Below are 465,642 nucleotides of genomic sequence, written 5' to 3'. Positions count from 1 at the left end.
TTTTTTTTCTGTATTCATGACACTGCTGTTCTTTGGTACAAAAATATTTTAGCAGTTGTATTCTTGTAAATTTTACAAAACGTCGTTATAAGTAGATTTCTTTGTCTTGTCTAATACATTTTGCTCTGAATTCCACTCTGCCAGTTAAAATCATAAACCCTGCTTTCTTTTTATTTGCTTTTGCTTGTTAAAACACTTTCTCTTTATTTTCACTTTCTTAATAACGTTCACTTTTCCGTTTTATAGAATTAGGTTTTGACTTGTGATTCAGTTTTCGTCTTTCAATTAGTGTAGGCCATTTAGATTTATTGATATGGCCCATATATTTGGTCTGGATTCTATCATATTAGTTTATGCTATATTTTCTACTTTGAAGAAACTTTTACTTTGTGGTCTGTTTTCATTCGATTTGCCTCTGTGTAGTTTTTCTGGTAGTAAGAAGTTTGCATTTTTGTTTTGTTATCTTTTAATTATACTTTTATGTAGTATCATTAGTTCCTTCATGTTTTTAGATTGTACTTGTTAGTTTCCTACTATATGCAGTACTGAAATTCACATGTTCCCTCTTCCTTCCCCTTCTTTTCTTTTACTTTATTAACTTATTTCAATCAATACTACCAGCTTTTTAAGTGTTTCCCTTTGAACAGCTAAGTATGTTTAAATTTATATTATCTGACTCTGTTACCTTTGACATCCTTTGATTTCCGTGTATTAAAGATGAAGAAAGCAGAAAACTTACCACCTTCTTTCACAATCCTCTCATAATTTTAGTTAGTTGTATCATGTTAAAATATTCTTTCTTTTATTTATAGTGAAATACACTCAGTGTTCATCATCCATCTCTTGCTTCCTTTCCCCAGCTATATTTTGGTTGGATGAAACTTGTCATCCGGTAGTTTTCTTAAGGAAGAATCATGGCAATATTCTCTGAATTTTTACATATTTTAAGGGATTTGACTGAACATTTTATAAAACTTGAAGGATAGCTTGACTGGTCATAAATTCCACAGCTCACAATTCTTTCTTTGATAATCTTACAGGTATTGATTCTCTGAGTTTTGGCATTGGACTCTATGGAGAAAGCTAGATCAGCTTTATTTTTTTTCTCTCTTTTCCTATCTATTGCTTGATATTTTTGCCTGGCTGTTCCAACATTTTGGGCTTATTTTTGAAATTCAAGAACTTTTCTAGTCTATGTCTCAATTTTGATCATTATGGATTAATTATTCCTGAGTCATTTCCTCTAAAGGAAAAACTCACAAGATTAAACATGATGTATTTGTTATAAAACATCATTTAAAATATAAATAGCGGGAGGCCTGGGTGGCTCAGCGGTTGAGCATCTGCCTTCTGCTGGGAGCATGATCCTGGAGTTCCAGGATCAAGTCCCACTTTGGGCTCCCTCTAAGGAGTCTGCTTCTCCCTCTGCCTATGTCTCTGCCTTCTCTCTTTGTCTCTCATGAATAAGTAAGTAAAATCTTTTTTAAAAAATGTAAGTAGCCCTCTACCAATGCATAAAAGAGCTTACATTTCCATTAGCACTAAAATACTCATTCAAATCTATTTTGTACTTATTAATGTCACTATGAATGATGGATATTTATAGGTCTAGTCTATCCAACAAAAGTTTGATGGCCACCTATGGTAATGGAAGTTGATGAAAATCATTCTAGGTCTTTCTGTACTTTATTTTGCTTCATCAAGACAATCCTATGTGTAAATTTTATTATTATCCCTATTTTATAGATCAGAGACTGAGGCTTACAAGAAACATGTAGCTTGCCCATGTCAGTAAAAAGTAGAACCAGGATGTAAACCTAAACCAATTGACTCATAATCACTAGATCACCCAATTGTCTAGCTATTTAGATACCTTTCTTGATTCAATCTATCATTGCACCCTTCTTATGAAAACCATGTCCTTAAAGGTTTTTGAGCTTTAAGTCCAATTAGTTCTCAACTAGAGGTGATTTTGTTTTCAGAGGACATTTGTCTGAATGTCCTGAATGTCTGAAACATTTTTGGTTGTTATAACTCAAGCAAGAGGTGGTGCCACAGGCTGAGTAGAGGCCAGGGATGCCATTAAACATTCCACAATGTACAGGATAGCCTTTGCACAAATAATTATCTAGTCCAAAGTGTCCATAAAGCTGCTGTTGAGAGATTCTGACTTAGATACTGATTTTCTTGAAAGAAAAGTCCTTTTTCATACTTGTATAGCTCTGTAACTTAACATAGTGTTATGACAGAGAAGATGCATAGAAATGTGACAATTATTTTTAACAAAAATAATATTTAGATATATTTTTTAAAGTTCCAATACTCTTTAGAATTTCATTCCTTCAGTGCAAAAAAGGACAAGTAACCAGCTATACCTTATTCAAGATTTGACCTGGTTTTTAAAAAATTGCTTCTTCTTTCTTTCCTTGATACAGTTTTAAACCAATAAATATTTCAGGAATATTTGTCTCATTGAGTTAAAGGGAGGCTGTTCATTAAAGAACTTCATCACCATTACTGATGAAGAGCTCCAAATTAATTATTTCCTGATTGTATAGTACAGTATTTATGAAAATTAGTAAGAGTGGTTCATTTTTCTTTGAGGGTAGAGAAAGAGGTTGTTAGTATAATGAAATTGGACAGAATTGTCAGAGTTTCTATTTAAAATATCATTTTATTAATTAGTCTTTCTTTCCTTTCAGGGAATGAGATCAACACTGATTGAGATTTGCTCAAGATCACTTTCCTTACGTGAAGCTTACCTTTCAATTTCACACCACACTTCAGAACAAATAAGAACACTTGTACACTATAGTTATAATAAAGTCTGGCCACTCCAAAGACAAGGTCCGTTGCCAAAATGATTATTTAAGAATCTCTCTCTCTCTCTCTCTCTCTCTCTCCTTCTCTTATACCCTACCCACCCCCCATAAGCCACATGTATCCAAAGCCAGAACTTGTATTTATTGCCTCTGGATAGGAATGTGAAGGAGGGGCACAGTATTCTAAGTAAAGTATCTTTAAAAAGTAATAGTGATATGTCCAACAGGGAAGTTCCTAAAATGTGGCTTCAGTATTCAAAGCTATATGTTTGCAATTCCTCAATAGTATAATACCGGAAGCTACCAGTCAAATACTTGGGAAGTTTTAAAAACATTTCAGGAAAATGATTTTTACTGTAGGCTTCCATGAGCTCACAAAAAATTTTTTTTCTTTTAAACTGGTGATAAATCTTTTTTATCTTAATGAGCTCTCTTAGTAATTGAAGGAAACTGATTTAGGAAGGATGAATTGTGCATTTTAGAACAAAAATAAGAAGCATAACTAAGGTGTTTATCAGTATGAATTCCTCTGAGAGATGGTAAGTGCTCTTCCTAACAAGTTTTCCAGCTAAAGGTTCCCATTAGCAGCTGTTCGGTCGTTAATTGTCTTTCTTCAACAAGTAGTCACGGAAAGGTTTCATGGCACCAGAGTTCTTTCTGTGTGTCTCCTCCATCCAAATTCAAAAGCATCGTTAGAAACATCTGGAGGACAGTATGACAGATAGCACAATCCTTCTGGTACTTGTACTTCCATGTGTCTCTCGATGTCTTCTTAATTAGGATGCAAAGTAAAAGTGACAGAGCTGTTGCTGGTGAACAGGCAGCAGCTGGCACCTCCATGAGAGGGGGCAGATTTAGCAATCGGGGGTGTAGCATAATAATTCATATGCCCTGACAGACAGGAACACTTTTAAAAAGGGATGTTGCAAGGTTCTTTGCTAGTCTGCTGTTATTTCCTTGCTACATTTTGCAGCTCTGTGTGATGAGAATAAATGGGGCTACTCCAGTTCTACTAGATCTCTCACTTCTGAAGCATGCAGAACTGAGTTCAGGGGAGTTGAGTTTCCTTAGGAGATAGTGGGAAGAATTGAGATATTTCTTTAGGAAGGATAACCTGCATGTAGTCGAATAAAAATGTCCCAAGTCCTTCTAGAATCTCTTGGTGAGGGAGTTGATTGCATGCATTAAGTAATCAGCATTGTTAACGTGTGGAGGGTAGGAAAGTAAACCTTTGAGATAGGGTGCCAGAGTACTGTTTGTAAATTTTAGAATAAAATCACACATGTCTGTAAATTGGAAACTGTTATCTCTCTTCTTTTTTGTGAGATGGCTGTAATGGACAAAGAAAAGGTGATTTTTGTGCTATATTCATGGAATTCTCATATTCAGACTGAAATGGGAAAAATCAGTTTTGTCAGCTGGTGAAAATTCATCAAATTGTTTACTTTTCAGTATATATAAGGTTAATAAAACCTTAGAAAAAGTCACTTACCTGTTGCACCCTCGCAAAACCAACTGACCACAATAACTTTGCTCCCTTGCAATTGACCAAATTTAAAAATTTGCTTATTTACAATTGAAATGGGTTGTTTTCATACTGGATAGAACATGGTGTTGGTGTCCCACTACTTTGCCACTGGTGAGCTATATGTGAGTTCCAGGAAAGAGCTGCAATTCCTCTGAAGTTGACTTTCTCCATCTGTAAAGTGTAGCTAATTGTATCTGCCTTGTAGAAGTGTTATGAGGATTAGTGATCCCCAGCATCCAGCATTGCATCTGGCACATGGTAAACCCACCATAATTGGAAGCTAGTAACATGATTATGATGATGATTGATGACGATGATAATGTAGCTTGTAGTCCTGCAGGAAATGGAGGCAAAACAAGTTTAATGTAGCATAAAAACATATTCAGGTAGTTGTTCAGAAAATATATATTGAATACTTACTTGCTGTAAATCACTGTAGTAGTAATTTGGGGAAATAGTAAAAAGAATTGTAACTAGCTCATGCTGGCTGGGTAGGGTCTCAGATTGATCTTCTTATCCTAGATCTAATATGTGATGTTTCTGGATTGAAGTCTAGGCATTGGCAGTCTGCTTATCAAGGGAATGGCCAGGACCATTCTCTATGGTGCTCAACTTCTTTACATCCTCAAACACTAAGAGAGACAGTACTCTCTGTCAAGCCCAAGGCTAAGCCTTTGCCAAAGTCTCTCTGAGGCTTGAGTTCGCAGGGCCAGTAAGAGAGACCTGAAGCCACGGTTCTGCTGATCCTCAGACTTCCTGTGCTCCCTGCTGTCTGGGCTCCTGCTGCTGATCCCCCAGTTGATGGGACTGTGTTCAGTATCAGGCCTGAGAGAGGGTATATATCTTTTAGGCTCCTTTATACATTGTCCATTAGGCCATGGGCTATTTCTCTTTGGGGCCAGTTGTAGTCTGGTCAAGTACTGCAGCCTCCATTTCTGCCCCAATTAAAATACTCCATTTTTCTTATTCGTCTTTGAACCCCTCAGAAAAATTTTATTCACCTTTGAAGGCCCAGAATAAACATTAGCTCCTGACAAGATTCCACCCGGTCTTTCTAGGTATAATGTAAATCCTTATTATTCTCATTCTTTTTTTTTTTTTTTTTTTTTGCACTGAATCCCCATTTCCTAGTTCTCTTACAGCCTTCATCACATATCCTGATTTATGGTTGCCCATGTAAAGATGGTGCATTTCTGGAAGGCAGGAAATGTCTAACACATTCTGGTGTCTACTGAGATTAGAACACATTAACTAAGTGCTTGTTAAATGGCATTGATTTTAGAATCTTATCATTTGACCTCAAAACATATATAATTATCATAATAAATCCTAAGAAAATAGAATAAAAGTTGCTTACATTCACTTTTGGAATGTTTGGGGCCAAAGAGAGGAGACAAGGAGGCGAGGGGCTTATAAGTGAATGTGGATATGTATAATGTTCTGGGAATTTATTAATGAAGCTGTAAAGCATCTCAGTTCTCTTTGCTCAACTCCCTACTGGAACTTCTGCTCTATTTGAAAGCTGTTGTCTGGATCTCATCTTTCCCTTTACATTAGTGGGGGAGGTAATTAAGTGTTCCAAAACCAAATTATGTTTCAAAGTTCTATCTTTGTGTTGTGTCAGGTTTAGGACAAGGGGTAATGCTTTCTTTACTGATTTTTTTTTTAAATCATTGTAGGAGGATATTACAAATTTCTTGGCTTCTTTCTTTACCAGACTTGTGCCTCTCTTGGGCCCAACCTATGTTAATACTCTGATTTCCCTTCCTCTCTTCCATTAAAGTTACTCCAATAGGATATCCATATTTTCATAATGCCACCTCCAGTGCTTTGTGACAAGAAGAATGACCCACTACACATATGAAAGGAATTCCTGGTGGAAAGAGGCTGAATTGGGAGTCAACAGACTGGAAATCTAGTCCTGGTCCTTAAGTGGGTCGCCTTAGGCAAGTCCCTTAACCTCAAGGAGCATCAATCTCCGATCTGTAAGAGGAGCAATCAAATCTATTTCATGGTGTCTAGAGGCGAAACAGGTGACTGTTGGTAATGTGGCTAGAATACAGTAGCCATTCAATAACTCACAGAAATTGTAATTACTCTTGTTGCTATTATTATTATAGTACCCTTGGATCTTTTCTCTACCATTGTGCACATAGCTTCAACCTGGGTCTTTTCTTTCCTAAATTTTTTTTACCTCACAGTCTCTCTCCATTACCTTATCTCTAGTTGCCCACAATAATGGGTGTTCTGCTTATCCTAAAATCTCACATGGACAGGATTCATGATCTGCACCCTCAGTTACTTCAGCATTCTTCCCTCATTGCCATCAAGAGCCCCCACATTCTTCTAACCCCCTCTGCGGAAGATGTAGTGGCATCTCTCCTTCATTGTTCTCCCTACTTGCAGCTCTGAACAATTCTTTCTCAGATTTGTCCCTTTCTACTATTACCCTTAAGTCCTAGCAAATGTTATTTTAGATTTTAAATCATTTCAATAGTATGCAATACTAGGCTTTCTGTCTTCAGTCTTCTACTGTCTTCAGTCTTCTTCTCCTACTTCTACTAGGCTACTGCTCAGATCTTTGTCCTTGAAGACTGATTTCATCATATCACTGGGTAACTCAAGAATCTTTAAAAACTCTCTGCTCTATAATGCAAAGATTTTCACTTTTTGGCCTTGCTTTTATTTTCAAATAATGACAAAAATCATTTACTCCCAATTGATCAAAGACAAGTTAGTATTTTCATAGGAAATGAGTACTTAACTCTAAAAGAGAAACAAAACATATATATAATATTAAAAAACTGTTTATATATAGAGAGAAATTTTAGGACAATCATTATATAACCTATTAACACATCTTGCAAAATCTGAGCCTTGAATTTCTTTCCTTCACTTCAGCCCTGAAGTTGGCATGGCCTCAAGTTGGTAGAATTCTCTCTCAGAACTTGCTTTTTTGGGGGCATCCAGGTGGCTTAGTGGTTGAGCAACTGCCTTCGGCTCAGGGCATGATCCTGGGGTCCTGGGATCGAGTCTCACATCGAGCTCCCTGTGGGGACCCTGCTTCTCCCTCTGCCTGTGTCTCTGCCTCTCTCCCTGTGTCTCTCATGAATAAATAAATAAAATCCAAAAGCAAAAACAAAAAAGAACAAAGGGTCTTGCCTTTTTTTTTCCTCCCTGGGTAGAGTCCTAGGGTTGACATCTCCTTAGATCCAGAGCTGAGCTTCCAGAGCTGAGCTTCATCTCAGCTCTGGCCAGTGGCTTCTCCTAGACCAAGTCAGCCAGTGTTGACCACTTATATGAAGAATATTCTGACCAGGACAGCCCAGAGCTCCCTAGCCTGAGGTGGAGTGGGCCAGTGAGTACCAGGTTGCAAGAACAAGTCCATGGCACTTTCCTATTCCACAAAGTCTGTGCTTTGTAGGGCCTCCTCATTCTTTCCTACTTCTGATCTGGGTGATGGCTCTAGTTTGATAACTTGCTAAACAGAAGTGATAGGCCCTGATCCTGGTAGACATCATGACCTTATAGGTTCTGTTCAGATGCCTAATGGCTGTCCCTGAAAAAGGGATCTTACATAATTCTAGTTCTCACAGACTCTGCCCATAACCCTGAGAAGCTCCTTTCATTCTCTGTTCCAAAATGCAATGACAGTGCTGTTCCACTCCTACTTGACCCTACTGTCTGCTGGCAATTTCCTTCTTAGCAACAGGTTAAGGGTGAGCTTTACGTAGCCCAGTCTGTTTCCTCTGTATCTGCTTTCTCAGCTTGAACTGGAGCTTTTATTTCTGTAACCTGCTGAGCTTGTCCTGTTCTGGCTCCTGCAGCTGCTGCTGGGTCTCAGCTGTAGATCTTCAGCAACAATTACTGAGAAAGACAAATACCTTTCTCCAAAAAGAAAACAGTTTGCAAAGTCCAGCCCTGCCCAAATCACTGGGGTGTTAGGTTCTCACAGTGGTGCTGCGTGTCTCCATTCAGAATGACTAAGGGGCCCAGAAACTGCTCAGTGCTCCCAATCTGAGCATTCTTCTTTATAAAAAAAGTTTTTGCTGTGGAAGTCCCCCAATCATCACTTCAGTTGACGTGTTTGAATTGCACTGAAGTCTTTCACAGGTTGAAATTTGAAATTTTTTATATGACCACTTAATTCTGTTTTAATGTCCTTTGCTCCTTTTTTAAAAAAAATTCTTTTTATTGGAGTTCAATTTGCCAACATATAGCATAACACCCAGTGCTCATCCCATAAAGTGCCCCCCTCAGTGCCCATCACCCAGCCACCCCATCCCCCCGCCCACCTCCCTTTCCACTGCCCCTTGTTCATTTCCCAGAGTTAGGGGTCTCTCATGTTCTGTCTCCCTCTCTGATATTTCCCACTTATTTTCTCTCCTTTCCCCTTTATTCCCTTTCACTATTTTTTATATTCCCCAAATGAATGAGACCATATAATGTTTGTCCTTCTCCGATTGACTTATTTCACTCAGCATAATACCCTCCAGTTCCATCCACATCGAAGCAAATGGTGGGTATTTGTCATTTCTAATGGCTGAGTAATATTCCATTGTATACATAAACCACATCTTCTTTATCCTTTCATCTTTCGATGGACACCGAGGCTCCTTCCACAGTTTGGCTATCGTGGCCATTGCTGCTATAAACATCGGGGTGCAGGTGTCCTGACGTTTCCCTGCATCTGTATCTTTGGGGTAAATCCCCAGCAGTGCAATTGCTGGGTCATAGGGCAGATCTATTTTTAAGTCTTTGAGGAACCTCCAGACAGTTTTCCAGAGTGGCTGCACCAGTTCACATTCCCACCAACAGTAAAAGAGGGTTCCCCTTTCTCCACATCCTCTCCAACATTTGTTGTTTCCTGTCTTGTTAATTTTCCTCATTCTCACTGGTGTGAGGTGGTATCTCATTGTGGTTTTGATTTGTATTTCCCTGATGGCCAGTGATGCAAAGCATTTTCTCATGTGCGTTTTGGCCATGTCTATGTCTTCCTCTGTGAGATTTCTGTTCATGTCTTTTGCCCATTTCATGATTGGATTGTTTGTTTCTTTGCTGTTGAGTTTAATAAGTTCTTTATAGATCTTGGATACTAGCCCTTATCTGATAGGTCATTTGCAAATATCTTCTCCCATTCTGTAGGTTGTCTTTGAGTTTTGTGGTCTGTTTCTTTTGCTGTGCAGAAGCTTCTTATCTTGATGAAATCCCAATAATTCATTTTTGCTTTTGTTTCTCTTGCCTTCATGAATGTCCATGCTCATGGATTGGAAGAATTAATATTGTGAAAATGTCAATGTTACTCAGGGCAATTTACACATTTAATGCAATCCCTATCAAAATACCATGGACTTTCTTAGAGAGTTGGAACAATCATCTTAAGACCTGTGTGGAATCAGAAAAGACTCCGAATAGCCAGGGGAGTATTAAAAAAGAAAACCATAGCTGGGGGCATCACAATGCCAGATTTCAGGTTGTACTACAAAGCTGTGGTCATCAAGACAGTGTGGTACTGGCACAAAAACAGACACATAGCTCAATGGAACAGAATAGAGAATCCCAGAAGTGGACCCTCAACTTTATGGTCAACTAATATTCAACAAAGCAGGAAAGACTATCCACTGGAAAAAAGACAGTCTCTTCAATAAATTGTCCTGGGAAAATTGGACAGTCATGTGCAGAAGAATGAAACTAGACCATTCTCTTGCACCATACAAAAAGATAAACTCAAAATGGATGAAAGACCTAAATGTGAGACAAGAATCCATCAGAATCCTAGAGGAGAACACAGGCAACACCCTTTATGAACTTGGCCACAGCAACTTCTTCCTTTGCTCCTTTTTAGTTGTTTGTCATTTCTAACTCGATTCAGGACCTCCCGTTTCTTAGCTTCCAGAATCCGGGGAAAGCTGTGGCTAAGTAATACTCTTAATCACAAGCTGTAGCTCCCTCCTCCTCACTCTTTCTCCCACTCTGCCCTTTCCCTCTGACATCTCCTGTACCTCTTTCCTTGGTTTTCCTTATTTCTAGAGGAGCTAAGCAAACCTGTGCTGCATTTCCCACACTCCCCAGTTTTTCCGTTTCTTCTTCAGGCTTACAGCAGATTTTGCTTCTTCTCTCATCCCCTCTGCCAACTCTGCAGACCTTCCAAACTTGGCTCCAAGTGGCTGTCTCCCTGGAGGATCACTGTAACACAGCCACTGTTCCTGTAGCCATGTGGAGTCCCCAGAGCGTTTTCATCAAGTTACCAAGTAAGCCTCATGTAGCTCAGTTCTCTTGTCCTGGGTGATTCGTCAGAATTTAAACCCTTAGCACTATTGTAACTTGCATGTGGAGATGTTATTTGGTGGGTTCTCTGCTATTTCTGTGTGTAAACTCAGTCTTCCCACAAAAATGCTAAGTCTCGAGAACAGTAATTCTTTGATTTCTCTTAGAAATGCTCAGTTTCAAAAAAAAAAAAAAAAAGAAATGCTCAGTTTCCAATTAGTACCACTGTTTAATGGGGGCAGTGCCTGAAGGAGGATGATGTGACACAGGGCAAGTACTTCACTCAGGAGAAAGGGAAGGCTGGCCTCAGTGATCCCAGCCCCCAGGCCCCCACAAATGCCCCCCCCCATGCTGAAGCAATGCCTTGTGATCAGTGGGCAGCCTGAGGCTAAAGGGAAAATCAGTCACACTGATCCTGTCTGTATTGAAAATTTTATTATTTTGTTCATCATGGATATTTTTTGTATTCGTTTGATTTTGAAAGCATTGCATCGAAGTAGGATCTATCTTGATTTCTCCATGTTGTGGCACCCCACTTACCTCACCCTAGCGCCTATCCACTGGGGCTCTGTCATCAAACATGGGAAACTTTTGCTTGTAATTTATGTGTCTGCTGAAAAATGGGAAGAAGAGGGGCACCTGAGTGGCTCAGTTGGTAGAGCATTTGACTCTTAATCTTGGGTTTGTGAGTTCAAGCCCCATATTGGGTATGGAGATTACTTAAAAATAAAATCTTTTAGAAGAATTTTAAAAAATAATAAAAAGAAGGAAAGTAGAGATCCACTGACTTTGAGCAGTAGCTATGGAACTTCGGCAAGCATCTGACTCACGTGGAGGACTGGTCAAAACACAGATTGCTGGGCTCCACCCCTGACTCAGCCCAATCCGGGTAGACCAAGAATCTTTCTAGCAAGTTGCCTATGAAGCTGATGTTGCTACAGGGACACTGCTTTAGAAATCACTGACTTGGGAATTCCTCTGTGTCTGAAATTATTCAGCATAGATGAGGTGGGCACTCAAGGTGGGTTCTCTTTACTTAGTCTCTGAACACTTTTCTCCTTCCTTTTTTTTTTACTTAAGTAAGACCATTCTCAGCTTTTAGTTTTTTACAATGACTTTTCAGGGAAAAAATATATATTTTTTGTGGGCAGGGGAAAATGTCTTTATTAATTAAGCCTCAGAAAGAACTCTATAATATATTCTTTAAGTGTACAACCTGGTATGTTTTTACAGATTAGCAGACTTTATTTTTTTAGAGCAATTTGAGGCTTAAAGAAAAATTGAGCAGACAATATTCCCTACCTGCAACCACATAATTTCTCCTATTAACATCTTTCATTAGTGTGGTACATTTTTCACAATTAATGATTCAGTCTTAATATTGATATATTATTGTTAACTCCAGAAATTTAATTAGGGTCACTCTTTGTATATTCTATGTATATTTGACAAATATATAATAATGTGTCTCTACCATTACAGTATCATATAGACCAGTTTCACTGCCTTAAAAATCCCTTGTGCCTCCGCTATTCCTCCTTCCCTCCCACCTCCTGAACGTTTGGCAACCACTGATCTTTTTCACTGTCCCCATAGTTTTTCATTTTCCAGAACGTCTTATAGTTGGAATCATACAGTATGTTGTCTTTCAGATTGGTTTCATTCGCTTAGCAACATGCATTTCTGGTTCCTTGATCTGTTTGTGGCTCTATCGTTCATTTCTTTTATTAATGAAAAATATGCATTGTATGGATGGACCACAGTTTATCCACTCGGCTATTGAACATCTTGGTTGCTTGTAAGTTTTGGCAATCATGAACAAAGCTGCTATAACCTTTGTGTGCAGGTTTTTGTGTCAACCTAAGTTTTCAACTCATTTGGGTACACTGAGGAACTACAGTGAGTTTTAAAACCTGCCAGCACTGTAATTCCAGTGGAGAAATATTGGCATGGGCATACAGTCCTCGAACTGAGCACTGCTAGTACAGCAACTACTGCTTGCTACTTTTATTTTTTTTTAAGATTTTGTCTATTTATTTGGCAGAGAGAATGCACAAGCAGAGGGAGTGGCAGTGGGAGAAGGAGAAGCAGTCTCCTTGCTGAGCAGAGAGCCTGATGTGGGGGCTCCATCCCAGGACCCTGAGATCATGATCTGGGATCATGACCTGAGCTGAAGGCAGACACTTAATCAACTGAGCCCCCAGGCGTCCTTGCTTGCTACTTTTTATGGAGTCAATGAGTTTATTCATATAAGACACCCAGAAAAGTGCCTGGCAAATAGTAAGCACTCAATAAAGATTGCTGTCATCATCATCATCATCATTATCACAGTTACTATGCTTCAAACCCTGTACTTGGAGCTTCATGTACTTCATCTCTTCTCAAAGAACTTGGCAAGTTAGGATTCCTTTTTCTTGCTTTTGTATGGCTATCTGAAGCTTAGGGAGATTAAGTATCATGTCCAATGTCACAAAACTAGAGAGTGGTAGACAAAGACATAAACTGAGGCTTTTTTGATGCCAAGGCTTTAAAAACACTTCCATGGCAAGGCAAGAGCAGTTTATTTAAAAAGGTTAGAAAAAAATAATACTAATAATTAAACATTGGTATTTTTTAAAAGTCATTCTGAAAAAAAAAACAGGATTAATTTTATCAATGCTTGTGAAAAAATGCAAAACCATTGTGCTTTAATTACATGCCGTAATCATGAGTCTAACAATTGTAAATGGTTCATTGTGCATATTTGTACAAATTACAAAATGTGTTATAATTATTCCTACATTGTAAATAAATGGCAAGTGACTACATGCATGAAAAACATAATGAAATTACTTGTCAAGTACATTATTCTTATTAATGCAAAGGAATTCCATGTCACTGGAATTAACTTCTACCCAACCCCAAGATCAGCATTCCAGTCATAGCCATGCCTTTCTAAACTCCCCTGCTTGTCTCTGCCACTTCCTGAGATTAATACATTTCTTTACCATTTTCTCCCAAAGTCTTGGGAATGCCACCTTTAGTATAATGCAGTGGTTAAATGCTTAGACTCAAAAGACAGACGGGTGTAGGTTCAAATCCTATGTCTACCCTTTATGAACTGTGTCTTGATGTGGGGAACATTTCCTGCTAGGCCTTGATTCTTCATGCGTGCAGTGGCGATAAAATGGATCCTAAGGGATTGTTGTAAAGATAAAAAAAAAACCCACTATGTGTAAATAAATGCACACTTAGCACATGGTCTGGAGCATAAAAAGGAATCCATACATGTTGCTGCTGTGATTAGGGCCGAGTTCTCATAAATGCTCTTTAAATGGTAAGTCAGAGATTCTGCACCTTGGCGAGATGGGGATGAACGTGTGGAAACAAGAGGGTATTACTTAGTGGTAAGTAATATTTTAAAAGATTCATTAAACACAAATCAAAATTTTATTTCTAGACATTTTACACAGAACCGAGGAGACACTTAACAATGAGACAGGTCTCTTGTATCACAAAACTCATGTGCCAGAGGGGGAAGATAGGTATGTGAGAGTATAAAGTAACGAACAATAAAGTGTCATAAAAAGGTACAAACACTGGGGCTCTGGATAGTTTTGGTTTCTGGCAATAGTAAACCACGAGAAAGAGCACTTAACTGCTTACCGTCACCTGATAGAGACCTGCAGCTAAATTCAAATCCATGCAAAATGAAGCCTTCTGGAGGTAGAGCCACACAGAGCTGGTGCATCTGCAAATCCAGCTGGAAATGCGACTGCTAAAGCTTTAACATTGGTACACACAAGTGGGGTTACATTCAAGTTCTGGGCATAGCATAACTCTAATTTTGGTTGTTGATATCACATACAAGAAAAGAGCGCAGTATCAAATATTGAAGCTATATTTAATGCCTCAGTGTCACATTTCTAACCAATAGCTATTAACCAAAAAAGCCACGATTGACTCCTGGCCACTTCAGAAAATAACCTAATAACTTGATACAGAAATGAGAAGCTGAGAACCACAGGCTAGCTGTGAAAGATTTCTATGGCTCTCAAGGGGTGATGAAATCCTTCTATGGACACTGAGACTCCCTTGTAAACTTCCTGTGAGCTGCTTTTCTGACTTACTCATCTTTGTGTCCCTCAGGTCCTAGCAAAGGTCCTGTCACTCAGACTCTTGTCAAAAAGTTTATTGTATGTAAGTGGATTGCATTATTAGATTTTAAAGACTTGCAAAACTACTGAGCTGTTCCATAAAAAGAATGAACTTAATTAAAGCATACGAGGCCTATGATACATAAGTAAGAATTAATGCTTGGGGAATTCAATTTTTTTAAAGGACTATAAATTAACACTCTAGAAAGTATCTTTAGCTAAGTGCTTGTTATTATATTTATTAATAAATATAATTAATTATAATAAATAATGGCATTCTTCCTTTTTGTAGGAAAATAATGCTAACAACTACCCGTGGGGAAAATGTTTTAAATTGTTTCTTCCAGAAATGAAGAATAGCATTTTGTTCAGTTGTCCATTTTCTTGACTAGTTTTCATTAGTTTTACTACAAATTTGTTATTTTTAATTTTTAAATTATAAAATTCCAAACTTAACACTTGTCTGAAACAAATTTAGGAATTAAAAATGGAAATCATTCATTTCCTCCACCTTCTGTTCCTGATTCTGACTTTTTGGTGTATCCTCTTTCTAACATATGCATCAACCTATGTCCTTCTCATTTTAAGCTAGTCTTTTATATAAATTCAAATTTTATCTAGGCATATATCAGGATGCTATAACCAAATACCATAGACTGGGTAGCACACAAACAATAGGAAGTTATTTCTCACAGTTCTGGAGGCTGGAAGTCTGAGGACAAGATGCCAATATGATCAAGTGAGACCGCTCTTCAGGTTGTAGCTTCTTGCTGTGAACTCCTGTGATGGGTGGGCTTTGGGAGCCCTGTGGGAACTCATCTAAAAGGCTCCTTTTGGAGTAAGGATTTAAACATGAATTTTGGAGCACACAAATAGACCATAGTAGCATACATAGTAAAAGTACTCAAACAAAAAGGAGAAAAATATAAAAATATAAAAATATAATATAAATAATAATAATAATAATTGTCATCTCTCCCTACACCTAATTTCCATTTCTCAAAATGAGTACTAGTATTTTCAATTGCTTTTATTTTTTATCTTCTGGAGCTTTCCTTTATAAGTTAAATAAAATATTTATGGTTCATAATTCACAATTTATATGTTATGTTTTAATTCTAAATAGTGAAAGATGAGGAACTTTGTACACATAGTTTCTTAACCACAATCCTTCCAATTTCTTGCTTTTTAAAAAAGGATTTATTCTTATTTTTCAAGGCCAGAATCTATATTTACAAAATGATCTTTAACTATGATTCAGCATTCTCCGATTTATCTGTAGATTGTTTCTAAAAACTTAAACCAAATAAAAATCACATAGTTATTAAATATTCTTCATTGCCAAGTCAGGTTTTCTTTTTGCTCTAAAAAAATAAAGAACTAAAATACTGTGTATCTGAACACTACTACTGAGAAAAAATATATCCTACATGCCAAAGAACATGGATTTGCATCTTTAGTTTTTCTATCTTCTTTTAGGTTAATGCTTGGTTGCTATGGTTCCTTGTATCTCATTTTGTAGTCTTTCTTGCATTCTTTTTCTGTTTTGCTTTTTTCTAGAGAAATCATTTTCCCACGAGATGGATGAATGTAAACTTTCCAAATCCATACAAAGCTGAAAATATTTTATTCTTATATTTGATAATTTATATAGGTATAAAATTTCAGCTTGAAAATTATTTTTCCTTGGGCCTTTGAAGGTGGGCAATTTGGTATTCTAGAATTCAGTGTTATTGATGAGAAGCCTGGTGCCAGTTGTGTTTTCATTTCTTTGTAGGTAGGTGGGAGTCCTGTTCTAGCAAAATACTTCATGATTCTAACTTGTAGCTATTTGCTGATTGAATCAAATAGCTCTTAAAAACTTATTAAATAACATTTTTCTGTCACTTTTTTAAAAAAGCTTTGGGAATTACCTATTGATCTTCTATATTATAAATTGAAGATTTATCATTCAGTTCCCCAAGTAGTCTTCCATTCCACCTATCTTTCAATGAACTGATAATTTTGATTAGATCAGTATTAATATTTTTATGATTATGACCATGCAAACTTTATTCAAAGCTACTTGTATATCTTTTTGCTCTCCCTAGAGTAATTCACTTCTTTTTTATGTTCATTTTTTTTTACATAACCTCAAGATTTTATTGTCTTCATGATATAACAAAATATGAAGCTTAGAACTGGATTGCTTGGTCCTTTCTCTTCTTATCTCCTCCCAGTTCAAAATGCTTATATGTCTTAATAGCCAGCATTCTCTTAGATCTGCAATTGGGCTCAGTGCATTCAAGCCTTGGTGCAATCTTTGTAGTTTTCCTCTGGAAAATTGTCTTTGACTGCCCATGATAGCCACCCTGCTTCCTGTCCTAACATCACTCTCTGGGCAGAAAGAGAATCTTTGTTTTTCTTGTATTGTCACTTTGTGGGGTTGATGCTTGACACACTTCTTGCAGGAAGTCTGGTGGGTTTTAGGAACATTGACCATGTTTGTGAGAATGCTATTGGCCTGGAAAGGTTTTTTTACGATAGTTTTAAAAATCTATTTATCATTGATTTATACCCACACTTTCTGCTAATTCTTAAGTATTCTTTTGATAAATATTTGAGCACATGTGGTATGTCATCAATTTTTTTTTTCTTTTTGGAGAATCTCTCTGGAGATTTCTAAACTTCTCTAATTTGGACCTGTTTCTTTCCAGGCTTGTTGCATAGCTATCATCCTGGGCCTCCTTGCCCCATCATTTTGGGAATTTCCTTACTACATGTGAGTTGAATGCCTTGTTCCAGAATCTCACATTTTATTTCTTATTTGACTTATTTGACAGTTTGGAAGAATGCCTCTTCCTGCAGATTTCTGAGAAACAGTGCATGGGATATAAGCTTTGACATCTTAGATTTCTGAAAACATCTTTATTCTACCCTCATATTTGACTGATGATTAACTGGATTTAAAATAAATTCTGTGTTGGATTCCATTTCCCTTGGAATTTTTGAAGACGTTCCATTTTCTTCAAGTTTCCAGTTTTGACATTGAAAAGTCTAATACAATTTTGATTCTTTTTTTTAGGTGTGCACACCACCTATTTTTAGCCTCTGAAAGTTTTTAGGACTTTTTCTTTGTTCCCAGTATTCTAATATTTATCCATCATATATCTAATTTTGAGAGATGGTTTTGCTCTGAATGCTTCTTATTAAAAGCATCCTAATTTTATTTTATGACTATAATATTTTCTTTTATTTCTCTGAGAATATTAAAGATAGTATTTTTCAAAGTTTTCTGTAAAACAACTGTTTCCTTCAACTTTCTTTACTCTGAATATAGCTTTGGTCTTTTCTATTAGCTTTCGATATCTGAAGATATCGATATATATCGATATATATATATCGATCCTTGGTTCTATGTTTATTTAAGAATAGGGCACTAAAAAGCTGATGGGAAGCTTTGTGAACATAGTTTGAGCTATTGACCATTGGTTTTCCAACAGGGATATTGACCAGGCAGTTTAATTGGAGAATTCCTGATGTCAGTGTCCTTTGGTCTGTTCTTTTGGGTTGTCTTATTTCTCAGAGAAGAATCTTCTGGTGTTCTGTCTGAAGGGAAAATGCATCACTAAAAACATTTTGGGATCCAGGTGGGAATAGGGCACTCAAGATTCTGTGTATACTTACCTAGACTTTGACTTACTTCTCTGTTTTTTTTTTTGTATGATAACTGTTCCCTCAGCTATATCTCATTTCCCCTAGTCAAGAGATTCTGTTTAGTTCAAGTACTCTAAGTCAATAACCATTTATCTTTCTGTTTCCAGCTCCCTATTGTTATAATCTTTCTTCATGTTCTTTTTATCCTCATTAATATTTTTTATTTTAAAGATTTTTAAAGTCCTTCATATTTATTGTGATAAGTGATATGCTTGGATTTATGCTGCATGCTATCCTTTTTGTTTTCTAGTTTCCATTCAAGAACTTTTTCCCCCTGTTTGTTCTTTCTTGGATAGATCATTTTCTGTTCCATTTCTACCTCCATCCTGAGGTTTGGAAATCCTACAATCTTTGCATTATGTTTCTCATTTTTGGTGGTTGGTCTTAAAAATTTAATAGCAGTGAAGATTTTTCTAGCAATATTTTTAAGTCAATATCTATATGATTTCTCCAAAAACGGTAAGAACCTTAGAATCCTTATATTTCCTACTTCACTTCCCCCAGTTATTTACCATGTTGAGATTATCTGAGATTTTAGTTCCAGATTGTCAGAAATGTTTATGTACTTGTTATATTATTTTATTTATACCATTATGTTTTATATATTATATAGTATAGTATATACATGGTATATAATGGATGTATTTATATCTTATAATTATATATACTATGATACAAATGACACAGTATATATATTATAGTATTATTCATATTATTATTTTTGCTTATCATTGCTTTTTTGGATCAAACTCTTAGATTCATTTTTTTGTTTGCCTTTTTGTCTTTTTTTTTCTGAATTAAAACTGAATCATTCATTGAGAGAGAGTTTATTGGTTCAAAAAAATTCCGATTCCTTTTATGTTCAAAGATGTATTTATTTTGATTCACTCTTGAATGATAATTTTCTGGACCTAGAATCCTAGGTTAGTTTTCTCACATGATTTTTTTTTTTTTTTTGAGAAAGTGAGTGGGAGTGGTGAGAGAGGGGCAGAGAGAGAGAGAATCTCAAGCAGGCTCCATGATCAGTGTGAAGCCTGACTTGGGGCTTGATCTCATGATCTTGAGATCATGAACTGAGCCAAAATCAAGGGTAGGATGGAATGCTTAACCAACCGAGTCACTCAGGCACACTCCCCATATGAATTTGTAAGAGATTACCCCAAGAAGACATTTTTGCATGTACTGTGGATGATGAGAAGGCCTATGTCAATCTGACACTTGCTTCTTTATTTAGAATTAGAATATTTTCCCTTTGTGAAGCAATTGAGATTTTTGTCTCTCTCTTTGGAGTTCTGGGTATACACTATAATGTGTCTTTTTTTATTCATCCTGTTTGGCACTTAGTGGGTCCTCCCATCTTGGAGGTACTGTCTTCAGTTGTTGAAAATTGTCTTCCATTATTGTCTTGAATATTTACTACCTTCAATACTATATAATCTCCTTTCTGGGATATTTAGATAAATATTAGAACATCTGGGTCTAACCTTTTAACTTTTTTTTGTTGTACATTCAATGTCTTGAGTTGCTTTGTGGAAGAATTCCTCATTCTGATCATCTAGCTCATTAACTTACCTTTTTAAAAAAAAAACAGTTTTATTTATTTATTCATGAGAGACAGAGAGACAGAGAGAGAGAGACATAGGCAGAGGGAGAAGCAGGCTCCCTGTGGGGAGTCTAATGTAGGACTTGGTCCCAGGACCCTGAGATCATGATCTGAGCTGAAGGGCAGACACTGAACCACTGAGCCACCCAGGCAACTCTATTTTTTTTTTTTATATATATAAATGATCAAATTTCTAGTTGTCAAGACTTATACTTGATTTACTTTATAGATGTCATATTCACTGTTATGATTTTGTGGACATTATTTTTTCCTAACCCAAAGGTTTATTCTGTTTGCTCTGTTTCCTCAGGGTGTGAACATTTCCGCTTGTTATGTTTGGTGATGTTCTACATCAAATACTGGTGCCTCATGGTTTTGCATTATTCTACAGATTGGAGCCTCCCTGTTAGCTTGTCCACAAAGCCTGCCTTTGAAAGAGGGTCAGTGACTGGAAGAGAGCTTATATCCAGAGGACAATGAATACCAGTTTCTCCTCCTTTTAGCCAGGGCTTAGTTCTGCATCCAAGGCCTAAGTGCTGCAGTCATAATTTTTACAAGGCCAGCATTTCTGTTGCTCAACAGCACAGCCTGTGGGCAGGGTGGGGCACTTGTCTTCTTAGCTGCCTCAAGGCCTACTTCTCCCTCCAGTAACTGTCAAGTCTGAGCTTCAAACACATAGGTCTCCTTCTTCTTTTCTCTTTAGTCCTTTTTTGCAAGTGTTTTGGTTTGTGGTTTCTTCCTTTGATCCCTTTTGACTTCTGCCTTTTATGAGTCCTCAAAGTTTCTGGTTCTATAAAGGTGTTCCTTGCTTTTCATTGTAGAAATGAATACTAAAAATTTTTTGTTGCTATTATTTCTGAGGATGGTCTGAGAAGGTAAGGCTATAGCTGGTGCTTAGTCTGCCATTCTGAATTTGAAGCTCCTCAATTTCATAAAGGAGCAGTTTTCAACTGGCCTTCTATGGCAGTAATACAGATGGCTAATAGAAACATCTTTTCTGCAGCTAAACTGTTCCTGGGTTTGGATTCTATCACTTACTAGCCAAGTGACTGTAAGTAAGTTGCTTAATTTCTCTGTGCCTCAGTTTCTTTATTTAGCAAATAAGGATGATAATAATAATAATACCTGCTTCAGAGAGTTGTTATAAAGATTGAATGTGTACCTGGCTTTTGTAAGGCCTCAACAAATGTCAGTCCTTTTAACTCCAGAAATTGGAAGGGGCTATTTGGCTCAACTGGCATTTAGCTCTTTGTGAATTATCTTGATGAGTGCCCCAGGTTCCATTTCTGTTTTTTGTATTAGTTGACCTAAATCTTGAAGTTTCATTGAACACTATAGTTTTAAAGTACTGTTTCCCTATCCTGTGTCTTTTGTTCGTTTGATCATGTTTGCTTTGTCTTTTCCTGGTTCCTTTGGACTTTCTGTTCTTCTGTGATAGAGGTTTATTAAAAAAGCCAATCACTTTTCTACCATTTCAATAGGACACAAGATGAGGAAAGATTCATGATGCATATGCCCAGTTTTCCATCTTGAATCTGTGTCCTGGCTTAGGGAAAGCTAAACTTCCCAGCTAGAATTGGCATGTAACCTGTGGCCATTGGCAATGGCACAGCATTTTATCCCTGAATACTGCACTGAATTACAGTTTTTTTTTCTCCTGGGTTTTTGTTTATTTGTTTGTTTTAATTTGCTTGCATTTCAATGACTCACAGTTTCTTCTTTCTGTGGCTAATCACACAACAGCATGGATATTTATGAAACTCAGCCACCCGTTCAGACTAGAACATTGGCACTTTTATATCTTCAGCCATAAGGCTGAGCAGCAGGTTCTGTTTCCAAGCTAGCCTCCTCAGTGTCTCACAGCCCCACATGTTCTGTTTCTTTATGGTTCACAACTAGGAAAACATGATTCTTTCAGGAAATTTTTCTTACATTGCTCCAAGAGCAAGCACAAGGTCTGGGACTAAGTAAACCTCTTTAAATTTTAAGATGGAAAAGGGCAAAAAAAGAGCAGAGTGTAATAAATTCAGATTGATTTGAATTTACTAGATTAGAAGCCACTCACTGGTTTAAAAACAACCATCTCCTAAGAGATTGAAGCAAGCTGTATTAATGGATACCACTCTCTGTAGGAAATAGTGTAGCTTGTGTACTATTAACACTTATCTTTTATAAACTGGGTCTGCATGAAAATGAATTTATGAGTGATAATAGTAATAGGTATTATTTAAGAGAAGAGTTTAACTTGCAAGGTGCTATATAATCACTTACATTCAATAGTTAAAATGGTTTAACTGTTAAGTGTGGTGCTGGGGAAAATATTTGGGGCTGCAGAGAATTAACACAGATACCCTTCTGTCTGTTTCCAACCAAATAAAGAGAGTCTTTCTCTTTTCTGAAATATAATAATCTTAGATTTAGCTGTGTGGGACACATTTCTCTAAGTAAAGATACCACTGATAGTCAATCTGGAGAGAAATACAAATAGCTACTGGAAAGCTATTATCCAGATCCTTAAAACTATGGTTTTAGCCAGAACTTTCTTACAAAGACATTGCTTTCACGTCTGTAATTACTAAAGTGTATAAATAGCCCCCAAATTAAAGCACAGTACTTTCTTTATTCCCTCTGCTCTGGAGATTAAAGTACACTTGACACCAGGGCAAGGCCTTGTGTATAATACTCTCATATCACTATGCCTACTTTGCTCAATTTAGACCCAAATGGATTGTATGTATTTTTTGGAGGATTTTTTTGGAGGATGCCTGCAACTAGGTGCTAAGTATTAGATGATTTTAAACCTGCAGAATGCCGAACCTTGCAGTTTTGTTCTCTTATACCCAAATCAGAAATACTCAGTGTGACTTCCATTTATTTCACTCACTACCAAACTAATACTAAGGATGGGTTAATAAGTTGGGTTAAAATGAGTGTTTATTAATTAACCAGCCCAAGATAGTTTTTTTTTCTTAAAGATTTTATTTATTCATGAGACACACACACACACACACACACACACACACACACACACACACAGAGGCAGAGACACAGGCAGAGGGAGAAGCAGGCTCTAGGCAGGGAGCCTGACATGGGACTCGATCTTTGGTCTCTAGGATCACACCCTGGGCTGAAGGCAGCACTAAACTGCTGAGCCACCCAGGCTGCCCAGTCCAAGATAATTTTAAAGTTCACAAGAATTTGAAATAAAATATGGGGGTAGATTTCTGTTTAACTGTGACTCCTCCATAGAGGTGGCCCTACTGGTATTTAAAAATTGGGGTTGTGACATAATATTTCTAGCAGCTTTCTTACCTCAGAGTGGGAAGGCTTATTTGTCCCTGAAGAACAGAAATTTTCAAACTGTCCCAGGGATATCTGAGAGTTACCTGGAGGCTCTTGGGGTCTGTAGAAGAGGTTGGTTGTTGGAGAGAAGACAGCTGACTCAAGGCCAGATGCTACCCTGTTCCAAACTCATACCTTCACCAGCATAAACTCACAGGTTCTACTGATTTTATACAGATTGTGCTTCAACATAAAATTTCAGTTAATAAAGATTGTTCTCCTCAAAATAAACAAATAAAACTCCCTCATGTTTGGAAACTGGCGCTTTCAAAGAACATGTGTGATTCTTTCTGAGAGTAAAGTGATGTGTACGAATTTTGAGATTTTTCTGAAGGAAATACCAGTCAGAAGGATTGAAAACTCACTGTTCTCTGAATTCTTCTCCAGGAATTGGAGGTGGGTTGGGGCAGCAAGAGAATTAGAAGCCATGTATATTTGCCTTCAGGGACTGGATATGTCTAGCTTCAGGCTCAATTTGTATTTAGACTCAACCAACATTTGCAGAACTCTTGTATGTCTAGCCCCACGCTAGGAGTTTTTATGTATGTTACCTGGCCCATTTCCCAAAGCATATTTGAGGTATATATTATTATCCCTATATTATAATTTGAGGAAACAAATACTCATGGAGGCTAAATGTTTTGTGCAAAAGCACATGAATCCATAAGTGGTAGAGCCAAGATTTAAACCTAACTCCTCAGAGAGCTTTCTTCTATAACATGATTTGGGTCTTAGACCCTAAAACTCTGAGGGTTTATGTATTATATCCTACTTCCATATTATTAGTACTGTTTGTGATTTAAAGTATATTGTTAATGTTCAGTAAGTAAGTGAATAAATTGTGGTCTATCTAGACAATGGAATATTATTTGGCACTAAAAAGAAATGGACTAGCAATTCATGAAAATACATGGAGGAATCTTAAATGCATACTACTGAGTAGGAAAAAAAATCTGAAGAGTCTACATACTGTTATAATTCCAACTATATGACATTCTGGAAAAGGCTAGGTTATGAAGACCATAAAACCATCAGTGGTTGCCCAGGGGTTGGGGAGAGGGAAGCATCAATAGGCAGAGCACAGAGAATCATTATACATTTGTCCCAACACATAGAATGTACAACACCCAGAGGGAGCTGTAATGTAAACTGTGGACTTTAGGTGATAATGATGTGTCATTGTAGGTTCATTGGTTGTGACATATGTACCACTCTGGGATGGGGCAAGTTGATAATGGGGGAGGCCATGCATGCATGAGATTAGAGGGTATATGGGAAAATCTCTATACCTTCCCTTTAATTTTGCTGGGAACCTAAAGGAATATAAAGCCTTACTTTAAAAAAAAAGAAGTATATTTAATACTAAAAACTGAAAGTATATTTATTATAGGTAATAAAATTCTACTGTGGGTGAAATGACTCACTTTTACAATGATTGCACAAGGATGCCTTTGCATTTCCTGGGGTTTCCTACCCTTACAATAATAAGCCAGGGCAACTTGGGGAAGTCAGAGTATAAGGACAGCCAGGTTCAAGAACTCCTGTAGCTATTTCAGAGGATCAAGGTAATTACTTACAACCCACCCCACAACATTCTCCATTTTGAGGGTTTTCCAGTGGTTTCCCAGTATTAATAAAATACATTTTAAAGTGCTACTGATTTTAACCTGAAAGAAATTTCCCATATAGTTTGGAAGCAGGTTGTAATAAAAAGTAGATTTCATTTACGAGTGTTTATTTAGGGTCTAGTGAAGTTTTCTGACTTCTTGATGTGATTATATTTGATAACCTTTTAGTATTTGGTATGTATTTTCTCGAGTTCTAAGATAATAACTATCCAAACTGTACCCAGAGAAGTTCTTTTCTTATTGTACCAAATTATGATGCTTTCTCAGCATTACTCAGTATTATTGTGTTCTTGCTTTTTTAAAAAAATTGTATTCTTATTTTGTATTTATAAAACACTAAGCACAAGGTGGCTTGTTAAATATAAGAGCTACTGCAAATATTTCTTTGAAGAAATGAAAACACTGAATCAGCATTGCTGCAACAAAGTTGGAAGCTGAATGTGTTTTCTCCTCTCGTGTCATTGGATGGCCTCTGCTTTGTTCTTGAATGTTCCCTGAAAGTCACTGCAGATTTCTCATACCAACTTATCTATAATATTTTTGGATAAAAGAACATTTATAGTTTACTACACATATATACACAAATATTTATGTATATATGCATATACATACTGATGTGTGCAAGGTGTGTAAAACTATTGATTGTCCAAGTCAGACCATAATTTCCTGGCCACTGTAGGATGGTGGGAATCATATCATATCAGCTCTTGGCTTCCAGAGCCAGAAAATAAAGGAAATCTTATGGAATCATTCTGCATGTTGCTAAGAAATACATTTCTTGGGATAATGAAAATTGTCCAGGGAGTCGAATGCCCTGGATTCAAAGTCTAGTTCTGTTTCCTATTAACTGGATGGCCTTGGCAATGTCATCTTACCTCTATGTCTTAGTTTTCTCTTAAGTAGAATGGTGCCATTAGTCTCTAAGTCAGAAGGGCCTGCTATGAATAGTTGCTACTTAACAAGTACTTTCTCCGTGCTGGTTGTGGTGGAAAATGCTCTAATACATTAGATCATTTTATGTTCCCAACAGTTCTTTGAAGTTAGATATTCTTAGCTGACCCTTCTTAAAGAAGTTAGCCTGCTTGCCCAAGGGCACGTAGTCAGTGAGTGCCTGAGATGGATTCAAACACAGACTCATTTCTCTGGACTCACAAGCCCATGTATTAGGGGGAACTGTAAAATTACCTGGTAAATTGGAAGGTCTTGTAGGTAAGGCATTTCCTTTGGGGAAAGGGAGAAAGAGAGTGAAGAAAGTGGAAGGGAGTAGAGAGGACAAGAGATGAGAGGGGAGAGATCTAGAAGCTGCAGGACTAGCACAGGGGCTGTTGTCTCTGTGTTCATGCCCCCCTCACCCCCAACTGAGGGAGGACGAGGAGATAGAGTGTCTGTGGACTGTGTAATGTTCACCTATCAAGTCCTCATAGTCAGTTGCACACACACATCTGCATTATGTTAGGACAATTTCTTCCAGCATATTCTAGGCACCTTGGTATAGGCAATTAGCCTTTTTGGGAAGGATACTGAACTCCTCCAGGTAAACACCCTGATGGATCCCAAAGCCAGACTGAAGCTAAGAGTTTCACCTTCTTCATCTGAGAGTCCAGATGAATAAACAAGACCTGTGGAAAAGGAAACATTCACAAAGCTTCTGCTTGCATAGGAAACCTGTTCATCAGAAGCCGATGTAGAAGCAGCCAGGACTCCCTAGCTGCATCTAGGAGCTCAATGGATTATTTTCCAGTCCTCTAGTTTCTTGATGCTATTTGAAATTCCAGTGTATGGTCAGTTAGCTAAGAATTGACTGCTCAAACTAAAAAATGCTAAAGATCCTTGCAGATTGCTATATTAAAACTTTATCTGCTTAAATGTTCTTTACTTTCTTATACTTTATTGATTGCAAGCCCCCCCACCCCCACCCAAAGTGCTTTCTTTACTTCACTTCTTATGCCAAAGGGAAGTGGCCTCTTGAAAAGTAATTTCCATTTATAGAGGGGGAAACAGAAGGATTTTTGTTCTTTTCCATTGCAGGTCAGGGCCACATGAGTAATGAAGCCTTAACAAGCAGAGTAATCAATCTTTAACAATCGAGTATTTCTGTGGACACAGAGGACTTAACGGCAGCATTTTACAAAGACTAGGTAGTGTCTCATAATAACAACAACAGTGAAGAATCGACATTTATATAGTATTATTGAGTTTATAAAGCATTTTCACAAGTCTCATGTAACGTTACCTCCAGCATTTAATATGATTTTAAAAAGTAATAGCTAACATTCCCTGAGTCTTATTAAGTGTCAGGCAGTTATATGAAACCCGTTCACTGCATTCTTTCATCAGTCCCCAAGACAACGTTATGTTTCCTCCACTGCCTAGATAAGGAAACTGAGGCTCAAAGGAGTTAATGACTCACTCAAGCAATCATCACTACATTGCACTTTCTATTTCTTCACACCCACACTGCCTGCAGAAGGCTCTGTTTGAATCATTACCTACAAGGTTAATCCACATCTCAATATTGGGATTGCCTTGGAGGAGATGAAGGCTGGGGGAGAGAGGTCCTTAGCCTCTGTCACTATGTGTTTTCTGAACTGTCGATCTACAAGGTGCTAGGTGCTGTATAGATAAAAGACTCTGTGATCAAGTTAGTTTTTGAACTATTGAGTTATACAAAACTAAACAAGTTTTTTCCTTAAAACTTTTTTTCCTTTGGGGGAAGCTGACCTAGGTTATTCCCTCAAAACAAGAGGCAGAGCTAGAAGGTGAGCCACTTCAGTCTCTCAGGGTCTGTGACCCATTCCTCTTTCTATCCTAAAAAATAGTTGGAAAAATACTGAAATGAAAGTGGCTTCACTTAGAAAAAGTGTATTAAACAAATATTGCTGCCCAGAGCCATACCCTGCATCTGATGTCTTTCCTACTTCCAACACCAGCTTCTGTGTTCCAGTTCAGAGCCCCTCTCAGCGCTTGCCCACCCTCCCCAGGGCAGCTCAGGGCAACATGTAGGACTTGGGAGGTGAAGGGCTTTGAGACCCAATCCCATCTCTGTCACCCTCCAGCACAATTGCTTTAGGTAAGTGTCCCCCGCTCTGTGTTTCCATTTCAATATCTGCTTTTGCAGATAGGAACAAAAATATCTACCTCATCTAGTGTTTGTGTGGATTCCAAAAGGGGTTTGGTAAATATTGGCTTTGCTGGCTCCTTCTTGAGTAACATCAGCAATATTTTATATTAGCCACAAATCTCCATGTTATCCCTTAGCCAAAAAAATTGAAGATATAATGTATTTCTCCTACACAGCAGTAGGATCAAAGTGGACAGTGCTTTGGGAATCTTTTGTCCTTAGCATAATATAAGATTCTAAATGGACTTAAGAGGAACATGAAATAGAACACCCAACTCTTCCAATTCTATAGCATGGCACCATTTGTAAGCACTTTCCATGCTCAGTGTCAAACCTTACCTGTCCCTTCTGTTGAGGTAAAATCTCACTCTTACATGAAGAATCATCTTACCCTCAGGGACTTTGGAAAATTGCACTGAGCCCTCTCCCTCAGGATGTGCCTTCCAATATCTGTTATCTGCTGTCATGTTCCCTCACAGTCTCCTCCCCATCGCTAATAAGGAGAATAAGGGACAGGAATCTGAATTGTTAGAATGATCCCCCAACTAACCATTCCATCTCCAGTACTCATGTCTTTTATACTTTTTCCACACTGGAGAGATTTTTCTAAAACAAAGAGAAAACTTCTAGCTCTTCTGGAAACCTGTGGCCCCTGAATGAAACCAGAGTCCTTGGCAAGGTTTTCCCAATTTAGTCACAACCTCTCTTTCAAGTTACTCTCTCTGGCCCTCTCCCCTTCGCCTTGGCCTTAGTTACCATAGTAGACACACCCTCTTGACTCTGAATATGGCATATATTTTTATATATTAGTGTCTTGTTCAAGGTACTTTCTTTGACAAGAACATTCTATTCCTTCTTTCTTCCAGGCATACTTCTATTCGTTCTTAAGACTCAGGCTAAATTTTGCATCTTCCAACTTCCCCAGGTACTTATTTGCTTTCTTCTCCAGGCACCATAGCATATAAACATCACAACAGATAGAGGACTTATAACCCTCTAAATCAGTGATTTGGTTTATAATTGTCTATCCCACTAGACTATGAGCTCCTAGAAGGTATGGGCAGTGACTTGATAATCTTTGTGCACCCAAGCACTTAATGCAGTATTTGGGGCAACTTGGAAGATGCTTGATAAGTGTTAGTTGAATAAGTGAATAAAGAGTAGAGGAGTGAAAGCATCCTTCTACCTCATGAATGGACAAACAGCCAGGGGCTGCTTGGAGTCAGGAGAGGCTGGTGGTTTGAGACTTGCATGTTCTGAGTAGAGTCATTAAAGTTTGGATAATTGTATCTCAGACTTAGCAATACCAGGAGAATATGTGGCTAAAAGTATGAAATGAAGGGGGGTGACTGTGTCTTATGCTTTTATCCTTGCTGGCTGGGATGAGGAGAGGGGCTTAGGTGTGGCCCTGAGGGTCTGTGCAAGAATGTTCATTTTTTTTGTAGCCAGAGTTGCCTTATTTTTACTTCTTTATTGAGTTATAATTGTCATATAATATTATGTTAATTTCATCTATATAATATATTTATCCAATATTTTTATATATCATGAAATTATCACCTTGATAAGTCTAGTTACCATATGTCACTATACAAAATTATTACAATATTATTGACTATATTTCTTATGCTATACATCACATCCCTGTGACTTATTTATTTTATGACTGGAATTTTATACCTCTTAATCTCCTTCATCCTTTCATAACCACCAGCTTTTTGTCTGTTTTTTTTTTTTTTTTATCTATGAGTCTATTTCTGTTTTGTTTGCTCATTTGTTTTATTTTTTAAACAGCACATATAAAGGAAATCATATAGCATTTGTCTTTTTTGTCGTATTTCACTTAGCATACTAGGTCTATCCATGTTGTTGCAAATGGCAAGATTTCTTTCTTTTTTAATGGCTGAATAATATTCTGCTGTTTATGTATACCACTTCTTCTTTACCCATTCATCTATCCATGGTCACTTGAGTTGCTTCCATATGTTGTCTATTATAGATAATCTGAAATAAATATAGGGATGCATATATCTTTTTGAATTCGTGTTTTCATTTTCTTTGGATCAATAATCAAAGTGGAATTACTGGATCATATGGTAGCTCTATTTGTAATTTTTTGAGAAACCTCCATATTGATTTCCATCCTGACTTCACAACTTTACTTTCCCACCAATAGTGCATGAAGGTTTCCTTTTCTCCACATCATCACCATCATTTGTTATATCTTATTGTATTTTGATAATAGTCATTTGTACAGGTATAAGGTGATATTTCATTGTGGTTTTGATTTGCAACTCCCTGACTGGTGATAATGATCATCTCCTCATGTGTCTGTTGGCCATCTCTATGTTCTTTTTAAAAAAAATATCTATTCAGTTTCTCTGTTCATTTTTAATTGAGTGTTTTTGATGTTGTTATTGAGTTATATGAATTCTTTGTATGTTTTGGATATCAGTCCCATATCAGATATATCATCTGCAAATATCTTCTCTCAGTTAGTAGATTGCCTTTTCATTTTGTTAATGCTTTCTTTTGTTAGGCAAAAGTTTTTTAGTTTTACATAGTACCATTTGTTAATTTTTGCTTTTGTTGTCCTTGCCTGACAAGACCTACCCCAAAAAATATTGCTAAGACTGTGGTAAAAGGGCTTATGCCTGTTTTTTTCTAAGATATTTATGGTTTCAGGTCTTTAATCCATTTTGAGTTTAATTTTGTGTATGGTGTAAGAAAGTGGTCCAGTTTCCTTCTCTTGCATGTTGCTGTCTGGTTTTTTTCCAGCAGCATTTGTTGAAGAGGCTGTCTTTCCTGTTGCATATTCTTGCCTCCATTGCCATAGATTAATTGACAATATAAGTAAGTTTATTTCGGGGCTCTCTATTCTGTTCTATTCATCTATGTGTGTGTTTTTGTGCCAGTACTATACTGTTTTGGTTGCTATAGCTTTTTGGTATAGTTTGAAATTAGGGATTGTGTTACCTCTAACTTTGTTCTTTGTCAATATTACTTTGGCTATTCAGGGCTCTTTTGTGGTTCCATGAGTTTGGGAGATATTTATTCCAGGTCTGTGAAAAATGCCATTGGTATTTGGGTAGGGATTGCATTGAATCTATAGTTTGCTTTGGTTAGTTTGGACATTTTAACAGTAATTAGTTCTTCCAATCCATGAGCACTGAATGTCTTTTCATTTATTTGTATTGTCATCAATTTCTCTCATCAATGTCATAGTTTTCAGAGTATATATCTTTCACTTCATTGGTTAAATTTATTCCTAGTTATTATAGAATTTTGAAGCTTCTTGAAAAAATTGTAGACTTTGGGACTCTCCTACCCAATGTAGCCTAGCCCTGAAAGTCTCTGAAGACTTGAAAAGTAAGTGATCCCCCCCAAAAGATGAGTCAGACTATCAGAGCAGAAAGCTCAGCTGACATGGAGAAGAAGGTGTAGGATTAACTGAGAGAGGGCAAGCCTCCCTGCGTTGGTGCATATGGACCTACATACGTGCCCAGCTCTGTGGTCAAGATAAGAAAATCTCCCTTTAGAGGTCTAGATTTCCCTTAAGTCACCTCCGCTTAGTCTGCTAACTTCAGCAAGTTTCCTTGGTGGCAGAGGAGTCAGGACTAGAAAACAAGTCATGACCCAATTAAGTGATCCTAGAATCTGAAACAGTGCCAGCTGCCACAGAACAAAGCAAGTTTTCAGGGACCAAAGGGCCCCTGAGGAAATCAAGAGAAAGCAGTTTCACTGGAAGTATGTAAATAAACTTTCTCATTTGATGAATAGGCATGGCTCCAAGTGATCAGCCAAGGGGATTTGTTACCTTGGGGGTGGCTGTGGAATTTTCTTTCCTGGGGATTAAACAGCAGGTTACATTTCTATCTGTCAGAGTTGTTTAGCAGCGAACCGTCCTGGAAGTGGGGAGGGAGTGGCAGCTTGAGGAGATTAGCCTACCCTTAATTATGGAATATGCTTTAGAGGAGGTATGAGGGGAACCGTGTATGATCTGTAGATGTATTTTTATCACAGGCAAGTTCCCTTCAGTTAGCCATGGAGAAATGGCTTGTTTCCTATGATGATTCAGAATTCATGGGATTCAGCAGGCTAACTGTGTCCCTTAATCAGTATCCAGAATAGTATAAGAATTCTGGAAGCTGAACAGATAGATATAAACTGAAAAGTTGCTGTAGCTCATCCTAAAGACTAAAATAGCCTTTAAAAACTTGAATTAGTAAGATTATAAGCAGGTTGTTAGAATAAATAACCACATACTTAATGTGAGAGGTAGCATAGTGTAACAAATTAGCCCTCAGCCAGACTTTAGGTTCAAATCTTTACTCTTCCCACTCACTAGCTGTGTGATCTTGGACAAGTTTCTTAACCTCTCTATGACTCAGTTTCTTCTTATAGAGAAGGAGAAAATAATAGTTCCTGCTTCAAACAGGCATTCTACATGTCTGATGAGTTCATTTGTGTAAAGCATTTAGTGTATAGTGCCTGGCATATGAATAGCACAACATAAAGTACAATATGGTAGCTGTTATTGAGTTTGCAAAATATGTATATATAATATATCTCTGTTTTTTCCAGTTTTATTGAGATATAATCAACACGTATCATTGTCTAAGTTTAAGGTATATAGCAAAATGGTTTGAGTTCTAGAAATTGTAAAGTGATTACTGCAGTAGATTAGTTACTATCCATTCTCTCATACAGATACAATAAAAAGAAAAGGGAAAAAAGGAAAAATTTCTCCTGTGATGAGAACACTTAGAATTTACTCTCTTAACAATCTCCCTGTGTATTCTACAGCAGTGTTAGCGGGAGTCACCAAATTTATCTTATCACTGGAAGTTTATACCTCCTAACCACCATCTTCCAATTCCCCTTCCCTTCAGCATTCTGTCTCAGATAACCAGAAATCTGATCTCTTTTCTTATAAGTTTGATTGTTTTAAAGACAGTATAATGCCCTCAAGTTTCATTCCAGTTGTTGTAAATGGCAAGATTTCCCTTTTTTTTTTTTAAGATTTTATTTACTTATTTATGAGAGACACAGAGATACAGAGAGGCCGAGATACAGGCAGAGGGAGAAGCAGGCTCCATGCAGGGAGCCTGATGTGGGATTTGATCCCGGAACTCCAGGATCATGCCCTGGGCCGAAGGCAGGCGCTAAACTGCTGAGCCACCCAGGGATCCCTCAGGATGTCCTTTTTTAATGGCTAAATAATATTCAGTGTGTGTGTGTGTGTGTGTGTGTGTGTGTGTGTATCGCAACTTCTTTGTCTGTTCATCCACTGATGGGTCCATGGATTGTCCCTATATCTTGGCTGTTGTAAATAATGCTCTATGAACATGGGGGTGCAGACACGTTTTTGAATTAGTGTTTTCGTTTCCTTTGGGTATATTCCCAGAATGGAATTGCTGGATCATGTGGTAGATCTATTTTTAATATTTTGAGGAACCTCCATACTGTTTTCCATAGTATCTGTACTAATTAACATTCCCACCAACAGTGCCCCAGAGTTCCCTTTTCTCCACATCTTCATCAGCATTTGTTATTGCCTGTCTTTTTAATGATGGCCATTTAAATAGGCATGCACCTCTAGTTTTTGTGTGGCCAAATTCCACTTGAATATAATAAGAGTATAGAAATGAATATCTTAGGGATTCTTACACTGAGTAGAAATGTCATCAGCCATGATCCTGGAGTCCTGGGATCCAGTCCTGCATCAAGCTCCCCGTGAGGAGCCTACTTCTTCCTCTGCCTATGCCTTTGCCTCTCTCTCTGTGTCTCTCATGAATAAATATCTAATATCTTTTAAAAAATCTCACTCATCCTTCAAGACCCTTCAACTCTTGTCTCTTCCTACGCTCTCCATGAAGCCTTCCCAGACTTCTCCAAGGAAATGATTTCCCCTTTCTCCATATCTAATAATATTTTTTATATTTTTTAGGATTTTATATCTTATATGTCCTCTATATAAAACCTTCTTAAAAAAAAAAAACCTTCTTTGTTGTGAGTGCTTGAAACCATTTTTTGAACTGAAGTCAATTTTGTAATGTTTTCTAGGAAAGACTTCTATTTTGGAGATGTCAGGGTTGAGTATTACCACCTATGTTTCTGGTAATAGGCTTTACTAGAGAGAGTGATTGAACAAAACTTTTATTCTTATGTAAGAAAATGTGTGTTCCTAGAAAAGGGCAGAAGTCTTTGCACCCAGGCCCAAATGTGTTACTGTATCATATTCTGATCTGTATCTTTTAACATGGACATTGGTCAAGTAAGATTTAGTTTCAAGTATAGCATCTGGGGGGGATGAAGGGTCTATCTCTAAATGAGGAAGTGTGAAAATTGGGAATGTATAGCCTGGTGAAGAAAGCTCTCATCGCCCTCAAATATTTGAAGAGTTGTCATGGTGATGATAAGGGTTTAGACCCTGAAATGCTTCAGAGGATAAAACTAGGACCAGTGGATGGAAATTACCAGGAGGCAGATTTCAGCCCAATATTAGCACAGTCTAATAACTTCTGCTCTTCCTCAGTGGAAGAGGCTGCCTTAAACAGCAATAAGCTCCCCAAATGGAGGTTTTTGAACACGGCTGGACAATCTTCTGGCTGTGAGAGTAACTCGGTAGGAGATTGGGCTTCATGACCTCCAAAGCCCCTTCTACCCTGAGATTAATTGATTTTATGGAAATCTGTATTTGTGCAAAGGGTGGTGGGATAAATATCCTGTATTGTACTGCATTTTGGATGCTGGCTAAGTTAGAGATTTTTTTAAAAAGTCAATGGCTTATTTTGTTGTCTTTCCCAAAGAAAAGTACATAGGGTTTCACTTAGGGATTAAAAAAAATCTATTTAGTTTGAATTTTTTGTCTCATAGCTTAAGGGCAAGGGGGTACTGGCCAGGTTTTCTATATGGTGCCAGGCTAAACTTGTTCCTTTGAATCCTATTTTGAGTCCATATTTATAGGCTGCACTTGATACTAGAACTGTATTTCTGTGCCTTGATAATTAGTGCAAAGATGCTCATGCTCTGCATATATGGAGGCGAAAGAGCTATTTGTAATCTTGTACTAACCTGAATTTCCTGAGTGACTTGAGCAGTTTTCACACACTTTCTACACTCCTGTGGATAATGACATTGCTAGCTTACTCTCATGCTGTTAATGTATTCATGTGTATTCTGTTTAGGACAAAAAAAATGTGCAGTGTTGGTGAAGTGGTCCCTTCATTTCCTCCTCCTCTGATCTCTCCTAAACAGAACCAAGTCTTTCCTTCCATTGATAAAGACCATGTTTGCATTTTCAAAGTAATTAGCCATGACTTCTTTTGCATTTTTTCTATGTTGTTTGTAGCTTATAGTCATATCATTAGATGCAGAACTTGCATTATACCTACTATTGACTAAATAATTTGTATCAAAGACTCACGTGTTCCTGCTATAATCTTACTGTGAGACAGTCTGAGCCAGACATTTTCTCATTCACTCAGTTATTGGAAAAGCAAGAAACTTTGCCTAATTCTTATTTAAAAGAAAACAATGTCTCAACTCTACCCCAATCCTGTACTATCTCTTGAGTTTGGCACAAAATAGTAAGGTTATTCTGGAAATTCTAGGTGTCTCAGGGCAGTTGGAGAAATGAATTGGCTTTAATTAAATTCAAACATAAATAGTCTTTCGGTTGAGGGGCGTTCCTCCTTGATTTTCACCTGCAACACTTACAGTAGAACAGAGTAATTGCCCTCACTATACTTATTTTGGGAAAAGCTTTGTTGCGGGCAGCTCTGATTTAATTAAATGGAATGACCTAAAATGGAATTCAGTTAATTCAGTTAATTTGAGTGACAATGGAGAATGTTATATATGTTAATAATGTTTGCATTAATTTATATTAGCTTTAGAAACTATTCTCCTTAAAATAATTATTGAACTTTATAAAAAGACCTTCTGAACAAACAAAAATGCCCCTGTCTCTAACCTAGAAGAGGAGGCAAAGAGAAGAAAAGTGCCTTTGGTAATCATTCACCTCATCACTGTTCTCTGTTATTGGGAGTATTTGTCTTTTTCTCAAATTCATGAACAATAGAAATAAGGAAGGAGTACCCTCTCCCCATATTCTACTTAAATCATTGGGCAAAAGTTTTGGCTAAAAACAGGCTCAATTATCTAGTTTTTCCTTAAGATCAAGAGGTAGCCTTCTAACACATTTCTTTTCTCCATGCTTACATTTTGTGCTGTTCTCAGTGTTTTATTTTGGACGTGATTGGTTTCACATACCACCAGATAGAGCAAAGAGAGAAATAATTTCCCCAGGAGGTCTCCAAGCTATTAGGATATTACTATAGAAACAGTCTGCCAGCACTGACATTCTCACACATCAAAATTTGTTTATATAGAAAATGAGGTATATAAACCATCCTGATTGCACTTGTCCCTTTCCTCAACCAACTGAGCCATGGTCTGGGTTTGGATTTTGATGTCATTCTCACAATTATTTATTCCACTAAATTAAAATCAGTAGGTTTCTCTTTGGTTATACATTACATCTGCAGCATGTTCTAAGGCAATCTGCATACAGAGTACCTTGAGCATCTTGCTCAGTCACAGAAATGTGATCAGAAATGCCATCTTATTTTATCATGTTGGATTTTGTTACCCAAACTATATTTAGATTTTTAGGAGCAAAGTTGGAAGCTCATCATCACCAACTTTAATCCTCAGAGGTCAGGCTCTCATCTACATGGTGGCAGAGAGCTGTTTGGAAGGACATGCTGTCATCTTTGGTGTAAAACCCGTAAGTCTTTAGAAACTCTTGGTTTAGATATTAAGCTCAGATTTATGTGCTTACTAAATCACCATAGCTTTCCAAGTGTCAAGTTGGTTGTAACACCTTGAACTAAGAGAAAAATTCAGAATGAAACTTTAAAATAAAGGATAGAGCAGAAAGGGCTAGAGGAATTAATATTTCTGCAATCTGCTTTATAAAATCAAAGATGCTTTTTAGTTTAAAAGGGTAATGGCATTATTTCCTGCTTGCTGAAATGTTTTTTGTTTTTTTTTCTGGAGGAGGGGGGGTTCTTTTTTTTTTTTTTTTTTTACCCAGCAACTTCTCTTGGCCTTTTTAGCATCACACTACATTTTTGACCATGAAGTAGTCTGCCTTATGAAAGCCAGGCTGTTGGGAGGCTGTACAATGAACAGAGAGAAGAAATCTCAGGGAGAGAATGCTTCCTTCTGGAGTTGCTGGTGTACTTGAACCTTCATAATGTCACCACTGTCTGATATTAACCTAACAGCACAAACAGCGAAGTATGTTACATACAATATTTAGGCTTCAATTATTCCACTTATTGTGTACTTAAAATCAGCTCAACATACATGAAAGGGAGTTTTTCTACCCCCATTTTTAAAACCACATCATCTGCTAGGAAATTGACACAATCCAAGTCTCTTTTATTCTTTATTTGATGGTTGTTTGCCACGAGAAACTGTCACCAGTTGCTGAGTGTCACTTCTGCAGTCAAAGTCTGAATTACTTATCGCTTGGGGTGAGATGGAGGGTTTTGAGGGAACAATAAGGATGTCAGGGTTAAGGCTTTTCATTCTTTGTGGAGTGTGAACACCATGGGCCCTGTAGGTGCAAGTAGTGATACTAGATACATTCATGCAGCACGGCTCAGAGAGTGTCGGGAAAATATATGAGATTAAGAAGGAAAACCCAAGGGATAATGCAGAAGGAGATACAAAAATGCTATAGTGAGGACAAGCAAAGGCAGGTAGGGGACAATCCAAAGACAGAGCTGCAGAAGTTTAATTAGCTAGAGAACTGAGCCCTTATTTGTTCTCTGAGTAAGAACCAGGTTGTAAATGGTGATGTCTGTGGCATTTGTCTCCAGTGTCCCTATCTGCCATTTCTATGCCCTTTCCCTTCTGTTGCCAGCCTCTGAGCTCTTTCAGCTCTGTTTTCATATTCTTCTGTGTTCTAGATATACCATTTGTGAGTGCTATGCTGTTCTTTCATAGCTTCTCTGGTCTTTAAAATTTATCATGTCTCATTTTGAAATGCTAGATGATAGTCATCACTTCCTTTGTGACCAGATATTGTTTTTTTTCTGGCATGACGTAATTATCCCAGTATAGTTGACCCTTGAACAACATGGGTTTGAATGGCGTGGGTCCACTTACATGTGGATTTTTTTTCAGTACAGTACTGTAAATGTATTTTCCTTATGATTTTCTTAATCTTTTCTCTAGCTTACTTTATTGTAAGAATATAGCATATAAGACTTATACAAGATATGTGTTAATCAACTCTTTCTGTTATTGATAAGGCTTTCAGTCAATGAAAAACTTAGTAAAATTGGTTGGGGGACAAAAGCTATAGAGGGATTTTCGAATGTGTGAGTGGTTGGTGCCCATAACCTCTGTGTTGTTCAAGGGTCAGTTGCATGCAACTTGGGCTGTTTCCCCTTTGTTCTTTTATTTGCATGGGGCTCCATCACAGTCCTTTTCAGTGACTCATGGCAAATGTCATGACTTTTCCTGTGCTTTTAGGAGTTCTTTGTAGGAGGTGGAGTATACAGGATAGCTTTCCTGGACTCATGGTTGTTGCCAGACATTTAAAAACATGGCCTTTTCCTGGAGCCACCTCTGATTCCCTCCTAGTTGTCTGTTTGCCTCCATCTCTAGCGTGCTTGTTCTGCTCTTGGATTATATCCTCATGGGTTTATCTCAGGGTGCAGCTTTGTTCATTTGAAAGCGGTTTGTTTGAGGACTCTGAGAGCCTTGATTGTGATTGCTTAGATCATTCCTTTCCTGCTCCATCTTCTGTCATCGTCTGACCCCTCTGGGTCTCTGGAGGCTTTCTGCACATACTCCTGGTGAGAGCTTTCAGAGCTCCCGCACGTTTGTGTGGTGTTCAAGGATCCTCCCTGTGGGTGTGATCCCTTGGTGGGCTGCTTCTTGTTTCCCAGCTCAGTAATGTCAGATGCCCTCTGCTGTTTTCCTGACACTGGGAAACACCGGAAGCTGGAGAGATGAGGACAGAGACCTGCCCCTCAGCCTCACTCATTTTTTGAGGATTCCTTTTCATAGAGGTTCTCTCTCTCTTCCTCTCTTTTTTCTCTCTCTGCCTCTCCCCACTTTTTTTCTTTTATATTACACTGTTTTGTGAAAGGATTTGAAGAGATTCACAAACTTCTCCAGCAAGCTCCCATTATGTTCCTTTCAGAAGGTCCCCTGTACTAGTCAGGATTCTGCCGAGAAACAAAACCAGTAAGGTGTATATATATATATATATATATATATATATATATATATATATATACAAGAGGAGACTTACTACAGGAATTGGCTCATGCATTATAGAGGTGATGATGTTCCATGATTTGCTTGACTGTAAGCTAGAAGACTAGGAAATTCCATGGTGTAATTCAGCCTAAGTCAGAGGCCTGAAAACCAAGACCTCCCATGTGTGATTGTGGAGGAGATGGATGTCCCAGCTCAAGCAAAGAGAGCAAATTCCTCTTGCCTCCTCTTTTTTGCTCTATTCAGACTTCAGTGGTTTGCTGATGCACACTGGAGTTGGAGATCTCAGTCTTCTTCACTCAGTCTACCAATTCAAATGCTAATCTCTTCCAGAAACATCCTCACAGACACATCCAGAAATAATGTTTTATCTATTATCTGGGCATCCCTTAGCCCATTCAAATTGTCATATAAAACTAACCATCACACCATTCTTCCCCTTTTCGTTTAAATTGTTCCTTCTTTGGGTTCCAGGGTTTCAAATCACTGTCTTTGGACCTCCTACTTCTTGATGACTCCAATCCATTTTTATAGTTCCTTCGTCTAATTGCTCCTCTGTATGTCATCATCAAGGGCTGTATCTTTAGCCTTTTCTCCATACTTTTTCTAAGCAATTTTTACTGCACCCACTATATTAAAATCTTTTTCTGTCTGGTGAAGATGTCTTTGATACGTATCCCATTCTCTGTTAAACTTCAGACCCATGTTTCAGGTTGCTAATCAGATGCACAACAGGTGAATTAAATTTGGAAGATTCCAAAACTAAACACTTCAGCTTCCCACCAGAAACTATTTTACCTTAATTCAGTGGCCAGAATTAGTTTCTCAGGAACTAAGTAGTCATTCTGAATTCTTCCCTGGAATCCTCTATTCTGGAAATCTCTAACTTCTGTCAATTCTAGTACTGCTATAGACTGAATGTTAGTGTCATATTTTAACATTTCATATGTTGAAATCCAAACTCCTGATGTGATGGCATTAGGAGGCAGGGCTTTGGGGAATTGATCAGATCATGAGTGTGAATTCTTCATGAATGGGATTGGTAGCCATAGAAAAGATACCCTAGAGGAGATAATGTATGGCATGGTGAGCATAGCTAACAATACTGTTATATATTTGAAAGTTGCTAAGAGAGAAAATCTTAAAAGTTCCCATCACAAGAAAAAAACTTATAACTATGAGGTGACTGATGTTAACTTATTGTGATCATTTCACAACATATACGTATATCAAAACATGTTGTGAACTACTATAATTATATGTGAATTATATCAGTAGAACTGATAAAATATTTTAAAAATTAAAAGATTGAAATAGAAAAAATTTCTACCATTTGAGTTAACATTACATAGGTTGATATTGCCTTAACACCATTAAGATAAATTAAGCCTTTGTGTATTTTTTTAAAGATTTTATTTATTTATTAATGGGAGACACAGAGAGAGCAAGAGAGGCAGAGACCCAGGCAGAGGGAGAAGCAGGCTCCACGGAGGGAACCCAACATGGGACTCAATCCTAGGTCTCCAGGATCAGGCCCTGGGCTGAAGGCAGCGCTAAACCGCTGAACCATTTGGGCTGCCCATCCTTTGTGTATTTTGAATAAATGTACTGCTAAGAAATGTTTAGTAAGCTATTACATTTTCATAAAAAGGGATCTTATCTCGGTGTATATCAACATAGTTTTATAAATATCACTAATTTTTCACATTAATCATTGTTTTTAAAACTTAATGTAATTGAGCAATGCTTCAATAGCATTGAAACAGCTCGAGGCAAAGGAATTTAGCAAATAAAGTAGTAGATTTATTAGTATGAGATAAATTCTTGTCTCCAAACACCTATTTGCTATCAATGGGATCAGTCTATTCTAGAATATGGCTGGGAAATTTTTGTCACTTTGAAATGCTCTTTCCTTTGCTTTCAAATTTTCTGGCAAACAAAACACTGTTCAGAAACTCACTATCATAAAAGGAAAAATAGATTTCTGATCTTTTTCTTCCCTCAGTCAAGAGCAGCTTATATGTTCTTCTTTGACATTCTCTTCTTTTGATACTTTATTTGTAGACCCAACTTCTCACACCCGAATCTTTTTTCTAAGGCATACATTTTTTCATTTTTACACACATATAATCCCTTTTTGATATATGAAGAGCTTCTTTCATTTCATTAATATGTTAGTACATATAAGCAAACTTTTATCAATAGCATTGATACTTTGTTTACTTTCTCTTCCAGATTCTCCCATTAAGTTAGAAACCCAGGTGGTTGGGGACGCCTGGGTGGCTCAGTCTGTTGAGTGGCTGACTCTTGATTTTGGCTCAGGTCATTATGTCAGGGTCGTGGGACCCAGCTAGGCCTCAGGCTCTGTGCTCAGTGTGCAATCTGGAATTCTCTCTCCCTCTTCCTCTCCCTCTGCCCCTCCTGCTCATGCTCTCTCTTTCTCTAAAATAAATAAAATACACCTTTAAAAACAACCAACCAAACAAAAGCAACCTGGGTGTCTGGTCTCTATCATTATTCTGAAATAATTTAGTCTAATACATTGGTTGTGATATCTTTATTTTTTGTTTAACTAAGAAGGCTTTGTTGGTACCATCTTTAGAACATAAAAACTGATATTTACAGCTACCTGTTCTATCATTATGTGCCTACAAAATTATTTTAATATTCATTTAGTTTTCATATTTTATTATTTTAAAGATGTCTTTTGAGGTCTTCACTTTACAGCTTTAAATTATTTTGTTTTGATAAAGAAAATTTGATAAAGATATAAAATATTTTCTCTTAATTTGAGTAGTATAATTCTTCTTCCTTTTTTTTTTTTTTTTTTTTTTTTTTTACAGAAATAAGTATTGCTAAAGCAATTGTAATCCAGTGCCATCTTGGAGTTAAAAAAGGAAAACTATTCTAACATGTTTTTCAGAAAGAAGATTATTTTCAAATAGGCCAGACCAATTCCAGAATAGGAATCAGCCAGTAGAAAAATTTAAACACTCAATACTCCTTTTTAGAAATCTGATCAAACCTCATGTTAAAATTGAGAAGAGGGATCAGAAGTTCAATGGTTCTCTAAAAATATGTGGATGTTAAAAAAAATTTAATGAGCCTTGCTTATAATATGTAAATAAAGAAATGCATCTGATTTTTGCAAAATCTAAGTCATGCAATCATTTTATATGAAGAATGCTAATGGAGGAGATTGGATACTTCTTGAAATTTAGTTGATCTGACTCTTAAAAGCTTTAGGGCATACTGCTGCCCAGGAGTTTGGCTAAACTAAATTTTAACTCCCAGTTTGCACACAGGAGTACATTGATGAGAGCTAAAACTTTCCTTGTGGAAATATGCTTTTAATGTCTTTTCTGGGAGTTGTCGGTATAGCCAGGTGTGTCTTTCCTCAGATCTTTAGAATATCTGTACAGGCACATTACTTTATAGTGATATAATATTACTGTAGGGAAATGTTTTGAGCTTTGGATTCACAAGGGAGATGAGATTCAGTTTGTGGTTTTGACAGGGTGAGAGCCAGGCTATGGCCAAACCAAATGAAAGTTAAATAAAAAAAGGAAGAAGGTAGAAAAGTGTTAATCACACTCTTTTTATGTCAACTCCTGATTTCTCCCCCCTAAATTATTCTTCTGTTCCCATTCCCTTACCAAAGGACCCCTGTCTCATTCACACCATTAATTTGGTTCCTTAGGCCCCAAACTTTTTTGTCATCATTGAATATTTCTTTCACATCCCACATCCAGTCTACCAGCAAATCCTGTTGGCATTGCATCCATAATATATCACAAATTTGGTCATTTTTTACCACTTGTGCCTCTACCATTCTAGTCACCATTCTAGTCACTGTTTTTCACCAGGAATATTGCAATGGCCTCCTAATTGTATTCCCTATTTCTGTTCTTGCCCCTTTACTGGCTTTCTTGGGATCCTAATGTGATGCTTTAAAAATGTAAATCCAATCATTTCACTCCCCTGCTCAAATTTACCACCCCTTCCCATCACATTTGGTGCAAGCCTCATATCAGTGGTTCTCAAACATATATCTCTGCACATTAGAATCTCCTGGGGAATTTTGCTATTTACCTTTCTTTGGGTACCATCCCAAAACAGCTGGAGTCAGTTTTCTGGGATTAGGAACTGTGAATTTTAAAAGCTCTTCAGGAGGCACCTGGTGGCTCAGTCAGTTAAGCATCTGACAGGTTCAGGTCATGATCTCAGGGTCCTAGGACTGAGCCCCACATCAGCCTCCCTGCTCAGAGGGCAATCAGCTTGTCCCTCTCCCTCTGCCCCTCACCTTCTCGCCCCACTCATGCTCTCTCTGTTTCTCTCTCAAATAAATAAATACAATCTTTAATAAAAAAAAATAATAAAAGCTGCCCTGATGTTTCAAAGGCATACTGACGGTTGAGAGTCTTTCTGGCTACCTCTCTGACCCATTGCCCATCTTTCTTCTCTTTGCTCTCTCTGATCTACTATGTTGACTTCCTTGTTGATCCTCAAGCTTGCCAGGGATATTCATGACTCAAGGCTTCTTCACTCATTGCTCTTCATTTCAGCTAGCCACATGGCTCATTCCCTCACTACATTTAGATCTCTGCTCAAATGTCACCTTCTCTAAGAGGCCTTTCCTGGCCATCTGATCTAAAATAAGTTATCAGTCCTCATCTTGTTCTATGCCATTGCCCTCTTTAGTTTTCTTGAAATAAGTGTTAATATTATGGTACAGCTGCTTGTTTGTGGGATTTTCCTCCCCTTGTGTCTCACCACTAAAAATCTAAAATTGAAAAGGCCCAAGAATTTGTCTGATTTGTCTATATTTCAAGTTTGTAGAACAGTTCCTAGCACATAGATATTGTATAATCTTAATTCGTATTTATTAGCATTTAAAATTTATTTTTAAACTTTTTTTTTTTTTTTTTTTAGTTTGGGCAGTAGTAGAAAGGATACCACTGCCTGACATCTGTGTCTTAAAAGTTTAGCTTTGCCTCTTACTGGCTTTTTTGGTTGCTTGTTTTGTTTGAACCTTTTTGGAATTTCCCCACAGTCCGTTTTCTGTGAAGCCTGGCCTGGGCACTTGCCTGCAGTGCACTCTGGGGCTTGCCAAGGCCCTGTGGTCCCTAATGAATCTCAAGGCCAAGGGGATGGGCGGAATTCCAGCTCCACGTGAAGTAAGTGCAGCTGGGAAGGCTGCAGAGTGAGCCCAGGAAACTGCAGTCGCCACTGTTTCCCCCAGACCACACGAGGGTCACAGGGGGGAAAACTAGACTGCAGGAAGGACCCAGCGGAAAAACACCTGGAGTTTTAAATCCAATTATTGCCCAATTATTTCAAGCTTCTGTTAAAGATGCAGGGGAGGTAAAATGGAAATTAGTTGTGTTTATTTACACAGTGATATAATTGACATGTTATATTCATTTCAGGTATACAATGATTTGAAATATGTAGTATTTGCAAAAGATGATCGCAATAGGTCTAGTTAACCTCCATCAGCACATTGTTAGTTTTTTTTCTTGTGTTGAAAGTTTTTAAGATTTAACTTAGCAACTTTTTAATATATAATATTGTTAACTATACTCACCATACTATTCATTCCATCTCCAGGACTTACTTATTTTATAACTAGAAATTTGTACCTATAGGTCACCTTCACCCATTTTTTACCCCCCTTCTCTGTATCTGTGAGTTCCATATTTTGTTTTGTATTTGGATTCCACACATAAGATCATAGAGCATTGTCCAACTTCTCTCATGTAGCGTATTGCCCTCAAAGTCCATCCATATTTTTGCAAATAGCAGGATTTCCTTCCTTTTTATGGCTGAGTAATAATCCGTTACACATATTTTCCACAACTTCTTTATTTTTTTATATGTAGATGGACACAGGTAGTTTCCACATCTTGGTTTTTGTAAATAAGATGGTAGCAAACATAGGCGTGCATATATCTTTTTGAGTTAGTGGGTTTTTTTCCTTTGGATAAATACCCAGAAGTAGAATTGCTAGATCATACGGTAATTCTATATTTAATTTTTTGAGGAACCTCCTTATTGTTTCCCATAGTGGCAGTACCAATTTATATTTCCCACCAACAGTGCACAAAGTATTCCCTATTCTCCACATCCTTGCCAACACTTGTTGCTCATTGTTTTTTTGAGAATAACCCTTCTAATAGGTGTGAGACAGATTTATCTTTCTTAGCACTCTATGGGCCTCCTAGATTTGGATGTCTGTTTTCTTCCTCAGGTTAGGGGAGTTTTGGGCCATTATTTCTTTCAAGGAGTGCCTGGGTGGCTCAGCTGGTTAAGCATCTGACTCTTGATTTTGGCTCAGGTCATTATCTCAGAGTTGTGAGATTGAGCCCTGCATTGGGCTCCATGCTGAGCATGAAACCTGCTTGAGATTCTCTTTCTCCCTCTGCCTCTTCCCACCCTACTTCTAAAAAGTCTGCCCTTTAGACTATAGCTATGAAGGTAAGCTAATAGGCTTTTTCACGGAAACATAGGGACTTTAATCTACTGTCTCTCTACTCTGCCCTGGGGTGGGACCTAGTAAAAATTCTTTCTCTGTTTGTTATAGTCCTGTGGGACCCACATACGTAAACCCCATTGGCCACCAGATCCAGGCAATCAAATTATGTCTTCTGGGCAGTAGCCACAAAAACCAGAGCTCCAGACATAGGCATGATGGCTTTCCTGGAGATACTGTTGAGCTGGAATGAGACAGAGGAAGAGCACAAAGATAGTATTTGCCAGCCTCTGTAGTCTTTGCAGAGTATTTCACTAGGCCCCTAGATGTGTGTTAAATTAGATGCCTGCCCCTTAGGCTGATGCTTTAAGATAAGCAAATAGATCTTTTTCCCAGAGCAACTGGGCATTTTAGTCCACTGCCTTTGTGCTAGGCTCCATGAGTGCTCACAAATCCTTAAGAACAGTGTCTCAGTACAGTAAAGCCTTGTGGGTCTTATGGATGCAAATCCTACTGACTTTCAAAACTAGATGTTTTAGGGTCTCGTCTCTTATGTACACTTAAAATTGGATTACCAGATGCAGGGTTCAAATCCTCTGTTCCTTAGAGAGAGACTTGGGTTGTGGCCATCCTCCTGATTGTGGGTTGCCATTCAGGTGGTGTGGCTTATGGCAAAATTGTCTCAACCTCTCCTATTCATTTCAATGTGTGTTTTTTTTTCTCATCTGCTTGATGTGTGGGAGTCATTCATCTAGTTTTTGGATTTCTTTCAGAGCAAATTATTCTGTGTATAGCTATAGATTAGGCATATCTGTGGGAAGAGGTGAATTTAGAGTCCTCCTGAGTTGCTGTCTTGAACCAGAACTCAATAAATATATATTTAATGAATGAGTTAATTAACAAAAGTAGTTTAATTCAATGAAATATATATATATAGGCTGCCTATTATGTCATAATCATTGTAGGAGGTTCTTCAAGCTATGAAAAGAATAAGATATGGTTTTCTTTCTAGGCAGGGGAGGCTCCCATGCCAATGGATAAAAATAGAATCCATACTCCTGCATGTGCTATAAATATGTGCTAGTGGCAACATAGGGATATTCACACTGGTGTATTTTAAGGAAGTTTCTAATATATACTTTTATTAACATGGAACATACAGTAGATGGGTTTTTCAACATCTCTTTGCAACTTCTTTGTACCTTTCTTGGCAACAAAAGCTGGAAGGCTAATAGTATTTTCTAAACTCTTGCAGTTAAGCTTCTGTATGCAATTTAAATTTGTCAATCAGATGCTTATATAGGACACCATAACTCAGAACTGATTTAAGGGGGAAAAGAATCACTGGTACATGACCTGTTCACACTGCTGGCATGGACTGAGCAGATACTATAAGACTCTGAAGTCAGCAGTTCCTACAGCCACTTTTCAATCCTAATATCACTGTGCTTACTGTAATCTGTACCCTAAACTTCTTTATTACTTCATTTGGGTGCCGTTGCCATAGTTTTTGAAGTAATTTTTGTTGGGTATACCATTCTAGATTGACTATACATCACTCTCCACCTATTTTTAAAGATGTTGCTATACGTATTTTCACTTGCATAATTTCTAATGAGAATTTTGCTCTTTTTTTATCTTTGTAAATAACATGTATTTTTTTCCTCTGCCTGCTTTTAAGATTTTCTCTTTATCACTGGTTGTGAGCAATTTGATTATGATGTGCCTTAGTGTAGTTTCTTCAGACTTCTTGTGCTTGGGATTCATTGATCTTTTTGCCACTGTGGATTCATTAATTTTGGAAAATTTTGAACAATTATTCCTTTAAATATTTTCCACCTCCTTTGAAGTTGTCCCCAGAGCCTACTGATGCTTCATTTTGTTTTCTATTATTCTATTTTTTTTCTCTGTTTCATTTTGGATATTTCCTATTACTGTGTTCAAGTTCACTAATCTTTTCTCGTTTAATATTCCTTAAGTCTTAGTGTATTTTTTTTATCTCACCTGTGATAGGCAGAATTCTAAAATGGCCCCCCGAGAGTTTTTGCCTAATCTCCAGAACTGTGAATATGAAGAGATATCAGGTTCCCAATTATGTAATGCTACATAACAAAAGGAATTTTTCAGATGTAGTCAAAGTTACTAGTCAATTGACTCTGGGTTAGTCAAAAGGGAGACTACCTGGGTGGGTCTATGTAATTATAGAAGTCTTTAAAATAAGTGAATTCTTCAGGATTGTTATCAGATGAAACCAGAGATATATGAAGCACATGAAGGATTGAGGGTACTGTTGCTGGCTTGACGATAGAGGGATTCATATAAAAAAGATCTAAAAGTAGCCTCAAGGCTCCCAGTAGCCTCTGGTTCATGGCAAGCAAATGGAGACCTCAGCCTTATACCCACAAGAAACTTGATTTTGCAAACTACCTGAGTGATCTTGAAATTGAGTTCTTCCTCAGAGCCTCAAGATAAGAGTCTAGACCAGCCAGTAGCATAATATCAGCTATCTGAGACACTAATCATCTACCCTAACCAGTCCCTCCTGGACTTCTGACCCATAAAACTATGTACTAATAAGTAGGTGTTGTTTTAAGCTAGTAAAATGGAAGCAATGGAAGACCAGTATATCATACTTTATAATTTTTATCTCTAGAAGTTTATTTGGTGTCTTCTTTTATATCTTCCTGTCTCTACTTAAAATTTTAAGCATAAGGAATGTTATTACAAAATTGTTTTAAGGTTCTTTTTTATTATAAAAATTGTTTAATGTTCTGCTAGTTCTAATATCTTTGTTAGTTCTGTGTCAGTTTCATTTGTTTGATTTATCTATTATTCATTGTGAATTAATATTTTTTTTTTGTTTTTCATGCCTCATAATTTTTGATTAGATGCCATACATGATAGATACTTTGTTGGGTGCTAGACATTTTTCTTTTCCATAGCTCTTCTGAGTTTTGTTCTGGGGATACAGTTAGTTTACTTAGTAACAGTTGGATTATTTCAGGTCTTGCCTTTAATATTTGTAAGGCAGCACCAGAGTTGTATTTAGTTTAGTACTATTATTATTTTTTTCACTCAGAGGCAAAACCTTCTAAGTACTCTACCGGTTCCTTGTGAGTTATAAGGTTTTCCAATTTAACTGGTGAGAATACATGCTATTCCTGGTTCTCCGTAAGTACTAAGATACTATCTCTTATTCTTTCAAGTGGCTCTTTTTCTGGTAATTTTCACAAATGCATGAGCTGATCTATGCTCAGGTTTTGAGAATTTAGACTTCTCTGTGAAGCTTGTTCCTCTCTGGTATTCTTATTCTGCAAACTCTAGCCTCCTTTGTCTGCTTGGATTCCCATCTCTGTTTCTTAAATTCAAACATTCTACTAGGCTCCACCCAGGCTCCTTTTCCCTGTGCCATAGCATGGAAGTTCTCTAACTGGGCAATTATAGTGATTACCTCATTTGTTTCTTATCTTTCAGGAATTATTGGGGCCTTCATTGCCTAATGTCTACTTTCTTGAAAACTGTCGTTTCATTTGTTTTCTGCAGCTTGTGTGTGTGTGTTGTTTCAGGTTCAGTCATAAATCTGTTTACTCCATCTTAGCCAGAAGTCTTTCATTGATCTTTTGACATTTGGTGGTTTGTTGCAATACACTGCTCAAATCTAGAAAACATTTCTTGTTAATAAGTATATATTGTAAGGCATAAGTCAATGAATGGCATGTATGGTGTACCACATTTATTTACACATTTAGTTCCATGTTGTTTTGATATACAATTAGAATTAGACTACTATTCAAACCAGATTAAAGTTGCCATTAGAGCATAGTGGAGACGGAGATCCCTGGGTGGCTCAGTGTTTTAGCACCTGCCTTCAGTCCAGGGTATGATCCTGGAGTCCCCTGATCAAGTCCCCTGATCAGTGCCACATCGGGCTCCCTGCATGGAGCCTGCATTCTCCCTCTGCCTGTGTCTCTGCCTTTCTCTCTGTGTCTCTCATGAATAAATAAATGAAATCCTTAAAAAAAAAAGTGGAGAAAAAGGCAAGTTGTGAGAATGATCAGGAATTGGCAGGAAAAGATATGGCAAAAATAAAATGATGAGAAAGGAGGAGGACATATTGTAAAAATCAATGTGGTAGTAGTGTAAGAGGAGGAATTCATTATGTAATGAATATGTGTTTTCATGTGCATGGGGTAAGGCTATTCTCTTTTTTCTATGTCTCTGTACTACTCACTTCTATACATGCATCTTTCCTACCTGCATTTATAGGCATATAGCTCTAAATAGAGGATATGATAAATGAGGATGGTTGTTCATTCCTTTAATAAGTAATTTTTATTTGTTATCTATTCTAATTGAGGCTATGATAAAAGATGCAAGTCTTAATAAGGTAGATACAGTTCTTCATCCAAAGGATGGTAGAGTCTAGCAAGGGGGACAGATAATAGACTGTAACAACAGACTTTGTTGCTAAGCTAAGTGCAAACAGGGCACTAATGGAGCCATAGAATGCCACCTATTCCAGAGCTGGGTTGGAGGTGCTCAAGGAAAGCATCTCTGAGGCGAGATTTGAAAGATGAAGAATTGGGTAAATAAAGGGGGAGAGGGAGGAAGGGAAGGGTGTTCCAGGCAGAGGCAACAAGGCTAGTGTCAACAGAGAATGGTTTTGCAGAATGGCAAAGCTCAATATGGGTGAAGCAAGCACTGTAGGAGGTAAGGGAATTTATTGGAAAATTTGAGAAATTTGGGGGTAGTTTTGGCACTTTCCAGGTGTTAATGTGAATGGTGGCTAGAGTCTAACAAGCATCCACCCTAAGGATTCCTAGTCATGTTTCCTGGATATAAACCTGTCTGCAGAAGAGACACTGAGTGGGAAATGAGATCTTTTTCTTATATTGGTTTTCCTGGGTAAATCCCTCTCTCATCATTTTATAGCTAGGAGCATACCGACTACATGATAAAATGGGGGATTCTTATAGACTTTATGTATGTATTCTGACAGATTGTAGAAACTCAAGACAGTGTTTTTATCTATTTCAAATAGTTGGACATGTTGCTTGTGACTTTTGCAAATGAAGAAATATTTTGTGATTTATTTTGCAAATAAAGCCTGGGCAATATGAAGCAATGGATAGGTGACTATGTCTTGAAAAGTTTTGTTTTTCAGAAGAATATTTGGTTTTCTTTTGAGCTTTGGGTGGGGCATTTGTGTGTCTTAAGCATCTGTTTCTTGGTCTGCAGGAATAAAGGAGTGAGGATGTAATAGCAGTCAAGGTATAACAAGTGAGGATGTATCACAGTGACTCATATTTTGGCATTTTAGAACATAAGCCAAGCAATTTTTTAATTGTCCAAATGTGTAGAGTGCTAGGAACAGGGTAAATTACCTTCTTCGATCACTCAAGCAGTTATAAATCATTGATTAAATATTTAAAGTTCTTTCTGTTATTTAGAGAAGGCCGATAACTTTAAATTTGCATAATATCTCATAATAGTTTATTAAAAAATGATGCACAATGTGGAAAGCAATATATCATTTAAATTACTTATGAAGTAAAAGGATTCACCTTCCCCTGCCTTGTGGTTTATTGGAATAATTTTGATTGTAAAATAGTATTTTCTTTAAGAGAATTTGTACATATTTTTGTATTAGTTTTCCAGATATAAAATGAGGAAAGGAAAGAATAATTGTAAATTCTCTATCCACTGGTGACCAGTCATTCCAGACAACAGAGGTAATATTAGCGTGATTGTCTTGAGCATCTGTCTGGGCTCAAATTGGAGCTCTGCAATTCCAGCTGTAGACTTGAGCTTGTTATCTAAACTTTCTAAGCATCTGACCATCAGTTTGCCCACCTGTGGCACAGGCATTTCAATAACACTTTTATTGTAAGATTGCATTGAGAATTAAATTAGTTTTTTCATGCTAGTACTAGGCATATATTAGAGGCTCAATACATGTTGACTATTATTATTCTTATTAGCTTATAGTGTGGTTAAATGTTTTGGCTCCCTCTGAGATCTTTATGAAAACTATGGATGGTTCTTCAGAAAAAAATACTTGTGCTCTGGACATTTTACATGTATTTTCAAGAGTCTCACCAACCCCTTGAGGCTTTTTCATAATTAAGAGCTGATAAGAGGGGGTTACATCCAGTATACATGGGGAGAAATTAGATGGATAAGAACAAGAATGTTTATATATAAGAAAAATTGGTAAATTTGATAATGGGAAGATATGGGGTTCCCTTCTGTTGGTATCTATTTTCTCATTGAAATAAGAAATGAGAGCTGTTGGTTGAGAATAGGTAAAGTAGGGAGTGTTGGAGCCCTAAGGAGAGAAAAATGAAAAATCGGGAGAATGAGAAAATGAATTGCATAGGGGAAATAGAGCAGGATTGCCAGGCAGTGCTGGGGCCCACTGGAGATTTTTTTTTAAGATTTTATTTATTTATTCATAGAGATGCAGAGAGAGAGAGAGAGAGAGAGAGAGGCAGGCAGAGACACAGGCAGAGGGAGAAGCAGGCTCCATGCAGAGAGCCTGACATGGGACTCGATCCAGGGTCTCCAGGATCACGCCCTGGGCTGCAGGGGGCGCTAAACCGCTGCGCCACCGGGGCTGCTCCCACTGAAGATTTGTGACCACAAATTCAAAAAGAGACCAGACAACTGTTTAAGTACAAATGCAGAATAGAAAGATGATTGAGGGTAATCAGGCTTAGGTATTTCCAGATGAGTATCATGGAAAGAGAGGCAAGGGAATTGTGATATAATATTTCTCAGGTGACTTCACCTATCCCTTGTTACAGGCTTTGGAGAATCATGAGCCATGGGGTGACATGCAGACCCTCTGTTACTGGGAAGTGGTAGGATATCCATCGTGGCAGAAGGGCAGGAGTAACCTCCCTTCCTCCTACTTCTCCATTCCTCTCTTCCTTATTAGGAGCCAGAGGGCTCAGAATCTTCATCTGCTGGGCCTTGTAGGGAGGAAATGCCTTTCTGAGATGGGGCAGGGAGGGAATCTGTACTCTAGAATAGATATTTGTGCCTTTTTCTAACTATTACTATCTTAAGTAACTATATTATACCTAATTCCATCTTAGGGAACTACATTTCTGACAAGAGAGTGTTCTGTTGTATTTTCAAAGCATTCTTTGATAATCTAAGTATTTATGCCTTTAATAAAACATTTTACAAGAAGCACTTTGTCTATAGAAATGCAGCATGAGCTGCATTTCTGTTGACTTAAAGGGGGAAAATATATGCCTTATTTCACTTGCCTTAAAGCCTAGGAAAATAAAAATAAATGAAGATAAGGGGTATAACTTTCCTTGCTCTTTTTAGAAAAGTGTTCTAAATTTCTCTATGTATTTGACTCCACTGGTAGCATTTTATTTTCTCCATCAACTTATTTCTGCTAAACCCTTGAGAACAGGAGTTGCTAGCAGTTTCTTTCAGATCACTGCCAGAACTTGCACTATAATAGAACATAACCTAGGGAAGCCACAGGACCGAAGGAAAGCCAACAGTTTCTGCCCCTATCACCTCCAAAGGATCTGGGTTTCTCCTTTCAAGACTGAGTTCTAGGAGTACTCTTTCACTTCCTCTTATGTAGAGACCTTTGTTTCTCAAGCAAAAACTATTTTACCAGCTGGTGTGGAAATCCAGTGCATATCCTACTCAGGCAGGAAATTGAGAGTGTGCTCTTTTCTGCTATCCACTGTAGAGAAGCAACATGAGATGATAGTGGGAAAAGGTAGGCTTTCAAAGTCAGCCAGACATGTGCTAGAATATTGATTTCTTGCAATTTGTAGTAATTTTTCTGAGTTTGACCTGTAATTGAGGATTTTATTTTCTCCTCCTCATCATCTTTGTTGTCATCTTCCTTCTCCTCCTCTAGCTCCTACTTCCTTTCCAGGGTATTCTAGCTACAGACGACAAAAGCATTGGTGTCATAGTAGTTTCAACCATAATAAGGATTTAGTGGCTTGTGAAAGTGGAAGTCGCAGGTAGGACAGCTTTCAAATAACTTAATCTTATGGCCCCTACTTCCAGTTTTTATATTTTTTAGCCCTTCTCTCTTTTGTATACTGAATTCATTCCCAGGTTGGCAGCAGTTCAGGGCTTTGCATCACAAAGAACAATTTTTGAGGAATGTCCAGAATGTCTTCCAGAAGGTGAGGAAGAACTTTTGCAGAAGCCCCAGGAAGCCTCTCCCTGGTATCAGTGGGTCACATGACAATTTACTAACCTCTGGAAAAGAGGATGAGATTTCTTTTATTTTTGTTTTCTTTTTTACTTAAATTAGCCAACATATAGTGTATCATAAGTTTCACATGTAGAATTCAACAATTCTTCAGTTGCATATAACATCCTGTGATCCTCACATCACCTGCCCTCCTTAATGCCCATCACTCAGTTACCCCATCCCCCACCCCCCCTCCTCTCTAGCAACCCTCAGTTTATTTCCTATAGTTTAGAGTCTTTCATGGTTTTTCTCCCTCTCTGATGACTTCCCATTTAATTTCCCTCCCTTCTCCTATGATCCTCTGCTCTATTTGCTATAGTTTACATATGAGTGAAACCATATGATAATTGTCTTTCTCTGATTGACTTATTTTGCTCAGCATAATAACCCCCAGTTCCATCCATGTCAGTGTAAATGGTAAGTATTCTTTCTGATGGCTGAATAATATTCCATTTTATATATATACCACATTTTCTTTATCCATTCATTTGTTGATGGACATCTCAGCTCTTTCCACAGTTTGGCTATTGTGGACATCACGTCTATAAACATTGGGGTGCAGATGCCCCTTCGGATTAAAACATTTGTATCTTTGTGGTAATATGGAGTACTACAATTGCTGGATCATAGAGTAGATCTATTTATAGCTTCTTGAGGAACCTCCATACTGTTTTCCAGAGTGGCTGTACCAGCTTGAATTCCCACCAAAAGTGTAAGAGGGTTTCCCTTTCTCTGCATCCTTGCCAACATTTATTATTTCCTGACTTATAAATTTTAGCCCTTCTGACTGATGTGAAGTGGTATCTCACTGTGATTTTGAGGTGTATTTCCCTGATGCCAAGTGAAGTGAAGCATTTTTCTGTGTCTGTTGGCTATTTTTATGTCTTCTTTGGAGAAATGTCCATTTATGTCTTCTGCCCATTTCTTGACTGGATTATTTGTTTTTTTAGGGTGTTGAGTTTGATAAATTCTTTATAGATCTTGGATACTACCCACTTATCTAATATGTCATTTGCAAATATCTTCTTCCATTCTGTAGGTTGCCTTTTAGTTTTATTGACTGTTTCCTTTGCTGCGCAGAAGCTTTTTATCTTGATGAAGTCCCAATCATGCATTTTTGCTTTTATTTCCCTTGTCTTTGGACATGTGCCTAGCAAGAAGTTGCTGTGGCTGAGGTCAAAGAGGTTACTGCCTGTGTTCTTCTCTAGAATTTTGATGGGTTCCTGTCTCATCGGTCTTTCATCCATTTTGAGTTTACCTTTGTGTATAAGAAAATGGTCCAGTTGCATTCTTCTATGTGTGGCTGTCCAGTTTTCCCAGCACCATTTGTTGAAGAGACTGTCTTTTTTCCATTGGATATTCTTACCTGTTTGAAGATTAGTTGACCACAGAGTTGAGAGTACATTTCTGTGTTCTCTGTTCCATTGATCTATGTGTCTGTTTTGTGCCAGTACCATAGTGTCTTAATGATTACAACTTTGTAATACAGCTTAAAGTCTGAAATTGTGATGCCACCAGCTTTAGTTTTCTCTTTCAACATTCCTCTGGCTATTTGGGGTCTTTTCTGGTTCCATACAAATTTTAGGATTATTTGTTCCAACTCTGTGAAAACTGTTGATGGTATTTTGATAGGGATTGCACAAAAATGTGTAGATTGCTCTGGGTAGCACAGACATTTTCACAATATTTATTCTTTCAACCCATGAGCATGGAATATTTTCCCATCTCTTTGTGTCTTCCTCATTTCTCTCATAAGTGTTGTGTAGTTTTTAGAATACAGATCTTGTACCTCTTTGGTTAGATTTATTCTTAGGTGTCTTATGGTTTTAGATGCAATTATAAATGGGATTGATCCCTTAATTTCTTTTACTTCTATCTCATTGTTAGGGTATAGAAATGCAACTGATTTTTGTGTGATTGAATTTATATCCTGCCACATTGCTGAAATCATATATGAATTGGAGTGGAGTCTTTTAGGTCCTTCCTCTCTTTCTTTTCTTTTCTTTTCTTTTCTTTTCTTTTCTTTTCTTTTCTTTTCTTTTCTTTTCTTTCTTTTCTTTTCTTTTCTTTCTTTCTTTCTTTCTTTCTTTCTTTCTTTCTTTCTTTCTTTTCTTTCTTTCTTTCTTTCTTTCTTTCTTTCTTTCTTTCTTTCTTTCTTCTTTCTTCTTAATATTTTATTTATTCATGAGAGACACAGAGAGAGAGGCAGAGAGATAGACAGAGGGAGAAGCAGGCTCTCTCAGAGGGAGCCTGATGTGGGACTTGATCCCAGGATCCTGGGATTTTGTCCTGAGTAGAAGGCAGATGCTCAACCACTGAACCACCCAGGTGTCCTACTTTTGGGTTTTTCACATACAGTATCATGTCATCTGCGAAGAGTGAGAATTTGGCTCCTTCTTTGCCAATTTCAATGTCTTTTAATTCTTTTTATTGTCTGATTTCTGAGGCTAGGACTTCTAGTACTATACTGAACAAAAGTGGTGAGACTGGGCATAACTGTCATGTTCCTAACCTTAGGCAAAAAGCTCTATTTTTCCCCATTGAGAACGATATTCGTTGTGGGCTCTTCATAGTTGGGTTTTTTGATATTGAGGTATTTTCCCTACATTCCTACACTGTACAGAGTTTTAATCAAGAAAGGATCCTATATTTTGTCAAATACTTTTTCTGCATCAATTGAGAGGATCATATGGTTGTCCTTTCTCTTATTAATGTGATGTATCATGTTAATTGATTTGCAAATTTTGAACCAACCTTGCAGTCCAGGAATAAATCCCACTTGGTTGTGGTGAATAATCCTTTTAATGTGCTGTTGGAGCCTATTGGGTAGTATTTTGGTGAGAATTTTTGCATCCATGTTCATCAGGGATATTGGCCTGTAATTCTCCTTTTTGTTGGGGTCTTTGTCTTGTTTGGGATCAAGGTAATGCTGGCCTCATAGAATGAGTTTGGAAATTTTCCTTCTATTTCTATGTTTTGAAACAGATTCAGAAGAATAAATATTAGTTCTTCTTTAAATGTTTGGTAGAATTCCTCTGGGAAGCCATCTGGCCCTGGACTCTTTTTTTTTGGGAGATTTTTTTATTACGGCTTCAATTTTCTTGCTGGTTATGGGTCTGCTCAGGTTTCCTGTTTCTTCCTGTTTCAATTTTGATAGTTTATATATGTTTCCAGGAATGTATCCATTTCTTCCAGATTGCCTAATTTGTTGGCATATAGTTGCTTATAATATTTTCTTATAATTGTTTGTAGTTTCCTGGTGTTGATTGTGTTCTCTCCTCTTTCATTCATGATTTTATTAATTTGAGTACTTTCTCTTTTCTTTTTAATAAGTCAGGCTAGGGGTTTATCAATCTTATTAATTCTTTAAAAAAAAACAGCTTCTAGTCTCATTGATTTGTTCTACTGTTCTTTTGGTTTCTATTTCACTGATTTCTGCTCTAATCTTTATTAGTTCTCTTCTGCTGGATTTAGGCTTTATTTGCTCTTCTTTTTCCAGCTTCCTTAGATGTAAGGTTAGATTGTGTATTTGAGACTTTTCTTATTTCTTGAAAAAGGCTTGTATTCTTTTTTTTAAAAAAGATTTTATTTATTTATTCATGAAAGACAGAGAGAGAGAGAGAGAGAGAGAGAAAGAGAGGCAGAGACATAGGCAGAGGAAGAAGCAGATTCCCTACAAGGAGCCCAGTGCAGGATTTGATCCCAGATCCCAGGATCACACCCTGAGCCAAAAGCAGATGCTCACACTGCTGAGCCACCTAGGCATCCCAAAGGCTTGTATTCTTATATACGTCCCTTTTTGGACAGGCTTCACTGCATTCCAAAGGTTTTGAAGAGTTGTGTTTTCATTTTCATTTACTTCCATGAATTTTTAAAAAATTCTTCTTTAATTTCTTGATTGACCCACTCATTCTTTAGTAGGATGTTCTTTAACCTCCATGTAATTGTGTTTCTCCCAAATTTTCTCTTGTGATTGAGTTCTAGTTTCAAAGCATTGTGTTCTGAAAATATACAGGGAATGATCTCAATCTTAGTACCAGTTGAGACCTGATTTGTGAACCAGTATGTGATATATTTGGAGAATGTTTAATGTGCCCTTGAGAAAAATGTGTATTCTTTTGCCTAGGATGGAATGCTCTGTATATATCTGTGAAGTCCATGTGGTCCAGTGTGTCATTCAAAGCCCTTGTTTCTTTGTTGATCTCTGCTGAGTTAATCTGTCTATTGTTGCTAGTGGGGTGTTAAAGTCCCCTACTATTATTGTATTATTATCAGTTGTTTCTTTAATTTTGTTATTAATTGGTTTATATAATTGGCTGTTTTCAAGTTAGCATAAATATTTATAATAGATCTTCTTGTTGGATAAACCCTTTAAATATGATATAGTGTCTCTCTTCATCTCTTACTACAATCTTTGGTTTAAAATCTAATTTGATGTGAGGATTGCTATCCCAGCTTTCTTTTGATGTTTGCTAGCATGACAAATGATCTCCATCCACTCACTTTCAATCTGGAGGTATCTTGAGTTCCTCTGGGACCCCAACAATTGTAATATTGTTTCACTTTATGGTATCACTGATTTCTTGAAGCCTCCTCTCTCATGGCCCATTAGTTGTTTTTCTCTTTTACTCAGCTTCCTTCCTTTCCATCCTTTTGTCTTCTATGTCATTGACTCCTTTTTCTGCTTTATTTACCTTTTAGAGCATCCATTTTAGATTGTATCTCAATTAAAGCATTTTTAATTTTGGCCTGATTATATTTTATTTCTGCACTAAGAGATTATCTGATGTCTTTTATGCTTTTTTCAAGTCTAGCTAGTAACTTTATAATCATTATCTTGAATTCCAGCTCTGATATTTTACTTATATCCATATCAATTAGATCTGTGGCAGAGAGTATTGCCTCTGTTCTTTCTTTTGTTGTGAATTCCTTCTTCTAGTCATTTTGCCCAGAAAAGAATGGATGCACGAGAAAACAAAATAAAAAATATCAACTATGACCCAAGTGAAATACATACTAGACAAATCCAAAGAGGTCAGAAACCAAAAAAGAAAAGAAAAAGAAAGAAAAAAGGGGAAAAGGAGAGAATATAATCTCCCAGGTGGATGAAACAGAGTGATCCACTTGGTCCTAGGTGTATTTTGGTCTGTTAGAGGACACTACATCTCAAAATTGTAGAAAGTCAAACACACACACACACACACACACACACACACACACACACAAGTTGAGTACAGCAAAAGAATATATGTATAAAATGTAAGTATAAAAATGAAAGTTAAAAAAGACTTAAAAACAAAAAATTGATAAGAAACTAATTGAAAAGGAAAAAAAGAAAAAAGAAAAGGAAAATTTTAAATTGAAAGATAAAAGAATCATAAGAAAAAACTCTCATATTCTATATACTATTTCCCTTAGTGTTGGAGTTTTGCAGTTCTGTGTAATCCATAAACTTGGTATTCACCTCATGTTCTAGCTGGTCTTCTGGGAGAGGGGCCTGCTGTTCTGATTATCAGGGGTCTCTGCCCGAACGGAGTTGCACCACCCCTTGCTGGGAGTCTGGGCTCAGTGTAAGCTGCTTTGGGTTGCTCTATGAGGCTATTGTTCCCTGAAGTCTTTCCATGCTGCTTTAGAGGATAAAAATAAAAATAACCGTCACCCAATCTCCAGCCTTGGAGCTGAAAGATTGTGGCCCCCCTCTCTTCAGCAAACCCTCAGGGAAAAGTAGTCTTTAGTTTTGTGTGGACCAAACTCTACAGACTCACTCGATGTGCACTTGTGCCGCTCCTCCTGGGGGAGAGAGGAGGGTTGCCTCAGGCCTGCCACTTGCACGGCCCCCACTTGGAGATGGGTTGCCCAATCCTGCAGTTTGACAAACCAAACTGACAGCCTATTCCTGGACTCCCTGACCATAGCTGGTTTCCCTGCTCCAATGCTTGGGAACTCTGCTGGCTCAAGTACCCTCGTTCTTTCTGTGACCCCAAGTGTCCTGAGACCACGCTGTCCCACTTTGGATTGTGCCCCACTTCACCACATGAGCAGCTTTTAGGCAGGGATGTCTCTCACTGGAGCAGACTTCTAAAAGTTCCAATTTTGCCCTCCACTGCTATATCACTTTGTAGTAGCTGGCTTATGGAGGCTCCCCTTATCCCCACCATTTATCTTCCAATACATCCCCTCAGATTCACTTCTCTACACCTCCTACTTTTCAAAAAGTGGTTGCTTTTCTATTTGTAGAATTACAGCAATTCTTTTCTTACATCTCAGATTGAATTCATGGGTGTTCAGAATGATTTGACAGATATCTAGCTAAATTGAAGGGACCAGATGAAGAAGTCCTTTACTCTTCCACCATCTTGCCTCCCTCTGATGAGATTTCTTTTAGACAGCTAAGACTCATCCTAAGAACTGGAGGTGGGGTTAACTTTCTCTGAGGCTGTATAGAGGAAGAGAAAATCTATGGAAAGAAATAGAGACTTTGAAAAAAAAAAAAAAAGAAATAGAGACTTTGCTAGGAAGGAATAAGGTGGGAATGGATGACAGGTAGGTAAGAAATATCCAGTCTACCCAGAGCTCAGGCACTACTCTCTCTTAGCTCTTCTGCTTATAACAAGTAGGATCCTTCTCTATTTGGTTCCTGGTTAAGATTGCTCAGGCACCTGGTCCCAGAGGTTGCTTACATCTACCAATATCATTTTCCTGAAGTAGACTTTCTGGGCACACAGCCTATACTAGAGTCTTAGAGACTCTGCCCTCTTCCTTTGTCACTCATTCTTTCTTTGTGCTTTTGGTGGACTGGCTTTTCTGACAGGGTTTTGTACTTTCTTTCATGAATTAATTTTCTCCTTCACATTCTCACCATCTGAGGCTTCCAGGTCTCATTTGAGATTCATGTGCTCCACTCAGTGAGAACTACTTTTCCTAGGAGCTCATCATCTGGTCTTTTCTTGTTACAGACTTCAGCATCAACTTTGAAATATCTAAAATCCAACTATGTTTGATTAATCTCCACCCATTATACCAGATTATTTTCAATATCAAATTATCCTCATTGTCATCATCCAGGGACATGGACTGGGTAGAGGAGAAAATACATGGACTGCTACTGGAGTAGCATGGAAGATTCACAGCTATAATTCCATTATTGTGACAAGAATGACTTCCCAGCTTGTGGAGTGGAGGATGAGGCTCCATCTTCAACATGAAGAATTAGTCTGCTTTCTCTGTTTTGAGGAGTTGCTGCCACTGAGGAAAGGGAAAGCATTGTGTTCTTGTAATCATATACTTACCTGTGACTAATTTCAAGGAATTTTAAAGCATAGTCCCAATTTTTCAAAAACACATATTAAAAACTTATTTACTACAAGGTTGTTTTTCACTCCTGACAGCAACTATATGTCATAATCTGTCAAACTCCCTCCAGGGAGGAATATGTGTTACTGTGAATGAAGGGGCTGACACAGGCCCCTTTCTTATGTTCTCTTCCAGAGACAGTACTTTGTTTTTTTGGAAAGAATAGTGGCACTAACTTGGCACTTATAGATGCACATGTTAAGACCTTTTACATATATTTAAGACACTTATAAAAGGGTCAAGGATTCAAGGGATATTATTTTCATGTTATTATGTAGTATTAGTCAACTTTAACTGAGTGTAAGCTATGTGTGCTAAGTATTTAGGTGTATTGATTTGTTTAGTCTCCACAAACTGCTATGAGGGTAAGTGGTATTATTATTCATCTGTTTTAGTTAGGACCCAGAGAGATAAAGTAATTTGTCCAAATTAACCCAGTTGGTAAACAGAGCTGAATTAAAACTAGCACTCTGTCTCCAAAGTGTTTATTTTCACCACGTGCACCTCTTGGAAGTCTGCACTGCACCCTTTTACCACACATCCCTTGCATGGTTATATGTTGTGTTACTTCTCTTATTTTTAGGACTAGTCCTCTGTTGTCTTTCTTTCTTGGCTCCTATTCTCTCATTCCTTTTCATGATTTCAGTGTCTTTTCCATGTGGAGACAGGTTCATGCCAGCAAGGAGTGGCCTAATGGGGCCTGAGGGAAGAACCACGTAGAGTTGAGAGAGGGGTATTGAACTGGATGAAATCAGTGAATAACAATTAATTCCAGGAAATCAAAAAGATTCCAAAGGTCTAGAAAAGGGGGACCCAGAATCTTAGCAGATAGAAAGTTATATACAGTGGCCTTAGTAGGCAGTCAGACAGTTGAGTAGGGGGCCATAGACCTGTTTCTCACTTGGGCCTGTCCATCACTTGATCCACCCTATTTCTAGTTTTATTTGTGGTGACCAAAACTTTTATGTGCCCTTCCCAGCATTGTTTCTGTGACACATCTTTATTTTGCCTCCTGGTCCCACATAAAGATCCCTGCATGGGGCCTGCTTCTCCCTCTGCCTGTGTCTCTGCCTCTCTCTCTCTCTGTCTCTGTCTCTGTCTCTCTCTCTCTGTCTCTATGAATAAATAAATAAAATCTTTTTAAAAAATTAAAAAATAAAAATAGGCAATGGACCTGAATAGATGTTTTCCCAAAGAATACATACAAACAACTAACAGGTATATGGATAATCAGGGAATTGCAAATCAAACCTATAATGAGATATCACCTTATAGCTTTTAGAATATCTATTCTCAGAGGACAAGAGATTCTTTATATGAGTGAAATCGTATGGTATTTGTTTTTCTCTGACTGATTTATTTCACTCACATGTGGAATTTAAGAAACAAAACAAAGATATAAAACATACTCTTAAATACAGAGAACAAACTGATGGTTGTCAGAGGGGAGGTGGGTGGGAGGGATGGGTGAAATAGATGAAGGAGTTTAAGAGTACACCTATCTTGATGAGCACTGAGAAATGGATAGAATTTTAAAATCACATTGTACACCTGAAACTAATGTAGCACTGTTAATTATACCTGAATAAATAAAAGATGTAAAATCAGGAAAAACAAAATATTGGATGAAAAAAAAAGATAGTTAAGTGCTGGCAGGGATGAGGAGGAAAGAGAACTCTTGTACAATGTTGGTGGAATATTTTTTCCACATGGAAAACAGTATTTCTCCATGAAATTAAAAACAGATCTACCATATGATTCAGCAATCCCTTTTCTGAGTATATCCAAAGGAAACACAATTATTATCTTGAAGTGACATCTGTACTCCCATGTTTATTGTAGCATCATTCACAACAGCCAAGATGTAGGAACGACTTAATTTTCCATCAGTGGATGAATAGATCTCTCTCTCTCTTTCACATGCACATATACACACAAAGGAATATTATTCAACCTTTAAAAAGATGAAAAGGCTGTAGTTTATGAAACTATGGATGAAACTGGAGCACATTATGCTAAGTGAAATAAGCCAGAGAAAGACAAATACTGCATGCAATCACTTATATGTGAAATTTTTTTAAAAAAGGTGAAGCTCATGGAAACATAGAATTGAAAAGTGGTGGCCATGGGCTGGGGATGGGTGAAACAGGGAGAGGTTGGTTAAAGGGTGCAAACTTTGAGGTATAAGATGAATGAGGTCTGAGGTTCTAATGTATAACATGGTGACTATAATTGATAACACTGTATTGAATAATTGAAATTTTCTAAGAGGGTAATAGTTAAATATACTCACACACAAAGAAGAGGGTGAATACATGAGGTGATGGATGTGTTAATTAACTGGATGGAAGGAATCTTTTCACAGTGTGTATGTATATCAAATCATCACTTTGTATACTTTTAATACAATTTATACACAGTTGTATTTCTCAATTATACCTCAATAAAGCTGGAAAAAAGCCCAACAAACATTTTCTGGAGCCTTTTCCTGTGATGGTGACAGTGAGAGAGAGAACATGGGAGCACATTCTGTGTGAAGTTTTTTCATAGGGGTCCCTGGAATTAAAACAGAAGTAAACTTTCATCACTACATGGGATGGGATGTTATGTTTGTCTAATGAGCCCTTATATTTTCTCTCACTTTTCCATTGTCTTCAGCTGTAGGATATCTGAAGCAGGAGTATGTGTGAGAACAGAAATTTTTCTCAGAGACCAAAGGTACATGGCCTAAATGAATCATGACAAAACGCTGCCTGGTGTCTTCCCAGGTGTCACATATATGTGAGAAAAGGGACAAAGAAGAGGTAAGTATTGGGTAAGGACTATGGGAGGTTTAGTGATTTGCTGTTGCATGTTTTTATACTCTGTTGAAAATGTACAATTACATGGCATGCTGATTTAAATTCATTTTAACACCAGATATAAAATTCTCAGAAGAAAGATTACCAACTTGCCTATTTATTAAAAATCAAGCAAGCTGTGGCTGAAAATGTTTAATGAAAATAGACTCTTTGGGGGAAACCATGCTGAACTATCGTTGCTTAAGGGACTGTGTGCAGATTCCTATTATTGGCAAGGTACTCACTCCATCAGCGTGAGTGACATCCTTCTCTCCTCTGGCCTTCCGCTCCACTGGCTCGTGGCTATTACCATTCTCAAGGTTAAGCTATGAACAAGAGTGTTGTTAGTTGGAAGCCTGAGAATGTGAGAATTTCTCCCTTTTGGTCCTAATTCTGAATAATGTTCACTAGCAATTCAAGCCTTTTTTTTCCACCCATAAAACCAATGTGATTCTCATACTTCATTCTTTTTACTTACTGAGCCTCAGTTTCCTTGTTCTATTAAGTAAAGAACATAGATTTCAGAGTTTCTTTCTAGCTCTGATCTCCTGTGGTGTCTGTGACCTGACAACCTTGAGAAAAGGACAAAAGTAGTTCATCAGTGAGGAACCTCATTTTAAGTATCGGGAGTTTCTGGAAAAAAAAAATGTGTCGAAAATTGAATTTTAAACATGCCCAAAAAATGGTTTCTGAGGGAAATTTTTAGTGACCTGCTTTGGAAAGTTCTTTTCTCCAACTTTATCTAATTTGATGTGTTTTGATAGCTTGACTTAAAATAACCACTTGTCTGTTGTTTTCTGCCTATAAAATACAAACTTGTTTTGCCAGATACTTGTTAAATGGTAAAAGCATCAATAAACTCCTCAATCTCCATGGTGCTGTGTGGAAATCATCTGAAGAGAGTTGAATATATAATACTTGCCTCTGGGAGAGTGTCTGATATAGCAATTGTGTATATAATGAAGGACAAAAAAAACAAAAGAAGAAGTTATGATATTTTAATTGAGTACAAGGAATAGCAAATATCTCAAGTGATATACTGAGTAAGTTTTTATTTAGTGGAAGGGAGAAGACATCATCTCCTGTAGTAAATTAAGAGCACAGGTTGAGAGACATCAGAATTTATGAACCCACAAAGCGAAAGAGAGATGCCCTCATCGATTTGGGGAGAAGTCTTGAGCATTTGATGACATCTGGAATACTTGAAAATGTGAGCTTAACTCATCCTGAGGAAGATCCAATTTTTTTTACTATAGTAGGTGGTATAGTGTCCTCCCAAAGATGTCTATACCTATTCCCTAGAACCTGTCCCTGTGTTACCCTGAATGGGGTGAAAGGGACTTTTGCAACTGTGATTAAGGTCGGGGAAATAAAACTGCTCTAATTTTATCAGTCCTTTAAGCCAGAGAACCTTTCCTAGAGATGTGATCAATTAAAAAGGATCAGGGAGATGGGGTGTCACTGACTTTGAAAATGGAGGAAGAGGCTATGAGCTAAAGAATTCTGGTAGTCTCTAGAGCTAACAAAAACAGATTCTTCTTGAGAACTTCCAGAAAGGAATGCAGCCCTGCCAATACCTTGATTTCAGTTGACGAGATGTCTATGAGACTTCTGACCTACAGAACTGTAAGATAATTAATTTATGTTGTTTTAGGCAATTGAATTTGAAGTAATTTGTTACAGCAGCAATAGAAAAACAATATACTTACTCAAATTCATACCCACGTAAATAAAAACTCTGATGTTTGAATGTTAAATGACTTTACAAAAAAAATAAAGATTTCATCCTCAAAATCTCTTATATTATGCTCTGACATGGAAGTGTTTATGTCTTGCAATACTGAAACCAGATCAAAATAAAAATGGGGTGCTTCTTTAATTTTTCTGACCACCTGTGGTCTTTCTTTGGCTTATGCAGGCTGATCTTTTTTTGGTGTATACTGGGCTTTCTTTTGGGGATGATGGCTCTTTGCCTTTCATCACTAACTTGGCTTAAAAGCCTTTCAATTTGTACTTTGTCATTTGAATTATTTTTGTTGAGTGTTTTAAGGTTTTTATGGAGACTACAATATTCTAATCTTTTTCTTGAGATTTCTTGCTTTAACTTATGCTTGTTGTTATTTGTATGTATTTTGAATGAACTTGGTTTGCTTGGTCTTTGTTCTTTCTCCTAATGTTCAGATGCTCTTGGCCTTGAATATTGAGACAAGATCTACCCATTCACTTGAACACATTTTGTATAATTTAATATGCAAATAACTCATTATAGGGATTCCTAAGTATAGAAGCCTCCAGGCAAATATTTTCTATAGATTTCTTCTGGGTCTCCCACTTCAAGGAGACTTGATGACATATATCTAAAGACTTGCCCTTTAGTCTCTTTCATCCAAAGGATGAAAGTCTGTATCTGGAAGAGGACCTTCACACAATCATATCACCCCCCCAATCTGGGATTTCTAGTGTCCAGAACTGTGAGAAGTAAATTTCTGTTTTGTAAGCCATCCACCCTGTGGCATTTTGCTATAGCAGCCTCAAGGGATTAAGACATCCCTCTCAAATTGACTCACTTAAAAATTGTGATTATTAGGCTACAGAGAAGTCTCGTAGAAGTCCTAAAAATGCTGAACAACTAGTACGTAGGAAACGCAGGCACTAGGGTAGCATGGAATTGCTCAGCAATCAGCTCATGGACTTTCTAATACTTTATCACTTGGAAGCTTTTCTTTCTCTTTGTCTTGCAACAGTCTGAGGTTCTCAACATCTCAATACAAACTTCTAGAAGAAGAATATGATTATCTTCTACCCTCTCCCACCGTGATGGCTCCTGGGACAACCATCTTGCTTGGGACAAGAACATGGATTAAGTATGGCCATTCAGAACTGGCCCTTATTGGGGCAAAGACTGGAAATGACTCCTAGAGAAAGTGCTTTGGTGGAGCGGGACATGTCTGGTCCCCCAATTCACATGTCCCACTCCTACTGCTCCTCTTTATATCCTCTACATTTTAGGTTTTTGCCCCTCAATTGGTATAACATTTTTTTGGTATTGTTTTCCTGCTTTTACTTTAATACTCTTTTTAGAATACAACTTTGGGTTTTCTCTTTAGCAATTTCTTATTACAATTAAGACACATTCTGGCCAATATTTTATCTTGGAGGCTATTATCAGCAGACTGAGTTCATTTCTTATCTTGTCCTTACTGCCATCAGGAGCTATAAGAAGCAGGAGACATTTGATTCCATCATTTCTTGTAGCAACAGCTCCTCTGGGCTATATGACCCAGAGATTATGACCCTATTTTGAATTTTAAAATGATCATTCTGGCTGCTGTGTGATGAATATAAGTCATAACAACACACGAGACAAAGTAGCATAACCAACCTAGATGCTATTACAGTGGTCCAGGGAGGAGACAGGTGTGGCTTGGACTAGGATGGCAGAAGTGGAAGCTATGTAAAGTGATCAAATTTGGCATTTATTGTGAAATTAAAGTCAATAGTACTTGCTGTGGTTGGATGTGGAGATTGAAAGAAAGGGAGAAGTCAAGAGTAACTCCAAGTGTTTTGTGGTATTTTCAGTAAATGTGGATGTTCATTTACTTAGCCAATGAATACTTGAGAAGAAACAAGTTTAGGGAGAATGGGAAAGAATCATATCAGTTGAGCTCTTGACTTACATAATTATGCTTTGTTTGAAACATTGTCTTCATTTAACTTTGGAAAACATCTCTTGGCTTTTTTCCTGCATGCCTACCACTCATTCTGTTTCTTTTTAAAATCCTCTTTCTCTTCCCAATTCACAAAGATTATAATAATGTAAAGCTACTTCTTATTTTTTTTCTGCCTAGGTGATTCTTCATCCAATCATGTAAATACTATCTACATGTGATTTTTAAATTTATGTCTCCAGGCCAAACATCTCTAACCGCAGGATCATATATAAATAACTTCCTCACCAAGTCAACTGGTCTAATGGACATCTCAGACTCTTGACTTTACCTTTTGGGCAAAGATTGATATTTCTCAGAACTTCACATATTCTATAGCGGGCCTTTTTGATTTTTCAAACTATATCCTTAGGTTATAGACTTTTAATGTAATAAACTCACTGGCTAGGGCTTTTTCCTGGCCATTATATTCCAGATTTGTTTCATCCAAGAAATGCTATTGGAGAGCTTTTTTAGGGGTTTCTTATCCAAAGTTATCCTATAACTAGACTTCTGAAAGTGTACTCAGGCAGAAGTAAAATGTTTTATGACATGGCATAGTAATACCTTCATTATGCTCATTCTGTTGGTGAAATTTAAATCTCTTCATTGTTGCTAAATAATGGGGTTGTTAAAAGGTATTTGATAATTTCAAATATTGAGGTTTGGATCCCTGCTGGATTTTTTCTCATTTATTTATTTAATATTGAATGAAATATTTTCAACATATGGATCTCAGGAAGCAGGATGACTGATGAGAAGTATTTGTTTAATAATTTGATATTTAGTCTTCATTTTAGATAGATCATATTGAATTTTATAAGGTGTAAAGTTCAAAATAGATTTCAAAATATGATTCTTAGTAGGCACTCTGTTTGCCAATGTGGTGAGGGGGAAGGGCATAGACTTTGGGAGTCAGATATTTCTCAATTCAAACTCCAGCTTTACCACTTTCTAGTTGTGTGAACTTGGGTGAGTGTTTCAATTCTGTAAGTATCCTTTCTAAAGGAGGATATTTTTGCAATGAGGATTAAGTCAGGTTGTGTTTGTTAACAAGCTCGCACGCTGTCTGGCACTGAGTTATATCTCTTTCTTTATTACCTCCTTTGTTTGCTGAGTAAGTCCTCTTACAATGAGTTCGTTCAAATTTCAGTGTAGAGTTACTGAGATACTTGAAATTAGATTTCTACTGCCTGCTGTTCAGTGCTTTTCCTTTTAAATAGTATGCCAATCTTGTTGCCAAATGATAATTAATATATTCTTTTAATATCTAAAGTAGCAGGGGTCCCAGATTAAATCTAAATTATTTCCTCCCTAGGGTTCTAGGGGTATTTGATGGATCTTTGCTTTATCAAACCAAAGAACCTCATAGGCAAGAATTCAATCTATGAGAGGGAGAAATGGGGGTAAAATTCTGGTTTCAGGGCAATGGGCTATAGGGCTCAAAGGGGCCAACAGTAAGCTGAGTGTGGACCTTTGAGCCCAGAGCTAGACTTTAATCTAACCAGGCTCTTTGTGTTTCCTTGGAAGGCTTTTTAAAAATTTAATTTTAATTTTATCAGAGAGGAGTCTTATGCCTTAGAAAAATTTGAATACTTTGGCATGTATTGTATATAATGTTGGGACTTGGAGAAAATTTAACTCAGAAGTCAAAATGAACATTATTCATGCTAATGTTATGCTACTACTTTCTTCATATGCCTATAATATTTTCCAGGACTTAAGTTTTTTTCATCTAACATTTGGCAGGATTCTTATTTCTATTTAAGTTTGTAGGTCATGACTAATGTTCATCAATCAATTAATGTGCACAGGACATCAAAGTCAGCTGAGTTTATAGCCACTTATTTATGAACTTGTTTTATTATTAATGATTTCTTAATTTTTATTAGACACAGTTGTATCAAAATCACTTTCTTGAGTTTGCAACAATTTGTGTTTATCTCCATTTTACAATATGACTATTTAGAAAATATTCTTTTGATATAATGTCTATTTCTCTTGGGTGTGAAAAATAGATGTTTTAACCAAGGCAATTGGTTTAGATCTCTATTAGAAATATAGACATTTTTTTGTCACAACAAAGCATTGGATACATAAACTGATAGGCTAAATTAGGTTGTACAACTCATAAGAAACAGAGGAGGAACAGTACCCATCAATAGTAATTTAACAAATTGCTATTGTAACAAAGTAACAAAGTGATTTAAACTTATCAAATGTATTCCTGAAGTATGATCAAGCAATGAGTTTTCATCATCAAGCTCTTTTTTGAGAAGCAGTTGTTTTCAGTCCTTATAGTCATGTGGGGAGCTTCTAAGAAATGCTGATGCTCATGCTCCTGGACAAATCAGAATTTGCCTATATAATTCTAATATGCTGCTTAGGTGAGGGCCTGCCACTTAAGAGTTGAATTTAGCATTCATTAATTTCTGAGGAGAGCAGGTGAATATGACTTTCAAGGCAGCCTGAGGAGAGCAGGTGAATATGACTTTCAGGGCAGCCTGAGGAGAGCAGGTGAATATGACTTTCAGGGCAGCCTTGTGGGGTTTTTTTATATCTAGCCTGGTTGCTTGTCTGAGGAATTTAAAATTTTATGCCTGAGATGGTTCTAAACATTTATTATGGGATCTCTTGAAGTATTCATTTTCACCCTCCCTAAGGAGGGTTGCTACTAGTAACAGAAATAGAGTTCATAAGTGTTTGTTTGTTTCCCATCCCATTCACTTGTTGGGGAATTCAGATTCACACCTTTGATCATTTGCCTATACAATAGAAAACAACTGGCTAAAGAAAACTCAAGCTATGTATTCAGTTAACAGCTAATCTGCATTCGGGCAGTTACTTCAAGCTGCTCTGGAGGTTGCTATCATCTGTCATGGGAGGTATCCAGACAAAGGTATTAATTAAAACTCATTAGGATAGTCAAAATGGATTGTCTATTTTGCTTCCATCTTCATTCTCTTGCATCTCCATTAGTTTTACAGTCATAGCCTTGGCTGTGACTCTAAGTTTTGTTTACTTACCCTCTACATAGATCTGCCAATTTCACACCTGCATAAGTTTGCCATGCCTTCTCGGCATGCTCGCCTGGTGTCCTCACTCCTTGGTCCTCCCACTCATCCTACATGCTTGCTTCCCAAGCCTGCATCCCTATGCTGCCATTCTTGCTCCTGTTGTTCACTTGCCAACATCTTCTTTATCTGTCTTGACACTCATCTATTCTGATGCTCTCTTCTCTTGAGCCTGAGCTCTGTATCTATTCTCTCTTTTGACCTCTACCCATTTCTGCTAGCCTCCATCCACCCAGGAGACTTAACCATGAATTTCTACCAGATTATGTAAAAAAGGGGGTAGTTTTCCTTTCCTAAAAGAGATTTTAACCAAGCTTTGTTTTTATTCTATTACTATGAAGGCCTTTAATATCGGTGCTTGCCTGCATTTTGGTAAAATAACCCATTGTAAGATAAATGGAAAATTCTCTACAATGTATAATTAGAGTATATTATAAAATTGCATATACTCATAGAATATTGGGACAACAGGGAGCAATTAGCATGCAAAATACAACCTGCAATTATAATTAATAATAATTACATATAAGAGTATATAATTTTTATGTCTTATAAAATATAGCAAGGAAAATAAATCTGAAGCTGAAGTCTTATGTCTAGAAGAAGTTATGTCAACTTAAATAAGCATCAGTCTTTGGTGAGTGAGAGTAATAAAAAGGCCGGATCAATGGACACTTCTGCAGACAAATGATATTTCTACCCTTATGAGCATAATTTCTGTCCACTGTAGGACTACATCAAAATCAAGTTTGTGGGTAATTTGAGGATCTGTGTAGTTCAGACTATGTCCAACATTTTATTGGGAATTTCATGTGCATTCTGGCTGTGGGAAAAAAAAAGGCATGTTTTTTTAGCTCAAATACTGTTTTTTGATATATACTCCATAGTATATATCCAATTAGGTTTCATTGGAATTAATGATTCTCATGGAGCTTGCTGAAACAAGGATATTTGACCATTTAAATTTCTGAGCATGGGAGTCTACATAGTACACAGAATATGCACCATTATAAAATAAATCCTTTTTATTTACAGTGATCCAGCAAAATCTGAGTGTCTTTGTATATAGATAACTAACAGAATTGGAAAATCAGGTGAGGAAAGTTCAAGAATAATATTTCCAAAGAAAGCTGTGGCCCAATGTGAATATTAAACATTAATGTTTAAAAGTAAAAAAATAAAAATAAAAAAAATAAAAGTAAAAAAAAAAGTCAAATTTTTGCAGAAGATTCTCTTGATGAAGCAATTCTGGAATTTTTATACTGTCTGGAAGACAAGGCAAAGATCTAGCTTTTTATGAGTGCTTGACATAATGTGAAAAGTGTTATTTTGTTTTCCCTTAGGGGTAAAAGGATAATAGGACAGTCCTAGATTCTCAAGATGGATTCTTATCTAGATAAGGTAAAGAGGAGTGTTCCTCTTTATGCAATTCTCAGTCACTTCAGATGGGAAGGTCTGATTTTTGCTTTGTTGTGATATTAAAGGGGGGCAGTTTAGGGTAAAATATTAGAAGTTATGGCTTTTTTCTTTTAAGTCTTATTGCATCATTAAAATGTCAATCCTTGAATGGAAAATGATAATTCACATTTTATTCAGAAGTTTCTGATTCCTAGAATTCTTAATAAAAATTCCATAGTTCCCAGAAACAAGTTTCAATGTCTATAATTTATGCTATTGAGTTGCTCTTATAACTTATGTAAGTAAACATAGGGAAGCATCTTTTTCTAAAAGCTTCCCGGAAAATGACAGGCAAAACATTCAAAGATAGCAATCAGTTTTGTGTCATGATTGAAGTACTGGGGGGATTTCCATATTGATCTAGACCAGTAGTTGTCAGAGTACCCTTCTCCCCCAACAACAATATTGGTATCACCAAAAGGGTGAGGGCAGGGCAGGGTAAGTGTCCTTAGGAATGCAAATTCTCTACCCCTACCCCAGATCTACTGAAACAGAAATTCTTCAGTTTTCTCTTCAGGAATCCAACAATCTGTATTTTAACAAGCCCTTCTGGTGATTCCACTGCATGCTAAAGTCTGAAAAATAGATCAGTGTGTCTATCCAACCATTCATTCATTCAAAATAGCTATTGCCACCAAATATGTACCATATACTATTCTACATTGCTATGAAGGAATTGGAGGCAAGGAAAGTGATAGCAAAAAAGGGAGGTAAAAATTGCATATCCGGATCACCTTTGGAGATTTGTCTAATTAAAATTCCTAGATTTCGCCTAATACCCCAGTGAACCACCACCTTTCCTTGTATTAGTCATGCCTTCATCCAAGGAATAGGGAGGGCAGAATGGTGAAAGCTTTCCTAACCTCTGTTGAAAGGACAAAATATTGACGGAGGATCCCTTCTCTGTAGGCAAAGGCTGCGCACAGAGGAGAGTATTTCCACACTAGAGGCATCATTTGGTGGCAAGTCTGTTTACTACATTTGCAGGAAGGAATAGGAAACATACAGAGATAATAGAACTTCTAAGGAATGGGTGTTTCCAGGCATCACTCAGCTCAGAATATATTTTTTACAGTAGATATTTATAACACTCTTCCTGTCGCTGAGGTACAAAGCACAGGACTCTGGCAGAGCATGTATGGAATTTTAAAAGAGGAACTTAGGTTCCAGCCAAATTGGACGATCACTTTTTCCTGAACAGTTCCCACCTCCTCCCATTTCCTAGGCTTTGATCAACCTCTTTCTGCCATCTGGAATGCCTCCACCTCATTTCTACTTCTCAAAATCCCATAAATTTACTAAGGCACAGTTAAAAAATCCTGTTAAAAATACTGGCCTGATATCCCTCTGCCCCTCAATGTAATACAATGTCTCCTTCCTTCAGTTTCCTCATAGCACTTGGTGTGTACTTTTGTGTTATGGGCCCTATGTTCACACTGTCATATGTAGAAATATGTGTGGTTTCTAAAAATGAATCTAACTTATCATCCACCCCCATCAGCTGTAGAGAAGACTTGATTTTAGCACTTCAAGTTTACTCATTCTCTAGACAAGTCAGGATTTAAATTCGGTCAACTTAGGTTCATGCCTTCTACCAGGGTTGGTGGTCCCTTATAAGTATCACTCTTCTCCTTTCAGCCTCTGGAAGGGAAGCTCAGGGGCCTCATGACATAGGGGAAGCAGGTGTGTATAACTGGTCTTCTGTGACATCTCACTGTGTCTGTTCAGGAGGTATCTCTGGCTGTGTTGCTCATCTGTGCTCTTGGTATGATCAGTCTCTTCCTACTATCTTCTCTTTCAACTCCCACTGGTGTGGCTGTCCCCAGAGTCCCCTGGCCTTGCAGCCTCTGCTAGGGGTCCTCTATCTCCCTGATGCATCATTCTCAAGTAGGCTTAAGGACTCTTCTTCACACACTGAGGTTCTTCATTTTTCAGATATCTTCCATGCTTTCTGAAAGGACTCCAGAGATTTTTCTGGGTTATTTTCTAGAGTAGAGGGTGGGGTTTATCTTAGACTCTCTCAGCCTAAACACAACTTGCTACTAATTCTACTCTGTGGGCCACCCTGAGGAGTGAGGAGTGAACTGGGTCACTCTCCTCCAAAAGTCCCTGTAGGAAGTGATGCTTAGGGATCCTGCATCCTGAGATAATGGGACCAAGACAGAAGCATATCAACTCTCTGGCTCTTTCCTCAGTTTCCTCTTCCAGCCTCAGGATGGGCTTTCCTCAAATCCCTCTTCTTTTCCCTACTGTCTCCCCATTCTATGTTTACAGTTAAAACTCTACAATTCAGTCTTCTGTGCTTGGCAGTTGGTATTTCAAAGCACATCTTTGAGTTTCTGAGAAAATGCTTGCCTTTCATGAACCTAGCTCTTGTATTTGAAAGCTAGGGGTTTTCATGTCTATTGTGAACCCTCTAAATTAAGAAAGTCATAGTGTGGCTGTGACTTCTTTATTCTAGGCAGAGTCACTCTCTCCTTGAAAATGGTGAGCATTTCATCTTTGGTGCATGGGGAGCCCCAGGGTGGAACATTTGATTCGGAGTGACAAATAAAGATATTGAAAAACAAATGAAAAATGTGACTTTTTCTGCTATGCCTCTTTTGGTTTATCACATACTATCTTTTATCATATTACGTATCTTCTTGTTTTCACATACCTCTTCTACTTCTCTACTAACTCTCACTCAGACTTAACTTGACATAAGGGTGGAGCCAAAGGCCTGTTCATCTCTAGATGCTTCTCAGTGCCTAATGTGATACTATCTTCAGAAATGTTCCTTGCATAGTATTAATTCTCAATATTTTATTAAGATTTTCTCCTATAAAATGGCTGTATGTTCATTACTGAAAAATATTTCCCTTGCCTGTGCCATCTTTTTGAGTTGCTTATTTAAATCTGAGTAGAAAGTAAAATTATCTCAGGAATTTGCCTGTGATTCCCTGAACTTACACTGCCTTTATTTATAGTGATGATACTAAAAACCACCACCTGATATTGATTTTTTTAAAAGGCACCAGTACTCATTAGCTTTGCCTAATTAAAGGAGTGCTCAGATAGATTCTTATAGCTGTTAACCACCTCTGTGAGTTCCCTACTCTTCCTCTCCTTCCCTCTTCCACCCTTCTTTCCCTTTTCTTCTTCCCTCCTCTCCCCCTTCCTCCCTCCCCTAGCTCACCTGAACATGCATTTTGAAAGCAGATGTATAGAATCCAAAGGAAGTACTTAAGCACACTAGCGCCTGAAGAATGGATCTAGGCAGTTATGATGGGCTAGTTGGCTTGCTCATTTTAGTTCTCCTATGTCCCAGCTTGGAACCAACAAGAACCTTGAGTCTGGTCCCTGAAATCTGCAAGATTAGAAGGATATTAGCAGGGTGGTTTTTTTTTGTTTTTGTTTTTGTTTTTGGTTTAGGACTCTAAAAACAGACTTATTATTCAAAATAATAAAAATTTGCAGGCACAAAAGGAATATCTATCTACCCATAGTGTTAATATAGATAATAGATAATACTTACTTGTTTACAGATTTGTTATTTCATAGATCAAGATTTGCATCTTTAATTCTCAGTTATTTCAATAATAAAAATATGAAACCTGCATATATGAATCAGAGTCCTAGAACTGACTTGAGCAGGAAGGGAATTTATTAAAGGAATAGCATGGATAGAATTGCCAAGAGTCTGGAGCACCTAGCTCAGACTCCATGTCCATAAGTCCCTGTCATCATAGCTGCAGTGTTAGGTGCTTCACTTAGGTTGGCAACCTGGACCCTGCTGGCACAGAGCTCTGATACTGCTGCTACCAGGGAACCTGATATTGCTGCCGCAGCTACCAGAACATAAGGGAGCTTCCCCTTCCTCTCATGATGCTTGCTTCTTTACGTTGCTAGCTGGAGCAGGTGTGTCTGACTTGGTCAGGTGCTGGCACCCTAGTTGCAAGGTTGGCTTTGGAAAGTGAGAATCTGACAGGCTTAACTTAGGTAATGGAAGAGAGCTCTGCCTCCCAACAGGACTGCAAGGAGAAAACATTTTCAAATGAAGAGTGGAAGGAGGTTCAGATGAATGGCAGCCAAATAAGGAGAGATGTGGACTTGATTGGAGGTAGAAGAATTGTGGGGGAAGGGCAGCATGGGTGGAGGGCCATTTGCAACAATTGGGCTCTTCCTTACCTAGGGAAAGATCTCTACGCTTTTGTTTTTGGAATACAGCAACAAAAATATTGGGAAAGAATAAACTGCTGGGCAAAGTTTGGTATCTATCTAACTAAATACTAAGTATTTTTATGTCCTCATCATTTTCCTTTTTCTTTTCTTCAGTGTTCTAAATAGAAAACTTTGGAAAAGAATAAAACTTTAAGTTAAAAGCCTCCAGTTTTATATGTAAATAATAGCTTAGCATAATCTCCCTTAACATTTTGGCTTTATATGCTCTCTCAGTGTCCCTCTCTCTCTCTCTTACGTAATGGGCATAATATATAAAGCCCAAACCATTAAAGGAACTGCCAGAGAGCAAAAGAACTGTTTCTTTTTGATTTCTTGCCATAGCTTTTCTGACTTTGTATGTCTTAGGCATCTAACAAATGAAATAAATAAATCATTTAGGTGAGAGCTCATGTTAAGAAACATAAGAAATATAATAAATATGACAGGCTTTTTCTAATTGGAAGAGAATAACTTTCTACCCTAACGAGAATCTTCTTATACTAAGGCTACTGATGCACTCTCAGAGGATGGGATGTAAAAGTTTATGGTGTCTCTGACCATTTCTCCTCTCAGAAGTCAAAATAAGAATGGTAACAGCAGCAAAATTACAGGTGTTCAATTTTATCTTTGATCCAGCCAGGAAATATCTGAAATTCCAAATTATAGTATATGAAGATGGAAAGTGGATGTGCAGGTGTTCAACCATTTAGCAGATCAAAAGTAGGTTGAATCTAAAGGGATGTATGTGGCATTGGGGGAGGTTATGAGTGAGAAGCTGGCTGATTTTTGAAAAAAAAAAAAAAACACCTATAAATTGACTCTAATATCTTTAATGACATAAAATAAAAATGCAAAGCTATAAAACAAATATAGTCAGAGCAAAGAGCACTGGAAAATTCAAAATGATACTTGAAATTAAAAATGCTCATCATGATTTGGAAGATAAAATCAAGGAAAACTCCTAGCAAGAAAAAGCAATAAAGAAATGAACAGTAAGGGAGAAAAACTAAGACAATTAGACGTTTAATCTAAGCGGTCCAGTATACTAACAAATAGCAGTTTCATAAATAAAAAACAGATACAGTGATGAAGAGGACATTTTCAAAGTAATAATAAAAGAAAATTTCCAAAAAATAAAAAAAATAAATAAATAAAAGAAAATTTCCTTGGATATGGGTCTCCAGATTAAAAGGGTCCACAATGTAGCAAGCACAATGAATGAAAAATATACTCCTATTGAACACGTCATTGTGAAATTTCGGAACTTCACAATGGATAGAGAGATAATTCTAAAAGCTTCCAGAGAGAAAAAAACAGACATATACAAAGGATTATGAATTAGAGTAGTATCAGCTCTCTCAACAACACTGAAAACTAGAAGAAAATCTTCAAAATTCTAGGGGAAAATTATTCCCTCCTTACTTGCAGATTCACATATATATTTGTTTCAGTTTTGCTAATTCTTGACCCAGTTAAATTGTCATTCAAGTATGGGAATAGAATAAGGTTATTTCAAATATACAAAGTCACATGCAAAAATTCACTATCCAGGGGCACCTGGGTGGCTCAGTTTGTTAAGCATCCAACTCTTGATTTCAGCTCAGATCAAGATCTCAGGGTCATGAGATCGGCCTATGTGGGGTTCCATGCTCAGTGCAGTCTGCTGGAGTTTCTTTCCCTCTCTCCCTCTCCTAGTACTTCCCCCACTCCTCTGCTCATGCATATGTATGCTCTCTCTCTCTCTCAAAAAGTTTACTATCCGTGCAACATTTCCCCCACCAACTCCTAAAGGGTATGACCCACTAAATGAGAGAGTAAAAGAGAATTTTATGAGATATGATCTAGGAGAGAAGCAAAGGACTCAGGACTCAAGCTATGCATCCAGCCTGGAAAACAAGCCCATTAGATTGAAGTGGGAGGATGAGGTGCTCCAGCAGGGTGCTTTCTGGATCATTTATCTGTTTGACCATTTAGAAAATTTTAGGAGAAGCATTTACAGAGTTGTTAGAGGGTTTATGAAAATTTAGCTTAGTTTCAAATAAAAGCAAGCAAAGGAAGAAGAAGAGACAGCAATTAACTCCAGGGCAAAACACAAAGCAAAAGAGAAGAAATGTAATCATAGTACATGTCATGGCTGAGCAGTGAATGATGTTTATATATGTATATGTTATAAACGAGAACATTAAATAGGGATCTAACTAAAAAATGTCATATAACCTTTAGGAACTGGGCATTATAAAAGAGCTAGAAACCCTACAATCATAATATGAAGTCAATACGTGTGTATAATTTTTAATTAGGAGATAATAGATAAATTGTTACTTAGAAATAAGGAGGTAAATGACAGAGAAAACTGCTAGCTAGAGATGAAAGTGGTTGCCTGGGAATGGAGATTAGAAGGATAATTGAGTGTAGGACATTTTCACTTTAGCTCTGTTTGACTTTTTATACCATGGGCATGCCTTGGTTATAGATATATATATATATATATATATATATATATATATATATATATATATATTTTATGATAGTCACACAGCGAGAGAGAGAGGCAGAGACACAGGCAGAGGGAGAAGCAGGCTCCATGCACCGGGAGCCCGACGTGGGATTGGATCCCGGGTCTCCAGGATCGCGCCCTGGGCCAAAGGCAGGCGCCAAACCGCTGTACCACCCAGGGATCCCGCCTTGGTTATAGATTGATTTGACAAGATAGTTTTTGAGTACCTACTAGATGGAAATAAGTTCTGGTTGCTCTGAAGAAGTTAAAAATGACAAACAGATTTGACCATGAAGGAGCTTCCAAAAGGGAAAAAACATATTTGAAAACTATAAATCTATATTTATCAATTATAACCTATATTACAATCTTTATATATGAAGCCCATGAATAAATGACCACAGATATGAGATGTCTAATAAAATAGCCACTAGCCACATGTGAATATTTAAAATTTAAATTGATTAGTTTAAAATTTAATTTTAATTTAATTTTTTAAAAAAATTTATTTATTTATTCATGATAGACAGAGAGAGAGAGAGAGGGAGAGAGAGAGAGAGAGGCAGAGACACAGGAGGAAGAAGCAGGCTCCATGCCGGGAGCCTGACATGGGACTTGATCCCGGGGCCTCCAGGATCACGCCCTGGGCCAAAGGCAGGTGCTGAACCGCTGAGCCACCCAGGGATCCCTAAATTGATTAGTTTTAAATAAAATTTAAAAATTCAATTTCATTTACACTAGCCACATTTCAAGAGCTCAGTAGCTACATATGGCTATTGGCTACCATATTGGATAATACAATAAAGAGCATCATCATCGAAAATTCCATTGGACAGTGCTGCCTTAGACCATCCATATTTGCCCATGGGTCCTGAGTAATGAAAGGGCAAGGTTCTAGCTATATACCTATTTGTCCATTTGTTTGGGGACTCAACAGAGTAGGGATTGGTGTAGATACATTCCATCAGATTGAAAGCAAGCTGAAAAGCTATTTCTTTACATTTATAAGAAAAGTCTGCTGAGTTCTCACATCAAGTATTCTGGAAAACTGGCAGAAGGATAATCATTCTCCAGCACTTCTGCTTGAATGGCTAGACTGCTATTCCTAATTATACAGCTGCCAGTGAGAGCTGAAGCTTGTCCATAGAAAAGGAGATGCTTTTAGGATGAACTCATCCTTCTCTTGTGCAGGAAGGGTGGAGGCATAGAGTGAGGTGGACACAGGTGAGATTAAAGAGGAAATCCCTTTATATCAATGTTTCTGAAAGACTGGTCCTCTTCTATCTGTGTCAGAATCTTCTAGTGTGTGTAGGTGTACATGGTATATGTGTGTTTGTGTGCTTTGAGGGATAGGAAGCCAAAGCTGTTAAAAAAAGCTTTTTACTGGATCCCACTCTGAACCTAACGAAGTAGAATCTCAAGACAAGAAATCTGTATTTTTTTAAATTTATTTTTTCAATATAAATTCTATGTGGTTAACATACAGGGCAATATTGGCTTCTGAAGTAGAATTCAGCAAATTACAACTTATACACAACATCCAAAGTTCATCATAACAAGTGCCCTCCTTAATATCCATCACCTGTCTAGCCCATCCTCCATTTATCTCCCTCCATCAACACTTGATTTGTTCCCTGTCATGAAGAGTCTCTTATGGCTTGTTTCCCTTTCCTTTTTTTTCTTTCCCCCTTTCCCATATGTTCATCTATTTTCTTTCTGAGATTCTACATACAAGTGAAATCATACGTATCTGTCTTTCTCTGACTGACTTATTTCACTTAGCAGAATACACTCTAGCTCCATCCATGTCATTGCAAATAAAGATTTCATTCTTTTAAATGGCTGAGTAATATTCCAGTGTGTGTGTGTGTGTTTGTGTGTGTGTGTGTACACGTCTTTATCCATTCATCATTTGATGGACGTTTGGGATCTCCTCATAGTTTGGCTATTGTTAATGCTGCTATAAACTTCAGAGGGCATGTATCCCTTGAAATTTGTATTTTTGTGTCCTTTGGATAAATACCTAGTCATGCAATTGCTGGATCCTAGGGTAGTTCTATTACACTTTGAAGAATCTCCATACTGTTTTCCAGAGTGATTGCACCAGTTTGCATTCCCACCAACAGTGTAGGAGGGTTCCCCTTTTCCTGCATCCTTACCAACACCTGTTGTTTCTTGTGTTGTTAAGTTTAGCCATCCTGACAGGTATGAGATGGTATCTCATCATGGTTTTGAAGAAATTTGTATTTTTAAACAAATTCCTTAGGCAAATATTTATATGTTGAAGTTTGAGAACCTTACGTAGTTAAGGTCTATGCTACATTCTTACTGAGAAGAAACTGAAAGTCGCCATCTGATTCAATTGAATTGGATTCATAGCAAATACTTAGGCATTTATGTGCGTAAGATGTATCTTATGAGTTTTCTTGTATGTCTGATGCGTCTTCTATTAGAAACTCTATTAAAGGGATCCCTGGGTGGCACAGCGGTTTAGCGCCTGCCTTTGGCCCAGGGTGCGATCCTGGAGACTTGGGATCGAATCCCACGTCGGGCTCCCGGTGCATGGAGCCTGCTTCTCCCTCTGCCTGTGTCTCTGCCTCTCTCTCTCTGTGTGTGACTATCATAAATAAATAAAAATCTAAAAAAAAAGAAACTCTATTAAAGCAGTGTTCTAATTATTAACTACATGTTAAATCTCAATGGAAACTTAACTATAAGGTATGACATCCAGGGAGAATAGACTTTAAACTCTTTTAAATATAAAAATCTGCCCAACTTTTAGAGACTGTAAAAAGCTTTGTCTTTAAAATAAAAATTACCATAGAACTTTGGGGCATGTTGTCCTTTTATTCTGTTCCTTGAATAAGACATCTTAGTTGGGCAAGGCCCTACCTGTTCTTGGGAAGGTGTGGTGAGGAGTGTTGTGGCATGAAAAGTGCCTAAAGATTTACATTCTGTTGAAGGGTCAGAGTATCTCAAAATTATCTCTAAATTTACACAAAATGAAGCAAATCTCTTGCCTCTGAGATTTAAAGTTATTCATACATATCAGGTGAACTGAGGAAAGGGTTCAATGAAGTCAGATTATGGGAAAGGACAATAAAGCTCCACAGAAAAAGCTTGCCATTAGAGAAAAGATAATCTGGACTGCTTAATCCTGGAAATGCATTTGACCCAATCATTACTGTCTTGCACAAGTCTTTAAGGAAACAGATTGTAACAGAAGGACTTTAACACTAAAAACTATGGTGTTAGAGCCTAGGCAGTTTTAATTTGGGTAGTCTGAATTGAGTATAACAAGAAAAAAGGAGCATTAAAATTTTTTAATTTAAGTATAGTTGACGTACAATGTCATATTAGTTTCAGGTGTACAACAGTGATTCCACATCTCTGTACATTATGCTCACTGCAAATGTAGCTGCCATCTGTCACCATGCAATACTATTATAATATCATTAACTATATTCCCTATGCTATGCCTTTTATCCCTGTGGCTTATTCATTCCATAACTGAAGGCCTGTATTTTTTACTCCCCTTTACCCATTTTGCTTCTCCCCTACCCCCTTCTTTCTGGCTACCATCAGTTCTCTGTATTTATAGGTCTGATTCTGCTTTTTGTTTATCTATTTTTAAAATTTTTTTAGATTCCACGTATGAGTGAACTCATATGGTATTTGTCTTCCTTAGTCTGACTTATTTCACCCAGCATAATACCCTCTAGGTCATCCATGTCATTAAAAATGACAAGATCTCATTCTTTTTTTTATGGCTGCATAATATTTCTGTGTGTGTATGTATATGTGTGTGTGTGTGTGTACATGCCACATCTTTATCCATTCATCTATCAATTGAAACTCAGTTTGCTTTCATACCTTGACTATTGTAAATAATGCTTCAATAAACATAAGGGTACATATATCTTTTCAAATTAGCATTTTCATTTTCCTTGGGTATATACACAATAATGGAATTATTGGATTTCTGTTTTTAATTTTTTGAGGAAACTTCATATTGTCTCCCATAGTGGCTGTATCCATTTATACTCCAGCAACTAGTGTGCAAGGATTCCTTTTTCTTCACATCCTCACCAACACTTGTTATTTTTTATCTTTTTGATACTAGCCATTCTGACAACTATAAGGTGATATCTCATTGTGATTTTACTTTGAGTTTCCCTGATGATTACTGATGTTGAACACCTTTTCATGTGTCTGTTGGCCATCTGTATATCTTCTTTGGAAAAACATCTTTTCAGTCTTCATTTTTAATTGGATTTAACTATCATCCATGAAAGTTACAAACATGTACAATGGGCAGTGTAGCTGTGAGTAGTTCAATCAGGCCCTATCTATTTGGAAAAGCAGCAGGAAGGAGCCAATTCTAAAGTTATGATCTCCTGATAGGTGGTAGCAAGAGAGTTTGAGAAAGATGGATGATGTAGTAATGGGTAAAAATCTGGGATATGGCCATTAGAAAACTTACTTGAACTGAATAAAGCTTTTGAAACTATCACTCTGGGTTCTACAAAAATTTGGTAATCTAGATTCCTTATAAAGAAGTTGATATCTAGAAGAGCTTGATCCTGGGAGTGAATTGGCAAAAAGAATTGATTGTGTATAGATTATAAAGTAAAAGAAGGAACAGGAAAAAAGAATCCTGTAAAGAAGGGGTTGGCAAAGTATTTGTAAATATTTTAGGTTTTTCAGGCCTTATGGCCTTTGTCCCTTTGTTGCAACTACTCAATTCTGCTGTTATAGGGCAGAAGAGTCATAGACAATATATAAATGAATGAGCATGGCTGTGTTCCATCAAATACTTTTAGTTTTACATATAAGAATCATTCATAGTTCACAGGCAGCACAAAAACAGGTGCTATAAGCATAGGTGTTTACCAATCTATGCATTAAACTAGAAAAGACGAAGAGACTATATTTTCTAGCAGTATAAAACCAATGACAATGTTTTAATATTTGCCTAATCTCTTCCACAGGGGCTACCAAGTAATCCAAAATGAAAATGCATATTATTCCCCAGGCTCAGAGTGACTAGGGTATTAGGTGGAAAGTAGTAGGGCTCAGTAGGGAAAATCATGATAGTCAATAATTTTTATCAAAAAAAGCAGAAGAAGAAAAAAAAAAGCAGAAGAAAGGGTGCAGGGGCTTTCCTGTTACAGCTGCTAAGCATAAAGCATTTGGTGGTCATATTTTTGAAAGCTGCTGGTGACTGTAAGAAAATAATAGAGTGAATTGGTCCTGTCATATTTATTAAAGGGATAGAATTTGAATCAAACCAAATATAAACCAAGGGAATAAAAATGAATCATCTGGTTGTATCTTGGTGTTCATGTTTCTTTAAATTTTGCTTCAAATCATTTATTAATTTATGGTGAAATCACTATGATTGTCTATAAATGTTGATTGTGTATAAAGAACACAAGATGGAAGAAATGTGAATTTGAGTCCCAGCTCTAGCAATTAGCTGTACGTGTTTGGAAAGTTAACCTTTCCAAATCTCTGTCCTGTTTTTTCTTTTTTAGGATTAAGTATTTGACTATCTTAATCTGCAAAGTGACTTCCTGATCTAAAATTCTATGTCTGAATGTATTTAAAATGTTCAACCTAGGGGCACCTGGGTGGCTCAGTGGTTGAGTGCCTGCCTTTGGCTCAGATGGTGATCTCAGAGTCCTGGGATGGAGTGCTGCATTGGGCTTCCCATGGGGAGCCTGCTTCTTCCTCTGCCTATGTCTTCTCCTTCTCTCTGTGTCTCTCATGAATAAATAAATAAAATCTTAAAAAAAATGTTCAACCTGAAGTGTGTACAAAACAATATGCTCTCTTTTATTTCAGAATGTTTTGGGAAATGAATATATTATATTAAAAATGGGAAGACAAAAAGTGAAAAAACAAAGGGAGCAAGGAAGGAAGAAACAGAATAGAGCTAATGGAGAGAGAGACTAGACTTCTCTGATTAAAGTTCAGTTTGTAGATTTGGATTTGGAACCATGCAAATATTTCACATAATTCTAAAATAAAATAGTAGAAGAGCATTCTCATAATGGAAAGGAAATGAACCTGTTTATAGAGTTGGTGGCAAAATAGGAACTAATTCAAGTAACTGTAACAACTCAGTAATTTGATCATGCATCCTAATAGAACGTATCATCTTAAGGACAAAAAGAACTTAAAAACTTTGTAACTATTTTCAGTAAGCACATTATTGGGGTTACTTTTTTCCCTCATTCTGATATAGTATGGTGTTATGGAGATATGAGATTTTTGGTATAGGAGAAAAGAGCTAAAATTATCAGACTTATGAGATTAAGCACAAATATATAGATCAGAATTGAATTGGAGAGAATAGTATAAAATCATAATATATTCTATTTTGAAGAAAATATGTTTTCCCTATCTCTATTTCTGACCCAGTAGCATACTAAATACATTAAAGCACACCTTACTGTCCCAGCAGAACGAGACATTAGTATTTAGGTTTATTAAGTCTCCTAGTTCCCTGGTATATGGACTGGTTCTCAAAGTGGCCGAGAGCCTGGCTGAAGAGTCATCCAGATGGAGCTTCCATACCAGGGTGAAGTGAATCATTAATGGCAGTGGAATGATCCTTAGAGAGGACTAATGGAAATCATGACCAAACTTAGAGGTGACATACTAGTGATAGCCAACGTGGGGTTGATCAGCATGGGAAAATCATAAAGCTTTGGCTTAGCTGAAAGCAAACAGACCACGAGTGTGCTAGTCCCTGATATTAGCCACAGAAAATGGAATGCCAGGGGAAGCTAGACAAGGCCAAACTCACCTTAGCAGCCTCTATACCCACCTCATAGGTGAGTATTCAGGCAGGGGGCCAGGTCTCTCTTCCTGACTAAGGCCACGAAGTTATCTGAGCCACACTCCTTTCCCCACATACCCAGACATTATTTTGGAGCAGAAGAGGAAAGAGCTCTGAAATGTTCTTCATTTTCCTGATTTATATATGCCAAGTCTGAGTTCTGTATGGACACATTTTAAATTGTTGGGTTGAGATTATTAAGTGGGACCAAACAATTTGTTCCTTGTCTGCAACTCAGTGAATGGTGCTGATGAACAAGACCAGATCAATTACAGATAAAATAATAGGGCTATTTTTTTTTACAGATCTGAATTGTAAGGTAATTTCCATCTCACCAGTTTATTAAGACAGTCATTAATAATTTTCCTCTTTTTAAGAAAACAATCATTTACCAGTTGACTATTGTTTCCTTAAATAAAACAGTATTTACCTTACCAGCTAAATGAAAAAGGTGCTCTCTCACGCACATACATAGACACACACATACACACACACCTTAAGTGTATAGTTTCTCAGAGTATATATAGAAATATGCCACACTAGGAAGGGACCAGGGACCTCTTCTCAAGGAGTTGCAAAGTTAAATACTCACAAGCACCCAGATAGAATGGGTGAGAATGGAAATGATGAAATCCCACTGGGTGGGACTGGAGCACCCTGGGGAGCCCATACTCTGCCAATGGGGAGGAGGCCAATGTTCTGTTCTGGGGTTAACAGATGTTATAAGACAATTGGAAGTCTAACCTTGTAACTGAAATCTGTTTTTTGATATTGGCACCTAGACAAAACAAAAAGAAAAAAATCCTACTATGAGAGCCAAACATACCAAATCTGCAGATTGGATTTAACTCAAGGACATCTGGTTTACAACCTCAAATCTAGTCCAATCATAGGTGCTTAACACATTAAGAAACTGAGCTCAGAGAGCCTATGACTTGCCCAATTGTTCAGTAATATTTTAACTGCCTTAAAGGTTGTATTATTTCTGAAAAAAAAATTTTAGTTATTTGCAACAGGGGATATGTAAAATGGCTCAAAATACAATAGGGACATGATATATAAAAGATTATTATTTTTTAAAGATTTTATTTATTTGAGAGAGAGAGTGTGTGTGCGCAAGAGCACAAGCACAGGGAGCGGCAGAGGGAGAAGCAGACTCCCCACTGAGCAGGAAGCCCAACACTGGGTTCTAATCGCAGGATCCCAGGATCATGACCTGAGCTGAATGCAGATTCTTAACTGACTGAGCTGCCCCGGTGCTCCTATGAAAGATTATTTAAGGCCCTAGGTTAGCAATCAATGTTAACAATTGCTTGTATACTTTTCTAGAGATCTTCTATGCAACTCACCTATGCTACTGTATTTTTGTAAACAATAAAAATATCTTTATTAGCAGATGATATGATCCTTTTTTGTAGAAAATTTAAAAAATCTATAGGTAATTTATTACAAATAATAGAATTGAACATGGTGGATGGATATAAGGTTTTGTTTTTAACAAAAGTCAACTCCATTTTTTTACACCAGCAACAAATACTTAGAAAATACCTGGAGAGTATCAGAAAATATCAAATAAGTACTCAGGATTAAATCTCAAAAAATATATGCAAAATCTCTATGGAAGACTATAAAATGATATATATATTTAATATACAAAATAAACTATGAAGGATACTGTACCTGAGTGTATCCTTTATAGTTTGTATAACTATATATATCCTTTATACAAACTATAAATGAATGAGTGAAGGGAGAAACTGTGGGAAAGAAGTATTTGTAGAGATATCAGTTCTCCTCCAGTGGATCTAAAGATTCAAAACACCTCCAATCAAAATCTGAATAGGTTCTTTTCATGGATCATGGTAAGCTAATTGTCTCACACATTTTCGGGCAAATTCATCAGAATTTTTGGTGATTTTGGTGAAGTATTCTTGATGAGCAAAACTAACCTCTGCTTCTTTTTCTTCTTTACATATTTCTGATATGTATGTCTATAATGTGTGTTCATCTCATATCTAGATTTGAGCATCTGGTTAAATAATAAACAAAAGGCTCTGGAACCCTTATATTTGGACAAAGGGTCCTTTAATTCTAAAGATTTGCTTATTTTGAAAGAGAGAGTGTGTGTGAGTGGGGGGAGGAGCAGAGGGAGCAAATCTCAAACAGACTTTCTACTGAGAGCCAAGCCCATTGCTTGATCCCATGACCTGAGATCATAACCTGAGCCAAAATCAAGGATCTGACACTCAACTGACTGAACCATATAGGTGCCCCAAGGATCCTTCAATTCGATACCATTTTGTCTATCCACAAATTACCAACTCAGGACAATGCAAATTAAAATGTGGGCAGCTGTATTGCCTTCCATGCTTCTTGAAAATCCTCTTCGTCTGTGTGTGGAATCATCAATCTCCACATGTCAACAGCATTTTGGGTAGGGTCCATCCTGCTTCTGTGGGGTGGATACGACAATGAATTATGGAATACATTTGTTGCTGCTGTTTTTTTATTTTCTTTATATTCTGTATACAAATGTGAGTAAAATTGTGGTCAGCATATTCAGAGGCATGCAAACGTCAGGTAAGTTTTTCTGTCTACCTTGGGCTGGAGTGATGACTCTAGAAAATGGCCTCAAGTGTAACAGTGGCAATACTGCCACCGCAGAATAGGACCTATGAGTGAGTGGACTCAGGACCAGCAGGAAGAAGTGAGAATAAAACCCTAGCTAGGTGACAGGACCCTCAGGCACCTAGTTACATTGTATTTTCATATAAAAATAAAGAATTTCGGGAACCCTGGGTGGCGCAGCGGTTTAGCACCTGCCTTTGGCCCAGGGCGCGATCCTGGAGACCCAAGATCGAATCCCACGTCGGGCTCCCGGTGCATGGAGCCTGCTTCTCCCTCTGCCTATGTCTCTGCCTCTCTCTCTCTCTCTCTGTGACTATCATAAATAAATAAAAATTTAAAAAATTATAAAAAAATAAAGAATTTCAAAAAGCAAAGTATATTTTAAAAAGAAAAATTTTAAAGATTTTATTTATTTATTCAGAGAGACAGGAGAGAGGCAGAGACACAGGCAGAGGGAAAAGCAGGCTCCCAGGAGGGAGCCTGATGTGAGACTCGATCCCAGGACCCTGGGATCACTACCTGAGCCAAAGACAGATGCTCCACCACTGAACCACCCAGGCATCCCAAGAAAGTTTTATATTTGAGTATGTTTGACACACAATACTACATTAGTCTCAGATGTACAACATTAGTGATTCAACTTTTCTGTACATTATGCTGTGCTCACCATAAGTGTAGCTACCATCTGTCACCATAAAGCTATTACAATATTATTAACTATATGATATGGATTATATAGTCATGCCTTTTATTCTTATGTTGTGCCTGTGTGTTTATTCCTGTGATTTATTCATCCCATGACTGAAAGCTTGTATCTCCCATTCTCCTTCATGCATTTTGCCCATCCTCCTCTCCTCTGCCATCTGGAACCATCGGTTGTCTGTATTTGCATGTCTGTTTCTGCTTTTTGTTTGTATGTTCATTTGAAAAACCAAAGTACCTTGTTTCTTACTATGAAGTCTTCTAAAAATTTAAGTAATAATAAAAATCAATATGTGAAGAAGCTACGCCTTCACTGCTATCTTATCTATAAAGAAAATTAATTTGTACTTACAGATTCATTAGTAAGAAGTGGATCTCATTTTTTTTAAATAAAAGCTACTTTCTAAGTGTAAGAAATACTGGTTGCCAAGTATTGTGTACACTATGATCTTGTAAAAAAAACTTCCTTTACATTTATGAGCATAACAATGTAGAAGGATACAAAAAAAAATACCTTTTGAGGACAGTGAAATTGATGAAGACTGTTAGGAAGACTATTTTTTCTTTAAATATATCTTTATTATATGCTGTGTTAAAATGAGTATGCTTTACTTATATAAAGAAAAAGGTAATTTTAAATGAAATAACCATTTCTCAACATTTCACTATAAATATTTTCAAACATATATCAAGGCTGAAAAAATTTTATAATAAACATTTGTATACCTATCATCCATCCATCTTATTTTTTAAAGATTTTTAAAATTTATTTATATATTTATTTATTCATGAAAGACACAGAAAGAGGCAGAGACACAGGCAGAGGGAGAAGCAGGCTCCTAGCAAGGAGCCCAATGTGGGACTCGATCCCAGAACCCCAGGATCACGCCCTGAGCCAAAGGCAAATGTTCAACCACTGAGCCACCCAGGCGTCCCAATCCATCTTATTTTTTGATACACTTCAGAATAATTCTGGATATGAGTTTACTGCCCTCTTAAGTACTTAAGCATCTATATCATTAGTTGGAATTCTGTAGTTGCTTATAGTTTTTTGGAATGACTTTAATTATAAAAGTAATACATATCCATTGTAGAAAGTTGGAAATTGCAGATAAAAAATTTATAATTTTTTCAATTAGTATTTATTTGTATCAGGTATTGTGCTATATACTTTACTAGCATCATTGTATTTAATCCTTTCCCAAACCCTAAGAAGGAGCATTATCCCCATTTTATAGATAAGGAATCTAAAGCAAGTTACCACAGTTTCTTTTTTTTTTTTTTTTTTTAAATTTATTTATGATAGGCACACAGTGAGAGAGAGAGAGGCAGAGACACAGGCAGAGGGAGAAGCAGGCTCCATGCACCGGGAGCCCGATGTGGGATTCGATCCCGGGTCTCCAGGATCACGCCCTGGGCCAAAGGCAGGCGCCAAACCGCTGCGCCACCCAGGGATCCCAAGTTACCACAGTTTCTACAGTGGCAGAGTTAGAATATGGACCAAGTATATCTCATACTCTCACCCTTAACTACATGCCACTCTGCTAGTCTTGACTCCATCGCACTGTACTTCAAGATAACCACTATTGACTCCTCTCTAGACCCTTTCCTAAGTGTTTGTGTTTCTACAACTGTATTTTCCCACAAAAATAGTATTGTGTTTTATGTGTTGTTTTATAATTCTCTTTTTTCCATGTTTGCAAACCTTTTCCTACTTTTTCCACGTTTGCAAACCTTTTCCAACAGCTTCTTATTCATGGCTGCAGAGCATTCTGCTGAGTAACTAAGCCATATATTTTTACTACTTTATTGTTGAATATTTTTCCAGTTATTATCAAATGTGAAAATATAAATCTTTATAAATATTACTAGTTACATCCTTTGGGTCCCAAGTAGAATTGGTGGGTCAGAGATTTTGTGGGTTTTTGCTCTCAATACAAATTTCCAAATTGTATTTGGGAAATTGTTTTTATCAATCTTCTCCCACCAGTAGTGGGAGATATGACTAGCAGGTTTTTCCACATGCCAGCCAACACTGACACTGCATATATAATTAAAAAAATCCTTTTTAGTTAGATAAGCAAAAACATCTATGCTTTGTTTGGCATACCTTGGATTATTAATGAACTTGAACCTATTTTTTCCCATATTTATTCATCATTTAGATTTTTCCTTTCAGGTACTGAATGCTTGCTTGTTCATGTTCACCCAGTTCATTGTTAAGTTACTCTTTTGAAGGATTTCCACCCATTTCATGTTAAAGCCCATATTATGACTGAAATTTTGTTTTGGATGCAGAGCCTCGTTTTTGAGAAGTGCAGTAAAGGCAGTCACACTTGGAGTACCTCAGTGACAGCAGAAAGGTTTGCATTTTCTTCTTTTTGACAAGATAAATCTCTGTGAGATTGCTGTGAAGCAAGGAAGGATTTTAGAATTCACTTGTACAGAGTAATCCTAGAGCTTCCCATTGACACAGTGGCCTTGGGAGACATGCCTGGGCAAACCATAAGGACAGAGGGTTAGCCAATTTAGTAGCTGGCTTTGAAGCCCTGTGAGGCCTCCGGGAGTGCCCTCCAGGGGAGCTGAGGAGTGCTCAACTGAGAAGGTAGACCACCCTAGTGAGGAAAGGGGGACTGTCTCTGAGCAAAGAATGGGGGAGAGTGGGTAATGCTGGAGAAGCAGAGGATAGAGAGTGGGCTGATGGTTTAGCTTCACTTTTCTCTGATTAATAATCCTCACTCCCTCTGTCTGCCTTGCTTCACTATGAGGAAAATCAGAAAGTGTGCAGCCCTTGAGCCCTGAGTCCTATTTCCTCATTAGTGGGGTGACATGGTGGCTGTCATTCGAGTTAGCTCTCAGAGGATGGCTGAGAGATTGTCTTCAGCCTGGCATAGTTAGTAAATATATTTGGTCAAAATTCACTTATAGTTTCACCTGTGTTCCTTCTCCATGGGAGCATGATAATAAAATGCACGTCATAGGAGAAGAAAGATCAAAAGAAATTACTTGGAATAATATCAGTATTACTTGAAAATGTTAATACTGGTATATTACATATGATGATACTTTTACCTCTATTTTTCTTTATATTCCATAATGGTACATTTATATGTATAATGGAAATAATAATAAATTTACAGTTCTCCACCTGGGTGAGAATCTGCCCTAGCAACTAAGTTAGGTTCAAGAAATAGGAAATCTTGTTGTTTGTAAACATCCCTTCCAGCAAGTTAGAGCTTATGAGTATGGGTTCTTTTGTATTAGTATGTTGGTAATTTAAACTTTAATAGAAGAGGTAGCAGTTCAGTAGCAACAGTAATTTAAATCCAGAACCCATCGTTCCAGATCCCCCAAATCCTTGTGTGGACAATGTGGCCGGCAGTGTGTGCTCCTCTTGGGGACTGGAGTGCCAAAGGAGTCCATGCTGAGATCTGTTACATTTGCTCTGATCCAATGCGGTGCTTTTGCTTAGAGACTTAAATTTAATCTCATTCAGTATGGATTTATATTTTTCTGCTAATTCCACACAAAGGCTCTAGAAGGAGAGGTTACCAAAGGAAACTTGCATAATGTGATGTCATTATTTCCCCTCATCACGGGTCCTGGGAGGGATGGCACTCAAGGTGAAATTTAAAGCCAGTCCTTCCAGTGAGTGGGATGGTATCCAAGCAGAGAGAGCCAAAGTGTAAAAGGTGCTTAAAGTGGGCATGAAAAAGTTCTTGAAAACTGGAAAAGGGTACCATTGTATCTTTTGTTGGCTTGAAATTCTTGGCATGTTAATTAGTCTATAAAAAGGTCCTTGCCAATGTCATAAGGCAAGTTCTAAAAGCCTCAGGCTTTTAAACTTGAAGTAGTACAGTGAAGGACGGACCTCACACAGAATGTTCATAATGTATTGCAAAAACTGACAAAAATTGATTAATTACTTATATTAAAACTAATTTGCAGTGATGGCATTAACATTCCGAAGCCAGCTATTTCTTTCAGTGTGCGTCTTGTAGCTGGGAACCTATCTTCGTTCTTTGTTCATTTCTTAAAGCAACCATCTTTCATTTACCCTCTTTTTTGGAACCATTTCTTCCTAGGACTACAAATATCTGAGGTTCACTTATCTAATCAAGATTTCCTTCTCGATAGAGGTTCTTAGAGAATTCAGTGGCAAAAAAATGGGTTGTATGTTTGAAGCCTGAAATTACTATGAAAAGAAAGATAAAAATTGATGATAGAAAGTTCTTTTTCTGGATAGGATGTTTGCAAAAATTCTATTAAGCAGAACCTGTTAAGGACATTGCCTCATATCAGTCACTGACTGCCTCCCTGAAAATTTTATTTTATTTTTTTTTAAGATTTTTTTTTATCCACTCATGAAAGACACACACACACACAGAGGCAGAGACATAGGCAGAGGGAGAAGCAGACTCCATGCAGGGAGTCTGACATAGAACTTGATCTCGGGACTCCAGGATCATGCCCTGGGCCAAAGGCAGATGCTAAACCACTGAGCCACCCAGGGATCCCTGAAAATTTTAATTAACGAATTCTACTTAAGAAACATCTTTTTGGAGCTACATTGATTACCGGCAAGTAATCTATTTCCAAAAGTTATCCTTTGTACATTTATAAATGATACAGATGTTCAAACTTAAAAATTTTAAGTATGTGAAGTGCTTTTCATAGTGTCTTATCTGTAATAAATGCTCAATTAAAAGCAGCAAGTACTTTTCTATCTTGATGGAGGCATTTCTGTTCTGCCCCTGGTGGGAGTAATGAAGAGTGAGGAACTGCCTTCTCCCGTGTGCTCCAGCTGTCTGGGGCTGCAGGGCCCTCTGGATGGATAGTATGAGAAGTTGAGGACTCTTTATTGCATTCGTTTCTTTTTTGTGGTCTTTGCTGTATTCTATTGAGCAGAATTTTCCAAATGTGTTCTGTCCCAATGTCTCAATTGGGACAATGGTCTCAAAAGAGGCTCAATGAAAACAAATGATTATGTGTTCAAATGAGTTTGGGAAGCGCTAGAGAAAGAATGTCAAGTAAGTTTAGTATGTTCTACTTCAGCTTGAGAACTAATGATTACGCATGTCTAACTGGTGTGGATAAGTCATAATGGTAATTCTGTTGTATCATCAGCTTTTAAATGGTCGTAATGCAGTGAATCCTTCCGTATAAGGTATTTGCCTCCTGGTTCCAATCAGACTCCTTCCTACTGGGGCAATCGTTCTCTCCCCAATGACCATTGAAACCTACAGAGACTCCAAGGTTAACAAAGCCAACTGGAAAACCAGACACTGTTGTAACTCTGGTATGCCTCTGCTGGCATGGTAAAACACTCTGCATTTTAAGTTTAATCCATGGCACAGCATTAGTGATGAGATTTTATTTTCTTTCCCAAGAAGCTTTTCAAGTACAGATTTCTCAATGAGAACAGCCTGGTGAGGAGGGAGGCAGTTTTTCTGGAGGAAGGCCACTCCAGACTGTGGAGCCTAACCAGCTATATTTGCTGGTAGACTTGCCATACATAATACATTTGATCTTGGGCAATTACTTAAGCTTTCTGTGATTTAGTTTCTTCATCTATAAAATGGGAATAATAGTGGGACTTACTTCATGGCGTTGTGGAGGTTAAATGAGATAGTACTTCTAGAAGAATAGTTGATATTCTTCTAGAAGTACTATGATTGATAACAAGTAGCAGTTACCATCATCCTTATTACTTTCTTGGAAGTACATGATGAATCATGTACTAGAAGTACATGATTGATAACAAGTAGCAGTTACCATCATCCTTATTACTTTCTTAGAAGTTAGAGTTAGCATTCAACCGGAAACTTCTTTTGAGTGTGTGTCTACAATTGGATTTCCTAGTCTCTTTTAGAGGGCATGTTACATTCAATAGCCATATGAGGCTTAGTCTACACTTAAGCAACTGAGTCCTGAGGAATTGATGTTAAAATGATAGCTTGCTAGAGCTGGGGAGGACTACAAATGTGACCAAATCCTGCTCTCATTTCACAGGTGAAGGTGCTCAGGTCCAGACAGGCGAGAGACTTTTCTAAACTCCACATTTTGCTCCAGGTGAAGTTGACAAGAGAACTTAGCCTCCTGATCCCAGGGCTCCTGCTCTTCTTTCTTCATACTACCTTGGTACTGGAGACCTCCGCATGTGGATAGTGACATTAGTTATTTTGTTTTCTGTTTGAATTTGTGGATTGTTTCATAGTGGAGGTTGACATTCCTGGAACATAAAGAAGCAATGTGAAAGCAGAGGAAGGGAAACATGTTGGAAAAGACATGAATTTAAAGCCAGAGAGTTCTGTGTTTCAGTCCTGATATGTGGCTGTGTAACTTTTGAAGGGAATTAGTGTGGCCTTCTGTAACTTTTACTTCCTTCATTTGTTTGGGAATAATGATAGTTGCTTTTCAGAATTCTTTAGAGGATTAAATGAGAAAATGTATAAAATTACTTGGAATGTAGTAGTTACTAAATAGATGGCAGTTATCATTCAAAATGCTAATGAGAGCTTTAATAGATGATGTCATTGCCAGAAGCAGCTTCCTGAGAATAATAGAGTTGAAAACAATGTGATTTTGTTTGAAAAAACTTGAGGAAATTTTACGTGGCTAGTAATTGAAAACATTTAAAAATTACATAGATATTCTATGGAATAAAATTTGAAGTTAATAAACATTTTTTAATTTTTCTTTTTATTTAAGTTACATTTACCAACATATAGTATAGCACCCAGTACTCATCTCACATTAAGTTAATCAACATTTTTAAGAAAAAGCACAAGACTTCAAATACATTTTAGTTGTGCAGCAGACTGCTCCAAAATATGCAGCTAGCCTCCTATTCCACCACCCATCCCAAATTCCAGAGTTCCCACTTTCTATGGCTGTTGGGGATATTTTGATGGGAAAGTTTGAGAAGCATTGATTTAACCTGTCCTCTTACTTACTCCTAGGTTGTAAATCTAATCACAGAGGGAAAGTTAGACTAAGATGAACTGCCAATTTCCCTTACCAAGTGGTATGGTGGTGATGCTTGGAGGGTGGTGACAGTCAAATCATGTTGGCTTTCAGAGATTGTTTGGTCCCACCCATCTTTGCTAACCTCTCATTCTCACTTCTGAGAATGCTCAGTCCTTATTTTTGGGTTCCATTATTTTTGCCTGCTGATCATCTGTCCTTCCTTCTGCTGGTAATAGCTCCTGATTTTCTTTATCCTCCCCTGACTCAGCCCATCAGTAATGGATGGGACTGCTGGGCCAGGGTGGCCATACAATGCTAGCCTGACCATGGACTCACTCCTTTCTTTTCTGGCTTCTGTGGTGCTTTACCCCCTTGAACTTGAAGCTGTGAAGTTGTAAGCCTGGAGCTGTCTAATGCTCTGTCAATGAGGAAAGCTACACAGAGACACACAAGTCCTTTATTTTGTCTTTGCCTAAAAGTGTAGGAGTTGAGTTTTCTATTACTGGTATCATTCTGCATTGGTAGGTACCCTTGGCTTGTTCACTCTAATCAATTGTCAGAATTATCTTTATAAAGCCTATCTTTATCTTGAAAGTTAATCATTTATTCTTTCACACATTTATTTATTCTCTCATTTATACTTATAACAATCATAGAATATCTACTTTGGCAGATACTGACAGTGTTATGTTCAATATCCATTCCTTTCTCTTCTTTATTAACAGAATTATAATTTTATTCAGACCAATGATGTACCTACCATCTGAGGCCATGGGTCATGATTGGTTATATATTAATTAAACTAATTCTTTTTCACACCAATCCTATGTGCTTTCTCAGCCTCCTTTGTAGCTAGTGGTGGTCGTGTGACCCAGTTCTAGCAAATGAGGCGTCGCTGGAAGTTAGCTGAGGAATTCCTGGAAAATGTTGCTTTCTTGATTAAAGAATACATAGACAACTGGCACAGTCCTCTTCTCCTTCCTATGGCTGTGATGTGTTGAGCTTCAATCATCACCTTGCAACTATGAGGTTCCAAGTATGAGGGAAAGTCTTGGAGAATCACAGAGAAGACAAGCTTTAAGTTGTTGAGCTGATGTATCCTCACCAATCATCATTTCCTTCAAGATTTATTATATAAGAATTACAAATCTCTGCCATCTTTCTGTTACTTGAAGTGGAAAGTGTTCCTACCAGATATATCTGGGTATGAAAGAACTGGGTAATGGGCTGAATGCTGGAGATACATAGATGTAAAAAGACATGTCCTACTTTAAGAAGCTTGTCACAGAACTAATCATTCACTGCAGTGTGTGTTATAATTGCTACAGTGGAAGTATACAGAAGGGGTGGTGCCTAAAACACCTGAGCTTTGAGTTAACTCTTAAACAGAAATAAGATTTTCCAAGTGGACCCAGGCATGGAGTTGGGAGACTAGAACAATTCATGGGAGTTGGGACACAATGGACAAAGATAGATAGCTAATTCAGGAGGTATGAGCAGTTATAAGTTGTAAAATGCGGGGAAAAAATTAGTAGCCAGAGATGAGTCTATAGAAGTAAGCTTCAGATTTTAAGGGCCCTTATTTTCCATGCAAAGAAACTTAATCTAACATGTAGGTTGGTGGATTAGCACCTAGGTGAATCACCAATGGCTTTAAGAGTACAGTTTCCCAGTGCCTAGCGTAGATCTGCATTGCAATCTCTCTCTATATATATTACGGTCTGGGAATCTGTGTTTTTGAAAACTTTCACAGATGATACTGGTTAAGAATTACTGACATAGGTGATAAAGAGATAGTGAAAAATTGGATCAGAGTCATTACAAGATCATATCTGCCTTTAAGAAAGATCCAATTGTGTACCTAGCATATTTGAACAGAGTGCATCATTTTTAAACTCATTCCTTTCTGTATGACAAAGCTGTTTTCAGTAATAATAATGTGAATATATTTTGTTCCTTTGTTTTTTAAAACTTAAGTATCTACAAAGAATAAATTCCATTTTGAAGATTCAAATTTATTAAAATATTTTGAGTATGAACTAAAATTTACATATACTAAACAACTTCTGTTTTTTGCACTCATTTCATTGTTTGAAATGTTAAACACAAATCAAAACATCAATTGGTTACAAAATGATAAAACTGAAGTAACACAAGTCCTGTTTATTCATCTTTATAATCACTGTACTATCATTGTGAATCTACCAAGTCATTGCTTTGCATGGTTCTGATGGACAGGAATTTTAGTTACCACAACTTAGATAAATAACACCAATCCCTCAACATCAAGGTTCCAATTTCAGTTACTACTTTAGTTTATTAACTGTGAATAATTGCATGAAGCACAAACTTCCACTGGTAGATGTTCAGCCTACAAGACACTATGTAGATAACAAATGTGCATTATGGTCAGTGACCGCCTAGACATTTTTTAAAAAGTCTTTGGTGATTGGTCACTGTGTATATGTTGGTCATTTTATGCACAGACACTAAAGTGTATAGTTGTGTTATATCCTTGTTGCCCAATGATAATCCACATGACATATTACAAAAATGGATAAAAAAGAGGAAATTGACCATCAAAGATGAAAGTGCAACAAAGAAACAAAAGCAATAATAACAAAAGTGAAACTCAAATCTAAGTTAAACAGAGTTATGGGAGAAGTAGCCTGACCATGTGAATGTTGACACTGTCTCATTTGAGACTCCAGATATGTAGCTGGAGAATCTCCGTGAAGGTGAATTTACTGACATTAATGAGACAAGTGGCTGTAATGAAAAACATAAAGATGTCCCTGAGGAAGTGATACCAGCAAAAACTTACATTAAAGGAACTCTTGGAGATATTTCATGACAAGCAAAGGATAGAGTATTGGAAGCTTATCCAAACTTAGAAAGGAATATGACAATTTGTCAAGGCATAGAACAAATACTCCTTCCATATGAAAAAGTTCTAGAACAAGAAGAAGGCAAGCACCAAACTACTCTTTTTTTTTTTTTTAAAGATCTTATTTATTTATTCATGAGAGACACAGAGAGAGGGAGAGGCAGAGACATAGTCAGAGGGAGAAGCAGGCTCCATGCAGGGAGCCCGAAACGGGACTTGATTCCGGGACTCCAGGATCATGCCCTGGGCCGAAGGCAGGCGCTAAACCGCTGAGCCACCCAGGGATCCTCCCAAACTACACTTGATAGGTTTTTTAATTTTTTCAAAAAGGGAGAAAACACCTTTAATTCATAATATTTCTAATGTTTTAAATTATAGTATACTAAATAAACTTTACTACTTTCTCATTTCCCTATTCATTTATAATAATGAGTTTTTTTTAATGTTTCAACCAAAAAATTTAAAAGTCACAAAGGAATCCTACATTTTCCATCAATTATGAAGATTGTTTTACAGTGATCATGAAGATTTCTGCATGTGTAGTTATTTTTACTCCCACAATGCCTTGCAAAGACTGCCTGTATTTGAGAATGTGTAGTAGCATAGGGATTGGAGATATAAACTGCTCCTGAAGTGAGCTTGAACAGTAATGAATCATGACAGACTTACTCATTGGATAAACACAGGGTGCTAACTGTGTAATTGGGAGTTCTCTGAATTGATTTCCATCTAATAGATGTTTTATCAAAGGATATGCAACCAAAAATGTGGTAATTTTAAGCTCATGTATATAATATTTAAAAATAGTAATCACAACAATTGTTTAGAACTTAGAGTGAGAAAATATTTTTTTTTGGTGGGAGGAATGGTTTGTCACTGACTCATATTTGAAAACAAGTTTTTGTCAGTTTTAGTATTGTTTTAAACTCTCTTGGAGCACCTGGGTAGCTCAGTTGGTTAAGCATCTGCTTTGGGCTCAGGTCATGATCTCAGGGTCCTGGGATCGGGCACCATGTCGGGTTCCCTGCTCGGTAGAGAGCCTTCTTCCTCTCCCTCTGCTCCTCCCCACCACTCATACACTCATACTCTCTCTAAATAAATACATAAATTAATAAAAAAATCTTTAAACAAAACAAAACTCTCAATAGACTTGTCCACATATTTGCCTGCACTTAGGCAACCACCCTGCCATTGATTTGGCACTGGAAGCAGTGTGGGGGGAGAGTAGAAAGCAGAGAGATAGAGCTGAAAGGCATTTTGCAGAGGAACTGATGGAGAGGACTTGAGCTAGAATAGTCACATTGGAAATTATGTCAGACTATTGGTTTGTGTAATGATAATCAAGTTTAATTCCTGCCTGAGATGGCAGTGGCCATCTCAAAGTTGCTGCCACATCTCAAAGTTGCTACCACATCTCTATCAGACCCTCCCTCCGTAGTTGGTATTGCTGATTACTTTGGGGCTTTCATTGAACTTACCTGTGAACTTGCTAATTGCCCTTCAACTTGTCTCTAGGTTTCCGGCACTCTGTATCTAGGTATCTACATCTTACCTTCAGTGTGACTTAGCCATGCCCCCAGTTGAGCTTGATGGTCCAAACAATCTAGCCTATCATTAGAATTGTTAAGTGAAATAAAATTTTTAGTGAAACAGATTCTAGAATTTTTCTTTTTTAAAAAAATTATATTTATTCATGAGAGACACACAGAGAGAGGCAGAGACTTAGGCAGAGGGAGAAGCAGACTCCCTGCAGGGAGCCTGATGGGAGACTCAATCCCAGGACCCTGGGATCATGACCTGAGCCCAAGGCAGATGCTCAAGCACTCAGACACCCAGGTGCCCCTAGATCCTAGAATTTCTTTATAACACATTTTAGGATTTACTAACTTTAAAAGTAAGAACTTTGCCCGCACCCCTGCCCTGTTTTCCTGAAATGACTATGCCTATTTCCCTTCTACATCATTATCCTATAACACCCTTTTATAAGTTTGTTTCTTTCATTAGGCTGGAGACATATGTATTTATTTTAACATATATATTTATTTTTCCAATGTCTTGGAAAAAGTTCAATAACGACAAAACCTGGACTTATAATAATGTAGTTGCTAGAAATGACAAATTGATAGCCTGCAGGCCAAGTCCATACTTTAGCTGCATTTAATTTGGCTCATTTAAATCTTTTTAATTGGTTACTAGTATTTAAAAATTGAGATCCTCTGAACAAAAACATGGCTTTTCTGCTTTGTTTTCAGGGCACCTAGGTGGCTCAGTTGATTAAGCATCTGTCTTTGGCTCAGGTCATGATCCTGGGGTCCTGGGATAGAGCCCCACATTGGGCTCCCTGCTCATTGGGGAGTCTGCTTCCCCTCTCCCACTGCCCCTTTCCCCACTCATGCTCTCTCTCTGAAATAAATAAATAAAAATCATAAAAAAAGTTTTCATTATCACTGGGTCTATATTTCTAGGTAGTAGTCAATTGGTGCTAAATAGTGGCTACCACTTTTTGACAGGGTCTCTCTAAGCTTGATTTCTGCTTTTATGAGACCTACTTGAACCTAGTAGACATTTAAATTTGTAACTCATGATTTAGAATTTAGAGTCTACAATATTATCAAAGGTCACATTAGTCAAACTGTTTCCTTCAGAATATATAATCAGACTGTTGACTGTCTATTCCCCAAAAGGCTACCCAATAAATTTAGGTTTGATCAACATGGGTTTTTTTTTTTTTTTTCAGCTTTCAACACCCATGCACAAAGATAGGGACAATTTTGCTTGGCTTTGGAAAAGAATTTGAATGAAAATGCAGGAGAGATATTTCTTCCCAATTATGCAGATAGGAATAAATTAAGTATTGTAAAAGTATGTGCAGATTTCCTAAACAGTGACACCCAGCACTTCATTCTATCATGCCATAATATCTGGCAGGGGAATCTGTGAATACTTGCTTGCATGTCCATCCCAAGGTCTTTTCCAGTTCAAATTTTTCATCACCACTCTAGAACACCTAATAATTTAAGTCACTCGGGTGTGTTTTTTCTAAAGTGGAAAATAAAGTCCACATAGTCATAAATCTGCCAAACTTACTGCACAGCCAGTTTACCTAACCAAACAGACTGCTCGGTTTTTCCCTCTAACTAACATACCTGCTATTTTGGTAAGTTCACTGTGGATAGGTCTTCTTTAAGAACGAAAGATGTACACTTGCTTTATGTTTTCATGATTAGAAGGTCTGTTGTATTGATTGTCCTAGAACAAAATGGCTTTCAGTCAGAGCTCCTTATTTTAGGAGACCAATAGAAAGTTGGTTTCACATTTTTAAAAATTTAAATAAGGGACACCTGGATGGTTCAGTGGTTGAGCAGCTGCCTTCAGCTCAGGGTATGGTCCCAGAGTCCTGGGATCAAGTCCCATATCAGGTTCCCCCCAGGGAGCCTGCTTCTCCCTCTGCCTGTGTCTCTGCCTCTCTCCCTGTGTTTCTCATGAATAAATAAGGAAAATCTTTAAAAAATAACAAAATAAAAATTAAAAAAATTTAAGTAAGCTTTTCTTTTAGAATAGGTTTTGATTTATAGGAAATTTACAAAGTTAGTATGAGAATACTCCTCACCAAGTTTCTACTGTTATTAACATTTTACATTACTGTGGAAAATTTGTCATAACTAAGGAACCAACATTGGTGCATTATAATGAACCGAAGTCCACACTTTATTTGACTTTAACTGGTTTTTCTTTAATGTCTTTTCTTTCTATTCCAGGATCCCATTACCACAAAAAACATGTTATATTTAGATATCATGTCCTTTAGGCTGTTCTTGATTGACAGTTTCTCAGATTTTCTTTCTTTTTCATGACTTTAACAATTTTGAGGAGTATTGGTTGGATATTTTATAGAAGTCCCTCAATTTAGGGTTTTCTTATGTTTTCTCCTGATCAGCCTGGGGTTATGAGATTTTGAAATAATAGCACAGAGGTCAAGTGCACCTCTTATTACCTTGCATCATATCATGCATTACTCTCTCTTTTTTTTTTCATTTCAAGGGCGTGCTTTATTTTTTTCTTTCTTTTTTTTAAATAATAAATTTATTTTTTATTGGTGTTCAATTTGCCAACATACAGAATAACACCCAGTGCTCATCCCTTCAAGTGCCCCCGTCAGTGACCGTCACCCATTCACCCCCACCCCTGGCCCTCCTCCCCTTCAACTACCCCTAGTTCATTCCCCAGAGTTAGGAGTCTTTATGTTCTGTCTCCCTTTCTGATATTTCCAACACATTTCTTCTCCCTTCCCTTATATTCCCTTTCACTATTATTTATATTCCCTACATGAATGAGAACATATAATGTTTATCCTTCTCCGATTGACTTATTTCACTCAGCATAATACCCTCCAGTTCCATCCACATCGAAGCAAATGGTGGGTATTTGTCGTTTCTGATGGCTGAGTAATATTCCATTGTATACATAGACCACATCTTCTTTATCCACTCATCTTTCAATGGACACCGAGGCTCCTTCCACAGTTTGGCTATTGTGGACATTGCTGCTATAAACATCGGGGTGCAGGTGTCCCGGCGTTTCATTGCATCTGAATCTTTGGGGTAAATCCCCAGCAGTGCAATTGCTGGCTCATAGGGCAGGTCTATTTTTAACTCTTTGAGGAACCCTCAGACAGTTTTCCAGAGTGGCTGCACCAGTTCACATTCCCACCAACAGTGTAAGAGGGTTCCCCTTTCTCCGCATCCTCTCCAACATTTGTGGTTTCCTGCCTTGTTAATTTTCCCCATTCCCATTGGTGTGAGGTGGTATCTCATTGTGGTTTTGATTTGTATTTCCCTGATGGCAAGTGATGCGGAGCATTTTCTCATGTGCATGTTGGCCATGTCTATGTCTTCCTCTGTGAGATTTCTGTTCATGTCTTTTGCCCATTTCATGATTGGATTGTTTGTTTCTTTGCTGTTGAGTTTAATACGTTCTTTATAGATCTTGGAAACTAGCCCTTTATCTGATACGTCATTTGCAAATATCGTCTCCCATTCTGTAGGTTGTCTTTGAGTTTTGTCGACTGTATCCTTTGCTGTGCAAAAGCTTCTTATCTCGATGAAGTCCCAATAGTTCATTTTTGCTTTTGTTTCTTTTGCCTTCGTGGATGTATCTTGCAAGAAGTTACTGTGGCCGAGTTCAAAAAGGGTGTTGCCTGTGTTCTCCTCTAGGATTCTGATGGAATCTTGTCTCACATTTAGATCTTTCATCCATTTTGAGTTTATCTTTGTGTATGGTGAAAGAGAGTGGTCTAGTTTCATTTTTCTGTCATGCATTACTATCGTGATTACTTGTCCATGATGATGTTAATCTTAATCATCTGATTTATCTAGTGTTTACCAGCTTTCTGTACTGTAAATTTACTGCATTCCCCCCACTCTACTTCCTTAGTTGAAAGCAGTCAGTAAGTAAAGTCCATACCCAAGGTGTGAGGAGTTAAAGCTTTATTTCCTTGAGGGGGTAGTATCTACATAAATTATTTGGAATTCTTCTGCATTGAAGTTTCATCACTCCTCTCTATTTATTTGTTCAGTAATTTATTTGTATAAGTAGAGGCTCACAAATATGAACTTTATATTATGGGTTATAATTCACTACTATCTTATTTATTTTGTTGCTTAAATTATTTCAACTTTGGCCTTTGAGAACACTTTCAGTCTGGTCATGTGTTCCTTTGATGTGCCCCCATCATTTTGTTTATTGAGCACTTCCTTACTTTATGGCATTGCAAGATTCTCTAGGCTCATCTTTTATATTCCCTGCCTAAGTCCTAGAATCAGTCAGTTCTCCAAGGAGGTCTGGTTTCTTTTATTAGAGAATGGTAATAGAAACCAAGATTTGGGCATTGGATGTGCTCATTGCTCCTGGGATGTCATCATTTCTAGGCCCTCTCAGTGGACAGTGCTAGGACTTGTAAAATCATTTCTCTACCTATCTGTATCATTTTAAGCCAAATACATGTTCGTACTGATGTTTCTGGCTCTACTCCAGAACCACATGGCTCATTCTGCTTCTACCTTGTTTATTTATAATGTCTCAGTAGTGAGAAACCTAGATCCTACCACCCATCATCCATTTACTCATTTATGTGATCCCAGTATAAGATTTTCTTATCTCCATAGTCTCTACATATAATGGGTTCATGAGAGATCTTGGGGCCCAAACTCAGGTAGAAAAACCCTGTTATTTTTAGTTCTTTCTAAATAAAGATATAGGCATTTGTAAAGCACATTTGGCCACACTGCAAAATAAATATCCATTGAAATAGATAAGTATACATTAGCAGATAACATATCTGTGCATATGAGTATACTATTAGTATAATTGCTAATTAGGGGTATCAGCTCTAGAGGATTTATGAAGGCAAGTGATTGAACAGGTGAATATAGTCATTCAACATATCAGAGGTAGAAACTTTTTGTTTTTTGTATATAACAGAAACCCCTTGGGAAGCTTTAGCTATACTCATTATTTGGTTGCAAAAAAAGATTTCTTATAAAAGGATATTTTGTAAAGTTGTACAAATGAAACTTTATCCTTCGGGAGTAACAAAAACCAAGGTGAGTGATATTTAGGGAATTAAATTATAAAATGAGATAACATAAGTTTGGGGTATACTGAACTATTGCATTAGGAGTTATTTGAATGCAGAAACAGCTTAATGTATTTCTAGAGTAAAATAAATTTCTAGTTTTCTTGAAAAAATGCTAATGCAAACATATTATAAAAATTTCCCTTATCATTAGATGGAGGCAAGTAGAATAATGACTGTACTTCTGGGAAGGCCTGCAGTGCTTTTGGAAGAATTGATCATGTTCTCCAGTGAGAGCCTTGTTCTGGGTGCTGTAATTGTGCCAGAGATGGAATGTGAAACTACTTTTATTGCAGAGACATGGAGGACTAATACTAACAAGCACAAGGAAACCATTGAGAAAGACCAAAGATCCCCTCAGAAGTTCACAATCAATATAAAGTTTTGATACAACATGGAGTATGAGGTGAATCTATCACAGTAGGAGATAATTCCACAAAACTTCATTAAAAATGTGGCTCCTGGCCTATTACTGTAATTAGTGAACATTTGATCCTATCCACCAGCTATTCCTAGCTTAGTGATTTGTGTTGAAGAATTTAAGTGGCAATGTTAACTTTCAAGAGGGGTCTTATAGGTATCTCTAGTTCTCTCTGTGTCTGCATCCCCTAACTTAGGTCAAACAACACTCATTTCTACTGGGGACACATCTAGTTCTTGTAACCTCATGCTATTTAAGGTAGGAGGGGTACTTAGAAACCCTAACATTACTGCAGAGAGGAAGGAAACTCCGCCTGGGCTTATTAAATAAATAAATGAGTGTATGAAGTGGATTAAAGGGAGAAGCTAGGGGATCAAGTAGGGAAATATAGAAAGGTTTTGTTTATGGTATATTCTTGAAACATTTGATACATTATTCAAATCTATTCCCTTTCTTAATATGGAGGATTTAATGGACTAAATGGCATTCATTGGTTACTTTAGTGTGGATAACCAAGAACTGACTGACCAGAAGCATCTGGTGCAATTGCTTAAATTAGTGCAACTCTCACAATGAATGATTGTGTCTCTTACTGATAGTACACTCATCACCTTGGGAAACACAAAAATATTACAAAAATAAAAATACTGACATGACCTTTCCAGATATTAAAAACTAAATCTTTTACAAGGTATGGTTCATTTTTGTTAACAAAAAAGGTTATAAAATATTCCTTATTGATGTGCCATGAATCTGTCAAATTGGGTAAGTACAGAAATAGATTTGACCTCTTTATCCTCAGTAGTGAAATCTGTTTTATGATTCCAAGTCAAGAAAATTATGTTCTATGTTATATCCATATTAAATGCTTTGAAAATATGATGTTTGTGTAATAATTTACCTTTTATAAAATATTTGCACAACCATTATTTCAACTGGAGTTACCAAATAGGACAAATGTTAGATTTAAAAAATATTTTCTTAGAAATTCTGAAAGATAATGATTCTTTTAAATTATTTTATTTAAAAATTAAAATATTTTATCTATTCAGATATCACAGTTCCAAATCCATTGTATGTTATACTATTATCGTTTCAGCTTTAAGATAAAGTTTTAATTACATAGAAACTTATGAACAATGCAAAGAATCCTCATCATAGGAAATATTTTTTAATATTTTATTTATTTATTTGACAGAGTGAAAGCAAGAGAGCACAAGGAAGGAGAGCAACAGAGGGAGAAGCAGGCTCCCTGCTCAGTGGGGCTTGAGCCTAGAACCCAGGGATCAAGATCTGAACCAAAGGCAGATGCTTAACGCATTGAGCTACCCAGGCACTCCAGAAAAATGTTTTCATTAAAGAAAAGTCTTTCATTTTAATTTCATCCAGTTTGATTTGACCATTTCTAAACATGTATTCACTATGTGGAGAGTGCTATGCTAATGGGTTGTAAGACATGTATGTAAAATCACTTCTGTTCCCAAGAACTAATAATGACATATAAAGTCTAAGGAGTTCATGAGGATCTCAGCTATCTGCTATGGGCAGTGTGGGAGAGCGAAGACAAGGACAAAAGAAACTATGATGCTAAGCAGGACATGATGCCAGATATATAAAAGCAATGATGTGATGAGCACTAGGTGTCCAATAATTCATCAGTTGTAACATATATTGGATTAGGATCTAGTCATATGACCTTATTTGACCATAATTACTTCATTTTTAATTTTTTTAGTTTTTTTTTTAGAGAGGGAGAGAGAGAGACAGTGAGAGAAAGGGGGCAGGGAGGGGCAGAAAGGGAGGGAGAGAATCTTAAGCAAGCTTCATGCCCAGCACAGAGGCTGAGATGGGACTTGATCTCACAACTCTGAGATCACAACCTGAGCTGAAATCAAGAGTTGAATCCTTAACCAACTGAGTCACCCAAGCACCCCCATAATTACTTCTTTAAAGGCCCTATCTCCAAAAATAGTTACATTCTGAAGTGGTATTGGGGGTTGGAAGTTCAACATATGAATTTGGAGAGACACAATTCAGTGCCTAACGCTATGTCACAGTCTGGGCTAAATGGAAGGAAATATAGATGCCATTTCTACAATGCACCCACTAAGCATATGTTATTTCATTTAATCCTCATAAACAGGCCCAATTACCATGATCATCTTTATGATGAGGAAAACAATTCTAAGAGAGGTTAAATAATATGGCTAGCACCACATATTTAGAAAATGATGGAATCAAGACTTAAACATTATGTGTTGAGCTGTGGATCTCCACTGCCACTTTGGAACAGAGGAATATCAGCCTCTGGTTGGGGATGAGGATATGAGATCCCTCTGATCCCTTTAAAACTACTTTTCCCTTTTCTTGAAGGTAAAGCTTTTGGGACTCACATTTAGGATATATTTCCTCTGATATTTGGTCCATAGGCTTTTTTCAAAAGAACAGGATGAGTATATTCTTTCCTTAGAAAAAGATGAAACACTGAAACTAATACTACACTGTATGTTAACTAATCAGAATTTAAATAAAAGCTTTTAAAAAAAAGAAAGATGAAACACCAAGTACATGCTTATTAATATACGGGGAAGTGTTATGTTAGTTACTCCTATTAATTTATTATTCTGGAAAGGTCATTCATAGGCTGTCACCTGCAATGTTGCTCACAGCTGTCTGAAGGGTTCCAAGGCCTAGGACCATTGCCTTTCTCCACCAACAATGGCTGTCAGGCAAGTTGCTCTCTTTTAGCTGACCCCCATTATGGCTCCTTTATTAATGACACTTGGGGTCATTGCTCCTGTAAAGAGGTAGGTAGAAACTATCTTCTTCTTTTTTTTAACTTTATTTATTTATTCATGAAAGACACAGAGAGAGGCAGAGACAAAGACAGAGGGAGAAGCAGGCTCCTCGCAGGGAGCCTAATGTGAGGGACTCAATCCCTGGACCAGGATCACTCCCTGAGCCGAAAACAAATGCTCAACTCCTGAGCCACCCAGGCGTCCCTGCCTTCTGGTCTTTTAAGAGATAAGTTTTCCTGAAGGCTGAATATAAAAAGGTTTTTGCCAAAGTAATTCTGTGGAAAATGAAATTTTCATTTGCACACAAAAATGGAGAAAAGCAAAATGGAGACTTCCAGAATAAGGTTTCAAATGTACAGACAGGTGTCCTGATAAAGACAGGCAATTCTCTCAGCACAATGCTCTTGTTTTATTTTTAATTATAGTGAGTTAGAAGGTTAGTCCTGCTCTTTGGTTGCACTTTAATTATTTTCCCAATGTTGTCTTTCTGTGTTATGATCTCTTTAAGAGGCAGGAGGAAATAGACATTTAATTAACCAGATGTCACTCAATAAATCTTAAGTGTTATTCTCTGTATCAGACAACCAAATGTAAAGCACTAAAAAAAGGCCTGATTTTTAAATATGAATTTGGCATAATTTAAGTTTTTAGTGATAATGATACTCTTAAAAGTAAAATTAAGAAAGTCTTTTAAAATGTTGGGCAGAAAAGGGTTTCTTACATGAGCAGTACCATTAATGACTGACCATGTTCTCTATCCTTCTATATGTTTGTCTATTGATTTATTCTGTAGTTTGTTTCTGAAGTGCCCTTTTCTTCACATAAAGGAGGCTGATTCCAGAGGAAGAGTCGACAGGCAAAAAGTTGAAGGTAGCTGGCACTTTAGATTTCATCAATAGCCATTCCCCTTCGAAAACAGAATTCTGATTTTTGCTCACCCTCCTTCTAGGTATACCTCCTTTAAGGATGGCAGGCTCTTCTGCAACCAAGGAAATAACTTATTATTTATCTAAGCCAATTGTACTGGTCTCATTCACTTTTAGAAGTAATTAGGTTTAAGTATATGCATGCAACAAAGCCCTGCCAGTGAGACATGAGGGGAAATCTACTGAGCACTACTGAGAAGATCTTTTTCCCCTTACTGTTAGAAAGAGACAAAAGACAAGGTAGGTGTATTTAACACCTCACAGAAATCTTGAAACTGAGCCAGCCATCTTGAGCTGAGAAGGGGTGGAGGTCAGCCTAAGAAAACAATCAATATGCTGGAGATATGTGGATGGCATAGCAGACAATAGAAGGAAACTACTTATAATTTTTTTTTGCTATTTAATTATTTTTTAAAGAGATTTTATTTTTTCAGAGCAGCTTTGAGTTCACAGCAAAATTGACCCAAAGTACAGTGATTTCCCATATCCCCAGGTCCCCACACGTGCATAACCTTCCCCATTATCAACATATCCCCCACCAGAGTGGTACATTTGTTGCAACTGATGAACCTGCACTGATGTCATTATCACCCAAAGCCCAGAGTTTACATTAGGGTAGACTCTTAGTGTTGTACATTCAATGGATTTGGAAAAATGTATAATGACATGTATCCACAACCAGTATAGTCCCATGCAAAGTAGTTTCACTGCCCTAAAGATTCTTTTTGCTCTGTCTATTCAGTCCTTTCTCCCCACTAACCTCTTGCAACCCCTGATATTTTCACTGTCTCCATAGTTTTGCCTTTCCCAGAATGTCATATAGTTGGAATTATGCAGTATGTAGCCTTTTCAGATTGACTTCTTTAATTTACTAATATGCATTTAAGGTTCCTCTGTGTCTTTTCATGGCTTGAAATCTCATTTCTTTTTAGTGCTGAATAATATTCCATTGTCTAGATGTACCACAGTTTATCCATTCACATACTGAAGGACATCTTGGTCATTCAGAGTTTGGCAATTATAAATAAAACTGCTATAAACATCTGTGAGCAGGGCTTTAGATGGACTTAAGTTTTCACTTCCTTTGGATAAATACTAAGTAGCACAGTTGCTGTATTGTATAGTAAGAGCGTGTTTGGTTTTGTAAGAAACTGTGTTCCAAAGTGATGATACCATTTTGCATTCCCACCAGCAATGAGAGAAGTTTCTGTTGCTCTGTATCCCCATTAGCATGTGGTATTATCAGTGTTTTGGATTTTGGGCAGTCTGACAGGTATGTAGCTCTTGTTTTTAAGAAACATACACTGAAATATTTGCAGGCAGAGAGGCATTGCAGTATAATCTTACATAGCTCAGAAAAACTGAACACATTCTAAACACTACAAAGTAGTATTTATTAGAAGGGATCCCTCTTTTTCCTAGCTTCCCCTCCCCCTCCCCCTCTTCTTTCTAGTCTTCAACTTTTCTGTTTTATATGTAAAACAGCAAGAAGAGTTTTTTAAATTTTTTAAATTATTTTTTATGGCCAGGGTTGATGGGAGGAAGTGGAAGAAACACATTTTAATTTCTTCTAACTCTGACCATAAATTCTGGAGCATCAGTTTTCATACTTGGCTACAACTTGGAATCATTCGAAGAGTTTAAATAAATACTGAACTGATGCCTGGGTCCATTCCTAGAGATTGTGATTTAATTGGATTGAGGTCTTGTCAGGATTTTTAAAAGCTCTCTAGGTTATTCCTAATTGCAGTAAAATGTGAAAGCCACTACCCTAGAGTGATCTTATTTTTTAAAAATATTTTATTTAAATTCAATTTGCCAACAGATAGTATAACACCCAGTGCTCATTCCATCAAGCGCCTTCTTCACTGCCTGTCGCTCCTTTACACCATCCCCCATTCTCCTCCCCTTCTGCAACCCTTTGTTTCCCAGAGTTAGGAAGTCTCTCATGGTTTGTCTTCCTAATTTTTCCCCACCCAGTTTCACTCATTTCCCTATAGTCTCTTTCACTATTTCTTATATTCCACATATGAGTGAAACCATATGATGATTGTCCTTTGACTTATTTCACTCAGCATGATACCCTCCAGTTCCATCCACATTGAAACAAATGGTTTACCATGCTTTCTGATGGCTGAGTAATATTCCATTATATATACATAATGGAATATTCATTCCATTATATATATGTATATATGTACATATATATGTATATACCATGGAATATACATTCCACTATATATATATATATGTATATACATACATATATATATGTATATACCACATCTGCACATCTGCTTTATCCATTCATCTGTCAAAGGACATTGTGACTCCTTCTAGAGTTTAGCTGTTTTTTTTTTTTTTTTTTTTTTTTTTTTTTTTTTTTTTTTAGAGTTTAGCTGTTATGGACATCGCTGCTATGAACACTGCAGGGTGCAGGTGTCATGTCATTTCACTACATCGTATCTTTGGGGTAAATACCCAATAGTGCAATTGCTGGGTCATAGGGTAGCTCTATTTTTAAATTCTTGAGGAACCCCCACATTGTTTTCCAGAATAGCTGCACCAGCTTCATTCCCACCAATGGTGCCAGAGGGTTCTCCCCTTTCTCCACATCCTTGCCAACATTAATTGTTTGCTGTCTTGTTAATTTTAGTCATTCTCACTGGTGTAAAGTGGTATCTCATTGTGGTTTTGATTTGTATTTCCCTGATGGCAAGTAATGTGGAGCATTTTTTCAGAGCTTATTGGCCGTATCTAGGTCTTCTTTAGAGAAATGTCTGTTCATGTCTTCTGTCCATTTCATGACTGGATTGTTTGTTTCTTGAGTGTTGTGTTTGATAAGTTCTTTTTAGATCCTGGATACTGATCTATATCTGATATGTCATTTGCAAATATCTTCTCCCATTCTGTAGATTATCTTTTAGTTTTGTTGACTGTTTCCTTTGCTGTGCAGAAGCTTTTTACCTAGAGCGATCTTATGATTTACAAATGCAAAGAAAACAATTTGACAAGGAAAAAAGTTTGACGAAAATAAATCTGTATTAAACATCTAAATCCAGGATCAAATAAACCTGTAGAGACAGGTATATTTCTTGTGTGTGTGTGTGTGTGTGTGTGTGTGTGTGTTTTAGCAAAGCAAACTTTGTGCCGAGGAGCACAAAGTGATTCTTAAGGCCTCATGATCATAATCACTAGAAGAAACCCCTAAACTTTTAATTATTCAGATTCCACTCCATGCCTTCCTAATCATAACTTCTAGAGTAGGTTGTTTGAGTAAATGTTTGCTTTAAAATAAAACAAAACAAACAAAAATACAACCCTCAAGTAATTGTGCTGATTAGTGAGGGTTTGGAAAATATGAGGATTGTGTACAGTCTTCTAAACTTCAGTGATCCTCTGCCATTTCATTGACTTCAAAAGTATGTGTCTCTTCACATTAATGTATATTGAGTATCAGCCATATAGCAGCTTCTATGAGGTAGGATTTCTTAATCAGGCTCATGAATTCCCTTGGAGATCCAACTTGAAAGGGTATAGAAAACACCTGGAGAATTTTAAAGTGAAGTTCTTGGCTTGATGACTAGCAATCCAGATTTTGTAGTTCTGTGAGAGGCCCAGGAATCATTATTTTATTTTCTTACAATTATTTTTTAAATATTTATTTACAAGAGAGAGAAAATGCATGTGCACACATGTGAGTAGGGGGAGGGCCAGAAAGAGAGTCTTCAAGCAGACTCCTTGCTGAGTGGAGTGCCCAATCCCACAACCCTTGAGATCATGACCTGAACTGAAACCAAGAGTTGGATGCCCAACTGACTGAGCCAGTCAGGCACTCTAGGAATCATTATTGTAATGTTTAGGTTGATTTCGAAGCAGATGTTTCAAGGATCAACCTTTAAAAAATTCTTCCTTGGAAGAATCATAGATCCACCTCAAGGGCTCTTTCAGTTTGCAGTTTTATGCAAAATTGTGTGTGCATGTGTGTGTGCGTGCACATTTTTCTGAGGTGGAAGGCCTTACTGGTACACCAGATTCTCAAAGGGAGCAATGACTCTCTACCTAGGATAGAAGAGTAAGGTCCAGAAATTTGAGTAAGGTCAGAAAGGAGTTATTATCTAATAGGGAAATAAAACCAAAGATAGCATTTTTATAAGTCATGTTCTAAATGTAGTTATAGATATAAAGTAAGTACAGAGGGGCTGACAAGAGAATAAGATTAGTTCAGTACTGAATATGTGATAGGTAGCATATGGTGCTTTACATATCATTCTCACAATAACCAATATGCCAGTATTTATTATCTCTATTTTATAGACATGGTTAAGTAATTGGTTCAAGGTCAACACTGAAGTCTGTTCTACTGCATCACAGTGGTTCTCAAAGTGTGGCCACAGGAAATCCCAAAGATCTTTTCAGGCAGTCTGTGTGGTTAAAACTATTTCAAAATAATCCTTAAATGGTATTGCTTCTTTCACTGTATCATTTGTAATGATGGAACAAAAGCAATGGTGGGTAAAAATGCTGGTGCAGAAATCAAGACAGTGGCTCCCAATTGTGCTTGAAGTCATTGTATTCCTTAATTGCTACACACTCACAATAAAACAAAACACTAACATAAGAATGTCCTTGGTTAACAGTCAAAATTATTTATTTTATGAAATCTTGATCCCAGCATACATGTGTTTTTGATATCCTATATGATCAAATGGGAGTTTCTATGGAATCTTGAAATACAATGGTCATCTTAGGAAAAACATTTGCACAGTTGTTTTGTTGCTAGCTGAGTTAGTAGGGTTTTTTCTTTTATTGTTGTTGTTTTAGTGGCATTATGATTTTATACTAGTATGATTTTATACATTATGATTTTATACCAAAAGGAATGGTTGACAAACTTTTTTCAGATGTGAATATTTTGTAGACATTTTCTCAAAATGAATTAAGTGAGCTTATTACCTCAAAGAAAACAATTTGACAGTATTTGTTGCCAATGATAATACTCAAACTTTCAAGTGAAAATTGGAATTTTGGAAAATTTTTCATGAGTTTGACAGCTTCTCGATAGTTGAAGGCTTTTTAAATGAGATTGGTGGAGATATTAATGTGGTTTTTGAAAATATTGTAGAGTCGAATATTTGAAATTCTGCGTAACTCAATGAATCAGTATTTTCCAAATGATGAATGCATAATGTTAAAAAAATCATGCGTGGGTAAACAGATTTATTCCAGGTGAAAAATAGAATAAAAATTTAACAGTATGAAAAATTCATTAATATTATTTCCAATTCCACCATTGTAGCTAACATTTAAGAAACTTTTACCTTTGAAAAATTTGGTAGGGCATCAAAGAAGAATATCCACTATTACCCAAATAGGCTGCCAAAAATACTCTTCCCTTTTCCAACTACATATCATGTGAAGCTAGTTTTTCTTTAAATGTTTCAAACAATATATTGTAATATATTAACTGCAAAAGCAGATATGAGAATCTAGCTGTCTGTCTTCTATTAAACCAAACATGAAAGAGATTTGTAAAGTGTAAAGCAATGCCAAACTACTCATGATTTAGGGGAAAAGTTATTTTTCACAAAAAAATGTGTTACTTATGCCAAAATGTAATGAGTTTATTATTGTTAGCTTTAATGAATTAATATTTAAACATTTTTAGTTTTAATTTCTAATGTAAATATTGATAGGTATAATTAATTTAAACAAAACCTCCTTAAGGTCTTTATTAAGTTTTAAGAGTGTAATATGATTCTGGGACTGCATTGGTCCATCAGCACTCACTTGGAAAAAATCAAGAAAAACCTCCTAACATTTGGTGGGGTCTTCATCTGTTGGCTGGGAATTTAGCAATTGAAGATTGGGGCTAGTGTGTGAGGATGTTCCAGACAAAGGGATCAATGTGAGTGGAAGCCCAGAGGTGTGGAAGTTTGAAGAGAATTTAAGAAACAATAGAGAGTCCACTTCATTTCATTTAGCTAAGTATTTGCAGAGTGCCTTTTGTGTGGGAGGTGTGTGTGTGTGTGTGTGTGTGTGTGTGTGTGTGTGTGTAAGGTTTATGCTGAGTGTACAATGCTGAGGCATAAGACATAGTCTCTACCTTTAGCTCACAGTTCATTCTGGAGCACTGGGTTTTGAGTGGGAAAGCAGTCCAGAATACACATGAGTTGACCTCAAATTATTTTCCCAGGGGCTTTCTTTTTAAAACAATACAATTGGTTTCATTTAATAATAATTCCTCCTTTATTATTCAATGCAATAATTTATATTTAATTCTCTGTAATGCTCTCGGACTCAATTATCCAAGTGATCTTTATGAGCATTCTCACTTTTTCTTCACAGGAACCTTTTTCTCTATGCAGCCAGTTTTACACAGAAGCAGGTGAAATCTTTCAGTTGATATATGAGCACGTTATGTCCATTAAAATTAATGGGAAATGAATATGTGCACCGAGGGAAGGATATACTTCAAAAAGTCAATTTACACAATGTTCCTTGTTACATTCTCATTGTAGGATTTCTATTTCAATTATACTTAATGAATTGTATTAGATGCCCCTGTCTCTAAGGTTAGTGACATCAAATATGCTTCTAGTTCTATTCATGTCTTAGGCTGTCCAAAGCAATCTTTAGAAGTGGAATTAACCTCACTACCTGTGCTGTTTAGACGAACTTAATAGTTTCCAATATAGTTCAATGCCAAAGTCACCACAGCAAGAGGATATGATTAATAGACTAATAAATAGGGGATAACAGATCACCTGTAAAACCCATGTCTTGGAGAGATAATAAATGCCATGTTATTCATTAGAATATAGAAATATAGAAATAGAATAGAATAGAATTAGAATATAGAAAAATAAGCAAAAAAACAAACAAACAAACAAACAAACAAACAAAAACACACACACACACACAAACACATGGACTTTCAAGGGAGGAAATGGACCTTTTTTTCCTAAGAATCCTTTGTGGGTGGCACATAGTTTATTATCAGGTACATAATAAACCTGAGTTTCATGAATGATTGTTCATCCTTGTACTAATAAACCATATTCACCAAGAAACTCCAGGATGATATATTTATTATCTACTTATTGGCTTCTGGATATAAATTGACCTTCTGTTGACCTGGCTATTTCAGCCTTTCTAATTGGCTCAGGAACTGCCTAGGGTTTTTACTCACAGGAACCAATGAATCTGGTCATCCTTTGTTGTTATCTTTAATAATCTTTCCTAACATCTTCCAAAGGAACACCTAATAAATGCCTCAGCTCTCCATTGGCATCATGGACATTCCTGTTGCAGGAGCCTTTTTAAATTTCCTTGCCGTTCTGCTTCTGGTGGCTTTAATAGGTTCTTGGAGAGCACTACTCTAAGATTTCACATCAGGAAGCATTCCTTGGTTGAGCTTTTCTAATTTTCATGCTCGCTTTTGAGGAAGGAGGTAAGGGAAACTTATAGGGGTGGTTGGAACAGGTTTTCTGGCTGTTACTCAATGATTTTTTTCATAGCATTCCCTGCTGTCAAAACTCTTTTTTCCTCTGAGTACCTAAAAGCTAGGGCTATGCAAGGAATTTTATTTGTAGGATTCTCTCATTTACAACTCTCTTTGAGAAAAGTACTATAATCATTGCCCTTTCCTCCTTAAATTCAAAGACATTGAGACTGGGAGAAACTAACAAAGTGGCATGAAATTGCACAGAATTTGAATGCAAATGGATTGGCTCCCAGCTTGAGCTTTTAATAACTTCACACTTTGCCATATTGTGGGGCCAAGGAGGATTAAATCAACACCAAGCAGGCCTGTGTGTTTGTCATGACATGCTGTCCATGACCACCCTCCATCAAAACCTCTGTTCTCATCAGCTTCCCTCCCCCTCCTTATAGAAACTGATATGATTACACATTTATCCCCACGTATATGTGTCTATCCTGTCTTCTACTCAGGAATTTGCTTCAAATCCTTTCTGCAGGTAGATTTAATATAAATAACAATTACTTGATGAGGAGTGACATGGAAACATCTAGTTTTCTAATCATCTATTGTATGTTTTTTCTAAGGGGACGGCTTAATTTTACTTTTTCAAGCTTTTGCGGGGCATATGGCTCAGGATCTGACATCAGATAGACCTTGGTGGTAACTGTGGTTCTCTCCTGACTATGTGATATACACAAGTACCCTCACCTTTTTGAGCCTTAATGATCTCATCTGAAAAACAAGGTTAAATCCTGGGCTTACAGTGTTGTTGCAGGGGTATGTGTTGAACCTTAGTAGAGCATTATTAGAGTATGCACTCTGTGAATGTTGCTATTTTATTATGAGCTTTCACTTTTTGTCATCATGCATCAATCATTCTAGCTTTTGGGAAAGGTCATCATGACTTCATTCATTCATCTGGCACACATAGTAACAATCATTAACACTTAGTCACTCTTCTTAAGGAGCTTTAGGTTTAGTGACTAACAGAATACATATACTTTATTGTCAATGGAAATGAGATTGAAAAGATTTACTTTGCACTCAGTGAGTGACATTTTGGGTCTGCATGCTTATATTGACATATGAAGAACATCCTGAGCCAAAAGATAAAAGCCAAGATTATGTCTTATAAATAATGCTATTTCTTTTGCTTGTTTGTTTGAACAGTCTCTCTTGTTAAGAAGGCATTTCACTTTAGAGGGTCTGATGGCTGTGCTTCTCTAGACATGGAATGTGGGTGCCCTTGGTCCCTCTAAGTAGTAGTGACAGGCTACACTTGCAGATTCTAAGTGTAGAACAGTGTTTGCACATCCTCCTGTTCCTTCCTTTGCTTTTAACTTGTTTGCTCCCACTCTCTAAGACTCCTCATAGAGACTACAGGTTTCCCAGGACCTTTTATTTTAAATCTTTTTATTTTTTAAAAATAATCTGTTCTCCCAATGTGGGGCTCAAATTCATGACTCCAAGATCAGGAGTCTCATGATCTACCAACTGAGCCAGCCGGGTGCTTCCCAGAAAAATTTTTGAGCTATAACTTTCCTTTCTTGACCTCTAAAAAATGCACTCTTGATCTCCTTTGTTTCTTGGTACCGGTGTTTCTGAGAACAATGCTCATTTCAGTCAGTATGGACATTGTTTCATGGTGAATGGCTTCAAACCATCTAGAATGTGTCTCAACATTGCAAGGAACAGAATTAGCACCTAAACTGAGTGATGAGGTATTGCATGGGCTGAAGGGGCAGCTTACTTTAAAGTTGAAACTTTATGATTGGAACTAAAGTATTTGAGGGAGAACACAGAAATCAATAGGTTTTGGCACAGTGGCTGTCCAAATAATGGCAGATGTGGAGGTGAAGAAGGAAAGCTACATGTAACCATGTTGTAAGGTCTCAAAGTACTAGAATGAAGAAAAGAGACAACAAAGAAAATGGAATCTATTCACAAAGTGTAAATGTCAACTGATATACTAAACTGTAAAAAAGAATCTTTAATGGAAAGTGATGGGACTTGCTAGTATAAACACTCTATATTTAAAAAAAAAAACGAATCCATTCAAAATATTGTTGAGTAGATAAATCTCAGGTTGAATGTACACAGACAAGTCTGGCATCAATAGAAAATTCTGTGTAAGGACAGTTGATGTGATTTCTTTCCAGTTCAAATAACAATGTTTCTTTAAGGACTGCACTCTCTGGATTGAATTCCTCACAGATGAGTGCAGTTGGTATTATTTGGTTTGCCAGTCAGTAAAAATGCTGCATCAAGATTTAGAATGGTTTTCTCTTATTCTAGGAAACTACAAGTATTTTGATGAAATAATGCAATTTTAAATATTTATTTCATTTAGATTTGGAAGCCGTTGTGATAGTGGAAATAAAGAATGGACAGATTGGTTCAGAATACATAAAAATACTGTTTACACAGTACCACTCCAGTGATAACATCTATGCTAACCATCTATGCTAACAACAGTCTGCAATTTTTATGTTGCAATTATAGCATGAGGTAAAATTGAAAGCTGCCAGTATGTCTCCTCCTCACCCAGGTTTTGGATGCACACAAATATGCTCCTACATGGGTTGTAAATCAGGGAAGTACTTGCTACTCTTTACCAACTTGTGCTTTCAGAATTTTGGGATCCTCTCAGCCATAGATTTTTGGTGACAGTTGAGTTTTACTATAGCTGTGATTCTTGTGTGGATGTGGGGCTCTGATTCTTTCATTTGCTGCTGTCACCTTCTGAATCATACACTTTCCCATTTCTGGTTTTGTTCTTTGTTAGTCCTGCAGTTGTTAATATTCATCATCATCCTCATGATCACTATTTTAACCACCTTACTGAAATCACTACTGAGAAACTGGATCTGAGATCTATCTAAGAGAACAACATGTTTTCATGTTGTCACTTTTTAGAGGCTTAATTAAAAACTAAAGACTTTTAAGCTCAGTTTGGTCAGTTCTCATAATCTTTTTGTCTTTGGCTTAAAATCCTGAAAATAAAAGCATTCTAGCTGTTTTTAACTCATAGGTTTTTACTTATTTGAATTGTAAATTTATGATCTTATCAAATGCTTTTTACATTTCTTTCAACTTTGAGATTCTCAAAGCTTCCCTGGACTATGAAGTGGAATCCCCCTGCCACCTACACACACACACACACACACATTATCAAACTTGCTTTTTTTCCCTCAGATGGATACTTTTGAAAAGTTTTAATTAAAAAAAAGGACATAAAATGTGATTTACTTTACAGGCAACCTTTATGTGACTGTATCTACTTCGTAAAGTGGGAAAAATTAGTTTTACAGTCAGGGCCACAACTCACATTTGCGGGAGCGAATGGATGAAATCTAGCTTGTGATCCAGACCTAAATTCAGCTGGAGAAAGGGGCCCTTTTTCTACTTGGCCCATCCAGAGAGATTTTTTTTCTACCTCCTACAAATGACATGGCATAGGCTAGTGCATCACTGAATAAGATACGCTTAAAAGCAATTTTTAAATGTTTGTGAAAAGGTAAAATTTAACTCCTTCATCTTTTTAAACAAATCCAGCAATGGAGTCATGGCCATGTAAGACAGCCACGATACAAAGTCTTTTACATTTCTGGGAGCATCAAAATGTGTTTCCATTCTTACAAATGTGTGTGTGTCACTGGGGGTTATTCTGTATGTTGGTAAATTGAACACCAATAAAAAATAAATTTAAAAAAATAATAAAATAAAATAAAATAAAAAATAAAAAAACAAATGTGTGTGTGTATGAAAAATACACACACACACACACACACACACACATATATATATATAGAGAGAGAGAACTAATTTTCAGTATAGGTATGGCCCCATATTTAATGATACTGATATCTCAGAGACCTGAAGGTAGTAACATTTCTGCTGTACATTCATACCAGAAAAAATTGATTATAAAAATCATTATGTAGCTATACATACTCACTGAGTTTAGAAAATACTTTTTTCTAGAAAAAAAAATGACAGAATAATGATAACTAAATTTGTTTACTCATGATCCATAATGATGGTATTTGCTGTATGAATTTGCACAGTCTATTCTGTTTTGATCATTAAGAGACAACAAGCCAGTAAACAATTTGACAGGGAATTCTAGAAATCACCTTTTAGCCTGTGTTATGACTAGGGGCACCATGAAATTTATCTTCCAGACCTGGGTACTTTTGAGAGTGAAAGTGGAGACTATGTTGAGACAGGTGTTAACCAGAACCATCACAGCAATTTGACATCCATGTAGACTTTGGTTTGGTACACAGAATAAGCTGAATTAATACTTCTGTGTGGGTTCTAGGATATCGTTGTATCTCATACATCTCTTAATTTTTTTAAAAAGATTTTATTTATTTATTCATGAGAGACACACAGAGAGAGAGAGAGGCAGAGACACATGCAGAGGGAGAAGCAGGCTCCATGCAGCGAGTCCGACATGGGATTTGACCCCAGGTCTCCAGGATCATGCCCTGGGCTGAAGGCAGGTGCTAAACTGCTGAGCCACCTGGGCTGCCCCATCTCTTAATTTTTTAAGCACACACTAGGCACTTAATGGTGTGCAAGTTCTTGACATACTGGAGTATGTACCATTATGAGCCAGTGGCAGATTCTGGCCTCAAGAAGCTTGCAATCAAATATTAGGTAGAAGATGGGCAGGTACAGCCTGGTTCACTTCCCTTAAGATGCGGCTTCTGGGCTGGTAAAATGTGTGCAGGCACACAGTCTAAGAAATGTAGAATTCCCAGACCAAGGTACTAAGTGCTCTGGGTGCAGGAGCCTGCACCTCTGTCCTCACTGTGTTCTCTTGACTATCTTTGTTCTTCTCCCCTCCACCTTGTCTCTGGCAGGGTCTCTAGGTTTCTCTCAGTTGCTCACCTCAATACCACTTCGTGGCTTCCCTTCCACCTTCCTGTCCCTGGCTGCTATCTCTTCCTCCTCTCCTGCTCCTTCCCCAGGCTCAATAGAATGTGAGTTCCTCCAGTTATTATGGAAAAATGGCAGCTTCCTACATGTTTTATGGATTTCTTTTTAGCATTTAGAGCATGGATTAATTTTATTTGCATATGTACACTGATTTGTTAGTGTGTGGGAGATTGTTTATTAGTCAATTTTCTCTTCAATAATATATTTAAGATTTTCAAACCACAGCTGCAACTCATTTTGAGTTTTATTACGTATTATAATTTTACTTTAAAATTGCACCATGGATGTAGAGTTGTCTCCTATTTTAACTTATTTTTATGTTGTCTCTCCCTGGCAAAAGTAGTGATTCTTTTTATTGTTTTCTGTCCAACAGAGCAGGAAAAGAATAATAAAACAAACCAATTAAAAAGGAGATAAGTTTTTAACTTCTCACAGAGATAATGCTCTGCCTACTGAATAATATTCCTCAAATCTATTTCCATGAGATCCTTTTAATATTAGATAATCATAATTTATTTATTAGCATAGAGCATGGGGAAGACAATGATTATAATTAAGGGAAAGGGAGCTAATTGCAGAAAGTCCAATATGAAACCTAGTGATGTCTGACTCTATTACCCTAAGGGAAGCAGATATTTAGCTGTTATCTCTTTGGTATGATTAAGACAGTCAAACTGGGTAATTGAGGCCCTAAATAAAGAGCCCTCAGAACATCCCCAGAGGGCCCATTCATGAATTTGATTCAATTCTAAGAGTTTGGAATTTCAAAAGGAAGAGTAGATTTCATATTTAGGAAAATACAAAGCCTTCAATATTTAACAACAACCAGTTCTTCCCTATTTCTTTTATGCCTAGCAATGTAGAGCACTGGGGTTTTAGTGGCAAATTAAATAGATCCCTTCCCTGTCCTTAAAGTTTTTAGTTTAGTGGAGAATAAGACATTGAATATGAAATTATGAATATGGTGAATGTTTCTGAGGACAGGTACATGGATGCATGAAAGCTGCATAGGTGAATCATAGACTGACAGACACTCAGATTTGATAGGGGCATTTTGACTACTCAGTGCCAGTGCCAAATGAAATTATGTCTAAGAGGTGAAGGTGTTTCAGCAGGTGGAGCAAATGTTGACAAGAGGGAAGACAGCATGGGCAAAGGAAAGAGGGAAGGACACAACCAGAGCATGGGTTGAAGTTATATTTTGACTGCCCTTGAAAATCTGGTCCAAGAGTTAGTGCTTCAACTGGCAGGCAATAGGGCCATTGAAGGTTTTCCTGTTTCTGTTTTTGTTTGTTGGTTTCAGCAGAGAAATGGTATCAGAAATTCACTTAAAGGAAAATTAATATGTTCAGTGGATTGGAACAGGAATTGAGTTCAGGAGGTTTTGCAGTAGTGTAGGGGAGAGGTAGGTAATGAGGTCGACCTTCTATGGTGATAGTGGGGCTGCAGAGGAGGGGCGTGAGGCAAGAGATAAAGCAGACTAGGAAAAGCAGTAAGGTAGTTCCTGAAAAAATTAAAAATAAAATTACCATATGATTCATCAATCCCACTTCTGGGTATATACCCAAAAGAATTGTAAACAGTCTCTCTCTCTCTTTTTTTTTTTTTTTAAAGATTTAACTAATTAATTTATTTGATTGAGAGAGGGTGAGGGGCAGAGGGGGAAAGGAGGAACAGAGGAGGAGGGAGAGGGAGGGGGAAAGAATTCAAGATCTGAAACAAACTGCTCTGAGCAGGAGCCTAACATGGGCCTGGATCTCAGGACCCTGAGATCATGACCTGAGCCAAAATCAAGAGTCGAAGGTTTAACCAACTGGCTCCCCCAGGTCCCCCTTGAAGAGATATTTGTACATCCCTGTTCATAGTAGCACTATTCATGATACACCAAAAAAGGAAGCAACTCCAGTATCCATTGATGGATGAATGGATAAACAAAATGTGATATATACATACAATGGAATATTTTTCATTTTAAAAAAAATACATTTTGACACATGCTTCCCATGGATGAACCTTGAGAACATTATACTAAGTAAGCCAATCACAGAAAAAGTCAAATAAATACTGTATGCTTGCACTTATGAGAGTTACATAAAGAATAGTAAAAAACATAGAGACAGAAAATAGAATAGTAATTGCCAGGGGCTAGCAGGAGGGTGAATGTAGAGTTGATTAGGGGGTTTAAAGCTTGAGCTTTGCGAGATAAAAAGAGCTTTGGAGATAGGTTGAGAAAGTGCCTATGTATTTACTACTACTGAACTGTATAACAAAAATGGTTAAGGTGGTAAATTTTATATATATTTTATGTCAAATTTTAAAACAATAAACATAGACATGTAAATTACTATTTTAATTGAGAAATACTACTGAGATCTTGACTGACTCTAGACACTATTTCAAAAATCCATGTTAACGATAAAGATTTATTCCATTATTTCTGTATTTTGTTCTTGGAAGTGATTTACTGATTAGATGCGACCTGGCCAAAATTAAATTTAGCCTCATCCAGTATTTGAAGACTGAGCTGTTTTATATAAGCTCAGCTTTGTTCTATACAGTACTGACTTATTTACTCTTTAAAAAAAAACAAAACAGAGAGCTATGTAGAAAACACAGTAAAATCAAGTCACAAATAACAAAGTAGCAGGATATGAAGTATAACTTTATCTGTTAGTATTATAAATACCTTGTTTATGCAATTTATGGAAGTTTTAGATGTGTAACTAAGTTTCTTAAGAATTAAATTAGTCATAACTTTATATAAGATGTAAATCTCATGGACCCTAGAAATTATAACGAAAAATGTATTGTAAATTTTAAACTATTGAACTTCCTATTTGAGTAAGTTTCAGACAATAGCACTTGGCTTCCAACTGTGGGCTATTCTCCCATCCTGCTTCTGTTGAGTTGCTTCTGTTGAGTCCCTCTGTCCTGGGGATGGTGAAGATAGCTGGCATTTGTGTGTTCACTGGAGTAGCACTTTTAATTTCCTCAAGAACTTTTCCTTTCCATTTATAACTTGACTAACTCTTTGGTTCAAAAGGCCTAGCTTTTGGCTTATCTCTGTCTTCCTCATTTAGCTTAATCATTTTTAGCTTTTAATTTAGAGTGAGAGAGCGCAACACTTCCTTTGTCTTAAACATGTAGAGGCCATTGCAGAGTTCTTAATTGGCCTAATTTCAATAGTTTTTTAAAAATTTTTTAAAAAAGATTCTATTTATTTATTCATGAGAGACAGAGAGAGAGAGGGAGGTAGAGACACAGGCAGAGGGAGAAGCAGGCTCCAGGCAGGGAGCCCGACATGGGCCTCAACCCCGGGGTCTCCAGGATCAGGCCCCAGGGCTAAAGGCAGCACTAAACCACTAAGCCACCTGGGCTGCCCTCAATATTGTTTTAACATACTTCCAACTTTTTACCTGATCGTGATTCTGGACCCTCAAGCTCACAGTCTAAAATCAAACTCATCCTCTGTCCCAAACCTATTCTTCTTCCTGTCTTTTTTTTTTCTGTAAAAGGTACCACCAAGCACCTGATATCTACCAAGTATTGTAGTTAGGACTTTAAACACATTTTGCCATTTAATTCCCTATTTTAGAGGTGAAGAAACTGAGGCTTAGAGAGGTCGAGGACTTGATTTTGGGTCTGTCAGCTGTAGAACAAGGATGTATAGATTGGCCAAACAAACTTCTGCTTTTCTCAATTTTTGCAGCATTTATTGGAATTCAGTTGCTTATATACCGCTGGCATAGGCTCTCTACAGGTTCCTCACATATTTGAAATAATCCCTTTTTGGCCAAGTCCAAGGCATTCTCGCCCTGAGTAATTATGTCCAAGGCAGATTCTACTTGGTGACCTGGCTTTTTGGTGGGATCCAACACTTGTGAAAAATACACCCAGCTGTGTAGGAGAAAGAGCTTAGTTCTAGTTTAAAGATACTCAATGTATGTTTCCTTTCTCCTTTTATCCTTCTTTCCTATTTTTTGTTTTATAGAAGATACAGGTTTTTAATTTTTTTTTTCACCAAGGAACACTATCATTTGATTTAGGGTTGTCCTTGTATTGATCCTCTCGAAAGGCACAGAGATCAGGCAAACAGCAATTGTAGAACATGGAATGGGTTATTTGAGAATCAGGGAATCGGCAATGGCTTCCATGTGATTTATCATCATGTTAATTAGACTTTGACTCCATCAGTCTGCCAAAGAAGGTTAGACTCCCCTGAACAGAGGACACACACTTGATCTTAGAATGAGAAGGGTAGATGAGTCATTTCTGTTATAAATTGATCTTGACAGGCAATGTCAGAAGCTCAGGGCCAATAAGTCAGTGTCACTTACTGAGTCCTAACCTGGCCACTGTATAATTACTCCTGGGCTTTTCCCCTTGAGTGCACCACTGTCTTCCTATTTGACAAGGTATTAATTACTAGACCTGGGAAGTTCAATGTGTCTGATTTCACTCAATCATTCAAAGTCATGTCAGTCTCTATGCATGTTACAATTAGGCATGGGGACTAAGGCTAGTGGAAAGTAAGGACTAACTTGATCTCCACAGTCCCTCCAGACGAACCTAATATATGTGTGTGTGTGTGTGTGTGTGTGTGTGTATACTTGGATGTCAGAGAATTCTTATTAGTTCATGCCATTCTGTGTTTTCATTATAATTGTCACTGCTGTTATTGTCATCACTAGGAAATCTACCACATGCTAAAAAAAAATGTGATTTTGCTACACTCTTAGACCACCTGGAGTTTAATTTGTGAATTGGAAGAAAAAATGATTCATACAGGTTTTCCCCTATTTACAAAATGTGTATTCTTGAAAGTTAAATATAAGTTTTATATATGTGAAGATTCATCTTAAAATTGTTTCTGTGTTAATTCACCTCTGGGCCTCGTCTTTGCCTTGGGCAGAGTACCCGTGGCCTTTGTGTCTGCATTATAACCACAGTCTACCTCTTAAGAATAATTCTTCTTCCTACATTTTCCCCTTTCCTCATTTCAAGCAAATAGAGCATTTTGGCCTTCTTATCTCAAAGATAGTTTAAGTTTCTGAGCCAAAAGCCACAGTTTCCTGCAAGATGCACACCTTCTGTGTTCTTGAAAAGCCTAAACCCATTGAGAAAGTATGCAAGGTATGTCGGAGGTCAATAGCACCATACAGGGGATTGGACCTTTGAGAAGCTAAGGATGGGAGACTTAGTGGAATCTGAGCGTAGGTACCAGAAAGAGCAGCAATTTGCATTCTGCTCTGCAGCAGCACCTGAGACGGTGGCATGATTCAGAGGGCAGAGGCCCAGCCCTCTGAAGGTGGCATGATTCAGCAGGGTCCAGGCCCAGCTAGGAGGTTCCCAGCCTTGTTGAAGGTGCCTTTTTCCTACATAGGTGCAGAAACAGTAGAGCACTGGATCTGAAGGGCCCATGCAGACTACAATGTATTCCTGCTAAGGCAGCACCAGGGTAAGCTGTGGACCAATTGGATCCTTGACTGCAAGGATCTCCTGGTGCTTTGGCCCCATGTAAGATCCCGGGTCTTTGCTGGCCCTGCTGGGTTACTCTCAGCAGCAGTTTCGGATACTGTCCTCTGTTTACCAGTATAGAGTAACCAGCACTTTCACAGCAGAACTGACCTCTTTAATAAAAAATGTAATTCTGCTTTCCCACAAAGCAGTAACAAGAACTTTACCCTCTACTTTTAAACTCTTTGCCAGGCATTCTTTTTCCTAACCTAGTTTGCAAAGTTATCCAACCTATTCTGTCTGAATACAATTATTGGTTCTCTGGCGACCTTGGGACACCTGATATTAAACAGTAACACTAGTGACTCTGGTCCTTTCATTGACTTTAGTTACTGTGACCAGCTATTGCCCCCTTAGTTACTGGAATGAAGTGGACAAACCTGGCCTTTGTAGTAGGCAGATGATTCCAGGAAGGAAGTCTAGAGAGGTCAGAATAGACCCAATGTCAGACTCATCAAAACAGACTACAGCTAAGCAAGTAAAAACATATAGAACTGAAATTATGTAAGTTAAGGAAGGTGTGGAGTCTGTGTTGGAAGGTGCCTATCTACTTCTGGGGAGTTCTCTCTGCAGAATGGAAGGACAAGAATGTATTGTCAGCTATCTGCTTTTGTTTGACTTAGCTAGCTCTTGACTATACAGAATTGAACAGATAAATAATAGTCACAATGAACTTTAATAAACTTATTTTAGAACCTTTTGGAATCCCCAGGCAGGCTGGCTGGTTCTCTTACTGCCAGTAGATACCAGTGTCACATTTACTTTATAGTTCATCCACACGGTTGCATGGTACTCATTTAATTTCCTTTATATCCTGAATTAGTTCCTCTGTCTCTACTGACTTTGTCTTCCTTAAATCATAAATGCCTAGAGGTTAGATACTGTGTCTGTTTAATTAGCTTTGTAAAATGCCTAGCACAACTCTCCACACAGGAAATTATTAAATGTGCTTGGATAATGAGACAATGTTTGAAAAGTGGAAAAGGGCTCTTAGTCACTTAAAATAAAGATCATATTTCGCATGATGCTTCTTAGCCTCTTTTTGTGAATCTTTCGTTTATAGGAAGTATGGGGATATTACTGAGGACACATGGAGAAATGGTTTATCTCTGTGGATGAGAACTGAAGTCCCCATGTGGTTGCCTTGGTAGGCATCAAGAGTGCTTCATTCCAGTCATTCTAAGCATCTCCATCCCATGCCCATCTATTCTCTTAGAGACCCAGGGCAGCTGGCATTGAGAGACCTATTTGTAATCGATGTGAGCTTGGGCACAGGGAAATGAAACTTGTGGATGGCTTGCTGTATTCATTTGCTCGAGATAGGGACCAAACAAATCAAATCAAATTAAAACCCAAAAGCCTTGTTAGCTCAAAGAATGACTTTAAATTATCAAAGTTTTAAGGGACAAGAATCAGTAATAAAAGAAAATCCAAACTTCTCTGGATTTGTCTGGTCAAATTTTGGACATCCATTGTCCTTGAAATGTAAAGGATTGTGAATGTATTCATGACAGAAAACCTGAGAGACAATTGGACCAGAGAAGGCAGGCTATTGTTGACTCTGACAATGGGGTGAGGAATTGAGCTCACATAGTGGTGAGAGCCTCAGAGCTAATGAGGAATTAAAAAGAATTTTTTGAAGCCTTGCAATGTTTGCCAATAATAGTTCTGGAGCCATTATCACAAGCTGTCATGTCAGCAGGCCTATTCAATAACTGCGTTAAGTATTCAGCTTGTTAGGTATCACATACTTGGAGACTTTCTCTGGAAGATATTTACTGAAGGTGACAGCTAGGAAAAACTCCAACAGGCTTATTAAACTATTCAATGAAGACTTTGGAGAAGGCCCTAGAGACAAGAGATGGTTAGTATAGAGAAGAACAAATCTCTGGAAGTTTTGTCTCATTTGATTAATTACCTCAGGTTTAAATTGGAGGAGGAAGATTTAAAGGGCAGTTCTTGAAAGTGATGGATGTCTGGGGACTTGGTTTTACAGCCTACCAGCCATCCAGGAGACCAAGCATCTGAGGCAGAGTCAGCCATAGAGGTGTTCATGCCCAGCCCTCTGCTTGTCTCTCTCTGTCCAATGCCTCCATATCTTACTCATGCCTGTGTCTTCACCTATCAGCCTTCGAAGCAGATGGTTTCCACCTCTGTATCTCTGGCCTCATTCTCTCTCTGAGTTTCTATCACACATATTAAATTACTCACTGGATGTTTCCAGTGGGAGGCTAAAATTTGGCCCTTATAAACCTAACTCGCCAACTTCCATGAAAAACGGCTTGCCTCTCCTAACTTGTCCTGTTTCTAAAGGACACCGTCCCCCTTTTTTTCCTGCACGACCAAAAAGACACCCTAAGATCGCTATTGGCTTCTTCCTATCCCCAACATCTCCAAAAGTAATTACTCATCAGAACCAGCTAACTCTGTCTCCCAATATCTTTTCCCACAACCTAGGCATTTTTGGCACTTTTCTTGGCAGATGTGGATTATTTCACCCATCTCTGCACTGTACCTGTTTGTGGTTTCAATCTTCTACAAGAATGTGCTTTTTATTACTGAGGACTTTCATACCTGCCAATTCACTTGATCCTCCTAAGAATGGTAATGAGAAAAGAAACTGAAGGTCACATCAAGATCATAGCTATGCAGTGGTAGACAAAGTTGCCTGACTCCAAATCTCTAGGTCTTTTTGATCCAAGGAGTCTCTTTCAAGTCATGTAATTTTGGAGTCTGGTCAGTGCTCTTAATGTGTCTCCATGCCTGACTCTCTCCAGGTAGTAATAACAGATGATTCTATACTCAAGTTGTGACTGTCTCTTGAATCTCAGGGGATGCTCCAAGACCTACCACTTTACTCATCTCTTTCTTTTAAATAGACTTTTTAAGGGCAGCTTTAGATTTATAGCAAAACGAAGTGGAGGTTATACAGAGTTTCCATATATCTCTTTCTCTCTCATACATATAGCCTCCCCAACTATCAATATTCAACACCAGAGTGCTACATTAGTTATAATCCAGGAGCCAACATTTGACACATTGTGAAATCATCCAAAGTCCATAGTTTACATTATGATTCACTCTTGGTATTGTATGTTCTACAGTCTTCACAAATGTATAATGACATGTATGGACCATTGTAGTATAGTACAGAATAGCTTAGTGACCTAAAGATCCTCTGTGCTCTACCTTTTTATCCCTGTCTCCTCAGTAATCCCTGGAAACAACTGATATTTTTATTGTCTCCATAGTTTTGCCTTTTCCAGATTGTCATATAATTGAAATTATACAGTATATAGATTTCTCAGATTGCCTTCTTTCACTTAATAATATGCATTTAGGTTTCCTCCATGTCTTATCATGGCTTAGTAGCTCATTTCTTCTCAGTACTGAATTATATTACATAGGGATGTACAATGGTTTATCCACTCAACTTCTAAAGGACATCTTGGTTGTTTCCAAGTATGAATAAAGCTGCTATAAACACTCATGTGCAGGTTTTTGTGTGGACATGAGTTTCCAACTCATTAGGATATATACCAAGGAGTGCAATTGCTGGATCTATTGTTTGGTTTTATAAGAAACTAACACATTGTTCTCCAAAGTGGCTCTACCATTTTTTGCATTGCTACCAGCAATGCCTGAGAGTACATGATGCTCCACATCCTCATCAACATTTGAAGTTTTCAGTGTTTTGAATTTTAGCCATTCTAATAGATGTATAGTGATATCTCACTTTTGCTTTAATTTGCAATGCCCTAATGATGTATGACGCCAAGGATCTTTTAAAGTGCTTACTTGCCATCTGTATATCTTCTTTGGTGAGGTGTGTATTGATATTTTTAGCCCATTTTAAAAATCAGGTTGTTCATTTTCTTATTGTTGAATTTTAAGAGTTATTTGTAAAATTTGGATAACAGACTTTTATCAAATGTCTTTTGCTATTATAATTTTCTCCCAGTTTGTTGCTTTTCATTCTCTTGACAGTGTCTCTTGGATAAGAGAACTTATTATAGAAGTCCAGCTTATTAATCCTCCCTTTCATGAATCATGCCTTTAGTATTGTATCTAAAAATTCATTGCCATCATCAGCATTTTCTTCTGTTATCCAGGATTTTTATAGTTTTGCATTTCACACTTAGGTCTATGATCCATTTTGAGTTAGTTTTTGTGAAGGGTGTGACGTCTGTGTCTAGATTAATTTTTGGTTTGGTTTGGTTTTTGCATGTAGAAGTCCAGTTGTTCCAGCACCATTTGTTGGGAAAACTGTCCTTCCTCCATTGAATTCCTTTTGTTCCTCTGTCAAAGATCAGTTGCCTATATTTTGTGGGTCTATTTCTGACCTCTATACTCTATTTTGTGATCTATTTTGTCTTCTCTTTTACCAATACCACATTGTCTTAATTACTGTAGCTTTATGGTAAGTCTTGAAATCAGGTAATGGCAGTCCTCTGATTTTGTTCTTCTTCCATATTGTGTTGGCTATTCTGGATCTTTTGCCTCTCCATATAAACTTGAGAATAGCTTGTTGTTATCTACAATATAAGTCACTAGAATTTTGTTGGAGAGTGTATTGAATCCGTAGATCAAAGTTGGGAAGAACTGACATCTAAACAATATTGAATCTTCTTGTCCATCAACATGGAATAGCTCTCCATTTGTTTAGTTCTCTGGTTCCTTTCATAAGAGTTTTGTAGTTTTTCTCATATTGAACTTATCCACATTCTGTTAGATTTATACTGAAGTATTTCATTCTTTCAGGTGCTAATGTAAATGGCATTTTGTTTTTAATATCAAATTCCAATTGTTCATTTGTTAGTATTAGGAGAACAATTGACTTTTATATATTAATTTTGCATCATGCAACCTTGCTATAATCACTTATGAATTACAGGAAGACTTTGTGTTGATTCTTTCAGGTTTTCTAAACAAACTTTATGAATAGATAGTCTTTTTTCTTCTTTCCCTATCTATATACCTTTTGTTTCCTTTTCTTGTCTTATTGGATTAGCTAAGACTTCTGGTTTGATGTTTAAAAGCAGTGGTAAAATGAGACATCTTTTCTTTCCTGATATTAGCTAGAAAGCTTCTCGTATTAAGTCTGATGTTTGTCCTTGTTTTTATTTTATTTATTTATTTATTTTTTGCTTTTGGGGGTTTTTTTGTAGGTGTTTTTTAATCAAGTTGAGAAAATTCCCTTCTGTCTTATTTTCTGAGAGTTTTTATTTTATCCTGAATGGGTGTTGCATTTTGTAAAATACTTTTTCTGTATCTATTGATATAGTTATATGATTAATTCTTCCTTAGCTGGTAAATGTGATGGATTGCATTAATTAATTTTCAAATTTGGAACCAGACTTGCACATGGAACAAATCTACTTGATTATGGTGTATATACTTTAAAATATATTTTTTAATTTCTTTTGCTAATATTTTGTTGAAGAATTTACATCTATGTCTATGAGGGATATTGGCTTATAGTTTTTTTGCAATGTCTTTGTCTTATTTTGGAATTAGAATAATGCTGGCTTTATAGAAAAAGTTATGAAGAATTACCTCCACTTCTATCTTTTGGAAGAGATTTTAGAGACTGATATAATTTTTTGCTTTAATATTTAATAGAATTCGCTAGTGAACTTATGTGAGCCTGGTGTTTCCTGTTTTAGAAGGTTATCAATTATTGATTCAATTTCTTTAATAGATACAGGCCTATTCAGATTGTTTATGTCTTCTTGTGTGAATTTTGATAGATTGTGTCTTTAAAGAATTGCTCCATTTCATCTAGGTTATCAAATTTGTGGGCATAGTGTTTTCATTATATTCCTTTACTATCCTTTTAATGTTCATGGAATCTGTAGTGATGTCCTCTCTTCTATTTCTGATATTTGTAGCTAGTGTCTCTTTTCTCTCTTTTTTTTTTTCCCCTTTTAGTTGGGCTGACCAGAGACCTGTCACTTTTATTGATCTTTTCTAAGACCCAGCTTTGGTTTTGTTAATTTTTCTCTATTGGTTTTCTGTTTTCATTTTATTGATTTCTTCCTTAATTTTTATTAGTTCTTTTATTCTGCCTACTTTGGATTTAATTTGTCTTCTTTTACTTATTTCCTAAGTTGGCAGCTTAGAGTGTTGATTTTAGATCTTTATTTTTTAAAATATGCATTCAATGCTATAAATCTCCCTCTAAGTACTGCTTTCACCGTATTCCATAGGATTCAGTAAGTTACATTTTCATTTACTTGAGAGTGTTTTTTAAAGTTTCTCTTGAGATTTCTTCTTTGACCTATGTGTTATGTGGAAATGTGTTGTTTAATCTTGAGGCATTTGGGGATTTTCTAGGTTTTTTTAAAGCAATTTTTGTTTAATTCCATTATGGTCTGAGAAAATACACTCTATGGTTTTTCTTTTTAAAATTTTGTTAAGGTGTATTTTATAGTTTTGAATGTCTGTCTTTGAGTGTGTTCCATATGAGTTTGAAAAGATGTGCATTCTGCTATTGTTAGATGATATGTTCTCTAGATACCAGTTAGATCTAGTTGATTGATGAGGCTGTGTCTTTACTGATTTTTTTCCTGCTGGATCTGTCCATTACTGATGGAGAGATGTTGAAATCTCCAACTATAATAGTGGATTCACCTGTGTTTCTTTTCTTTCTTTTTTCTTTTCATTTTTAAATTTTTTTGCAGTTCTATCAGTTTTTGCCTATCTCCTCATCTTTTTTTGCTAAAACATATCTAGTTTGACTCTCCACACCCCTTTAGTTTGACAGCATGTCCCAACCAAATGTTCTGTTTGCTTCTCAGTTTTACCTTAGATTCTGCTAGCCCTGTTTTTATGTACTGTGGCCAGGGCAAGTTCAAACCTGATACCTGGACTCAATCCACTTTCCTCAGATCTTACCTGTTGGGAAGGGACAACTAGCAATGCTACTTGAATTAATTCCTCATTACTGCATGCCAAACTTTTGTAAGAAAATCATGTGGTAGTATATATCTGTCTCAACATGTTTTTCTGACATTAAAAAATTAGTGTAGAGGTACGCATTCTGTTCATTGGTCTCCGCACAGTGCCAAAAGTATACTTGACACTTATTATATATTTGTTTGGGAGTGGATGAGCACATTAGTTACAGCTTGAGGAAGAGATTTTTGTGGTCTAATGTTTTAGTTTGAATAAATTGATATCAAGGATGAAGCCTTTTTAAAAAGAAGAGGAAAAGGGAAGAAAACAGTTCTCTGGAATCAAAACTCCTACTCACTAAAGAAAAAATAATATATCAATGTGTGTAGTCTGACAATAATACTATATTTGGGTTATGAAATCTAGACATGACTCTGGCTCCATAGTCTTGGACAATTTACTTATCTTCTCTAAGCTTTAAATAATACCTTACCGGGATCATGGTGAGGATACAATGAGACACGATGCTTTACAAATGCTATTAAATATTTCCATTAAATCTTTATTAAGGGTGAGAGTACAATGACATCAAATATTCATTCACAGATAACTGTTTGAAAAATACTGTCTGAGCATGTGCATACAAAACAGAGCAGCCTCTGACACACAGTCCACTTTTTCATTTCTGTTTAGAGAAGAGGTGAATTCTGATTTCACTGTTTTACTTGGCTTACATAAAAAAGTTCCACATTGTTTTACTAGTTTGTAGAATTTGAGATTAATGCTTAATGGATGTTTACAAAGACACATTTTATTTTTGTAGCATGAGTTCATGCTATTGGGCTTACACCATCTGTCTAATATAAACTCACTTCAATTCTCAGCTACAGATATTTTTCTAATTAGTGAATATATAATGGAAGCACTGAAAAATCTTTCATCATGAAGAAGTGAGGCCTGAATTTATTTGTTGGTTTCATGTGTGCCTTTTTTTTGTTTGTTTAAGATTTATTGCCAAATGGAGATTTTATTCCCTATAATGCTTCAGCTGAACTAATATTTTCCATAATAGAATTTCTGAAATATTACTGATAGAGTGTATATAGGCTTTCTTAAAGTATAACTGATTTCAAGGAGGTCCCCATCAGGAACCTGATACTCTGCTTAATTTCTATTTAAAATGTTTTAAAAGCAAGTTCAACTGAGGCCTCAGTGAGGAGGACACTTCTCACTTGTTATTTCCTGTCTTTTCCTCACAGAAGAAGTCACTAATTCATGTTTTCCAATCCAAGGTTTGTTTTCCCAGACATCTTAACCATGCAGTCATGTCCACATGGGGTTGGGAGTTTGTCCTGGTGCTATACCTGCAGTGAACCCTATAGAGCTAATTTGTGTGATAGAACTTTGGCTTCCATCCTTGAATAGCACCTAATTCTTCACCATCCGCAGCCCAAGCCCACTTGGGAGGCTCCTGATACCCTGCCAAGCTCTAGCCCTTCCCCTTTTCTGCAATAAAGTCTTGCTCCCTGCACCATCTCAATCCACTAATCAAAGAATAGAGAGAGATTGAGAAATCACTTAAATCCATAGCTACTACCAAGATTCCTTTTAAGTGTATCGACCATGTTGGATCTTCTTAGATATTTCATCTCTCATTGCTTGACCCCTGGAACTCGATACTCCAGCCATACTAAACTTCCTTTAGTACTTCTAAGGCTTTAGGCGCTCTTTGGTGTCTGAGTATTTTCATGTGCATATCCCTTGGTATGGAACAGTTTCTTACTTCCTCTCTCCAAAGATTTACAACCCTAAATTGTTCTATAGGTCTTCCAAGACATTCCAGTTTGAGTATTTTTCTATGTATTTTCATTACATCTTGCACTTTCCCTAGCATTATTATTCCACATTATAATTACCTGTTTCCTTACCTGTTACCCCAGTTCCTAGATTTTAATGGATCATGTCTATTATGTTCACAGTTGAATTTCCATGCCTAGTGTATATTAAGCCTGGCATACATTAAGCATTTGATGAAAACTTGTTGAGTGAATAAATGCTTGCTCCAACCAAGTATGGGTTTGCCAAACTCCTGCAACTGAATATCCAGCTGCCCTTGAAAAAAATAACAGCTCTGTAAACCATTTTTACTTCTCCTTGACCTTGTATTATCTAGGCCCAAATCATCCTCTTACCAGTCTGAAATACTAGAGCTTTGACATAATCCTAAGACCTTGCTGATCAGGGCTGGGGAAAGTATGTGGGAATGTCAACCTTGATTTATAGCATCTATTCTATTTCCTATGATTCCTCTGAAACTCTTCCCCTTCAACTCTTCTCTAAGGAACTGTGCAGTCATATCTTTATGCTGATTCAGAACTTTCTGGAAGCCAGCATTTCCTTGCTCCTCAGCTATGCCAGAAACAGTAGTTTGCACTACTAGTAAAGACAAGGGAAAGAAGACTCTTCCCCTGCCTCCCCTGTCCTTAATATAAGCTTTTTTCTCAAGATGGGAGAGGATCACAGACTCACAAGTGCTTCTGGGTCTCCTGAATAGATATCTGTGCATGGATGTGTTCCTGGGTCTGGCCCACACCCTTTGTACATGTTTGGTTGAAACAGGTAGGTGGACAAGACTAAAATGATATGGGCGTAATGAACCTCAATCAGATTTTATAATTTAAAGAGTATCTAGTCTTCCAAATTTTAATTTGGCTCCTTCCATGATAATCATAGGGGTCTAGGCTTATGACCCCCATGGACTGAGCCTAACTCACAGACAGTTTTGTTTTGTTTGCATAGTATTGTCTTGAATAGTGTTCCTTAAAACTGTGCATTAATGGTCAGTTCTTCAAAATTAGATAATATATTTAAAAATTTGGATTTCTAGCTTCTCTTGAAAAAATTGAGAAGAATGGGCCCTGATTTCAGACATAATGACAATTATCTTTAGCTGAGTGGGGCTATCCTCTTTAAAGGAGCCTGTACTTTCAGGTTCACCACAAGCCTTATCACTTCCTATTCTTGTCTCCATGCACAGACCTGGCCAGTATTTATATCACCTCTTGGTTCCTTGAGTTTATGGTGGTCACGTTTTTTTTTGTTGTTGTTTTTTTTTTAAGATTTTATTTTTTATTTATTCATGAGAGACACAGAGCGAGAGAGAGACAGGCAGAGGGAGAAGCAGGCCCCATGCAGGGAGCCCGATGTGGGACTCAATTCCGGGTCTCCAGGATCATGCCCCGGGCTGCAGGCCGCGCTAAACCGCTGCGCCACCGGGGCTGCCCTATGGTGGTCACTTGAGTTTATGATTCCTAGTCCAAAGATCCCAAATCATCAAGTTTCTAACTTACTAAAAATAGGCAGTGTGTGATGTTACTCTAAAGACTACATCTAATCTACTTCCTTTCTTATTGTACATGTGACAGACTATGGACTAAGAACACTAAACTTCCCATAAGAAGCCCAGATTATGCATGAAGAGAAATAATACCAACTATAAGCATGGATGATCTATCTGGTGCCATATAGGGAACCATTAAAGATGATTTTTGGAAGATTTTTAGGGCAAAGGAAAATAAACATTTTATGTTAAGTAGAAAAATGCAGACTATATCATTACATATGATATAACTAACTTTACAAGAAAAAAGAACATATATATATGTTCTTTTATATATATATATATATCAAAAATTCTGGAAGGAAGGAAATGTATTGAAGGTGGTAATCTCTGGCTAGTGGGATTGAAAACAATTTTTTAGTTTCTTAGGGCTTTTTAAAATGCATTCTTGAATTTTTAAATTTTCTTTTGAATATCTGTTACCTTTATAATAAGAGGTAATTAAAAAATTAAATGACATTATTTTAACAGCTAAGTATACCATTCTAATAATATTATGGAACTAGGGAAGATTTTTGGTCTGTGAGTATTTCAAATTACCCATTGTGTGTGTGTGTGTGTGTGTGTGTGTGTGTGCGTGTGTGCATATGTGTGTCTTTTTTAAAACAACATTGAAGGGCAGCCCGGGTGGCTAAGCGGTTTAGCGCCGCCTTCAGCCGAAGGTCTGATCCTGGAGACCTGAGATCGAGTCCCACATCGGGCTCCCTGCATGGAGCCTGCTTCTTCCTCTGCCTGTGTCTCTGCCTCTCTCTCTCTCTCTCTCTCTCTCTCTCCGTGTCTCTCACAAATAAATAAAATCTTAAAAAAAAAAAAATAAAACAACATTGAAGGGAATATGGACCCCATTAATCAGAGCCTGAGGGATAGTTAGAGGATGGTTAAAAGAGAATATACTAATCACTTCCACTGCTAAGTGCCTTACTTCATAATTCTCCCTGTTCTACATTCCTGAACCTGTAAGAAATGAGCACTGAAGGTTCAAAGTGAAAAAATTGAGGACAGGGCAGCTGGGGTGGCTCAGTGGTTTAGCGCGCTGCCTTCAGCCCAGGGCGTGATGCTGGAGACCTAGGATCGAGTCCCACGTCAGGCCCCCTGCATGGAGCCTGCTTCTCCCTCTGCCTGTGTCTCTGCCTCTCTCTCTCTCTCATAAATAAATAAATAAAATCTTAAAAAAATAATGAGGACATTAGGAATAGAAGAACTCACAGAAGCAAAAGGTTGAGAACAGAAATTGAGACTAAAGTGTAAAAAAGAGAAAGAATAAAAGGACAAATAGAGGATATTTAAAACATGGAGATACCGATGATTAAACAAAATACAGTTAAAATAAAAACAACAATTCCCTAGAAGCTTAAAAATTAAGTGTTCAATAAATAAAGCGGCAAAATATAAAGGGAAAAAATGCAAAAAGGCTCAGGAATAAAACAAATGCAACCATAAAAGAACTAAAGTTAACTACAATGATGCAGTTTAAAAAATGAGCAAAAGAAACTAAAAAAACAAAAAATAAAAAACCCTAAAACTTTGAAAGGGTAGACTAAAAGATTACAAAGGCATAAAAATAGTAAATAAGAAAAAATTAAAATGATTTAAAAGAAAATAAAATGGCAAAATCAAGAAGCTTAAAAATTAAAAGAAGGTATAAGACAATTCAGAAGAAATGTGTAATGATAGAACTGTAATAGCCAACTTATATTAGAAGATTACTAGGTACCAGGGACTTTATATTAATTCATGTTATCCTTTCCCTCACTCCTCGAGGTCAATGCTATTATCTTCCTCCTCCCCTGAAGCGAGAAGAAAGCAAGGCACACCTGCAGGTGCTGCCTGGGAGGGGGTGGTTCTGGGGCTTGAACTCTTCACCGGGCTCCAGATCTTAGAGTCTTCCTGACCACTTGATCATACATACTATGACTAAGTTTAGATGAAATGGTGATCTTAGAGATAAATGCTGCTAAAACAATATTCCCTCTGAAATTGAAACGTATTTAAAATAAAATTCTGATGAAGAAAACAGGAGGAGGAAGAACACAAAGACCAAGACGATAGAACTAGCAATGTCTACTGTGGTGGAGTGAAACTTCGAGGCATGGGCACAGATGCGCGAGGTCAGAGGGCAGGGCCTGGGTAACATTCTGTACCCTTCCCCAGGAGACCATGCAGACTTGCACCATCTACCCAGAACACACACTCCCCTAGCCCCAAGAGGTCCATGCATCCAACACTGCTCTGACAGCAGTGTTTGCTGCTCAAACATTGTGAAGAAGGCTAACATAGAGCTAACTTTACTTATTAAAGGGGATAGAAGGTTTGGGAATAAGTAGAAAGTTATAAAAAATTCTCATAGCTTTTCAGTTAAATCTTTCTTACAGAGGATTGTGATATTTGAGCCTCATGACTGTATACTTTGCTTTAAAAAAGGATCTTGAGGGCGGCCATGGTGGCTTAGCGGTTTAGCTCCGCCTTCAGATGAGGGTGTGATCCTGGATCCAGTCCCATGTGGGGCTCCCTGCATGGAGCCTGCTTCTCCCTCTGCCTGTGTCTCTGCCTCTCTCTTTGTGTGTCTCTCATGAATAAACAAATAAAATCTTTAAAAAATATAAAAATAAAAAAGGATCTTGATTACTATTTTATTTTCCAAAGCATCTTTAGTAGATAAATGCTGTAAATATAAATCACAAACTTGCTGCAGTGTGTCTGTAGCACATTATTTTTTTAAGACTTCTTATTTAATGTATACCAAGTGGGCACATGGGAAAGCAAAGAAGTGGTTTTACCAAAAAAGAATTGTGGGAGAGGAGGATTTGATGGCAATATCAAATATTAAGTGCTATTTTCAACAAAATTTTAGATATAACTGGTGATGGGCATTAAGGAGGGCATAAAGGAGGTAATGCAATGAACACTGAGTGCTATGCTCAAATGAAGACTTATTGAAAACTACATCTGAAACTAATGATGTGCTATATGTTGGCAAATTGAACTTAAAAAATATATGAATAAGTAAATAAAAGTCAAATTCAATTGGTTCCTGAAACTCAATACCTCACACATAGTAGATATAAGCAACTTAATGGAAAAGTACTACTTAAGATAATGCAAACACTTAAATATGGGAATTTTATTAGAAAGCCTACACGGAATCTCAAAGAAATTACATGTCAATCTTTTAGAATTCCTTGCTTTTAAGCAAAAGCTTGACAAAATTTTACAGGAAACATAGATCAATTTGTCTTTTGTTTCAGCAGTTGCTATTATGCTAAAATGCATATATGAATTACTATTCTCATTGCTTTAAAGTTCAAAATGTACTACAAAATACCATTGTAATCTACTTGGTCTTAAAATGTAAAAATTAATACAATAGTGTAAATGAGGGGAAAGGATGCTGTGCATTGCAGGTAACTTTTTTATGTTTACTTTTTTTTTGAAATAAGGTAATATTGGACTTTCTGGTTAAAGACATTGAAATAAGGATTTTTCTGTCCCTATGTACATATTAAAACCAACTGCAAAAAAGAGGAGGATGAGAAATAACAAACTTTTCTTTGATGAGATTAGAAAATACTCCAAACTCTGGAATGAAAAATAAACACAAAACTGCTAAGTGCAGTAAACAGTGGGCAGACAGTGTTTAGTGCACTCACATCCCAAGTAAGTGTGTGTGTGTGTGTGTGTGTGTGTGTGTGTGTGTGGTGGGCACAGGGGATGCCAAGAGGCAAACTTGTCTCTTCAGTCTCAAATAAAAAGTGCAGAGTGCAAGATTCTCATAGTTGGCAGCCTACATAGCCTGAGGTGCAGGGTTTGGTGTTTTATGAACCATGGAAGATTCCCTGAACTCTATTTAACTCCCAAGATTAGAGATGTAGGTGGAGGCTAAATGTTTAACTCAGGGTAGGATCTTATCTGGGATACCACATTACATTTAATTATCATGTCTCCTTAGACTCCTATTGGCTATGCCAGTTTCTCAGTTTTTCCTTGTTTTTGATGACCTTGACATATTTGGAGAGTTCTGGTTAGATATTTTGTAGAATGTTTCTCAGTTGAGAGTTGTCTTATGATTAGATTGAGGTTATAGGTTCTGAGGAAGAAGTGCCATTCTGATAATACTGTATCAAGGGTACATCAACATGGTTTGTTACTGTTGATATTAATCTTGATAACCTGGCTGAGGTAATTGTCAATTTTTCCACTACAAAACTTCTCTTTTTCCTCCCTTTTCATAATGTATTCTTCAGAAGGAAATTGCTATCTTAAGGTGTAGTTGCCTCTCCTCAAAGGAAGAATCTACACAAATTATTTGGAATTTTTCTGCATGGATGACTTGTCTGTTCTCCATCCATCCATCCATCCATCCATCCAGTCCATCAATTTATATCAATATGGACTCATGCTTATTTCATTTATACTTTAGGTTATGATTTAATACTATTTGTGTTGTAAAAATTGTTTCATCATTGGAACTCTTTCAATTGGCTCATGTCTTTTTGACATATCTCATCATTGTGGGGTTTTTATTTTTTAGCACTTTTTATTTTCTGGTATTACAGAGTACTCCAAGTTCTTTTGTAAATTTCTTAAGAGAATGGTAATAGAAAACAAAATCTAGGACAAGATGTGCTCATTGTTACTAAGATGTCAATGCTTCTAGGCCTTCTCAGGTATGGAATGAAGATATATGTGTGTGCCTGCTAACCCATACTTATATCTACATCTATATATTTCTCTATATATCCAGATGTATCTACATATTAAACTAGACATGAATTCATTCTGATGATTTCAACTACAATCCATTACCTTATGGATCATTCTAGACTTCTCTCCTTGCTTGTCTGTAATCTCCTACTTCAAAAGTTATACACCTGAATCCTACTATCTGCTTTTAATTTACTTAACTGTTCAATTCCAGTGTATGTGCATAGTGATTCCAGAATTGTTTATAGAACTCTAATGAATACAATTTTATCAGAGTATAGTGCTTCTGTGAAGCACCTTATTCCTTTAGTTTTAGAGAATCTACTCATTTTCAAAGTTACTTAGGTCAGTGTATTTTCCCTCATTCCCTTCAATGAGGTTGTTTCATATATTTATAATATAGTTAGATCATTTTGTTGTAGTCTGCATTTCATCGTGGGATCCCCTTATAATATAAATGACTATTTTAATTGTATAGTTTAAAAAATTAAAATATATGTATTTAATATCTTATTTATTTATTTGAGAGAGAAACAGAATGCATGAGCAAGGCGAGGGGCAAAGAATCTCAAGCAGACTCTGCACTGAGCACAGAGCTGGATGCAGGCTGGATCCCACAACCAAGATTGTGACCTGAGCCAAAACCAAGGGTCAAATGCCCAGCTGACTGAGCCACTCAGGCACCCCTTTAATTGTATATATCAAAGTTCAGTCTTTGTACTGTAAAATTTTTTTTTTTTTGTGTACTGTAAAATTTTATGGGTTTTGACAAATGCATGATGCCATGTGTTCACCAGTAGAATATCATACAGAACAGTTCTCTCATTAAAAAATCCCCTGTGCTTTACCTATTTAACCCTCTCTGTCAAGCTCCTGAACTCTTGGCAGCTACTGTTTTGTTTACTGTTTCTGTAGTTTAATAATGGAATCATACAGTGTGTAGCTTTTTCAGAATGTTTTCTTTCACTTTGCACTATGCACTTAAGATATGCACCCATGTCTTTATATGGCTCAATATCTCTTATAGCTTATTTTATCATTAAATAATATTCTGTATTTTATCACTGAATAATTATATCACAGTTTGTTTATCCATTTACCTATTGAAGGACATCTTGGTTGTATCCAGGTTTTGGCAGTTTGAATAAGGCTGCTATCATCATTTACATAAAGGTTTTTGTGTGGACATAAGTTTTTAAGTCAGATGGGAATATGAGTACTGGGATACCAAGGAGTGTGATTGTTGTATTATATGATAAGACTATGTTTACCTTTCTAAGAAACTGCCAAGCTGTCTTCCTAAGTGGTTGTAACATTTTGAATTGCCACCAGCAATGAATGAGTGCCCCCGTTGTTCCAATCCTCACCAGTAATTGATATTGTTAAATTTTGGAATTTTACCCATTCTCAGAGCTATGTAGTAGTATTTCCTTGTTGTTTTAGTTTTCACTTCCCTAATCACACTTGATGTTGAGCATCTTTTCATATGCTTATTTGCCATCTGTACATCTTCTTTGGTGAGATGTCTGTTCAGATCTTTTGCTCATTTTTTAATTGGGTAGTGTTTCCCTTTTCTTATCTTGCAGATTCTTTCTTGGGCCTTAGCTTGTTCTTTTTCTGGTTTCTTCTCTAAGTGAGGAAATGCCAACCAGGCCTGATATTTGTATTCAACTAGTGTAGGATTCCCTTGGCCCCCTTCACCATTCACCTAGGACTTGGAGGAATGTCTTTGGCTCTTAGAGGGCATGTGATTTATAGAGCTTACTAGTTACTTACCTGCTGTGTATCTGCTGGGCTGGAAAAGAACTTGTTTCTGATTTCTTGCCTGATTCTGTTGTATGTGAAGAGAAATTACTCTTGATAATTTGAACCCATCTGTGTTTTCCCCTTGTCTGACCTCATGTATGAGAAACCACCAGAATCTATCATTCCCATGGCTCCTCTGTCATTTCTACTCCTTCTTCCTATGGACAGCACACCCTAGGTGCAATCAATACACCTCGCTTAATTTTTACTCCTAGATGCACTGAATTACTTAGACTTTCAGTCTCTAAAACAGATGAAGAAAGAAAGTTACTGAAGCATGGGATGAAGGATATTTCATTGAATACTTTAGAAAACAAGTATCCCAGTACGAGTGTAATTGCTAGTTTTTGCAAATATCCTGCATCTCCAAGGACAGTGATGCAGTGGAAGAAAGAAAAATCTCACTAAGCATGACAACTCCCATTATTAATCTCTTAAAATGTGCCTGGCACTTTGCTGAACAATATTGTAAATGTAGGGATCCCTGGGTGGCTCAGCAGCTTAGTGCCTGCCTTTGGCCCAGGGCGTGATCCTGGAGTCCCAGGATTGAATCCCACATCGGGCTCCCTGCATGGAGCCTGCTTTTCCCTCTGCCTGGTCTCTGCCTCTCTCCCTCTGTGTCTCTCATGAATAAATAAAATCTTAAAAAAAAAAAGAAAAAAATATTGTAAATGTATTACTACATTTAATTCTTAATGCAACCCTCTAAGATAGGAATAACAGATAAGGGGATATAAAACTTAGGGAAATAGCTAAGGACACAATGCTAGTAAGTATCAGAGCTGGGATTAAAACTGAGGACATTCTGACCCCAAAACCCATGTTCCCAACTGATGTTTTCTTCCTTCTTATTGAGCCTTGCTCTTCTGGGTCAGGTCCACAGTAATGCTTCATTCACTCAGTGAGATTTCTCTTTAGAGTCTGGAAATAGTGGTTAATATTCATATTTCTGATTCTGTAATAATTTTATATTTTAATGATTAAGAAATTTGAATGAACTATGAGTTGCTCATGAATTGCCATTTTTATCCGTCTGTACAATTGACATTAGAAAAAATCAATTATAAAAACAGATTTCAATTCCTAAATTACAGTCCACATTTATGAACTACAGAGCACCTCACTGCTGTGCTTTATTTCAATAAAGATACTGTAAATATTTTCAATTGATATAGCACCTTTCATTTGAAAACTTTACTGTCTCTATGTCATTCATAAATCATCAAGCCATTTTGGGAAGCAGGAGAATTACTTAATACATGACCCTCATTAATTTGAAGTTGAATGTTGAATTCTCTGATATTTTAAAATCTTTCCATATTCATTAATAGAGAACAAAACAAAACAAAACAAAGCAGTGATTTTCCAAAACAGGAATGAGGCTTAAATGTCTGAATCCTTTTAAGTGGCTCCTCTTTTCTTCTATCTTATCTCCCAAAAACATTAAATAAACGTTTTTTGAAAAGTTAAAATAGGGCAGCTGGGGTGGCTCAGCAGTTTAGCCCCACCTTCGGCCCAGGGTGTGATCCTGGAGACCTGGGATCGAGTCCCACATCGGGCTCCCTGCATGGAGCTTGCTTCTCCCTCTGCCTGTGTCTCTGCCTCTCTCTGTGTGTCTTTCATGAATAAATAAATAAAATCTAAAAAAAAAAAAAAAGAAAAGTTAAAATAAATATATCACTTGGATTTCTGGGATAGAGTGTTGACTTTGGCCAACATAGCATATTATGTTATTCCTATTGTTATTTTAGTATAGGACTTCTCTTCTTATACCTAGATCATTGCAATAATCTTCTAATGGGTCTACCTATCTATGCTGTCTTTTCATATGTGCATTGTTGTGTTGTTAATTTCACTAATCACAGCTGGCGGGGGGGGGGGGGGGGGGGGGGGGTCTCTTTCACATTCTGAAGGGGAAACACAGATCTAATCTCACATCCCATGGAGACTGCCTATCATTTGAAGTCAAGACAGCCCTGGATTAGAATTCTGTCTGCTTCACTGAATTAAACCTAAGCAAGGTAATTTAACCCAGCTAAGCTTTAATTTCTTATTCTTTGAGGAAACCTTGAAAGGTTGCTGAAAAATTCAATGAGATTTTTTTTTTTAAATTAGTTTAATTTCCTTATCCACAACTGGCTTCTACAGAACATTACAGCTTTGTTTCCCAAACTACTAGCTGCATTAGCTACCATTTTTCAAACAAGTTTTGTCTCTTCCTGGTTCTTATTCTATCATGTGTTTTCTCAGACTGGAATACACTTGACTCTATAGTTTCGTCTGCTGAAGGTATCTGTTCTTTCCTTGTCCAGTCTAGCTGCTAACATGGAGGATCTTCTTCTGGTGGCTTAGCACCATCATTTCCTAAGCTTGATGAAACTAATTTAAAAAAAAAAAAAAGCTAAGATCCTGGACAGAGCAGGCCATAAAAGAATACACTCCTCATCCTAGTGATATATGTGTGGTAACTTACAGGTATTCAGCCTATTAAGCCATAGACTTATCTGAACACCCACCAAATTTCTCCAGTATGCAAAATTGGGATTCTGTATTGGTTTTTTAACAGCACTGTAATTGTTCCTAAATGTTGGGAATGCCATCTTAGCCCTGGGCTCCAGTACTCTTGACTGGGATCCTGATGCTTCTTAATTCTTGATAGCTCTGGAGGAATGTCACTATCTCTCGTTGGCATCTTCATCTGCAAAAATCAACCCACACATGATATCACACCTAACTTATCTAGGTATCCTCACTTGAGAAACTCATTCTACAAACTACATTCAGGAGTGGATCACAATTCTGGTATCTACCATGCCTCTTTGGACATTACAATTTTGACTTCTGGCTTCACAGAAACAAACTTTACAGCCAACCTATTTTTTTTTTTTTTTTTGCCTTTCCAGGTATTCCTAATTATTCTCTGTCTTGTCACTGAGAATTGAGATCCTAGTTTGCTTCATAGCTATAGTCAGAAACAACTCATCAATGAAAGCTAGCTCAAATGCTTCTAGAACTCTCCTTCCACCCTGATATTCATATATGAGCCCTAAGCTCCTTCATTCAACAAATATTTATTGAGCATCTAGTATGTGCCAGACACTTAGGATTCAGCAGAGAAAAAAAAAAAAAGAAAGCACAGTACCTCTGTCTTCATTGAGTTTTGTTTACATGACTTGTTGATTTTCAGATTGCCTTTTTATTAGTTATTTGTAAATATTATAATAGAAGAGCAGAAGCCAAATTATTTTGTCTAACCCCACCTGTAGTGGGTTGATTGGTAGACCTCCGAATGTATGTCCATGGTCTTAACCCCCAGAACCTATGAATGCGACCCTATTGGGAAGGGTCTTTGCAGATGTAATTAAGTTAAAGATCTGGAGTTAAAATCATCCTGGATTATCTGGATGGTCCCTAGAGCCAATGAAAAGTATCTTTATAAGAGACAGAAGAGAAGACACAGACACAGAGAAGGGGATCTTGTGAAGATGGAAGCAAAGATGGGAATAAGGTAGCCACAAGGCAAGGAATACCTGGAGCCACCAGATCTTCCTGGGAGAGGCAAGGAAAGATTCTTTCTTAGAGCCTTTGGAAGGAGTGCAGCCCTGCTGACACCTTGATTTCATATTTCTGGCCTTCTGAACTGTGATAGAATAAAAATTCTACTGTCCTAGGCCCCCATTTGTGATAATAGTTACAAAAGCCACAGGAAACCAATATATCAGCAAACTTTGCAGTTGACCAGGGCTAGTTAAGATCCTTAGAATTCATAAATACTAAAAAGATTATAGTCTCCTTTCTTCCATCCCTAGGTTGCAACACACAATTTAAAATAAAATAAATTAAAAATAGTAAAACCCAAATATGCATGCTGAAATTAAAATAGTTCCCTTTCAGCTTTTACAATTATAAAATTCTGTAGAGTTCATAAGGTATGATTTGTTCTTTTGTTTTTGTTATCAGCATAAGAGAAATAATAAGCCACCCTATAGGGTTATTGTGGGGATAAAATGATACAACATGTGAAAATGCCTTACATCATGCCCATTACTTAGTAAATGTGCTTCTGTATATTTTAGGACTGGTAATAAAGTAGTGGCAAGGGTATAATGAAGACTTGAGACATACTTTGATTTGTTTCTTGGCTCTCTCTGCTGACTCAGAGGTTCTAGATCTGTGCATTAGAAACGTGAGATAATTGTCCAGATAATTTGAATTCACATAGCCCTCCAGATCATTGTTCAGAAATCATTCTACCATCTAGCTGGCACTTAATGCATCTGAAAGCTCTTCATTTTTGTACCGTGGTTTTTCCACTCACCAAATTAGGTCATTTGTGACTTTGTCATTGGGATCGTAGGGCCATGAGGCAAGATGTAGTTGCTGTTACTCCCAAGAAACAGATGGTAATATGTTAATTAACTGGAATTAAAATAAAAACTTTAAAAAAAGAAACAAATGGTAAAATAATTTTCCTTGAGAGGATTAGAGGAAAGTAAGCAAGAACTTTCTCCTTGAGATGTTTCCAGGATTGTAAGTGGCTGATTGAGTGGCTGTGAGCCATGTGTGGGCCTTAGCATTTCTTCCAAATGAGAGTGAAAATAACAGAATTTTGGGAGGAAATTTTTCACACTGTCAATTATATCTTACCTCCTGGAGAGAATAACCAGATAGACTCCATTGACAATATGTAAAAGAAGCATTTAAGTGCCATTGTGTTGTCCCTAGAGCTTTAGTCCCTCATAATACTTCCTCAAGACTATAAAAACATCTTCAAAAATTATTTTACCTTTTTGTTAATTAAAAGAATGTTTTGACCTTTTTCAAAGAGCTGCTCCCTAGAATATTCCTTTTAGCTGAAGTCATACTTTACTCTGGCCTTCCAAACAACCTAATTTCTATGCAAACAGGTTTCCTCATACTCATTTGAAAGTTGGGAAAATAACAGGGTTTTTTTGAGCCACAAAGTTATTTTCTGGATTGACTTCCAATTGAATTAGATCAAACAGACTGGGACTGTGATCACTAACAGGCATTCACATATCTGCTTTATCCCTAGGCAAATGCTATACATTTTTTATGTACTCTAACAAATTTTTGGTGTTCAATTTTCTGTATTCTAAGTTAAGCATAAGCTCAGTCTTAGTAGAACTTAGTAGCTACTATAATCATGATGTATACTTGTTATTTATAGCAAGTGTCTGTTCTGATTGACTGGTGCCCATTTTAGATATTTGGAATATCACCCTTGTTAAACAGCCATCATTTAAGACTGATATGTGGAATAAGTGCTTATAAAATACATAAAGTATTTAGAAAGTACCACAATGTTTGGGAAACATTTATTTCCTATAATGTGGTGAATCAAATCTCAGTCTTTGGAAGAATGGGAAAACTAGTGGGCAGTATTATGCCGTATAATCATGCATGTTTGTTCCTCCATTTAGTTTAGATGATAGTTATTGGGAGAGAAAATCTGGCATGGGCCTTGAGCTTCCTTTTACATTCTTGCTGGGTATACCAAGAAGGCAAGGCTTTTCCCACTCTTTAACAGACCATTTATCAGAGTTGTGTTTGCAGCAAGGAATCTTGAGAGATGAGGTACCATATTCCCCAAAGTCAAGGCTGGCTTACTGCTGTTTACTACAAAAGTGGTGAATCCCCAAGCTTAGCATTTCTGTCTTCTAAATGCAAGCCATTTTGTTTGCAGGCATCCATCATGAGCCCTTTGAGTTGCCCTCATGAAACTTGGGAGCATGAGGACCTGAAGCAAGTAGCCATGAAGCTTGCCACTACTTTTACTGTGAGTAACAGAGTTCTTTGCTTCCAACTCAGGGACCTCATGCATCCAAGAAATAGTAACATGCTCATTTGTTAGTAAGTAGGGTAAAATTTTAAGATCCCACACTGTTCCTAGTACCCTGGATATATTTCTATTTCTACCCATGAAACAGGTCCTATAAGGTATATCATTTCAAGCAATTTGTGACCATTATCAGTATAGAATCTTGGGTTTTGTTCTGTGTCCTCTAATAAGTGAATAATCTTGAGTAACTTTTTATTCCTCTGGGACTCTTTCTTCATCTATAAAATTAGAAGGTTCAACTAGATCAGTATTTTTCAAATATCCTCTAGAGAATCCATGGCCAATCATTTTGAGGACCCTGTCATGTGCCCCTTAGTGAGGCTGTTGGATAGTCAGAGGCAGGGATATGGTTGTGTTGACTGGCCTTGGCTTCTACCTTCAATAGGGCCACTGCTATGCTGTACTTGCTGTCCATTGTCAGTGCCTTTCACATTTCCCTGAGCCACCATTTCCTTTGTTGTTCTCCCCATACTTCTAAACTTTCCCATTTCCTGTTTCTCAAGCAGAAAAATGCAGACAATCAGAATTTTCCCTCTTGATCTCTTGACCACTAACTGTTTTCTGGGTACTACTAAGGAAAGAAGAGAAGAGTAGGTTCTCCGCTCTCAAATTCCTTCACCTACCTGCAATTGAATCAGTCTTTCTAGGGTTTGACTGCTGGCAAGGCACATGGCCCTGTCTCAGGGACTCTTGCTTTCCAAGACCATGGGATATTTCACTTAAACAGAAAAGCTGGCTCTTGCTGGGATGATCAACTGTATTGATTTTCCTGTGACTGAGGGTGTTCTTAGAAGATGAGATTTTCATTTTTTAAACCAGGATAGTCCTGGGCAAACCAGGCAAGTTGGTTGCCCTAATAAACCTCTAGAACTTTATGGTATAAGTTTATATCATAAGATCCTCAAAAAACTGGGGTTTTTAAGCTCAAAAGTCAAGATTTGGACTTTTTCCCTGGATTTTTCTCTAACATTCATATCCCAAGGAAGAAAAGAAAATAGTGGGGAATGTTGGCTAACATAAAAAGTATTATTCTCTTTAATAATTTATAGACTAAAGTGGTTTTATTATGATTTTTTGTAATGAATTCCCAGGTAGTTGGGCTGAAAATATTCATGAAAGTGCTTAGAGTAAAACCTGATATAGAAAAGAATAAAGACAGTAAGAGAAAGAATGTATATATACATTGTAAAAAGCAACTGTTAGGAAATAAAATTAAATATGAATAATAGTGGTTAATTCTGGGTTTTAATTTTTTAATATATATACTTCTTTGTGTTTCTAATTTATTATACATAAATGTTACTTTTATAATTGGAAAATCTTCATTAAACAAAGTTTAAAAAATGAGAAAGAAGAAAAGATATGTCAAGGCCAGAGTGTCGAAGACTATGTCATGAAGGGTTAGGATTCCATGCTAGAGACAATGGGAATCCATTGGTGATTTTTAAACAAAAAAATAACTTATACTGGATTAGAGAGAATTCAAGATTAGATTTTCAAAGGATCCTGGTGATACCTAGGGAGGTAGTGTCCTGACTGAGATATTTGGATAGAAACAGTGGTCTTTTGCTTTCAAAATCAAAAATAGAAGGACAGGCCTTCAGACAGGTTACTTGAGATTCACTTGAGGCAGAAGACCCAGCTCAGTGCCTGCCAAATAATTTCAGTTAGGTGAGCACTTCTTTCTCCTACTTAAGGGAGCTGCCCTTTTCTTCATCAAAATCATTTAAAGGTCAGCTAGAGCACTTGTTGAATTTGTCAATCTCCACTGCCTCTGAATTCCTGGTAATCTGTAGGTTTCTGTGTTGAGTGACCTTCTTTCTAAAGACAGAATTTTATGACTTTGATTTCATGTAATTAGTTGTACTCATTTGCAGTGATATGCTACTATAATGCAATGAGAAATTATGCAAATAAGCATGGGATATTTTTTTTCTTTGTCTTTCTTTCTTTCATTATGTACATATCTTGGAGTTTGGGATATTATGTACCAAAAAGAGAATTTGAGTAAAAAAAATATAAAAGGACTTCATCAAAAAGTGTTCATAGGGGCACCTGGGTGACTCAGTCAGTTAGGTATCTGCTTTTGGCTCAGGTCTTGCTCAGTCAGTTAGGTATCTTGGCTTTTGATCTCAGGGTCCTGGGGTTGAGCCCAAAGTCAGGCTTTCTGCTGAGCAGAGAGCCTGTTTCTCCCTGATACTGCTCTCTGTCAGTATCTCTGTCTCTCTGTTGAATAAATAAATAAAATCTTTTCAAAAGTGTTCATTGCTACATTAATTAATGTGACTCAATACCATAATATGAGCGTATTATGAATCAGGCTAAGAAGTGCTACTTAGTTCTCTCTGGTATCATTTAGGCATGAGATTTCAGGGATTTAAGGTATGTGCTAAGATAACATGCTTTTGACAACTCTATGAATCTGTGAATCACCAGGTTTTTCTGAGAGTATCACTGGCTTCCATCTGCAGAGTTTAAGGTACATCACTGTATTGCATGGCTCTTTGCTGTTCTGCATTTTCAACAAGCAATGTCCAAAAGGAATTTCCCGTCTGCTGCTTGCATATCATGTTGTTGTCATCTTACTAAAACATGAAATGATTTAAGCTTCACAGCTGTTATTGTTTTCAATGGAGCAGCTGCCCCACACTTTCAGGCACAATGCCAGGTGCACAAAGAGGCTATCTATGCAAATTACAGTGAGAAATTGAGTGATAATCTGGTGGATTTGATCATTATAGACAACCAGTATAAATAATTCAGATGCAAATAATGCAAAGTTATTGTCACTGGCCAGAGTGATGCAGTAAATTGATGCTTTTTTTTTTTTTTTTTTAAGATTTAAATGCTTTTATTTACATATGTGGTAAATACTGTCCCCTACTAAAAAACAATGACATTGCCTTTCAATCGGTCAAACTTATTTAAAAAATTAATGTATTTCTTTTCTATATCATGTGTGGACATGGTACAGGATGCAGGATGTAAACATCAATTTAATAGACATTATTAAATAATTTTGCATATATGCACAATCTTGGCTAAATGGTTAAAATTACAGGTGAGCATTCAATGTGGGCACATGGATATTTCATGTACACCAATGTGTTTAACAGAAAATGTGTCTGCACTGGTTTCTGGAAACATCTTGGTTTCTGTGAATCTTTAAATACCCAATTCCAAATCTTCCAGCTCCTGGAGAAGGGCTTTCTCTTTTTGAATTTTCTCCAACTGATTTTTTTCTAGCTGGTTTATGTGATTTCGAACTTAGCCTAAGTGATCTACCTAACTAAATTCTCAAAAGGGTAATGTATGAACCCAAATGCCAGTTTAGAAATTTATAATGGGAACCACATTTCTTTTTTTTTTTAATTTTTTTATTTATTTATGATAGTCACACAGAGAGAGAGAGAGAGAGGCAGAGACACAGGCAGAGGGAGAAGCAGGCTCCATGCACTGGGAGCCCGATGTGGGATTCGATCCTGGGTCTCCAGGATCGCGCCCTGGGCCAAAGGCAGGTGCCAAACCGCTGTGCCACCCAGGGATCCCAGGAACCACGTTTCTTGCTGGTAGATTCTCTCTTGGTAGGAAGATCTATGTGTGAAACTATGTACTATAATCAGAAAATTTGCTTATAATTATATTATTGACAATGACAATCAGTTATTATAATGGACAGTGATCCCAGTTATGGAAGTAAAACTGCCCAGTGATAGATCCAGGTTTTGAATCCAGAAAACATGAGCACGGAGCCACTTAAGCATTATAGCATGTTGTCTGGAACATTTTTCTTTATTAGTTTTAGTCTTCCCGAATTCTATTTTATGCACTTATTTTTTTAATTTAAATTGAATTAATTAACATATAGTGTATTATTAGTTTCAGAGGTAGAGTTCAGTGATTCATCAGTTGTATATAATGCCTCGTGCCCATTTTATCATATGCCCTCCTTAATGCCCATTACTCAGTTACCCTAGCCCCAAGCCCTTCTCCCCACCATATTTTACAGACTTCTATTGCCTTGAGTGTTTTCTAAATCTGCATCCCAGATTTATACATATTTACAAAATCCTGAATCATGTCTTCAAATGGCAATTTACTTGGATTTTTTCCATGTTTCAATTCTCAGATATTAAGCTGCTCATAAATTTTGAAGGCTCTTTACTTTGGGCCCTCCAATATGAGGGTTTTGGAAAACAATCAGTAAAGACTGTAGTCACTTGGTGGAGACAGACATCACTATGGGCTAGAATATGAATGAGTGGGAACATGATCTGGACCTTTAAAACTGGCATTCTGAAATGCAGGAAGAGAGCCCCAGAGACCATGACAAAATTTATTTGCCTGGGTGAAAAGTTAATGCTGCAGAGATACCCAGATGAAGTTAAAAGTATGTGTTGGGGCCAGATTCTTAAATGCCAGGATAGTAAGCATGAATGTTTTTTAGCAAGTACTAGGCACCCTTGAGAGCTTTGGTTTAGAGGAATGACATGATCAATCCAGGGCTTGACAGAAAAATAAATTAAACCTCATTTAATAGAAAGGAGAGATGGAAAACAGAGCCGAGAGAACAGATAGGAGGCTAAAATAGTAGTCCAAATGGAAATAAAAACAAAATGGGCCCCAAGGAAGGTAATAGAGACTGTATTAGTTTCCTTTTGCTGCTGTAACAAATTAGCACAAATTTAGTGGCTTAAACCAACACAAATTTATTCTCTTAACAGTACTGGAGTTCAGAAGTCTAAAATAAAAGTGCTTGCAAGACAGTATTTCTTCTGCACACTTCAAAGGGAAACCTGCCTCCTTGTCTTTTCCAGCTATAAGAGGCCATATGATTCCTGGGCTCATGGCCTCTTCTTCCATCTTCCAAGCCTGTTGCTCCAACCTCTGCTCACTTTGTTCCATATCCTCCTGCACTGAATCTTTCTTCCTTCTCATGAGGACCCTTGTGATTCTGTTGGGCCTACCTGTATAATCTGGGATCCTCTCCCCTTCTCAGGATTCTTAATTTTTTTTTAAAGATGTTTAGGGCATCTTTTTAAAAAAATATTTTATGTATTTATTCATGAGAGACACACAGCGAGAGGCAGAGACAGGTGGAAGGAGAGGCAGGCTCCTCGTGGGGAGCCCAATGCGGAACTCGATCCCAGGACCATGGGATCATGCCACTGAGCCACTCAGGAATCCCTTAGGATCCTTAATTTAATCAGATGTACAAAGTATTTTATAACATGCAAAGTAACATTCACAGGTTCTGAGGATTGAGATATGGACATTTTGACAGGGAGGCACATTATACAGCCTACAACAGAGATAGAAAAATATGCAAGTCTGGCTCCTGTCTCAGACTACTCCCCCTCAAAGACATTGAATTCCAAAAGAATATGATTACTTCTATCCAAACACACCTTCCTTTCTGCTTGTTAGCTGCTTGTAATTCTGCTCTTTTCTTCGCATAGAATACCTTTCCTCAATATCAGTGGCCTCAAATCCTAGCTCAGATGCTTCTATCTTCCAGAATCCTTCTGCTACCCACTTCATTCTCTCCTTTTCATCCATGTGTTGAGGAAGAATTCTCACTTTCCTTTTTCTTACATTTGTATTTTATTTGCTCTTTTTTTGAATGAAAAACTTTTATTTTGAAATAATTTCAGCCTTGCAAAAATAGCGCAAAGAATTCTGTACACCATTCATTTAGCTTCCCCAAATCTTAATGACTTAAATAGTTATAGCATAATGATCAGAGCCAGAAAATTGGATTGATATACTACCATTAACTAATCCATACCCTTTTTTGAGATTCCAGCAGTTATCCTAGTAATGTCCTTTATCTGGTCCTTCATCTGGCATGCTCCTTTAATTTTCTTCAGAGACAGTTCCCCAGTCTGTTTTTCATGACCTCGAGACTTTTGAAAGAGTCTAAACAGTTATTTTGTAGAATGCCTCTTTTTCTGGGTTTATCTGATATTTGCTTATGATTTTATTCAGGCTATATATTTATATATAGCAAGAATATCACAAAGGTAAAGTGCCCTTCTCAGCGCATCATTATCAAGAGGTAAATGATATCAGTATGTCTCATTACTGGTGATGTTTAATTACTAGTTTAGAATGCTGTCTGCCAGCTTGCCTATTGCTCTTGACACATTTAGCCTTATATTCTATATATTTTTGTCCTGGCGTTTTCAGACTTGGGAGGATCAAAAACTGATTTGTCAATAACACTAAAAGTAACATAGTATCAAGTAATACACACTAAGAACTTATTGTATGCTGGGAACTACATACATTAGTTTGCTTACTCCTCAAACTACCTCTATAAAGTAGACACTTTATCAACTCTGCTTTACCTGGAGAAGACTGACAGATAACTACCTTGAGATGAAGGAATACAATTTGCTTATTTTTTTATGCCACAGAGAACCTAGCACAATGGTTTGCATAAGATAAGGAGACAGTAAATGTTTGCAAAATTAACTTAAACCTGAAACTAAATGGAAGACAGAGCGTTCAGGTTGTGTAATTAATTATGTATGTCGACAAAGGAGAAGTAATCATGGATAATTATTAAGTACAGAATTTTGGGAAGAAGAATTTAAAAAGGCGATAATTTATTTTCAAATGGGCAAAGCTAAGAAAGAAAATGAAATTACTGTTGTCCAGAGTGGGTTCAGAGCAAAGACTTGGTGAAAGAATCACATTTAGAGGGTATTTGGCAGAAGATAATTCAGAAAAGGAGAAAGGGAGTTAAATGTAAATAGAGTAGAAGAAACAAGATAGTATATAGAGTGATAGCAAGCCGATTTTTAAAAGTGGGTGAAGAAAATTAAATGAGGGTATGCATAGGGGCATTATTAAATACCAGTGGATATTTGGGGGAAACTGTGAAAAATACATTTATATGTATAATACATGTAAAAAAACATTTTACAAAGTTGTTGAAGTTTTTTGTTTTATTCTAATTTAGCCAACACACAGTTATCTATAGTAAGGGAAAAAAGAAAAATGTTAAGGTAAACAGAAGAGTGGATAAACTCCATGTAGAATTGACTATAAAGCCCATTGTATACGATTTCTGAGGCAGCACATTTCCCTTTCAATGTTTGCTAGATTTATATGAAGAATAGCTCTTATTTCTTAACACAAAATGTGAGTGGTGAAAAAGAAAGAGAACTGGTGTTTGAAAAGTGGTTGCGTGTTTATATTTGTGGGCTTATTATAAATATAAAAGTGTTTCACATTGTTCGAAATGTAAACTTGTTCTGGCTTTATCTATCTTCAGATTTACAACAAAGAGATCAGATCATTGGACCAGAACTCCGGTCTGGTTTCTATTCTTAGCTTCACCACTAACTTACTGGATAGTGAAACAGGAAAACTTTCAGGGTCTGTATGCCTTGGTTTTCTCACCTCAAAATTAAGAGACTGGCTAGATGATCTCAATTATGCCCTCAAACTAAAACACTATAGACGGTTCTATTGTTTTGGGGATGCTAGCTAAATAACTAAATAATAATTTCATACAAATTTGATTTATTGAATTATTTGACATGTGATTGCTTCCTTAAAGGCAGATTTGCTGGAGAAAAATATAAGTGGAGAGATTCAGATTCATTGCCAGTGCTCATAACATGGTAATTGTGGAATTAACAGTTATAAGAATAGCTTTTTATTTAAAACGGGCTTGGTATTTTCCATTTGTTTGGGGTTTTCTTGGGAATATAGAGGATGGCCCTTGCCAATTAGTTCTCACTCCCGGAGTCCCTGGATGAGCTGCTTCTGTGTGAGAGATTGGTCCTTAAAGTCCAAGGCAGCTGGGAAGAAGGATATTGAAGCTGAGTGCCCAGCAGTCTTTCAAAGGGGACAGATGGAGACCCGTAACTAAAGATGGGAGGATCCTGACAAAGGAATGAAATTAATTTGGATGGGACCCCTGGAGACTGGATAGAGTTAAATAGTCTAACAGTAGGAGGCTTATTTTGCAGCCAGAAGTAGTTTTCTTCTGAAAGAAGAGTCTTTTACACTGGGAAACATTCTTTCTTCTTCCATGGCAATCTCTGTTTGGAGTCTTTATTCTTAACCTTCCCCCTCCTCAATTTTGTCTTTCTTTACTCCCGCCTTCACTCTCTCTCTTCCTTTCTTTTTAACACATCCTTTCATGATTAGATTAATTTGTTTACGCAGAGAAGGGGGTGAATGAGAGTTTGCATACCGGTAAGAACAGGCTTCCTTTCCCAGTGCACAGCGGCCTGAGAACATTGAACTCTCCTTTCTGCCTGGTGGAGTCTGTCCGTAACAAAAGATGACATCCCATCTTAAAAAAAAGGGAAAGCTTCCAAGATCTTTTAAAATTCTAACTAATAAAAATCCTGTTGCAGTGAGGAGAGGGGAGTGTGTGCGTGCGTGCGTGTGTGCGTGCGTGTGTGTGTGTGTGTGTGTGTGTACTGACCCACAGTTCTGAGACTGTCATGGGCAATCTCTGCAGAGGAGCCAGACAATAATAAGGCTCTGCTAAGGACTGATGCCAAGGTGATGGAAGGTGGGAGGAAGCACGCAGGAGCTCTGGTATGGCCAAGACATTATCTTGAAGTAGGGGAGGTAGTCTGAATGGAATATGTTTCTCAAATAGTGTCATTTTGATACTGTCAAGTTCATTTCCCCAGGAAGTGGGAGTCTGGAGTAAGGGTCTAAAAATCTCAATTCTCACCTAAGTTCTGTTCCGTATTGGTGTTTAGCCCTCAGCAAGCTAGTTAACCTCTCTGAGTCTGAGTTTCCTCAAATGAAATTGGCATAGTCATATTTCTCATTTTTTTTGGAAAGGCATAAAATAGATCATTTCTGTGCTTGTGCTTAGAGAGCTGTGTGATATTAAATACAACTTTGAGCATTCAATTGCCATAGGTAAAATGGGAATAATGATACTTAGAGGGTTTTATGAGACTTTAATGAGATAACAGAGCCTGATATAGGAAAATGCTCAATACTTACTTGTTCATTCCCGTTCCCTTACTTTCCCTTGGGTGTTGGCTATCTTGGATATTTGGGACACAATAATAAATTAGTTTCTATTACTGACTTTAGATACTAGCTTAAAACCATAGTTAAGGGTTTGAACTTGCTGAAAATCACATAATGCATTCCAAAGTAAAATGGAAGAGCATTTAATTGGATTTGCTGTGTTTTATATTAGCAATCATTGATATAGCTAATTCAGAGTTGACTCTATATGCACAAATGATTAGCAGAAAAAGTATACAATCATATGATCTCATCAGCTTTCATCAAAACCAACCAGTGCCATGGGGGCACTGACCAATTAGAATGGATTGAAGTAGGGGCTCAGAGGCACCCTACTATGACATGCCAGACATTAACCCTTGAATTGTTGGATCATAGGGAAGTTTAAGGATCTGGGACAGAGGCTGGGGGAAACAGGAAGTCCTTGAAGGGATTTGGGACAGTGAATCTTTATTAACTAGTATGAAGGTATTTTGATATTTTAAAAAGTGGAGGGCTAAACACATGCAGACATACTGAGTACCCCTGCTCATTCAGAACTTCACAATCATCTCATATAAACAAATAAAAATATCCTTACACCACCCATTTTCCCTCCAAACACCAACTCTCAACCAAGTATTTTATTGATTGGCAAATTTCAGAATGGGCTTTCAAGTCACTGAAACATATTCTTTTGGTAAACCAACAGAATGGGGGCAAAACAGGGGAAATCTTTTTAGATGGGATCCCAGATATGTGTGGAACACATGGCTTGTGATAAAAAATATGCATATACATACCCTTCTTTTGACACTTTTGATACTCTTCCATTAATTAGGAATCAATTTCTATAAGCAGTCCTGTGAAGTCTAAACCTATCAATCATTCTATTTTAGAAGGACTTATTTAGTTTATTATGCTGAGGACCAGGGGACTCCCCTAGGAATTAGGATGTGAAGAGAGAAAAGAGATTATTTTGAGGGATGGTTTACTTTAGAAGTGGACAGACATGGTAGCACACTACATTAGGGCATATTCATGAAGCACTCCTGAAGTTACTGGCTGCCTAGGAGTTATGAAAAAGGATTCCCAAGAAGTAGGAGGCATCGAGGCCTTCTCTCTGGTGGCTTACCCTTGGTATACATACCCTGCTTTGGGCATTCATAGCAGCAGATGATAATGTGGGCTCCAGCATTAGAGGGAGACAGTCACATGCACATGACCGTTCTTGTGCTGGGCAGCACTGTCTGCAAATACAGATGATGGAATGGAGTTAAAAGTGTTATTTTTCTCTAATTGCAAACACAAGCATGGACTCACCTATGACATTCAATAGCAGGAACCTGTATTCAGAGGAAGGTCGCTTGATGGAAGGGATCCTACGAAAGAAGGAAGACGGAGTCACAGAGAGCTCTAAGCATAGTTTCAATGGAGAATCTCTTGGAAGATAGTGAATAGCTAACTCATCAACACTGATTTCTGAACCACTGAGTTGCCTAGCTGGGAGGGCAGGATCGCATGAAGAAAACTTGCTCAGCAAAAGAGAACTTGCTAGGATTTTAACCCAAGGCACACAGGTTCCAGCTAAAGACCTCAGTAAACATATATACCAATTTAGTTTTGCAACTGAAGTAAACTGTCATGAAAACTGGTTACAGTTTTAAAGTTCTATTATGCTATCTTCTTTCTTTATCCAGAATTCCTAAAAAACAGAATATTCTGGTTAATGGAATTTTTTAAAGGAATTGCCTTTAGCACTATATACAGATCAATGATTATTAAGAATTAAGTATAATAAAATATACTTAATAGTCCAGTAGTTACTTTGTGATTTAAGAAACTCTTGAAGAACTCATCCTTCCTAAAGCTCATCAAGGGCACCAAGTTTAGGATGTAAAAAATGGTTCTTAATCTGATGTCACCATAAGAATATACTTGAGAAATTGAATTGATTTTTAAATGGCTTTGCTAGGATTTTTTTTCTTCAATTTTCTCAAGCCTCAAATGCAAAAACAGAATAAAAATAATCCAAATCAAATTATGTATGTGTGAATACATGTATACATATGCATACATGTCACCTTAACATATATGCTGAGTAAAAGTATTTTTCCCCAGAATTTTCAGTTTTGAGCTTATTTGACCTAAAAATGGCTTTGAAATGACTTAAGAAACAGGATTTTTCTGATTTCTTTTACTAGAGCAATTTAAAAATAATCAGCAAAGAAGAGTTTCTCAATGGAACTCAGAGCATATAATAAACTTACTTCTAAACTTTCTGTTAGGGTGACTATGTTTGCTTAGAAGAAACCTGCTTCCACATAAGGAAGTTATTTTTTAAATGGAGGTAAATTTGCATACAGTGAAATACATAGATCTTTAGTGTTACAGTCTGATGAATTTTGACATATTTATACACCTCTGTAACTACTACTTTAATCATGATAGAGAATATTTTTACCACTTGAGGAATTTCCTTTATGTGCTTTGCCAGTCAATGCCTGCTACTTTCTCTACCCCACAGCAAATACTATTCTTATTCTTATCAGCATAGGTTAGCTTTCTGTATTCTAGTACTGCATATCTGGTAGATTAAAGATGACCACATATTCTTTGACACTCTTTCCATCAAGACAGGAATCTGTACCCCTAATTTTGAATATAGGAGGACTCTATAAAAACTTAGCTGATAGAAATGATGGAAGTCATGCTGTGCCAACTTTTAGACCATGCTTTATGAGATGGGCAGCTTCTGCTTTCTGAATCTTGGGACACGCCAAGAACCCAGCTAGTGTATTGTGAAGAAGTCCAAGTAGCCCATGGAAAAATCCATATGGAAAGAAATTGAGAACCTTAACCAACAGCCCTGGCTGAATTTCAATATACAAAACCAATTTGCCAGCCATGTGAATGCGCTACCTTGGAAGTGTGTCTGACCGTCCCAGTGGAGCTATGCAGTGCCCAAGTTGCAGATTTGAGATCAAAATACTTAATTTTAATTTCTCTTAAACTGTGAAGTTTTGAAATAGACTGTAATAGATAACTAGAAAATTTGTATAAATTGAATTCTACCATATGTACTTTTAAAAATCTGACTTCTTTAAATACTTTTTAAAAAGATATATCAATTTCATTATGGCTATCAACTTATGAATTAGTAGTTAATTCCTTCTTATTGCTGAGTAGTACTCCATTAACTGACTATGCCATAAATTATTCTTTCTGATGTTGAAGGATACTTGAGTTGTTTCCAATTTTCACCTCTTATGAATAATATTGCTGTGAACACTCATGTACAAGCTGTGTGTGGACATATGTTTTCATATCTCTTGGGTAAATATCGGAGAGTGGGAATACAGGGTCATATGGAAAGTATATACTTAACTATATAAGAAACTGCCAAATCTTTTTCCAAAACCATTACATAATTTTATTGTTCTACAAGCAATGTGTGAGAATTCTTGTTTTTTTTTATATCCTTTGCTACATTCAGTATTGTCAATCTTTTTAATTATAACCATTCTAGTGGGTGTGTAGTGATATCTTATTTTTATTTTAATCTCCATTTTCTTTCTCTTTTTTTGCTTTTTAAGTTTGTATTTAAATTTGTTAGTTAATATAAAGTGTTGCATTAGTTTCAGATATACAATACACGAAACACCATACACCATGACAAGTGTACTCCTGAATCTCCCTCACCTATTTACCCATCCCCCAACCCCCTCCTCCCTGATAACCATTGTTCTCCATAATAAAGAATTAAGAGTCTGTTTTTTGGTTTGTCTCTCTCTTTTATTTTCCCCTTTAGTCTTTTGTTTCTTAAATTCCATGTAGGAATGAAATCATATGGTATTTGTCTTTCTTTGACTGATTTATTTCACTTAGCATTATACTCTTTAGCTCCATTCATGTCATTGCAAATGGCAAGATTTCATTCTTTTTCATGGCTGAATATATTCCATTGTGTGTGTGTGTGTGTGTGTATCTATATCTATCTCACACTTGGGTTACTTTGATATCTTGGTTATTATAAATAATGCTGCTATAAACACAGGGGTGAATATATCCCTTTGAATTAGTGTTTTGTATTCTTTGGGCAAATACTGACTAGTGTGATTGATGGATCATAAGGTAGCTCTATTAAAAAAAAAACATTTTATTTATTTATTCGAGAGAGTGAGAGAGAGAGAGAGAGAGAGGCAGAGACACAGGCAGAGGGAGAAGCAGGCTCCATGCAGGGAACCCGATATGTGACTGGATCCCCGGTCTCCAAGATCACGCCCTGGGCTGAAGGCAGTCGCTAAATTGCTGAGCCACCTAGGGATCCCCAAGGTAGCTCTATTTTCCCCACCCTATATCTATACCAGACTGTCTTGTTTAATGTAGATTTATAGCAAGCCTTGAAATCAGTAATATAAGTCTTCTTCCAACTTTATTCTTTTTTTCAAGATTGTTTTTGCTATTATATATTTGCATGCACGTTTTAAAATCAACTTGTCAATATCTAGATTAAAAAAAAGCTTGCATATATTTTTATTGAGCTTGTGTTAAATCCATTGATCAACCTCTTAACAATATAGTCTAATCCATGAACATGGTATATCTATCTATTTATTTGGATATTTATTTTCTCTCATTAAGATTGTTTTCAGTCCAGAGGTTTTGAGAATCTTTCACTACCTTACTAATTATGTTATTTTAGTTAATTATTTATAATAATTTAATTAATTATTCAAAGGTATCTGAGCATCTATGTTTCATGCACTGTTTTAGGTGCTTCAGACACAGGATGAGCAAGTCCCTTGCTTTCATTCTAGAAGTCAAGACATAAAACAAAATAATATAGTTTCACATCTTAATAAATATTATAACAGAACTAATCCTCTGAATAATAGAGAGTAATGAATGGGTGCTTTTTTTTTTTTTTTTTTTTTTTTTGAGAGAGAGAGAGTGATGGAGTGGGCTAAAGGGAGAGTGAGAATGTTAAGCAGGCTCCATGCCCAATGTGGAACCTGATATGGGACTCCATTTCACAGTCCTGAGATCATGACCTGAGCTGAAATCGAGAGTTGGACGCTTAATCAACTGAGCCACCCAGGCATCCCTGAAGGCGCATCTTTGTTGGAGTAGTCAGGAAGCATCTCTCTGAGAAAGTAACAATTTATCAGAGGCTTAAATAATGTTAAGGAACAAGTCCTAGCAAAAACTTTAAAAAAGAGCCTTATAGGCAAAAAGTCCACAGGCAGAAATACACCTGGTGTATTTCAAATATAGCAAGAAGTTTGTTGGTAATTTTGCAATATGATTTTGAGATATTCTCACTTGATTGCTTCTATTTTCTCAAGGAACAAGACTTGAAATAATTATTTGAGAAAGCATGGAATAAATGTTGAAGAAAGGAGAAGTTATAAAATAGTTCTTGTGAGAAGTGAGAAAGCAATTGTACAAGAGAAATGTAGCAGTATTGCTTGGGCACTTCGAAATGTGGATTATGAACTGGTAAGTAATGATTGTGAATTTTACTGCAGCCAAATTCATCTGTTAGAGAGTAAATGTAGAGGTGGCATGGAGTTATGTTTCACTAGCACTGAATTTTTTTCGTTTTGCTGGCAAGAATGCCAGAGAAGGAGACAAAGGGAAGAGAGTGGACAATACATGCAATGAAGTGATTACAGTGATGTTTTGTGGAATCCAAGATGAGAGAAGTGAAAATATAAAGAGAATTTAAAAATGTGCCAATAGACTTGAGATTCAAACATCTTTGGAGTTCGGATATTAAAATACATGCATTCCTGGCTTTATAGCATTTCACTTCATGGTACTTCACAGATACTGATATTAATTAATTAATTAATTAATTATTTATTTATTTATTTTACAAATTGAAGATTTATGGCAACCCTGCAGTGAGCAAGTCTATTGGTACTATTTTTCCTATAGCTATTGCTCACTTTGTGTCTGGGTGTCACATTTTGGTAATTCCGACAATATTTCAAGCTTTTTCATTATTATTAAATGTGTTTTAATCTGTGATCAGTGATTTTGGATGTTACTCTTGTAATTGTTTTGGGGTACCATGAGCCATGCCCATATAAGATAGCAAAGTTAATTGATAAATGTTATGTTCTGACTGTTTCACCAAGCAGCCATTCCCTCATCTTTCTATCTTTGTGGGCCTCCTCATTTTCTGAAACACAATGGTATTGAAACTTGGCTAATCAATAACCGTCATTATAAGGTTATTGACGTGTAAGTGAAAGGAAGAGTCACATGTCTCCCACTTTAAATAAAAAGTTACAGATGATTAAGCTTAGTGAAAGGACATGTCAAAAGCTGAGACAGTCCAAAAGCTAGACTTGTGCCAGTTATTCAAATTGTGAATGTACAGGAAGGAAAGTAAAAGTGTTACTCTAGTGAAGACATGAAAGGTGAGAAAGTGCAACAGCTCTATTGATGATATGGAGAAGGTTTTAGTGGTCTGGTTAGAAAATCAAACCAGCCTTTACATTTCACTAAGCTAAAGCCTAATCCAGAGCAAAGCCTAACTTTCTTCAGTTCTATGAAGGCTAAGAGGTGAGGAAGCTACAGAAAAGTTTGAAGGTAACAGAGCTTGGTTCATGAAGTTTAAGGAAAAAAGCTTTCTCCATAACATAAAAATGCAAGGTGAAGCAAGTGCTAGTGCTACAGCAAGTTACCCAGAAAATCTAGTTAAGACACTTAACAAACTAAACAACAGATTTTTAATGTAGACGAAATAGCTTTATATTTATAGAAGATGCCATATAGGACTTTCATAGCAAAAAAGAAGTCATAGAAGATGCCATATAGGACTTTCATAGCAAAAAAGAAGTTGATGCCTGTTGCAAGTCAATGTAAGTCAATGCATGGCTTTAAAGCTTTTAAAGATAGCTTACTCTCTTGTCAGTAGCTAATGCAGCTGGTGACTTTGAGTTGTAGCCAGTAGATCATGTACCATTCCAAAAACTCTAGGACTTTAATGAGTGATGATAAATGTACCCTGCCTGTGCTCTAGATAGCGAACAATGAAGCCTGAATGACTACAATCTGTTAACAACATGGTTTATTGAATATTTTAAGCCCACTGTTGAGAACTACTACTCAGAAAAAAAGTTAATTTCAAAAGGTTATTTTTCAGGATCCCTGGGTGGCGCAGCGGTTTAGCGCCTGCCTTTGGCCCAGGGCGCGATCCTGGAGACCCGGGATCTAATCCCATGTCGGGCCCCCGGTGCATGGAGCCTGCTTCTCCCTCTGCCTGTGTCTCTGCCTCTCTCTCTCTCTCTCTCTCTCTCTCTCTCTCTCTCTCTCTGTGACTATCATAAATTTAAAAAAAAAAAAAGGTTATTTTTCACTGACAATGCACCTGATTACCCAAGAGCTCTGATGGAGATGTACGAGATTAATGTTGTTTTCATACCTGCTAACACAACATCCATTCTGAAATCCATGAATCAAGGAGTTATTTTGACTTTTAAGTCTTACTTACTATTTAAGAAATACATTTTTTAAGGCTATAGCTACCATAGATAGTGATTCCTCTGATGGATCTAGGCAAAGTATATTGAAAACCTGGAAAGGATTTATCATTCTAGATGCCATAGAGAACATTCATGATTCATGGGAAGAAGTCAAATATCAACATTAACAAAAGTTTGGGAAAAGTTGATTCTAACCCTCATGGATGACTTTGAAGGGTATAAGACCTTAGTGGGGGAAGTAACTGGAGATGTGGTGGAAAACAGAAAGAGAACTAGAATTAGAAGTGGAGCCTGAAGATGTGAATGAATTGCTGCCATCTTATGATCAAACTTGAAGGGATGAGGAGCTGCTTCCCATGGACGAACAAAGAGAGTGTCTTGAGATGGAAACTACTCCTGGTGAAGATGCTATGAAGTCTGTTCAAATGACAACAAAGGATTTAGAATATTACATAAAGTTAGTTGATAAAGCAATGGCAGGGTTTGAGAAAATTGACTTTAATTTGGAAAGAATTCTACAGTAGGTAAAATGCTATCAAACAGCATCTCAGCTACAGAGAAAGGAAGAGTCATTCATGACAGGAAGAGTCAGTTGATGGAGAAAACTTCGTTGTTGAATTGTTCTAAGAAATCTCCATAGTTACCTTCACCTTTAGCAACTACCACCCTGATCAGTCAGCAACCATCAACACTGAGGCAAGACCCTCCACCAACAAAAAAATTATGACTTGCTAAAAGCTCAAATGACAGCTAGCATTCTTTTTTTAGCAATAAAATATTTTTAAATTAAAGTATGTACTTTTTTTAGATATAATGCTATTGCACACTTAATTGCCAATATATAGTATAAACATAATTTTTATATGCATTAGGAAACCAAAAAATTAACTTTATTTTGTTTATTATGACTTTCACTTTATTGTGGTAATCTAGAACCAAACTCACAGTATCTCAAAGATATGCCCGTACATGATCTGGAAAGACAGAAATTAGTAAACTTTTGACTAAAGATTTGGGAAGTAATGTAGTGAGTAATTGCTAATGAAAATTTCCAAAACATAACCTTGAGAGTGGATAGCTTAAGTGAAAAGGACAAAAAAATAATGTCGAAGATAAGGAAGTCAATGAATGAGAGGCCTAGGTGTAAAATAAATATCAACATACATACAGAGGTCACTAAGAATGCTGACAGAGGTAATGGTGGAGAGTAATGGAGTGGACAACAACTGAAGAGAGAGGGATCCAAAGGTTGATGGTGCCCATAGCGTCACCATCTATACCACTATAGAATGGTATCCTAGAGTACAGTTTAATGGACTATGCTTCAAAGATTCGGGTTTTTATGGAAGGTGGGAAGAAAAGACATTTTCTATAAACAGCAATGAGGATCAGAGACTCTAATTTGCTATCTAGGCCTGTGGTGTCACATGGGATGTGAGAGAAAAAAGCCTCCATTAAGGGCTGTGAGGAGACAGCATATAGAGGGAGTAGCTAAATTTTTGTTAGATGAAAAAGTTGGAATTAAAATCTAGAAAAGAGTTAGAAGCTCTAGAGGAGAGTTGGAAGAGTAAGTTTCAGAGAATGTAGTGCAAGAGTTTGGAAGGTCAAAGATTTTGTATTAGAGAATGGACAGAGCTGTATCAAGTGTTGTGTGGCTATGAGGACAGTCTGAGAATTTTGGACTTCTGGCAGTGTCTGAGGGGAATAATGAGTTTCCTTCCATTATTCTCAAGGGCAAGGGAGTGGTCAGTTCTGATCATAGCTTCCTTCTCAAGATTTGTGTTTTGTGCCATTTGTGCTAGAGAGACAGGTAGTGTTAAAGTTGGGAGAGGCACAGTTTGACCGGGAACACTTGGAGCCCTTATTAACGAGATGCTTGATAAATGAGGCAAAATCTCATGGACCTGGTGCACTTGTTGGTAGTTATAAAAATGAAATACAATTGTAATTTTGTATTGATGGATTTAAAAGTGGTCTGTTACTTTTGAAAGAAGGAGAGGCTTGGGAATGCATGGACTTAAATTTGAGACACACTATTGACCAATTTTTAGGGTGTGTTTGTCTTCTTTTTTAATTATCCCAATTAATTAATTAAACACCATGGAAAATGGCATAAAAGGTCAGGGCACTAATGTTATAAAAAGGAAGACTGACAGTTAACATGATATTTATATTATTATATATGTAAACATATTCACATATATAGTTAACATAGCATATATATCACTAGATTACATTATGTCTTCACACAAGAGCCAAGCCTATTGTTTGCAGTATAATTTTTCATACCATAAAGATTTTTAAAAGCATATTCTATGTGCTTATGTTTATTTAAAATTTTAGAATCTGTTTCTTCAAATGTTGAAGAGTAACTTTAATCCAAGAAACAGCATTTTGATCCACATTTACTCTGGAGTTTTCCTCTGTCAGCTTGAGAGATACAAAAATAAAAGGGGAAAATATTTATGTTGAAGACAGAAGAAAATCTGTATTTATTATTAATGTTCTGTTCTGGGCTGGAAATTGATGTATCCTACACTTGGTAAATGAAAGTGAGTTTTTGTATATGATCAGATCCTGGAAAGCACTTACCTCCCTGTTTTCTTCTTCCTGCTTCCTCCTTTAATAGGAGAGTTCTTCTATTCTTATAGCTTAGACCATTATCTTTCTACAGCTGCCCTGTAAATTTAATTCTCTGCTCAAAATTCTCTCTGCTCCACAGCTACTCTCTACCTGACACTCAGATGTATCAACTTAGATGTTTTTTTTTCTCTTTGCAAGTTAAACATGGAAAAGACAAAAATAGAAGAGCTCATTAATCGATGTAAGAAAAACATGTCAGGCTGAGAGAATGAAGTTATGTTATAAGGGCAAGCGCTGTTGATTTTTAGCAAGTTGACCCAAGATCATCCTTCATTAAATAGCTGTAATGTAGGTCACAATTTGAATCATGCAAATATTATAAAATACTTATTTGACTTATAAATTTATTATTAATGAATGATAATATTAGTAATAAACTTGAACTAGACTCAGCTGCTTCATTTGACAATATAATACTAATAAATTTTGTGTTCAGATAAATAGGGAAAAAAGCAATAAAAACAATTTGCCAAAGGGCCCATTTCCCACTTGATACGACAGTTTTCTTAATTTGTTTTCTATGCCTTTACTCATTTTCTCATTTATTGCAACAGTTTCTGATTCTAGAAGTAAACAAAATTACATGTAAAATTGTAATTAAATTTTTCCTCAAGTTCAATCACCAAAGAGTTGGGTTTAGAGGCAAAAAAAGATGTTTTAGTGATATAGCAAGTAAGAATATTAACTCATTCAGAAGAATGCAATAAATCTGACCAAGAAAATCTGAAATTGGAGAAAGAAGTTTAGCCTTACTAAACTATGTCTCACAGGTGAATGAATACAATAGAGACTACATTTTCTCTTTAGAATATTTTTTTAGATATTAATTTGTTACCTTTCCTTTGTGTGTGTGTGTGTTTCCCTTTTTTTTTTTTTTTTTTTTTTTTTTGCTCAGTTCCTAGAAGATATCAAAGACATTGTGTTCCTTTGCCTCTAGGAAGGACTGTGTCACAGGATGGAAGGAAAAATTGCTTATAGACTACAAAGCATGACAAAAAGATAAAAGAACAACATGGAGCTAGTTTGGGCAATGGGAATCTCAGTGATAATCATAGTGGCTGGGAAGAAGGGTCTTCCCAATGCCTTTATTCTGATAAAACCCTAGGCCCTTACGGGAATTGGGTGGGGCAAGTATCCTCCAGATACTTAAGTTAAATTTTCCATCAGTTTAGCAGAATGGAAGTTATAAGTGGAATTCATTTTATTTATTTATGTGTTTGTTGTTTTTGTTATAACTATTATCATTTGTTTTTTACCTTAAGGCACCACATAGGACTAATTAGTATCCTTGGTTTATGATGTATTGTCATCATTGCTTATTCATGGCCTTCAGTTATTTTATTTATTTAATTTTATATATTCATTAACAATATGATGAAATTATATGAATCCATTGCCCAATTTAAGAACTGTAATCTAAAATACGTCTATATGCTATTACGAATTCGGTTTTTCTGTCTGCCCTGGAATAGCCATTACTTTGAATTTTTTGTTTATCCTTGCTCTGCCTTAAAGAAACATTAATATATGCATATATTTTAAAAATATTTTATTTAGTTTTGCTTCTTTTTGAATTTTACAAAGTGGGTATCATAATGTATGTATCTTCTGGGACTTCCTTCTTCCACTCATCATTATTACAATAGGACTCATCCATGTGTTAAATGTAGTTTGGTTCATTAATTTTCATTGGTATTTAGTATTATCTGATTATGTTATAGTTTAGTCAAACTCCTGTCAATGGACATCTGGATTGTTTCCACATTTGTGCTATCATTAATAGTGCTACTGCTAGGTGTTTTGTGGTATATATTTATTAAATTCACTTGCATAAATACCTAATATGAAATTGCTAATTTATTTGGTGTGCAAATATTCAACTATAGAAAATAATGCTAAATTGTTTACCAAAGCGATTATTCCAAGTTACATCCCATCAACAATATGTGAGAGCCCATTGATTTACAATCTCTGCAATACTTGGTACTGTCAACATTTTAGTTTTTGCCCGTTGAATGAATGTAAGATAACTTTCCCACTCTTATTTTTTTTTTTACATTTCCCCAAATAATAGTTAGATTGAGTCTAACTTGATATGCTTTTTAGTGATATATGTTTTCTTTTCTGTAAAATACTTATTTAGGTCTTTTGCCCATTTTTCATTTCTTTTTATATTTTTATTATTGACATAAAAGTTTTTATAAATAATATTACAATTTTAATTCTTATTTCTTAGTAAATATTTTTGTGGTAGTTTAAGGAATCATTTGCAAAGTCAGAAAGATATTCATCTATATTTTCCTCTTAAAATTTTAAACTTTTTTAAACAATTCATCACTACTTCTGTTCAACAATTGTATGGGAGATTCTAGCCAGTTCTTTTTTTTTTTTTTTAAGATTTTCTTTATTTACAATGAGAGACCCACAGAGAGAGGCAGAGACATAGGCAGAAGGAGAAGCAGGCTCCATGCAGGAAGCCTGATGTGGAACTCGATTCCAGGACCCCGGGATCATCACCTGAGCCAAAGGCAGACGCTCAACCAGTGAGTCACCCAGGTATCCCTAACCAGTTGTATAGAAAAAGGAATTAATTAAAAGTCATAAAGATAGGAAAAGAGAAAAAAAGTCATTTTTCAGATGATATGATTGTCTACTTGAAATCCCCCAGGTGATATTAATAATAACAATAATGATAATGATAATAAGGGAGTTAGGCAAAATAGCTAAACATAAGATGAATACACAAAAACACTTGATTTTACTTCTATAAACCAGAAACAATTAGAGTAATAACAACTATGAAAGATATCCTTTATAATAATAAAAATATAGAGTACAGTATTTAGGAATAAACCTAATGATGAATGTGTAAAACCTATATATAGAAAACTATAAAAACATTTTTGAATAAATATTTCTAGAAGAATATCTTAAAAATAGAGAAGTAGCCCATGCTCATCATGTGAAGATGTCATAACACCTGAATTCTTCCTACACCAATTTATAAATTCAATGTAACTTCAAATTCCCAGAAGGATTCTTTGTGTAACTCAGTAGAGGTCTCATCTTTCCAATTCTTCTCATTACCAGAGAATACCTAAGTTAGGTATAATGTCTTTAACTCTTAGAACTTTTTTAAAAAGAGAGGTGATAAAGGGAAGCTGGAGCAGCCCTGAGGAAAGCAAGAGGCCCCAACTATTAAAACTTTGAATCCTGAATATATGTCTTAACAGTTCTTATGTGTGGCAGATACCATTGGCTGACTACCACAACACCCATTCCATTTTATTTTTCACTTGCCTTCTTCCATTTTGGAAATGTTAAAGCTAAAAGTTTTTTTTTTTTTTTTTTTTTCTAGATTCCCTTTTCACTACAGATGGCTCTGGGACTCAGTTCTAGCCAATGAGACATAAGCCATCATATCTGTCAGTGCTGCCACTTCTGCTCCTCCTTTCTGCTGCCCAGAACATAGAAGCCATTCCAGAACTGTATCAGTCTTTAGTAAGGATGACAGAACAGAAAAGCAAGAGTCCTGCTTTCTTGATGGCATTCTTGAATTCTTATACACTCTGTAGATCTATCTGCCTGCCTACCTACAGCCTTTCATTACGTAAATCAGTTGCTATTTAGTCCATTTATTGGGCTTTCTCATACTCACTATTGAATACAATCGTATTCAATGCTTTACAAATAATACTTACTAGATCACATGTGTGTACCCGAATACAATGATTATAATTCATTCATTTGAATGTGTGCAACTTTAGTATACTTCTCTCAGAATTTAAAAATTCTGGTAGACAGAATTAAATAGCAAAGGCATAGATAAATTGAATCATACAATTGATACATTTAATCTTATTGGTATAAATAGGCCTTTATATTCCTTATGAAGAGAATAATAATTTCTATACATTTCTGGAAATTTCACAAAAAGTAATCATGACTTTGGCCATAAAATGTTAAATTTACTTATGGCATTTTCAGCTTTTTATAGTTCACAAACTCTGGTCATAAATCAATCATACTTGAAATGAATAGTAAATAGATAACCAGAAATTCTGACTACTTAGAATCATACTTCTAGAAGTATTATGTTGGGCCAGTGAGGAAATGAAAAGAAATAACATGCCATTTGGGAAGCATGAGAAAATGAGACTACTTCATCTCCAAATCTATAAAACACAGCAAAAGTTGCACTCAGGAGAAAATCAATAGTCTTAAATGTCCTCAATATTGAAGAAAAATAGAAAATAATGGAAGAAAACATCTTTAAAAATTAGAAAAGGAATAACAAAAGAGACCAAAAGAAATGATAAAGAGGAATACTTAAAAGATGAACTGGATTTAATTAAGTAAAAAACAAGGGATCCCTGGGTGGCGGGGATCCCTGGGTGGCGCGGTGGTTTAGCGCCTGCCTTTGGCCCAGGGCGCGATCCTGGAGACCCGGGATTGAATCCCACATCGGGCTCCCGGTGCATGGAGCCTCCTTCTCCCTCTCCCTCTCTCTCTCTCTCTCTCTCTCTCTGTGACTATCATAAAAAAAAAAAACTCTATAGTAAAGAAAAAAATAAGCCTAAAATATGGTTTTTAGAAAAGACTAATAAAACAGATAAACCTGATTAGAGCAGAGGGAGAGAGCAAAATATATACAAGATTAGGGATGAGAAAGTAGACAGAAGTACAGATATAGAAGAGATTTACAAGAATTATAAAAGACCACACACATATTTTCACAACAAACTTGGAGACCTGGAGGAGATGGATGGTTTTCTAGCAAAAGATAAAATATCAAGTTTGATCGAAGAAGATATAAAATCCTTGAAAAGACCAATTACCAAAGACAAGCTTGAAAAGGTGAATAAAGATGTACCATTCAGACACCAAAGTGAGATGGGTTCTCAGCCAAGTTCTATCTAACCTTTACAGAATAAAGTTTAGTCCAGGTTATTTAAACTATTTCAAACCATAGAGGAAGCTAGCAATCTTCCTAATTTATTATATAAATCCCACAAACTTAATAACAAAATTTTACCAATTACCAATATAGTATCCAAAACAAAACAAAACTCATTTGTCAATATATGCTAACACTCTAAAATATTGGTAAATAGAATATACCGACATAATAATACATTATTACTAAGAAGTAGCTCAGATATCCAAAGGTGATTCAGTATCAGTATAATCCATTATGACAGCAGTAAAAAGACCAGGTGCTCATATAAATAGATGTTTAAAAGTCATTTAATAAAGCAATTTTTCCTAATAAAAACACAGTAAAACTGGATAAGAAACTACTTAGGTATGTTGTTTTACCACAAACTTACAATAAATACCATTCTAATTAGAGAAACCCTAAGACTTTCACTTAAACCAAGAAAAAAATATAATAGCTAACACTTTTATAGTGCCTACTCTGTGCAAGGACAGTTCTAGGCACTCTACATATAATAATTATCACAGAAATCATAGTTGATAGTTATTATTATAATTCCCATGTTAAAGATGGAAAAACCAAGACATAGAAAGCTTAAATAACTTGCCCAAGAACACACAAACAGCAAGTGGCAAGCTTGTAAATCAAAGTTATGCATTAATGCTTAAGAAATCATGCTCTTAGCCCTATGCTGTATAGCCTCTGTAACTACATCAACAATTCCTGTTATGATTGCTACTACTCAGCACTTTTTTGAGTAACTAGCAACTGTAGTACAATAATAAAATGAAAGAAGTGGTGTTGGAGAAGAATAAATAAACAGATTTATTTTGCAGATTTATTCCTTGAAAACCAAAGACCATCTAGTAAAATACCACAAAAATTAATAAGAAAATTTAGTAAGGTAACTGGACAAAAGACAAACAAATTGTTTTCCTTTACTCTTGCAATAAAGACCTAGAAATAGAAATATGGGGGAGTATTTCATTCTTAACAGTCACATATATGACAAATATACATACACTTACGAAGAAAACAGTTTTAAAAATTGGCAAAAATTTGATAAGAAAAGCACAAGACTTCTAGAAAGAAAACTATACTCTTATTAGAAAGCATACAAAGAATATTTGGACAAATGGAAAAACATGTCAAATGGAAAGACTAGTTATTATTTAAAATTTAAATTCTCCAAAATTAACATATAACTTAAATGAAATCCCAAAAACAAAATTTAGGGGGCATTAGATAAAATTATCTTAAAGTGAAGACCAAAAATATAAATGTCCTAAAATAGAAAGAAAGTATGAAATAAATGAACAGTGAGGGGGAAATTTCATTACCAGTTGTTCCACATATCATAATCAATATGGGCACAGGGAGGGACAAATAGTTTGAAATCTCAAGGTTCTATGAGAAGTTTATATTTTATGAATGGGTGTTCAATTTAGTGGGAAAAGGATGGATTTTTTCAAAAATGGTATTTACACAATTGCCTATTCAACCGGAATGGAAAATAGGGGGTTATTTTAGTTGTCCAGTCTGTAGCTTTTCAAGTGGTAGACCAAAAAGCCAAGCCATTGGCAACAGCCCAAGAGTTAATAAAAATATTACAAAGTTCATTAAAAGGGACATGGGCTCAAGCTATGAGAATTTAGAGTTTTACTTACTCATTGGAGCAACCATGTCCATTTTTAGTTTGCATAGCTGGTATTGAGGTTGAAAAGCTATGCAGCCCAGCACACACTGTTAGGTTTCAACTTAGCCAAACCATTACTCAACTAGGTACAGGTGCTTAGGTGAACCTCAGTGAACTGAAGGTCTCAATGAGCCAGCAGTTTCCTTTAGGTGTTAAAGTAGTGGATAAAATTCCCCTCAAAGGAAAAGCTGTCATTTTTTTTTTTCCATGTAAAGCTGAGATGTGACTTGGGTCATGTCAGCTGTATTCTTGAATATACCGTTTCCATGTGACAATCAAGGCTTGTTAGGCCCTCCTGTCTGGCCTTTTGAGATAGGGAAGAATAGCGATAGAATACCTCAACTCTTACTATATATGCAGATATAGAAGAGATAGCAACAGTACATTGAATTGGCCCAAAGTTCCCCAGGGTGTCACAAAATCTGTTCTTCCCCACGGTGAACCTAACTCAAATCCCATTGGCTAAATCTAAGTGCCTTTTCCTTCCACATGTCCAAGTAGGATAGTGACTTGGTTGTCCATAGCCAAGACAGCCATACAAGTTTGAATCACTCCCACTCTGAAACTCCCCAGGATATTCAAATGACTGTATTTGGCCTTTGATTTGCCTTTGGGGACTGAGAGACCTTAGTCTCACCCATAATCATTTTTCTTAAAACAACTGAGGTGGTGTAGAGTGGGGAGGAAGTGATCCAGAAGCACCTAGGAAGACAGCTTTATGATTTTAAGGCATTAGATTTATGTTTGGCTTCAAGTGGTGTAGCCATTGCTAGCAACTCAACCAGACAAATTTTCAAAGTTTTGCCTCCCTACCACCATCTCCTCCACAGCCCCATGTTGAGTAACAGGGTTATTATTTGAGACATTTGTCTATTTCTGCCTTGAGGACTCCTTGATTTAGCAACCACGGCCATATTGTTTTTAGGCTAGGGCTATGGGGTTTGCATACTTGTGCTTGACTCATACCTTAATTTTTAAAAAAGAAATCAGCCTTGATCTGGGTCACTTCCTGCCCATTATTATGGTATAATTTCTTAAGTTTTTGCCCAATTTTAACAGTAGAGATAGGGGAGTTTTCCAGGGCAATGAGACTGACAGTAAAAATATACGTAGAGTCCTTTGGGTTACTTTCTTGTTTCCCATTGATTCACTTTCATCAGCATTGTAAACCCAACTGGGCAGTAAAAGCCTGAATGCTAGTCAGTGATTTAGCTATAGGTTCCCCTAAGAGTTTATTGTTTTCAGAGAAATCTCTCCATGAGGGTCAAAGATCTCTCAAAGCCAACCAAAACCCATGCAAAAACTCTGAGATGTTTTTCTATCATATCTAAATGGATTCAAGTTTGAGTTGAGAACCTGCAGAAGGAAGTGAGAAGATGTCACAGCTGCTGCTGCATTCTTTTTAAACAAGCATTAAATATCTCACACCCTTCTCTCCCAAATGATCCAGGCAGAGCACTAATAATTAGTTGATTTCTGCCACAGTTTCTGCAAATGTGCCTTCTCTTATACTCCACATAGATGTTCATCTCTGTAAGTGTTGGGATGGAACTTTCTGCAATTCCAAGATGAATCTTAATACTAGTTGTCACAATGTGGAGGACTTGGGTTAATAGCCTAACTGTTAAGAATGCGTACTTACATCTGGATGAAAACTCACAACAACCTAGGCACATTTTGGGTAACCATCTTAGTATTTTTAGTCTTTGTTTTAATTCCAGTTTGTTAATATACAGTGCTATATTAGTTTCAGGTGTCCAATATAGTGATTCAATAATTTCATACATCACCTGGTGCTCATCCTGAAAAGTACACTCCTGGATCCTCATCACCTATTTAACCCATCCTCCACCCATGTCTCCTCTGGTAACTATCAGTTCTCTCTAGTTAAGAGTCTGTTTCTTGTTTTTTTTTTTTTCTCTTCCATCCCCCCTTTTAGTTGTTTGTTAAATTCCACATATGAGTGAGATCATATGATATTTGTCTTTCTCTGACTTATTTCACATAGCGTAATACTCTCTAGTTTTCTATCCATGTTGTTGTAAATGGCAAAATTTCATTCTTTTTATGGCTGAATAATATTCCAGTATGTATGTACACACACACACACACACACACACACACACACACACATACACACACACCACATCTTCTTTATTCATCAATCAATGGACACTTGGGCTACTTCCATATCTTAGCTATTGTAAATAATGCTTCTATAAACATTGGGGTGCATGTATCCTGTTGAATTAATGTTTTTGTATTCTTTGGGTAAATACTCAGGTAAATACTCACTAATGCAATTGCTGGTTCATAAGGTAGTTTGACTTTTAGCTTCTTGAGGAAACTCTATACTGTTTTCCACAGGGGCTGCACCAGTTTGCATTCCTACCAACAGAGCAAGAGGGTTCTCCTTTCTCTATAGCCTCCCAACATCTGTTGTTTTCCGTGCTTTTGATTTTAGCCATTCTGACATGTGTGAGGTGATGTCTCATTGTAATTTTGATTTGCATTTCCCTCACAGTAAGTGATGATGGACATCTTTTCATGTATCTGTTGGCCATCTCTATGTCCTCTTTGGAAAAATTTCTTTTTTTTTTTTTTTTTTAATTTTCTTTTTTTTTTTTTTATTGGTGTTCAATTTACTAACATACAGAATAACACCCAGTGCCCGTCACCCATTCACTCCCACCCCCCGCCCTCCTCCCCTTCTACCACCCCTAGTTCGTTTCCCAGAGTTAGCAGTCTTTACGTTCTGTCTCCCTTTCTGATATTTCCCACACATTTCTTCTCCCTCTCTTTGGAAAAATTTCTGTGCATGTCTTCTGCTCATTCTTTAATTGGATTATTGTGTTTTTTGAGTGTTGAGTTTTACAAGTTCTCTATATATTTTGGATACTAACCCTTTATTGGATATGTCATTTGCAAATATCTTCTCCTATTTGGTAGGTTGCCTTTTAGTTTTGTTGATTTTTTTCCATCACCGTGCAGAGATTTTATTTTGATGTAGCCCCCATGCTTTATTTTGCTTTTGTTTCCCTTGCCTCAGGAGACCTATTTGGGAAAAAAGTTACTATAGCTGTTGTCAGAGAGATTATTGCCTGTGCTCTCTTCTAGGATTTTGATGGTTTCGGGTCTCACATTTAGGTCTTTAATACATTTTGAATTTATTTTTTGTGTATGGTGTAAGAAAGTGGTCCAGTTTCATTCTTTTGTATGTACCTATATTTTCCCAACATCATTTGTTGAAGATACTCTTTTTACCATCGGATATTATTTCCTGCTTTGTTGAAGATTAACTGACCATAGAATTGTGGGTTTATCTCTGGGTTTTCTATTCCATTGATCTATGTGTCTGTTTTTGTGCCAGTACCATACTGTCTTGATCACTACAGTTTGTAATTTAACTTGAAGTCCAGAATCGTGATGCCTTCAGCTTTTTCAGAATTGCTTCAGCTGTTTGGTGTCCTTTGTGGATACATACAAATTTTAAGATTGTTTGTTCTAGCTCTGAGGAAAATGCTGTTGGTATTTTGATAGGGATTGAATTAAATGTGTAGATTGCTTTGGGTAGTGTAGACATTTTAACAATATTTGTTCTTCTAATCCACGAGCATGGAATGCCTTTCTCTTTCTTTGTGCGATCTTCAGTTTCTTTTATCAGGGTTTTATAGTTTTCAGAGGATAGGTCTTCACATCTTTGGCTAGAATATTCCTAGATATCTTTTTGGTTTTGGTGAAATTATAAATGAGATTGTTTTCTTAATTTCTTTTTCTGCTGCTTCACTATTGATGTAAAGAAATTCAACCGATTTATGTATGTTGATTTTGTATCCTATGGCATTACTGAATTTGTTTATTAGTTCTAGCAGTTTTTTGATGGAGTCTTTCAGGTTTTCTATATATAGTATCATGTCATCTGCAAATAGTGAAAGTTCGGCTTCTTCTTTACTGATTTGGATACCTTTTTTTTTTTTTTTCTTTTTGTTGTCTGATTACTGTGGCTAGGACTTCCAGTACTATGTTGAATAAAAGTAGTGAAAGTGGGCATCCTTACCTTGTTCCTGAGCTTAGGGGAAAAGCTCTCAGTGTTTCCCCATTGAGGATGTTAGCTGTGGGTTTTTCATATATAGCCTTTATTTGGTTGAGTTTTATTCCCTGTAAACCTACTTTGTTGAGAGTTTGTTTTTGTTTTTGTTTTTGTTTTGTCATTAATGGATGCTGTACTTTGTCAGATCCTTTTCTGCATCTATTGAAATGATCATATTGTTCTTATCATTTCTCTTATTGATGTGATGTGCCACATTGGTTAATTTGTAAATATTGTAAATATTGTAAATCCCACTTGATTGTGGTGAATGATTTTTAAAAATATATTGTTTGATTTGGTCTGGTAGTAGTTTGTTGATGACTTTTGCATCTATATTTATCAGAGATATTGGCCTGTAGTTCTCTCTTTTTGTGGGATCTTCATCTGGTTTTGGTATGAGGGTAACACTGACTTTGTAGAATAAATTTGGAAGTTTTCATTTGTTTTCTATTTTTTTGGAATAGTTTGAGAAGAAAAGGTATTAATTCTTCTTTAAATGTTTGCTAGAATTTTCCTGGGAAGCCATGTGCTCTGGATTTTTGGTTTTTGGGAGGTTTTGGATTACTGATTTAATTCCTTTGGTGGTGGTAATCCATCTGTTCAAAATTCTTTATCTTCCTGTTTCTGTTCTGGTAAGTTATGTATTTCTGGAATTTATCCATATCTTTTATATTGTTCAATTTGTTGGCATATGGTTTTTCACAATATTCTTTTATAATTGTATTTCTGTAGTGTTTGCTATTATTTCTCCCCTCTCATTTGTGATTTTATTTCTTTGGGTCCTTTTTCTTTTTTCTTCTTGATAAAGAAGTTATCAGTTTATCAATTTTGTTGACTTTTTCCCCCCAGAACCAGCTCCTGGTTTCATAGGTCCTACTCTAGTTTTTGTTATTTCCTTTCTTCTGCTGATTTTTGGTTTTGTTTAGTAGCATATTATTTAACCTCCATATATTCCTGGTCTTTCCAGATTTTTGTCTTGTGGTTGACTTCTAGTTTCATAGCATCATTGTCAGAAAAGATACATGGTATGACTTCAGTCTTTTTTAATTTGTCAAGGCTTGGTTTATGGCTTAATATGTAATCTGTTTTGGAGAGTATTTTATGTGCACTTGAAAAGAATGTGTATTCTGTTGTTTTAAGATAATGGAATGTTCAGAATATATTAAATTCATCTGGTTCCAGTGTGTCATTCAAAGCCATTGTTTCTTTGTTGATTCTATTTAGATAATCTGTCTATTGATGTTAGTGGGGTGTTAAAGTCCCCTACTATTATTGTATTATTATTGATTAGTTCCTTTATGTTATTATTAACTGTTTTATGTATTTGGGTGCTCCCATGTTGGGTGCATAAATATTTACAATTGTTATATCGTCTTATTGGATTGTCCCCTTTATTAGTATGTAGTGTCCTTCTTTGTCTATTGTTACAGTCTCTGTTTTATTTTATTTTTTTTTTAATTTTATTTATTTATGATAGTCATCATAGAGAGAGAGAGAGAGAGGCAGAGAGAGAAGCAGGCTCCATGCACCGGGAGCCCGACGTGGGATTCGATCCCGGGTCTCCAGGATCGCGCCCTGGGCCAAAGGCAGGCGCCAAACCGCTACGCCACCCAGGGATCCCTACAGTCTCTGTTTTAAAGTCTATTTTGTCTGCTATAAGTATTGCTATTTTGGCTTTCCTTTGACATCCATTTGTATTATAAATGTTTCGCCATTACCTCACTTTCAATCTGCAGGTGTCTTTAAGTCTAAAATGAGTCTCTTGTAAGGAGTGTATATAGCTGGTTATTGTTTTTTTAAATCCATTCTATCACCCTAGTTCTTTTTATTGGAGTGTTTAGTCCATTTGCATTCAAAGTAATTATTGATAGCTATGCATTTATTGCTATTTTATTACCTGTTTTGTGGTTGTTTCTGAATATTTTTTCTGATCTTTTCTTGTCTTTCTGTCTTTCATGGCTTGCTGCTTTTCTTTAGTGATATATTTAGATTTCTCTGTCTTTGTTTTTTATGTATTAGTGATTTTTGATTTGTGGTTATCATTATATTTGTATATAACATCTTTGCATATAGAAGTCTATATTAAGTTGCTGGTTGTTTAAATTTGACCCATTTTTTTTTATTCCTTTCTCCCCACCTTTTAGGTATATGTTATCATATTTTACATTTTATTTTGTGAGTTCCTTCACTGATATTTTATGAAAATATTCATTTTTACTGCTTTTGTGTTTCTTATATTCAAACTGTCACTTGTAGTGTTTCCTTTCCACTCAGAGAGTCCCCTTTAATACTTAATGCAGGGCTGGTTTAGTGATCATGAACTCCTTTAGTTTTTGTTTGTCTGGGAAACTGTTTTTCCTTCTGTTCTAAATGATAGGCCTGCTGGATAGAATATTCTTGGCTGCAGATGTTTCCCATTGAGCATGTTGAATATATCATGGTACTCCCTTCTGGCTTGGAAAGTTCTGGTAAAAAAAAATCCCCTGCTAGCCTTTTGGGGTTTCCGTTGTATGTTACTGTGGTGTGTGTGTGTGTGTGTGTGTGTGTGTGTGTGTGGCGTTTTGTCTTGTTGCTTTTACATTTTTTTCTTTATCATATTTTGCCAGTTTAATTACAGTATGTCTTGTGAATATGCTTTTGTTGATTTTGTTGGAGGTTTTCTGTGCCTTCTGGATCTGGATATCTGTTTCTGTCCTCAGACTAGGGAAGTTTTTAGCTATTATTTCTTTAAATAAATTTTCTGCCGCTTTTTCTTTCTCTTCTATTGTTGGGACTCCTATAATATGAAGGTTATTACATTTGATGGAGTCACTGAATTCCCTAAGTCTATTCCCATTTTGCATAATTCTTTTTTCTCTCTTTTGTCAGCCCAATCACTTTCTATTGTTCTCTCTTCTAGGTCATTAATTCTTCCTCTGCTTCTTCCAGCCTGTTATTCCTTACATCAAGCATTTTTCTAATCTTGCTTATTTCACTCTTCCTCTCCAATTAGTTCTTTATCTCTGAGTGAAGGATCTCACTGATGTCTTCTATCCTTTTCCCAAATCAAATGAGTATCCCTATGATCATTGTTTTAAATACTCCATAAGATATGTTATTTATATCTGTTTTGTCTAGATCTCTGGCCATGGCCTTTTTATTTTCTTTCATTTGGACTAATTTCTCTGTCTTCTCATTTTTTCTAAGTCTCCGTGACTGTTTCTCTCTGTTAGGAAAATCAGCTATGTTTCCTGCTCTTGAAGGTAATAGCTTTATGAAGAAGAGGTCATGTAGTGCTCCACCATATAGTGCCCCCCATTCCTCAGTGTCCTGCCCTTCAGAGAGTTATCTCCAATGTATGCTGTGTGTGCTCTGCTGTTGTGTCCTAGCCACTTTATCCTTCAGGATAAAGTGCAGAGGGTCTCTTTGCCTGTTGTAGGCAGTGGTACCTAGCCTGAAAGTGGCATATTTGAACTATGTAGGCTCTGATCTGCTTTTGAAATGAGGCCTGTCACCACCACCACCAGAACTGAAGCTTCACAAAATTCCTGGGTTAGAAGATACTGTGTGGGCAGGGGTTTGTGCCTGTCTTCTGGGGGAAGGGGTCCACTGCACTAGGACTGAGACAAATGTGCCTGGGAGGGGTATTTCCAGTAGGGTATGGGGGCAGGGCTTGGTGTAAGCAAATTAGGTATCAAGTGTCTGCACTGCACTGGTTCACATAGGTGGCCTGTGGTTATGTTGGAGGTTGGGGGAGGGAAATGGCACCTCCCAATTCTTTTGTTCTGGGAGGAGTGTCTCCATGAATGCTACCTCTCTGGGACATGTGCCAAGACGAGCAAATGACCACCCTACTGTGTGCCCCAAGTGCTCTTTAGATCACCATTTCTGTTATATGTCCACAGGCTGTTTGTTCTGCCTTTTCTCTAAGAGCAGCCCCAGTGCCTCTAGGCTCTCCCTGAGCCAAGCCCAATGACATGTAAAACTCCAGGCTTTAAGCCACACTAATTTCAAGCACTCATGAAATTCAACCCCTCTCTTTTTCTAAGCCAATTGCTATGGGATTCATCTTCTTTGTGCATTCCCATGTGTGGTTAGTCTGTCTCTCACCTTTCTCCATGACTATGGTTCCCTCCCCTCCCCAACAGTGGCCACAATCTGTTCTCTCCTAAATTGTGTCTTATTTGATGTGGTCACTTCTTTATTTTTAGTTGTAGAGTTTGTTCTGCCAGTCTTCAGGTCAATTTCTAGATGATTTGATAGTTATCTCATTGTATTCACAGGATGAGGCAAATTTAGGCTTCCCCTACTCTGCCATCATCTTCCCTTCTAGGCAGCTATCTTTGAATTGATTTCCCAGTAGTCAGTCCACAACCACTCCCCAATCCTTCCTCATTATCAGGTGATTAATTGGAGGACCATTTGTTGCACAGTTGACCAAATAAGTTATGGGCTTCCCTCAAATTTCTTTAATTGGCCCAAAAGATTCTCCTTTTTTTTTTTCCTCTAAAAGTTCATGCCTCTATCAGCATGATGTTCTCATCACACCAACTAGCAAGAACTATAACAAGTCTGAAGTTTGACCCTATTTTCAAGCTCATATGTTGGCCTGCCAGTTTCATGAACTTCCTGGGTCAGAGATGAAGAACAGTTTAGTTCTTATAACAATAGTAATAGCCAGAGTATTGGCATTTTTGGCATTAATTCCCTGAGCCCCAATTCTCATATCTGATACAAAGAGCCCCAGATAACACCTGCACGCACAATGAGTTATTTTATAGGAGAGAAATCTTAGATGTTAGAGGGCCTGAATCTTTTATACTGGGCAGTAAATATGCCTGAACTTTGCTCTAGAGAAAGATACTATCTTTATTCTAATACTCTCCTCTGCTCTGGAGGGAGACATTATCTCTATCTTTCAGGGCTATTCTCTATATAAACATCCTTGAAAAGGTAGTCTAGAACAAAAGGTAGTCACTTGTCACTCTGAAGATATATAATAATGTGAGATACCCATGGAGAATTGTCTCTTAACAATGATTTTATATTCTTTGCCAGAATGGAATAAAATTGAGGAAGACTCAAATTTTGTGGTGTCTAAACCAGCAGAAACTTTAAAAAGGATCATTAATTTAGACAACTAATTTGATGAAAATTACTGTGATTGACAGAGAAGAGTCAATCGGAAGTGTCAACAATTTCAAATATGTAAACTGAATAAATTTTATGCATCTTGAAGAAGATTGCAAGCAATTTCATGAAGAAATTCTGGGATGTTGAAGTTTTTTAGAAAATACAAGCAATACAGTAAGTATTTAGAACAAATATAGCATAATCACTGGCTGATCATTCTGCTTCTATTATTTTTAAAATTTCAGATTATCAATATAAAGAAGTTTTGAAAAATTGGCTCTAAATATACTTATGTCTTTTCAATTTTCATAAAGAATTTTAATTTTGGAAACAGCTTTTAAGTAGAACTATTTATAAATTTGTCAATGAAATTTAAAAAGAACAAGTTATTTTCAATAAACAAATGTTTTCCAGAAAAATATATGATTTCAAATTTTATAGTCCCCTTTCATTATAAAGAATCCCCTGGTGTAGATGACAAATTGTGAAAGTTAAATGAAAGTTACCTAGTGAGAGGAAGGAATTCTGAGTAATTATAGAAGACTAATGGGGAGTGGAGAAGTTTTAAAAAGCTTCCTTGAGAAATGTGAAAATGATTTCATACAGTATATGCACAGAAAAGTGCCATTCAATTCATTTATATTATCACAAATCATTCAGAGAATCATTGAACTTTTGAGATAGAAGGAAATTTAAAATGCATTTATTTTAATGCTCAACTTAATGAAATGTCTTTTTAAACACCCTTTACAGATTTAATTTTTATTTTAAAAGCATTAATTATATTTTTAAATAATTTAGGGGACATGTGAAAAATAATATGTCAGATATACCCAGTATAAGAGTATATCCTATTCATGCTACTACCATTTGGTTGGAAGAATTAACTAACTGTATTCTCTCTGAGGATTGACTTTCCTCCTTTCAGCTGAGTATGGGTTTGGTTGACTCTTTCAATTTAAAAGCTGCTTTTGTTTGGGGCATTTTCTGTACCTGCAGTAATATCAGTTTCTTGATGTCTTCTTTATTTCCATAAATATTTCCTACTTTTGGTTACTGTGTAATTTAGTCACAAAGATTGGCATGATGGGAATATAGCAAAGTTATGAAAAGGTGGCCCTCTGGGGCATGTGGGTGGCACAATTGGTTGAGCAGCCAACTCTTGGTTTCAGCTCAGATCATTATCTCATGGCCATGAGATTGAGCCCCCCTATCAGGCTCCATGCTCAGCGTGGAGTATCCTTGAGGTTCTCTCTTCCTCTGCCCCTTCCGCTTGTGCTCTCTCTAAAGTAAATAACTAAATCTTTTTTTTAAAAAATGAGTGCCTCAGTCAGTTGAGCATCTGACTCTTGATCTTGGCTCAATGGTTATGAGTTCAAGCCCTATGTTGGGCTATGCCCTGGTGTGGAGCCTATTTAAAAACTAAATAAATAAAAATTAAAAAAAAATTTTTTTAAAGCTGGATCTCTGAGGTCAGTGAGAACCAAGTTTGTGTTCCAGTTCTACCTCTTACAAGTCCTGTACCTTCAGTTATTGATCCCTGTATGCCTCAACTACCTTTACAGTAAAATGGGGATAATAACGACAATTCACTTACCACACTGTTTTAAGGATTAAATGAGGTAGTCTATGGAACACCTGGGTGGCTCAGGGGTTGAGCATCTGCCTTTGGCTTAGGGTGTGATCCCAGGGTCCTGGGATCAAGCCCCACATTGGGCTCCCTGCAGGGAGCCTGTTTCTTCCTCTGCCTATGTCTGTGCCTTTCTCTGTGTGTCTGTCATGAATGAATGGAATGAATGAATGAATGAATAAACAAATAAATAAATAAAATCTTGGGGAAAAAATGAGGTAGCCCATGTTAAAAAAAACTAAGCACAATGCCTGGCAGCACTTAACATTCTATAAACATTAATGGTGATGAGTATGATGATAATGTTGACATAATACAAAAACCCAGGAGTCTAAAACCTCAGTGTCATCCAAATAAAAAGAGGCCATTGGTATCAAAATCTAATTCTAATTTTATTTTAATTGCTGATTTATGTATCCCCTCGCATTTCATGAGTTTATTGCAGAAAGAGTGCCTGATGACATCTGCTATTAGGCTCTTTTCTCACCTGAGAGAATCCATTATGTGAGAGAAGGGAATGAATGATTTGAGTGGGAAAGGATGGTATTTAGAAGGATGAGCAGAATGTATATCCTTTGCTAGAGTGTGATTTTTGCAACCTGATGGTTTTTGAAAGCACTTTGCAAAGCTAGGATAACTAATCTGAATCATAGCCCTATTAGTAAAGTCAATATTTTTATCCCTGTTTTACGGGTAGAGGAACTGAGCCAAGACATGGTAAATGTCTTTGTCAAGGTTATGTAGAAAGTCAGGGGTAAAACTACACATTTATTTCAGAATCCTGATTCCAAAGCCGTAGGTTGTATAATTATGGCAATGCGCAAAACAACTGAAGACACACTCTGTATGGTGGTTGTTTCTAAAATAGAATAATGCAAATATCATCTTCAAGATCTCCAGATCAAAGTCACACCTGTGTAATTATTTATTTCTAACATTATTATTTATGCTGGTGGTAGTTGAAGCATGAAAGAAAACATATTTGTGAAAAGAAACTACTAATTATATTGATAAAGCAGTCTTTGCAACACGGAACTGGAGCTAGAGAGAGAAGTACTATAGAAGAAGGAATTGACTTAATACATTTAACAAATGTATACCTGATGCATTTTAATATCGAACTGAAATTCATGAAAAACAATATTGGTGGGATTTCTCCCCTGATGTAATGGCAGTTCTGGATTTCCTTCTTCTGCTGCTGCCCCAGCTCATCTGGATCTGTATGGCTAAGTGAAGGAAAGAGTCAGCAAGCCAGAGTGAATTCATCACAAAACATAGTAATCCTTGTCCAGCAGAAAAGAGCTATTTATTTCTTCTGTAAAGCAGGGTGTGGATAGACACCTTAATTAGAAGCACATTTAGATGCAGTGAATAACTACATTTCCTTTCTCTATTTTGGTCTTCTGTCTTTTGCTGAAATGTGTGATCAGGCGGCTCCTGGAAACCATTTTAAATTGGCATAGATGGATCTCCCTTGGCTAAATTTAGTAGGATAGTCAAAATTTTAGTAGTCTGTCTCACCCACTCTAAGTTAATTTCCCATTTAGCATTTGCGCCTGCTAACTGGCTGTTTATGTGGAAATGTATAGTTTTGCTTTCTAAGAGGAAAGAGGTGGGGATCGGGTGTAGTCAGCCCTGAAAGAGTTCCTGTCCCAGGATTAGATATTATTTTTGTCTTCCAGGAGGAGATGAGCCAGGCATGTACAGACAAGTCTTCTACAAAAGGCCAGCTCAGAAAAGCTCTCTATAGAACATATCTACTTTCAGTATTGCTATTTCAGACAAGTTACATTCCTAAATGTATATAGTTTCCAGTTGCTAAATCTGGTGGAAAATTTAATATTCCATTTGGATGGTGGATAAAAAGATACCATCCTGGTGACATCTGATACAGTAAAAAACAGTCCCATGTGGGTTACTTAAGGAAAAAAATCTATCATGCTTGGGGCTAATTTCAAATACGCTTTTGTGCTAAAGAACAGCCATATCAACAAGCCAGGTTCTATCACCACCTACAATAGGAATTTGAAATGTACTTGGTTAGCAAATCTACTGTGGCTGTTAATGATCACACTAGAGTCCAAATGGTGTGCTTATCTTTATTTCTCATGAACCAGGTGATTTCATGAAAAGGAAACCTCCCCCATTCCAGTTCATGACGAAGGCCCCACATAGTCTAGTTCCTACCTCCTTCTTAGGGTTCATGTTCCAGAGAGATGTCTGTCGTACTCTCAGCTGATGCTTCTAGAGCTAGCCACATCCAGCTTTGCTTAAGCCTGGAAGGGGACTTTTTCCCCTTCCCCTGGATATTTCCTTCAATTGGGTTTCTGGGTTGCTCCCCCATGCCTTTGTTTCTACCCTTGCTCTTTTTTTTTTTTTTTTTTTTTGTCTCTGTGTAATTATATCTTCTTTGGTAACAGTATTTGCTGAATCCCCTCTCCCTGTCTCCAACTATCATCTCTTTAAGAGCAGAAAATATTATTGTATTCCTATGGCTTAGTTCAATAGCTAGCAGCAATAGAAGAAACTCAGTAAGTACTGGGTGAGTGAATGACTGAATAAATGAATTTTAGGAGAACTTTCTCCAAATCAGATGTCAGCAGAATGCAGAAGAGCCACTTACATCTGGAGCTAGGATTAGTGAGTGGCCTGAGATAATGGCAAACAGAAGAGGCTAAAATGTTGAAGACAGATTTCTCTAACCTCACAATTTTGCTTGAGGGCTCACTCTGTTACCAAGTACCAAGGTGCCTTGGGACAAGTTTACATCATTAGTGTCAGATTTTGAAGACCCTGATCTATAAAAGAACTGTTTCTGCAAGAACTTCCCAGATAATGGAAGTGATTTTTTTCCAGGAGTGCTTGATAAACTTAACTATAATCCAGAGTTAGAGAACTGAAAGGAGCCCCAAGAGAGAGGCACAGCCAAATGGAAATAACTTTGGGGCAGCAGGGCATACATGAAATTTGAATTGCAAGGTCATAGTGCGGAAGTATGTAGGATGCCCATTCTAATCGACCGGTCTAGGTGGCTTCCTGTTTCTTTGCTCTGCTCCATCTGTGTGATGACTGAGGTCCGGTCTGGGCAGTCATCTTTAGTCCCAAACCTCTCCAAATCGAGACAACAGCAGCACAGTGGCAGTTGAGGTCACATGCGGAAGACAGATGAAGGTATGTAGCAGGAAAGAGATCTCTTTGGCAAAACACATAGTTCTCTTTAGTAGCTGCCTTTTTCAAGATGTAGCCCTAAAAGTACTGGCGTGGGATTCACCTGTGTGCTTTTAAAGCATTTGGATTTGTGCTGCCTAGCCTCAGCTGCATCAGAATTTTCTGTTGGTTGGAGGGCAGGGGTGACTGGGGAGTTGTATTAGTTTGCTCAGGCTGCAAAATACTACAGGGTGGTTTAAGTAGCAGAAATTTATATTCTCACAAATACTGGAGGCTAGAAGTCCAAGAAGATGGTGCTGGCAGGGTTGGTTTCTCTTGAGGTGTCTCTCCTTGGCTTGCAGATGGCTGCCACCTTGCTACCTCCGCTGTGCTTACGTACTCCTGGGGTCCATCTGTATATCCTAATCTCTTCTAAGGACATCAGTTAGGTTGGATTAGGGCTCACTCTAAGGACCTCAGTTTAACTTCATCACTCCTTGGAATGCCAAACAGTCACATTCTGAGGTATTGGAGTTCAGGGCTTCACCACACGGTTTTGAAGAGACATAATAGAAACATTAATTTAAAAACACTTCAGATGTTTCTAAAATCACTTCAGATGTTGTTCTAAAAACATACATTTGAAAGTCAGTGATTGTTTTTTATCTCTTTCCTTGTAGAAAATTGTATGGCTTTTGCTAATCCCTGGCAGAACCAGGAACCTTCTACCTTTTGCTGCTCTAAGCTCATTAAGCACATCTGTCAGTGTCATAATCATTAAGGCCATGGAATGCCATGTGCTTTTTAACCTCATGTGATGATTCTTTCCTTCTAAATTTAAGTGTCCTCATTAAAAACTCTTAGAATATTCAAACAATGTAACTTGAAGCTAAGGAATATTTACAAACATAACTCTTATTTTGCCAGCTATGTCAGAACAGATATTGTTTCTATGAATTAAGAATTCCTAATGAAGACATCAACATCCATCCATTCATTAGCCAATGTCTATTGAGCTTCCATGTACAAAGAGCTCGAATAACCTTTCATCAGCACATCCTGGCAACAGTTTGCCAGTAGCCACGGCACAGAGGATTCAATGTGCCTGTCAAACTTTGCAATTTGGGGTGATTTTTCTATGGCTGTCTGATGGCATATATCACATGATATGATCATTAATTGTTTACAGATCTTTTTTGCCAGCTAGTAAATTTCTTGAGAATGGGGCCCAACACTAGACCTTATTGAGCTTTGTTTCTCTAGAATAGTGCCTGGCATAAATGTTTTTCAAATGAATGCATGATGAATTTATTTGGGAGCTATCTTTATGTTTGAGATTTGTCTGAAGAGCTACTTCCTTATCTCTTTACTAATCTCACTAAATCACACATTCCACTTTAAATTTGTGTGTATGGAGGTGGAATATATTTAACAGACAACATTTTATTCTAATATTTAATGTAATGTGCTGCATTATATTTTTATTTGTAATATAAAATCTTAATAGTAAACCAGTAAGATAAAAGCAAAAGAATAATCCTATTTGGAAAAAACAATATACCTGTGTTAGTCATTTACCTTGTTACCATGGGCTCAATAGAAATAAAGCGGCCCTCGAATGGGATGAATCAATTCTTCGAGGGAAAGGATGCAGAGGTCTCCCCTTGTCCCTCTGCTGCCACCACATACAAATAAGTGATTTGTCTCTAAAGAGAAGGCTGTTTCTGGGAAAAGAATCTTTTCTTCTCTGAAGAGAGCATCTATAACAAGTGTTATGGAGAAAAGCTGGCTACTGAGAATTTCCAGGGCGTGAGCACATTCTTTCACTGTGCTGCCACAAATAAGCAGGTCTTCATTTGGGACTAGGATTTTTTTATTTCTTTGTGGGAGTTTCTCATTTTATTCGTTATAACAGCAAAGCTATATTTGGGCTTTTCATTTGCATGAAGTAGAATCTTTAAAAAGTTATATTTTGAAAACCATTTTATATATTCTTAAAACAATGCCTTTAAAAAATATTTCTAGTTTAAGACTGAAATGTGAGCATTTGCTGGAGAGATAAAAATATTACAGAGAGCAAGCAGATGACTCAAAAGAACAGAGTTATAAAAAGAGCGTCTTAATAGTTTGATATCTCCCTAATGGGGTCTCCCATAATAATGAATTTTGATAATTCTGATAGAACTGAAACTGAAAATATCTTGTGTGCTTCTATAGAAAACCAAGATTTCTTTATTAAAGAGACGGCATAAATATGATCGTTAAGAAAGAATACATAAAACCTATTTGATGAACACAGCATTTTCATGTACCTCAGCACCACAAACCTATATATCCATGGCATAACATACTCTTCCTTTTACCTCTTTTATTCTTTCATCTCTTCATTATAAGTGGTGGTGAGATCTTCCAGAAAAATAATGCATTAGATCTTGCCATTAGAAGTGATGAGTATTGGCAAAAACAGTCTTTTACATACTCTACTCTGAAGAATAAAGAATCCACCCTTGCTCTCCCAGAGTGGATCCAGGAATGGCTTACCATGGCTTTGACAGCATGAGCAGTAGCTAGAACAAGCTGAGATTCTACGGGAAGACAGAGAAGATAAATTTTTGGATGCCCATCTGTGGATAATGCTCAACAGCCTGACAGGGACCTAGAGGACAGTAAAGGGATGCTGTGACTATCTTTTGGATTTGGGAATGTTTGGAATTGGCTGCTTACAAGATTGTGTTCTTTCTGACTGGAGATTTACCAGCATGCCCTTCCAGGTAACTGGTCATTTAGGCAGGATTGCACATACCTCTTTGTGAAAGGTAATCTTTATCGTATAATTCTCTTTAAGCACCCATAAACAATAAAAATGTATTTCTTTAAACATATTTTAGGAATCAGATTTTTAATTATTTTTTACTGGGCTTCATTTCAGTAAGCCCATCTCTGACCTGGTATCTCCAAACAGTTGGGTTCTCTAATTTTCCATGTCTGGTTACCTACTCTGTTTCTGCTGTTAGATTGGGGTCAAGCTCCCTCACAGGAGCAGGACCTTGTTTTAAATCTTTCTTATAATCTCTAAAGAGTAGACTATAATACGGGCACAAACAAGTGCTTCATAGAAATGTATTGCTTGTTTGGAATTTTAAAATACTGATAACATGGATCGAACAAGGTTCTGCTGATTTCTTTTTTTTTTTTTTCTTTAAAGATTTTATTTATTTATTCATGAGAGACACAGAGAGATGCAGAGACATAGGCAGAAGGAGAAGCAAGCTCCCCATGGGGAGCCTGATGCAGGACTCTATCCCAGGAACCCGGGATCACAACTTGAGCCAAAGACAAATGCTCAACCACTGAGCTGCACAGGAGCCCTGATTCTTCTGATTTCAACTCAGTTTTTTCTCAGCTTTTCTTAAATCTCCTGTTGACAGTTTTTTAAAAAAAGACGTGTTAAAGTTGCCAATTTCTTAAAAAAAAAAAAAAAAAAGACCTCCCTTTTCAGCCAGAAGCAGACATGTTACCAACAGTAGCTCACTGAGTCTTTTTACCCCATCACTAAGCAGATCCTTGTTTGTAAGTTAGTCGCAGGCTGAACTTTAGTGCTGTTCAGTTGACTAAAAAGGAACGTATTTTGTGTTGGCTCCAACTACTCAACAGTTTTTCATCTACCATGTGTTGATGCAGATCGGCCCTCCCTCCCCCAACCCCCATCTGAGAATCTTCATGATCATTACCACGCCCTGCCTGTCCCCCATCCGTTACTTACAGCACAGCATTAGGAAATGGTAACTCTCATTTTAGAGAAGTAGGAGGTTCCTTTCTCCCTTCCATTCTCCATTCTGGATATTCCCACAGGGGTAGCCTGCCACTGGCCACCCAGCTTACTAATGTGATACCACAGCAGTGCCCTTCTGTCACATTCTTTCATCATCCACCCTGCATCCTAATGAATTTACGTGAATATGTACACCATTGCTCTTGAGAGGAATATAATGGGCCTGCTTAAAAATAACCCTTTTTGGGCAGCCCGGGGAGCTCAGCGGTTTAGCACCAGCTTCGGCCCAGGGCATGATCCTGGAGAATAGGGATCAAGTCCCATGTCCGGCTCCCTGCATGGATCCTGCTTCTCCCTCTGCCTGTGTCTCTGCCTCTCTCTCTGTGTCTCTATGAATAAATAAATAAAATCTTAAAAAAAAAAATAACCTCTCTTTTCCCATGCTGTGCTAGCTAGCTCATTCTCAGTAACCACTCTGCATTGGAAGAGACTTTTTGCTTTTTGTGATGATTGTTAGAGGAGAGATCTGGCAAACACTGAGTATTGATTATTGTCAAGAGGAAATATGGAAATTAAGTTGGATTTTCTCTGGTTATTAGATAGGCATTGAATTGAGCAAAAAAGTTAATGGTAAGATTGCTGCTGTTAATGCCAATATTCTTAGGATTTTTTTGCTTGTGATAAATTTCTTGGCAGATATATGTCATGAAATCACAGAATTTTAGAAATAGAAGTAACCTGGGCAGCCCGGGTGGCTCAGTGGTTTAGTGCCTCCTTCAGCCCAGGGTGCGAACATGGAGACCTGGGATCCGGTCCCACGTCAGGCTCCCTGCATGGAGCCTGCTTCTCCCTCTGCCTGTGTCTCTCCCTCTCTCTGTGTGTCTCTCATGAATAAATAAATAAAATCTAAAAAATAAAAATAAAAAAATAAAAGGAAATAGAAGTAATCTTATAAACCCCCTATTCAACCCCATGAATTTAGCTTGAAAAAGTTAACAAAAGAATAAAAGAATAAGTGATCTTAATATCATACTTGAACATTTTTTAAAATTAGATAAACTTGTAATTTTAGAATGTCAATTTGCAGAAACTTGCAAAGATAGGACAAAGAATTTCCATATACCCAAACAGCTTTCCTTATTATTGTCATCTTACATTGTTATGGTCAGGTATTCAATCTGTAGATGTCCCTCAGTTGGGATTCACTTGATGTTTTTATGATTAGGCTGGAGTTAGGTATTTTGGGAAAAACACAAAGGTAAATTACCATTTTTATGGCATCATATTAAGAATATATACTATCAACATAACTATTGATGTTGACCTTGATCACCTAGGTCAGGTAGTTTTTCAGGTTTCTCCATTGTAGTTAGTGGGCTTCCCTTGTTCCTGACTGTTCTCTTTATGGAAGTCACTGTGTGCAGCCCACGTTTAAGGAGTGGGGATCTATGTTATCCTTTTTTGAGAGTGGAGTGTCTACTTAGATTATTTGGGATTTTTCTGCATGGGAGATGTGATTCTTTTCTTTTATTCAGTCACTTCCTTATATCATTATGGACTTGTGGATATTTATTTTATACTTTGAGATAGAATCCAGTTCTTTATTTTGTGGTTTAAATTGTTCCAGATTTGACCATTGGGAGCTCTTTCAGTTGACTACAATTTCTTTTGATGTAATTTCAGCATTGTGGGTTTTGTTTTGTTTTTAAGCATTTCCTAACTTTCTGGCACTACTAAATGTTAGTAGTTCATCTTGCATGTTTCCTCCTCCAGTTCTAGAATCAGCCATTTCTCCAAATAATCTTGGCTCTTTTTATTGGAGAGTGGTATTAGAAAAGATCTGGATCCAAGTTAATCTGTTTATCATCTCTATAGTTTTGCCTTTTCCAGAATGACATATAAATGAAATGATATAGATTGACCTTTTCAGACTGGCTTCTTCTACTAGCAGTGTATATTTAATATTCATCCATATCTTTATACAATTTGATAACCCATTCTTTTTTACTGCTGAGTGATATTCCATTGTATGGGTCTATCACAGTTTATTTATCCATTCACTTATTGAGGAACATCCTGGTTGCTTCCAGTTTGGGGGAATTATAATCATTCTTGTGCAATTCAGTGTGTGTTAGAGTGCAGGAGTGGGAGCTCTTCTCCATACAACCTTATAACCTAGGTTGATAAATAATCTGTCATCTTCAATGTTTTCCCTGGATATTGACCTCTGAGTGGCAGAGGTGGGGCAGGGGAGAGAAAGTAGAAGATTGTGCCATAGATTTTATGAGCAAAGTCTGAATGTAGTGTATACATCAATTCTTCCAATATTTCTTTGGTCAGGACTGTTGAATGAGCCTATTCACTATGAAGGAGTCTGGACTATATGCCCAGGAAGAAAAGAAAATGTGTTTGGTGAGCACAGCATTGCCTTTACCTTAGTATTCCCATTTGGTTACCAAATACCCGTTTTACTCTTCCTTCTACCTAGCTGCATGACCCAAAGCTACATAATCTATAGTCCTATCCAGCCACTATATCCACCCAGAGTCTAGGACCTCAGACTGGTATGAGCATTTGGATGTGACATTTCATGGTGTGGTGACTTTTGAACTCAAAAGACATCATGCAATGGTAAAGCTGGGGAAAGATGGCTACAATAAACACTCCCATTCTGAAAAGGGAAGAATGGAAGTCATAGCAGTCACTGGTGTAGAGCAATGTGGTAATCCCATGGAGTTGGCATTATGAAATTTTTCAGATCCCCATTAGCCCCTGATTAAACTTGTTTCTGTTTTTCAGTAGGTACTTCATGGCTCCTCAATCCACTCTGTAGGGGATTCTTCCTTTTCATTTCTCTTCTTGGCCACATCTGAAAGGGGCATTTGGTATGCCTTTGTTGGAAGCTATAGAGCTCCCTGTATGTGGAAGATCAAAGATTCAAGGACTATTTTAATCCTAAAGAGTCAAAGACTTCCTAAGTACATGCTATGGTTTCTTTGGTAATGAAATACCCTTAAAAACTTATGACTGTTTTCTTCCAGTGACTCCACATGACAGTAACCTCACAGCAAATTCTTTTTTTTTTTTTTTTTTTTTTTACAAATTCTTTACTAGATATGATACTCAAATTATTTCATTTCTTGGATTCCCCTCTATCCTTCCCCAATCCTTTCTCTCTCAATTAAATAATGAATATTTTGAGGCCATTAATCTTGAGAGGAAAGGCCACATTCTTAAAGTGATTTTGTTGTGCGACTGGGTTTTAAAGATTTCTTTGGCACAAAGGCCGTTTTGATCTTAATCCTTAAATCTTAAATTGGGATAGAAAAGCATTTGGCTTTTCCAATCCTGGCCAAATTTCTAGACACTGGGCAGTTTTCTCTTATGTATGTCTTTTTTTTTTTTTTTTCCACTTTCATACCAAACCCAGCCAAGTTCATCAACACACACTAATCTATTCATTCTTTCTAACCATTTCCTCCAGAATGGCAGCTACTTCAGTAGGCACATGACCTGTTTTCAATATTATTGCAGTTTTCCCAAATGTTTTGCCACAGTATAACACTGATTGCCATCCTTCTGGCATGTTTAGTTTCCTTGCTGATACTACATATTTTGTGTTGCAGCAGCATCTTGCAACAAAAGTATTTTTTAAAAAAAAGTTTTATTTATAAATTTGACGGAGAGTCAAAAAGCATACATGCAGGGAATGGCAGAGGGAGAGGGAAAAGCAGGCTTCCCACTGAGCAGGAAGCCTGACCTGGGGCTCCATCCCCTCAGGACCCCAGGATCATAACCTGGACCAAAGGCAGATGCTTAACCAACTGAGCCATCTGGGGTGCCCCTAAAGTATTAATTTCTGTATCAGGCAGGATAATTAACATTGCTATTGAGTCTTAACAAGAATCCATACATAAAAATATCAGTGATTTAGCCCATGAAAAGTATATTAATTGCTCTCATCACATTCTAGTATGGGGCTTCAGGGAGATCTTTTTCTATATAGTCATTTAGAGAACCAGATTGAGAGATGTTATCTCCAGCTTCAATACATGGCTCATGAGGTCATCTTGGGCATCAATATCCAGCAAACAGACAGGAAAGACCCCACTGCTTCCTATATTTCACTGGCCAGAACTCAATTATGTTGTCTTAGTTAATTGCAAGGCAGGGTAGGAAATGTGGTCTAGCTATGGGTATGTGTGACCAAGAGGATATATCTGTTTCTAGGTATGATTAACAGGCAGCATTGACTCTGCCACAATATCCTTGAGGTTCTGTTACCTTATCAATGAAATGAGGCCATTAATAACATATTTTATATACCCTATTGTTATATGTGAATACTATAGTTTATATAAGCAATATTTGAGTTCCTGATATATTTTCTTATATTTGAAAAATGTGGATAATCTTATTTTCCTCCTCCTCTCTCTCTCGCTTCTTCCCCACCCCACCTTTCTTTAGAAAAATTAACTTTGGTTGTTCTCTTCAAATTAGTAAAGTTAGCATTTGGTGATCATATGCTATGCATCCTATGATCAATGGCATGAGATATAGCTGCTTGTAACTCAATATTCAAATTTGCTTTTACCACTCTCTTGATGTCTCTCTTCCTTTAGGTATACTTAATCCAAAAAACTTGTTAATTTTTATCAAACTAACTAGGCTTTATATACTACAGCCTCCTGATATATGGGTATTAGAGACGAAGAAGGGCTTCCTGGTCTTGTCTAAGATCATTGGATTCTTGTCCTTATCAAAAATCATTATAGTCCTGGAATACAAACTGTCTATAATTGAATTCACCAAGACTTTTATTAATTTATAAGCCAAACACTGAAGATAATGATCATCCCCAGATCATCGCTCCAGATATGTCAGGCAGCTCCTGGTGATAGGCTGCAAGAAATTACTATCTTCTCCCAGGGTAGGTACCAACATGTCAAGCTCCTTAAACTAATACATCATGATAATCAGTGCTTTAAAAAAAAAAAAAACAAAAAAACAAAAAAAAAAAGACACTGAGTGCTGCATAATGAAGACACAGAAACACTGGAAAGTCTCAGCGATGCTTCACCCTAATTGTCACACAACTGAAAGCCTGGGATCCCCCAACAGCTAGAACCTGCTGCTATGGAAACCTTAATGTTCCATCATCTGAGAGATTAAAAATTGAGGCTATTAATGGACTCGACAGTAGTTTGCATGTTTCATTAGTAAAAAATGCCATTATTCTAGGACTTAGGGAATTGGATTTGGGGGTGATGTTTTTTATTCTGTATTAAAATGGTCCAGGCATAATTTGAATGGTATAACAAAAGAAAGGAAACAACTGAGGAGGAATTAGGACATTTCTGCAAATCAATTCTTCCTCCTCTCCCTGATCTTCCCTTGCTGGCTGATTGTTTAACTGAGTACAGGTGAGGTTTAGAGGATGCGCAGGAGAGAGAAGCCGATTTCAGCCTCCATTCAATTCCTGTGCAGGTTTTTTATGAAACCCAGACTCCTTTGTTTGGGAGGCAGCATAATTAGAGCAGTGTTTGGAAAACCAAAGACCACAACCCATTACTGAGTCAGAAAATAAAACCAGGGAGTCTCAATCAACATTTATTAAAAACAAAATGAAAAAGGATAAAAAGAAAAATACTGAAAGGTCTTCCAATTGTTAGGATAAGTATTATCTTTAAAATTCTTTCTACTAGTTTACAGTGTAGTAGTGCTTTCTACTGTGAATCATGACCAAAAAATTTTGCAAAACATGGTCAGAGTGCATAATTAAGAGGCCAGGCTATGAAGCTAGACTGTCTGAATTTGAATCCTGATTTTACCACCTGCTGGCTATATAAACAAGTCATTTAACATCTCTGAGCATCCGTTTGCTTATCCATAATGCAGGAATAATAAAGTTGCTGTAAGAAGGAAACAATTAAAACAATACGAAGTACTTGGAATATGTCTAGTCCATAAAAAGTGCTCAAGTGAGAGTTAGCAATGGAAAAATGTCATTGATTACTTGAAGGAATTACATTTTTAGATCACTGAACATGTCTATCTTTTCATATTTATATTTGTAAAATAGGGCCAATTCTTGCCAGTTTAGAAAAGTATCATTATAAATTGTCCTGTTAAACCATACAGTACATCACATGACTTGCATTGCTCTTAAGACTACTGTGCAGGTTTTATTCCTTTCCCTTGATACCAGAATCATAATGGGTTCTACTGCATCATGAGGCCAATAGAGAACTGTTGTAAAGACAAATGCAAATATTAAGGCTCTTTTTTTCTAGGAAACAACAGAATTTTTAGCTCATTTCTCCTTAAAGGCTACATCACATCTGAATGGACCACTAGGGTACTATTTAGTGCTCAAAACATTAATCCACTAAATGGTGCCTGAAAGGTTAATGCAGCTTCTGAAAATGACTGACCTGTTCCCAGAGGCCTGTCCTGGGAGAGCAGGGTTCTCCAAGTCAGATATGGGGCATTGCTCTGGAGAAGCAGTCAGAGGAGAGCAGCATAAAATCTGGGAGGCAAACACATGGCCTCTGTTGGTAATGGTGCCTTGGGGATCTGAGTCTAGGGGTTGCCTTATTTCCTAAAAGTAAAAGATATCTAAACAGTTTCCAATGTCCTCTTTTAACTGATTGACACTTTGCTAAATGGAACTTACTGGGGACAGAAGTGTTATGAACACTAAAATGTGATGATAGTTTTGTGTGTTTGAAATTCTTTACCTTCACCCGATCACTAGATGGGGGAGAGTTAACTGAAAAGGACACATAATTTCCATGGGTGTTGTGTCAGTATCAGTCGAAGAAACTGGGGCCCAGAGAAATTGAAAGGGAGTTGGAAGGGGGTTTATTATTATAAATGATTTCATTTCCTGAACACTTACTAGGTACCAGGCCCTACAGGGGAAGCTTTGTACACATGAACTAATTGAATATCAGCCGTTGCTCTGTAATGTAGGAATTATTACTCCTATTTTCCAGATGAGGAAATTGAGGTTTTGAAAAATTGTTGGATAATTTACCAAAAGTTAGAATGCTGGTAACTACTCTAGCACCTGTGTGTCAATAGCTGATAAGAGACACCTTCAATCCATTGATTTCCATGCTTTTTCATTCCTCATCGCCCATCTACCTGTATCCTCACTTCTCTCCTAAGATTCCAGGATACTTTTTAAAATTCACTGTCTTGCACAAGCCCTAACTCTTACCCATCTCTCCTCTAATTTTTCACCTGGGGAAACTCCAGCCTTGGTTAAACACAATCCTCTGCTTGCTCCACAGTGGTCTTCGAGCAGCCCTCCATCGTCCCACACATCCAGTTCTTCCATATGATAAATATATATTGATCTTACTCCACTATAGAGCCAGAATTCATCCCATTCTCTGGCTATCCATTGCTACCACCCGAGATTGAGCCACCATCATCTCTTGCCTAACTGCTGCCATAGGCTTTCAATAACCTCCTCGCTTCCACTCACACTCCCTACACTATTCCCCTGAATAGCAGCCAGAACAGTCTTTACAAATATTATTTACTTCATGTCCTCCATGTGCTTCAAGCCCTCCAGGGGTTTGCCATTGAGTATTGGATAAAACCCAAAGCCCAACATGATCAAGCCCCTGTGTGCTTTTGGACCTCAGTTTAAATCATGCTCCCAGCCACTCACGATGCCCAAGTTCTGTGGGCCTTCTCCTTGTTCCTTGAATGCTCTGAACTTTCTCCTGCCCCAGAGCCTTTGCAATTGCTATTTGTTTCATCTGGCAGGCTCTTTTGCCAGTTCATCGCATACCTTCTTATCACTCAAGTCTAGGTTCAGATCTTACCTCCTCTGAGAAACCTTCCCTGGACATCATGCTTAAGTGCCCTTCTATGTGACACCAGAGCCCAAGTTCTTTCTAGAACATCATGTTACCATTAAAATAATGTATTTGATGAGCTTCCCTTTAGGCACAATTTGCAATTAATTATTTCCATCTCTCTCCTCCACCCCTTTCTCAGTCCTAGCATCCCTGACATAACTACCCCCATGCTTAGCTAGTCAATATGTAAACCTCACAACTGTATTACTTGATATGGCCTGCTCTTAAGTATTAAGTGGCTGAGGGGAAAGGCAGGTTTTTAAAAAATTTCATTGGGGCAATGAAGCTTAGTCATATTGAAGAGAGACTTTGGTGAGAGGATGGAGGTGACTTAAGGAGGGTCTCACCATAAACACCCTTAAATAAATTTATGTGTCTCTACCACAGCAGTGGCTACCTACTTCTACTTACATGCTAATTCTTTCCAATCTATATACCCACATCCTTGTCTGAATCTAGCGGTACCTGATCCTACAACTGTATTTCTCATGTGAAAGTAACCAGACCAATTAAAGGTTAATGCCCTATGTTACTTTCACTAACACAGATTCTAAATACAAGAACTAACTGCTTCAGACCCAATATCAGGACACAGTTTTGATAATGTGTATCTAGTAGCTGCTAAACACCTGAATGAATATTCTCCCCACATTAGTCCACTGTGCCTTTTGAGTACAAAAAATTATTTAAGAACTAGGTAGGAAAAGTTTGTGACTTGACTTTTTTCTCTCCTGACTGCATAATGAGGCTGTGCTGCCTTGCCCCTGGTCATGCTTTCCAAAGGCTGCTTTATATATCTTTTGGGCAATAACCATTATGCATTATCATTTTCTTGGCATGGTTTTTATTTGCTGGGGAAGTTATTCAAAAGCTTCCACGCCCTACTCAGTGACCCAGATAGATAGGATACTATCGCCACCTGTGCAGTCCTCATTACCAAGACAGCAAAATAGAGGCATTGATTAGTAGTACAGATAGAGTGGCATTTTAAAATTATATTCCAAACATTAGAATCCTCTCATTTTAAAAATCCTTTAAAAAATTCCTCTATAGAAACTCCTAATAGATGGTGGCATTTATGCCAAGATCAACATGAAACTTAGCTGAAACAAAATCAGCTCTCGAGAAACAACAAAAATTGGGCAGGAAAAAGAACATTTACACTCCTATCCTTATTTTTTTTTAAGATTTTATTTATTTATTCATGAAAGACACAGAGAGAGAGAGGCAGAGACACAGGCAGAGGGCAAAGCAGGCTCCATGCAGGGAGCCTGATGTGGGACTCGATCCTGGAGCCCAGGATCATGCCCTGAGCTCAGGGCAGGCCCTCAACCGCTGAGCCACCCAGGCGTCCCTACACTCTTATCTTTAAACTAGAAGTATAATTAAATAATCTTGATGACGCTTCAATTCAGATTTAATAATGGATCTGAGTATGTGTTGTGTCCTGTGCTATTCACTTGCTGTCTCTCAGCTCCATGCTGCCCTTCTCTGCTCTGCTCTGTACAGTGGGGATGGTAGTCTGCAATCTACACTTTCCAGGCCCCCTTTCTGTTGGGTGTTGCCAATGGGAGGCATGGATGGGGAACCAGAAGGCTGAAGAGTGTAGAGATTTCGGTCTCGGGCACCAACTCCATGGCAGGGACTGGCAGTTGCTGGGGAGGAGAGAAAAATGAATGTGGGTTCCCCAGGAGCACATCTTTGTAGGTGTAACCAGTCCTGGCTGCAGTGGCACCCCTTAGGCAGGTCTGGGCCTAGTCATGGTGCTTTTAGTACAGGCAGTGGTGGCAACAGCTCTAGCAGCCAGGCAGCAAGTATGAGCCAGTGGGTGCCAGCCCCGGGCACATCAGCAACCTCCTGGTCTCCAGATATCCTGACTCCTTCCTTTTCCTCTCTTCTAACTCTGCCAATCCCTTTGTAGTCAGTTCCCTCTGATGAAATCTGTTTGTTTGTTTTTTTATTGGATTCTGACTGATACATAGGAACAAATTACTTAAACGCTTCTTACATTTTGTTTTTAATGGTCATCTAATGGGGCTTTCATTTAAACATTTGTAGTAGTAAATGATAAGAATGATGATTAACCTTTATTATTTACTGTGTGCTGGGTGCTGTTCTTAGCCCTCAGATCTTATTCAGTCCTCACAGTGACTCCTTGAGATACATATTATTTTTATACCCCTTTGATCCTGAGGACCATAAAGCTCAGAAAAGTCAAGTAGATTGTCAGTGCCCACTATCACCCAGTGGAGAGAGCCAGGATTTGATCTAGGACTACCTGACTTGATAGCCTGAATTCTTAATCATTATGGAATATTGCTCCTGGCCAGTCTACTTACAACCGAATGTACTTATCCATTGTAGACAATGAGGTCTTTGGTTAAACCACAGTCTTTTATGATGACTTTTGCAAATGTGCTCCTTGAAGTCACTTTAGAAGTTGGATATCTATAAGCAATGTAAAAAAATATATAAATACTAGTCACTTGTAGATTATAAGCTCCATGAGGCCAGAATGATTACCTGCCATATTCATCACTGTATCCCCAGCATCTGGGGTGGTTTTTGTCACATTTGAAGTTCTAATATGTTTACACAATAAATGTTCATTAATATGCAATAAATCATATATAAACTAAATCACATATACCATATATGGTAAATCAATGAATTGAAGCCTGCATGGGCTTGGATGTGGTTAATTTTTTGCAGTCAGACAACTTTTCTATTGCTAAATACTTCCTTTTGGAAAGAGATCTAGGTAACAAGCAAATAAGGTTTTGAGTTCATTTTCTCAGCCAGAATATGACACAATCTAAACTCAGGAGAGTACATTTTCATAAATGCAAAAATATGGCCCAGGAACATCAGGGATGAAAAGTACAGAATTACTTTATGATTGAATATTATAGTTAATATTTCTTGTAAGTCCACAAGAGGTGTGTAAAAAAAATGAAGGAGATTCAGCAATACTAAGATATAAGATAATCTGGCAGATTATTAGGGTAGAAGAGGCAATAAAGAATGAACTTGACCCCCCTCCATTTCCTTATGAATGAAAATGTAGAACATTGAGAACGAACAGGTTCAACAAAGGCTTGAGCCTTTGCATGTTAGTTCAGCAATATCATGAAAGAAGAAAGAAGATGACTTTGGGGAGTTACACACTGACACTACCTTGGGAGGGAAATGAATGGGATACAGGCGGGGCTCTAAATGTGGTGTCCTATTGAGCTGGCCACCCAGCTTGAGCTGGTCAAGAATTCAGTTTCTGTTCTGAGAGCTTTGCTGACAAAGGCGTAAGTGTAGGTCCTAAGTAAGGGAAGTTTGTGCAATAGGCCTCTGTGAAAAAAAGTGGATGATATTTATTCTATGGATGAAAGTGGAGGGAATGTTTCAGATTATTGATGAGCATGAGTCCATCAAGGTTGCAATCCAAAGTAATTAAATTGGAGGAAGTAGCATGTCAAAGTTGAGTAAGTGGGGTCAATCTGCCCCAGATACAAGCAAAAAGAAGTGCATTGTATATAGAGAAGGTAAAAACAATAACAAAACCATGAACGCTAACCTGTTATTATCACTATGAGCCTGCAGTCTAAACACTTTCAATGGAAAAATACTCCTCTGTGAAAAAACTTCTCGTAACTTAAGATCTAAATAAGTATAGCAGTTACTGTTGTGTTTTAAATATATACATGATATGTAATATATATAATATGCTTCAGATTTAAAAGACTTATTCCTCACTGAACATTGTATTCCACTTGTAAATTACTTTAGCAAACTGCCAGATGTGAAGGTTGTCCCTGACACCTAAGACTCAGCTACATTTATTTGTTTCAAGGGTAAGTTTGTGATGATTTAGAGTCATTGGGGTTCCCAACTGTCATAATTTGTACCTTCACATATTCCTGTTTAAACCATAGTTTAAACTGTGGGTTTTAAATAATAGTTGTAAACATAATGAAAGAGAACTTGATTTATTTCAATTCTGTCCTTTTAGGTGACTACTTGGAGTTTTTATTTGTGTTTAAGATTTTTAAATTTGCAGAGACTAAAGCTAAAAAATAGAAACTGTAATGTTAACCAATTATGAGAATCCAACATAGGTATGTTTTTCTTTTTTTTCCCCAAAAAGTATCTTGAGTAAATCAAGAACACAAGGACATAATCCATTACTTTATTCCTTTTTAGAAATGAATGTTAATCCATCCATCCATCAATTTATTCATTTCTAGTATGATTATGTTTATTAAGGTGAATAAAGAAAACAATTCAGTCTATATTTCTTGACATTATTTTTGTTTCATGTCATAGTTATTACCAAAATTAATTTTGTTGTATAGAGGAAAAAATGTTTTCTGTATATCAAATATGCTAGGGATGTCACTGGTGGGAAATATATGAATTGCTGTGAATACATGGCAAATCTTTCCAAATTGTTATTGCAAATGAAGCCCATGAGACCCTGGGAAGATAAATACTATCAATTCTGTCCATCCTGTGCTTATTAACTGACTCCCATAATAGGGACAAAGAGTAGTGCTGGCCTATGATTTGAACCTTCCTCCATGTCTCATGAAATTCTTAATGATTTATCCGTTTAAGACATTTTGGTGAATCCTTTAGGTTTCCTATGTGATTTATAGCATTTCATTCAGAGTGACTTTCTTCAAGTGGATATGAGGTCTATTAGCAGTATATGCCTTTCCATTCTCAGAGCTAACAAGTTAAAGACAATTTGGTAAGGGTGTGCCATCAGTGAAGACTTTTTAGTTAGATATCAGTTAAGAACCAGTAATATACGGGCTAATTATCTACACCTCCCGTTGCTAGGAAGAAAATGCTGAAGTGCAATAAAGAAGAAAGACTTCCTTTACTCAAGTAAACATTGGTATAGCAACCAATAAACTTCCTATTTACCTTCCCTTCAGGATTTAAATGTCCAGGTAATGTTTTGGTACTATATTGTGAAATAAAGCAAGGGTAATAAAAATGAATTTGTTGCATACAGTTTTTTCAAAAAACTGGAAAAATGTAGACACATCATATCTGGTATCTGAGTTAGAATTTGGCAAGTATGATGAGAATAGAGAGGTTTAACATAGAAATTAGAGCTTCCAGGAATATAGGGAGAGCTGAATGGGTTCTTCTGGTCACCTGCTCATGCTGATCTCCTTATATACAAGTGACATGGTCACATCGTGGGTTCTGTGATAAGTGATCAAATCTATAAGGATCACAGTACTCAGACCCATGGCATCTATCTCTTCAACAGGAAGAGACAAGCACTACCAGGTTATTAGAATAATCTAGCCGACACTCTCCTCCCTGGATACTGTTTGGGTAGTCAGTGCCACGACCTGACTCTGTGATTCTTCTTTCTCAAGCTTTCGTGGCTGACCAATACCTCTCTTAAGTGATACCATCTTTCCTTTAATGTACAGTCTTTAATCAGATGATTACCCTATTGTTTCTAGATTTTTACCCCCAGTAAAACTGTCTGGGCCATTCTGCATTAATTTTATAATTTCACACTCAGAGATAATATTTTCTGGCAACTTACTATCACATACCAACTAGAGTGACCATAGGGAAGTTTGCCAATCAACCGAGGGTTTGATGAATCTCTCTTCAGTCCACTCACTTCTGAATTTATAGACAAGTATGAAGAATTGGAAAGGGTTCAGAGGAAAGCCATGAAGAAGATTAATGAATGTGAGAATGAAAATATGGAAAGATCAAAAGTACTGAGGGAGAGAAAACTGCATGTGAATTTAATAATAGTATCCAAAAATACTGGATTGTTAAACATAAGAGACCAAATTATTTTGCAGCATAAGGGAATTAGGCTTGACAGAAAGAAGAACTTCCTTATGGTAAGAAATGTGAGTGATGAATGGCTACCAAAAAAGGATTGAAATCTGCTCTGTAGAGTTTGAAAAATGATGTATTTTCACTTTTTATAGACTGTAGTCCTTTCTGAAGGCAGAGAAATGGGCCACATAACATTTCAATTTTTTTTTTCCGGATCTGAGATTTATGTATTCACTTTCTCAGGAATAGGGTAATGAATCCTTCCACAGTTAAGTGAACCAAGAACCTAAGAACTTCAGGTGGTGATTCAAGCTAAATTACAAAGAAATTCCTTTTTGTGTGCACTGGCTTTAACTTCTTTTTAGCAAAAGAACTCTTTTGAGATACTGATAGACCACCACATACAAATGTGTACATGTGCCAAATCTGCATACAATTTCTAGGTATTCATGGACTCCCCACAACCTATTCAATGAGCTCTTTAAGGGTCAAGGGATCCAAGTTAGTAAATCTTTTTTCAGTGGAAATTTATTCTTTCTTTCTTCCTTTTTTTTTTTTTTTTTTTTTCTGGCTGCTTGGAGTTTGTTTTCTACTTGGTACAAGGCACAGGGTTACATGGTGTCAGGAAAGCTTGTGTGTGGCTTGGATAGTAATGAGTGGGGTTTCCTCAATTTCTTTTTTGGTATTTTGCTGTTTTGATATAAAAGAACCCTACTGCTTCTGCTTGCTGTAGCCTGCCTGGTCTATGTGGAGAGGAGGGGAGGGGAGGGACGGGAGAGGACAGCACTCGTGAGCCTGGCACTTCCTGAAGCCTAGTGGTGGCCACTCAGGGCTGGGGTCCAGTGTTGGCTTTGCCAGGCTACTCACCAGTCTCCTTCCTCATGGCCTCCAGAGCCATGTCACAAGTGATCATGCCACTGGAGGCTTGGGGACACTTGGAACATTCTGGGGACTCCAACACTATAGCCATTAATGAGAGAGTGGACTTCCCTCAAAAGAAGTTTGCCCATCAGTGACCTGGGTGGGCCCTAGAGAGACCTGGGTGGTGAGGGGTGGCTTCCCCAGGGTACTCTGAAGTTCTACAAGGGCTGTTAATGGAAGTGGAACCCAGGTGGCACCAGTAAGAGTCATGGGTGGCCATGAGCAAGCTGTGGGAGGGAAGTGCTGCCATGCTGTCACTTGTGGGCTGATGGAAACCTTGTCAGTGACCCCTTGTGGGCTTTGGTATATGATGGCTGGTGGTAGGGACCTGGATGCTAGGCCACAGAGGAGACTGCAGAAGGCCACTCCACCACTGAGGGGTGGGAAGAAGCTAGAGGAAATTTATTCTTATTTCAGACATGGCCAATCCCATTCTTATAGAAAATTTGTTCTGGGGACATCAGCCTTTGACTCAGGTCATGATCCTAGGGTCTATGATGGAGCCCTACTGCAGGCACTTTGCTCAGCAGGGAAGCTGCTTCTCCCTCTCTACCTCCTGCTCTCCCTGCTTATATTCTCTCTTTCTCTCTCAAATAAATAAATAAATTCTTTAAAAAAACTGGAATAGTCTTGGTATCATGAATCACCTTCACACCACAGGAAATGTATGACTTGTATACCTCTTTTCTTTCTCATCTTCCCTTTTGTTCTCCCTATTCTTTTCTTTTGAGTGTCACACATCCTTCCCTCATCTTCTCCCTTGGTCCTTCCTTTCTGTCAAGGTCTATAAGTTGCCCTCAGGGCATAAGGTAACAAAAAGATTGCCTATTAAAGCCTAGAATCTGATTAAATATGTTAAACAAAGATCACTTTAGTCGCCACCCCCCCACCCCCGCCCCCGCATTAGTGGGTCAAAGTCCTTAGTGTCATTTGTACTTTATAGCTACCTGTGAAGGAAGACCTCTTCATAAACACACACTTTAGAATCTGGAAGTGATTGTTGTACTCATGGAATTCTTCACTTAGAAAAATCTGGGAAGGGGTGCCTGGCTGGGTTGGTGGGTGGAGCATGCAACTTTTGATCTGGGGTTTTGGGTTCCAGCCCCACCTTGGTTTCGAGATTATCTAAAAATAAAATCTTAAAAAGAAAAAAAAAGAGAGAGAGAGAGAGAAATATCTGCAGTTTTCTCTTTTGGTTGGGGTCAGAGACACTTAGAGAAAGCAAATTTCTCTAAGCTCGCCACAAAATTGGAATCAAGTTCCCTTAGAAAAGGTTTACATGAAAAGCCAAGGGGAGATTAGGGTAAGACTCACACTTTATCCCTAACACTTTTTTTCCTGCCCTTTCCTGGGAATGAAATTATGTGAGAAATCAATTTGCCTCCTTATGTTACTTTGCAGAATTTCCACTTCTGTGCAGCCCTTTCTCCTTTGCTGGTTCCTCTTTGAGGAGCTGTTATGAAGGCCATTTTCCTGCATTTCAAGGACAACACATTCATTAAATACTTAATTGAGTGTTTGTTCATGGAACTCACCTTCCCCAATTTTGTAGCATTCTAGTGTTTGTAGGCCAAAGATGCCTTCACTGGGATTCAGTTTGGGGAAAATCTTGCCATAAAATAAACTCTCTGTAAGTCTGAGTATTTATATAGAAGATCTAGAAGAGGAAATAATACCAGTAGACATATTTGGAAGATTTTCTCCTACTTTTAACTTAAAAACATCACCAGAAAGTAGTCAAAAATTTAAATTTTAATTTGAAGGCTTGACCAAGTTTCTGCTTTAAAGCACAAAAAATGAAGAAAAATAAGCTATCCTTTTCTTTTAAGCAACAAGCTTGATTTACAAAGGAATCTTTCGCTAACAGGTATTCCAGTAATTTTAGTCTAAAGATGACAACGTCAAGAGAATGGCATTTCTTACTACCAAGTACTACATATTAAGTTGTTGTGCTACTTTTAAAAATTATTTTTTTTAATTGAGGTATAACTGACATATAACATTATATTAGTTTCAGGCGTATAACATATGAACGATTGGATATTTGTACACATTGTGAAATGATTAGTACAATAAGTCTAGTTAGCATTCATCACCATACAATCATATTACATTTTTAAGGTGAGTATCAGGTTGACTAGGGCCTGACCTATTTTAGTTGTTAAGTATTTTCTGTATCACACTGTGTTAAGGACAAGATGAATTCCATAGCTCACTGTATTTCCCTTCTAGGTTGGGCAACAGGGGAATCCAGAATTTACTATGTGGTTTCCCTTATCCCTAGGCAGAACCTTGAGGCATGCATTTCTATGAACTAACTCTCCTGGGCTTTTCTTTTTCTTCCTTTCACTTTGCTCTGATTTCTCTACCTTTAGAAAAAAAAAAAATCTCATTGTCCTACTTGTAAGTACATAAACTACCTGAGATCTATTTTGTAGTAAGATAGGACATTAAATAAATAACACAGATAATTTTATGATGATAATAATCTTGAAACTTAAAATTCAAGAGGAAGTCAACACCTTTGAAAAATGAGTGAGTTGACAAGTTCTATTTCAGAAAATGTTTGTGATTCAAAGTAAATTGGACCAACCTGAAGTTTCTGCATAGCTCCCCAGAATGAAACCCACAGCAATGATAGACTCTTAAATAAAAAATATTCTTCAAAAAAAAAATATTCTTCCAAGTCCAGATTTATGTCATACCACCAGGTATGTTTGGCAGAACATCATCTATAAGTAGTTATACAGAATTTGTAACACAAAATCCTATGTTTTCCCATTTCTTAGGATTTGGGGTCTGAATCGTCTGTAAAATATGGAAGCCATATTGTGGATCTTAAATATTTTTCCATGGATCTTGGTCATGGAAGAATTCTTTTTGGTAGCACTTAAGTATCCATTTCTGGTAGAACTCTCCAGTTTCTAGAGCCACTACTGTTTTTGTGGAAAGGCTGTATAATCCTCTGGAGAACAGAGTGGAGTGGTTGAGTAGAGAGGCTGGCTATGCAGCTGTGGTACAAGGCACACCATAATTTAGGAATGAGTGCACCTATTTGTTGTAAAAGAATAATTTGGGAGAAGAGGGAATTTTTACTGAATAAGGAATGCAGGAATTCTAAGCACAGCACTTTTTTTCTACTGTCAACACTTGGCTGCTTATTTATGTGTGTTTTTTTTTTTTAGCTTAAACAATTTTCAACTTCGAATTTCTCCTTATAATCTGTGAATCAAGGAAATGACTCTTTTTTACAGTCACTTAGCTTTCCTTTGGCAGATATCATGGTATCCCAGAAAGGGACAAAGGAGAGGGAGAGTAAAGAGTTGAACAGAATCGCCCAAGAGGTAGAAATGAACAAAGAAACTGGGTTTCTTGCATTGGCCCCTGGGTGACAGAACTTTTAATTCTTGAGAATCCAGCATTTTAAGGGATTCCTTAGATTGTGGTTAAAGCAATTATAAGTTTGGAGCCTGGTTAAACTAAAAATAAGCCCTCTACTAAAAGACAATCTTTTCCAGTTTCTGAAATCTTTTGGTAGAATCTTAGAAATACTTTTTCCCATTATGTTCTGTCTTTTCCTTTAAAGAAGACATTAAATGAACTGAGTTCTGGAAAATATGAGGTGCCAAATAAGATCACAAAGAGAGGTAACCTAAGGCTCCATCCAGATAAGAAAAATGAATAACTATGTCTTGCCCTTTTCCTGATGGATGCTGAGCATCCGCAGTTAACTCTTGTTATGTGCTGGTCATAAGACAGCAGTGTAGGGAAATGAAGTAGTAGTGCAGGAATCAGGGAAGCCTGTTCGGCTTGAAGAATATGACAGGAGGACTGTGTTTGGGAGCTCTGACATTAGACAAATTCAAGATTATGTGGGGCAGTTACTTCCCCTCTGTCTCTACTTTCCAATATGTAAGCATGTCCTAATCTGTAAACAGCAGAAAGATGCCATTAAATCCAGTTAAAAAATATTGTGTGAAAAGTCTCTGGCTGCAAATCTGGCACATAATCATGCTCAACAAATGGTGACCATTATTAGTGTTTATAATTACAAAACCTACTTTTTTGAGAATGTAAGATGTCCTTTTTGTGTGCCTGAATTTCAAACGTATATTGAAATAATTATGCCATCCATTTTTACTTCCTTAGAAGGGAGATGCCATCCATTCATATGCAGTTTTACTAATTTAAAATTATTTGCTAGAAGGTTAAACATAATGTTTTGCAATTCAGAACTACTGACTACATTAAAAGCAAAAGATGGAGCACTAGCTTCACCCATAGTAAATACTGTGAGAAATCTGGATTTTATTTATTTGCTTAATCCTAGAATGCATAAATGTAGTTTCAGAATTACCTATCATCTGCAAAACCAAATTTAATAAAGAAAATGCAAATATTTGTATCTTTTTTCTTTATTTTTTTTAAAGATTTTATTTTATTTTTATTTTTATTTTTTTATTTATTCATGAGAGACACAGAGCGAGAGAGAAAGGCAGAGACACAGGCAGAGGGAGAAGCAGGCCCCGTGCAGGGAGCCCGATGTGGGACTCCATCCAGGGTCTCCAGGATCACACCCCGGCCTGCAGGCGGCACTAAACTGCTGCGCCACCAGGGCTGCCCTGTATCTTTTTTCTTTAGCCTTACATACCTAGTAAATTATTTTTCAAAGTTACTTAGGTTGGTTAGTTAGTTTGTTTGTTTGTTTATTTATTTATTTATTTATTTATTATTTATTTATTTATTTATTATTTATTTATTATTTATTTATTCATGAGAGACACAGAGAGAGAGAGAGACAGAGACACAGACAGAGGGAGAAGCAGGCTCCATGCAGGGAGCCCGATGTGGGACTCTATCCCAGGTATCCAGGATCATGCCCTGGGCCAAAGGCAGACGCTCAACTGCTGAGCCACCCAGGAGTCCTGGTTAGTTCTTTTCTTCACCAACTTCTGCAGTGTGATTATTTATTCATTGGTAATACAGTTAGGTTAACTCTATTTGAATTTCATTTTAGGTTCCCTCTGTGCCCTGGTTAATTTTCATTGTTTAATTTGTTTTCAGCTATGTGAAATGTTACCACGGTTCTAAAACTCAGAGATACAGAAAAAAGTTATATTTTCCTTAATCTTTCTACCTAATTCCCACCTAGACACTGTGGATAACCATTCCCATGAATGTTTCTGGTTTGTTCTTCCTATATTTCTTTTTGTATACTTTCTTATTTTCTCACATTTCTTAATGAAGATAACACACTATAAATAATCTCTTGCACTTTGTTTCTTGTAATCAGCAATATATCCTGGAAATCATTCCCTATCCATTCATAGTGATTGTTCTTATTCTTTATCTTGATGCAAATTACTTCATTGTGTGGATATGTCACAGTTTATTCAAACATTCTCTTATGTATGGGTATGTGCATGTGTAACTTCGTTATATAGTACCAAATTCCCCATCTAGAAGATTTGCGTTCCTAGCAATATAAGAGAATGTCTCTTTCCTCATAGCCTGGTCAATACAATGTGGTGTGTTACTTCTGGATTTTCTCCAGTCTGATAGGTGAGAAATGGTAACTCAGTGTTGCTAGAATTTGTACTTCTTTAGTTGTAAGTGAATTTACACATCTTTACGTATGTTTAGGGGTCATTTGTGTATTTTGTGTGTGTGTGTAAATTGTCTATTCATATCTTTTTACCATTTTCTATTAGGTTTTGGTCCTTAGTCCCAGTTTTTTTTTTTTCCTTAGTCCCAGTTTTTAATAGTTCTTATATAGTGGGGATTTTAGCTTTTTATTTGGGGTATATGTTATAAATATTTCCTCCAGTTAGTTGCCTTTTAACTTCATGGTATTTACCGTGTAATTATTTTTTTTTTCACGTCATCAGATTTACCAGTAGTTCTGTTTACTGGCTTCAGATTTTGAATCCTAGTCAGAAAGACTTTTCCTACATTGAAGTTAAAGAGGAATTTACTCATGTTTTTTTCCCCCCCAATACTTTTATGGTTTCATATATTATGTTAAAATTCCTGATATGTTTGGAGTTTACTCTGTGTATGGAGTGAGGTATGGACCTAATTTTATCTTTTGCCAAATGGCTACCATTTATTAAAAAGCCAATCTTGGGCAGGCCCGGTGGTGCAGCGATTTGGCACCGCCTGCGGCCCAGGGCATGATCCTGGAGACCTGAGATTGAGTCCCACGTCGGGCTCCCTGCATGGAGCCTGCTTCTCCCTGCCTGTGTCTCTGCCTCTCTCTCTCTCTCTCTGTCGGTCATGAATAAATAAATAAAATCTTTAAAAAAAAAAAGAACTTAAAAAATATAAAATAAAAAGCCAATCTTAAAAAATATTAAAATAATATAAAAAGTCAATCTTTGCCCCATTAATTCAAGATGCACTTTTATCATACTCTAAACTTTCATGTCTTTGGATCCATTCCTATTCTTTTTCTTTGGTCTACCTGTCTGTTCATGAGTTAGTAGCACAATGTTTAAATCATAGGAACTTTATCATATGGTGTGCTTTAGGTAGAGCTAGTTCTTCAGAGTTTTCTTTTTCAGTGCTTTCCTGATTACTCTTACATGTTTGTTTTCCACATGAACTTTCCTATCAACTTACCTAACTTCATTAAAAAAAACTTGTTGGCATTTTATTGGGATTGTTGTAAACTTATCCATTAACTTGGGAAGAGCTGATATCTTTATAATGTTGAGTCATTCTATTCAAGAACAGGGAGGTCTATGCATTTGTTCTACTCTGGTTCTATCAGAAGAATGCTATTAATATTTTAATCTAAAGAAGACATTGATAATGAAAGATTATCAGGAGTCACTAGGCACCACTATCAAACATGATGTGATGGCCATTGCCTCCTTCATATTATCCATTCAACAAATATGTACTGAGCATTTACCTACCAGATGGTGGACTTTATGCTAGGTCCTGTGGATACAAAAGCAAAACACCTGGTCCTGCCCAGGAGGCACTCACAGTCTAATGGGAAAGACAGGTTATTAAATTGATGGTAGCAATTACTTTTCCTTTCTGAAGATACCCAAGTCCTTTCACTGAGGAGAACTAGATTCAGTGTCCAAGAGACATCAAGGATGTTGAAATTGGTTTTATGAAACCTAGATGGAAATTTGTTTCTCAATTTTATTTATGCATTCAATAGCTTTTGCCTACAACTGCATCTTAGAAGATAATTTAAAAGTCTAATTGTAATGTGTTGAAGCCCTTCTTGTTCATGCATGTGTATCTAGTGAGATATCATGTGGAATGTTGAAATTAGTTGACTCCAGCAGCAGCTGGTACACAGCAAGCTTCTCTTCTCAAATCACTTTATTTTCCAATGGTCATTAATAATTTGCTTAAAAAGGAAGCAAATCCTTAGACTTTTATTACTCTCCCCTGATTTTTCTACCAGTGCTTGCAATTTAACAGTTGGCTAGCACTTTTGTGGAGGTAATAGCAACATTGGATATCATGTTTACATGCTTTTAACAAAATAGAGTTTCTCCCTAGGCTGAGCTAATAATCACTTCAAAACTTTCTTACTAACTCCTTCAATATTAATTCAATCTTATTTTAACTCCATGGAAAATCAAGCAGAATCTTGATCAAGTGTGATCCTGTTGGAAATTAATTAACCCTTTCAGGATGGTCACTGTTCCCGGAAAAGAGACTATTTACTTTCTGAGCTGTTTCTGGCCAGATATCTAGTATAAAATTCTCAGTATCACATTCTCTTGTTAGGGAACAATTCTAGGTTTCAAAATGGACATAAGATAATGATAGGATGTGGATGTGGATAGGATGTGCTTCTAACTGCTGAATTAGAGGTGGCAATTGTTGATACTAGGGAAAGGGGATGTGGTGGGAGAAGGGAAGTAACCCTAGGCTTTTCCATTTTTCTCTCATCATGGCTTGACAGTAAAAGGAGACATGTTCACTATAGGTTTTCAAAAAACAAAGACTGTTTCTTCAGGAAAACCTAAGAGTCCTAGAGGGAAAGGGATAGAGGCCTTTCAGAAGGAGAAGCAGGCAGCTATTATTCAAACATAAGCTGAAAATAACCTTACATGGAATTTGCTCAAGTAACTCCTAGAATTTTATTAGTGTGTTCTGTTTTCTTTTTCTTATTAATTTTATCCCTCTTGTGTTCTGCACAGCATTGTAGTCATTCAGTTACACCCATTCATTCCCCATCCTCCATACCTACCCCTACCAAGGAGTCTCCAACTCCTTTCTCCTTCACTTGCACCTTTGCTCTATCATGTCATTTTGGAGTGGTACTATGGGAGAACTACATGGTCTCTTAGGCTATGTGGTTCATCATCATCCTCAACAACCTTCATAGCTGTTCTTGATGCTTATCCCCATTTGCCCAAGAACATGTTATATCCAGAGATCACCTAAGTCACTGGTCAAATTAATTGATATCATAAGATTTCCTCCAGTCATTCTTCCATCAAACGAGAGTATTCCAAAATAATAGGCAACACTTATATAATGACACAATTTATGATCAGAAAATTTCAAAAACTAGGAAAGTGAAGGCTAGTGTGCCAAAAGATGATTAAATACTGGCTGACAAGCTGGGAAATGTGAAATATGGAATGAAATATGAATTTTCCCATTTAGTTTTCTCATAATTATATAAGATTAGAACATCTTTGATCTTTTTTTTTTCCTTTCTTGGAATCTTTTTTATTCAGAGTTCTCAACAAGGTGCCAGCAGGAGATGGAGGCATACCATGGTGGCTTCCTACTGGTAACTGCTCTCTCTTTCACTTCTGCTAGTGTGGGATAGAACATTCCCCTCATCCTATGTGAATCTTCTAGTAAAAACAGGGATTTCTTACCACTATTTAGAGGTCAGCCTCTCAGCTGACCTAGAGGTAGTATTTAAACCTCATCCAATGCAACCACATCCATCAATGCACTTCATATATCAACTTCTGCTCCTTAGATGCCTTAGCCTCTTCACACCTGGTCACTTCCATTTCATTACATATTAAGATTCAGCAGAGTAAGTTATTAAAAAGAGCATTTCCGGATTTATTTGCTATATCACTGCTCCTTTCCCTTCAGTGGTTTTAGTTTTGTTCATTTTAAAAATGTCATGCAGAGAAAACAGAGGGATTATTTATAAATTGATTAAATGAATTGTTAATGTTAAATATTGCCTCCATGCCCTCCATCCCACCCTTCACTTCCCCCAGAAATTCAGAGTTTGGGTTTTATCATGTTTGGAGTAAAAAATAGAACTATGTAGTAATTAAAACTACTTGGTACTTAGTGGTTAATTGTCTTCCATGGATTTAGAAGTTACTATACCTAGAGTCTTAGAATAAGCTTACTCTGATTTAATTATTGTAATTCAGGACCAGCCATGCTTCTAACCAACAGCACTGCCCACATAAGCATACCAGTTCTAGCCCAGAGAGAGGTGGGAGAGAGCAGTTAGAAGGCAGGAGAGAGACCCCACTGTGAAATGGACACTTTGTTGCTAAGAGAAAAAAACTACATCAAATTTTTTCTTGACCCACTTTCTCTCCTATTGGGACTCCAATTATATTTGTCTGATATTATCTCACAGTTATAGATCTTCTGATTTAAAAACATTTTTTCCTTTTTATTTCAGTTTGGATAATTTTTTTAAAGATTTATTTATTTATTTAATTGAGAGCGAGCAAGTGAGCGAGAGAGAGAGAGAGAGAGTGCGTGTGTGTGTGAGTAGGGGGGAGGAGTAAAGGGAGAGAGAGAATCTGGAGTATACTTAAGAGCAGAGCTCAATATGAAGCTCAGTCTCATCACCCTGAGATCATGACCTAAGCTAAAACCAAAAGTCGGACATGCAACCAACTGAGCCACCCAGGTGTCCTTGGTTTGAGTAATTTTTATTGGCTTCTTCGAAATTCTCTCATCCTTTTTTTCTGCAATATCCAATCTGCTGGTAACCCATTTAATAAATTTTGACTTCAGATATTGCACTTTTAAGTTTTAGGATTTCTATTTGGTTATTTTATACTGTTTACATTCTTCACAGAAAATTAAGAGAAAATTTCATTTGTTTACCCACAATATACGTTTTCTTGTAAATTCTTTGACAAATTTATAACATTTATTTTAAAGTTCCTAATTTCAGTAACAAGGTTATCTCTGAGTCTATTTCTATGTCATCCAAATTTTATTTTACCACATTTTTCTGCTTCCTCAGATTTTTGAGAGAGAGGAAGAGAGAGAATGCAAGAGGGAGAGCAAGCACAAGTGTGAGCCAGAGAGATTTCCAAGCATTGTGAATGAAAGAACACTGCAGTGTTTTGATCTCGAGCCGGGAGGGGTTGACTGCACTTTCAGATATATTGGATTCACTTTTGGCCCTGAAGTCCAATCACTGTGTAAATGCCCAGGACGATGTGATTGCCCTTTCCTCATCAGCCCAGTCATCCAAAAAAGGACTGCCTATTTCCCCACAGTCTTCCTAGATCTGAGAGCTCACTTGGGCTCTGGATCCAGGTATGGAAGCTGCTACCATTCTCTGCTACCATTCTCACCTGTGATGGGCTCATTTCTCTCTGGAATATAGTTTATCAAGGCTTCTTTGCTGTCAGTATTTTCACTATAAGGCTCCTTTGCTGTCAGTATTTTCACTAGCTTCATAGAGAAGTATGGTTTTTAGTTTGTCTGGCTCTTTTCTTGTAATTACTATCAAAGCAAAGGTTTTTTGCATCCTTCTATAACCTAACTGGAAGCAGTTAGGTACTTCTTTAATTCAACATTTATATGCCCTCGTAAAGGTCACAGGAGAGTAAGGAATATCCATGAAGTCCCCAGAGTATTTCTATGGCATCAATGACTTCCATTACAAAATAGAAAAAAGATGGAGAATGAAATTTTTTGAGACCATATCATTTATAATTATCTTTTCCAAATGAAATGACTGAGAGAAATGCAGAGAAAGAGATGAATAAGCATAGGATCATTTAGGGCTCCACATCACAAAATCAGAGAGTGTAAAGAAACTGTACCACTATAATCAGAGTATTTTAGGAATGCCTAGTGTCTTAGTGGCTGAGCATCTGCCTTTGGCTCAGGTCACGATCCTGGGATCCTCGGATTGAGTCCCACATCAAGCTCCCTACAGGGAGCCTGCTTCTCTCTCTGCCTATGTCTCTGCCTCTTTCTCTCTCTCTCTTATGAATAAATGAATAAAATCTTAAAAAAAAATCACAGTGTTTTTGAGCCAGTAGAAAACCTTAGGTGGTCTAAAGTCCAAACTCCTTACTTACAGACAGCAATGTATTTTTGGGTTCACTTGATAGACTGAATGTTTGCTTTACTTTTTCCAATGTGCTGGACAACCTGTAACTAGACATCAGTATTTCTCCCTCAGACCTATAATGGAGGTCAGTCCTTCCTTTGTTATTTTTCATAATCAAAAAACACAGGAAGCATGTCTCTTTTCCTGAGCTCTAAATTTGAAGTCTTTTTTTTTTTTTTTTTTGTAAAACACCAAACTTAGACCTTATACCTCAGGGAAAAATTATACCATCTCTGCATAGTGGAGAGCAAGTTTTGGTAGGTGGTGGTATCATCTTTTGACAAAAGATAACACTTCAACTTAGTTTATCTGAGGTAGGGCAGGTCTGAAGGCTCAAGGGCATTTTGCAATGTATGTGCATCCTTCAAGATATGTAGGATATCATAGTAAAACATGCTAATTAAGAATAGACCTCAAACTCTTTAATACTGATTCACAGGCTCAGTGATGAAAAATTAATGCTTTGGGCATGTAAAAACTAAAATTAGAACTCAGAGTAGTTGAACTATTTATCCATAGTCTAAAAGGAATGATGTCTCCAGTTATTCTTGTCAGGATATAGTCAAATACTTAGTTTGGTTTTCAGTTTGAGCTGAGGTTTGTAACCTTTCTTTCTTAGGAGGTGTTTCTCAAAAGTTCTAGGAAAAGGTGTTTGAGAGTCATCTTCGTGCTCCAACAAGAGATCAATAGTCATTTCCTAAGGGAATTTCATAGTTCCAAACAGCTTAAATAATTCAACCAGAAATAGTCAAAGAAAAGAAAAAGTGTATCAACGATAAATACCCTGTTGAGTCAACATAGAATATAAGAGAAACAGAGAACTTGGGAGGTGTGCATATCTTTAGGGAGGAAAAGAGTAAAGTTTGTGGTTGATAGAACAGCATGATCTATGATTGGATACATCAACTGTGATATGGAAAATCTTTCTTTCAGAAAATAAACTGTTTTGAATATAGCCAGTGTATTCTTTGGAATTTATGGCACTACCATAAACCAAACATCTGTGAACATTCTTCCTCAGTCTCCCACAGAAAAGGTAATTTCATGATTGTAAGAACTTTAAAAATAGAGATTAAGCTCTACTAGCTTTAGAGTAGCTCACAATGGAGATGATTTGGAAAAGACTTAAAAATAATTTTGATTGCTACCTTCAACCTTTTCCAAGATTCTTAAGGACCATTTGTAATTTGCTGACAAAAATGCATTAAGTGCAGAAATTTTGTTTGCAGATTGAGCCCTCTTATTTGTACTTGGTTATGATTCCTTTTATTTGATATTTTATTTTGCCTTATTTGTTGTGATTATTTTAATTTTAAGAAGATAGTCTTACCTTCCCTTCTAGTGGTGAGTATTACAGAGAGCATTGTCCATAAGGCAAAAAGTGGAAAATGGGAAGAATTATGACAGTGAGATTTGCATTTCAGTGACTTGAGGCACACAAGGAAGAGGAGAAATAGCCCCTCACTTCTTGCTACCCCTGACTGCCAATGCCCTCAATGATCAAACTCGGCCAGAAAACATAGGGTATAGAGGCCTTTGAAATGCAATCTACAGGGATCAGCTTTTATCCCTACCTCCCTAGAACAGAGCAGTGAGAGAAGGCAAAGAATGATTTAAAAAAAAAAAAAAAACAACCATGCAAATGTTCAACTCAAAGCCCAAATCATAAAAGATCTTATCATTGAATGGCAATATGGCATTCATAGTAACAGTTCAATATTGCTCAGCTGGCATTAACCAAATCTCTTGCTATCCACTCACTTCATTTCCAATATTATGGAGGGCTTATTTAAAATGGGAAGATTTACTTACAAACAAGGGTTTTCCAGAAAGATTTAAGGAAAGATCATTAGAGATTACTTAGTTATTTATTAGAATAAATTCAAAGTTAATTTAGAATTTTAGTTGGTGTGGCACACAGATAATTGGTTGCATTGTTTATATACAGATCTTTCTTTTTACATTAAATGGCTATGTATACTATATTCTGATATATATAGGGCACAAAATCAGATCCTGTAGAATAGTCAGGCACAATACAGGCAGTATCAGATTTATACATCGAATCCCAGCATGTGATTGGAGAAAAAAGTCAGACTGGATTTGTAGGGTGAAGGAACTAGGGGTTCTGTAATACACAGTAAACACACATCTGATTTGAAGAACAGCTGCAGCATCTGCTACACTGGCCACAGTGCCTCTGAGGTGGTGGAGCTATTTGATATTGAACAATCTAGGGGATCCCTGGGTGGCGCAGTGGTTTGGTGCCTGCCTTTGGCCCAGGGCGCGGTCCTGGAGACCCGGGATCGAATCCCACGTCAGGCTCCCGGTGCGTGGAGCCTGCTTCTCCCTCTGCCTGTGTCTCTGCCTCTCTCTCTCTCACTGTGTGCCTATCATAAATAAATAAAAGTTAAAAAAAAAATTAAAAAAAAAAAAATGAACAATCTAGGCCTGCACCAGGTAGGGATCATCAGCATCGGGATGCAGCTGCAGGGGTTTGTGAGCCATTCCTGTCTGTAACTTTAGGAAACTGATGTTTCTCCTAGGCCATTTCAATATTACTACTTAAGTAATAACAGATCGGAAAATAAGGACAGTATTCACAACCTCCAGCTAAAATCCTATTGTGGTCTAGACAGTGGAGTGGCATACCATTAGAAAACGTCAGAACTGCAGCTCTTTTTGGATCCCCAAAGCATATGTGCATTCTCCTTCAAAGGTGCCTCTTCCCTGGGGAGTCAAAGTCACCTTCACAGCATCTGAGGTTCCATTCATCCCAAAATGCAAGGGATGCTAAGGAAGATAGCATTTTTTATTCCATTAAGACCCTTACTCATGGTGGAAATTGGATGTACCCGCCTAGGTGTCTTCATTATACTTTCTGCCGAATCTGCCAGACAGTCCAATGGCCCAGGATGTGCAATCTTTCAGTTAGATCACCTCATAGGCAAGGCCAACCACCTGTTTGTGAGCCACTCTCCGCTGTTCCTCATCTGCATCAGCACCTAAGCTAGGGTGCAGATTCAGGGAGACACCTGCAACATTTACTTTGCTCCCTCCAAGCAGGTTAAAGTCTCCATGCTCCCTCAGGACCCACCCATGACAGCTCAGTGGGCAAACTCCCAGCCCTTCCCGCATTAGGTAATGGAATGAGGCTGGATCCAGATTGTAACCACATCTAGTAACATGGTTTTGGGGACAGCCACTTATCTTCCAAGCTTCACAAGTCAAGATATCCACTGGATTGGAAACAATAAGCAAATTGCAGTTTGGGCTGTTTTTTTGTTTGTTTGGTTTTTTGTTTTTGTTTTTGTTTTTTTACAATATTAGGAATGATGATTTTAAAGACGTTCATATTAGGCTGGACCAAATTAAGACAGCTTTGTCCCTCTTGCTGATGTGCCCCAGCTGTGATAATAAGCCGCTTGGAGTTCGCAGTCACATTATAGTCTTTGCCAGAGACAATTTTTGGTGTTCATCCATCTATGGAACTGGTATTGTGGATACAGTGATGAATAAGATCCAGGGGAGGTCCTTGCCCTTGGGCAGATAAAAGGTACATTAAGCCAAGGGAGTGTGAGGTACCTGTGGTTAAAATAATAAGCTAAATGTAATGGCAAATTTTATGTGTCCGTATAGCTCGGCCATGGTACCTAGATATTTGGCTAAACATTATTCTAGATGTTTCCGAAAGAGTGATTTGGATAAAATTTACATTTGAATTGGTGGACTTTGAATAAAGCAGATTGTCCTTCATAATAGGTGGGCCTCATTCACTCATTTTAAGGCCTGACCTTCAGAACAAAAAAACTTACGTCTGAGCAAGAGAAGAACTCTAGCAGGTGGCAGATTTGAACTGCAGCATAGGCTATTCTCTGTGTCCCAGCATGCCAGCCCACCCTACAGATTTTGGACCTGCCAGTCTTCAAAATTACATGGATAATGTAATTATCCATGTGTGTATATAACTATATACACATATAGAATCTCATATATGACTATATACACACGTAGATGTACATACTCACACACACATCCTATTGGTTCTGTTTCTCTGGAGAACCCTGACTAGTACAATAAACTAAACTAAAATAAAGCAAGTATTAGGTTGCACTTCTGATTTTATGAAAAAGACTTTACATATTTTCAATTAAATCTTTTAGTGGGAACCAGGTTGTTAGGGTCCAACAGGGAGACTGCCGAAAAAGCAACTTCCTGTTAAAGGTGCTGAGATGTTAACAGTGGATGGTCCACCTGCCAAGGAACTGATTGGTTATTTCAGGAGGATAGGGTATTTCCTAGGGGAACTACCCCTCCAACTTTATCAAATAACCTTAAAAACAAGGAGTTTATCTCCCATGTATTGTTTTATGATTTTTAAAAAGATCATTATACATTTCATTAGAGAGAATGACATTCTTCCAGATTTGGGAGCCTAGCAATTCTGGAAGCCCAGATATTCTGAGAAGGAAGGTTCCAACTCGAAATTCAGTGAATTAGCAGGGTCAGGTGTTCTTGATTAATGAGGGCCAACTCTGTACATGGGACTGAGGAGAAGTAGAAAAGATACAGTGTTTACTTTTTTATTTTATTTTATTTTTTTTAAGATACAATGTTTAGTGAGCATAAAACCTTCATAGAGGAAAAAAAGTGTGAATATCCAAATGTTCAAGAGTTTAAAAATTATGTAAGACAGCAATATAAGGCAACATACCTACCAACATATAAATCTCAGCTGAGTAGTTCAAATAAGGTCAATAGAAGGTCAGGAAAAACTTTCTTTGGGCTGTAGTGCTCTGGAGAAAGTGGAGCTTAGTCATAGCCTTAAATGGAATTTGTAGTATCATGGTCTGACCTTTATTTTTTTTTATTAAATTTATTTATTTATTTATTTATTTATTTATTTATTTATTTATTTATTTATTATAGTCACACAGGGAGAGAGAGAGAGATGCAGAGACACAGGCAGAGGGAGAAGCAGGCTCCCTGCACCGGGAGCCCGACGTGGGATTTGATCCCAGGTCTCCAGGATCGCGCCCTGGGCCAAAGGCAGGCGCCAAACCGCTGCGCCACCCAGGGATCCCATGGTCTGACCTTTAAATGGAGATGAACACGTTGGATAGATAGCCTTTCAATTTAATATGACTTGACATATGTGTGCGCATATAAAAATACATTTATATTTTTATAGATATTTAAGTATATATTCATATTTAATTTTATATAAGTTTAAATGAATTTTTTATGTGGCTCTCAAAAATGTGGTAGAAGCAAATATAAAACTATGCCAGTTGCAAAAGGCTATGTTGTAATGTAAAAAACAGCCCAAACTGCAAGTTGCTTATTCTTTCCAATCCAGTGGATACCTGACCTATGCAGCTTGGAAGATAAGTGGCTGTCCTCAAAACCGTGTTGCTGGAAGTATGTTATAGAACTCCTGATTCCTTTACCCAACAAGTCCAGTCTAACTTTTTTCTCCAATCACAAGCTGGGATCCGATGTATAAGTCTGATATTGCACATGTTGTACCTGGATATTCTAAGGGATCTGATTTTGTGTCCTGTATATATCAGAATGCCTCACTTGGAGGCCATAGGAGTACATACTGAAATGGATCATCCTAAATATGCAACACATAATAAACAGATTTCTACTCATGACACAGGCCAAATAATGTTACCCTACATTGTCACAGGGGCAGGAACTGTGTTTGTTACTTAATAAAGAAGACTCTACTGCCCTTAGCACACTATAGCTTTTTGATACCTTTCTTCTTGCTCCTCTCCCTTGTCACTTGTCCTTTACACTCACACATGCACACCCTCCTTCCTTTTTTGCCAAATATTTCCCTACCTCAGTGTTTTCCCCAAGCGTGGAATGTGAATAATGTTAATTCTAAGATTTGAACAGCTTTTTGTGAAGTTCTCTTATTCTCAGTGAGGGCTGTAAGTTGATCTTTTGCCTCTTGCTCTGTTCATAGTCACAGGCTTCAGCATCACACCCAGGCATGTAGTAGTCGTCATGTTTGTACAGCTATGAAAATGAACATGGGGGTTTGTGCTAGAGCATAAATGAAACAAGGTAGTAGACCTACAGATCATTTCATGCGTCTTGTCCCTTCTGCTTCCTTCTCTTTTGGCTGTTTTTTGTTTTGTTTTGTTTTGTTTTGTTTTCAGATCTGTATTTACAGATGGAGCCTGAATATGCAGACCAGGTGATTTTGCTCTTGAATGGGAAATGAACGGAAATGTTTGCAAAGAAAAGATTTATAATTCTTGGACACTTTTTGAATCTAATGATTTTGGAGAAAAATGTTTATGCTGCACTCTCATATGTTTTCTTCTCCATGAAAATAGTGTAACGTAGGAAACTCAGACAGAAACAAGTTTGTTAATGAATATTTTTATCTGTGGGGTGTTTCCTAGTTTTCTTGCTCTGAACACCAGAACCTTGACTAGACAAATGAGGCATGATCGGTCCAGTTTTCTGATTTTTATCCAGAATACTGGCTTTTGACCTTTTTAGGGTCACAGATCTCTTTGAGAGTCTAAAGAAAATGATGGACCCATTACCTAGGAAAATTTATATATTGACATGAAATTTTGTATAGATCTTTAGTCTTGATGCAAATATGCCTACAAGTCTATCCATGTGATTCCATTTAAGAGTCTTGATCTTGGATTGATCAAGGGATTTTGCTTACTCCAGACTTTGTAAAGGATTAATTGAGAATAGCTGAACCCAGTCATATTATGAAAAGAGCTGTATATTTCACTAAATTATTTCACTAAATTATTAGCCTAACAGTGAATCTCAAATGAATGGCAGTGGTTTTGTCACAAACATCCCATTTCCTTCTCACCAAAACCTGGAGAATATAAGGTATAGTCTCTGCCCTGGGGTAGCTCAGATTCCATGGTCCCTCAAGCTATAACAGGACTTGTTGCTCTTCTTCGAGAGCCATACTTAGACATACAAGTTTATAGTCAGGATCTAACTCATTCTTCATTTAGATACTTGTGCAAATTTCTTTCTAAGTACAAGTCTCTCAACTGTATTGCTAAGGAGTTCTTTTTCTCTCTTAAAAAATGCCTGCTACCAGTAAGTTCCCAAAGGACTTTTCTCTCTGTTTGCAGGAAGCTGCAGTTTATGACCTATCTTTGTATTGAGTATATTCCATCACTCTTTGTTCTGTGCTCTTTGCTATCCTTTGGGGCTAGAAGAAGTTTTGAAACACCTTTTGGTTGAAAAAAAAAAATGTCTTTGTAATTGAGGTTTGAGCTACAAGCTACCCTTGCCCAAAATAGGGTAGAAACATGTAAGCCATTATACCTCCTGTACCTCTCCCCCAACTACTGGCTGAAGTATCTAGGGTACCCCTCATTACCTTGTTATGCTCAGCAGGCATGACAGATCAAGCAGAATATGTAAGCAGAAAGTAAACTTACTTTATTTTGTAGTTATCCAGTCTTATCTCACACCTTTAGTGCAGATACTTTTAAAAGTTTGCTTCGGGCTGAGGTTTGAAGCAAAATTCTGTGTTGTGAAACATTTTGAAATCCATATCCAAGCAAATAAAATCCAAGAAGGCAAAAATTATTTCTAAGGCCTGTGAGTTTAAAGGCAGTTAATATATTCATTAATTCTTTAACCCATTAATTATATACTATAACATATAGAATAAATATAAAATAATCCTTCTGCCTTCTCAAAAATTACTGAGTGATAAAAATAAAGATTTCACAGAAGAGATCAACTATTAGCTTTGGATTGAATCTATATAATAGATGTTATGGAACCAAATGTCAATTTCAAGCTTCTAGTGATTTAACAATCTGCTTTTAGGAGCCAGTAGAAGCTGGTTCCAGCATCATATATCAATTATCCATCTTATTGGCTTCTCTATTCTGTTTCATTGGCCTAGTTATTTGTTTCTATCTTAATTGATACAGATGAATAACAAGTATTGATAGGCTAAATTTTTCCATTTTATTCTTTTTGGGGAAAGGATGTTGGGTATTTGTGGGGGTTTTGTTTTCTTATAAACAGGAGTTATTTAGAATCTATTGTTCACTTTAGATTTTATTGAATCAATACTAACTCTATTAGGAACTTGAAATGCAACCTCCTGCATGGAACTGGTCTTTCGGAAGGTAAAAGAAGAGCTGAAAGGAAAGAAGTAATCACTTTTCCCGAGAATATCTTATTCTCTGCAATGCTGTTTTGATGATTTCTCTGGCCTTCACTGCTGCAGTAGAGTTTGGTCTATAATGGCATGCTGTTTCTTGACACTTTCAAAGAGAAGAAGAAAGGAGAAGTGCAGTTGAGGTTTATTTATCACATTTTAAAGGTTAAATTTCCACAGTAATTTCTAAAGTTGTAACTAGAGGTGGGAAGGAGGAATTCAGTTGGTATGAATTTTTGACTTGTCTTTGTAAGTAGTGTGTGGATGACATGGATGGTAGTTTCAAGTTGAAGTAATGGATCCATGAGTTTCACAAAGGTCTTCTCAGGTTATCTACATTTCTCACTAAATACCTATAACCATAGTGCTACTCAGAGTTAAAAACACCTTAGCCTAACAAAATAATAAGTATTCTTTAGATTTTCTATATATAATACAAAAAGGAATAGAGATTTTTCTCACAAAATAAATGGAAATAAATGTAAACTTTTCAGTGTACTTTGTAACATAAAGGTTTTGGTCATTTGGGGGGAAAAACCATTGAATAGGAAAAAACAGTCTTTTGAACAAGTGATGCTGGGACAAGTGGATAGCCACATGATAAAGAATGGAGTTGAACTCCTACATCACACTATATGCAAAAATTAACTCAAAATGGATCAAAGACTTAGATGTAAGAGTCCAAACTATAAATCTCTTAAAATTAAACACGGAGTAAAACTTTGTGACCTTAGATTTGTCACTGGATCTTACTTATGACACCAAAAGAATAAATGAGAAAAGAAAAACATAAACTGGCCTTCTTCAAAATTGAAAGACTTTTGTGCTTCAAATGGCACTATCAAGAAAGTGAAAAGACAACCTGAACAATGGGAGAAAATATTTATAAATAATATATGTGATAAGGATATAAAGAATATATAAAAGACTTTTACAACTCAATAATAAAAAGACAATCCATCTTAAGAATGGTCATATGACATTCACAGACATTTCTCAATGAAGATATATACAAATGGCCAGTAAATACAGGGAAAGGTGCTAACATTATTAGTCATCATGGAAATGTAAATTTAAACCAAAATGAGATGCAATTTCACATCCATTAGGATGGCTATATCTAAAAATAAGTGTTGGCCAAAAGGTGAGGAGAAACTGGAACACTTGTGTAATATAAAATGGGTGTAGCCATTTTAGAAAAAGTGTGACTGTTCTTCAAAAGGTTAAACATAGAGTTACCATATGACCCAGGAATTCTACTGCTTGGTATATAACCCACAAGATTGAAAACATAAATCCACACAAAAGTTTGTACACAAATGTGCACAGCAACATAATGCAATAGCCAAAAAGTGAAACCAACTCAAATGTCCATAAACAAAATGTGGTATATCTACATAATGGAATGTTATTTGGCCATAATGAAGTACTAATACATGCTACAACATGAATGACTTTGAAAATATAGTAAAAGAAGCTAGTCACAAAAGACCACCAAAAAAGTAAATTAATATGAAATTTCCAGAATAGTCAAATTTATAGAAATAAACAGCATATTAGTAGTTGCTTAGGCCTGGGGGCAATAGGGAATTTGGAAGGTAATATCTAAAGGATACGCAGTTTCTTTCCAAAGTGATAAAAATTTTCTAAAATCAATTGTGGAGATAATTACATAATTCTTTGAATATTCTAAACACCATTGATTTATGTACTTTCAATGGTGAATTGTATTGAACTATACAGCAACAGAGCTGTTATAAAATAAAACAAAACCCAAAATACCCAGTGCAATGGTTAATTTTATGTGTCAACTTGGTAGGCCATGGTACCCAGATATTGGGTCAAACACTAGTCAAAGTGTTGCTGTTGAAGATATTTTGTAGATGATATTGACATTTAAATAAGTAGACTCTGAGTAAACGGATTACCTTCCGTATTGTGACTGGACCTCACCCAAACAATTGAAGATCTTAAGAGAAAAAAGACTGACATTTCCTAAGCAGGAGGACCAGCAGACTGCCTTTCGACTTCAGCTGCCACATCAAATTTTTCCCTGAGTCTCTAGCCTGCTGCCCTCCCCTACAGATTCTGGACTTGCCAACATCTACAATTACATAAACCAATTCCTTAAAATCAATCAATCAATCAATCAATCAACCTCTCTCCATATGTGTGTGTATGTATGTATGTGTATGTGTGTGTATGTGTGTATATATTTATCTACATCTATATATCTTCTTGGTTCTGTGTCTCTGGAGAACGCTGACAGTCCAACCAGAAACCATAAATGTGATCTAATGCTTTATAAGGATGCATATGTATAGCTATGACAACATATTTTCATTTTGCTACTGTTTTAGAGATTTTTTTTAAAATTTATTCATTCATGAGAGAGAGAGAGAGAGAGAGAGAGAGACAGGCAGAGGGAGAAGCAGGCTCCATGCAGGTAGCCCGGTGTGGGACTCGACCCCGGGACTCCAGGATCATACCCTAGGCCAAAGGCAGGCGCCAAACTGCTGAGCCACCCAGGGATCCCCTATTTTGCTACTGTTATCTATTGTTATGCTATTGGCATCTAAAGTATAGTCTTGACTTGTTACTTGCTGATAGGGATCAGAAGTTATTCCTACAGAGACTTACGAAATTCGGAAAAATAATGTTAATTTTAAACTTGTTGAAAAAGGAAAAGTTAATTTAAATTTTGTCCCCAGTGCTTGCTATACTTGGTAAAACTGGCACACACCAAAAGAAATTGGCAGTATACACAGACACAATATATTTGGAAAACAATAAATATCAGAGTATATAAAAATGTTTATATCTTTTGAACTAATATTCTAAGTTCTAGGTATTCATTTTCAAAACTTACATAGAAAATTAGAAAACACTATGTACATATATATGATACATATATAGAAATATATATAGATGTATAATTAGTTATAAGATGTTATATCATATAATTATATATACTTAGTTTTTTTAGTTGTGGGCTAAATCATGCCTCCCCCAAATTCATATGTTAAAATCCTAAACCCCTATAGCTCAGAATATAACCATATTTGTAGATAAGGTCTTTAAAGAAGTAATTAAGTTAAAACGAGGTCTTTAGGGTGGGCCCTGATGTAGTATGACTTATAAGAAATGGAAATGTGGACATAGACATGCACACACACACAGAAGAAAGACTATGTGTAGACAGAGGGAGAAGATGTCCATCTACAGATCTAGAAGAGAAGCCTTAGAAGAAATCAACTCTGCCAACAGCTTGATCTTAGGCTTCTAGCCTCCAAAACTGTGGAAGATCAATTTCTGTTTTTTAAACTACCCAGTGTGTGGCGCTTTGTTATGGCAGTGCTAGCAAATAAGTACATGTTAAGATACATATGTCTACACAGATTAATTATAAGAGTAAATAAAATCTAAAGAAACAATAGCAAGAAGATATTTAGATTGAAATTGATGTATCAGTATGTTGGACTGTCATATAGTCCTTAAAAGGAAAATTAAGAGACTTTATTAAAAGAAGTTACAATAGGATGTAAACAAACAATAGAATGCTATTTAGTAGTCCAAAGAAATAAAACAAAAACTACATAAACTCACATGCAGAATTCTCCAAAACATAGCACTGAATGATTAAAAAAACAACAATAGTGTGATTTATAGTTTGATTCCGTTAATATAAATGTAAAAGCACATTCACAATGAACAGTATATATTGCTCATGAGTAGATAGATATGCACTTAGATAAAGGTAGATAATATGTATTGGAAGAAAGTGCCTTAAGTGTATGAGCATGGGTGCCTGTGGCTCAGACTGGGCTCTACAAGGAAGGGAAGTAGCCAAGAAACTAAATATCCTGAGGAGCATGGATGAACTGATGAAGATAATGTGCCCGGAGGCAGAGGCAACCAGGGCTTCACTCTATCAATCCAACTCTGCCTCTCAAACTTAACTGGAAACAAATAGATGGTAGATGAAAGACCAGGAATGCAAAAAAAGGCCAGCTATTCTGTAGTGAAACATCCATGAAAGAACTTATATGATTGAACAAGAAATTGAATAACAGAAAAATAGATAAATAATGATGGTAACACTGGGGTTAAACTTAACTCTTTATTTTCATTTTGATGAGAGATTTTTTCCTTTGCTTATTTTGTCCTATAAATCAAATTTCTGAGGCAAAAATAAAAGAACAAAAAGTTGCCTTTAGTCCAAGATCCTCCTTGTGGTATTCTGTTCTTTCCAGAGAAAAAAAATAACCTGGCTGTTGTCACCAACAAAATAAAATAGATATAATTATCCAAAAATTCAAGCAAAAAACTCTACTGTGACCTAAATTTTGTGTGCAATTGAAACGCAAAGTGGATTTGCCACTAGAGCTATATGGCTTCAGCTGAATTTTGTCTTTTTCATTCTGTTCTCCTTGTGTTTTCTTGTTCTCAGTTCCATCTCCTTTCCTGCTCTCTCTCCAACAAGCACCTGAAATAAAGTTTTTGACTATCTAGCTTCTCCTTGTGCCTAGCTGTCAAATGTAGTTAAGAGAACAAAGAAAAACCAATTTGATTCTGACTGCTCTGAGACCCTTTAATAGTCTTCTCAGTCACTAGGGGAGAAAATAGTCTTCTCAGTCACTAGGGGAGAAGAGAAATCCTGCCCGCAGATGCCAACCTGCTCCACTTCCACGTTCACTGGGCAGTGCATGGAGCTGCCACCCCAGCCAAGTCACGTGAGTGTGCTCTCTGTGGTTGAGAGAATCCACGGTAGGGGATTACTACATGTGGAGGTGACTGTTTCCTGTGTTCTGTCTTTGAAATTAGATCAAATTTCAAGCCTTTTAATTACAGTCAGCTATGATTTTTTTCCACCATGAGGTGAGAAGCTTAAATGCTAGGCAGTGATTTTCAACTCCCGATGCACATTCAAATCACCTGGGACGTTTTGAAACATACCTGGGTATGTGTGCCAACTCAGACCAAATGAATCAGAATCTCTGGGAGTGGGTCACAGGTATTGGGAAATCAAATGTGCAGCCAGAGCCATGAACCACTGGGCTAGAATCCTCATTTATTCAGTATAGCTCTTCTATAATAAATAGAGTCAACGTGTTTAGCAGTAATGTCAGCCATCTACTGTAACAGATGTCAGTAGACTCTTATCTGTTTCTAATGAGACTGGATTATCTGTCAGCTTTGATATTGAAAAAGAGGAGCATAGCGGTGTGATTATTTCTTTTTAGGATGAGACCTTATTATTCTGTTGTTAATATGATTTAATATTGAATGAATTTACAGGCACTTTTATATTGCTAATCAAAAATATGTAAAAATACCTCCCTCTCCCATATTTCTTATTAAAAAACAAAGCAGATCAGGATATTTTTTAAAAAAACTGATTCTCTAGAACCCTTTCAGAAATGTAAGACAGAATTGGTAATAAAAGTGTAAATAAATATTCTTTTCAGAGTTTAACTTAGACCAGATGTCAGACTTTATTTCAGTTGCATGCTTCTCCCCTCATTGTTACTAAGTAATTACCTTAGACTACAGAGAAGGGACTCAGGGAGATTGAATATCCTTCTTTCATGGGTACAAACATGCTATGTCTCCCATCTTTAAAAATAAAAAACAACAAACAACAACAACAACAACAAGAAAAAACAACAAAACTTCTCATGGATCCTATATCCTTTCCAAGTGACATCCCAAAACTGTATCCCTTTAGAAAGAGTAGTTTATAATGGCTATTTCTCATTTTCATTTTCCCTGCTCCTGTTCTCACTTTAACTCTTTCGAGCCAAGGTTTGACCCTACATTCCACTGAATTATTTTTTGTAAAGGTCACTAATACCCTCCTTGCTTCCAAAAACAATGGTTGCATCTCAGCCTAGATCTTCCTCATCTCATAGTAGAATGTAGCAAGGTTATTCTCTTGATCCTCTACTTGGCATCTGGGATGCCCCTTTCTCTTGATTCCCATCCCATCTCCTTGAGTGTTCTTCTCTTTCCTGTGCTGACTCCTCCTTGGCTCCCTGATCATTCATATCTGATTGCTCCAGGGCTCCTTCCCTTTCCATGCTATACTATTACTCTAGAGCCTAGGAGATTTCATATATCCTAAAATTCCACATATATTTTAATTTTTAATCATTTATATTTCCACCTTCTACCTTTTCCCTGAAGTTTAGACTCATTTGTCAATATCTCCTCTTGAATCTTAATAATCATCTTTAGTTCAATACATACAGTATGAACTCATTTTTTTTCTCCTCCAAACTATTCCTCCCACAATCCTCCCTATCTTAGTAAATGGCATTCACCAGTTGCTTGGCCAAAAATCTGGCCTTCATCCCTGATTTCTCTCTTCAATACTCCATATCCAATTTATTAGCTAATCCTGACAGTTTTACCTTTGAAATTACACAACCACCTCCATTGCTACCACCTCCTTCATAATCACCACCACCTGTCATCTGGACTATTATAGTAAGCTACTTACTGTCCTTTGTGTTCCCCTAATGTCAGCCCTTCTCTAGTCCTCTCACCCCTACCACACAAAGCAGCATATGATTCCTTGCTCAAAACTCTGGCAAGCCCTGATGCCTGGGTGGCGCAGTCAGTTTATAGGTCTGACTCTTGGTTTCCACTCAGGTCATCATCTCAGGGTTGTTAGATCTGCAATTGAGCCATGTTGGGCTCCACACTTAATGCCAAGTCTGCTTAAAAGACTCTTTCCCTCTCCCTCTGTTTATAACTATGTTGTAAACTCCACAAGACTATTTTGTTCACTTCTTTGTCAATAGCACCAAGAACAGTGCATGGCAAATGGTAAATGCTCAGTAATTATGTACTGTCTGAATCGTAACTCTGATTTCTTTAATTTTTAGAAAATTTCTTTCCCAGTCCATGTTCTAAAGTTCTATTATTTGGTCACTTATTCTTTGAATTTTTAAAAGATTTTGTTTATTTATTTTAGAGAGAGAAAGAGAGAGAGAGCATGTGTTGGGGGAGTAAGGGGGTGGGAGGGGCAGAAAGAGAGGGAGACGCAGACTCTTCACTGAGCAGGGAGCAGGGAGCCAGAAGTAGAGCTCCATCCCAGGACCCTGAGGTCATGACCTGAGCTGAAGGCAGATGCTTAACCAACTGAGCCACCCAGGTGCTCCTATTCTTGATATTCTTAACTAAAATATATTAACAGATTCCCCTAAACCTTGGGTGAATATCTCTTATTAGGTACATCTCAGCACCATATTTCACTGAATACAAGACTTTATCAATTATAAGATGCATGATTATTTTTATATGCCACTAAAAAAATGTTGCCACTTATATAACATGCTATTTATTGTAAGAAACACCTTTATTTATGAATTATTAAAATTTAAGAAGTAAATGTCTCTTAGAATTAATGAAATGCAGCATTAAGGGATACCTGGGTGGCTTAGCAGTTGAGCATCTGCCTTCGGCTCAGGGTGTGATCCCAGGGTCCTGGGATGGAGTCCCACATTGGGCTCCCTGTGGGGAGCCTCTTCTCCCTCTGCTTATGTCTCTGCCTCTCTCTGTGTCTCTCATAAATAAATAAATAAATAAATAAATAAATAAATAAATAAAATCTTTTTAAAAATATGGCATTAAGCATATTCCATGAGGCAGATATTATCCCTCTAGTTCCTATATTAAGAGGTACAGAGGCTGGTGAGGAGAGAGACAGGTGTGTGTATGTATTCTAATAATGTGGGCCATGGTGAGTGGTATTAAAGAAAGGAGGAGGGTAACCATAGAGATTGTTTTGTTGTGCGTGCTTGGTATGCTGGAAGGCAGGGTGAAAGCTGATTTTATCTAAACAAGTCTTTTGTGTGTGTGTGTGTGTGTGTTTCTTTTAACCTCATTCTGTGGCTGTTGAGAAGTGTCTAGTTCTTTAAGGGATAGGCATAATGATAAAAATAGCACAAAACACAAAGACCAAGACAAATAATTTTCAAATTAATCCAACCTGTTTTTTTAGATAAATAAAGTCTAGTGTCATCTTTTGGTAAAGAACCAATTTCATTTGCGTTCATTTCAAAAGCATTTAAGCTTCCCCACAAGGATGTTTCTGGTGAATAAAATGGAAATCCAAGATGAAAAACTGCCAGGTCAGTTATCAGAGCATTTGATTTATTGCTGAGAGGCAGTTGACTTCAACTCTGCATGTCTGCAAGTCATTGTATCATCTGTACATTTTCTCTTGAAATCACTTGTACATAGATACTGAATCACTTTACATGCCATCTGGTCGTAAAGGATCCGGAGCTCAAGACACCATGCAATATTAGATTAGCAATAGTGTTTTACAGGAACATTATCACTGAGAACAAAGACACTGAAGGACAAAGAACAATTCCATTCTAAGCTAACACAATCTAACACATTGGATTCTATCCGATAAGTGTTTTCAGTGTCTACAAAGAAAACAAAATGCTTTATCTCATAAGGCAGATCATTTTCCACAGTGATCCTTTTATACTTAGCTCTTACCTCACATTTAATATTATTTAGATTCATCTTCCATTCCACAGTAGACACTATTGTTTTGATTTCCCCAGCAGTCCTACTTTCCTTCTTCTGGTGACAGAGTCTGTCCCCAATTCAATACCTTATATCCCTTATATCATCTTCCATTCCTGAAAGGCCTAGATTATGTACATTGAAAACTTGGAAGAAAGCAAAAAAGAAACTTTAAAGCAAAGAGTATATGCAAAGCTCTCTTCTCTCCTACCTCTTGTATCTTTTGTTGGACTCTTTGACTACTAGGTCTTTCTTGGACTGATCAGATACTGCACTCTAGGAAGAAAAAAAGTTTGAAAACAAGTGGAGTATAAGGTTCTATGTCAATATGGGGTGAAGCTACCTGTAAAGGGCCATCCAAGATCAGGGTGGAAACCAAAGGTACACAGAGAAAGAAGGAGGAGAAATGAGTTGGAATTTGACAGCTGGTACTGACAGAAGGTTTGAGCAGTTTCCACAAAAACTGGATCTTTGGGGAGACATGGCACTAAAGGAAAAGAAGCTTTGCTATGTTGTATGTGCTACACACTCACCTGTACACTGCTTCTGCCTCTTAAAACTTTAGTGAAAGCCTATAACCCTTTCAATGCTTTTTGGGTTTTTTGGATATGACAGTATATCAAGATTGGTTATAGAGTGAATGCAAAGCAGTGTAAAAAGTCTAGCTTTATTTGAGTCCCATTTACTTACGTTCCCACGACTCAGGCCCATCTTGGCTGAAATGTAAAGTATGCAGTGTACTTGGTTTCTCTAATGGCCTCCCCCTCTCTCTATCTCAGCACATCCACTGAGGTGCCACTGGCTACCAAGCTCCCCACTTGTATTCTCCCATTTTCCATACCATCCACCCGAAGTACCATGTCCTGGGTCCTGCTCCACTAGAGACACACTAAGGGAGTGACCAGTTGAAGGGCATGGCAGAAGAATGTAGTGGTTAAGAACATGGGGTATGAGGGAAACTGGGGAGCCTGCTTCACCCTCTGCCTATGTCTCTGCCTCCCTATGTCTCGAATGAATGAATGAATCAATCAATCAATCAGTCAATCTAAAAAAGAACATGGGGCATGGAATCAAAGAGACCAGGTTTGAATTGGCTCTGCTTTTCCCAGTTATATGAAATTGGAGAAGCTGCTTAGTTTCACGGAGCCATTTTTTTCCTCAGGTAAAAGAAAGTGAATGCCTACCTCTTGATGGTGGTGAAGAATTAAATAGTGTTTGCACAGTAGACACTATTGTTTTGATTTCCCCAGCAGTCCTACTTTCCTTCTTCTGGTGACAGAGTCTGTCCCCAATTCAATACCTTATATCCCAGCTACAGTGAGTCCATCTGAGTCTATCCCTGGAATATGTTTCATCCTAGAGCTAAGGAGGGAATAATCCTTTTGTGCTCTTGTCATGATCCAGACCTGCTGATGGCCATGTCTTCTATTCTGTGGAAAAGCCAGGCTGAATGAATCAAGCTGAAGACAAATTTTGAGTAATATGTCATATTAGATTATTTAGACCAATTCTTACACTGAAAAAAATTGATGTAAAATATTTTTCTTTTGTTTTCTTAAGGTCATTGAGGAGCTAAAAATATAGTAAGCTTACAATCTAAGAATGGAAATGAGGGGAAGCTGCTTATACCCATAGAGGATTGCAAAACTGAGCTCCTGTCTTGATTAAGTCAGGTGTACAGGGGACATAAATTGAATCCTAAAATCAATCTAAGTTGGAATGTTTGATAGCGGACTTATCCCGATAAAGCTAAGGCCCCAAAGGGCTATGGCCTTAGAATAAAAGTAACTTAAAGTAAACCTGACTCCCCATCTCACCATCACTACCCACCAGAAGAGAATGCAAAGAGAAGATCCCTTGGACTGGTGCAGAACAAAAGGGGGGAATATCCCTGAGAATTTACAACTACAAGCTAGACTTCCTGCAGTTTTGCAGCCCCAAATCATATCACCTAAATAGCCCAAAAAACTTTAGGCCCAAATTTAGCTCAAAGTAGTCCTGAGCTGTAAAGACATGTGATATAAGCAAAAGAAAATCCCCACTAAAGAAATTTTATTGTAGGCCTTAAAGACTTGTCACAAATGGTTTTCCAGTAAATATATGTGGATCTTATAGTAAAAAATAACAAAACCCACAAGGAAACAAAGCATTATGAGTGAAACTTCCAAATTATAAGCAAGAAAAACAAAACTAGAGACCTCAGATGTTAGAATTCATATACAAGGATTATTTTTTAAAATATGTAACATAGTTAAGCAAAAAAAAAGAAAAAAGACAGGCTTATAAATATCAGAAAGCAAATTTCAATAAATTTCAAAAGACTGAATCCATGTGGTGCATGTTCTTGGACCACAATGCAATTACAACTTTGAAATAAAAATTAAAAAGACAATAATAATGTCCCAATGTATTTGATTTTTAAGAAACAACATTTACAAATTAATAGAAAAAACTATGGGCATCAGAAAATATTTTTAACAGGATTATATTGTTTTCAAATAAAACAAATAAGACTTGTAAGGTATATTGAAGGTCAAATTTGGAGGAAATTTATAGTCCTAAAATACAAATAATTCCCAAAAATAAAGGTTAAAAGTTAATGAGCCAACATCCATCCCAGGAATTTAGAAAAGAGGAAAGTAAAGCCAAAGAAAGTATAAAGAAGGAAAAAATAAATATGAGAACATAAAGAAATAAAATAGAAAACAAACATGTGACAGGATTCAGCAAAGCCAAAAGATGGTTCTTTAAAAATGCTAATATGAATTATAAATCTCTGGTAAATCTTGTGAAGAAAACAAATTTCTGAGTCCAAGATGGGGCACAGAGTCTATATATTTTTAAGGAGCTCTATAGCTTAATAGTTGTGAAAAGATGCTCAATATCACTCATCATCAGGGAAATTCAAATCAAAAGTACAATGAGATAGCATCTCACATTTGTCAGAATGGCTAAAGTTAAACAACACAGGAAACAACAGGTGTTGGCGAGGATGCAGAGAAAGGGAAATCCTCTAACATTGTGGGTGAGAATGCAAGCTGGTGCAGCCGCTCTGGAAAACATTGTGAAGGTTCCTCAAGAAGTTAAAAACAGAACTATCCTATGATCCAGCAATGACACTACTAGGCATTTACTCAAAGGATACAAAAATACTGATTCAAAGTATTTCGAATGTTTATAGCAGCATTATCTACAAATTTTGAATATTTATCGCAGCATTATCTACAGTCACCATTTGTATGGTATATATATATCTACAGTGGAACATTACTCAGCCACAAAAAAGAAGAGTTAAATCTTGCCATTTGCAATTATATAATGGAGCTAGAGAGTATTATGCTAAGTGAAATATGTCAGAGAAAGACAAATACCATATGATTTCACTCATGTGTGGAATTTAAGAAACACACAAACATGGGGTGGGGAGTCTTCAGCCCAGACTCAAGTATAAGAACAAATAGAGAGTTGCTGGAGGGGAGATGGGTGGGGGATAGGTTAAATGAGTGATGGGCAATAAGGAGGGCACTTGTGATGATCACCGGGTATTGTGTCTAAGTGATGAATCACTAAACTCTACACCTGAAATTAATATTACACTGTATGCTAAGTGGAATTTAAATAAAAACCTGGAAAGAAAAAAAAAAGCTGTATGGCTTAATAATTCACATCATGTCAAACAAAGACCAATTATAAAGTTGTGATTTATTTATCAACTTTTTGAAAGGTTATGGTTCAAATAGACATATTTACAATAAAAAAAGATAAATCTTAGTGGTGATTATTTATTCTTCTATGGTCCCTATTGTCTCTTATCCTCTTACTTAGATTATTCTTATTCTAGGGACTTCATAGATTTGAAAGTGGAATAGCCAGTATGACTGGGCCATTCTCCCAGATTTTGTCAGCTGCTTTTCAAAAAAGGCTAACTCTCTTAGAAGCCCTGGAACTGTGGGGCTTCCAGTCTTATCTCAGAGGTGGTAGAATTTGAAAGTAGGCAAAATTTGCCTTGAGGATCATCTCTCTTCCTGAACGTTTCCATCTCTCCTCCAGATGGTTTCAGATTCCAAGCTGCTGACTTCACCAGTCGAATACCTTCTTTTTACAACATACCAATTTGTACTGCTATACTCAATTTCTGGGGTTCTGTACCTCCTTTCTAGTCCTATTTCTAGAAGGATCCTAATCTCAGCTAGCTTTTGTGATAAACTAATTTGTTTAAAATACTAATAACTAAAATGATGTATTACTTCATTAAGGCTGGCAGTTACTCAACTTCTAGAGAAACAAGGTTGGTCTGAACATATCTAAGGCTTTATCTGGATCTTGAAAAGAATAGTATTAAATGACCAATTTCATCTTTTTTGGACACTCATTGATACAAGATCTTCTCAGAACTAAGGCTAGAAAATTTTGTTTACCATAATCCAGAGTGACTGAAAAAAATCTAATGAAGTTTAAAGAAACCATCTCAGTGGTTTTATTAACCAGAAATGTGTAATGATTTACTTTCCCTGTTTAAAATAAGCATTTTAGGGGTTATAGAATCTTGGTCCATAGAAAATCCCTAATCTGATTTTGTAAAATTATCATGACTTCAATCTTCACCAAGAATGTGAAGTATATACAAATTAAACAAAAAAAATACTGCCCTAAGAAAGATTTGAGGGTTAGCGTCAGTAAATAAAATAGGAAGTCTTTGCAAGACAACTCAAGTTAGTGATAGCAATGGATTTACTTTCATACAAAATCACACCATTGCCTCCAGACATTTGGATCACCAAAAGTGACATTTGATGGTCAAAGTTAATATGCATGCACATGACTATTTTCTCAGTTGTAAATAAGGGTTAAAATGCTAAGGTATACTTAATTAACACTTTTAGGTGTTTTATTTATTACTTTAATAAAATGCATAAGAATGTTTAATTTCATGAATAAGGAAATGGAGACACAGCAAGACAAAGTGACTTTCCCATAGTCATAAAGGAAGATGGTGGCACATTTCCAGTATATTTGATCTGTCCCTTTTTGCTCGCCTATGGTTCATTTAACCAGCTAAAGCACAGCAAACTCTGGGATTTGCCCACGTAATTTTTTCTATTTTCAAAAAAGGTGTGAAAACACTCACTTAAAGTGTTAAGGTTGGGCAGTGAAGCCAGATGTGGGCAGATGGCAAACTACGTGTGTAAACAGCCCTGACTCTGGCAAGGGCAGTAGAAGGCTGTGGGGCATTCATTTGACATTCTATTCAAATCTATAATCTCTCAAGGCACAGTAGGAGGGAAGAGCCTCCCTGCTTTCCCATGACAACACAGTATAAGTGAAAATATGTGTTTCTGAAGGTCAGCCAAGGACCTGGAAAGAGGATAGTTGGCACTGACACTTATATTATCTACTTCTTGCTATCCCTACCCCTTCACTTGCCCTCTGATCAGGATCCAGCATGCAGATTCACATGTGCACAAGGCCACATACACAAAGTTATTCTTTGTAACACTCTAATAACAGGGCACAAAGGAAACAAGCCTGAGGTCCATCAGTAAGGTTGTGGACAGGTTGCAATTTATTCATTAATGGGAAATTTTAAGGTAGTTAAAATAAATTAGTTAGATCTACAAGAATAATTAAGTCTTAAAAGCATAATGTAGGGCAACCTGGGTGGCTCAGCGGTTTAGCACCGCCTTCAGCCCAGGGCCTAATCCTGGAGATGCAGGATCAAGTCCCATGTCCGGCTCCCTCCAAGGAGCCTGCTTCTCCCTCTGCCTGTATCTCTGCCTCTCTCTCTCTCTCTTCTCTCTCTCTCTGTCTCATGAATAAATAAGTAAAATCTAAAAAAAAAACCAAAAAACAAAAAACAAAACAAAACCCAACAACATAATGTAGAAAAATAAAATGAAATGGAAGTTGCTGGTACCTTTTGACACCATCTATGTTGCTCCCTTTTGTCTGTGCAATCCTAATCAAAGCAAAAAAAGATTTTTCCAAGGAAATCTGCATCACCAAAATCTTTGATGTTATATTTTCTACTGTATCCTTTTATAGTAAAATAATCTATTACCACTCTTTATTAGAATAATTGGTTTCTTTTCTACTGTATCTGTTAATAATGCTGCTGACTCTGATAAATTCTATGTGCAAAATTCCCATGAAGATGTAGCATTAGACTACAGACCTTGTATGTGTTTAGAAAAAAATTGAAATGTAAACCTTTTATTATAAGACATATTTTCCAATTAAACTTTTATGCTTTTAAATTAGTTTTTAATACTCAATACATGTAAATAATTCAAGCATCAAAAAAGTATAGAAGGGTATACAGAAAAAGTTTGTCCTACCCCTTGTCTTCTTTCTACTGTTTTCACCCCTCCAACAGGTAAAAAGTGTTACTATTTTTGTGTTGAAACAGATCTTTAAGCCAATCAAAGAGACTTGTGATAGCTATGTAGTCCTAGTGATTTGTTTATTAGGAAATTTATATGAGCATATTTGTGGAGAAGTTGATGTCCATAAATCAATATGCCAGTCCAAGAGAAGTAAGGCCCATCTTCTCCTACTGCAGATCCTAGCCTCTAGGTGGGAAAACTGGCAAATTCAGTTGTAATAAAAGCCCCTGTATGATCAGTTTGGGGTTCATCCCATTGTCAGAATCCATGACACATCTCAAGTTCTGGTCTCTATTCCAAAAATATGGTCATAATAGCCATAACCAGTTGGATGAAAAAAAACCACAGAATTACAACTGACTGGTTAAAGAGAAGACATTTGCCATAACTTCAAGTGATGGGTATGACATTGACATTAAGACAAAGGCATTATGGACAGAAGAAACCACACTAGAGAACATGTAGGGGTCGGAGAGTATGAACACACTTAAAGATTTATAGGTAACCTGTTTCTGAAGGGTAGTATGTAGCTGAGATGTTGTTTATATTTTGGGAAATAATGAAAGGCAAGCCAGGAAAGTTTAATTTGAGAGAAGATGATGGGAAATCCCCAAGTCCTGAGGTCAGTAATTTGTGTTTAAATATGCATGCAGTAAAACCATTGAAAGCTTTTGCACAAGTATGTGGCATGATCAGGGCTGACCTCCAGAATGAGAAATTTAGAGAAGATGAAAAATTAAATTGGGAATGGGAAAACTGTACTAAAAAAAGATGAATTAGGGGCAGGAGAAGCATATATTGGGTTGATTATAGTTTATACCTATTTTCCTTATAAAATAATTAATAGCACAATATTTCAACCTCAAAAATATTTCGATCTGGATGATAAATTAATACGCTCTCCCAGTTAGAAGACTTTTGCAACATTCCGGGCACGTGAAATTTTAACTGGAACTTGAGAAGCATGTTCAGGATATGAGAGTTAATATTTGGGATGCTTGGTAATGAGATATGGGGGCAACAGAAGAGTCTTGTCAAAGAACCACTTTAAGATTTTGAATCCACTAAGTGAGAGGGAGATTTGTGGTACCAAGATATAAGATAGGACAGTTAGGGAAGGAACCAATTTAGAGGTAATTTAAGAGACATTTTTGGTAGCCTATTCAAAGCTTTTCCTCACCTCCACTACTTTCTCATTAGAAGAGATCCAAATTTGAAGATTTGAAGAGTTATTCACCTTATGCTATACAACTATATTCCTATGGGAAAGGAATCTAGATTAGTTACGGTAACTAATCACTGCCCCTGACTGACTTGGGAAGGGTCTTGTGACCTACTTCTGGCCAATGAGATGCTGGGGGAGGTCTAGTGGGAGGTAACACATCTAGAAAAGATTAGTTCTTATAAAGAAGCCTACAGGAGACATAGGGTCTCTATTCCTGCCTTCAGACGTTGTTATGAAAAAAATAGGATTCCTGAAGCTGCAGTAGTCATCTTGGGATCTGAAGTGTGAGCCTAGTAATGTGCTAAGACAGGCAGAGTGTAAGGTAAAAGGATGGCACTGATACTACTGGGCAACTGAATTAATCATTTCTGGAGCCTCTCTGCTTCAGGACTTCTTGTTAGATGAGATGACAAATCCTTTGTTCGGAACATTTTGAATTGTGTCTTCTATTACTTATATTTCCAAAATTCTTTTCAGTGATAGAGAGGTAAGTGCAGGATTAGGGAGGTAGGAAATCATAATGTGACTTCTGATTAATATCACAAGCTGAAAAGTAAGCCCTTTATCACCCAAACTTCCATAGCATTTCATCTGTACATCTCATATGTCTCTCTTCCCATTCTAACCAATAGTATAGCCATCAGAGTAGATGTCCTGTGTCTTCTTTGAGATTGTAAACCCTCCTTGTTGTATCTTTGCAGCACAAAGACCAATGCTTATATAATGGAAGTCCTGAATAAGTAAGTCTTCAAGTAGAAAATGAGTACATTGAACAAAAGTAAGGCACTTAGAAGGTATACTGCCCCAGATGTCAAAAATATGTGTGTTATTTAGGCAATATTAGAAAGTAGGCTATTAGAGGTGTTTGAGAAAAGGTTATATGTATATCTACCATTTTGTAGCCTGCATTATCTGGATAATTTTATCACAGAAATGTTTTTTCAGAGTAATTGATCAAACTGTGTAAAAGTATTTTATTTATTTATTTTTTTAAAGATTTTATTTATTCATTCATGACGACACAGAGAGTGAGAGAGGCAGAGACACAGGCAAGGGAGAAGCAGGCTCCATGCAGGGAGTCCGATGTGGGACTCAATCCCGGGACTCCAGGATCATGCCCTGGGTGGAAGGCAGGCCCTAAACCGCTGAGCCACCCAGGGATCCCTGTGTAAAAGTATTTTAATAAGTAGACATACTTTTCTGAAGAAGTACAAGAAACATGAGACTTAACCTCAATAGAATGGACACAATGGGCTTTAAAATCTACTTCACTAGAAGCAATGAGGATAAATAACCTAATGTATGTAAAGTCGCTTTGAGCCCTTTGGAAACTGCTATAGGAGTCAAATATATTATAAGTACTAATGATCCATATTTGCAGTCTTCCAGACTGTTAGTAGTGTTACACTGAAGCCTAAGTTCCAAAAATACAATTTCTTTTATCCCAGAAAATAAAAAAAACACAACAATAAATAGAATGACAAATAATAATTATTGCTTCTCATAATTATTATTTCTTAGCATAATTATTAATTATCACATTGCCACAGAACTCTGACACTTCACATTATTTTGACCGTGGAGGCAATTTCATGCTTACTAACACTTGAAGCTACCAACACTAACACTTGCTGAAGCAGAAGTTTAGATTTGTCAGATTATAAATATGAAGACTGGGGGAGTTCTGAAAGAAATGGCTATGGACCAAATGTGAAAAGAACCATAAATAACATGATTCATTCATTATCTAAATAAAAATTGTGTTTCAGATTAAAAGGGCTCAATAAAAGTAATTGAAAATACATAATTTTTATAATACTTATATATTGGACAGAAATTAATTTTATAGTGGATCTATAAAATATTTATATTTAAAACATTTTTGAAATAAATATATTTTTATTTATATACACCCATATATATGAAATATATTTATACTTATAAAATGTTGATATAATTAATACTAAATTAACATTTTATTATCAATTTATTTGTTGTGATAGCTGTTATATTTATTTATTTATTTATTTATTTTTTGCTGTTATATTTATTAAATGCTTACTATTTTTGTAAACTTAAAGATCTATTTATAAATCAAATAAAAATATTAATATCCATTACATCAGTATATATTTAATAAAAATGTCAAAAACCTTCTCTATATCAATTACCTAAACATTAAAAATGTAAAAGCAGCAGGGACGTCTGGGTGGCTCAGTGGTTGAACGTCTGACTTTGGCTCAAGGCTTGATCCTAGGGTCCAGATCAAGTTCTGCATCGGCTCCCGGTGGGAGCCTGCTTCTCCTTCTGTCTGTGTTTCTGCCTCTCTCTTTTTCTGTGTCTCATGAATAAATAAATAAAATCTTTAATAAAATAAAAGCAGTAATAGTACTTATGATGTATTTATGTAATTTCTCTAATTATCTTTATTAATAGCATTTTCTGAAAAAAAAAGTTTTCAAGGTAGTCATTTTTTTTTTCATCAAAATGCCTGAAATCTTCTTCAGAGGTTAAAATTATAGTTAATTGTATTTTCATTTGATTCATTTCTATAGATCATGATATTTTCAATAGAAAAAATACTCTTTCTAACTGATAAATTCAAAAACTTCCGACAAATGGATGATAGTGCCAATTACATTTTTTAACATTACCTTTCATAATATTTCCTCAAAAACTTATTGCCTCCATTTAGATTATCTTTCTTCAGGAAATATTTTTATAAGACAGAACTCATCAGTGAGCTACCTCTACTCATTATTCATTTGTATATTTTGCCGAATTTAGATACTACAGTATCTTTAAGTTTTATTAATTTTGTTTCATTCCAGGGCAAAATATAAATTTACATGATTAAAATATAAGCTACATCAAAAGTTTCTCTTTAGGTCAAGATATTCCAAATTACAATTATGTGATTTCAAAATTCTTTCTTGTACGCTATTAGAACTCTCTTGGTTTAATTTGTTCATTTCCTTTTTTGCTTTAAGTACAATAATATTTCATATTTACAAATTTTTATTAACTGAAATTTGCTAAAAACTTCAAAGTTAAACCTTCTTCACTGCATTTGTTGATTATTTGACTAAATATGTCTTAGCGATTTTGGACAAAAATGCAACTCTAATTAATATAAAAGATTTGTTTTCAAAAAGACCTAATATCATGGTAGAATAGGTTAACTTAAAAATCAGTCCTTTGGGGATGCCTGGGTGGCTCAGTGGTTTAGCACCTGCCTTCAGCTCAGGGCATGATCCTGGAGTCCTGGGATCAAGTCCCACGTTGGGCTTCTTGCATGGAGTCTGTTCTCCCTCTGCCTATATCTCTGCCTCTCTCTCTCTCTCTCTCTCTCTCTCTGTGTGTCTCTCATGAATAAATAATAAAATCTTAAAAAAAAATGAGTCCTTTAAAGCATCAAACATTTTAAAAATCCAATTTTTGATGGGCAGCCAAAAGAGAAATTCTATACTACCCTGCTAAATTTTTTTCACCATCAGCTCTGAACCATGCCTCCACCAATTCCAAGTATATTTCTGATCTATAGATTTTTTAATTTAGAAAAATTGTTTTTTATGATGCCTTACTCACCAAAATTTTATTTGTATTTTCACTACAAAAGCAATGAATTTTCCTTCAATGATGAACTTTTAAAATGATTTCACATTTATAGTAATGAGCTGTATTTTATTTTTGATAGAATGAAACTATAAAATTCTGTAATTTCACGAATTAGATTAAAAAATAAAATTATTCATGAATTCAATTGATTTTGTATTGAAGCCTTTGCTGATACTGATGTCATATTGATGTCATTTAACTATTTGCACTTTTTTTAGTACTGTGCAAACATGTTAGCTATTAATGATTCATTTCTCACATATGCACAAAAACTTGTATATATGAGTGAGGCAGTTATCTGATCTAAATGAAAAGTCATTTAAGTCATGCTTTATGAGGTCTTATGTAAACTTAACATCTGCAACTTTGTATGTTAAATTATTATCTTTGGGCACACTATTTCTAAAATCCTACTGTTTTTTAGGTAGATATTGAAGATTTTGATCATATTTGTATCTTCTGGTTCTGAAATAGTATTGTCATTGTGGCTCCAAAGTTATTAAATGTTAGCAAGTATCTTGTGCAAGTTCCATATTCATCATAATCATGAACTTTTTGTTTTTCATTTTTAGTTTAATTTAATTAATCTATTTGAAAGAAAGAGCAAAACTGCACACGAGTGCACAAGAGCAGGGAGAGCAGCAAATGAAGGGGGAGAGAATCTCAAGTAAATATGTTGAATGCAGAGCCCAAGGCAGGGCTCAATCTCACTACCCTGAGATCATACCCTGAGCTGAAACCAAGAGTCAGAAGCTTAACCAAATGAACCATCCAGGTGCCCTAGTCTTGAACTTTTTAAAAGTTCAGTGCTTCTTAAACTATTTATTGCAAAAGGGTAAAGTATTACTAAAAAATTAAATCAATGTTTGTAGAACTCCTTGGCTTCTGTTTCCTATACACATTTCATGCTTGCCTAATCTACTTTTGTCCATGTTTCTCAGCAACGCTTCAGGGTAGAGATCCAGGAGCTTTGTGCATGCATCTCAGTGTAGAAAAAGATACAACCAGCTGGTACATCAAGTGGCCAGTGGAGTTAATATTATCAGATACTTCTCTCTCCACCATTAGAGAAAGAATGAGTCAGGTGTCCCCAGCTACTTGTATGTAAGCATACCTCAATTTATTAGGAAGAGCTGTATGTGCTACCCTTTAAAATAAGGTGTGGTAGATCAGTATAATAATGGCCTCCAACAAAGCCTGCTTTTCTGTGTAAATGCTCTTTTGCAATGAAATGTTGTCACTCTTCCATCAAGAGATGGTATCTGTTTATCCATTCTCTTGAACTTGCTTTGACCAATAGAATGTATTAAAGATTATGTTGTATGAATTCAGGAGCCTAAGCCTTAGTAGTAAGGCTTCCAGCTTCTACCATGGAACCCTGAGACCATCATGCTATGAAAAAGTCCAGATAGAGGCCACATGGAGGAGTACCATATCATGCCAGCTGACAGCCAGTACCAAAACCACAGACATATGAGTGAAGTCATTTTGGGCCTTCAAACATATTCCAGTCACCAACTAAGTGAGCCACACAAGTAAGCCCTGATGAGATTAATAGAAGAGCAGCCGGTCAATCCACAGAATTAGTAAACCATAAGAATGGTTTATTATCTTTAGCCACTATATTTGGGGTGGTTTAGTATGTAGTACTAGATAGTTAATACAGGTGTTAGTTAAATTCTCTCTGGAGGGATGCCTGGGTGGCTCAGCCATTGAGCATCTGCCTTGGATGCTCAGGGTGTGATCCCAGGGTCCCAGGACTGAGTCCTGTACCAGGATCCCTGCAGGAAGCCAGCTTCTTCCTCTGCCTATGTTTCTGCCTCTCTCTCTCTGTCTCTCATGAATAAATAAATAAAATCTTTTTAAAAATGAAATAAAAAATTATCTCTGGAAAAAGTCAGCCAAGGAACAATAAATTGTCACTGGTCGAAAGGGGGCAAGATGGCAGAGGAGTAGGGTCCTCAACTCACCTGGCCCCACCACTTACCTAGATAACTTTCAAACCATCCTGAACACCTACGAATTTGACCTGAGATTTTTTTTTTTTTTTTTTTTTTTTTTGACCTGAGATTTGAAGAGAGAACAGCTGGAATGCTACAGAGAGAAGGGTTTTCGCTTCTAACAAGGTAGGAAGGCGGAAAAAAATAAAACAGAATCAAGTAGGGGAGGGGCCCCCAGAGGAGCCGGGCTAAGGCCTGGGGGAGCCTCCAGGACAGGAAGGCTCAGACTGGAAAAGTGGGAACTTTAAAAATCTGCACCGGGTTCTTCCCGGTCGGCAAGGCGCTTAGCAGGGAACCCGGGCAGGATTGCAGGAGGGGCGGAGAGGCCTCTAGTCTCCGGGGGTCACTAACAGAGGAGGTGCGCCCGGGGGAGAGCGCCCCACACCCCACGGGCCTAGCGCGGTAAAGGGCTGGAGCGCCCCAGCGGGGCCTCGGGGAGAAGCCGGTGAGTCAGGCAGGGGCTCGGGGCGGAGGGGGCTGCGCCCTGCTGCCTTGGGGAGCCCCGGCCCGGGAGCGGGATTCCAGCGCGCAGGCCCCGGACCCCAGGGCACCGAGGGGACACAGCTGGGATCCTATGCTCCCCTGGGACAGGCAGAGGCAGGGAGGGCACAGGACAGTGAGGACACTCTACTGCTGGGCACCCCCGAGCTGTGGCGGGTCAACGCCCCCACCCTGGGAGCATCCAGGCCAGTGTGGCCTGGGAACTGCGGTGGTTACTGCGGGAGCTGACTCCAGGGCTAGGGAGCTGGCTGCAGCCAGTGCTGTTGTTCCTCCTGGTGTCACCTTGTGCCTGTGACGGAACAGGGCCACCAGGGAGCAGGGGCCTCATGAGGTAACCAGGTCCCAGTGAGCCCGGCACCCGGCGGGGGGGTAGGGCAGCTCCCCCAGGTGCACACACCTGAGAATTAGCACAGCAGTCCCTTCCCCAGAATACCAGCTGGAAGGACAGGGGAAGAGCAAGTTCTTGACCAAGCAGTGCTGGAAAGCTCCAGGGGAGGTTGAGGGATTTATAGTATATAGAACTAGATGATACCCCTCCTGTTTTTTTTTTTTTCTTCCTTTTTCTAGTACATTTGTTTTTATATCAGACTGTAAATTTCCAATTTTTTTTCTTTTCTCACCTTAACTACAATATTTTACCACCTCTTCATTTTTAAGATTCTTCTTTTTTGACTTTCATATTTCTACAAGTACAGGTCTTAGATATATTTTCCACTTCTAGATTCCTTTCAACATACTCAACTTAATTTTGGGAGATATACAAGATGTTTTTTTGTTTTGTTTTGTTTTGTTTTTTGTTTTCTCTGCCTCATTTTGTTCTACAGTGGAGGAAGTTAATACCTTCTAAAACATGACCAGCATGCACCCAGAACCAAGTGGTATACCGTGCTGGTTCATTCTGTGAGATTCCTCATTCCCATTCTGCCCCCGTCTTTTATCTCATTTATATTTTGGTAGTCAATGTTGGGGATTTGTACAAGTATTTCTCGTTTATATAAATCTGGGACTGAGTATCTTCTAACCTACAGAACTTAATATATTCAGAAACAATAGGATCACTCTCTAGAACCTCTCAGGTAGACTACATTCTCCTTCCACTACAACTTCGTCACCACCACTATCTCCCAGTACCCCTCCCCATTTTTTTCTTTTCTCTCTTTTTTTTTTTTTTCCTCTTCTTCTTGGGGATTCTTAGCCTTTTATTTTTTACTACTTTGCTTTAACATTTGTTTTTCATTTTGATGGTCTTTTTGTTTTATTTCATTCTGATCTTTGTTTTCAATTTCTGGCCTCTGACCTCATCAGAATAATCTAGGGTGAAATTTACTAGGGTCGTGGTTGATATTATTGACTCAGCCCACTCACACAGCTACTCTGCACTGAGCAAAATGACTAGAAGGAAGAATTCACCACAAAAGAAAGAATCAGAAACAGTGCTCTCTGCCACTGAGTTATAGATTTTGGATTACAATTCAATGTCAGAAAACCAATTCAGAAGCACAATTATAAAGCTACTGGAAAGCTACTGGCTCTGGAAAAAAGCATAAAGGATGCAAGAGACTTCATGACTGCGGAATTTAGATCTAATCAGGCTGAAATTAAAAATCAATTAAATGAGATGCAATCCAAATTCGAGGTCCTAACACGAGGGTTAATGAGGTAGAAGAAAGAGTGAGCAACATAGAAGACAAGCGACATAGAAGACAAGTTCTGATGGCAAGGAAGGAAGCTGAGGAAAAAAGAGAAAAACAATTAAAACGCCATGAGGAAAGGTTAAAGGAAATAAATGACAGCCTCAGAAGGAAAAATATATGTATAATTGGGGTCCCAGAGAACGCTGAGAGGGCCAGAGGGCCAGAAAGCATATTTGAACAAATCATAGCTGAGAACTTCCCTACTATGGGGAGAGAAACAGGCATTCATATCCAGGAGATGAGAGGTTTCCCCCCCAAAATCAATAAAAACTGTTCAACACCTCGACATTTAATAGTGAAACTTGCAAATTCCAAAGATAAAGAGAAAATCCTTAAAGCAGTGAGAGAAGAGATCCCTAACTTATATGGGGAGAAAAAATTAGATTAACAGCAGATCTTTCCACAGAGACTGAGCAGGCCAGAAAGGGCTGGCAGGAAATATACAGGGTACTAAATGAGAAGAACATGCAGCCAAGAATACTATATCCAGAAGGTTCTCATTCAGAGTAGAAGGAGAGATAAAGAACTTCCAAGATAGGCAGAAACCAACAGAATATGTGACCACCAAACCAGCTCTGCAAGAAATATTAAGGGGGACCCTGTAGAAGAAAGAGGAAGCCCAAAGAAATAATCCACAAAAACAAGGACTGAGTAGGTATTACGATGACACTAAATTCATATCTTTCAATAGTTACTTTGAATGTGAATGGGCTAAATGATCCCATCAAAAGACGCAAGGTTTCAGACTGGGTAAAAAAGCAAGACCCTTCTATTTGCTGTCTACAAGAGACTCATTTTAGACCTAAAGACACCTACAGCCTGAAAATGAAAGGTTGGAGAACCATTTACCTTCTAATGGTCCTCAAAAGAAAGCTGGGGTAGCAATCCTCATATCACATAAATTAAAGTTTATCCCAAAGACTGTAGTAAGAGATGAAGAGGGACACTATATCATACTAAAAGGATCTATCCAACAAGAGGACCTAGCAATCATGAATATTTATGCCCCTAATGTGGGAGCTGCCAAGTATATCAATCAACTAATAACCAAAGTAAAGAGATACTTAGATAATAATACACTAATAGTAGAAGGTTTCAACATGGCACTTTCTGCAAATGACAGATCTTCTAAGCACAACATCACCAAAGAAACAAGAGCTTTAAATGATACACTGGACCAGATGGATTTCACAGATACATACAGAACCTTGCATCTGAATGCAATTGAATACACGTTCTTCTCAAGTGCACATGGAACTTTCTCCAGAATAGACCACATACTGGGTCACCCAGGAAATTAGAGAAGAATTAAAAAGATTCATGGAAACGAATGAAAATGAAGACACACCATTCAAAATCTTTGGGATACAGCAAAAGCAGTCCTGAGGGAGGAACTACATCGCAATACAAGCATCCATCAAAAAACTGGAAAGAACTCAAATACAAAAGCTAACCTTGCACCTAAAGGAGCTAGAGAAAAAACATCAAATAGATCCCACACCCAGCAGAAGAAGAGAGTTAATAAAGATTCGAGTAGAACTCAATGAAATAGAGACCAGAAGAACTGTGGAACAGATCAACAAAACCAGGAGTTTGTTCTTTGAAAGAATTAATAAGATAGATAAACCATTAGCCAGCCTTATTAAAAACAAAAGAGAATAGACTCAAATTAATAAAATCACGAATGAGAAAGGAGAGATCACCACCAATACCAAGGAAATACAAACAATTTAAAAACGTATTATGAGCAGCTATATGCCAATAAATTAGGCAATCTAGAAGAAATGGACGCATTTCCAGAAAACCACAAACTACCAAAACTGGAACAGGAAGAAACAGAAAACCTGAACAGGAGGATAACCAGGGAGGAAATTGAAGCAGTCATCAAAAACCTCCCAAGACAAAAAAGTCCAGGGCCAGATGGCTTCTCAGGGGATTCTATCAAACGTTTAAAGAAGAAACAATACCTATTCTACTAAAGCTGTTCCAAAAGATAGAAAGGGACAGAACACTTCCAAACTTGTTTTATGAGGCCAGCATCACCTTAATTCCAAAACCAAAGACCCCACCAAAAAGGAGAATTATAGACCAATATTCCTGATGAACACAGATGCAAAAATTCTCAACAAGATACAAGCCAATAGAATCCAACAGTACATTCAGAAGATTATTCAGGGCACCCCGGGTGGCTCAGTGGTTTAGCGCCGCCTTCAGCCCACAGCGAGATCCTGAGGTCTTGGGATCGAGTCCCATGTTGGGCTCCCTGCATGGAGCCTGCTTCTCCCTCTGCCTGTGTCTCTGCCTCTCTCTCTCTCTCTCTCTCTCTGTGTGTGTGTGTCTGCCATAAATAAATAAATAAAATCTTAAAAATAAAAGAAGATTATTCAGCATGACCAAGTGGGATTTATCCCCGGGACACAATGCTGGTTCAACACTTGTAAAGCAATCAATGTGATTGATCATATCAACAAGAGAAAAAACAAGAACCATATGATCCTCTCAATAGATGCAGAGAAAGCATTTGACAAAATACAGCATCCATTCCTGATCAAAACTCTTCAGAGTGGGGGATCCCTGGGTGGCTTAGCGGTTTGGCGCCTGCCTTTGGTCCAGGGTGTGATCCTGGAGTCCCGGGATCAAGTCCCACATCAGGCTCCAGGCATGGAGCCTGCTTCTCCCTCTGCCTGTGTCTCTGCCTCTCTCTCTCTCTCAGTCTGTGTCTCTCATGAATAAATAAATAAAATATTTTAAAAAAAAAAAACTCTTCAGAGTGTAGGGATAGAGGGAACATTCCTCAGCATCTTAAAAGCCATCTACAAAAGCCCACAGCAAATATCATCTCAATGGGGGAAACACAGGGAGCCTTTCCCCTAAGATCAGGAACACGACAGGGATGTTCACTCTCACCACTGTTATACAATATAGTACTAGAAGTCCAAGCCTCAGCAGACAACAAAAAGAAATAAAAAGCATTCAAATTGGCCAAGAAGAAGTCAAATTCTCCCTCTTTGCAGATGACATGATACTGTACCTAGAAAACCCAAAACACTCCACCCCAAGATTGCTAGAACTCATAAAGCAATTTGGCAGTGTGGCAGGATACAAAATCAATGCCCAAAATCAGTGGCATTTCTATACACTAACAATGAGACTGAAGAAAGTGAAATTAAGGAGTCAATCCCATTTACAATTGCAGTTAAAAACATAAGATACCTAGGAATAAACCTAACCAAAGAGGTAAAGGATCTATACCCTAAAACCTACAGAACACTTCTGAAAGAAATTGAGGAAGACACAAAGAGATGGAAAAATATTCCATGCTCATGGATTGGAAGAATTAATATCATGAAAATTCAATGCTACCGACAATGTGTGGTAATTTACACATTCAGTGCAATCCCTATCAAAATACCATGGACTTTCTTCACAGAGTTGGAACAAATAATCTTAAGATTTGTGTGGAATCAGAAAAGACCCTGAATAGCCAGGGGAATATTGAAAAAGAAAACCAGAGCCGGGGACATCACAATGCCAGATTTCAGGTTGTACTACAAAGCTGTGGTCATCAAGACACTGTAGTACTGGCACAGAAACAGACACATAGATCAATGGAGCAGAAGAGAGAACCCAGAACTGGGCCCTCAACTCTATGGTCAACTAATATTTGACAAACAGGAAAGACTATCCACTGGAAAAAGGACAGTCTCTTCAATAAATGGTGCTGGGAAAATTGGACAGACAGCCAGGTGCAGAAGAATGAAACTAGACCATTCTCTTACACCATACACAAAGGTAAACTCAAAAAGGATGAAAGATCTAAATGTGAGACAAGAAGCCATCAGAATCCTAGAGGAGAACACAGGCAACACCCTTTTTGAACTTGGCCACAGCAACTTCTTGCAAGATACATCCATGAACGCAAGGGAAACAAAAGCAAAAATGAACTGTTGGGATTTGATCAAGATAAAAAGCTTCTGCACAGCAAAAGATAGAGTCAACAAAACTCAAAGACAACCTACAGAATGGGAGAAGATATTTGCAAATGACATATCAGATAAAGGGCTAGTATCCAAGATCTATAAAGAACTTATTAAACTCAACACTGAAGGAACAATCCAATCATGAAAAGGGGCAAAGACATGAACAGAAATTTCACAGAGGAAGACACAGACATGGCCAACAAGCACATGAGAAAATGTTCCATTTCCCTTGCCATCAGGGAAATACAAATCAAAACCACAATGAAATACCACCTCACACCAGTGAGAATGGGGAAAATTAACAAGACCGGAAACCACAAATTTTGGAGAAGATGTGGAGAAAGGGGAACCCTCTTGCACTGTTGGTGGGAATACGAACTGGTACAGCCACTCTGGAAAACTGTGTGGAGGTTCCTCAAAGAGTGAAAAATAGAACTGCCCTATGACCCAGCAATTGCACTGCTGGGGATTTACCCCAAAGATACAGATGCAATGAAACGCCGGGACATCTGCACCCCGATGTTTCTAGCAGCAATGTCCACAATAGCCAAACTGTGGAAGGATCCTCGGTGTCCATCGAAAGATGAATGGATAAAGAAGATGTGGTCTATGTATACACTGGAATATTACTCAGCCATTAGAAACGACAAATACCCACCATTTGCTTCAATGTGGATGGAACTGGAGGGTATTATGCTGAGTGAAGTAAGTCAATCGGAGAAGGACAAACATTATATGTTCTCATTCATTCGGGGAATATAAAAAATAGTGAAAGGGAATAAAGGGGAAAGGAGAGAAAATGAGTGGGAAACATCAGTGAGGGTGATAGAAAATCAGAGACTCCTAACTCTGGGAATCGAACAAGGGATAGTGGAAGGGGAGGTGGGCGGGGGGATGGGGTGACTGGGTGATGGGCACTGAGGGGGGCACTTTGTGGGATGAGCCCTGGGTGTTATACTTCATGTTGGCAAATTGAACTTCAATGAAAAATATACAAAAAACAAAAAGACTTGTCACTGGTCATCCTTCACGTTTAACTGCATGTTGAGTGTGAACTATGATCACTACATGCGTGTTTTACATGCTACTAAATAACACTGTATCAGAAACTGAAACTACAAAATGGAGGTCTATCTAATACCCTGGCTTATTTTAATGCCACTATTAATAAGGCATCATTAAAAATTTTTTAATGCATTCTGGACTAATAGTAAAGCAGATGGGATACCAAGATACCAGGCACAAACCGTGACTGACCCAGGAAAATGGGATATCTGATCATATTAGCCATAGTCCAAAGTGAATTTCGGATCATCAGAAAATCAGAGCTCTACCATACTATGCAAAATCCAAACAGGAAGCTCTTGAAAGTGCTCAAAATTCCATTTGTACCAATCTGGACCCACAGGAAATTATTATTTTTTCACTCTTCATTGACAAACTAATGGTTAAAATATAGTTCTGTAGCTTTCACCTACATGGGGAGAGAAAATAAGGTATCATTTTTCCTAGTACTAAACATATTTAGATTTTTTTTCTTCATGAGATTGATGGTTTTCAAAACCTATGATAATATGTTCTCCCAAAACTCCTGAGAGCACTGGAATATCCGTGAGTTAAAAATTCTTCTCCCCACATTAAGAACTGTTTAAGGCATTTTGATAAACTCCTCATCACATTTTTGAAATCTTGCTTTTCTTATGAGCTCTTTCCTTGTCCTAGTGTGTTGTACCGAAATGGAAAGTTAATTGATTTTTGAATGGTGGAAGGGAAAGGGTAATATCCTAAGGCTGCTTATAATTCCATTTTCTCTAAGCATGTGACTTTTTGTATCTGTGCAGTAGCTGACATTCAAAAAAAAAAAAAAAACTAAACTAAAGGGTTTTGAAATTACTTCTGCCTAGAAACAACTGTTAAAAAAACAAACAGTTTTCTACAACATGCTGGCTAAGTACACAAACATATAGTAGCCCGTACATATAAGCACACATTCTTCAATTAAGTATTTGTAGAGTAGGTAGTAGAATCTATCTTACTTAGGGCTGCCACCGATCTTTGGAAATCTGTTGAAACTGCTAAGATGGTGTGTGTAGTGATTCTGTGATTGTAGTGATTCTGATAAATGTTAAGTGGTCATTGGGAATGCTAAGTGTAGCAGGCAGCACATAATAGGATTATGCAGATGCATGCCCATTCTGCCTGTGCCTGCTACAACAAAGAAAGCAGGCATTCCCAGTTTAACCAACAATCCTCACCTACTCACCAAATTCCCCGACATGGGCTTCTTTTTTTTTCCCCCAAGGCCCTAGTTTTTAAACTTTTATTTTCCCAATTCCCTTGAGTACTGAATAATGAGAAAGTTTCTTTGTAATAATTCATTTGGTGAGTAGCATTTATCACATAAGACTGTGTCAGAATTTCCATATGGTCTAACTCCTGGCTTTTGCAATTTGAACTTTTTCTTATACTGTTGTAAACCTAAATTTTTTTTTTTTTTTTTTAATATTCTTTAAACACACACACAGTCTCACATACGGGGGAAAGTTCCTGAACATCAAAAGCTACTGATACCACTGTTGGAATTCAAAATCCTTAATGTTTCAAAACTCTTCATGTGACCAATTTAAATTCTTGTACAGATTATAAAATTCAGCTTAAGTGGGACAAGGGAAAGGGGAGGGTAAAAAGTAGGGCCTGAGGTTAAAACCCCATGACTAGATCCAGTGGTTAAATTGGAAGGAGATCACTGATTAGACACAAATCCTCAGGGAGGAAAAAATACAGGAATGAGCTTTTTAAGCCTAGAGGAAGAACTGGTGTGATCACAGTAATAATGATCTAGAGCAGGATAATCATTCCTAGTTCCTGACAGAATCAAGGGCACTTAAACCTTTCTTGGGATAATGTTAGAAAATTCTTTTTTTTTTTTTTTAATGAAACATGTTATTTCATCAACAGATTACAAATATCACAAGCCACAGTCTATTAAGTAGATTGTCTCTTTGTTCTCATTCAGTTCTAATAGCAACTCCTATGTATATCTGAACAAAGCTGCAATCCCTAGTGTGTGTCTGCCCTCAGAACATGGAATCTGTGTTGTCTAGTTCACGGTAATAGTCATCCTGAGGATCTACCACAAGAGCGTAGTCCTAATAGCCTAACATTGTACATAACATTTTTGAGTGTTGGGCCATTTGAAATATTAAATTAGTTTTCTCTATGTCTGAGCTCCCTCAGTTGCGGTGGCAATCACAGTTATTTGTCAGGGCTTTACATCTAACTTGTTTAGGCCACTCTCTCATTTGTAGTCCCTAAACTACTCTCCAAAATATTGTGTCTCCATTTTACACACACAGACAGCAGGCTCAAACTGGAAATACACGTTGTTATATTTTGTACTAACAAGGTCAGTGATTGCCTACTTACATACCCTCCTTTGGAAAACTGCCTCGTCCACTGTCCCAGCTGCATCGAGGGTCATGTCCTGTGCCGGGGAGATCCACTCTCTATTCCCATTCCAACCCTCTTACCCTGGTCACACACAATTGCTTGGTCGTGACACACTTAGCTGACCAAGGGACCTCCAGGAAATAGGCTTGCTAGCAACCAGTGACACATCTTGGAATAAAATGCTTATCTCAGCCAATCAGATAGTTACTCTTAGGAATCAGAGTTAGGAAACACAGAGTGAGTCACAGGAGTAGCAGAAACTGCAAAGTTAACGATTCATGGCCAACTTCACGGCTCTGATCTGTGTAGTCATTCAGGACCCCAAGCGTACAAAGGCTCTACCTTCGGGGCTCTGCTCTTGCTGTCTTGAAGTTCTTAATAATTTTTTAACACTGGAACCTGTATAGTCATGTTGCATGGGGCCCCACAAGTTACATAGTCAGTCCTGCTCAAGACAGAGAAATCAGAGCAACAATTCTCAACTGGAGAAAAGGATTCTAAGAGAAATACCAGAATCTCTGGGGGATAGAGGAGTGGGGTAGGAGGAGGCAATTGTAAAATCTGAGAAGACATAATTGATCTTGTCGTTTGTTTTTATTTTATAAAAAATATAACAAAACTATTATATTTATAATGCCAGTTACAGAAAATGAAACACAACCACACCCATGCCGTTGCTAGGCTACAAAGAAAATACAGAGATTGCTGACTAGAGTTTTCCCTCCCCTAATCCGGAGGGACATGTTTGCATTTCTGGGGGAAGTGTGAATGAGATGTTTTTATTTATGAAAAGTTGGCATCAGTTTAAGGGGCTGAAAATGGAGCAAGGAGAAGTGGGGAACCATGATGTGTCCAGAGAGAGTGGACATGAAGAACAGAGAAAGCTGGAAATGATGGTGCTAACTTGAGAATTCAGGCCTTTCCTACTGCTCTGTTTCATCGGAGCACACAGCCAGCCGAGTCGCAGATATATGGGATCTTCCCTGGCCCATCTGTTGCTCATTTATAAAGAAGAACAAAACAACTGTGCTTGCTATTCGAAAGGAATGTGGCCCTCCTTTGTCATATACAGACAATTAGCAGCTTATTAGTTTTCAAAATCAAATAATTTTTATTAGGACCAAATTGATGTAATCATAATGTTACTATCTCAGCTCCCTCTTTTTACCTAGAGAGGTCCAGAAGCCCTTTCAAATGCAGAGATTGGCTCCTTTCCCCAGCTCTAGGAACAGTTTTAAGAGAAAAGAGTTTGTCAGATTTGAGAAGAAAACTGCCTTTTTCGAAAGGGTTGTGAATCATCTTTCAGCTTCTCTTAGCGACACATTTAACATTACTTCCTAGGTCATCAGGAAAACAGCTTTTCACCTCTAAGTACAAAAAATAGTCTCAGATTAAAGAGAAACAATCATTAGGGCTTTCAGCCATTACAAACAGTCTGTTAATGAGATAATTAAGAATTGCCTGAGAATATGCGATGTTTTTTCATTTCAAAATATGTGGGGCATTTTGCATTTGATTTAGATGCCAATTGTCTGTGGGCACAGAACACAACTTTGCGATTCATTTGGGAACCAGCACAGAATGAAAGTGTAAATACCATATCAGTAAATTTTTTTTGTTGTTTATTTCAGTTCTAAACATCCCCTTTTGTCCCTTTCATCACTTTGGAAAATTTCTGTACAGAAAATATGTATCTTTTTCAATTGAAGTGACTTACGTGTTATTTTGAGAAACTTTTCAGAATTTCATGACACTTCTTGAAATAGCTAAAGACCCCTGGGGTGCTGCAAATCCAAATAATGAAAGCATTAAAAATAGCAAAGAGAAGCCACCTGAAGCAATGAGGGATAAAATGTTACTTTTTTATGGAATATATGTACACACACACCACCATCTGCAAATACTCCCATGCTTACCCTTGGCCAAAAAGATTTATCTTTCCGGAATTTTGAAACCCTTTAACAATATTCTCATTACATCGTACTGGTAATAATTTTTTTTACAGCATTAGCTATTTTTTTTTCAGATTTCATTTCATTAATCCTTAGATCCTGGGAGGTAACAAGAGTGTCTGAAATTGCATAATAATGAAGAACTAAGGTAAAGAAAGGAAAATTTGCTTTTTTGTCTGCTCATTTCAAAACTATGGCATTTTAACTCTACTGAAAAAAAAAAGGGGGGGAAACCAGCATTTTAAGAAAGAAGTGAGGGAATGATGGGGCACGGTAGCCTAAGTGGTAAACCAATTGATATTTTTCAGTGATCTGATTTTTTAAAAGTTACTTTGCCATTTTAAGGTCTGCTCTGAGGAAGCGAGGAGCTCTCTGTTTCTCCTAGAGAAAAGTTAAGGTAGTTATTGAAACTTTAAGTCTTTAGCATTGAAATGAAGTTGGAGATAATCTATATCAGTGGGTTTCAAACCATAGTTCCTGAACCAGCAACATCAGTATTACCTGAAAACTTGTTAAAAAATGTGAATTCTGAGGATCTTCTCCAGACCTACTGAATCAGAAACTCTGGGGGTGGCCTTGCAAACTGTGCTTCACCAAATCCTCTGTACTAGAGTTTGAGGACCACCATCTAGACCATCTATCTAGCCACTGATGAATTCTCTCCCATGGCAATTTGCACAGCAGCTCACCCATACATGTGATAGCGTATGTAAAGCACCCCTATCAGAGCATGGCATATAGTAGACATTTAATATAGTAGACATTTAATGTATTGTAATGATAAGAATTATAATTTAATATAAATAAATATCATCTCACCCTCTTCATAATCCACCCACTGCTTGCAAAATATCTCCATTGTCAGTCTACCTACGAGCCATCAACACTCCATTCTTTTAGGATACATCTCATTGTTAGAAAGTTCTTTTGTGCATAGTTAAAAACGCGCCTCTTTTTAGCAGTTACCCATTGACTCCAATTCTGCCTTCTTCAGTAAACTGGATTGCATTCTTTATTCCTTTACTATGACTTTTCAAATGTTTGGACATATGAAGCATATAATTTGAGAGACTAAGATCATAAAGATCTTGCCAGTTTAAGCTAATTATTTTCATGTAGTAAAAATCTGAGACCCCCAACATAGTTAAATGACACAAAGCTGCTGTACATGTTTATCACTGTTTTTTATTCCTGAGACTAAAAATCCAAACTCCCTCAACCTTCTTCTAATGGACCTGATATTCAGGATCTTCACCCTTTCTTCACTACTTTCTGAGCATGCCCTTCTTTGTCATTATCTCTCCTAACAGGTGGTATCTCTCATCTCATGCAAAAATCAAAATATGGCTTTACTATGAAAGAGTGCATTGGGAATGTTTCTTGCCATGATCTAGGGCTTTTTCTTCTTTTAGTGCTACTTAAAGATTGCATTTGCTTTTTATTTTTTTCCAGCATCTTTGAGACATAATTGACAAGCAAAAATTGTAAACATAGGGTATACAATAAGAAGAGAAGGCCAATATCCCATTCACCTCACAGATGTCATTCACATTCACAATGATTGATTTTCCAGATGCCAATCCATTGAACAGTGTAATTTCCTTGCATTTCCTTGTCTACCATCAGACAAAGTATATTATGAAAGTCTCTGTTCAGGGCTTTGCTAAAATAAAGACATGTTGTGTTTTTGAGCATTTCTTGATAAACAAACACATCAGTAAACTTCTCAAAAATGGTAATGAAATGAATTTGAAGCAACTTCCTTTTTTTTTAGTGGACCCAGCTTGTATGGTTTTTCATTGCATCATTCTCTCACAGACCTGTACTACGAGTTTCCCGGGGATTGATGTCAAGCCTATTGGTTGTAATTTCTGAGAATTTCCCATTATTTAGCCTTTTGATAACTAGGGATATTTGCTTATCTCCAGTTTTCTGGAAACATTTTCCATACTCTGACCTCTCAGCTGTGACCAACAGTGGCTCTGAGGTATAAGCTATGCTATTAAGTAAGCGGCAGTATCATTTTTCTGGGTCGGAAGAATTGACTTTATTCAAAGATTTTACAGGGTCTTTTATTATACTCTTTTTGGTCTTGATTTTCAATTTTTCTCTTAATCATGTTTTGCCATTTCTAATTTAGTAAAATATTCCATTATCTGAAAAAGCTACCACAAAATAACCTAGTTATTCTCTCCGTCATCTGTAAGCTTTATCCCACCTTACACAAAATGTATGCAAAATGGTACTGCTAAGTGGTTAGGAGCTCAGGCCTGAAATCATACAAAGCAGGGTTTTGTGGGACACCTGGGTGGTTCAGTGGTTGAATGTCTGTCTTTGGCTCAGGTCATGATCCTGGGGTTTTGAGATCAAGTCCTGCATCGGGCTCCCCGTGCGGAGTCTGCTTCTCTCTCTGCCTGTGTCTCTCCCTTTCTCTCTGTGTCTCTCATGAATAAATAAATAAAATCCTAAAAACAAAAAGCAGGGTTTTGTTGAAGTCTTTGACAATCTTGCATGCTGAGAAATAGAATTCCCCAAAAATGAGGCCTAGGGGAGTGAAAATACCAGATGTATGATTGATAGAGCTGATATAGAACTGGACTATTTGGTAGCTAGTGAGCTGGAATTGCACCCCAGGATCTAACTCCCTTCCCAGTCACTCACAGGCAGCTGTGGATCGCTGCAGATTTCCCCAAGGGGGCTGGAAAGACCTCACTTCTAAGTTGCATCAAAGCTAGAGTGTCTGAGGGCATTGCTGGCAGAAGGAGCTCTCTCCTGATTGTTGGAAGGAAAAGAAAGAGGAGAGAGAGAAAGAAGGAAGACAGTGGAATTGGCTGGCTAGCACAGTTGCTCCTTCTAAGCCTCCCTATCAGGTATTTATCCTTCCACCACTGCAGTGAAATGATGAGAGAGATGGAGAAGGGCCAGCATTAAAGGATGTTCCTCCACATGGAAGGAGACATGAGTAAGGTCTCACTGTTATGTTCACTATTCCACTGTTTGAAAGGTTTATGAGATTGCAGAAGTGACTTTACCTCTTTGCACCTTGGCTTTCTCCTCTATAAAGTGGAGGAAATGACACCATATACTTCATGATCTGCATTAGTTGGCGTATACCAATACTGTGTTTTCTTCAGTGCTCTTTTTTCTCTCAAGTCTCTGTTTCCTTCATTCTTTGACTTCCCTGATGTTCATGCTATTGTTCATGCTTGCCTTTGCTTTTCTTGATTTCCTTCATATTTGACTTGTCCTTCAAAGCCTGAGCTTGTCCTTACACAGCCATGCTAGTTTGTCCTGATGTCCACCTCCTCTCTTTGGGCTCTTATTTGAATTGTTTGAATATATAGTTAGAATTTCATTGCTCAGGATCTGTGATATTCATGAGTCATTTTTTTCTCAGTGTCTCTGGCTATTGGCATATAGTTATTATTCCTGGAAATGTTTGAAGTCAAGCTTGTAAGTCCGTCTGGTATGGGTGTCCAGAAATGTCTGGCACTTCATTCCCATTCTTTTGTAAATGCCTAGGTGACATTGTCTTTTTTCCCTATTTTTGTCACTCTTGTGCTGACACCAAGTCTTTCTTTGTTGTTCAGAATTAAGTTCCAGGAGCTACTTCATGGCTTCCCTTACTTTATGATGTTCTGCTTGAGGGCCTAGAATTTAAATGAATAATTCTGGGTTGAAGCAATTTATATAGCCTTGAGCTGTTTAAATGCCAAACATTAACTCATCCTATAGATTTTTATCATGTTTCTTCTTTTTATCTTGGCAGCCGCCATCATTCCTTAAAAAACTGTAAGTTTCTCATAATTCATCTCCATACTCATTGATTACTTTAATGACCTATTTTTTTTAAATAAATAAAGACTTGATATAGAAGATCTGAATTTTCTGGCAAATAGGCTTAGTATTCCCCAAACAGTACAATGATTGATAGAAACTTTTAACAAGTTGAAAATCTCTTTTGTTTGCATTTGTGAAGATTTATGTTTTTCCTAAAGTGAATATCTTTAGAAGGAAACACCATTAGGAAGAGGAGAGGAAACCCAACCTGTTGATTTTTAAGAAAAATGGTTGAGAATTTCTTTTCAAGCAAAATAGGCAATAATGCTCAAGGACATAGTATACTAAATTAATGTTTGCATATCTTGTTTTTATTGTTTTAAATAGTCATTAAAATTATGGCAAAGACTATGTTATTTATTTAGGAAAAGTATGAGATTGCATAATAAAAGGATTATTGTTTTAATATATATGCTATATCTAATACAGACTAAAAGAAATTCCATACCCTAGTCTGGTTATTGCTTACCTTTTAGGGGATAATAGTTGATTGAAATTGATAATAGATCCTCTCCCCAGAAAAGGTATGTATGAAATTACACTTGAAATTCTTAGGGATCCCTGGGTGGCGCAGCGGTTTGGCGCCTGCCTTTGGCCCAGGGCATGATCCTGGAGACCCAGGATCGAATCCCACATCAGGCTCCCGGTGCATGGGGCCTGCTTCTCCCTCTGCCTATGTCTCTGCCTCTCTCTCTCTCTCTGTGACTATCATTAAAAAAAAAAAAAAAAAAAAAGAAATTCTTCATAAAATTCTACCTTCCTCTAAAACCATTTGAGCATTTACTATGTATGTGCCAGATACTTAGCGTATGCATGTTGATTTTTCATTATTTGAGAAGTTGATCTATTAATCTGTGGGATTCAGACTATGTACAAAAGAGTAGCTGGTTAGAGCTATACTTTATATTTGCATAATTATTCAATCTACACAGGACACAACTACTCAAGAGTAGACATGGTAATAATTAAAATGTCTAATTCAAATTTCTCAATTTTGCTTTTGGTTTTATTCCTTTTGTCAAAGTACAAAAGGTTAACAGGTGGCAAGAATATTTGATGATTTAAAGATCTTAACTCTTTATTAACTGTATATTCACTAAGTAATAAAGAACTGATCAAAATTGAGATAGGTAGGCAGGTTACTACCACTTTGCCTGGCCACCAGTAGATTTAGAAGGTGTTATATCACAACACATCTGTAAATTCTCTCCTTGTCTTCCTTCCTGGCTCTTTCTTCCACTATTTTATCTATTAAAAAGTCTCCTGGGAAGCTATTCACTTGCTAGATAAGGGGAGTCCATTTAGGGATTTTCTATTTATAGAAGTAACTGTGTGCTATTCTGATCTCTCAGCATCTTTTGAGAGTGGTGAATGCTACATCAGGGCATGAGAGGTTAAAATAGGTTAGGTCCCACAGGGCTGCCAAATATCTAGAGCTTGCTGACTAGGATAGGAGAGAGCCAAGAGAAGGTGCCACTCCTGACAGGGAACAAAGAGCCTGCCCTGCTCCTTCATTGAAGACAGTAACACCTGAAGCCTGAGAACATTGACGTGGGATTGGAGAAAAGCTCAGTGTCTGTCCTAGTTGGCTAATGTCTACATTAGAAAAGTCCAATGTCCTAAGGACAGATATTAGAAGTGGTATAACACCCAGTTTCCCAGGAATTCTATCGCTTCCTTTGACATTAGCTAGTGATTTCATAATTAGACCTTCTACTCCCCATCAGCTTCTTGGAGGCTAATACTTAACCTTGAGGCACCCGATGATGGAAAAGCATTCCTAGATGTTACATCTTTTAGGCTAATGGAATCATCAGTATATTGGAACTTTGAGAAGTGATCAATTTGATGTTAGTTGCTGTTTCTCTCTCCTGGTGGACAGAGATATGTTTGTTTAAGAGAAAGTCGGGAGATTGACTCTCTTATTTCTGTCAATGAAAGAGAAGTCATTTCCCTGGCACAAGGCTATATCAGGAACTTGTGTGGTTCATAAAACTTTCCCCTTTTGGTACTTCTTTGGTTTATGAGCTTGTGGATGAGTAGGGGTTAAGGAATTTTGCAAAGATGTCTACTCCTTGGGAGAAATGGGATGGAGACTATGAACACCTACTTTTTGAGGTTCATTGTGATAAGATCCTGTCTATTGTGCTGGAGTATTCCTGCCTGAGGTTTGCTAGCAGGAGAGAACACAAGAGCCTCTTGGGGAGATGCTTCAAGCCGTGAGGGGAGTCTAACCTAATACACTTGCACTGTGTTCTGGAGTGGAAGCTGGCTATCTAATTTTCCATCCTCAGAGGGCATAATATTGCAGCAAAGTGTTATCATTTCTCACCTGTCAGACTGACTGTCTTAGTCCATTTGGACTTTATAATAAATATCATACACTGGGTAACTTATAAACAGAAATTTATTTCTAACAGTTCTGGAGGCTGAGAAATCTAAGATCATGGTGTCAATAAATTTGGACTAATGAGACCCAGCTTCCTTTGTGATGGCCATCTTTTCCCTATAACCACATATGGAAGAAGGGACAAGAGTTTTTTCTCAAGCCTTCTTGATAAGGGTACTAATCCTGTTTAATGAAACTCTGCTTTATGACCTAATCACCTCCCAAAGGCCTCACGTCCTAATAACATCACATTCAGTGTTAGGATTCTGATGTGTGAATTGGGGCAGCAGGGAGGGCACACACATTCAGACCATAGCAGTAGCAAATACTAAAAAGTGTATGGTAGCATATTCTGTTGGTGAGGCTGTGGGAACACAGATGCTCTCACTCATTGCTGGTGGGAACACAAACCAGTATAACCCTTTAGAAGAGAATTTGGCAATATCTAATACAACTATGTATTCATTTATCTTTTGAGTCAGAAATCTCATTTGTGTGAATTTCACATGAAGAGACACTTGAAACTTGGTAGAAAAAAATGGGTGAAAAAAAAACATAGTCAATTTGTGCTATACACACACACACACATGTATACACACACACAACATACACACACATGGCCCTTCAACATATGAAAAGATATTCAGTCTTACTCATACTTAGAAAAAAGCAAATTTAAAAATCACACAAGAATATCACCTATAACCTATCAGATTGATAAGAACTAAAAAGTATGGGAACACATTCAGTAGGCATGACTGTGAGAAAACAGGTATGCATGTACATTTCTGATAGAAATACAAATGGGTACAATCCTTTTGAAAAGAAATGTGGAAATATATAACAAAACTACACATAAGTTTATCTTTTGAACCAACAATCCCATGTCTAGGAATTTACTGTTAGAGTAAACTTCCCACAATACAAAAACACAATGCAACATTGTTTTGTAATGGCAAAATATTTGAAACAAACAAAATGCCCATACATAGGAGAATGTTTAAATAAATTTGATGCACCCACAAAACGGAGTACTATGTAACTATGCAGCTATATAAAAAAAGAAAAATAGGAACTCTCTATGAAATGATATGTAGTGATTTCTAGGATATATTGTTAAGTAAAAGAATCAAAGTACCAAAGAGTATAATGTGCTACTTTTTGTGTAATAAAATATGCTACATTATGTGTAAGAAAGATATAGGGGAATAGAGGGATGGGAATATGGTAGAAGAAATGGGGGTAAAGATAATGCTCTGAAAAGATGTTTTTATAAAAATCTAACATTTAGAACCATGTTAATATTTCACATACTAACAACAACAACAAGAAGAAAGTCCATAGATGAGAGTGACCCCAAATAGAATAGAAACAGAAACAAGGGATCCCTGGGTGGCGCAGCGGTTTGGCGCCTGTCTTTGGCCCGGGGCGTGATCCTGGAGACCCGGAATCGAATCCCACGTCGGGCTCCCGGTGCATGGAGCCTGCTTCTCCCTCTGCCTGTGTCTCTGCGCCTCTCTCTCTCTCTGTGACTATCATAAATAAATAAAAATTTAAAAAAAAATTAAAAAAAAAAAGAAACAGAAACAAATGATCCTAATATATTTCAAATGAGTAACATAACCACACTGAAGACAAGAGGTAGTTAGAAACTAGTTGCATTTCACGTTGGGCCTGTAATTTCTACCTAGGAAGAAGAGTAAAAAGGGTTAGTATAACCCCTCCTGTTGGTAGGAAGAGTCCAGTCTGCAGAGCTTCAGACACCCCATTGTGGTCCACTCCCAAACACCAACAAGAGTAGCACATTTAAGCAGAGGGCTTGAAAGGGGAGTTAGAAATATCCAGTTATTTCCCTATACATAGCCAGTAAGGGTGGCGAATTTATAGGGAAAAAAGAAATGGCATCTGCCCTTTAATTGCAATCTGTTTCTTTCCATGTCCTCAAATACTGAAATTTCATCTCTTCACTATCAAGACAGTGACAATATTGTCACAATTGACAGAGGAAGTGACAATATCTCGAAATTCAGCAAAATATTAAGGTGTTCTGAAATTGTCTTTCAGTTCTAATGTTCCAAGTTTACCATTCACATTTTCATATTTTATAGTGTTTATGGTAACTTTTAGTTACATATATGACTTTCAATGTTTTTGAGCCCATCTCAGAATAGTGATACTGTCTTCACATTTATTCTCAGTGGTCTTTAATTTAGATTGAGTTTCAACAGTCCCTAGGGAATACTTTTCCCCTCCTTTCTCCTTTTCACTTGTGTACCTCCTCAGTTTATCTGCTATATAAACACCTTTTGTAGCAAATTATGTGAATTTAAATTGATCCCTTGAAGAATCAATTTTAGTATTTAAAAATTTTGTTGACCTAATACCTAAATATCTTCTAGTTTCTGCTTTTTTCTATTTAAGACATTACTTAGCTGTGATTATCAAAAAGATATCAAGCTTGATTAGCATTTGTTTGATTTTGGAGGATTAAAGCCACGGGACAGAATCCATATTTATATAGGTATGACTCTATCATCTATCTTTCTCAGATAACACACAGATTAGAATGAATAAATTGCATGAAGTCCTTGCCTATGAAATAGTTTTAGTCTAGTGAGGAAACATTAAAAAAATGCTGTTTGATGAGTGTCATAATAAGCATAAGCATTAAGGGTGCTTTGGTAATACATAAGAGAATAAAAATAATAGCAAGCAATTATAAAGATTAAGTTCTTTGAATAGTCTTGGTAAATTTTTTTGTCTTGGTTATATATAAACATAATGACATAATTATCTTGTGAAATTTGCATAGTCTACTGAAACATATTAACATCAAATCATAATTGCATCTGTGTCTTTTCCAAAGAAGAAAGGCTGCACTTCATAGATAATTATAAAATAAGCTTTAGTATGTTACTTATATATGAAGGAGACAAGTATAAATGACCATGATGATTTTTTTAAAAAAATTAACATAATGTAATGATATTCATGATATTATGTAGAAAATAAAAAAGCAAAGGACAAAAAAAATAATAAAATATAATAAAGCAACGGACACTTGCAAGGGAAAAATGCTTCTTTGACTGTATGAGGACTGAACATTTTTGAAGGGCAAATCACCTGAGATAAGTTTATCGGAATGCTTTACTCTTGAATGGGCTTCTACAAATACTGAGAGACTTTCTGTCGTTAAGCATTTCCAGCATTATTTTCTAAATGTGACTTCTTTAGAACATTAATGTGCATTTCTCTTTTTCCCTTCATAGGTAATGGTGTCCCAGTTTATTGTAGGTAGTGAGATTGTTCTGTCATGCAAAGCATTTTCAAACAGTGTTTGCACACATTTGGTACATGTGCCTATGCTGGTGTAGACATGTCTCTGTTATCTGGATCTATGTGGGTAATAGTTGGTAACTAGAGACTCTTGTTTTCTAGAAGCTTTAGTCCCATAGCTAAATTGATAGACATTAGAAACATCAGCTATAGCTATGAAGGAAAGAATAAGCTGTGAACCATTTATCTCAGGGCTACTAGATCATAATATTTAATGACATAATATTCAACTTATAAAACACTCAAATATTGCACAATTTGTGGGTGTGCAAATAATCATGGTGTGAAATGTGACTAACTTTTAAAATATTGCATTATAAATATTTGTTAAATTCTCTGAAATAATGTTGGTAAAGAAAATACATGAAAATTACTCTGCTTCTAGAGATGTTCAGATACTCAACTGCTCAGAGGCAATGAGAACTAAACATTTTACAACAAATAAGGCTGTAAAACATGGTAATTATCTTTAGGAAATGGTAGTGCCCGATTAGCTCATGAGCTCCCAAGGCAAAGACTTAACCATCTGTTACTGCTGCACTTAAAGGAAGCTTGAGGTAGACTATGGGATTATGGTGTGTCAATTTCAGGATGTGTGTAAGACCTGGGACCTGAAGGAAGTAGCCTGTGTCTACATATCTAGTTAAGAGTGGGAAATAGGAATCCCATTTACAATTGCACCCAAAAGCATAAGATACCTAGGAATAAACCTAACCAAAGAGGTAAAGGATCTATACCCTAAAAACTATAGAACACTTCTGAAAGAAATTGAGGAAGACACAAAGAGATGGAAAAATATTCCATGCTCATGGATTGACAGAATTAATATTGTGAAAATGTCAATGTTACCCAGGGCAATTTACACGCTTAATGCAATCCCTATCAAAATACCATGGACTTTCTTCAGAGAGTTAGAACAAATTATTTTAAGATTTGTGTGGAATCAGAAAAGACCCCGAATAGCCAGGGGAATTTTAAAAAAGAAAACCATATCTGGGGGCATCACAATGCCAGATTTCAGGTTGTACTACAAAGCTGTGGTCATCAAGACAGTGTGGTACTGGCACAAAAACAGACACATAGATCAATGGAACAGAATATAGAATCCAGAAGTAGACCCTCTACTTTATGGTCAACTAATATTCGACAAAGCAGGAAAGATTATCCACTGGAAAAAAGACAGTCTCTTCAATAAATGGTGCTGGGAAAATTGGACATCCACATGCAGAAGAATGAACCTAGACCATTCTCTTTCACCATACACAAAGATAAACTCAAAAACTCTAAAAAGATAAACTTTTTAGATCAAAAGATCTAAATGTGAGACAAGATTCCATCAAAATCCTAGAGGAGAACACAGGCGACATCTTTTTTGAACTTGGCCGCAGTAACTTCTTGCAAGATGCATCCATGAAGGCAAGAGAAACAAAAGCAAAGATGAACTAATGGGACTTCATCAAGATAAGAAGCTTCTGCACAGCAAAAGATACAGTCAACAAAACTCAAAGACAACCTGCAGAATGGGAGAAGATATTTGCAAATGACTTATCAGATAAAGGGCTAGTATCCAAGACTATAAAGAACTTATTAAACTCAACAGCAAAGAAACAAACAATCCAATCATGAAGTGGGCAAAAGACATGAACAGAAATCTCACAGAGGAAGACATACACATGGCCAACAAGCACATGAGAAAAATGCTCTGCATCACTTGCCATCAGGGAAATACAAATTAAAACCACAATGAGATACCACCTCACACCAGTGAGAATGGGGAAAATTAACAAGGCAGGAAACCACAAATGTTGGAGAGGATGTGGAGAAAGGGGAACCCTCTTGCACTGTTGGTGGGAATACGAACTGGTACAGCCACTCTGGAAAACTGTGTGGAGGTTCCTCAAAGAGTTAAAAATAGATCTGCCCTATGACTCAGCAATTGCACTGCTGGAGATTTACCCCAAAGATACAGATGCAATGAAACGCCGGGACACCTGCACCCCGATGTTTATAGCAGCAATGTCCACAATAGCCAAACTGTGGAAGGAGCCTCGGTGTCCATCGAAAGATGAATGGATAAAGAAGATGTGGTCTATGTATACAATGGAATATTACTCAGCCATTAGAAACGACAAATACCCACCATTTGCTTCAACATGGATGGAACTGGAGGGTATTATGCTGAGTGAAGTAAGTCAATTGGAGAAGGACAAACATTATATGGTCTCATTCATTTGGGGAATATAAAAAATAGTGAAAGGGAATAAAGAGGAAAGGAGAAAAAAATGAGTGGGAGACAGAACATGAGAGACTCCTAACTATGGGAAACGAGCTAGGGGTGGTAGAAGGGGAGGTGGGCGGGGGGTGGGGGTGACGGGCACTGACGGGGGCACTTGATGGGATGAGCACCGGGTGTTATTCCATATGTTGGCAAATTGAACACCAATAAAAAATAAATTTATAAAAAAAAAAAAGAGTGGGAAACAGGGCCTCTTAGGTGGCTCAGTCAATTAAGCACCTGACTCTTGATTTCAGGTCAGGTCATGATCTTGGGGTCATGGGATTGAGCCTGGCATGGGGCTCCAGGCTCAGCACAGAGTCTGCTTGAGTTTCTCTCCCTCTACCCCTGCCCCTGCTATTTGTGTGCTCTCTTTTTCTGAAGTAAATTGATAAGTCTTTAAAAGAGTCAGAAAAAGAAACTAGAGCTTTGGGTTCTGGCTTCCAAGTACCATGAGTTAAGATATTATTTCTCCTTTCCAGGACCTAGAGATTTTTCTTCCTCTTAAGGGATCTGAAATTGAGCTGAACTGAGAAACCAATGCAAGGATTTACTTTAGGAAGAGTTTTTTCCATTAAGTTTGTGCATGAAAAATAAATTACTTAAACATTCTAAGATGCTTCAAATTTTTCCAGGCACCTAATATTTAATATTTAAACTTTACTATCATGCAAACTCTTATGTAGCCTTAATTTCCCAGGGTTTAAAGTGTGATGGTGTGTCATTAAAAGAAAATGAATCCTGGAGTTCAGGCAGTAAAAAAAAGAAGAGGAAAAGAATAAAATATATGTGTGTGATTTAAGTTTCCATTTCCTGTCTACACAACACTGCAAAAGTAAGGTCCTTTAGAAAAAGAAAGGAACGAGGGAGTGGGGGAGAGAGAGACAGACAGAGAAGTATATCCAAATTAAGTAGCCTATCATTTTGAGAGATCCTTAAAAAGCTTTTTACCAAAAAACAAACAAACAAACAAACATGTTTTAGGAATACGGTCATACCTAAGAAAAGAGGAGGAATTTAACGATCAGTATCTGGTTAGGAATTCCTTGCTGTTCTAAACTAAAAAACAAACGAAATGAAAGCAACTCATTTCAAGCTTATCTATTACTGATAACTAAAGTTTGCTTTCATGGTTTTCCTTTTGAAGATATAAAGTTAGGAAGCTTTGCAATCCTACATCAGTTGTAGTGGTGATCCATGTAGTAAGGTTATTCTCATGTTGATATACACTATACTCAATTAGTTGTAACATTGGCTTTGGGGATTTTTTTTTCCCTGATTGGTATATTTTTCTATGCCAAAGTTGTTCTCACTTTTGAAGGGTCAAAGTGTTATGCTAAGTTCAAGTCCTTTTATTATTGGTTGCTTACCTTGTTCAAATTACTTGCTAAATGGTGTCCAAAGACCCTGATATACTTACCTGTAGGCTCCCCATGGGATCCTAGAGCTGTGAAGATGGGTCTGTAAATTCCTTTCATTCATCCGTCTGCTCAGTCAACATTTATAAAATCCTACCATGCTAGGTAATATGAGGATGCAAAGTTGGATCAAATACATATTACTTAAAGAAGTTACATTCTATTAAAGGATTAAAGGCTCCTACCCAAGTAACTTCATTAAGAGATAAAAGGAGATTGTCATCAGGCACAAATGCAGTGAAAGGAGAGTTTAAAGAGGTGGGGTTTATCTCGAGGTGTTGGAGAAGACTGTGTGAAAAAAATAACATTTGAACTGTATCATCAAGGATGCATGGTATTTGATCACATAGAAACAGAAGAAAATTCCAGGAGAAGAAAACAAGATAAAAAAAAAAAAGTAAGAAATTACAAGTGTTTCATCAAATAGCTTTACCTGTGCACAAAAAATACTGGGAAACCAGGGGAGAAGTAGTAAGGAGAAGTAGTAATAGAAATTCGAATCCATTTCTGTCTTACACTGAAAGGATAAAGTATTATTCAAAAAATAAACACATTTTAGAAAGAAGTATGGGTCCAGTGAAGTGCAGTGTGGATGTTACAAATGCTAATTAGGAGAGGTGGTATAAAGGAAAGCACCGTCTTTTTTGGAGTCTGACAAACCTGGGTTTGGATTTCAGCTCAGCTTGTCAATAGTGTGTGAAGTGGGCATATCACTCAAAGTCTCTGAGATGCAGCTTTTTTGCTTGTGAAGTAATACATTGCAGAGTCACTGTGAGCCTAGAGATAATGATTTAATATGCCTGAAACATAATTGGTGTTCAGAAAATGGTAGCTAATGATATAATTTTGTATCAATTAGGATCATTTTGATTACAAGTAAAGAAAGGAACTCAAACTGATTTAAGCCAAAGTGACCTTTTGGGCTTATGTCGCTGAGAAGTGTAAGCATAGAGCTGAGCTTCTGGCATAGTTAGGATCAGTGTTGTTATGTTCTGAATGTTTGTGTCTCCCAAAATTTGTATGTTGAAATCCTAGCCCGCATTGTGATGGTATTAGGAGGTAGGGCATTTTGAAGGTGATTAGGTCATGAGGACAAAGCCCTCATAAATGGGATTAGTGCTTTATAAAAGATTATTGCCTAAGAAAGCTCCTTTGCCCCTTTGAGATGCAGCAAGAAGACAGTGACTATGAACCAAGAGGTGGGTTCTAATCAGATGCTGAATTTGCTAGTGTCTTGGTCTTTGACTTCCTAATCTCCAGAACTTAGAAATAAATTTGTGTTGTTTAAGCCACCCTATCTATGATATTTTCTTATAGCAGACTGCACAGATGAAAACTAGTGTCATTATGGTACATGCACTCCCTCTCTTTCTTCATCTTTCTCAGTTCCCTTCCCTTCTGTTGGCTCCATTCTCATTCATGCCCTTCCCACATGAAGGCAAAAATGGCATTGATGGCTCTAAGATTATAACCTTACAGATTAGCAATTCTGGCAGAAACAGATCCCCCTTTCCCAGCATCTAACGTCAGATTGCTAGTGATGCTGCTCATTGGCCTAACTTGAGTCACAAGCCTGTCCCGGGACCTGTCACTGCAGCCAGGTTTCTGGGGTCATTTCAGTGGTCAGATCCTGGGTCACAGTCCCCTGTGGAGGTGGAGATTGAGACCAGTCCCTGAAACTACATGGACTAAGAACTAGAAAGGAAAGCGTATCAGAGAAGGTTAGGCAGAAAAAGACATGCCCACTACCGTAGTGACTCAACCACTGAGTTGCAGTTGAGTCACTGGCCTGTCATCTCTTCAATGGAATTTAAGCAGAGTATAGAAGTTTGAATGCCTTCAGAAGCAACTAACATAAAACCTGCCTTAAATAATGAGGAAATGTATTACTTAATATCAATGGGAATTTTCCAAGTGGAAGAGACCTTAAAGTTCTTTGATTTATTGGCTGAAAGATAATCGCTGAAGGCCCAGGTTCCTTCATTTCTTTACTCTGCCATCTTGGTGAGGCTTTCTTCCTCAAGCAGCAAGATGACCTTATATTCAGATCACACCATGTCCAGAAACAGAAGAGGAGTTATCTCTTCTGCCTGTCTGTTAGAAGCAAGGACATAGGGGATCCCTGGGTGGCTCAGTGGTTCAGCGCCTGCCTTTGGCCCAGGGCGCGATCCTGGAGTCCTGGGATCGAGTCCCGCGTCAGGCTCCCAGCATGGAGCCTGCTTCTCCCTCCTCCTGTGTCTCTGCCTCTCTCTCTCTCTCTCTCTCTCTATGTCTATCATAAATAAATAAATAAATAAATAAATAAATAAATAAATAAATAAATCTTAAAAAAAAAAGAAGCAAGGACATATTTCCTAGAATATGCACCCCTTCTCCAGTCCCCAGCAAACTTCTCTCACATCTCATTGGCCATAATTTTGTTACACATGCATTTCTAAACCAATCCCTGACCTGGATTAGGATACTCATCAAAAATGGAATGACAATTGGAAAAGGACCCTCCATGTCTACTACATAAGGAACTGAATGTGAGAAAGAAGTTTCAGAAGCTTGGTTAAGTGAGTATAACAAATGCAATGGAAGAATAATTCTCAGAGACTATGCTTAGGAATCTTGATCTAGAAGTTGAAGCTCTTTTGAATATTAAAAAAATAGATAAAAATGGACTGCCTACCCAACTACTACAATGACATGCATTATAGAATGTGTAATTATGCCATTTAATGTGCTGATGAAACTGTCTGCCCAGCACCCCCTGAACTCTGTGCCACTCAGTAGACAGTTTGTGCCACTTATCTGAAGAACAGTCGAACATTAAGTAGTGATTACTCACACTAGAGAGAACTAAATCCCTGCAAAACGCAGTCTCTTAGCTATTTATTTAACAACATTTTTAAATATTATTTATTTATTTATTCATGAGAGACACAGAGCATGAGAGAGAGAGGCAGAGACACAGGCAGAAGGAGAAGCAGGCTCCCTATAGGGAGCCTGATGTGAGACTCGATCCTGGGTCTCCAGGATCACAACCCAGGCTGAAGGCGGTGCTAAACCGCTGGGCCACCCAGGCTGCCCATATTTCTTTATTTAAAAACAAATACAAGTCCAAAATTTATAGCAGACATCACAAAAATGGCACTGTGGCTGCTAATACGTACTTGGGGGGTAAATAGAACCACCTAAGAGAAGCAGATCTAATGTAAGAGCAAATTGGATGGGAAACACAGGACTCCCATTTATCCAGTCTGAAAATTAGGATTAGTGGACTTTCCATTAACTCTCCTGACGACAGCTTCTAATTTCCCCCGTGAATCTGTCTGTCTCGAATGGCTCATGTGCTATTTATCTTCATCTGCATTTGTACCACATTTCTGAATTCATGAATTACAATTACTTTATTTGAATGGAAAGGGATTCTATGGAGAGTTAAATTCATAAAACCAACCCGAGGCCTCTTTTTTCCTCAAAAAGGTAGGCTTTTTAAATTCAAAGAACTTTTTCTTTATTCTACCAGGGTTAGGGGAAACCAAATTGAAGTTGGTGTGTTCAGTTATTTAATTATTTTGTTCCTAATTTCTTCTGAAGCATATTTTGACATATGGGGTAAAATTAAACAGTGTAAGTTTATTTTGTTCCATACGTGCTTGTCTGAAATATTTGAAATGTAAATGTTTTCACACAAGAGCATTGTGGATTTAATACAAATGAAAATAATCTTTATCTCATTTTCATAAACACTTATGGAACTCCCTACTATCTGTCAGGCACCGGAGGTTATAAAAACAAGGACAGTTCCTGGTACCTCAAAATTTTTACAATCCAGAGACAGAAAAGTACACAATTATAGAAGAGTGTCATCTGTACTATGAAAGCAAGAGGTAGCTATGGCAGTGGGAAGCACAGTATGATAGGACAGAGAAAGGTCACTAGTGTGGTCCTTGAATGTTGTGTTAGTCTGGACTGCTATAACAAAATACCATAAACTAGTGGCTTATAAACAACAGAAATTTCTCACAGTTCTGGAAGCTGAGAAGTCCAGGTTCAAAGCACTGGCATATTCAGTGTCTGGTGAGAGCCTGCTTTCTAGTTCTTGGACAGCAGTCTTCTCACTGTGTCCTCACATGGTAGAAGGGGCAAAGGATGTCCACAGGCTCTGTTTTACAAGGGCACCAGTCCCATTTATGTGGTCTCATTCTCATGAACGACATAATCACCTCCCAGAATCCTCACCTCCTGATACCATTACCTTAGCAGTATTTCAACATATGGATTTTAGGGGGGGTCCCAGACATTTGAACTCTATAAACATCTAGACAGAAAACCCAGGAGTGGTGGTACCTGAGTATAGCATTTGTATTAGTTTCTTGTGACTGCCATAACAAAGTGCCACAAACTAAGTAGCTTAAAATCACAGAACTTTATTCTCAGATTTCTACAAGTTAGAAGTCCAAAATCCCTCACTGAAGGCTCTAGAAAGAAATCCTTCTTTGCCTTATCTCACTTGTACTGACTACTGGTGATGGTTGATGTTCCTTGGCTTATAGCTACATCACTGCTTCCATTGTCACATACCCCTTATTGTCACATAGATTTCTTCCTTATGTGTCTTTGTCTCCAAATCTCCATCTTCTTGTAAAGACACCATTTGTTTGGGTTAGGGCCCACTCTAATCCAGTATGACCTCGCCTTAATCTGATTACATCTACAAATCTTTTTTCCAAATAACACAGTCACAGGCTATAACGTTATGACTTCAACATATTTCTTTGGGGGGATATAAGTCAACCCACAACAGTACTGTAGAGAGAGTAGGAGTTAGCAAGATAAAGAAGAGATGGTGTGTCTATGTGCAAAGGCACAAGGGTGAGAGTTTGGATCTGTAATGAGCTGAAACAGGTTAGGCTTGTGGACACCTAGTAAACTCCATCAGTTATACATCCTGGGTAACTCTTCTACCCTAACCATTTTCTCTTTCTCCTTAACTGCAATCACAAATTTTATTTGTCCTTAATACAATCCCTTTAGGGACTTTGTAGGCAATTGCTATTGGTTATTGGCTGAATAAGTTGTTGACTGATTAATCTGATTCTTTTGTGATAAGATCTTAAAATGGATGCTAGTGGATTAATGTATTTACCCCTGTGAGATGATGTATGCATCTCTTATTAGTACTTTCCACCCTGTTTCAGAGAGCTACAAGAGGGATTATAATTAAATAACAGACAGAGGAGAAGACATTTTGCTAAAGAATTGCCATTGTGTTTGTTAAATCATTTCCTCTGCCAATCGTTCCTCCCACCCCAATACTCCTTAAAGAATCTGCCCCCATTGCTCTCAGTCAGTGGAGTGCCAGCCCAATGGAGGCCTGAGCCAAGGAGAGCCAATTAAAGTCTCTCTTACAGGGATTTGGATTTGGGACTCAGGGGCTCTAGTGAGTCTGTAACAGCCTTAGAACAGGAAATGACGCAAAGCTGGGGCCTATAGCCATGCTTGACCTGTGCATCTCAAAACATGGGAAGCCAGTCTGTAGAGAGTAAAACTAAGTAGAAACGTTGAAAGCAACAAATATGAGAGACCATAGGGCCCTAGAGAGACAAGAGCTTTTCCAGAGGTGGTTCCATTCTTTGTGAGACCAGACTGTGTTTCTTGCCCTTAAGTCCAAACACACACACACACACACACACACACACACACTCTTAAGCCCACTGGAGTAAGTTCTGGTCTTTTATAACCAAACAAACCCTGACTGGACAATCCTTAACCTCCTTAACCACTTATGTCTGGAACTGGCTCTGAGTGGGTCCCCTAAATCCTGAAATCTTCAGCCGTGCCCCAGTTCTGTTTCTCCTCCTGTGGAATGTAGATCCTCTTCGGCTGCTGCCTATTCAGCTATTTTGTTCACACCACATCCCTTCCCCACCATTGTGCAGAAATGTTAACTCACTTGGCAGAATGCTCTTCCTGACTCAGAAGCAAGGACTTTACAGTTAGATGCAGGTCTCCATAGGAGGATTGAACATATTAGTATGTTATATTAGTATTAGTATTATAAGTATCATGTGTATACTTTTATTTCTTCCAGAAAGCAACCCTTTTTATTACTTTAATGACATCAAAAAAATGACTTTAGAGTGAGTTATTATCCTACTTTATACCCTCCTTAAATGAAGCTTGCAAGATTAATTATATCCTTGAATGTTACTATATTGAAGAATATTTACTTTGGTTTGGCCTTCTAGAAATATGATGTGAATCATGTCCTATAAACTTAAACCTAAAAGGAAACACGTGAAGTGGTAAATACACAGCATCTAACAGAGAAGTAATTTATAAAGAGATTCGTGCATAGTTATCAGCGCTTCTCACCTGAGACAAGAACATTCTGACGATGTAAAGGATGAATTGAGTTCTCTCTGACAGAGCTGGCTGTCTTCTGTCTTAGAACTGCAGTAGGGTGGTTAAAGTAAATTATGGTTAAAATCTATCTGACAAAACCACATTTAATGCTGAGGAATCAGCGTGATTAAACTGTCATCTTGTGGAGAAGTGTTCAGGTCCAAAAAATCTCTTCATTTGCAGCATATTGTCCTCTCAGATTCTTTTTTCCCTTCTTGAACATTCTTCTCTCAACTCACAAGTCCAAAAGTCCAATATTTTTCACTATAGCCTAATTCCTTGAGGGAGTCCAGCAGAAGTTAGGCTGTATGGAATTGGACAACTCTTTCACATGCCCCCTTTATCACCTCAATTCCTCTGTCTTAGTCCTAAGTAGTTGAATCTGTTCCCAATCCTTGGAGGGTTGGAATAAGAGATGGCAGAGGAAGATTTGTCCATTGACCTCTATGGTTTTCCTTCCCTCCAAATCTGTAAGCCACTAGATGAATTAAGGTAGATGGCCTTGGAGATCTAGAACTTCCTTGGGAATCATCTGAGTGGCTCCACAAACTGTGATTGAACTGGAACCTTAATATCATGTCTACTCTAGTGATACACTTTAACCTGACTCAGTCTACCCCCATCCCATGCCCAGTATACAAACAAAAGTGGAATGGGAATAAGTGATGTTATTATCTCTCATGTTCATTCCCATCTTTATTCCCAAGAATTAGCACATAGTGGCATTCAGTAGTGTTTATTAGATTTGTGAATGATTTTGCTATAAATTCATTGACTGTGTTCATCCTCTTTCTCGCTGACTATTTCTAAATAAGGCTGCCTTTCAGACTCCTCTAGTGGTATTCTGAACTTGGTCATTCCTGCATGTCTTCCAGTTCTACCCAGACTTAGTCCTCAACTACTCTCATTCCTTCAGTTCAGGGAGTCCCTGCTATAGCTTGTGGCCTCACTGAATCCCATCCAAGAGAAAAGAGATTCCTATTACTGACTTCTCAAGAGGCTTTGGTTTACAACCAGTTTAGTTCAAGGATAATTTCTTAAACTTTGGTTTAAGGTAAAAATGGATCAGCCTTCCGGCTCGGGACTGGAGAATATGAGCAGATGATTATTCTAGTAGATTCTTTTTCATGCTATTCTTCCATTCCAAGTAGACTGATGTGGTAACTGAGAGCAAAAGCTAACCATACAATGGAAAAGCATGCAAAAAAAAAAAAAAAAAAACCTTAATCTTTCTAAGTTCTTTTTTGAAAACTATACATTTTTGGAAAAAGTGTAACAAGACTTAATATGTATTGAGGTTTTACTACCTTCGGGCACTATGCTAAAAACTTTACTACAATATTCTCTCCTGTAATCTGTGCAATGCTTGATAAATTAAGCACCATTATCACTCCCCAGTTTTACAAATTCGAAAACTTAGACTCAGAGATTAAATAACTTACCCAAATCCTGTCCAGCTACGAAGTATAACACCATGAGTGCATTACCACTGAGGTGTAGGTAAGTGGCTACACTGTGCTATTCCAGATGTGCCATTCATATAGACTGTAATGTGATTATGTTCTTGGAATTGAACAAAGTGACTGCCCTTTCCACAGCATTAAGGAGTAGAATCAGCACTTGAACCCTAAATCAGCTTGCCTTCAAAATCCAGTCTCATCACCACTGAGCTATACTGAGATAAACATTGGGTTTTAGAAATCTGATCCATTTTTTTACTGAGCAATTAGAGGGACAAATGGGGTTGTATTATATTACAGTTACAGGTGTTAGCCGTTTTTTGTAACAATTAATACAAAAGACCTGGGCTTTTGGAGCAGAGCCATTTGGAGCTTAATGATAGTCAGTGGTAGAAACATGTATTTGACCAACTGGAGACCAGAGGTTAATCTATACATCTAAAAAGAGTTCTTCAGTGAATTGGGGCTTATAGTTGTTTAGGATATATAAAGGTGGCACATTTCTCCACCTTGGGAAAATAATGGCAATCATATTCTATATCTATCAAGCATTTTACAGACTTTTTTAAAAAGCAATCTCTATACCCAATGTGAGGCTTGATTGAACTCATGACTCCAAGATCAAGAATTGCACACTCTACTGACTGAGCCAGTCGGGTGCCCCTATCCATTAAGCATTTTAAAAAACCAATGTTTATAATGGAAAATCAGAAGGATTCTAAATGTCAAACAAGAAAATGACTTAATAGGCTATGAGTTATCCACTCAATGGAATTGTATACTATCACCGTATAAAATATATATGTGTGAGGAAAATGGTAGAAGGTAATACACAAAAATGACAACAACCATTGTATAAGGGTAGTGCCATTATTGTGTGTGATTCATTTTGCTGTTGTTTTACTTTCCACTGGTTCTATTGCATTTACGTTTAAAAAAAAGAAAAGCAAAAATAATTTTAAGGTACATTTTGTGTATAAGAGAAATATAATTGAACTTGAAACATTTGCTTACCAGCCCAAATTTCCTCCAAAAACAAGAAAAAAAATTCCAGTCAGAATTGTCCATTACCTAGAGTCATCCCATCCTGCAATTTACACAATCTAGTCAGCCTAATGGCCCATTTTTCTAAAGATAACTGCCCTTGTAACCACACTGTAAACTATAAATTATTGTAATTTGTGAAATGGAGTAGAACCGTGAGACTGTGCGTGCCTTCCTGAGCATCCATCAAGGGAAATATTGATAATTACTTTGTACACAATTTGTAATTTGATTTTTAAAACCGGTGCTTCAGCCAATGTTGTTTTTTGGGCTGTTTTGTTAAACCCCCACTTTGCAAATACCATATTCTGGAATTAGAGCCCATCATGTTCTAAAAGGAACTGAATTGCCAAGAAACATACCTCATAACAAAGTTGACCATTTTTAAGATGCAATCGAAAGACAAAAGAAAACTGTTCTTACTCTGTGAGGCTTGGCTTCAGTACTGGACACTTGTGGTTTTCAATGAGGGATTTTTGAAAACCTGAGACAGAATGGATAAAGAAGATGTGGTTTATGTATACAATGGAATATTACTCAGCTATTAGAAATGACAAATACCCACCATTTGCTTCAACGTGGATGGAACTGGAGGGTGTTATGCTGAGTGAAGTAAGTCAGTCGGAGAAGGACAAACATTATATGTTCTCATTCATTTGGGGAATATAAATAATAGTGAAAGGGAAAAGAAGGGAAGGGGGAAGAAATGTGTGGGAAATATCAGAAAGGGAGACAGAACGTAAAGACTGCTAACTCTGGGAAACGAACTAGGGGTGGTAGAAGGGGAGGAGGGCGGGGGGTGGGAGTGAATGGGTGACGGGCACTGGGGGTTATTCTGTATGTTAGTAAATTGAACACCAATAAAAAAAAAAAAAAAAGAAAAGAAAACCTGAGACAGGAAAGTAGTGAGCCCAGAGCAAAATGAATCAGTCTCAGCCCTTCTAGTAATAATACACCAACTCTCCTTTCTATTCCTTTTTGGTTGCTTTCCACACAAATAAGTATTATTGGTAAATAGCAAGATTATGGAAGACAACTTTTGTCTTCTGGCCTGGGGTCCCAGGTAGAGGTGGGAGGGAGTAGAAAGTAAAGAAGTAAGAACATTACAATGAGAGACACAAGTGTAGTTGAAATATCACCATCATCTTAGTGGTTGTGGTTGTTGCTGCCTCCATTGGGGCTGTCCTCAACCTGAGTGCAGTGCAGGTGTAGGCAGACATCGGACCTCAAGTCAGTGGTCTGGATTAGCGATCAGGCTAACCTCACTTTCCAAACATGTGACCTGGGGTATGCTACTCAGCTCCTCATCTCTGCAACAGAGCTGTTGCTTCAAAGAAATAAAAGTGTGAAAGTATTTTGTAAAGCACTGACTGTCCTTTCCCCGCCTGCACACTATTCTAGTACATAATGGCCTGTCTCAGTCTACTGTGTCTTTTTAAAGCAGTTTCCTCAGATTTTCTGTCTTGCTTTCATTCTTTCTGGCACTCAGACTTCTGGCTTTGGGTCCCTCTGGTTCTGGCATCCAGCCATCATCTCTTTGATCCAGAGTTCTCTTCCAACCTGGCTATTAGCTGTGCACACCTCCCTGACTTAAGTGTCTACCTTGGCCCTGGTGAACTCTTCCAGGCTCAGGGCTGGCTCCAGGGATCCTTCTTCCTTCTTGTAGCCATTTCCATCCCACCAAGGGACATGTGGAGAGTACCAATCACCAAGAAAGGTAGGGAATTCAAGAAGAGCAGGTTTATAAGGAAAGAGGGCTGAAAAATATTCAAATATGGTTAGACCATGTTGAATTGGAGATGCCTCTGAGCCCTCCAAGCAGATTTAGGAAGCAGAACTGGAGATACAGATTGGGAAGTCCTAATCCTGTAAGGGAGAGTATGTCAAATGAGAAGAGGAAGAAATGAGTGCAAGAGAGATGCCAAGTAAAGAACCAAAATATGTTCATTAGATTGACTCTGCGAGGTCATGAGTAACCTTAGTGAGAGCAATTTCCAGAAAGTAAGATAATGCAGCTATGTTGCGGTGGCATCAATAAATTGGAAGAGGAACATGTTTTTGGTCACTTGCCTGCTGACTATCTGTTGGTTTAATGTGCCAGCCAGTCACCATGGCAGGGGCAGGAGAACTGTCATGTTCTCTACAGAAAAGAGAAAGGGGTGGCAGCAGAACTTAGGATATTTGGAAAAGCTCACCCTGAGAAAGACAGATAGATTGATTGATTGATTTAAAATGCTTTGTGTGATTTTTTTTAAAAGATTTATTTACTTATTCATGAGAGACAGACAGAGAGAGAGAGAGAGAGAGAGAGGCAGAGACATAGACAGAGGGAGAAGCAGGCTCCTTGCAGGGAGCCCGATGTGGGATTTGATCCCAGATCCTGGGATCATGATCTAAGCTGAAGGCAGGTGCCCAACCGCTGAGTCACCCAGGCTTCCCTCACCTTGAGATTTAAAAAAAATTTGTGGTACCTGCATTATTTGTATCAAATTCTAAATCATAGCAAACCTTTTGCAGACACGGTGGTTTTTGGGGGTTCACGTTTGCAAGACTCAAAAAATTCCAATAAAAAAAACTATGGAACTTCTAAGTGGATTTATCAGAAAATGGGAAAATCCTAACGTTTTCGTGGTTTTTATGAAAGTACGATGGTGTATATGTATACAGGGGATGGTATAGAGGGGCAACAGAGACACCGAGAGGGTAAGTATAAGCACTGGCCAGCTCTTTTGAGCTCAGTGAGAATGCTAATTATGTGTCATTTCCAAAGGAGCAGGAAATGTATTGTGTTCCTAAAGGAGATGAGAACATGGAACAGAATCTGTGATATTATCTGAAAATACCTCTACCAAAGTTAGAGGGTTGGATGAATGTTGTAACTCTGTCTCTGGGTAACCCATTAGTGAAAAGGAGGGTCCAATGCTTCCTTTCCATTAGGAATTGGTCAAAGAGGAAACTATGTCAGGGCTGTGAGCCGTTGTGTCTGAAATAAACTCAGGCAGCCAGTTCTGTCTTCTCCTATAGCTTGATGCAGTTTCCCTTAGTCATCGCTCTTGGAAATCATCAAAATAGTGACAGTGATTTATAATCTTTAACAGTTCAGGAGATCCACTTCCCACAGTTGGAATTTCTTGTTAATTGAACAGAGAGAGCTGAGGAGGTTGAAGGCAGAAGCTGTGTTCATTATCTAAAAAAAAAAAAAATTCTAAAGGCAAAATCAGTGATTCATTCTTTCTGGGACTCTGGGCATTCAATATTGCAATGTTATATTTAGGCGCTCAGTGAGAATAATCATTAAAATATTTCCTGTGAGGGAAGTATAGGAAAGAAGTTTCCAGTTTTTATGAAGTCCTGCCCAAGAAGTTTTATTAAACAAATATGCTAATTTACAAGGGACCAAAATAAATTCCTAAAAAAGTCGTATAGAGAAGGCACCATTAATCTCTGTCCTAGCTCAGAGGCTCTGGAGTTGCTCTATCCAAACTCTTCTGTTTTGTGTGGGTGCCCTGAGGTGTTGAGAGGGAGACTGCCCTCTCAGAGTATGGTCTTGTGAAGTCTAGGGACACAGAGGAGCATCAGTCCTGGCTCACAGCCTCTGTAGAGGTGCTAGGTGATGACTCACCAATGACAGGGACAAGATCCCTGGGTGTAGACCGCCCACGCTTGCAAGGCCATGCTTGCAAGAATGAAGTGGTGCCAAGGATGACAACTCTCTCCCTCTCCATTTGTGAGCCCCTCAGGGTTTCCTTTATGGCTTCATATACCTTACATGGGGTGCCGGAGTCCCAGCAGTGTGGCCCATGAAGCCTCATACTTAGAAGGCTCTCATAGCCTCTCCTCTGGGGCATTGCTGCTTTTCACTTCTCCTTTCTTCCCACCCCACCCCAGCAAGAGGAAATACTTTCTTGCCTGGAAGAAACCTTCTACTTTCTGTCTGCTTCTAAAAATCGTTTTGTCTATAGATACAAATCTCTTTTCTTTTAAGTCTTCTGGAAAAACAAACCCAGAGCTATATTCAATCAAAGCCAGTTCCCCTTTTCATAGAGGGCAAAGACAACTTAAACTTGAAACCCTTCAAGATCATTAAAAAAAAAAAAAAAAAAAAGGAAAAACAAAACAGCTAATTGGCATATTAAAGCAGCTTGTTTATATCCTGCCAATGCAGCAAAAATCTAATTTTTGTTTTTTGTCAGAGTTGAAGTTGATGCAAGACCCAAACCAACAGATGATTTAAGGAAAAAAAAGACACATTACTGAAAAACGTGCCTAGACTGACTGCTTTCAAGGAAGCAAATGTGTGAGGTATGGATTCAACATTTTTCCTTTACAACTCACAAGCAGGCATTGTTCTGGCTTTCTTGATTCTGTGCTTTTGAGTTAAAGGTCTCCATTTGACTCACCCCTGTTGTCTTTTTACATCAAGATGTTAAAAGATCAGATTTGGAGTTACTAAACCTTGGCACCCCTCTTCCATTCACTGAGTCCAAAGGTTTATGCAGGAAGGATCAAATACTATTTAGATTAAACATGTGAGTGCCTGATGGAGGAGACCTCATTCTGGTGTCCCACCTGCTTTAATATTGATTGAATAGCAAAATTAATCTTCAGTATTTAAAAAGTCAACATTTGATTTTGATAGTAGGATCTGGAGCCCAGTATGTTCTCTCTTGTAAGTATTCTCTGCTTCTGACATACTTTTTTACATAGGGTCAATTCACATATTCCATTTTAGGCAGGAATCAAGGAAGAGATAACACATTTCATTTTCATTATGTCAAAACTTCTTATCAAGAGTGTTTTCACATTGTTGGTTAGAATAAAAGGGATGCCATTTTTCAGAACTCAAGAGAACTAGATTTCCATCCTAAACATTCTTGCTGTTTGACTCTAAGGAATACATGTGATATCTTTATTATATCAATGAGAAAACTGATCCTGTGATGGTTTGATAGATAATATGCCACAAGTCACATATAATTTTGGGGCTGTGATTTGGATTCAGATCTGTTTGATGAAAATAGGAGAGAAAGAGGGAGAAGAAAAAATGTATTTGTGTATCTATACAGGGAGGCATAAATAGATGTAGAAATAGATATAGGCCTATATAAATCTGTAGTGGTTAATTTTATGTGTCAATTTAAGAGCATGCTTTTGGATGAGATTAACACTCAAATTGGTAAACTTTGAGTGAGAAGATTGCCCTTCCATAATGAAGGTAGGCCTCATACAATCAGTTGAAGGCCGAAATAGGACAAAAAGATCAGCCTCCCAGGATAAAGGGATTTCTCTAGGCAGACTGCCTTCAGATTGCATCTATACTATGGCCTCTCCAGCTTCAAGCCTGTAGGCCTTTATTGCAGATTTGGACTTGCCTGCCTCCATAATCACATGAGCCAAGTCTTTAAAATAAATATCTTTCCTATGATTGTCCAGGGATTGGTATTAAGTAATCTAGGTGATGGGGACATGGATATTCACTATACTATTCTTTTTACTTTGTATGTGTTTGAAATTTCCCAGAATAAAAAGGGCTTTTGAGTTGTTTTTTGTTTTTTGTTTTTTTTTGTCACCATTATGGGTGATGGTATTTTCCCCCTATACTTTTCTATCTTTTCCAAATTTTTTTTCACAATAATAGCAATTTACTTTAAATAATGGGAAGAATACTTTTTGGCAAGAGATAAGACAAAAAAATTAGTCCTTGTCTAAAATTGTACATACATACACATCTTATTGATTCTGTTTTCTGAAAAACCCTAATGCACATCTATTAGCTAGCTACCTGGCTATGTATTTAATCAAAAAGAGAAGAACATGAAAAATTGAGAGAGGTTTGACAGAGATGATTGTGACATTGAGATCATGGTCACCAGCTATAGGTATAGGTTCTCTAATGTGTGGAAGAAAAAGATCAATTAAAATGTTTATCTTTTGATGGTATTCTTTCCTAAACACAAATGACTTTTAGTTTTGAACATAGTCCTCTGTATGATAGACTAGTTATATTACTTTATATATTGTATATGCTTTTAGATACAAACTTGGCAGATAGACATGTGTGCATGCGCACACATATAAACAGTCTTGGCCAAGAATACACATCTGAGTCTTTAGACTTGAAGATCATAGATGTCTTCTGTTATTTCCAGGGTGACATAGAATGAGCATGGACACGCAACCCAGAAAGACTTCCAATAGTAGACATTCCTTTCCCGAAAACACAGCCATGGCAGAAGGAACATTTTCTTATTTCACAACAAGTAGCATCTTTTTTCTAGTGGTGGGGAGGGCAAGATGCCTCCTGCTAAGAACTTGGAAGGTTATGTTGTGACGGCCCAGCTGGCGAGGCAAAACAGAGGATGGCAAACAACAAAAATGCATTTCATCTCTTCTAGCTCAAGTGGCTTCAGCTCTAGGATGATACGAAAGGGACTCAATAAAAGGATATTAAAAGACTGAAAATGTCATGGTGACATTATCTTTTGGAAATACCAGACCATCAGCTGAAGCGCCGTTTCCCAGCGGTACAGTTTGCGAGATTTGTGGCTGGAATTTGTGGGTTGCCAATTGCAGTTCGCAGAAGATGCTTCACTAACTGTTTTATGGGGGAAAACTCACCCTGCCCCCAACACAGCAGGAATTTTATCTAATTTTACTTTCTGTGCACATCCTAGCAAAATTTTTAGTGTTGGCAAATGGCAATAAATTGGGGACATATGACAACGAATTGCATTTGGTTATAGAAAGAAATTTTAGAGTGAAAACACATGTGCCTAAAACTCCATGTTTCCTGTGAAGAGTATCATTGATTTTTATAGGACTACTGAGCATACTTGAAGTAGCAAAGATTTTTATTTCTTTCTTGGAGATTTACAAGGACTTCATCAATTGTGTAGATCTCCCAGCCACATCCAGAATGCAGAAATATACATTGCTAACTGGTATAGATGCCTTCCAGCAAATTCAGCTTTAGGGCTTATCCCATTTCCCTTGGATATCCTTTAAAAGTTAGACATGATTTCCCAAAAGGGCAGAATCTTTTAACAATATTACCTGCTAGCTCTTAGTGGATAGCCCACTGACATGGTAGTTCATGGGGTACTCCAAATATTCTGATGCCAAATTATTAGTTTCAATTTAAGAACTTATGTTTTCCTCACTTTTCCTAATATCAACTTAGGAAAGTTGTTCCTTCAACTTAACACATTTTACCCAATACCATAAATATTTTTTTCTAATTACCATAGTCAACTTTATTGTCCTTATTTTCATGTCATTTTTTATTCAGTAGAGTTACTAGTAGACAAGCACAGTGGAGGAATGTATATCAAGAAACAGTACCATATCCTCAGGAGTTAACATTCAATAGAGGAACTTTCAATCTCTAGTAATATTTAACTTCTAATTAATACTGAAATTTGTATGTCCCTTCACAGTTTATGAAACTTATTCATATGAATTATCTCTTTTAAGCTTTCAACAACTTCTTATACCATAGGTAAGTTAGACATTTTTTTTTAAAGATTTTATTTATTTATTCATGAGAGACACAGCGAGAGAGAGAGAGAGAGAGAAAGAGAGACAGAGAGAGAGGCAGAAACACAGGCAGAGAGAGAAGCAGGCTCCATGCAGGGAGACTGACGTGAGACTCGATCTCGGGTTTCCAGGATCACGCACGGGGCTGCAGGCAGCGCTAAACCGCTGAACTACGGGGGCTGCCCAGGTTAGACATTTTTATGGCTCTAAATGTCAGAGAGGTGAAGTGACTTGCCCAGTCCTTGCCCATGTTCTTGATGGAGGGTGCTGGTTCAAATCTTGTGCTCTTTTCAATATACTATGTATGCACAGCTGTGATGGTTAATTTTGTGTTGACCTGAGTGGTCAAGGGATGCCCAGATATCTAGTTAAATATTATTTTGGGGTGTGTCTTATGAGAGTGTTTCTAGAAGAGATGAGCATTTGAATTGGGCTGAATAAAGCAGATTGCCCTCCCCAAAATGTGGATATCATTCAATCCATTGAGGACCTCAATAGCGCAAAAAGGCAGAGGAAGGTTGAAATAACTCTACCTGACTGGGCTGAGACATTGCTCTTCTCTTGTCCTTACCATTCCTGAATAATAGGCCTTCAGACTCAGACTGATATCTACAGCACTGACTTTCCTGGGTCCTTAGCTTGCAAGTGGCAAATTATAGGATTTATCAACTTTCATAATCATGTGAGCCAACAATTTACAATAAATCTCTTTCTAGATATGTATATTCTATTGGTTCTGTTTCTCTAGAGAACCCTAATACACTAGCAAAGCTTTTTTTTTTTTAACAGAATTTTGTATTTCTCTTTTGGTATATCTAATAAAGCATATATTCAAACCACATATAACTGGTAGTGCTATTCTAAAATCTAGAGGTTAAAAACTACATGTCATGGCTCACTGTTATAGTCTAGTCAGTTGAATTTCATTGGACCCAATGAAATTATATGATAATAAAATGGAATCAAGTCTAGTTTTTTTCTCATTGTTTCCACATTTTTCTCTGTATTGAAAAAAAAAGGGGGGATAAAGCTGAAGCAAAAAAGAAAGAGAATTTCATAATAAACCTACCTAGGCCTACCTAGGCACATAGAATGACTTATAATATCTTCTCTTAATGTAGTATAGCAGAATACTATATAACAGAATAAATGTTGAGAACCATCATATTATGTGATAATTCCATCCTTACAATTCTTGGGTTTTAGAATGAAAATTTCATACAATTAATTCATTCTCATCCTGCTCAATGTAGACAAAATTGACATTGTCTTAACAATACCTGTTGTTACCTTTCCCATTTCATGGGTACCATGAGTTTAAATATAACTGATCTCTTCATTCACCCTCCCCTGCAAAGATGGACTCTGATAAGTTTATCCAATCAGAAAATGCATGCCTTAGGTCAGTGTCATTGATTAGGATGGCCCAATTAACTGAAAGGTCAGGAATCTTATTTGATAGTTTGTGGAGAGAAGATTTTTACTTCTCTGCTTCCTTACCCCACCACCTACAGTTGATATGAATGAAGAAGCATGAGAGACACTGGGGTAAGAAACCATATTAAAACCATGGAGGAAGTCAGCCTAAAGATGACACCAATATGGAGCTGGGCAAATCTGAGCAAACTGCAAAAAGTGGGCCCAGAGTCTTAGCAGGTCTATGCCTGAAGCTCACCCTACCCCTGGACTTTTCTGTTCCTACACCAGTAAAATTCTCTAATTATTTAAACTTCTGTTACAGATCTCCCTTGACTTATGATTGGGTGGTATCCATAAAAAAACATCATAAGTTGAAAATATTTTAAGCTGAAAATGCATTTAATACACATAACGAATCAAACATCATAGTATCATAACATCATGGCTTAACCTAGTTTCCCTTAAATGTGCTCAGAACACTTAACATTCATCTATAGTTGAGCATGGTCATCTAACACAAAGACTATTGTATAATAAAATGTTAAATATCTCATGTAATTTATTGAATACTGTACTGAAAGTGAAAAACAAAGGCTTCTGGGTGGTTCAGTTGGTTAAGCATCTGACTCTTGGTTTGGATCAGGTCATGATCTCAAGGTCATGAAATCAAGCCCTGTGTCAGTCTCTGCACTCAGTGAAGATTCTGCTTGAGATTCTTTTCCTCTGTCCCTCCCCCACCAATGTGCACATTCTCTCCCTCTGTCTCTCAAATAAATAAATATGTCTTAAAAAATAAAGAAAGTGAAAAACAGAATCGTTGTATGGGTACAGAAAGGTTACCCTTTGATCATGTGGCTGACTTAGAATGGTGGCTCATTGACTGTCTAGTACCATAAGAGAGGATCATACCATATATTGCTATCCCAGGAAAGGATCAAAATTCAAAATTGAAATACAGTTTCTACTGAATGCATATCACTGTCACACCATTTTAAAATTAAAAAAAAAATCACAAATGGAACCATCATAAGTCAGGGACCATTGTTATTGAGTTTCGTTATTTGCAACCAATAGTACCCTCTACTATCACTTAAATAATTCATTCAGATTATGTAGATAGGAATGAAAATGCCAGAGCTGGATATCATTTATAAATTTTAACTCATCTAGGGAAAGATTAAATTTTCCTGTACATTCATTAAAACAAAACAAACAATATGGATGTAGAAATTATTTGTGGACTTTCAAAAGTAAAAATTTCAAGAGGATTCTAACTAAGTTCAGCTTCCTTAAAAACCAAAAAGATCATCTCTGAGATAACATTCTACCAATAGGTGACTTGCTTGCTCAGCATTAGCACATCAATCCCACTGAAAAAATGAACACTTACGTCCATCTCAGTAACCTAATCACTGTATAAATTGGTGTACTTATGAAGTGATTGATTTTCTGCCATGTTTGGGATAATATTCTGTAATAGCTATTCACAAACTAATGCTCTTGCACACAATGTTTATGTTTCTCATGAAGAGAGTCATTCATTAGGTTAAGTAAGAATTACTATTTTCCTAAAACCTATGATTATATAAAAATTGTTATCATGGACAGGCCCTTGATTAAAATATCAAGAAAGGTTTCTATCACACAGGTAGATGATATTCAGGCTCACTATACTGGTAACATGGAAATGAATCTAGTGAACTAATGAAATCTAATTTTAATCCAAATCCAAAAACATCCAATGATGTCTCTATCAGTGAACATATTACAAACTGTGCTTTCATCACCTAACAAGTTTCTAGGCCACTGTCTATCCAAAATATCTCTATAGGCTGTGAATTATGCAACTTTCAAGAAAAACATAATTCACATCATACCCTTTCCTCTCTTACTGATCCAGAAGCAGACTTGCTCTATATACTACTCCTGTCTTGGTATCTTGAAACATTAGAGACATAAGAGAGACACATCCTCTAGAAAAAAACTGTTTGGCTCTAACTGTTCTTGATATTCTGTCTATCTGAAAAATATGTCTTACACTACAAACCTACGCAAAAATTTCTGTATGCAGAAAATTCCCATCAGAATATATAAACTAATCAATCACAAAGATTATATCTGTGGTCTAAACTAATGCATTAAGTTTGGGATGCTTGAATCACACATATTCAAAGGTAATATTTCTAAATATAGTTAAGTTTTATCTGTTTATAGGAAGTCAGGATTTCCATCTGATGAGATTTACATTGGTTCCCATTATTGTATGGATTTGAAACTGACTTTGGATAAGTCTTAAACTATTTGGGCCTCAATTTCTTCATCTGTAAAAGGAAATATTTAGAATGATGATCACTAAGATTACTTTCAGTTTAAAATAGCAAAGATAATAAGAATAGCATCAATAACAGAATCCCCATCTCAATAATTCTACTAAATACAGTAGCGGAATATACACAGACTGATTTTCAGTCTTGTTATCACTGCTTTCAGCAGGTCTGTAATCAATACTAGGTTGAAATAGATTGATCATCAAATATTTTACAACTTCTGGGTAGTTTAGGAGTTAACTCAGAATCCTCGAGTCTTCTATCCTTCCTCAGAGATAGGAACAGCAAAGGGACACCATTTCTCCTAATCACTCCTGGAACAGAAGGGAGTGTCCAGGACAATCCAATAAGTAAATTAAACAGCAGGTTACATTCCTAATAGATCACTTTTACTAAGGCTGTAGCTCTTTAGTTGGTGATGGCAGCTCTATCTAAGTGGTGGGGTTAAGGAAGAAAGCATTCCAGAAAGATGCTTTCCAGAATGGAAACACATTTGTTGGGTCTATTTATAGCTTCTAGCATTGCCACCAAATTGAAACCATCCAGAGAGTGGGGTTTTTTTTCCTATTTTTTTGTTTTAACTGAGGAATTATTTAAATTTCAGAGCAATTAAGTAAAAGCTTGACTTTGAAGTGGTAACAAAATCAAAACCAATACCAACTTCTGAATGAGTTGTTGAATTTCCTTTAACTACAAAGGTTCAATGCTCCATCATGGTTGGGAGGGCACTGTAGGGGAAGAAGGAAAGAAGAGCTTCATTGTTTCAACTGGATGTGATTTTTACAGAGTCCTAGTTTGTTATATGATATTTGTGTTCCTCTAAATTTGTGCATATTGCTTGTTTGATTATTCCACTGTTTTTCTAAATAATACCATAAGAAAAGTCATCTTGTACCCTTACAGGGGTAAATTCAAGCATAGAATGTATTTTACATTTTTAAAAACTTTGAATATAGCCAGATTTTTTAAAGTGGGATGGTATTATTCACTCATTCAACACGTATTTATTGAGCACCCACTCTGTGCAAGCATAGTACTATGCATTGCAAATACAGGTGAACAATACAGACCACATCCTTGTTCTCATGGAGTTTATGGTCTAATGAGGAAGACAGACAATTAAACAAGCAACTCCACCACAGTGTGGCAGGTGCTACCATAGGTAATGAAAAAAGTGTTGCAAGAACACAAAGAAGGCACATCTATCTCAATCTTAAGTCAGGGAAGCTTCCCTAAAAAGGTGCTATCTAAGTCAAAGAGTCTGATTGTTTGGGATTTGAGTTCAGGCAATGCATTCATAGTAGCAGACAGCTCACACATAAACATAGCAAAGACAATGAGTTCCTACTATGTGCCAGGTACTGTTCTCTGTGTTTTATATGCCATATTTCATTTGATTCTCACAAGAGATGGTCAAAATAAATACTGTTATACTTTATTATAAAGCTGAAGCTCAAAGTGATTGATTTTTTTCAGTGTTATATGACTAATAAGTAGCAAAACCAGGATTCTAATATTGGTATGTTTGACTTTAAAGCCCAGGATATTTCCAATGTCTAGCCATATAAGAGAAACCTTTTAGCTAAAATATGGGATAAAAGTTTAAAAATAGACTGGCTTTTTAAAATAGTACAAAAAAAATAGTACAATAATCATCAGAAGACATTACACTGATTGACCATTAAAGATGGTGGACTGACCACACACAATTGTGCCCTCTCTCTCTAGAAACTTTATTAAAGTGTCAGTAAGGGAAAAAAAGTCTCTAGAAAGGTACAGTGATAAAAAGAATGGTAGAGTCACCATCACTCATAAGCCAGGATGGCAATAGGTTTCTGGAGAACAAAAGGAAGAGTCACAGTTGCTGGTGAAACAAGGCAGAGGAAGCTGACACCCTATTAAATGTAAGAAGAAAAGGACTAGGAAGGAGCAGGTTTCCTCCTAGAATCTGCGAGAGACTCAAGAGTGGAGCTGGAGTGAGGGTGGAAGTAAGGCCTAGGACTGGAAATAATGGGGTCAATTAAATGTATGTATTTGGAACAATTGGACAAATCTTTCTGAAACAGAGATCACCTGTAAGTGGAAATTAAACTCCCAAGCAGAAAACTGAATGTTTTTTACTTGGAAGAGCTGAGTGGTTCTGGAGGCAGAACATGATAGCATCCTCTAATGAGAAGGATGGCTCTCTGTCTGATCCACCCAAGCAATGCCTAGCTGTCAACAAGCCAAAACAGTTTTTAGTGACTCATTCTTAAATATTAGGAATCAACTAAAACTCAGACATTTGAAAAAGCCTCCAATGTGAACAGCCAGGAAAACAAGCAAACAAGATGGGCAAAGATAGAAGCAGAAAGATCTCAGAGAAAATAAAGCCAGTTAATAGAACAAAAAAAAAGTTTAAAAAAAGAAAAGAAAGGAAAAGAAAACACTCAAATTAGCATCTTTTGAGATACATGAGAAGTTATTGAATCCATAAAACTAAATCAGCACACATAGAAAATGAACAATTGGGAACCAGAAAAAGTTCTTGAGAAATCAAACTGAGATTGGCAAAATACTAAATTCAATGGATAGTTTGAGAGATAACATCCAGGAAATCTCCCATAATGCAGAACAAAACAAAAAAGAGACAGAATGAGAAAGAAAAGCTAGAAGTTCAAAGATCAATTCAGGAAGTCCAGAGAGGAAGAAATAATCAAAGGCTAAATAGACAAAAATTTCTCAGAGTCAAGGACAACAAGAGTGGCAGTTTTAAAGGTCCCACTGATTTTTCAGCTTTTCCAATGGGCAGACACCCACACCAAAGAACATAATTATAAATTTCATAATAATTCTAGAATGAAGAGATGACCCAAATATCTCTAGAGAGAAATCACAGATCATTTTCAAAGAAGTGAAAATCAAAACAGCAGTGGACTTCCCAATAGCATTACTAGATCTTCAAGCTTTTGAGAAAGAAATTGTTTTCATCTTAAAATTCCATACCCAGCCACTCAGGAAGAATTCTTTTTTTTTTTTTTTAAACACAGTCATGTAAGGACTCGAAACTCAACCTCCCACATACTTTTTCTTAGGAAGTTATTGGAAGCTGTGTCCAACAAAACAAGGACATAAACTGAGAAAAAGGAAAAAATAGAATAGAGGAAAAATTAAATCCAAAAATTGAAGTCCCAAGAAGACAACTGTGTTATCAGGCGAGCAACATATCCAGTCCAATTTAGAGTAGGAGGAAAGGGGGCTCTGGTAACAAAAAATGAGGACTCAAGCCACGCTGTTATAATACTTTGCTTGGAAATCTAAACACATGAAAATAGGCAAATGAACAAATATGCATGAGAAGAAAACAACAGAGACCTCAGGGGAAAAAGCTGTATAAGAAAGTAAGTGTAATCAAAATACACTTCTTAACCTTCTCATAAATAATGAATATATTATCAACTTAATTTAAAAGCTATGATATGAGTGTTTGGAGAGGATAGACATAGGAGAGGTATGCATCTGTGTGTGGGAATCAGACCCTCACCTGACACAATAAAGAAGTTAAGATATGATGTCCAAAATGGATAGATCAAGGAGCAGCCTGATAGTATATTACTTGGCAATTTGGAAATAACTACCAGAAGAATCAAATTAAAAAGTTACAATTAGTTGCCCCTGGAAAGCTGATTTGGAAAGTAAGGAGGGTGTGGGACCTAAGATGATTATTTTGTCATTACAAGGATTTTGAGGCTATATGAATTTTTAGCTATGTGTGTATTACTAACACAAATTGAGAAGTTTATAAAAGGAAAAAAATATGTAAAATCATCTGTTAAGAAGTCAGCATAGATTTCTGTTTAAATTTGTTAGTAATGCTTAGGATGAGAATCAATGACAGGAGCACCTAGGTGTTTCAGTTGGTTTGAGTGTTTGGTTTTTTTTGGTTTTTTTTTTTTTGATTTTTTTTTTGGTTTGAGTGTTTGACTCATGGTTTTTGCTTAGGTCATGATCTCAAGGTCTTGGGATTGAGCCCCTCATTGGACTCTACACTCAATGCAGTCTGCTTCAGATTCTCCCTCTGCCCCTCCCTTTCGGACCCTCCCTCTGCCCCATGCTCCTCCTAGCTCACACTCAAGCCTCTTTCTCTCTCACTCTCAAATAAATCAAATCAAAAAAAGAAAAAAAAAAAGGAATTGATGATAAGTATACATGTTCAATAAACAATTTCAATTCTTTGCCCACCATTCCATTCTTCTGAATATATGTAACTCTTTTGTTTACTTTTTGACTTTTTGTTTGACTTTTTGATATTGGTAAGTAGGAATTTTGTGTTACATAATTTTATTTTATATATATTATATATAATATATAATATATTATTATATATAACATATATATATACATATATATGTATCATAACCAAAAACAAAATATACTTAATTCTATGAATTTGTTGAGGACTATTTACCAGAATGGGCAATTTTCAAACTGAAAATTACATAAGTGAATATTCTGAGGAATAAGACCAAAAAAAAAATCCTTTACCCTGTTTATTTTGTGTTGATTTTCTGAGATTTGTTGGTATATTTTATATGACATTTTTTCCCTTAGAACTGCTTTTTGTTAAAGCAAAGAAAAAAATTAAACACAGAATAGTTTTTCCTAGATAGGCAAACAAGTTAGAGGTATATTCCTATCACCTATCTTTGAGGTCAGTATTACCTTCTGGTTTTGATGAAGGTAGAATAACGTATGCAACTCTTATTTGATATGAATTAAAATTCATATCATTGCTGTCTATATTTGTTCTACTAACATCATTCAACTTACCTCTAAAATGTAAAGAATGCCTATGACAAATAGAGTCTGTGTGTCGGTTCTGTTCTTTTCTTGATAGAGTATTTTCATTAATGATAAAAATGGCATTCTACTCTTTCTAGACATGTGTACACTTCTTTCCACTTGCTAGAGCTGGTGGCCCTGGCAGGGTATGGTTTGGTGGCTGAGTGGTCTGGGGTCTAACCTGGCTTTGAATCTTGGCCCAGGTATACATGGTATGTGACTTTGGACAAGTTACTTACTTCTCTAAGTTTCAGTTTCCTCCCTTTAAAATGGGGTTAATGAAAACACTAACTTAAGATTTGTGGAAAAGATTTAAAAGATAATACAAATAAAGTCCTTGATAAAGTGCTTGGAGCATAGTAAGTGCTCAATAAATGATAGTTATTACTGTTGTTAGAAACTTTCTATAACATGGCGTGATTGAAAAACAAATGGACTGGATTTAGAAATACTAGATTATTCCCTTGGTCCTTTCGAGCTGTGGTATTCTATAGGGTATGATTAGGTCCTTGATACTATGATTTGCAAGATTATTGAGTGTACTTTAATAATACCAAATTAAAAAAAATAGTTACTAAGGAGTAATCATAAATATTTATGTGTGAAGAAAAATAATAGATTAAGGAGAAAGGTATAACTAGGAAAATGACTTTAAGAGTACGATTATTGGTGGGAAGGGCAAGATGGCAGAGTAGGGTCCTCAAGTCACCCGTCCCCACCAACTTACCTAGATAACTTTCAAATCATCCTGAAAACCTATGAATTCAACCTGAGATTTAAAGAGAGAACAGCTGGAACACTACAGAGAAAAGAGTTTGTGCTTCTAACAAGTATAACTCATTTTTAGCCACTCTGCACTGAGCAAAATGACTAGAAAGAACTCACCACAAAAGAAAGAATCAGAAACAGTACTCTCTGCTACAGAGTTACAGAATTTGGATTACAATTCAATGTCAGAAAGCCAATTCAGAAGCTCACTCATAAAGCTCCTGGTGGCTCTAGAAAAAAGCGTAAAGGATGCAAGAGACTTCATGACTGCAGAATTTAGATCTAATCAGGCTGAAATTAAAAATCAATTAAATAAGATGCAATCCAAAATGGAGGTCCTAGTGACATATTCTTCTCAAGTGCACATGGAACTTTCTCCAGAATAGACCACATACTGGGTCACAAATCAGATCTTAACCAATTTCAAAAGATTGGGATTGTCCTCTGCATATTTTCAGACCACAATGCTTTGAAACTTGAACTCATCACAAAAAGAAATTTGGAAGAAATTCAAACGCGTGGAGGTTAAAGAGTATCCTGCTAAAAGATGAAAGGGTCAACCAGGAAATTAGAGAAGAATTAAGAAGATTCATGGAAACTAATGAGAATGAAGATACAACTGTTCAAAAACTTTGGGGTACAGCAAAAGCAGTCTGAATAGGGAAATACATCGCAATACAAGCATCCCTCAAAGAATTGGAAAAACTCAAATAAACAAGCTAACCTTGCATGTAAAGGAACTGGAGAAAGACCAGCAAATAAAACCTATACCAACCAGAAGAAGAGAGTTAATAAAGATTCGAGCAGAGCTCAACGAAATAGAGACCAGAAGAACTGTAGAATAGATCAACAAAACCAGGAGTCGGTTCTTTGAAAGAATTAATAAGATAGATAAACAATTAGCCAGCCTTATTAAAAACAAAAGAGAAAAGACTCTAATTAATAATATCATGAATGAAAAAGGAGAGATCACAACCAATACTAAGGACATACGAACGATTTTAAAAACATATTATGAGCGCTATATGCCAATAAATTAGGCCATCTAGAAGAAATGGACACATTTCCAGAAAACCACAAACTACCAAAACTGGAACAGGAAGAAACAGAAAACCTGAACAGGCCGATAACCAGGGAGGAAATTGACGCAGTCATCAAAAACCTCCCAAGACACAAAAGTCCAGGGCCAGATGGCTTCCCAGGGGAATTCTATCAAATGTTTAAAGAAGACACAATACCTATTCTACTAAAGCTATTCCAAAAGATAGAAAGGGACAGAATACTTCCAAACTCATTTTATGAGAACAGCATCACCTTAATTCCAGACAAAGACTCCACCAAAAAGGAGAATTATAGACCAATATCCCTGATGAACACAGATAGAAAAATTCTCAACAAGATACTAGCCAATAGGATCCAATAGTACATAAAGAAGATTATTCAGCATGACCAAGTGGGATTTATCCCCGGGATGCAAGGCTAGTTCAACACTCGTAAAGCAATCAATGTGATAGATCATATCAACAAGAGAAAAAACAAGAACCATGTGATCTTCTCAATAGATGCAGAGAAAGCATTTGACAAAATACAGCATCCGTTTCTGATCAAAACTCTTCAGAGTGTAGGGATAGAGGGAACATTCCTTAGCATCTTCAAAGCCATCTACAAAAAGCCCACAGCAAATATCATTCTCAGTGGGGAAACAGAGCCTGTCGCCTAAGATCAGGAACACGACAGGGATGTCCACTCTCACCACTGCTATTCAATATAGTACTAGAAGTCCTAGCCTCAGCAATCAGGCAACAAAAAGAAATAAAAAGCATTCAAATTGGCCAAGAAGTCAAACTCTCCCTCTTTGCAGATGACATGATACTGTACCTAGAAAACCCAAAAGATTCCTAGAACTCATACAGCAATTCAGCAATGTGGCAGGAAACAAAATCAATGCCCAGAAATCAGTGGCATTTCTATAGACTAACAATGAAACTGGAGAAAAGAAATTAAGGAGTCAGTCCCATTTACAATTGCACCCAAAAGCATAAGATACCTAGGAATAAACCTAACCAAAGAGGTAAAGGATCTATACTCTAGAAACTATAGAACACTTCTGAAAGAAATTGAGGAAGACACAAAGAAATGGAAAAATATTCCATGCTCATGGATTGGAAGAATTAATATCATGAAAATTCAATGCTATCCACAATGTGTGGCAATTTACACATTCAGTGCAATCCCTATCAAAATACCATGGACTTTCTTCAGAGAATTGGAATAAATAATCTTAAGATTTGTGTGGAATCAGAAAAGACCCCAAATAGCCAGGGGAATATTGAAAAAGAAAACCAGAGCCGGGGACATCACAATGGCGGATTTCAAGTTGTACTACAAAGCTGTGATCATCAAGACACTGTGGTACTGGCACAGAAACAGACACATAGATCAGTGGAGCAGAAGAGAGAACCCAGAACTGGGCCCTCAACTCTATGGTCAACTAATATTTGACAAACAGGAAAGACTATCCACTGGAAAAAGGACAGTCTCTTCAATAAATGGTGCTGGGAAAATTGGACAGACAGCCAGGTGCAGAAGAATGAAACTAGACCATTCTCTTACACCATACACAAAGGTAAACTCAAAATGGATGAAAGATCTAAATGTGAGACAAGAAGCCATCAAAATCCTAGAGGAGAACACAGGCAACACCCATTTTGAACTTGGCCATGGCAACTTCTTGCAAGATACATCTATGAACGCAAGAGAAACAAAAGCAACAATGAAGTATTGGGACTTAAGATAAAAAGCTTCTGCACAGCAAAAGAAACAGTCAACAAAACTAACAGACAACCTATAGAATAGGAGAAGATATTTGTGAATGACCTATCAGTTAAAGGGCTAGTATCTAAGATCTATAAAGAACTTATTAAACTCAACAGCAAAGAAACAAACAATCCAATCATGAAATGGGCCAAAGACATGAACAGAAATCTCACAGAAAAAGACATAGACATGGCCAACAAGCACATGAGAAATAGACATGGCCAACAAGCACATGAGAAAATGCTCCGCATCACTTGCCATCAGGGAAATACAAATCAAAACCACAATGAGATACCACCTCATACCAGTGAGAATGGGGAAAATTAACAAGACAGGAAACCACAAATGTTGGAGAGGATGTGGAGAAAGGGGAACCCTCTTGCACTGTTGGTGGGAATGTGAACTGGTACAGCCACTCTGGATACTGTCTGGAGGTTCCTCAAAGACTTAAAAATAGATCTGCCCTCTGACCCAGCAATTGCACTGCTGGGGATTTACCCCAAGATACAGATGCAGTGAAAGACTGAGACACGTGCACCCCAATGTTTATAGCTGCAATGTCCACAATAGCCAAACTGTGGAAGGATCCTTGGTGTCCATCGAAAGATGAATGGATAAAGATGTGGTCTATGTATACAATGGAATATCACTCAGCCATTAGAAACGACAAATACCCACCATTTGCTTTAATGTGGATGGACCTGAAGGGTATTATGCTGAGTGAAGTAAGTCAATCGTAGAAGGACAAACATTATATGGTCTCATTCCATTTGAGGAATACAAAAGGAATAAAAGGGAAAGGAGAGAAAATGAGTGGGAAATATCAGAGAGGGTGACAGAACATGAGAGACTCCTAACTCTGGGAAACGAACAAGGGGTGATGGAAAGGGAGGTGGGCGGGGGCTGGGGGTGACCGGGCGATGGGCACTGAGGGGGGCACTTGACGGAATGCGCACTAGGTGTTATGCTATATGTTGGCAAATTGAACTCCAATAAAAAAATAGTAAGATTATTGCTTATTCTTGGAGAAGCAAACAACTGTGATATAGGACTTTAGGCAAAGAAGGTAGAAGAAGTCAGGAATCATTATTATTGGCATCACATTTGCCTAAGAAAATCCAGGCATTTCACAAAGATCCCTCCTTTGTATTTTAGAATCTTAGATCAAGATCTTGCAAATTGAATTTGGTTCAACAATATGGATTATGCTCAACCGTTTAGTTTTGAGGTACGAATGCTCCTGTTGTGAATTTTCTGTTGTAGTTTGGTTAGGATCCAAGACACCCTTCATTAGCTTCTTTATTAATATATTTAAATATTCCCTTGGCTTAATTAAGCTTCAAATGGCTTTATTCTCCATTCAGCAGTATTTATGTTCAATAGATTTACCAAGCCTCCTTATAAATCTTCACACAGCTGATGTTGAGTTGCATGTGGCATGAGCCGGTTCAGGTTGTGGGTAATGGTCCATGCTTTTTGAATTTAGGAAAGTTATGACTTTTGTTGCTACCACACCTCTATGGCTCTATGTATACTTCTTTGTCTAAGCCACGAAGGGACAAAAGAATAGTCCCAGGAGGACTCAGTCAGATGTTCTTCTAAGGTGTCCACCCCTGAGGTATTACATTTCAGAGGTAATATTTGTAATAAATTATCATGAGTTAAAGACTCATTAGGATTCACTGGACCCCTTCCTTCTATTGGCACTGCAAATCTCCCAAAGACTACCCCAGGTGTGTCTTGGTACTAACCATCAGACTGACCCTAATAAATGCAATTTAAGTAGATAATTCCAATTTCTCTCTCTAAACAGGCAAATAAGAGGAAGATCTAACTCCTTAGGACAGCACTATAATAGAACTTTCTGTGATGATGGAAATGTTCTACATCTATAGTAGCCACTTGCTATATGTGGATATTGAACGCTTGGAATATAGATAGTTTAACTGAAGGATTGAATTTTTATTTATTTTTTAAGATTTAATTTATTTATTCATGAGAGGCACAGAGAGAGAGAGAGAGGCAGAGACACAGGCAGAGGGAGAAGCAGGCTCCATGCAGGGAGCCCGACGTGGGACTCCATCCCAGGTCTCCAGGATCAGGCCCTGGGCTGAAGGCGGCGCTAAACCGCTGAGCTACCCAAGCTGCCCAAAGGATTGAAGTTTTAAATTTTATTTCAATTTAATTAATCCAAACCCTAAAAAAAATCATTGTTTACATGGAAAGAACCTCTTTATTTTTGGTTGGTTTACTGAATGGATTTGAGAAAGTTTAACAGGTGTTCCTTGTGAAAGCCTAGGGAAACCTATAGGTGATTATATACCACAGATCTACACCGATATTCATCATTTTCATGTGTCAGAAGTCATTTTCCATTTTTCTTCTGAGTACAATCATTACAATAAGAATAAAACCCCAGGTTGATATACTTGAGATTTCTTTAATTTTACTTGAAGTTTAGGAGAAAGCTTTATATCAGACTTGAGGAAAATATTTTTCCGGCCATATTCCATCTCCCATTAAAACATTTTCATCATACTATCTATGATTTTACCCATTTCATTATCATTACTATCATTTTCACATTATGAATAAGAAGGCATTTCATATAATATGGGAAAAGGACTTCTTTTGTGGGGAAGGGTCTCTTGCTCATTGTTCTAAACCCAGGGCCTAGAATAATATCTGGGAAAAGATGGGCATCCCATAATATTTGTTGAATAAATGAGCAAATTAAAGATAGTATCTTCTTTTAATTAGTGCTAGTTTCTGGCATCTTCTTACTTTAATGTTACTGTTTGGGCAGGGAATAATAAGTAAACAACTAGACAAACATGAGCTTGGCTAAACAACTGACAACTGATTAGTTCTCCGTGACTCAGTGTTTCTCAAAAATGTGTGTACTCATTGTGTACAGAGGGATTTTTATCTCAATTGGCATCTTCTCTTTTTGTTTAATGACTAGAAGCCAGGTCATGTTAAAGACTGGAAGAAATTAGCAACTATTTAATATCTGAAGGTGAAAGAGTTCCTATCTGGGGGAAATGAAAGATTTGGTTCTGGAGTTGCTCTTTCTCCTCTACCTTCCCTGTTCATTGCCGGAGGTGCTCTGGTTGGTTAACAAATAGAATTTATCAAGGTGGACGTTACACATTACATGATTTCCACCATGTATAACTTGGCAACAGGGGGGTATGATTAATGATTTTTCCATTTAGCTTTGAAGAATGTTCCATTTGTCACTTGCAGTATTTTCAGTGGCTTTCCTCCAGAAGTTTATTCTGCAGATGGGTAATAAGACGTGTGACAGACTTGAGGAGAATGTTGCTGGCAGGAATTACCCAAACTATATCTGCTGGGGACTGAACATAAGCCCATGTCTGCAGGGAATAGAATTCTGGAGTGACTGGGCCACTAAAGAGTCCCAATAAACCATGGGAGACGGCTGTGTAGGTACCAGTTGGTGGGAAAATACTTCCATTCTGCTGAGATTAAGTCTGACCTGATAGATTCTTTCAGTCAGAACATGAATAAATACTGGTTCTGTTTTGCAGCAGGCCTTAAAAAGGTAAGGGATAAGACAGTAAAAAGACATCATAAAAAGCCAGTTCCCAAGCACAGTAATTATGCAGTTCTAAGAATTATAGCTCAGTTATTGTTCCCTTTGCCATATAAAGACAAAATCTTCCATATTTGACTAATTTGGATGTCTTTAGGAAATTAAGGTTTCTGAATTACTATAGAAATCACCTGAATTTTTGTTTGCTCTATAAACGGGTGTGAGGCAGGGTTACTCACAATGGTGTTCTCTCAGCTAAAATGTGCCTTTTTCTGTTACTCATGTCTGATGTTTGGTTAACAAGTTCATATTCTAGTCAACAATGGGCCCAGCCTTATTACAATGGGTGTAGTCCTTAAGGGACTTTTTCCTGCAGCATAACCCAAGAATCTTCATTTTTAAGTTTTATTATATTTTCCTTTTTAAAAATAATGACTGCAGAATAACAAACTAGTAAGGCATACAAATCCTAAGCGTGGTGTTCAGTACATTTTACACATGTATTACATTTCACATATCCCACAAATTTCTCTCGTGCCCTTCCTAGTCATTACCCCTGCAAAGATAACCACTATTCTGACTCCCTTCATGAAAGATTCATTTTGCTTATTACCCAATATGCATTTTAATAAGGACCCCAAGGGATTCTTATGTACCTTAAAGTTTGAGAAACACCGATGAGGTTTTGAACATAAAGCAAAATAGACATCTCTGACCCAGGTCCTTTAAATAAAACAAAGCACAAAATCCATGTGTTTGGATTGATCTATAGTGTGGTGATCACAAATCAATATTTTCAATTTCATCATGAAAGCTCTGCAAGGAAATAAAATACAGCTTTGTGCCTGTAATATTGATGCTAAATATCAAAGAGGCTCACCTGAAGCCAGGCACCTACAAATTCCTATCATCATAAATAGACCATGATGCTTTCTGGACTCAGAGTGCAACTTCATTTACATGGGCAGGAAATTCAGATTCGGGTCATGTTTTTTTTTTTTTTCCCTGTCAGCTGTGGTATATTTTCCTTACCATTCTAAATCTGTCATTTTCAGTCTCATGTGTAAACTTTATGGTTTACTGTACTGTAATTTTAATATTGAATGCAATCTTACCAGGCTGTAGGAGGTGGCACACCTTTCAATGAATTCAAACAAAGCTATAAATATTAAAATAGGAACTCTCCACATCCACTCTTTATGGTTTATGAAATTTTATTTTTGGTTGAATAAAGAAAATAGTATTTTCTCATCTTTGGTCCTCTTTCCCTATCCCTTTAATAATATCTTATAAGACCCCTATGACTCTTCAGGATACTGTCGGCAGTCCCTTTTGACTTCTGGACCAACTTCTGAGATCTGCCTGCCTGATTATCTATTCATCTCTTCTCAGCTAGCAGTGACTACTCAATACATTTAAATTTAGAACTTCTGAGAGCATCACATCAAATCAATATTTTCAAATTAAATAGACATTCAAACAAGGCTTCATTCAGTTTCTTTCATCTCTCATTGTGGGTTGCAATGGATCCAGCCACTCTCCAGAACATCTGAGAGGTGATAATGTTTGCTAATGTTTGTCAATGTCTATAGATGATTGTCCAAATATTTTCATTACTTATAGTCCCCATTATCAGATTCTACAGAAAAGGCACAGCTTCCATGGATATCAGTGGTCGGCAGTTAAGAAGATTCATTGAATCCTATCAAAGTTCACTTCCACTCTGACTCCAACACAGTCTTTGTGATTCATGCGAATGCTCTAAGTCAGACCAGGTCTGTGCTGTCAGAATGACCAGTGAAAATTTTGCACCAAAAATTTACATTTTATTCTTACCAAGTAAATCCTGTAAAGCAAAACTATGACTTACAAAGAGAAGAAATTAATAATGTTAATGTCCATATTCCATATTTGTATGGGCTACCTGTATACCTACATAGGTATTTCTGTTCACTTCTGAACAGCATTATTCACATTGTGATGCATGAAGTGAACTTTCTTCCTGGGAGTTTTTGGGGGAGTTTCTCAAGGATTTTATTTATTTGAGAGAGAAAGAAGGAGAACAGGGAGAGGAGTGGAGGGAGAGGAGTGGAGGGAGAGGGACAAGCAGACTCTGTGCAGAGTGCAGAGCCCAGTGCCTTGATCCCACAACTCTGAGTGCATGACCTGAGCTGAAATCAAGAGTCGGATGCTTAACTGACTGAGCCATCCAGGAGCCCCTTGTTTTGCTGATAATTGTGTCAGCTTTTTATTCAGTAGCACTAGGGTAAAATGAAGCAAGTTAATATCAACACTTTCCTAGAAACGAAAATTGACTTTGTGTTTTCCAATATAAAAATAATACAGATGTATTATAAATTATAGACAATACAGAAAAGTAGAAAGAAGTAAAAAACACTTGTATTCGCCCATCCACGGAAAACCATTACCATTGCGATATATTTCCTTGTAAGCTTTTTCTGCCTGCAATTTTGACATAGTTGTGATCACTTTGTAGTCTACTTATTTCATTTGCTATTTTATCATGATACTCCAGGTTACTGAAACACTTCATAAATACAATTGTTAACAATTAAATATTTTACTATGTGAATATAATACAATTTACTATTTGTTGAGTGTTGACAATTAGCCTGTTTCAAATTTTTTACTGCTAGAAGTAAAACTATGATGAACATCTTTGTTCATAAGACCTTTATATTTCTGATTATTTCCTTTAGATGGATACTCAGAAGAATTCATGCAGGTCAAAGGGAATTATCTTTGGAGTACATACTACTCATTTTTGTCCCAAAGAATTACACCAAGTAACACATCTGTCAATAATGTATCCTTTCTGTTCTATTGAACCCTTAAACCCCAAATTTAGCAAGCTCCTGTTTAGAATCTTCATACATAAAATGAGTTACACCCTCCTGGAGAAAAAAAGGAAGAAAAATAAAGGGGAAAAGGAAGGATGAAAGAAAAGAAAGAATGAAAATGAAAGAATGGAAGAAAAAGGAAAGAGAGGGAAGAGAAAAGAAAGACAAGAGAAAAGAAAAGAAGGAGGAAAAGCATATTGAAAGTAAGGGAGGAAGACAGGTATGCAGGAAGACAGGACTTTAATAAAGGAACCTGAATGTGCAAAGTTTCCCCAGTCCACAGGCTAGTCCTCTATGCTAGGTAGTTCTTCACCCCCTTCTTCTGATTTATGACTAGAGACTTACTATACATAAGGAGGTTTCAAAATCCTAAGCTTGTGAAAATAGAGAAAGACTTAAAATTAGCTCTCTTGGGCAGCCTGGGTGGCTCAGTGGTTTAGCGCCGCCTTCAGCCCAGGGCGTGATCCTGGAGACCCGGGATGGAGTCCCACATCCGGCTCCCTGCATGGAGCCTGCTTCTCCCTCTGCCCGTGTCTCTGCTTCTCTCTCTCTTTCTGTCTCTCATGAACAAATAAATAAAATCTTTAAAAAAAATTAGCTCTCTTTCTCCTTTTGTCAGGCTCTATGAGTTTTGACACACAACATCTGTTTGACTCTCCAATTAATTGTTGTGAAATAAGTATTATTACCCCAAGTTCACAAATGGAAAACAAACTCAGAGGCATTAAGTGTCCTCTTCTGTGTCAGCTAGTAAATGATAAGGCCAGGGTTCACACCCAGGTTTTGTGACTCCAATTTTACTTTGTTTCAAGGTTTCTATGGCTTCTTGATTTCAATTCACATCTTTGATTTCTCATGTTGGCATTGCCCTGGCACTCTTGGATTTTTGCCTAGGCTTTGCTTCTTCAGTCTCGGCTTCTTGTCTAGTTCCTGCAGATTGCTGCTGCCCAGATCTCAACCTGTCAGTTTGCCAATTTTGTATTACTGAATTTTGTTCATTTAAGAAAACTTCCTTTGGGTGTGTTTTAGACAATGAGGAGACTTTATTAGAATAAATAATGGAGATTTTTTTCCCCTTAAATGTAACAACTGAGTCTTTCTGCATTTAAAAGTCTGATCTGTTCCTTTGCCACTACTCTGTTGTGTGCCTCCACCACCATCTTGATACAGGAGAGCAGATGTTCTTTCTGTAAATTCCCCACACTAGTCCAGTTGCTATCCCATTGTGGAAAAAAATGCTAATTTTTTTTTTTTTTTTTTTTTTTTTTTTTTTACCAACCTTATGTCTTATCTTCCTGAAAACATGGAGTACCTTCCCATATGACTAAGTTCTGGCCATTGGAATGTGAATGGAAGCCCAATGTGCTGTTTGTAGGCCTGGAAATGTCTTACATGTGCATTCAATTCTTTACACTCATTTTTTCCTTCACTGGCTTGAAGCAAACCTTTGAACCCATATGTTGAAGATCTCAGAGCTACATACCAAAAGAACCTGGGTTCTTCCCTTGAAAGAGAGCCAGCTGTCAACAAGGAACATCTGTTTAGGACTCTAAATGAGCAAGAACTTCTTTCTTGTTTGTCCCATTATACGTTTGGGGTTTATATGTTTCACCAGTTAACCTACTTCAACTAGTATAGCCATGAACATCTTTGTAATTGCTAATTAAAGAAAACCTCTTCAGTGTTGTGGTTTACCTATTTGGCAGCAGTAAAGACATTCATTTTTAAATGGGAATTTCAAAAGGAGTTTGTGTATGTGAATGGGCATGTTTGTGTGTGTATCAAATACTTTTGAGGAGCTAGGACCCTTACAGTTCCTTCAAGCTTTTAATCTATAGACAATTTCTGTTATTGATATTTTCCTTTTTTAAGTGGCATGTAGTCACATGGCATTAACGGAATCTTCCCCCAGGGTTGGGAGGGGACAGATCCTTGTGAGAGTAAAGTGTCATAACCCAGTCCACCGATGCAGTCCTAGGGCAATGGCAGCAATCTGCAAGGGAAGCCATGTGATCACTCAGTAGGCGGGACCACTAGGGAAGAATGCACCTACTCCCTCTTCCCGTGTTAGCTGCCAGCTGCAGCCAACAGTGTCACCAGTCCAACCAGTCATTCTTCAGGCTATTGGAGGGGTGATGAAGGATTAATTAAGAGGCCTCGATAACTTATGGGGGTGTGAGAAGCATAACAGGAAATTACTCCAGTGTTTAAATCCAGAAGATTAGAGGATTCGGGGCTCCATTAACAGAAATAAGGAAGTCAGAAAGAGGAAGGACTTGTTCTGAGGGGAAGACTGGCTTCTACTTTGGTGACACTGATCCTGCTGCTGACCCGCAGCCACTCGTTTCAGTATCTTCTCTTCTCTCCATAGGCCCATCCATTCTGTTGGATGACCTAATTCCCTTATCTCTGCCTTTGATGTGTGTTTTAATACACTACTGAGTGATCTCACATGCATTTCTAAGTATTAACATCTTTTGGAGATGTCTTGCCAGAAACTGAAATTTTAAAAAAGGGGAAAGGGATGCCTGGGTGGCTCTGGTTGGGCGCCTGCCTTCAGCTCAGGTCGTGATCCCGGGATGCGGGATCGAGTCCCGCCTCAGGCTCCCTGCGGGGAGCCTGCTTCTCCCCCTGTCTATGTCTCTGCCTTTCTCTCTCAGTCTGTGTCTCTAATGAATAAATAAATCTTTTTAAAAATTAAATTAAATTAAATTAAATTAAATTAAATTAAATTAAAAAGGAGGAAAAAACCCAAAGGAAAGAAGCCAAGTATAATTTATCCATATTTTATTTAATTCCATCCTGTTTTTTAAAGTCAAAAAAATAGTAATCAAATATTAGTCTAATTCTTGGGCCTATACAGCCTATATCATGTCTTTTAGCTAGGCTGTAATATCTTTGATAGACCAAATTTCTAGTAAAGAGATTGAATCAGTAATCAAAAACTTCCAACAAACAAAAACCTAGGACTAGACTCTTTCACTGGTGAATTTTACTGAACATTCAAAGAAGATTTAATACTTATCCTTAAACTCTTCCAAAATATTGAAGAGAAGGGAATACTTCCAAACCCATTTTACAAGCCCAGCATTATTCTGATACCAAAATCAGACAAGGATGAAAGAAAAAAGAAAAGAAAAGAAAAAAAGAAAAGAAAAGAAAGAGAGATGGGAGGGAGGAAGGAAGGAGGGAGGGAAGAAAGAAGGAAGAAAGACAAGAGAAAAAATTATAGACCACTATCCTTGATGAACATAGATGAAAAATCTACAACAAAATATTAGCAACCACATTTAACGATGCATTAAAAGAAGCATATTCCATAATCAAGTGATGTTTTGGGATTTATTTGTCTCACCAGAGAGTCTGCCCTACTGAGAACAATGATGAACATTTTTGCAGAGCAGCATTGCTGATTAAAGAACACCTCACAGGTGTTAACTATCAAGACATATTCACCAAAGTAATCGTACCATCACACTAGCTGAGTTTGGGGAAGAAACAAACCCTCATGGTTCTGGATAAATGAAAATTTAATTTAAAAAGTAATTTTAGTGGGCAGCCCAGGTAGCTCAGTGGTTTAGCACTGCCTTCAGCCCAGGGTGTGGTCCTGGAGACCTGGGATCGAGTCCCACGTCAGGCTCCCTGCATGGAATGGAGCCTGCTTCTCCCTCTGCCTGTGTCTCTGCCCCTCTTTCTCTCTCTCTCTCTCTCATGAATAAATAAATTAAATCTTTAAAAAAAAGTAATTTTAGTTTGCTAAATTGTTGCAGCTCTATGTGAGACACCCCAGCTCTGAGCTTATCTCCAGAAGCCTGTACCTTTGTTCCTCCTCAGTTACCCTGTTCCTGGGTTCACATTGTGAACCACCATCACCCAAAACAGCTTAGAGAACCCACTGATTACAGCCCTTCTCATTCCAGAAGTAGCACCTGGCATGCATGTGATCTTTAAGCTCTCTGAAGTCTCTGATGCTCTGACCACCTCTACTTCCTTGCAGGTCATCGTCCACTCCCCCCCAGGCTCCCCCACCTCTCTGTCTGAATTCCTTCTGATCTAGCCCAGATGTTATGGCACATCATTTCAACAAATTTCTTGTCAGAATCACATCCCTCTGTGCCAGCCCTTGCTAACTGAAGACGCTTCTCAAACTTATCATTTGCCCTCTCTGCTTCTGTGCCCAGACTCCTGAAGACTAACACTGAACATCATGTGAAATATATGCTGCCTCCCACCTCAGCTGACCTCCCCAGGCCATTTTGATTAGCCCTCTTTCCCATTCCGTTCAGTGGCTGTCCCTAATGCCCATCACTCTCTCCAGGCATCATATCCTATCTCCAACCTCTTCTTCAGGAGGTATTACCTCACAGTTTGTGGAGAAAAAAGGTATCTATCAAGAATGGTCTTTCTCACCCTCCTTTGCCCACAGAAATACACTTACTGAGAACTGTGCCATCTTGGTCTCTTGTCCTAAAGAAAGAAAACATCTACCTAAGTCCTTCCATCTGTTCCTTAGATCTTAACTATTCTCGGTTATTCAAGGTCATGATACTCTCGATGACCTCTTCTCTTTCCTGCATCATCAACTTCCTCACAACTGGGTCCTTACTTCAGCATCCTATAAATAGGTTCTCCCTTTTCCCATTTAATCAAGAGTCTACCTTTGACCTATCCTTACTCTTTCCCTTTCCAAGTATCTTTCCCATAACAGTTGTTTGTACTTCCTGTCTCCACATCCCCTTTTGCATCCCTCAACCTTTTGCAGCTTGCTGCTACTTCAACCACACTATTGAAATCACTCTTGCTAAAACCATTTCCATGACTTATAGGTTTCTAAATTTAAAAACTAGGCTTTTCTTCTCTTACTTAATCTCTCTGCAGTATTTGATGCTCTTGATCAATCTCACCTCTCCAACTGCTTTCTCCTGGTTCTAGAATAACATTCTCCCTATTCCCCTTCTAATTCCTCTAACCAGTATTTCTCAGTCTGCTTCCTGGGCTCTTCTTTCTCTACATATCCAAAAATGTTTAAAAACAAATTGGCTGGCATCCCAGTGAATTTCTGGGCTGAGCTCAACATAGCAAGGCTCCATCATGACACTACTGTGTAAGGTATAGCTGCCAGCCCAGGTCTGTGGGCTTTAATAGTCTATATACCATAATCATGGAGTTTGATGACAATGTCAATTTACAGCAAGTCAAATACGGTGCTATCAGTTGCTCTGAGGAGGAGGAAGGGGGTCCTCACTGCTGCCAGTGAATAATTACATTTGGGAAAGTGTACACTTTCACACATCTCAGGAAATAAGCATTCCCTAGATGTGTGAATGGCCTGCTTTTTCTTCAGTCATAAAGCATTGTGCATTTGGGTCTTAGGCTGGTAAACATTTTGATCAGTGAACAAGATACATGCAAAATTGGTGACTGGTTGCTCTGAGAAGCTGCAAGATCTATGCTTCCACAGACTCTTCCTTACCGCCCAGATGGCACACACACCCACCAAGCTCTAGAACTCATGAAAGGAGAAACCATATGACCAAAACTGACATCTGTTCCTTTGTCATCACTCTCTGGCAAGTGACTAGCAAGGAAATGCCTTCTCGGGAAAGCTCTACACTGTAGCGGCCCATAACCTTCATCTGTCTCTCTCAGCAGCTGCCTTCACTATCTCTGGGTAAAAGGCTTGAGAAGATCACCTAATGCTTCTGGATGGCCAGTGCTCTGCGGTGGTCAAGTGCAGAACTTGTGGTTGATTTTAACTCTTTAAAAGCTAAATCTGGTAGTCCCTGACTGGCTCAGTCAGTAGAGCATGCAACTCTTGATCTCAGGGTCATTAGCTCAAGCCCCACATTGGGTGTGAAGCCTACTTAAAAAATTTGTTTTTAGGGATCCCTGGGTGGCGCAGCGGTTTGGCGCCTGCCTTTGGCTCAGAGCGCGATCCTGGAGACCCGGGATCGAATCCCACATCGGGCTCCCGGTGCATGGAGCCTGCTTCTCCCTCTGCCTGTGTCTCTGCCTCTCTCTCTCTCTCTCTCTCTCTCTGTGTGACTATAGTAAGTAAATAAAAATTTAAAAAAAAATTGTTTTTAAATTAAAAGCTGAATTTGGCTGGATCTAAACCTGTATCAAGACAAGCTTTTGTCTTTGTTTCTATTCATTTTTAAAGAAATGAAGGTGTAGAAAAAAACCACTGATAGGAGAGAATTTTAGAAAATAAAGGTACTAGAAACTTGGAGAAATTTTTCCAAATTCTTGGGAATTTTATTATTTGTGATTCTATTTCCTCAAGGGAAAATTATTTTTAAGTGACCTTTGAATAACCATTAATTGAATTGGTGAACTAAGACCAATTCTAAGATCATATATACATAAATTTTACATAATTTATATTATATGATATATAAAGTGCATAAAGGCTTTGATTTCATCAGATAATGAGGGTGGAAGACAGACAGCATAGGTTCACAACTTGGCTTTGAAATTTGCCTACTGTATGAGCTTGAACAATTCATTTAATTTCTCTCTCCTGTTTACTCATCTATAAATGGAGATAACTTCTATGCAGTCACGCTGTCAGTACATGTAAAATGCTCAGCACTGTGCCTGGAGCATTTGTGGTCCAGTAAATGAGAGGTGTGCTGTTATTGTTATAGCTATTGTTAGTATACTGACCTCTCCTGAAGCAAAAAGAAGTCAAAATCTAAAAATAATCCAAAAGAAAAATTAATGCATCATCTTGAACCTAAAGTAAAAATGGTCTTAAAGACTGTTTTCAAAAATCTTTGAACCAGAAACTTCTATTCATCTCCTATATTTGTTTATATAACACACACACCCCTTAGAGTAGCCTGAACAATTTGAAACTCTATTATTCAATAAGCAAAAAAATACAAAAATCCAAAATCTATCCATATTAAATAAATGCATTCAATGCCCTCTCAAAAATCTGTATTCTCACAAAAAGCAGTAAAACCATATCTCAAATGTATTATTCTCATTAATCTCTCCTGATTTCTTTATTTTTAAATTTTTGGGATAAAGACAAAGGCCTTAGTCTCTCTAGTCTAATTCCAGAGCTATAACAGTAACAAATATACTGATTGTGGACCTACTGGGTGCCTGGCATTGTTTAGGGCACTTGGGATGATCTCTGCTTTCCTGAAGCTTAAAGTCAAATGTGGCTCTTAAAAATGAGACCTGATGCTATTTTGTCAATTGTCAGTATTGTCTATGTTCATCTCTTAACATTGTATATTAACTAAAGTTGGCATTTTAAAGTTTATAGTAACATAAATATTAAATGCTGGAATCAAGAATAAAAACTCGTCTGCATATGTTTTCATTCATTTTTTTTAAAACTTATTAAATGTCTACTTTGTTCTAGAAAATGTGAAATTTTAGTCCAGATAGTAATTATCTTTTTCAGAGTTGTTTCTTTTATGTAAAATTAGAAAGCAGACTACTGCTATCATTATAGATCTTATTATAAGTGGCTCTTTTGGTTTTGCTGGAATCTAAACACATTACTGTCAAATTTTGGGTCAGTGGAACATAAAAAAGTCTTTAACAATTTATGCTACAGATTAATCAAGGTAACACATTTCCACATAGTTTTGTTCAGGAAGAAATCATATTTCACAATATGTATAACTATGTTTCTTTATTTAAGTGGAATAAACTAAATGTTGACAGATTTATCTCTAAGAAACCAATTACAAATACAATTAATAAAAGTCCCCTACTTCCAACATGTCTTCCATATTATTACATGTAACACCTGATAGACAAATATGTCATTAATAATTCCTACTATGTTATGTCAAAATCATCCAGGTGGGTACTCACTTGATTAAATTAACAAATACGTAATCCTCGTAATTGTCTGATAGGACAAGCTACATCTTCTTTTTTCTATCCAATAGCAAAAAGGAGGTATTTTAAACATGGTGTATAATATAATAACTAATATTTATTGATTGTTTACTTAAAAAGTATTTTACTTGTATCCATTCATTTAATCTTAATTAAGTCTCACTGATGGATACTATTATCCTCATTGTAACTGAAATACAGAGGATTAAGTAATGCACCCACAGTGACACAGACACAATAGGAAGAGACGGAGTGGGGACCTGACTCTGCGTAGTCTGGCTCGAGGTCCTGTTCTTGGCCCCCACACCATATTCTCATACAGCCGTCTCCTTCCCAAAACAATTTGCTGCTCTTTCTATTTGCTAAAACATAAAAGTTTTTCTTTTTAATCCTAAGAAAAATGTTCAAAAGTATGACCTGTTTCTGTGTCTCCTATCAAGTAATAATGGTTCTAGTGTTCTGGACATTGATTTAGGTGCTTCTTTTTATCTCTAGGTTCTTTGAAAGCACCTATCATTATAATGCCTATGCACTCAGACAAATATATGAGACATGCTTTAAAGAAGAGAGATAAATTTCCCTCTGGTCTCTATTACACTTTAATAGTGTGAAGAATAATGCAGTGGACAGATAATGGAGTAAGGCAAGGAATTGTGGGAAGAAGCCTCTTTAATGTTTTTTGGCTTAATCACCAGATAAAAACTCAGGCCTTGGCTATCCTGGCATAGATTTCTGAATCTTGAACCAAAAAGGCAAGGAAGTAATGGTAACGTGGTGGTATAATAGTATAAACCCTGCCATATACATCTAATCCATGAGATTTATAGTGGAAGACTAGGCTAATGTTAAAGTGTTTTAATCAGGTTTTCTTGTACTTCCAATAATAACTGTCTTTGCATAAGATACACAGTGAGTCTGCCTTATAATGAATTCCACAGTATAGAACAATCAGAGCACTGCTAGAGAAAGAATCTAAGTTGTTTACATATCAGATACGACTGCATAAATTATCAGGGAAACAAAAATGCCATGTTATAAAGATACTAGAAACACATCAGGATAAAATCTAACTCTAATGTTCTCATGTTTGCACATTCTTTGGGGCATGAGTGCCTTCTTCTCCTAGTTTATTTGCTTGCAAATGATTTAATTAGTTTAACAATTTTAGTTTTCCTGAGTTCTGTTTTCTCTAAGTTAGGAGTGAAATGGAAGCGTATTGAGCTCCATGTTCAGGCTCTGCCCCTTTGGAAGATCTCTGGAATAGTAATGACCATTTGTCACTCTCACTTATCATAGTTTGTCAGGCTTCAAGTCAACAGCAGAGAGATGAGAACTTGTCTCACAAGGCCCTGTCTCACAAACTCCTGAAATTGCTCATGCTAGTAGCAATGTGCCAAGGAGCAGCTGGTACCCTGGGGAAAGGCAGGGAGCTTCCCATTTAGAAACTCTCTGTGGATCACCCCCAAATGCCCTGAAGGACACAGACAGAAAACAAGGAAATTGTTTAAATTTGGTGTTGGTTCCAAATATCACTTTTGGTGATATTATTTTGAAAGAAGAAAATTAATTATGATTTAGGTTCAGGTAACTTAGAAGACTAATTACAAAGTGCAATAGTTTACAATACCAAAACACCTTGAACACTCAGAATTTTGTTTAAGATTTTATTTATTTATTCATGAGAGACATACGGAGAAAGGCAGAGACACAGAGGGAGAATCAGGCTCCCCACTAGGAGCATAATGTGGGACTCGATCCTGCAACCCCAGGATCACGCCCTGAGCTGAAGGCAGACACTAAACCACTGAGCCACCCAGGTGTCTAACGATCAGAATTTAAAGTACTTTTCCTTCTTAAAATGAAGGAAATAGTCCCTATTGCCCAAAAAGATTTGTAGCTTAGTGGTTCTGGACCTCTTGATCTTTATGCTAAGTGAAATGCACAGTACCTGATGCTTTTTTAAAATATAAAGCATAACAACATTTATTTGTGAATATAATATTTACACAGAAATTTCTCACCTTATATTGCCCCAAAACATATATCAGAAAAAGCTAATTTGAATTAATAGTGTGCTTATGAAGAGACACTCTAAAAGGTGGATCTTTCACTTCTAAATCCATTTTCACCATTCTTACAAGGTAACTGGATTATAATTTGATTATTTTATTGTTGTTTAATCTTTATTTTCTTTCAGCATTTGTGTACAGACTTTTTGAATTATATTATGTGATAATATTACATTATATGAATCTTCAAAGTGACTACAAACAATCAGTAGTGATGGAGGTTAGTTTTATGCTGATTTCTTTTTGATGTTTGACTAAAAGCAACATACAATAAAAGTAAGTTAGTAACATATTGATCCCGAATAATGACTCACCTTAGACACTGTTTTGTTGGATTTCTGTGTCTCCTCTCTAGTTTCTATATTGAGCTGTCAGCCCTCACAGTACTGATTTCACAAAAAGTCAACTATTTACAACTACTGTACTGTTACACTCTACCCATCATTACATCATACTTACAACTACTGTACTATGATATGTTTCTCTCTGTCTTCCTTAGTCTTATTTTTACCTAAGCTTTTTAGTTAATTAAAAATTTTAAACCAATATGTTTATTTCTGAAATCAAATCAGTGCAGTCATAATTATCCAGTTTATATATTGTTATTTTTGAAATCTGTAGCCACATTCATCACTAAAAATAGTATTTTATTTTTTTAAAGATGTATTTATTTATTTTAGAGAGAGAGATGGAGGAGGGGTAGGGGGAGAGGGAGAGGGAAGGGGAGAGGGAAAAGGAGAGACTCTCAAGCTGACTCCCTGCCAAGCATGGAGCCCAATGCCAGGCTTGATCTTAAGACTGTGAGATCATGACCTGAGCTGAAATCAAGAGTAGGATGGTCAACTGACTGAGCCACCCAGGCGTCCCTAAAAAAATAGTATGCTAAAAGGTACACAGCTCATTGCTGTGTCTCAGTGTCTTATCTGATAGCTTTTGATGTTCTTCCATAGTTTATGCGAAAACCTAGAGAGCAAGACATACTGGTATAAATAAAATTGAGAATCCTGAGTCGGAGAACCTGGGATCTAATCCTGAGTTTATCGCCTAATAGCATTGTGACATTTAGAGAAATCTGTTTTTGTATCTATAAAACTGGAATAAAACATCCTGTCTCCCTGAGCTGTTCAGACAATTTATGAACTATGATTTATTAAGTGACTCTCACCATGCGTGACCTCAAATAGGTGGTCAATGCATGTTCTTTTACCTTTCCTCATTTGAGTCACAGGTTCTCCATTTGTAAATCAGCAAGAATAACACCTTGATAGTCCAGTGGTATACTAGAGCTGGTTTATATAGCTTGTGAGAGCTGCTTGCTAAATTTTTAGGAACTCTGCAAGCCCGTTTTTAAACACAGCCAATAATAAAGATTAAATTATATAAATTTACAATTAAATAAACTATATTAAAACACAAAGGTAGTATATATTCAAAGTGTTATCACTTTGTATTTTGCTATTATCTATGTTCTTGAAGTTATTTAGGTGTACTGTAGCTATATGGTGAAAATATTATATAAAGGACACCACATTCAGTGAAGTTATCATGCTGAAAGCTTGAAAACTGGCCATGGTGGGAGTATTTACAGTGCAGAAATTGTTAAGCTCTTTAAATCTGAGATTTTTTTTCCCTAAGAGAGCTGATTGCTAAATCTTTCAGCACTATAGATACCTACTGATTTTGAAAAGGAAAAGCCTTCCATGCATATAGATAATTGTAGGGATTCCTTCTAAGTTTAAAGTTCTAATATTCCTATATAATGTTGAAAACATTGTAGACAAACATGCTGCTGGTGATCATGGAAACATCAACAGTTAATAGTAGATTGTCTATAAAGCTTGGAAGGAAGTAGCCCTGAAGATTGGATGTGAAGATGATTGGATCCTTGGATTCAAAGAGATATAAATATATGGGATGCCTGGGTGGCTCAGTGGTTTAGCACCTCCAGGGTGTGATCCTGGAGTCCTGGGATTGAGTCCCGCATTGGGCTCCATGCATGGAGCCTGCTTCTCCCTCTGCCTGTGTCTCTGCCTCTGTGTGTGTCTCTCATGAATAAATAAATAAAATCTTAAAAAAAAAAGTATAAACATATGACCATTTTTTTTCATATGACCATTTTTTGGTCATGCCCCATGCCCCATGCCCCATGTTTTGTAGGCAGGTATTTTAGGAAGTAAACCCTGAAAATAGCCCTAATATTATTTAGTCTTTGCCCCTGAAAATGTATCTTAATTATTTGAAACTATGATATCCACCAAAAAAGGATAGGAGTAGGTTTTACTCAAAACTTTCCAGAAAAAAAAAAAAAAAAAACCTGAAAATTTTAAATCATGCTAGTGGTGAGATATATGTATATATTTATATTTATATTTTTAAATTGTTATTTAGAGTATTTTTTCTTGTTGCTGTTAAAAAAAGTTCTAAAATCCTAAAAAATTCTACCTTGAAACTCTACTTTGAAAGAGCTATTTGCACCTAAACTTTTTTTTAAACTTTGTTTATTTATTCATGAGAGAGAGAGAGAGAGAGTGGCAGAGACACAGGCAAAGGGAGAAGCAGGCTCCATGCAGGGAGCCCGACGTGGGACTCGATTCTGGGACTCCAAGATCACGCCCTGGGCCAAAGGCAGGCACTAAACAACTGGGCCAGCCAGGGATCCCCTGCACCTAAACTTTTTTAAAATTCAGGTAACAAGTTGAGTATGCCAACAAAATAATCTTAGTGTGCCAACTTTGAAAGAATAAAAAATGATAAATTGTAATGTTTGGGAAAATACTATAAATTAGCCATTTTGAAAATAAAATCTGTAAAATATAAAGAATTAAGAATAAAATACTTGAATAATATTTCCAGCCATGATTTTGTTTTCTCTATACTAAAATTCATTTTACTTATCCAAGAGACCAGCTTCTATTGCAAATTAGTTTATTATAAAGAAAGTTATTCTAATCTAATTATGTAATTTTGTTCTAATTATATAAAATGATTTATTGATAACATTTTATACCAAAATTTATATTTTGCTTTTAAAATCATTAAATTGTTTTCCTATCCACATATTTCTCAGGCTAGTGCATAGCGGTTTTTTTGTTGTTGTTGTTGAAGTATAGTTGACAGATAGTATTATATTAGTTTCAGGTGCACAGCCTAGTGATTCAATATATATTCAATATATATATTACATATAATATATGATATAAGAAACACCTAAATAAATCTAGCTACCACTTGTCACCATACAAAGTTGTTACATATGCTATACATTCTTCCCACATGTCTTATTTTTTTAATAACTAGAAGTTTCTATCTTTTAATTTCCTTCACCTATTTCACCCATTTCCTCACCTTCACCTTCCCTGGCAACCATCAGACTGTTCCCTGAATCTATGAGCTCTGCATATATGAGTCTGTTTCTGTCTTGTTGTGTTTTGTTTTTTAGATTCCACATATAAGTGAAATCATACTGTATTTATCTTTCTCTGTCTGACTTATTTAACTTAGCATAGTATCCTCTAGGCCTATCCGTGTTGTCTCAAATAGCAAGACTTTATTCTTTTTATAGCTGAGTAATATTCCATTTTATACAATTACTACATCTTTTTTATCCATTCATCTATTGAAAACATAGGCATTAAGTTCTCGGACATCAGTCTGAGCAATAGTTTTGGGATATCTCTCCTCTGACAAGGACAACAATAGCAAAAGTAAACAAATGGGACTACATCAAACCAGAAAGCTTATGCACAGTGAAAGAAATCACTAGTAAAATGAAAAGTCAACTTAGTGAATGAGAAGATATTTTGCAAATGATATAACTGATAATGGGCTAATATCAAAAATATATTTTTAAAAACCCACACAACTCAGGGTAAAAAACAAACAAACAATCCAAGTAAAAAATGAGCAGAAGACCTGACATTTCTCCAAAGAGGACATACAGATGACCAAACAAACATATGAAAAGATGTTCAACGTCACTAATCATCAGGGAAATGCAAACCAAAACCACAAGATATGTCACACTTGTCATAATGACTATTATCAAAAGACAAGAAATAGCAAGTGTGGTCAAGGATGTGGAGAACAGGGAATTCTTGGTGGGAAAGCAAAATGGTGCAGTGACTATGGGAAACAGTAGGGAGGTTCCTTAAAAATTAAAAATAGAACTACCATATAATCCAGCAATTCCAGTTTGATGAATTTTCTGTAAAGAAAATGAAAACACTGATTTGAAAAGATTTATACACTCCTGTGCTCATTGCAGCATTATTCACAATAAGCAAGATATGGAAGCAACATAGTGTTCTTTTTAACATTGTAATTATGAGATTGTGGTTTTTATTGCTTACTGATCATGAATAATTCTTCTGATTCGTTTCCTGCACTCATAAAAACTAGGAAAACAGAACTGAAAAAGCAGTCCTAAAAATATTTTTATCAAGCAAACGTTGATTTCTACAAATGTTCCTATTGAAGATGATATAGAACTTTTCACATTCAAGTGTATTTCGTAAGGTAAACTACTATGCCAATATCATACAAGAGTTCAAAATGCCATCAAGAGAGCAATCCTCATTAAGATCATTTTAAGCTTTCACTAAAACTTAGAACTTGAAACTAAATGAATATCAACAATACTACACTGAAATTGGTTGTATTACATACGTGAGACTGAGTAAAGAATCTATCCAAATTGTAAGGCCCTATGAAGGTAAATTAAGGAAAATTTAGGCAAACCTCAACTCTCACATGAAATGAAGAACATTTGGAAAATAGTACAAGATACTTAGAATGCCTCAACTCTGCCCCATTTGTCACTGACTGCAAAGAATGAGAATGTTTACCCATTAGAAAACAAGACAAACAATTCTACATTTTCTTTCCTCCACTGCAACATGTGCATACATCATATTCCAATGAGGATAGGAGTTGATGGAGAGATGCCCTACCCTTTGTCCTTAGAAGACAATTCTGTGGTGCATTTTACATGTTTTTCCAAAGGTCTTCGATAAAATAAAACTCCAGTTGTCCACAGTTGTAATGAGCTCACAAACAACCTTTATGACTTTCTCTTCTTTCTGTGCCTCACATTCTTTCACTCTAGCTTCCTGGATCATGCTGCAAATTAACCAACTTGTACCTGAGTCCTTAGGACGGGCTCTATTTTCAGAGAAACACAACCTAAGGCAAATGCCCTACTTCCCTTTCTTTGACTTCTTTATACTTTTATTCACTCTTTGAGACTTAGGTCAAATATTACCACACAGAAAAGCCTTACCTGATTGCTCCACTCTGATTTAAATATCTCTTTTATTATAATATTATAATTTCTGGTTAACTGGAGTCTTTCTCCCACTATCAGATTGCAGCACCCCCACCCCACCCCAAGTGTAAATCCGGACACTTCCCCCCTCCCTTTTTTTTCCCAAGATTTTATTTATTTATTCATGAAAGACACAGAGAAAGAGGCAGAGACACAGGCAGAGGCAGAGGGAGAAGCAGGCTCCATGCAGGGAGCCCGATGTGGACTCAATCCAGGCTCTCCAGGATCATTCTCTGGGCCAAAGGCAAACACTCAACTGGTGAGCCACCCAGGTGTCCCTCAGGACACTTTTCTATTGCTTTTCCACCCCAGTGCCTGGTACATGGTAAGCTCTCAATGTATATGTGTAAAATGGGTAACTGAAATGAATTTTAAAAAGGAGATAAAATAAGAAGAAATAAAGATAGACTTCACTTGCTAACATAAAATAGATTAAGATTTTCTGCCTGATCATCCCAAATTGAAGCTCCCTATAACCACACTATATCTCCTACTTTTGGCTTATAAACTCATCCTATAAAAATAGCCCTGAAAAAAGCTTCCATATCTTAATTCCTGAATGAAAGGTAAAGGTCTTCGTAAAATGAACTTGTCTAAGATTTTTTTCAGCAGCATTAGGAAAATAGACTTATCTTCTTAGACCTTTCTCTGATAAGAAATTATTTGGTACTTTCCCTTGATAGATAATTCTCAAGAACAAAGAAAAGTCACAAGGTTACACTTGGCAAATTATTCATACCTACAAGAGTGGTAGCAAACCCTAGAATGCTAGAGGAAACCCTAGGCCAACAGTGAATGAATGTTGTGCTGTGCCAGGTGGGATATATACAGACAAACCAGGGTTTTTCAGCAAGTGATAAAGAGGAAGGGGGTCACCAATGGGATGCGGAGCTGTGGCTGCCATGGTTAATACCTGATGGTGTTGTGAGACAAATGGAAATCACTAGTTAAATGGAACTTTAATAACACTAGAAAAGCTTTATCCCTTTACTTTAGGGCAAAGGAAGAGAAGGAGTGAATCCAGTCTTGCCTGAAATAATCAAGTTAACTAAGTATGCAAGTATGACAGCTGACTTTTCGTCTGCTATGGAAACTCTTAAATTAGGGAAAAAAAGGGCATGCAGTATAAATTCAAACCTTCTACATCAATGTATTATAAACTATAGTTTGTGATCAATTAATGAGACATGAAATCAGTTTATGAATTTGCCTAATATCTTTTTAAAAAATAAGATAAAATGGAATAGATTCAAGTAGAAAACATCAGAGGAGTTACAAACATGATGGGTTTTCACAATTGAGTTTTCTCCCATCTTCCTTTAAAGAATACAGATTTTGACAATCACCCACAGACAAGGTACCTTATATTACCATTGTGGAAGTCCAGAAGACACTGTTGAAGAAAAAAAAAATCCAATATTGGATGTACAGAAGAGGATAAGAGGAACAGCTTCACTTTACTGCTAACATTCTGCAAATCTCACCCCCACACACCCTACTCCTTAGAAGCTACCTGTACATGCTAAAAAGGTGGCAAGTGTGAACCTCTGCAGATGGCAAACTTTGCAGGTGAGCACATGCAGAAAACTAGCCTGATACTATAGGACTAGGAGAAAATACAACTTGACAATTCAGCACCACCCTAGGGAAAGCAATGGGAGTTTGTTAACAACCAATCTGGCTTTGCAAGATCAAGAGAAGGCATACAATTTTAAGGATTTAAGAAGGAAAAAGAAGTATAGAGCAGGCATATCCATAGAAAATGTCTAAGAAAGTCTCAGAATCTCTAGCAAGAATGACAGAAAGTATTTCTCTTCTGAAGCAGTCATTAACACTGGAGACATGACTGCATCTTCAAATGTGAAGGCAGCAATTCAAAATTCAAGGAACATGAAAATTAAGGAAGCATGATACCATCAAAGGAACACAATAATTTTCCAGAAGCTGAACCCAAAGAAATGAAGATCTGCATTTCACCCCACAGAGAATTCAAAATAGTTGTTTTAAGGAAATTCAGCAAACTAAAAGAAAACATAGACAGATAATTCAATGGAATCAGAAAAACAATACATGATTAAAGTGAGAAGTTTAACAGAGACATAGAAATCATAAAAAAAAGAACTAAGGAGAAATTTTGAAGCTGAAGAATACAATGAATGAACCAAAAAAATTGCATCAATAGCAGACTTAATAAAGCAGAAGAAAAATATGTGGACTTAAACACAGCACATTTGAAGCTATCTGGTAGGAGAACAAATTAAAAGGAAAAAAGAGTGAAGAAAGCCCCTGTAAATTATGGAACACAATCAAAAACAAAATGAAACAAAAAACAAAATAATTGCAAATGTCCCAGAAGAAAAGTGGCAGCAAGGGGACAGAAAGCTTGTTGGAAGAAATAATGGCTGAGACCTTTATCCAAATCTGAGAAGAGATTTGGACATTGAAGTTCATGAAAATCATAGGCCTTGAACAGATTCAATCCAAAGAGAGCTTCTCCAAGACACATTGTGACCAAACTGTCTTAAGTCAAAGAAAATGAGAGAAATGAGCAGGAAGAAAACAATATTACATACAAAAGAACTCCCATTGGGCAGAGTGGATTTCTCAGCAAAAACTCTGCAGGCCAGTAGAGTGGGTTAATATATTCAAAGTTTTGAAAGAAAAAAAAATGCCAACGAAGAATGCTTTACTTGGCAAAACTGTCCTTTATATATGGAGAGATAAAGACTTTCCCAGGCAAACTAAGCTGAGAGAGTTCACTACCACTAGACCTGCCTGACAAAATTCTAAAAGGAATTCTTTAAGCCGAAATGAAAGGATGCTAATAGTAACATTGAAAATATATTAAAACAAGACACACTGATAAAGGTAAGTGTATAGTCAAATTCAGAATATCCTAATACTGTAATGTGTTGTATAAACCACTTACCTCTAGTATGAAACTTAAAAACAAAAGCGTTAAAAATAACTACAGTTATAATAAATTTTAATGGACACACAATATAAAGAAATGTAAATCATGACATGCCAAATATTAAAGTGAGAAAGGAGTAAAAGTGTAGAGTTTTTGTATGCAATCAAAGTTAAGTTGTTATCAATTTAAGAGAGACTCACAACTATAACATTTTTATGTACATTTCATGGTAACCACAAAGCAAACATTAGACATACAAAAGACAAAGAGAAGGTAATTAAAGTATATCCCTAAGGAAAATCATCAGTTCATGAAAGAAGACATAGAGAGGAAGAGAAAAACTACGAAACAGCTGGAAAACCATTAGATAGCATTAGTAAGTCCTTACCTATCAATAATAGTTTAAATGTAAATGGATTAAATTCTCTAATCAAAAGATATAGAGTGACTGAATGGATAAAAGAAATATGAGGCCCAACTGTCTGCTGCCTACAAGAGACTCACTTCAGCTTTAAAGATACACACACACTCAAAGTGAAGGGATGGAAAAAGGTATCCCATGCAAGTGGAAACCGAGAGACAGCAGGGATAACAAAACTTATATACAGCAAAATAGATTTTAAGTCAAACACTGTATCCAGAGACATAGAAAGTTATTATATAATAATAAAGGAGTCAGGGCAGCCCGGGTGACTCAGCGGTTTAGTGCCGCCTAGCCCAGGGCCTGATCCTAGAGACCCGGTATTGAGTCCCATGTCAGGCTCCCTGCAATGGAGCCTGCTTCTCCCTCTGCCAATGTCTCTGCCTCTCTCTCTCTCTGTGTGTCTCTCATAAATAAATAAATAAATAAATAAATAAATAAATAAATAAATAAATAAAAATAAAGGAATCAATTCAGCAAGAAGATATAACAATTGTAAACATATATATATAGATATAGATATATACACTCAACAACAGAACATATATATATATATATATATATATTAAACAATTACTAACAAGTCTGAAGGGATAACTAGATAATAATACAACAATGGTAGGAGACTTCAATACACCACTTTGAATAATGCATAGATCATCCAGAAAACCAATATAGAAATACTGGAGTTGTCTACACTTTAGACAAATGGACCCAAAAGGTCTATACAGAACATACCATCCAACAGCAGCTGACTACACATTCTTTTCAAGCACACATGGAACATTCTTCAGGATATATCATGTTGTAGATCACAAAATAAGTCTTGAGAAATTTAAGAAGTTTGAAATAATATGAGGTATCTTTGCAAACAATGATGATATGAAATTTGAAGTCAGTAATGGTAGGAAACCTGGAAAAATTTATGAAAATGTAGAATTAAAAAAAAAAAAAAAAAAAAAAAGAAAATGTAGAATTGAACAACATAGTTCTGAGCAACCAATCGGAGAAGGAAGAAATCAAAAAGGAAAGCAAAAAATACCTTGAAATGAAAATACAAATTCAAAACTAGAAATCTCAAAACTTATGGGATGCAGCAAAAATAGTTCTGAGGGGGATTTATAGTGATAAACATCAACATTAAGAAAATACTGTGATCTCGAATGAATAAGTAATTTTAAAATTCAAAAAACTACAAAAAGAATAAACTAAGCCTAAAGTTAACAGAAGAAATAACAGACTAAAGCAGAAATAAATAAAATACAGACCAGAAAAACAATTAAAAAGGTAAGTGAAGCTAAGAGTTGTTTCTGAAAACACGAAGACAATTGACAGACCTATTAGCTAGACTAACTCAAAACAAAAAAAAAAAAACAACTGAAATGTGTAAAATTCTACATGAAAGAGGAGGCATTAAAATTGATACTATACAAATAGAAAGGATCATAATATACAACAACAAATTGGGTAACCTAGAAGAAAAAGTTAAACTCTAAGAAACATACAACCTATCAAGACTAAATCATGAAAAAATAGAAAATCTGAATAGATCAATAAAAGTAAGGAGATTAAATCAGTATTCAGCAATCTCCTAACAAAGACATACTATCCCTAGGGCTTGATGACTTCACTGGTGAACTCTACCAAACATTTCAAAAATTAACACCAATACTTTTCAAACTTTTCCCAAAAATTGGATAGGGGAGAACACTTCTAAAGTCATTTTACAAGGGCAGTGTTACTTTGATACCAAAACAAGATACAGACACTACAAGGAAAGAAAGTGATAGGCCAATATTCCTCATGAATCCCCAAGAAAATGCTATGCAATAGAACTTTACAGCACATTAAAAGGATCATACAGCATGATCAAGTGGGATTTATCCCTGGGTTGCAAGGATTTAACATACATAGGATTTATACATTAACAGAATGAAGAATAAAGTCATATAAGCATTTCAATAAATGCAGAAAAACATCTGATAACATTCAATGACTTTTACAATGAAAACTTTCAATGAATTAATCATTGAAGGAACTACCTCAACAACATAAAGACCATATATGACAAACTCACAACTAACATCAGACACAATGGTGAAAACAAGACAATATTGCCTACTCTCACCACTTTTATCCAACATATTACTGGAAGCCCTACCCAGAGCAGTTAAGAAAGCTCATGAAAGGGATCCCTGGGTGGCGCAGCGGTTTGGCGCCTGCCTTTGGCTCAGGGCGCGATCCTGGAGAACTGGGATCGAATCCCACATCGGGCTCCGGTGCATGGAGCCTGCTTCTCCCTCTGCCTGTGTCTCTGCCTCTCTCTCTCTCTGTGACTATCATAAATAAATAAAAAAAAAAAATTAAAAAAAAAAAGCTCATGAAATAAAAACTAAAACAACTAGCACTACATCAATCTAAAGGCTTCTGCACAGCAAAGGAAACAAAAAATGCAAAGGCAACTTGTGGAATGGAAAAAAAAATTTGCAAAGCATATAACTGATAGAGGTTAATATCAAAAATACATAAGGAATTCCTACAACTCAATAGCAAAAAGATAGTTTGATTAAAAATGGGCAATAGATCTGAATAGACATTATTGCAAAAAATATAAATGTCCAACAGATACATAAAATGATCCTCAACCTCACTAATTATCAAGGAAATGCAAATCAAAACCACAATGAAATATCACCTCATATCTGTTAGGATGGCTTTCATTTAAAAAAACAGGAGATAACAAATATTGGGAAAGATATGAAGAGAAAATGGAACAGAGAAAATGGAGCAGAGAAAATGGAACCCATGTTCACTGTTGGTGGGGATGTAAATTGGTGTAACCATTATGGAAAACTACATGGAGGCTCCTCAAAAAATTAAAAATAAAACTACCATATAATTTAGCAATCTCATTTCAGAATATATATCCAAAGAAACAAAATCAGTGTCTCTTTTTTTAAAGATTTTATTTAAATCCAACTTGCCAACATATAGTATAATACTCAGTGCTCATCTCATCATGTGCCCTACTAAATGCCCATCACCCAGTTACCCTATCCCCCCATCCACCTCCTCTTCTGTAACCCTTTGTTTGTTTCCAGAGTTAGGAGTACAAAATCAGTATCTCAAAGAGATATCTTCAGTCATGTTCATTGTAGCATCATTCACAATAGCAAAGATGTGGAAATAACCTAAATGTCCATTGATGGATGGATGGATGAAGGTGTGATATATACACACATACATATATACATACATATTATATATGTGAATATGACATAATGAATATATATTATATATGTATATAATGAAATATTTTTCTGCCACAAGAAAAAAGGAAATTCTACCATTTGCAACAATATAAATGAACCTTAAAGGACATTTTATTATGCTAACTAAAATAGGCTAGACAGAAAGACAACTACTGTATGATATCACTTACATGTGAATTTTAAAAAAAAAGTCAAATTCATCTAAACACAGTAAAATGGTGGTTGCCAGGGACTGGGGTTGGGGAAAGGAGAGCATCCTGGTCAAAGGCTACAAGTCTTTCATGATAAGATGAGTAAGTTCTGGGGCACTAATGTAGAGCATGGTGACTATTACTAATAATTCTGTATTATATACTTGAAATTTGCTAAGAGAGTAGATCTAAAGTGTTGTTTCCACAAAAAAAAAAGAGTAACTATGAAGTGATAGTGTTTATCAATCTGATTGTGGTAATTATTTCACAAAATATACATATATCAAATGATTATGTTGTACATTTTAAATATATACCATTTTATTTTTCAATTATACCTCAATAAATCTTGAAGGGGAAAGAACCATTTTAAAAAATTTCAAGCAATACTTTACCACTGGGAATGTAGATTTACTCCTTACAGCTTTTGGTTATTCTTTATAAAATTACAAACTATGAGCCCCATGATGACATTTTGCTAAATAGTCTTGTACAGAATGGCTTTTGAACATGTATTGAATAAAAGTACACAATAAGAAAATCAGAATGTTCACATTTCTGCAAACACATGTACATGAATGCTGGGTCACAATATCAAGTATGTTCTTAAGTGAGTTGTGGTTAAAAATATTTGAAAGTCTCTGCTCTGGAACAGTGCTTTCCCAAATGTGGTCCAGATCCCCCAGATCATAAAGATCCAGATAAAAACATGGTTTCCTGACTTTACCTCAGAGGTTCTGATTGGATAAATCTGGAGTGGGGCCCAGAAATCTGCGTTTTAGAGAAACTACAGGTGGTCCTGACCAAAGCACTAAATTTACAGACACAAATAATAAATAGCACCTCTAGGGTTGCAATGAATAGATGTAAAGAAGAGCTAGTCATTCTATTTTGTAGCATCACAGAGGGCTTCCTCATGATTAGAACTATGGTGAAGGCCTTTAATTCCTTTTTTTTTTTTCTGGAACTATTTTTTTTTTTATTGAAGTATAGTTAACATACAGTGTTATATTAGTTTTGGGTGTACAATATAATGATTCAACAATTCTATACATTACTCAGTATTCATCACAGTAAGTGTAGTACTCTTAATATCCTTTATCTATGTCACACATTCTCCCATCCACCTCCCCTCTGATAACCACCAGTTTGTTCTCTGTATTTAAGATTCTGCTTTTTTTGTGTGTCTCTTGTGTCTGTTTACTTTGCTTTGTTTCTTAAAATCCATTGATGAGTAAAATCATATGGGTTTATGCCTTTCTCTGTTTGACTTATTTCACTTAGCATTATACTCTCTAGGTCTGCCATGCCGTTGCAAAGGGCAGTATCCCATTCTCTTTTATAGTTGTGTAATATTTCATTATATATATACCATGCTTTATTCATTCATCTATAAGTGGATACTTGGCTTGTTTCCATATCTTGGCTATTGTAAAGAATGTTGCAATAAACATGGTTGCATATAGCTTTTCAAACTAGTGTTCTCATTTTCTTTGGGCAAATACCCAGTATTGGAATTACACATCATGTTTTAATACTATTTTTAATTTTTTGAGGAACTTCCATACAGTTTTCCATAATGGTTGTACCAATTTGAATTCCCACCAATAGAGCATGAGGGTTCCATTTTCTCCACATCCTTACCAACACTTGTTATTTCCTGTCTTTTTTATTCTAGGCACTCTGTCAGGGATGAAGTGGTATTTCATTGTGGTTTTGATTTGCATTTCCTTGATGATTAATGATGTTGAGCATCTTTTCACCTGTCTGTTGGCTATTTGTGTATCTTCTTTGGAAAAATGTCTACCCAAGTCCTCTGCCCATTTTTCATCAGATAATTCAGTTTATTTTGTTTATATTTTGCTGTTGAGTTGTATAAATTCCTTATATATTTTGGATATTAACCCCTTTTCAAATGTGTCACTTCCAAATATCTTCTTCCCTTCAGTATATTGTCTTGTTGTTTTGTTGATTGCTTCCTTCACTGTGCAAAAGCTTTATATTTATATATAAAGTATGTTCTTAATCTTCTCCTATGATTTAGGAGACCCCTAGTTTTCTAAACACTGATCTAGACAATCAATAAAACAATAAATCATAAGCCCTACTGCTTGCCAATTTCCCTTGTGGCAGTACTCTCATCATTGTCTACTTCAGGTTACCAACAAGAAGTAACTGAAAGTGAATATGGAAAGAGATGCTAGAAGCATGCCATTTAAGCCTTCCCACCACAGAGATACAATATATGTAAATGATAAAATGTAGTAAAATAATTAGGAAGTGATAAATATTTAATATAATCGCCTATTTTTAACATTTAAAAAATTTTTAAGTTTATATGATTTAATTTTTATTAGTAGCTATAATTAAAAACTAGCTCATGAAATTCCTAAAAATTTAACAGTTTTTTTCACAAGCCAGTGTGAAGCTCCAGTATCTCAGTGGTTCGATCCCAGTCTCCTGCCAGTCTTCTCAGACAACTGAGAACCAATCCAACCCCTGCTCCTTGTTCCCTTTCAAACTTTACAAAAATGTTCTCTTCCAAAAGAGGTCAGAAACCTATTTTCTGGGTGTGTATCCTCTTGCCCATAAGCTAATTTTTTTAAATGAACCTCCTCTTGCAGTAATTATTTAGGCAGTCTAACTTTAAGGTAATTAAGTTTCTTACCCAAACTGTTGTGTATTAGAACTTGCAGAACTGAACAACCACTCATGTTTTTGTATTCTGAGTCACATTTGGTTTAAAAGAACGTGTGTATTCTTAAGAAGTTTCTGAAATTACAGCACTACCCAGTCTGGAAATCAATAACTTTGAGTAGAAAGTGAGATAGATATAAGAAAATGGATGTGAGCAGAATCGGTGATCTGTATTTTAAATTAGCCTGAGCATACGCAGTGAAATCGTGGACAACTGATTTCACTTATTTAACTTAAGCCTCAACTTTCTCCTTTATAGAAACTGAGAGTGGTAATAATGCTTGGTACTCTTCAAGTTTGTGAGGGCTAATATTGCTAAAGTGATTTGAAAACACTGGCTAATGGGGTTTTGGAAATAGAGGTCAACGTTTATCATCTTGACATGAATGTGAGATATTAAAGATTGTAATTCCATGAACCTGACATAAACACTTTAAGCTTTGAAAAATGTGCCTAGACTCTTAGGGGCAAATTGAAACTACCAAGTGAAATTAGCTTTTTAATTTTTATCTTCATTTTCTTCAGTGTTCTCTCTCCCTTTCTCCCTAGTCCATAAGTGCTTGAGAGGTGATAGCTGAAATTATTCAGACATGGGTTGTTGTCTTGGATCTGGAACAGACAGTCTACGGTATCAATCCCACTATTTTCATTTTTCCTTTCTCTGTCCTTCCTTTCTTACTCTATATTTTCCATTCTCTTTTTTTCCCCTATCACTCTTCCTTTTTTTTTCACTTGCCAAAATACAATGTATACCCAAACATTTTAGGCTGGTGTAACCTTTGAATTAGTTTGAGGCATAAAGTTACATAACAATGTATATGGTTCTCTTTTATTTTTAAAAGATTTTATTTACTTATTTATGAGAGGCATAGAGAGAGGCAGAGACATAGGCAGAGGGAGAAGCAGGCTCCCCACAGGGAGCTCTATGCAGGACTTGATCCTGGAATCCAAGGATCAGGATCTGACCCCAAGGCAGATACTCAACTACTGAGCCACCCAGGTGTCCCTATGGTTCTTTTCTAAATAGTAGGCAATTAGATTCTAACGATCATTGAATCCCTCTATATCAGGCCATTTTATTACCTCATCCTCTTTCTGTTTCCAGGTACTACCTCTCATTCTGCTTATGGGTCCATATATCAAAAGACAGCCCAAACATTAATATAGCTCTTTAATAACAAGACAGGAGGACTGTGCATACTGGAGTTCACTCTGATAAAGCACAGCCTTAGCATGATAACTCTTGTTCTATGTATTCTGCAAAGCCCAGTTCAGTTTATTCTTTAGTCTCATGAGAATGTCAGCCTGGCCCATGGGTCCTTCCAGAGCCTGACCTATCTCCCTGGTATGAAAAGCCACTGTGACATCTGTATGCTTAATATTTACCCGATCTAATTATTCTTTACTATTATTGTACTTAAAGGTAAGTGTTCAAAATCACATCAAGTTGGAAAATATATTTCTCATTTTTAGTGGAATACTGTATTTACACTGAAAAGCTTTCATTAATGAGTACTTTGTTGAGGAGGGTAGTTGTAAAAATGCCATCCAACCCTGGGTTTTATTTGCCCTTTGTATGCATATGGATTTGAAAGAGAAAACACTTGCTTTTGTATCTGCTAAGATTAGTTACAAGCAATTGTGGTTAGCTTTGCTGAAACTCCTCATCCTAATGATGCAAACAAAAATCACAAAGCACAGAGCTTTAGGTTTCAGAGGTGACTCACAAAGACTAGCAATCCATCTTGGAAGTCTTAGCAGGCCTATTTTTGGGCTGTTCTCCGCACATGGCAAGGCTGAAGAATCCCAGGTGTTCTTGCTGAGAGCAAAGTGAGAGCATGAAGATTGCCCTGAGAAGCAAGAACATGCTCATTACAGTAGGTTTCTGGTGGGAGGTGAACCCGACTGGCAGTTCTGCATTTCTCCTTGTGGTGACCTCTCTTCTTGTTAGAGAGGGGGTCTGATGTCCAAATGTGTCTGGGTTTAATGAGTTGCAGTTCACTGGGGACCCAGAAAGGGTAAAAGAGTACCGGCTTGGTGGACCAAGAACAGTGCATTGCTTATTTCCTGGATTCTATACCATTTAAACAATGTAAAAGGTTTTTTTGTGAGATCTTTCTATCCCTTGAAAATCTAAAGTGGCATATGTGACAGGAAACTGAGAGCTATGGCATAATCGGGCTAATCCAGTTGGCTGTATTAATGATTCCCTTATGATAAAATCACTAAACTCTTCAAAAAATGATTTTGCAAGACCAACAGACATTCATCTCTCTATCACAAATGAAGATGGAATAAAACTAGAGAAACTCTTCTCACAGGTCTTATAGATATAGGATGGCTAATCAGGTGAACAATCTTTGAATACTAATAATCTAGGGAAATTGGTCACTATATTGGATCGTTTTATTCTGACAGATACTTATTAATAGCAAGAATACCTGGTCTTGCAGGGCATATTTCAATGAAATGGCAAATAAATGTGTATGTCTGTGAAATCAAAAGTGAGAAACTGTATATAACAAAATGTGAATAGCAAAGTGGCAATTTACATATGGTCAGAGAATAATTTTATCTGAAATATAAAGGGTATAATGTCTGTATAAGAAAATGCATGGGGGATCCCTGGGTGGCTCGGCGGTTTAGCGCCTGCCATCGGCCCAGGGCGTGATCCTGGAGTCCCAGGATCGAGTCCCGGGGATTGAGTCCCACATCGGGCTCCCTGCATGAAGCCTGCTTTTCCCTCTGCCTGTGTCTCTGCCGCTCTTTCTGTGTGTCTCTCATGAATAAATAAATAAAATCTTTAAAAAAAAAAAAGAAAAAAGAAAATGCATGGCAACTATAGCAGTGTCAAAGCTCTCAAGATATACCAAATGTATATCAGAAGCTAACTATTAACTTGGCATTAAGTGTTAAAAAAATTTTTTTTTCCTCTGCAATCGTATTTTGAAAGACTTTTTCCATGATTCAGAAAAGTAAGGGTTTTTTCTGCCAATATTCTAGAAGTAAATTCAAATGCAGTTAAGAGTATGAAAAACTTTTCTACTATTATTAGCATAAAAATTAACTACAAGGGACACCTGGGTGGCTCAGTGGTTGGGCATCTGCCTTTGGCTCAGGGCTTGATCCTGGGGTCCTGCTTTGGGCTCCCTGCATGGAGCCTGCTTCTCTCTCTGCCTGTGTCTCTGCCTTTCTCTCTTTGCATCTCTCATGAATAAATAAAATCTTTTAAAAAAATTAACTACAGGGGATCCCTGGATGGCTTCGGTCTGGGGTGTGATCCTGGAGTCCTGGGATCAAGTTCTGCATCAGGCTCCCTGCATGGAGCCTGCTTCTCCCTCTGCCTGTGTCTCTGCCTCTCTCTCCCTCTTTCTGTGTCTCTCATGAATGAATAAATAAAATCTTTAAAAATAAAAAAATTAAAAAGTAACTACAAAAGAACGTATTAAATGTCCAAATCAACGTATTAAATGTCCTTTTTACAGGATCGATTGCTTTATGATATAAATTTGCTTTCTCATGTTCAAATGAAAGTTCTAAATCTTTGGAATTTTTCTATAATACTTAACATCCTATTATGCTATGGATTCTATAACTCTGGTCAATTCACTTAATTTTTGTGAATTGTAGATGTAATTCTACCTCCTTATCACACTAGATAGGAGTAAGTCAAACTGAACATGAGTACACTGTTTTTATATAATATATAAACATATTATGTAAAGGTATTAATGCCCTTTTAAATTTTAAATCGTTACAACTGAGGAAAATTGCACAATTTTCCAAATAGGTGAAATGTAAGTATATAATTGAAATCATCACTGAGCACATCAGGTCAGCAGAGGAAGAAATTCATATAACAATATATATTTATTGATCACTTTCTGTAGCCGAGAACTTTGCATGAATTATTTCACTTGATTCTCATAATACTTTGAGGGAAGTACTACTATAAGATCTACTTTATAAATGGGAAAATTGAGAGTAGTGGAAGCTATGTACCTTACCTAAGTTCATCAAATCGGTAGTTAGAAAGACCAAGATGTGAACCGTCCTGTTTGATTTCACAGCCCAACTTCTTAATTGCACTATTCTGTGACTACCTCTCCAAATTCCCTGTTCACACAATCTAAGACTTTGCAATACTGCCCAAGGTGTTTTCTCAAAATATAAATGGAATGCTACAGGAGTTGAAGTTAACACGCAATTTCTGAGATCTTATCCCATTCCAAATTTCACGCTGAAATGCATGCCCTTTTGTCATCCATTATTGCAGGAGAATCTGTTCATAGGAGCTAGTAGGTGGGAGATGTGGAAACATTATGTCTCCTGCTTTGTTCATTGTCTGAGTTTGGTAAAGAAAATCTCATTTTCTTTAGAGATGATCAAATGCTTCCCATGCAATTCATAAAAGCCTCAAACAGAACATTTAGTCACATGTTCACCAAGGACAAAATGTAACCATGCATTTTTTGGAAGTTTCTTTCATCTTTAGAATTATAATAGATTTTTTTTACCTTTTCCACAAAGGAATATGTTATGATCGTTCAGGAAAATGACATATTAGATGCATAATTATTATGAATGATCACCGCGGAATGAGTAAAATAGATAACCTACTCTATGATCCCATAGGTAGTACTTTTTTTTATCATACTAAATATTTTAATTGTGGCAACTTTCTTTCCATAGCAGTTATTTTACCAGGAATAGATAATAAATTTAGAAAAAGAGAAACACATATTCTTTAAATATAGAGAAGAATGATACAGTGGTCATTTTTTAATTTTGATTTCTTTCAAAAGAATGTATATTTGTGTTTATTGAACATAGAAAAGTAAATTTTTAAAACTTATAAGTGGTATAAATTGCTATGGTTTTCAGTTATGGAAAAAAACCAATATTTTCCCCAAAATTTATTACATTTAAATGTTTGAGCATCCTAGAACAGACTAGCTCAGTTTTTTTCTAGAATATGTCTATTTTTCTTGATGATATATATTATAAGCAAGTGTCACAGTGAGTTCACTCACTTTTAAAAGTCTTAGGAGATTACAAAATTGAGAGCTACTTAAACACCAGGGAAGAAACCTCAATTATTCAGAAACAACTACCTTTTGTAAAAGCTTCATCTAAATGGGGACTTTTGTGTAATGTAAATGAACTCCTTTTTCTAAAAGTAGACATTTACCATTGTTATTAACACTTTATCCCTAGGAGGTACAATTCCCCCCACCCATGCTAAGTGGTAACACAAAAATGCACGGTGATTGTTCTTCAAAAAAAACCAAAAAACAAAAACTGATGTATTATTCAATTTGTATTTATTTTATTATTTTGCAAAAACACTAGAACAAAAAGAAAAGATACACCATATAAAATTTCACTCCACATAAAACTAGGCTTCAGAAAGAACTGTTTTCCAGGCTGCCAGATGTTTTCTTCCTTTATTATAAGTTAACAGCAGTGATATATCAAGGATAGAGAGGAATTCACGAATGTATTAAGTCTCCTGCTGCCACTTAACTGTGTGTGTGTGTGTGTGTGTGTGTGTGTGTGTATTTTTTCTTTGGCAAATGAATAAAATTTGTACTCAGCATCTTCTAACTGAAAAGCTGTTCTTAAAGATACAGACACTGCTTTTTCATTAGGCCAATTTGTGTTACTCCATTTGCCTCAACCTGTAACTGACAGCCAAGGAAAATGAAAAGATTTGCCCTGGTTTGCTTTCATGAGAAAATACTACCTAAAATGATTTTGTTAGTGCTAAATTAGTCCTATAATTTTCCAGTTCTTTTTAAGTGTCTCCTAAAAAGTTATCCAAAATTTTAAAAAAAGGTCATACAAGATAAAGATAAAAAGGTCATACTTGGTAAAGTCTGGAAGCACCAGAGGGAGCTATCTAGGCAAGAAATCTCACCATCTGAGTGCTGCTGGCTGGTTTGGCCCTGGAGAGTTAGAGATGGAAACATGCACACATGCTCACATGCATACCTATGCTCACACAGACATGCACAGGGGCCCTTGCACACACATGTATACACAGAATATGCCATCAAACAGATTCCCATACTGTTATTTGGAATTTAACAAATATCATGCCACATCAAAATGTGACTAAGTCAAATGTGTTAGAAAAGAAGTAAAAAGAAAGGCCAGCCTCCTTCCTGGAAGGAGTCCAGTGTCTGAAGCCCCTTGCAGTTCTAATATTAGATAAGTGAAGGTTCTTTTTGCCCACTCCTACCACTCTTGCCCACTTCTCCTTCTCAAAACGAGGCTAATAATGGCACCAAGCCTCCACTTTGGTTTTACACATCATCTGTTAGATTCCACCTGTAAGTGCTTCAGAGTCGCCTGGACAGGAGCCAGCAATATGGACTGTTATTAAGTGGCATTAAAAGTTCAGAAAATCACTGGGCACAAAAACAGGTCAGTATCATACTCAATGCAATCTTGATCTATTAATCAACACCATGAATACTGGAAGATAAATTGATGTTAAAATTAGGGCAAAACCTCATATATTCTTAATAAAAGTAGTGAATACGTGTGACGAAAACATATGCACAATTTCAACATCTCTAATTGCTTTTCTTTTACTCTGGCTTACTCCAGAAGTAAGATGTTAACACTGCTGTTTTATACATTTTTTTAAAGATTTATTTTTTTTAAAGATTTTATTTATTTATTCATAGACACAGAGAGAAAGAGGCAGAGACACAGGCAGAGGGAGAAGCAGGCTCCATGCAGGGAGCCCGATGTGGGACTTGATCCCGGGTCCCCAGAATCACACCCCAGGCTGCAGGCAGCGCCAAACCACTGCACCACCGGAGCTGCCCAAATTCTTTTTTTTTTTTTTTAAGATTTTATTTATTTATTCATGAGAGACACACAGAGATAGAGAGAGAGAGAGAGAGAGAGAGAGAGAGGCAGAGACACAGGCAGAGGGAGAAGCAGGCTCCATGCAAGGAGCCCAATGTGGGACTCGATCCCGGGCCTCCAGGATCACACCCTGGGCTGCAGGCGGCGCTAAACCGCTGCACCACCAGGGCTGCCCCTTTTTTTTTTTTTTTTTTTAAGATTTAATTTATTCATGAGAAACACAGAGAGAGAGAGAGAGGCAGAGACATAGGCAGAGGGAGAAGCAAGCTCCCCACGGGGAGCCCAGTGCTGGACTCAATCCCAGGACCCCGGGATCATGACCTGAGCCAGATGCAGATACTCAACCATTAAGCCACCCAGGTAGCCCCGTTTTACACATTTTAATTCAAGTTTTATGTTTCATATATTTACCTTAAGGCAATTTTATAAAGGAACCTATTTTCAACAAATATTAAAACACATTATGCCAGCAGTTGTCCGTCTTAGCCGGCTGCACAGGTGAAACTGAGCCGGGTTCCCTTACCCTCTGATATGCTGAGAATCCTTGTCATGAAGCATAGCCAGGGCCAACATGCTAATAGATGTAGCTGACGAAGTGCTCTGGCTGAGACCATCCTATCATGTCGCTAGCTTGTCCTAGACTTCCCATGACACAAAGTCATAAAATAGGGCAATGTGAGAAGAGGGCTTTATGCTAGAGTAGAGGCCAAGAGTTTCAGTGAGGTGCTTTTTGGATATGCCTGGCACGGAGAGGACACTCATTAAATGTTCAAATTAAGTCAGCTTGATATAAGGAGAAGGGGAGGAAAGAAGAATTGGGGTTAAAAATGCTATGTACAAAAGTAGTATTAAATGTGCTGTTAGTAATGAGCTATCAATTGTGTATACAATAGCAAATATCTCAGATAACGATATCTCTGCATCGGATGGCTTAATTGCCTCTTTGTTCTTTCTTTTTTTGAAGTTTCTTTTTTATGATTTATTTATTTATTTTGAGAGGGGGGAGAGAGAGAGAGAGAGAGCACACTGGGAGGAGGGACATAGGCAGAGGGACAGAGGATCTTGAGTAGACTCCCAGCCTAGTGCAGAGCCCCCCTGGGGACTCGATCCCACAGCCCTGAAATCATGACCCCAGCAGAAATCAAAAGTCCAACACTCAACTAAGCCACCCAGGCGCCCCTGGAAGTTAATTTCTAATTATTTTGTAATTAGGGAATTTGTCCTATCCTAGAAACTGAGATTTGCATGCTAATGAGGAACAGTGAAAATCTGAGAATTTCAAGTGAAATGAACATCTCTTTAGGTCAAGAACCAACTTATTAGAGTCTGGCATTCTTGTAGCTTATAATAAAGGTATCGCTTCCAGTTAAGATTTGTGGTGCTCATCCCTGATCTTTAAGGAACATCAAATACAATAAACAAACTTTGACAGAAATATACTTATGACTAGTTTGCTGACATCCATAGGTAAGGCAAAGAAAATTTCCAGGAAAGAAAGAAGAAAAAAAGAAAGAAAAGAAAAGAAAAGAAAAGAAAAGAAAAGAAAAGAAAAGAAAAGAAAAGAAAAGAAAAGAAAAGAAAAGAAAAGAAAAGAAAAGAAGAAGGAAGGAAGGAAGGAAGGAAGGAAGGAAGGAAGGAAGGAAGAAAGAAAGAAAGAAAGAAAGAAAGAAAGAAAGAAAGAAAGAAAGAAAGAAAGAAAGAAACCCACTATTTTGCATCTGGCTTTCCCTCCTCAGCAGCTGCCTGAAGGGCTTGGTTCCGGACGTAGGGAAAGGAATCCTTTGGGAGGAGCCCTGCACCCACGCCTAGGACCCTGAACCATATATCTGGAGCCAACACAATGGGCCAGAGGAGTCTGCTTCTAACTTGTTAAAAAGCTCTGTTTGTATCTAGTGAGATAAATATTTACTTCCCTTAACCTTTACTTGTATACGATGATTTTACTTGAGAGGTGAAAAAAAAATCTGTTTCACAGAAATAGAAGTTTTCTGTTAAATGCCCAGAGTCCAACATTAAAAACAAACAACAATCCCCCCCCCCCCCGCCGCCACACACACACACACAAACCCTATATAATGAACATCTCATCTGTTATTAGTTACAGAAGTAGTTCTGCTTAAATTTCTCCCTTTCCTGTTTTAGGAGTAGTTGTGAAACGCCAGTACCAGCCTGAATGTTTATAATATGGTATCTAACACAAACCAGCATTTAAGAGACATGAACTCATGTGAAACACGGAACAGAGCATTAATTACTTGTTAAGAGTAATTAATGAAAATGACTGATTTTAAATATGTTCAAAGACTTGGAAAAGACTCATCCCAAGTTTCCTCACGAACACAAATCCAAATTATGAATTTGTATTTGATGTTAGATGTCTGTAGCCTAGGCTCTAGTTTAAACTTGTTACATAAGAAAGACAGGCCTATGGAGTTATTAAGTGCACATGAGAAAAATATTTTTAAAAATGTAATGAATTAAAGTCTGCTATGTTTTTGTAGTTGTGAATAGTTTACTATTGAATGATTGCCTTTCTTGATCACAGCATTTCATGACCAATTTACACGTGATTAAATTGATCTATCAGACAGTTTTCAGAATACATTTTCCAGCTTGGTAACAGAAACAATTTGTTTTTCTGTTCCTCTAAAACGTTATTCAAAATGTAATCGGTGGACCAGTATAGTATCTGCATTGAGGCTGTTAGAAATGCAGAATCTTAGGCTCTACCCCAGAACTTCTGAATCAGAAATTGCATTTTAATAAGCACTCTAGGTGATTTATGTGCACACTACATTTTGGGAAGCACTGAATTAAACACAGCTAAACACATTTCTTACAAAGGAAAGATGGGGGTTTTCTCATTCTCAGAACTAATTGTTAAAGTTAAATCAAAAATATTTTTAAAAATTCTAAATTTTAAACTTTTAATTTTTAATCAATTCAATATGAGTATAACAGATTCTAATTTTTTCTACATACAGTTAGAAGTTCATCATAATAGTCCCAAACAACATATAATAAACAAATCACAAGTTACAGAATAAAATAAAAATTCTTTATGACAAATATAACAACAACAGCTAGTTTTGACTGATATAATATTTTTTAAACAGGCCAGGTTTATTATTTTGTCCTCACTAATCAAACACTTTGTACCTTGAATGCAGTATTTTCAGAATTCATGATAACAGAATTATGCTGTAAATCCTCCGGCAAAATTGCAAAAAGCTTTGTTCAGAACAAGAGTAACCTCTACTGGATTATCTTTATGGAAGTTCAAAACAAAATTCAGGATTTGCTCATTTTTATAGAGAAAGAACAATTGCTCTGTTTATTCTGACATAATCTCCCTTTATTTCCTGAAATAATCCAAAACTTCTAATGAATAATATGTTTGTTTCCTGAAGAGCACATTATTTAAATGATAACTGAGAATTGTGATATAGCATTTTATTGTTAAATCATAAAATCAGATTTATTTGGTTCACTTGTATGTGCCAATTACATACTTTCAACCTAAATTCAAATACAGAATGCATCACCTTCAAGCCTTTAAAAATAAGCTTCAGGGGAAAAAATATAAAGGAAAATAATAGTCTGAGGATTTCTTAATTTATTTCTTGTTCCCAATTTTTAAAATTTCCTAAGTATTTAACAATAAAGGGTTTATTATTTTATAATTTAAAAAAAAACTTTTATTTTAAAAAGAACAAAAAAATGCTTCATCTCTGGGTAACACTACAAAATAATTGCATATTAAAATAGAATGTGCATTTCTGATTAGGGTTCTTCTCATCTGCAAACTGTCCATAATATCAAATCTTTTAAATCTAGAGATGCTTAAATGAGAGTCAGTTAATCAGAGGAAAACTGTCTTATGTAATTAAACTTGTTAAGCAGTTATGTAAAGTTTAACCAGCAGTGGTATAAAATTCATAACAGTCTGTCCCCTCTTTTTGACTTTGTAAATTATATATTCTTGATGACAGGGTGGAGAAAACTCAAAAGGATAGAAGTGTAACCACAAGAAAGTATATATTTATACACTTTCAAATATATACATGAAAGTGTGTGTGTATATATATATATATTCTTCAAAAAAGAAAGCATAGTTTTGATTATAGTTCCACCTACTCAAAAACCTTCAACTGTCACCACTTCCTATTGAATAAATTCTAAACTCTTAAGTTCAGCTACAAAGTCTTCCATGATCTTGTCCCAAACTATCTTACCAGGCACCTCCCACTATTTGCCATCTTCTCTCCTCTTTGCTCCAACCAAACCAAACCATTTGCTATTTCCCTATATAATCTGAGTTTTTCATTCCACACTTATGTTCACACTGTTTCTGTTGATTGGCATATTCTCCCTCCAACACCATTTCACACACACACACCCCCGCCATAACCCCAAACTGCCAGGAAAAATTCTATTCTGTCAGTTAGGAGGCTTATAGCTTTCTGTAACAGAATACCCAACTAACTGTGCCTTAAACAGTACAGATATTTATCTTACATGGCAACAAGTTCTGAGATAGAAAGAGCCATGTGCTTTTCTATCTTTCTACTTCACTAATTTCATGTTGGCCATTGTCTTCAGGCTTGTTTCCTTATAGTCACAAGATAGCTGCTGCTGCTCCAGGCATCACATCCTCACATATCCATGTCAAAAAAAATACAGAGAGTTCCTCTCATATCTTTTCTCAAGGGAGAGGAAAACCCTTTGCAGCATGCCCTTAGCAGGCCTCTGCTAAGGTGCTAAATTGAAACCATTCTGTAGTTTCAAAGGTGAGAAATGTTAGCATCTAGCATTTTCAGGCTCCAACAGGATTATACAGGATGGCTATTATGGAAGCAATTGCTTCTAGCCCTCCAAAGCCCAGATCCAATGACATTGACTCCACGAAGCCCTCTCCAAGTCATCCAATAGAAGAAATCTCTCCTTTGGTTTTGTACGACCCTGTGTATCTCTTATATTCACATTTTTTCTTTGTATCACGATGATCTGTGTGCTTGCCTAATTTCAACTATGAGAACACAAGACTGTATCTTTTTTATCATTTATTCTTCATATCCTCTAGCAGAGTCCTTGACCCTTAGAAAGTCTTGAGTAAATATTTCCTGAACTGAAAACCTCACTAATTTGAGCCACAGATGGTTTACTTTAACTACAGGGAGAGAAAGAAATAACTCAAAATAAAACTTAGGGTTTTCACCATATTGGCAACTAATATAAACTCTGCTTTTTTGATAAGTACACCAGAAGGGTAAGAATCAGAAACAAAGTTAAAAATATAGAAGGGTTGATCTCATCCTCTTTATTGACCAAAGAAAGGGGGAGGGCAGAAAAAGAAAAAACAGAAAAGGTTCCTGGAAAATATGGTATTTTCTAAAGAACACTGGTCCACTTGCTACTATGCAGTAAGGCTCCCAAGGGCTCATCTTAACGGGGTCCCAGATTTAAGCCAACTCAGACCAAAGGTTTAGGGCTGCCTCCTAGAGATGTAGGACTAATGAACTAGAAGCATCCTGAGTTGCTAAGGATTTTAGGGAAAGGCTGAAATAGCACATCTGAACTTTAAATATTTAAACTTTTAAGAGGAATAAATTTACCTCTACTGAGTTTTCTGCCATTCACAGTTGAAATTAATCCCAATTAATGTACTTGGTCTCTCCTGGAGACTATTTTACTTGCTGAAGTTTTTGGAGATGGTTTTGGAGTCCAGAAGGCACTGCCAGTAGGAAAGTCCAGCCTCAATCCAGCTTGGAATTCAACTCAACTTGAAGATTGGCCAAACCTAGTTCCATCTAGGCAAGTACCATACAGTGTCTGCGCTCATTTCTCTTGACAAAATGCTGGCTGCATGTCTAGTTACTTAAGCAAAACAAAGGATAGTAACAAATTGTCAAAGATCCTAAACATCAACACTGCTAACTGTGTTTGGTAAAATGCCATTTTTTTCTACCTCAGAACTGAAAGAATTAAGTCAGGCCTTCCGAATGCCAAAGCAACTAACCTCCAACCAAGGGGTAGATGAGCTACATGGAAAAATCTGATTTAATGATTCTTTGCTTTTTATTTCATTGCTACCTCTTTTATCAAAGATCCTCAGACTAACATTATGGCAACATACCCAAGCAAAAACAGTCAAGTGTAGGGGAAGAAAAGTCAAGTCAATCTAAAAATGCATTTTGTGGGCAGCCCGGGTGGCTCAGCGGTTTAGCGCCACCTTCAGCCCAGGGCCTGATCCTGGAGACCTGGGATTGAGTCCCACGTCGGGCTCCCTGCATGGAGCCTGCTTCTCCCTCTGCCTATGTCTCTGTCTCTCTCTCTCATTAATAAATAAATAAAATCTTAAAAAAAATGCATTTTGTATTTTATCCTAAGGGTCAAGTTCATTGAAAAAGTTGTTTCTTTGGACTAAGTGGTGATTTTGCTGATATGACCAATGAAGTCAGTTAAAATAATAAGCTGGTTTGTACATAAAGTTGCAAATAATTTGAAAAGTAGCCTTATTGCAGTACACATTGAGGACAGTTTACAAAAGCAGCAGAGGAGTCCCTTAAGCTAGGCCTTGCTAAAGACACTAGGATCAACATACTGGCAGAAATACAAGAGGAGCAGGAGTGCTTGTTCTTAGTCTCTCCACCCAGAGGGCAATTGTCCAGCCAAGATTAAGTTGAAAAGACATAATAAATTATTCTAAACTCTAATGGGGGGCATCCCTAGGTGGCTCAGCAGTTTAGTGCCTGCCTTCGGCCCAGAGCATGGTCCTGGAGTCCCGGGATCGAGTCCCACATCCCTGCATGGAGCCTGCTTCTCCCACTGCCTGTGTCTCTGCCTCTCTCTCTCTCTCTCTCTCTGTGCGTCTCTCATGAATAAATAAAATCTTTTTAAAAATTTTTAAAAATAAACTCTAATGGGGAGAATTTCACAACCATCTGATTCAACTGGAAATACAGACCTCAGATCAGATAAATAAGGTCAAAACATTCAAAAAAAGGTTTGAAATGTCTGATTTATCTTATATTGGTTTTATTACACCAATGTTCAAAATTGTCCAAAACTAAATTTCACTTTGTGGAAAGCATTTCCCAAAAATAGATGCAGCGAATAGTATAAAACTGATCATTTAAAGTCATGAAGGAAATCTATGAAGCCATTTAGATACTGGAAGTAAAATAGTGACATTACTCTTTTTTCCAAAAGTGCTTCTTTTGTAAACTACTGTTATTTGTTTTAATTTTAGATTTGCAAATAGAATTATTTGTGCTCTTTTCTATACAAAATATCTTATTCAGGGCCTTCTATTATTATTATTATTATATATATATTTTTTTACTTTTTGAAAATGAATCCTCAATAAAAACAAATTTATTTATTCATAAATTACATACATCTACCATGGAATCAATATATCATGTCCATTTTACTGTAAAAGAGAAAGGTTTAAAGTTGAGATAAAGTTGCAACATATAATATTTAAAAACTATTCATTAATGACAAAATCATTTGTTCCACATGAAGTACTAAATTTATTCGTACTGGATTTTACTAGTACTAAATCTATTACAAATATTTTATTATTTTTGAAATTATTTATTTAATATTTGAAGCACAGTGATTCAGGATTGGCTTCTAAATAGATACATTTATGCATAACTGGAAAAAGCGCCCTTGAAAGCTTTGTATAAACAAATACATAATATATACTAAGATAATATTTGCAATGTTGGATTTCAACTCAGACCTTAAATAGGCTTCATATATTTTTTTCTTTTGGCTTGACTTTGAGTCAGAACCTCATGTGTCATCTTTGTGTCTAGTTGATGGTTGACAAAGAGCTCATGCCTGTGCCATTCACATGGGCTTATATTATTAGCACTCTCATCAATTATTATTATTACTATATTATTACCATTTCTTCACATACGTTAAATACCATTGGAATGTAGTGATTTTGTGTTTATGGTTTAACATCAAAAATTAAAACCTAAAGACTTTGAAATTGAAATTAAATTATTTGGGTAATTTACCCCATAATCCCATATACTATCCTTGTTAAGAAGAAAAATCTATTATATTCTTAATGTCTAAGAATCTAGAGCATTGTGATCATTACGGTACTTGTGAGAAACAATATAGCACAATGGTTAGGACGTAGACTCTGGAGCCAGATTTAAACTTTAAGACCTGGGGTTCAAATCCTAGCTGGACCAACCACTTACCAGTTATGTGAATTTAAGCAGATTGTTTAACCTCCAGTGTGATTCATTTTCCTCATCTATACCACATTGTTCCACTATGTCCCATTAAAAGGACAAAATGATTTAATATTAATATAGCACTTAGAATGGTGCCTGGGACATATTAATTTGACAATGAATTATGAAATATGTTGCTTATTAAATAAGAATTACTTCCATAAATAATACAAAATGTCTCCACAAATATGTATAAAGCTAATTTAAAATTACCCTGCCTAGATGTGACTAAATTACTCTAAAGACCATTAGAACATACAGGGCACCTGGGTAGCTCAGTCAGTTAAGCATCTGCCTTCAGCTCAGGTCATGATCTCAGGGTTCTGGGATGCAGCCCCACTTTGGGCTTCCTGCTCAGCAGGGAATCTGCTTCTCCTTTTCCTTCTGCTCCCCACCCCCCAACCACTGGTGCTCTCTCTAACTAATAAATAATATCTTAAAAAACAACAACATAATGGCACCCAAGTTTAATTTGATTATCCAGTATTAAATTATTAAGATAGCAGATTTGTTCAAGCAATCTCTCCAATGAATTCATTCTCATTAGAACATCTATCAAAGGATGAAAGAAAAATACAAGAGGTGGAGTATGGGATGCTCGGACTGTTACACATAGCCACTCTCCATTCATTCCTTCCAAGGTCAGAACAACTGGCCCTGAGAACTGACTTGCTAAATAGTGGCAGCATCTTTAGACTTGACATGGGAAGATTTCAATTTTTTTTTTAAATTTGAGTGAAAAACCAATATACATGACCATCTTACCTAACTACTGAAATTGTCATTTGTCTCCTGTCTCTCCCTTCATCGCGGTTAGATTTCTTCCTGGAGCAAAAGGGTAGTAAAGAGTCTGATTCCATTTTTTAAGTATTTGACCTCTGACATTTTTAAACCCTACTTCTCATTCTTCCTCTCTTGCCCACATCTGGGTAAATCAGTAAGAAGGCTCCAGCACTCTTTCCCTGGGTGGGGGTAGGTAGGGTGGGGGGCAGGGAGGGAGTTCAACCCAAACAAACTCGGGGAATCCTCACCCTGGCCCCACCCCTTAACTGCAATAAAAATCAGATACTCTCTGCCTAAGCCATTCTAGACCAGTTTTGATGTCTGCTCCCTCTAGAAAGTCCCATTAAGTAAGTAATAAAGCTTTTCATACTTATTTGGGATGTGTGTATGGTGTCATCAATCTTAAAATCCAAACCAGTTTAGGGTGGGGAGGTTAATCCCAGCCTCAATGGGGCAACCAAAAACAGCTGGAGAAGCAAGCAGTGTTGCATAGTTGACCACATGACCACCTTTGCAAGGGGTCTTCCTTCTCTTGCTCTTGGCTTATGCACGGACTCTGATGCAAGCTGGGGAACATGCACTTGGAATCACACTGTTGCCTATTGTCAAGCTTGTGGTTTGAGTTGTGCTGTGGCAGTGCTGCATCTGCTGAGTCCTAGAGTTTCTGTTTAAGGAGTTATCTAAATTGAAGTTTCAAAAATTGGAGCTTAGGTACAGGATTATGGGATTGGAGGAGGGATGTCACAGATCTCCTTAAGTGGTCCTAGGTCATGTGTCCTGGCCCAGACTTATCAGTATGTCTTGGACTGAATCATGTGTCTCAATTCCAGCATAAGCTATGACCTACACTAGGCTCTGGGGGATAGGACCTACACTAGGCTCCTGTGACCATTGGTTGTATAGACCCCACTCTAGAGTGCTCACGAGAAAGAGTGATACTCTATACAATATACAAACCCATCATGTGGCCACTTGTATAAGGGAGAATCTTTACTCTGAGTCATGCCAGACTCCATGTTCCTAAAAGCAGATGGTTCACTAGGACCCTTTGCCTAAAATGTCTCTGGTTCTACTGCTATCCATGGTTCTGTCACCAAAAAAGATCCTGATCATCAGGGCTATAAAGAAAAATACACATGGCATTCCCATAAGGCACAGAATATTATGAAAAGCAGACTCCTAAAGGAAAAGAGGATGCCATTATCCTACTGGATAACTGTAAAATGGACTCACAATTACTCTAGGTTCCATTGAATGCAGAGATTTATCAGCATGCCAAAGAGTTATTTCAAAACTGACTTAGGCTGAGACTCCCTAACATGTAGAAAGCAACAATTACATGGGAGAGTTTCCTAACCCTGACAATACTGAGTAGGGACTCTTTATAAGAAGAAACATAAATAGGAGCAGAGTAAAGAGAACACCTCAAAAGTATATCCAGTGGCCACCTACAGGAGGTAGAACAGACCAATAGAGGGAAAGGAATCAAAAACTGAAATAGTGTTTGGCAATTTGACCCAATTATAAATCCAAGCTATATTAAAATAATTTATATAACAGTATACAGGCTTTTGTACTTCTGCAACATAAATTCTAAATTAATCAGCTAAGATACACCAACGGGCCTTTATGACCTTGATCAATACTGGTGTTCAACTTACAATTATAGAGAGGAGTCCAATAAATTTAAACAAGGCACTTCCCATACTCTTACAGGAGTTACCAACAAATAGGGATGCCTCACCTTCACCACCAGAACTACTGTCTTTCCTAAATTTCCTATAGTCATAGGGCCCATTGACTAAAATAGCCCATGGTGGGCATGGATGCTTTAACCCAACAAGTAATAAACTGAAATAAAATTAGATCTTAAGAACTTACAATTTGCCTAACAAAATGGGATTTCATGGACCTTCCCCTACAGCTAAAATGGTTAATATAGCCCAATATAGATTAAAACAAGACCTCTAGGAATTGTGACTCACCACATAAGACCTACAAAAGGAGACATTATCCCTTCTGCTTTCCTCTTAGTTGTTCAATTTGGACAATGCTCAAACCTGATAAAAAATGAATGGTATCTAACAGTGGATTATTACAACCTTAATGCCATGGTATCAGCAATTAAGACCCTTATACTTAATATCATTGAAATCCCTGACTCTGTCCAATCAATAACTGGAAAATACTTTGCTATTTTTACATTTGGCAAATATGTTCTATTAAGTTTCTATTTCAACAGCCTCTCAGCCACAATTTGCCTTCACCTTTGATGGGGCACGACGCACTTTTACCGGCTGTCCATATGGTATCTCAACAGCCTTGTCCTCCCACACAATCTCTGCAGGCAAGATCTCCATCACATCCACCTTCCAGGAACACAGGTATGATCTTACACTGATGACATCTTCCTCTTCTGAGATTCATTTGACACATTCATTGAAGATATACAAATAGTAACAAAGGAACTCTCCAAAAGGGATGCATCATTGAGCTACAAAAAGTGTCTCAGTTAAATTCCTAGGAATTATGTTGTCAGTCAAGGCTGTTCCATCCCTAACACTGAGAAAATAATCAATGACCCTCTCAGCATCCATAATTTTAAACAAACCCAATACCTTTTCAGATATTTTGGATTCTAGAGGCAACGTATTCCTCATTTACAAATTTTACTGCAGTTAATTTATGCTGTTACTTACAAACTGGCCTGCCTTGAATAGGGTCCCTTCCAACAAAAGGCTCTAGAATCTGTCCAAAGTACATCATAACAGGCCCTCCCATTAATGCTTTCCAGAGACTCCTTTACTTGGAGGCTTTAGCAACCTCCTCTCATGCCTCCTAGAGTCTCTGGCCCACCTATGATGACAGTAAGTTGCCCATGTGCCTCTCATATTTTTTTTTTAAGATTTTATTTATTTATTCATGAGAGACACACAGAGAGAGGCAGAGACATAGGCAGAGGGAAGAGCAGGCTCCATGCAGGGAGCCTGATGTGTGAGACTCGATCCTGGAACTCCAGGATCATGCCCTGAGCCCAAGGCAGACGCTTAACCACTGAACCACCCAGGTGTCCTGAGCCTCTCATATTAGAAGCTGACCCCCTTACCTCTAGGCTGCACAGCATTTGAACATCAACTGGTGGCTGCATATTGTGTTTTTCTGGAAACAAAGGCCCTCAATTCATGACTCGCCACACCCAGGTACTCCTTATGCCTTGGATCACTGAGGCAGCACCCAGCCGACTGGGCGCAGTCACAGAGGCCTCCTTATTAAAATGGAAGTGGTAGAGCCAAACCTTGGCTTTCTGTAGGAGGAAGTAGCTTATCTGGACCTTAGTCCCTTGCCAAATGTAACGGTGCTAGAGGAAGTCATTCTCCCCCCCTAGACCCACTGGCCACCAGGAGAGAATATGCGTGTGTTTGATTGAAACTCAGGATGAGCTGAGTAATCAAAAAAAACAAAACAAAACAAAACAAAAAAACGGGGGAGTTCATTTACTTTACCTATGGTAAGATCACTGTAATGTGTCATGGAACCCTCTAGCAAGCTGCTTCTATCCATCCTCCAAGCAGGACAATCTTGATTAAGGACAAGACCCAACGGTCAGCACAATTGGCCAAACATGTAGTCATCTTAGCAGTAGAAGATGCTTGACTAAAAATTGGTCCAACGTGCTTTTTTTTTTTTTTTTTTTTTTTTTACAGAATCTTGGAAAATTGCCAATTATCTGGCCATTTAGTTTGACCAATGGCAAAAACAATCCCTGATCTGAGGTTACCTCCTTTGGGCTAAAAAATCCATGGGAATTTCTTGCCTCGGATACCCAAAATAAGAATCAAGGTCATGCATGCCTGTCCATACTAAAGCCAAAAAAAAAAAAAAAAAGGCTTCATCTTATCCCTTCTGGAGTTTCAGACATTATTGATGTTCTTCTACCAAGGCATGTATTACTCTTCTCAAAGTACACACTGCAGACTCCTCAATAAGATATCCCATGAAACTTCAATAAACCTTAATGGTTGCATGCTCTAAGCCTCATAGAGGGTCATCATGGCTTACTTAAATAAGTTCAAAATCAATTAAATGAGCTGTAGTACCTTCAGTCATCCATCAAACATCAGTAGTGAATTAAATAATTGAGTCTGACTCCATCTGTGATGTCTGAATACTGACAACTTTCAAACCCCATTTTTGCTGTTCCCATTTTTTGCCCCACATATGGACAAGCCCATAAAAATACTTATGAGTTTCATCCCTTGGTATGAAACTCATCTGCTGGGTAGTTGTAACCATAAGGACCCAGAACCCTCACTCTGGCCCCACCCCCTAATCACTATGAAAAGAAAGCCAAGCCCTGCTCTCCCAGAAAATCCCATTATGGGAGTAATAAACCTTTTTATACCCTCTTGATGCATGTGTGATCATCGGTCTTAATGTTCAAACGAATTTGAGGTGGACGTATTTTCTTACCCTCTGGAGGACAACCACAGTTGTGTGAATCACCCTCCTGCTAATCGACCTTCAAAAGCTCCCCCACTGTCCACTAAATTAAATAGAAACTGTTTATCATAGCTACAGATTTATCTTTCTAGTCTCACTTTCCATCATACTCCTTATAAACATAATGCTTTAAATGTTATTGTGGCTAGGCACACTAGGTCTTTAATTGCCTCCATTCTCTTTGCTTATGCTGTTCCCTCTGTCTTCTGTTTTCCCTTCCATTCACCATCTCTATTTGCTCCTTCTTCAAGATCACCTTAAAAGTGAATCCTTCCATAAACCCTTTTCTGAGTCTCCTAACCAGATAAACTCTCTTCCTGCTTTGAACTTTGTACCTTACTGTTCGAACCTCTGATAGTGCTTTATCATGTTCTACCCTATAACATAGTCCTTCACATCTTGCTTGCTCCTAAAGCTCTTGGGTTGAGACCATGGGCCCTGGAAACAGACCTGAATGAATGAATGAATGAATGAATATTCCACATCTGATTCTTGCTACCTATTCGCCAGTGGGAAAGTCACCTCTCCTCACTAAGCCTCAAGTACCTCCCAGATGAGAAGAAATAAAATCTTACATGTGAAAAAAAAAAAATCTTACATGTGAAGGGTTTTGCTGACTGTCTGTTTTATACTCAACACTCAATAAAATGTTAGCTATTATCATACTTATTCTCTACTGGATCCAAAACAATTTTATGTCAGAAACTCATTTTTCAACCCAATGCAACAATAGTGCCTGGTGTATAGAAAGCATTTCACAAATATCTATTGAATGAAATGAATAAATGGTTTATAGAACCTCATTGAAATTTTAAAGCAAATTAACAATAAGGACAATTGAATCAGATGCATGGAATCTAAGTCAATTCTAAGTATGCACACACAAATCATCTAAAAAGAGTAAATTCAAGCAAAGACACAAGTTTGTCTTGAAAACTGCTTGCTAACTTGTAACTAGCTAAATTAATTTCCCAGATGTTCCTCCACACCTCACACCACCTCTCCTAGCCCTGTAACCTACAAGTGTGTGTAGAGACACACACATACCACTTTAACTACCTTATGGGCTTAGCTATTCCCTAATTTTGTTACTTTAACAAAAAGTAGACATTTGTGGATTAAAAACAGTGACAAGTTAAATGGCAACTTAAGGTTTCTTTCTGTTCAAAATCCTGTTCACAGATCATTCAACACTCTGTAAAAAGTATGATGTTAGATTTAAAATATATAGTGAACTCTGCTGGTGTGTGTTTAATATTCCTAATTTAAATAGACATCAAAAATATTTTTAGGGGTTAGAAAAAGGATTATGGCTTTTTAAAAAAAAGATTTTATTTATATATTAATGAGAGAGAGAAAGACAGAGAGAGAGAGGCAGAGACACAGGCAGAGGGAGAGTAGGCTCCATGCAGGGAGCCCAGCCCGATGTGGGACTCGATCCCAGGTCTCCAGGATCAGGCCCTGGGCCAAAGGCAGCACTAAACCGCTGAGCCACCCGGGCAGCCCAGATTATGGTTTTTGATGCAGTAATTCTCCTTCAAGGATCTACTTTAAGGGAAAAATGAAAGATGTAGAAACACAGAGAGGTACAATAGTACTTGTGAGAACATCAGTTTAAATTGCAAGAAACAAAAAAAAATAAAAATAAAAATAAAAAATAAATTGCAAGAAACATCCTATATGTGTAAAATATGTGATTGCCTGTGTAGTTTAAAACCAGATATAAGGGTACCTGGGTGGCTCAATGGTTAAGTGTCTGCCTTGAGCTCAGGTCGTGATCCCGGGGTCCTGGGATCGAGTCCTGCATCAGGCTCCCCGTAGGGAGCCTGCTTCTCCCTCTGCCTATGTCTCTGCCTCTCTCTGTACCTCTCATGAATAAAAACATAAAATCTTAAAACCAGATATAAAATTGTTTTTAATGATACTGTGGAATGTTCATAACATCGTAAGTGAAAAGGCAAGCTACAATGTGGCATAAACAAATGGCAGTTTACTCAATCTTGAATTTTTTCTGTAGTGATAGGATAACTCATGATGTTTCCCTCCTGCATAAATAATCTACAAGAAACATGCATGAGTAAATTTTAAAATGTCTTTTAAATGTTTAATAGCCATGTATTTGCCTTGATCTGTAAGAACCACCACAGGATGTCTAAGTGAAAGATAAAGTCCTCTTTAAAAACAGTTCACTGACTGTATTTTAAAACTTGGAGAAACTCGCATACAGAGAAATGTGTATTTGCAAATTGATCCACCTAATCTTTCAGTCAGTGCAATTCTCCTGGATGCAAATAGTCACCTTGAAATGTTGTGTATCATGGTTCTCCCTGGAGAAGACACAGAAGTAGGAATAGGACCGCAGGGGTAGAAAAGTAGGGAAATTTTTAAAATTCCATTTTCTCAAAAAGGCCATCTTGATAACATCCTCAGGTTCTTTAAAATATATTATTAAATATTTACTTTTCACCAAAAAGTATTATAGTTAGTCATATTTTAAGGCTCTACTTCCTTAAAAACTGCATCCCTATGCTGACCACATTAAACTGTGAATCACAAATAAATCCCATTATTATAAAGTGTCAGCTAAATATAAACTGCATTTTTTATAAACTTTTACATACAAGTTTATGATATAACAATCACAATCCTGAACCTTAAACCATATTTTTATTTTCAATAGCAAAGCAAATCTTAATTACCCATGTGATACATTATGAGGCACTCGTGATAGATTTCTCTTAAAATTCACATAAGAAACCTTTTGTGATCCGTGGCATACATACTACAGTGAGGACATAGGGACGCTCATGTTTGGTCCCATGTACATGAAGACAATAAACAAACACATCAGCAGTAGGGCTGCCAGGATTTGGCCCATCAGTCCACTGGTTTTTCCTGCATGATACAGATTTGCATTGATTTAGATTCCCTGTTTGATCTAGGCCCTCAAAGCATGGGTGGTAGCATGCACCTGACACAGGCACAGGCCAGAGGACTAGACCTGAGCATGCAAAACTGACCCTCTCTCTTGTCATGAACTTGGTCTCATTTGTTTAATGTTCTGACCAGCTGAGCTAACTCATTTTTAAAGACAGAATTATACAAGCTAGCACACAGCTTTCCAGAGTTTTATTTTTCTTTTCAAAAGAAATACCATCATTAAATTTCCAAAATATTTCCTATCATAGACCCAGAGGAGCTTTATGGTAATATGATTGCTATGAAAAAAATTATCTCAAACATATTTAAGGCATTTGGAGGAATCTAAAGCATAATTTTTAACACAATAGAAGTGAAATTTAGATCAAATCAAAACATATTGAATGAGTGAGTACAAAGCAAAAACAATAAAATTAATATATTCACAGCAATTGCCTTTTATTTTGGATGTGGGAATTCCAAAGGTCTGAAGGTAGGTAATTAGTAATACCATCATGTGGCAAAGAGCATGAGAAGGGGAGTTGGGAACCCTGAGATCTAGTCTTGGTTGTCATCACACAGCATAATGATACATCACAATTATCAATTTCTTCATTTGTAGACTAGAAAAGTGGGCTTGACACATCTAAGAGCCCTTCCAATTTTGAAATGGTAAGAGTTTTTACTCCTGTTTAAATTATATAAATCACATATTATTTTTTTTTTTTAAGATTTATTTATTTATTCATGAGAGATACAGAGAGAGAGAGAGAGAGGCAGAGAGGCAGAGACAAGCAGAGGGAGAAGCAGGCTCTTCGCAGGAGCCCCACGTGGGACTCGATCCCGAATTCCAGGATCACGACCTGAGCCGAAGGCAGACGCTCAACCTCTGAGCCACCCAGGTGTCCCAATCACATATTATTTTTTAATCTAGATTTAACCATGACCAAGTTAGAGCTGCTAAAATGTTTTAAGATAAAACACAAATGAAGCCAGCCTGCATTTTTGAATCATTTATAAGGATAGAACAGAAAAATAATTGTACAAAACACCCTCAAGGATCTGTTTTTCTCCATCTCAAAGAAGACAGAATCACCTGGTTTCTTAATTATTTCTAATGCAGCACTGCAATATTACTGAAAGATATATAAAAGACACTGTCAAGGTTTTTTTTCATATATTTTCTAGAAATATAATTTCCTCCCTTCCCTCTCTTTTACTGTGAAAAATCCTCACACAAGTATAAAAGTGAAACCTGAATCTCATCTAATAAATGTCAGTCTTCACTTTATGGTGCTGCTCTTTGAAGGATGGATGACTGAATGGATTTTGGAGCAGGAAGAAAGCATATGCCAAATTGTTTTTAACCTTGTAAATCCTTATGGTTATCTCTTTTAGTGTAGTCTTCAGAGAAAAACTTAAATGGAAAGCAGAAATTATATGAAAGACTCCCAATAAGAGCTACAAAGTCTATAATGTCCTCAAGAAGGTAAGCTCTGTATTGAAACCTTAGGCCAAAAGGGGCAGAGTAAAACAGCACCCCTAAGGAAATAATGACAGTTCATTGGGACCTTCTTCTTCTTCTTTTTTTTTTTTTTTTTTACATCTATCTTAATCAAAAAGACAGAAAACAAAAATGTTATTTCTAATTAAATACTGAGCACAATCCACATTTGCTGCTACTCAAGATACTGTAAAAGAATTTACCATTTGTGACTTATTCATTTATATCAACTCACTTTCCCCACTTCTGAAAAAAAAAAAAGAAAATCATGTCTATTATTGATAGTATCAATCTACATAGCTCCTTTTCCTTTAAAAAATTTTATTGACTGTGCTTCAAACTCTTTTTATTTTGTCAGAAAAATCCATCAGGCAAAGGTACAAATGTGCCTTTATAGCTTACCACTGAATCACAGGAGGCAGCAAAATTGATTATATATATATATATATATATATATATATATATATATATATATATAAATGTATCAAACTGAATGGTTACATTGAAAAGGGTGGTTACAATTCAGGGTCAAATAGTGTATTATCCTAAAATCTTGCACTTTAAATAGAAATTTATTGGACATTTTAATAGCTTTTTAAATTGAGGGATTTATCAAGTGCTTAAATTTTTAAGTATTTTTCTAACTTTCTTCAAATGAAACTTGTAAAGGATAAATGAAGGATGTTTATTTTAAAAAATGAACTACTTGTAAGCTTCCAGGATTAGTAACGCATAATGATACTAAAGACCAGTGTTTAAAACACTTAAAGTTATGATACTTTTAATTGTTTCATTTTTCCTTTATTCCCATATGCTTATTGGATTTATATAGCACATATCTTCTAAGGAACTTAGACTGCCTTAGGAGTTTATAGACTTAAGAGTATTATGACTGCACAATAGCAATTGTTTCCAACAGTAATTAATATCTTTTGTCCAAAGAATATTCTGTTGTTATGTATTGGAGAATAGCAAGGAGTGGTGTGACAGAAAAGAGAGCAACAATAAATTGGGCAGTTCATGCAAAGGAAGAAGGCAGTTCATGCAGAAGTTCATGCAAGAGGACGAAAAAGTAAGAAATCGTAACTTCACAAAAGCCATCCACCTAGCAGGTGAAAACAGCTTTGCTTTATCCTGGATCCTGCTTCAGTAAGTGGATGAGAAAAACTAGACTAATGAATCTGCTGCTTTCTTGGATCTTAGATAGAGCTCAGTTTTCAACTATTAGATTATCATATAATGAAGAAGAAATAATTCTTCTAAATAGACTAGAAGTATTACAATTGCTTTCCACAATATCAGCCGACTTTCTAGTGAAAGTCTATCAGTAGTTGATTTCTAAGATGGTGTGTGTGCCCTTATTTATTAGATGTTTTCACTATTTTTGGCAGGCTAATATCTTCATCATTCTTAGGAAATAATGGCAGCTAGCCAGCTTATGAATTCCTGGTGAACACTTAAAATGTTTAATGGAATATTAAGTACCATATATTTAACCTTTCCTCGGGTAATTAATTACAGGATCTGAAATATCTCCTATAAGTAATAAATACCATATTTCATAAAATGAGCCTTATGAAACTTAATATAGTTAAAACTTCATATTCTGACTACAGAGTCTAAACAAGGAAGATTCATAAATTTTTAGCCTAATTTTGAAAACTTCTCAATTTAACTCAAAGAAGGAATAGGCAAAGATCTCTAGAACCTAAAGGACTACAACCCTATATCCTTTATAAAAATATAGAAATGTACATTTTATTTCAAATATAAAACAGTATAGAACACTATCAATTTAATGAGAAATAAAGCCCGAAGACTTATTGATACAAGTTTACCTACACTGTATGTTAAACAATAATGGCTAAAGTCACTTTTTATAATAGCTTGGAGATTTATGGAATTCACTTTTAAGCTTAATTGGCAAATAACAAACTGAAAAAAAGAAAATCTTGTCTATTACTGATAGTAGCAATTGGTTAGCCACTTGCTGCTTATTTACACCTAAATGTGATTTATTCTTCACAAGGGTGTATATACTAACACAGAGCTTAGATAAAATAAAAATATTCCCAAATTCTTAAATACTGAACTGAACACAACCTATGACAAGTTGAGACACTTGTTTATGGATATAGACATCTCTTCCTCAAATTCATATCCTGTCATGACAGTTTTTTAGACATACAAGCAGGATCTCTGATAAACTACTGACCATGTATGTCCCATTTTAAATGTTTTTTTTAAAGATATTCTCAAGAAAATCTAAGTCCCAATTTATATTATCATCTTAGGAAAATTTTTTTTAATTTACACTTTTAAATCTTTTATTTTAGAATATTGTGTTTTTAAGGTACTTCATTTCAAAACATTTGCATTGTATGTTTCATATTCTACTCTAAAAACCCACAGAACAATTTCATATAGAAAGTTTTATTAAGTAAGAAATTTCGTTCCATTCTAACAACTTAGCCTAGATAAAGCTCCAATCTGTGAGCTATCTATCATACAGAACCGTCCCCTCCTACCAACTTTATAATGCTCTTATAAAATTGTTTTCATGAATAGCATTAACTTTGGGACCAGGAGAAGTCTATTACATGAATATTCAAATTCTCTATTTAAATCCTGAAAGGATCCACCATCTCAAAACTATTTTCAAAGTCTATTTATTTGAGACACCACTCCACTTTCATTTTCAGCTATAACTAATACCTTAAATACCATCAGAACCAAGACCATTCAACATCATTGCCCCTAATCCTTTTTTTTTTTTTTCAAATAGCAAACTTGAACACAACTGTAATTCTTTTAAGAATCTTTATTGAAGTTTTTCTTAACAATTTAGTCTGTTGGACCTCAATGCAGTTTATAAAAAAACTTCAGTATAGTTTCATATAAACTGCAACCAAAAAAGTAATTCACTTTGTCAAAGAAGTTATCTGAAGTTGCAAGGTATTTTTTGTAATAGGTAGAACAGTAAAATGTAAGCATGCTCTCGGATGCAGGTGCTCCTGTGTACTACGGAGTTACTTTGAAGAGCTTGCTAAGATCTGCAGGCAGTTTATGGAATGCATTTATTTTCTCCACAATTTAGGTACATGAGAATCAAACTGATATTTATGAATAAAGTATTTTTCTCAAAAAAGTTGAGGCAGCTTTTGTTGAATGCTATCTGTGTGGGTACACTGGCTACACCTCGAACTGTACTAAGAGAAACAGACAGCCAGGAGTCCATGTTCATGCTGAAACTTGAAAAATTCCTCCACAAGTGTTGAGTTCCAAGAAAAGGGAGAGGATAAAACACTATGCACAGTTTTTCATCGTCTTACATTAACAAGACACACCAAGAAACTTCGCATAAGGAGGGAGCAAATTCCCTTCACGGCCTTCAGTCAAGGTCAGTGGTGTCCAGAGTGGAGGAGGGTGGAAGTGGAGCGAGCCTAGACGAAATAAAGCTTAAGTCTACGTCTCATGCATAGGTGCCCTTGTTCTGTCCCCGACTGTTTCTCAGACATCCGAATTGGAACTGAGGTTTGTTAACCTGGGGTCTGCATTGATTTCGTATCTGTAGTGATACCCTTCCATGTGATCCCTGCAGGCATCTCTGATGTTATGCATCCACTTCTTTATCCCCTTGCGGTTCAAATACAAAACCAGTAGGAAGATGGCACCTATCAGGGCTAAGACAATACCTAGGAAGACATAAGAAGTCTGCAGGGATGGAGGGAGGATAGGGTCACAGTCCAGGTGGGAGCTGTTGAGTTCCAAGAGGGCCCGATTCCTCATTTTCTCCGGGAATGCACAGGTGAGCCCGGCTTTGCCCGGCACCACCTCTGTCTCCTTGAGCCAGGCCACCATGTCTGCCATGTGACAATCGCAGACCCAGGGGTTGTTGTCCAGGAAGACCCGGACGTGGGGCAGGCTCTGCAGCTCCGCCAGGGTGGCGTTGTGAAGGACCTTGAGGGCGTTGTCCTCCAGGTGGAGGCTCTCCAAGTGCGTCAGGTTGCGGAAGGACACGTAGGTGAGGCTCACCAGGGAGTTGTTGCGCAGGTCCAGGTGCCGGAGGCCGGGTAGCTGGGCCAGGACGTCGCGAGGCAAGTAGAGGAAGCGGTTGCCGGCCAGCTCCAGGCACTGCAGCCCGCGAAGCGCGCGGCCCGCTCGGAGGGCAGCCGCCACCATGCCCTCGAAGCTCCGGTTCTGCCGCCGGTCGTCGGGGGGCACGATGTGGTTCAGCATCAGCTCCACCAGGGGGCTGGGGCCCGAGCGGCTGGCGTCGCTGCCCGCGAAGGCGAAGGCGCTGAGGTTGCCCAGCGGGTTGTGGCTGAGGTCGAGCTGGCGCAGGCTGGGCAGGTGCTCGAAGGCGCCGGCGCACACCTCCCGCAGGCTGCTGCCGCTCAGGTTGAGCGCGGCCAGCTCGGCCAGCGGCGGCCGGCGGGCGAAGGCGCCGGGGGGCAGCACCGCCAGCTGGTTGCCCGTGAGGAAGAGGTTGCGCACGTAGGGGGGCAGGTCCGCGGGCACCTCGGTCAGGTTGCGGTTAACGCACTTGACCGTGCGCGCCGCCTCCGAGCACTCGCAAGGCTGGGGGCACTGGCCCGGCAGCGGGGGCGGGGCGGACGCCGCGGAGGCCGGCGGCGACGTGGAGGCGGCGGCGGAGGGCGCCCAGGAGGTGAGCGAGGACGAGGAGACCCAGCCCAGGAGCACCAGCGCCAGCCGCGCCAGCCGCAACCGCCCGTCCCCGGCGGCGGGGCCCCGGGAGCACCCCCCAGGCATCGCGGCGCGGCGCGGCGCTCCCCGGAGCTGGGCTGGGACGGCGCCCGCTCCGAAGGCTCGGGGCTGGGGCCGGAGGGCGCGCGCCGGCCCGAAGCGGCAGGAGAAAACTTTCCTCGCGTGGGAGCGCAGGAGGGAGGGACCCCGAGTCACCCGGCGCCCCCTGCCGGGGTCGGCTCCCCGCCCCTGCCCTCTCCAGAAAGTACGCACGGCGGGCGCGTCGGGGCTCTCGGCTCGGCGCTCCTCCTCCTCCCGCTCGTCTTCCAGCCGCCGCCCCGGGGGCACCTCCCGGCCTCTCTAGTTGGCGCCGCACGCTCGGTCTGCTCCGGGACCTGGGGCAGGCGGGAGAGAGGCGTGAGGCGTGAGGCGCGGCGGCGGCCGCAGCTCCCCCGAGCGCGGGACCCGGGCTCTCCCAGCCAAGTCGCCCCACTCGGTCCCCGGCACCTCCCCGCGAAAGCCCGTCCGGGTCCCCCCCCCCCCCGGTTCCACGCACATGCTTACCCGGGAGAGGGGTGCGCGTCCCGGGGCACCCAGCGTAAAGCCTTCCTTCCGCCCAGGCCCACACTACATATATATACACACACCCCCTTCCAGCCGCCCGCCCTCCTCCCCTCCCGAGCGGTTCGCCCCCCCCCCCCCCCAGGTCTAACTTCTCGCTAAATCCCCAGCGCCTTCCCGACCAAACTTCCCACTCTCCCAGCTCCTGCCCCCGCCGCCCCCGCCGGCGACCTGCCTTCCGGGGTCTCCGCCCCCGCCCCCGCCCCCGCCCGGACCTCTCCTCCCCGGTCCAGGTTTGGAGGAGAGGGAAGTTTCAGGTTACAGGAGTCTTTTGATCTCTTTTGGTACCTTCCCGGATTAGCAGGAAGTGGAGGACCCAGCAGCTGTCGCCGCCCCCTCCTCCCTCCCCCCTCCCTCTCCCCCTCCCCCCTCCCCGGGCCGCGCCCCCGCTAGCCCCTCGGATCCCGGAGGGGGGTTCGAGTCCGCTCGGAGGAGGAGGGGAGACGCCGCGAACAAAGCGGCCGTGGGACCCCGGAGCTACCTACTCTCCCTGCAGAGGACGGGGGTGCCCGCGCCGCCCGGGGTGCGCCTCCGCCGCGGGCTCCCCGCCGCTCGCCTCCGAAGACCACGCCGTCCGCCCCGAGTCTCGGCGACTTCTCCGCTCGGCGCGGCGCTGCGGGCGCCGACTCTCCTCGCACCCCAGCCCCTGGCCCAACCTCCGCAGCTGGGAAAAACCAAGCCGGGGGGCGGGGGAGGGCCGGGCCTGCCGGAGGCGTTTCCCCCCGCGCCGCCCGCCCGCCAGCGCGCAGCAGGGGGGTTGAAGGAAGGACTCTGGGGTGGAGGGGGGCACCTGGGCCGCGCGCTTCCTCCTGGTGAAAATTAACGAGGAATGTGTCGGAAAAGGTGAGGGGATCCCTCTCTCCCCCCCCTCCCCTGTATCCTTTGGTGGTTCCTCATTTTGCCTACTGTATTTACCTTGGACACGAAGAAAACCGCGGGTGAATCTCGTGGAGTTCACCCTGATTTTAGGGACCTAGGGCCGCAAGGAGATAGATTTAGGGGTGACAGCGCAACGCGAAGCCGCGACATCAAGAAAAGAGCAGAAAAGCTACAGCGGCGGCAGCAAAACGCCCAGCAAGCTGCAAGGGAGCTTCAGAAAGTCTCCCACCAAAGTGCTGCTTACATGCCTACTTGAGGTTTAGGTGTAATTATGCGTCCCCACCTGTCCCGTCCTGCCTAACCCCCCCCCCCCCCCCCCCACTTCTTGGATAGTCACGGAACTTCAGAACGGAGAGAGCCAACTTTAAAGGGGTGGGGGAGGATGGGGGAGACAAGATTCGTTCTTGATTCATTGCCTTTTTTTCTCCCCAAATTAAAAGCAGAGGGAGAAAACAGCAGCCAAAGCATCCTAGAAAGAAAAGGCAAATAGCAATGACTTGAGTCACCCAGGAAAGCGGATGTGGCCCCGGTGTGTCAGCGCAAGTTACTTAAACTGGGAGAGCCCACGCGGCGGAATGGGGGATGGAAAGTGGCCGCTCTTAGAGGACAGAAGTGTGGTCCAGAAGTCTATCCTTCCAGGGGTGCCTGGCCAGAAGGGGGAAGTGGAGAGGATGGAGTCGGGGGAAGGGACAGATTGACTCTACCTGGAGGAGCAGATACATCGGAGGGCTTTAGGGTCCTGAAGGCTCCACCCTTGCTCTCTCAAGGACTCTGTATTCCCAGAATTTTCCTGAGAGGGTGAGAAGGTGCTGGTAGTCCCAGGTTCTTCATTTGAGAGGGAGAATGGCAATTAAAGGAAATAGTTGGGAAAATTAAGTTCTGGAAGGTAATATAAAAAGGAGCAAATAAGGAATGCTGAAGTTTGTGCCTGTGATAGTCCCTGTAGCGTGAAGAAATGCCCCAACCCTCAAGCTGATTCCTGATTACTTTTTAGAAAGAGATAGTCTGCAGAGTCAACAGCAAAAAACGGCCCAGACAAGACCTAGAGGGGTTGGAGTCTGCCGAGATTTGTACAAAAAGCCAGCCTTGCTAATTGGTATCTTCAGGGTTATCTAAGTTTTTTTTTCCCCTCTTATTTTTAAGTGTTTTGCAACAAGAATGTGAAACACTTTGAACAAAGAATCTCAAAAGCTATCTTCATGTTCTGTATCCAGACTGTAGTAGCGGTTACATAATTCTATATGGGTTAAAATTAATTAAATTTTATACACCAAAGAATTGATTTTACTGTATGATAATTTTTAAAACAAAATTAATTACTCAGGGGGGAAATTGTAGCAATGCTTTGGCGTGGTATGAACTCTGGTTCTGATCCAAAATGCAAGTACTCAAGGAGAATGAGAAGCACTTTAGAATTGGGAAAGGTAAAAAAAAAAAAGAAAGAAAAAAAAAGAATTGGGAAAGGTAATACATATTTCTCATCTAATACTCAAATCAACTTGGCAATATCGATGTCATTAGTACTCCTGTCTGCTTATTGATGTTGTTACTCTGTTTTACAAATGAAAAAACTGGGGTTCTAGGCCAGTAATAACTAGCATGGACTGAGTGGTATTTCCCTAGCTAAGCCTTGTGATCGCTTTAAAGAAATTATGTCTTATACTCATCGTGGCAGTATTCAGGTAGGTCCTCTTACTCCAGTTGTACAGACAAGAAAATTGAGGCAAAAATAAATTATGTAATTTGTTTGGATGAGTGGTGGATACGGGGCCCAGAGTCGTCTGCCTCGCCTACATACCCCACACTTCCAACTCTAGCAAGATTAAGGAGTTTGTGCCGTCCTGCTCAGCTACACTTTGACAGAACCAAAGCCTCACCCTGGTTCTCTTTCCCCTTTTCTCCTTATTGCTCCCTGCAGCTGGCAGTTGGCTATGGCTGCTAAATTAGGACCCAGAAACTTGGGACCATCTCTAGCTCCCTCATTGACTATTTGCCTTTGTATACCTCTGTTTCTTATTCTGTAAAATAGAACCACTAATAAAACTTTAAGGTATTTGCATTAGAATTGAGATAATATATGTAACACACTTAGCAAAATTGCCTGTTATTATTGTGCCCTCCTGAATTAGTCTCCCTCTCAGGATTTATTGTGCAACTATATATCTTTAAGTATGCTAATGACAAAAGTATAAAGATGAATAGTTTATGGTCCTCTTACAGTAGAATTGCCAGAATTAGCAAACAAAACAAATACAGGGCATCCAGTTAAATTTGAATTTCAGATAAATAATGAATAATTTTTCAGTATAAGTATGTCCTACATAGTATTTGGGATGTATTTAATAGTAAAAAAAAAAAAAATCCATTGTTTACTTGAAATTCTAATTTAACTGGGCATACCCTTATTTGATCTGACAGCCAGGGAACTTGTACCCTGGTGGAAGAAACAGTCACAGAAACTAAAGCTTTCAATGTACAACATTGACTGCAATTTGTTGTGTATCTTTCCAGTCTCCTCTCTTGTATATATTTTAATTGTTTCTGCTATTTTTATATGAATGGGATCATAGTGTATGTATTATTCATAAATTTTCTTATTTTAGGACATTCATATATCATTCTATGTCCATACATATAGGTTTGCTTTCTTCTTTTTTAAAGATTGCAAAATATTCCGTGCTTTGAATTGTTATACCACATTTTTTAAATCGCCTTATTGAAAGACATTTAGATCAGTAACTGAACTGCTTTTTAAAGAAGTTTCCTTCAAGTGAGAAAAGCTTAGTATGATCCATTATATTTGGATTGTCTTAAGCATTTAATTATCTTAAATTATCATATTTGCCTTACTCCTGACAGCTTGAAAAATTTTTGTGTGAGATGCTATTTCCATGCTCTAGAGGAGGACAGAAGATTTCAGAGCACATTTGTTCCCCATTTATTCTTTCATTCCAAAATGAAATAAAAGGAGGATCTGAATGTCCTAATGGAGAAGAACCAATTTAGTGTATTTCAATAGGTCACTTTGTAGCCTCCAGGAAAATGTCTCTGTACTATCATTTATTTAGATTGTCTCTACAAGATCAACTTTTCTTCTAATGACCCAAAGGAAAGTCATTAATAAATTGCTGAAATATAGTTGTTAAGTCCTAGGAAGGCAAGGAATAATGTAGTATTAAAAAAAAAAAAAAAAAAAAAAGGATGATTGATTATGGCCACCCTCATGAGGCAGAGGGAAGCCAAGTAATTCAACATGGACAAACATCAACATAATTTAAGACCACTTAATTTTGGTCTCTGCTTTAAATTAGCAAAATAACTGATAAAAGTAAATAATCTCAAATCTGAAAAATAATCTAAAGCAAAATCAAGTATTGGTGAATAACATCAAGCACATATGTCATAAAACCATGAATCAATACTTTAAACCACAACAAACAACAAAGATATGGGCTTCTTGTCTAAGATATATAAATTAGGTAAATTAAGTAAAAAATTAAACTAAAGCTAAATTAAGTAAATTATGTAAAGCTAAATAAATTAAGTAAATTATAAACTTGGGTTGGGTCAAAAAGGACATTTTTTTCATGAGTCCCTACAGTGGGGTTTGGAGCTAGTAAAAGAAAAATATAACAAAGATGTTTCCAAATGTATTGGAGTTTAAATAAATACTAAAGAAAGAACAAGGTAGAGTGCCATAGTTGGTGGAGAGGTTAAACTGGATGGAACTATGTGACTCTTCAAGGAAAAATATTGAAAGATAAATATATGGTAATCTGCAGAACTCCAAATAGCTAATATTAGAGGCTCATTCAACTCTGAAAGTGTTTAACTTTTTAAGACTTTTCCATATGGCCTCTACCTCATTGATGTTCTTGAGGTGCAAAGGTAGAGAGCATAAAAATCCCTACTGTCAGATTAAATTCACAGTCTAGTGGCAGAGGCTGACTATCTAACAGTAAGCATGAGGAGAGATTGTCTGGAGAAAGCTTCACTGTAGAAGCAATGCTTGAATAACTTTTTGAATTATTAGTAAGAACTCAGAGACCACAGATGGGCAAGTTGGTAGAAAGACTCAGAGAACTCGTTCAGATCTAGAGAATACATGGGGAAGAGCACAGCACATGTTGGAGGGTGTACAAGGTCAAATTTGAAATACAGTGGGATCAGATTGCTGTTTTCTTTTCTAAAAAGTTTGACTTCATCCCTTATGGTTGGGGAGCCTCTGACCATATTCAGCTAGGAAATGACAGGACCAGATGTGCATTTTAGGAAGATCGCTTTTGCTATCTGTTTGAAAGGTGAAATATGGGCAGAAAAGACTAAGGACAGGGAGAGAAGTTGAGAGATCCAAGTGCTAGTTGTTGCAGAACCTAACTAAAGTAGTGGTAAAAGATTAGCAAGGCAGGAACAGGTTACATAGACCAGTGGTTCTCAACAGAGTGACACTGCCCCTGGTGGACACTTTGAATACTTGTGGAGGCATTTTTTTCTGGCTGTCCCTATGATTGACATTTAGTGTGTAGAGGCCAGGGATAATATGCAATGAAAAGTTGTTCTGCTACCTACATGGCATTCCAATATCCACCTAGACATTCTTGTAGATGAAAAACCAGATTATAATTATCTCAGCCTAGAAACAACTCCATTTTACATTGAAACTGCAAGTATTTATAGTTATATTGTTTTGTTTGGAACTTTACAAAATTTTATTTCTGACAGCTATGCCACTCATGCTATTTGAATCTCTAATACAACCTACAGTATCAGTTTGCATTTGTAGTTATTGCATCCACGGTGATCTTACTTCAAAATGTCTAATACAAAGAAAAATTATTTTCACTATTTATTTGAATATTGGTCTACTTTCTCTTAATATCAGCCTGTTTATAAATAGGTGGAAGTATATTACCACATTAGGTCTTCTAATATAGTTATGCCCAAACATTTATAGGTTAATATTATTTAATATTTAATTATTCTCCTTTATATTATATTATAGTATATACTTAAAATTTATGTGTGAAGGTAAATTTTATGTAAAGAGGGGTTTCATAAAATACTGGTTTTAAAAAGGAAATACAAGTTTTAAAAATAACCTATACAGATATTTAAGAGCTAGAATCTATAAGTTGTGGCGACTTACTCAGTATGGAGGTAGGAATACAGACCTTTATCATTCGAAAAATTATAACATTTTAAATAATTTCAATATTTTCAGTGATGTCCAGGAGAAATCCTAATAATTCTAGAATGAAGAGTCAAATTTGGCTGTAACAAGCTGAAAAATAGCTAAAGAATAGAATAGTGAATTTTGTTTAAAGAAAAATCTACCTTATTTGGTTGAAATTATTTTTTTCAAAGGAAATTCTGATAAATATTTAAATCAGTGATATTACCTAATACTCTTTTTCTAATGTTAAGTAATTCAACTTTGAAAGTGACATTGAAGCTTTTCCATTTCTCTAGTTCTTGCCCAAACTGGGTTCTAAACCAAAACGGGAATTCAGTCAAGAAATGGGAGCAGTTGTAATTGTATCCACCATCCAAATTCAATTAATTTCAATTAAATTTAATACAGTTCAATAAATGTTTATTAATGTGCTTTTTATTGTGGTACTTACTTTGTCTTCCAAACAGAACCACCTCCAAAGTCAGAAATTCTCCTTTAAAAAATGTCAAATCCTGACACATTGACAGGCAATCTATTGCAAGTCCATGGCAGAGGTTCAGCAGACAGACCTAGGCCAAAACCTGACTACAGGACCCAAGCCTCTCTAATGTATTTTATAAGTCTTACTCAGTGAGCTAAAATACATAGGTTAATAAGTTGCCTGCTAGAACTGCTTGAAATATTTGAGGCCAATAAGTGAATATGTATCAGATTCAGTTTAGATCCTGATATAAAAGCCCAAGAAGAGAGAACTAAATATATTATGTATTTTGGAATAGAGATTTATCACATCACCTTGGCAGTGAAAATAAAAATGGAAGTCAAGAGTTTAACTACCGAGACAAAATCAAACCAAGGTCAGTCATATGGCTTGAGCAGTGTGGATGATAGTAGCATAAAGGAGTTGGTACTGAGTGCATGCCAAAGGATGCCTGTACTGAACTTGAACAAAACCTTTTGGAAGGTTGTGTAGCATCATGAAGTACTTGACCCCAAGAACACTGATGTGATGACATTTATGAAGGGATGATCCTCAAAATTGTTTAGCAATCAGAATGGTGCATGCAAACATGGACTAATAAGTGTTTAATAATCAGACAGGGTGCCAATAGGACTTTGTTGGTACAAGTTGCCTGAATGTAAACGTATATAGAATATATAACTATAGGTAGGCAGGTAGGTGATAGATAGATAGATAGATGATAGATAGATAGATAGATAATAGAGTTTTCTGATAATATCAACTACACACCACAGTACGGGCTATCACTCTAAAATTGTTCCATAATTTCTAAGCTTTACCATAGGAACTGGAAGATTTTTTAAAATAAGAAAATAACCAGTAGTTATTATGAATAAGCTGAATTTATTTGTAACTTATTAGATAAATAATTTTGAAGTGTATGATGAGTGCTTCTAGGCACTGTACTGAGAACTAAGAATGCAATGGTGAATAAAACAGGCAGGGGCCCTGTTTTCATGAAAACTTATTGTTTCCACAAGTTTATTAAATCAATTATCTGAAGTGTGGGAAATCTAGTTTTCTTTTTGAATTGAATGTAAATATTTTGTTATTAAATATAGAAAATACAGTATAACAAAAATCTGTGTAGTTACTGCTCAGCTTTACAAATTCTAACATTTGGTTTCTTTTTCGATTTTCTTTTTTTTTTTTTAACATTTTATTTATTTATTCATGAGAGACACAGAGAGAGAGAGGCAGAGACACAGACAGAGGGAGAAGCAGGCTCCATGCAGGGAACCCGATGTGGGACTCAATCCCGGGTCTCTAGGATCAGGCCCTGGGCTGAAGGCGGTGCTAAACCGCTGAGCCACCAGGGCTGCCCTCTTTTTCAATTTTCTTTTGCATATAATTAAAGCACCTAACTTGGTAAGTTTTGACTTATGTGTACCCTTGAATAAAGAAAATGAACATATTTATCACCCTCAAAAGTTTCCTCATGACCTTTAATAATCACTCCATCTACATATTACCTCTACCCAAATTCATCCCCATGCAACCATTGATTTCATTTCTATCACTATAGATTAGTTTGAATTTTCTTGAATTTTATATAAATGGAATCACATAGTATGATAACATCCATGTTGTTTTGAGTATCAGTAATTCATTCTTTTTTTTTAACTGAGTAGTATTTTATGGTATGGATATAGGATATTTTGTTTATCCCTTTACTTGTTGATGGTTATTAGTTTTGCTTCCAGTTTGGGGCTATCATACATAAGGCTCTGATAAACAATCATGTTCAAATCTTTGTGTGGATACATGCTTTCATTTCACCTGGGTAAATTACAAAAGATGGAATGGTTAAGTCATATGGCAAATTTATTTTTAACTTTTTCAGGAATTGCCAGACTGTTTTCCAGAGTGGTTATATTATTTTATATTACCTCTAGCAGTGAAGATTTCCAGTTGGTCCACATCTTTCTAACACTTGACGTGGCTAAACTTTTTAATTTTAGATATTCTAAAAAGTATGTAGTAGTATCTCATTTTGCTTTTCATTGGTCAGTGATAGTGAGCACCTTTTGATGTTCTTATTTGCCACCTGTGTTATCTTCGTTCATGAAGTGTCTGATCAATTCATTTGTCCATTTTCTAACTGGGGCTGTTTGTTTTCATGGAATTTTTGTTTTTAAAAAAATATTTGTTTATTTATTTATTTGAGGGAGAGAGTGCATGAGGAGGAGCAGAGGGAGAAGGAAAGAGAATCTCAAGCAGAAGTGGAACATGGAGTCAGATTGGGGCTCCATCCCATCCATGACCCTGAGATCATGATCTGAGCCAAAATCAAGAGTCCAACACTTAATTGATTAAACCACCCAGAAGCCCCATGGGACTGAGTTTTAATTAAGAGTTCTTTATATATATATTCTAGCTATTAAGAAATAATAATAAACTAGAACTATGCAACTAGACAAATACTGCTGAAACTCACAATTTAAGAGAAAAGTAAAGAATCCCAGAATCATTTAAGCAAAAAACTGGCATTTGTGAAGGAAGAAAAACTGAACTTATTTCAGAATTTTTTTCTGCTCTAACAATTGCTAGAAGAATTCAGAGCACAAGGAATACCCTGAATTTAAAAAAATAATTTATTTTATTTTTTATTTCTTTACAGATTTATTTATTTATGTATTTATTCATGAGAGACACAGGGAGAGGGAGAAGCAGGCTCCATGCAGGGAACCTGACATAGGACTTGATCCTAGGTTTCCAGGATCACACCCTGGGCCGAAGCTGGTGCTAAACTGCTGAGCCACCCGGGCTGCCCTCAATTTATTTTTTAACATACATAATTCATTTAAACAGTTGAAAATTAAAAAGTAACAAAAAGGTATACAAGGGAAATTCTCTTTCCACTCCTCCTGTCCTTCAGCTATCTGGTTAACCTTTCTATAGGCAACTAACTTTTATCAGCTTTTCTTGTGCATCCTTCTAGTCATGTGCATATTATGCAAATTTATTTTCACAAATGATTGACTACTTCACAGTGTTCTGTATTTAATTTAATTGAACCATAAGTGTCAGAGACTATTTCTTATTACTATAATATAGAACTCTTTTGTGGATAGATGGTATCCATTGCAGTGTATTAGCTATCTATAGCTGTGTAATAAACCATCTCAAAACTCAGTGCCTTGAAACAATTCTTTATGTGTATAGTGTATGCACCTGCAGGATTGTATAATCTGAGTTGGAGTTGGTTGGCAAACTCTGCTAATCTGGGTTTACTCCTGCTTCTAGAAATTGACTGATATGCCCTACTCTAGGCTGGGCCTGACTGAGACGCCTATTTGAACACAGTTCTTCTCCAAATGCCTATGACCTTCCTCCTAAGATGAATGGAGTAGCCGAGGCATGTTCTTCTCTTGACAACTATAGAAGCACAATAGAAGGGAAGCCTAAACCAGGTAAGTCCTTTTCCAAATATTGCCGGCATCACATCTGTCAACATGTTATCAGCCAAAGCAAATCATGTGCTAAGGCTAAAGAGCAGGGAACTACATCCACAGTAGAAGAGCACTACAAAATGATACAGTAAAAGGCTCGTACAGAGGAAAATCTGAAGAAATGGAGCTAGTGTGCAATTTACCACAAACCGATGTGACATAATTTATTTAAACAACCTCATATTAGAAGGTTTTCTGCTTTTTGCTATTACAAGGAGTGCAGCAATGATTAATGAGTATATATATATATACATTATCTTTCACATTTGCCAGTATATCTCTAGGGTAAATCCTTAGAATATGAATATGGGCTTTTGTGATTTTGATAGGTACTGTCAAAGCACCATTCAGAGATTATTGTAACAATTTATATCTTCACCAATAATGTTGGGACTGTGTTATCATTTTTTCATTCCTGCCAACCTTGCACATGAAAATGTAATATTTGTATAGCTCTAATTTGTATTTTTTTAATTATAAGTGAGGTTGACAATCTATATGTTTAAAAATCACAAATATTTATTTTTTAAATCTGTATGTTCATATGTTTTGCCCATATTGTTCGGATTTTTTTCTTTTTCTAATTGATTTGTATATATTGAAGAAATTAGCACTTTATTTTTTAAATTAAGAGCCCTCAAAAACAATAGCTCCTCTTAATTAAGAACACCAACAGAATCATAGGCCAGCTAGTTCACAGAGAGAGTCAGTGAAAGAGCAAAGAAGAAACCCAACCCCCCCAAGGTCAAAACACAGATACTGACCTCAAACACTACCCCTGCTTGAATTTGTTAATTTATGCCTTAATCATCTCAGATTGCCATAATAAAATATCATAAATTAGGTGACTTAACCAATATGAATTTATTTCTCATGGTTCTAGAGTTTGGGAAGTCTAAGATCAAGGTGTTGTCAGGGTAGGTTACATGCTGAGGCCTCATATCTTGGCTTGTAGGTAACAACCATCTCTGTATGTCCACGTGACCTTTTCTTTGTGTACAGGCAGAGAGGAAACTCTTCTTCTAAGGACATTAATATTATCATGGACATTATCATCAATGGCTCACCTCCTAATACTATCACATTGAGGCTTCAACATGTGAATTTGTTGGAGGGTGGATGCAACCCCCCATAACATTTAGTTAAAATGTTATTATATAAAGAAAAGAATTCATTTTAATTATAAAAGGTAGTATAAATGCATGTCTCTTATTTTTCTTAACTGATTTAAAACACAATTGTATAAAATACCATGTATACAATTATATGATTAGATAAGAACATATAGAAATATATTTGCCGGGATCCCTGGGTGGCGCAGCAGTTTGGTGCCTGCCTTTGGCCCAGGGCGCGATCCTGGAGACCCGGGATCGAATCCCACGTCGGGCTCCCGGTGCATGGAGCCTGCTTCTCCCTCTGCCTGTGTCTCTGCCTCTCTCTCTCTCTCTCTGTGACTATCATAAATAAATTAATTAATTAATTAAAAAATATATATATTTGCCAACAATAGTACAAAGAAGGGTAATGTTAACAAAGTCTTATTGGGCTAAGAAAATGACACTTGATGGTAACTTGAATCCATGGAACATATGCAGAGAACCAAAAAGAGTAAATAAGGTTAATAAAACAAACTCTGTAAATATAAACTTGTTTTCCTCTCTTTACTTAGCTAGATTAATAGGATAAAATTATACAAAGTGGGGATCCCTGGGTGGCGCAGCGGTTTGGCGCCTGCCTTTGGCCCAGGGCGCGATCCTGGAGACCCGGGATCGAATCCCACGTCAGGCTCCCGGTGCATGGAGCCTGCTTCTCCCTCTGCCTGTGTCTCTGCCTCTCTCTCTCTCACTGTGTGCCTATCATGAATAAATAAAAAAAAAAAAAATTATACAAAGTAATAATTATAACAATATATTGGTGGGTTAGTAATATTCATATATATGTATATATAATGTATATATATAATATGCATAACAATAATCGTCCAAAAGGGAGAGAGAATAGAGTTGTACAGAAGTGATGTTTCTGTATCACACTGTAATTAAGTTTGTATAAATCTAAAGTAGATTCTGATAAGATGTATATAGTAATCCCTAGAGTAATCACAGACAAAATAAATTTTAAAATCATGAAAAAGTAATTATAGTAATTAAAGTATAACTCAAAAAAATATTTATTTAATCCAAAAGAGAGAAATAGGAGGAATAGAAACAAAAAAGACATGAGATAATAGAAAGTAAAAATTTAGAAACTAAAATAGCGGGCATAAATACAATTATATCAATTATAACATTAAATATGAATGGGTTAAATAATCTAATCAAAAGGCAGAGATTGTCAGACCAGATAAGAATACCTGATCCAAGTATATGCTGTCTACAGAAGAAGCATTTTATATTCAAAGATACAAATAGATTGAAAGTAAAAGAATGGAAAAAGGTATATCATGTAAATAGCAACCACAGGGAATCTAGAATGGATAATATAATATAATAAAATATTATCAAACACAGTAGACTAAAATGAAAAATGTTACTAGATATGAAAAGGGCATTTTGTAATGATGAAAGGGTCAGTCTACTAGGACATTATAACAATTATATATGCACCTAACAGTGGGAGCCCCAAAATACATGAAGCAAAAACAAACAAATTGAAAGGAAAAATAGAAAACCTAACAATAGTAATTGAATAACTCAATACCCCCTTTCAATAATGAATAGAACATCTGAGCAGAATATCAACAAAACAAATAGAAACTTGAAAATATATCTAAAATAGACCTAACAGACATAGAATATTCTATGCAACAACATAGAATTCTAACAACAGCAGAATACACATTTGTCTGAGTACATGGAACATTCTCCAGGATAAACTATGTGCTAGGCTCTAAAACAAGCCTCAGTAAATATAAAAGGTTTCAAAATTTAGAAAGTATTTCTCTGATCACACTGGAGAGAAATTAAAGATTAATAACAAAAAGAAATTTGAGATATTCACAAATAATGAGGAAATTAGACTCTACATAACTAAATAACCAATGGGTAAATGAAGAAGTCAAAAGAAAAATTAGAAATTACTTTAGGATGAACAAAAATAAAGATACAACATACTAATAGTGAAAAAATGCAGTTAAAGCAATTCTTAGGAATTAATAGCTGTAAATGTGTATGTTAAAAAAAAACTCAAACGATCTGACATTTCACTTTAGATAGTAGAAAAAAAGAATAAATTAAAATCAAAGCAAGCATAAAGGAGAAAATAATCATTAGAACTCAAATTAATGAAATAGGTAAAGAAAAATAATAAAGAAAATAAAATATACAGATGGTTCTTCAAAAAGATAAAATTGATAAAACTTTAGTTTAACCAAAAAGAAAGGCTCAAATTACTAAAATCAAGAATGAATGCAGACACATTATTACCAACCTTATAAAAATTGAAAGGATTATGAAAAAAATACTATGAACAATAGTGTTCCAACATAATTTAGATGAATGGAAAAATTCCTAGAAAGACTCAAGCTACTAAAAATGACTCAAAAAGAAATAAGACATCACTGTAATTTATGCTAATGACTTAAAAAAGAATTAATTCTTCACAAATTTTCCAAAAATAGAAGTGAATACTTCCTATTTCTTTTTTTTTTTTTTTTAATACTTCCTATTTCATTCAATGATGCCAATATTACCAAATACAGACACCAAAGATGTCACAAGAAAAAATACATGCCAAAATTTCATATGAATATAGATGCAAAAATCCTTTTAAAAAAAGTACTAGGAAACCACATCAACATTATATAAAAAGGTTTACACACTATGACCAGGCAGAATTTACATCCAGGAATACAAGGTTGGCTTAATATCTGAAAACCAATTAATGTAATACACCATATCGTAGGATCAAAAAAAAAAAAAGAAAAAAGAAAAAAGGACCAACTTGATTGATGCAGAAAAAGCATTTAACAAAAGTTAACACTTCTTTGTGATAAAAACACACTTTCCACTAGAAATATAAAGAACTTACTCAACCAGATGAAGGGAATCTACAAAAAATCCACAGCTAGCATCACATTTAATGGTAAAAGACTGAATGGTTTCCCTCTAAAGATAGTAATAACACAAGAATATTTGCTTTCACCACTTCTATTACATCCACATATTAGCAATGAACTATCTGAAAAATGAATTAAACAGTTTGACTTAGAATAGAATCAAAATAAATAAAATATTTGGAAAGAAATTAACAAATTTGATATGCTGAAAACTACAAGGTGATATAAAAGGTGGCAAAATAAGAGTTTCCTACCATCACCCCTCCATGGAATATCGATTTTGGTAGTCATCTTTGGACAAGCACCTTTCTGGGCATCTAGCAGAGAAGTTCTAGCACACAACTGGAGCAAAGACATCCAAGAATAGATATACTAAAGAGGGAATCAAGAGCAGTTTCACTTTTCCTGCATCAGCCCTCCCCAAGGCGGCATGATTCCATGCCAGGACAGATCCAATGGCTCATGATTTCTCCCATGGGGAAATGTGAGAGCATGTGAGAAAGTGCCCAGCTTCCCCAGACATGCGGGATGTCAAGAGGCACACTTTTTCCCATCTTACCTAAATTACTGAAGTGAGCAAGACTGAGGGTTGATAGAGGGTGGGAATAGCAGCCAGGTCTCCAAACTCATTAAAGGGATACTCACCACTTCTTCCTATTAACTGATTTGTGAACTCCTTCAGGAAACCTGCCCACAAGCCACTGGGAATATCTTGCCTATAGGCTTCCACAACTGACCCATAGATAACCACATCCCACCAATACCCTCTTACCATCCTACCCCCCAGGACCAACTCCCAGCACATGGTTCCTCAGACAGCAGAAGAGAGCCTTTGCAAACAACTAAGTGCAGAATGCCAGCCTGACTCTGTGAGATTGGGAGAATGCTCAGAAAGTTGAGCATTTCAGGGCACCACTCTAGGGAAAACAAATAGGAGACTCTCAGCACTTAATGCAGTTTTGCAGGATCAATAGAGGATAGAGAATCTTAAAAATTCCCTCAAGAGGGAACAACATGTGCGGGCACATCCATAGAAAACATCTGAGAAACCTTCAGACTCCCCTGTTGGACTGTGACCAGGTATGGGTATCTTGTTCCTGAGGCCAGTGAGTAAAGAATAGAGGAGGTGACTGCTTCTTCAAATAAGAAAACAGAAATGCAAGGACTCAAGGATCACAAAAAAGCAAGGAAACATTGCACTACCAAAGGAACACGATTATTTTCCTGTAACTGACCACACACAAAAAAAGGAAAACTGTGAATTCCCTGACCAAAAAAAAAAAACAATTTTCAAAATAATTATTTTAAGGAAGCTTACCAAGCTACAAGAGAAAACAGACAACTTAATGAAATCAGGAAAACAATACATAAACAAAATAAGAGAGCCAACAGAAAGAAATCATTAAAAAAAAAGAATCAAGCAGAAATTCTGGAGATGAAGAATACAATGAATGAAATGAAAATGCAATGGTAAGCATCAACATCAGACTTGATTAAACAGAAGAAAGAATCTATGAACTCAAATACAAGGCATCTAAAATAATACAGTCAAGTGAGAAATAGGAATGAAAAAAAGTGGTGAACACCTACATGAATTATGGGACACTATCAGAAGAAACAGTTTTCATAATATAGGAGTCCCCAAAGGAGAAGAGAGAGAAAGGGGGTAAAAAGCTCATTTAAAGAAATAAGGGCTAAAAATTCCCCAAATCTGGGCAGAGTCAAAACATCCAGGTACCTGAAGTTCATACAGGTAAAGCCCAAAGAGGAATTCACTGAGATGCTTTATAATAAACTGTCAAAAATCAAAGACAAAGAGAATTTTGAAAGCAACAAAAGAAAATAAACTCCTCTCATACACGAGAACACCCTCCAGACTATGATAGGATTTCTCAGCAGAAACCTTGCAAGGGCACCTGGGTGGCTCAGTTGGTTAAGCATCTGCCTTCGGCTCAGGTCATGATCTCAGGGTCCTGGGATTGAGCCCTGGGTCAGACTCCCTGCTCAGTGGGGAGTCTGCTTCTCTCTTTCCCTCTGCCCCTCCATCCTGCTCATGTTTTCTCTCTCTCTCAAATAAATCAATAAAATCAAAAGAAAGAAAGAAAGAAAGAAAGAAAGAAAGAAAGAAAGAAAGAAAGAAAGAAAGAAAGAAAAAAGAAAAGAGAAAAATCTTTCAGGCCAGGAGAGAATAGGATGATATATGCAAAGTGCCAGCATGAATATTGTGAATACTTTGCAAAGCTGTCCTTCAGAAATGAAGAATTAAAGACTTTCCCAGACAAGCTAAAGCTGAGAGAGTCATCACCACTAGCGCTGCCTTATAAGAAATGCTAAAAGGATTTCTTAAGCTGAAATAAAAGGACACTAATTCATAACATAAAAACATATGAAAATGTAAAACTCATTAGTAAATGTAAATATGGTCAAATTCAAAGTACTCTAATACTATACTGATGGTGCAGAATTTGCTTTACTCCAATATAAAAATAAGATAAAGGTATTAAAAATAACTATTGGTATAATAATTTTAATTGGTGTACAATATAAAAAGATACAAATTATATCATCAAAAATATATAATGGGAAGAGGAATAAAAAGGTAGAGTTTTTGTATGTGATTAAATTTAAATTGTTATCAGCTTAAAGCAGATTGTTGTAAGTTTAAGATATTTTATGTAAGCCTCATAGTTACCACAAAGCAAAAGTCTATAGTAGATTCAGAAAAGTTAAAGAGAAAGGAATTAAAGTATACCACTTCAGAAAATCATCACATCACAAGAAAGATAGCAAGAGAGGAAGAAAAGAACAAAGGAACTGCAAAACATTCCCCATTCAAAATATTAACAAGATGGCAAAAGTAAGTCCCTAATTGTCAATAATTAACTGTAAATGAATTAAATTTCCCAAAGGACAGAGTCATTGAATGGATAAAATAAAAATGAGAACCAACTATGTGATTCCTACAAGAGACTCACTTCAGGTTTATAAACACATAAGCTGAAGCTGAAAGGTGAAGAAAGATATTCCATGCAAATGCAAATACAAATGAATAAAGCTAAACTCCTATCAGAAAAAAAAATAGACTTTAAGTAAAAAACTCTAACAAGAGGAAAAGAAGATTATTATATAATAATAAAGGGGTCAATTCATCAATAGAATATAATATATATGCAGCCTCATTGGAGCACCTAACTAGATTAAGCAAATTTTAACAGATTGGAAGGCAGAAATAGACAATGCAATAACAGTTGAACACTTCAGTGCCCTACTTTTAACAATGTATGGATCATCCAGAGAGAAAATATAATAAGGAAACATTGGTCTTGAACTATACTTTTGACCAAATGGACCTACCAGACATATACAAAATATTCCATCCAACAGCAACAGAATACATTTTCTTCTCAAGCACATATGGGATATTCTCTGGAGTAGCTTTTATGTTAGGCCACAAAACAAGTCTTAACAAATTTAAGACTGAAATCATACCAGGTATTTTTTCCAAACACAATGATATGAAATGAGAAATCAGTAACAGAAGAAAGCTGGAAATTTTATAAATACATGTGGAAATTAAACAATTCACTTCTGAACAACAAATGGATCAAAGAAGAAATCAAAAGAAAAAAAAATATTCAAACAAATGAAAATGGAAATACACCATTAGCAAACTACATCAAAAGCAATTCTTTTTTTTTTTTTCTTTTTTTTCTTTTTTTTTTAGGATGGTACCAGGATGTTTTTACAAAATTGCTGCAGGAAAACATCATTAGCAGCTAGCATCCGCTGGCCTACTATGCTAAGCAAGCAGCTCCAGCACCAACTTCTCAGAGAATTTTACAGATGGAGAGTATAGCGGAGGTCTTTTTTGCCAGATGGGAGCACCTCGGTAAAGACTCCTTTAGGGAAATTTTTTGGTTATGTCTTTAGAGATGATTGGAAGGCCCATCACTCTGTCTTCATTCCTCCAATTAGCCAGGGTGTCAACTGTCTTTTCCAATGTCAGCTTGAAAGAAATAACTACTTTGAGAATTTCATCAAAGTTTCTGCCAGTGGTAGCTAAATAGAGGATGACAGCTTCAATTTCTTATCAGGACCAAAAATAAACATCACACAAGCTGTCATAGGAATGCCCTGTATATTCTTCTCTGCTGTGCCCAGAATGCCCAACAAGATTGTAAACTCTTGATTCTTATCATCAATGATTAGAAAAGGTAACATTTCTGTGGACTTCTCACCATTGTAAGCAGTGATACCCTTACTCCAGGAGGATGGTCTTCAGCATGGTCTATTAAAAGAGCAATCATCTTTTACATTCCTCTTGCTAAATTGTAGTGCTAGATTTGCTGCTCTACCAAGCTTTGTAATACACACTGTGGTAAGGGATCCCTGGGTGGCGCAGCGGTTTGGCGCCTGCCTTTGGCCCAGGGAGCAGTCCTGGATATCCGGGATTGAATCCCACGTCAGGCTCCTGGTGCATGGAGCCTGCTTCTCCCTCTGCCTGTGTCTCTGCCTCTCTCTCTCTCTCACTGTGTGCCTATCATAAATAAATAAAAGTTTAAAAAAAAAATACACACTGTGGTAAGATCTCAAGCATGGGACAAAAGAATGCCCCATGTGACCTCTCAAAAAGTCATAGAGATGGATATGGCCAATGATAGTATTGGCCTCAAAGTTGGGATATTTATTCCCAATAAGGAGACATCCAGTCATAACAGCAGCAGTGATGTGGGAGGATGAGGAGGTATAACATCAGGAGTTACCAGGAAGCTGGTTCTTGTGATGGAGGTCCAAAGCATTCTAAAAGGGCAAAAATAGGCAATAAATTCCTAATTAAGAAAAAGGAAATATTTCAAATGGCAATCTAAATTTATACCTCAAGGAACTAAAAAAGCAGAACTAAGCCCAAAGCTAGCAAAAGTAAGGAAATAACAAAGATCAAAGGAAAAAACTAGTGAATTAGAAACTAGAAAACCAATAGAAAAGATCAATGAAATGAAAAGTTGTTTTCTTCAAAACATAAACAAAATTGACAAGCCTTTAGCTAGACTAAGAAAAAAAAGAAAAAACATCAGAAATGAAAGGGAGACATCCAACAAAAGAATATAACAATTATAAACATCTATGTACCCAACATTGGAGCACCTATATACATAAAGCAAATATTAGTGAACATAAAGAGAGAAACTGATGATAATACAATAATAGTAGGAAACTTAAATACCCCCACTTACATCAGTGAATAGATAATCCATATAGAAAATCAATAAGGAAACTATGTCCCAACAAAGGAATAGATAGATGGCTTCACTGATGAATTCTACTGAACACTTAAAAAAAATTAATGCTAATTCTCCTCAAATTCTGTTTAAAAACTGAAGAGGGGTAAACATTCTAAATCATTTTATGAGGCATCATTGCACTGATACCAAAGCCAGAAAAGGACACATGGAAAGAGAATTCTATATCCATGATGAACATAGGTGAAAAAATACTAACTGAATTTAACAGAACATTAAAATGATTATACATCATGATCGAGGTAGGTTTATCCCTGGGATGCAAGGATGGTTCAATATACACAAATCAGTAGATTAACAAAGTGAAGGATAAAAATTCTGTGATCGGGGGATCCTTGGGTGGCTCGGTGGTTTGGTGCCTGCCTTTGGCCCAGGGCGCGATCCTGGGGTCCCGGGATCAAGTCCCACATCGGGCTCCTGGCATGGAGCCTGCTTCTCCCTCCTCCTGTGTCTCTGCCTCTCCCTCTCTCTCTCTCTCTCTCTGTGTCCATCATAATAAATAAATGAATAAATAAATAAAGCTTTAAAAAAATTGTGTGATCATCTCAATAGATGCAGAAAAGCATTAGACAAAATTCAACATGATTTCATGATAAAAAGTCTCAAAATATTAGGTAGAGAAAGAACATACCTCAACATAATAAAGACCAGATATGACAAGTCCATAGCTAACATACTCAACAGTGAAAATCCAAAGGCTTTTCCTCCAAGATCAGTAATAAGACAGATGCTCGCCTTTATTCACCATATTCTATTCACTGTATTAGTGGAAGTCCTTGCCAGAGCAACTAGGCAAGAAAAGAAAGATATCCAAATCAAGAAAGAAGTAAAAATGTTCCTATTATAGATGGCATGATCTGAAACATAGAAGCCCCTAAAGACTCCACCAAAAAATTGTTAGAGTGGGTAAATTTAGTAAATAGGATACAAAATCAACATATAAAAATCATTTGTGTTTCTATTTACTAACAATGAGCTATACAAAAAAGATGTTAAGAAAACAATCGCACTTACAATAGCATTGAAAAAAACTTAAGCAAATATTAACAAATTTAATTAAGTATTAACAAACTTAACCAAGGAGGTGAAAAACCCAAACTTGAACAATGAAAACTATAGATTTGAAGGTAGAAATTGAGGAAGACATAAATAAATGGATTGGAAGAATTAGTATAGTTAAAATGTCTATAGTACCCAAAGTGATCTACAACTTCAATGCAATCTCTATAAATATTCCATTGACATTTTTCACAGAAATAGAATAAACAATCCTAAGATCCATAAGAAACCATCTGAAGATCCTTAGGGAGCTATAATTGTGTTGCATGTGTTCTAATAAAATTGTGAAAAATAGGCAATAATAATAGCTAAGATTTTTTTAGTACTTTCTATGTATCAGGCATTTTAAACAAGCTTTCTCTTATTTAATCTTTGTAATCCCATCCTTAGGGAGGCACTATCATTATTGTTGTTTTATGGATAAGGAAAATAGGTTGCAGAAAGATAAACTGTCTAACATCAGACAGTAAATGGTGGAGTACCTATGCTCCTGCAGACTGATACAAGAAACCATGCATTTAATCACTATTTAAAGAGTCTAATCTAATCATAGTAGAGTTGCGTTCATTCAAAAATAAACTGAAGACCAGAAATAAACCTTCAAATATATGGCCAAAGAACCTTTGACAAGGACATCAAGAAAACTCAATGAAGGAAAAGAGTGTTTTCAACAAATGGTGCTGAGAAACTGGATATCCACATGGAAATGATCCTGGATCCCTAGATTACACCACTAACAAAAATTACTTGAAATAAATTAAAGACTTAAATATAAAACCTAAAACTATAAAATTCTTAACAGAAAAAAAGGGAAAAGCTCCTTGACATTAGTTTTGACAATGATTTTTTGGATATGACACCAAAAGTATAGGCAACAAAAGCAAAAATAGACAAGTGGGACAACAGCAAATGAAAACACTTTAGCACAACAAAGGAAACCATCAATAAAATGCAAAGGCAACCCTTGGAATGGGAGAAAATGTTGGCAAACCATATATGAGAAATGAGATTAATATCCAAAATATATAAGGAACTCATACAACTCAATAGCAAAAAAAAAAAAAAAAAAAGGAAAAAAGGGGAAAAAAGATTAAATAGTTGACAAGGGACCTGAATAGACATTTCTGTAAAGAAAGCAAAGATGAAAATTGAAGAAGAAGAAGAAGAAGAAGAAGAAGAAGAAGAAGAAGAAGAAGAAGAAGACAACATACAAATGACCAATAGATACATGAAAAGGTGTTCAACATCACTGATCATCAGGGACATGCAAATCAAAACCACTATGAGACATCACCTCACACCAGTTAGAATTGCTTTTACTTAGAAAAACAAGAAATAACAAGTACTGGCAAAGATGTGTAGAAGTGTAGAAACAAGAACCCTCGTACACTGTTGATAGGAAGGTAAATAATGCACTATGGAAAACAATTTGGAAGTTCCTCAAAACATTAAAAATGGAACTGCCATGTGATCCCTCAATCATACTTCTGGGTATAACAAAATCAGTATCTCAAAGAACTATCTGCACTCCCATGTTCATTGCTATATTACACATAGTAGCCAACATATGGATATAGCCTAACTGTCTATTGATGGATAGATGAATAAAGAAAATGTGTCACATATACAGGAATATTATTCAGCCATAGAAAAGAAGGAAATCTTGCCATTTGTGACAACCTGAATGAATTCGGAGGGTATTATGTTAAGTGAAATAAGCCAGAGGAAGACAGATAATGTAGGTATCACTTATATGTGAAAAAAAAGTTAAACTCATTGACACAGAAAGTAGAATGGTGGTTTCCAGGGGCTAAAGATGGGGGAAATGAGGAGATGTTGGTTACAAGGCACAAACTTTCTATTACAAGATGAATAAATTATGAGGATCTAATGCATAGCATGGTGACTATTGTTTATAATATTATATTGTCTACTTGAAATTTGCTATGTGAGTAGATCTTACACATTCTCATTGCAAAAATAAAAAAATAGTAACTATGTGAGGCAATGGTTTATCACATTACAACTTTAAATATATATAATTTTGGGCAACCCGGGTGGCTCAGCGGTTTAGTGCCGCCTTTAGCCCAGGGCATGATCCTGGAAACCTGGGATCGAGTCCCATGTAGGGCTCCCTGCATGGAGCCTGCTTCTCCCTCTGCCTGTGTCTCTGCCTCTCTCTGTGTGTGTCTCTCATGAATAAATAAATAAAATCTTAAAAATAAATATATATATATATATAATTTTATTTTGCAATTATACCTCAGTAAAGCAGGGAGGAAAACTATAAAACTTTGCTGAAAGATGTTAAGAAGACGTAAATAAATGGATAGACATCTCTTGTTCATGTATTATAAGACTTTAATATTGAGATGACAATATTCACAAATTGGTCTATAGATCCAATACAATCCATATTAAATTCTCAGTTGAGTTTTTTACAGAAGTTGATAAATTGATCCTAAAATTCATAAAGAAATGCATGGGACCCAAAGTGGCCAAAATCATATTGAAAGTTAACAAAGTTGGAGGATTCACACTTGATGACTTCAAAACATATATTACATAGCTGCAGCAATCAAGAGAATGTTGTGCTGGCATAAGGACAGTCTAATAGATCAATGGAATAAAGCTGAAGGTTTAGATATAAACTCTCACCTTTGTATTCATTTAGTTTTTGAGAAAAGTGCCAAGACCATTTAGAAGAAAGATTACCTTCAACAAATGGTGCTGAGACAATGAGATGTCCACATGCAAAAAAAAAAAAAAAAAAAAAGAACTTGGACATCTCCCTTCTAAAAAAATGAACTCTAAATGAATCATAGACCTAAAAGTAAGAACTAAAACTATAAAGCTTTTAGAAAAAATATAAATAAATCTTCATGACCTTGGGTTAAAGAAAGCCTTTTTAGATATAACAAGAACACAAACAGTAACAATAAATATATTAATTGGATTTCATCAAAGCCAAAAACTTTTATGCTTCAAAGGACACCATCAAGAAAATGAAAGATAACCCACAAAATGGGAGAAAACATTTATAAATCATATATCTGATAACAGATTTGTATCTAGAATATATAAGGAATTCTTACAACTCAGTAATAAAAAACAAACCAATTTTTTAAATGGACAGAGAAACTGAATTGACATTTCTGTTGGCAAGGATGTTCTTGCACTGTTGGTGGGAATGCAGACTGGTGCAACTATTTTGGAGAACAGTATGGAGGTTCCTCAAAAAGCAAAAGATATACAATAGCCAATAAGACCATGAAAAGATAATATCTTTAGTGATTAGGAAAATGCAAATCAAAACTACAATGAGAAAAAAAAAACTACAATGAGATAATCCACAACTACATGGTGAACTAATATTCAATAAACCAAGAAAGAATATCCAATGAAAAAAAGAGTTTCCTCAACAATTGGTGTTGGGAAAACTGGACAGCCACATGCAAAAGAATGAAACCAGACCACCTTCTTACATCATAAGCAAAAATAAATTAAGAATGGGTGAAAGACCTAAATTTGAGACAGAAAATGATCAAAATCCTAGAGGAGAACACAGGAGGCAACCTCTTCGACCTACAGCAACTTCTTACTAGATATGTCTCTGGAGGCAAGGGAAACAAAAGCAAAAGTAAACTATTGGGACTTTATCGAGATAAAAATCTTCTGCGCAGTGAAGGAAACAATCAGAAAAACTAAAAGGCAGCCTCTGAAATGGGAGAAGATATTTGCAAATGACATATCTGATAAAGGGTTTGTATCCAAAATCTATAAAGAACTTATCAAACTCAACACCCGAAAAACAAGTCACCCAGATAAAAAATAGGTAGAAGACATGAACAGACACTTTTCCAAAGAAGACATCCAGATGGCTAATAGACACATAAAAAGACGCTCAACATCACTCGTCATCAGGGAAATACAAATGAAAACCACAATAAGATATCACCTCACACCTGTCAGAATGGCTAAAATTAACGACACGGAAACAACAGGTAGAGAAAGGGGAATACTCCTTACATTGTTGGTGGGAATGAAACTGGTGCAGCCACTCTGGAGAACAGCATGGAGGTTCCTTAAAAAACAAAAATAGAACTATCCTATGATCCAGCAATTGAATTACTGGATATTTACCCAAAGGATACAAAAATACAAATATGAAGGGGTATATGCACTGCAATGTTTATACCAGCATTATCAACAATAACCAAACTATGGTGAGAGCTCAAATGTCCATCAATTGATGAATGGATAAAGAAGCTATGGTATGTATATACAATGGAATATTACTCAGCCATCAGAAAGAATGAAGTCTTGCCATTTGCAATGATGCTGATGGAGCTAGAATATATTACACTAAGCGAAATGAGTCAATCAGAAAGACAAATACTATATAATTTCACTCATATGTGGAATTTAAGAAACAAAACAGTTGGACACATGGGAAAGGGGAATGAGAGAAACAAACCATAATAGACTCTTAATGATAGAGAACAAGCTGAGGGTTGAGGGAGGGAAGTGGGTAGGGGATGGCCTAGATGGGTGACGGATATTAAAGAGGGCACTTGTGATGAGCACTGGGTATTGTATGTAAGTGATGAATCACTGAATTCTACTTCTGAAACCAATATTGCACATATGTTAACTAAAATTTAAGTAAAAATAAACTACAATGAGATAACACTTTACTCCCACGAGGATGGCTACAACCAAAACAAATAATAACAAGTGTTGGTGAGTATGTGGAGAAATTAGAATCCTCATACACTGTGAGTGGGAATGTTAAATGGTGCAGCTACTTAGGAAAACAGTTTGGCAACTCCTTAAAATGTTAAATGAAAGGTTACCACATAATTCAGCAGTTACATCCCTTGGTATGTATTCAAGAGAAATAAAAACACATCCCTATCAAAATCTGTAAATGAGTATTAATAGCAGCATTATTCATACTAGCCAAAAAAATGTTTCCACATTTTGGACATTGTTTAAACAGTATTTGGACATTGTTCCCAAATGTCCATCAATTGGTGGATGGATGAATAAACAAATGTGGTATATTTATACAATGGCATATTATTTGTCGATAAAAAGGAATGAAGTACTAATACATGCTATGACATAAATGAATCTTAAAAACATTATGGTATATGAAAAAAGCCAAAGGAGGCCACATATTATATGACTCTGTATGAAATATCAAGAATAGGCAAATTTGTAACAATAGAAAGTAGATTAATAATTGCTTAGAACTGGAATTGGTAGTGGGTGAAATGGGAACTGTCTGCTAATGAACATGGATTCTTTTGGGGCTGATTGAAATGTTCTAAAATTGATTATGGCTATGGTTTCATAACTGAATATACTAGAGAACTGTTGAATTGTATACTTTAAATGGATGAATAATTTGATATGTAACCTATATCTCAATAAAACAGTTAAAAGTAATAATCAAAATTTTTGAATTAAAAGAAAATTGGATGAGGCACCTGGGTGGCTCAGTCAGTTAAGTGTCTGCCTTTGGCTCAAGTCATCATCACAGGGTCCTGGGAATTGAGTTCTGCACCCGGCTCCCTGCTCAGCAGAGAGCCTGCTTCTCCCTCTCCCGCTGCTGCTCTACCTGCTTGTTCTCTCTCTCTCTGTTAAATAAATAAAATATTTTTTAAAAAAATCAGACAAGTGAATTTTAAACATAATCATGACCATAATTAAGAAAGTCCCAGGAGAGCTCATTTCTAATGCATTCTCCATACTGTAATGGAGACATCTTTTTAAAGACAAAATTCTGAGCTGTTCACTCTCTGCTCAAAGCCTTAATGATACCTTATCACCTCCAGCATGAGGCCCAGACCCTTTAGTGTAACCTTCATGCCCTGCACATCCCTTGCCTCAATTACTCCTTGTATCCCACTCTCCCACGATACCGATAAATTTGTGGATGCCTTTACATGTTATATTTTTTTCTTTCATTGATTTTGAACATTCAACACTACTCAGAGGACTTTTCACACAGATACTTTCTTTACCTGCCTGGTAAACTCATGTTCATTCTCTAATACTCACCTTAGCATCACCTTTTTGAAATGTTATAGCCTCAGAGAGTATGCACTGCTCCATTCTATGCATTACCCATGTGAATTATGATACCTCATGTATGGTAATTATTTGTTTACATCATTGACTTTTACATCAGATTATCATCCTTTCTTCTTTTTATTCCCACTGCCAAGGAAAGCACCTATTGAAGGACTACATGGATAGATAGATGGGTTACAAAGTATCTCAATCATTTACTTTAATCCTAGTGCAATTTGAAATACTTAAATAATCAATCTGATACCTTAATAGCTAATAGGATTTTAGAATAATCTTTAACTTCCAGAAAAAAAATTAGAAATTATAGCATTTTTAAGGGAATAGACCTTTCTTTTACTCTCTTTCCTAAAGGAAAAAGATGATTCACTCCATCTGAAAAAAAAAAAAGTTAAAAAAATAATACACTTTTCATGATGTAGATTCAATGGTGGAATATTCACTGCACCAAACAACAGGATTTAGGTTGGTACTTCAGCAGCTTGGTGTTATGAGAAGTTTTGTAATTTCACCAAAGCTTATCAGAGCTCACATAAAGAAAATATATGTAAATAGTAATTTGGAGGTAGTGACTGAAGTGTTTTTAAAGAGTTATCTAAATAGCCAAAACAATCTTGAGAAAGAACAAAGCTAGAAGTATCACAATGGCAGATTTCAAGGTATACTACAAGGCTATAGTAATCAAAACAGTATAGCATTGGCACAAAAACAGATACATAGATCAATGGCACAGAATGAAAATAAATCCATGCCTATATGGTCAATTAATCTACAGTAAAGAAGGCAAGAGTATACAATCAGGAAAAGACAGACTCTTCAATAAATGGTGTTGCAAAAACTGAGCAGCTACGTGGAAAAGAATGAAACTAGACCACTTTCTAACACCATACACAAAAATAAACTCAAAATGGATTAAAGACCTAAATGTGAGACCTAAAACCATAAAACTCTGAAAAGGAAATAGGCAATAATCTCTTGTACAGCAGCGTTAGCAACATATCTTTGGATTTGTCTCCTCAGGCAAGGGAAATAAAAGCAAAATTAAACTATTGGGACTACACCAAAATAAAAAGATTTTGCACAGCGAAGGAAGCCATAAACAAAACAAAAAGGCAACTTCCTGAATGAACAAGATATTTGTAAATGATATATCTGATAAAGGGCTAATACCTAAAATATGTGAAGAATTGATACAACTCAATACACACATACATACAATATGATTAAAAAATGGACAGAGGACTTTAGTAAACATTTTTCCAAATAGTACATACAGATGGCCAACAAACACATGAAAGTATGCTCAACATCACTAATCATCAAAGAAATGCAAATCAAAACCAAAATGAGATAGCACCTCATATCAGTCAGAATGACTAATACTAAAAAGGAAAGAAATAACAAATTTTGGTGAGGATATGAAGAAAAGGGAAACATCATACAGTGTTGGTGGGAATGTAAATGGGTGTGACCACTGTGGAAAACAGTAGGGAGGGTCCTCAAAAAATTAAAAATAGAAATATCATATGATCCAGTGGTTCCACTCCTAGGTATTTACTCAAAGAAAACAAAAACACAAATTCAAAAAAATATACACCCCTGTGTTTATTGCAGCATTATCTACAGGAGCCAAAATTAGGAAGCAATCCAAGTGATCATGAATAGATAAATGAATAAAGAAGATGTGGTGTGTGTATATATAATGGTATCTTATGCAGTCATAAAAAACGATGAGATCTTGCCATTTGCAACAACATAGGTGGGTCTAGAGGGTATTATGATAAGGGAAGTAAGTTAGATGGAGAAAGACAAATACCATATGATTTCACTTACACATGAAATCTAAAAAAGCAGAAAAAGGAACAAAGAAAAACAGAGACAGAATCATAAATACAGAGAACAAACTGGTGGTTGCCAGAGGGCTGGGGGGATGGGTGAAATAGGTCACAAGGATAAAAAGGAATATAGTCAATGATATTGACTATAAAATAACTAGTTATAAAATAAATAGGTCACAAGGATAAAAAGGAATATAGTCAATGATATTGTAATAACACTTTATGGTGACAACACTTACCCTGGTGAGTATTGAATAATGGATAGAATAGTCAAAACACTATGTTGTATACCTGAGACTAATAATATTGTGTGTCAACTATATTTCAATAAGTTTAATACTAATAACAAATAAATTAAAAGTTATCAAATATATGTGTATATAGCTAATGTGACAAATACATTTTATTGTAAGCAATTTATTATAACATTTTTTAGTCTTTGGACAGAATGCAAAAATGTACTTATTTGATCTCAAGTTGTACCTAATAAAAGTATAGAATTCTTACTTATTTGAGCATGAAATATTTTTTATTATATTTCTAAAAAACTTTATTAGGTTTCCTATTAAAATATCTGCTATAAATTCTTTCGTGTGTATAATCTCATTATAAATTGATTTCTGGCTGAGAAAAAAGACACCTAACATATCAGGTTCCATTTTATGATAAAACTTTTATTGAGAATATTTTCATGCTCAAGAAGGCTGCAACAGTATATCGTCAGTACAAATATTGCATGGTTTGTTCTATTGCTTAGTTTTGTATTCTTAAAAGTTTGTGACTTAAAAAGAGACCACAAAACATTAGATTTTCTTTTTATAACTAAGAGAAAAGTATTCTGCTTTGTCTCTTTAGTATTTTGGAGTGTTTTTGTTTTTTTTTTAGAGCCCAGTGTAGTTATCACTGAGTTAAAGGCCCATCTCAGATTTCTCGGTCTTTTTTTTTTTTTTAAAGATTTTACTTATTTATTCATGAGAGACACAGAGAGAGAGGCAGAGACACAGGCAGAGGGAGAAGCAGGCTCCATGCAGGGAGCCCAACGTGGGACTCAATCCTGGGTCTCCAGGATCACACCCTGGGCTGCAGGCGGTGCTAAACCGCTGCACCACTGTGGCTGCCCAATTTCTGTCTTTTATAAGCCCAAGGCTGCTTACTACTAAACTTCAACTGGTGAACTTACTAGTGGAACATGTTTAAAGAAATTTCTAAGGCATGGAATTTGGGCTAAGCTTAGCCATTATCACAAGAAATAATGAATTGCTTGGTGCAGAAATAATTTTTTTAGATTATTCACAGCCCTTAATATTTTTCTTACGCATCTTATTTCTTTCCACATTGCTTTATGGTTGCTTATATGCAATGCTCATTCTGCCTCCTATATTGTAAGTAGGAGACTGAGTTTTACCGATATTTTTAGAACTCCTGCTCCTTTTCACAGGGATTTAGCATACAGGAATTACCTAATCGATGTCATTCAAATGCCAAATTGTTCAATTAATTCACCTAACATCATGTATAGAATTGTGATAATGCCAAAGGTATATTTAGAGAAAATGATAAACATCAATGATACGACAATTAAACTTTGCTCTATAGATCAGCTTAAATGCAGATAGAGGTCATTTTCATCCTCCTTCTAGTTAGTTTTCTTGAATAGGCAGTCACTCCTTGCAGTACTTCCTGTAAGAGGGCTCTGATGTTTTAGCACTCTCCAGAGGATTCCAGGGTATTTCGGCACTTGTCCTTGGAGGATGTGCAGGTGTGCTGCTAGCAGAAGCCCAGAATTTTGCATTAGAGGGATAAAGGTTGCCAGGACCTGCTACACCTGGCATGTCTTCCTGGGACTGAAGCAGCTTTTTCAGAAAGTATATCTCAGCAGCTTAAGGAACCTAGCATTTGGGTCACTCACACTAGAGCTGATCATAAGTAAGAGATGCAAGCCCCTAAGAGATATGCAAGATGACCTTCAAAATGTGGAAAGAAAATATTACAGCATCCACTTACATATTTTGCCCAAAAATGTAGAAAATATACTTTATTACTGTGTTTAATATACAGATTGTCAAAATATGGAACTCAATATTCCCCTGAGGAAAGAAGGGGGATGGTAGATAGATGTCAGTGCTGTTCTTTCTTTGTTTACTTCAATTTATCACTATTTACTAATCTTAACCTTAATCCTAATCCTCACCATCACCAGGTGTAGCAGACACTGTAGATACCATGGGCCATACTTGCTGAGCCCACCTGAATTGACCTTAGGGGCAGTAAACAGTTTGCAGCACACTAAAAGCCTTCCACCACTAGCACCAGTATCTCTCTTCTGTGCCTGATTCTCCAGCACCAAGGGAGTTTGGAGTTCACTCTGCCAAAGAAGGATGTAACCCAGAAGTGAAAGGGAATTAAAGCCACTGGAAACAACCATCAATCAATGGGGAATGAAAGTTGGTGGATAAATGCCCCAGCTGCCCTGGTCATCCAGGAAAGGATGATTCTGAGGTATATCCAACATGACTTGAGAGGTCGCTATTGGGAGTGAGCCCACAGCAGCAACGTGCTCCATAACACACCCTATATATCACTGTGCCCTTGAGCTTGTGAAGATCACCTCCCAAGAAAATGACCTGCATTTAGTCCTTCCCTCGGGAGCTACTATCGTGGGAATCCAAAGTCAGGTGAGATGGACTTATGTACTGTAATCTAGTTAACTGAATGAATACTTACATAACGGAAACATGTTTTTTAAAAATTCTTTCAAAGAAACTTCATAATAAGATAATACTGATAAGCAAGAGTGAGTGAACAAGAAACTGACAATCCTGACACTTATCTAAATCCAAGAAAGGTGTCAGGCAAACTGCAATATAAAAGTAACAAAAATCTAATCAGATCTAACAAGAAGTGGGCAAAAATCAAAATTTTCTAGGAATATTTTAAATAGGCATTTATATCCATTATAATGATAAACCTCATTGTATCCTGTGCTTTGAGATACTAGTTAATGATTATATGATACATCACAGTTGATAAAACATGTATAAATAACCATATTATTTAATCCTTATCGTATGTTTCCATTTTTTTTTTAAAGATTTTATTTATTTACTCATGACAGATACAGAGAGAGAGAGGCAGAGACACAGGCAGAGGGAGAAGCAGACCCCATGCAGGGAGCCTGACGTGGGACTTGATCCCGGGTCTCCAGGATCATACCCTGGGCCGAAGGCGGCGCTAAACCTCTGAGCCACCAGGGCTGCCCTCTGTTTCCATTTCTATGTTTCATAACATACTTAATGTATTAGTAAAGTAGTATTTGTACAGATTAATACATTTATGAATAATTTACAAATTTGTCCATCTGGCACTTTCCTAAATGGGGGTACTTGCTCAGATTTCTTTGCTATTAAGAGTCCACAATCAAAAATCATTAGGACCATTGTGTAAAGGATATTAGACTTTGTAACTATATAATTATCAGAGATTACCATGTTGAACTTTGTTTTTACAGAGGCACCTGGGTGGTTCAGTCAGTTAAATGTCCCACTTTTGATTTAGGCTCAGGTCATGATCGCAGGGTCATGAGATAAAGCTCATCCAACTCTGCACTCAGTGCAGAGTAGGCTTGAGAGCCTCTCCCTCTGCCCCTCCCCCTGCTCACATGCTCTCTATCTCTAAGATAAATAAAACTTTTTAAAAATTGATTTTACAGATGAGAAAGGTGAGTTCTAGATAGTTTAGTGGCTTTTCAAGGATTGCACTTCTAAATGATCATAGAATCAAGTCTTCTGCTTTTCAGTTCAAAAATCTGCAGAATGTAAGACATCTGAAGTGACTTTACCCTCATTTTGAAGGTATTCTTGTCTCTGGCACGCATTCTCTTTTGCTGTCTGCTCTCTGCTCTCTCACCCATGACCCATTTTGGCTCTCAGTTTCTTTGTATTCTTGACTCCTTCACATTTATTGACATTAATCCATTCCTCCATGTGGACTGCTCTTTTACTTTCACTCATTCTATAGCATCTACTCACTTTGTCCTGAATGGCAGCTCCATACTATGTTTTGTCCCGTCTTATAACCTTATCTTCTCAACTCAGTGCTACCCATTGTCCAACGTGACAAGAGCTAATACTCACCAAGATATCCAGACATAGCTCCTGGGGTCTAATGTTGCTTGGGTTACAGGAACCGTGCTGGTTGTTTGTAACTCTACTTGTTATTAGGCCAATGGACCCTATTTTCATTTCCAGTTTTCCTTTAAATTCTGAACTAACTTGGTTTTGAATTATTCTAGGATTAGTTGAGGGGTTGGAGGAAGCTGAAAATAGGAATTTACTTCCAGATCTATATCTGTAAGTTTGTTAATTGAGAACTATTGTATCTCATAGCTATAACGGAAAAATAATTAGGATCTCAATGTAATACACAGAAGCAGAGCAAAGGAACTGTAAGGAAGTGCAATGATTGAGAGCACGGATTTAAAATGAAACAGTGATCTAATTCTGGCTGTCACTTATCAGCTGTATAGACTTGGATAAGTCAGTTCACTTTTCTTTGTCTGTCTCCCCATCTATAAAATGGGAATAGTAATTATACCTACCTCAGAAGAAATGTGTAAATACTAAGTAAGGTAATATAGCTAACACATTTAGAGTAATGTCTGGTGAATAACAAGTGCTGTGTTAGTATTAGATGGTAATCTTTATGAAATAAAAGTGTTAGGTATATATTCATTTATTAACAAATGTCTGATAGTCTATTTTTGTATACAAAATTGGGCTACGGAATTTTAATGTAGGGAATATAATAAAGTACAATACATAACACTTAACCTCGAAGGAAATGAGATAGGATGAGGATCTGGGCTAACACAGTAGAAATGGTAATGGAGATAGATGAATGGACAAACTTTTAAATTTAAAAATGAGAATACACATGGTATACACATGGTTATACTTGGTAACCAATTAAATACAGGAAAAAAAGAAGAAGAGATTTTAAAAATGCACTTTTTACCCATACTCAGGGTTGAGGATATATATAAACTATGTCTTAGATTGAGGGAGGGATTGCAGAAAGAGGAATAGGCTTTGGGTAAAAGATAATGTAATTGATTTAGATATTTCCAGTTTGTGGTGCCTATCAGTAGAGATGAAACTGAAGCTCAGGAGAAAGGGAGTTGAGGTGATTATTGAGGACATAAGAGTCACTCAGACCACCCAGTGAAGACACTTAAAGGAAGAAAAAAATTCAGATTAGCCCAATATTTTGAAAAGAACAGCAATGTCAAAAAAAAAGTTAGAAATGTGAAAGTACTAACAGTATAATATGGTAGAAACAAAGGATAGAGAAAGGTCTAAAAGTCCAACATTGACCACTGCTGTGGGAGACTGAATAGGATAAAATTGAAAATAAACCTTTGAGTATGATGAGTAGGCAACAATTGGTTACAGTGAATTGGTGCAGACAGTACACATGTGGATAATAACAATGACATAGACAGCACCTATAGGATGAAACTGGAGTTTATGCTGCCACCTACTCACTGTTGGATTTGCTGAGCAATCTACTAACACTGGCTAAGCCCATCTGTATAAAGAAGACTACTATTGATACCCATACTTCATTCAGTCCTTGGAAGATAAAAATGAGATAATATGTGTAAGCTATACACTGCCTGGCACACATTATTCACTCAAAAAATATTACCTATTAATAATAATAATATCATCAGTTAATGAGCAAATGGGAGGTTAGGACATGGAGACGTCTCAAGAAGTCTGTAAAAAAGAGGAAAGGCATGAAGCATTTACTTGAGTAGTAAACTCTCCAAGAAGGGATTTTTTAAAATTCTAGGATGAAGAAAGGCTTGAGCATGTTTTTAGGCAGAGGAGAAAGAGCCAGTAATAGAATAAAAATACTATTATAAGAATTGGGGAGTTCTTCATTTAGTGAAAATTTTCTCATAACAGATAAATTTCATAAAGAGATAATATGACAAGTTCAATAAATCAATAACAGAGAACAATATTTGAGTTGAAACATCTATGGATGAATCTAATTTATGAAACCACCTACAATTTGTTGGCTGTTTCTTCTGTAGAGCATTTTCAATTTACAATTCTTTACTGCTTCTGAAATTAATGTGAATTCCTAAAAGAAGTGGCTAAGAGTCTGAACAGCTTTATTGAGATGAGATATCATCTCTTTCCAAAATGATAGAGAGAGAGAGAGAGAAAAGAAAGTATCCCAACTAACCAGGCATTCAATTCCCCAAGCAGATCTCATGGTATAGGGATTAGCTTCAGTGGGTAGGATGCATGAAGAATATTGAGTAGACTTTGTTAGCCATAAATATTCAGCAAAGAAGTAAAAAAGTTGGGGAACCCCGAGTTTAGCTCAGTGATTTAGCGCCGCCTTCAACCCAGGGCATGCTCCTGGAGACCCGGGATCAAGTCCTGCTTCCGGCTCCCTGCTTGGAGCCTGCTTCTCCCTCTGCCTCTCTCTCTCTCTCTCTGTCTCTCATGAATAAATAAATAAAATCTTTAAGAAAAAAAGTCAAAAAGTTTTTTCCAAAATGGGTGGAGATCAGTGACTCCACAATAGTCACAGAAATGAAAAAGGGAAGACAGGAATACAGAATATTTTCATCTTAGTAAGTAGTTTGGTTCAAAGAATAAGTGTTAAATACTATGTGTTAAAGAAGTGATAAACCATTTTGACTGCCAGATACCATTTTGAATTTTTCCAGAATCATATCAATACTTGTCATACTTAAAGTTTAGAAAGGCTTAACAGCCACTTCTTCACAATGTTGCCTAGAGTTGCCTCTTCAGGCAAGTGAAGAAGATCCCTTTAGCTCAATTCTCTAGATGGCTTCAATCCAAGTACACCCTCCCTCCAAAGGAGCTTTGGTTTCCTAGTCAGTGAAAACAGTGATGGGAGATAAGTACCTCTCCAGATTTTTCTCTCAGGGAGTTGCAACAAACAACTGACTTCAGTAAAAACTTCTCTGTTGAATTCTCACTTTCTTCTTGGCCATCTATTGTTATCAGGAAAAGAATCTAATAGACCAATTCACGCTGAGTTGCTGATGACTGATAATGGTTTATTATGATATCCCTTCAGGCTACTTACATTTGAGCAAAAGAAAGCATTAACTCTGAAGGTAGGAATTTTAAGTGCTTTGGAATGCTCTAGGGGAGATGTATGAAGACTTCAGGCTCTTCCTAGCACTTCGCCAATTATATCATATAAACAACAGCCTGCTATTAGCTCTGACTATTCTTGGCAGGCTACAAGGCTGAGGATACTAAGAACAATAACCACGTGACCAGGGTCTCAATCCTAAACCCTGCCTAGAAAGAAAAGTCTTCATGATTTAGGAAGACAGGTGAAATTACCTCCTTCCTTTGTGTATGGTTTAGCTGTAACAATTAAATATATCTTGTACTGTTTGTTTTTACTCCATTGGTTACAAAATATATCCTCAACAGTTTTTCTAATGTGGGAAAAGAAGAAAAGGAAAGAATGTAGTTCAAAGAAACTGTATTCTAGAAAAAGGAAATCCTCAAGCTACCTTCAGGAAGTAAAGAATTTTCATTGATGAAAAATTTAGCATGCAGAAGCACTGAATATATATTTATTAGTCAGGTAGTAACATTTGTAGGGAAGACAGTATATTAGTGGTTGTAACATATAAGAGACAGTAAGAAACTACTAAATACATGAAAACAAATGTAAGAAACAGAGATATAACCCAGAACAACTGTGCATGCCTCTGTGTGTGTGTATGTGTGTGTGTGTGTAATGTGGATGAAGAACATAATAAAGTTATCAAACATTGCTTTAAGGCAAAGACAACGGCAATCCTCGTCTTTATGTAGGGCAATTGCTTTCACAATTTTTTTCATTTGATCCTCACAGCCACCCTAAGAGCTTAAGTATTAAGACACTAAAAACTTAAGTATAGCAGAGATCCAGAGAAAAGAAGGGAGGTTTGTTTAAAAGGCCATGCAGCAGGTGGACAATTAGGAGAAGGGATGAAAAAGGAGTCAAGACAAAGTTCTGCCACTTGGCATCATTATTGACTTGAGCATAATTTTATTATATATTCTGTTTATGGAAACTTAAGGTTACTCAAGTTATAATTCTCACCATTCATGTATAAAACATCTTATTTCAATTAAAGTATTCACCACTCCCATATATTTAGCCCGAAATAATCTGACACAGATATGAAATGACAAATATGAGGCTATTCATTTTACATTGTTTTTAATGGCAAATGTTTGAAAACAATTTAAATATCCATCAGTAGAGGGCCAAGTAAATAACTTATGCTTCAGCCACACAATAGAATATCAAATAGAATGAAGCAGCTCTCTATTAATATGGAAAGATCTCTGTATTAGTTTCCTAGAATTGCCCCCCCAAAATGCCATAAACTGTATGACTTAAACCAACAAAAATGTATCACAGTTCTGGAGACTAGAAGTCCAAAATCAAGGTGTTGGCATAGTCAGGTCCCCTCTGAAACTTATAGGGGACAGTCCTTTCCTGCGTCTTCCTGGATTCTGGTGATTTGCCAGCAAGCCTTGGCATTCTGTGGCTGGCAGCAACATCATGCCAATGTCTGCCTCTGTTGTCTGTTGTCACATAACAGTCTCACTGTATGTCTCTGAGTCTTCTTGTAAGGACACCAGTCACATTGGATGAAGGATCCTATTCCAGTGTGATCTCATCTTAACTATTCTACAATGACCTGGGTGGCTCAGTGGTTGAGTATCTGCCTTTGGCACAGGTCATGATCCTGGAGTCCTAGGACTGAGTCCTGCATCAGGCTCCCTACAGGGAGCTGCTTCTCCCTCTGCCCATGTCTCTTCCTGTCTCTCTGTATCTCTCATGAATAAATAAATAATCTTTTTAAAATAAATTTCTTTTCAAATAATGCTACCTTCTGAGACTCTAGAGGTTAAGACCTCAACATATTTTGGAGGGAGGCACAATTCAATCTATAAAAATCTCCAAATTAGGTGAAAAAAGCAAGGAGCAGAACAGGATATATTGCATGATATCTCCATGTAAAAGAAATATGCACATACAGATTACATAAATGTTTATAAATGTAGTAGCATATCTAGCATATCTCATAAAATATTAGTGGCTTTCAAATAGAACTACATAGCTGGTAGAAGTAGGACAGAAAAATTATACTTTTTAGTTATTGCTTTTTTGTACTTTTTGAATTCTCTGTTAATTTTTTAATCCTCTTCCACAACTATTCTTCAGTTACCTTGAATCTATTTAACATTTAATTTCCTCAAATATTAGGAGAAGGTATTCAGAGCTTTTAAGCTGCTCTGGCAAGATTAATCCTAGAGAGAATTCACTCCATTTAATGCCTGCCCAAAATATTAAGTAGAGAGAGACAAAGAAATCAGAACCAGGATGAGAGACTGAGCTCAGCAATTACACAATCAGAATCTGAAGCAAAGAAGAGGCACATGGCAGAAAGTGAGTTAAGACTCTCCAACAGGATTATCATCAATTTGAAAGCAATGTGGATGTCATGGTCAGAGTGGCCAGGCAAGCCCCAAAGTTGTGGTACAAAGTGCTGTATTTCCTAAACCCACCAGTCCTAAGAATCACCTTTTTCTTACATGCAGATTCCTAGGTCCCTCTCCTGGGAGTCTGATTCAGTCAGTTTGAGGCTGTGGCCATAAAATGTGCCTGTTTAATACACACAGAAAGGAAGTTTGGCAAACACTAAAGAGCAGAGCAGAGAATATTCAGTGTTTCTTTCTCTACCTAACTCTGCTTAAAATTGACCCTGATCCTAAGGCATAAGCATGACACTCAGTTCAGGACTACTTGATAGCCTATCTTGTGCCATACTATCCTGTTGTTATCCTTTATTCATATCTGCATTTAGCCAGTAACTCAAATATAAAAAGTTCTCTGATACAGGTTTTTATTTCACCCTGGATCATTTAGACCCCATGGGAACATAGTTGACCTGATATTCCAGAGTTTCAAGATAGAGCAATCCTGAGAAATCAAGATCCAGCATGCAATTGGATCAAGATCTAGAATGAAAACTCCTGGGGATGAAAATGACATCTTTTATAATACAGATTTAGGAAATCTATTGTTGATAAAAAGAAAAGTGCTTCAAACCATATTTTGAAGTAACTTGCTTTGTCAGGAATAAATAGTAAGCTACTTAAAACAGGTTTGGTAGTAAATAAATTTGAGAAAAACAAAAAATAATTTCCTTCTTAAAGATTCGCAATGCATATTACCATAGTGGAGGCTCTGGGAAGTCCTTGATGTAAAGAAATTTATTTAATTTTGTTGAACACAGAATTTATAAAGTATATTTGGTTACAGATGATTTTCTTAGATTTTACTTATTATTCTTACAGATCTGAGATTCCAGGGAGCAGTTTGGGAAACACTACTGTAAATGCTTTTATATCTCATTTGCCAAGAGTTTGGAGCGCAGTTTGGGAAAGGAAATATTTTCATAGAAATGAAGTCAGCTGAGAAGATGAGATAGGACTACTTATAGGAGCATTTATTTATTTAATAAACATGTATTGAATACCATCTAGGAGAATAAATCATACAAAATATTTTTTCACAGCATTTTTCAGTAAGCATAGAAACAAAGGGAATTTTTAAATAAATTCCTTTATTAACATATATTACTTTGCAATTTTGTTTTAAAAAATTGTAGGCATTTTCTGACATAGTCTCCTTCCCAGAATATTCACACCTTGATTAATAGGAGAGCACACTAGCTTGCTGGGCCAACAAATATTTATTTATTGGCTCAAAAAAGAAAAATTCCAGACAATAAGAACATTGGAGTATTTATTTTTCAAATATGGAGTACAGCAAATGTTTTGGTTTATAATGAAGTTATTTAAATGGCAATAAAATATTAGAGTTAATGACAGACGTAAAAATATTTAATGATAGAATGAGGCTTCCAATTAAACATGGCAGTTGAACATGGTTGCTTATTTTTATACTCTCCTAAACCTTCACACAAATGGCAGCAAAGCCATTGTTAAAAAGAATAAACCCATTATAACAAAGTGAACAGGGTGGGTAATAACAGCAGCTTAGAGATATCTTAAAGATTTTAGAAAATGGGGAGTGAGTGAATGAGTGGTAAAAGACCACTCAGCAGAGCAAGTGAAGTCCAACTGCCTGGGATGAGAGATGCTCCAACAACAAGTATACCCATTGAACTATAAATGCCGAAAAGGCTCAGGGTTTGAAGATACTGGTTATTCCTGAAGAACCAGGCTATAGAGTAGGATGAAAAAGAAGAGAATTAACCAAAAGATTATAAACAATAGTTAGACCTCCCAGATGCCCTCTTCAGCCAATAAAGTCAGGTACCCCTTTCAGCTCCAGGTAGAAGGCAGAATGAAAAGTCAGATTTACCATAAAGCTAATGGAACTGAGGCCTTAGGCTCCTCATTTCCACAGATCCCTCCTAAGGTCCTGCATTGAGTTTTGCTTCATAATTTTATATACATATTTTTTGTCTGGAAGAGGACCCCTCAAATTCTATAAGATTTAGGTCCCAACCAACCGAGATATACCTTACACAGGGTGGAGAAGTTGAGCCAGGAGACAGCATACTAAAAATAAGGGGATTGGGCAGCTTGGGTGGCTCAGCGGTTTAGCGCTGCCTTCAGCCCTCGGCGTGATCCTGGAGACCTGGAATCGAGTCCCACGTCAGGCTCCCTGCATGGAGTTTTCTTCTCTCTCTCTCTCTCTCTCTCTCTCTCTCTCTCTCTGTGTGTGTGTGTGTGTGTCTCTCATAAATAAATAAATAAAATATTTTTAAAAATAAAAATAAAAATAAGGGGATTGTGTGAGTCTATATGAAAAACAGTTCTTCTACCCCTTTCACAGCTCAGTTCCCAAAGCTCCAGGGGCCAGGCTTATCCTCCCAGGCAAAAGATTAAAAAAAAAAAAAAAAAAGGGGGGGGGGGGATCCCTGGGTGGCGCAGCGGTTTAGCGCCTGCCTTTGGCCCAGGGCGCGATCCTGGAGACCATGGATCGAATCCCACATTGGGCTCCCGGTGCATGGAGCCTGCTTCTCCCTCTGCCTGTGTCTCTGCCTCTCTCTCTCTCTCTCTCTCTCTCTGTGTGTGACTATCATAAAAAAAAAAAAAAAAAAAAAAATTAGAAAAAAAAAGACCAGCTCAAAGTAAAAAGTCTACAGAAACTGACATTTACAGGAGCCTGTCTCTTCAGGGGATCCCTACCCCAACCCAATCTCTCTACAGCAAAGCTCACTAGTTGGCAAATTCTGAAGTTGAACGGCCTCAGTTTTAAGTATAAACAGACAGCCAAGAATCACCAGGGAAAAGCTTTTAATAAAATAGAAAAAAGCAGAGGAAGCCCTGGACAACAAAAACAAATGTTAAACAAATATCATCAGAAAGGAAAGAGAAAACGTTGCATTCACTTAAAAAAGTTTATATACACATATATAAATATACATGTACACACATTCAAAAAAAACAAAAATATTGGATATTTATTTATTTATTTTTTTTTTTTAATTTTTATTTTTTTTAACTTCTATTTATTTATGATAGTCACAGAGAGAGAGAGAGACAGAGACAGAGACAGAGACACAGGCAGAGGGAGAAGCAGGCTCCATGCACCGGGAGCCCGATGTGGGATTCGATCCCGGGTCTCCAGGATCGCGCCCTGGGCCAAAGGCAGGCGCCAAACCGCTGCGCCACCCAGGGATCCCAAAAATATTGGATATTTAAAATAGGATAGCAGATGGATTGAAATATAACACTGAGGGAATTGGATTAATAACAAAGATTCCAAAAATGAAGTATAGAAATAAGGTGAAGAAATTATCAAAAAAATATCAGAAACAGTTGTCCCAGCTGTGAAAATCTGAGTTTCTAAATTGAGTCAATTAATATCCAGCTCAATAAATCTGTAATAATAATAATAACAGTAACAGCCAATGTTTATATAAGTTTTGTTATGCACCTAGCACTGTTTTAAACATTTTGAAGTGTTATTACTATCCTTCCCAAGACCCAATGCTGTGGGCACTAGTATTATCTTCATTTTCAGCCAAAAGAGGCACAAAGAAGTTGAGGAAACTGCCCAAAGTTATGGAGTTAGTTAAGAGACTCAGCAGTCCTGCCGTAGAACCTGTGCTCCTAATCACTACACTTTTTGCCTTTCCAGAAAAAAAACAAAAACAAAACCAGATCTTGTGAAAGCCAGATGTTTGAAATTTTAGAAACCTAAGGCTCCCAGTGGGGGGGAAGGGGGGGGAACATGTCACTTACCACGGCCTGAGAACAAGAATAGCATCAGAATTCTCAGTAGCACTACTGAAAACCAGAAGGCAATGGAGCAATGCCTCCAAATTTCTGGGGAAAAATCATTTTCAAACTAGAATTCTTTTTTTTTTTTTTTTTTTTTTTTTTTTTAATTTTTATTTATTTATGATAGTCACAGAGAGAGAGAGAGGCGCAGAGACACAGGCAGAGGGAGAAGCAGGCTCCATGCACAGGGAGCCCGATGTGGGATTCGATCCCGGGTCTCCAGGATCGCGCCCTGGGCCAAAGGCAGGCGCCAAACCGCTGCGCCACCCAGGGATCCCTCAAACTAGAATTCTATACCTAGACTCTCCATCAAGAGTGAGAGTGGAATAAAAACATTCTCAATCATGTGAGGTTGCAGAAATTTACTTCCCGTGCCACCCTCTCAAGAAGCTACTGGAGGACTAAATCAAGAAAGAAAGATAGGAGTATCCAGGAAAGGACCTCCACCAAAGAGAGAGTCAGAGGGAAATCCTGAAAGACAATAAAGGGAGGCCAGGGTATCAGCTGTGCCTTAGACCCGGAAACCTACCAGACAAGACTGGAGCAAGAAGGCAGAGGTCTCTAGAAGGAATGACGAAAGAGCAAAAAAAGAAGAGGAGTAAGAAGAAAACCTGGGAGATTAACTGTAGTGTTTGTGTTTGAACATATCGAGAGAAGTTGTATAGTTCTGGCAGCATGTTTAGGAATGAATTAGTTCTCAGTAAATGGAAAATTAAACAAATGCAAATTTGTTTCTCAGATTCAGAGAAAACAAGTGGTTGTACAATAAATGAAAGGTAATCATAGTACAAGTTTTGCCTCAGTGTTGTGTAGTATTTGTCTAGTTATGCCAATGAAAACACCAAAAATGTTGGTATAACTGCACTGGGTGTATGGAGGAAGGGGGCATGTATCTTTTCCTCTTGTTCTTCTTTTTTTTTTTTTCGTATCATAGATCACTTTCTGGAATTACTAGATTATTTGGCTACTTGTCTATTATTTACCATTTTACAGCAGTATGTAAGTTCATAAATATGGGGACTTTGTCTTATTTAGTGTATATTCCCTATTATTTGCAGAAAGGCAGAGGACAGGGAGTGTATATCTGAAATAGAAAACCCTTTAGATCCTTTAGAGTAGAAAATCAGTAGGCAACATCAGTATTGAAAAGTCTGGGGAGCAGAAATTTGGAGTGTGAAGGGAAAAAGCAGGAGAGAGCTGTGTTCTATTATAAGCCTTATTGTATTTTCTGATTCTTAAATTATGCACATGTATTACTTTGGCAAACAAATGATAATCAAACTTTGAAAGGAGAAAACATATAAATGTATATTATAAGTTTATGTATAGCAAAGTGAAGTTTCATTGTACATTTAAAGCAATTAGTGTTTTAGATTTACTGATTCCACAATATGTCGAATTAATTGAATGAAGTAAGAGATTCAAAGAAAGAAAGAAAATCAGAAAGGAGACTGAGATGATTAAGCTAATAGGTGCTGAGACCCTGAACTAGATGGGTATTCCTAAAATTGTAGTAGTGACATATATTTTGGAATATATTTTGGAAGTTAAAAGTATTTAAAAAGATATCCAGCAATGACCACATCTTCCATAGCCATCATTCACAATCATTCTCAAGTAATTTTTCAGGACTTTTAGAAATAGTGAGTGCAATCCTATAACTTAAACACTTAATTTTAAGGAAATCAAAGGTTATCCTTATTTAGCAATATTCCTTTCAGGATGTTATAGTTCTACTGTCCACGAAGAGCTAAAGTCTTTACAATTTTTTGGCACATAGGGTAACTTTCAAAGCGTGAGATGGAATTGCAGTATCTATGTCACATTATTATCTACAGTTCCACAGGTTCAGAAACTAGCTTTTAGAAGTCAACATCCTCTGATTTTTAGGAATTTTCTGCCATGTTCCTGATAAAGACCTTCAGTTATTTCTCAGCCCTTTGAAATAGCCAAACACCTTATTTTTCCTGCTATAGCTTTTGCCTTATTTTGCCTTGTGTAATTCTGAGTTATTTTTAACCCTCTTATGCATCAATAAGGCCACTTGGGCCAGGATTTGTACCATAAAGGTGCTCAGTAAAGATTTTTTGCATTAAATTGAGTATTCATATTTGTAGATGCTTGTAGTAATTTAATAATTTACTCCATTCAAGAGGAGAGTTCAGTGTGCTCGTTGAATAAGGAATTAAGCTAGATTAATTGTTCTTAACCCTGACTGCACATTAGAAATGTTAGGGGGACTTTAAGTATTTTGATGTCTGGCTCAATAAAATACCTGAGTAATTAAAAAAATATATCCTGTTGATTCTAACAGAGATTGAGAACTGCTGAATTAGATGATCTACAGCTTTGATTCCCAAACTTGGTTAGGTATCAGAATCACCTAAAAAGCTTCCCAAAAATGTATCCCTTCTAGCTCCAAGCTCTGTGATTATGACAAAATAGCACTCAGGCCACTGCTGTTGATTTTTCTAATTTAGTAAATTAGATGTGACAAATTATTGAGGCAAATAACTTACTGGAGTTGTTCCACTTAGAAACAATCTTAAGGGGAAGCCCCGGTAGGCCAGGGCATGATCCTGGGGACCTGGGATCGAGTCCCACGTCAGGCTCCCTGCATGGAGCCTGCTTCTCCCTCTGCCTGTGTCTCTGCCTCTCCCTCTCTGTCTCTCATGAATAAATAAGTAAAATCTTTAAAAAAAAAAAAAAGAAAGAAACAATCTTAAGTTTGGACTTGGGTACAAGGAATTGATGAACTAGCAGGGAGAGTGTAAATGTCTTTATCCCTACTCAGGTTCCCCTTCCTTGCAGATGTCTCTCTCTTCTTTCTACTTGGCTTAATTCCTACCTAGAAAGGAATTTGGGGGTTGGAGCAAATCAGCACCTACAAGCTGGTTCCAAGACCCAAGGGAGTCTGAATGACATTACTGAAATGCTTTATGTAATGCTATGCTTGCAAAAGACTGTGTGGCTCTTTTACCAGAAATAGGTATTATCTAATAATAAATATTGTCACCATTTCCTCCTAATACCACATGATACAATATTCTTAACACTATTTTCACAGCAAATAAACATATCAGTTACTAAATAACAGTATCTTATTTATTTAATCACTTCACAGTTATAAGCTCTAGAAGCTTCATGACATTCTGTCAGCTTGAGATATCCTCACTCTGCACATGAGCAAACTGAAGTTAAATCTTGTTATAGCAGTCAAGCCAGATTTCTGTCACCTGGTTCCAGCTCTAGTGCTCTTTCTATTCAAGTATGTTTACTGTCTCTTTTGTGGAGAGACTGGAAACTTTTCTCTTTTAAAGAATGTCAGATTTCAAGTTTCAAATGTGCAGCTTATTTCCCAGTGCATACTTCCCTTTGAAGAAGAGAATGTTTGGGGTGGTGGACATTCAAGCAATCAGGCCAATACAGTTTTATACAGTAATTTTATACATTGCTCATATTTGTCATTTTTCTACATGGAAATCACTGGCCATGTTAAAGGCTATAAACTTCCTACAAAACTGCTAGCAGTATGACTTTGAAGTTGATTTTAATCCTATAATAATGGAGAAGAATGTGAGATGTGAGTGTCAAAGGATTGGTTTTCCATGTTGGTGTAGTGGGTACTTAATACCTGGTTCTTAAAAATAATAACCACGCATGTTAGTCTTCATGATGCATGCACCTTGCTCAACATGCATGCATCAACAAGACACAATTTGACCTTGCTGTGCAGAAAAAAAAGAAAGTATGTATGTTGAAAAGCCAAAAGGAGACCGAAGTGTTTATATAGAGGGGTCTAATTACAAGTATTTAAAACATAAAATCGTGGTTTAGAATACTTCACATAGAAAAGCTTGTCTCTACCAGCTGTATTTTTCCACATTCTTTTCTGCTTTTGTGGCAATCAGCTCCTTTGTTACCCTTCCGAAATGTTTAAATAGAATGGAGCTATATTTTGAGAGACAATTAGAAACTCTTGAGCCCTACAAAAGGTTAAAGAAACAAAGAGAACTTTTCTAATTAATCCTCTTAGTTTTACTTCATTTTAGAATGTAAAATGAGGGGAAGAAAACCTGAATGGGGCATTGAGACCTTATTTCTGGTCCTGCTTCTGCCACAAATTTATTATAACCCTTGGGCATATCACCTAACTACTCAGAACCTGTATTTTTTCTTCATCTGTGAAATGAAGGCACTAGACTAGAATGATCTTTTTTCCTAGCCAGAAAGTTCCATAATGCAACATTTTTACAGTTCTTAAATTTAATCCTCATTCTACACTGAACATATCTTAAATACAAAATTTTAGTAGATCTTCTCTTAAGAAATTAGTTTGCTGTCACTAACACTGTTTTTCAAATTGTGGTCCTTAAACTGCCATATAACAGAATCACCAAGAATGCTTATTTAAATGCAGACTCTTAAAAAAAATAAAAATAAAAAAATAAAAGGCAGACTCTTTTGTGGTCTCATACAAATTTTAAGAATGACGTTCTGAAAAAAGCTGTTTTGTATTTTGATGGGGATTGCATTAAATCTGTAGATTGCTTTGGGTACTATAGACATTTTAACAATATTTGATCTTCCAATCCATGAGCATGGAATGTCCTTCTATTTCTTTGTGTTGTCTCAAATTTCCTTCTTCAATGTTTTATAGTTTTCAGAGTTACAGGTCTTTTACCTCTTTGGTTAATTATTCCTAGATATTTTATTGCTTTCAGTGCAATCGTAAATGGGATTGTTTTCTTAATTCCACTTTCTGCTGTTTCATTATTAATGGATACGGATGCAACAGATTTCTGTACATTGATTTTGTATCCTGTGACTTTACTGAATTCATTCGTTCTACTAGCTTTTGGTGGAGTCTGTAGGGTTTTTAGATACAGCATCATGTCATCTATAGATAGATTTTTACTTCTTCCTAACCAAGTTGGATGCCTTTTCTTTCTTTCTGTTGTCTTATTGCTTTGACTAAGGACTTCCAGCACTATGTTGAATAAAACTGGTGAGTGGACGTCCTTGTCTTGTTCCTAACCTTACGGGGAAAACCCTCAGGTTCTCACCATTGAGTATAATGTTGGCAATGGGTTTTTCATATAAGGCCTTTATTATGTTAAGGTATGTTCCCTTTAGACTTACTTTGCAGAGGGTTTTTATCATGAAAATGTTAAAATGTTGTACTTTCTAGAATGCTTTTTCTTTATCTTTTGAAATGATCATATGGTTTTTATCCTTTCTGTTATTGATGTGACATGTAACATTGATTGTTTTGCAAATATTGAGCCAACCTTGCATCCCAGGAATAGCCAAAACACTCTTGAAAAAGAAAACAAAACTGGAGGCATCACAATTCTAGATTTCAAGTTATATTTCAAAGCAGTAGTAATCAAAACAGTATAGTACTGGCATAAAAATAGACACAAAGATCAATGGAATAGAACAGAAAATGCAAAAATAAACCCACAATTACATGATCAATTGATCTTTGACAAAAGAGGAATTAATATAAAATGGGGAAAAGACCAGTCTCTTCAACAAATGGTACTCAGAAAACTGGACAGCAACATGCAAAAGAAGGAAACTGGACTATATTCTCTTACCAAAGACAAAAATAAACTGAGTTAAAGACCAAATGTGAGGCCTGAAACCATAAAAATCCATAGAGAGAGCACAGGTAGAAATCTCTCTCACACTGGCTATAGCAAGGTTTTTCTAGATCTGTCTTCTGAGGCAAAGGAAATAAAACAGAAATAAACTATGGAGACTACATCAAAATAAAAAGCTTCTGCATAGTAAAGAAAACAACAAAACTAAAAGGCAACCTACTGAATAGAAGACATTTGCAAATGATGTATCCAAAAAAGGATTAGTATCCAAAATATATAAAGAATTTATAAAACTCAACACCCAAGAAACATATAATCTAATTTAAAAATGAACAAAAGACAGGGCAGCCCCGGTGGCTCAGCGGTTTAGTGCCGCCTTCAGCCCAGGGTATGATCCTGGAGACCCGGGATTGAGTCCTATGTCAGGCTCCCTGAATGGAGCCTGCTTCTCCCTCTGCCTGTGTCTCTGCCTCTTACTCTCTGTGTCTCTTATGAATAAGTAAATAAATAAAATTTTTAAAAAATGAACAAAAGACATAAACAGACATTTCTCCAGAGAAAACATTCAAGTGGCCAACAGACACATGAAAAGATGCTCAACATCACTCATCATCAGGAAAATGCAAATCAAAACTACAATGAAATATTACCTCACAGCTGTCAGAATGGCTAAAATAAAAAACACAAGAAACACGTGTTGGTAAGGATGTGGAGAAAGTGGAACCTTATTGCATTGCTGGTGGGAATGCAAAGTGATGCAGCCACTGTCAAAAACAGTATGGAGCTTTCTCAAAGAGTTAAAAATAGAACTACCCTGCAATCCACTAATCACACTACTCTGTATTTACCTCCAAAATGCAAAATACTATTTTTATATCTGTGTTATTTACAATAGCCAAGATGTGGAAGCAGCCCAAGTGTCCATCGATTGATGAATGGGTAAAGAGGAAGTGGTATGTATATATACAATGGAATATTATTCAGCCATAAAAAGGAATGAAATCTTGCCATTGCAACAACAGGGGTAGAGCTAGAGAACATAATGTTTAGTGAAATAAGTCAGAGAAATACAAATACCACATGATCTCACTCATATGTGGAATTTAAGAAACAAAGCAAATGAACAAAGGAAATAGAGACAAACCAAGAAACAGACTCTTAACTGTAGAGGACAAACTGATGGTTACCAGGGAGGATAGGTGAAATAGTTGATAAGGATTAAAGAGTACACTTATTATTAAAAATAATAATAATAATAAAAGAAATAAAAAATAAAAGCAGATTCTTGGACCCTGATTCAAGCCTACTAAATAGAAAATTATAGGATGAGATCTAATGTCCAGCAGGGTGACTATAGTTAACAATACTGTATTGTATACTTAAAACTTCCTAGGAAAGATCAGGTCTACTGACCCTGAAAATTCTAAGCACACACATACAAAATGGCAATACTATGTGATAATAGATGTGTTAACTAACCTTATTGTGGCATTTTATAATATATACACAGATCAAATCATCATTTTACACAACTTAAACTTGCATAATGTTATATGTCAAATATATCTTAGCAAAGCTGGCAGAAACATTTTAAAAATAAAATAATGTTCCTAAGAACTCATAGTATGGGAGGAGGGATTTAAGACTGTATGTGTCTAAAGAAATATGGGCTTATCAAAAAAAGAAAAGAAATATGGGCTTATCCATATTTCCTCTAAAGTCTGAGAACAATTGAGAATCCAGGAATAAACAGGAGAAGGGAGGGAAGGGTGACAGTGAAAGAGTGATAATTACTACCTAACTTTGGATGAGGAAGAAACAGGTGTAGGGGAAAAGGGGGAGTGATCTGAGTGGCAAGGGTATCCCTGGAGAATGCATTTCTTTATTGCTCACACTGGTTTCATGTTTGAACAGACGGAAATCAGGCACTAACCCTGAGAACGGGTCAAGTGGAAATGCCCATATCCATAACATCAACTGATACAGTAGGTCTCTAGCTTTTGTGTTCCATGATATTCAAAACCAAAGAGGTCATAGTTATGTTTTATGAATGAGAAAATGACCTTCCTCAAGAAGCAGAGAGAAAACGGAGGTAAATAATGACCGTATAGGATTTCCAAAGATTTTTTAAAGAGTGGAAATAAACCCTTTGGGGAATTAAAATATATTCTTTTCATGCTTGGGGATTTTGTTCAAATTTTGTTTATCCTCTTTTGAGGACCATCTGTTATTCTGGAATGTTTTTCCTGTTTTGTTTGTTTTGTTTTGTTCTAAGTAGGTTCCTCACTGGGCATGGAGCCTAATGTGAGGCTTGAACTCACAACCCTGGGATCAAGACCTGAACTGAGATCAAAAGTCAGATGCTCAACCAACTGAGCCACCCAGGTGCCCCTGTTTTGGAGTGTTTAGGGTAGATCATTTATGAGACCTTGTGAAAAAAACACATGCTTTATCAGCATGATTTCACACCATGACTGTATACTTCCATAGTGAGCGCATATGTAGGTTCTGTGACAGTGTTGCCTTTTTAGCACAAACACACTATATATACAAAACAGAGAAAGAAGGGAGAGTCTCATCTAGTGTCTTAGCTTCAGACAAATTCAAGATCAAGCCTCAGGGAATCCAACTCATCTCTTGACAAGTCAAATGCCCTGTGTGAAAGGACACTGAATTGCACAAGGCATTTGGTGAAGTTCAAATAAATCTACCCTTGACTTTCATGGAGAGAAGATCAGGTGCAGGAGCTGCTCTGGCTTAGAAGGCTCTTTCAAGAACCATAGACACATGGGTAGACCCCAGCGGAAGAAAGGAAGTCCCTGCAACCTTAAAAGGACTTTGAGGAGTAACAACAATATAATAGCAATACTTCTGTTTTGCATTGGTGGAAGAGTGAATTTCTAAAATCATGGCAAGCAGGTTCCTGTGGCCATCTAGCTCCCAGTCATGCTTCATCTTAATGAAAAGGAGAATAGAAATAAAGGGGAAATGGTAAGCACGGTATTTCATTTCACTTCTCCAAGGCTTCCAAAATAAATGAACAACTATTTAAGGAGGCTTTCTTTGACTATTCATCCTGCTTCTCCACTTTTTTTCATAATATTTATGCCTTATTTTGTTTATTGCCTGTATCTACTTGACTGGAATCTATGCTCCATGAAGGCATTGATTTCTGTCTACTCTGTTCATAGCTATTTCCCCAGTGCCTAGAGAGTTTCTGACACTTAGTAGCTACTCACTAAATACTTGTTGAAAGAATGAGTAAGTTCCTACTAGATTATTGCCTTCCCATGTTTAGTGATAATTAGTATGATAATTTTAGGCAATTTTGGAAATATGTCCCCAAATATGTCAATAATTTGTTTAGGGAGATGGACTGAAGAGGAATGTTTACCAGGCTGCTTATTTCAGGCTTTAAATGAGGTAACTTAGTTATTGAGAGCTGTGGCTCTGGAATTGAACTATCTAGGTTTGAATCCTGACTCTGCTGTTAACTGGCTGTCAGATCTCCATCAAGTTAATTCTCCATCCCTCAATTTCCTCCTCTGTGCAATGAGATAATACAGTAGCTCTGAGTATCAAATGTATCCAAATGGGGCCTTGCACATAGTACAGAAGAATAACATTTATTGTGGTGGCTTTCCTATGAGTATCCTGAGTTATTTCTTCCATTGATGATGCTTTCTATAGACCATGAACACACGCTTACATTTGTATTCTTGACTTAAATCTGCATTTCTTGGAATATGTAGCTGCATGACCCTTACGAACATTAGAACTTACAATTTGAATGCAGGAAAAAAGGAGGGGCATCTTTGGACAAAGAAGCCCATGTTACTATTTGATTGTTGTTATTTTACAACAATCAAATAGTAACTGTTATCTTTTTAGTATTTTAAATCTATCTATTCACCCTTCTACCTATCTACCCATCCATCTGTCTATCTACCTATCCTACCCTAATTGTACTACCTTATCACTTAAGAAGTTATTTATTTATGGATGTTTCCCATTTGAAAAAATAAAACGCCAAACACACATACAGCAATTATTTTGTGCCAGGTACCATTCTAAACACTTAGAGAAATTTTCCCATTTGTCAGTGTAAACATCCATGTATTTGCTCACTACTTTAGAAATTCTTTCTAAAAATTTCAAACTTAGAACACACTTTCATGTATAGTTAATGTTATTGTTCTTGTTTGTTCTGATTGAGTCATACAGGCTTTATGTGATTATATTCCTGCCCTCTGGAGTTAACAGTAGAGGTCTGTCACCATGGTCTTCAGCACTAATTAGATAATAATATGTAGACACAACCCAACATCTCTGAGGATTTTTAACAGACTCACAATTTTCCTTAAGGTTCCTAATTGCCTGCTTCTCCACATGTACTTCCTCCTAACATCCTTCTCCAAGGATGTGTGTACGAGCCCCATTCTCTCTGAAGGGCTCCACCTGGGACCTTAATCTGTCTTCTTTCATGCCCCCTAGAGCACTAATTTTTACAGAGCTGTTACTTGTAGCTGACTTTTATTGATGTTTAGAGGGAAGAATGGCATGGTGGGAGAAGATAGGGTAAAAGGAACAGGATGATAGTAATTTCAACATAGAACACAAAATAATCTTCAACAAGTACAGACATCACTAATCCTACCCTTATGGACCATTTCCCAACGCTGACAATTTCTCACTGCCTGTCTCCTGCCATATCTTGAGGTTCCTTTCTTCCACGACCTGTTTTGCTTTTGTTTCTCCCTGTGTTCCATGACCTTTACTCATTTACTCCTCTCTTCAGAGTTTCCCCTAGAAATATAAATATGTTCTCACTCCCAACCTCACCTCAGGAAATGACAAGGGGGACTTTCTTAACCAAGATAATCATGTCATTATGATCTTTTCCTTTAAAAAACTATTTGATACAGAGTAAGAGCGAGAGATCACAGAGGGAGAGGGAGAGAGAGAGGGAGAAGCAGACTTACCAATGAGCAGGGAACCTGATGTAGGATTTGATCCCAGGACCCTGAGATCATGACTTGAACTGAAGGCAGATGCCTAACCAACTGAGCCACCCAAGCACCCCCCATTATGATCTTTTCTTAAAAGAACCATCTAACCCAGGATTGAATTGTGATATTCCTTATGACAGTTCCAGAAATTTCTATGTAGAAGGGGCTTTGTAGGGATAGTCTAAATGAAAGGGAATTAAGAAAATATATCTTGAAATTGCACTCGCATAGCAATCAAACTATTTTAACTTAATCATGTAGCATTCAAAACCCTGACAGAAATCAAAATTTTATTTAATAGGGTTTAACTAAAGAGACTTTAATTAAGGGACTGTCTCCAGAAGTGTGGGCAGGTTAGAGAAACCAAAAAGGAACACTGAGGCACCCAGGGATAGCAACAGTAGGAAGCCATTACACCCCTAGGCCTGAAGAACAGGAAAGGAAATGGTGTCTTTAAGTGTGGAGCTCTCCACAGCTGGAGGTGTGGAAGAGCCAGTAGGAACTGTTATCACAGGGGTTATAGGCACCAAAGCAGGGGGGATTAGGGGAGGAAATACTCTGATCCCCCATTCGTCTTACTGTCTAGGCTCCTGCAGTTGCTTCTCATGGGCTGAACCCAACGAGAAGCCAGATGGCAGGGCAGCCCTGGGGAAGTCATTTGCCAGATTCCCTATCCATGGACGAGAGCAAGTGGCGTGGGATCGAGTGATGGAGAATAACTGGAGCAAATTATGTATTTATTTGGGAGTAACTTTGAAAGCAGAAACTGAAGAAGATTAAGGTAGGTTCAACCACTGCTAGCCTCTTCCTAATAAAGAGAGAGAGAGAGGGAAGCAAACCATAAGAGACTATTGACTATAGAGAACAAAGTGAAGGCTGATGGAGGGAAGTGAGCGAGGATGAGAGAAATTGGTGATGAGTATTAAGGAGGTGCTTGTGATGAGCCCTGAGTGTTATATGTAAGTGATGAATCACTAAATTCTATACCTGAAACCAATTTTACCATATATGTTAACTAAATAGAATTTAAATAAAAACTTGAAATAAAAAACAACATAAATAAAAGGCAGAAACAAATGCAGTTAAGCTTTGTTTCACACTGAAATTTTCTCCTCCTAATACACTAGAAGGCTGCTGGGGAGACAAGTAAGGCTTCCCCCCTTTCCCCACTTCTGGGAAAAGCTCTGAGTTACAAGCAGAGCAAGGTGCAAGGGAAGTATTCAAACACTGTTCACCTTGTCTTATCATCTTGGTACCTCTCCTCCTTTGTACCACAGGTTAGCTTGAAACACTCTAGTATTATAAGGAATAGAAGAAAGATAACTATTATGTGCTTTCACTCATATGTAGAATATAAGAAATAGTGAAAGAGACCATAAGGGAAGGGGATAAACTGAGTGGGGAAAAATTAGAGAGAAAGACAAACCATGAGAGACTCCTAATTCTGGGAAACAAAGGGTTGAAGAAGGGGAATGGGGATAGGGTAACTGGTGATGGGCATTAAGGAGGACACTTGATGAGATGAGCACTGGGTGTTATACTATATGTTGGCAAATTGAATTTAAATAAAATTTTTAAAAAAGAAATAGAAAAGCAATTTTTGAGGCATAAAGCTAACCTGTAACAACCAATCTAGAGCTCAAGCTAGGCAGCTGGAGAAGCTAACACAATTGAGGATGTACATCTTTGAACTCTAAATTCTTTTTTATTGTTTCTAAACGCAAGCTCTCAACCAACCATGAAAAGAGTTTACATTACTCTTTGAAATCAGTGAGGCAAGAACAAATTACCAAAATGGATAAAGATTAGACAAAAGATTTATTCTTTCCTCAGGGCTGAATACTAATATGAGGGATGTCTTTGTTTCTTGGCAGAGAATGGATGCTGCAATATAAACCCTAGGTGCTTCCAGACAGTTTGGTTGCCTGCCTGGCTTTCCTTCTTCTGGTTGTGTCTGCAATTGCCAAGGGAGTGGTGGAAGACTTTCTGGAAGACACTTAGGTTCAACCAGACTCCTTAGATGGGTTAGTGACTACCTCAACTCCTAGGATCAATGATAGCATGTAGATATGGCTCTGACCTACATGTACCTGGGGTGTACTATGAATGTCTAAGAGAGTGTCATGAAACTTCTACTATGAAAATACTGTCTTCTGGAAGCTCTGACATGACTTGAGGAATAAAAGAGAGAAATATCCTTTGACATACATGTTGCCCAGGCCTCTCCTTCACATTTTTGGTGTCCAGGATAGCCTGTAGAAGAGGTGGTAAGCTAAGTTCTTTACCTTAATCACCTCAAAATAAATCTGAGAGGTGCATGTTAAAATATCCGTATTTTAAAGAGAAAATGGGTTTAAGGAAATCATTGGTTTGCTTAAAGACACATAAACTTTTGCAAGGTAGAGCTGATATTAAAACCCAGTAATATGTTCAAAGCTTTGCCCCTAACATGACACCATACTGAATGAATATGTCAGGGAGTTTGGAAGGAGGATACTAAGATGGTATTTCAAAAGTTGTTTCCAGAACTATGCATCTACAATATTATTATTTATAAGAAATATATATTCGATCATTCAGATAACCAAATTTTTTACTCACATATATTTAGTCTTCATCCACAGTTCCTGGCTCACAGCTTCTAAAACCCCTATAATTTCTTTTAAGTATTGAAAGTGATCAAGATGTCTTTTGTTATTTTAATGAGATAAATTTTGGAAACACCTAAGGATGGGGGCGGGTTACCAGGAGAACTAACTTTCAGTCCCACCTTCTGACTTCTGGGGACAAGAGTGGGGTTGGATGTTGGATCAATCCCAATGGTCAACAATGTAATCAGTCATGCCTAGGTAATATGACCTCCATAAACTCAAAAGGTCAGGGTTCGGGGTGAACGTTTAGAGGTGCTGGGAGAGTGACTGCTCAGAGAGAGGGTGGAAGCTCCAAGCCCTTTCCCCTTACCTCAACCTATATGTCTCTCCTGTTTCTGAGTTGTATCCTTTTATAGTAAACTGATAACCTAGTAAATAAAACATTTCTCTGAGTTCTGTGAATTGCTCTAGCAAATTAGTCAAATCTGAGGAGGATGTCTTGGGAATCTCTGATTATATAGCCAGTCAGTCAGAAGTACAAATTATAATCTGGACTTGTGACCATCATCTGAAGTAGGTGGAGGATTAGGGGGGAGTCTTGTAGGACTGAATCCTTAACCCATGGAATCTAATGCTATCTTTTGGTAAATACCATTAAATTCTCAGAAATTCTCAGAAACTGCTGATGTCCAAGAATTTCTTGGTGTTTTGTGAAGTTCACTTCTCCCATATAATGCAGATGTTGGAATTGATCCAAGAACCCCCAAATTGTACAAGAATAAATTTAATTAGCCAGTACTCTTGGTTGGAAGTAACAGAAACTCAATTCAAGCCAATTTAAGCCAGAAAAAAAATTGGTTTCTTTAACCCAAAAGCCCAAGGGGTAATAACTTCCAGAATAGAACTAGGTACTTAAATTGAAGTTTCCAGGAATCATTTTCTGCATGTATTAATTTACTAATATTGCTTTTTTTGTGTGTTGGTTTTAATTTGTAGGCTGGCTGTGTCTACATAATGGAGAAAATGAGTATTGATGGCACCAGATTTACACAGTCCTTGTAGTTCATAACCTCAAATGAATAAACAGCCTTCTCTCTTTGCTTATTCATAGCAATCCTTAAAAACGTTCTGTCTTCCTTTTATCACTTGCCCATCCTTAGACCAATCACTGTGTTTGAGGAGGAATACAATACTCTTGTTAGCCAGCCTGAGTCGCAGGTTCACTCTTAGTGGGACAGGTGAGGCCATGTGTTCCACAGCTCTGATTCTAAAAGTTACCCAAACAGGAGTCTGGGCAGATAAAGAAAGGTAAGAAAATAAATATGGTTACAAAAATTACTAAATACATAGGGCAGTCTCTGCTGTGGGTGCCTAAATGAAAGATGTGAGCAACCCAAAGCATATGAGAAAACATTGCTTGCTATCTAATTTTTTTTTTTTTTTTTTTTTGCTTGCTATCTCATTGAACAAGAGATACAATATGTCCAAAATAGCTCCCTTGAAGAGAGTACACTTCTTGGACAAAAGAAATGTTTTCCTTCTTTTTTTTTTTAATATTTACTTATTTATTCATTCAGAGAGAGAGGCAGAGACACAGGAAGAGGGAGAAGCAGGCTCCATGCAGGAAGCCCAACTCGGGACTCAATCCCGAGTCTCCAGGGTCACACCCTGGGCTGCAGGCGGCGCCAAACCACTGCGCCACCAGGGCTGCCCGTTTTCCTTATTCTTAACATGTAAACCTATACTACTAAAATAATGATAACTCCCATCCCTGAGACATTAACTCACCTCATTACTCTGAAAACAAAAATCAGTTTAGGAGTAAGAGCTATGGGATGCCTGGGTGACTCAGCAGTTGAGTGTCTGTCTTTGGCTCAGGGCATGATCCTGGGTCCGGGAATGGAGTCCCTCATCGGGCTCCCCATGGGGAGCCTGCTTCTCCCTCTGCCTATGACCCTGCCTCTCTCTGTGTGTCTCTCATGAATAAGTAAATAAAATATTTTTTTTTAAAGGAGTAAGAACTATTATAATTATTTTATAGAGGGAAAAAAATGAGAGAAAAATGTCTTCATCCAAAGTCATTGCCTGATAGACTGAATGAATACAGGCAACCTTTATTTTAGAAACTCTCCTGACAGAGTAGCATCTGAGTGCCTACATCTGGATTCTGTCAAGTTCAGCATCCCCTCAGAGCTGTGTTTTTGGAAGACGATCTTAGCTTTCACCCTTTGAATTCTTCTCTCCAGCCTCTCCTTTCTGACTGGTCAGTGCTCAAGGGATCTTGGACTAAGAGCTTGTGGTTAGTGCTACAGGTGAACTAGGCCAGGGAGTCCTTTCTTGTCTCCATCCCATTCCCCTGCTTCCTCCAACCACATGAGGCACTAACCTCTAGACACTGCTCAACCAGCATCTCTTTTGTGCATTCTTCTATCACAGAACTTTTCTTATTTTTGTCCTATTTGTTTATATGCACATCCTTCACCATTTTCTCTCAGCCCCCCATTATTGACAAGATTAATGTTTATTCATTCTTATTTCTATAGCAGTTTTTACACTGCCTGACATATAGTAGGTACTCAACAAATGTTGGTTGAGTGAGAACTTGACCATTGTTTGTAAAGTAAAGTGATTCTCTGGTTAAGAGACAGGAGAGAATTCAGGGAATTTTTCTTTTGCAGAACTCAAAGTACTACAGATATCCTAAAGTTAATTAAATAGCTAAATGGATAATTTTATACTAAATTGAGTTTCATACTTGTTTTTATTATGGAAAAGTAGAAACAATATCAAAGGTTTCAATATTAAGGAAAGCCATAAGATTAAGATGAGAATGGGGGCCAAAAAACCTAGGTTCTATTATTGGCTGTTCTGGTGTCATTAATTAATAATGAATTACTTCAACTCTAACATAACAACCTAGTAGTTCTCACTTGGAATCACTCATGCATTTGCAGTTAAATATAGGGCTGTAGGCATCTGAGAGCTTGCCTCTGCTAGAAATTTAAATGGTTTACTTAATGACCCACAGTTGATGCTGAGCTGATGACCAGAGTGTCTGTCTGTGGCTTCTCCAGCATGGAAGTCTCAGGATGGTCAGATTTCTTACCTGCCAGTTGGCTTCTACCAGAACAAGCAGCACAACAGAGCCAGGTAGAAGCTGCATGAACTTTTCTGACCTAGTCTCAGGGATCACAAAGTGTCACTATTGGATTCTGTTGATCATAAGTGAGTCACTAATGCTGGCCTAGATTCAAGGGAAGGGGACAGAGAGTCTGAGAGAAATGTAGAAGAATTTGAGGACATGTTTAAATCTACCACATTAGCTCTACCACCTAGTATTTGAGCAGTATGTGGGAAAATTAGTCATTTGTGGTTTTTTCTATATAAAATAGGATCCTTATGAAGATTAAATAAGATGATGTAGGGACACCTGGGTGGCTCAGTGGTTGAGCATCTGCCTTTGGCTCAGGGTGTGATCCCAGGTCTGGGGATCCAGTCCTGCATCAGGCTCCTTGTGAGGAGCCTGCTTCTCCCTCTGACTATGTCTCTGCCTCTCTCTGTGTGTGTTTCTCATGAATAAATAAATTAAAAATCTTTTAAAAAATAAGATGATGTATGCTAAACACCTAGACCATAATAAACTCTCAGATGTTCTTTTATTGTTGGGAGAAAACTTTTTTTTTGGGGGGGGGACTCTTAAAACCAAGAAAATATCCAATAATTGTATTACCCTGAAAACTGGGAAAAGACCATTAGTCTCTTGTAGTTTTCTGTAAAAACTCCTTGTGGAGTACCATTGTCTAATTTTAACATAGCTTTAAAAGCACTAAATTCTAGCAATATTTTTGATTATCTAATCATTCCAAATTCTGATCAGCTGATCTAAATGTGAAACTTTTGAAACCCAACTCATTTGTACTTGCAAAAATGGTTTCCATATGTGTGCATGTATATCCATATGTGTGTATGTATTTATTGTGCTAATAATACATAACCTTACTATCCCACCAAAGAGATTAAAAAAAAAAAAAGTTTACCAGAAAAAATCTGTTAGTCATCGGCTGATACAACTTTGCATTACGCTAAAAAATACTAGAAGAGAGACGGATGGTTGATCTTCATTTAACACAAAAACAAGACTTTAAAGACTATCAGAGTTTTTGCTGAACTATCACATTGATTCAATAGCTAGACACATGATTAGTAAAGAATAGGAAAATCATGGGTGAAGATAATCATCCTTGTAATCAATCTTTTATAAATTCCCTGTACATAATTAATTTCAGACAATACTAGCCAGTGTTGTAATTTTCTCCCTGTTCTTTCCTTCCCCCAAGCCTAGAAATACTTGAAATTCAATACAAGAACTCTTGCCACAGAATTATATTAAAAAATTTAATTAATGGGAAATTCTGCATAGCATATATATCAACTACAAGAGAATTATTCTCTACAGAGATCCCATGGATTCCTGAGCAACCTCTGCTTATAGAGCCCATTCACCTAAATGACAATCTCTGACACATTGTCTTCCAGAGAAGCTGTGGCAAGACGTTGGTATGCAATTACTTTTATATTCAACTTCCCAGGACTTTCTGGAACTCTTCATGCAATGAATCTTGAAGCAATTGAGAATTTCCTCTTGGCTGTTGGCCTGGGGAGTCATCATCTCTCCACTCTAGTAGCCCTCACTCCATTTTTCTGGCTGTTACCTATTCACTCAACACCTTCTGGGAAGCCACTAAACAAGATAAACAATTGGCTCTAGAACCTGGAGAGGTATGAGAACTCTCTTTGCTATTGCTAAAGGAAAAGGAACTTAAACTCTTTGCTAATGATCACCATCTTGTTTCTCTCTATGATGACTTTCTTATCTTGGGCAGAGTAATGTCCTCTCCCCACTGGGTCTTCCAATGGCGTTACTACCTTTCTCATTCTTCCAATGCTCCCTTATAATACATTCTTTCAAAATAGTCTCATTTGAGGAGATATACTAGAGCATGCACAAATGGAAGAGAAAAAACTAGCTCCAATAATAATGATATCAGTGATGAAGTAATACAATCTAACCAATATTGAATATTAATGAGGCATAAATGAATTGACCAACAACCAAACTCTATTCTCAGCTCTCCTGGAAAGATTCCTGTCTTTACTGTCTTCCTTTAATCCTCAAATATTGGTTTCTTCTTTTTCTTTCTCTTTTCAATGCTGCTTCGCTTCATTAACCTACTATTTCTTTTGTTGACTGAGAATCATTGAGAAGGCTCTCAATGATTTGGAGGACAAACACTCTTCCTTCCTGTCCCCTTCCTATACAAAACATTTTCTTCAATAGGATATTTACTTCATCAGAGTTAGTTTTATTGTTTGAGAATATCCTTACAGATATGCGTGTGTGTGTGTCCTTGTAATATATATGAATTAAAGAATCAGATATTGGGATCCCTGGGTGGCGCAGCGGTTTGGCGCCTGCCTTTGGCCCAGGGCGCGATCCTGGAGACCCGGGATCGAATCCCACGTCGGGCTCCCAGTGCATGGAGCCTGCTTCTCCCTCTGCCTATGTCTCTGCCTCTCTCTCTCTCTCTCTGTGTGACTATCATAAATAAATAAATAAATTTATAAAAAATAAAAATAAAAATAAATTTAAAAAAAGAATCAGATATTATTTCGATGAGACAGTATGCTAAAAGAATTGGTTTATTTTATAAATCCAGACTACTTATTATTTGGAAAATTGTTAGATGATGGGCTCAGAAGATTTGAGACACTGAATATGACAACACATAGGATCGGTAGCTCATAAAATGTTCTGGAGATCATGGATACTGGTGACTTTAGAGAAAGGTTCTACAGAGAGATAGGAACTGTTGCATCCAATGTGGAAAACATTATGAATATGTGTGGAAAACATTATGAATATAAGTTGACAGGACTTTTCTACTGATATTTGCTCACCAGGATTGCACTAAGATTATGAAAAAAGATGGCTGAGTATAATTTTTCTTCCTTTATTCCTTCTGTATTTGAAGCGTAAAAGTTCCCAATTAATCATAGTTCTTACAGAGGTATCAGTTACTGCAATTTTCAGACCCCAAAGTCTTGATAATGAGGGACATTTTACAACCATATATATATATTTTAAATTTGATGCTAATTGCAGCCATTAATTCTTCCTCACATTTAAATAACATTTTGTGGGTTAATAATAAGCACTTGTTTTCTTTCTTTTCAGGTTAATGGAAACTTTTAAGGTATAGGGAACAATCTAAATGTGTATAAAACTATTTTTTTCAAAAAAAAACACAGCAGAGCAGAAATATACCTTAAAAATAATAGAAGTGTTCATATGCATCTTTCAGCTAGTTACTGTCTCCAGTTTATTTGCTTATTTTTAATGTTTAATTGTGGTAAAAACATAAAATAAAGTTTACCATCTTAACCATTTCTAACTGTACAGTTCAGTAGTGTTAACTGTAGTCACAGTGTTCTGCAACAGATTTTCAGAATTTTTTCATATTGCAAAACTGAAATTCTAAACCAACAACATTCCTTATTTCTCCTTTCCAAGTCCCTGGTAATCACTATACTACTTTCTGTTTCTATGAATTTGACTACTCTAGATACTTCATATAAGTGGAATCATTCCACATTTGTCATTTTGTGACTGGCTTATTTCACTTAGCACAATGTCCTCAAAATTCATCTATTCTGCAGCATGTGACAAGATTTCTTTCCTTTTTAAGGCTAAATAATATTTCTTTGTATGCATATACCACATTGATCATTGATGGATCTTTAGTTTGCTTTTACTTCTTGACTATTGTGAATAGTTCTCCAAATGGACATGGGTGTGCAAATATCTCTTTGTGATCCTGCTTTCAATCCTTTTGGATTTTTTTTGGATATATTGCTGGATTATACAGTAGTTCCATGGGATTACTGGGTCATATGATAGTTCTATGTTTACCATACTGTTTTTTGCCATAGCAGCTACTCCATTAATTTTTAATTTTTAGATTTTTTCTCCCAAGATTTTATTTAAATCCAACTTAATGTGTAGTATAGTATTGATTGCAGAAGTAGAATTTAGTGGTTCATTACTTACATAAAACACCCAGTGCTCATCACAACATATGCCCTCCTTAGTGCCCATCACCCACCTCCCCTACAGAAACTCTTAATTCTCTATAGCTAATGGTCACTTATAATTTGCCTCCCTCTCTGATTTTATCTTATTTTTTCCTTTCCCCAATATTCATCTGTTTTGTTTCTTAAATTCCACATATGAATGAAATCATATGGTATTTGTCTTTTTCTGACTGACTTATTTTGATTGGCATAATACAATCTAGTTCCAGCCACATAATTGCAAATGGCAAGATTTCATTATTTATGATGGCTGAATAATATTCCATTTACATATAAACCACATCTTCTGTATCCATTCATCTGTTGATGGACATTTGGACTCTTTCCATAATTTGGCTATTGCTGATGTGATGTGATGAACATTGGGGTGCATATACCCCTTCAAATCTGTGTTTTTATATCCTTTGCACAAACACCTAGTAGTGCAATTGCTGGGTCATAGGGATGTTATATTTTTAACTTTTAGAAGAAATTCCATCTGTTCTCCAGGATGGTTGCACTAATTTCATTCCCATCAACAGTGTAAGAGGTTCCCCTTTCTCCACATCCTTACCAATAAGTTGTTTCCTAAGTTGTTAATTTTAGCTGTTAAGTGTGAGGTGGTATCTCATTGTGGTTTTGATTTGTATTTCCCTGATGATGAGTGATGTTGAGCATTTTTTCATGTGTCTGTTAGCCATTTGTATGTCTTCTTTGGAGAAATATCTGTTCATGTCTTCTGACCATTTCTTAACTGGATTATTTATTTTGGAGGTGAGTTTGATAAGTTCTTTTTTTTTTAAGATTATTTATTTATTCATTCATGACAGACACAGAGAGAGAGAGAGGCAGAGACACAGGCAGAGGGAGAAGCAGGTTCCACGCAGGGAGCCCGATGTGGGACTCCATCCCGGGACCCCGGGACCACGCCCCAGGCCGAAGGCAGGCACCAAACCGCGGAGTCACCCAGGGATCCCCTGATAAGTTCTTTATAGATTTTGGGTACTAGTCCTTTATGTGATACATCATTTGCAAATATCTTCTCCCATTCCGTAGACTGCTTTTGAGTTTTACTGATTGTTTCCTTCATTGTGCTGAGCTTTTTATCTTGATGAAGTCCCAATAGTTCATTTTTGCTTTTATTTCCCTTGCCTCCAGAGACATGTCTAGTAAGGAGTTGCTAGGGCCAAGGGGTCAAAGAGGTTGCTGCCTGTGTTTTCCTTTAGGATTTTGATAGTTTCCTGTCTCACATTTAGGTCCTTCATCCATTCAGAATTTATTTTTGTGTATGGTGTAAGAAGATGGTCTGGTTTCATTATTTTGCATGTGGCTGTCCAGTGTTCTCAACATCATTTGTTGAAGAGACTCTCCTTTTTCCATTGCATATTCTTTCCCGTTTTGTCAAAGATTAGTTATGGGTCCATTTCTGGGTTCTCTATTCTGTTCCAATGATCTATGTGTCTATTTTTGTGCCAGTACCATACTGTTTTGATGATTACAGCTTTATAATACAAGCTTGAAGTCCAGAATTGTGATGCCTCCAGCTTTAGCTTCCTTTTTCAACATTACTTTGGCTATTCAGGGTCTTTTCTGGGTTCATACAAATTTTAGAATTATTTGTTCTAGCTCCGTGAAAAATACTAGTGGTATTTTGATAGGGATGGCATTGAATGTGTACATTGCTTTGGGGAAGTGTAGACATTTTAACAGTATTTGTTCTTCCAATACATGAGCACGGAATGTTTTTCCATTTCTTTGTATCTTCTTCAGTTGCTTTCATAAGAATTCTATAGTTTTTACCTCTTTGGTTAGGTTTATTCCTAGGTATCTTATGGGTTTTGGAGCAATTGTAAATGGGATTGATTCCTTAATTTCTCTTTCTGCTGCTTCATTACTGATGTATAGAAATGCAACAGATTTCTCGATGTTGATTTTATATCTTGTGACTGCTGAATTCATATATCAGTTCTACCAATTTTTGGTGAAGTCTTTGGGGTTTCTACATAGAGCATCATGTCATCTGTGAAGAGTGAAAGTTTGACTTCTTTGTTGATTTGGATACCTTTTTTTGTTGTCTGGCTGCTGTGGCTAGGACTTCTAGTACTCTGTTGAACAACAGTGGTGAGAGTGTACATCCCTGTCATGTTCCTGACCTCAGTGAAAAAGCTCTCAATTTTTACCCACTGAGGATGATATTAGCTGTGGGTCTTTTGTATATGAGCTTTATGATGTATATGGCCTTCTGTCCCTACTTTCTTGAGGGTTTTTATCGAGAAAAGATGCTGTATTTTTTCAAATGCTTTTTCTGCATCTATTGAGAGGATCATATGGTTCATATCATTTCTTTTATTAATGTGGTATATCACATTGATTGATTTGATATCGAACCACCACCCCTGCACCCCAGGAATAAATCCCACTTGATCATGGTGCATAATCCTTTTAATGTACTGTTGGATTTGATTAGCTAGCATCTTTTTGAGAACTTTTATGACCATGTTCATCAGGGATATTTGTCTGTAATTCTCTTTTTTTAGTGGGGTCTTTGTTTGGTTTTGGAATCAAGCTAATGCTGGCCTCATAGAATGAGTTTAGAAGTTTTCCTTCTATTTTTATTTCATGGAACAGCTTCAGAAGAATAGGCATTAATTCTTTGAAAGTCTGTTAGGGGAGGCACCTGGGTGATTCAGTCAGTTAAGTGTTTGCCTTCAGCTCACGTGAGGCTCAATCCCAGGACCCTGGGACTCCCTTCTCAGATGGGAGTCTGCTTCTCTCTCTCTCTCCTTCCCTCTCTCTCTCCCTCTCCTGTCCGCATGTGATCTCTCTCTCTCAAATAAATGAATAAATAAAATCTCAAAAAATAAAAAAGATAAGTCTGGTGGAACTCCCCTGAGAAGCCATTCTCAGGGAATGAGACCCTAGACCCTAGACTCTCATTTTTTGGGAGATCTTTGATTATTGATTCAACTTCTTTGCTGGTTATAGGTCTGTTCAAATTATCTATTTCTTCCTGTTTCAGTTTTGATAGTTTATATGTTTCTAGGAATTTATCCACTTCTTCCAGATTGCCCAATTTTTGGCATATAATTGCTCATAATATTCTTTTATAATTGTGTGTATTTCTGCTGTTGTCGGTTGTGATCTCTCCACTTTTATTCATGATTTTATTCATTTGGGTTCTCTCTTTTTGATAAGTCTGGGTAGGAGTTTATCAATTTTATTGATTCTTTTTTTTATTTCTTTTTATTGGAGTTCAATTTGCCAACATATAGCATAACACCCAGTGTTCATGCCATCAAGTGCCCCCCTCAGTGCCCGTCACCCAGTCACCTCAACCCCCCGCCCACCTCCCTTTACACCACCCCTTGTTCGTTTCCCAGAGTTAGGAGTCTCTCATGTTCTGTCTCCCTTTCTGATATTTCCCACTCAGTTTTTCTCCTTTCCCCTTTATTCCCTTTCACTATTTTTTATATTCCCCAAATGAATGAGACCATATAATGTTTGTCCTTCTCCGATTGACTTATTTCACTCAGCATAATACCCTCCAGTTCCATCCACGTCGAAGCAAATGGTGGGTATTTGTCGTTTCTAATGGCTGAGTAATATTCCATTGTATACATAGACCACATCTTCTTTATCCATTCATCTTTCGATGGACAATGAGGCTCCTTCCACAGTTTGGCTATTGTGGACATTGCTGCTATAAGCATCGGGGTGCAGGTGTCCCAGCGTTTCACTGCATCTGTATCTTTGGGGTAAATCTCCAGCAGTGCAATTGCTGGGTCATAGGGCAGATCTATTTTTAACTCTTTGAGGAACCTCCACAAAGTTTTCCAGAGTAGCTGTACCAGTTCACATTCCCACCAACAGTGCAGGAGGGTTCCCCTTTCTCCACATCCTCTCCAACACTTGTTGTTTCCTGTCTTGTTAATTTTCCCCATTCTCACTGGTGTGAGGTGGTATCTCATTGTGGTTTTGATTTGTATTTCCCTGATGGCCAGTGATGCAGAGTATTTTCTCATGTGCATGTTGGCCATGTCTGTGTCTTCCTCTGTGAAATTTCTGTTCATGTCTTTTGCCCATTTCATGATTGGATTGTTTGTTTCTTTGCTGTTGAGTTTAATAAGTTCTTTATAGATCTTGGATACTAGCCCTTTATCTGATAGGTCATTTGCAAATATCTTCTCCCATTTTGTAGGTTGTCTTGTAGTTTTGTTGACTGTTTCTTTTGCTGTGCAGAAGCTTCTTATCTTGATGAAGTCCCAATAATTCATTTTTGCTTTTGTTTCTCTTGCCTTCATGGATGTATCTTGCAAGAAGTTGCTGTGGCCAAGTTCAAAAAGGGTGTTGCCTGTGTTCTCTTCTGGGATTTTGATGGAATCTTGTCTCACATTTAGATCTTTTATCCATTTTGAGTTTACCTTTGTGTATGGTGTAAGAGAATGGTCCCTCAACTTTATGGTCAACTAATATTTGACAAAGCAGGAAAGACGATCCACTGGAAAAAAGTCTCTTCAATAAATGGTGCTAAGAAAATTGGACATCCACATGCAGAAGAATGAATTTTATTGATTCTTTCAAAGAACTAGCTCCTAGTTTCATTGATCTGTTCTTTTTTTTTTTTTTTCATTTCTATATCACTTATTTCTGCTCTAATCCTCTTCCCCTTCTGCTCATTTTAGGCTCTTTTGCTGTTCCTTTTCTAGCTCCTTTGTGTGAAGGTTAGGTTGTATATTTGAGACTTTTCTTGCTTCTTGAGGAAGGCCTGTATTGCTATATACTTCCCTCTTATGACTGCCTTTGCTACATCCCAAAGGTTTTGGACTGTCGTGTTTTCATTTTCATTAATTTATATATATTTTTTTATTTCTTCTTTAATTTCCTGATTAACCCATTCATTTTTCAGTCTGATGTTCTTTAATCTCCATTTATTTGTGGACTTTCCAAATGTCTTCTTGTGGTTCACTTCAAGTTTCATAGTGCTGTGGTCTGAAAATATGCATGGTATGATATCAGTCTTTTTGTACTGGTTGAGGTCTGCTTTGTGACCCCGTGTGTGATCCATTCTGAGAATGTTCCATGTACATTCGAAAAGAGTGCTGCTTTAGGAGGAAATGCTCTGAATATATCTGTTAAGTTCATCAGATTCAGTGTGTCATCCAAAGCCATTATTTATTTGTTGATCTTCCTCTTAGATGATCTGTCTGGTGCTGTGAGTATTAAAGCCCTCTACTATTAGTGCATTATTATTAATGAGCTTTAAGTTTGTTATTAATTGATTTATATTTGACTGATCCCAAGTTGGGGCATAAGTATTTACAATTGTTAGGTCAACTTGTTGGATAAACCTCTTTATGATGATATAATGCCCTTCTTCATCTCTTATTACAGTCTTTGGTTTAAAATCTAGTTTGTCTAATACAAGTATGGCTACACCGGCTTGTAGATTATCTTTGTTCCTTTCTAGTCTTTGTTGCTTTTAGTCTCTCTTTCCCGCGCCAAGGGTCCCCTTTAATTTTTCTTCCAGAGCAGATTTAGTGTTCATGAACTCCTTTAGTTTTTGCTTGTCTTGGAAACTCTATCTCTCCTTCTATTCTGAATAACAGCCTTGCTGGATTTAGTATTCTTGGCTGTATATTTTCCCCATTTAGCATGTTGAGTATATCATGCCACTTTTTTTCTGGCTTGTCAAGTTTCTGTGGACAGGTCTGCTGCTAACCTTATGTGTCTACCCTTGTAGGTTAAAGAATCTTGTAGGATCTTTTGTCCCTAGCTGCTTTCCAGAATTTTCTCTTTGTATTTTGCATGTTTCATTATAATATGTCTTGGTGTCAACCTGTTTTTTGTTGATTTTCAGAGTTCTCTATGACTCTTAGACTTGAATGCCTATTTCCTTCTGAAGATTAGGGAAGTTCTCAGCTATAACTTGTTCAATTAAACCTTCCACCCCTATTTCCCCACTTTTCTTCTTGGACTCCTATGATACAGATATTATTGCACTTTGTGGAATCACTGGGTTCCCTAAGACTATATTTGTGATCTAACAGCATTCTTTCAGTTTTCTTCCCAGCTTCATTATTTTCCATAATTATATCTTCTTTTAGAAAGATTATGGATTTTTGTTCCTCTACTTCTTCCATACTCATGGTGATTACATCCAGTCAGTTTTACATTTCTGTTATAACATTTTTTTGTTTCAGCCTGACTAGTTTTTAGGTCTTTTTATCTCTGCAGCAAGGGTTTCTCTGGTGTTTTTTCTGCTTCATTCAAGTCCAGTTAGTATTCTCATGACTATTGTTCTAAATTCTTGTTCAGATATATTGCTTTTATCTCTTTTGAGCAAATCTCTGGCTGTGATTTCTTCTTGATCTTTCTTCAGGGGAGAATTTCTCTGTCTTATCATTATATCTAGGTTTCTGTCTTTTACATGCTATGATAGCTTGTTATATTTACTGTTCCTGAGAGAAATACTATATTAGGAAGTGGTCATGCACTGTCCAGGACCTGGAACCTCAGGAAATGTTTTTGGTATATGCTGGCAGCTACACCATTTTAAAATATCACCACCAGTGCACAATGTTCCAATCCCTTTGTATCCTCACCAACACTGATTATTTTCTGTTTTTTTTTTCAATAGTTGGCATCTGAATAGGTCTGAAGTGATACCTCATTGTGGTTTTGATTTACATTTCTCTAATTATTAGTGATGTTGAACATCTTTTCGTATGTTTGTTGGCCATTTTTATATTGTCCTTATAGAAAGACCTATTCAACTCTTTTGTCTTTTTTAAAATTGAGATTATTTTTTGTCTGTTGTTGTTATTCTTTCTAGTTATAGGAGTTCTCTGTGTATTCTAGATATTAATCTCTTTTCTGATATCTGATTTGCAAAGATTTTCTCACATTCTGTGGATTGCCTTTTTACTCTATTTGTGTCCTTGAATGCTCAGCAGATTTAAAGTTCCATTTGCCTATTTTTGCTTTTGTTTCCTGTTCTTTTTGTATATCCAGGAAATTATGGCCAAATTCATTGTCATGAAACTTTTCTCTTATACTTTCTTATAAGAGTTTTATGATCTTGGGTCTTACATTTAGACCTTTAATCCATTTTGAGTAATTTTTGTATATGGTATAAAATAAAGGTTCAGTTTCATTCTTTTGCATATGGATATCCAGTTTTCTTATCACCATTTGTTGAAGAGACTATTTCCCATTGAGTGCTCTTGATATCTTTGTCAAAAATCATTTGACTGTATATGCGAGGATTCATTTCTATACTCCAGTTTGTTTCTAAATGAATTCAAATCTACCACAGTTAGGCAACTCTTTGTATATAGATAAAACGCACAGCCTCTTGTATCAGTCTGCATGAGTGTAAGTACCCCAGCATTTATTAACTATATGACATTACATAATTTATCTTTCTGTGCCTCACTTTCTTTATTTGTAAAACAGAAATAATGATAGTACCTCCTGCACAATGGGATTATAGAGATTAAATAAGTAAAACTTGTTAGAAAAGTCCTGATACATAGAAAGTACTCAAAAAATCTTAGCTATTATTTTTGCTTAAATTTGCCTTCCTTGGGCAGCCCTGGTGGCTCAGTGGTTTAGCGCCACCTTCAGCCCAGGGCTTGATCCTGGAGACCCGGATGGAGTCCGGCGTTAGGCTCCCGGCATGGAGCCTGCTTCTCCCTCTGCCTGTGTCTCTGCCTGTCTCTCTCTCTCTCTCTCTCTCTGTCTCATGAATAAAAACAAACAAACAAACAAAAAATTTGCCTTCTTCATAATTTTAATAGGCACATCCAGTACAATTATAGCTCCCTAAAGATCTTCAGACCATAGCAATTCTCAATTCTAGATGCCAACACTATTCATACCTACTGTGCATTCTCTATTGGTGTTCCAACACCAGGGGTTTATTTTTTATCTTAACCTCATAAAACCACTTACTTGTAACCCTTCTATGCATCTCACACTTTCCCTGAATATAGGAAATAAAGAAAGATCAATATTAGGAAAATACAAAAGAAGGTAAAGGTCTCTGTAGTTTCTCAAAGTTGGTATTCAGTATATATTGATCTGTGAACCTGAAATAGGTTTGAAAAAGATCAGAGACTTTCCCCCCCTTTTCTGTAGTCCATTGTGAAATGACTAAGGTCAGATGGAGAATGTGAGGGGATAGAGGAAAACTAAAGTCTTATAGGACAGCTTAATTTGAAATTCACAGGCAGCTACCACAAAAATGTCCCTGGTTTTTTAGAGAGCTGCACTGTTTAAATCCTCATCTGATTGGTACCACTGCTTGCATAAGGAGAGAACAAGCTTATGTGAAATTAAAAGGAGTATATTCAACAACTATGTTGTATACCTAACACTAATGTAACATCATGTATCAACTCTAAAAAACAAACAAACAAATATGAGTGTATTAACTATACTAGCAGCAGAACAATTCAGAATAAGTAAAATCATAGTAAATCTAAGGAAAATTGTATAAATCTAAGCAAAAGTAAGTGTTAACATTGGTGCCATACAATGTAGTCTGGTGCAGCTGGGGTTAGCCGTATCTCTGTACTTTTGGTTCTTTCAGATTAATTCTTTCTGTTAGAACTTATGTTCTTTTCATTACCTTTTGATCTCTTTCCCTTTCTATAATAAAAGACCTCTGGAAAACCAGAAGTATAAACGTTGTTTATAAAAATTTTTCTTGTTCCAATATTAATGCAAATTAACTAACTATGCCTGAGAGATCAGTGTCCAACTGATCTCAATATTAAAAAAAAACTCAGCCATATTGCAGTTTTAATTAAATTGATAGCTATCTTTAGTTCACATTATTTTATCCTGGAAAAGACAAAAATGTTTAAAGTGGATATTAAATATTAAGAAAGCTTTTATTCTTAATATACTTAATACAGTATTTATCAGCATGTAATTATCAAATATGGAAGGTTAATAATTTTTTAAAACCTTGGAACATAATGATTTCATTGTCAGGAAAAACTTCCATGGATATTTTTAAAAGCAGGGATCCCTGGGTGGCGCAGCGGTTTGGCGCCTGCCTTTGGCCCAGGGCGCGATCCTGGAGACCCGGGATCGAATCCCACGTCAGGCTCCCGGTGCATGGAGCCTGCTTCTCCCTCTGCCTGTGTCTCTGCCTCTCTCTCTCTCTCTCTGTGTGACTATCATAAAAAAAAAAAAAAAAAATTTTTAAAAAGCAAAGACTATAATTGAATATTGTTTTTGTTTCTTTTTTATAATTTTTTTTTTAATTTTTATTTATTTATGATAGTCACACAGAGAGAGGAGAGAGGCTGAGACACAGGCAGAGAGAGAAGCAGGCTCCATGCACCGGGAGCCCGACGTGGGACTCGATCCCGGGTCTCCAGGATCGCGCCCTGGGCCAAAGGCAGGCGCCAAACCGCTGCGCCACCCAGGGATCCCTGAATATTGTTTTTGAAAAGAGAAAAACTTGCAGAATTATTCGAAAGACTAGCAAGATACTTCATTCATCTTTCAAAAGTTTCTCTGATAGAAATAAAGAGCATGTATTCTACAGTTTGACTCAAAACCTGTAGACTCATTTATAGGCTTCTATTGTTTCTGTGAGTAAAATAAACTCAGAAGTGGGAAAGTCGCATGTTATTTCAAATCACATCTTGTATCACATCTTGTATGTGTATGTATCACATGCATGCATGTGAGGAATCATAACTTACTTTTGGTGCCCTCCCCCCTTTTCTCAATCTAATTCTTGTTTATATAGTCAGCCAGATGCACGGGAAGCACATCTAAGGGACACATTAAATATTTAAATAAGTGAGTTGTTTTCTTCCCTTTTGTTTTCTGGGGAAAAAAAGTTTTCAACCATTTTTTTCTGTTAAGATTGGATTTAGATAGGATCTAGAAAAGATGTCATATAGTCATTGATCCAAGTTAATCAATTTTAAAGGTGTATTTCTATATGTAAAAAGAATAATATTGTGCTGCAACTTGGTCCTCAGTTATTCCTGTTTCCAGATTATGACAGGGCTCCCACATTAAGAGCTGTATGTACTTGGCAGACCCAAATCAAGTGTTTCTTTCAAGGGGTGGAGAGGACAGTTCATCCACAATTAAGGTTGTGCCACTGGGCTTAGTGCTATGGGGAAAAAGAAGACTATGATGTAGAGGTCTCTTCCAGGGAGGAAGAAAAGAAAAAAGTCTCTCCTCTTCCAAAGAAAGATAGTTAGAGGTTGGATATTCAACTCCTGGAGTGCCTCTTTGAGACAAGATGCAGATGGGAATAGCTAGAATGTCACAATGGACTTTCCAGTTACATTTCACTACATACTAATCAGAGACCACTTCAGACCATCCACCAGGTGGCAAAGACCATTAGAAAATAATTAGTAAATGCCAAAGGGCCACATTGCTAAGAGTACTTTCCCCTACAGACGTTATCTTGAGTTTTTCTACTCAAGGAACATTCCTAGTAGAGAGCTGATCTTTGAATCAACAATATGTATATATATATTTTAAGATTTTATTTATTCATTCATGAGAGACACAGAGTCAGAGACATAGGCAGTGGGAGAAACAGACTCTCTGTGGGGAGCCCGACGTGGGACTCGATGCAGGGACTCCAGGATCAGGCCCTGAGCTGTAGGCAGACACTCAACCAGTGAGCCACCCAGGTGCCCCTGAATAGACAAAATATTTACCTGAACACGACTATTTCATCTGGAAGTTCTTTTAATTGGCAAGTTAAAGGGTCTCTTGTTCTGCCACTGTACACCTAAAAATGGTTGTATTTTACCATAATCTTTAAAAATTCAAACTTAAATTTTTGAAGTGTCTGTTGTTCTTTCACCTACTTCCCAACCCAGTCATAGGATATAAAGGAATTTTCCTTCTTCACATACATAATAATACAACTATAACCTTGAATACCCCCCTCACTCAGAGATATACACACGTACCTTCTATTAAAATTTATAAGGCTTTTCCATCCTAGGACCCTTTACAAACTATCCTTTCTTTTAAGGGTTCCTATTGTAAGTGAAATATCTCCAGGATTTGAGTTCACACCTGAAATGTGATCTGGTACTGGATTTGTTTCTTCTGAGTCCCTCACAGTCACATAATTATATTTACTCACATCTCACTAATAAATATAAAAACATAATTGAGCCCAGGCCTGTACTCTGACTTGTCCTCCCTACAAATCCCCAAATCTAGAGTCTCTGGGGAAGTGTACATATCACATTCCAAAGGAACTTGTAAGATGGTTGGTTCCACAAACTGTTTTAATAATTATATAAACTTTTCTCACTATTTCTCCATCCCTAATATATACTGGTAGCCAGTTCCCCAAATTCCTGCTTTTTTCACATATGTAACTATTACCAACCATGTCAAAAACCTCTATCTCTTGGGATGCCTGAATGCTTCAGTGGGTTAAGCATCTGCCTTCACTCAAGTCCTGATCTCAGGGTCCTGGAATTGAGCCACACATGTAATTCTTCCTCTGCCCTGCCCACCACTCATGTCCTCTCTCTCTCTCTCTCTGAAATAAATAAATAAAATCTTTTTTTTTTTTTTTTTATTCATGATAGTCATAGAGAGAGAGAGAGAGGCAGAGACACAGGCAGAGGGAGAAGCACGCTCCATGCCAGGAGCCCGACGTGGGACTCGATCCCAGGACTCCGGGATCGCGCCCTGGGCCAAAGGCAGGCGCCAAACCGCTGAGCCACCCAGGGATCCCAATAAATAAAATCTTAAAACAAAAACAAAAACAACCCTCTATCCCTACATAAAAGCAAGTAAATTGAACTGAATGTGAAGCCAGATTAGACTGTACCATTCATGAACTATGTGACTGGGCAATTACTTATCTCTTTGATTTTTAATTTTTTCCTCCATAAAATGAGGATAATTTAAATTCTTGAGGTTTATTGTGAGGATGAAATAAAATAATGAATACAGAGTACTTAGTCATTATATTTTGCTATTGTATCTCCTTAGCCCCTCTCATTTCTATTTCTTTTTTTTTTTTTTTAAGATTTTATCTATTTACTCATGAGAGACAGAGAGAGAGAGAGAGGCAGAGACACAGGCAGAGGGAGAAGCAGGCCCCACGCAGGGAGCCCAATGCGGGACCCAACCCCGGGACCCCAGGATCACTGGGGATCACCCTGAGCTAAAGGCCGCACTAAACCTCTGAGCCACCAGGGCTGCTCCCTCTCATTTCTATTTCTGATATGATATAATTGTAAATAAATTTCACTGTACTTTCAACATTTTCTTCTGGTCTTTTCCAGAGTACCTACTATGGACCAGATAAAATGCTAACTTCTAGTGATCTGAAAATGAGTAAGACACAGATAGCTCAAGACGTTTTGGGTAGCAGAAAAAACAAACAAGTGTTCCAAAAGCCCAAAATGAGGAACAACTGAATCTTCCCAGAGTGGGAGGAGGGTGGAGGAAGACTTTTTAAGAGAAAACATTTGAGTTGTGCAAAGGGGAGAGTACAGGCAGCTTATGGTGTGCTCCTTGGGCCTCTTCCTTATGAAGAGGGTGCCAAAGGTATCCATGAATCTCTGGACTGCAGGTGAAAACCTGCTTTCTTTAGATGGAGGATGAAACACAGGATGTTTCTCCTCCTCATGGGGAAATAAAGTTGTTGTTGTTCCCTTATTCATGCGTGTTTCTCCTTTCTTTTATTTATTCAATGTGACAGATACTAGGGATAGAGAGAGAAAAAAAACTCAGTCTAGTAAAAGAGACAAGAAAACAAAATGAGACCTCTAACAGAAATTCTTAAGGGGACTTGGGGAGCAGTGTTAGGGTGACCAACTTTTCCAGTTCACCTTCTATCCCTGATTTAGCAATGAAAAAGAAACCCCTCAGTCCTGTTCAAACTGGGATAGTTGGTCCCCTGCTTCCAGGCCAGAATGGACTCCCCTCATGCAGCCTGGGGTAGGGCGTGGGAGTATGGTCATATTAGAATGATGTCCAGCATAAATTTAATGAAATACTGGATGGATGAGAACATTCAAAACCTTTGTTAAGTGAGGGATCCCTGGGTGGCGCAGCGGTTTGGCGCCTGCCTTTGGCCCAGGGCGCGATCCTGGAGACCCGGGATCGAATCCCACATCAGGCTCCCGGTGCATGGAGCCTGCTTCTCCCTCTGCCTATGTCTCTGCCTCTCTCTCTCTCTCTCTGTGACTATCATAAATAAATAAAAATTAAAAAAACAAACAAACAAAACTTTTGTTAAGTGAATTAATTTAGCACATGGGAACAACATTACATTGAGTGTTTAGGAAAATTCCGGTGCTCACAGTTCCCAGAACTGTATGAAGATTAGGTGATTTAAATACTTCTGAGCACCTGTCGTCTGAAAAGATCATTCTGACAAAGTCATTACCTACAATAAGCTTATAGTTCAATAAAAGATAAAGCTGTGTATAAAAATCTTGATAGCATAAGGTAGAGACAACCTGAAAGCTTATCTGGGTTTCAGATAAGGAGTAGCTTTGGAGACCGAGGGACAAGGGACGACTGCCTAGAATGAGTGTGGGAGAACAAAGGAGAATAGAGAGAGGATGGGAAAGAAGGCTCTCTGGTGGAGAAGCAAGAACAACTCCACAGAAACAAAGCAAAAAAGTCACCTGGCACCATGGGCCCCAGTACAACTGAAGTGTGGGATGGAGAAACTCTGTCCATAACTGTCCATACTCTCCTACACGCTTAACTTTGTCTCCCTCAAAATCTCTCACTCCTGCAAAAAGTTTCCCAGGAACTATGAAAATGTGCTCATTTGGAGTTGGTTGGACTATGGTTATGCTTTTTGTGTAGAGTCAATATACTAGGGTGTTTGTGGCCTGAAGCTTTCTTTGCAGTGCTATCAGGGGTTGAGTTGAGCAGGTTGTGGATGCATTAGTAACTATCACCAATGTGTTGTTTATTAACCACTTTCTTTTTCAAGCTGATTCTGAATGATAATTGGTAGCAAAATCCAAGTTTCTGCATTTCTTTTTTTCCAGTTGGTAGTGCTGTGAACTCCCATAAACTCAACCACACCATTCACTGTTGCTTCTCCCTTGGCTCCCCTCCTCCAACGTTTGCTACCACAAAATATAGTTAGTGTTCATGTCTCATTTCTCAGCAAAATTATGAGCTGTGTAGAGTGAATTCACATTAATAATATTTTAGCAAACAACACTTTGAAGAGTCTACAGACCATTTACCAAGGAAACTAAATTATTGCAAATACTTGTGTCAAAATAAATGAACCAAGGCTTTTCTGATGTAATAGCCCAACATTTTATTATGGGTATAACAACTCTCTGATCTCTAAAATTTAGCAATCCTCATTAGATTCTTTCTTCACTAGAGAAAGTAAAAAATGTTCCCCTATAGATTTTTCCATAACTGTTAATAGTAGAATAGGGCATTTTTTTCCTAAAGTAATTCAAACTAATATGAAATCCTTTTCTAATACAAAATTGTCTTTAGAACACCTTAGAATTATTGTAAACCATAAGTAGAATTTATTAAGGTTATGAATCAAAGAGAAATGTTGTGTGTTCTTGTTGCCATTAAAAAAAATTTAGAGGTTAATCTTTTCCCCATTTTTTGGCTTAGCCATGACTCTGGCTTTTTTTCTCTCCTAATAGGTTCTCTTTGGTTCCAAGGCATTCCCAGCTGCTGACACAGTCACAAATTCTGTCTGAATAGGAGGGTGACCTTTTCAGAGAGGAGTCAATGTTTGTAAGCTAAAATACAAAGGAAGGCGGAAAAAAAGTTCACTGAGCGACTGTGCACTGGAGGAAGAAAGCTTGTTCCAAACAACCCCTCTCCGTCCCTACTCCAACTGGCACGCAAGTGTCCCACGTCCATCCCCATTCCTCCCTGACCTTACTGGCCAGGTAGATCTGTCTGCTGCAGACACAGTCTGCGCAGGCTCTTTGATGTCTGAAATTCTGCCTCCGTGTCTGCTTGTCTCTTGCAGGGAAGAAGCAGCATCTGGCACCTCGGCTCTGTGAAACATCAATGACTGCTCCTGGGAAGGGGAATCAAGAAGCAGCCGACCTGCCTTAGGAAGGCAAGTGACCTGGGTTACTCCTACCCACTGCCAGTCACATCGATTTTTCTGCATATGACCAGATGTCCTCAATTCCCCAGGCCTGAATACACTTAACCTTCCTTCTCCAAACTGCTTTATATTCCTTACCCACCTCCTTCTCCCTCCATTCTCAGCTCTTAAAAAAAAAAAAAAAAAAAAATCACAGACACTGCAGTTGTCACACATCTTCTGACTTTTCATCAGAGCTTTGCGTACCCCTTTCAAATATTATTCTCTTCCTTTCTCTCTCTCTTTATTTAACTTCACAATTTTGCTTTCTGGCAACCGACCAAAGATTTCTCTGTGCAACTTAAAAGAAATATTACAAGACAAACCCTCTCCTGGTACAAGAGCTACAAAATTATTTGCATATGTAATCTCATCCTGTACCTCCTGCTAGCCTGGGACTCTTCATCTCCAATCCTCATGGTGTAACAAAAGAATAAATTATGGTACTACTGATAGAACATTAAACTGACAATCTTCTGAGGCACTGACAGTTTTAATGGAAACCAAAGAAAATTCAAGATTATACATTTTCTTGTAAATGTATTTCTTTCTCCTGTCTGCCTTCTCACATATTATCAGTTTTCTTGCCTTCTTATTATTCAGTTTCCTCTGAAACAGGAAGCAACAAATCTAAAGCTGCCTTTGAGCCAATCTCTCATCAATTGAACTATATTTGCTGATAGGGAATTAAGGTATGGCAAATCTGTTACAAGTCATTTAGGCTTATGATTTAAAGATTTAGTTAAATTAATAAACTGTAGCAATTTTTAAAACACTAAATGGATTACTTTACCTAGTGTTTTGCCTCCTTCCTGGCTACTTTGGGAAGATGGGTAAAGTGAAAATAAAGGTGTTTCTATACTGCCATCTAGTGGAGACATCCAAAAATCTGTTTCTTCTCCGAATTGTTTAAAGGAACCTAGAAAACATTTGCTACTATTAGGATCTGGTCCAGGTTTAATTCTAGTTTTGTTTCACCTCCTCTGAGGATAATGCAATCCTGGGGGCTCCTTTTGGTGTCACTGAGAGTTTTAAGCTTTAAGCTGGTTTTGGAGAGCTAAAAAAGATGAAAAAATGGTAAAATGAAATGGAAATGTAATGTAATGTATCCAGGAAATGGTAACAATCTAAGAAAACTGCAGTGATCACCCTACTTAAAATAGAATTCTGCTCCCCTCTTCTCTCATATCTATGACTCTAAAATTTTATTTTATTTTAAAGATTTTATTTATTTATTCATGATAGACATAGAGTGAGAGAGAGAGAGACAGAGACAGAGACACAGGCAGAGGGATAAGCAGGCTCCATGCAGGGAGCCCGATGCGGGACTCGATCCCAGGACTCCAGGATCATGCCCTGGGCCAAAGGCAGGCGCTGAACCACTGAGCCACCCAGGGATCCCTTATGGCTCCAAAATTTTAAATATTATGAATATGAAGAAGCAAATTAGAAAAACAATAAATAGTCCAATAGGAAACTACTGTCTAATTTATTTGTTTCCCAGAATCATTTTTGTCCTATCTCTAACTTGTAGTTCCTTTGACTGTGAGATACTTCCAGCACCAAATCTCTCTCCTGCCCCACACTTACCAGCTGCTGTTTCCAACACATTTCCACCTCTCCTCAAGTCTGCCTGTCGCAAACATCCCCTGCTCCCCAACTGGCAACCAAGGTGGATTCTTGGCATGTTTACCTCAGAGACTTTGAGTATCTTAGAACCTCTTCCTGTTTTTGTATTCTTTCATTCTGTCATAAGTGTGTGGATAAATTGTGAATTTGAATTGAAATATAAAACATGCTGAGCAAATCTAAAATGGTAGGAGGTAGTTAAACAGATGATGCTCAGACATCATATGATGTTGGCTGAGATATTGTTATATCTGCTGAGTCAAGGGGCTAAATCTGTAATTTCCCAATACGACCCATCATCTGGAAATTTCTCCTTAAATAAATTTGATCTTCCTCTTACAGTTCCCTGACACTTATGAAAGGGTGTCTTTGTCCTTATTTTTTTCTTCGTTAAGATACTCATAACTGTGAAAATAAACATCATTTTTCAGGATGGCAGATTAAAGCATGCTATACTTTTACCATGTTAATTATAACGAGAGTAACTAAATGCAGTATGTCTGTCTAAAGCAGTTTTAACTCCATTCAAAAACTCAAAACCTCTCTTATTAATTTCAGCTACACTAACCATAGAATTTTCCTTTCAGAAACAAGATAGTGACCTCTTGATCTCTATGGTTTCAGTAGTCCCAAAGCCCTCAATTCAAAGGATCCTGTTTTATTGATGGCATTAGCAATGATTTTATAATTGGTACTTAGAATTGATATACAGTGAAATTTAAATGGTTGTTGAGATCTTTGTTGATTAAAGATTTTTAAATTAAATACCAGTGTAGTATCTGGTGTTATTTGAAAGGGCCAATCTTCCACAGCAGGAATTTTAGTGGAAGAATGCCAAGCAATGTTCACTTTATGTCTCACTTCCAACCCTCTCTAGTGGTGCCAAGTTTATTATAGGTTAGAAACTGAACAGGATCTAGCAACCCACTTCTAAAATGTAATCATTTAATTTTCATATAATTTCATGAAGGCGGTTTAATTATTTTATAATTACATATCCAGACATGATGTGATGCAAGGTCATGATGAATATACTATCTTACAACCTAAATATGGCAAAAAAAGTAATCAAGTCACATACAGAGATTCAGTTAAAGTAATACATAATCTGTAGTAGCATCTCTTTCTTTTTTCAGATCATGCAGTAAGAAAAGCATTCCTTCTGTGTTATTATGATTTCTCTTAGTTCTTGAACTTTCTAATCACCAATGCAACACTATTTTGTGCTTCCCTTCAAGGTAGAATAATGAAACCCAATAGTAGGATAGAATAACAACCCGACTTGAGAAGACCCTCCTCAGAATGTGTCTGCTTATCTCTTCTCCACTCTTGTTAATGACATGCTCTGTGCCCTTACACGACTTCAAAAAAAAGCATATCTGTGGAGTCCAAATAATATTTCTAAAATATATTGATTTCCATTAAAATTTAATGGATTTTTATGGACATAATTCATGGATTTTATGGACATGTCTCACCTTATGAGACAACCTCAGAGAACTCTAAGGTGACCATGATTCCTCATTTTTCAGTTCTCATTATTTTTAGAGGAATTTGTAATGCTTCAGGTACTAAAGAGAAAGTGGCATGGAGATGAACATAAGCAGATATTTGTCTCTTCACAGTCTAGAATCCACGATCTATAGTTACATTGTTTCAGGAGACAATATAACTCTATGTTTAAAAACAAAATGATTCCTGTGTGGTAGGGACAGAAGTGAGAGGAAGGTACATGGCAGGAACTGGAAGAGTAGATATTATGGGCTCCACCGCTAAAGAGACTGGAACCTATTTGGACACTATGCTCTACAGGAAGAGACCTCAGTGAGAGAGGCTGTGAAAGTGTTGCTGACAATCTAGGTGCTAGGACTTGGTACCAGGACTCTACATGAGCTCTCTGGACTGACAGAGGTAATGGGGAGGGACTACCTGCCAGAAGACAGATTTATATATCTATGAACAGAAGTCATCTGCATTGCGTCTGATTATCTGCAAGTTATAGAATGGTAAAATAGCTCAAGGGCAATGAAAGGCCCAGGGACCCTATAGAAACAGCTGATTCACCTAGTTTTCTTTCTTTTTTCTTTTCTTTTCTTTTCTCTTTTTTTAATTTTTCTTTATTCATGAGAGACACAGAGAGAAGGCAGAGACACAAGCAGAGGGAGAAGCAGGAGCCCGATGTGGGACTTGATCCTGGCACCCCAGGATCACAGCCTGAGCTGATGGCAGAAGCTCAACCACTCAATCGCTGAGCCATCCAGGCATCCCTCCACCTTGTTTTCCACTGAAGTCATCCAGGAATCTTTTTGGTCCATTTCAGAGTCTTCTATAATTTTTCCCTGCACTGGCAAATATGGCAACAAGAGATTGCTTTCAGATGCTCTACAAAATCCTATTCATCCCCAAATTTCTCCATAGATAATATTAGGAGTTTTTTCTGACCCCCCCCCCAACTGATCCCTTTATAGCTTCACAATGCCTTGTCTCCCTTTCATGGTAGTATTTCATTTTACCACCAGTGATAATATGTATCTATCTAATCCCCATGTTGGATTCTAAGTTGCTTTTTAAAAGTCCTCTGCAGTTGCTATCAGAGTGCTGAAATATGTCATGTGCTCGATATGTTTCATTGAATTTAATGTAATTCTTATATCCATTCAGCTAGTCCTCATTGGCTCTTTTATAGGTAAAGATTGCAGCTTGCTGCAACGTAAGATCTTAGAAGCTAAACTTTATATAGAATCACCTTCCACAGCTTTAATATGAATTGAATAACTCCGGGCCATGCTTGCTTTAGAACCAGTTTATTCCCAAATCTCTCTCTCAAACTACTAGCCATTAGCTCCCACTAATAGATCAGCACAAAATAGTTTGTTAATTTGATAGGTCTCAACAGAATGGTAAAGAAAAGGAAAGTTTCTCACCCCTCCCCCCTTTCTTTTAAATAGTAAGTGAGGAAATAGAACACCTATGGTTCAGGATACATACGCTAGATCTGCAATAATTGAAGATGAACAAAAGTCCTTCATAGTCAACCTTATGACAACTTACTATTTTGTACAGTGAAATTAGAAGTCCTGAAAAGTATTTCCATGGGAAGTGTGAATGAAAAATTTTAAAAACATTCTTAAGGATGCCACTTATTTTTTGAAGTATGAATTAGGCTATGATCACCAACTAATATTTATAGATTGGTTTTACATTGAAATCTTCTTTATGATATTGGGTATGTGAACAGATTGAAGGAATTTAAAATAACCTTCAAAACTAGAAGTGATTTCATTGGGACCCAGAAACAGTTGGCATCTGTGCACAAATGACACTTGGTACCAATTATTTATGCACTAAATAGGTCTCGAATTCTAGATTAAATTATCCACAGTTTTGATTCAATTAGCTTTTGATTCAGTGCCTATGTCTTTAATGACAAAGTTATTCCAGGAAAAGTTGAGCCCTGGAAAAGTTTTACCTAGCTAAGATTCCCCTGAAGGGAGGATGTGAGTCACACAGTACTTACATTGGCAAATAAAACCACAGTGCATGTCCGCTCCCTGCGGATTTTAATTTGCAGCAACAATAAACTGCAAGTAATGGGCCTCAGGTTAAATGGTTAAATATAAAGTTCAAATCAGAATTAAGAGGTCTGGTCTTGCAAAGATGAGGTAAATGTTGTAGGCCAAATGATCTGAGAAGCCTTACAGAAATGCCTCTAGTCTCACATCTAGATAGTCTCCTACCTCACATATCTTCATATGAATCTTTTTACTTTAATTAGTTCTTTCAACTCAGGTTGCACTTTGTGCTCATAACCCTAGGGGAAAGGGACCATAATTATGACCAGAAGAAAATTTTAAGTTGTCAAAGTATGAATTTCCCAGTCAATACCTTCCCTTGGGGTATACTTACAGTGCTCAGGCTGCTTTTCTCCATCTTCATTTGTTCCATAATTTATTCCTTTATTTTTACATCATTCATGTTTATTTATTCATTCCTTCAATAAACAAACACCTACTGAGAATGTGGTGTTTCTTAATGGAGATGATATAGACATTTTGGGTGAAACAATCCTTGGAGATAATCCTTTGTACAGGATTGCCCAGTATATTGCAAAACATTTATTATCTTTGGGCCATATCCACAAAACAGGTCTCAATCCTGAGCAGCCTAACCATACTCCCCCCTTCTATTTCCAAACATCATAAGAGATGAATTCTGGGTATGACCCACTACCAGAGAATATCAGGATGAATAAAATAAGGTTGTGGATCTCAAGAAGTTGTTTGTCTTGTGGAGAAAACAAGTAAACACATACAGTACAGTATGATACACGCTTTGAGAGAAAAACACAATAATGACACTCAGGAATGTTCAAGACGTTTTCTCAGAGAAGAAAATGCTTGAGCCAGGTCTTTCTTTCTTTCTTTCTTTCTTTCTTTCTTTCTTTCTTTCTTTCTTTCTTTCTTTCTTTCTTTCTTTTTATTTATGATAGGCACACAGAGGGAGAGAGAGGCAGAGACACAGGCAGAGGGAGAGGCAGGCTCCATGCAGCGGGAGCCCACGTGGGATTCGATCCCAGATCTCCAGGATCCGCCCTGGGCCAAAGGCAGGCGCTAAACCGCAGCGCCACCCAGGGATCCCGAGCCAGGTCTTTAAGTACAAGCAAAAATTAACTGGATGAAGAAATTTTCTAAGCATCAGAAGAGGTCCAAAGGCCATGCCAGCATTTAGCAAAATGCTTTAGGAGAACTGCAAGCAAATTTACCAAAGACCATTGCATGGAACTGGAGTTGGGGAGGTAGTGACTAATTGGACAGGAGGTGAGATTGTAAGGAGAGTGTCACAGTCCAGGCTAAAATATTTAGACTTTATTGTTAGGAATATGGGGAAATGGAAGTGACATGATCATATTTGAGGATCAGAAAGATCACCCTGGAAAGGACTCTAGAATGTTAGAGGAAATGAGATGGGGGACAGGGGAAAACCATTCTGAGAATGTTGAAGTAATTCAGAAGGAAATGAAGGATGTTTCAATGGACTCCAATGGATTCAGTAAGGACTGCCAACATCTTCCAGCCACAGACCACCAGAAAACACCTTTAGTTGACCACCTTGATTTTATTACTAAGTGCAAAAGGGGAGAGCACTCACCAAGAGAAACGGAGAGGTATTTCAGTAAGAGAGTGTTAGAACCCCATTTATCAGATTTGAGCCATAGTGGGATAATTTTGGGGAGAGCCTAAGAAAGTGGGGATTTACTCACTATCAAAAAGGGCAATTCTATGATTAGGTATATCAATAAATCTTACCTTACCTGCCTTAAGGGAAGGCAGCCTAAATGGAGGATTGGTAAAAAAAAAAAAAAAAAGTAGCAGTCATTCATGTTGCCTGGGAGAGGGAGGGTGTTAGATATTTTGTGGGTTTCAGTGGCCTTCTTTTTGTTTCACTTCATTATGTTTTACATGACTTCATATACTTGGTTGTGACAGGAGGTAATCAAGGTAGTAGTTAAGTCTGATTGGTTTGAGTGAGTTTTATTCTTTTTTGTGAAGAGAGATGCTTGATCAAGTTAAACTATTTTCCTTTTTCCAGTAACTACTAATTCCCACTGGGAACCCATATGATCCCAGGAAAATGGATTCCTTTCTAGCTCTAATATGAGACACAGAACTGAGTTTAAACTTTTCAGTCGGGACCCCTGGGTGGCGCAGCTGTTTGGCGCCTGCCTTTGGCCCAGGATGCGATCCTGGAGACCCGGGATCGAATCCCACGTCGGGCTCCCGGTGCATGGAGCCTGCTTCTCCCTCGGCCTGTGTCTCTGCCTCTCTCTCTCTCTGTGACTATCATAAAAAAAAATAAAAAAAATAAAAAATAAAAAAAAACTTTTCAGTCTATTCAGTTTACCTGGCTGGAGTGATTGGTTCAATGCTTGATACCTAATCTAGGTCTTTACTGTGAATACTGGGACACGTATTTGCTTTTCCTTGCTGGATATGATTGAAGAAGGATTCTTTGAAATTTTAGAACTCTAAGTCTCCCAGTGGGGGAAAAATAGGTCACATACCAAGAATTGGAAACAAAAAATGGGATCAGAATTCTCAATAGCCCTACTGAAAACCAGAAGGCAATAGAGCAATGCCTGGCCTGAGCACGAAGCCAACTCTGAGGAAGACACAGCAAAAAGACAAAAAGAAACTTGGTCTTGTTCACATCATTTGAGCTGCGAGATCAATCCTCATTTGAAGGCAATTTAACCCCAACTTTTCCATCCAAACACCCTTTATTATTTAAGCAAGTGTATGTTAATCGTTCTATTCCTTGTAACCTTGTCCCTTGCCTCACCAAAGTAAAGAGTGAAGAAAGCGGATTTGTAGGTTGATCCAGGGTTATGACTGAGGTGAGCTTGGGCAACTAGGTCAAGGGAATTAAATGTCTTGGCAAAAGAATGATTAGACTGATCATTCAGTGATTGACTCCATAGCCGTGAAAGTACCTGGTTGACCTCCACTAAAATTATCCTTTTCTCTACTTTACTTTCCTAGGGCAAAGTCTGTATTTTCCAAGCTATTCTCTAATCTAATTAAATTCAAATAAAAAGTTATAGGCATCGCATGGTGCTAAATTTTGTGAGAATACAAAAGGCTAGGTTCTTTTTTCTAATATTTATACTATTTAACTTAGGGAGTTACACACACACACACACACACACACACACACACACACCCTATCCATCTATACATTTATTCAACTCTTAAAAGCAAGGCAAGGCAAAAAATATGAAGAGATCAAGTAAATTTTACAGATGGCGAGTGCAATGGGATTTGAGAGGAAGTAGGAGGCAATCTGTGCTTTTCAGCTAATGTGGGGTGATTAGAGGAAATTCCCTAGGGCTCTCTTTTCTCTAATTTAAAACCTTAGCATTAGAAAAGGCAGCAGGTTTATTGTTTCTGATGTGAGTGATGAGGGATCTTTTTACTAGCTCTGTAACCTTGAGAAAGTCAACCCTTTTGAGCATCGACTTTTTCACTTTAAACCCTTTGATAATTGTTTAAGTCCCTACTTCTTTCTCAGGATTGTTGTAGAAAAGCAAAATCATAATGGGAAATAAACAATGTCAAGATACTTTCTAAACTGGAAAGCACCGAAGAAAAGTAGGCAGTAATAATGATTAATGGTGGCCCTTAGCAGACTCTGGTTTTTTATTTTGTTTTGTTTTGTTTTAATAATGAATGGTAGAAATTTTAGAAGACATAAAAGGAATAGTGACAAAGCTATGAAGAAGATATTGTTATGCATGTCATAGCATGTGTACCTCTGAGATGATCCTATCATCTCCATTTAGGGGAACTCCATTGGACAATTACATTAAATTTTATAAAGTGTTTATGTGGCTACATTTTACCCAGAAATGTAAAACTGAGATCAAGAGACAGATGTAAAATAAACCTGGATGTTTCTGTTTGGGGCCAGGTAAAAATTCCATTCAAATTAAGTTGTTTGGGTGGTTCTGCTTTTGTAAACTTTATAAATTGACTTCTTCACATTATAACCTAAATAAATTAGACACAAAGTTCCAACACCAGCAAAGATCCAAACCTACATACACATTTGATACAAAGCAATAGAAAGGGGAATTGTGACCATGAGGTGTTGTGCCCAAGATTGCCAATCCGAGAAACCACCAAGGAGCCGACACCGATGCAAACACACGAGGGTTTATTTACAAGCTCGAGCTTGGGTCCAAGTATACCCGACACAGCAGAGCAGGAACTTGGACCCCTAAGTGGGTTACAGCTTGGTTTTTTATAGGCTGGTCTAGGGGACCTCCAGGAGAGGGGGGAGGAATTTCTCAAGTTCTGTTGACATTCTGATATGGGGCTTAAGGGCATTGAGCTCTGTTCTCATTCTAATATGGGACTTTCTACCAGGGGCGTGGGCTCCGTTGTCTTTCTGATACGGGATTCTCTGCCTAGGGCAATTCTGAGCTCTGTTGTCTTTCTGATATGGGATTCCCTGCAAGGACATTGAGGACATTCTGCAGTTTTTCCTATTAAGTTCAGCTCTTATTCACAGGGGCCTAAGATGGCTGTACTTGTGCTAATGCTAAACTTTAGGTGGGATGGCCTTAACTTTTCTCGGCCTCCACAGAGGTCCTTAAAGATCCCGCTCTGACTCTCTTCCTCCTCCTCCTTTCACTTAGGCCAGGACTATTTCGGTCACTCTTTCCTTTTCTCAGAACTCCATTTCTCATTCTTTTCCCTTGCTCTCTTCTCTGGTCCTTTGCCTGGTCTTTTGTCCATTCCTTAACCACTTATAGTATATGGTAATTTTAAAGCCTCAACATCCCCCTTGCAGAGCCCTCAATTTAAGACACACTTAAAGCAGAAGGGTTTTCCAGACAGAATTCCCTCCATTTAATAACCAGTATGAGCCACTCTTAGGGAGTTTAAAGGGCCAGTGCTGCATATCATCAGTGACGTACAGAAGAAAGATCCATATTCTGGACACAGAAGTACACGCAAGAGTTCTGGTTCCTTAGGGATTTCAGGACAACTAAAAACCTCAGAAAGAGAGGATCATGAATAATTGCAAGGCAATAATAATAATAATAATAATTGCAAGGCAACTTAGACTCCAGTTCTCTCTTTCTAAGATAAGCATCTATAATCAGGCTCGTAACAAAGAAATTCTTGAAGAGTATCATATATCCATTTATTAATGTTTAGCTTGATAATGATTTCTCCGTGGGCTCAGTGTGTAGAGATACATTTTAACTTTATTTATTACTCTTTAAAATGCCTCAGAAAATTCAGATGCAATTAAAGTGATTAGAATAAAAATCAACCAGTGTTTAAAACTGTAAACAACAGAGCCCATATTGTCTAGTTTAAGCAGAAAAGGAATGTATTAAGATGTTGGATACCTTACCAATCTGCTAGAGGGCCGTATAATCAGGTTTACAAGCTACATGGCCTGCAATAATTAGGCTACTGGGCTTTGCAGTGAAGGCTCTGTGCCTCCTGCTTTATGGATGAAGGAAGGAATCTTAGACTTTTTGCATTCTCAACACTGGATATGGGACTCAACTGTTAGTGCCTTCATCCTAGCTACCTTTGAAACATGGATGCAAGGAGTGCCTGGCTGGCTCAGTTGGTAGAGCATCTGACCCTTAATCTGGGGGGTGTGAGTTTGAGCCTCACACTGCCTATAGAGGTCACTTAAAAAAAATCTACATGTCTTCTTTTAGAATTTTATTTCCTGGGACACCTGGGTGGCTCATGGGATGCCTGCGTGGCTCAGTGGTTGAGTATCTGCCTTTGACTCAGGGCCTGATTGCAGGGTCCAGGATCGAGTCCCACATCAGGCTCCTGCAGAGAGCCTTCTTCTCCCTCTGCCTATGTCTCTGCCTCTTTCTCTCATGAATAAATAAGTAAAATCTTAAGAAAAAATAAAAATAAAACTTAATTTCCATTTCTTTTCTTTTTAGAAAACCTTTATATTTTGTGATAGAGATTCCCAGATGCGAAAATAGTTTAGAGAGGTCTCTTGTACCTTTTACCCAGTTTCCCTTAACAGTTACATTTTACTTTAACTATAGCACAAATTCAAAACAAGGAAATTGATATTGGTACCATCCACAGAACTTATCGAGATTTTGCAAATTTTACATGAACTTCATTGCATATATGTGCGTATATGTCTGTGTGTACCGGTCTCTGAGAATATTTGGATTCATGTAACCACCACCACCATCCAGATATAAAACTGGTCCATCATCACAAAGATCTTTCTGCTACCCTTTTATAGTTTTACCTACATCTTCCTGTCCTTGACCCCTGGCAACAATTAATCTATCTCTCTATACTTCGTGATTTCAAGAATGTTGTATAAATGGAAGCATATGTGATCTTCTGAGATTAGCATTTTAAACTCAGCATATTGCCCTCAGATCCATTCAGGTTATTATGTGTTAGCAATAGTTAGTTCCTTTTCATTGTCAGATAGTATTCCCCCAATGTATAAATAAGTCATAGCTTGTTTAACTGTTCACTCATTAAAAGACATTCTGGTTGCTTCTAGTTTGGGGCTATTATAAATAAGGTTGCTATGAATATTCTAGTGTAGATTCTCTGGTCAACATTTAAACCAGTATCTTCTTCAGGTGAGTCTGCTTGATAAGCCCAGGTCAGAGTTTGTGTTCTAGCCTCTCAACAGATCTCTCTTACCATCATTAATCCCTACAGGTCATTTTCAGTACAATATCTAAAATTTACAAAGTAGACAGTAGTACATAATGAACACCTATGTCAATCACTGAGCTGCAGCGATTATCAGCATTCTGCCATTATTTTCATCCCTACCTCCACCTACTCTTCCTACCAACACTTGACTATTTTGAAACAAATCCCAGATAATGCCATTTTGTCTGTGAATATTTTAATATGTATCTCGAAAAATTAAGAACTCTTTTTAAAAAATGGGATGCCTGGGTGGCTCAGGGGTTGAATGTCTGCCTTTGGCTCAGGGTGTGATCCCAGAGTCCCAGGATCGAGTCCCACATCGGGCTCCCTGCAAGGAGCCTGCTTCTCCTTCTGCCTATGTCTTTGCCTCTCTCTCTCTCTCTCTCTGTGTCTCTCATGAATAAATAAATAAAATCTTAAAAAAAAAAAAAACTCTTTTAAAAAAACAATGAAAGTGCCCTTAACCCTATGTCTTACTGTGGGTTCCTCCAAAAGCTGATACTGAAACAAAAGCTTGAAGGCTAACATTCTATTTCAGAGGGGGGAGACATCAATAGGGAAGTGAGAGAGAGAAAAGGGAAGGTTGTAAGTTAGGTGTAGACAGAAGGCTGCTCTGGAAAGCATGAATCCCTTGCACTAGCAGGTAGCCACATAGCAGGCAGAGAAAGTCCTCAGGCAAAGACATGCAGGTGCTGGTACCTGAATTCTGTGTATCATCCACCAAAGTGGTAAGGGTGAGGGACTATGGGGCCTAGGAACTCACAGCATACCCTACATAGGCCTAAAAACAATGAACAAGTAAACAGTCAGTGACCACATTTCCCTAGTTTCTCATATTTTACAGCTTATGTGTCCAAATCATGATCCAAATAAGGTCCAAACAGCGTAATTGATTTATATGTGTTTACGTCTCTTACCTCCAACTTTTAGTTTGAAATTTTAAAAAATGTAACAAATTTGGAAGAATTTTACTGTGAACAACTATATATCCATCAAGATTAAAGCATCAACATTTTAAATATACTTCCTTTATCACTTATCTACCATCTATTCACCTTTTTTTCCAAATAATATTCTTGATGCATTTTGTAGTAAATTGGAGCTATCAATTGACATTTAAACCCTTCAGCATAAAAATTATTGCCAAAGTTCATATTATGTATTTTTTTTCTTTTGAGGTAAATTTTACAAATGCACCGATTTTAAGTGTATAATTGTTTTGATAATGCATACACCTGTGTAACACATCCCTCTCAAAATACAGAACATTTTTACCACCTCAGAAAGTCCTCTCATATTCTTTCCCAGTCAATTCCTGCCCCCAACTCTTCAAAGACAACACACTGCTCTGAATTTTTAACTTAATATTGTTTACATTATTCTCTTATTTTTCCTTCTAATGTCCATAGGATCTATAATGATGACACTTAAAACATTTTTTAATTTTATGTTTTAATTTTAATTCCAGTTAGTTAACATACATTGTTATATCAGTTCCAGGTATATAGTAGAGTAATTCAACACTTCCAAACATCACCCCCAGTGTTCATCATAACAAGTACACTCCTTCATTCCCATCACCTTTTTCACCTACCTGCCTCCCTTTCCCTCTGTTAACCATCAGTTTGTTCTCTATAGTTAAGAGTTTCTTTCTTGATTTGTGTTTTTTTTTTCCTTTGCTTGTTTGTTTAGTTTCTTAAATTCCACATATGAGTGAAACCATATGATATATGTCTTTCTCTGACTGATGAATTTCACTTAGCATTATACTTTCTAGCTCCATCCATGTCATTACAAATGGCAAGATTTCATTCTTTTTTATGACTGAATAATATTCCATGGTATATACTTACCACTTTTTTTATCCATTTGTCAATTGTAGATACTTGGGCTGCGTCCATATCTTGGCTATTGTATACTGCTATCAACATTAGGGTGCATGTATCCCTCTGAATTCAGGTTCCTTTGTTTTGGGTAAATACCTAGTAGTTCATTTGCTGGGTCATAAGGTAGTTCTATTTTTAACTTTTTGAGGGGAACCCTGGGTGGCGCAGCGGTTTGGCGCCTGCCTTTGGCCCAGGGCGCGATCCTGGAGACCCGGGATCGAATCCCACGTCGGGCTCCCGGTGCATGGAGCGTGCTTCTCCCTCTGCCTGTGTCTCTGCCTCATTCTCTCTCTCTCTCTGTGACTATCACAAATAAATAAAAATTAAAAAAAAATTAACTTTTTGAGAACTCTATACTGTCTTCCACAATATCAGTACCAGTTTGTATTGCCACCAACAGAGCAAGAGGGTTCTCTTTCCACCCCGTCCTTGCCAACACCTGTTGTTTCTTGTGTTTTTGATTTTATCCATTCTGACAAGTGTGGGGTGATATCTTATTAGAGTTTTTATTTGAATTTCCCTGGTAAGTGATGATGAGTATCTTTTCATGTGTTTGTTATCCAACTGTATGTCATCTTTGGAGAAATATCTGTTTATGTCTTCTGCCAATTTTTTTTTATTAGATTGTTCTTTGGGTCTTGAGTTGTAGCAGTTCTTTATATATTTTGGATATCAACCCTTTATCAGATATGTCATTTGCAGATATCTCTTCCCATTCAATTAGTTGCCTTTTAGTTTTGTTGAGTTTTTCCTTCACTGTGCAGAAGCTTATTATTTTGATGTAGTCAATAGTTTATTTTTACTTTTATTTCCTTTGCCTTGGGAGATATCTAAAAGAAGTTGCTACAGCTGATGTCAAAGAAGTTATCACCTGTGTTCTCTTCTAAGATTTTTATAGTTTCAGGTCTCACAATTTGGTCTTTAATCCACTTTGAGTTTATTTTTGTGTATCATGAGAGAAAGTGGTCCAGGTTTCCTTCTTTTTGCATGTTGCTGTCCAGTTTCCCAAAACTGTTGAAGAGACTGTCTTTTTCCATTGTATATTTGTTCCTCTTTCCTCAAAGATAAATTGACCTCATAATTGTGGGTTTATTTTCTATTCTGTCCAATTGATATATGTCTATTTTTGTTCCAGTACCATAGTGTTTTGATCACTACTGCTTTGTAATATAACTTGAAGTCTGAAATTGTGATGCCTCCAGCTTTGCTTTGCTTTTTCAATGTGGTGACTTCTTTTATTACTGATACTAGTGATTGAAGTTCCTTTTGAGAGACAACTACTCATGGGTCTCTTTACATTTCTGCACATTTTGTGAGCTCAATCACTGACAACTTTGTCCTTGACTATCTTCTCAAGGATGTTGTTCCAACAAAGAGCCTTGGTAAATAGTGATAGTGGCTTCCTCCAGAGCAGAGGATAGGTTTGTTTCAAGGAAACTTAACATTTTAAAATAGACTGCAAACAAACTTGCTTATCTTTTACCTCTGAGGTAGAAATTATCTTTTTTATATTGGACAATAAACCTCGAAATTCTTGACAGTTCCGAATTTTCATTTTTTTCTTGACAACTACTCTAGCAAGGAATTTACGAATTTTATTGATCTTTCCAAAGAACAACTTTTGGCTTTGCTGATTTTCTCTATTTTTTTAATATTCAATTTTTTAAATTTTTTTTTAATATTCAATTTAATTGATTTTCATTCTTTAATTTTCTCTTCTTTCTGCCCATTTTGAGTTTATTTTGCTCTTTGGATTATTTTGCTCTTTATTTGGTTCTGCATATGCCCCTGAATGACTGTGAAAGGACTGTGAGTAATGATTTGGAAGTTATCCATAAATTTTAGCAAGTGGACAAATTCACAAATATGGAATCTATGAATATAGCTATATCTCATTTTATTGCACTTTGTTTTACTGCACTTTGTAGATGTTGTGTTTTTTTACAAATTGAAGGTTTGTGGCACCCCTGCCTTGAGCAGGTCTATCGGCACCATTTTTTCACTTTGTTTATCAGTGTCACATTTTGGTAATTCGAGCAATATTTCAAATCTTTATTTATTTATTATTATTATTATTGTAATGATTACAATTGTAATCACAATTGTTATGGTGATCTGTAATCAGTTTGGTGATCTTTGATGTTATTCTGGTAGTTGTTTTTGGATGCCATTCATATAAAATGGTGAAGTTAATTGGTAAATATCATGTGTTCTGACATACTCACCAGCTGGTCATTCCCTCTAACTCTCTACTTCTCCTCAGGCCTCCCATTCCTGGAGACACAGATTATTGAAATGGGTCCTATTAAGAACTCTGCAATGTCCCCTAAGTGCTTAAGTGAAAGGAAGAATTGAATGTCTCTCACTTTAAATCAAAAGCTAAAAATGGGGATCCCTGGGTGGCGCAGCGGTTTGGCGCCTGCCTTTGGCCTAGGGCGCGATCCTGGAGACCCGGGATCGAATCCCATGTCCGGCTCCCGGTGCATGGAGCCTGCTTCTCCCTCTGCCTGTGTCTCTGCCTCTCTCTCTCTCTCTCTCTGTGACTATCATAAATAAATAAAATTTAAAAAAAAAAAGCTAAAAATGATTAAGCTTAGAGAGTAAAGTGTGTCAAAAGCTGAGATAGGTGGAAAGGTAGGTCTTCTGAATCAGCAAGTTAGCCAAGTTGTGAATTCAAAGGAAAAGTTCTTGAAGGAAAGGAAAAGTTCTTGAAGGAAATGGAAATGGAAGGAAATGCTTCTCCAGTGAACACACAAATGGTAAGAAAGTGAAACAGCCTTATTACCGGCATGGAAAAAGTTTTAGTGATCTCAATATAAGATCAAACCAGACATAACATTCTCATCAGCCAAAGCCTAATCCAGAGCAAGGCCCTTAACTCTCTTCAATTCTGTGAAGGCTAGGAGAGGCAAGGAAGTTGCAGAAGAAAATTTGAAGCTAGAAGAGGTTGGTGGGTTCATGAAGTTTAAGGAAAGAAGTCTCAGTAACATCAAAGTGCAAGGTAAAGCAGCAGGTGCTGATGTAGATGCCCCAGCAAGTTATCCCAAAGATCCAGCTAAGATAATGCAGGCTGCTGCACTAAACAACAGATGTAGACAGACAGCTTTCTATTGGGAGAGGTCAGTGAGTGGCTTCAAAGCTTCAAAGGACAAGCTGATTGTTTTGTTAGGGGCTAATGCAGCTGGTGAAGCCAGTGTTCACTTAACAATACTAAAAATCCTAGGTTTTTTTTTTTTTTTAAGATTTTATTTATTTATTCATGAGAGACACACACACAGAGAGAGAGAGAGAGAGAGAGAGGCAGAGACACAGGCAGAGGGAGAAGCAGGCTCCATGCAGGGAGCCTGACGTGGGACTTAATCCCAGGTCTCCAGGATCACGCCCTGGGCTGAAGGCAGCACTAAACTGCTGAGCCATCCGGGCTGCCCAAATCCTAGGGTTCTTAAGAATAATGCTAAATGTCTTCTGCTTGTGCTCTAAAACTAGAACAGAGCCTGGTTGATAGCATATCTGTTTACTGCGTGGTTTACTGAATATATGTCTTAAGCCCACTGTTGGGACCTACTACTCAGAAAGAAAAAAAGATTCTTTCCAAACATTACTGCTCATTGATGATGCACCTCGTCACCTGGGAGCTCTGATGGAGATGTACAATGTGATTGATGTTTTGCCTGCTAACGCAACATTCATTCTGTGGCCCATGGATCAAGGAGTCATTTTTGACTTTCAAGTCTTATTATTTAAGAAGCACATTTCACATGGCTATAGTTGCCATAGATAGTGATTCCTCTTATGGGTCTGGGCAAAGTAAACAGAAAATCTTCTGGAAAAGATTCACCGTTCCAGATGCCATGAACATTTGTGATTCACGGAAAGATGTCAAAATATCCACATCACAGGAGTTTAGAAGAAATTTGATTCTAGCCCTCATGGATGACTTTGAGGGGTTCAGGTCTTCACTGAGGAAAGTAAGTGCAGATGTGGTAGAAATAGCAAGAGAACTAGAATTAGAAGTGGAGCCTGAAGATGGGACTGCATCGTTGCCATCTCATGATCAAACTTGACGGGTTGAGGAGCTGCTTCTCATGGATGAGCAAAGGGGGTGGTGTCGTGAGATGCATTCTACTCCTGGCGAAGATGCTGTAAAGACTGTTCAAATGACAATAAAGGATTTAGAGGGCAGCCCGGGTGGCTCAGCGGTTTAGCTCCACCTTCAGTCCAGGGTCTGATCCTGGAGTTCCAGGATCGAGTCCCACATTGGGCTCCCTGAATGGAGCCTGCTTCCTCCTCTGCCTGTGTCTCTGCCTCTTCTCTCTTTCTCTCTGCATCTCTCATTAATAAATAAATAAAATCTTTTAAAAAATTAAAAATAAAGGATTTAGAATATGATATAAACTTAATTGATAAAGCAGTGGCAGGGTTTGAGAGATTGACCTCAGTTTTTAAAGAAATTCTACTGTGGGTAAAATGCTATCAAATAGCATTGCATGCTAGAGAGAAAACATTCATGAAAGGATGAGTCTGTTGATTTGGTTAACTTCACTGTTGAATTGTTTTAAGAAATTGCCATAGCCTTCCCCACTTTCAGCAACCACCACCTTGATCAGTCAGCAGCCATCAACACTGAGGCAAGACCATCCACCAGCAAAAAGGTTATGACTTGCTGAACATCTGATGATGGTTAGCATTTTTTTTTAAGCAATAACACATTTTTAATTTTTTTATTTTTTAAAGGAATGTCTAGGCCCAACATGAGGCTTGAACTCATACCTTGAGATCAAGATAGCATGCTTTATCAACTGACAGGCACCCCACTAAAATATATATTTTTTTAAATTTTATTTATTTATGATAGGCACACAGTGAGAGAGAGAGAGAGAGAGGCAGAGACATAGGCAGAGGGAGAAGCAGGCTCCATGCACCGGGAGCCCGACGTGGGATTCGATCCCGGGTCTCCAGGATCGCGCCCTGGGCCAAAGGCAGGCGCTAAACCGCTGCACCACCCAGGGATCCCTAAAATATTTTTTTAAATTAAGGTATGTACATCGTTTGTTTTTTTTAAGACATACTTTCATAGTTAATAGACTATTGTAGAGTGTAAAGATAACTTTTATGTAGCTTTGGAAACCAAAAACATTTATTTGACTCACTTTATTGTGATATTTGCTTTACTACAGTAGTGAAGTGCAAGATCTCTGAGGTGGGCACATAACAGAGATTGACTTTATTTCATCAAGTGTCTTCCATTTCTCATGTTCATCCTTCTGTCCTGAAATTTTGAGTTTCCATCTGTAGCTTTCCCCTCAGGCTGAAGAACTTTCTTTAGAATTTCTGGTGAGGGCAGTTCTAATGGCTACTATTTCTCTTAATTTTTGCTTCTCTGAAAATATCTTCATTTGCCTTCATTATTGTGGAAAATTTTCTGGGTTGACAATTTCTTTCTTTTGCTCTTTAAAGTATTGATCTAAAGTCATCTTCATAGTTCCTATGTGAAATCTAGTATTTTAAATCATTCTTCTTTTACATAGTATTCTATTTTTCTCTGAATGCTTTCAGATGTCAGATATTTGGTTTTCAACAATTTGATTGTGATGTGTCTGGGCACATAGTTATTTATTCTGCCTGGGGTTTCTGTCTCTCAGGATGTTTGTTAGGTTTTCTCAAATATTTGGTGATTCTTGCTTTTGTGTTTATCTGTGTACTTGGGATTCTTTTCTTGTTTTATTTTGGGAGGAGGTTGTGCTTGTTACACACTAACTCTATGGGGAAGATTAAGACCTATGGCCACGGCCTAAATACCTGCCTTTTCTTTAGATGTATGAGGAAGGGGTGGGGGATACTGCCGAAAAGGAAGAACTAAGAGCTGGTGTTCTGGGTTCAAGAGCATCCTGATTGTTCCAGGTTTCACCAGCATATGGAAGGTGGCCTATCTATTAAACTGAAGGTCTTGTATTCTACCTATGGATAGATACCCCTGTTGCCATCAGGGGATGGGGGATGGGGAACTTCAATTGGCTTACTTGCTCCTGCTGTGGGACTCCAGTTACTTTGTGGTTTAGTCTGGACTCCTTCCTGTTCCTGATGGTCACCTCTAGATGTTGAACATTTTTGGTCCTGCTATTACCTTTTGTAGCAGTTCTGTCTTGTTGTTTGGGGCTGTTACTCCTTTCTTCTGTCCAATCCAGCTTCCTATTCACTTTTCAGGGAATTCTCATAAGTTCTGGACCATCAACAGCTAACCTTCAACCTTTTTGTTTTCCAATTCATTAAATTCCAATTTAATGAATTTAATTTTTAAAAATATGTATTTTGTGCCAGGTCTAGGGGTTTGTGGCATGAAAAGAAGGTTGCATCATGTGCCCACTCTGCCATTTTATTTATTTATTTATTTATTTATTTATTTATTTATAGATATATTTTTTATTGGTGTTCAATTTACTCTGCCATTTTAAATCAAACTTACTTTTCTCCTTTTTAAAAGAGGAAGTAGTGGTGTTAATAGTCGGACTTAATTATGTAGTTAGGTAAAGAAGGAACACAAGCAATTTCAAGCAGGGAACTCTATAAATTTTTAGTTATTTTAAAGGGGAGAGAGAGTTTAGACAGTTCACATTGCTATGAAATGATGCTAAGATTGCCAAATTCATAGGTTTGCTTTTTCACAGGTTTGCTTGTTTCATGAAGGCTTTGAATTTGCCTTGGATTGTCCTAAAGTTTTAGATTCATTGCTGGACTCTGCTTTCAAGCTTATACAATTCTAAAGTTATATTCAAACACTGCCATCTTGTGGGTCATTCCTTTTGTCTCCCCTTACCACCCCTCAAATGCTCCCTCACACAAATATAACCAGAAGAGTTGAGCTATGTCAAGATTTGTTAGTGCTAAGAGCTCTACTGAGAGCTTTACCGATACCTCATTTAAACTTCACAAGAACTTTATGCATCAACTGTTATTAATTAAATGTTAGAGATGAGGAAACTGAGGCCTACATGGGTTATGTAATTTGCATAAGGTCTCACAACTCATAAGAAGATGAGTAAAATTTATATTCAGGTGGTATGCCTCTGGAGCCCCTGCTTTTACAGCATCCACATGTAAAATAATAAATTTAAGAATACTACAGTGTGACACAATTATATGAGTAAGTTATAGAAGTTAAAGAGGAGGAGATAACTTTTAGGAAGGGGCACCAGGCACAGATTTTTAAGGAGGTACTCTCCTCTATGAGAGGATTTGAAGGATAATCATTGCATAGGAAGAGTGTAGCTGAGACCATATCTCCTGGATCTAATTGTATAGAAACACCCTATTGTCTATTATTTTGCCTTCCCTGTTCCCTGCCTTCTTGGGAGAACTACTACTACTTTGCTTCAAACATATGATTCTCATAGTTTAATATGAGTTTAATAAATCTTAAGGATTATACCTTTGACTCCTCACCTAATCTGAGCCAACATGTACCCATCAGGGGTCCTGGAATTTTTGTGCTTAGGCAGGGGACACAGCACTGTGTTCTTTAATGGAAAAGCTGAGGTGTGTGTCAGAAAGCTGCAGCCAGCCAAGTGTTCTCTCACATGGAGAATGGTCTGGAGCGGAAGAGAATAGGGCCAAACCATAAGGTTCCAGTCTCTAGGCCAGCTGCACTGCTGGCTTTTCTATAGTAATAACTATTCTTGCAGAACCTAATCAGGTTTGGGTTTTGATCCACTGCAACCATACAAGTTCTAACATTCTTGATGTTACTAGCTGAAGTAGGGGCAACACTGCCTATATGCACCTTGAATGACAGCACAATACATCTTGATTATGAAGAATAGCACTGTTAATTTAATTTGGAAGAATGGAATTTAGGAAGTGTTGCAAATGCTATGTTGCTTAAGAATATTTCTGCAGTGCTCTATTCTGGCTTAATTTCATACTCCATTCCTGATGCCTGGATTATTCTCCTACTTTTCCCCAACTACATCACTGCAATCTTCTAAAGCCCTTTCTGGATTTATTTCTTGCTTTAAGTTTACTTCAGAAATTCTTTTTTTTTTTTTAAAGATTTTATTTATTTATTCATGAGAGAGGCAGAGAGAGAGAGAGAGAGAGAGAGAGAGAGAGGCAGAGACACAGGCAGAGGGAGAGTAGGCTCCATGCAGGGAGCCGGAGGTGGGACTCCATACCGGTCCCCAGGATCATGCCCTGGACTGAAGGTGGGGCTAAACTGCTAAGCCACTGGGGCTGCCCTACTTCAGAAATTCTAGTCAATTTTTTTTAAAACAACATTTAATTATTGCAAAGAAAAATAAATTATAAAATTCAAAGAGATCGAAATTAAGAATCACCCCAATTTCACCACACTGAGATAACCAGTAGTATATTGCTATATTTTCTTTCTTATATATAAACACAAACATGTTTGAAAAGCCTCACAAAATGGCTAATTTTGATCTCATCCTCCCCTAAAAACAGCTGCAATGCATTTTTCATTTAATTGTATTTCATTTGCATTAATTCGTAATCATTTCAATATTTCTTGCAAATAACTAATATATTTGAAGGCATTTAGTTTTCTAGGGAAATGAGGACCAATTCCACATCGTTTGGACTGGAATATTCTTTCTTCCTTGCTTCATCTAGTTATTGTCTACTCATTCCTACAATCATAGTTCAAGTGTCACTTCTCTGGAAAGTTAGATTAAATTGGTAATATTCTTTGTAGTTCTTTTGAAGGTTGCAATCTAGTCTTATGTTTGGAATTATCTGGGTCTATTTGTGTTTCCACTCACTACTGGATCCTCAGTGCTTACCACACATGACTGGCACTTGGCAGTTGTTACAAGGAATGAATGACTGCTTGGAATAATTCTGTTGTTATGGAAATACTTTTTTTTTTTTTTAAGATTTTATTTTTAACTAATATCTACACCCAGAGTGGGGCTTGAACTCACAACCCTTAGATCAAAAGTCACACACTTTTCTGACGGAGCCAGTCAGATGCCACTGGAAATACCTTTTGATTTATCAACGTAAGACATTATTATTCATGAAGTGCTAGGCACTCGTGTGCTGTATAATTATATAATTAATTACATTTTTCACAAATGTAAATGCATTTTTGCTTCTAAAATACATTATTGCTCCTAGTTTACGAATGAGAAAATAAGTCTTCAAGAAAGCTATTTAGGACAGCCCGGGTGGCTCGGCGGTTTAGCGCCGCCTTCGGCCCAGGGCGTGATCCTGGAGACCCAGAATTGAGTCCCCCGTCGAGCTCCCTGCATGGAGCCTGCTTCTCCCTCTGCCTGTCTTTCATTAATAAATAAATAAAATCTTAAAAAAAAAAGAAGCTATTTAACTTGCCCAGATAGAAGACATCAAAAAATATCTGAACCCAGGCCTATGCATTTATTTACATTATTATCCTTATTTGCCATTATTGGTGTCTTTGTTCATCAATATATGTCATCATATATAGCTCCTTTTCAAAATCACTTAATTTTTACATTACAAACTGTTTTTTTGTTCTGTCAAATTGGGAAATAGGGCACTTTGAATGCGGGGCAAAGAAACAGACCATTGTATTGGGAAGGGCAGCAGGGGAGCTATTCTCCCGGTCCCCAGCACTAACCAGCTGTATGTCTTTGCACTTCCATAAGAAAGGCTATATAAAAAGACAGGAGAGCTGACCTGGCTGCCCTTAAGAAGAAATGTAGTCCAACGCCTCCGTTTTAT

At 37.1% G+C, this 465,642-nt stretch overlaps 2 protein-coding genes, 4 long non-coding RNA genes and 2 pseudogenes across 9 annotated transcripts; 4 read left to right on the top strand and 4 right to left on the bottom strand.

Moving 5' to 3' along the window:
- Positions 1-10,446: 10,446 nt before the first annotated feature.
- On the top strand, positions 10,447-107,721 carry LOC118350490 (uncharacterized). Its single transcript, XR_004804384.2, has 4 exons — positions 10,447-10,601; positions 64,179-64,324; positions 106,121-106,372; positions 107,586-107,721. It is a non-coding gene; the product is annotated as an uncharacterized LOC118350490 (long non-coding RNA).
- LOC112658651 (uncharacterized) lies at positions 94,156-259,885 on the bottom strand. Its single transcript, XR_003135862.3, has 4 exons — positions 259,764-259,885; positions 161,049-161,107; positions 160,876-160,975; positions 94,156-95,708 (listed from the first exon to the last, which is right to left on the bottom strand). It is a non-coding gene; the product is annotated as an uncharacterized LOC112658651 (long non-coding RNA).
- On the bottom strand, positions 208,857-209,118 carry LOC112658650 (pancreatic progenitor cell differentiation and proliferation factor-like). Its single transcript, XM_025444861.2, is given in 2 exon segments — positions 208,857-208,948; positions 208,986-209,118. Coding segments are annotated over 2 exon segments (225 nt in total).
- Positions 259,886-315,022: 55,137 nt separating the features above from the next.
- Positions 315,023-315,676, top strand: LOC112658310 (proto-oncogene serine/threonine-protein kinase mos-like; annotated as a pseudogene).
- Positions 315,677-362,418: 46,742 nt separating this feature from the next.
- Positions 362,419-365,562, bottom strand: TPBG (trophoblast glycoprotein). Of its 4 annotated transcripts, none has more exons than XM_025444704.3 (2): positions 365,426-365,562; positions 362,419-364,714 (listed from the first exon to the last, which is right to left on the bottom strand). In XM_025444704.3, exon 2 carries the CDS (start codon positions 364,383-364,385, stop codon positions 363,123-363,125), a length of 1,263 nt encoding a protein of 420 aa, XP_025300489.1. In that variant the 5' UTR covers positions 364,386-364,714; positions 365,426-365,562; the 3' UTR covers positions 362,419-363,122. The 4 variants fall into 4 exon arrangements, with proteins under 4 accessions (XP_025300489.1, XP_048948252.1, XP_048948254.1 ...); XM_049092295.1 differs by having other exon boundaries at positions 365,422-365,560; XM_049092297.1 differs by lacking the exon at positions 365,426-365,562 and adding an exon at positions 365,156-365,258.
- A 125-nt stretch (positions 365,563-365,687) lies between these two features.
- Positions 365,688-376,613, top strand: LOC112658482 (uncharacterized). Its single transcript, XR_003135733.3, has 3 exons — positions 365,688-365,783; positions 374,762-374,928; positions 375,970-376,613. It is a non-coding gene; the product is annotated as an uncharacterized LOC112658482 (long non-coding RNA).
- Positions 376,614-382,861: 6,248 nt separating this feature from the next.
- Positions 382,862-397,561, bottom strand: LOC112658729 (peroxiredoxin-6-like; annotated as a pseudogene).
- A 21,540-nt stretch (positions 397,562-419,101) lies between these two features.
- Positions 419,102-444,476, top strand: LOC125752252 (uncharacterized). The gene is made up of 3 exons (XR_007401275.1): positions 419,102-419,350; positions 441,715-442,864; positions 443,707-444,476. It is a non-coding gene; the product is annotated as an uncharacterized LOC125752252 (long non-coding RNA).
- Positions 444,477-465,642: the final 21,166 nt, after the last annotated feature.

Source organism: Canis lupus, chromosome 12 (assembly GCF_003254725.2).
Source record: "Canis lupus dingo isolate Sandy chromosome 12, ASM325472v2, whole genome shotgun sequence".
Lineage (NCBI taxonomy): Eukaryota > Metazoa > Chordata > Mammalia > Carnivora > Canidae > Canis > Canis lupus.
Note: the sequence above shows the minus strand (reverse complement) of the source record. Positions and strands in the feature narration are given on the sequence as shown.

Bases quoted from the DNA above. Each gene is read 5' to 3' on its own strand.
- TPBG (XM_025444704.3), bottom strand. From the start codon at position 364,385: ATGCCTGGGGGGTGCTCCCGGGGCCCCGCCGCCGGGGACGGGCGGTTG.